Genomic DNA, 574712 nt, shown 5'->3' on the forward strand with positions numbered 1-574712 from the left:
TAAAGTCAGGCCTCCATTCCCAGTCGTTTAAAGTAATGAAAAAGATAGACAGACACGAAAAAATACATTCAAAAAGCAAAAAGCGAAGAACTCTGGAATGTGACATAGCTCATGTCAGTAATGGTTGATATACTGTGGGAGGAACATTAAAATTGAGATAGTTACATACAGAGTGATCAGGCTGCCGTGCCTGTGCTTCCTGGAATTTTAACACTCCATCTACTCTTCTTCCAGACCCTAACAGAGCTATAGGTTCTAACTGAGTACCTGAGATCAGAATCAGGCTGACAAATTATTTCAAAAGGGAGAAATGAAGAAAAAAGTTACCCAAGTTGAAAAATAAGAAGTTCATTATGGACAGAATAAAACTAAGGTAAACATGTATGGACACAAGTCAAAATGAAAAACTGAACCCAAGAAGGAGAGAGGGAGGGGAAAAAGGAGAAATTGGGAGAGACGTGCTGGCCCTTCCTGGAAAGATTCCTTGTTTCCTGATTTAAGTAAGTGCAAGATACTCTTCTGAGGGGACAATGCTGTTCATGCCATCATCACAAGTACACCTAAGTGGTCATGAGGACCAAGCAGTAGACAGATCCCAGTGAACACAGTAAGAAGTCGGTGGCTGCCTAGTCCCCTCTCATGAGGGAGGGCACAGAAACTGGAGATGTGGCCAATTCTGGTGGCGGAGTAGAAGGAATCTGTGGTAGAAAATACCCAAAACAGCCCCCTACCCATTCTAGGGGGAAATATACAAAACCCCCCTGAAACCTAAACAAAACAAAACAAAACAAAATAGAGCAAACTTCTCCCTCCTGAAGGAAACCTCATGGGAACAAATGCCCTGCGAGTCCTAATGTGTGTGCTCTCACAAGGCTGGCGGAGGTTATTTTGTTTTGGATTCCACAAAAATTTTGTCTCCATCCCTAATGCCAAAAGAATGCAAGGCTCGAGAGCTGTACTTCATTTCCTCTGGGCCAAAGGGCGCTTCGTGGTCAAAATAGTAGAGAAGCATGTTGCTAGTGGGTAATTGCACTAGAGTTTTTAATTGTTTCTTTAGTTCTGCAACTGTTTGGTCCAGACGAATGGTCATTTCTTCCACCTGGTTGTTAAAGTGGACTTCTACTTTTGCACTGCTCTGGGGTCTCAGGTCCACTTCTGCCAAAGGCTCCAACTTCCCATATTTTGTGACTAGTTCATGATACCTAGGAGGATAAAAAAACAAAACAAAACAAAACAGTGACAACTTAAGCCACTAGCGCATGAACTACTGACTTCTTCAGAACTACAGGTAAACTACACTGTTATTCTCAACATCTTTCTAATATCCTAGTCTAATATTATATCTACTTACCTGCCTACCTACCTATCGGGTGACTATTGTGGAATCTGTGACCTGAAATCGTTGCCCTTTTGAGGCCACAGTAAAACCCCATTCTTGTGGATCTGTGAAGAGTCTCTCCTAAAGATGGCCGACATGCCTGCTGCTAATCTTTGTATAAGAATCAGCTTAGAAAGGAGAGGAGAACCTAGAAAAAAAGTAGACACTACAAAGATTATAGAGAGAAGTCTAATCACTCTGTAGAGCCTGCTTGCTTGGGCATCATCATCAAGGCAGGCAGATATCTAAGCACGTGTTCCTTGGCAACAGATGGGAAGATGGATGCAGGCCAGCAGTTTCTGACCCCTGGGGAAGGCATAAGTTACAAACAAAAACATCTCTAGTTGTATGTTAGCTGTTAACTCAGCTTTTTCTGATGCTTTGCTGAATGTTCCAGCCTAGCCTAGTCGACTGTAACACAAGGAGTTTGTGGAAGAGTCAAGAATACGTTCTTGTAAAAAAGTGGTAAATGAAGGACACAAGTTCCTTGAACAAGGCAGGAATAAACAGCCAAAGACACCAAGAGGAAAGTGAATTATAGAGGTGAGACTAGGGCCCAGGAGGACAAGTTTCCCATGTGGAAAATCTTGTCTCCGCTGCCAGCCTTGGAGGATCTAGGTTTGATTTCATTGAGAAAGCTGAGCAGTTTCCTACAAACCAGAGAGGGGGAAAATGCTGAAAAGATCTAATATTAGCTTTACTATAACCAAGATATACTGAGGTTAGTTCGGAATCAGAATACAATGGTCATAAGATTACCCCCGCCACGTTCTCCACCCTACCTTTGGCTTTGACTCAGTTAAATCAGTGTTATAATGTGGTTGGTAGGAACACGGAAGCTGCAGTAAGACATCTGTGGTCAGGGATGGAAGTAATCATGTCCAGGAAGGGGAGAACCAGGTATGGCAAAATAGCACTGGCCTTGGAGTCAGAAGACCTGACTTCAGAGTCTTGACTCCATCTCATAATTAGCTGTGTGACTTACCAACTCACTCAACCCTTCTAGATCTCAGATTTCTCACCAGTAAAACTGGGATAATAAGTCTGCCCTTCCTACCTTATAAGACAGTCATAAGAATCATATAAAATAATAGATGAGTAAGCACTTTGTAAGTTCTAAGTTCATATGCAAATAAACAGTATTAACATTACATTCCTGCTGTCTGGGACTTACATTATTAAAACACACACACCACTAAGAAAATATATGATTGAAATCTACTTAGGTAGGACTTCTTGGAAAAGGTGATGGTACGATGAAACAGATTATAGAATCGTCTTCTCCCAGGACTTGAGCCCCAAATGGTATTCTTTTAAAAGGGTAAAACATTACCAGCAGCAACGAATACAGGAAAAGAGGAAACTGCCTTATTGCCATAACCTTTTAAAAGGAACCAAAAGCTCTGTACCATGTGGTTCTGTTAAGCAAGGGTCCTAACTCACCCCCCAGAAGCCATTATGGAGAAGGAAGGTAAGGAAACAAAATCCTGAGCGTACTGACCAGTACTTCCTAATTTAGAGCAAACTGGGCTGGGGGGTAAGGAGTCAGCTGGGAAGAAGACTGCGGAAACACCTTAGGGATCAGAAGTCTCTACATCCCACTGCCAAGATGTCAGGATCTTAGCAATGGCAAACGAAACAAAACAAAACAGTCCACACAAACAAAAAACAAAACTACCAGGCCTTGAAGTTTTCTAAGGCTCCAAACTGAAAAAGTGAAATGATTCGAAGTCCAAAGGTATCTTTCCTTCACCCAATCTCCTAGCATATGCCTTTAAGTAAGAGAAAGTAGGTTATGATAATTTAATAAAATCTTGGAAAAAGACAGCAGAACCTAGGGGTCAAATAAGCTGAACCCAATTCTACGGATATTTTCCCTTCAGACTACAGAAAAGTAGATAGAATTGTAATACCCCAGGCTCTCAAGCTCTGCCCAGGAGGGACAAAAGGAACAATGGCAAAGGGGTCAAGGAGTTTACTTATACTATGTTTCAGTAAAGAGATGGTGTAGATAGAGGTATCCACTTTTATACATAAGCAAGAACATAAGACACAAAATGGCAACTAAGCACATACCACTGCAAAAGGAATAAAAGAGAGAAACACATTAAGTAAAAGGCAGAGGCAGAACTCAATCTGAAAGAAAACATAATTGAATGAAAAGAAAATGCCCCACAAATACTCTAAGGTCTAGAAATTAATAAGTGCATAAATATAATAAAACAGGAGCTCAAAGATAAATGATAAACAGCAGAATGAGATGAAAAGGGAGATTTCAGCACCAGTGAAAGAAACAGGAGCAAAATAACACATTACCTACCAAATAAGTAAATTAGGAAGTATGACCCAGGAATATTATACCTCACCAAGTTTTTTTCAGAAATAAATTTAACAAGCAAATATTCTGAAACAAGAACTTAGGGAACAGGGCACCCATGAGTCCTTCTGAAAAAGAAAACCACTACTCAACAATGAGATTAAAGAACTAGTGTTAAGCCCTGAATCTAGTTAAATATAAAACTAAAACTTAAAATAATAACTGTATAATCCTAGACTTATTTATACTTGACACTATAGTCAACTGAATTTATCTCAAGCACAAACATATTTGTACACAAAATTATGGTCCCTGTGCAGAAACTAGTCTGCAATTGGTCGTCTATCTACAAATTAAATGACCTATAAATTAGGACACTCTAAAAGGTCTTATAGTTTTCTCAAAATCAACATGACCAGAAATAATTCATTGTTACTCCCCGACCATCTTCTCTTCTAGTCTTCCTTATTTCAGTAAATGGCACCAGACACTGTCTAATCAGCCTAGCCAGAAAATGAATAGTCATCCTGATTCCTTCCTACCTCTCCTCTCCACTTCTCCCACTCAATCAATTGCCGTGTCATACTAATTCTATTCCTAAATATTTCATGAATCTACCTTCATCTCTCTTGCCCACTTGTCTTGTAAATTCAAGCCACTATCATTAATAACCTGGATTGCTACAACTTTCTTTGGATGCATAAGCTGGGTAATTTTCCTCAGTATTTGTTTCAGCCTCCTCCTAGAATGCCTTTCTGTGCTGCAAAGCTGAAAACTACATTTACCACACTCCTTTGCAGGTAAGATTTAACTTCCATCAATCTCATTCAACAGCCCTGGGGAGAGACATAGTGGATTTAGCAGACATGGAGTGGGAACAGCTTGGGTAGAGGCTTCCTAATTACCAGATTGTGGTTCAAGTAGTGTGTTCCTGGAGTCAACACCCTCAGCAGCAGCTTGCTGATCTCCAGATCACAGCTAAGGTGGTGTGATCCAGCACCAGGGACAGCAGCTTCCTGAGTCTCCCCTTATCTGATGCTAGCAGAGGTAGCAGTGCCCTTGGTGGGCTAGTTCTGTGGTACTGCTCTAGGGATAATCCTAGGGAGGCAGCCCTTCCAAAGATTTTGTAAGCACCTTATTCCCTGTATGAAATCCCTTTCTTCTTAAAATAGCTAGTTTGTGGCTTCTGTTATCTGTAACTGAATTTCAAATCGTTTCCCAAGACTTCAGGGTGGTCCCCAATTGACCCTTGTCTATATCACAGCCAAAGTCATTGTCATAAAACACAAATTTGACTACAACACTCCTCTACTTAAAATCACACAATACCCATCAGAATAAAGCCCTAACTCTTTTTTTTTTTTTTTTTTTTTGCGGTATGCGGGCCTCTCACTGTTGTGGCCTCTCCCGTTGCGGAGCACAGGCTCCAGACGCGCAGGCTCAGCCGCTCCGCGGCATGTGGGATCTTCCCGGACCGGGGCACGAACCTGTGTCCCCTGCATCGGCAGGCGGACTCTCAACCACTGCGCCACCAGGGAAGCCCAGCCCTAACTCTTTAACATAATTGTGGTAGGCAAAATTTTGGCCCCCCCTAAGCAGAGAACCCAGTTAAGCCATCCTGTGCCCACACTTTTGACACATAAAAACTATAACATAATAAGTATATATTGTTTTAAGCCACTAAGTTTATGGCAATTAGTTACAGCAGCAATAGAAAACTAATACATTGCTTATGAAAGGCCCTTCATGATTTCGTTCCTACGTAACTTTCCAAATTTATTTTGTGCCATTGACATTACCACTCCCTGCACCTGCTTTCCACTTATTTAATCTTAAAAGCAATGTTCACTTATTAATTTTCAGGTAAATCCAGCAGGGTTTTATATATGGATGAAAGTTTGGATACGGACTAGGATAACAAATATTCACTCTTTATGCTGTAAAAATCAAGAAAAAGCATTAGAGTTGTGACTCACTATATACACTGAATATGTTCCCCTAAAAGTTACATAAGTAAAGATCATGATTTTAAGATAATATGTTTACTCCTAAGTATCTTATTTTGGATTATCTTTAAGCAGGGCAAATCAGTAGACACAAGAAATCATGATTTTTAAAAATGCCCAGTAAATTTTAGAAACCAATTTCTACCTAGTCTTCCAGCTTAGATATTTTATTCATTATTCAAAAGTTCATCTAAACTATGTCTGAACTATATCTGTATATTCTGTATTATCTGAGCTTTTCTTAGCATCAGCCCTAAAGCTATAGTCTTAAGAGGTAAAGGGCTTTTTTCTTCCCAAAGCTATAGTCTTAAGTGGTAAATGATTTCTGATGACTAAGTAGTCTTCAAAATTAATGATCTCAATTTATATTCTACCAGTCAGTACCTCTATCTGATTATTAAAAAATATTTAATATTTATAAGTCTCATTTCTGAAGTGGGCAAAATGCTATAAGTCTACCTTGGATGATATCATTGACAAGGATGTACTGCAATAAGCAAATGTTAAATTGTAATACATATTGGTCTGTGTTTGTGTTCAGAACTTCTGAATATCATTCCCCCATGATCTCCTAACAGAAAATGATCAGTCATAACAAAACCAAAATTTACTACACACAGCATAAAGGCCAGCATGACCACATGGGCAGCTGAGAATGATAAATGGGAACCAAATGCTAGCTGAAACCTTGTGAAGAACACTACCCACAGGCAAACTGGCATTGTGCTTTTCTTTTTCTTCCTATTAAATAAAAACACCCACGAGGAGAAAAGCTTCTTTCAACTTTAAGGGTTTTTTCACGGTGAGCAGTTAAAAATCAGGCTACTGGTAGGGTGGGGCTGAAGGTGGCACTAACAAAGGGGGGACCGGGGAATGAACCCATGCCTAGTGGAGCTGGGGTAGGGCAGCTCCACTCCCAGTGCACGTAAGTAAGCAAGCCTTCACACACTAGCCGTTCCTAGTCCACGGCACACCTGCCTGATGGGACAGACACACGAGCAGGTTTTAGTAGCGTGATGGTCAGGTTGGGAGAGGTATGCCCCTTTCTCTTATTGTCCATTTTCACTCTTGATTCCTAAGACAGCTGGGAGCATTTCCTCAGTCACAATCAGTCACAGGTCTATGAAGCTAGAATAAAGACTTGGCACACTACTTGAAAAAGACTGAATGCTCCTACCGTAAATCTTAGTCTGAGGGTGAACCTATGACAAAACCTAAAACCCAAAGATGGATAGAGACTAAAGGTTAACTCATTTTCAGCTCTAACTAGTTTAAAAACTATTCTAACTAAATAATATGAACATTAAATATTTTACATTATTTTTAGGAACCTGGAAGACTAAAGGAGGCCTAGAGCCAAAGGCTTTGAGCTGGCAGAAAGCTCGCACATTTGGACCTCATGGCTCCAAATCCATAAAAGAAGCAGCTCACCATCTCAAGGAGCATCCTAGAGAAAAATGATGGGATTTACATTTTATGCAGGCACATATACCACAATGGGATTACGGGTATCCCAGTAGTGTGCTCACAGGTGGCCTATAGTAGTCTTATGCTAACAATTCCATTACTCTATTGATTCTCAAATGCAGACCCATATTGAATCAACTGGAGTCTTTATTCTAAATAAAGCTATTTTACTCCAAAATAAATCCCTAATACATACATCTCTCTCTTTAAGGAAGGCAACAAATAAAACATGAAAAATCTCTTATGGTTCCCTTGGTTGAAACAAATCATTAAGTATAACTAGATGAAAAACATTCACGAAATTTACTTTGTTTCCCAAGGCATTACGAAGGATTCAAAATACATTTCAAATATCTGATTGCTGTTATTTAACCCCTCTTGTATGGTATGCTTTCTCTCTTTTTGGTATGGCATCATATCATGGCATATCAAAGAAATCTCCCTAGCATTCTACAGCTGGGATTTTATACTCTTACTGAAACAGTTTCCTCAAGGTCACCAATACCTTATTTATTAAAACACATAAACATCACATTTCAGAGGCAGAAAGGATTGTAGAGATCATCTATTACATATTTTACAGATATAGTAATAGAGGGCCAGTTTGCTAGCCCAAAGTCTATTAGCTAGTGAATGCAAGGGTGGAAATTAGAACTGAGGTCTTGTTCTCAGACCATCATTCTTTCTCAGGTCTCATCATATTAATGGTTTGCTGCAATAATGAATACCATTCTAGAAATTCTCTTCTCCTTTCTATATTTCAAATGTCCCCTTTCAATCTCTCTTTACAGGTTCTCTTTTTACCATCTACACTTGGGTAGCACTCAAAACTCACTCCCAGATTCTCTTCCCTTTTCTCTTTGTGATCTTCCATCACAGCACTCATTCTCTTATTTAGCTTAAGCCATAGATGTTTCCCACTTGTCTTCCTCAAGCTTCTGTATTTCACCTACCTCCAGAATTATTTATTCTCATCTTTCATGCATAGCAAAGTATCTGAAACAGAACTTAGTATTTTCCATATAGTTTTTCATCAAGGCTTGAGTCATAGAATTTTGTTTCAATTCACTATTTCTTAAATTCAAGTGCTGTCAAAATTGCCTAGTAAATGGATAAAGATACTTAGTCATATAATGGAATACCACACAGCAGTTAAAATAATTATTTTAATCTACATTTATCAATACAGTTAAAACCTTGATCAAAATGGCTCCATAAATTCACATTTTAATGCACTTCTGCTCCAAATACAGAGTAAAATGGATAAAATAAGAAAGGGTTGAATTTCAAGAAGACATACCCAGGCTCAAAAATAACAGACATCTCCATGGACCAGAAACTGAACAGAAATACAAAGCATACAACTGAAACCACAGGACCACTGGACCCCAGGTCCAAATCAGGCAGTAGCAGTCAGGAGTTAAGTTCCTGTTAGGCAAAAGAAATTAAAAGTATTCCATGGGAGAGAGAGGAACTCAAGACAGGTTCACTGCCTGAAGGAGGAGTAGGGTAGGGTGATGTGAGGCTGGGCATGAAATAAGGAGGCAAAAAGCTGCTGCAGATCCACTGCCTCGGACTACCTCTTTTGAGCAATGGGTCTAGGTAAAAGAAGTAATAAGATAGCTCTACCAACAGGAACTGAATCAAATCACCTGCTGCTTAGGTGACTAGATTTACCCTAACTCTATCTCTATAATCAGTGGGATAGGGTCTCCAAAATCCATTACAAGAGCTGGTTCTAGACCAGGGGTCTGGGGAGCTGGTTAGAGATAACTGCAAAAACCATTAGACAGGGAGAGGTAAGCTCAAACAGGAAGACATAACAATCTTCAATGTGTATGTATTTAACAACAGAGCTTCAAGATAATGAAGCAAAAACTGATAGAACTGGAAGTAGAAATAGACAAATCCACAATTACAGCTGGAGACTTCAGTACCCCTTTCTCAGTAATTGAAAGAACAAGCAGACAGAAAATTGTAAACAATGTAAAGACTTGACCAACACTAAAAACTTGACCTAACTGACATTTTTAATACACATTTCCCAGCAACATCAGAACACACATTTTCTTCTAGTGCATATGGAAGTCTAACCAAGACAGACCATGTCCTAGGCCCAAAACATACTTAATAGGTTTAAAATAATTGAAATAATACAAAGTATGTTATCTGACTATAATGATATTAAACTGGAAATCATTAACAGAACAACAACAATCCCCAAGAATTTGGAAAATACACAACACACCTGTAAATAACCCAAGGGTCAAAGAGGAAGTCACAAGAAAAATTAGGAAATATTCTAAATTCAATGAAAATAAAAATACAATATATCAAAAAATATAGAATGTAGCTAAAGCAGTGTTTAAAGGAAAATGTGTAGAATTAAATGTCTGTAAAAGAAAAATAGAAAGGTCTCAAATCAATGATCTAAGCTTCCACCTTAAGAAACTAGAAAAAGATGAGCAAACTAAACTCAAAGCAAGAAGAAGGAAGGAACTAATAAAGATATGAGCAGAAATCAGTGAAATAGGATGCATATAAACAACAGAAAAACCAGGAAACCCAAAGCTGGTCCATAAGGTTAGTGAATTTGATAAACCTCTAGCCAGACTGATCAAGAAAAGAAGACACCAATATCAGGACTAAAAGAGGAGGCATCACTACAGACTCTACAGACACTAAAGGTTTATAATAAATGAATATTATGAACAACTTCATGCCCATAAATTCAATAACTAAGATGAAGTGGATGAATTCCTTCAAAGACACAAATTACCAAAGCTCATTCAAGAAGGAACAAATAACTTGAATCAGGCTATATCTATTAAATAAATTTAATCATAGTTAAAACCTCCAGTAAAGAAAACGACAGACACAGATGGCCTCATTGATAAATTCTACAAAATATTTAAGAAAAAAATAATATTAATTCTACACAAACTCTTTTAGAAAAAAGAAGAGGAAAGAACACTCACAAACTCATTTTATGAGGCCAGCATTATCCTAGTATCAAAACAAGGCAAAGACATTAAAAAAAAATTACAGATCAATATCCCTCATGAAAACAGACACAAAAATCCTCAACAAAATATTAGCAAGTTTAACCCACCAATGTATAAGAAGGTAATATATAATAAGCAAATGAGATTTATCCTGGGAATTTAAGGCTGGTTAAACATTTTAAGAAATCAGTTAATGTAATTCACTGTAATGGACACTAAATAAGAAAAACTACATGAATTTTTCAAGAGATGCAGGAAAAGAAAAGGAAAGAGAAAAAAAAGAAAAAAAAGAAGTATATGTCATATAGATTGGAAAAGAAGACATACACTGTGCCTCATCATACACAACATGATTGCCGACAATGAATTCACAAAAGAAATACTAGAGCTAATAAGTCTAGCAAGGTTGCAGAATACAAGGTCAATATACAAAAAACAATTGTATTTCTATACCTAGCAATGAACAATTGAAAACTGAAATTAAAAAATAGTACTATTTATAATAGGACTTAGATACATGAAATCCTTAAGTAAAAATGTAATAAAATATGTGCAGAATTTTTGTGAAAAAATACAAAACACCAATTACTTAAAGAAATCAAAGAAAACTTAAATAAATGGAGAGATACACTGGTTCATGGACAAATAAATGGAGAGGTATACTGGTTCATGGACAGGAAGACTCAATATTATTAAGATATCAATTCAACCCAAATTGTTCTACAGATTCAACACAATCTCAATCAAAATGCCAGCAGAATTTTTTTTCTAGAATTCAACAAGCTTATCCTAATGTTGATATGTAAAGGCAAAGGAACTAGAATAGCCAAAATAACTTTGAAAAGAATCAAAGTTGGAGGACCCACACTACCTGGATCCCAAGACTTATTCTAAAGCTACAGTAATCAAGACAGCATAATACTGGCAAAAGGATAGACACATAGATCATGGAAAAGAACAGAGAACCCAGAAATAGAGAGTCTACCTATATGGTTAATTGATTTTCAACAAAGGTATAAACTCAATTAAATAGAAAAAAGATAGTCTTATCAATGAATACCACTAGAACAATGACAGTCATATACCCAAATTAAAACAAAACAAAAAGTTAATCCATATCCTAAACCATATACAAAAATTAACTCAAATGAATAAATGTGCTTAAATGTAAAACCTAAAACTATAAAATGTCTAGAAAACGTAAGAAATCCCTGTGATCTTAAGTTGGTCAAAGATTTCTTTGATATGACACCAAAAGCACAATCCATAAAAGAAAAAAATCAGTAAGTTGAATGTCATCAAAATTTAAAACATTTGTTATTTGAAAGAAACTGATAAAAAATAAAATAACAAGCCAGACTAAGAGAAAATATTTACAAAACACATATCTGGTAAGGGACATATATCTGGAATATACAAAGAACCCTCAAAGTTCAATAAGAAAACAAATAACCCAGTACAAAAGTGGGCAAAAGATTTTAACAGATACTTCATTGAAGAAGGTATTTGGATAGCAAATAAGCTCATGAGAAGATGCTCTACACCATTAGTCACTAGGGGAATACAAATTAAAACCACAATGAGAGGGCTTCCCTGGTGGCGCAGTGGTTGAGAGTTCGCCTGCCGATGCAGGGGACACGGGTTCGTGCCCTGGTCCGGGAAGATCCCACATGCCGTGGAGCGGCTAGGCCCGTGAGCCATGGCCGCTGAGCCTGCGCGTCCGGAGCCTGTGCTCCGCAACGGGAGAGGCCACAACAGTGAGAGGCCCGCGTACCGCAAAAAAAAAAAAAAAAAAACCACAATGAGATACCATGATGTATCTATTAGAATGGCTAAAATTAAAGACAGAAACAAGAAAACTGAAAATACCAAGTGGTGGTGAGGATGTGGAGCAAAGGAACTCTCATATGTTGCTGATGGGAAAGCAAAATGGTACAGTCACTCTGGAAAACAGCTTGACAAGTTAAACACACACTTCCCAAATGACTCAGCAGTTCCACCTCTAGGTATTTACCCAAGAGAAATAAGAACTTATGTTCACACACAAACTCATAGGTGAGTGTTTATAATAGCTTTCTTAATAAATTGCCAAAAAAGGGTAAACAACCAGAACGTACTTCAGCTGATAAATGTCTAAATAAACTGTGTACTACTGAGCAGTAAAAAGGATCTCACTAGTGATACACACAAGATAGATAAATCTCAAATGCATTATGCTAAATAAAAGAAACCAGACTCAAAAGGCTACCTACACCTCCTTTCAGGTAAGGATAGACTTACCAGACAGAAAATCAGCAAGAATAAGATCTGAACAAAACAATCAATCAACAGTATCTAACTGAAATATATAGAACACTTCAACCAACAAAAGCAGAATACATGATTTTTAGGCGCCCATGGAACAATCATCAGGGTGGGTATAAAATACACGTTAACAAATTTAGAAGAATTGATATTATGCAAAGTATTTTTCTGAGCATAATGGAACCAAAGTAGAAATCAGCATCAGAAAGATAAGAAGAAAATTCCTAACACTTGGAAATTAAACTTCTAAATAATCCATGGGACAAACAGGAAGACTCAAATAAAATAATAATTTTTAAAAACATAGAACTGAATGGAAATTAAAATGTAACACATCAAAACATGTGGGACACCAGCAGTCCTGAGAGTGAAATTTATAGCACTTACATGTTTATTAGGAAAGTGCTCAAATTAAGGATCTACACTCCTACCTCAAACACTAGAAAAAGAAGGGCAAATCAAGCAAAAGGAAGGAAATAAGCAGAAATCAATGGCTTTTTTAAGAAAAGGAAGACAACACTGAAAACTACAAAACATTGTTGAAAGAAATTAATGAAGACATAAATAAATGGAAAGACATTCCATGTTCGTGGATTGGAATACTTCATATTATTAAAATGTCTATACTACTCAAAGCAATCTACAGATTCAATGAAATCCCTATCAAAATCCCAACAGCATTTTTTTGAAGAAATAGGAAAAATCATCCTCAAATTCATATGGAATCTCAAAGGATCCTGATTAGCCAAAACAATTTTGAAAAGGAAGAATAAAATTGAAGGCCTCACATTTCCTTACTTCAAAACGTATTACAAAGCCACAGTAATCAAAATAGTGTGGTACTGGCATAAAGACAGACATATAGCCCAATGGAATTGAATAGAGAGGGCAGCAATAAAACCTCACATACATGGTCAAATGACCTTTGATAAAGGTGCCAAGACCACTCAATAGCGAAAAGACAGTTTCTTCAACAAATGGTGCTGGGAAAACTGGATATCTACGTGCAAAAAAGAAAAGAAAGTGGACCCTTATCTTATATCATATACAAAAATTAACTCAAAATGCATTAAAGACCTACATGTAAGATCCAAAACTATAAAACTCCTAGAAGAAAACATAGAGGAAAATCTTCATGACAATGGATTTGGCAATGATTTCTTAGATACTACACCAAAAACACAGACAAGAAAAGCAAAAATAGACATATGGGACTACATCAAACCTAAAAAACTTTGTACATCAAAGGATACAATGAACAGAGCTAAAAGGCAACTTATAGAATGGGAGAAAATATTTGCAAATCATATATCTGATAAGGGGTTAATATCCATAATACATAAAGAAATCCTAAAACTCAACATCAAGAAAAATAAAAAAAAAAAACAGATTTAAAAATGGGCAAAGCATTTGAACAGACATTTCTCCGAAGATGACATACAAATGACCAAAAAGCATATGAAAAGACATTCAACATCACTAATCATCAAATAGATACAAATCAAAACCACTATGAAGTAACACCTTACACCCATTAGGATGGATACTATTTAAAAACCACAAAATAACAAGTGTTGGTTGGTGGAGAAACTGGAACTCTTGTGCACTGTTGTTATAATTGTAAAATGATACAACCACCATGGAAAACAGTATGGTGGTTCTTCAAGACTTAAAAAGAGGATTACCATATGATTCAACAATTCCACTTCTGGGATTCAAAAGAACTGAAAGCTGGGTCTTGAAGAGATATCTGCACACCCATGTTCACAGAAGCACTATTCATACAGCCAAGAAGTGGAAGCAAACCAAATGTCTACTGATGGATGAATGGATAAACAAAATGTGGTATATACATACAATGGAATATTATTCAGCCTTAAAAAGGAAGGAAATCCTGTCACATGCTACAACATGGATGAACTTTGAAGATATTATGCTAAGTGACATAAGTCAGTCACAAAAAGACTATATGATTCTTTTTATATAAGGTATCTAGAGTAGTCAAATTCATAGAGACACAAAGTAGAATGATGGTTGTCAGGTGGTTGTAAGGAGCTGGAGGGAGAGGGTGATGGAGAGTTGATATTTTATAAATATAGAGTTTCAGTTCTGCAAGGGGAAAAACATTTCTGGAGATTCATTGCACAACAGTATAAATGTACTTAACACTACTGAAATGTACACTTAAAAATGGCTAAGATGGTAAATTTTATGTTATGTATATTTTACCACAATTTTAAAAAATAGTTAAGGTGGTAAATTTTGTTATGTGTTATGTGTATTTTAGCAGAATTAAAAAGTTTTTAATTGTTTTAAATGATAAAAAAGGGTAATTAACACCAATTTTGCACAATCTTGTCCAGAAAACAGAAGAAAAAACTTCCCAACTCATTTTATGAAGCCAGTGCTACTGATACCAAAAGCCCGTAAACAGAGTTTCAAAAAAAGAATATGACATACTAATATCTCTCATGATCTTAGACAAAAATCCTCAACAAAATATTAACAAACTAAATCCAACAATGTATAGAAAGAAATACACACTATAACGAAGTAGAATTTATTATAGGTATGCAAAGCTGCTTCAACACTTGAAAATCAATCAGTATAACTCCCATATCAACCAGCTAAGGAAGAAAAATCATAATATTTATTGACACAGAAAAAGCATTTGAAAAAATTCTATTTTTGATAAAAACTCTCAGCATGTTAGAAATAGAGGGGAACTACTTGATACAGAACATCTACAAAAGCCTATAGCTAACATTATTCTTAGTGGTGAAACATTATACTTAGTGGTAAAACACTGAATATTTTCCCCTAAGATTGGGAGCAAAGCACTCTCACAGGTACTGGAAGTTACAGCCATTGTAATAAGGCAAGAAAAAGAAACAGTCATATAGACTGGAAGGAAATACAATTTTTTATATTTGCAAATGACCTGAAATACTTAGGTGTAAATCTAACAAAAGACTTACAAGACTTGTATGTCAAAAATTATAAAATGCTTATGGAAGAAATCAAAGAATGCCTAAATAAATGGATAGACATACTGTGTGCATGCACTGGAAGATCTAATATAGTAAATACATTAATATTCCTCAAACTCATCTGTAAGTTTAATAAAATTCCTTTCAAAATCCCAGAAAGATTATTTGTAAACAAAGACAAGTTTAGCCTAAAATTTATACAGATAGGCAAAGGCCCTAGAATAGCTAAAACAATCTTGAAGAACAAAGTGAGAAGAATCATTCCACATGATATTACAGCTTATTATTACAGCTACAGTACTTGGTGTTGGTGGGACAACAGACAGAGATCAGTGGAACAGAACAGAAAACCTAGAAATATACCTACACAAAATAGACTCTTTCAATTTTTTTAAAAGTTGCAAAAGCAATGCAATGGGGAAAACAGTCTTTTCAACACATGGTGCTGGAGCAATTGGACAACCACAGGCCAAAAAAATGAACCTCAACCTAAACCTCTCACTTTGCACAAAAATGAACTCAAAAAGGATTATGGATTTAAATGTCCAATGTAACGCTATAACACTGTGGGGGGATAAAAAAAGAAAATCTTCAATATCTATGGCTAGGCCAAGGGTTCTTGACACTAAAAGCTCAGTACATAAAAGGAAAAATTGATCAACTGGACCTCATCAAAATTAAAAAATTTTGAGCTATAAAAGAGCATGTAAAAACAATGAAAAGACAAGCTACATGCTAACAGAAAATATTTACAAACCACATATGTAACAAAGGACTAGTATCTAGAATATATAAAGACCTCTCAAACTCAACAGTAAAGGAACAATCCAATCAAAAAATGGACAAAAACCATGAATAGATATCCTACTGAGGAGGCTTTACAGATGTCCAGTAAGCACATGAAAAGATATTCAACAACTTTAGCCATCAGGGAAATGAAAATTAAAATCATGAGATATTACACACCTATCAGAATGGCTAACATGTAAAAATAGTGAAAACACCAAGTGCTGGCAAGAATGTAAAGAAATTTTATCACCCGTTGATTGCTGGTGGGAATGTAAAACGATGCAGCCATTCTAAAAAACAGTATAGTAGTTTCTTATAAAACTAAACATGCAATTACCATACTACTCAGCAAGTGTAGTTTATTTATCCCAGGGGAATGAAAACTGGTATAAGAATATTCATAGATTATCTTATTTGAATAACCCCAAACTGGAATCAATCCAGATGTTCCTCAACAGGTGAATGTTTAAACAAACTGTGGTACATACATACCAGGAAATTTTTTAGTATTTGCTTTATTGTTTCATCACCATTCAGCAATAAAAGGCACAAACTGACATATGCAACAATTTGGATGAATCTACAGGGAATTATGCTAAGTGGAAAAAAAAATCCCAAAAGATTAAATACCATATGATTCTATTTATGTAAAATTTTTGAGATGGTAAAATTTTGGAAAAAAAGGTAAGATTAGTGGTTGCTAGGGCACAGGGATGGGAGTTGAGGAGTGAGCAGGGAGTTGAGTGTGGTTTTAAAAGGGCAACCTGAGAGGTCCTTCTGGTAATGGAACTGTTCAGTATCTTGACAATGGTGGTGGATACCTAAACCTACAATGAGATGTACAGAACTAAACAAACACACACACAAACAAATGCATACAAGTAAAACTGGAGAAATCTGAATAAGATCAGTGGAGTCTTATCAATGTTAAGATTCCTGGTTGTGATACTATACTATAGTTCTGCAAAATTTTACTATTGGGGGAAACTAGTTAAATGGTACATGGGATCTGGCTGTATTATTTCTTACAACTGCATGTGAATCTACAACTATCTCAATAAAAGCTTCAGCTGAAAAAAGGGCTATGTATTATATGATTCCATTTATATGACATTCCAGAAAAGTGAAAAAAACTACAGGGACAGAAAACAGATCAGTGGTTGCCAAAAGGTGAGTCAGGGGAAGGTTTGAGGAATTCAAATTTTTTGGTGGGGGGCGGTGGTTATGGAACTGTTGTATATTCTGATTGTGTTGACAGTTATGTAACTGTAGTGTTTGTCAAACACAGAAATGTACACTAAAAAGGGCAGAACTATATGTCAATTATATCTCAGTAAACCTGATTTTAAACAAAGGACACTACTAAAAAGTAATCATTTAGCAGGACCAATCAACAAAAAAGGGAAAAGCAGAAATAAACATTAACAGGAAAGAAAAAGGAGATAAATACTGATATAGTACATTTTTTAATCACAAATATCCCTCATGTAATGATATTGAAGATCTACTGATAACTGAAAAAGGCAAGATGTGTACTTCTTTGTACCATTTATGTACAAAAAAATATGCACTGAATAGCAATGAGAACTATAATAAGAAACTAGTGTCAGTAGTTGCCTAGGGACCAAACACTTGAGTGGCTGCTAAGGATAAAAGTGGGAAAACTTGGGCTTCCCTGGTGGCGCAGTGGTTGAGAGTCCGCCTGCCGATGCAGGGGACACGGGTTCGTGCCCCGATCCCGGAAGATCCCACATGCCGCGGAGCGGCTGGGCCCGCGAGCCATGGCCGCGGAGCCTGTGTGTGTCCGGAGCCTGTGCTCCGCAACGGGAGAGGCCACAGCAGTGAGAGGCCCACGTACAGAAAAAAAAAAAAAAAAAAAAAAAAAAAAAAAAAAAAAAAAAAAAAAGTGGGAAAACTTGGGTTTTGGTCTATACCTTTTTAAAATTTTTCAAGCTGGTATTATGTGGAAATATTACTTAGTCCAAATGAGAACTAAATAGAGGAAAATAATTTAAAAACTTAAATACCTACCCTCAAATAAGAATATTATGAATGACTATAAAATTTTTTTAAGTTTTTCTTTTTTTTTAGATTTTTTTTTTGATGTGGACCATTTTTAAAGTCTTTATTGAATTTGTTACAATATTGCTTGTGTTTTATGTTTTGGTTTTTTTGGCTGCGAGGCATGTGGGATCTTAGCTTCCCGACCAGGGATCGAACCCATACCTCACTGCATTGGAAGGTGAAGTCTTAACCACTGGACTGCCAGGGAAGTCCCCGACTATAGAATTTTAAACTTAAAATAATTTCATAGAAAAATATAAAATTACCAACCCAAAACCAGAAAAGAACAGTAGAAAAGAATATTATAGTATAATTTTAAATATGAAAATATAGGGAAACATTCCCAAATAACATTATAAAACTAAATTCTGCAGTGTTGAAAAATAACACTTAATATTTTACAACCAAGTTCAACTTGGGAATTCAGACTTACTATAATTTAGCAATATAATTGAGCAATTTTGTAATGGTACAGGAATGGACAAATGAGAGGGTGTGGGAAAAAAGGGAACCCTCTTGCACTGTTGGTGGCAATGTAAATTGATACAGCCACTGTGGAGAACAGTATGGAGGCTCATTAAAAAACTAAAAATAGAACTACCATATGACCCAGCAATCCCACTAATGTACATATACCCTGAGAAAACCATAATTCAAAAGGACACATGTATCCTAATGTTCATTGCAGCACTATTCACAATAGCCAGAACATGGAAATAACCTAATGTCCAAGGACAGAGGAATGGATAAAGAAGATGTGGTACATATATACAATGGAATATTACTCAGCCATAAAAAGGAATGAAATTGGGTCATTTGTAGAGATGTGGATGGACCTAGAGTCTGTCATACAGAGTGAAGTAAGCCAGAAAGAGAAAAACAAATATCGTACATTAACGCATGTATATGGAATCTAGAAAAATGGTACAGGTGAACCTATCTGCAGGGCAGGAATAGAGACACAGACGTAGAGAACAGACATGTAGACACAGAGGGGGAAAGGGAAGGTGGGACAAATTGGGAGATTAGGATTGACATATATACACTACCATGCATAAAATAGATAGCTAGTGGGAACATGCTATAAAGCACAAGAAGCTCAGCTTGGTGCTCTGTGATGACCTAGATGGGTGGGATGGGGGTGGGGGTAGGAGGGAGGTCCAAGAGGGAGGGGATATATGTGGGGGAGGGGATATACATATAGCTGACTCACTTCATTGTACAGCAGAAACTAACACAAGATTGCAAAGCAATTATACTCCAATAATAAAAAAAAAATCAATAGAATAGAACAGGACCCTGACAAAGAACCATGAATGCACATAAAATAAGTAGATCTATAACAGAGCTGGCATTACAGATCAATGGTGAATATCAATTATCAATATGGAAGAAAAAAAACAAAGACTTAGATCTCTATTTGAGACTAAACACAAAAATAGATTCCAGATAGATCAAAGACATAAATGTGAAAACACTTTTAGAAAAAAGCCCAGAAGATTACCTTCAGTGATCTTTCCAAAGGAAATGATTTCTTAAATACGATGGAATAAGAATAAACTGTAGAGCAAAGGATTGATATATGTCATATTAAGTTTTTAAAACTTCTTTTCAACAAAATACAAAGTGAAAAGATCAGATTGAAAAGCTACACAAGAAGAAATTGCAATGTATATTGACAAAGAATTATAAGATCCTACTTTATATTTTAACAGATATATAAAGTATAATAAATAGACATCAAGGATATAGATCAAATTCTTGCCAGTGGTTGGTTACTTCTTGGAGTAACGAATAGGACTAAGAATAGAGGCAAAAAAGTACTCCAATTTTATCTGTAATATTATTTATTTCAATGAAAACATAAATGAAGTAAAGGGTAAAATATTAAAAATCATCAGTTCTGAACAATGTGAACATGAGTGTTTATTATTCTCAGTATTTTTTTTTTAATTTAAAAAGCAAGCAAAACCAAAAAAAGATAAAACTGGCTCCCTGCCCTGGCCAAAACAAAAGTTCAGACACCAAAGATAATTTCCCCTAAGACCATGATTTGGGAAGGCTGGCTCTTATTCTTTCTTTCCTTTGCAGCTATATTCAAATTCTCATGTATAACTCTAATCAAGATGAGGAAGGTAGCCTATCTTCTGCTGGCTGGGAAAGTGGAAAGAAGTCACAATCAAGTCCAAGGTAATTGGAATGACAAAAGCTGTAAGCAACAGGGAGAGCTAACATTTCAGAGGCTGTCCATGGTGTGCCAAGGAGAAAGCCCCTTTTGTTTCTCATCAGACTCGCAGCTGAATGTGAGGAGTGCTGTGTCACGGCCCTTGTCAGAGGATGATGGAGCCTGGCAATATGGAGAACCCCAGGAGATTCATGTCCAATGTAGGAATGTTCCTTCACAACAGCAGGTCCTCTGTCTGGAAGGAATATGAGGTAACGGACACAGCACACTAGGATTTCTCCAGCATCCAAGACAAAATAAGCCTTCATTGAGGTGGTGTCCAAATACAGGCTGCTAGCCTGCTCTCACAATAACATGAAGATACAATCAGCTCTATTTAGAAAAGCCATTAGTCTTAATCAGGAAAAAACATACTCTCCATATTTTAAAAAGCTGGTTACCACTAATGACAATCCAATAAACATTTGAAAAATGCCTACTATAATCCTTGACATCATAAATAAGGATTTCCCAGGGCACAGTTTAGGGACTCCTTGGGACAAACACAAAGTGAGGTACTAAAGTAGAATAAAAGCAAAGAAATGCCTTTAAGAAAACCTGTTTCTGCGGGCTTCCCTGGTGGCGCAGTGGTTGAGAGCCCGCCTGCCGATGCAGGGGACACTGGTTCGTGCCCCGGTCCGGGAGGATCCCACATGCCGCGGAGCGGCTGGGCCCGTGGTCCATGGCCGCTAAGCCTGCGCGTCCGGAGCCTGTGCTCCGCAACGGGAGAGGCCACAACAGTGAGAGGCTCGCGTACCGCAAAAAAAAAAAAAAAAAAAACAAAAAAAAAAAAAAACAAAAAAAAAAAAAAAAAAAAAAGAAAACCTGTTTCTGGCTTTGCCACTCTGTCTCTGACAACAGCATTTCCTCCTGTCAAATAATTGTTCACTGTAGCTATGCCTCTAACTCCTCTTCATGAAAACCAAAATTCTAAAGCCTGGAAAAAGACACCCCAAATCAATGAATTTACTTTTCCTGACTGTCCTCAAAAACAAAAAGAAGGGCTTCCCTGGTGGCGCAGTGGTTGAGAGTCCGCCTGCCGATGCAGGGGACACGGGTTCGTGCCCCGGTCTGGGAAGATCCCACATGCCGCGGAGCGGCTAGGCCCGTGAGCCATGGCTACTGGGCCTGTGCGTCCAGAGCCTGTGCTCCGCAACGGGAGAGGCCACAGCAGTGAGAAGCCCACGTAATGCAAAAAAAAAAAAAAAAAAAAAAAACAAAAAGAAACCACTGGACCCCCAAAAGATACATGATATGTTGATTTCTAAAAGAAAAGTTACATGGTTTTTCTTTTTTGTTTCTCTTTAAAAATAAACAGAGGGGGACTGTGTATTAGTTAAGTACTAAATAAGTAATTTAAATTCAATCTCTCAGGAAATTCAGAGATAAAGCAAATACAAAATAAAAGAAGAACTGATAAATATAGGCAATGTGGACAGACATCTGATAAATGGCGAGGCAGAAATAATAAACAGGTACACTTTAAAATGTACCAGATTCATAAACGTAGGGGTTTCTTTCTCTCTAAATGGTACCTTTATAACCCTAGAGAAATCAGGGCTACAAATACCAGAAAACACGTAGAATTTCACAAGGTGTTTTCTAAGGACTACTTCAAATTCTGCAGTGAAATTCAGTCTTATGTAAAGAGACATAAAGGACCTCCAGATACACATATCCTCCTTTACTCAAGTCTCAGTTATTAACTAGGCCCCTGGGTCTCTCTCAGCTTCTCCTTCTAGATACAAACCAAAATCTGCCCACATAACTTTCCCATTGAAGCCTTTCAATGATTTCCCACGGCCCACAAGAAAAAGTCCTAGTCTGGCATGGCATACCAAGGTCTCGAATGACCTGCCCTGTTTTCTACCTTCCTCCCCAGTGTTATCTGCCACTACTTCCCACTTAATTGCTTTTCACTAAGTCATACTGAAACTGCTGTAGTTCACTACATATAAAGAGTTATTTCATACCTCTGTGCCTTGACTTCTCACATACTCCCTTCTGTCTGGAATACTCTCCCCTCACCTTCACCAGATTAACTCAGTCATTTTCTAGAAAGTCCCACTTCTTCCAGCAGAGCTAAGTACTCCTTTGTGCTCCCAGAGCATAATTTGAAGGTTCAATCACTTTACTGAACAGCTGCTATATTGTCAGGTACTGCTCTAGGCCTTGAGGATAGGGCGAAGTACAAAAGAGAAGTCCCTGCCTTTACAGAGCTTACGGTACAGTGCAGGGGAGACCGATAATATATGAGAAATGTAAGTTAGGTGTTGATAAATAAGAAAAATAATGGTAGGTTAAGAGAATGATAGGAGACAGAGGTGTGCTAGTTTAGCTAGGTTGGTCAGGGAGGGAGTCTCTGATGAGGCGTCAGAGAGGGAGGGAGCCAAGCAGTTAACTTGGTACATTCTGGACAGGGGAAAAAATGCAGAGGCCTGAAGCGGAAGTGTGCTTGGTGCGTTGAGGAACAGCAAGCCTTTTTTTTTTCTTATACTTGAATTCTTATAAACTGGCTGCCATGTGGAGAATAAGCTATAGGCGGCAAGGGTGGATATCGGCCAGCCAATTGCAATAAGGAAGAACAAATCTGACTCCATATTAGATCTGTTACTTTTACTTAACGTTTGTATTCCATTGCTTTTGCTACAAGTTAAGAATATTGCCTATAGCCTGAAATATATAGGATAGCCTATTCTCAGGGCTCTGACCTTTAAAAGTACAACACTTTTCATTCATATAGAGATTAAAAAGTTGCAGAACAGAGAATAACATTTGTCTTGTTGGAGGTTTACAGGAACATCGTGACCTGACCTGACCTGACCTACTTGGACAGCTGCAAGAACAAATGACTCCCACACCAAGAAGTTTGCAACAAGCAGCTGCACCCCTCCCCTTTTAAAATAAAAGACGCTTGAATCCTAAATCAAGTAAGATGGCTCTTTGGGGCTCCAGTCCACCATCTTCTCAGTCTGCTGGCCTTCCAAATAAAGCTGTTGTTGTCCCAACAACTTTTCTCTCGATTTATTGACCTATTGTACAGTGAGCGGTATGAGCTTGGTCTCAGTAACACAATTGGAAGGCTACTATAATAACACAGGTAAGAGATTAGGAAGGCTTGAACTAAAATGATGCTAAGAAGTAGTAAGATTCTATATATTTCTGAAAGCAGAATTGAAAACAAGAACAAATGGACTAGACGTGGGGTGTGGGAGAAAAAAATCAGGGATGATGCCCAACTCTTAATCCTGAGCAAATGGAAAAATGGAGAGATTGAGAAAAATGTGCAGAGCAGGAGATAAGGTGGGGAGGGGAAGGGGCCAGGGAAAGGTAAAGGAGGGGCCAAAAGTTCAGTTTTGGACACATTAGGTTTAAACATCCAGGTGGAGATGTCAAGTAGGTATCTGGAAATACTAGTCTGGAATTTAGGGGCAGATCAGAGCTGAAGGTATAAATTTGGCAATTATTTGAAATCAAAAGGCATGGGAAGCCACAGGACTGGATGAAAGTACCTAGGGGATGAGTATAGAAGAGAAGAGGTGTAAGTACCAAATCCTGGGATAACTGAATTTTTAGAGGTTGGGAACATGAGGAGGATCCAGCAGAGGAAATATATCTCTAGCTTAGTCCAGATGGCAAGCTTCTTGAAAGTAGACATTACTTTCTTTGTCTTATCTTCAGCTTCTGGCTCTAAGCCTCTTAGTCCATAGTAGGTATTCAGTAAATAAATTAAACTGTCCTTTGAAACCCAGCTATTAGAATCTACAGTTATTTCCTAGAAGGTCTCCTGGTAAAATATGAGAGTTCAATGATTGAAATATGACCAACCCAGTGAGGACATCTTTTCAACCACCTGCAGCACAAACTGAACTGATTTTGAAATAGCACACCACTGCTACACAAGCCATGAAGAGAAAAGGCACAGATGAAGGCTCTAAAAGAAAGAGTCTTTTGATTGGAAAAGCAAACACTATGATGTTTAAAGGCCAAGAATCATGAAACAGAGATTTTTCGTCTCCTATTGTTTCACAAAGTAAATAAACATGAAACATATGGGCGATTCCTCACTTTTTGCGTGTGTGTTAGTCCATTATCACCATAAACAGCTACAGTAGAGAGGCTAAACTTCCAGCTCCACCTGACAGTAGAAGGCAATAAAGATGATAACTGAGCACCTATAAGGAATTATAACACTCTTAATAAGTATGTCTCCTGTCAGTCCTCTAAACATTTTATTCTGTTCATCAAAAAACGTTGAAGTCATACAGGTAACTGGAGCTTGTATTTTATTCTGAGATAGAAAAACAGAATATGTAAATTTCTGGACCATCTTTAAAGTCTTCTGTTGCCAAAATGACTAATCACATGGAAACAGATGTGTCTGAATAATCCAACTGACTCACAAAATAACTTTGCTACCATAAAGGACACTAAACTGATTATAAAGGCTTTTTATTCATGCCCTCAAAAGACATTTTGGCTAATTTTTCTTACTTATGTCTAAGTCGAGCAGAGGTATTTGGTGTTTAATGACACAAGACAGGAAAATGAGAGGAGGAGGAGAAGCTCAGGGAACCTAACAGCTAGGGAAGGATGCTGTAGAAGTTAGAATTTATAGGAAAATCAAGTTAAACACTGACTTTAAAAACTCATGGTCAAATGAAAGGAAATTTTTTTCCTCAAAATGAATGGATACCTCAATCCCTCCAAGGAAACTAAAGCTCAAATGTGATTCTGTATGAAACAGCAAATTATCCAGGCAGTCAAGTCTTCACCTTTTACTAACCATGCACTGTGCTATTCACTATTCATTGGCATTTTGGAGAGAAATTATGCATATAACTTGGAAGACAATTTAAAGGTATGGTAAGTATGGTACTAATACTCTGTTTATACATCACTCTTAATTCATAATGAATGTATTTTAGTATAAATTCCTCTGTGCTCATTCACCATTTCATCTCACATCTCACATCTCACATGAATGCTATTATAGTTTTTAACGTGCCTAACACAGTCCCTGGCACATCATAATGGCTCAAAAAACATTCCACCAGGAGACTTACAAGAAAACTACTAGGGAACATGTACTATAGTGGGTATATGTCAGCTTCGGCTGTCCAGCATCTGAATGCCCTTCTGATTTGAGGGAAACCCAAGACACATGGGAGGCAGAAACCACTTCCCACTACAGAAACTAAAGAGGAGTAGATATTCTCTTTCTCCACTCCCTGGAAGTTAGAACATGGGAAGGTGACATAAACCTGTCTAAATATAGCTGGAATTTTCAATATTAAGATGTAATGCAAGGACATAAGGTCTGACAGAGATTATTCACAGAAGAGAGAGAAGAGTCAAGCATTCAGACACATGGCTGCAAATGTCTGAGGGCAATGAAGTTGAGCAGCTTGCTGATGACTGTGTAGTAACCAGTGTAAGAAGCATACAGTTTACAAAGTGAGGTCTACAGAAATCTTGGCTGTGCCTTGCTTCCCCTCAATCCTGCCCAAGCCTAATTCTCTAACCTTGTCAATTCTGTGCACTACATAGTATTCATTATTCTTTTACTAAATTCCTATCCTGCTTAAATTGGCCAGAGTTGATTTCTGTCGTGTGCGCTGGTACTAGGGAGTACATTACTGGCAACAGTACCTCAGGTAATTAAGGGCAATTTGGGATTGGTTTCTGGCCTAGTAGAGGCCAGTGAATATCATATTAGTTTTCGTAGAAGGGATTCTGCAAGTCCTTGACATGGAGTGGTGAAATACGTAATTATCACTTGAGTTCACATGAAATGCTCTAGGAGATTGAGAGAGTGCTGTCAAGAATAAAACAACATGAAGGGAATGAAGAATTCAAGACTATGGGCATCTGCTATTCTAAGTGCACAGGATGGCTTACATAAAGGGAATATTAAGGTCGAATTCCTATAAACTAGGCTTCAGGCACAGACTGAAACCGAGGTACTTTTAAGAAAAGGATCTTTTCTCTCTTACAACAACAGAGCTGAGGTAGCTATGAAAACAAATACACAAGGTTTGATGCTCTAGGTTGCTGAATTAGAGGTCAGTTAAACTTGCATCCATATTGGGACTATTCCATGAAAGCTGGAGCATTGATTGGAGAGAGAGAGAGACAGAGAACAAATTGGAAGGGCAGTATAAGGGAGGATTCTGAGGACTTGGGAATATCCTGAATCCCTAAACCTCACTGAGGCCCCCCTTGCTAGCGGGGTCCAGTGTGACTATTCCTCTTCTGCTTGAAAAAGCAGTAAAATCCCCTTGCCTGAAGGAATTACCTTGCAAGTGTAAACTAATTCCCCATTTGCCTCATCCTTCCACATATGTACTCTACTGCACTACCATCAGATCACAGAATGGTCTGTGGGGTGAATTACAAAAATATCAAAACATTTACAAGACTTTGGTCACTTATATGGACAAGCATATAGGAAATAAATACAGGGAATATAGGAAACGAGTGTGTTAACCAAGGAAAGAAAAGCAACTCTAGATCCAGCGGATTTTGTGTAGGTATTTTTCCAAAGGTTCTGAATTCAAAAATCTAGCCTCAGTGGCTAGCTTCAGTGGTTTAGAATCATTTAGAGTGGTTCTAAATATTTGTCTAGTTGACTGATTGGAAACTGGACTCAGTGGTGGTCTAGGCTAAAGGAAGTTGAGGTGTCACAAATTATTTGAGATAATGTGAAAGGAGGAATTCAAAAACTTCAGGACACAGAAATGATGGAAATTATTGTCACCCATGTTACCCCTTTACCCATTTCCATCTATGGAGCCTACAAGGACTCAGAGACATTTCCTTCTCTAAGGCCTTGAAAAATACATTAGGGCTTCCCTGGTGGCACAGTAGTTAAGAATCCGCCTGCCAGTGCAGGGGACACAGGTTCAAGCCCTGGTCTCGGAAGATCCCACATGTCATGGAGCAACTAAGCCCATGCGTCACAACTACTGAGCTGTGAGCCACAACTACTGAGCCCGCGTGCCACCATTACTGAAGCCCACGCGCCTAGAGCCCGTGCTCTGCTACAAGAGAAGCCACCGCAATGAGAAGCCTGCGCACCGCAACTAAGAGTAGCCCCCGCTTGCCACAACTAGAGAAAGCCTGCGCACAGCAACCAAGACCCAACACAGCCAAAAATAAAATAAATGAAAAAACAATAATAATAAATAAATAAATTATTTTTAAAAAAATAAAAATACAACAGTAAGTAGAACACTCACATCTTTGGAAAACATTCTATAGGCCAGGGATGCTGGTGGGAGACACTAAACTCAGGTTGCCCATTTCAATTTCAACAAGGAAGGAAGAGAAGACTGGTTCAAGATGGCAGAGTAGAAGGACGTGCTCTCACTCCCTCTTGCAAGAGCACCAGAATCACAACTAACTGCTGAACAATCATCGACAGGAAGACACTGGAACTCACCAAAAAAGACACCCCACATCCAAACACAATGGAGAAGCCACAATGAGATGGTAGGAGGGGTGCAATCACAATAAAATCAAATCCCATAACTGCTGGGTGGGTGACTCACAGACTGGAGAACACTTATACCACAGAACTCCACCCACTGGAGTGAAGGTTCTGAGCCCCATGTCAGGCTTCCAAACCTGGGGGTCCGGCGACGGGAGGAGGAATTCCTAGAGAATCAGACTTTGAAGGCTAGCGGGATTTGACTGCAGGACTTAGACAACAAAAACAAGACCCGTATATATGCTGTCTACAAGAGACCCACTTCAGACCTAGGGACACATACAGACTGAAAGTGAGGGGATGGAAAAAGATATTCCATGCAAATGGAAATCAAAAGAAAGCTGGAGTAGCAATACTCATATCAGATAAAATAGACTTCAAAATAAAGAATGTTACAAGAGAAAAGGAAGGACACTACATAATGATCAAGGGATCAATCCAAGAAAAAGATATAACAATTATAAATATATATGCACCCAACATAGGAGCACCTCAATACATAAGGCAAATGCTAACAGCTATAATAAGGAAATCGACAGTAACACAATAATAGTGGGGGACTTTAACACCTCACTTACACCACTGGACAGATCATCCAAACAGAAAATTAATAAGGAAACACAAGCTTTAAATGACACAACAGACCAGATAGACTTAATTGATATTTATAGGACATCCCATCCAAAAACAGCAGATTACACTTTCTTCTCAAGTGTGCACGGAACATTCTCCAGGATAGATCACATCTTGGGTCACATATCAAGCCTCAGTAAATTTAAGAAAATTGAAATCATATCAAGCATCTTTTCTGACCACAGTGCTATGAGATTAGAAATCAATTACAGGGAAAAAAACATAAAAAACCCAAAGACATGGAGGCTAAACAATACATTACTAAATAACCAAGAGATCACTGAAGAAATCAAAGAGGAAATCAAAAAATACCTAGAGACAAATGACAATGAAAACACAACAATCCAAAACCAGTGGGATGAAGCAAAAGCAGTTCTAAGAGGGAAGTTTATAGCTATACAAGCCTACCTCAAGAAACAAGAAAAATCTCAAATAAACAATCTAACCTTACACCTAAAGGAGCTAGAGAAAGAAGAACAAACAAAACCCAAAGTTAGGAGAAGGAAGGAAATCATCAAGATCAGAGCAGAAATAAATGAAATAGAAACAAAGAAAACATTAGCAAAGATCAATAAAACTAAAAGCTGGTTCTCTGAGAAGATAAACAAAATTGATAAACCATTAGCCAGACTCATCAAGAAAAAGAGGGAGAGGACACAAATCAATAAAATTAGAAATGAAAAAGGAGAAGTTACAGACACTGCAGAAATACAAAGCATCCTAAGAGACTACTACAAGCAACTCTATGCCAATAAAATGGACAACCTGGAAGAAATGGACAAATTCTTAGAAAGGTATAACTTTCCAAGACTGAACCAGGAAGAAACAGAAAACATGTACAGACCAATCACAAGTAATGAAATTGAAACAGTGATTAAAAATCTTCCAACAAATGAAAGTCCAGGCCCAGATGGCTTCACAGGTGAATTCTATCAAACATTTAGAGAAGAGTTCTCAAACTCTTCCAAAAAATTTCAGAGGAAGCAACACTCCCAAACTCATTCTATGGGGCCACCAGCACCCTGACACCAAAACCAGACAAAGATACTAGAAAAAAAGAAAATTACAGACCAATATCACTGATGGATATAGATGCAAAAATCCTCAACAAAATACTAGCAAATAGAATCCAACAACACATTAAAAGGATCATACACCATGATCAAGTGGGTTTATACCAGGAATGCAAGGATTCTTCAATATAAGCAAATCAATCAATGTGATACACCATATTAACAAATTGAAGAAGAAAAACCATATGATCATCTCAATAGATGCAGAAGAAGCTTCTGACAAAATTCAACACCCATTTATGAAAAAAAACTCTCCAGAAAGTGGGCACAGAGGGAACCTACCTCAACATAATAAAAGCCATATATGACAAACCCACAGCAAACATCATTCTCAATGGTGAAAAACTGAAAGCATTTCCTCGAAGATCAGGTACAAGACAAGGATGTCCACTCTCACCACTATTATTCAACATAGTTTTGGACGTCCTAGCCATGGCAATCACAAGAAATAAAAGGAATACAAATTGGAAAAGAAGAAGTAAAACTGTCAATGTTTGCAGATGACATGATACTATACATAGAGAATCCTAAAGATGCCACCAGAAAACTAGTAGAGCTAATCAATGAATTTGGTAAAGTTGCAGGATACAAAATTAATGCACAGAAATCTCTTGCATTCCTATATACTAATGATGAAAAATCTGAAAGAGAAATTAAGGAAACACTCCCATTTACCACTGCAACAAAAAGAATAAAATACCTAGGAATAAACCTACCTAAGGAGAGAAAAGACCTGTATGCAGAAAACTATAAGACATTGATGAAAGAAATTAAAGATGATACAAACAGATGGAGAGATATACCATGTTCTTGGATTGGAAGAATCAACATTGTGAAAATGACTCTACTACCCAAAGCAATCTACAGATTAAATGCAATACCTATTAAGTTACCAATGGCATTTTTTACAGAACTAGAACAAAAAAATCTTAAAATTTGTATGGAGACACAAAAGACCCCAAATAGGCAAAGCAGTCTTGAGGGAAAAAAGCAGAGCTGGAGGAATCAGACTCCCTGACTTCAGACTATACTACAAAGCTACAGTAATGAAGACAATATGGTACTGGCACAAAAACAGAACTATAGATCAATGGAACAAGATATAGAAAGCCCAGAGGTAAACCCACGCACCTATGTTCAACTAATCTATGACAAAGGAGGCAAGGATACACAATGGAGAAAGGAGAGTCTCTTCAATAAGCGGTGCTGGGAAAACTGGACAGCTACATGTAAAAGAATGAAATTAGAACACTCCCTAACACCATACACAAAAATAAACTCAAAATGGATTAGAGACCTAAATGTAAGATGGGACACTATAAAACTCTTATAGGAAACATAGGAAGAACACTCTTTGACATAAATCACAGCAAGATCTTTTTTGATCCACCTCTTAAGAGTAATGGAAATAAAAACAAAAATAAACAAATGGGACCTAATGAAACTTAAAAGCTTTTGCACAGCAAAGGAAACCATAAACAAGACGAAAAGAAACCCCTCAGAATGGGAGGAAATATTTGCAAACGAATCAACGGACAAAGAATTAATCTCCAAAATATATAAGCAGCTCATGCAGCTCAATATTAAAAAAACAAACAACCCAATCCAAAAATGGGGAGAAGACCTAAATAGACATTTCTCTAAAGAAGACATACAGAGGGCCAAGAAGCACGTGAAAAGCTGCTCAACATCACTAATTATTAGAGAGATGCAAATCAAAACTACAGTGAGGTATCACCCCACACCAGTTAGAATGGGCATCATCAAAAAAGCTACAAACAACAAATGCTGGAGAGGGTGTGGAGAAAAGGGAACCCTCTTGCACTGTTGGTGGGAATGTAAATTGATACAGCCATTATGGAGAACAGTATGGAGGTTCCTTAAAAAACTAAAAATGGAGGTACCATATGACGTAGCAATCCCACTACTAGGCATATACCCAGAGAAAACCATAATTCAAAAAGACACATGCAGCCCAATGTTCATTGCAGCACTATTTACAATAGCCAGGTCATGGAAGCAACCTAAATGCCCATCCACAGACGAATGGATAAAGAAGATGTGGTACATACATACAATGGAATATTACTCAGGCATAAAAAGGAACGAAATTGGGTCATTTGTAGAGATGTGGATGGATCTAGAGACTGTCATACAGAGTGAAACAAGTCAGAAAGAGAAAAACAAATATCGTATATTAACACATATATGTGGAACATAGAAAAATGGTACAGATGAACTGGTTTGCAGGGCAGAAATTGAGACGCAGATGTAGAGAACAAACGTATGGACACCAAGGAGGGAAAGTGGCGGGGGGTGTGGGTGGTGGTGGGATGAATTGGGAGATTGGGATTGACATGTATACACTGATGTGTATAAAATGGATGACTAATAAGAATTAAAAAAAAAAAAAAGAAGGAAGGAAGAGACCAAGCAGTGGCCTCTAACTACTAGTGAGTGAGAAAGGAGGCATAATTACATAAACAGGCAGCAAGGCCAGAGTGGTAAGTAAAACACCTTGACTGTATAAATCTTTGGCAGTAGCTAATTGCTCACAGTCTATGTAGGATTAGAATAGGTTATCCCATTTCAGGGAGAGAGAAATGTGTTTTCATTTATACAAGGAACTTATTAGGATAGGTACGAATAATTTTTAATATATAACTATGGGGAAAGTCAAAGTGTCAGACTATAGTAGACATTCTTTTTGCTGAGTTGTTCCTATTTGGGGGGAAGTCCCAAGATCAGGGGAAGCAAGATTCTACCTCTTATTGCAGAAGCCAAAGTGGAGAAGATAATCTGTCTTCCCTATCTCTTGGGAGACAGAGTGTGGGCACATGCCTTAAACATACCCAATCAATTGGTCAGATGCATAGTTTTGACCCTTAGGGAATGAAGCAAAGGTCAGCGAGAGATTATTTTCAGCACTTATGGGGAAATCAAAAATCCATGACATGGCTGCAAGTGTTCAGTGGTTAAGTCTAGTGTTGTAGTGCCAACAGAAATATATAAAAAAGACTGTAGGGCTTCCCTGGTGGCGCAGTGGTTGAGAGTCCGCCTGCCGATGCAGGGGACACAGGTTCGTGCACCGGTCTGGGAAGATCCCACATGCTGCGGAGCAGCTAGGCCCGTGAGCCATGGCCGCTGAGCCTGCATGTCCGGAGCCTGTGCTCCGCAACGGGAGAGGCCACAACAGTGAGAGGCCCGCGTACCACAAAAAAAAAAAAAAGACTGTAAGTCGAAACCTTGGCTATCCTTGCCTCCCTTGGTTCCTGTCTAAACCGGGTTCTCTAGCCCACCTAGCAATTCTTTTAGTTTCTCAATATCCCTCCAGTAAAGACCTCCCCTGATTAAAGATGATTTCTATGACATGCATTCAAGCACACTACTACAGAGGCATAAATGCACTTTAGGATAATTATGCCATCAGGGACAGAAACAATTTACTGCCTATGTATATACTACTTCCTGTAGCAGACTGGAAGATAAGTAAACTATAATGACAGACGTATGCTCAAAGCCAGAATATTTACTTCTTCTATTAATATGTTAGATTGAATCAAATGAAAACTATAGTTATCAGACCATTTTTATTAACCCCCAAAAATTTTCATGTGGTTTAACCTAACATTTCTGGGTTGTGTTAAAAAGGCAGTCATATCTCTCCCTACCTAGCTGTTCTTAGCTAATTTTAAAAGGTTAGCTTCAAAATCCTTCCTTAATTTGTCTAATATTTTTTAAACGCTTAAGCTTTAAAATTCTACTGATAATAGCACAGATATTTTTACACAGCACTGGTTGAGCCTTATAGAATGGCGACCCCCTTAAAGTCTGTAAATAATAGAGAACTTTGGGATAAAATAATGTTCAATAAGAAGGAATTCGAATCACAGAAATTTGTAACCAGAAGGACAAAAGAAATTTATAACCAGAGTGTGATTTGACTCACATTTAGTCCTAACTTGCATCTTGTTGGTTTGAAACTCCTCCTGCCGAATGGGATTTCGTATTATTCTTAAAGTCATTAAGAAAAGAATACAAATTTGGGGGTAACTGATTCTAGTTTCCAACACCCAGAAACCTGTTTGGGGGGGTCTTTTTTTCCCTTATATTTACGTATATCATATCTGCTACATTTCCTTTTACATTTACAGAATATTAAAGGTAGTTTCTCACCAAACAATACATATTTACTTTTCATATACTTAAAGGTACTAATTTAGGCCTCAGCATTTCTATTCCTACTCAACCATCCTAATTCCTTTAATATTTCCTCAGGAGTCTATTTTCGAGTCCCTTTCTCATATTCTCTAAACCTCGTGCACATTTGTCAAATCTTCCAAACTGCAGAACATAGTATATCTTAAAAGCAGGTGCAATGTGAAAGAAGAAACCAATTTGGGGGGTGGGTGAAAACGTGCTCCTGGAGAAGAGGATCAAAAAGGAACTGATGATAAGGAACCTGGAGTGGGAACTACGAGAAGTAGTCAAATACGTACTTACCCAACCATTCTTAATACAAGTGCAAGGCTAGAAGAAATACACTGTGGAAAATGAGATAAAGCACATTTGCTTTTTGCGTTTCTTCCTTTATTTTTTAACCTATCACCAAAGTTCTCTAAGAGAGTCCAACAACAAATTATTGGATTTTGCTCTAAAGCAATAGTTCTTAGGTTGCCTCAGTACTTGCTAAAGTGCTGCTAAGCTGATGAGGGATTTTTACCTGAATGGCACTTCTCCCTGTGGAACATCCACATAGTAACGAATAAAAAATCTCTCAGAATCTTCGCGCTCACCATCAGTGATGACACTGCCATTAAGTTTGGAAACCGATGGCAATCTATAAATAAAAAGCAAAAGAGACATTTTAAGATAATAAAAATATTTAGCCTTAGAAATAAAATTACTGGTTTGAGGCCCAGTCTTATTCTCTTGAAAGGACTCATTTGATGTAGCTCTGCTTGTGTACAACTACCAGCATGAACTAACGTAGTATAAAATAAAAGGACCAAAAATATCTAAAGATTCATTTTTGGATGTGACAACTGACCTTTTATAACCATACCTCACCTTTCAAAATAAGATCCTAGGCAGCACGGTCCAACTTAAGTATCGTGCAAGCCACACATATAATTTTAAATTCTCTAGTAGCCGTATTTTAAAAAGTAAAAATAAAACAGGTAAGATTAATTTTAATAGTATATTATATTTAACCCAATATATCCAGGATACAATCATTTCAATCTATAATCAATACTCAAAAAATAACTAAGATACTTAAATGTTCTTAATTTAATACTTAAATGTTCTTTTTTCATATAAAGTGTTTGAAATCCAGTGTGTCTTTTTCACTTACGGCACATTTCAATTCAGACTAGCCATGATTTCAAGTGCTCAAAAGTCACCCATGGCTGATGGTACCATACTGGACAGCACAGGTCTACAAAGCAGTCAGTACAAGTTGGTCATATAGTTCAGGAATTCATTTATTATATTTACAAAAGAACTGCGTAAAGAAAATAAACTACAAGGCCTGCAAGACTTACTCTTCGTAGAAGAAAAGTATGCTGAAATTTATTTCTTCAGTGGGATATACTGTGTATGTTAAGAACTGGAAAGCGGTAAAGATCTGGTAGGTATTAGTTGGTCAGAAAGATCAAAGTGGTTTATAGAACCACTCTTCTTTAGGGAACCTTAAAGCCTACTGTTCCCCTGTCAAAACTACTATGTATAGTACATGAGAGAACAAATCAAAACTTCGTGGCCCTTTACATCTTAGTCAAGCTTTACTGGTGCTAAAGACACAGACAAAAATAAACCCTCATGGGACATTTCAGTAGCCTGGGGGAGGCAGAGGCTGAGACACGAAAGGCAGGGGAGTCAGAGGAAGAAGGTAACAGCATGGTGGTCACGTTTAAGTCAATCTACATTGAAGAAGAAAACACAGGGCTTCCCTGGTGGCGCAGTGGTTGAGAGTCCGCCTGCCGGTGCAGGGGAAATGGGTTCGTGCCCCGGTCTGGGAGGATCCCACATGCCGCGGAGCGGCTGGGCCCGTGAGCCATGGCCGCTGGGCTTGTGCATCCGGAGCCTGTGCTCCGCAACAGGAGAGGCCACAACAGTGAGAGGCCCACATACCGCAAAAAAAAAACCCACAGATGCTACTGTCTTAAGTTTTACACTAATGAAACAGCCCAATTTTCAGGTATTTACACTTTAAATGACTTCTATGTTAACACAGAAAATAAGGGTAACTAAAATAGAGTTGATTCCCTATTATACCTACTTTTTTCTTCATGACCCAAAACAGGATTTCAAATATTGTAAATATTGAAAAGTATAAAAATAGAATAGATTTGTGAGGGAATTTTTCAGTGGTCTTGGCAGATCCATTATATTTCACATTTTTCTCATCATATTGCATTCCTTTTCCTCTAGGATTTGGAGCTACAGAAGCGGCTCCTTTAAGCAGTCTATTCTAGAGATGGATAAACATACAGTGTGCTCCTCTCACCCCCAAACAGTACATTAGTCCTTTGATGAAACAACAAAGCCCCGAGAAAAGAAAGCAGAATAATCAGTACAACAGACCTGGCTACTACCAATTTCCTTCGCTCCTCGGTGGTATATGGTTGAAGAAGAGGAATTCCTAACAACCTCACTTCTTCAAGTTTAGGGAATGAGTTTAGTTTGTCAATGTCTTCCCAGGACTGCAAACCTAATTTGAGAAATATATTGTTTAAGTAAATCCAGAAAAGCACACAAATGAGAAGATAAACATAGCAAAAAAATTTATTTCCATTAATAGGTTCTGAAATGTTAAAATGATCATAAACTAGTTAGAGATCCTGAAATTTTTCTTTATCCAAGGAAAGAATGGAATAAAACACCATAAAAACTTCCCTGTAACCTCTCTTATCCCTGTGATCCCAGTGCTCAAGGGACGCCCTTTATTCTCCAACATCCTCTCATCTACTGATTCTCCACCCAAATGGCTGGTAAAGGGGGTCACTGGTGGTTTAATAAGCAGGATGGATGCCATGATTACATAATTGAAAAAGTGATGTGATCAACTCTTTCAACAGACAGAGACTCAGAGAACATAACTGTTGATCAGAGTGGACACTGCCAGAGTAAATTTCTACCTAACGAACACTAAAATGGGCAAGGTCAATAGAACCTGAAACTAAATATCATCTTTCAACTGTCCTCATTTTGGGGACAGGGAAAATAGGTTCAAAATTTAGAACAAACAAACAAAATCAAAAACAAAAAAACTGAACCCTTGGGTAGGAAAACATGAAACAAATTAAGATTGTTCACACCTAAAAGGAAACTCTTCCTATAGCTGTGAACAAATGTATCATCCAAGTCAAGTCAATACTTGGCACTGGTAGGAAAAATATCCCTGTAATAATGAAGCTGGTCAGTTTTACAACACATTAAATCCACTGCAGAAAACAATGTAGTCCCTTCCTATTTCTATCAACCTTCAGCAAGGGTAAAGGCAGAGGAGCAGTTTGTGAGGACCCTGGTGCAAAACTATCCCAGGTCACTGTCCTCTTCCCTTCAGAATGGCATTGCCATTTAGGAGGAAGAATAGAGTTAGCTCAAGGGATGTCAAGTTCTGAAATAAACAGCTTCCTTATGCAAATCACTTGTTTTTAAGACTTAATTCCTGCCCTTATAATCTCCGTGGTGGAATAAACCGTTCATGTTTTTTCAGTTATAGGTCAGAATTATTTTTACTTAGGTAGTTGTTTTAAAAATAGGCCGAAAGACAATACCAAGAGAATGAGAAGAAAATCCATACACTGGGAGAATGCATTTGCTAAAGGCATACTGATAAAATATACAAAGAACACTTAAAACTCAACGACAAGAAAATGAACAATCCGATTAAAAAATGGGTGGAAAACCTGAGCAGGCACCTCGCCAAAGAAGATACACAGATGGCAAGTAAAGCATATGAGAAGTTCCACATCATATGCCATCAGGAAAATGCAAATTAAAACAACGAGATACCACTATACACATATTAGAATGGCCAAAGGCCAAAACACTCACAGCACCAAATGCTGTCAAGGATGTGGAGCAACATAAATGTAGAAAGGAACAATAGAAAAAAATCAGGTGCAGGTAAGAGGGTTGTTGTAGATTAAGAGAGTATGTTTTATCTGTTAAAGATACATACTGAAGATTTTAAGGCTGAAATTACATGACTGCTGAGATTTGCTTTTAAAATATTTCCCCCAAAGGAAAAACAGTATGGGGGATAAATACAGGAAGCAAGATGCTAATAAATGTTGAAACTGAAAAAAAAAAAAAAAAGGATGTGGAGCAACAGGAAGTCTCATCCATTGCTGGTGCAATGCAAAATGATACAGCCACTTTGGAAAAGAGTTCAGCAGCTTATTTCAAAACTACACGTACTCTTACCATATGATCTAGCAACTGCACTCTTTGTTATTCACCCAAATGAACTGAAAACTTATGTCCACACAAAAACCTGCACATGGAGGTTTACAGCAGCTTTATTAATTAAACCAAAACTTGGAAGCAATCATGATGTCCTTCAGTTTGTGAGTGGATAAATAAACTGTGGTACATCCAGACAGTGGAATATTATTTAGTGCTAAAAAAGGAACATTCTATTAAGCCATGAAAGGCATGGAGGAAATTTAAATATGTAATAGTAAGTGAAAGAAGCCAGTATGATTCCAACCATATGACATTCTGGAAGAGGCAAAACTATGGAGATAGCAGAAAGATAAGTCTTTGCCAGGGATTAGGGGGGAGGGAGGGATGAATGGGCACAGAAGATGGTTTGGGCAGTAAACTATATATTATGTACAATACTACAATGTGTGTCATTACAGATCTGTCAAAACCCGCAGAATGTACAACACCAGGAGTGAGCCCTAATGTAAACCATGGCCTTTGGATGATGACGTGTCAATGCAGGTAAACTGAAAGATGTCACTTAGGTGCTGGGATGTTGATAGCAGGGGAGGTTGTTCCCATGTAGGGCAGGGAGTATACGGGAGCTCTGTGTACTCTCTGCTCAGTTTTGCTGTGAATATAAAGACTGTAAAAAATAAGGCTTATTAATTTTTAAAAATAGGCTAAAATATTCATTCCTGTGATATACAGAATCAGATGGCAACAAACTGGTAGTCAATTATATGTAAACACTAGAAAAGGAATGTGAGAATTTGAAAGCCATAGCAGGTTGGGATTCCTCAACCTAAATCAAGACAAAACAGTCTAGTCTGTAATTCTCTGTACTCTTTTTACCCGCCTTTTACTATCCAATTCATCAATTTCATTTCACTCCTTTCATAGCATGACCTCTTTAATATACAAAACATTAATAGCTAATATAATGCTATGCCAAACAAATATTTGATAAATACTGATATTTATCAGAGCATTTATGGAAATGAATGCATTAAACTTAGCTAATCATTAGGCATCTGCAGGCTTCCCTGGTGGCGCAGTGGTTAAGAATCCGCCTGCCAGTGCAGAGGACACAGGTTCGAGCCCTGGTCCGGGAAGATCCCACATGTCACGGAGCAACTAAGCCCGTGTGCCACAACTACTGAGCCTGTGCTCTAGAGCCCGCAAGCCACAACTACTGAGCCTGCAAGCCACAGCTACGGAAGTCCATATGCCTAGAGCCCGAGCTCCGCAACAAGAGAAGCCACCACAATGAGAAGCCCGCGCACCGCAGTGAAGAGTAGCCCCCGCTCACCGCAAGCAGATAAAGCCCGTGCGCAGCAACGAAGACCCAAACGCAGCCAAAAATAAATAAATTAAATAAATAAATTTATTTTTTAAAAAGAGGCATCTGCATGTCACTCTTGAAATTCATCCGGTAAGAAGGCAGAGCTGTGACTGACAGAAATGCACTTTCACTGTATTTCATGCATAAGTTCAGATCAATCTGCATGTAGAATGAGAACAAGCCTGTTCCTCACCTGCCTTGTGGAGGCTGATGGATCGCAGATTAGGAAACAACCTAGCCAATGAATCATCAGGCTCCTCAATAGCATTCAAATGGTTGTTGGCCAGGACGAGGGTATCCAGTGAAGGAAACATAACTCCTAACTTGCGTATTTCAGTCCAGTGTTGGAGGTTATTGTCTGTTATATGTAGTAGCTTAAGAGAAGGACAGCAAATAGAAGGACAAGACACTGTTTCATAGTCATTAAGGCACAGGAAGAGCTCTTCCAAACTGCAGAGAAAAAAGGAAATATTTCATTGTTTAAAGCAGTTAAGTTTCTACTCTGCACCTATTTTCAGTCATTCAATAAATAAGCGCCTACTATGTATGAGACTCTGCTAGGTGTTGTAGAGAAAATTACAAATGTCTTTCTGAAGCTTAAAATACAGCTGGGAAGACAAAACCTAAAATACATAAAACAGCAGAGAATGATATAACCCAGTACTAAATTAATTTTGTGCTTAAGTAAATAAGTGCTAAATGAAGCAGCACTAACTGTAAGTACAACAGTACTTCGTATAGGAATAGGATTGAAATTGTGGTTGGAATAGTCAGGAAAGGGTGCATGGCCTTGAAGGAGGGGTAGACTTGGGCAAATTGAGAGGACACAGAAGGAAATTCCAGGAACAACATGAACAAGTATTTAGAAAAAGGAGTAATAACTATCATTTATTGAATTCCTACCCTGTGTCAGGTCCTGTGCAGGTGCTTTATAGACTGTACTTCTATTTCTACAATTTTATAGACAATTATGTTCATTTTATAGACAAGAGCTTATCAAAGGTCATAAGGATAGTAAGTGGAACTGGGATTTAAAAGCTCATTCCACGCCATGTTAGATGTTGCATGCAGTGAGAAAACCAATCTCATTAGAGGGAGAGGGAGAAACTAAGATGGAATGAGTAAGCTGAGACCAGATTCTGAAAGGCTTTCATAATTTCCATATTTAGACAGTCGAGGAGACTACAGCTTCATATATTTCTTTAAACTACTTCCTTTTAATATTTATGTGCATATACAAAGATAGATACAAGCAAAACATAACAGAGCATTTCTAAGCTGACAAACAAAAGTACAATTTCCTGCTTAAATTATTGAAAGGAATACTAGGTCCATTTTCCCATCATGCAAGCTAGGCACTTAATCATCTGAGTGTTAATATATTTTAGAGACACTATGATTTTTTTTTCGTCCCAAAGAAAAGTGCTAAGGCAAAATTCTGGAATCAGGTAATCAGAAGATTAAAATGGAAAAAGGCTGGGTTGATCTCGAAACGATAAGTGCTTCTCAGGGATATCTTCTCGCCAAAGGATGACATATCCCATGTCTTGGTGCTACCCAACACTGAACAAGTATTCCAATGAAAATGCTACTAGATTACCCTCACAGCCTCATTTAATTACTTCATTTTTCTAACCTCATTCTCCATTCAATCTGCAGTTCTAGTATTTCTGAGATGGGAGACCAGCAGTAACTCTATGTACTAACACAGACGGCAACATGGCTCCCTCTCCATCATGCTCTCTGGGCTTACTCTGGTAACTCCTGCAGTATCGTGTGGACTGTCTCCCAAGAAGCTTTGCTGTTGTTGAGAACAAGTTTTCGAACCCCGGAGAAGGACCCAGCACACGTTCTTTCTAAAACCGATAAATTCAGAGGGTTGGAACTCAGGTTTAGAAACTCCAACTGGGGAACATTTGACACAATTTTACTGACCTGTGGAGAAAAAAAGGAAAAGCATATCAGGCAGTAATCAGAGCTTTTAAACAACAATCATACTCAAGAAAACCGAAGTGAGTGGGTCTCCAGGCAAAGGGCCATTTGCATTATGGAGTATTATTTAGTGATGGTACCCGCAGAGAGGCATAAATAATTGTGACAAATCATGGCAAATAATTTAATCTCTTTCTATGAAATAGTAGCATAACTGAAAATTAATGGTAGAAAAGAAAAATTTTCCATGTTACCTTTGGCAAAGTTTTTGATTCTACTCTGTATAGTATTCTCTTCGATATCACTACATGATATTTTGGAGAAAAGATCATTTAGATGACATTTTAGGCTACAAGTTTTAAAGAGCTGGGATTGGGTCATGTACAGTAATTCTCTTTGAATATTTCCTTCCTTCCATCCTCAGTAGAATATTAAGGCTAATTGAAGGTTTATTAAAGACTACACGGTAACAATTCAGGTATTCAAAATTGATCACATAGTCACAATCTCTTAGAAAACAGTTTTGGCTTGGTTCAAAGATGTACCAAACTTTAAATTATATTTACTCAGAAATAAAAGCATCCGTAACTACATTACAAAAGAGAAAACATGATCATCAATTTAATGATTTAGCTAGCAACTTGGTAGACAGAACAAAAAAAAAAGGAAATGAGCTTTACTGTTTACTGACCTTAACTATTTGCTCTGCATTGTACTAGGTTTTAAAAATATAACTTATTTCACTAAATTCTCAAAACAACTTGCAAGATAACCAATATTCTTTTATTTTAATAAATGAGGAAACTGAGGCTCGGAGATGTTAAATAATTTGAGTAAGGTTTCAGAGTCACAAAAGGCAAATCTAGGATTTGAAAATCGGAGCCACTGTTCTTTCCAATACACCACAACAAGTAAATCATAAATATAACCAGAAAACATGAAGAACTAGCTTAAACAAGTACGATATAAACACTAGAAGCCCAGTAAATGTACTAAGCATCAATCAGCCAGGCAACATGGTAACTAAAAGTTATGAGAAAAGGAGTAGAACAGAATAGTTAGGATTGGTTTTAGAATCAGAAAACCTGGACTCAAACCAGGTTCTAACACTTCCTAGCTGTGTGGTTTGACAAGTTACTTAACCTTTCCAAATCTCAGTTTCCTTATTTGTAAACTAGAGAAAACAGTTCCCATCTATTTTACAGTATTGTTGGTAGGATTAGATGAGATACATGTGTAAAGTACTTAACAGTGATTGGTATGTATTTTAGAAACTTGTTTCCTTACCGACTGCCCAAGAGAATGTAAAAGCAGGGATAGTACTTACCTGGTTCACTACTGCAAAGTGGGCACTTAACGTTTGTTGATTAAATTAATGGCACAAAACCATTTAATAAATGTAACTATGACTAATAGGATATGTACAGTATGAACCAGTATCTCAACCCTGATTATATGTCATATCACATTTATTTAAATATGTCATATTTAAAATCATTAGTAGAATTTAAAAAATATACTGGTTCCCAGGAGCCACCATAAACTACTGAATCAGAAGCTTCACAGGTGGGACGAGCTTCATGGTTCGGACCTGAATACCTGTTTCTTTTCAGAGCTCCATAGGTAATGACAAAAATGTATCTAGTGTCGAGGACTATGGGGAGAAAGAAAAGGGAGTCTGCACTTTACATTAGGTTTGTGTACTATGTAACGTACAGTTTAGGAGCTCTAAAATCAGTGAGAAGTAAATTAATTCCAAGGAGGTTCGGAGAAGTATTTCAGAGGGAATGGTCTTCACATACACTAGTTCATCTATTCTAACACATCCTCTGAAGTAGTACCGTATTTATTTTCATTTTATAAATGAATAACTAAGCTATCTTTCAGAGGAAAATATACTAGGCTTCAGTTTAAAATGTAAGAGACTCATACCAGTCAGCATATATTCTCCTGTTTGGTCTCTTCTGTGACCAAATGGTAACAAGCATATGTGTGATATATGGCTAGGATTTGGAGTTTAGTGTGTGGCCACAACACAGCTAAACAGTCCACACAAGGACCAATCCTTCACTGCAGTCTACCACCTGGATACCAATATATGAAGGCCTTTCATACATAAGATGATGACTAGCTATGCTTCACCTCTTTTAAGGGCAAAAAAAAGATGAAAAGGAATTGTGCTCCAACTACAGCATGGAGAATAACTGCTAATTATAGGTACAACCCTAGTTAAGTAAACAACACATAAACCTTTACTAACCACAACCCTTTATATTTTATTTTTGTAATAAAGAAGAAAACACCCCCCAAAGTGGATACTATCAGAGTCTCTGAAGCAATTTCTGAAAGAATTCCCAAGGCTAGCAGATACATGATGTGATCTTCTGCATAGTCTGCATCTGCACTACTGTCCAATGAGAATAAAGATTTAAAATAATGACTCATCAGCCCTAGAATATCCTAAAAAAGATAAAATTGGACTATAGTTTAATAATCCAAGCAGGAAAAATAATGTATGTTAGAAGTAAATATTTTCTTTAAAAGGTTAAAATTAAAAAGGATTTTGTGTAACCTTAAATTAATGATAATATTCTGGAAAATACTGTATTCATTACACAGGTAAATTTATTCATGGTAGAAAATGTCTTAATAGTAAAGGCCATTATTATTCAGTGAGTGTCTAGGGCAGTATACTGACTTCTCTTTTTTAAATTCTAAAAATAAAGACGCTTCTAGCTGGAGTGAGTTCAGGACACTCATGTGCAGAAACATGGAGATGAACTTAGATCATCTTTTAGATCTTCAAAACTCTATGATTTAATAGAGGACCCTCTACTCTCACTTTTGAAAAGGAAGAAACTAAAGTTTTAAGAAAAATGGGGAAAGGGTAGTAAGATAACAATCTGTAATTTATACCCAAGCTATTCTCTATCTCACCCATGGTGAATTCCTCCCTCCTCTCAACTGCTTAGTGTAATGTCTTTTATAAAATGGTTTTGATAAGGAAACGAGGAAAAAAGAGGTACCTTGGGAAAAGTCAGACAAAAATCTACTTAGCCAAAAAATTCAAATCAAAAGCTAAAAAATGCGTCATTTTTTTTTTATACATAGATGCCCAGTTTTAGATGGACGGAGACAAATCTTTGCCTCTCCCCAAAGTATTACACTTCTCACTCATATTTATATTAGTCTCTGAATATAAAGCAGCCAGTAGTTTAAACTATAAAAGAAGATACTCATAACATTAGAGATCATTCAAAAACACTAAAAGAACCAACTAGATTATTCTGTTCCACGTTGGTATATCAAATACTGGCTGAAATAAACTTAGTTAATGGCCAGGGACAAATGATATTCTGGGTAATCAAATACATGGGTTGCAATGGGTTGAAATGTAATGTCTTAAAACTGTGCCTGTGAGGTATTTTGCAGCTTGGCAAAGAGTTTAATCAATCCTAAAAATCAATATTCTTTCGTTGTCAGTACTTCTCCCATCTCTGTGTGTTCTGATATATATTCTAGAAGATTGGGACCAACTACAGTTAAGGCTAAGGACAAAACATAAAGGAATGATGAAAACAAAAATAAATGGAAACCTGAAAGGTAGCAGCAACAAACATTCATTTGAAAACTGCCTGAAATCAGACTATAGGGTACTTACAGGAATACACAAACCTAGCACCAAGAGAGTACAAATAAACATGTGACCCTCTGGCTGTATCTGTCAATGTGAGCTGGAAAATATTCAGTGGAGACCTTTGTCTAAGCAGAGAAAAGACTGAATTACCTAGTGTAAACTCTTGTGTTCTGATCCATGTTGACACACATTGTTCTTCTGAGGTAGCAACTATATCACTATTAAACTGTTTCTACCAGTTAGCAAAAGCTTATGTATGTGGTCAAAGTATAGGTCAAAACACAAAGCACAACACCTTTATGAAGTTTTTACTCCCAAAGAAATAAATTTAGGGGAATCAGCCTGTGAACATAGGAGCTGAAATGATTCAGGGTAAGAGCTGGTCTGACTTGTCACCCATGCAGGTCAGAAATCTCACCAGAGGCTCAGGAGGACTCCTGAGGGAACTGTAGAGAAGGAGGATGAGCAAGGTCGTTCTCTTTGCATCTGTGCATGTGGACAGAGCATGCATGTCAATTCAGCATCTCAAAGGACCCAGAAGGCACAGATTGTAATTTGTTGAACAGTGAACTATAACAGTTGTTTGGATAAGTAACTCAATGAATAACTACATGGACAAATAGAGATTGTTTCTTGGAACAGCCAAGTAAATCTGTATATATTAACACATGACTTAGAAATCAAGTGACGTGCATCTCAAAGAATTTTGGTAAACATCTTAATAAAAATAGGAAATATAACTGGTAGCACAGATACCAGATTAAACAAGATTATGAAATAGATGAATATAAGAAAAGCTAAAGAAAAATGGGTTATAGATAGATTTTTCTTAAACAAGAAAGCTGTCTTAGAACCTGTATCATATTTAATATCTACCAAGTGTCTCAATGATTAATTTTATCAACAGTCCTGTCTTATGGATGATAAAGGATTACGTGAATGTCTTAAGATCACAGGAAAAGTTAGAACAAGTGGGCCTGATCAAACCTTAAGATACAATCATTTATTCATTAAGGCATTCAGCAAACATTTGAATGCCTAGAATGCCAGTGCTGATGATAAAAAACAAAACCCTGGATAAGCTCATGGTCTAGTAGGAAAACTGTCAAGTAAGCAAGTGATTGTGCTACATTGTAATGAATCCCTTTATAGCAACATGATACAGGTGTTAGGATAATCTAATTCTGTCTGAGTGAGAGTCAGGGAAAGTTTGAGAGGAACAGCAACTTGGGCCAAGTCTTGAAAGATACATAGGAAGCAATTGGGTAGACAGAGGAGAAAGAGAACAGGAGATTTAGAATGAATAAAAGCAAGGAAGCTTTTCATGTCCAGATTTATCATGAGCTGCAAGAAAAGCACATGGCTAAAGATGGAGATAAAACTCTAGAAATAGCAAAGGGCTGTATGATAGAGGGTCACACTTAGAGAGTTCAGACCATAGTTTGTAGGTGGTGAAAAGCAGCTAAGGGACTTGAAGCAGGAGAGTTTCATAACCACACTTCATGTATTAAAAGGAGTCTGACAGCACTGTAGAAGGTTAGCTTAGAGGAAGCAGAGTAAAACCAGAGTCAGGAAAACCCATTAGGACACTTTTCCAATACTCCAAACAGGAAATAAGAACCTAAATTAAGGCAGGAAATTAAGTAGGAAGAACTATTTTTCTCTTATTCTTAAGGGTAGCTTCTATCAGGTCATGTTATAATCAGGTAGGTAATGTTATATATAATAATAAGAGAGAATGTCATAATACTTTTATTTGTGCAACTTGGTTTACAGTTACTCTGAGGTCAAAGGCATCAGTTATGTCAAGTTACCAGTGTACTTAGAATAAGGAAAAGTTCTAAAAGATTTGGAATAAATTTCAGTAACAAGAATAAATATTTTTATAACCTTAGTTTTGAGCTCCAGTAATTTTTATGTCAATTTATAGTAATAAATGTTGAAGTAGTAGCAGAGAATGGGCACAGGATGTGTAAACTAGTGAAACAGTAGAGAATTTAATGCACTGTTAGCAATCTAAACCTCTGTGGTCTTATTAACCTCTTGATGCCTGGAATAAAGTTCCTCAGTGCTTTTCACATTAATGAAAAACAAATCAGCAATAGCAAAGTTCATTGAAAAATCACCATAGAAACAGTTGAAGGAGTCAGTTATTCCTCTTGAGACATACAGAGAAGAATCTCAAGTGAGAACCAGAATTCAGCAGCATACGTAACAACATAAACAATGATACAGTGAGTTATTGCTGCATTTCACCAAAATGCAGCAGTATAAAAACTTTACCTCGTGCCAGTCTTCGAGTTTGTTGTCAGAAAGATCTAGTTCTGACACATGAGCACAGAAGGCAGCAATTTCTTTTTCATCTCCTGCACAGGTTATTCCACAGCTGTTCAACACCAGTACACTTGGGAGGTTGAGGCGATCTGAATCATGGGAGAAACAAAATACTTTCTACGTCAGCCTAATTCTTGTCTACATACATTCAGCCACCAGGAATCAAAATCAAATTGTGTGAAATTACACAAGGACCTTGAAAATACAAGATATGTTGGAATCCAAGGGTACTGAATTCTAAGGGGAGACAGCCAAATATGGCCCAGGAGATCAGAAGTACTAGACCAGTACCCCAGAAAGTCCTGGAGGCTTCACCTCCTGGCAGCATTGTTTATCTCAACTACCAAAAACAGAACCATCATCCATGTTGTCACCTTATCATGTGACACTAGATCCATGTGATTCATGTCAGGGCTACCACCGTGTTCTTATTGGCCTCAATTCTTTCTTTTTTTAATTTAGTTCAAAAGTATCATTCTGGATAGCTCTTTTCTGTCTGATTTGTATTTTCACCTTTTGTTGCCTTTGGAAATTATCTCAAACCATTAGATAGTCTATCTGCTAAACCACTTCTGTTCTTCAAGTTCATATCACTCAAGGAATCTTCCTCGCTTACGTGGATCCATTTAAAAATCTATATCTTTCTCCCATACTTGTCCATCAATCATTCCCCTTTCATATCCATGTAGAATTTGTCCCTTAGGAAAACTAGACTTTTAAAAATATATAATTATAATGAGAGAAAATGTTTTAGAGTCTTAAACCATTCAATGAATTCAGTCAAACTATTGCTTGTTCAAAAATATGTCAATAAAATCACTCTTCCTATCTCTAATAAAAAGGATGAATATGAGAATTCAACCACTCTTTTCCCATTTGGTATAAAGCCAAGGCTCACAAAAGTATATTTCATTAATGGAAGCCTCAAATAATATGAACTTTCAACTTAGTACTTTTCACAGAATCAATTTTCTCAGAATGGGAGTGGATCCCGAAAAAAACAACCAAGTAAGAAGTCCACTTCTTTCTGCTGTTTCAGTTTATATGGATTGATAAGATAGTTGCATTGAGAAATAATGAACATTCAGTAATCTCTGGACACAGGAACTAAAACACTGTTCAATATTCATCTCCCATCACTACAAAGAACTACTTCCAATTAACAGTTAATTACAACATTAAGCTAAAATGCAAACCAAAAACACACCTTGCACGTTTCTAGTTGTAGATCTTTGCTCACATAATAATCCCCCTCCTAGAATGTCTATCTCCTCTCTAACCAAATTCTACATTCTTGAAGGGTTAGTTCAAATCTCACAGCTTTGAACCCTTTCTTGATCATATAAATTAACTCTCTAAATTTCTTTCCCCATCACTGTGCTGTTCATTTGACTCAATATAAACTACCTTGTGTTATTATATATTTTTGTAAATGTGAATATGTTGTAATCCAATAAGCTGTAAGGTCACTGAGGGTACAGGCCAGGCTTGTACTATCTGCATCCTCCAAGTTCCTTGAAATATTATCAGTCAAATATTGCTCTCACCCTATGAGTGCAACTAAAATGCCTTTTGGCCAATCTGCAGGAAAATAAATCCTTTCAGGTTTTCAAAACAACTGAAATCATAGCAAGGGAGAAAGACTATTCAACTCATAATTCAAAATAAAGGGAATCATTTACAAATAAGGCAATATTCTGGTTTAATGTCCTAAGTAAGCTCCAGTAAAAAAAATGTTTTAGGCCCCATCTTTCTTACCTTTCATAGGAGAGCCCTGAGGTGTGGCTGGGACATGGACTCCCATCCCAGGACCACGGCGGTAAGGAAAGTTTTCAGGACTATATTTTTCACATAATACTTGCATAAAACTCCTCCCACTAGGTTGATCCATCTTCCTTTCCTAAAATTCTACAAGAAACCAAGAAATCATCAAAATTTGTTTATTTACTCATACAAGAAATATTTATTGAGAATCAATTATTTATAAGGTACTAAGCTAGGCACTGCATACACATAAGACAGGCAGGGAGAAGAGTTAGATGCTGCAAAAATACAGGGGAAAGATGATGAGGGTCCAAAGTGGTTCAGTGGTAGTACAAATAGATTTAAGATCAACTTAGAAAGCAAGCTTTTCAGGAGTTATAGGGGCTGAGGGGAAGGTGGAGTCAAGGCTGACCCCCAGGTTTCTAGTAAAGGTGACTAGGTGACTAGTGACACAGCTAAGAAAAAAGAAAATACGGAGAGATCTAGTTTTAAGGAGGAAACTGATGAATTCTCTTTTATACATGTTCAATCTGAGGCCTCTCTTTCAGGGGAACAGTCTGAAGTTGGGTGAGAAATGTGAGCTAGAGGAGAAGATTTGGACCTCATCAGGAAATATCATGAATAAGAATAGTAGGGCACTAGAACTCTCTGGGACACTGATATTTAAGATACAGGCAGAGGAAGCAAAGCCATGACGGAAAAGTAAAAGGGATGATCAGAGAGTGAAGTGTATAGCCAACATTTTGAGAAGTTTTGGTGAGAAGGGGAGGAAAAAGGTGGGCTGATAAGGTAGGCAGGAACAGGAGAGAGTACAGGATTGGGGGCAATTGCCAAGATTTTTCCTCTTAAAATAGGAGAGAACTGAATACGGTTATAGATTATAGAGAAGCAGCAAGTACAGCTGGAGAGTCTGAGAATGACTACTGGTACCTGGTCCTAGGAAAAACCAGCAGGAATGAGCATTAAAAAAACTTCTAAAAGGCTGTTTGGTACTACCCATATAGTACTCCAAACTGTTTACCATTGGTGGTGATATATTTACTTCACTATGCTGCACTGGTTTACTTTTGCTTATACAGTTTAATTATACTGAATGTTAGGTATTTTTCTCATGCGATTGTCCTAACTCCACCATTACATTATGAAGGGGGGCAGTGCTATGCGATTCTACTTTTTCAGTATTGATTCACAGCATCTGGCAGAGTACACTACACACGGTAAGGGCTCAATAAATGTTGCTGAGAACTAAAATCACGAGCCTCCAGTATGCTGATCAGAAAGAGAAGATTCAGGATCAGGAGTGGGTTTAAGTCCCACCCGGTTCTACCACTTAATAGTTCTGTGCCATCAGGCAAGACAGCGTATTTCTCTGGGACTCAAACGTCTTATTCTGTAAAATAAGATATTAATATCTATACTGCTTGGAGTTCAGCATTACTGTAGAGCTCTAAAATGTACAAGTGCACTATTGAGACTACAGGGCTCTTGTAAAGCTCTAAAACACACAAATGTTATTAACTGTAAGAGGAAGTTGTAGTATGGTAGAAGGCACATAAACAGAAAACTTAGGCTCTGTCATTTACTAGCTGGGTAAAACATAAGCTAGTTATCTAACCTCTCTCTACTTTAATTTTCCCACTATGGATGACCTAAAATTTTCCTCTTGGGTTTGTAACAAGAATTTGAAAAGGGCATAAATATAAAAGTGGTCTTTAAACTTGGCCCATTTTCTAGATTACTACCAGGACCACGAGTATTGTACTTCGTAAAATCAATTCACAAATGCCTAGAACACAGAGCAGACACTCACTGAGCACTTGTCCAGAAGTTTTACCTATACTTAATTTATCAAAGTTTAGACTATGTAATACATTTCATAACAAGTATATCACAAGTTACCTTGAAAATATAGGGCTGCCCTCGGTCAGGGTCATCATTTGGGAGCTTAAGAACAGAGCCTGTTTTAGGACAAGAGAGTTTGTTCTTTCTATCCAGAGTGGTAAGTATATGCTGCTGTCCTCTATCCCAGCACTGGGTCAAAAGTGAACTGTGTGGGTTCATCTAGGACTCCAGGAACTTTCAGGTGGAAAGGTTCTTTTTCAATGTAAACTCATCACCAACAGCAGATAACACAGAGCAGGTGCTATGCCACTAGTAACAGGCATCATAGTTCTTATCAAAGACCTGTCTCAAGCAGAATGCCAACAGAATTTTCAGAAATGGTTAACAAAAAGTCAAACAAGTTACACTGCTATCTTCCATACAACTGGCAGTTCAAAAGAATAAAAAGTGTGTGGGAGGGTGCTGAACTGTCAGTGTCAAAATAATAGTCACCGAGTTTAAATAGCATCTTTTAACTGGAAGCTTCAGAATCACTTAAACTCCAACCTCTTCAATCCAAGGGCAATAATCTTATACACAATTTAAATATAGACAAGCTGAGTGTGGAATTAAAGAAACCTCAGCTAAAACTGGAGTCTGGACAGACCTATAGGCAGATCCCTCACCCTTGCCACGCAACATTAATTACTCCAAACGGGAAGAGATGCAGGCCTACATCTCTGACAGGAAAGTGTTGCCTGCTTTACTATCCAGCGGGAAGAAGAAAACTCTTTGCTCAGTGACAGCCCAGCCAATCAGAGGCCACAGCAGCCCAACCAACCTCCATACTTTGGACTCCCAGCTTCCTCCAATGGACTCTTTGGTTATAACACACTCCCCCTCCCCTCATTTCCCCTATAAAAGCAAGTTCCCCTTCCTTGTTCTCTGGATTTGCCTGTGGTCTGCCCCAGTTGGCATATCTCAAATTGCAAATCCTCTGGCTATTCCCAAATAAACTGGCTTTTGCAGGTTAAATAACTGGCAATTACATTATTAAAATTGATATGAGGGATGGTGAGGTTAGAAACATATGCAAGTTAAAATAAGTGTTAGTAAGCAAGCAATGATGGGAACTTAGAAGTTACTCCTTATGGCCCCATGCTTTCACAATTCTTCCAAATAGTCTGCTTTTTTTTTTTTCCCTAAAGACTTAAAAGCAATGCCAGTCACCTTCATTGGTCATTTTCCAGGATACTCTATTGGAACAGCATTACAGGCATGCAGATAGTGTACACAATAATACATGGGTTTTGAATTAGAACATTAAGATTGCAAAATGGATCAGTGACATAAATCTACTCAAAATCTGTTGGGGCAGTTGGAGGAGGAACAGTAGGTGGGAAAGGAAAACTGAAAACCAAATAGATTGAAAAATGAGGACATACAGGACGGAAGAAGATCTTTAACTGGAGACTTTTAAAAGGTTTTTTTTGGAGGTGGAGGGGTAATCTATGACTTTCTGGAAAGAACCAGTGTCAAATAACATCTGACTGCCTTCTACAGTTGGCAGAGGTCTAATACATTTGTAAAAGTGTGCTGAATTGGTGCTTAAAGCCAGGGAGCCAGGAATCTGGGGTGATGTTGCTTGGTTCCATTTCCAAGTCATGGAGTGTGCCTGTGAAAATCTCAACTCCTTTGTGCCTCAAATCCTGACTATAATATGCTTTCATAGAGCACTTGGTAAAAGTGCAAGTTGGAGGATAAGGTGCTCAGCCCAGTCACCTAAGGAACCTCAATAGCTATTAATTTGTACTTTCTGTTCCCAAGGTCAGGTCAAAATTAGTATGAAACTCAACACAATTGGAAACAGAAAATAGGCCATGTCTGACCACGAAGAGTAGAAGAGATGCAAGATATAGCCTTACACTGGTATGCAAGATCAATATTTACTTCACCAAAAAATTTTATGGTAAAGTACCACACTTCATAAAGTGTGAATACTACCACCCTCACTCACAACTTACAAAAAATATAAGTACTACCCCAGAGTCCCAAAACATGCATTTTAAATCTTATAAAAAAAATAGGTTTATCTGCCTATATATGCATAGACTACCCCCAGAAGGATAAAATAGAAATTAGTAAAATTAATACCTGTGGTTGACTCCAAAGAGAGGAAATGAGGAATAAGGTGAAAAGGAGATTTCCTTCTCACTGTTCAACCATTTGAACTGCCTGAACTCACCAGGTGCATATATCACCCTTTTTTTCCATACATTATCGTTTCAAAATACAAAACATTTTTAAGTGATTTATCTGGGAATGACCTAATAATATGTCAAAGTGTTTTTTAAGTCCTCATTATTATCAGCTGTCTTGTGAAAAAAATGCCAAACTTGACCATGTGAAATGTATAATATTAACTTTTAAAGGAATTGGGAATTGAGGAAGAAAAGAGAAATAAAATGGGTGGCCAAACGGAAATACTTTTGTAAAAGAGCATTGGTAAAGAAAAAGCAAGCAGAACAAAACACATCTGAGCCTCAGAACTAAACTACAATCAGAATGAGAGGTAGGGTTGAGAAGAAGGGGGGAAAATGATTCATGGTACTCTCATAGTCATTACCGTGGCTTTAACAAGGGCAAAGCAAAAGCTCCACTATGAAGTGTACAGAGGGGTGGGAAGAACACCCTCAGATCTGCCATGTTGCTTCCTTCGCTAGCCAAGTTAAATGTGTTAATAAAAGTTACCCAAATAGTTCATCCAAATTACCCAAATGGTATCCAAACTATTGTGACTCTGGAACCACAAGGGCCCCAGCAGGCAGAGGTTACAAAGCCATAGCCTAAAGATGCTGGGGAGCTTCAGGCCTCCCAGTTGCCTCCTGCTGTGGAGACTAACAAAAGAGTGGGGCTTCCTACAGCAAGATTCAAGTTACTGGAATAATAAACAGTTGGGAACTGACTTAGAGTTCTAAAAAATAAATTGCAATGATTCAAAATATGCATTAATGTAGGATGAGGCTAAACACCCAGGAAGAGTTTTCATAGCATAAAAATAATAGAGAGGAGGAAAACACTCCTAAGTAGCTTAAAATTATTTTCAGTCATTTGACATGGACCCATTTATATACAACTAACCAATCTCATCTATTCATCAGAGAAGGGCAGAAAAAACCACACTCTAAAAGCTACCTCCCAATATTTTGCTACCAAATATGTGAAAATAAAACTTAGGTTAAACATTTTGGCCAAAGGCTCCACAATTTCACCTTAGGGTTCCTTTGGTCAGATGACATTTCATTCCAGGCATTTTTCTCTTCTCAGGTGCCTATTTCCTTTACAACACAATCTGAGAATAAGAATTTCTTTACCACTTGTTTAATAAAAATGCAGACAACAAATATATCTAATTTTCTCTCTTTTTTGCACCTTATCAAGTGGTTCCAATTAGGCTTATTTGCCCATTTATTCATAAAATGTGTGCCCTCACAAAGCTTACAGTCTCATGTGATTCCATTCAACAAACAGGAACCAGACACTCAATCTGTGCCAAGCTAAATACTAAAGAAAGTAAGAATGAATAAAATCCAAATGCTGCCCTCAGGGCATCCAAAACCTAGAGGGAAACACAGGGAGATAATGCGTACATGAAATAAGCCACCCAGAAATAGTGAATTCAAACACAAGAAGCGATTAACTTTTGGGAAGTATGATCAAGGAAGTAGGAGGTGCATCCTGAGCCATTTTGAAAGATAACAAAGGTTAGGTTAACAGGGTGGAGAAGAGCATTCCAGGCACAGGAAACAACAGAAGATAAACCAGCACAAGAGACATGAAGCGGTATTGCTACAACATAAAACATCTGTGGGGAGCAGGGGAGACAGGAGATTCGACTGAAAGGTGGACAGTGGTCAGCTCATGCCGGATCTTGCTCAGGTTTGACTTTAACCTATAGAGATGAAAGTAAGAAAAGTTTTGATAGACTGCTGTGAATATTGTGCACGGATGGGGGTGACCGATCTTTATGTAGAATATCAAGGGGTCAAAAATGATGAGAATTTTAAAATCCCTAACGGACTGGGCACGTAGGAGTTTGTTTACCTTAGTGGAAGCACTTTCAGTACAGACAAGGGAGTAGAAACCATAGTTTAGGGGGTTAAGGAAGTAAATAAATGAAGACAGTAAGTATAGACCATGCCTTTGAGAAGCTTAGATGAAAACTGAAGAGATGGGACAGTTGATGAAGAAAAACCAAGTGTTCAGAGAGAGAGAGCTGTTATATCTTGTTCTTTTTTTAAAAGGACAAAAGAGGAATTTATAGGCTGAGTTTGGCAGGTAGGGGCACGGAGCAGGTCAAAAAACAAACAAAACAAAAAAGCTAAGAAAAACAAATATCATATATTAATGCATATATGTGGAATCTAGAAAAATGGCACAGATGAACCGGTTTGCAAGGCAGAAATTGGAGACACAGATGTAGAGAACAAATGTTTGGATACCAGGGCAGGGAAGGTGGGGGGAGAGGGGAGTGGTGGTGGGATGAATTGGGAGATTGGGATGGACATATATACACTAAATGTATAAAACAGATAACTAATAAGAACCTGCTGTATAAAAAAATAAAATAAAATCCAAAAATAAATAAATTTTAAAAGAACAAAAAAAACCAAAGCTAAGGAGGAAAATCTGGATAGCGTCAAAGAATCTCTTAGTATTACTAGCTTTCTCAATTTTTGGAAGTTTTTTTTTCTTTAAGCCCATTTAACTTTTACTTTATGGACTCCTAACCTCATCCCTGCAAAGCTTCCTTTTGTGAAAGACCTCGACTATATCTAAACCCTGCCAGATTCTTGGACATTTTAGGTAGCTGGGACTTTAGTTTGTTGTTTTGTTTCCTGAAAATCTTTCTGATCCTCAGCAAAAGTGTACCCAATAAAACATAATTACCCTGGGAAAGTATATGTGTATTTTACATATTTTTACCTCCAGGAAAGGTAAAAATGAATGAACAAATAAAGGAATGGATAAAGAAGATGTGGTGCATACAGACAATGGAATACTACTCAGCCATAAAAAAGAACAAAATAATGCCATTTGCAGTGACATGGATGCAGCTAGAGATTATCATACTAAACGAAGTCAGAAAGAGAAAGACACATACCATATGATATCACTTATATGTGGAATCTAAAATATGGCACAAATGAACTTATCTACAAAACAGAAACAGACTTGCAGACATAGAGAACTGACTTGTGGTTGCCAACGGGGGTGGGATTGACTGGGAGTTTGGGGTTAGTAGATGCAAACTATTAAATTTAGGATGGATAAACAACAAGGTCCTACTGTATAGCACAGGGAACTATATCCAATCTCCTGAGATAAACCATAATGGAAAAGAGTATTAAAAAAATATATATATGTGTATAACTGAGTCAGCAAAAATTAGCACTACACTGTAAATCAACTATAATTCAATTAAAAATTAAATTAAAAAATAAAGAAAAAGGGGTATATTGATAAGCTTTTTTCTAAATAACTGCTTTAAAAATAGTAGCGATACACATTCTGAATTTTTAAAAATTAACAACTGAAAATAAGCAAAAAACCTATAACCCCATGTAGATGTAGTTTCACTTTTCATTAGCTAAGCTAAGCATGTAAATAAGTGTTACTAAAAAGCTTTTCTTATCTGAAGCATATTTAGAGCCACAGCCATACCAGGAAGCTTTGGTTGACAGATTTAGAGAGCAGATTAAAAGCCTGAGGATGCACTTTATGGTGTATATTTTTTCAGACCATTTTTTCCATACTATGTAGATACATGATTTTTACACAAAGATTAAATTACTTTTAGATACAGAGCTCTGTAACCTCCCTTTTCACTAAACAGCTCATGAAAAGCTTTCTATATCCATAAACATATACATATACAATGATTTTTAAAGTCTGTAGAGTATTCCATTAACAAGCTTTTGCAGCTGAACTCATGAATGACAGCAATCTCTCCCATAAAAACACATTAAAGACATTGTCCAAGTCAACATACTTAGGCTAGACAGTCTCATTCTGTATGGCACTTCTACCTTCACTTATCATAAAGTACATATACCTGCAATTCTATCTCAGTTACCTCCTTGAGCATTATGTAATATACCTAAGTGGATGCCTTCTTGGGATGAAAAGTAAGGAAAATTAATTAATTCTAATAACCTTTCAGAACTCTTCTGTAGAATTATAGTTTACTAATTCACAAATTGATTCTGAGTATGCCAAGTGCAAAACTTGAGTGTAGCTGATAAGTCCATTATCATAACATACCACACCACCATGATTTCACACCCTACTATGAACCACCCTATTTCTCAGTCTCCTTCTCAACTGTATACTAAACTATATCCAAGTGAAATAATGTAGCACATCAACTTTTCTTGGTAGATTTTTTTTTAATTAAAAAAAATTTTTTTTTTAAATCCAACATTGCCAAATGAAATGTGAATTCAGACTCCTGGTTAGTCCTTGAATTGGGCTATTAGTAGGGCACTGTTACCCTCTTCACTTATCACAGCACTATGCTTCTCCTTAAAAGTACCACAGGTATTAAAATATCTAATCCAAATTCTTTATTTCATTATATTAGTGGCACCAAAATACCTAAAACTGTGACTCTACGTTATCAGTGAGTACAGACCCAGAGCTGTCTGTATTTTCTACTAAAGAACTATGCTGCACACAAGGCACATTTGATGTTGGACAAAAGACCAAGTTTTCTCATCTACAACTGCAAATTAGCAAACAGGACTGATTCTCATGCTAGTAGTCTATTCTACGTAGCACTCAAAATTTCTGATCCAAATGCACTAGCCCAAGAATTTTATTATTTTGATGAGAAAGTATCTGAGAGGAAAAAAATTTAAGAAAATACTGCTATTTAGATGTAAGTACCTCTTTGTGTGAAAATATTTCTAAGAACTTCTTTCTTAATTCCTGTAGCTTCTAACTGTCCAGAAATGTTGGCTTACACCAATTGTCTATATCCCTACGAAATTAGGCATTTTAGAATGCAGAAAAGCACTTTCCACCAACTTCCAGCAATCACAAGAACAACATAAAAACTTTAATATTCACCACACCCCTTACTTCAATAAATTCCAAGGAGAGTCCGCCCTTATCCCCCTTCCCAACCCCTTCACAAACAAGTCTGCATCCATCCCTACCTCTCTATGTGGCCCAGATTCAATTTGGGAAAATCTCAAGGCTTTTATGTTGCACTTACTCAAAATTCAGGAGTAGAAACATTTAACTCTTGAATCGATGCTCCCCAAAAGCCGAGTGTCCCCAAACTGAGATTAACAATCATTTGAAAGACTAGTAATTTTCCACAACCATCTTCTGAAACAGACAAACTGACACTTATCTCTATTTACAGGACATGAAACTGAGGTGACTTGCTCAGGTTTCCGTGGCCCAACCAGCATGCTACGTCATACTTTCTGTATCCCTAATCTGTTGAGCCATGTTGTCTTCACTAAAGAAAAAAAAAAAAAAATTCATGTCAACAGTATGTAACATCATGTACAAATCATAGAAATACAACTTATTAAAATTTATGAAAATCATTACAGCCAAAAAACCTCTTGTAACCATGTCAAAGTAACTGAACCACAAAACTAAGCAGCAGTACTGATTGGTCTAGTCACCAAAGGGGGAAAAATATTCTCAACTTCCCTTTCCTGCCAAAAAGCAATAAATATTAGTTTCTTGAATGGATTGGTTTTCATCAGGAGAAAATTGTATACACATGCTATCTTTCAGCTGTGAATACACAAGTTTAAGGTCAATCTCTTCTATAAACTCAGCTGTTTATAGAACAGATTACCCCATCATCTCTACTTGTGAGTAACTACAGAGGCTATCAAGTTAAAGCAAGGCCTCATTAGGAATGGACTACTAGTTCATCACCCTGCAGCCTTCTAGAGTTTACAGACCATTCCGGCTCACAGCAAAGAATTGCCAGAATGTAAACATCAACCACACAGAGAGGTTGCCAAAGTTTACAGGTTATTAAAAAAATTCACTATCCCTTTCCATATTTAGTGCTATAGTAGTATTATTGCCCTATAGTGATACTGCCTAGTGGTAATAAGTGCTGGTTCTAGAACCAAATTGCCGGGATGTAAATCATGACTGACTCCACCACTCCATTTGACTACAGGGAAGTTACTTTGGTTCCTAAGTCTCCACTGCCTCACTTATAAAAGGGGTAACAGATAGCCCCTAACTCCTAGCTCATAGGGTTGCTGAATGAATGGAGATAACATGGGTAAAACAGGTTTCATTCAGTGCTTGGCACATGGAGAGCACTCACTAAATACTGGCTTACTATTACTCCTACTGCTACTGCTACCACCGTTACTACTCCCATCACCACCCAGTGAGCATGGCAGCATTAATGTAGGGCTGGGGACTTATTTACAAATTTTGCTAAACAGATTTGATCTAATATTTTTTGGTCCTGGGCCTATGCTAATTAATGCCAATGAATGATTCAGGCAGTAAAATGTCTGACATTTATAATGTCACTCCTCCTTAACTAGAAGATCTTCCCTTCTCCACCTGTCTAAATGTTATGCATACTTCAAGGCCCTACTCAGAATATACTTCGGAGATGAAGCCTTTTCAGATACCTCCTGCCATAATGATCTGTTTCCTTTGAGCTGAGCTCATGGTTAATATTTATTGCCTAAAATATTCAGTGGGCAATTAATCAATCACATATTGGCATGGCTTCTTTTCATTTTTGTCCCATTATTAACTCATGTATAGTGTTGTGATTTTCTTTGTTTGTTTAATATCTTTAGACTGTATAGCTCTTGAGGGTAAGAACCATATCACAATGATTCTTTCTATCATGAACAGGAACTTTGCACATAATTGGCACTCAATAAATATGCTAATCAGTGAGTTTTCTAATCACTTCTGATTGTGCATATCAAATGCATTTTATAAAGTATGAAAAGCAGGTGTATTAATAAACTCAGCTCAGAGTAGTTACAAACAAAAATGCATCATAGCCACCACTGAATTACTAATTATGTCTACCTCTCCATGGGGATTCCAAAAGTAAGAGATCACATGATAGGGCAATGAATCAGTAACAGAGCCAGAAATACTTGCTTCTGAGCACAAGCTAAATTCTTCTGCAAAAACTACAGCCACAGTAGATTTAATACTGAATATATAACTTTGGTATCTATACTATACTATATGTCTTATATGCAAGAGTTAGTAATTTCTGCCATACTTCAGACCAATAGGCACAGTGTAGTAACTAAAGAGGAATATATGCACATTGCTGGTGAGACTGTAAAATGGTGCAGCTACTGTAGGAAACAGTGTGACAGTGCCTCAAAAGATTAAACATGGATTTACCATATGATCCAGAAATCCCACTTCTAGGTATATACCAAAAGAACTGAAAGCAGGGACTTGAATAGCTATTTGTACACCAATATTCATAGCAGCATTATTCACAATAGCCAAAGGATGGAAACAATCCAAATACCCATAGGCAGATGAATGGATAAGCAAAATGTAGTATGTACATACAATGGAATATTACTCAGCTTTGAAAAGTCAATTCTGACACATGCTACAACATGGATGAGCCTTGAAGACATAACACTAAGTGAAGTATGCCAAACACAAAAGGACAAATCCTATGCGATTCCACTTATATGCAGCATCCAGAGTAGTCACATTCACAGAGACAGAAAGTAGAATGATAGTTGCCAGGGGCTGGGGAGAGTGGGGAATAGGGAGTTATTGATTAATGGGTACAGAGTTTCAGTTTGGGGACAAAAAGGTCTAGAGATGGACAGTGGTGATGGTGGTACAACAATGTGAATGTACTTAATGCCACTGATCTGTACATTTAAAATTGGTTAAACTGGGGGCTTCCCTGGTGGCGCAGTGGTTGAGAGTCTGCCTGTCAATGCAGGGGACATGGGCTCGTGCCCCGGTCCGGGAAGATCCCACATGCCGTGGAGAGGCTGGGCCCGTGAGCCATGGCCGCTGAGCCTGCGCGTCCGGAGCCTGTGCTCCGCAGAGGGAGAGGCCACAACAGTGAGAGGCCCACGTACGGCAAAAAAAAAAAAAAAATTGGTTAAAATTGTACATGTTATATATATTTTACCACAATAAAAATACTTCAAAAAATAGGGAATAAATAAAATATGTTATACTAAAAAAAAAAAAGATAAATACAGGTCAAGTCCAAAATGTCTGATTCTTACTCCCTCAGCACAGTTACCAAATTAATGCCAACAATTCACTTAAGGATCTTAAACAGTAAGTGAGGGATAAATTAGCCAAGTCTCAATAAATGCATTTTGTAGGAGATATGATTTATAATGTATAAATCTTACATTTTTTTTGGATTCCTTTACTGGTGTTCACATGGAAAAATGTCACTAATGGATGAGGGATTAATAGAGTTAACATTTAAACTACGATCTCCAAAGGGACTTGCCTTTATAAAATGTATGCCTTAAGTTACTAATAGTACCTATGAGAAAATATGATCCTCATATAAGTCACAACAATAAGGGTTTAATAATCTAGACCCGTTTCCAACATTTTAAGAATCATGATTCTTTCCTAAAATTCTTTTTTCATTTACCTATAACTAAATAACAATACCATGTTATAAATATAATAAAAATATTCTCAAAAATGAACTACCTTCATTGAGATAATGGCACCCATCAACCAGAACTTAGTATTTGAGAGATTCATTGCATTAAATCATTATTTTAAAATAAAATGTTATAAATATATGTCTAAGCATAAGAGGGAAGGGAGAGTGCTAAAGTTCCTGAAAAACTGCCTCCCCAGACTTCATAATACAGTTGAGCCTCATTATTAGCAAATTCTTTATTTGCAAATTCACCTACTCGAATTAATTTGTAACCCCAAAATCAATACTTGCAACATTTTCACAGTCATTTGCAGATACTTGCAGAGTAAGAAAAAATGTGAGTCACCTGACAGACGTGTACATTTCCAGCTGAGACAGAACAAGGTGTCGCTCTGCCTTCTTGTTTCAGCTCTCATACTGTAAACAAGTGTCCTTTTCACAGTCTATTCAGTGCCAGGTTTTTCATATTTTTGTGCTTTTTTGTTGATTTTACTATTGAAAAAGGCCCCTCAGTGCAATGCTGTGTCCCTAAGCACAGGAAGGTTGTGATGTGCCTTATGGAGAAAATAGGTGTTAGATGAGATTTATTCTATCTAACTATAGTGCTGTTCACTATGAATCCAAAGTTAATGAGTCAACAATATATATTGAATAAGGTGTCTTTAAACAGAAACACATATAAAACAAAGTCAGTGTATATATGTCCATGCCACTCTCTCACTTCGTCCCAGCTTACACTTCCCCCTCCCCATGTCCTCAAGTCCATTCTCCAGGTCTGCATCTTTATTCCTGTCCTGCCCCTAGGTTCTTCAGAATCATTTTACATATATACACTACCAAATGTAAAATAGCTAGCTAGTGGGAAGCAGCCGCATAGCACAGGGAGGAGATCAGCTCAGTGCTTTGTGTCCACCTAGAGGGGTAGGATAGGGAGGGTGGGAGGGAGACGCAAGAGGGAGGAGATATGGGGATGTATGTATACGTATAGCTGATTCACTTTGTTATACAGCAGAAACTAACACACCACTGTAAAGCAATTATACTCCAATAAAGATTTTTTTTTTAAAAAAAAACAAAAAACAAAGTCAGGTATTGATCACTTGACGAAAATGTTGTGTGCAAAGGCTGGCAGGACCCTAACCCTACATTTCCCCTGGGAGCAATGGTTCCATATTCACTAATTTGGTGTTCACGGCAACTTTACATAAGTACCATGAATAACAAGAATCAACTGTACTTTGTAAAGAAAACTCTGGAGGAAAAAAAATAGATCAGTGGAATTGAAAAGAGAGCCCAGAAACAGGCCTATGTAAATGTAGCTGCAAGCATCATAGACATCAGTAAGAAAAGGTTAAACTACACAAGAACTGTCCCAGGACAAGTGAACATAAATCTGGGAAAAATGAAAGGGAATCCTCATCTCACAACACAGAAAAATTCAATCCAGCTAAAATGTGGAAAGCAAACTTTATTCCTATGAGAAGAAAATAGTTACTTTTTTAAAATAGGAAAAGAGCTCTAAGATCTTGATTTAGGGAACTATTTCATAAGCAAAATGCAAAAAGGAACCATAAAGGAGAAGTCAAATGAAAAACTTTTGATCATCAAAAGACTTTAAACACAGAAAAAGACAAGCCAAAAACTGGAAGATACTTGCAACACATGTAACTAACATGGGGAACTCCTAAAACCAATAAGAAAAAGGCAAACAACTCAATAGAAAAATGGAAAAGACATGAACAAGTATTTAACAGAAGATAAAATTCAAAAGACTGATAAATATATGTAAAAGATGTTCAAGTTCAATAATATTCAGAAACAGAAATTAAAATCTCAACAAACTACTATTTTATATAAATTAGCAAAACTTAAAAATTCTGACAATACCAAGTGCTAGAGAAAATGTGGAAGAATAGTAACTCTTCTATTGCTAGTGAGAGTACAAATACCTTGGAAAACCATTCATCACTGTCTAGTGAAGTTGAAGATGCACATTCCCTGTGACCCAGAAATTCTCCTTCTCAATGTAAACTCTACAGGAACTTGTAATGTGCACCACGAGAAAAGTACAAGAATGTCCACAGCAACGGTATTGTTTGAAATTACAAAAATCCTGACAAAAAAATGCCCTTACGTGCAAGAATAGGCAATTGGATACATTGCATTATATTCATAAAATGAAATGTTTCCACAGCAACAACACATAATACTTGATCATTTGCTATGACTGCTTCCTTATCAACGTGAATGACTTTTAAAAACATCGTTAAATGGATAAAATAATCACAAGAATATATACAGCACAATCCCACTTAAACAAAATCAAAAAAATAGAAAAATAATCATCGTACTGTTTAGCGTTACATATATAGGTGATAATTGTAAAGAAAAGTCAGAGGATAATAAACACGAAATTCAGAACGGTGGTACCCTTGGAGGGTGGGGGTGTATCATCGGGGAGAGGCACACAGGAGGCAAAAGCAGAATTCTTAATTCCCTCCTCAAACCTGCTTCCTCCTCCACCAAGTCCCCAGCTCCAGAGTTACATGTGATTTTTCTCTTCCTCTCACATCCCCGTAATTAACCAACCTCTAAAACACCCCAACTCTGCCCAATTCTTGCCATTTCCTCTACTTTTCTCTGGGTTAAGCCTCCACGAACCTCTCACTAGGGCTGTTGCAATAGCTTCCTCCCGGGTCACTCATGACCGTATAATTCATTCTCCAAGATCATCTAAGTGATCATTTCAAAATCTAAGTCAAATCATGTCCTTTAAACTGTCCAAAAGCTTCCCTTCACACTCAGAATAAAATCCAAATCTTTATCATAGTCTTCAGGGCTTCATTTTATCTGTTCTGTGCTTACTTCTCTGACCTTACCTCCTCCCACCCTTTTCTTAGCCCACTAGGTTTCAGCCAGCATGGCTTTCTACTTCTCAAACCTGCCAAGCTGATTCCCCCTCTTAAGGCTTTTACAGGAATGCCCTTTTCCTGGTTCTTGGCTTAGCTGGCTTCATCTCAGCATTTAAGCCTCAAATAAATGTAAGCACAAATGTTACCTTCTCAATGAAGCCGCCTCCAACCAGCCCATTAAAAATGGCACCACTGCCACCAGCAATCACTTATCACTTCATCCTCTTTCATTCTTGACAGCACTTATCCCGATCTATTAGTTTAGTGATAAACTCCACCCAGAACCAAAGTCCCACAAAGGCAGGGATCTGTCAGTCCAGTTCAGTGTGGTACGGAGCAGTGTCAGGCGCATGGCAACAAATATGTGTTGGATGAACAAAAAAGTGAATTTTTACTTTGAATAAATATGAAGTAGTATTTTCTGACAGTGACATGAAAATCACAAAAACCAGTGAGAGGTATTACAGATGGAAAGAAACTTTGAAAATCACTGGAAAAGCATTCATCTAAGAGGAATTTTAGTTGAAGCCTTTTCTCAACAGTACTAGTAATAGATCACACTCCTAAGGACCATTAACGAATGATTAGTGAAAGTTTCACATAGCCAGAGTCCTGAGTTATGGAGGCGTGGCATCTGTTTAACTCTCCTAATTCGACCTGAGTTCAGTTATGAATCTGCACTGAAATTTGAGCAAGTTATTTACCTCTCTAGGCCTGCTCTCTCATTTGTAAAATGAAACTATTAATAGCTATTTCATAGAGTCATTGTGAAGTTTAAATGAAAAAAAAAAAGTTTTTAAAGCATCTAGCTGCACCTGGCCTAGCAAGTGGTCAATAAATTGTAGTTATTATTATGAAAACTGAGTAGGAAAGTCCAGAAAAATGGGAGAGCTTATGAGTCAAATAACCCCCAGGCACCTTCTGCTTCTAGCAGAGGTAGACTAATTATATACAATGTACTGGGACCACAGGCCAGGACTAAATCCTTTTCCCTCCAAAAAGAAGACCAACGTACACAAGGGTAATACGTAAGTATGGACAAAGCAGTTTGAGAACACCAAGGGAGTGACTCTCTTCAAGAAGGTCAGCCACACATAAACCTGAGTCTTAAAAGAGGTCGCAGGAATTCCTAGATGAAAAATAAGGGGGAAAGGCACAAATAAGTGAAAGTGAGAAATGCAGTGGGGCTGGTGTGGAGTGTGAGGGAGAAGGGCTGGAAGCTGAAGATGGGCCTGCAGGACCAGAGGGCAAGAGGCTAAGGTCCTCTGTTTACAAGTCTGCATTTTATCCTTCAGGGAGATGAAGGGGGGTGGGGGAAAGTCTAACATGTTAATTTGGTACCAATCCTTCAAAAGAAGGCAAAACACATCTTTATGAATTTAAACCTAAACACCATATAGGTCCACCAACTGTTATGTCTAAAATGGAAAATAAATGTTAAGCCTAAATTCTTGAAAACACGAGCAAGTTGCTTAACAATGACTGACACAATCTATTCTCAAGTTTCATTACTTCGATGAGGCTCGTTATCATGAGCATCATGACAAAAGCAGATAATATCTATTGAGTTCACTATTTACCTTGTAGTATGTTGTTTTTTATGTGATATCATTCAATTCTCACAACACCTTTATAAAAGGTACTATTATTAACCCCATTTTACACATCGGAAAACTAAAGCAAAGAGAGGCTAGTCAGATGGCTAGTGAGTGAAAGAAGATTCAAATCTAGGCTGCCAGACTCCAAAGCCCTCAAATTAAACCAATATGCTGAACTGAAACTGCTCAGTTCATTTACATCATTTGCTAAAAAATTGTATGTGTACCTACTGTATTTTAAAGCATCATGCTAGGTCAGCAATTCTCAAGTTTTACTGTACATTAGAATCACCTGGGCAGATTCCTAGATTCTGATTCAGTAAGTCTAGAGCAGAATTTCCAGAGATCTGCAATTTTAACCATTAGTTCAATCAATTCTGATTCACTTGGTCCATGAATTATCCTGTGATAAAACATGTACTAGGTGTCCTAGAGATCTGAGTATATTTGAGCCTCTGTCTCCATGAGTCTACAATCTAAAAGAGACAGAAACAAGATACACAAACAGTAAATACAAAGCAGTACAGGAAAAGTAGTATAAACAAAACGGCAAGAGAGACTTCAAGGAAGAAGGATCATCTGTAATGAAATGAAGATGAGTAGGATTTCATGAAGAAAGGGAACATGTTTCCTACAGACTTTCAGGAATAATGTTACATACAAAGGAAGGTACGACGAGTAGACAGCTTGGCAGGAACAGAGGATCTGCGTTTAGGAATGGAAAAATAATGTCAGTAAAAAGTAGAGGCTGCGGGCTTCCCTGGTGGTGCAGTGGTTGAGAGTCCACCTGCCGATGCAGGAGACACGGATTCGTGCCCCGGTCCGGGAAGATCCCACATGCCGCGGAGCGGCTGGGCCCGTGAGCCATGGCCGCTGAGCCTGCGCGTCCGGAGCCTGTGCTCCGCAATGGGAGAGGCCACAACAGTGAGAGGCCCGCGTACCGCAAAAAAAAAAAAAAAAAAAAAAAAAAAGTAGAGGCTGTAGAATGCCCTCAATGTCAAACTAAACACTATGGGCTTTATTCAGTGCTGGCACTGGGAAACTGCTAATGGTTTTTGAGGAGGGAAATTATAAATTACAGCTATATTCTTTGGAAGAGTACTCTGATGAAGCTATGCAAGATCAAGCAGATCGAGAACGGGAATAGTTAGGCTGTTAGCATTCCAATCCCAAAGAAATAAAAGCTAGAACACAGTAGTGGCAAAGAAAAAGGGAAGAACGGAACCTCTTAACAAGGAACTGCATGCAGGGCAAAGGCAACAATCACAGCTAAATGATTTCTTCACCTCTTAAGTCCAAATTGTATTACTATCATTTCATATGACTCTTTACAACTTTTTCTATACAGCCAACTAGGCCCAAAATATACAGAGTTCACTTATTTAAAACACAGCCCATGACTAAGATGTCAGCTAAAAGGTCTCTGAGCAGCCAAAATACATGTCACATAGTTGATACACTAAAAAGAAAAGTATTTATATATATATTATATCTAACATATATTATATATAAATGAAAGAACATTATTCAGAGCTATATAATCTCATTCTACGCAAAGTTCTAACAAAGGTAAGCATCTAATTTCCAAACCCACAGCAGTTTGGAGGCAAATATTAGAAGGGGAAAAGAGCCTGCTATAAGTGGAAATACTTAAGAGTCTGAGGTTCAAGAGAAGAAATGAAAACTATAAAAAAGCACACACAATCACTCAGGGTAAATTCTCCACAACTGTTTATTGACAGGTACACATGATTCCCAGAAAAATGAAATTAATGAGAATCTTCCTTAATGTCCCAAACACCTACCACAAAAAGAAAACTTTTAAACATTCTTTAAAGCTAAATATTTTAAAACAAATATTTACCTGATTGGAGGGTAATTTTTAAAGGATGGCTGATACATGCCAGCATAGCCCCTCTCATCAGTAACCAAGACATAGTCAATAGTTAAAGGTAAGAAAGATATATTTTATAACACACAAAGTTTGAAGATAATAAGAGTGCTTTCATAAGGCATCTAATCAAGAATGTGGCCCCACTGGTAAACTTTAATTTGGGCAATACTTTCCTGATGGCTGTGCCTTTGAATTCCATGTTCCAAATAATACAAAGGCATCCTCAACAAAAATTAAAACTATTAAACTGGTCTTAAATACACCCTATAAATGTACCTACTGAAATCAGGCAACATCATTTGACACTCAACGCCCTGTAACAATAGGCTGTGTGACAACTTTTAAAAGGACTTTAAACATGGCAACACATGAAGGCCTCTCACTTTGTTCACCAACACTCATTAAAATTTATTATAATACTACTCATACAAGGACCTCACCTATTTTATAAACAGATGAAAACGCCATTTTTATGGGGGGAATTAAGATGTTAACTGACTCAAAGTTATACTTAAGCTTATGATTAAGTTACTAAAGCCATGAACCTGCACCTTTAATCACGCAGAAAAAGTATACCATACATTAATTATTGGAGTAAGGAGGTAGGGGTTTCAGCTTGAGATTTTTTAAACAGCAGAAAAGCAAAATTAGTGTATTAACACTGTAAGATTAAAATAAAATTACCTTAAAGATGCTGTAGGGATGAATCAACTATATGGAACTAGGCCTCTCATATTTCTCAGACCCAGCAAAGGATAGAGAAAATTAAAGCACACACTTATTTCAAAAATTTCACAAATGATCAGGCAACATTAAGCTATCAAAGATTAAGATTATGGTACAATTTGCTACACCTTATAAATACGTAAACAAATGAAGCAGTCAACCGCACCAGGTGGGCTCCACTCTACCTCCCCACCTCCCCATCCATCTCCTTATAATCATCCTTGTTCTCTAGAAACATACATGAAGACACTAATTGAAGCCAAAGAAATGTGCCTTGGCGAGAGTGTCTGTCAAACTGCAACTTGTGACCCATATATCAAGTTAGTGGATTTAGTCAGCATTTTTTAATGGAAAAGAATGAAATATAATAGAAATTATCAGTATGCATCATTAGTGACAAGGGTAAATACTGCTTTGTGAAACTTTTCATTCCTATGTCGATATGTACTAGATCATGATGTAAAATGTACTTCTAACTATGGAGCAAAAAGTTTGAAAGCTCCTACCCTAGAGCTTTAGGTCAAATGCCTCAGGACTCAAAGGCTGAATGTCTTCATTAGTCCTCCGAACCTACACATAATCTCTAAGCTCAAGATGGACTCGTGGAAACCAATTTAAGAGCTCCAGGGCAGCATAAGAAGAATGGGGACACGCCTCAACTAAACCTGTATCTGGACCTGAAAGAACTGCTGGCTTCCCCAAACAACGGACCTAGGCGGTGCCTACAAGCTTCTGGTAGCTTAGCAACCTTCAGAGTAGAGCTCCTCCTCCTTCCACTGACTATAAACAGTTCTAGTCTTCCAACCAACTTTCCTGAACTACAACTTCTAGAATCACTGGACCCCAAGAGAAGACAGTATTAAACCTCCTTCTCGCTTCACCAATTCTCAGTATGTCTTCCTAGAAGAGGACCTTGAACTCTGTACTCCCCATTCCCAGCGGAGAATGAAGCTCCTCACAGAATCTTACCCTCCCCCTTTCCCAGATCCCAGGACGGGGTACCCTCCTCCCAGGCCCCAGCCTTCTCCAATAGCCTCACTGTCAGTTAATTGTCTTAGGGGCAAAATGATTCTCCCAAAAGTCCTTATTAAACTACCGCATCCTTCTACCAGCCCCCGGAAGGAGCAGGCCTAGAGTCCCAAGAGCCTGGGAACACCAGTCCGCTCCTTGCCCCACCAAACCTCCCTCGGGAAACGTCCTTTATTTTATTTTTGATTTTTTTTTTATTCAGTGGTTCAGAGGCAAGTTTCCTATTTCCCCAGCAGCCCCAGAGTCGTCTCCATCTCCTACCAGCCAGGGGGCATCTCCTCGTCCCCCACGCCCCCGGGGCACAGTGATTAGTACGGATTCTCAGGAATTCGGACAGGGTCCCCCAGACGCCCTCCTCCAACCCGGGCCCCGACTCCCTCTCCCAGCCCAGGCCCTCCCCGCGCCGCCTCAGCCCAGGCCCGGCCCCATCTTCCCTCCGGACCGGGCAGATGTCCCATCCTCCCCTTCGCCCAGGCAGGCCTCGTCCCGCTCCGACTTCTTCCCGCTGTTTCCTCGCACGGCACCCCGGCTCCGGAGGGGAGCCCCTCGGGCCTCGAGCACCCGGCGGAGCCGGCAGGCCCGGGCTCCACTCACCCCTCAGCCCGGGAGGCGGGGGAGCTGCTGCGGCGGCTCCTCGGGCTGCGCCTCTCCTCCCCGCTCCCGGCCGCCGCCGTGGCCGCCGCTCAGCCTCCGGCCTGCTCCCGGCCGGCTGGAGACCAGATCCGCTTCACCTCGTCCCCCACTCCGGCCGCCGGAGCCCAGTGTCCTGCATTGACCCGGAAGCAGCTTTCCCGGCCCAACAACAACACGTAACCCCGTCGCACGTGTCACGTCCGCTGCGTGAATGGGAGGGGGCGCCGGAGGAGCGGGTCCTCCCCGACCGAGCTGGGGTTGCCATGGCGACGGGAATGTCTGTGCCGGCCTGGTCGACCCTAGAAACACACCTCATGTGCTCTTTCTCTTGCCCGTCATGAGGGGACACCCTGGGTGCAAAGGAGGAGTACAAATTGTCACATCAGAGTGGAATAGGGGCAGGTCAGAGCAGAGCCTGGGCCTCTGCGAGGGTGCCGTCTTACAGAAAAGGAGCATTAAGTTGAACCTTCCATACTTACTTAGGATTTTGTCCTGATTCTGTCACTAGTTTGCCGTGTGACCCTGGTCAATTCACTTCCTGTCTCTGTCTTCAGTGTCCTCAATAGCGAGCTCTAGGCTGTAATCTAATACAATCCCAAGATGCTTTTGTGTAAGGATGTGGTAGCGCTCTGGCCTTTATTCTGTGTCCTCTTCACAGGGCCTGTGGCATCCTGAGCCTTCGGTGCTCCAACACCTATGTAGTAATAGCATCTTCCCCTTATTGAGCCCCTTCCAGATAACAGGCACTGTACATATGCTACTTCTAATTTTTACCACCTTCCCAAAGTAGGTATTTTATAGAATTAAAAACTGAACTTCATAGAGGTTAAGTGATCTGCCCAAGACCATTAGTAAAAATGACCAGGCTGAGATTGGAATTCAGGTCAATCTGGCATGAAAGTCAAGTCCATGCATTTCACATTATGCCATACTATTGCTCCAGCTCCATACATGTTATGTCTTACTGTTTAGCTGTGATTGCTTAGGTACTTCTTTGACCATTTCTTTTGCAGGAATGTACATGAAATAGGGATGATGCTGGCTGATCCTGAAGAGAATTCAGCCTTATACGGATATTTTAGCTGAAGAGCTAGGAGTTGACAAGGTCTATGTGCATAAGTTGTGTGTGCTTTCGTGTGGTGTGTGTCAGGGAGCAGGTGAGGGGTTGTGATGTGCATGCACGTGTATTTATTGGTTCATAGAGTGGGGAAGACAAAATTCTTTACAAGGGACTCAGTGGCAGTTCCAGGGGACTTACTTCTCTTATTGTATTTTGTTTTGATTTGTCTCATTGGTAGGGCTTAGGGGAATTCGAAAAAAAAAAAAAAAAAAAGCCTGAAAGAGATGATTAAAGAAACTGTTCTGGGGCTTCCCTGATGGTGCAGTGGTTGAGAGTCCGCCTGCCAATGCAGGTGCCCTGGTCCGGGAAGATCCCACATGCCACGGAGCGGCTAGGCCCGTGAGCCATCGCTGAGCCTGCACGTCCAGAGCCTGTGCTCCGCAGTGGGAGAGGCCACAACAGTGAGAGGCCCGCGTACCGCAAAAAAAAAGAGAAACTGTTCTGAGGATCACGGGGAGGGTGAGCCAAGCAGTGGGGCTTAGGTTGCTGAAGTGGGTGCCTCCCTCCTCCTTCTTCAGAGGACAGAACATCTTTCTGGCACCTTAGGATGGATGGCTTTGGAAGCATCAGGATTGTTGGCATAACCAACATCTAAAGTCGCCTCAGTGGCAAGGATCATGAGAAGAGCTGAGTGGGCTATGCACAGAGGAAGAAGAGTGAGGTGGATGCTGCATGGATACTTTACTGATAGACTTACCTGTGAGCGCAGGTACCCTTGGGGACACCCAGAAATACATAGGAAGTTAGATGTCCTGTGAGCAACAGTGAGCAACTAGGAAAAAAGGCAAGAAATGTGGGTCATTACTGTTAACAAATTCTGTGTACAATGTATATAACTACATATATGAGTAATGTATATGATTGGGTGTGATTAGTTACAGTCAGCCCTCCGTACCCCTGGGGTTCCATATCCACGGGCTCAACCAATCGCAGGTAGAGAATATTCAGAAAAAAGAAAATTCCAGAAAGTTCCAAAAAGCAAAACTTGAATTTGTTGTGCACAGGCAACTATTTACATGGCACTATTTACATAGCGCTTATATTATATTAGGTAATATAAGTAATCTAGAGATGAGTTAAAGTATACTGGAGGATGTGTGTGGGTTATTTGCAAATACTACACCATTTTATATAAGGGACTCCAGCATCTGTGGATTTTGGTGTCTGCAAAGGTCCTGGAACAATCCCCCACAGATATCGAGAGATGACTGTGTATGCTTCCATGTTTCTTGGAGATATCCTTGACTTACTTTTCTTTCATTCCCTTCTCTCCCCTTATGGTGCAAACTCCTAAAGACAAGATCAATGTCTCTACCTATCCCTGGTCTATCTTCACAAGATAGGCAGAATTATCTTTCTAAAACTCATGTGTGATCGTGGTCTTCCCTGTCTGCTCTTATTCTGTACAGCCCTGTTCAATCTGGTAGGCACTAGCCGTATGTGGTTATTTAAATTTAAATGAATTTAAATTGCATTTCCTGAGTCACATAACACTAGCCACATTTCAGGTGCTCAGTAGCCATATGTGACTAGGACTATCATATTGGACACTGCCAATATAGACTATTTTCATCATCACAGAAAGTTCTCTTGGGCAGTGCTGCTCTATACTCTCAAGCCCTCATGTGTAGGTTCTTTGGGAATTTGCTTCGCTGAACCCTTTGCTTGAAACATTATTCTTCCACCTCCTTGAGACTGAAAATTATATATAATTGCTTATTTTCTTGTCTCCTTGACTAGCACATAAGCCTTAATGAAGGCAGGAGCTAGATCCATCTTGTTCACAGTTGATTCCCTATTATCCCTAAAGGACTGTTATAGACAAGGAGACAGTTGATAGGGAAGTAAAATGAGAGAAAGCAACAGAAAGGCAAATTTCTGGTCATTTTAATAGAAATTGTTGGTAATTTAATTGTTTTGACCTACAAACAGCAATTTCATATAGTTCAAGCTAATAATAAGGAAGAACTTCTGAAGAATTGGAGTGCTTTAGTCAGTTCTAATGAGTTCACCGTTACTGGGATAGGTTAAGCAAAGACTGGGATAGGTTAAGCCAAGGGGAAATCTGTTAGAATGGTGTATAAATAATTCCTGGATCAGTTGGACTCATTAACTAGTCAACTAGTCCAATTCTAAGATTCTAAGTCTATGGTCCTCCAACCAGCTCTTTAATTCAGGGCTGAGTATGCTATAACAATAATCATAGCTACTTTCTGAGTTTTTATTATGTGCCAAACATGCTCGAGATATTTCACATAGATATTTCCTTTAATCCTCACAAAGATTATTTTTTAAATTTTATTTATTTATTTATTTTTAGCTGCATTTAGTCTTCGTTGCTGCGCGCGGGCTTTTTCTCTAGCTGTGGCGAGCGGGGGCTACTCTTCGTTGCAGTGCACAGGCTTCTCATTGCATTGGCTTCTCTTGTTGTGGAGCATGAGCTCTAGGCACGCGGGCTTCAGTAGTTGTGGCTCACAGGCTCAGTAGTTGTGGCACGCAGGCTCAGTAGTTGTGGCTCACGGGCTCTAGAGCTCAAGCTCAGTAGTTGTGGCGCATGGGCTTAGTTGCTCCGTGGCATGAGGGATCTTCCCGGACCAGGGCTTGAACCCGTGTCCCCTGCGTTGGCAGGCAGATTCATAACCAGGGCGCCACCCGGGGAAGTCCCTTACAATGATTTTTGTGAAGTACATTTGGTGCCATCAGATTTGCCAAGTAAGACTCAGGTTAAGTGATATACCCAGCAACATACAGTTAGTAAATGGCAGAGGTTGCATTCATATTTAGGTCAGTCTGACGTCAGAATCTGAGTTCATAATAATGGGATATAGTAATGATGGGCTATAGTTCAACAGGAAGTTTCAGTCAGATTTTTGCATGTTCTTCTAATTCAACAAATGGTTATTTTATAATGGATGTATGTCTTTCACCTAGCTAGGTGGTTTGGGGAAAACAAAGATGGATAAGGCATTGTCCCTAAAATGTAGTTGGAAAGATAATGCATATGCCCAAATAACAGTGATATAGGACAGTTAAATGTCTATTATTTTAAAAGGGGATTTAGGGAGTCATCTTCTTAGCTGAAGACCTCTCCCAAGTAGGCAAAAGAATAAGGACAGAATTATATGAGAATTCAGTATGAACAGCATGAGTACACAAATGGGAACACAGGGGAAGAGAAAAACAACCGCTTCACTTGAAAGAATAATGGCTGGTTTCAAAATTGAGAGTCTGCAATACTAGTCCTGGTTTTCCCACTAACCAGCCATGTCACTTGATCTCTTTCTGCTTTAGAGCTTTATCTGTCTGATAACCTGAATTAGATAAACAACCATGGTGAATACATATAATATTTTACATGTATATATTTTCAAGAGGAAGTACCATAGTTTCCATGAGATTCCCAGAGAAATCACTACTCAGAAAACTTTTAGGCTACATTATAGCTTTAAATTCTGCAGTTCTCAGATTCTGTATTTTATTTTGGTCAACATTATTGACGTATCTGTCAGGAAATGGACTGTCATGCCAAGCTTAGTGACCAAGCAAAAGGCAGAAATATTTTTAGTTTAACCTGGAGACTCATACCTAGAACTATTTAGAAAGCATCAGGATTTTCATACTGGGCAGAATATGGTCTTAAAAAAACAACTCAATTTGTTCTGCTATATGCATAAATGGATCAGTCGTAAGAAGCTTAATTATCAAGGAGGCTTTACATTTATTAAGATCATTTGTAACAAATTGCTGGAAACGTCACTAAACCCTCTTAGTTTTTATATTTCTGTGTGTATAATATACACAGAGAAAACTGTACATACATGAACATTTCAATGAATTATCACAAAGCAAAAACCCATGTAACCACCAGCCTGTCAAGTCATAGAACAAGGCCAGTTTCCCAAAGTCTTCCCCCAGTAACTACACCACCATTCTCCCCAAAGTTAACTACTATTCTTCTAATATTGTAGATTATTTTTCCATTTTTAAACTATATAAATGAAATCAAATGAGATGACTTCCTTCACTTAACATGGTGAATCTTCCACGTTGTTGCCTATAGCTGAAGTTTATTCATTTTTGTTGTTCAATAGTATTTCATATTATAATCCACCACAATTTATTTATCTATTCCACTATTGAAGGATGTTTGGGTCGTTTCAGGCTTTTGACTATTATGCATAATGCTGCTATGAACATTCTTGTACTTAATTTTTAGTGCACATATATACACGTTTCTGTTGGGAATATACTCAGGAGTAAAATTGATGGGTCACAGCTTTAGATCAGCACTGTCTAGTAGAAATATATTGTAAGTCAAGTCACATATGTAATTTAAAATTTTCTTGTAGCCACATTAAAAACTTAAAACATGAATATTAATCATGTACTTTATTACTCCAATATATCCAAAATGTCATTTTAATGTCATCAATGTGGAAATTATTAATTAGGTGTTTTACATTCTTTCATATATTGAATCTTCAAAATTCAGTGTGTATTTTACCCTATTACAATTTGTACTATCCACAGCTTAAGTGTTCAGTAACCAAATGTGGTACTAACTATTACTACTACCTCTTAAGTGTTCAATAACCAAATGTGGTACTAACTATTACTACTACCTCTTAAGTGTTCAATAACCAAATGTGGTACTATTACTACTACCTCTTAAGTGTTCAGTAAGCAAAAGTGGTACTAACTATTACTACTACTTCTTAAGTGCTCAGTAACCAAATGTGGTACTAACTATTACTACTACCTCTTAAGTGTTCAGTAACTAAATGTGGTACTAACTATTACTACTACCTCTTAAGTGTTCAGTAACCAAATGTGGTACTATTACTACTACTATATTGGGCAGTGCAACTTTAGATTATACTGCCAAACAGTTTTCCAAAGTGGCTGTGCCAATTTACACTTCTGACAGCAGTGTACGAGTTACAATTGTTCCACGTCTTCATCAATACTTGGTATTGTGCGTCTTTTAAATTTTAGTCATTTTGATGGTTGTGTAGTAGTATCTTATTTCAGTTTAATTTGCATTTCCTTAATGATAAGGAGGTTGAGTATCTCTTCCTATGCTTATTGGCCAATTGATATTCTCTTTCATGAAGAGTTTGTGTCCTTTTATTCTACTGAGTTTGTCTTTTTCTTATTGGTCTGATAAAATTTGTTGAAAAGTATTCTCTCTTTTTCAGTGAAGTAAGTCAGAAAGAGAAAAACAAATATCGTATATTAACGCATATATGTGGAACCTAGAAAAATGGTACAGATGAACCAGTTTGCAGGGCAGAAATAGAGACACAGATGTAGAGAACAAACATATGGACACCAAGGGGGAAAAGTGGCGGGGGTGGTGGTGATGGTGGGATGAATTGGGAGATTGGGATTGACATATACACACTAATATGTATAAAATAGATAACTAATAAGAACCTGCTGTATAAAAAATAAAATTAAATTTAAAAATAAAAAAAAGTATTCTCTCTTTTTCTATTCCCTGCCAAAATTTGTGTAATATTGGCATCATTTGTTCCTTAGATGATTGTTTGAGTTCTCTGGTAAAGCCATTTTGACCTAGAGTTTTTGTATGAAAAGTTTTCAATTACAGATTCAATTTATTTCATAGTTAGGCATTATTCAAATTTTCCTACTCTTCCTTACATCCATTTTAGTAAGTTGTAGTTTTCCAGGAATTTGTTCACTCTGTTTAAGTTTTCAAATGTATTAGCATAAAGTTGTTCATAATATCCTATTATCTTTGTCAGAGCTACAGAACCTATAGTGACATCTCATTTTTATTCTAGGTAATGGTTACTTGTGCCATGTCTTCTTCCTTGATTAATCTCACCAGTTTTGTTGGTCTTCTGAGAAAATCAATTACTGGTTTTGTTGAATCTCTCTGTTATACTTTTCCCTGTTTTATTATTTTCTACTTATTTCTTTATTATTTTCTTCCTTCTGCTCTTATTGGGTATAATGTACTGTTCTTTTTCTAACTTTATTCTTTTCTCTAATACATTTAGAACTACATATTTGCCTCTACATACAGCTTTAGTTGATTGCCATAGTTTTGATATGCAGCATTATCATTCAGTTTTAAATATTTTCTAATTTCTTTAGTCCATTGATATGACAGATTATATTAATTGGTTTTTTAAACTGAGATATAATAACATACAACATTGTGTAAGTGTTAATTTGATACATTTATATATTGCAATATGTTTACCACCATGGTGTTAGCTAACACCGCCATCATCTCACATAATTATCACTTCTTTTTTTGTGGTGAGAACAGTTAAGACTTAGTCTCTTTGCAACTTTAAAGTTTAGAACACAGTATTGTTGACTATAATCACTTTTCTGAGCACTAGATCTCCAGAACATATTCATCTTCTAGTTGCAAGTTTAAGTACCCTTAAATAACATCTCCTTAATTCCCCCACTCCCCAGCCACTGGTAACCAACATTTTACTCTCTGTTTCTACTACAAGTTTGGCTTTTTCAAACTCCACATATAAGTGATATCATACATTATTTGTCTTTCTCTGTCTGGCTTATCTCATTTAGCATCACACCCTCAAGTTTCATCCATGCTGTTGCAAATGCAGGACTTCCTTCTTTTTCATGGCTGAATAATATTGCATTGTGTATATGTACACCACATCTTCTGTATCTATTTATCCATTGACAGACACTTAGGTTGTTTACATATCTTTGCTACTGTGAATAATGCTGCAATGAACATGGGAGTGCAGGTATCTTTTTGATATCCTGTTTTCATTTCCTTTAGCTAAATACCCAGAAATGAGATTGCTGGTTCATATGGTAGTTTGATTTTTAATTTTTTGAGGAATTCCCATACTGTTTTCCATAGTGGCTGAACCAATTTACATTCCCACCAACAGTACACAAGGGTTCCCTTTTCTTCACATCCTCACCAACACTTGTTATCTCTTATCTTCTTGATAATAGTCATTCTAACAAATGTTAGGTGATATCTCATTGTGATTTTGATTTGCATTTTCCTGATGATTAGTGGTGTTGAGTATCTTTCCAGGTACCTGTTGTTCATTTGGATGTCTTCTTTGGAAAAATAGATGTCCGTTGGGAAAAATGCCTATTCAAGTTTTCTGCCAATTTTTAAATCATATTGTTTGATTTTTGGTTATTGATTTGTATGAGTTATTTATAATTTTGAATATTAACCCCTTATTTGATATGTGGTTTGCAAATGTCTTGTCTTAGTCTGTAGGTTGCCTTTTCATTTTGTTCATTGTTTCTTTTGCTGTACAGAAGTTTTTAGTTAATTGTAGTCCCACTTGTTGATTTTTTTATTTTGTTGCTTGTGCTTGTGCTATAACATATAAAAAAATCATTGTCAAGATCAATGTCAAGGAGCCTCTTTCCTATGTTTTCTTCTAGGAGTTTTACAATATCAGGTCTTATGTTTAAGTCTTTAATCCAGTTTGAGTTGATTTTTATGTATGGTGTAAGATAGGGGTCCAATTTCATTTTTCTGTATATCCAGATTACCCAACACCATTTGTTGAAGAGACTATCCTTTCCCCATTGTATATTCTTGGTTATCTTGTCAAATATTAGTTGGCTATAAGTGCAGGGGTTTACTTCTGGGCTCTCTATTCTGTCCTATTGGTCTGTGTGTCTATTTTTATGCCACTACCATATTGTTGTAATTATTATAGCTTTGTAATATAGTTTGAAATCAGGACCTGTGGTGCCTCCAGCTTTGTTCTTCTTTTTCAGTATTGCTTTGGCTAGTTGGAGGCTACAGATGGCTTGGGGTAGTAGGACATTTTAACAATATTGACTCTTTTGATCCATGAACACAGGATATTTTTACATTTTTTTGTGTGTCTTCCTCAGTTTTTTTATCAAGTCTTGTAGATTTCATTGCCTCAAAACAAATCTTAGCAAATTTAAGATTGAAATCATACCAAGTATCTTTTCTAACCACAATTATGTGAAACTAGAAGTCAACAACAAGAGGAAAACTGAAAATTTACAAGCATGTGTAAACTAAACAACATACTCCTAAACATCTAACTAATGGGTCAAAGAAAAAATCAAAAGGAAATTTAAAAATGTCTCAAAATAAATGAAAATAAAAACACAATATACTAAAACCTATAGGATGCTGCAAAAGCAGTTCTTACAGGTAAGTTTGTAGTGATAAATTCATATATTAAGAAAATAGAAAGATTTCAAATAAACATCCTAACCTTATACCTCAAGGAGTTAGCAAAAGAATAACAACTAAGCCCAAGGTTAGCACAAGGAAGGAACTAACAAGGATCAGAGCAGAAATAAGTGAAATAGAGACCAGAAAAACAATAGAAAAGATCAAGAAAACTAAGAACTGATTTTTTTTTTAAAGATAAACAAAATTGACAAACCTTTAGCTGGTTTGACTAAGAAAAAATGAGTGAAGACACAAACTTCTAAAATCGGAAATGAAAGTGGAGTTATTACAACTGATACCACAGAAATATATAGGATCATAAAAGACTACTATGAACAATTATGTGCCAACAAATTGGATAAATTTATCTCCCCAAGTGGATAAATTTCTAGAGATATACAACTACCAAGACCAAATCGTGAATAAACAGGATATTTGAACAGACCAAAAGGAAATTGAATCAGAAATCAAAAACTTCTCAACACAAAAAGCCCAGGACCACATGGTTTCACTGTTGAATTTTATCAAACATTTAAAGAATAATTAAGGCCAATTCTTCTCAAATGCTTCCAAAAAATTGAAGAGGAGGGAACACTCCCAAACTCATTTTACAAGACCAGAATTATCCTGATATCAAAGCCAGTTAAGGATACTACAAGAAAAGAAAACTATAGACAAATATCCATGCTGAATATAGATGCAAAAATTCTTAACAAAATATTAACAAACTGAATTCAGCAACACATTAAAAGGATCATACACCATGATCAAGTGGAATTTATCACTGGGTTGCAAGGATGGTTCAACTTATGCAAATCAATAAATGTGATACATCACATTAATAGAATGAAAGATAAAAATCACATGATCATCTCAATAGAGGCAAAAAGAAGGCATTTAACAAAATATGACATCTTGCATTATAAAAACCCTCAATAAGTTGGGTATAGAAGGAACATACCTCAATATAATAAATAAATGTAATAAAATAAATAATATGACATACCCACAGCTAACATCATACTCAACAGTGAAAGGCTGAAAGTTTTTCCTCTGAGATCAGGAATAAGACAAGAGTGCACATTCTCTTATTCAGCATAATACTAGAAGTCCTAGCTAGAGCAATCACTCAAAATAAAGGCAACAAAATTGGAAAGGAAAAGTTAAATTGTCATTATTTGCAGGTGATGTGATCTTATATATAGAAAATCCTAAGACTCAACCAAAAAACTGTTAGAACTAATCAACAAATTCAGTAATGTTGCAAGATATAAAATTGTACAAAAATCAGTTGCATTTCTATACAGTAACAATAAAATATCTGAAAAAGAAATAAAGAAAACTATCCCATTCACAATAGGACCAAAACTAATAAAATGCTTAGAAATAAATTTAACCAAGGAAGTGAAACATCCATACAATGGAAACTACATTAATTGATTTTTAAACATTAAACCAGCCTTGCACTGTGCTTGATTGTGGTGTTTAATTCTTTTTATATATTGTCAGATATGATTTGCTGATATTTTGTTGAAGGTTTTTGCATCTATGTTCATGAGAGATATTGGGATTTTTACTAATCTTTGACTTATGCAAGAAATATAGTGTGAATAGATACGGGAACTTGAGAGAATTTTAGTGAGCATTTTAGGCTTAATAATAGTAGCTAAACATGCAGTGAGCTCTTGCTAGAGCCAGATATTATTCTTAGCTTTTCATGCACTTACTCATTTAGCTTCTAAAGATAAATTTTATGCAAACTCAAGTCATTTTTCTCCAGTAAGGATTAATCATTTAAAAGGGGAATCTCTAAAATTGACATACTTCTACGCCTATAGTTTGCTGATAACACTCAGTAACTAGCTCAAGAGTTGGCCATGGTAGTTCATCAACAAAATTGGTGGAATAAATGAATTAATGAATAATACTAGAACATAATTCAACTACTAATTGTATTATTAAGTTACTCTCTAAAGAACCACTTGTAGACTCAATTGAGGGTGCAGAAAACATTTAATCAAGTGTTCTGAGGCATGTTTTAAATGCGGGTTCACAATAAAGCAGCTGCTTGGCTACCCTGTCATTCTCTACTCTCTGTAAACATTTAACTCAGCAAAGTTGTATCACAGTAAGCATTGCCTCCAAGCCAGGAACTTGTCATAGGTAAACCTGGTTTTCCATTAAGATTAAATATTGCTCAAATGTATCCATCTGTTTTGGAGGGTTTAGTTGCTCACCTACCTCTGGAGGCTCCATTGAACTCTGTGAATACGTCATTTAAAAACATTATACCAATTTTGAAATAACACTGAATGCAATTAAATAGATTGTACATGATGTTTATCCAAAAGATTCAGCCAACTATTAAAGCACTAGGAAAGTAATCCTCTTCAATATAAAATTTTCTTGTTATGTTATTATTTATTTGTTAGAATTTTAGAGCAAGTTGTGTCTAAAAATCTTCAACGTTCTCCCATGTGACTCATCTAAACCTGGCTCGTCTCATGTAAAACTGTAAATGAGGGAAATAAGGTAGATTACAAAAAAGTCAATGAGAAAAAGAAAGGTTCAGGGAGAACTTTGGAAGAGCAGGTAGCATAATTCCGTACATTTTACATGTAAAAGTTGTATAGCAGTAGACATCACCTCAGTGCTAGTAGACTGGCTTTCCATGAAATGAAAGGTCTCTGCTATTTAATGATCTGATTCACTGACTCTGTGGTAGTTTTAAAATAGGCCATAAATTTTTGACCCTCCTTCCTTTGACTGGTGGGGTCTACATCCTCTCTCCTGGGACCTGGAGAGCCTTTGTGACTGCCTCCATCAGTGGAGTAAAACGCCATGTACTGCTCTCATGTTCTCCTGAGACACGTGTGCTGACAACTTAGCTACCAGGCTGTGAGGAAGCCAGTGGAGGCACATAGAGAGGTCATATGAGGGTATCCCAACAGCCCTGCTAAGGTCTCAGGCAACTACGTCAACTGCCAGACATGTGAGTGAACGAGGTTTCACATGTTTCCAGCCCTCAGCATTGAGTCACCCCCAGGATTTGAGTATTTCTGGCTGTGGCCCCAGGCATTATGGAGCAGAGACAAGTCATCCCACTGTGTCTTCTCTGAATTCCTGACCTGCCAAATCTGTGAGCATGATAAAATGGTTGCTTTATGTCACTAAGTTTGGGGTAGTTTGTTGTACAGAAATAGATAACTGGAACTCACCCCTAGTTGAGGACTAGAATCTGGGCACAGCCTGGTTTTCCTGGCTCTCCTTCTGTTCCTTCTACTCCCACCCCTGCCATACTCCTCTTTTCTTCCCCCACCCCTGCCCAGTCTGCTCTCTTTCATGGGCACCTGATGTACTTTCACATTTCCTGGGCCTTTGCTAGTGCTAATCCCTCTTCTCGGGCTTGAGCATCAGTGAGACCCGGATTTGAGTCCCACTTGGGCCTCTCAATAAGCAGAGTCATCAACTCCTAATCATCAACAGAAAAATAGGAATAAAAACAGACCCTATTAATAGATTAAATGGCTAAAGTGTGTAATGTGCTTAGAGCCTCGTAGATAGTAAACACTCAATAAATGTTAGTTCTTAGTATAAGTTCTTTCTATTCTCTTAAGTGAGTTTCTTTTGAACAAAGGTTAAATGGAGCCTTTTGTCTCTTAATTTTGAGCTCATATGTCAATTCCTCTGTGAAGACATCCCCACCCACCAGACAAATTTAAATTGCTCCTTCCATTATGCTCCCAAGTACTTTTCATATTCTTTTATTACAGCTTTTAACAGGTAACTTATTATATATGTGACCCCCATTAGACCCCAAATTCCTCAAGGAAAACATTTAAGGCAGAGGCCTCACAGAAGTAAACAATGTCTTTGTCTCTTATATGAATATATGCATATGTATGTATGTATGTGTGTGTATATATATATATATATATATATATATGCATATATACTTAGTATATATGTACATCAAATACCATAATGGGGAAAGGGAAGTGAACAGTTGGTTAGATGGGTAGAGCAGGATAAGACTCAAGAATTTACAGAACCTCAGTTCCTGCCAAAATATTCTCTCCACTCACAAACTTAAACTTTTCAACTATGTTGAGGATGTATAAATGAATTGTGGAAGTCATGTAAGGGGAGATATATGTTTTTTATTTGTTCATTATTGTGTACCCACCACTGTGTACCAGCCATTATGGTGAGTGCTATACAATTTAGACTCCATGGTCCATCGTTACACTTGCAAATATCCCTAACTGCAGTGCGCCTTCTTCTTCTCTGTCCCTCTTGCCTGGTAAACCCGAGGATAAACCTAACTGTACCAGTTCTAGAGAACGTGAGTACTGCTCAAGAAAATCACATAACTGAGCTGACGGTTGCACTTGAACTTTATTTCTAACTACTAACAGGCACTCAGTACTGCTCGCCCATCTTGCAGAGTTTTTCTGATTTCCCACTCCTTCAGATTCCTTTCTCTCTATTCAAACTGCCTCTACCCCTTGTCTTCCTTCCTGCGGAGCAGATGATGTCACTTCAGACTTCATTAAGAAAAATAAACACTATCAGTGTGAACTCACTTATCTTCCTATACCTTCCCTAAAAGTCAACCTGCACCTGCCCCGCTTCCTTCTGCCAAAATGTAGACCATGTCCCTCCATCTACCAAAGGCTGCTTCATCCCTTTGTGTTCTGGATTTCTTCTGCCCTCACCCACTCAAGGTTTTCCATCCTTTGGTTTTCCCCTTCTCTACATGCTTCACCAATCTCTTCTCTACTGAATCATCCCCACCACAACATGAACATGATCTCGTACTTCTCGTCTTCTTGACTTCACCTACTGCTCTATTTCCCTGCCCCCTTTTCAACAAAACTTCTTTAAAATACTTGCTATACATGCTGTCTCTGCTTCTTTCTTTCATTTTTTTTTGATAACATCTTTATTGGGGTATAATTGCTTTACAATGTTGTATTAGTTTCTGCTATATAACAAAGTGATTCAGCCATATGTATACATATATCCCCATATCCCCTCCCTCTTGTGTCTCCCTCCCACCCTCCCTATCCCACCCCTCTAGGTGGTCACAAAGCACCGAGCTGATCTCCTTGTGCTATGCAGCTGCTTCCCTCTAGCTATCTATTTTACATTTGGTAGTGTATATATGTCCATGCCACTCCCTCACTTTGTCCCAGCTTACCCTTCCCTCTCCCCGTGTCCTCAAGTCCATTCTCTTCATCTGAGTCTTTATTCCTGTCCTGACCCTAGGTTCTTCAGAACCTTTTTTTTTTTTTAGATTCCATATATATGTGTTAGCATACGGTATTTCTTTCTTTTTCTCTTTCTGACTTACTTCACTCTGTATAAGTCTCTAGGTCTACAAATAACTCAGTTTTGTTTCCTTTTATGGCTGAGTAATATTCCATTGTATATATGCATCATATCTTCTTTATTCATTCATCTGTCAATGGACACTTAGGTTGTTTCCATGTCCTGGCTCTTGTAAATAGTGCTGCAATGAACATTGTGGTACATGACTCTTTTTGAATTATGGTTTTCTCAGGGTATATGCCCAGTAGTGGGATTGCTGTGTTGTATAGTAGTTTATAGTTTTTAGTTTTTTAAGGAACTTCCATACTGTTCTCCAAACTGACTGTATCAATTTACATTCCCACCAGGAGTGTAAGAGGGTTCCCTTTCCTGCACACCTTCTCCAGCATTTATTGTTTCTAGATTTTTTGATGATGGCCATTCTGGCTGGTGTGAGGTGATACCTCATTGTAGTTTTGATTTGCATTTCTCTAGCGATTAGTGATGTTAAGCATCTTTTCATGTGTCCGTTGGCAATCTGGATATCTTCTTTGGAGAAATGTCTATTTAGGTCTTCTGCCCATTTTTGGATTGGGTTGTTTGTTTTTTTGATATTGAGCTGCATGAGCTACTTGTATATTTTGGAGATTAATCCTTTGTCAGTTGCTTCATTTGCAAATATTTTCTCCCATTCTGATGGCTGTCTTTTCATCATTTATGGTTTCCTTTGCTGTGGAAAAGCTTTTAAGTTTCATTAGGTCCCATTTGTTTATTTTTGTTTTTATTTCCATTTCTCTAGGAGGTGGATCAAACAGGATCTTTTTTTTTTTTAATTAATTTTATTTATTTATTTTTGCTGTGTTGGGTCTTCGTTTCTGTGCGAGGGCTATCTCTAGTTGTGGCAAGCGGGGGCCACTCTTCATCGCGGTGCGCGGGCCTCTCACTATCGTGGCCTCTCTTGTTGCGGAGTACAGGCTCCAGATGCGCAGGCTCAGTAGTTGTGGCTCACGGGCCCAGTTGCTCCGTGGCATGTGGGATCTTCCCAGAACAGGGCTCGAACCCGTGTCCCCTGCATTAGCAGGCAGATTCTCAACCACTGCACCACCAGGGAAGCCCCAAACAGGATCTTGCTGTGATTTATGTCATAGAGTGTCCTGCCTATGTTTTCCTCTAAGAGTTTTATAATGTCTGGCTTTACTTTTAGGTCTTTAATCCATTTTGAGTTTATTTTTGTTGTATGGTGTTAGAGAGTGTTCTAATTTCATTCTTTTACCTGTAGCTGTCCAATTTTCCCAGCACCACTTATTGAAGAGTCTGTCTTTTCTCCATTGTATATTCTTGCCTCCTTTATCAAAGATAAGATGATTATGTGTGTGTGGGTTTATCTCTGGGCTTTCTATCCTGTTCCATTGATCTATCTTTCTGTTTTTGTGCCAGTACCATACTATCTTGATTACTGTAGCTTTGTAGTATAGTCTCAAGTCATGGAGCCTGATTCCTCCAGCTCTGTTTTTCTTTCTCGAGATTGCTTTGGCTATTCGGGGTCTTTTGTGTTTCCATACAAATTGTGAATTTTTTTGTTCTAGTTCTGTGGAAAATGCCATTGGTATTTTGATAGGGATTGCATTGAATCTGTCAATTGTTTTGGGTAGTATAGTCATTTTCACAATGTTGATTCTTCCAATCTAAGAACATGGTATATCTCTCCATCTGTTTTTATCATCTTTAATTTCTTTCATCAGTGTCTTATACTTTTCTGCATACAGGTATTTGTCTCCTTAGGTAGGCTTATTCCTAGGTATTATATTCTTTTTGTTGCAAATGTAAATGGGAGTGCTTCCATAATTTCAGATTTTTCATCATTAGTGTATAGGAATGCAAGAGATTTCTATGCATTAATTTTGTATCCTGCTACTTTATCAAGTAGCTCTAGTATTTTTCTGGTAGCATCTTTAGGATTCTCTATGTATAGTATCATGTCATCTGCAAACAGTGACAGTTTTACTTCTTCTTTTCCGATTTGGATTCCCTTTAAACAACAATTCTCAAATACACATGTGCTACTTTAAAAAAATGCATCAATATTTGCAATTTAAAAAATACTAATTCTTAATTACTCAATACTAAATGTCTAACTGTGATCCTATTATGTGGGAGCATGAAGAATATTTTCTCATTAAAAAAGAATTTTTATAAGTAAAAGTTTGTGAATCTACCAAACTTAAAATTATTTTAATCCTATAAAAAATAATGGCTAATATCTTTTGGTGCTTAATATTCAGGTACTATACTCAGTGCTTCATAAAATTGTCTCACTAATCCTACAGCAGTCCTATGAGGTAGGTATTCTTATTATCACTTTCACTGTATAGTTGAGAAAAATGAGGCTTAGTGAAATTAAGTGCAGGAATTCGTTGAGCATCACAAAATAAAAAGTGGCCGAGTTGGAATTTCAACCCAGGAGCCTGACTCCAGAGCCTATATTTTAACCATTTGGCTGTCCCCCGTTATCAAGACAAGGTGTCCTGAAGGGAATAAGGCCCAAGCCACGTGTCTGAGCTTTGTCAGGGAAGAATGGAGATTTATGTGTTTTATGACAGCTGATTCTATTCCCGAGAAACTTGTCTGTGGACTTTTCTTCCACCAGACCACTCTTCTCTTCTCTTCATTAATTCTGCAATTTAAAAAGAAAGAAATGCAATTCAGCATTTCGAGGAAAATGAAGGCATGAGAGAAGGGACCTTTCCTCAACTTTCTTTCAGGTAAAAAATTAATGCTTTTTCCTTGTGAAATTACACCCATCTCCACAGCACCTCGCCAGGATTTGGCCTAGAAAGAATTGAAAAAAGTACATTTTGACAGAATTAACAAGAGAGTTATGAAGCAAAACAGTCCTGGGGGAGAGAAGCCTCAATGTGCTTTTCCTAAAAGAGGGGACTCTGCATGGTTCGATCGAGGCCTGTCGTCTCACTTTTGGTAATAATGCTCAATTATGTGCACTCTTCTCAGTCAGAGACAAGACAAGTGATTTGAGTGAGTTAAGATGTACATTTGAACCTATGGCAAGGCTTAATATATATAATTTTTTTAAAAAACTGACACACCAGAGAGCAAAAGGAAGGCAGAAAATGTAATGGTGGTCCTTCATGCATAAAGATGACAATGATTGCAAAGTAAGGGTCCTTGACTCTCTGCTGCATAAATTACCTGCTGAGTGCTACCCCTAATGTCTCAGATTGGCACTGATTTTGTCTTTCTTTCAGCATATGGAATAGATTTTTGCTTACACATAAACAGTATCACCCCATCCCAGATAGTATCCCACCAGGAAAATGGAACATCAAATTGCTTTCCTGAGCTGTTTTTCTTTTAGCAAGTTATTTTCCAGAGTTTTCCCAGCATGTCTCAAGCAGCACTTTAATGCCTCAACTCCTGAGGTGCAACAGTATATTATAAATGATGTACTGGGGAAAACACTTATTTAGGATCTAGATGGGAGTTAATAATTTAACTGCCTTTTTAAGAGCTGCATTTCAACATGTGTCGATGAAGGCTCCATGGGAGAAACAAAACATTAGAATAGTCTACATTAAGCCAATCAGTACTTAGACCACCCAGAGTAACAACACTTGGCATAATTTCTTTTATAGATTAGTAGGAGCACTGTATTGTATAGATGTAAGTATATATATATATATATATATATATATATATATATATATATATATAATTATATATAATTATATATGAATATATAATTCATATATACATGAATGTTTTTCCAACTAAAAGCAGGGTGAAAGAAGAAAAAACAAGGGCAAGAACAAAGAGGACTCCAAAGTGAGGCTTATAAAATGCACACAGTGATGACATACAGTTTATAGTTGGGCCTCAAATTGAGCTTTCCAGATATTCATTCAACAAAGGGAAGTAACCTTGTCAGTTCACAGCATTGAAAGGATAAAGCCAAGTACCCAAGGGATTTTTTAAGCTGTTTTTGGCACCGAGATCAGATATGGCTCTATCCCTAGAGGCCTGGTAAAATGGACATTGTATGATGCAGTGATCCTTAGACTCAAAAACATTCTTTACAATAGAGTTAGTGACATTCATCGGTTGTTTCTCATAAAGCCCTTCCATCTCAGCTAATAGCATCTCACCAAAGGGTGACTCTGTAAGAATAATTCTTCAGGGGCCCAGTATAGTCTGTATAATCAGCTCTCTGCTGATCAAAAATGTGCAACTAGAAATTGAAACCAGAAAACCTTAATTAATAAAATATACTGGCTGGTTATCACCTAACATGCAAGAAGTTAGATTTTGGGCTCCCCTGGTGGCGCAGTGGTTGAGAGTCCGCCTGCTGATGCAGCGGACACGGGTTCGTGCCCCGGTCCGGGAAGATCCCACATGTCGCGGAGCGGCTGGGCCCGTGAGCCATGGCCGCTGAGCCTGAGCGTCCGGAGCCTGTGCTCCGCAGCGGGAGAGGCCACAACAGTGAGAGGCCCGCATACCGCCAAAAAAAAAAAAAAAAAAAGAAGTTAGATTTTGCCAGTAAATGCTTTACTGAATTAAATTTTGATCAGCTTGAAGAGTCTGAAAAGCCTTTCCACCAGCATAATAAATACCAGAAAGAGGATGGAGCTAATGGCTGTGCATAGTAGCAGCCTGGGAAAGGGTCGTTGTTGTCATCATTATCATAATCATCATCATCATCATCATCATCACAATCTCTTCCATTTCTTGGGCCCTTCTTATTTACTAAGCTCTGTCTATATGCACTTTACATGTGTTATCTCTGTAATCCTCTGTAATCCAATACTGCAAGAGATTTTATTTTACCAAAAAAAGACATTGGCGATTTAACCATTAAATGAATTGCCCAAAGCACCACCAGCTCATAAGTGGTACAGCCAGAATCTGACTCCAGTTCTGACTTTCTGTTGTCCCATACCACCTTTATATTTCTACCGTTAATTAGGACACCCCCCCCCAACCAGCACCACCAATCTCTTGTAAACCCTTTCTTTTTCGTATGACTTCTTTCCAGATGGCACATAGGACTAAAAATCATTGGAAAACAGAAATCACTCTGTTGATCTGTTGAGTAGATTTAATATTCTAGTAGAGAGAGAGAGAAAAGCGCTTCTCAATCCTTTTACTTTGTTGGTAGCAATAGTGCAATCTGAGTCTTGGACAGTCTTGATTTCTACTGACTAACACAGTCTCATTAAAAACCACTTATCTGCATTCCTTTAACGAGGTTACTGACCCTTTAACGCATTTGTGGTAGGGTGTTGTTCTTTGGTTTTGTTTTCCTGCTTGCATCTGTTTTGTTTTGTCTGTACACGCCAAGACAATGCTAGTGCTACTACAAGCAGCCCTCCATATGTTACAGATGCACTCAAACCACGAGACCTTAGGAAAAAGCATCCCTGTTGGCCTTAGATCAATAGTTCAGTGTCCCCAAATATCTAATCAAGGCTATGTTCATATAATTAAGAATATTGCTTTGAAAGAATGACTGAGTGAGTGTTTTTGTGGTCAATGATTAAACTTGAAAGACAGCATAGTTCACCTGAGATATGGGGGTTTTCACTCAATATTATATGGTAAAGAGTTATCCATATGTAGAGGTGGTTTTTTTCACCTTTACAACTGTGAATTGTTCCATTTCCAATTAAATCATAACTTTAAAAAATCTGTCCATTTATTGGCAGACATTTAAATTTTTTCCAGGTTTTTTTTAAAACAATCTGTTTGTTTTGCTGTTACAAACTGCTGCAGTGTATATTCTTGTTCATGTCTACTTGTGAACATTTGCAAGAATTTTTCTAGAGTATATGCCAAGATCTGGAATTGATGATTCATAGAATATTCCTTATCTTTACCTTTACTAGATATTGTCAATTTTTCTTTCCAGATTACACTCTGACCAACAGTGCAGGTATGAGACTCCTTTTAAGCCAAAATCCTCACCAGCCCTTGGTATTATCAGACTTTTATTTATTTATTTAGTCTCTTTGATAGGTATGAAATAGTATTTTATTATTGTTTTGAAGATCTTCAGGTGTTTGAAAAATAGCTGACTTGGTAGCTCTGTGAACACATAGCCTTGTTCTAAATGTAGTGGACCATACATGAGAATCGATTCAGTGTATTCAATGACTGTGGTCAAGGAGACCAGTTGCGGCCAGTGCTTTGAGCAGCTGTATTTAAAATAAAAATGTCACTGGCATTCATATTTTGACAAATTGTTAAAATATGTCTTCTTTTCCTATGCTACTTACCTTTTTACCTTTTTCTGTTCAGATTGGGTTATGAATTTGGTGCTACCAATAAATAAGTCAAGATTGGTGCTCATCTGCATGGGGCAAGTAGTTGCTTAGAAATTTGAAGGCTTACTTTAGACTATGGCCTGAACTTCCTTAGACATACTTTAAGATGTTCCAGATGGCTGAGGTGGGGCAGAGTGGGGTGGGAGGGGGTGGGGTGGAGGATTCGGCCTCTGCCACCCAGACGCAGGCTGGAAGCTGAGTAGGGAGGTGACTGCAAAGGCACCTGTGAGGATGCTTATTTCATCCTTTTAGCCTTGTTGTAGCTCTGCTACAGGGAATTAAGAAAGAGTCCTGTGTCCACTTGAGTCCTTTTGTGAAAGAGTGAAAGTGGCCCCAGAGACAAAGGTAGCAGCAAGAGTGATTTGGGATAAGATTCCAAGGTGAAGGTGAATCTTGAGGGGACAGAGATCTGGTCCAGACTCTCCCGTTCTCACAAAGAGATTCTACCTGCATTTCAATCTTGGAAGGTTTTATTAAGGGAGACTGTGGGGTTTTTTACACTTAGAATTTCACACAGAGGCTGCTGGGGCAGGTGACTCCTGGCTGACCCAGTTGTGAAACAAACCTCCTGGTCCTTAATTTCCAGGAAGCCGGCATGATGTTGCAGAGAGAGCATGATCTTTGAAGCTGGCAAGCTCAAGCTCACATCCCTGCTAGGAGAGGTTTGTGAACTTGGCAAATTACTTCAACTCCCTGAGTCTCCAACTCTTCAGCCCTAAAATTGGAGTGAAAAAGACTACCTGAGAGGGTTGCTGCGAGGATTAAATGCAATTTATGTAAAAGCACCTAGTATCATACCTGGGACACAATCAAAACAAGAGAAACATTAGTTTCCTTCCTTCCCTTCCCCACCCCATCCTCACCCCTCTGTCTCTGGGACCAGCTTTCCCACAGACCCAGTGCCCCCCGGAAACCCCAGGATCCTTGGAGGCAGGAACCTCTATAACCTTCATAAAAGTTGACCTCTCCCAGACCTTGCCTCTGCTATTGTGTAACCGACTTACAATGATTAGCTCAGTGTTATACCTGCTGAACACAAAGAAACCACTCTATTGACAATGTCAGGCATCAGAGCAGGTTTATGGGGGACATGCAGTCTTTGGGGACAGTTGGAATCTCGCAGTAATTAACACTAATGTCTAGGTCATACCACTTACCTTCAGGGCAAGCCTTGGTGTCCAATTTTGAAGTGAATGGATTTTCCCCCCAAAGTCCCCAGGGAACAATCCTTGTCCTTACTGCCCTTAAAGTAACTGCTTCTCCTCACTGCTGAAAGAGGTTTAGGACCAATAGATAGCGTTACAATTATCCGTGACACTCTTTGGTATTAAACTAAAATGCTTTCAATAGTTGATGGCTGGCTTAGGTGGCTGCCTATGGAACCTTTCATCTCTCTCATCACCTTTCAAGGTTGCCCCTGCAATGGCAGTCTCCAGGAAGAAGGCAGCCTCTGATAAGGAATTTGAATGGGGTCTCAGCCCCGTGCTTACCCAAGGGACACTCAGCTGGCTGGAAACATCCTTCCCTTTGGTACAACAGCTCCTTACATCTCAGTGGAGAAACCGAAGATCAAACAAGTGTGATCTCTGACCCCCACGCTGGCCACCTAGCAGGGTTCTGTCTTCAGGTCAAGGGGGATCTGAAATAATTCATGTTGTTCTCATCACAGTGTTTTGCCTCCACAGGAGGCTGTCAGCTGCTTGGAGTCATCAATCTGACACACCTTTTTAGTTCTACAGGGAGACTAAAATGCCATTTAAATCTTATTCCAACATTTCTCAAATCAGGTGGGTATTACCAAGCATGAAGGCATCATCCAAAAACTCAATTGTAAAGGGTTAGTTCTTTGGGAAAAATAAGAAAGAACATTTCCTCCTGTTTACTCTAAGATTTGCTTTTTTTCAATAGTGTGGTTATTGTGCCTTTCTTAATCTCTGGAGATTAGGCTTCAATTTTTCACCTAGACTCCAATTTGCTCATAAATCTCTTCATTTTGTTTAACTTAAATGTTTTGGCCAACTTCATGGTTTAATAATGAGAAGTAAAATTGGAGCCTTAATGACTACTAAGGAGGGAATTTTCATTTCGTCTGGAATTAAAAGAGCTGTGGAAGGGGCAGGCATTCTGTCAGACCAGCTGTCACAACCTTAGCTGAAGCATGCCAAATTACACATTTGATATTACACAGTTCTTTATACCCAGGTACGATGACGTGAAAATCCTTCAAATCCAGCCCTACTTACATCCACCTGATTGCTGTGCCCCTATTGATTAGCTGTGAACTGTTCATTGAATTCAGGCCACCTGAGAAGCTGCCAGGTCCCCAGAGTGTCCCCCTCACATGCTGTGCATCGAAACCAGGCAAATTACCCAGCTCCAATACGCTTCAGCACAAGTTGTATAATGGGGGCCCTGAGACCACAATTATCAGATAACCAGGCAGGAGAGAGTAGTGTTTCAGCACTTCCACTTGAGCAGACTTTAACTTAAAAGAAAGAAAGAACTCTAAAAAGTTTTAAAACACTTTCCTCATAAGTTTACCACTCGAGAAAGGTATCCACCCCATGGCCATGTAGCCTAGAATTCCCTCCTTATTCCAGAGTGAGAGGAAACACTAGCTGGGTAATTTCCCTTGTGCAGAGAGAGGGGCTCTGGTTTCTTTTGCTTGTATAGAATATACTGGGTCCTCTGAGACCGTCGGTGGAGAGGCCACTTGGCACTGAGGAGAATAAAGGGAACCGGCTGGAGATAGACCAGCCCATTTCTACTGGGGGCCTCTTGGATGGTTAGAAAAGAATAAGCTCAGATTCTTCCACCACAGTTACTGCCCTTCAGGTATGTCCCAGGCCATCTTTCGTCACCACCTATCACTTCTTTCTAAGAAGTATCCTGCAATGACTCAATTTGCATTTAACCATATATTGGCTTAGGTTAGAATGCTTTGTGCAATTAGATTTTTAATACAGACTGTAAATTCCTCAAGGTTGAAGAACCTTGCTTTATATTTTTTGTTCATTCATTTATTGATTGATAAATGAGTCCGCAATTAATCTACTCATTATTCTAGCACCTACTACGCTGAGAGCACGGTGCAAGGCTTTCTTCTTAGGTACTCCAGGGACTCCAGAAAAGTGTGGTACCTAATTTCTGCCTTCCACTAGTTCAGAATCTTGTTGGATAAGCTCACTGTATATGGAGATGAAGTTAGGTAATAATGCAATGGCGTACAGTAAGATCACAATGATTCAAAAACACAGTAAAACGACTAGAAGACAAATTTAATAATGAGTGTCTTTAGGTATTGACATTTGGGGTGGTTTATTCTTCTGCTTTTTGGATTTTCCAAATTTTCTATACGTATGTGTATTACTTTATTAATCGTAAAACACTAAACCTTAAAGTATGAAGTAAGTAGCAAAACAATAACAGAAGTGTTGCCAAATCAAATTAAGATTCAGGGTCAAACGAGTGGCTCAGAAAGTGAGTTCCTTCTGTTTTAAATGACTTGTTTCTGTATCCTTCAGTATCTAGACAGAAATGTGCACTAGATAGATGTTGAAAGTACTTTTTTGACAATATAATAATAAATTCTTGCTGAATATAAAGTTTGTTGATTATATAATGCCTTACTATGTCTTTTGTAATCATACCTTTCATTATTAAATGAATCTCTCCTATTATTTTGTAACTATGTGTTTCCTATCTCTTCAACAAGACAATAATGTTTTGTGTTCTATATTATCCCCTGCCCCCGGATTACAGTTATGTACATTTGTCTCCTCTTTTAAATGGCACTTTGAAGTCAGACCCCCCTGCTGACAATCACAGGATCTCAAGGTTGAAATGAAACACTTTGCTAAAAATAGTAAGATTCTAGAGCAGGGCGCTGTGTTCAAATCCTAGTTCCACCACTGACTTCTAAAGTGCTGCAGGCGAAGTAATATAAATGGTTTCCTTTTCTGTAACAGGAGGAAAATAATATCTTCCTGTTGTGAATATAAAAATAGCATATACAAAACACAGAGCATATTATCTGGCCATTAGTAAGTACTCAATAGAAGATAGATATTACTATTATTATCATCTTACTCTTCTCTAAGGGATCATAGCACATCATCTAATCTGACTTACCACAAAATATAAGAATCCTCCCTGATATCCTTAATTTATTAAGGTATTTCTGATACCATCAACTTGCATGCTTACAGTGTTTTGTTTAAAAGTTCTTCTTTCATTGATCTATATCCTGTATCTCAGCAATATGCATGATTAGTTCTAGGGGCTACATAGGATAAAAAGTCCACTGCCGGGCTTCCCTGGTGGCGCAGTGGTTGAGAGTCCGCCTGCCGATGCAGGGGACACGGGTTCGTGCCCCAGTCCGGGAAGGTCCCACATGCCGCGGAGTGGCTGGGCCCGTGAGCCATGGCCGCTGAGCCTGCGCGTCCGGAGCCTGTGCTCTGCAGCGGGAGAGGCCACAACAGTGAGAGGCCTGCGTACCGCAAAAAAATAAATAAATAAAAATAAAAGTCCACTGCCTTTTCCACGTGACATTATCCATCCTCATATCCTTCAGTGGCACCCACAAATCTCCTTCCCTCTCCACCAGTACAAACATAGCACTTAATACAGTTTTATTGGTTTGAATGGTTAGAATTAACTCTTTGCTCACATGGCTTGGGTATCATCGTAATGGTAGGGAATGAACTAAAACGGAGTAAACAGCTACTGGAGGATCCTTCCAGATTTATAAGTCTAGATGGTAAGCTTCTAGATCTACGGGGCTTTATGTATAATTTTACTCATTTACATTGTTATCTCTGATCACTGAACAGGACTCTCTCTCTCTGGAATCAAAAACAGAGCAGCTGGACGTTTACATCAACTAAATGACCATTCTGGTTCATTGAGGTGTGCTGTATTAAAACCATCAACCGTCACTGCTGTTAATAATAAGAAACATCATCGGAGAACCTAATAAAAACTCTTCTTCTAGTAAAATTCCATCTCTAAAGTAATATATTTTAGCATCTCTGGTGATTTCTCAGCATTTGTGGAAGCAGGTTGTTTCATAAAGTAATGCAAAACATTAGGAGTGAACAAAGTTATAGAAATAAAGTGATTTGTTTGCTTCAACAATAAAAAAGCAAGAATCCTAGCTAATAAAAATCAAGCCTATGCAGAACCCTGCCTGTGTTCTATCCTTTCTGGAGGAAACCCCCCCGAGATGGATTGGGATGCAATGGAAGATACCCTGGTAAAGCAGACAGACAGGACTGGGTTTGAATATTTGCCTTTCATTATGAGGTTTTGTCTTTTACTAGCTGTGGAAATTTGGACATGTTATTTAACTTCCAGAAGCCTTCGATTTCTCTCCTGAAAATAGTAATATTTAATTCAGAGGGCTATCACGAGGATTAAATAAACAAATGTTTGTAGTGTGTTCGGTATGTAGCCGATATTGGAGAAAAGCTGGTTCTTTCCCTCTGCTCCTTTCCTTCTTCTTTGATCTAAACACTAACACTTAGGAAAATAGCAGCATTTTTCTCAATTCGTCAAAACTGGCCAGACTTCCCAGAATGGTAATCAGTCTACATGCTAGAGCTATAATTTGTTAACTTTTCAACCATTACTATGTTTTCACATTTTAAAAGCAAATCACCAAGGGGAATTTCTTTCGGTTTTCCTGGTGAGTAAGGAAGAAACTGATTTTGAATATTTTGGTAAAGATGATCACAATTTTTCCGAGCAAGTACCACCTTGAAGGACTTATACTGAAATGGATAGCCCATGAACCAAGTTTTGGTAATTTTATTTTGGACCAGAAATCACTTTTTGAGGATAATGAGGAGAGAAGGGAGAAGGCTGATGGATTTTTTCCAAAGCAGGCATGTGAGTCAGGAGGCTGAATTCTTATAACCTTTATAACCTGTATAGAAGGCATGTAGACAGCTGGAAGAAAACGTTCCCTTGTACCTACTAATTGGAAACAACTCTCCACCAGCTTATGAATATTATCAACCTGCTGTCCCCACCAGGTTCGTACCCAGCAAAATAAACGAAGTAATATTTTTGCCTGGCATAAATTATTAAGTTGTTCTATGCACGGTTGCTTTAAATAGGAGATGTATTAGCATATTTCTGCCACTCAGTTTCAAACATGCAACATTTTTATGTACATTTGCTCTCAGTTGAATTTGCCTCATTCATTCATGGGAACCAAATATGTGCAAAGAACCCTATACGCTGTGAACAAATAAAAGATGGAAAGGGCATTTTCTCTGCACTTACAGGGCCTTACACTGGTAGGTGAGAGTAAACCCATATGATTCAATGTAGGAAGTGATAAGAGACAGAGAGAAAGGTTGGGAATGTTTAGGACAGGGAGAGGTCATTACTGCCTTGGGATGGGGATCATGAAGCCATCATGGGGAGATGACATTTGAGCTGGACCTTAAATATGTGTAGGCTGCCATTTGCAGTGACATGGATGGATTAAGAGATTATCATACTAAGCAAACTAGTCAGAAAGAGAAAGACAAATACCATATGATATCACTTATATGTGAAATCTAAAATACGATACAAATCAATATATCTATGAAAAAAAAAGACTCACAGACATGGAGAGCATACTTGTGGTTGCCAAGGGGTAGGGGAGATGTGGGAGGGAAGGACTGGGAGTTTGGGATTAGCAGAGGCAAACTATTATACATAGGATGGATAAACAACTATATGGAACACGGAACTATATTCAATATCCTGTGACAAACCTTAATGGAAAAGAATATGAAAAAGAATATATAAATAAATATATAAATATAAATAAATAAATAAATATATATATATATATATATATATATATATAACTGAGTCACTTTGCTGTACAGAAGAAATTAACACAATATTGTAAGTCAACTATTCTTCAATAAAATTTAAAAAAATATATATAGAACGGTAGACTTTGTCAATGGAGAGTTGAATGGGAAGAGCATTCCAGGAGCTGGGAACTGCCAAAGCATAGGCAGAGGAGAAGAAAAGCATGGGGTACACAGGATAAATGCAGAATAGGAAGCGGTATGGTTTGACTGCAGGGTAGGATGGAAGGTAGGTGGGAGAAGTGTCAGGAGGAGGTTGAAAGATCAGCGAGGGCTGACTCAGGGAGGGCCTTACAGCCTCTGGAAATAATGGCAGGCTCAGCAAATTGGTTGTTTTATTTGCAACAAAAAATAGGCTAGCTTGGGCTTCCCTGGTGGCGCAGTGGTTGAGAGTCCACCTGCCGATGCAGGGAACACGGGTTCATGCCCCAGTCCGGGAAGATCCCACATGCTGCGGAGCGGCTGGGGCCGTGAGCCATGGCCGCTGAGCCTGCGCATCCGGAGCTTGTGCTCTGCAGCGGGAGAGGCCACAACAGTGAGAGGCCCGCGTACCGCAAAAAAAAAAAAAAAAAAAAAAAAATAGGCTAGCTGAATAAAAATGGAGCTTCTGAATTCTGTACCTCATTGGCCAACCTACTCACTTTCATTTTAACAATTTCATTGTCTGACCTTTCTGAACATTATTTTCTGCCTACAATGGGCAAGGCTATTGACAAGTGTTGAGTACAGAGGAATATCAACCTGCATTGCTCTTGTTCTCACTGACTGCTACCCTATCGTCAGAACGTTTTACCTGGTCACTTGTTCGTGCTAGAGGAACTCTGTTTTGCAGCTGATGGGGGTGAAGGGGAAGAGGTTTTAAGAAGTCAGCTCAGGCACCTCATCATTCAACTGGGAATGGTTGTAAGTAAAACACCTTTTACTTCATGCATCTACATATAGGTTGGCTTAGAAATAAATTACATCCAAGACCGCTCAGTGAGAACTAATCCACTAAAAGCCAGAAGACTAAACCCAGCAATGTTATCTAGAAGCACGGACACAGGCTGAAATGATCATGGAAAGTGTCTTCTCTCTTTTGAAATGGACATAAGGGGCCCTGATGGGAATCTGCAGGTCTATGCTAAACTCACACACACACACATGCCAGCTTAGCTTATATAAAGGGGAGCAAAAGCAGCACAGAGAAATAAATTTAAGTCTCTCTGTACAGAAGTATTTTTTCATTGGATCCTCTTTAAGCTAGTTTTTAAGTCCCGTTACCACATTGGAGTGTGTGGGTATATACTGTCTCCGGTAATGCTGTCCTGTACTGTTTACCTCTCCTCTGACCATCACATGTCACCAGGTTTTGGTGATTTAGTATGCTTTTCTATGTCCACTTGGTGCTCCAGGATTACAGATGATGTAGAAATGGAAGTTACATTCTGTTACTTTTAATGGAAAAGATACTAAGAATCGAATCAGAACAATCCAAGTAGAATAATTTTCCAGGCGGACTCCATGTGCTTCAGATAACTGGATGGTTTAATGGACCGAAAAGCAAAGTCACTCTGAATGTTCCTGTACATCAGAAATTTGGGGATTTGGTTCTGCATTAATTTTTCACGTTGGTTCCACACCTTCAGTTCTGTATTCACCATCCTTATAGCCAGTTTAAAAAGTATTTGATCTTTTTTTTTTTTTAAAGAGCCATAATCCAGTTCAGATCATTTCATTGATTATTTCTCAGTTAGTCTTTCTGTATTCTGTAGGAGTTGGCTGTTCGTCTCTACAGCTAATCCCACTAATACAACTTAAAGAAGCCCAGGAATGAGATAGTGGTGAAAATCTCTAAATAGTATTGGCAGCAAACAGGAAGAAGCATAAAAGGCGAACTGGAATCCTGCAAAAAGGAACGCTGTGGGTGAAACAAAACAACAGCAACAACAAGCTGTCTCTTATCAGAAGGGCACTGAATTCATCAGCATGAATTAACCATATTGCATTCCCAGGGAGATGAAGGGAAATCTTATTTTTCTAGACGACAAAAAAAATTTTTAACAAACCCAAGACACAAACAGTCCTGCTTCTTCCCCTAAGCCAATCTCAACTACTGGGAATCTTTAGCCTCTCTGAATGTCTATATGGTTTGTATTCCAAATCACACACTCTAGCACTTGGATATGTTGTGCTTTACTTTCATTGTTTCTTACAAGTAAGTTTTGTCTTCCCAGACAGAGGACAGATAGTTTCTTCCACTTCTTCATTATATCCCACAGAATCTAATGTGGGGCTGTGTACTAAAGAAGTACCTCTCAAGGTCACTCACCAATGTATGAAAAAGTCCCCACAGGGTGAGAGGTCCCTTGGTCCCTGCTCCCCTCTGACTTCTCTGCCATAGTCAAGAGAGAACACTGGATTGCACGCAAGGGTTACTGAGGAGTGGGCAGGATTCTTTAGCTAATTTTCCAGCAGGAGGATCATTGTACTTATGGGTCTGACCTCCATCCTCTATAATATAGACTCTGCATAGTCTAACCTTTGTAAACAGGGTCAATTCCCCAGACACAATACAGTCACAACACACTGGTTCTCTGACATGCTTTGTTCAGTCCGACCAGTGAAATATTTAGATGCATGCTCTTACTTAATGTATGGGGAGATTGTATACTCAATTTCTTTACGCCCCTTCTTTGGCCCTCAACTTTTCTGCCTTTTCTGATCAGGAGGTTGTTTTTCACTTTATTCCCTTTGTATATTTTTTTCTTTCTTGATCTCAGTGCTATTTCTACCATTTGTTTAATGGCAATATTCATATTTTTTTTCATTCATTCTTCAGATTTGGAAATTGGTATGAAATTAACAAAATTTGAATGATAACCTTCTGTTAATAGTGACAGAACTTCTCTTGCCCAGTTGCCCTTAAATTATAACAGGGTTGTTGACCTCTTCAGTTCTAAAACTTGGCGACTTTTTTCTTTGTAAGCCACACCAGTTGTGAGAGATGATAGATAGGTAGGTAGATAGATAGATGACAGAGTTTATATTTTTTCTGTGAGAAGAGTTTTCTGAAGTCACATCGTCACCAATCTTTGAGTCATACTGTAGGTTTCCCAGGTTGTCAGCCACTGAGGACACTCCATAGGGCTAATGGTGCGGGATTTGCCTGTGGGGGACAGGGAGCCACCTTTCACAGAAAGGCACTGGAATAACTCAAGGCAACTAAAAGCTTACTTTTCTCTTTGAGAGGCCCCATAGGAAGCACTAGCTTTAAGTGAAATCTTTATGAAAGGATTCCTTCTCTGAATTTTCCCAGCAGGTCTCTTTGTTATTACCCCAGAGAGCTGCCTACCAGTCAGGGAATCAAATCTCCCTTATCGTGTCCAGACTGCTTTACCGCTGCACACACCCCCTTGGCGGGAGGGCTACAAATGGTTCTCTCAAGCTCCACTCAAACCACCAACCTGCCGTGTCTGAAATGCCCCGGCCCTTTCTGGCCTCGTGTATTTGACTCCTACACCATAGGGAAGTCCCCCTTGGATTCCAAAAGAAAATTAAACTCCTTGGAATTCCAAACTAATAAACTTTCACAGAGTGGCCCCAGGTGGATTGGTTATCATGATATTTTGGTCTCACCTAACCAATAAGAGGGCCGGTTGGCAAGTTCCCAGGATGAATATTCTCATATAAGCTTTGGATTAGAGGAAGCCAAAAGATTTTTGGCCATCTACATGCTCAACTTACACCCCACCTGGGTTCTGAGGTAGAGATCTGGTGACGATTGGGGCCCTGCAAGGCAATTAAAAGAAATAAAGCGAAGTATTATATTTTAATTGATGTAATCTTCAAGCTCCCAGTGGAATCTGGGGTGATATCTGACTAGAGTTACCCTAGGTATCAATAGATGACTATTCTGTGAAAGTGCATTTAGGAAGACAAAACCCTATGAATCCTGAACTTCATTAACATGTGTATCCGTTTGGGGAGGGGCGGGGGATTGGCTCTGCCTCCAGGACTACAAATTGAAAGAAGCCACCTAGATTTTTCTGGGGTCTGAACAAAGAGCGGAAGAGGATAGGGAATGGAGAGGGAGCGAGAGAAGGGCAGGTGGAGGGGAAGACAAAATGTGGATTTCTACTTTTATTGGCTTTCAGAGTACCTGGATTTTAGACACACCAAAGCATTCTCTCCAAACCCAAACAGCTTTCATCCATCACTAACATTTCAGGGTTTGTTTCTGTTTTATTGTAAATATTGCAGTCGAAGAAAGATAAACAGACAAGAAAAAACGGCTTTATACAGTATACAGAATCAGATAGAAAATACAGAATGGAAAAGAAAGCCGACAACCAACAGATAAAAAGTGGAGACAAACCAAGGAAGAGAACTAGCTGGTTGCAGATTCACTCACCAGCCTGAGTGAGGTGCAGCCATGGTCCCAGCAGCTAATAGAAACTGCCTAGCGCTGTCAGTCTTATCTTTATTCCGTGAAAGAAACAGACTTTATAAAGGATTCATGGGGACGTTTATGTCACCAATCCATTTTACAAAAGTTTGCTATTGATCAAGATATCCTGTTCATAAAAACGAGGGTTTTTTTGTTTTTTGTTTTTTTGTTTTTTTTAAAAAAAAAAACCCTTCCTGCCCCACATGCGATCTGACAGTAGGGACCACATTGTCAGAAGCAAGGAATGGAGCTGTGGGTCGGGGCAGCATGGCACCATTGCAGCCTGCGGTCCATGTGCCTTCAGGTGCCCTTCCCCCCAAATCCACGTTTCTCCAGGAGGCTCTAAGCAAGGTTTAAAAAAAGACTCATGTCCTGCAGAGCTTGCCAACATTTGATGGTTTAAGAGGAAAAAGTAAAAAGATTCAAATTCATGAGAGAGAAGAGGTCAGCCTAGGACAAAACTGGCATCCTTTATAGGAACCATCGGGGTACCCCCCAGGATGGCAGTTCTAACCAATAGTCCTGGCACAAAGAAGATGTCGACCTAATGTCGACGGCAAAAACATGGAATTGAGCTCATTGTCTTGCAAAGGTGTCTTTATTTTAGTACGTTCAGAACAGAAACAATGTGAGGACAATTTGATTCAAGGTGGCGACAGCGGGGGAGATGGCTGTAGTGGCTGTTTAGTTCTCTCTCCTCTGAATTTTCTAAGTTGACAAACAGAAATTGCATAGAATTTGTTTTCAATCAGAAAATGAAAACTCTCTGTGTGAAACTCCCAACTGGCGAAGCCAAGCAAAGATCAAGCAGCTGCTGAGAAGCTTCACCCCTCCCGATGAGTGCTCCGGCCACTGCACACATCTCACAAGTAGAGAAGTACTTAGCAGGCATCTGACAGCCTGGAAAGCATCAGTAACTCCGATTGTGTAGATGAAAGAGAAGTGAGATGCTTCATGTAAAGTCCTGCAAGGGGGGCTACTGCCCATGCTTAGGTGAGGACTCGAGTCCCTAGTTCCCAGGCCTGTGTACTGACTACAAGACCCTACCTCTCTCCCAGGAACCTGGCGAATTCTTGATTACTTAGGATCTTCCCATATAATAAACACACACACACACACACACACACACACACACACACACACACTTGCACCGAGGTCTCACATCTAGTAGCAAGAAATCACCCAATCCATGATAGCCTTGGGGGTCTGGCTTCATAGGCAGCTACTGAGTTTGATTAAAAAGAGGTGCAGTTGACAAAGTATGCACCAGACCAGCAGGGCGGCCCCATCCTTCTTCCCCACCTGAAGACAGCACGTTCCTGCTGAAGCCAAGGCCACTGTTGGGGAAATTTGTATTTACCCTCTCTGCTCCTTAAACAAGGGCCTGGGATACTTTGTGCCTTCTACTCTCCTCCGCTATCTCTCTTCTTCAGAGATCACATTCACCAAAGACCAAATCAAACCCAATCATAGTGAAAGTCGAAAAGAGAGAGAAAGAAAGGACAAATTAACCTCTGAAATCCCAGGCATTTCAAGGTCTCTCAGTCAACTATGAGTTAATTGGGTTTTGGCATTTAAAAAATTACTGGACCTTTTTTTGATATTCTCCACCTAATTCACCTTCTCCTACATGCCCTGTGGCCCCAGTCACCACACAGAAAGGAGAGTTCAGCGCCTGGAGTCTGATGCACTGGCCGCTTCATATCCTAAAATTTAGGAAAATGGTAACAGGGATTATTGTGACTTCAATTCCCTAACCCAGCCTCCCCCTCCAAGAAAACGAAACAAAGGAATAGAACTGAGACAACAAAGAAGAAAAGGAGGGAAGGAGAGAAACAGAGAAAACAAAAGAAAAGAACATTAACAAAAATATACAAATCCAGAAAAGAAAAACTTCCCTGTTGAGTTTAATTTTTTTTTTTTTTTTCCTGTAAGAACTAGACCCAGGGTACAATGGCCCCTTCCTAGGGGGAAATTCCATTGATGATGCCACCAATTCATCGGACGGTCTGGGCAGGGACCCCTCCCACCCCGACTCTTTAGTTTTGTTGGGAGGGAAATGCCCACTGCAGGAAGAGGGGGCTTGTGGCCAGGTGGGAGAGCGTCCCCTGCCACTCGGGCTCAACGTCTCTGGGTGGCCCCCAGCTCCCCGGACCAGGGCGCCGTCTCCGGCTGGGGCGTCAGGCTCTTTGATCGTTTTGTAAAGTTACTGGATCCAAAACCTGGAGAGAAGGGTGGACGCTGTACAAGTCCGGGGGCCCCGCGGGTAGCAGGGCGGGCTCAGCGAATCCCGCCTCCGCAGCGGGCCGGGGAGCCGAGCATCCTCGGCGGCGGGGCTACTCGGGCTCGCTGCTGTTGGTGGTCTTCTCCCACTCCAGGCTCTCCTCGCTGCGCGCCGGCGACGGCCGCGCCCGCAGGCCCTGGAAGCGGCGGCACTCGGGGCACACGCGTATGTGCGTGCAGCCGCGGGCCACCAGGGCGGCCTCCTGGGCCAGTCTCTGCGCCAGCTGGTCAGGCTCCCCGGCCCCGCACAGCTTGCCGTTGCTGAGGGTCACGGTGGCCCGGGGCCGGCGCTGCTCCTCGGGGATAGGGGGCCGTGGCGGCGGTAGCCCGGCGCGCCGCCGGCGCGGGTGGACACTGTCCTGACACAGGATGATGCTGCGCAGCTCGCTCACCATCTCCTGGCAGACGGACACCTGGAGGACACGAGGAGGTCACAGCCCCACCTCTCAGGACCAGCCCCCGAGGGTCCCCTGCGGGCTCATTCGGGCGCGCGATTAGGGCGCAGAGTTTCACAATTATATCATCTTATATTTTCGAAGGCCTTTCAATCCACCTCCTCACTTCCACCCGCTATTTAATATTCAAACATCCTCCATACCATCCCGCCAGCTGGTCGTCTCGTCTTTGGACAGCTTCAGAGACACTGATCTCACCATGTTGGGAAGGTGCCCCTACCATTTTTGCACATTACCCTTAAACGCTGCTTCCTTCTACTGACTTAATTCCTCTCCCTGAACTTTCCATCCATCCATCCCAGTTAAATTTAGACCTTGAAGCCGACTAAATAAATAATCCCTTTACTGCATGTCAGTCTTTCAAGCCTGTGAAAAAACAACCATGTCTCCAGGAACATTCTGTTCTCAGGCCAAAGAGTCTCATTTCTTTTAATCAGCTGGTTATGGCTGGAAAGGCTGCGTTCTAACAATAACTATAATAACAAAAACAAGGCAATCTACTCCTGCAGCTCTGCCATCTCCTGATAAGAAACTCTTGGGTCCAGCTGTGTTTCAAAATATTTTGAATTTTGACAAGGTCATACAATGCACATAAAATATATTATGTATCACTTCCAGTGGGCTCTGGGGGAAGACCCTATATTCAAACACATTAATATTTCTGTAGCAAAATGAATATACATACACACCAAGTGAGTTAAAGACCATAAACATTAGCCTCATACAAGTCCAAGTCAAGGTTTGTCACCCAAAGCACTGGAATCAAACTTACAAAAAGCTTGGAACTTTCTGAGCTTTTGAGGTTTCAGAATTGTGGATGAAGAATCTTGAGCCTGTACCATGACTACTACTGTTATACCCATTTCACAGATGTGGAAATGGAGGCTCACAGAAGTTAGATACCTTGCCAGAAATGACTCGACTAACAAATAGCTGACCCAGAATTTGAACCTAAACCTACATACTGCAGAGCACATGCATGCTCTGCTTTCTTCTCTACTCTGTGCTGGAAAGGACACTTTCTCCCATTAGGATGGGAGAGGAAGCTTTCTGTTCTTTCATGTTCTTTCTTCTAGTCTTCCCGTTCTATCAACAGGACAGTTGTTCTACCATAGTCAAATAGTTAACTTAGCCTTGACTCTTCTTTCTAGATGTTGGGAGAGCTTGAACTCCTCACTGAATTTTTTAAGGTACATCCAGACCACTGGCAAGCTCTTGGGAGAATAACCCAGCGTGCACAGATCCTCTACCTGAAGCAGCTACAGAGAAGTAGAATCCCCTAATGGAACACAGCCTGAGTTAGGACTTGAGACCTGGATTCTAGACCCAAGGTTGTTAATGAATAGCAGAAACTGTAGTCAAGTCACTTAACTTCTCTGTGCTTCTAATAATAATTACAACAAAAACACCACCACCTGCCTAATCTATTATATGTGACAAGAACATAAAGACATATATTGATATTTATTGACTGTCAACTAAGTACCAAACACTGTGCTTTGCAGTGGAAATACAGACACAAAGGACTCAGTCCTTACTTTCAGGCAGTGCAATGTCTAGTAGCCAGGCTGATACGAAAATAATTGCCACACAGTTTGTAAGTGTTCTATGTGCTGGTTACAGGGGTGGTGGGATGGAGGAGGAATGAGCAACTTTCTGGTCCAGGGAAGAAGGCAGGAGAACTGTGGAAGGTTTCACAGGGACAGGAACACCTGAACGAGGTCTTAGGAAGAGGTAAGAGCACCGCCATTTAAGGGGTGGGCGGAAGGAGAAAGCCAGTAACGCTGGAGAGGGAAGGAGGAGGGAAACCAAGAAAGCCTGGAGCAGGCAAGGCAAGGGAGGAGAGAGTTCTGGAAGGAGCGATCCACTTCATCAAGGGCCACACTGAGGTCCAATAAGGCCCAGTGGGTTCTCTTTTGGTTTTGTTCATTGGGAGGGGTCAGACCTCTCAGCCATGACCTTTCAGGGAAGGGGTGGGGAGAAGCCAGCTGCTGTGGAGTGAGGCCCGAATGGGAGGTGAGGACATGGAGAGAGAGGCAGTCGGATCACCTGGGCTTGCAAGAGGAGAGGGGTAGGGCAAGAGCAACAGCAACATGGCTATTATTTGAAAATACGGAATAAACATGAGCACAGTTTTGGACTTGGGGGAGAGAGCAGGCAAAAAATATATATATAAAGGGGAGAAAAAGGATAATCCTAGAGGAGCTGAGGAAAGGTGGGAACAAGGCAGAGAGGGAGGGATGACCAGAACATCTGCAGAAGCCCTGGAGGTGGCTCCAGTTGTGGGTAAATTTTTAGGTGGGCGTTTTAATTTGGGGCTGGTCACTCCTGACTTCCGGGTGAGGCAGGAGGTAAAATTAGTCATGGAGGAGCAAAGGGATGTGAGGAGTGGGTGATGGCTTGGAAGTCCTACTGGGAAGTGGGAAAGAGGCTGAGCACAGAAAAGGAAAAGACTGGTCAGCAGTGTTGAATGGAGGCCCTACATGAGGCTGGACCGCATAGGTTTATAGGGGTGCTGTACTCTTCTGTACTGTTATCTGCTGTTAGGAGCTGTCAATTAGGGAAGGAGATTTTAGGACGATCAGGATTTGGGAGATTGAGATAGAGGCCAATATACTTCAAAAAACAAACAATGCAAGTAGCATGTAATGATTTGTGCCCTGGAATGGAGGTAGAATGGAATAAAGTCGTCTTCCTTCTCTCAGACTCTTCCATCTGTGTGAAGGTTATATTAACCCAGTTTCTAAGCCACAGGTTTGGGAACTAAACTTATTCAAAAATCTCTGAGAAGGAAGATGTCATTTTGAGATCTCGTGAATTGGGATATCTCTAAACAGCTTTACCTGCAAGGCAAAAACATACTTGAGATGGAAGAACCAAAGCCATCGTTTGCATTAGTAACCTGGTACTTCCGCCTGTTTTCCCTTATAACACTACATCTTAAATCATAGTTGTGTAAGTCTTCGTTGTTCATAAAAACATTTTCACAGATTTATTTACTGGGCTGTTTCAAAGAAGAATCTGAAGCCCAGAGAGGTTATGTGCCCTTTCTGTGGCTGCATAATTAGTAAGTGATGAAGCCTGAACCCTGAGCTCCTGCCCTCGGAACTGGGATTCTTTCCTCTGTGCTGTTCCATGGGTGCCCCACCCTCCTGTGGGATTTCACAAGTTCTGTCTGAAATGACCTTTGTCCCTGTGTGAGCCTGTGAACTTGGCCCTGCTTGACAATACTATAGGTCATACCCCTTAGAAGGTTTACCTCAGTCGCTTCTGAGTGTCGGAGAGTCCATAAAAACTCCAACATAGCCATAAAAATGGCCACGATTAAGCCACAAATAAGAACCACAAAGATTCCACCAATATTCTCCATTCCCAGTCCTGTAAGAAAGTGAGAACGAACAAAAAATAGTGTAAAAGAGCTGGGAGACATAATCATTCTACCAAAAATGCTGAATGACTAGAACTTGAGTCTTGTAGACATTTTACACACATGTTCCTTGAGATATAATTATTCTTTGGAAACAAAAATGCAGCATAGCTGGAGTAGAAGAGGGGAGAGGGCTCTAGATGCAAGTGGAGGAGATTGGTGAGAAGCTTTCTGGGGTGGGAGGGTCAGTCATTTTAAGAAAAGGGCTAAGAAAAATTTTGATTTAGCATACAGAGACATGATAGCAAAATACCAGTAAATTCTAGCAGTTTCATAAAAATTTCATCAATCTTCCTAGTATTGTGTTTGCTTGATATAAAGCAACTGTTGTAACCAAACTATGGATAGAAAAAATTACATTTACTTAATTGTGTCAACGTGTTACTAACAGACTTACTTGGAAAGTAAAACGTTTTATCCCAGGTGGTTCCCAAACCTGGCTGCCATCAGAACCCCCTGGGAAGCTCATTAAAGGTATATAGATTCCTAATCCTCACCCCAGACATATTGAATCCCTATCTCTGGAGATGGGGCCCAGGAATCTGTATTTTAAAATGCATTTCACAAGTGATTCTTTTCCAGCCAGGCCTAAAATTTGTTTGCAAATTGGTATTTTGGGAAGCATTGTGTATGGCTAAGTTCCTTGAAGTTAGGCAGTTTCTGGTTGTAAACTCATTGCCAAGCATGATACCTGGCATATCATATATATTCAATAGATATTTCTGGAATTATATGGTTGTGTCCAACACTGAGTTAGCTATGTAATTGGATGCTTTTTTTTGGTACTAGAGAAACCCAAACATTAGGGGAGTGTCAGAAACACATAAACCCTGATTTAAGAGAAGCCACAATCATAAATCAAAAAGCATCTTTTATCCTGATAAATGCCAAGAGGGTAGCTTATGTCCTGTGCTGTTGGAATGCCTGCATACCTGGGTGTTTGTTCAACCAGCAGTGCCTTCATGGGACACAGAGCTATGTCGGTGTCAGGGAAAGCTAGCTTCATACAACACTGAAATGAGCCATGGATCAGAAGCAGAAATCTGACACTACTTCCTACACTTTGGAAAGCTGGAAAAATGGCCCTACCTAGCCATTTTAAGATGCCTTGGGTTTTCTCTCACAAAGACTCAAATGGCTGTCTGTTGGTTTTTTGTTTTGTTTTTAAAATAACACAGCTCGGCGCAGTGCCTGCCTACACCAATAATCTGCTACAATGGCTCCGAGGGCTTACATCATGAATGTACCCAGTGGATTGTATACTCTGGTCTGCAGGTCCACACAGCCAACTCTTGGGTACCTGTGTAAGTAAACATCCTCTATTGTGAATAATCAAAAACAAGAGATGACTTAAAAACTCAGTTCTAAGGGAAGGCACACAGCGTTGGGAGTAGATTTCTACCGTCCAAGAGGAAGGTGCTTGGGCTTCATTTGATCACCTGCCCCCGTAACCTGGGACCATTTGGGCAGAAGGTTTTTAACCATAGGAACATCTGGGGACAAAAGGGACACTTAAGGGGGAATGCACCAAGGACATAGCTGGGGTGTCCAGTCACAGCTTTAGGGGGGGTGCGAACCAGGTATTGGGACGTGCATCTGACCATCATGGACAAACTAGTTTCTCCAGCCAGCCCCTGTAGAGAAAGGGCTCCACAGTGAAGGGGAAGTGATGACTATGATACAAAAGATGCCCACCTGTTCAGGTAAACAGAGCTCCAAGTGACTGGTGAGGTACCACAAGACTTTCCTGTCACCTTGGGATAGCTCTGCCTGATGTAGAAAAAGACTAGGATCCCCTGGAAGGGATTCAACCTCCCCTCGTGTTTCTGCAGAGGTGTTCTCCCCTCCTCGAGTCCAATTCTGCCATCTGGACTCTAGTGTTTCCCTGTCGCCCTCAGTCACCATCCCAGCCCTCCTCAACCTTTTCCTCCCTACTGACTCTTTCCCTCAGTGCACACACACACTCACGTCTTTCCCTTCTTAAAGAAAAATACAAAATCCTTCTCCCTCCAGCTCTGTCTAGTGAATACCCTTCTCTTTCCTTCCTTCCCTAGGCAAGATTTTTGAAACTGTCTATATCAGAACTATGTTAAGACAGTCCTTAAAACGCTTACATTTGGAGACCCATCCCACATGAAAGCAAGTAGGAGAAAATGCACCCACATCTTATGTTAAATGCATTTTAAAAATTTTGCTTCTGATGTGACGGAGTGGCAAGCAACAGTTAATGTATAATTGGCTGTGATTTCTCAGCAGTCGTTGTTCATACAAGAGAATGTTTGCAAAAGGAGAAAAATCAAACCAAAAAAATTGTTTCTAAATGTAATGACGTTTTTATGAATATTAAATTTAAAAATTAATGAAGTCAAAACTATGTTACATTTTGGAGATAGTTAATTACCCGTCTTGATTTAGCAGTTTTCTTTTTGCATTTTGAAGCTAATAATTTTTTTCAGATCTCAAACATAATTTTGAACACTTGAAAATCTTTTAGGCACTAGGTGGTCTGTCTATGGTATCTAAAGGAGAAAATGATTGCGTTCTGAATTCACTTTTATTCTCCAGAATATTAACTTGTCATCCCATGAAATTTTGTCTTGTACCATTAAAACCAAGCTCACTGAGGTTACCAATGAACATTTTGTTTCTAACCTATCAGAAAATTTCCAGTCCCAATCTTAAGTGACCTCTGGTAACACCTGACATTGTCAACCACACCCCCTTCTTGGCATTTTTTTTTTTTTGTCCACGCCATGAGGCTTGTGGGATCTCAGTTCCCCCACCAGGGATTCAATCCAGGCCACAGCAGTGAAAGCGCTGAATCCTAACCACTGAACCGCCAGGGAACTCCCCCTTCTTGGCTTTTTATGAAGCCATTGCTCTCTGCTCTCCACCAATCTTCTCAATCGCCTTTGCCTGCTCTGAGGCATATTCTCCCATTTCCCTGCATTTGGCCTCTTATCTCTCCTCCATGCACTGTCCTGCTGATTTTACCTCCTAAATACTTTTCAATTTCTTACCTTCTCTCTCTCTCTCTCTGCTACCACTTCCCTAGCTCAAGGCCCCACCATCTCTTGTTTGGACTTTGGCAGCATCTCCAAAATGATATCCCTGCTCGTAGCTGTGTCCTCCTCAACTTTACCGTCCACCTAGTTGCCTGAGTGATCTTTCTGAACAGAGATGCTTTCTGATACAACAATTGCCACTCTAATATTTCATAAAATAATAATTAGTTTAATGTTATATATCTGGAGTTCCCACTAGACTGTGATTCCCTTGAGAGGAAGAGCCATGTCTTGTTCAACTCTATAACCCCTGGCCCATCATAAGAGCCCAATAAATGTTTGCTGAAACAATGAGCTGACAGAAAGAGGATAAGGGCATCCCAGGTGTAGAAGCATGAATTCTCAAAAGCTTTGGATCCATACTGTGATATGTATTCATTCCTAATTAAATGTTATTTAAAATAATTATAAAGTGGGCCAGCCCTCGTTGAGTGCTCCCAGCCTGGTGACCTAGACTGCACTCTGTGGCTGGCCAGAGCGGGACTGACCATGATGTGCCAGAGCGGGACTGACCATGATGTGGATGATCCACGGCATGGACTTGACCACACGTGGTCACGGGCAGGCGTCGGGGGGATGGGATAGGGTTATAAATGGACAGGTGATCTGTGCTGGGATAATCTTGATCAGATCAGGGAAAGCTTCTTTGAGGAGCTCAGGTTTGAACAGGATGCTGGTAGAAACCATGAGTCACTGAAACACCCCACAGCCTCTCTTTCCCAGCTTCTCGCGTTTCAGGGCCAGCATGTTAATCACGGGTGTTGGCTCCAGTGTGCTGACTCCTGGCTGAGTGGCCCCCCTCCTCCTAGGAGCGGGGCTACCATTCGTGCCTTTAGGAACTTATTGGAAAGTGGAAGCAAGAATAGATTGCTGGCAGAGTCGGAGCTGAGAAACAGATGGAGCGGGGAGCGGGGAGCGGAGTTAGGAGGCAGCAGCAGTTCCGTTAACGCTGTCGTTAGTCATTCTCCTAGAAGTCAAATGCCTTCCCCAGCTCACAGCCCTCGCTCAGAGGAGCCTGTCATGTGGACTCCCTCCAGGCTGACCCCAAGGCCCTCCACACCTGCAGGGGAGTCATCTCATCACTCCCCCTTCCCTTCTTCAGACGGGACCTCACAGAAGCCATCCAGACAGATGGCGTTGAAACTGAGATTTTCTCCTGACACTTGAGTCTCTGAGCCTCAGCTAGGCCTCAGCCGTAAGACTGTATTAACCGAAATGGAATCAAACTCTCCCCACAAACTCCTGGTTGACTGAAGACCAACTGTGGTGTGTCACTCACAGATTGCCCACAAATACAAATGATAGTTGACAAATGCAAATGAAGAACATTGTCTCTAGAACTAGAATGGCCACCTGGAAGGGAGAATCTCTGAGTAGATTTGAATCTCCACCCACCCACCCACCTGCTCTGCCTTCGGTCTGACTGGCCAATAATCGCTTCTTGGATTCAGGTGCCCGTAGGTCCCAGCCCTTAAAACCCATTCATATCTCCAGATGGCACTGTGAAAATTTGCAACTGTGATGCAGGAAAGCTCATTCTGAATGGGAGCCTGGGAAGCAAAGAGGCAGAGGCCACAGGAGCCACGGAGCAGGTGCAGAGGGAGAAGAGACCATTATACCACAATCCCGTCAAGGGACAGTGTATTCAGTCTTTGACGTTGGTCACACATCTTTCTTGAGGGGCTCCCGTGAGCTGAGCACTACGCTAGGTGCTGGAGCTTGGTGCAATCTTCCACATTGAACATATTTGACAAAAACATGGATTCTTTGACCATTTTGACTTTCAAGCACTTCCTAATTCAGAGCTACATTCACCTACATCCATGCAAATACATTAAGTGGTCCCATCTCCATGGACTTATCTGTTGTAAACAGCAACTTCACATGCCCATATGTGAGCTGACCCGTATGACCTTCCCAGAAAATACAAAGCGAATCGTCATGTTTGCACTGCTGAGGACTGTGAAATACTAAGTTTGCCATTTCTTCTTGCATTGACCATGACATCTGTTGACTAGACCTAGCAGATTCTGGAGACGGTGATGGCAGAAGGGTAGAGGAAGGAACGCAGACTAGAAGAGGGATGGTAGAGGCATCTGATAAGTATTGCAATTTATCAGAACGCAAGTTATGGGAGAGGTACTTTACAATTTGTCAACATATGAGCTCAAGCACCTCAATTAAAAAAAAAACATTCTCTATCTCATTCAATTATCATTAAAAATACTATAAAGAAAGTCCACGGTTGGCATTTTACTATTAAAGAAATGGAAATTCAGAGAACTTCAAGAATTTGCCCAAGCCTTCAGAGCTCAGATGTGAAATCTAGATAAATCTGACTGCCCAGCTAATGTTTATAAAAATAAAGCTGACCTTTATGAATATTTACTATGAGCCAGCTTGCCAGGCTAAACATTTTAATTCAATCCTAACAGTTGCCCTGTGAAATTGGCACTACCTTTACCTCCATGCTCCTGACCAGGAAACCAAGGTACTGGAGTCAGGTAACTTGCCCAGGGCTCCACGGCTGGCAAGGGGAAGTGCCAGATCCAAATGGAAGCCAGAGCCTGAGCCCGTATCCCTACCCCCATATCACTTCTCCCCAGAACTCGGGGCCCCCATGGTAAGGGGTGTGATTACAGACCTCACCCTGGCTCCCTGTGACTGAGTTCATTCCTAGGACCACGCCACCCTCACCCCCAGTGACTGGGGAAGTGAGACCTATGTACGGACTGTTAGTTCCACTTATAAAATCCCCTTCTCTCCTTGGGAACATTACAGCAAGTGTTTGAATCGATGATCCATTGACTTAATCTTGGCTCGCTTTCCAGACACAGTGGGGCTGTGGTCTTTGTAACTGCTGACCTCCTTTGACGCAGACACACTGGGCCATGGTTCACCTCCGTTCCCGATCGTGCTTCCTGGCACCCCCTCCCTCGGAGTTTCCCTGTCTCTTAGCAGTCCATCTGATTTGATTAGGAAGAGGCTTCCTCCGGCAAGCATCACTTCGAGACACTATCTAAACTCCCATATTCAGGTTTCCAGTCTTGGCCCTCTCCAGAGAAACCAGAGAACCAGGATAATAGAGCTGAGCCCCCAGGGAAGAAAGAGAAAGGAAAACGTCCCCACGATTCCCCCGGCCCCCCTCATCACTCGCCCCCGCTCTTGCGAAGATGTCTTACACTTTCATTCCCGCCGTGCCAGACAGCAAACTTCCTGCTCTCTAAGGATTTTGTGAGTGAGTCAATGCCACCGGCCTCTTTTCCATCCTTGAAAGGGGACCCTGATTTTCACAGCCTGGTGGTGTATTTATGTTCCTTTGAAGCCTGATTGTGAGCTTGTGTTTTTCAAGATAAAAGTATTTAATTTCCTTGGAATTCACCGACTACCTTTTTGTCTGGCAATTGTTCTGCAAAGCCTTCGGTAATCCAATCCCCTTGAATTGGGATGCTGGCCTCTGTGAGTGGCTAGCGATATTTCTTTTTATAGGAGTTGAGTGAGAAAATAAATAAAATAAGTGTTTTTGAAAAGACAAGGCAGAAGAAAATGAAACAGCTTGGACTGAAGCCTGCTTCTTTTTGTAATGCTCCAGTCTTCCACATGATCTGCCATTGCGTTTTTCAGCCGTGTATGCAGGTAGCTGGTCACTGAGCTATAGGCAGGGAAAGAAACGGGGAGATGAAGCCAAGGGGTAATGTTGTGGTTCTCACCAGAGCCAAGTAAGACCTGGCAAAAAGACTCAGACGGTGGCATCATCCCAATGTTAGGATTCTTCTCTGGAATTTGGCAGTGTTGCCGGAGCTGTAATACTGGGTTAGAAGCGGAGTAGCAGCAGATCCTTTTCTTTGAAATTTCTCACATTTTAATAGGATAATAAAGTAGAAAAGGATTATGTGAGGCACTGCACATTGTCTGGTACATTGCAATTGATGTCACTCTCAGTTTCAGAGATCTCTGAGAACAGGACCGCCCTCATAGTTCCCTTCACCTCCATCCCTCTCTGTCTGCTCCATCTCCTCCTCCTTTCTCTAGGCACATGTGGAAGCCAACTGATCCTAACCACGAAAAGAAAGATCTGGAAGCTGCTTTGGAAAGCAAATGAAAAGGACTGCCCTTTGTTCAATTTGAGACACAAGAAAAAACATGGTCCTGCGGTTCCATTCCTGGCCACCATGAAAGACTTAAAGGAAGAGATCTTTCAGGCCATACTGGTCCCTGTTCTTCTGCCACATGAGGGGGGGTGTCTCTCGAGCAGTGAGTTTTATTCCGGAAGTTTGATGGCTAATTTGTCACAGGGAGACCAAGCAGTGGTTCTGCTCCTTCCAGGCTAGTGCTTCTGCCCTGGCTTGGGGGAGGTCACGTGGACTTTCATTCAGCCAGGAAGCCTTTTAGTCTCTCTGAGTAATGTCTGTTTGGGTTTCAGCCATGGCAGAAATGGGGCCACTGCATTAAGCTGGCACTAGCTGCTGTGGCTGTGCTGGGAGCCGAAGCCCTGGTTCTTACAGTGATTTGCACAGTACCTCCCAGACAGCCCCCTCTTGGACATCACCACTTGTTAATACAGCTCCCCCTCTCGTTCCCAAGGACGACCGCATGGAGGCAAGTTAACATCGGCTGGTTGGTAGAACCCTAGCATTTTCCGAAGCACGTGGGACCTGGGCAGGATGACTTCCACTGTTTATCTTCCCTCTTCATCTGCTCAGTTCTCTTATCCGTGCCAGGGAATATTCGGTCCCCCAGTGGAGAGTGGAAAGAAGCCTCCTGCTCAGTCCTTTCCATCCTCGCTGGGAGCCTGCTTTCCCTGTGTCTCCTCTCCATCCATCCTGAGCTCTGCTGTCAGACCAGTCTTCCTAAAATTCTGTGGAATGGGGAAGAATATCCCAAGCCAACCACTCTGTAAAAACAAAAACTTAGGGCTTCCCTGGTGGCGCAGTGGTTGAGAGTCCGCCTGCCGATGCAGGGGACACGGGTTCGTGCCCCGGTCCAGGAAGATCCCACATGCCGTGGAGCGGCTGGGCCCGTGAGCCATGGCTACTGAGCCTGCGCGTCTGGAGCCTGTGCTCCGCAACGGGAGAGGCCACAACAGTGAGAGGCCCGCGTACCGCAAAAAAACAAAAACAAAACAAAAACAAAAAAACTTAATTTTCCTATAAAGGTACCTAACATCTACCTCAAACTCCCGTTTGCACCTGATTGCCAAAAATGTAGCGATTTCTTTATGTTTAAATTTCAGATTTACATTCAGTTAAATACGGTGTTTTCTCTGTTCCCCCTTCACTCCTGGATGTATTTCAGGTCTGGGGTTGGGAAGGAGATTATGTGTCATGGGGGTGGGGCTAGATGTCCCATCTTAATGCCAGATTCCTCTTAGATTTCCAATATCCTTGTCTGGGGCCCCAAAAAATGCAGATCTGTCCCTGGGACCTCTCTGCCCTGGGTGCCCATGTGCTATCTCTCATGCATCCACTCCACCGTGGCATGACACATATTTCTGGGGCATGCCAAAATCCAGAAGTAAGCAAAAATCTCTTTACCTCTTGGTATCCGCAACGAATGTAGGAGTTCTCTCTGGCACTCTCCCCTTCCCAGCAGGGCACAAGGCTCCTTCTCAGGGACCTGCCACATTCTAACATATTCTTTCCTGGTTTGCATCTTTTTATCTGGTTTGCGGACTGGGTGGCCTGGCTCTTTGAACTTCTAGTGTTAGCTTTATGCAAAGCTTCCTTCAGGTACTGGCCTTCTGTATTCCAAAATAGTGATACTTTTTTAGCAAATCAAAAACCATGACTTCTAAGAACATTGTATCTGCTGAGCTGGAACTTCTTTTAGAACTTAAAGCCAATAACTGGACTCCGTTCTTCCCGAGGCAATGACTGTGCCCTGGGACCATGAATGCCACTGACAGCTGAGAATTCCACCCACAGCACCTGCTTTCCTGAGGCCACATCTCACTCCAGAACCTTTGAGGTCTTCCACCAATGTCTCCAACCCGGTCCACCGTGCTGTTAGTGTGCCAAGGCATATGCAAAGCTCTCGGTGTTTACAGGGCATCTTCCTGGGACACTGATTTTACTTAGAGTCTAGGAGTGAAAAGCATTTTTCTATTACATAAACATGCCCCTATTACGTTGTCAGATGCAAAATTCACATGTGTTTTTAGGACAAAACAGAAGAGGAAATTCCAAACATGCTGGGCTGCTTTAGACTCTGTCCCCAGATGCCCAAACATGCATACTCAGTGTCCTCTGCTATTAATTCTTTCCCTGGGAAAGTTTGGGACATACTGGTTTGCTGTCCACATGCCTTGACCTGGTTTTCAATGCCCTCTTAACTCCAACCTCATCCTACTTATCCAAACCAATTTCTGAGTGTGACAACTCTGCTCCACAACCTTCCTAAAGCTGTGACTCCTAATGAAGGCATCATGGTCCAGGCCCAATGTCTCTGTAAACCTTCCCTGACTGTTGTGCAGAATTCATCACTTTCTTCTCTGGGCTTCATAACACTTTCTGTCCAGCTCTATGAAAGCATTCCTACAGTGCAACCATTATAGTGATAATCTGTGCCTCTCTTTAACTCTAAACCTCTTGAGGGCAGGGCCATGTCTCATTGTTTTTCATACTCTCAGAGCCCAGCACAGTGCCTGATACACAGTGGTCTACACTGTTCATTGGATGCAGGGAGGGCTCTGTGAACACTTTCCATCTAACACTGGAGTGTCAGGGCTCCTGTTTGGGGGGAAAAAGACTTAAGAAGTAGGACCAGTCTGGACGTCCTTGAGATGATTGCCCATTCATTCATTACTTGTTCATCCTTTCATCAAATACGGATGAAATGTCGGATGATATGCTGGTCACTGGGATAGAAAAATAAGTAAGACACAGACCCTGCACTTGAGATTTTCATAGTCCATGGGGGACAACTATCAACAGACAAACTAATGCCCTAAGTGTTCATCTTAGAAAAGCTATGTAGCCTTGAGGAACATGGAGTGGATGGGAGTACTTGTGGCTGTGGATACTATTCAGACCTCAATTTCTTCTTTAGGCCTAGATTTTAGAATAAAATCAGTTCTCATTTCCTTTGCGCCAGTGCTTTGCTGAGTGTTTAACATGGTTTATCTCATTCAGTCTTCACAATAGCCCGGGGAGGTGGCATTATTATTTCTAGTTCTATTCTCCAGAGGAGGAAACAGAGGCTTAAAGATGCTTCACAGTGTATATAACAAGGCCATTTATGGAGTGGAGTCCATTTGACCCAGTGCCTGTGACCTTGAACCCTGTCTACACTGCCTCAGGGGAGAGAACCAACCTAGCGGCTGTCAGCAGAACAAATAGGTGTGCAGGAGGGAAATATTTGAGCCCCATTCTTAGAGTGGGGTGCGGGGGAGCCCATTGGACTTCGGGTGAAATCTCTAATGGGAGAGAGAGACAATCTAAATTGAGGTCCCTGAGTGAAAACTGTAAAGTCCCAGCTGCTGTGTCGTCATCCCTGTCCTTGTCAATCTGCTGCCCTCCAACTGTTTCTCTATAGATTAGCAGTGAAAATAAACACAAAGAAATAAGGGCACAAAGGGGAAGGGCCTGTGGCTGGGCTTAGGAGTCAAGGATGAAAGGGAAAACTGGAGAGTTGGGATCAACTCAGTAGTGAGTCTCGAGGGGAAACAGGCTCAAAGAGATCAAATAGGGTCAGGTTTACAAAAGAAAGGAAAGCCAGGAAACCCACAACTAATGGTAAGGAAAAGAGGCCGGAGGCCTGGAGCAGCCAGAGCTGGCAGCCGGGGGCCGGTGGGGAGCCTGTGGGTTCCCTGCACCCCTCTGAGCCCTTGCTCTTGCCCAGCCCCCATTTTGCTCCAGCCTCCTGCGTCTACAGCGTCCCTGCATCCCTGCATATGTTCAGTCAGCTGTTCAGAGGCAGGAAAAACTGGAAGGAGAGCTGTGAGCGTGAGGGCTACTCGGGAAAGCATCATAGCACAGTTTCATTTGCCACCTTAGAATGGCCCAAGAGGACAGTAATTGGTGGCTTTTGACAGCTACCAGTCAGTGGCTTTAATCACACATCCCACAGACTTTTACTGAGTCCCTGCTATGTGCCAGGCTCTGTAGGGGAGGCCAGGGACACAGAAGCAGGTGAGACGGGTCCACATCTAAGGTGCCATCACCTGGGCAGAGGAAACCAAGAGTTGTAACGTAGTGTGTTGAGGGCTCCATCCAAAATCACGGAAGGCACCCGACCCACTGTGGGGAGGGGCAGCTGGAGGGCGACCAGGGGCTTCTAGGGCAACAGAAACCTGAACATTTCTCCTGTTTCACTCTGGGTCCCAGGTCCACCTCTCCATTTCTATTGAGTTGGCCAAAATGTTCGTTCAGGTTTTTCCGTAAGATGTTATGGAACAACCCAAACGAACTTTTCAGCCAACCCTACATTTTAAATTACTCCAGATCAAAAGCCACTACTGTTTCCCTCCATCTTCTTGGTAAGATGGCGTTCCTTCCCGCCACTCTGAAGTTCGTTGCTCCCACAGAAAAACACGGACATATATTAACTTACCAATAATCTCACTTTACTTTGACTATTCTGGGCCCAGTCAGATTTAGACTGCTTTCTATCCATGAGTCTTTTTCTGGGGAGGGGGCGGTGGAGGCACATCCTGCTACCCACACCTTCCGGGTACCAACCGTCTAGGCAGCCCAGATCTCCCCGCGGGAATCTTTGTTCTCACACCCACACCACCCGCGGTCCCCATTCACAGCCCTGCCCGCTGCACCGATTTCTGCCTCCGCATCCTCCCTCAAGTGCTTCTTGCCTGCAATGTCCCGCTCCCCGCTTCCTTTCCTATACTGGTCCTGGGCATCTTCAACATCTAGTGCATTCTTTCAAATCCACGGAAGTTTCCTGATACTTTTCTCTGTACCTCCCCCATTTCTTTTTTTCTCTGAACAAACAGAGTCAGTATCCTCCACCTTTGACCTTTGGGGAGTGGAGAGCCAAGAATGGTGTGCCCTCCCACCGTTCCTGCAAAGGAACGGGCAGCATTTCCTCCAAATGACAAAGGGCTTGTCCCTGTAGGTCCACATTCCTGAGCCCTCTCCTCAGAGGATCAAGGGGCACATGGAGACCCTTAGAAACACAAAGTCATTCCCTTACTGTCTCATCCTGGATAATCACTCACGCTGAGCAGAGGGAAGCACATGGCAGCATTCATTTTACTCCCCAGCTGCCTCCCCAGGGGCGAGTGTGTATAGGTAAATTTGTTGCATATTTTAGCAAGGTTGCAGTAGATTACTGGGGTGACCATATGATTTATTGCCCAAGCCAGGACACTTTGAAAATGAAAGGGCGTTCTAAAAATAACTAACAGGCATTCATGGATCTACAACAGATGTAACCCGAGACTATCCTGGGCAAGCCAGGATATAAGTTCCCCCTACAGAAAATGCTGGGTGTTCAGGGACCCTCAACACTCTTCAACTACACGTCAGTCTGTGACTGCTTTCTATCCAGCCGTATTTATCATTCATTCAATAAAATATCCATGTGCCAGGCCCTGTGGACAGCCCTGTAAGGAAGACAAACCCTGCCCTCATGGAACTTATGTTCTAGTCGAAGAGGCAGAAAGTAACCAAATGAATAGACACTATACTATCAGGTAGGGATAAGCTCTGAAAAGCAGAGCCCAAGGGAAGGGGAGAGATGTGTGGCGTGGGGAGGGAAGGCCTTTCTGAGGGACCTTCTGAGGGAACAGTGTGCAGACCCCGAGGTGGGAGGAGGCTGGGAGGCTTGGGGAACAGGAAGAAAAGGGGCAAACAGATCAGGAAGGGTCGGGAGGCCACAGAAGGCTCGGATTTTATTCTGAGTGAGATGGGAAGCCATTGGAAGGTTTGTGCAGGCCAAGGCTGCAAACTTACGTGCATCTTAAAAAGAATCACCCTGGCTTCTGGTGGAGAGAACAGTGCAGAGGCGCAAGCATGGGAAAAGGAGGCCAGGCTGCTGTAATCGTATGACTGTGAGATGCTGGTGGCCTGGGCCATGGCGGAAGAGGTGGTGCTGGCGCAGAAGTGGCTGGACTCAGGAAGCATGGCAGGGGTGGCATCTCTAGGAATCGGGAGCGGGCGGGAGTGGATACCGTACAGTAAGCCCAAGACCCTGGGACAGGGATGAGCCCAGCCAGTCCCAGCCCGGCCTTTGGCTCCTTCGAAGGCTTGTTCTCAGCCTGGCATTACTTGGAATTTGGACGCCACAGACGAGCAGCTCTGGTCCTCCAGGCAGGAGGGGAGGCCCTGGCCACCCTTACCTTTGGCTCTGTGATCTTCCTCCTTGGGGCACTTGCCCCCTTCCCACCACTTGCGCTTCAGAATTTCCAGACGGTTGTTCTCCTGCAACTGGAGAATGGCCAGATCAAACTCGTCCCGGAAGACGGAGCCTGTGGGTCACAGGAGAGCCCAGAACACAGGACATGAGCACCCCCGTCTGCATCTCTCTGCTCCCTCCCCGGAAAACCTCCCTGCCACCCTGCCCACGTAACATAGGAGGGGAGGGACAGGGGTCCCCGCAGGAGCACGGCTCTCTACTTGCTCAGGCTGAGGACTCTCCGCGCCATGCAGGGCACCAGGCGTTTCTACTTTCCTTCTCTCCACGCTGACTGGCACGCCCAGCCCACGGCCAAGACCCCAGCATGGGTCAAGTGACAGCCTTCCGGGCAGCTGTGCCGCCCACCTCCCCACCCAGGTGCCAACACTTTCTACCTGGGTGAGCCCACCTCCCCATCAGCACGCGGGAAGCTGGTTGCAAAGCTCCCCGTCCGCCTGCCCCTGGGAGGCCAAGGAGGGAAATCTTCTGCGACACAATCCTCCCATTCAGTTGCCTATTTTCTACTTTATTGAAATTAGTTTCTCTGCCCTTTGTAACTCTCACTACATTACACCCGACAATTGTTTACCCGGAGCGGCCACCAATGAGAAAAGGGCCACCCAGAGCGAGGTGGAAGCTTCCTCTCCTCCATCTGTGTGGAGAATCAGTCTGGGGCACCCCCTTTCCTGCACAGCTGCCTGCTGGGTGCCCCAGAACCCCTGGCCCCGTCCACTACTCTATTTACATCTCTCTTCCCTCCCTCCTCAGACAGAAGGCTCTGTTGAGTGCAATTCTTTTTAAATTTTTCGTATGGAGTATGGTCAAAGAGCTTTGGTTCTGGAATGTAGGTTTAATCACAAAAACAGGCTTAAATGAAACCGTGGAGAGCTCGATGCCCCAGCACAGGCTGAGGCCTGAAATTATTAAGAAAAATCATTAAGAAAAAGCTGCCAGGAGGCTGGAAATGAACTAAGCTGCCCAGTTTTCTTGTCCAAGCTCTGTAAAGGCCTGATGTGGACAAACGCCCCAGGGAAAAGGGCTTTGATGCAGGATACAGGCAAAAGCTGGAACAAATAGATTCCTGCTCTCAAACTTTCATGCACGAAGGAATCCCCTGGGGATCTTGTTGACCTGCAGACTCTAATTCAATGGGTCTGGGGGTGGGGGCTGAGATTTTGCATTTCTCACAAGTTCCAAGGCGGTGCCCTGCCGCTGGGCCATGGGCTGCATTTGGACAGGTAAGGAACTAGATCAGCTCCCAGATCTCTTAGCCCTCTAACAGCCCATGACTCCATAGACAGAACCTTCCCTGCTACAGATACAACTACCCTTGGGCATTCAAACCCCAAGCCTGCAGCACTGAAAGTGATCTGGGTGAATGTCAACAGCACCTCATATATTATACAGCAGGTACTTAACACACATTTGAAGTGAATGGCTACTGGAACTAACAGATGGTGTTAGGTGGTGAGACTAATGAATATTCCAGGTTTAGAGACAAGTATCCAGCCAACAAGGCATTTCAAGCAGTTTTCAAGGCATCTTCAACCTAATCTCAATAGCACACCAAGGGCCCCACGAAAGGATTATTCTGCTTACTCCATGTTTGCCTACTTAGCTCCTAAACTACCCGAGTAATTTTCCATCTCATTCCTTGCTCTGTTTCTCTTCATCTTCCTGGGTCTAACCACACTGCTTATTCCATAGTTACACCCTTACTTTCCACTTTAGAAGGACACACATGCTGGTCTTTCCTAGACCTAAATTCTGTCCCATCAATGGACTATGCAATGCTCCTCCCAGCCTGATCTAAGAACCTGGGCTAACCCATAGCTCACCTTCCCCATCTATCCTGTCCTGTCGAGCTGGTGGACCCGTTTGGCAACACGGTCTGAGAGGTGAAATGCTGGATTTGGAGATAGGCCCCCTAGGCTCAAGCTCAGCTTTTCTCTCCACTTATTCTGTGACCTTGGACAAGTAACTTATCAGCTCTGAATCTCAGTTCTCTCCTCTAGAATGGGAAGAACCACATCTCCCCTGCAGGTGGGATAAGACTAAGATAACACATATGGAAACAGCATCACCTCAGACACAGAACCAATGCATTTCCCTCCCCTTTTCCTTGGTTACTGATGAGAATTCTAGAGTCAGTCTGCTTTATGTCAACTCTATAGGTTTGTGCCATGAAAACTTTTGAAGCACTTGACAGTTCAGTTAAATTTACTAAATTGCTAGAGTATTATCAAGGTGCACCTTAGTTCATTTTGTGGTTCCCTCCACCATCTTGAAACACAATGTCAACCAGTAAATTTCTCAAAGGGGCCCATAATCTGTATTATTAATGAAATCAATGAAATATGATGCTAAGTGGAGGGTATGCAGGTGCCCTGAGTGAGGCTTCCAGTTTACAGAACTACTAGGGTCAGAAATTACAGAGTTTAAGCGTGAACCATATTATTGCCTATATTCATTGGCTTGGTTTCTGATCAGTCTTGAAGAAGTCATCTGCTTTTATCAAATAACAGAGGGAACATTGGAAAATGTGGGGAGGGCACTAATGTTCCCCCTAATAGGCTAAGTGTGATGAAACACTGTGGTGAGACCAGATTATTCAGTTTAACCTTTGTAACAACCTTCTGAGGTACATATTAGAAACCTGATTTTACAAATGCGATAATTGAGACTCTGAGAGGTTAAATAACCTATCCAAGGTCCCACAGCCAGAAAGCAGGGTGCATTCCCAGATCTGCCTGACTCCATCCCATGCCCTTCACATGACACAGGTATAATTTATAGAGCTCCGAGTTAGGTACCGATCAAGAGAAGGGGTGTGACACTACTATATATACAATAGGTAACCAACAAGGACCTACTGTATAGCACAGGGGAGTATACTCAATATTTTGTAATAACCTGTAAGGGAAAAGAATCTGAAAAAGAATATATATATATCTGAAACACTTTCCTGAAACTAACTTACACCTGAAACTAACACAACATTGTAAATCAACTACACTTCAAAAAACAAAAAGAGAAGTGGTGTGTAACATACCAACAAAGATGCACATCTGTATATAAATTTCCCCACATGAGATGACTTCCTCCATTCCTGCTTCTTCCCCGGCTGCTTGGTTTCAGGACAACCTTGTATGAGGACAGACTTGGACAAGGATAACCCTATACAGTGTGGCTCTCCATGGTGTGTGTGGGAAGGGTACATGTCTGAAACACTGGGGGACATTTCCAGACCTCCTCCACAGTCACAAAGTCACAAACGTGCTCCCCCTCACCTTCTGATAGAGGAACCCTCAGCAGGGGAAGGCCTAAAGCAGGGATATTCTTTGCAAGGCACAGCTGGGATACCTTTCTGGAAGCCAAGCATCTCTACCTTCCTACAACAAACCGACGGCACAGTCAGCAAGGTGAATACCAGAGCTTTCCTGCCCACTCTCAGCTACCTGCTCTGACCCAGAGCAGATGGACCAGTGAGATGCACAGATGATGTGAAAGCCATCTCCTCCAATCACATCAGTCCCCTTTCGGAGTAAACCTGTCACCAGGGACACTAATAGCGAAATTAATTCACTAGATGACAGAGTCCTACCATCTCTTCCATCTCCTTTCCACTGCTAGTAGAGATGTCAGACATCAGAGAAATGGCCAAAGGGCAGGACTCGATGCTTTCACTGCCCAGGGCCTGGGTTCAATCCCCGGTTGGGGAACTCAGATCTCACAAGCTAGCTGTGCAGTGTGGCAAAAAAAAAAAAAAAAAAAAAAAAAGAATACACCAAGGGCATCCATGTGCCCTTTAATAATTAATCTATTAATAACTAATCAATTAACCCTTCCATAATTAAGGACTGGGTACTAATCCCTGATGACTTGGAAGGATGTGGATTTGATTTTTTTAAAAAACCTTAAGAATGCCCATCTCAAGCCACTGTGAACCTGGTTCTAGAAACAGGGGCTGTTGACTTCAAGGCTGCATTCGACAGTTTGAGCTACCCTGAGCCTGCCTGGGTGGAGCTACCCGAAGAGGCTGTTCCTCTCCTGCATACCGACTGGCATGCCAATCCCATAGCCCTTGGTGTCCAGCAGGCCCCCAATCTGAGTGAGGTTGCAGTTTCGCTGCCGATAGTACTCATTCATGGTGGATTCCAGAAGGAAGGCGTAGTTGGAATTCAACACCCTGGCGATCCCCTCCTCTGTGCTCTTCACAAACACACTCGGCTGCTTGGAGTACATGTAATTCCACATGCGCTGGTAGGTCTGGTAGCGGGAATTCTGGGAAAAGAACGCAAGGAAGCAGGTTGAGGAAAGAGAAAGGAGATGGTGGCCTGGAAAGGGAGGGCATCCAAGTGGTCCCTAAAATTCTGGCCCTTCTGCTACTCGGTCCCCTCCTTATATTCAAGAACCTGTTCCCTTTCATCTCACAACTGCCACTGCTTAATGGCAGGAGGAGAGGGTTATGCCTTTGATACCTTTTACAAAGACAAAGAAGGAATAGGGTCTGAAGGTGTGTAAACTCTGCCTACTGCTTCGATCCTTGGTTCTGCTTCATCCACCCATCTTCCATTGCCAACCTCCATGTTCTGACCAAAGTGAGAATGGAAATTCTGGCTGTCCTCTACTGTCCTTCAGCGCAGAGGCAGCAAACTCAGGTTCATTCTGGACTTTTAAGAGACATCATCCGAAGGAGCAGTGCTAGCTCTTCTCTATCAACCCTAAACGAATCTGTCAATCACATATATCCAATGTTGGCTTCTAGTTTACAAATAATAACAAGACTGAGAGAGTTCTGGGGGTCTAGCCAAACCCCGTGTTTACATGATGCCTTCACTGGTCCCTGTGCCACTACCCCTGAGACTTGTATGGGAAACAGAAAAATGAAGGCCTTGGACTTGTTTAGTGTGATAATGAACTTCTTGGGTCACAGGTTGGTTAGACACTCACTGATCCCAGGGGAATCTGCTTCCCTAGAGAGCCTGAAGCAAATGCAAACTACTCCTATGTCTGGCCCGGCTCTGCCAGCCTTGGTAGCCTGCCAGCTGACACACCACTGTGGCAGGGCCGGCTCCTGAGCCTTGCAAGTGAACCTCGGAGAAGCCAAAAGGGTCCTGATTTGAGATCTATCTAGTCTGGGATCAATGAAACCAGCTCAGCTTAATCTAAAGTTCCTTACACGTTAGTCATTTGTGTATTACTCCAATCTTGCTTGGTCTAAGCACTACTTATAAAATGTAGCCTACTTAAAAAATTTAAATGCATACGTTAGCCTCATCTTATGCAGAAATACAAATAAAAGTACAGGTTAGAATCACCGCATATTTTTTTCTCATACTCATTACAATAAATATGAAACCACTGCAATTAAAAAATAGTTCTACCACTAAAATCATCTCAAGTAGCACTAATCATTCATGTATAACACTTTGGGACAAGGTTGATATTAACCTAAGTGCTTTGGGGACCTGGTTCCATGGGTATTTTGGGGAGCAGGGGAAAAATGAGCCCCATGAGAACCTCCAAACTAGGTGTTCAAAAGGGATGATGGGGGCTTCCCTGGTGGCACAGTGGTTGAGAGTCTGCCTGCTGATGCAGGGGACACGGGTTCGTGCCCCGGTCCAGGAAGATCCCACATGCCGCGGAGCAGCTGGGCCTGTGAGCCATGGCTGCTGAGCCTGCGTGTCCGGAGCCTGTGCTCCGCGATGGGAGAGGCCACAACAGTGAGAGGTCTGCATACCACAAAAAAAAAGAAAAAAAAAAGAAAAAAAGGGATGATGGGATGAGGCAAGATGTTTTTATCTCCAGTGGACAAACATCTCAACTTTATTCTGCCCGACTCCTGATGTTGGTGAGCAACCATATGGGTTTACTTGGAAGAAGGTCATGCTGGAGCCTCCGTGAATCGTGCCATACTCAATGGCGGTCTGGTCAGCCAGGTCATCCACCGACTCAATGGGCACATCCATGCGCTGTACGGTCAGGAAGGCTGCCAGGTTGGCCGTGTAGGATGAGATGATGATCAGTGTGAATGCCCACCTATGTAGGAAAAGACCAAGACGTACGTCATCATTGCCGGGGCACCCCAGGAGTCTTAAACCCCATCCCCAGTCCTGCTGTTACACGGGGGAGACCAGGTGGCCCTCTTCTGAGGGGCTTAGTGGGGGAAGAGAAAGGAGGCAGGGCATTTGATGTCAACAGAAATGAACGGCTTGGGAGGGTGGCCTAGAAGAAAACAGTGGTTTTCTTTCCCTTATTTCCTAAAGGAGGTGATTATTGGGTTTCTACTCAAAAGAAGTGTGTCCATGAACATGAGACAGCTTGAGAGATGGTGAGCAATGAGCTAGTGAATGAGCTAAGGGTGCCAGCCCTGGAGGCTCTGTTCAGAGCTAGAGCTGGGATGCCTCCCACAGCCCCGTCATGATGCAACCGACATTCAGAGCAGCATCGTCATGTACCAAGCACCTACTGTGAGCCACACCCACCATCTCCTGTACTCCCTACAACTCAGGGAGGTGAAAATCTTATCCTGATTTTACAGAAGAGAAAACCGAGGCTAAGAGAAGCAAAGTCACGTGGTCAAGTAACTAGAAATTTGTATTCTATAACCAGTTCTACAAATTGTAACAGCAGAAACTCTTCAAGATGAACTGGTGAAAAGCACCTTCGGACTGCTGAGAAGTTGGAATTAGAAAATGCTTTTACAATGGTCATGCTATTTCAGAATGGAAGGTTGCTTTATTGGGCAGATCGGACTTATTTAAAATTAGAATAGTTTCGCAACTCAGGCAGCATACATGCTCAAGTCATTAAAACCAGTTTGCTCACTTAAGTAGGTTAAACAAGACTTCTACCATCTGGTCAGCAGTATGGATCTGCTTCCTAATCCATTTGTTTATAGGGGTTCAAAGATATATGTAAGCACAACTGAGGTTGGATAATCGCCAAATTCTGAATCGGTGGAGTCTGAATTAATGAGGCTTCACTCATTATGAAGACATTGCCAACCAAGGCACAGTGTTTGCTAGGGGCTGCAGCAGCCGGCAGCTTCCAGGTGGATTTCCAAGAGCAGGAAGTCCCATTGTCCCCTTCGCCACGTGTCCAAGAATTCCTTCAGGCTGCCTCCCAGGAGTGAAGGAACAGGGGCATCCATCAACTTGATGGGCGCATCCACACACGCCAGATCACCAGTAAGGGATCTGGTTTTAGTTCTGGCTTTGTCCAATTCCACCTATGAGACCTTGGGGAAAAGCCACACACTTCCTCTGAGCTCGTTTGCTTGTCTAATAAATGGGGGATAATAATGTCTGGTCCACCTGTCTTTGGAGTGTTGTGAGATCAGGTGAGACAATATGTCATTAGTGACTAATAATCTGTAAAGGATGAGATGAGTGTGAGATACAGAGACATGTAGAGATGCAATGAAAATCATTTGTCCACCTTCCCTACTTGTGACCTGTAAGGGCCAGGAGTCCCTCCATCTGCAAAACCTGCTCTCCTTGCTCCTGCCTGGTCTCTTACACTCTCTTGGAAGTTGTTTCTCACGAGCTTCCCCCAGAGGAGGCTGGGGTGGTGGTGGTGAGTGGTCCCCAGGTGGAGGCGTGAAGTCGGAAGCTGCTCTGCCGCATTGTCGTGGGCTAATGAGCCCTGGGTGTGGACATGACCTCAGAGCTGGCTGGGGAGCTTCCCCCAGCCCCATGGCTACACTCTGGCATCTGTTCCACCCTGGGCAGCCATGTGGCCGTTTCTGCCACTGGTCACAAAGGACGGGTCAGAGAGAGTAAGCAGCTCATTGCAAGCCCGTCACCTTTGCTGACAAAGCAAATCATGCCCACTCTCCCTCCAGAGGGGCCGGTGGAGACTTGCTCCTGGGTGAAAGGGGCATTATCATTGCAAAGCTGGCATTCTTGTTAGCAACGTGGCATTTTCCGTTGCTTGCTCTGGGTGAGGGTGCCACGGTAGGAGACGATGGTCCTGTTTTCTGACCTCCCACTCCCCAGGGAGCCAACCTAACTGAGGCCCTGATTTTATAACCAAGAATTCTGAGAAGCAGAGGGGCGCACCCACACCTCTGGGTCAGGCTGGGAAGGGCCGAGCCTCCCTTCCACAGACGCTCTGGAGCAGGGTAACCGAGCCACCTGGGGCCAGCTATTTAATGCACTGCTGAGCCAGTGGGCTGAGCCGACAGCCTGCAGGACAGGTGGTTCCCCTCGGCACCAGGGCAGACTTTCACTGGAGGAGGGAATTCCTGGGGGTGGAAGCTGACAGGTGAAGGAAGCAGGCAATGGAGCCCTACGTGCAGCACATGGGAACAAGCACCTCTGGAAGGAAAAGCCCAAGTAGAAAGGGATCAGAATCTGCAGCTGACTTCTCATCTATGGGTTTCTGCCCAGATTTCCTGGATTTTGAGGGAGCTCTGTGGCTGTGCCTGACAAGACTCTCCTTTCTGCCAGGGAACGTGAGACCCAGCTCTCCACAGGGATCCGCTCAGTGACTCCTGGGCACAACCTGATAAGGGGTGAGCACCTTGCCACAAGGGTGTAAAGCCTACTGTATCAGTCCCAGCTGTGTTTCCACCTGCCGATCAGCCCCAGTCCAGTGGCTCCTAGGTAACTGTCTAGATCCCGCACTGTCCCCAGCACCCATGCCCCTTTCCTTTTCCTCTGGCTTACACGGGCTGAGAAGGAGAGGAGCGAGTGAAGGTTGTAAGTCCTATAAGCTGTGACACCAAACCTGACAGTGGGTTTTTAAGTGAGGATGGGAAACTTGCCTTTCAACACTACATCGGTATTTCACTTCCCCCCATAATGGCCTAATAGCAATGATTAGTCCAGACATTTATGTAGCACTTCCAAATTTTCAGAGAACTTTCCCACACATCGAATCATTCCACCATGTTCCTTTTTGCCCTGCCAAGAGGAGAAGGGAGCTCCAGGAAGAGGCTGGCTGACTGCCCGTGACGGCAGACTGGACCGTGACGGCAACTTGCTCCCTGAGGTCCTGTCCAGCTCCGAGCTACTAACAGCTTGCGTTTTCCCACACCTGCTAAGGTGGACAGGTCCAGCAGGCCCCCAGAGCCAGGTGCAGAGGGGCAAACCTCCAGAAAGCTGCTGGAGGGGGCGTGGGCTTGGATTTCTCCTGCAGGGACTTCCTTCTACATGCTCACATTTGCATAAATCTGCATATGCGTTCACAGGCCCTGCCTCTCAACCTCTGGTCATTTTCAGGTCAGGAAGTTATAACTGCTTTGCTGTGGGCCTTCAAGGCATTTTCTCACTCCGTTTCCTTTCCTGCCCTGGCTCCCCTCTGCATCTAGACCTCCAAGGCAGAGAACAGAGAAGGAGAAAAGATGGCACAAAGCACACCCACCCACCACCCCCAAACCCTCTGAGCTGGCAGAGGCTGTCCTAGGGCAGAGCTGAGATTCCTGCCTACCGGAAGCTGGATCAGGGCTCATCGGAGGACCCAGGATCTTACCAGACGCCACTGACGCAGCGGGTGGATAAGGCGCGAGGCGCGATGGTGGAGCCCTGCTGCATGAAGCCCCCGACTGGAAACCAGAGGCTGTTGCCGAGGGAGTACTGATTCACCAGGAGGTTGCACCGGCCCTGGGCACACGGGTGGGGTGTGTACCACTCGTAGGGCGTCAACCTGTGAGAGAAAGGGACACATAGCAGTGCTGCGGAGGGTGGGCGTGAAGGAAGGGGTGCTGAGGGTGTGAGGGCGCTCCCCTGGCTGGCCTCGCCCCGAGACCTTGGTAGCTGGCCTGTGGCCTTGGCTAAGCCCCTCCCCTCTATGGGACTTGGGTTTTCCCCCTGAAAAATGAGAAAGTTGGACTCTGTTGGCAGTTTTGGAACTGTTTTTCTTTAATCAAAGAAACATTTTAATTTTTTCAAAATAAATCAAGTCACAGAATAGACGGCTGGGAATTGCTTTCTGCCTCCTTCAGTTCCCTGAAGTGACCAAAGAGAGACCCTACAGCCCCACAGAGCCATGGTTTGAAAGCCGTCGGCCTAGAGTAGTAATTCTCAAACTTTAACTGACATCAGAATCACCAAGAAGGCTTGGGAGAACACAGATCGTGGCAAAAGCGTCTGATTCGGTACGTCGGGTTGAGGCCTAAGAATCTGCAAGTTCCTAGCTGATGTGGAAGCCACTGGTCCAGGGACCACACTTTGTGAACCACTGACCCAGACGGTCCCTCAGGCTCAGGCCCTGGTTCTCAACCCTGTCTGTGTTTCGGACTCACCTGGGAGCTTTTGAAATAATGCCAATACCTGGATTCCACACCCAGAGGTTCTGATTTAATTTGTCCAGGTAAGGCCTGGATAGCAGCATTTTTAGGGCTCCCCAGCTGAGCATGATGGGCACACAGGGTTGAGAAGGGTGGCGCTCCCTCCCGCTGTCGCTCGCAGCCTCACGCTGGCCTCTCTCTCCCAGCGGTACCTCTGACGCCCTTTCTTCCTGCCCACCAGACACATGCTCTCCCTCTTCCGCCCCAGCCTGTCTCCCACACAAAGCCTTCCAGCTCTGATGTGAGAGACGCGTCTGGGCGTGTGCTGAGCAGGGCAGGTCTGCCTCTTCACAGGGTGTTACCATCATCCCCGGCCTTCCCTTCAGCCTAGGGTGCATGTGCCGTGCTGCAGGGCTGGCCCACATTTCCATCGCTGCCGCCTGTTCCCGAATACAAGGCCAATGCGCCATCGCTGGCCCCTGCCCCGAGATGTGCTCCTTCTCTTCGTGGCCTGTGGGGCTGGCTTGTACCCGTGGTGCCTCACCTCGGTGGTTCCCAAGCCTACGGGCCACTGGAAGTGAGCTTCAAAAATACAGATTTCCAGGCCTCATCCCTAGAGATTTGGAGACGATCAGACATGGAAATTCAAGTTTTTTAAAGCTCCCTGTGTGACTCTGGTATCAGCTGGCTTGGGAACGGCTGCCTTAGAGCAGTGGTTTTCAAATATCTTTTCACCTCTAAACTCTTACCCAGAAGTACAATATATAAGAGAAAAGTGGAGCTGGTCTGAATGAAGACGGGCTGAGGTCCCCGAGCTCTGGCTGCTCAGCCTCTTCACACCGCCCCTCCACGTCTCTGTAAGCTTCCAGGAGCCTCCACGCTCGGGGAACCCTGTTTGAAAGCCACTACCTTGGGCCAGATTATCCTACGCTCAGATAGTACATATATAGGATATTATATATATATATGTATATATAGGATATATGATCAGACCTTTTGTACAGTTTCTTCTTGGTTAAACTTTTTGTTAATTCTGGATCCTAGGGAGCAGCGTGTGCATGTGTGAGTGTGTGTGTGTGTGTGTGTGTGTGTCTGGCAACCAAGCCATAAGACCATTTGCAGGCCCCCCAGGTCACCTGAGAGCCATGGCTTACTACACACAGGGGCTCAATCAAAGGGGGCAAGAGCAAACTGCAGGGCAGTGGAGACAGGACTCAGGCAGACAGTTTCCTTTGAGCAGCCACAGGGAGTGCGGCCAAGTGCAGAGGGCAAGTGTCAGACGGCTCTTGTGCCTCGCCAGTCGACACTGATGACAGATACTTGACAGTGGCAATGCCTACAGGCCCAAGGGGGGGGTGGCACCCGAGTGGCACAAGCATCAGCAGCCTTTGAAGATGACCAGGTTGTAAGCAAGGCCTTTCCCTGTTTGGTTGGATCTCATGGGCCAGGGAGGACTTCCTGAAGTTGGCTTTGATCTCCACTGGAAGAGGCACAGACTGAGTGATTCAATGCCTCTTGGGCAGGCTGGGGTTGCCAGGGTTTGAAACCCCGCAGTTCCTTGGGGCTCCACCTTCTAACCAGAGAGAGCACAGTCTCCCCTCAAGCACTAAATAGACATGCTCTTGGGGAAGACCCCACACCACAGAGGTGGAATGTTCACTACAGAATCATCGGGCCCTGCTTCTGTGGCCCCGAGGCAAAGGAGACCGCTGGACCAGAGCCACTGTCAGCCCTTTAGAAGCCCCTCCAGGGTGGTGAGCTGAGCACTGGGTGGGAATCGGGGATCTGAGTGAATGACCCTGAGCCACAAGAGCTTGTTCTGCCTCTGGATAGTCAGTTGGCTCTCCTGAAGCCCAGGCTGGTCCAACTGAGCCTCAGAGAGAAACAGCCCTCTCTGTGCATCTTCCTGGGAGGCTCCTTGGCTTCTTCCGTAGGCCCAGGGACAGTCTCTGGTTTCTGGGGGCAGGGGCAGGGGCGCTGGTTCTCCCCAATCCCGGATCTGGACCATTTGTCTCAACTCAGCACCACTTGCCAATGCTTCTCTCTGTGCTGCTCCCCTACTGTCAGCCACCCTCCACAGTCCCCATTCAACAAGGCAGCTGTGTTTTCACAGACAGACTCGGGCTGGGGAAGGGCCAGGCCCTCTGCAGAGGAGGCCTTCTCCCTCGCCTGTGCCACCGAGGCCTCCAGTGCCCCATTCCAGATTTGCAGGCTCTGCTTCTTGTCATTCAGCACTTTGTAGCAGATCCTGGCAAGGACGGATGCCAGGGCTGCCAAAGGCTCGGTACTTAATCAGAGTGATCGTCCTGCCACCGTCCTCCCCTCCTTTCTCTCCTAAAGCTCCTACACAAGCAGGCGGGCTGGAGACTGGAGAACGAGAGGGGTAAGAGGCAGGGGCGCAGAAGCCAATTTGGACAAGCTCGCCTGTGTTCTTTCTGCAAGGTAGGGGATGTGGGCAAAGACGGATGGATGGGCAATGCCAGGTCAACAGCTGGGCAGAGTGGTTCAGGTCCTGAGTCCCTCTCCCATCCCTCTGGTTTGGCACCAAGGGCTTCTCAACCCACCCTTCTCCGGCTCCCCACCCCCTCCCATGCAGTTCCCGGAGGTGGACACGAGGTGGCGGTGTGAGGACAGGGAAGGGGCGAGGAGAGTACCGAGCCACTAGGAAGAGGACACAGCTGACGGCCAGATAGGCTAGAAGCATGAAGAGCCAGACGCCAGGAGAAAAAGGGTCCAGGAAGGAGAAATAGCCGGGTCTGCGGCCCTGCAAATGGAAATAAAAACAAGATTCACTGTCTACATTCAGTCAGCATGGCCCTTGGGCAGGGCAGGGCAGGGCAGGGCAGAGGGGATGGTGACCTGCGTCTGGCCCCAGATTGCATTGCCTTGGGTTATGGGTGATTGGTTTAAATGACACAGGGCTGTAGGTGTAGAGGGGGCTGCTCTGAAGCACTTACCCAGCCCTGATCTCAGCAGATGAAACAAAAGAACAGCCGGGGGGGCCTCGTTACTTCCTAGGATGAAGGAGGCTCTGTGCTGGGCAAGCAGAACAGCCCTCAGTACCTCTTATGTGCTGTCCCCACATCCTCCAGGGGCAGTGGGTTTGGGCTCTGAAGCACTTTTGAACTGTTGATGTCTGCGGTGGTGGATGGAACGCTAGCCCCCCACTCAGACACTCACCTCTTTCTCGTGAGGATGCTAATATGACAGGCATCCTTGGTTTTTTTGTTTGCAGGGTAATCCCACCCACAGTGAGACCTCAAACTGGTGCTGTGAGGCCCAGATTCTTATTTTCATTGTATTAGGGAAGAAATCAAAGCCCAGGGCACTCGAGAGATGTGTCCAAGGTATATAGTGGAAGAGCTGGGACTCAAATGCACGCTTCCTGACACAAAGCCCAGGGCTTGTACCATGATGCTGTGGGAAAACATGTTTGTCCCCAGCACAGGGACATGCTTGACTAGAGTCATGGGAGCCAAAGGATGGAGCCAGGAACAGAGAGCTGGGGACCAAGCTCCAGGGCCTTTTCTGTAGGAAAGTGAGATAGAATGAGAAGGAAGGAGTTCCACAACCTGGTCCTAGTCTTTAGCTGTGTGGTCTCAGGCAAGTGCACACCCCCCTTCAGCCTCCGTTGGAGCTGGACTAGATCAAAGGTGACACCCTGGTGACCTGCAGCCCACAGACAACTTGTTTGTTTACCTGCAGTGCTTACCCATTTTGATTAATTGCCAACATTAAATGATTGGGAGATTTCACATAAAAATCCAGATTTCTGGCTTAAAAAATGGGTGATCTGGCAACACTGGGCCTAATTCTCAACCAGCTGGAGCTGAGTGGTGGCTGCCCACTCAAGACAGGGCCCCTCTCTGCAGCTCCCCACGGCTGCCTTGGTCTTGCATCAGGCTTACTTCTTCCATTTACTATGAAACCACTGGACTAGATGCTCCCTAAAGACCATTCTAAATTGAAAATGATATGATTTTATGATTCCAGGCATCTAGGAAGTCCATGGATAGGGCAGAAAATCAGTATTAAGCTCAGGGGTTCTACAAACATGTAAACTTTCAAGCTCAAGAGTATATATGAGTCATGGCACAGCCTACTGTCAATAACAAGGTATGTCACTTTTACACTGGGGTCCCCAGAAACACAAAGGGCAGCTGCCTATGCCAGTACTGATCTCAACCAGCTTTCTGGGCTTTCGTTATCCAAGGACAGCCAGACCATGGAGCCCATGCTGAGAAACTCTAGGTAACAATAGCTCTCCCAATGCAGCATCTAAGGAGCGGGGGAGACAACGCTGCATGGTCCCCTTGTATTCGAACAGCTCCAGTCGTGGGTGATTTTTGACTTCTCTTCTGGTGGGTTTTCCATCCCTTCCCTGAAAGCCAGTAGGCAAATTCCCAAAGCACTTGGGAGTACAGTTTTTACACTCCCATTTGGGGACACAGTCCGGAGGGTACAGAGTGAAGAAGTCAAAGCTTATCCTCTGCCAATGGGGGACCTGTTCTTGGGCCCTTCATCAGTGTGACAGTGACCCCTTGGATGGTCTGTCTGAAACTGGTTTTCTCTCCCAATAAGGCTGAGACCAGGGAACTGCCCTTTGATACCAATTGCAAGTACTCTGCCTCATGTGCGTTCATGCTTGAGCTGCACAGAACACTCAGGTGATTGACTGGGAAAATAAAACAACTTGAGGGACAAAGCCCAGTAAGCAAGGGAACAGGAGAGAAATGGGGAGTAGGCCCTTTAAGTATGTCTGGTCCTATCACTATGTAAATTCTCTAACAGGAAGAAGGACTCAAGAGCAGCAGAATGAGAGTCCCCCGTTAGTCATTCTTGTGTCCATCATGGGCTAACCATGTCTTTGTCTTCATCCTAAGAGCCAGTGGCAGACAAAGGAAGACACAGAGTGAGTCCAGAAGGCACTCATGATGCGTATACACCTTCTGCAGCAGAAATCACTAGCATGGGCCACTCCTGGGGTCCTTCTATCCCCCAGAGCTTCTCTGGGCAAACGTACATGAATTCTACGCCTGTCGCTTATGACTATTTCACTCTGTGTCTCCCAGTTGAGAGATATCCAAGAGAAAAAAATCTTTCATTGTAGCTTTCTGAATCTGAAACCCCATTAGATGCTCAGTGTCAGAAATCTATACCTGATTATATCACAACGAGTGAAATTGAGGAAAATGACAGCACTATTTAAAGCTGCCATATTTGGTTATGGGTGATAAGAAATGATGCACAGCCATGGGAAAAATTCCTGGAGACTCAAGTTATAAAACATAGAACATCACACAAACAAGGATCAAGACATAAACAGAGCTCCATGGGAAACCTATCAGTCACGTTGGCAAGGCAACATCTGATTCCACTTGTGATTGACTGACGCCAACCAGAAGAGCAAGGAACGGGCAGTCATTTGAGATTTGGGTCTGGGCTCGCACAGCCTAGGCTTGGGCTGAGCCCAAGCTGTTGTTATGGTGCCAAAGAGAAGTATGTTACTTGTAAGGCTCTGAACACCTACCTTTTTTTTTTTTTTCTATGCAGATGCTTTTGATTGCTTCCTTCCCCAAAGACATCTGAGTACTGGTGCTTGGGGCAAATCAGGTGTCACATGCCACAGGCATTTCTTCCTAGTAATAGATTTTCCTTAACCCAAAGGATATATGATGGTGATGCTTTTCTTCTGAAGAACTCAAAATGCTTCACTATGTTCTCTTGATTTCAGTACCCAGTTCTCCATATTGACAGATGGAAGAACTGCGACCCACGGAGATTAAGTGCCTGGCTTCAATTTCTCTGGTGCTCATTCGTCAAACTGTGCCATAGGGATGCCATGCTCTCCTTCTTTCAAATGGCAGCTGTACCACGTCTCCCTCTCCTTTTTATCTTTGCAATTTGCTCCAATAAACTCCTTAATTAATCCCACGCCTTCCTCCCAATACCAACAGAATCCCAACCTACTCAATCTCACCCCCTTAAAGTACTCTAAACATCATTTATTTATACCCATCATCATTTATGGTGACTCTGTTGCATTTATAGGCATTTGTATTGATTTATACATGTGTCTGTTGACTACAAGTTGGGCTGGTTCCTTCTGGCGAATACAACCACTTTGAAGGTAGATAACTGGTTATATATAGTCTATGCCCCAAATGTCTATGACAGATCAAGTCCTGCAGATGGGGTGGAAAATTCGATGGCACCAAAATGAAAACTGGTTCCTTCACTTTTGTACTGTGCTTCAGACTGACCACATCAGAGGTAGCATCACTGATGCCATCTGATGGTGAAAGAGACTGGGCTGGTCACCAAATGATCACAATCCCTGCATGGTGAGGCCCTTTGAATGTTAGCAGTGGACCCGTCCATGGAGCTATGAAGTGGTACTGATCTCCCCTTGCCTGTTGAAAATTCCTCTTATCCATAAAGAAAATCTGTGAACTCACTGATACTTCATTCTCTATGTACTAGAAGAAATGACATTATAGTAAGGAAGTAATGGCTTTCCCAGAGTCTGGAGCCAAATGCATAAGGACACCAGAGCCAGGTAATGCAGGGCAGGTAGTGAATTAAAACACAGACTCTGGAGTCAGCCTGCTCAGGATTGAATCCTGGCTGTACCACGTACAATTATGTGTCCCTGTGCAAGTTACTTAACCTCTCTGGGTCTCCATTTCCTCTTTTGTAACATGGGGTTAGTAATAAAACCTACCTCATGGGTTGTTTTAACACACCGTAAGTGCTATATAAGTATTTGATCCCCTCTGTCTAATGGTAGCCATGAGTGAAGGGGGTGCAGGGAGATGGTATATGACAAAAGAGGGAACTTCCTTTTATACTGATTCTCCCTCAATGGACAAGAAATACTATTTTCTGTCCTATAGGAGCACATGCTAAAGATGCTTGGAGGGGGAATGCCGTCTGGCCACAGTCGCTTTCCATAACTCCTAGAGTTTCTATGGGTTATAATACATGAATCATGAGGGCTCCCTCAGGGCTCTCCAGGGAAGCGATTAGGGTAATACCAGCCTCTCTTCTGGAAGGCTGGCCCTTAGAAGCTGGTGATTCCAATCTTTGGAATTCAGTTCCACCTCAGCCTTCCCAAAAAAGTCAAGACAGAGTGGCTGAGATGTGCACAGGTTCTCCTGTGTCTATGTAAGGGCTGTGGACCCTCATCACCATTTCTTACACACAGACGTGTTATCAACTCTCTTCCTTCCCTGAATCCGCTCCCTCTCCAGCACAGCCAATGACAAAGGCTCATCCTGTCCCCCATGTAGTTTTGCCAGTCTTTAGAACTAAATGGCCATTCATAGAGAGGTTTCTTTCCACTCCCAATTGTCACCAATAGTCAGTAAAACACTCTTTGGGGCTAAAGAAAGTGCCAGGAACCCATGGATAACCTCCCTCAGTGTGTCTGCAGTGGATTGTCTTGATGATATTTTGGTTTAGCACGCACTTCTCACATCTGACTCCAAGAGTAAAAAAGAAGTAAGCAATTAATTCCTCTTCACTTAAAACACCCAGATGGGTTTGTTGCCTATATAACCCAGATGCTGGCATATCTATTTTCACTTTGCTGATTGGAAATCTGGCATGAGAAGACCTAAGTTCTAAACCTGGCCCTGACCTTGACTTGCTGAGTGATCCTAGGTGAGCCACTCAGCTTCTCTGGTGCTGTTTTCTTCTTCCAGAAAATGGGACACCACAATCAACATGAAGGGGGTGTGTGTGTGAGAACTACTAAAGTAATGTTGATAAAATCCTTGCACTTCTTGAGAGGAGCACTCAATAAATAACCAATATTAACAGGACTGTACATTCAGGGAACCATATTTCCATTATATGGGCTATCGTGTGACTTAGCTTTAAGGAATAGAACTTTATTCATTTTCTGTTTTCTTATAACAGAGTATTAAGCAGTATTAGAAATGATTCACTGGTTTACTTAGCTTTGTTCTCCATTTTCCTAGACAGTCTTTCTGAGATGAAACAGACCTTCTTGAAAAACAACTAATACATCCAGAAAAAATGCCAGGCATTAATTTAATGTTGACATTTATTTCTTGTTCACTTTTTAATCACTGTCTGTTTTGTGTTTTTCTTTTCTTTCCTTTTTTTTTTTTTTTAACTTTTGTTTATAGAGAAGACTCTAGCCAAGAGTTAAGAAGAGAAAAAGAACAGTGTGAAACTTTCACATTTGCTGTTCAAAGGTGGAGCAAGACATTGGAGGGGAAAATAGTAAACTCACATTTTCAAGGGAGCCTTAGATGTTCTGGCTGGCTTAGGACACTATATGGGATCATAGATAGTATCCTCTGATTAGAAGGGATCTTGAAAGATCACCTAACCCATGACCTTGACACAGAGAAATATACCTACTGCACCATAAAGATAGATAATTGGAAATATGTGGACTTGGAGATCGAAAACCTGGGTTCCATGCCACCCCACCATTGCACTCTCTTTCCTCTTTCCACTGCACCACTAGCCACGACTGGCCTCAGAATCCTTCTGTGCAAAATGGGAATCCTACTACCTGCCTCGGGGGGTTGCTGTACTAAACCAGAGACTGTATGTGAAAGTGCTTCATGAATAAAGAGGTGCCAGATGTTGTGAGTCAACATACAAATATACTGGACATACACCCAACCTCCTTGAATATATTGACACTGAATTTTTTAAACTTGATTATCCATTTGGGGGCTCTATGTGCCAATGTCAAATCCCAGGTTGGTTTCTGGCACGCTCTGATGAGGCTTTGCTTCAGCAGTCAGTGTGTGCTTGAGGCATACAAACTTACTTTAATATTAATCTGAGCAAAGCATCATTAGGGAAATTGCTGCTGCAGAAAAAAAGAGAGAGAGAAAACTACATGATATACTCTAACATCAAATGTGAATGGTCTTGTTTTTCTATGCTCTTTCCTCTTCCATTCACAGGTATTTGGGAGCTTACAGTATGCATCAATTCTATAGAACTCTGGACTGCAAAATGCATCAATTCTATAAAACTCTGGACTGCAAAATGCATCAATTCTATAAAACCCTGAACTGCAAAATGTCCTTGGGGTTACACTGCTATGCTAAATACTGAACTTCTCAATAAAAAGAAATGAGCTAATATGTCAAGCAAATCAAGAGACTCTTGAACTTCAGATGTCCAGTCGTTTGACTCCTATCTTTGCAGTACCAGGAGACACCCCAGATTCTAAAGGCTGAATCCTCCATGTATGGCCTGGAAGCTCATCTGGCCCCAGCCAGGGGTTCCCATGCCTTCTCAGGTCGGTGGTATGCTGTCTGTGGTATGTGCAGGCATCAGGGAGGGAGGGAGCTGTGGGTTTAGGTGGCCGCCACGACCAGGCCTGAGCACAAGACGGGTCTAAGCTGCCGCAACATCTGCCTCCCCTCGCTTTTTGTTCTCAAGGCCAATAGGGTAAAGGCCAGAAAGTAAAAAGGAATCTATTTGGGTCACTCATCCTGCTGCCTGGAATGCTGGGCCTCCTGGCAGAAGCCAGGCTCCTGGGGATCAGTGCTGCTCGACCGTGAGCCACCAAGGGAAGTGGTGGTCACTGCCTGCAGAATCACAGGTCCCTCCCTCCCTCCTACCTTCCTTTCTTCCCTCTGCACTTATCAAGTAAATATCGTATGTTTAGGATGAGACATTTTCCATACCAAAAATCATATCATAAAAATTTATGGTCTAATACCATACAATATCACTTATATGTGGAATCTAAAATGTGACACAAATGGACTTATCGACAAAACAGAGACAGACTCACAGACATAGAGAACAGACTTCTGGTTGCCAAGGGGGGTGGGGGGTGGGGGAGGGTTGGATTGGGAGTTTGGGATGAGCAGATGCAAACGATTATATATAGAATCGATCAACAACAAAGCCCTATTGTATAGCACAGGGAACTATATTCAGTATCCTGTAATAAACCATAATGGAAAAGAATATGAAAAAGAATATATATGTACATATGCATAACTGAATCACTTTGCTGTACACCAGAAACTAACACATTGTAAATCAACTATACTTCAATTTAAAAAAATGTATGGTCTGGCAAGAGGGTACCTTCTCCCCAGTGTATCTCCCACTAGGATCTACTTAGGGAGAGAGAAATAAACAAAGAGTAATATAACGCAGCATATAAATGTTGTTATAGAGGTACAGGCACAGGGCAGCAGCTCAGAGAAAGAAGCAATCAGCTCCATCTAGGGGAGTCACATTTGACAAGTGCCATTTGAGCTGCGTATTAAAGGTTAGGGAAGACCTTGTTAGACAGTTGAGAGACAAGAAGATGAGCATGAATCTAGATAAGAAGACAGTAAGAGGCTGACATGATGGGAAAAGGAGTGAGCAGTACAGGATGAAGGTGCCTGCGGCAAAGAGATGGAAGTAGAACAGGGGAGATCGGCTTTTATTCTCCATGCTGAGAAGGTTGGACTTTTTCTCGTAAGTGATGTGCAGCCAGTGAATGATTTTAAGTCGGAAGCTGATATGATTACATTTGTGAAAAAAATATAAATAAATAAATAAAATTAAACAACTCTCAGGCTGCAGGATGGACTGAGGATAGATGGTAGTGGAGAGAAGTTCACATACATTTATGAAATGTAATAACTGGGGGAAGGGATAAATTGGGAATTTGAGATTAATAGATACACACTACTATATAAAAATAGATAAATAAAAAAGACCTACTGTATAGCACAAGGAACTATATTCAACATCTCAACTATATTCAATTACATATATAATTGAATCACTTCGCTGTACACCTGAAACGTTATAAACCGACTATACTTCAATAAAAAATGTAATAACTAACGCTTTATTGTGCACATGTCAGGTGCTGTTATAAGTGCATTACATATGTATCCTCATTCAATGTGCATGGCAACCCATTTTTACAGATGAATAAGCTGAGACACATGTGCCCTGCAGCCAGTGAGTGTCAGATCTGGGAATAAACCCAGGCAGTCTGGCTCCAGAGTCCATGATTTTCACTCTACTGTTTCTTGGTGAATGCTTACAATAACAGTGGCCCTTTGATGGGGATACAGTAATGGATAAGAAACACCAGCCCTCAAGGAGGATACGGGCCACCGGAATGGCAGCAGTCGAGGTTAGAGATGAGGAGAGCCTGAACCAAGGCAGATTAAGTGGAGACAGAGAGTATATCAGAGGACTATTTAGGATGTGAGTGGACCAACTGACCATGTGAGGAAAGAGAAGTGATGGACAGCTCAGGTGGCTGGGTGGAGATGGCGTCACCTGAGATGGGGCAGAGGAGGGCAGGGAGGAATATACCGAATGAAGTTCGTGTCACTGTTTTTGAGGTGCCTCTGAGATATCCAGGTGGGGACATCTTAGTAATGTGTTTAAAATATGCTTCTGGCATTTAGGGGAGCAGTCAGTGTTAGATTTATAGATGTGGGAAAGGGTGAGATTATCTAGGCAGAGAATTGGGAGAGTGAGAATAGAAAAGGGCCACGGACGTTTAAGAGGCAAACAGAGACAGAGAGAGAGAGAGAGAGAGCGCAACAGAAATGGTGGAAGAGACAATAATCAGAGAGGCAGGAGGAACAGCGGGCGAAAGTGGTGACTTGGATGCTAGGAACAGAGAGAGTTTTAATAAGCGAGAGGGATCTACAGTAACAAATGCCAAAGCCAGGATCCTTAGTCAGCCTCTGAGTGGCAGGGAGTAGAGGTCAAAAGAGCAAAACATTCTTCTGATTTTGGCCCTGGACATGCCTGGGCAAAAACAGATTATGCCCCAAGGTTGGGAGGAAGAGAAATATCCCATAATCAACTTGTGATGATCCACATTCATGAAAGAACCTAGATAATCTGAGATTGCTGGAAATTCACAAATTATTTCTGGTTATCTTTAGGCTTCAGAGACATACCTGCCACCACTTGTTATCTTGGAAGGTTTTGAAGAATTTCTAACTAGTCATTTATACTTTGTGTTAATTATTTTTACTTTTGCACACAGGTTTGATTATCACCAGATGCTCACTTTTCAGTAACAATCACTCCTGATTCAGGTGACCTGAGACATAGAGCTAAGAGATTCTAGGTCATTATGATTATAAATGAAATTAAATGAACCATATTTTTGCCCACAGAGAACTATCAATCAGAGAAAATTCACAAAATAATAAACACCCAGCATTCAACCTCAATTTCATCAACTTAACACTATTGTATCAGAGAGAGCTTCTCTGTGTAGTTTTAGATTCTGGCGCTTATGGTGAACTCTGCTGGGCTACCCTTTGGTATTCGCTGTTCCTGCTGATGCCTCTTTTGTTTCAGATTCTGTGCAGTTCATCTCAGACTTGTTCTCACTGGATCTCCCCTGATTTAATCGATTCAGGATCGTTCTCTCCCCAGCTCACTCTTTGGTATTTTCTAAGCATTCTGCCTCATACACAGAATGCACTCAATAAATATTTGTTGAATAAATGCATAGTCAGTTCTGCTTAGTGTGAGCTGTTCACATCAGCACTCAATTTTTACTCAGCTTGGCCCCCTGTTACAAATCAGATCTGAGCAGCCGTGTGGCACACTAGTGTCTCAATAAGGAGGTGTGGAGAGGGGAGGAATGCTGACCAGAGAGGGGAGCTGTGTGGGTTAGGTTCTCCAGAGAGACAGAGAGAACCAGGAGGGGGTCTGTGTGCGTGCATGTGTGTGCGTGTGTGTGTGTATGTGTGTAAACAGAGTTATTTCAAGGAATTGGCTCATGTGACTGTAGGAGCTGGTAGGTCCCAAATCTGTAGGTCAGGAAACTCAGACAAGATTTCTATGTGATAGTCTTCATACAGAATCCCTTTTGCTTTGGGAAACCCATTTTTGTTCTCAAGGCCTTTTAACTGATTGGACGAGGACCACCCATATTATCAAGGGTCATCTCCTTTCCTTAACATCAGCTGATTGTAGATGCTAATTGCATCTACAAAATACCCTCACAGTATCATCTAGACTGGGGTTGACCAAACATCTGGGCATTAGAGCCTCGCTGAGCTGACACATAAAACTTCACATCCCAGAACTAATGCAGGGGAGCTCATACAGTTATAGGTTTGCACGTGGTAGGAAACATCTGGCCAATAATCCAATTAAGATTGTCCAGAGGATTGGAGAATTGGAGTTTGGTTCTGGCCAGAGTTGATATTCAGGACAATCGTGTCCTGGGTGGTGATGGTAGCCTAGCAACAGATGTTCCCAGGTGGTGGAAACACTTGGGATGACGTGCCTTCACCCATGTGGTTCCTCTTGGCCCATCGGGTCACGAGTGGAGCTCTAGTGCCCTTGGCCTTAATCAAGAAATCAAGGCCAGAGCCTTGTCATGTGGTCTGGCCACAGCAGAAAGGCTGTGTGTCTCCATTTCTTTTGGATCCTCCCTCAAGGGTCAGTTGGGTGGGGGGGCACAGTGGGAAAGGCTTAAGAAACAGCACTGGCTGGAAAGCTGCCTCGGGGGTGCCAATACATGTAATGATGACAAGAACGTTGTCCCAAGAGTCAGGAGACCTGGATTCCAGGCCCAGCTCCACAGGTGACCTTGGTCTCCTCATGTGTAAGATGGGAATTATAACATCTTCCTTCTTTGCTCAAAGAACAGCCCCAAGGACCAACTGAGAACAGGGGCACAGAGAGCCTCACTCACATGTTATGCACAGGTCACACAAGGCAGGTGGCAGCCTGGTGTCACAGAGAGAGCACAGGCTCTCACCACACCATCCTGGGTTTGAACTCTGCTCTTACATTAAGTGGTGCATGGGCTTGGCCACGTTTTTAGAACTGATTGCCACTGTCTCCTCATTTCTAAAATAAGAACAAGTCGGCGGTATTCATTCACTAGGGCTGCCATAACAAGGTACCACCGACTGGGGGGCTTAACACGAGGGAAATGTATCGTCTCACAGCTCTGGAGCCTAGAAGTTCAAAATCAAGGTGTCGAGGACCATGCTATCTCTGAAGGCTTTACGGGAGGGTCCTTCTTTGTCTTCCTCGAGCTTCTGGTGGCAGCTGGCAATCTGTGGCGTCTCTTGGCTTGTAGATGCATCACTCCAGTCTGCCTCCAAATTCACGTCTTCTCCCCTGTAGGCCTATGTCCAAATTTTCCACTTTTTATAATGACATCAGTCATTGGATTAGCCCTGCCCCATTCCAGTATGACCTCATCTTAACTTGATTCTATCCGCAAGGACACTGTTTCTAAATAAGGTCACATTCACAGGGCTGGGGGGTGGGCGGTTAACACTTCAACACAGCTTTGGAGGGGACACAATTCAATCCATAACAACAGCCCACATCACAGGGGCCTGAAGAGTATCTGGCACATGAGAGGTGCTCAGTGAATGGGAGTTATCCTCATGGAAAGGAGAGGAGGAGGGACCAACATCCCCCTTCACAAGACAGACACATCCGTCACAGCACTGACTGGGACCCAAACTCCCCATTTCTTTCTGTCTTAGCCTGGAGAGCTTGGGCTTTTGAGGCTGTCTCTTCTTCCAGATGATTTGGCCTCTTTTTCCAAGTCGGGCAGGGGTCATGATGGATGCTGAGGTCCAGCCCAGAACCGGGCTCTTCAGAGCTGCCTGAGTGGGCTCTACAAGAAGACCTTCCTCCTGCAGAAACGGGCCACAGCTCCTGATGCCCTGGCAGCTGCCAGGCTGAGGCTGCAAATACAGATAATCCCCTTTCTCCAAGGCTGAGATCAGAAGCTGGAGGGTCACTTCCTCAGCAGGTATGTGGGGTGAGCTCTTGGGTCCTTCCCTGTTGGGCAGCCTTGTGGTACCAGGTGTTGGAATACACCATGTTGGCATGACCTTGGATGCCTAAAGTGACTGGACCATTGGGGAAATCCATAGAGTATCTGTGCACTTAGAGCCAGTTTGGATGAGGGTATACTCTCCCCCCACCAGCCAGTAACTTTGACATCCCGTCCATCCTCTGGTGCCCATGGGGGAGCTTTCTCAAACTTATTTTTATACTGACTCTAGCCACCTAACCAGAGAAATCTTTTTTGGTAAGGAATGCAGAAGAGGGCACAGGCCAGGTATAAGTGACATTACATTATCCGCTCTTTATTCCCCAGTACAGATAATCAAGGGAGGGAGTCTGCATTGCCTCACCAGATGCAATGCGCAAAGTGAACAGAGGTGGACCTGAAAGTTGCTGAAGGCCTTGAGAAGTCCGGGGTGACTTATCTGGGCTGGGGACCCACCCCCTAGGAGCAGGCAGAGTGACTCATGGGGCCGATCACCAACACACTACGAACCAAGGGTTGAATGATCATTCTCGGCCTTCCCTATTCAGTGAGGCAGAAGCAGTTTTTACTGGAAAGCCCACAAGTGTGACTTTTCCATTCCTCCTGTTTGCAAGTCCTTGCAGCTGATAGGGGAAAAAATAGCCCAGCACATTTGCAGTTAAGTCTTGAAATCTAAATATTTCTGTGAGTCATTCATTATTACCATATAACTCAGTGTTTGCATGCAAATAACTTTAATGCCATAAATGCTTATAAAATAAATCTCTTACCATATGAACTCGGTAAAGAATGCTAATTCCCAGAGTCATGAATGGCTTTGAGAAATCAATCACCTTCTCCCGTTCAGCAGTAATGGTGAGGCCTGCCACGGCCAGATCTGCTTTCTGAAAGGAACAGACAGAGATCATCAGAGGGGTGGCCGCATGAGATGGGGGCACAGGGACTTGTGATCAGAGGCCGTCACTAATGGGGAGATGTTTCTCTGGTCTGGCTTCTCTGCTTGGGGACTGACCCTAAGTAGCCAGAGGTCTGAACGATCACTCATGAAAAGACATGGCTATTGAAGCTGTAACTCATGTTCATTTGAGGTTAGACCCCTTTAAATATATAAATTAGTATAAAAAGGGGGGATCACTGCTGACTGTTCAGACAGACTGAAAACGCCCTAGGCAAGGGAGAACTGGCAGATAGAACTTCTGGATACTCAATATTGGGTAGTTTTTTATTCAGCTGATTAACTTGTTGAACAACAAAACTTCACTGAGTCCCTCTGCTGTGTGCACTTTGGTGAGGGAGTTATAATGAAAGATAAAAATGATGGCACCCTGGAAATTAGAGGCAATCTAATGCAACCCCAGGAAATAAAGGCCAAGAAATTGAGCAAGGGGCCCCACATCACAAACTTTGTCCTTGTCAGAGGTAGGACCTCACCTCAGCCTTCCTGGACCACTGGCCTTATGTTTCAGTCAAGGTTAAAATCCAGGTGCCACAGGGCTTCCCTGGTGGCGCAGTGGTTGAGAGTCCGCCTGCCGATGCAGGGGACATGGGTTCGTGCCCTGGTCCGGGAAGATCCCATGTGCCGCGGAGCGGCTGGGCCCGTGAGCCATGGCCGCTGAGCCTGCGCGTCCGGAGCCTGTGCTCCACAATGGGAGAGGCCACAACAGTGAGAGACCCGTGTACCGCAAAAAAAAAAAAAAAAAAAAAAAATCCAGGTGCCACAGCAGAACTCAGCCAAGGGTCTCTGGTCCCTTTCATGCAAAATCACCAGGTGTTTCCTTCTTTTCTCTTTGCCCCTGCCGTGTATCTCAAGTGCCCACTCCTGATGGAAGTCTGGCCTGAATTAAGGTCTCCTGGGAAAGGAGATGTTGTCAGCTTCCTCAGCACACCTCTCTGTCAGGAAGTTATTCCTTTGTTTAATTTCAATCCACCCTGTTGCAAAGCAAGCTTACTACCTATTGGTCTGCTCCCCTATACATGGAGCGCCGGGAAAGGCTCAGAGCTGGTGTTCAGTTCTGGCCATACTCTGCCCTAACTAGCTAACGAGCATAGGCTAGTCATTTCACTTCTCTTGGCTTCCTTAATCTCATCTGTAAGCCAAGGATGTGGGGTTTAGACAGTGCCAGAATCCTTTCTAGCAATTCTCTGCAAGTGATTCTCAAAATGTGGTCTAGGACCACCAGCATCAGAATCACCTTATTCTTATTAAAGAATAAGAATATTAAAGAATAAAGGGCTTATTAAAATGTGAATTCCTGAGTCTCATCCCAGACCCCCTGGACCAGACTCTGGTCGTGGGGCCCGGGAATCTGCATTTGTGACAAGTTGCCCAGGTGATTCTGACTTACACTGACATTTAAGAACCATGTTTTATAACCTAGGCATGTAGCTCAGACTGGTCTCCATTGCGGTTTACATTTCAGCTTCCTTAACTCCTAATTCTGGTGGATCCGTTGATATAAAAGATGGAGAAAGAAATGAGGAAAAGTGAGGTATCCAACAACCTACAAACAGGTCAATCAGTTCTGAATAAGTACACACACACACACACACACACACAGGCACATACACACACGTGCACGGTTCTCCCTAAATCATTGCAAAGGAAGTAAGGAGAGAGACATGCCACCCTCATTTTACGCACAAGGGGATTTATAAGTTGTGTACAAGAAGAATACATCCATTGGCAAAGATCAGTTTCTTCTCATCTCAGCCCCAATCCTCCACCCCAATTCATGCTAAAGCAGTCACACGATCCGGCATCGGTTAACAGCTTAGGGCCTTATAAAGTGAGGCCAGGCTTAAAAGAGACTAGAGTGCAGATGTGAGAGGTTTTTAATAAAAAATGAAAAATGTGAATGACTCCTTGGGTTCATTCTGTATTTCTCTGAGAGACTGTTGATGACTGCTGTCAAGTGAATCAACCCTGGAGGAGAGAGTGAAGCTTGATTAGAAGATTGTTAGTGCCTTCATTTGGGGGACCCTTCAGAGAGTTGTTTGGGCCTTTCAGAACCTCAGCCCCTCCCTCAATGATGGTGGCCCCGACCTGAGTTCCTCTCGCAAGCACACGTGTAAAGCAACAGAAATCAACCACAAAGGCGCAGCAGGTGCAATGCTGGTCCCCTGTGTGCAGCCAATCAGCAGCCAAGCCCTGCAAGGACCTTGGGAGGAGGAGACAAGAGTTGAATGGGTTGGAGTGAATGAACTGAAGAAAAGGGTAGAAAAATGAAAACTGATAAGACGGGCAAGAAGTAACCACAGCATCCCGTCCTTTCTCTGGTTATTAAAAAAAAAAATAGATCTATCCAAACCAAGTAACCAAAATCAACAACTCTATCCTCACATTTCTTCCCCCCGAACCCCCCCGCCACAGCCTTCTTCCCAAAAGGGCAAACTTTGGATTGCAATTTGGAAATCATTTCACAAGTTTATAAAAGTTGGCCAGCGATGACATTCTGGTGAAACAATTCCATATGGAGAGAAAGCTGGAAATGGACAGCGTCCCAGGAGGGCGCTTTCCTGGATAGGAGCGGGACCACACACCCTGGGAGAGAGTCTGCCCCAGGCTCGGACAGGGCGCTTCTGTCTATTCACAAACAGACACCTCTCCAAACTGGGCCAAACAGGAAAACTGTCTCCTGTGGAAACTGCTGCCGCCTTGCCCCGCAGCCCATCTCTCTCTCCTTTGTCCCCCCGCTCGAGAGTAAGGTGGGGGCAGGGGAGGCAGGGAAGGAGGGATGAGAAGCTAGGAGAAACCGCGGAGGTTACGTACTGGTTGTTTTTTATTTTTCATCGACTCAGTAGAGAACAGTAATCAGGTACCTTGGCTTCAACGCACCCTGGGGTACGAGCAACAACCTGGTGGGAGCAGGTTATTCCAAAAGGCGTGCATGCCTTTTCTTTCACCTTAGTTAAAAAGACATTGTGCTATAAAGCAGACTTAGACGCGGAGATCATGTGCCACAAAATCAAACTCATGACCAAAGCGGCGTGGCTGCAGAAAATGCTAGCAATTGTGGGCGTGGCAGGCCAAGGGAAGAGCGGGCACCATGACAGTTCACCCCAGCCCTTCTGCATCTCTGGTCACTTGTTGGGGAGGGCTGTGCTCTCCAGTTGAAAGAGCCACAGACAGGGCGTCAGAAGACCTGGCTCTCGTCACAGCTGGGCCACAAACTCACTGTGACCCTGGGCAAGTTATTCCACTCTCCAGGCCTTAGTTTCCTCCACTCTGAAATGAGAGTTCAGTCAGATGCGCTCCAAGCTCTTTTCCGGCCCTAAAATCCCAGGCTTTAATTCTGCAGGGCTCGGAGGGCAGGAGCTTCGTTTAACTGGCCCCTATTTGCTCAAGAAGATGATAGCGGTCTCCAGAATTGAATGCCTCAGCGAGGTGGAGGAGGAAACTGCGGAGGAGGAAACTGCGTATCAGACTAGTCAGCAAAGAGCAGGGAAGGCCAGAAAGGTCAGGAAGATACCACACCATCTGGAGAGAGCAGATCTGGAAGTGTAACCCCGGGGGCTGGGAATCCAGAAAAGGGTAGGACCCCCGGAGCCAGAGAAGGAAGACGGGGAAAAGGGAACATGCAAAGAGTTCTATTAGCATCATGATGTTCCTGGTTGCTGGTGTGTGTGTGTGTGTGTGTGTGTGCATGTGCACGCACACACACAGGTTTATAAATACATTCTGAGAGAAAGACCTCTCTCCTCTTCCCATTTTTGATTGAAAGTGTTCTTTGAAGAGCTTTGTGTTCTGCCTCTGAGAGATCCCCTCTTTTATCCCCTGGATATTAGTGGAATTTCCGAGGGGAGGGCAGGCTGCAGGCGGCCTGGAGGTGACTTCCAAAACATACTACTCTTCGCCTCCTGGGTTTAAACAGGGGTCATGCAACGGCTACCCTCACTATCAGAACCTGAAGCCTTGGGGTGGCCGCTGCTCTTCTCCCGGATGTGGGGCCTGGCTGGGAGGAAGACAGTGACTTCACAGCAGGGCTCTGGTCTGTGCCTGTCTGAGCCTGCTGCTCCCACCCTGTGCTTCCCTGAGATGCCACCAGGGAGGCCTCTGCCCGCAGTGCCAGATCTTGAAAGACCTGAAGGAACAAAGCTTTCCTCTGTCTCCCTCTCCTTCTCTTTTAGACACCTGCTGCCCCCTGTTGGGCCCAAATCTCTCCCTTCCCCTCAGCAGTGCTCCAGCACCCTGGGCAGACTTCCACAGCTTCAGCCCTGCCCCATCCTCCCGGAGCCCCTCCCTTACATGGAGCCCAGTTAATGAGAGGATAGGGAGGGTCAGAAGACCTGGCTCTGCCTTTTGCTGACCAAATGCCCATAGCAACTCACTTATCCTCTCTGGGACTCAGTTTACCAGGCTATACAATGGGGCAATGCCTGCCTATCAGTATTATGTGAGAGTCAGGAAGAGGTGATGGGTAGGGAAGAGCCCTATAAACTCTGCACACTGTAGAGTCCGGCCACACCTATCTAGGACTATGAAGGCAGTAGAGAGGGTGGCTGAGACTTAGACTTCAGCATGCGACAGACCTGTCTGGACTCTGCTACTTACTTACATGTTGTGTGATCTTGGGCAAAAGTCATGTAACCTCTCTGAGCCTCAGTTTGCTCATCTGTAAAGTGGGGATAATAATAGTACCCATTTCCCAGAATTACTAAGAAAGTGAATGAGATGATGCTTGTAAATGCTGAGCATGGGGCCTGGTTCAAAGTAAGTACCTGATAAATGTTTGCTGTTAAGATGATAATGATAGTGATGATGATGATGATGATGAACTTGATGATGCTGAGAATCTCAACAGGGACCTCTGGAGATGATATCTTTTAAAAAAAATATTTATTTGGCTGCGCCAGGTCTGAGTTGCGGCATGCATACAGGACCTAGTTCCCCGACCAGGGCTCGATCCCAGTCCCCCTGCACTGGGAGCGCAGAGTATTACCCACTGGACCACCAGGGAAGTCCTTGGAGACAATATTTTAACGCATGATGAGTTATAGGCATGGCTGGGGAGCAGTCAGGCCTGTTCTACCTCCATGTAGGCAGAGGCCTCTGGACATTTGGCCCCTGGTAGCCTTTCCTAGGTGACCTGAGACATCCACACAGCTGTACTGACACACTGTGCTTCCCTGGTGTGACTGTCCATCTCTAAAGATCCACGTAAGGACCCTCTTAGGCCTGGTACTGTCCCATCGCTTAGAGAACTCAAGGAAAAACTGCCATACAGCTTGGAAACCAAATCGGGTCATTCTCCACAGCCTCTTCCTTGTTATATGATTCTCCTCTGGGGACGGCAGATTAAATGACGTCCCCAGCTCCCTTTGAATTCTTGGATCCACCATGCTATCTCTGATCAGTTTCCAGATCTTTTTTCTCTGGCTTTTTTACACGGCCCTCCTGCCTCCCAGTCGCCCAGGGTCCTGCCCCCTGGGGAGGCGGCCGTCCTCTACACCAACAGCTTTCTACTCTTTTGCCGGTCACATCTGCACAGATCTTGTTTCACCTGCTGCTCAGGCCCCATGGTGCCTCACATTCTTTGCTGGCATTTATTTAACTCTGTAATTGTGTTACTTAATGCTGGAAAGCTTGGGGAGGCTACAGTTGGAATGAGAAAACGCTACACAGAATAAGGCTGTACTGAGCATTGCTGGAAGCCTTCATTCCAAGGTAAAATTGTCTCTGGAGATCCCCTGTACCTTGAAAAGGCTTACAGAATTCCAAGCAAGGCCAGGCCTGAGGCAGTGAGAGCGACGAGGACATTATCCATAAATACCCAGAAAGGAAAGACCCCCAAGTCCACCAAACCTGGCTTCCCAGGGAGAGACAACTCACATTAGGCTCTGGCTGAGGATCTGCGGGCTGAGGGTGACATGGGGTCACGGAGCTCATCCGGCCCGCAGTAAGCGCTGTGTCCTGGGCTCTGCCCTTGAGTGTGGAGTCTCAGGGTTGGCAGAAGCCACTGCCCCCTCCCCAGCAATCCCTTCCTCTTTAACACTCAGCATCCCCTCAACACTCTTTATTGACCGCTTGCCCTGCCCCCGGCAGTGTGCAAGGTTCTGGGATACACGGGTGGGCAAACACAGGCATGGTCCCTGATGGCCAAGAGCTTGCAGCCCGGTGCGACAGGCAGTTGTCAGACCGTTGAAGAAAAGATCTGTAAAACTACAGCTGTAATAAATGTTATAAAGGAGTCATTTGTGGCCCCATGAGCAGGTAGAACAGGGGTTGGCAGAGTCTTCATGGGAGCTTTCTCAAGATGAGACTCAGTTGCCTGAACAAGAATTACCAGTAAGAAGGCCTGGGGTGAGCACTCCCAGTGGGGGGGGGGGGTCAGCATGTGCAAAGGCCCTGAGGCAGGAGGGAGCTTGATGCACTCCAGGGGCTAGAAGAAGGCCAGAGTGTCTGGAGTACACAGGGCTGGGGAGTGTGCTGTAAGATGAGGCTGGAGAGGCAGGCAGAAGATGCAATGCTTTGAAGAGCAATTGAAAGGCCCTGAAGTATTTTAAGCAGGATGAGACTTGTAATCTTAACACATCTAACGCCTATAGCCCTTCCTGTGTGTCAATTTACTAACCAAGCAATTTACATGTGTTACTTCACTCAGTGCTCACAATACCCTTATGAGGTAGGTTACTATTATTACCCTCATTTTACAGATCAGAAAACAGAGGCACAGAGAGGTTAAGGAACTTGCCCAAGCTTGCACAGCAAGTCAGTGGCAGAGCCAGGATTCAAACCTGGGCCATTTGGCTTCAGAGGCTGCATCCTGAACCTGCAACAGATACAATTGGCTCTAGTGAATTCAAAAGATGGAAGAGAGACAAGAAAGGACCATCCTCATTTTTATCCTCACTTCCTTGCCATTTACACCACTACACTAAGGGCAATCCGGTGTCTATGGCATCACTTGACCAATGTCACTCCAGCCGGTCAGCAGTGACCTCCATGCTACAATGCCTATGGGGTGCTATCCAGCTCTTATCTTGCTGAATCTCCTAGCTGGCCACTCTCTCCAGCCCCTGCCTGGCCCTCCTGAATGAGGCCAACGTCAAGGACATAGCTCTCCCTCCCTCCACCTGCTCTGTCTTGTGACTACATTGCCCTGCTTCTCTGCCACCAGACCAAACTGGGCTCAAATCCCAGCCCTCCAGTTACTGTGTGACCAGGAGTAGGTTTCACATCCTCTCCAAGCTCACTTTTCTCATCTGTAAAATGGGGATTATAATTACCAACTGAGGGTTGTTATGAGGATAAATGAGATAATACATATAAGGCACAAAGCACAGTGCTTGGCATATTGTAGGTGCACAATAAATGGTGGTTATTAATATTCTTTTTCTAACAAAATTCACTTTTATGCCATGACAACTATACCTGTTCTCCCTCTTGATGTGTCTGTGGGAGGAGGTGAGCTCCACGTCCATCATCTTGATATCCTCCCCTGCCTGTCCTCCTGCTTAAACAAGTATCCATGATCCACACTCCTTTAAAGCCCAGCCTGGGAGTCTGGCCCTCATGGTCCACCCATCCCTCTGAGTTCAGTCTCATTTCCCAGCACTCCTCTGGAAGCGCACCCCCACACCGGGAGTCTGGTTCAGCCAACTTTCAAACACACTTCGTACCTTCCTACAGTTTACCTCCTCTGTAAAAACTTCTCTATCATCTTCCCAGGAATAAGCCTTCCCTCCTCACAATCAATAAGGGAGCTAAGACACGGCTTATACCATTCAGGTGGCATTTGCCATAAATCGCCTTGTGTTAGAACAGGGGGCCCAGGCTCCTACTCCAACTCTGCACTTATTAGCTGTGTGACATTGGGAAAGGACTTACCTTCTCTGTGTCTCAGTTTCTTCATCCATAAAGTGGGCACAACAACAGTTCGCAGCCTCTATAGGAATTAAATGAGCAACCCATGCAAAGTCTCTGCCTGGTGCAGAATAATTCTCAATAAATGTTAGCTCTTACTATTATTATTATTGTCACTGTGGACATTCATGCACATAACTTAGCTCCCCATTAGATGATAAGAAGCAGGGACCATGTCCTCAAAAAACTTATATAGTATTTCAAAGTTGCCATTTAGCTCCATTTTACAGACCAAGAAACTGAGGCCCAGAGAGGTTATTAATTTGCTCAAGTACACACAGCTAGGATACAGAGAGAGCTATCTTCAGACATACAGATTCTCAGGTCTGCTTTCTTATGACTGCACTGTTCATAATGACGTTCCCAAAGTGGACACACAGTAAATCTCTAATTAACAACCAGTGCAGCTAACAGTGCAGGGTACAGGGGGACAACACCCCAAACATGGCTTACCCTCCAGCCCCTCCTTGCTGACAGCAGAATCAGGCTGATTTCGGACATGTGCCTGTACGTAGGAGGGATTTTGTCAGGAAGCTGGGTCATTATAACCGGATTCAAGTCATGGTCTGGACCCTGGGAGATACAATTCCTCATCCTCCAGCCTGAGGAAGACTTGAAGCCCTAAATGCCCACTAGAGGGCTCCCTTCTCCCCTTGCCCCCTCCCCGGGCCCAGTTCCCTGCAACTCCTCGGGCTTCACAGGGAGCGCCCAAGCAGAAGGGGAAGGGCCTCACACCCCGCAATTAAGGCAGCAGTCAGCGGTGCTGGAGATGGGGGGTGGTTAATTACCCGCCGGGAAGAACGGGGACGCTGAGGACAGGCCCTGGCTTTCGTGCTGCTCAGTGGAGCGGATTAACATCTGCAGCTCAGCGCATTTCAAATTAGATTATCTGCTCACTTCCTGCCTTTTGATCCATTCACCTGCTGGGCGCCTTCCTCCCGCCCTCCCCTGCCCTCACCTCGTGAGATGCCCAGGGAACCTGCTGTGATTCACCGGGGTCTCCATGCTGAGCTGCAAAGGGATCTGAAGGCGCCGGGGAGCTCGCTCTCCCTCCTGGCTCCCCTGGCACTGGCAGGAACCCTCCGACTCCCTAATAACAGGCCTCAGCAACGTGCACAGCTGCTCTCCTGACTGACGCAAGAGGAAGGCGGCCTTCCCACTCCCCCCCGCCGTGGGCTGGGGCCGAGGAGAAACGTGTAGGGTCCCATGGCACCTGCAAAATGTCTGGTGCCCTGTTCACTGGGGAGGCTGGGGGTCAACCCCACCCTTCCTCCCTTCTTTCAGGCCAGGATATGGGAACAAGGATAAGGGAACAGGGGTAGGACCAGTTAGCCACCTGTCTCACACACACACACACACACACACACACACACACACACACACACACACACAGTCAAACCAGCCTGCTTCCTATTCAGAGGGAGGCCTTGATCAGAGCCTTTTCGGATCCATCTGAGCCCAAGTCTGTGGGATTTACTCGTGTTCCTTGGGCTGAGCCTACAGTGCTCGGAGTCAAGCCCAGAGGAGGATCAGCATTCCTGGGGAAGCAGTAAAGTCATCTGCAGGCCCAAGGGCTCCCCAGTGCTATTTCTCGAGCTGACAGCATACTCTCAGGGCTGGATGAATTTCTTTAGAGTTAAATTAAATTCCCCATGAAATATTTAGTTAGTTCAGCTCAGGGCTGCGTAATTGGCCTATGTGGGCAGATTTGAGGAGAGAACCAGGCTTGAGGAAAGAAGGGTTGGCAATTCATTCACGAGTGAAGTGGTGCAGCACAGGGGTCCAAGCTGGGTCAGGAGGCCAACTAGATATTGCTGACCTTTGACCTCCTATCACAGGCTCCCATCTCTGGCCACAGACCCTCTTACCCTTTGGGGTCAGAGAGATGTATGTCTGAATCCCAGCTCTGCCATTCTCAGCTGAGCAAATTACCTGAAATCTGGGCTTCGGTTTCCTTACCTCTAAAATGGGCAAAAGCATGCCTATTTCTCATGATTGTTGTGAGGATTGAATCCGGTAACCTGTGTAGATGGAGCTCAGGGGTCGTCTCGCCCCTTACAATCCCCTCTTCCAACGGTAGTCAGTGGGGCGTTTGAAAGCTAAAGCAGATCATGCCATTCTCTGTACTGCCTTTTTACTCTTTTTTATGCCATGGACCCTGTTAGCGGTCTGGTGAGGTCTGTTAACCCCTTCTTTAAAAATATTTTAAAATGTTTATTATATTTGCTGTATCACGTGACTGTATTACATCATACAGAATTACATAATTGTGATACATTGACCACGAGAGCCAGAGGTAGCTCTCACAGCAACATTCTAATGGCACCTTTGGTGACAAAGTCACAGGTATGGTTAATACCACTATGATCTGTTGCCCGCATTTGTAATCGAAGGAAATTTTACATTTCAGCTTGAATTTAGAAAAAACATAGATGTAAATTTTTCCCTTCTAAGCTTATCGTCTCTCTCGATGCTCTCCTCAGACGCTTGGGTGTGCACGGACCCCAGGAAAAGAACCCAGAGAGACACCCCCCCCAGTTTACTGACCATGATTCCTTACTACAGCCCACCAGGCATGGTGTGATAGGGCCGCACCCTGCTTCTCAAATATGACCAGTTCATTTGCGCCTTGGAATCTTGGCATTTACTCCTTCCTCTCCCTGCTCCACTCTGCCCTGGCCTTGGCGAGGCTGGCTTCTGCACACTCTGTTCGGATCTCAGAGTGGCCTTCCCAGAGTGCCCATCCAAAGATGCCCTCTCCCTGACACTCTCTGGGTAATTTCCTGGGTTTCTTCCTTCACAGCAAAAATCACAATCAAAAATTTTCTTGTTGGGCTTCCCTGGTGTCGCAGTGGTTGAGAGTCCACCTGCCGATGCAGGGGACACGGGTTCGTGCCCCGGTCCAGGAAGATCCCACATGCCGTGGAGCAGCTGGGCCCGTGAGCCATGGCCGCTGAGCCTGCGCGTCCGGAGCCTGTGCTCTGCAACGGAAGAGGCCACAGCAGTGAGAGGCCCGTGTACCGCCAAAAAAAAAAAAAAAAAAAAAAAATTTCTTGTTCATTTATTCATCTACTTGTTTATTGTCTTTAAAGCAAGCTCCAGGAGGCAGGAACCTGTTGTTTGCTGGGTCCACATGTGTCTCCAGAGCCTGGAACAGTGCCTGGCACGTGATAAGCACCAAACATTTGGTAAGGGGAGGCACAGCCAAATGAATGAACAGGTAAATCAAAGCAAGTAGGAGCTCAGTTCATGTTATTTTCTCACCTTGAGTCTTGACTCATCGTGTCATAATGTCTTGGCTAAGAGCACCCACGCTATGGCCTCCCTTGCCACTCGCCAGCCACGTAATCTTAGGCAAGTGACCTACCCTTTCTGTACCTCAGTTTCCTCATCTGGAAAATGGGACTGTAATAATACATACCTCATAGGTGTGTTGTGAAGACTAAATGAATAAATATATGAAAAGCACTTAGATCAGTGCCCGGAACAGAAAATGTTACAGAAGTGTAAGCTATTATTTTTTGCTGCAAGTTAAAGGATCAACTTCAATGTTATTTAAAACAGTAATTGTTTCAAAAAATCAATGTAGGTTTTGAAGACAGAACAAAGAAATCCCATGATTGGAAAAGCAATATATACGATAGATGTTACACTGTGTTTAAGTAGTTGGGACGTGAAAAGGAAATAGCACTGAGAGTTTGGGTCTAGGCAGCTTCCACGGATGCAGTGATGCCCGGGGAAGCTTGAACTCTGCTTCCTCGCCTGGCAGCACCATTACCATCCCCGTCATCATCCCCCCGATTTTCTGAAGATAGACTACTGATTTACACATCAAAGAAAATGATAGAATCCTGTCTAATTTTTCAGGAGGATATGCTCATTCCTAATCCAAATGCTCCTTATTTCCCAATCAAACTGATAAAACCTCCAGCCCACATGAAAACGTGGCCATCAGTAGGCCCTGTGATAAGAGGCAGGGGATTTCCACTGACAAGTTCACACACTTCTGCCAGTTTCCCACCCTGCTGGCTGCCAGAAGAGCTGATTAATAATGGTCTGGGACACAGCGTGAGGCCCTGACATTGAGCAAGGCTAACTGGCCCACATGGGGATCAAACTTGTAGCCCTGACCTTTCAGATAGAGAGCCTGACTGCACTGACCAAGCCAGTTCTACACCTATTAGGGGCCTCTGGGTTTCAGGCCTGTGTGTGTAAAGCAAACTCAAGGAGGCTCTGCAGACAGCAGTGTCGGCTGCTGGAGAAATCTGACAGTATCTCTAGCTCACGGGGCTTTCTTTTATTTCCCTTCCCACTTGTCAGCCCTGTATTTAGGAATGGCGTGATTCACAGGCCTGTTATTAGAATTGTTTTTGTTGGATGAGATAAAGTACCACCAGTAGCTGGGAGCACTGCTGACAGCCACGGAGAACTTTCAGAGGCCTCCTCTTCACCCCCTCTCTACTCCAAGCCAATGAGCCTCCTCCACTGATTCCCCCACCCCTTACTGTCCTGCTACACAGAAGGGAGGTCCGAGCTCAGCCTCAGGCTGGCTCCTGAGGTGCGCCAGGGCGCCAGGGAGGGTGAGCAAAGATCTGACTCATCAGCTCCATGAACTGGCTGGTGCTGGTCTTCTTCTCACTTCTTATCAGCATATGCACAAGTCAAAACCATTGCCAAGGGCAGAGGGCATTTTCTCAGGGATCCCTGGGGCTTTCCGAAGAGGACAGCGAGAGATGCAGTCATAAACCTCTGGCCACTCCTCCTAGGTGATGAAATGTGTGTTTGGTCTACTTCAAAGAGGTGCTGACAGGGCTCAGGTGTCCACCCATAATAACATCCCCAAAGTTATTTTTCACAGACTGCATTTGAGCCCCATGACAATCTCAAGGCCAGTAGTAGCCAATTTAGAGACAGGAGAATAAGACTCAGCAAACATGGCGTTCAGTTCGGGATGATAGTTACCTTTTGGGAGGAAGGAGGGTTTAGAGTGAAAGGTGGCATTTGGGGGGGTAGGGACAAGGGTCTACAAGGGTCTGCAGTGTGCTGGGGCTGGTGTATTTCTTGACCTGGATTGTGACTACATGGGTATGTCCCCTTTGTGATAAGTCATCAAGTCCACACTTACGATTTGTGTACTTTTCTATATGTATATTTCAATTAAAAGGTTTTTAAAAAAGGTAAGTGATTTGCCCAAGTAAAAGAGAGAGTGGCTACCGTCAAGGCTGACACTCAGCATCCTGCTGACTCTTTGGAATAAAAAAGTCTGGAACATACATACTGGGCTGCAATGGCTGCATTATTTGTGCCAGGGGCTGGTAATTCCACACATATGAGAGAGGTAAGCTCAGGCATGGTGAATCTACTGTGTATCTCTGTTTAAACACCTGTGTGGCTTCTAATTCAAGAAGGGCTAAAAGGAACATCTGGATGTTTTAACTGGATTTGTGTTTTGCATCTGCATGAAGGAAAGTCCAGATCCCTTGTCTGGTCCAAACAACTGAACAGGTTGTGAAACTCCCAGAGGAGCCAACTCTCTCTCTGCTCTGAACACTGGGCAAAGCCCTGGGGGGGACCTGGCGGAGCTGCAAACACCCTCCAGCACTTGCCAGACCCCACTCTAGATGGGTCTTGAAACCCAGAGGAGGGGGACAGCACTCTGTCCCATGTTGGACAGTGTTCTCACAGTGCTTTGTGACAGCTGTCAGAGGGTCCTGGTTGAAGTTTGTGTCTTGATAGCTGTGGGACCTTGGGCAAGTTTCTTAGGCTCTCTGAACTTGTTTTCTCAGGAGTAAAGTATAAATGCTAATAGCTTCTGTTTTACAGAGTTGCTGTGAGGATTACATGAGTTAGCATACAAGCCCTGACACACAGAAAATGTTCACCACTGCTATTATTGTTTACTGCTATTATTACTATGCTGTTTCTGATTCTGGCATCCTGCCTCCATCCTCTGCCCATTTGTCTGAAGCTGCTGAGACCTGGCCTCTGCTTTGGGCTGCACCATCCTGCCTGGTGGGGTTTTTGAAGGCTGAGCTCTTCTACCTGATTTGCTCCTATGGATTCCCCTTCCCTTTTTTTTTTTTTTTTTTTTTTGCGGTACACGGGCCTCTCACTGCTGTGGCCTCTCCCATTGCGGAGCACAGGCTCCGGACGCGCAGGCTCAGCGGCCATGGCTCACGGGCCCAGCCGCTCCACGGCATGTGGGATCCTCGCGGACCGGGGCACGAACCCGTGTCCCCTGCATTGGCAGGCGGACTCTCAACCACTGCGCCACCAGGGAAGCCCTCCCCTTCACTTTTGACCAGACTGACACCAGCTGACACATTTGCTGTACTTACTGACCACACCTACTCTCTGTTTTGATCTCCTGCCTGAATTCCACTGCTCATCAGCCCCTGGCAGCCAGCCAGGCGCCCCGTCTGCCACCATCCAGGAACCCAGCAGGTCTGCTCAGGGAGTGTCCTGGATTTTGTCCTGGATTTGGATAAGGGATCCATTTAGCAAGAGTTGACAGTCTTTCTGAGCAGTTCAAAGTCACTGAATGGACCACCTGCTGCCATTTTTAGAGATCTAGGCCTTCATTCTGTTGCCTAAATTGCAAATGTAGACACGGCAAGAGCAGAAGTTTGTCATCAAGCAAAGGAGCACATCGGAGGGCTGCAGAAGATAAGGAATAATGCCATAGTTTCTGCAAAGGGTGGGGCAGAACGGGGCTCTCAGAGGGCTATCTCCAGAGCTGCCAACACCGCCATTGGCACGATTGAGCCAGGCCTGGTTCTCACGCTGACAAATGGTGGGATATTAGTTGCTGCTGACAAGCTACAGGATGGCAAGAAAAATAGTCTGTGAATAAGCCTCCCAAAGCATATAAGGATTCTGGCCAGGAACTGAGATGGTGAGGCCAAACCATGGCAACAAGCAAGTGGAAACCACTAGACCTTCTGGTGCAAATTCATCTCCGTGAGTGAGGGATGGCCAAAGAACAAAGGGAACTGTCACACTTGGATGCTTTGAAGCAGGCATGTTTATTCCTAAGAAGGCAAGGGATAAGCAGTGCCCGCCTGCTGGGGGAAGGGAGCTGGGGTGGGCAGGGAGCCACAGCAGCAGGATCTGAGGACCAAGAGATTGCTAGGTGAGCAAAGCATGGCATGTGTTCAGGGCAGCCCCCCACAGTACTTAAGGGGACATATTACGGACGCATTTGAGTTTGGAGTCTGATTCTGTCACTTCTCAGCCGCATGACCTTGGACAAGTGAACCTCAGAGCCTGTTTCCTGATCTATAAAACGGCGATAAGAATACTTTACTTTGTAAGGTTCTTTGACGATTAAATGAGGTAATAGTTGTAAAGCAATTAGTAGCACTGCATCTGGCACGTAGTAAGTGCTCAATAAACAGGGCTCATGACTATCTTTAGTGCAAAAGCAGTCAAGGGACAGGCAAAAGGTCAGCCTAGGGAGTCACAGGGGGTTGAGCACAGCACACAGGAGTCTCAGGGGAGGCGACTCAGACGTCCAGATAGGCGATCTGGGCTCCTGCTGCATGGCGTTCATGGTGTCACCCCTCTCCACCAACACACATTCTCGAGGAAATAAAGCTGGCGAGCATGAGGGGGAAGCTTTATTCCAAAGGCTGGTGGAGGATAAATGTGTGTGTGATGCAGGCTGAGCAGACACCCAGTTAGGCCGACTAAAGCTTAAAGAGTGAAGAAAGGGGGCTGTGACTTGGGGGGCAAAATAGAAGACAGGGTCAACTTTAGAGTCAGACAGCTCACCCTGGGCATCCCCACCCCATGGGGAGAGGAACGAGGGGTGAGGTGGCTTAAGCTCTTCTTTCTCAAGGCAATGTAGGTCTGGGAAGTGGGGCAGGATTGAGCACACAGCAGGGTGAGCTGAGGGCCCAGCTGTGGGGACCTGGGGAAGGCAGAGCCAGGAAGGGAAGCAGGGATGTCCAGGAAGCGTGTTCGGGCCCTGTAGCTGCCCTGGGAGGACAGGCCCAGGGGAAACGTCATCTCCTGCTGCCCCAGCCTGCTGAATGCACCAGCACTTCTGGGCCACTGGTGTGTTTTCCCTGTTACCAGTCAAAGGGATCATCTGAAAACCTACAACTGGTTCTGGCATTGAGATGTTCTGTCCAGGCTCTGAGGTCCTTGGGGTCAAGGGCTATAGTGGTTAATTCTTTTACACGTGTCTTCAAAGCATCCCATCCATCTACCCACCCATCCATCCATCCATCCATCCAACCAACCACCAATTCATCTATACATCCACCCATTCACCTACCCATCCATCTATCCCATAATTCCTGAGTGCTGTGTATGCTGGGGCCTGTTCCAGGTGCCACCGGCAGACAGGTGCCACCGGCAGACAGATGAACAAGACAAATGTAGCTCCTGATCTCAGAGAACTTACATTCTAGTCTCATAATATGAAAGGTGATTTCAGTTGGTGATAGTCTCTTTGAAGATCATACAACAAGGTAATGTGGTAGAGAGATATTCAGAGAGAGGATGGAGGTCCCTTAGGGTGGCAGAGAAAGAATGCTTCTTGGAGGAGGTGACACCTGGATTAGATCTAGATAACAAGGTAAAAACAGTAGACTGGAGACTTGGGGAAATAAGTTTTTGCTAGAAGGAAGAGCAAGTGTACACACCGTATGCTGGAACTGGGCATACTATGTACAAGGAACAAAGAAAAGGCTAGAGAGTGAGGGGCCAGCGATGGGAGATGCAGGCCCTTGTGAGCTCTTAATCATTTCTTTGGACTGTAGGGATGTTGGTGAAATTGTGGCTGATGAAGGCAGAGCATGGGGAAAATGGTTTTGCTCACTGAGCAGGTGAGCAAATGGTGGCCCAGGGAGATTCAGCCACCAGCGTAAAGTCAGGGATAGACCCAGACATCCAACTCAAGGTATTTTTTTTCTAAGATCAAGAGGACACTTGGGGCTTCCCTGGTGGCGCAGTGGTTGAGAGTCTGCCTGCCGATGCAGCGGACACGGGTTCGTGCCCCAGTCCGGGAGGATCCCACATGCTGCGGAGCGGCTGGGCCCATGAGCCATGGCCGCTGAGGCTGCGTGTCCGGAGCCTGTGCTCCGCAGTGGGAGAGGCCACAGCAGTGAGAGGCCCGCGTACCGCAAAAAAAAAAAAAAAGGACACTTGTGCTTGCCGTCAATGCCACCACCTTTTCACCTAACAGAGGTGACTTCTCCCCCAAGAGATGACCCAGAGACCATCCCTCTGGAGGGAATTCCTGCTCCTCGTGCCCTCTTTTCCTGCAGAGTATAAGGACAGGGGGTCAGAAAAGCCCAGCAAGCCGCCACCACTGCAGATAACCTTTAGAAGGCAGCTGGAGCTCGCTCCACAGGAACACAACCAGACACGTGGTGCTTCAGTTTTGTATTGATCAATTACACTTTTGTAGTGTCCAGACAGGTGTGGCAAGGGGGGATTAACCCAGGCCAGCCTGGGAGAGGAAGGACCTGGCCCTGGAAGAGCACATCTCATGGGAGCAGGTGCACAGGCAGGCCTGTGTATGTGTGTGTTTGGGGATGGATGGAGGGGAAGCTGAGGAGCTGGGCTTTAGGCCTGCAGAGGAAGTGCAAGCAAAACCTTAGGTGGAAAGTTGGGTAACAGATGGCAGGGAAGGAGAGGACAGGGAGGAGTCTCTCTGAGAGTCACTACATGCCAGGGACACCAAGGAGACTATAGTTCATTGATTTCTCATAATAACCCGGGGCTGGATGCTATTGTGTCCATTTTGAGGATGAAGACGTGGAGTGGGGTGGGTCAGAAACACTGGGTGGCTTGTCCAAGCCCACACAGAGGGCAGGGATCTGCATGTGGGGGGCCGGCAGGGGGGACGGGCTGGAGGATAGGTGAGAATGTTCAGCGCCCCCCCGATTTCACTACCACCTGCACCCTGACGACCCCCAAACGGAACTCAGGCCCAGCTCTGCCCTCTCGCTGGCCTTCCTCACCCACCTTTCCCCGCATACTATATTCCTCTACCTCCAAGTCCTGCTGGCACTTCAAACCCATGTCATCAACTGCATCTTTGCCGTCTAAAGCTACTCTTTTTTCCAGGGACTGTTTCTCAGTTCATGACTCTACCAGGCACCTGTCGCCCAAAACCGAGACCAGGAGTCAGCCAGAGTCTCCCCTCTGCCCCCGCCATACCACCTCCCTGCTCTCTCTCCATTCAATAAGCAAGCCCCATCCATTTTACCTCTGAAATTCCTGTGGAATCCATCACTGCCACTCGGATGTGACTGCTGCTGTCATCACTCAAGTCTTCACTGGAATTACTCAGTAGTTTCTGCACTGGCCTCATTGCTCCTAGCCCCTCCCCAGTTCATCAAGGGCACCTGTGGTCCTCGAGCTTGAACATGCATCACAGCCACCCGGAGGGCCTGTGAAAATGCACATTGCTGGGCCCCACTCCAGAGTGTCTGATTCAGTAGGTCTGGATGGGACCCCAGAATCTGGGTTTCTGACAAGTCCTAGGTGATCCTGATGCTGCTGGTTCAAGAACCCCACTTTGAGAGCCACTGTTCTAGAATCGATTTCCAAACCAAAGATCTAATCATACCACTGCCCCACTTAAAGAGATTCCAGCAACTCTCTACTAGCTTTAAAATATGGTCCAAACTCCCTGCAATGATCTTCACAGTCTGTCCCAGACTCTCTCTCCAGCATCACCTCAAGCAACTGACCTCTCTTCAACCTAGGATGCAGACACATCGCACTATTCGTGTTCCTTACGCCTGTCATATATTTCAAACTCCGTGTCTTTGCCCACACAGTTCCCTCTGCCTGCAACTCTTTCCAGCTTGAGGCTTGTCAAATTCCTACTTATCCATCAAGGTCCAACTTGACTGTTATTTCCCTTAGAGGCATCATAGTGTGTTAGAATGACAGTGGACTTTGATGTCAGGCTTGGCTTTGAATTCCAGTTCAGTCACGTGTTAGCTGTGTGACCCTGAGTTAGTCTCTCTGTTAAGATGGAGTTAACCTCAGCATCCTCATTATAAACTGTGAATGATGACATTTATTTGTAAGAGAGGAAATGATGCGTGAGAAATGCCTGGCAGGTAGTAGGTACTCAGTAAACAATAGCTATCATTATTGTTAACTCTGCTCTAAAGCCTTGCCTGGCTCTCTGGAGCTGAATTATTTCTTTTTTCCTGTGTTCCCATAAAATTTTGTGTATGATTCCATTTTGCTTATAGCACATGCTGTGGTCTCATCATGTTTATACACTGAGTCTCATTCCTAGTATAGTTGAAGCCATTGTACAAATTATAGAAATTGATCCTCCTAGCAGACTTAGTGGGCACACAACTTGGCAAGCTAAAGGTATCTTTGAAGGAAGAAAATTTACAGGTGGATAGAGCCCCAAACCAGAGCACATGCTTGGTAAGCAGTGTGAGGCAGGTTTCAGGGCCTCTCACCCTTGTGCTATACACAACCTGCACAACCATCCTTGGAGGCTCTATGCAGGTAGAATAGGAGCCCAGTGGAAGTAAAAACTGGGTCCTATTCAACCTGAAGTCACAACCAATGTTGAATCAATGCATGTAGGGCCAAATAATATTGCCCGAGGACGGGAAGCACATAAGTAGTATTAGTAGGGCCTGGCCCCAGGTTCAGGAATAGGCTCCTTACTCCTGGGGCAGGGGACAGTGCAAGAACCAGGGTTAGCAACATCAGAGACTCAGGCTTTGGAGAATAACCAGAAGCTGAATTACTGGGTGCTTTGGGGAACAAGACAGAGGTTAAGTGTCCACGTGCTGAACTGGACCTCTTGAAACGACCCCTGACCTCAGACCACAGCCTGGTGCATGGCTGAGCCTGCAGGTGACACCTCACCTCTCCATGTGAGGTGGGCAATCAGGACCAGAGGATTCTTAGGAGACATTAAGATACCACTTTCCATAGCTTCCTTCCCTACCCTTGCCCCCAATCAATCCCCTACTGCCTGTCTCCTCTGTGTCACAGCAAGCCAATCTCTCAGAAGGCTTTCAGATGCCTTAATTAATTCATTTTCATTTCCCTAGAAGACCCTCACTCCCCTTAACAGCTGGTACTCGGCAGGGAAGGCGGAAATAATTCCCAAGAAGTGAACCTTTTGACAAATTCCCCAGGCTGCTTCTAGACACCCACGGTGTTTGGAGGAGTCTCCAGTCTGGAGCTGCTGGGGTAGCTCTGAATGTAACTGGACTCCAAAGCCCCCTGGGATTCCCATCCATATCAACTTCTTCAGCAGAAAAGAACCCTCACAGGGGTCTAAGGACAGCCAGGCAAAGGCTCTGCTCTCTTGTCCGGAATCTGTGGCTGACCTTCTCTGGGCCTCGTGTGCTATGATCCTGGGGAGGGAACTGGCTTGACACTGCTTCTTGGGAGATGAGGATGTAAGCTGTGCAGCCTCACAGGCGACGTACAATGTCATTCCTTGGTCCTGCCCTGCTTAGGGCTCCCCTAGCGACCCGCTCCCCTCTCTCATGCCCACGCTAGAGCACACGTTTCTTTTACATGTCTGTTCTCTGCCTACCTCCATACCACCTCGTCTGTAAGCTTTCAGAGACAGAACCGAATCTCATCTGTCCTTTGACCCCAAACCTCTAGCACAGTAGCTGACTCACTGTGTTAAATTACTACCTGCTGATTGATTAATCAGTCGACGGTCCTGTTTTCTAAGCCTCAGGTTGACAGTTGGGTTGATAGAAACCTGTTAAGGAACGAACTCCCTAAGTGTATTCAAGGCATGCTTATCAGCTGGTGCCTTGCTCTGCATGATCGGAGGGAACTAGTTGTTAGCACCTTCCTGTGTCCCAAGCACTGTGTTAGGTGCACATGGATATCAGGATGAATAAGATACTGTGCTTGCCTGCAAGGAGCTGGTGGCCTCACTGCCACTAAGAACCCGTCCCAGAGGTCCCCGTTCGGAAGTAATTTCTGCCTCCTACTCTGCTCTTTAAATATGATGCAGTTTGTATTGGTAACCGAGCACTTACCCTGTACAACCCTGGGTTAAAATACTTTCCGCCGTCTGCCTGCCCTTCTTGCTGGACAGCTCCTAGAGGAAAGGGACCTGGTTGCAAATCCTAGCACTTCCAGGTGCTGGCCTCTCTGGGGCTGTGCATCTTAGTCTATAAAAAGGAAGTAGTTATAACACTCACTTCCTGGATAACAGGGTTGAGGATGTAAGTGTAATCCATGTGACCCTCTCACACTGGCCACCCAGAACCTCCTCTCTTTTTGCCATTCTCCTGGTCCAGCCTATCCCTTCCTCTCTATTCTCCTAGCAAGTAGACGCAGAGGACAGGAAGGCTGAACAAAAATCACTCTCCGTTCCAGCCACCAGTTCTCACGCGCCCCTGGTGATGCAGTAAGACGAGCACAAGACAGGGGTCTGAATAGGGTATGAGTCTGGGCTCTGGCCGCTTGCTGTGAGTCTGAGCTTGGGTTAATTGCTGACTCTCTGAGCCTCCATTTCATCTGGAAAATGGAGTCATAATCCCCGCCATGCACAGATAAATGAAATAGCATGTGCAGAGCTCCTGCCTAGTGCCTGGCCCTTGGTCAGCAGCCATCACCGGCCCCCTCCCCCTCCTGGGGGCTCAGCTTTGAACAAGGAAGAGGTGCCTTCAGCAGAGGACACCCCCATTCTAATTCTCTACAAAGCCATGGGAATGGAGAGGAAAAAGAAAATCTGAAGGCCCATGGTGGAGCCCTTCACTGAAAGCTGGTGATAGACAGGTAGGGAGGTTCCCATTCATTGCAGGCTGGGGCTCCAGAGGCCCAGCCGCAGTCTTCTGGGGGCTGTGCACCTCAGCCCTGAACGCAGAGAGAGGGAAGCAGCCACAGAGGCAGACAGCAGAGCCCAGTTGCATGGGCGGCGGCAGATACAGTCATCTCAGAAGAAAGGCAGTGCTGCTGCAGTCTCAAAACCGCCTTTATTGGCTTTTTATCAGGTGGGTGAAAGGACTCAAGTGACAGAAAAGAACCTCTGAGAACTCAAAATGAGGCAGAGTTGTAAAGGGAAAGTCTGATGAGAGATGGACAGCAAAGGCAGTTGTGGTCCAAGAGGCAGCCCAGGGCTCTGGCCCTTTTATTCTCAAGGACAACAGCCTGTGGATAATGAACCAGACAAGATGGATTTCCTCCCTTCCCAGGTCTTGGGGGGTGGTATGCAGGGACCGCTGCTTGACACGCATCCCTCAAGAAGCCATTCCAGGAAGGACCTTGCTCAGAGTCAAACAGCCCTCCCTCTTCTCCCAAGAGGCAGGATGAGCTGAACCCATGCTTAAAAGTCTCCAGGAAAGGGGGGGCTCCCTCACGGAGTAGGTCCTAGAATTAAATGCTGAGACCCCACACCGTCGCCATTTTCTCCTGGGCATCCTCACCGCCATTGCCTTCCTTCGGGCCCCATCCCGTCCCCCTGCATCACTGGACCACCATCTGATGAGTATACCTGCATCTGGTGTTCCCACCTCCAACCCATCCCCCTCTCCCTGTAGGACTAACCTTCTGGAATCAACGCCAATTACACCACTCCTCCCCTCCTGGAATAAAAACAACAGACCGCCTCACTCTTCAACAGCTCCCCATTAGCTCTCTGGACATAGTTTAAGTATCCAACCATTTAAATCCCGTCACGACTGGCCCCTGCCTACAGCACTCCTCTCCTCCACTCCCTGCGGCACCTGACGCCAGCTGCACAGAACCACTCACGCTGCCTGGCATGATCACAGCCTTTGCTGCACCTAGAATATTCTTTTCTACTGAGATGATGCTTCTCCACCCTCAGTACTCTGTTCAGTGGTCCTTTCCTGGGTGAGCCCTTCCCTGTTCATACCTGTACATACCTTGACGGTGCTTCCACCAGACCTACCCCTGCCACTCACTGCCCACGTGACCGTGAACAGGTTCCTTATCTGCTTTGTGACTCAGTTTCCTCACCTGCAACATTCGGTGACTGTGAGGACTAAATGAGTTAGTATAGTGAAGCCCTGAAAACAGTGCCTGGCCCACAGGAAACACTTAGTAAATGTCAGCCATCGTTATTCTGATCATTATTAATATTATGAATAGAGCATGTATCACACTGTACGGGAGTTCTTGGTTTACCTCTTTGAGTAGATCCTGAATTCCTTACCAGCAACCCCTCACATCCACATGGTGCTTGTCAGAAAGGGAGCACTTTGATGAATGAAGGAAGGAATGAATGAGTGAATGAATGAATTGTTGAATTAAAATTGGAGCTCACCTTCCTATTTTTATTTTTTTATTTTTTATGTGGTACGAGGGGCTCTCACCGCTGTGGCCTCTCCCGTTGCGGAGCACAGGCTCCGGACGCGCAGGCTCAGTGGCCATGGCTCACGGGCCCAGCCGCTCCACAGCATGTGGGATCTTCCCGGACCGGGGCACGGACCCGTGTCCCCTGCATCAGCAGGTGGACTCTCAACCACTGCGCCACCAGGGAAGCCCCGACCTCTTCCTATTTGAGTAAATGCAGAGACCAGGCTTTAAGGAGGAGAAGAAAGCCGTCCCTGAGTCTGGCTGTCACAGGCGGAATGAGCCGAGCTTTCAGTTTTAGTCCCTGGATCTGTACCTTGATTTTAAAGAATAGAATTCTATGACCTATTTGCAGTTAAAATAGTCTCTGGCTTCAAGGTGAAAAAGAATCCCAGGGGACTAGTTGTATTTTTTTTCTTTTTCGTTCAGCAAAATGTCTCTGGACAACGCTCCCAGTGGATTAAGGCCACAGACAGCCCACCCTACCAAGTCTCTGGCAAACTCTCTCCACAATGCTTTCTCCCAGGGAACCAGGAGGGGAAATGGAATGAGGTATTTCAGCTTCATTTACACTTAATTCATCAAAATGTCATGGGTCAGAGCTATTCAATGTCCAAAGCTTATGAGCCTTGAATCTAAGCCTTCTAAAGCCCTTTTCTCTTTGAACCTAAACGGGCCGTTCTGCCAGCATGGCGTTGGATGCCAACAGGGTACTTGGTTCTGAGCTTTGAAGCTTGAGGGGGGTCTCTCTCTTCCTGAATGTGCTTTGCTCTCTCCCAAGCTGGACCCCAAGGATGTGAAATGCAGTCTCTCGCCTTCCAGGATACCAGTGCTCAGGGCTGAACTGACAAGGATGCCTCACACACACTGGGGGAGAGGAGAAGGGGTCAGAGAGCTCATCCGTCCAGCTCTTCCGCTTTAAAGATAAAGTGCAATCCCTTTATGGGCCAGAATCAGACATGGGTACCAAATTCTGGGCATCCTCCAAATGTTCTGCCTAGAAGGACCTCTCAGGAGGGGATGCCATTTGTGACTGGAGGCAGACGAGGCTGTAATTCCAGCAGGAGAGGCCATATGCTGTGGATGAGGACTCAGGTGCCCATTCGCTGGCTGTGGGACCTTGGGTGAATCATTTGTATTTCTAAGCCTCAGGTTGCTCACCCATAGGACGGGGATAAGGATATTCACTTCGCAGAACCATTGTGGGGGATAAAGAGCCAATGCTGTGAAAGCAGTTTCAAACATGAAATCAGTGCACAGGGACTTCCCTGGGGGCGTAGTGGTTGAGAGTCCGCCTGCCGATGCAGGGGACACGGGTTCGTGCCCCGGTCCGGGAAGATCCCACATGCCGCGGAGCGGCTGAGCCCATGAGCCATGGCTGCTGAGCCTACGCGTCCGGAGCCTGTGCTCCGCAATGGGAGAGGCCACAACAGTGAGAGGCCCGTGTGCCACAAAAAAAAAAAAAGAAGAAATCAGTGCACAAATGTGGGGGGCGACTAGGACGACACCCAGGACAGACACACACCTGACTGCAGTGCTTCCCAGTTATCCACTGCGGGGAGAAGTGCTCATGTCTTGGCAAGGACTCCAGACCCCTTCATGAATGCGCCGTTCCCCCACCCTCTCTGTCCTGCCCACTTTGACTGTCATTCCCCGCCCCCCGCCCCCCAGCCACGATGCTCCAGCCACGTGACCGTCCCTGCCTCTCCTCAGTCCCTAAGAGATGCATTCTCAACTTCCATAAGCGATTTCATTTTAAACAACGGCCAACCTCCCAGGTCCACAGCTCCTTCTAGCTACAACCTTTTATCTTGCTTTCCCATAAGAGCGAAGCTTCTTTGAAGAGTCTTACACAATGATTCAACCATTGCAGTCTGATTTCAATCCAGCCACCCACTGAAACTGCTCTTGTCCGTGGCTTCTGCACTGCTAAATCTGATGAAGGCTCTTCTGTACTTCCTTTCAAGAGGTGGGGGACTTCTTTATCCACTCTCCCTCAGCAGCCTTCACAGGCTCTCCTCCCTCACCTCCCTCTTGAACGTATGATTTTCTCCCTGGGGATTCCTTCTCTCCTCACAGCTTCATCCACTCCAGCACCTAGAACTTCGATCTGCTGAGCCCACTCTAGCCAACTTTTGCTGAATATCCCTACCTGCGTGTCCAAAAGGCTTTTCGAAGTTACCATTTTCAAAGCTGCAATCATCCCCCTCTTTCCTCCCAGACCTATTGTTCTCCTGAACTTTCCACCTCCATGACTGGCACCACCTCCCACCCAGACGTCCACGTCAGAAACCTGGGTGTCATCCTACTCTTGTCCCTCTCCGCTTGGCCACATCCATTTGGTCCCCGAGTCCTGATGATTTATCTGCTAAATCGTTTCAACAGGTTACAAAACAGCATAGGCACTATGATCCCATTTAAGAAAAAACGTGTGTAAAGTATATACTCATTAAGAAATCAGAAGAGACCATATTGAAATGTTAACCATGGGTATTACTAGATGGTGGAATTACAAGTAATTTTTTGTCTTTTAAAACATATATATTTTGTAAAGACTGCATACCTCTATGTAAAAGAAAAACTGTTACCTTTAAAGATAGCCTCGGAATATGTACCTTCTTCTAACTCCTAAGTTACTTTTGGTTCTCATCAACTGTTGCAGCAACATGAGCCTTCTACCCGGTTCCCCTAGCTCCAGGCTTGTCCCACCCCTCCACGTTCCATGCTGTAGAAGGTCATATAGGACCGTCATCAGTGAGCACGGCCCACTTCCTAGCCTCGCTTCCCACCATGCTCTGTTCCAGGTATAGTGACCTGAAACGGAAACTACCATGCACCTTCCTGTCTCCATGCCTTGGACCCTGGTTCCTTCCCTCCTGGCATGTTCTTCTCTCTCCATGTCCCTCCTCTCCCTGGCCAACGTGTCCTGGTCCTTAAAGATTCAAGTCAAGCATCACCTCCTTCAGGCGTCTTCCCTACACATCACAAGCAGTCAGGAGGCCCTCCTCCAGTCCTCTCACCATCCCCTATACCTCCCCATCCTAGCCTTTCTCGCTCTCCTTTTACCCAACTGGTCCCCCATCACATAGTGACCTAGGGACTACCTCATTCAACTTTGTATCTGAATACCTTGAACAATTTCAATTAAAAGCTCACTTTAAATAAATTTATTGGGGTGATACAGGAGGATGCTGAGGCTGTCCTGAGGGCATTTTCTTCCTCAAGCTGCTCTAGCCCGTCTCCCCCTCTCTGCCAAGTATACCTCCACCAAGACACACCATCACTTCTGTGCAGGCCTGCTGTGGGCTCAGCTGTGAAGGATGTGACTGGAGCAAAATAAATCCAAACCCAAGAGGCTCCCAAACAGACACGGTTCTCATCTCCCCTGCCCAGACACAGCCCTGGGGGTGAGAGGCCAGCCACCTGGCCCATCTTATGTGAATCCACTTGTTTTCACTCCAACCACACTCCTACTTTTAATGGGATTTACACCAAAAGACATGCTCTGATGATTTCTAAACATAAGCAGAAAATATGCTTGAATGCTCTTCTGCAACCAACACGCCACATGTCCAAACCGCAACGGTCTTGGGTAAGCAGGTGACAAGGGAGGGGATAGGGGGATATATGTGTACATACAGCTGATTCACTTTGTTATACAGCAGAAACGAACACACCACTGTAAAGCCATTATACTCCAATAAAGATGTTAAAAAAAAAAAAAGCAGGTGACAATGGATGTGAAAGACTGAGGCTCTAGAACGCCCAGTGGAGACGACCCAGGCCTCTATTCTTTACTACACGTCACTCCCACATCCAGGAAGCTAGTGCATTCCTCAAACTCTCTAAAAAAAAGAGATTCCTGTATGTCAAACTTTCTATGCGTGTGTGCATACTCACGTGTATGTTATTTTAAATCCTTACAAAACTTCTTTCTAGATAAACACTGAAGCCTTGGGGGATGGAGTGGAAAGGATAAAGTAAGTTGCCTAAGAAACACCCGGCTAGTGAGGGGGTGAACTGATGTGAGGTCTAACTTCAAGATTCACGCTCTCGGACCACGAGCACTGAAGTCAGACAAGGGCTTAAATGCTGGCTCTAAACTCACCGGCTGTGCGATCTTTGGCAGGTTACTTAAGCTCTCTGAGCCTGTATTTCCTCATCTGTATAAGTGACAGATTTAGGTGCAGTGACCTCTGAGGTCTCTTCCACTTGGGACATCAAGTAGCCCCAAGGCTCTACTGTTACAACCTCTGACTTGTTCCTGTGCAGCTTGGGGAAGGGGTCATACAGGAAGGGTGCAGGCTTTAGGACTATTGTGATCCTAGGGGAACACTGGGGCAGACACATCAAAGCGTTGAACCCCGGGGCAGAGCAGGGCTGGGGTCATGCCCTCCTGCCCAGAATAAGCCCCCACTCCGTGGCATTCAGACGACCTTCTGGCAGAAATGCTCTTCTCATTCTTCTCACATCAGCTCAAACATCATTTCCCAAGGGAAGCCTTCCCTCCCCTGTCCCCTTGCCTCTCAAGGCTGGACCCCTCCCCGCCAGGTACCCTCTCATAGCTCCTTCTACTTCCCCTTTCTTTGTACTTAACACAGTGATAATAATATCCTACTGTGATCATTCATTAATATCTGTCTCTCACTAGTAAGATCATGAGGGTAGTGAGTACGTTTATTTTGTCCCCCATTGTATCTCCATTGTCTAGGAAAGAGGAAAGTGTTCGATGGATCTGTATTGAACGAACGGGTTAATTAGTTAATTAATTAATACTGCACAGTCAAGCCTTGATGAGACCAAAGCAGCAGTGTTTTGACTTGAAAGCTGACCTGGAGTGAATTTTAAGATCCTGTCTGATTGCCCAAGTCGTTCAGTACGAAGCTGCACGTCCTTGAGTCTTGGATTCCTCTCCTCTTCCTGCCAGTCCATGTCACAGCTCATTTCGGGGTTGATAAGGGGATGGCTGTGCACTGACTCTGACATCCCTGAAGTCACCCCACCAATCACCAGGAAGGCCAAGGGGGCTGAAGAAACAGGCTCAAGGTGACAGAGTACGTCGGTAAGAAGGGAAGGAAAAGGCCTAGCATTTCAGCTTTCTGGGGTTTAACCACTGGACTGCATCTCTACCAGGGGATCCAAACAAGAGGACTGCCTCAGGAGGGGCTCTGGGACTTTGAGAAAAGCAGCACATCCTTTTCTGCGGAAGGAAGCGTGGGCATCATCAGCCGGGGGCTTGAGTCTCAAAGACAGCAGACAGCTCCCTGAAGAAGTCTTCACCCTCCCACTCTGCCCCTGTGAGAGGCTCCCAGGGCTCCCTGGGCCTTCTGCAACCTTCTTTTGAGTGTTTGCAAGCCTCTCCCTGACAGCAAAGCCTCCCTCTGGACTCTAGGAACTGGACAGTTCACCGTCTCGCTGAACAAGTCTTGCCGCTGATCCCGCTGGGTCACTGCAAATGCTGTCAGGCAAACCCCTCACCACCGTCCCACCTCAGCTCTTAATTACCTTCTCCATGCTCTTGTCTGTACATAACTTTTCATCATGCATTGCCAAGGATTACTTATTTAGTATCCTGACTAACACTTTTATCCTTGAAGACTAGGATTTAAAAAATGTATATTTTACCCCAAGTTTGGTACATATAAAGGGTTAAGGTCATATTAATTCAATGGATAAAGAGGAGGGAGAAAAGAAGGAAGGAAAGAAAAAAGCAAGCAAGAGTGAAAGGGAGGGAAGATAAAAAGGAAGGAGAGCAGGAAGGGCCTAGACTTATGCAGACCTTTCCTGGTGACATCCCAGTCCAGCTGAGGTCGTGTTCTGAGGTGGGAAGAATGTGGGTGCTGGAGTTAGACCAATCTGGGTTCAAATCCCAGCCCTGTCTCACCCTAACTGTGTGGCTGCAGACAAGTCATTTTAGCTCTCTGAGTTCAGGGGGCGCATTTGTAAAATGAGGATAACAACTAACTAAAAGGTACATTCCCAGAGGATTAGAGATAATGTATGTAAAGCACCCTGCACTTTGGCACTGGCTGGGAGGCTGCAGGGGCTCCTTCTGCACTTGGAAGGCACGGAGAGGTATGGACTGGTTCAAGAACCAACCCATAAGAACCTAAGTCTGTGCTGTCCACATTGGATACCCATCACCTTTCCTGAGCAGAAAAAACTCAGTTATGGGAATATGGACAGTGAATTAGTAACAACCAACTTAATTTTTACAGATGTTAACAGTAAATACCAAGAAAACAAGAGCTCTGCCCCTGGAAGAACTTTCTACAGCCTTGCTCTAACCTAACGACGACTGACTCCCTAAGACGCTCACCTGAGTTTTAATTGAGTCTCCACATGCACCCTGAAAATCCACAGTCTGCCCAAGTGCACCTTGGCCCTGGGTCTGTAAAAGCACATTAAGGAGAGCAGGGCATAATACAAGAAGTAACGAAACAGCCATAACTGTGACCAACTCCTCTGACAGGTGATCCCTTTTCCCCTGTTATTTAACCATGTCTCCTTGACAGTGCTTCTCAAGTGTCAAAGTCAACGGATGTGGGTGTGTTCCACTCTCCCAGGGCCTGTCCAAGCTCTGCCCAAGGTGCTGATGACCAAAAAAATAATCAGAACAAACAAAAAGCACCTGGATTATCCGAGAATGGAACCCCAATTCTCTAAGCCGTGTTCAGCGATCAAGACCTCTGTTACCTGTTACAGGTGCTGGACTGGGACCGGGAGAGCCACAGGGCAGGGATCAAGGTGGTCTTATTCGTCCATGTATATTACCAGGGCCTGGCTCGTTGCCAGCTCAGGAAAGATTTGTGCAATGAATGGACAAATAAATGAAAACTGCATGACTGATGGACGAATAAATGGAGGATTCATGAGCATACAGCACAACCTCCTGTCCTTCCAGCTGCCCCCCCAGCCCACCCCCAAATCCAAATCACCTGTTCTTTCCTTACCCGAGCGATCAGCTCCCCGACCATTCCCGTCCAGGTGCCATTGGCCTCGGGCACGCCGTACACGCCGTCCCCGACCAGGCGGATCTTGTAGTTGAACCGGAGGATCTCCGCCAGCTCCTTGAGCATGTCCACGCAGAAGCCCTCGTAGCGGTCATTGCCTTCCATCTCCTGGTGGTTTCCCTTCAGCATTAAATATGGGTTTTCCTGCAGCAAAACTGGGCAGCTGTCATTCTCATCTTAGCCCTGGTGTCTCAGCCACACATGACGAGGGGGTCGGGGACAAGGGAGGTTGGGAAGAAGACGGGGTGGAAGGAGGGAAGTGGCTTGGGTAATGGGGTGCTTCGGAGGTGGCAGTGAGCTCTCCTCCCTGACTTCAAGGCACTTCTCTTACCTGGAACACATAAGGGTCCCACTGCACAGAGGGTCCAGTGGAAGCCCCTCCACCTTGTTTGAGGTCATCATCTGACCCCACCCTGCATTTCATTCCTTCTTTTTTTTTCCCCTTCCTTTGTTTATTCCACATAGATGGATCACGGCGGATTATGAGATACAAGGATGCTGACGACGGAGCAAGCGAGATTCTTACATGCACAGAACAACCGCAAACCCGAGGCAGGACGCGTCCAGCTGTGAACGTTGGGAGGAGGGTCTCTCTGGTGAAACGTCCAGGGAAGGTTCTATGGAGAAGGTGGGATGCAAGCTGGGCTCCGGAGGAAGAGAGAACACGGACAGATGGAAGTGGTGTGAATGGAGGGCTGTTCATGGACAGGGGAAAGGCAGGATCAAGGGCAAAATCCCGAATGAGAAGGAGCGTGGCCCATTCGGTGGATGATGGGGCTGCCCTTGAGTGGGAGCCTGGGCTGTGTGGAGGGGAGGGGTGGTGGATAAATTTAGAAGGATGAATTAGGGTCAGCGTGGGCCTTGGGTGCCAGGACGAGGTGACTGTGCATCATACATATATAGCAGGGAAGCGCTAAGGGTTTTAAAGACTTAAGGATGTGAGTAAAGAATATTATATAGCAAGAGAGAGGTCTGGGAGTGAGGACGGACCCTCTCCTGATACGGGATGCTGAGTCCTGAGCCGTGCTTGGGGTCAGATTGGATTGCAAAGCTGAAGAATCACAGAGAGGGTCAGGCTTGATGCCAGGTTGGGGGTAAGGCACAGAGGGTAGGGTCCTCAGACCCTTGGAGCCTGAGCAGATGACCAAGGATGATGTCATCATGGCCATGGATGGTTTGAAAAGGAAGAGGTTTTGGAACATGTTGAATCTGAGGTGCTGGTTGTTGAATCTGAGATCCAGGAGGGAACATCTGACTGAATGTTGGAATATGGGGTGAGGGCAGGATCGGAGGCAGAGATGTGGGACAGCCTCCAGATTGAGGTGGTGGCTGAAGCTGCAGCATATGAGAGACCATCGGGGGGAAGGACAGCAGAGGGATAAGACCTGATCTTAGGGAGGGGGAAAAGGAAGAGCAGCCGTAGAGGAGGACAAAGCAGAAGCGGCCAGAAAAGCCGACAATCAGGAAAATGTGGTCATGAAGGTCAAGGAGGAAAGGGTTTCAAGCAGGAGAAGGCAGACATTCCCACAGAGAGGAAGCAGGGCTGTGAAAGGGCATCTGGGTCATGTGTCCCTGGAGACCTTCGAAGGCAGGTTGGGGTGGGGAGGGGGGAGGGGATGGCAGAACCCCGCAAGGACGGGTGTGCACGAGAGGTGCACGGGTGAGGGCCGACCAGGATGTTGAGAAGTTCAGAGACAAAAGCTGGCAGATCTCCTCCACCCAACTGCTACTGGTCACGTCTCTCTCCAAACCTCAGTTCCCCCTCTGCCTGCAACAGGCTTGGAGGATGCCCAGTATCCACCAATCCCTTGATGGATGATCCCCTAAATAGAAGGGTAACCCAAGAGCAGCAGGGTGTAGGTAAGGTGGTAGCGATGGTGTCTTAGGATGGGAGGGACCAGAGTACAGGTGTAGGTACAAAGGGAGGAATCCTTAGAAAAGGAGAGATGAGAAAAGGAAGATAGAGAAGGCTAGTCAGTGCAGCAAAGTCCCAGGAGAGCCAGGGTCTAGGTGAACATGGGGAGTGGGCCTGGAGGTAAGGTGGAGAGCATGGATGTGGGTACAGAGATGGGGGGAGGTAGGAGGGAAGGCTTGGTGCCTGGAAAGGTTTCCTCGGGGAACACGATGTGGGGTGAGCAGAGAGGGGCGCAGGGTTGCCCAGGCCCAGCTGAGTCAGGAGGCTGAATGCAGATGGGCAGCTGGGCGCAGGGCTTGCAAGGACAGTTGGACTCGGGGACGGGCAGGAGGGGAGATGGCTGAGCATCATGGTGGGGTCAATTCTAGAAGCCAACAGAGGGAAGTGCTGAACTCAGGTTTGCTGAGCTCAAGCTGGAAGGGGCTTCTGGGCTGGGGAAGATGGGGAGCCAGACAGGCCAGAGGTCACAAAGGGAGGAAGGGGGAGAGCGGTCTTGTGGGTGTGATGAAGCGGAAGAGGGGAAGGTCGGAGGGCCCGTGCCAGGGAGAGGGAGCTCCAAGTTGAAGGTGATGTGCTTCTGGTTCATGGTCAAGTGCGCTGTCGTGTCCGTGAAATGGGGCCATGCTCCCAGACTTCCACACACACTGTCCTCAGCTCACGGGCCCCTCTTTGTCCTCCTTTGGCTTAACCTAACTCATCTCTGTCCCTGGGGTCCCATCCCACTTCTGACCCCAACCCACATCTCAGAACCCCTTCCGCACTCGCAGCCAGTCCTCCACACACTCATTATTCATCCTCCTACACGTGCCGGCTCGCAGGTAGAATGTATGTGGAGGCTGGGATGGACTCCTCCCTGTCTCTGGGGCCTCCACCTGGCCCCAGCATCCAGCACTTGTGGATTGTGTGGGTGAAAAGTGCTGAAATGGCCTCACCGACAGGGCTTGGCTGGGCATTTCCACGCCTGGGTTGGAAGGCAACCTCCCAGGGTATCTTTAACGATCTCAAGGAGTGCCACAAAACTCTTCTCCCCGAGAACTCTCTGCACTTAAGTTAATTTAAAATTCACTGACATATTTAGAGTAAATAAACAGGAGGCCAGTGTTGGAGGGAGGAACGTGTGGGAAGGGCCGGTGCTCACTGGCACTTTGGAGGGTCTGGGGGCCGCGTGCTGGCCTGGAGCCCTGTCCTGGCAGTGATGCGGGCAGAGTGCTTAACCCAGGGTCTGATGCAGGGGTGTGTTCTAGGGGTGGGAGCTGCGGCTAATTCTGTGTATTTGCTGGTGTTAACCAATAAATCACTCACCAGTCCCAACTGCACCCTGACAGGAGCAAGATGCAACAGGCCTGTGTGCTGAGTTTTAAGGGATAAATCATTCAGATGACCATTTGCCAAGGAGATCCCCCAAATGGCCACCAGGGATTAAATTAAGGTAATCCTTCCTGGTAAGAGTTACTGACTTCTACACACATGCACGAGAGAAGGTTCTCATTGGAATCGTACTGGCCATGTTTTTAAATGTCGCCTGACACAAAAGTGTCCTTCCCCACCCTCATGAGCACACGTGTGCATATGTGAACAACCGTGTGCGTGCATGCACTCACACACAGGCACACACACACAGGGTCAGACTGACTTTCCCAGTCTAGAAACATGACCCTGTGGTCTCAGTGTCCCCGTGGGTCTGTGCCAGAGCTCTGAGTCCCGTCCAATTCCAGTCCCGGAAAGGCAGGAAGTACAACCCGGCAATGTCCCCATTTCTCTCTCAAACTCTTAACTGGCTTTTAAGGGACATCTCTGACCCTGTAGGAAGGAATTCCTTCATTCAAATTCTAATTGTCAGGAACTTCCCTGGTGGCGCAGTGGTTAAGAATCCGCCTGCCAATTCAGGGCACACGGGTTTGAGCCCTGGTCCGGGAAGATCCCACATGCCGGGGAGCAACTAAGCCCGTGCACCACAACTACTGAGCCTATGCTCTAGAGCCCGCGAGCCACAACTGCTGAACCCACGTGCCACAACTACAGAGCCCGCGTGCTACAACTACTGAAGCCTGTGTGCCTAGAGCCCATGCTCCGCAACAAGAGAAGCCACTGCAATGAGAAGCCCGTGCACTGCAACGAAGAGTAGCCCCCACTCACCGCAACTAGAGAAAGCCCGCACACAACAACGAAGACCCAACACAGCCAAAAAAAAAAAAAAGAAAAAGAAAAGGAAATTGTAATTATCAGGCTCCTACTTTGTGTCAGGCCCCCCAGTCTTTCAGGAGCCCTCATTCTGGAAGGGGAGGTAGAGATGTAACGCCACCTCTAATAGGAGAAAGGTGTGTACCAAATGCGAGAGGCAGGGAGCAGGCAGGAGGCAGGTGAGGGAAGACCTCACGGAAGAGGGGACATCAGAGCCAAGCTGTGAAGGCTGTACAAGTGTTTCCAGGTGGAAACAGGAATTCACAGAGAGGGTATTCCAGGCAGAGGGAACAGCATGTACAGAGGCAGGGAACAGCATGACGCAGTGAGGAAGTGTCAGGCAGTCCAGTGCTGCCAGACCCCACGTGGCATGGAGAGGAAGCAGGTACAGCAGGCTGGGCTCGAGGACGAGGGGTTTATATTCCAAGCTCGTGGCCGGTCGCTCCTGGGCAGCACTGAACTGAGGGAATGACGGGACGGTTCTGATTTTAGAATGACGGCGCAGCCAGAAGGGCGGGGCTCGGGAGAGACAGACTGAACAAGTGAGAAGGGGGCCTTTGAGGAGGCCACACGCAGCTCCAGTGAAGAGGTGGCTACACCTATGTTAGGGCATGTGCTTGAGGATGGACAGCAGGTGACAGACTCAGGAAGTCCTTCAGAGGCGGAGCAGGTCACGGCAATTGTGCACGTGTTGCCCCCACTCGGCCAGGACTGCCGGTCAGCATCGCTGCAGCTCAGCCAGGCGCTCCCAGGTCTCAGGGACTTGGTGACACTCCCCCCACCCCCGAATCCTGCTGACATTTCCACGTTGGTTCAGATGAGCTCAGGTTGGGCTGAGATGGGGAGTGGCTAAAACCCTGCGAGCTGGAACTGCCTTCTCCATCCCTTGCTTTGTTCCCTCTGCCTGGAATGTTCCTTCCCAGACGGCCACGTGGTTGTCACCTCACCTCATCAGGTCTCTACTCGGATCTGCCCTTCTCAGTGGAGCCAGCAGCCCCTCTCCCCTTCCTCAGCTCTGTCTACACCTGAGCACCTAGAACAGCACCCAGCACACAGGAGTGCCCCCCAAATATTCACTGAATGAATGACTGAAAATATTCGGTGACCCCCTGTCTCGTACCAAATGAAGGGAAAACTCACAAGCTTGACATTCAAGTCCCTAAGCATTATGGACCCAGCCCACTTCTCCAGCCTCAGGCCTTGCCCCCTCTACCAATGCCCATTTCCTAGAAACCTGCACTTTTTGGCATTTCCTGAGTGCCTGACAACACTCTCCTTAGTCCACTTCTCCCTCCTCATCAGCTCTGTCTTTGGAGGCCAATCCTCAATGTCCCTCTCCTCGGTAGGCTTTGCTGACCTCCCCGATGGCATGGGACCTCTCTCTCGTTCACCCGCCATGGCGCTAGGCATGTGCCTCTTTCCTGGCTTTTATCCTGCTCTGCTCACGGGGGATCAGTTATTTCAGTGCAGGGCTCCTGAGCCCCAGGAGTTCATGAATGTAGTAATGGAGGTCCCTGAGCTCTTTTTATTATCTCGAAAGCCTGAAAGAAACGGACACGTTTCCAAACCTTGCACAGTTAGCAACAGCACAATAGGCTGAACAGGCTAATAGTCGAGTCTGTTTGGGGCTGGGATTCCATCAGTGCGGCCACACTGATTACCTCCTGTGGATGAGATGCTGGGCCCGGCAGGGAAATAGGTTTTTGATTGGTTAAAAGGAGGTGGGGGAAGGGGGCAAACTAATAATTACTTAATACATGCAGTTGGTTAATGGACAAATCTTTTAAAACCTGAAGTCTTCGGGGATGGGGGGAGGGGAGAAGAAGATGACTTGGGCCGTGAACGCACTTGATTCGTGCCATCTAATAAATTACAGCCTGTTTGAGGACAGAGACTGAGTCTTACTCAGCTTCGTGTCTCTAAGAATGAGCACAGTGCCTGGCCCACAGGGGAAGGGCTTGGTAATTGTCGAAGAGAACTGAATCAAATAAAAAAGGCAGATGGTCCCTTGCTCTATAGATTGAGAACTTTCTTTTGATCATCTGGAAATGAAGAAATAGGCCATGAAAACCCACTGAGATTCAGGTGTCCACTGCCAGGGATGCAACTTGTTCAAGCAGGCACCAAGCAAAGCAGGCTGTCTTGAGAGTCGGAGCCACCCTGGGGGACTTCTCCCGCGTGTCCTAGGCGCCCTGCCCTCGGCTGTGCACAGCTGCCCTGGCTGTCAGGGTGCCCCTGGAAGAGGCATCCACCAACTGTGCTGTCTTGCCACCCCATCCTGCTTCCCCAGCTGCTTTGGAACTCATCAGATATCATTTCCATATGAAACAGCAACTTGAGTTTAATTACACTGTCATAAATTGGCCTCCGTGCTGTGATTAGAGCTCCCATCTTCTGTTCACGGGGAGGCTGGGAACGCCTGGAGATGGAGGAGGCACCCCGGAGAGCGGCAGCTGGGAGGCCCAGGGGGCACCCGCTTACCAGGATGGTGGTGACGACCAGGGTGGTGTTGAAGAGACTGTCGGAGACGTTGGAGGCGTAGAGGCGGCTGTCCATGCTGAGGCCGTCTGCCACGTGCCACTGGCCAATCTGAGGAGACCAAGGAGACAGGCTGGGAAGGGGTGGGGGGAGGAGGAGGCTGGGGAGCTGGGATGTTGAGGTCCTGCGGGCCTCCAGGGCTGGGGGAGCTGAGAGGTCGGTCCCCTGCCTCTGGCGGGGGTACACGTACGTCACAGAAGGAGGGAGGGATGCAGAGTGCAGAGAAGAGGGGTGGGACCGGGGCGGAGCTACCAGGGTTTGGGGGGGGTCAGGGGTGGGTGGGGAGACTGTGAGGGGAGGGGAAGACTTAAGGGAGAGGTGGAAGAGGAAAATGGAAAAAGAAATCAGGAATGCAATGCAGTTCAGGGATGCTCTCTCACCCAGAAGGGAAGGGGGCCCGTGGAGTTGCGTCATCTGCAGGCAGGACAGAGCCTTCCCTTTCCCTACAGTCTGCCTTCGATAAGCCTCATTATCTAAATAAGAACCAGAACGGCTACTGGAGAGAACTGGCCTTTCCTAGGCTCTTCAATAAATGTTTGCTGAATGGTTCAATGGACGGATGAACCAGAAGAGGGAAGGAAGACCAGGCTCTAGTCCTGGTGGATTCACTTTGCTGGCTGCGAGAACCTAGGCAAGTTACTTCGATCTTTCTGAGTCTCAGTTTCCCCAGCTATAAATGGGGGCACTAACGTCTGCTCCGCCTTCTTCTCAGAGCCAGCTGAGATCATGCATGTGCCAGTTCGAGGTTACATTGTTCAGCCAGACCCAGGAGCGTGGATCTCCACTGAGTAAACCCAGAAATGACTGAACCTCTCTGAAGGTATTTCCTCATCTGTAAAATGGGAATAATAGAAATATTATGTGGTCATTGTGAGAATGTATTTAAGCTGAAACTCAATAAATGCTAGTTTCCTTCCTTTTCCCCATTGTCTTGACTCCTAGGGGGGAAAATAGCCACAACTTACTCAGTTCCCCCATTTTAGAAAGTCACCTAAATCGAAATTCAGCATCATTGGGTTTTTAGAGAGTTTGCTTGTTTTCCCAGTGGAACCCTTTCTATAACTACACATACGTGTGTGTGCTACCAATACATTTCTACTAGCTGGATCCCCTGGCAACTCATTTCTGTTGCTGGGTGCTGGAGGTGGGCCACCAGGAGAGATGGTTGATAGCTGGCTAGAAAACCAATGAAATGCACACATCCACCTCTGCCAGGCATCTCCAGGCACCAGCGGCAGCTTCCCTGGAAAACCCTCACAAGTTCCATGGATGCCACATGGCTCTACCCACCAGAGCTGGGCTCTGGGCTCCTCTTGTGGAAGCTCCAACCACAATAAAGACACATCTCACTCTTGGTCCCCACACCCCCTCCCCTGGGGCCGGAGCGTTGGGGGTCACAGGGGGCAGTAATCATCTCCCTGACGTCATGGTCTGGACCTTGAAGAGGGGAGGGCCAGGCTGGATGCCTCCAGGTCCAGGCAGGAGCCCGATGGTCTCCCCAGGCGAGTCTTTCACCTGCCAAAGGAGAGATGACCAAAAACCCCTCTCCAAGCCTCAGCAAGGACGCCACCGGAGGGGGCTGGGCAGCTTTCTCCACCTCTGCTTGGGCAGAAAAGCGAGGCACGTGCCCCTGTTCATTTTAGTTTACAGGTCGTGTCCTCTGCACATCCACACCGGAAGCCCTGTCTAGATAAAGAAACTGATGCCAAGATAAGAGCCCACCCAACTTGCCCGAGGTCACCTCCCCATCAGCTGAGACACCTGAGCTTTAACCCCTGGGCTCTTAACCCTGGATGAGTCTCCCCAAGGAAGCCTTCGTGGCTTTCCTGCCTGGCTCTTCCAGTGTCCTACTGCACGTTCTGTTTACTTGTTCACCTTCCCGGCTAGCCTGTGAGGGGCTGGCTTGCTCATGCTCACAGCCCGGCACCCTGCTCAGGGACCAGTACTTGGAGGCGGGGGAAACCATCACTTGGGTTGAGTGCTACTGTCGGTAGGGCACAAGCAAGAGGTAGGCAAGCATCCTCTGGTCTCTGGAGGGCCCACAGGAGGGACCAGCCAGGTCAGGGTATGGCCTGAGCTTCCCCTCCTCCTCTCTCTCTGCAGGGGAGAGAGATGGGGAGGATGAGAGATGAGCAGCTAGATTTTCAAGTGAAGGAGAACAGTAGTTACTGGACCCCTCTTGTGCTGGATGTGTTCTATCATCTCTTTGAATTCTCCCACCAGCCTGTGGAGTAGTGAGGATGTTTTTATGTACGAGGAAACTGGGGCTCAGAGGTTTAACGGCTTGCCTAAGGTCACCTGGCTAGCAGGTGATGCACGGGCTTGAACACAGAGCTGTCTGACTCCTAAATCCAAGACTTTTCCGTGTCCGCTGCTGTCTCTTGGGCAGGGATGCCAAGGGCTCCTCCACATAAGCAGGCCTGGCCAACCAGAGAAAGGCTCAAAGGAGTCTCGGCCACACAGCAAGAACCCTGGACACGGCTTTTTCCCTCCTGGGTTTTTACATCCACAAAGTCAGGTGACATGAGGCTGCTTCCCTCTCTTCAAAATGGCTAGAATTGGCTTCTGACAGTCTCCTAGGATAGGAAGGGCCAGATTTGGACAGAAGGACATAAAGAACAATTAGGCCGGATGTCAGCATCTGGATGTTTGGGACAGGACTGAACTTCTCAGAGTCCTGTCCTCTAAACACGCACTTCACACCGACGGGACCAGCAAGACCTCACCTCCCCCGCTCCCCCCCAATTTCCCACCCCCATTGTTCTCAGGGGACCCAATCTTCACTAATTGCCTGACCCAGCTCCAGACTCCCTGTCTGACCCAAGCCACGAGGTAGATAGGTTGCCACAGAAGCCAGAGAAAGAAATGATTTACCCAGACCCAGATCCGACAGCCTGAGCCATGTCGCCTCCCACACCCACCTCTGGGGACGTGGCAAAAAGACAAATCAGCCCCCAAGCTCCAGTCGGGAAATGAATGTCCCACCAACCCTCCCATTAGCCCCCAAGAAATTAATAAACTCATCAGATCCAACAAAGCGGCTTTGGCAGCCCGGAGCAATCTAACGGAGGAAACGCAGTGGGAAGGAGAGCAGGAGACAGAGCCAGGCGCCCTGGGATACAGGCTAATTGCCCCACCCACTGGGCATCTTCCATGCCACACACATGCCAGGGGTGGGCAGGAGATACAGCGCTCATCACCGACAATCTGTGGCTCTGTCTCCAGCCCAATTCCCTTGCTCCACCCCGCTGACACCTGCCCCCAAACCTCCTGCGGGAACAGCAGCTTTGTAAGCCTCTTCCACATGCCCACATGTGCCAGCTTGATAATGCTTCAAATAGTGTCTTTCCATGGCCCTCTCTCTGTGCTTTCTGCCTCTCCCACTTGCTTTGCCTTCCCACCAGTTTAGAGACTCCAGGGGTTGCAGTGAAGGGAGGAGAGGGTATGGATTTGGACACCACCACTGCAAGCCCATACAACACCTTAAGGCAGGTAAGAAAGAGGCACCCCCTGGGCTGATGTGGCCCTGCGGGTGCACAGCTGAGCATGCTAACTCCAGCCTCTACTCACCACTGAGCTTCCCACAGTCTGTACCACGAATGCAATGGCCCCAGAGTGGGAGGACCTGAGTTTAACTTGGCTTCTCTGCTTATGAGCTGTGTGACCCTGGGTGAGTTACTTAATCCCTCTGAGCCTCAGTTTCCCCATCTATAAAATGGGGGTTAAAATAGTAATGATTACTTCCTAGGGTTTTTTTTTTTTTTTTTTTTTTTTTGCGGTGTGCGGGCCTCTCACTGTCGTGGTCTCTCCCCTTGCGGAGCACAGGCTCCGGATGCACAGGTTCAGCGGCCGTGGCTCAGGGGCCCAGCCACTCCGTGGCATGTGGGATCTTCCCGGACCGGGGCATGAACCTGTGTCCCCTGCATCGGCAGGTGGACTCTCAACCACTGCGCCATCGCCACCAGGGAAGCCCCTTCCTAGGGTTCTTAAGGAGATTAAATCTGATGGTGTATGTGCCAAGAACTAGGTGAGTATTCATAGAATTTGTCATGCTATCGTCTGAGACAGAAGATGGGAATCTCTTCTGTGCCCTACACTTTGCACTGTAGACTCCAGTTTAGTAGATTAGACCAGTGTCTCATACTTTGGTTCCTGCACAGGCAACGTCAGCGTTAGAAATGCAAATTCTTGGGCCTCGTTCCAGACTGACTAAATCAGACAGTCTAGGAGCAGGACCCAGCAGTACGTGTTGTAGCCAGCTCTTCAGTGACTCTGATGCAAGCTGGATTCGAGCAAAGCACATAGAGCAACTCAGATGACAAACATGATGTCAGGGAGAGGCAAGGGTGCAGGAATGAAGAGCGGCTGAGGGCCCACCTGTGGCAAGCTGGAAACGTTTAAAAACTGCCTCTCCAGGAAAAAAGGCCTTGTCTTATCTGCCCACTTCTGTGGTGTAAACACGCCCACCATGGCTGACTTCAAGCTACCCACATGCAGTCATGGGACACCGAGTTGGGAAGAGAAGTGTATAACGGGCTCTGGCTGGCTGGGCAAGCTGGTGCCGCCATGCTCACAGGCCCTGTGCTGGGCGCTCGTTTATGCTTACGGATCTCACTGCCACCCTACTTACAAGTAAGGAAAGTGACGTCCACATAGGTAATAATTTACCTGAATCACAGAGCTGAGGCGTGGAAAAAACCAATGTGCTGCTTCATTGCGATCACAATATTTAAAACAAATGTGTATTCCTTCTCACTACCGATTCTATGCTCTTAGAAGAAACTAGAAGTGCTTTGTCAAATATGAAAATCGAGGTAAATATAACTGATATGACATGTGTTTGCACGTGCACAGAAAGTATCATTTATCCAACTTCCCCAAAGGACACAGAATCCATATAAATTAATAATAATCTTGCTCCCTGGCTGTATAAAAATTAAATAAATAAAATAAAATGCAAATAAAAAAATAATAATGTTGCTCCTTTAAGCACTAAAATTGGGGGGGAGGGCTTTAATTATTTATTTGCAAGTATTATTTCCCAAAATTCTTTCAAAGGGAATTATACTTTCTGCTGTCCTCTTTTTTTGTTGTTTTTAGCTGTACGCGGGCCTCTCACTGTTGTGGTCTCTCCCGTTTCGGAGCACAGGCTCCGGACACGCAGGCTCAGCGGCCATGGCTCATGGGCCCAGCCGCTCCGCAGCATGTGGGATCCTCCCGGACCAGGGCACGAACCCGTGTCCCCTGCATCGGCAGGCGGACTCTCAACCACTGCGCCACCAGGGAAGCCCCTCTGCTGTCCTCTTAAACAGAGTAGACATCTTTACCTTCATGCAGTGTCATCATTTTGAAGCCAATTATTATCCTGTCCTGTGACATAGTGCTGCTCATTGGTTACTGAAATGTGATGGCCTCTCACCCTCATTTCTGTGCTTTCATAAGTTAGTCTGTCTACTTTTCATAGTGTCTCTTTTCTGATTGTGAACTGTCATTTCCTTCTGCTATTTGGAGAGCTGTCTTGAATTGGTCCTTTCCTTCCAGCAGTTGTGTTTAAGATGCCTGGCTGAGCAACCAAGTGACCAAGCCTGAAAAAACTGCTGTAAGGAAAGTACTGATGGGGCCTAGGGCCTTTAGTGAACAGACCCTGCGACATTGATATGGGCAACCCACGGTCCCTTGGAGAGGTGACTGCTGTACAGTTGAATGAGTGTGGTCTGCCGTGTGACCTTGGGTCAGCGTAAGCAAGCTGGGCACTCCCTCAGCAATGCACCATGGGAAATGCTTGTCCAGGGGCCCTGACCGCAGGCATCGCCTGCTGAAAGACCCGGTTGTGTGTCACCCAGAGACCGCATTAGCATCCAGCACTGTGACCTCAGGGCTGGGTGACCCTGAGCAAGTCACTTAATTTCCCCGAGTCTCACCTTTCCCTGCCCTCCACCCTAACCCAAGCTCCCACTGAACTTGCCCTGGACTAGGATCCCCCGGGGCCTCTCTTTGTTCTGTTCTCCACTCAGAAGCAGCCAGCCGTCTCTATCAAGTCTCAACTATGATCACACCGGCCCCTGCTGAAACCCTTCAATTCTTCTCCCACTTTCGTTTAAGGATAGAAACCAAAATCCTTAACATGGCCCACCAAGCCCCATGAGGCCTGGCCTCTGCCCACCCTCCACGCTCATCTCACACCATCTTTCCCGGCTTTATCTGTGCTCCTGGCACACCTATGAGTTCACGTGCAACAAGCGCCTTCCTACCAGGGTCTCTGTGCGTGCTGTTCCCTGTCTGGATTCTCCTTGCTGCCCGACCCCTCGGCCGCCAGCCCCATTTCAGCTAGTTCAGGGGTTGGCAGACCACGGACTACAGGCCCAATCCGGCCCGCTGCCTGTTTCAGGAAATAAAGTTTTACTGGAACGTAGTCACGCCGATTCACTGATGTACTGTCTGTGACTGAACTCACCTACAACAGTAAAGCTGCAAAGTCTAAATTTTTACGATCTGGGCCTATTTTATAAAAAGAAGCTTTCCAAACCTTGATCTAGTTTATACCTGTTAAAGCCTCAGGCCTCAGTTGAGAAATCACTACCTTCAGGATGCCTTTCCTTTAACTCCCGAAGTCAAACCTCTCCCCGAACCACCTTCTTTTCCTTTAGAGCATCTGGCTGGGGCCGTCATTATACGTTCATTAATGAGACCACTGCTCACCACCTGTCTTTCTCCCTGTGCCCCGCAGAGGGAGAGCCTTCCGCTGTCGCCTGAGCTGGGTGGTCCTGCCCAGAGCAGCCACGCGCTTCTTGCTCGCGCCTAGAAATCACTTGAGGTTGTCATTTTGCTGCCTTGTTCTCTCCCAAATAGGTAAAAAGGGATTCATTTTTAAAACCCTGAGGGATTTCCGGACATCTGTACCTGCCTCTGTGAGTACGCACATGGCTCTGTAACATTTAATATTTTATGTACGTGTAGATGATTGTTCTTCGCATCAGCACTGCCAGGATGCAGCTTCTAGACAGGCTGACGTAACTCCACGGCCAGGCAAGTCCTTGTGCTCCAGAGTCAGAGTTCGCAAACACTTACTGATCACCTTTGCATGCTGGGCGCTCAGCCACGTGATTTGCTTATGTAAATTTCTCTGATTTTGCATAACAACCCTGTTATCATTCCCACCTGAGAAATGCAGGGGCTTCAGACAACAGTAATAACACTTAAAGGCTTAATGGAGGCATTTCATACAAGTTTTTGTTGAATGAATGAATGATTGAAATTGAGACTCAGAGATGTCAAACAACTTGCTGAGGATCACAGTTAATAGAGGGTGGAACCGGGATTTGAACTCGGGTTCTATTTACTGCTATACTATCTGGTCGGGGTAGGGCAAGTGCAGGCTACCCCGACCTTAAGATCTGGGCCTTCCCACACACCTCTCTGATCACCGTGAACTTGTTCTTTGGAGAACACAGACCTGAAGGTATTCAGCTACAAGAGTCCACGAGAGTGATCCTGACCAAGGCACAGGGTAGTTTCTTAGGGACTTAGCACAGGGAGATGCAGAGGGAGGGCACCAGGAGACCTACATTTTCTTAACTCTTCTGCCATGCATAAGCTCTGTGACCTTGAGCAAGTCACTTAACCTCTCTGAATCTTCCTCCTCTGCAAAGTGGAAATAAACGAATCTGCCTACCCATAGTACAGCAATGCTGTTGCTAATCAAGTGAGTTAGTGTGTACGATGGCTTTTGATGAGCCATAATAAGCCATGGGAACTTAAGATAATAGCACTACTGTCCATCCGGTGGAAATGCAGCTGACCAGAAGTCAAGTTCTATCCTGCCACGTGCTGTGTGGCCCTGGGAAGTCAATTTTGCTGCCTATAAGACAAGGGTAGTTAGTCTTTCTCCCCTTCTCCTCTTATTGGGATGATATGAGGTGATCACAGATGTGACAAAAGTTTAAAGCCCTATGCAAACGCAAGCTCTTTCTTCCAGATCCTTGTTCTCTAGGGCCATCCCAAAGGTGGACGAACCATAACCAATGACTCAGATTTTTTAACCTCAGTTTCAGGGTTCAAAGTTGAAGTTCTCACTAGGAAGGATACATAAAAGAATGTATTAGTGTCTCCTTGAGTTCACGGAACTGATTTCAACATACAGGCAGGAAGAAGGACGGTCAGATGTGAACCACTACGGCTAGAGGCCCCAGGAATTGAGACTGAGTTATAGTTTGGAGTGTCTATAGTATAGGTCTGTGCCTTGATATATGACCAGCCAAAAAGATTTGTAATGTAAGCCTCCGTGGTGAACCCCTGGCATGAAGGAACAAAATGTTTATTGACTTTAAATCTAATATCTCCAATCATAAAACTTTAGTTCACGTGGGAGACTGGATCATGAGTGAGGGCCCCTGCCTGAGGGGTTGACCTGGGGAACAAAGGGAATTATCGATGTTGGCGGAAGAGTTCATTCTCTCAGCCAAAATATTCTTTTAGCGGAAAATATGTGCTTACATGCACAATACTGTAAAAACCCAGGATCAAAGGACAACAGTGGCAAATGCCAAAGGTAAGAGATCAAAAACAATCCCGGAGAAAGCTGGGAAGACTTCCTATCAAATGAGCCCTTCCTGGGCTGATCAAGCCTTCAGCTGAGTTGGTCTAAGGCAGTGTTTTGTTCAACTGCGGCTGCTACCCATTAGTGGGTTAGGAAACCAATTTAGTGGGTCCAGACCTGCATTTTAAAAATGAAATATATATCCAGAATAGACCAGAGTGCAACCCACACACCAGGGGCAACTACTGTTTCATAAGCTTTGGTTTCAATTGTTTGTAGATTTTTTGATGATGGCCATTCTGACTGGTGTGAGGTGATATATGAGAGGATATTTAAATAAAGTTTGAGGAAGAGGACAGTGGGGGACAGTGGAAAAAGTAAAGCATCAGGGATTCTGGCTTCCTGATGTGGCCCTGTCTTCAACTGGCTCTGGTCTCTGAATTCCACACGTGACCACTAGCTCTGGCAGCCCTTGTTTGGGCTCATCACAGTCCCCTTCACCTGGGAATGCCCAGCTATCCATCAACCTTTGGCCTGAATGTCACCCTCTTGGGGAGGCCCTTCCCAACCTCTCACTCCCCATCACAGAGACTCAGGCATAATGCCCTGAACTTCTTCTTTGTAGCACTCATCATATAATTATTTAGACAATTATTTATTTCATATAATTATTTAGATAATTATTTGTTTCAAGTCCATTTCCTGCACTACAAAACACATTCCATGACTGGTGAGGCTCTGTCTTATTCCCCACATATGCCCAATGCCTAGTGTGGAAGCAGTGCTTAGTAAATATCTGACAATTGCATTAATAATTTCCCCTTTGGAGCTCCAGCTCCCAGGACAGTGCCTGGCCTAGAATGGGTGCTCAATAAATATCTGTTGAATTGAATTATGAAATTCCTTTGGGCAAGTCCCTTCTTTTTAGTCTTCAGTCATCTAACCTATAAAAGAAGGATCTAGTCTAGCCCCTTCCAACTCATACATGAATTCCTGAAAGTGCCAGGTAGATTTATAATGTGGTATAGCTTTTCAAAGGGCTTTGGGGCAAAGCCGGGGAGAGACAGGCCTGTGAGGGACAACACAAAGAGGCCTCGGAAGGTGACTGTAGGAGGGCACTGGAAGCTCAGCTGCCTGGACACGAACATGAAGCAGGTTGAACTTCCCTGGTGGCGCAGTGGTTAAGAATCCGCCTGCCAATGGAGGGGACATGGGTTCGATCCCTGGTCCGGAAAGATCACACGTGCCACGGAGCAACTAAGCCCGTGCACCACAACTACTGAGCCTGTGCTCTAGAGCCCGTGAGCTACAACTACTGAGCCTGTGTGCCTAGAGCCCATGCTCCACAACAAAAGAGGCCACCGCAGTGAGAAGCCCGTGCACCACAACGAAGAGTAGCTCCCGCTCACTGCAACTAGAGAAAGCCCGCACGCAGCAAAGACCCAGCACAGCCAAAAAAAAAAAAAAAAAAAAAAAAAGTTCTACTAAAAAAGAAAAAGATGAAGCGGGTGGCCACCTATGAGAAGGATGCCAGGAAGGGCACTCTCCCACCTGCCAGGAAACAGTTCTCTCTGAGCCCGGGGGTGGATTGATGCCTGGAATTCCTCCATTAGAGAGCCTGGTGTGAGAGCTGGCCAACATGGAAATAAATATCAAAGTGTTAACACAATATTATTCAATTCACCAGATATTTATTGAGCAGCCAGTCAGCGGCACACACTACTTACAAAGGGATGGCAGGTTTGATGCAAGGGAAGAGAATGGTCTTCTACTCAGACCACACCTGAATATTGCATATTGTTCCACACACCACTCTTTCAGTGAAGCACAGACTAACTGGAGTGTATTGAAAGCATATTGACCAGGAAAGAGATTGAAATCACATTCTAGAAGGAACAAGTACAGGCAGTTCTGGGAAGGATGGACTAGATGTGTGGACCCAAGAAATGGAACTAAGGACTAAAGGAAGAGGGCTTCAGAAAGAAAGAATTCCACCCAATAGATGGAGAAACTTTCTAACAATGAGAGCGTCCCAAGATGGAATGTGCTGTCCCTATAGGTACTGAGTTCCCCAACACTGGAGGCATTCAAGCACAGACTCTACTTCATGAGAACACATTTGCAAGAATTCAAGCATTTGATGTGAGTAGAGGGCCTTTATTAATCCTTTCAGCCCCAAGAATGTGGGATCTAGATTCTACTTCTACATCAGGGGAATCAGAAGCAAGGTCGGAGTATCAAGGGGCAGATGAGGTCCTTGGACATTGTGAGAAGACAAGAGAGCAGGAGTATGGGGTCATGAATGCAGAAGGAAAAGGCCACTGCAGGAAAACTTCAGCCCTTCTTGTTGGCTCCTTCCTGGTCTTCTCTCCTGGCTGAACTCATTACAGTTGGTTCTCGTTATTCATGGTAGTTGCATTCTATAAGGTTGCCCCAAGCACTGAATTAGGGAGACTGAACCATTTCTCCTAAGGGAAAAACAGGGTTAGGTTCCTGAGAACCTCTGGTCACAACATTTTCATCAACCAGTTAGCACATGACCTCGATTTATGTGTGTTTCTGCTGATAGACATCTTATTTAATACATACTGTTGATTCAATAATATTGGACAACAGCACTAAATGTCATGCCTGAACAACACTTTTCTAATGCCTGTATTTTCTCTGTAAGGCACATTGCAGATTTCTTGCCCTGAGGAACACTAGACAGCACTTCAACATTAAGTGTGGGGGTCGGGAGATGCATGAGGGAAGGGATGTGGGAACAGATGTATATGTATGACTGATTCACTTTGTTATAAAGCAGAAACTAATAAAAAAATTAATTAATTAATTTAAAAAAAGTGTGGGGGTCATTTTAAACAGCAAAATCTCCAAGAAAAAGCACAAAAATGGGAAAGACATGACACTGCAGAGACTGTGAAAAGCACACTTGTTTACAGTATGAGTCCAAAGAAGGCAGAGCATCACCTTGCTGGACCCCAGCTGGGAACATGCCTGGCGACCCACTCAAACTTTTCACTGCTCTGTGCGTGTCTGTGAAAGCACCATGAGTACTGCATCGGGGTTGCAAATATATTATAGTGAGCAGACCAATTTGCATATATGGAATCTGCAAATAATGAGGATCAACTGTACTCGTCTGCACCTGAATTTTCGACTCTTGCCAAGATGTGCCCAGACTTCTATCCTGAATCCCCAACCTCTGGGATGTGAAGTGGAATTTAGTCTCACCCTCACCACTCCTCCTGCCAAAGAGAACAAACCGACAGTGGCTCTGGTGACAGATAAATACTGTGTAGGGCAGGAATGGAGCTCAGCTCACCCCACGGGACTCTGGCTAAATATGCCAATCCCCAGTGAGGCTCGTAGGAATCTAATAGACTCTCCAACTAGCTTAGGGTTTCAGAAGTTAAATTTCCCTGAGCAGGGCAGTGAGGATGCACACATCACCTTTCTTTTTGGACAGATGTACTGATTTTGATGATTTCTTTTTTTTTTTTATTTTTTTGCGGTACGCGGGCCTCTCACTGTTGTGGCCTCTCCCATTGCGGAGCACAGGCTCTGGACGCACAGGCTCAGCGGCCATGGCTCACGGGCCCAGCCGCTCTGCGGCATGTGGGATCTTCCCGGACCGGGGCACGAACCCGTGTCCCCTGCATCGGCAGGCGGATTCTCAACCACTGCACCACTAGGGAAGCCCTTGATGATTTCTTTTGCCTACATCTCAACTCCCTCTTTTTTTCTCATATGGTCAAAAATCTCACAGACTCTCTTCTAAACATTTTGGAAGATAATCAAACTAGCCTGGGGGGAGTGCACGGCAGAGTCTGTAAATATGAAGACTCAGCTGCACAGCCCTCTCTCACCTCCCAGAAGATGGAAGACATTTCAAATTAGCTGCCGAGGAGAGAATTTATCAGAGAGCTCAGGCACGCTCGAGATTTTTCATCTTACAAGAAAATTACTGCCCACAAACACGACACAGTCAGGGCATGGAGAGTGCCCGGCTTCATTTGTTAAGCTCGCCGGGTACAGAAGTATCTTGGAGAAGCAGTTGTATTAATAATACACAACTTTGAGCTCTGAAAGGCAGATGCCAATTGAACTAATGGTTCTAACGAAGCATCTGGGCTGAAGGATGAAGCTGATCACCCCCATCTGCCGTCCTCCAGGAGTCAGGAGAATGCTGGAGGGTGGGGGAAGATGCATCGCTGAGCTTTCAGGATGGACTGAGGACGGCCCATTGCTGCCCCTAGACGGATGCAGGCTGCAGGTGGGAGATGGTGTGTGGCTGGGCCTCACCGTGCTCTGGGAAGATGGGGAGCTTTTAGTTGGGGGGGTGGGTGTCAGCAGCTCTTGTCCAGGCAGTGCCATGTCAGGAAGGCCCTAGATGTGCTGGGGATTCTCCCAGGAGTAGAGGCTTGACTTCCGGTTTTCGTCTGCACACCCACCCGGAGCCACTGCAAAGTGGAACTGGTGATACCACCATGTTAGGGAGTGGAAGACAGAGGTTAGGGACACCGGAAGGAGAGGGAGGGGTGGAGGAGGGCCATGGGGAACCCTTCCTGAAGCAGGGAGGGGCCAGTTGGCAGAATTTATTTCTACCAGCCTGGTTGGCACGGGCTGGCCCTTGCAGCCTTCTTGCAGGGCTCTGGAGTTGCAGCAGGAGTGACGTGAGCATATGGCTCAGCCCTGCTCTGTCTTTCTGTCTTCCCCAAACCAGGCAAGAAGTGAGATCCCGGGAATACTGCATGCAGAGAAAGAGAAATATATTGACAGACATCCCCCTGAGAGACAGCAGAACTAAAATTTGCATGATAGAGTGGAATCCTCAAAGCACACCTATAAAAAATATTTCATTTTGTTCTCTCAAAAATTTGATGATGCGCACAAAGCAGATCCTATGATGACCGTCGCTCCTGTTTTACTGAGGATGCAATCAAGGAACGGAACGTGGGGAGCTACGAGAGCTGGCACTGGCCTGAGCCCTTCCATGTCCCCACGGCGCCTGCCCTGCATACAGCTCCCTCTCACCTCCCTGGATTTTCCCTTCCCCCCACCCGCCTGTCTGCGCTCCCCACACCTCTGGCCTGGAGCCTGCCCCGTGTCTCATCAGAGCGAACTGATGCGGGCTGCTTCCTGAGACTAAATTAGCAGCTCTCCCAGGCATAAGCCGGCTGAAGAGACGCGGGAAGCAGTCACTCAGAACTGGCAAACTTCCCCAGGCTGAGCTCAGGCGGGCTGCGTGATCGGGCATATAACAAGAAATAGATTTCAAACGCAGGACTTTAAAACCCCGCTCCTGTGTCCAAAAGCAGCTCCCCGTTTGAAATTTTAAGTAGCTCTAATTTGTTTGCCGGCTGATGTGTGAATAAGCTTCTATAATCAGTGACTTTTCCATCTAAGCTGGTAAGCAGGAAGTCCCTGTGCTTTGGGAGAAAGAACCAGAAGTCTGTGGGCCAGGGAGGCAGGAGGAGAGAAGGCCGTCAGGCAACACCCTTCGGAAGCCAGCGCTTCGGCCCCTCGGCTGTCAGTCATCCTGGGGGTGGCCAGGAGAACCAGGTGCCCTCACAGGATGAGGCACTTGATAGACTTTTAATTAACGAGAGGACTATTGCTGTTAGAGAACGGAAAGCAAATGGAAAGGCAGAAACGCATCAGTGATCGCAGGGGCCTTCCACTCCAATTTTCAAATTCCAGTTGCCAATGGGGAGGCTTGTCGTGTGGAATCGCTCTTGGACAAATGGGGAGCAGTGGCTTTGGAACATTCTCGTGACAAAATCCTCGGTCACCACGCTCTCCGCACCCTCCCCAGGTCCTAGCACCCCAGTCCCTCGTTCACTGGTGCATCTTTTCTCCCAGCCCAAGCTGAGCCCCACTCCCAGCTGGGCGGTCTGTACTCACAGAGACCCCAAGCCTGGAGCAACAGCAGTGTGAGCATGCTACAGTAGAGGCAGGCCCAGGGAGCAGATAAGAGGGGCACTTGGAGGCTCCCTGAGGAGGGACTCTGTGACCTGAGCCCTGGAGACATGAGCAGGAGTGGCCGGGTGAGAAATGGGGGCTGAGGGCACAGGCATGGGGCAGTGGAGGGGGGATGGCACAGGAGGAGGCTCGAAGGTAGGCAGGGACCAGCACGTGACAGCCTTGCTCTGGAGCTGCCATTTACCCTGAAAGCAAATGGGGGCCACGGTGAGGTTTTCAGCCCAGGAATGACGTTCCCATCTGCGTTCTCTGGTGGAGAGAACTGGACTTGATAACCTTCAGGTCTCCTCCAATCCTAAGAATGTAGGATATTCTGCGAGATACTGTCAACTATTTTAAACCTCACGCCAACCCCCCTTCTCCCGGTGCCTTAATTAAAAGGAATAAGTGACTTCTCAGTAACCTTCAAAGCAGCCCCCAGACCACCAATCTCTTTCTCCCCTCCCTCTGGAGAACCTGCTGCCTCAGAATTTCCTCATCAAAGGCCAAGTCTCGGGCTTCCCTGGTGGCGCAGTAGTTGAGAGTCCGCCTGCCGATGCAGGGGACGTGGGTTCGTGCCCCGGTCCGGGAAGATCCCACATGCCGCGGAGCGGCTGGGCCCGTGAGCCATGGCCGCTGAGCCTGCGCGTCCAGAGCCTGTGCTCCGCAACGGGAGAGGCCACAACAGTGAGAAGCCTGCGTACCGCAAAAAAAAAAAAAAAAAAAGGCCAAGTCTCTGGGAATGGCCCACCAAGCAACACCCCTAGCCGGCCCTCTCTCGTCAGGTCCGTCCCCCAGCCGGGGAGCTGGCACGCGAGGCTCCTGATTTCCAGCAATCAAACCCCACTCCTGTGCTCTGAGCCAGGACCCACAAAGGCAGCTTCAAAGGATCTGAATATTTATGGTAAACTCCCTCCTCGGATTGAAAATGTATTCCACAGTAGCAATCACAGGCGCCCTCCTAGCAGCTTGCCCACTGGCAGCCTGTCTGAGCCTTAATGACTTCTCATTAGCGCAGGTGGGATCTGAGCTGTCCCAGAGGCTCACACTAACAGGGGTGGGGGACCCAGCACAGATGCCGGGGGTGGGTGATGTGTCCACGGAGAGGGTGTCTCCGTCCTCACTGTTCCCCCAGTGCCATGTACGGGCAACGGCAACACAGACCATCACCTGACAGTGTGTTTTTAGGATTTTCTATTGTTCTTTGCTTTTCAAGTAGGAGAAGCGGTCTGGAGCGGGGAGAGACCCCAGCAGGTCTGCCACACTTCCTGGTGTTCTGGCTGAGAGGGCCATGATGAGAAGTGTAGCTGTCTTTATATTACTCAGAGGTGCAGCCGAAGCACGTTCTATGGCCACAAACGCTGGAGCATCCCACCCAGACCTCCCCGGAAAGGGGGCAGACATGCCTGTGTGTGGGCTTCTGTCAGGGAAGAGGGCAGCACAGGAGATCAAAGAGAGGCATCCTGTCCTCCCAGCAATTGGTGGGACCTGCCGGAACTTCGGGAAGCTGGAGATGGATTCCCCAAACCTTCTAGAAGACACTGCATCCCTGAATTCTTGGTTTGCAAGGGTGACTCACAAAAGCCACTTGTCCACCCTCCTGCATCTGGTTAGAGCTACACTCAAGTCATTCCAGGAAATCAGGCCCTTGGAAAGCTGAATTTGTATCAGCTTTGGAAAACAAAATATGGCTCTCGGTTCACAGTGTGTTTTATTTGCCCACTCCTGGCCAGCTCTGCCAGTCTCCATGGGAACAGAGTTAAATAGATCCATGGTCCAGGAAAAGGTGGCTCAGGGCTGGTTTCTATGAAAAGTTCACGTGACAATAACCCTGTGTGTTTTGGAAGTGGGGGTTAGGGAGAGGAGTAATTAATTGACTCCAAGTCCCAGAGTTCAGAATGAATCAAACATTTGAAGACTAATTCCAGTAAGCAACTCAATGGGGTGAATAGAAACTGAGTATTTTGAGTGAGGAAGATGAAAGTCCCACAGTGCTCTCAGCTCTGTGCCAGTTTGCCCCATCTGGAAGCTGGTACCCACTTTGGGCCTTATGTTTTAATAGAGCCCCAGGCAAACCAAAAAGCATTCATGGTGAAAGATTCGTCACCTGTGTCGCATTGGGAACAGCTATGGGCCACTGTTTGGGGAGGAAAACAATCAGAGGGGCAGGACAACTCAAACACTGGACAGTGATTATTGTCTGAAGTTTTTGCCTTTCCCCAAAGACTAGGAGCTCTGGAAGGAACCATGACTTATTTATCTTGCATTTCTAGCCCTTGACACGAAGTAGGTGCTCAAAAAATTTTTATGCTAAGTTTCAGAAGAGGATGAATAAATGAAGGGAAGTCAAGCTATTTTTAAATATTTGAAGAGCTGGTAAAAAGAGAGAAAGCTGATTATCCTGGGTGGCTTAATGGGGCAGGACTAGGACGCAGGTTTTAACTCAGTGCCTGGAAGATTCTAGAATGTGTCCCTGGGGAGGCAGTGAATCTCCCAGCCCAGGACATGCTCAAGGAGAGGCTGTGTGGCTGTTTCCCTCAGGGATGCTGTGGAGAACATGCTTGCACTGGGTTGGAAGATTAGACCAGAGGCCTCAGAGTTTCCTCCAGCATGTTCTGGGCAATTCTGCAGAGTGGAAAGACCAGGGACTTTGAAAACAGCTAGACCCAGACTCAGTTCTCAAGCCTGGAACTAACTAGCTGAATGGATGAGGACCATGACTTTCTCAGTTTCTTTGCTTGCAAGATGGAGAGAATAGCTTTTATGCATGGTTGATAAAAAGAGGAGAAATTTTAAGTACACCCAGCACAGTGCATCTTATAGGAGACACCCAATAAATGATAGCCATTCTTATTATGTCAGCAGAGCCAGCTTTCTGTCTAACCATAGGCAAGCAGAAGAGAGTGCTATGCAAATCTAGTTTTCAATACTCCTTGAGCTTAGCCAGACCAAATGCTGAGGGGTTACCATCCTCATTGCACAGAGGAAGAAAGTTGAGGTACCCTGCTGCGATATACAGTGAGCCAATGGAAAAGTTTCAATTTTCATCTTTAGCTAGAGATTACCCCCTCAACAGACACTCCCCGGCCTCATCCCTCCCTCTCCCGAAGGCTTAATTAGAGCCTGTTAAGCCATTTCTGATCCTCAGATGAAAGGTGTGCTCATCTTATTACAGCCCTAACAAAGTCTCTGGGGGCCTGCTTGGAACCTCTGATCTTTAAACCAAGTTAAAATGAAGGAGATTAAGGGCCCTCTAAGGCTGTGCTTTTTTCCCCTTGCCTCTTTCAAATATGATTTCTCACAAATTAGGAAGGGAGATTATACTATTCCAATACCACCCAGGACATCTTTTGTGGGATGGGGAGGGAGAATATGGGATGGAGATGAGATAACTCACACTGGGGGCAAAAACTGGGGGCTGGAGCTAGTGAACCTGGTCCAGGTTTGGAAGTGTCACTTACAGGACATTGTAGGGAACATTTTTCCCCAAACAGGCTCCAGTGGAAGCTCCACAGAGTTCCAAGATGGAAAACCCTCTCCAAACAGAATCAAAACAGTAATTTTTTTGAATGGTAAAAAACCCCCAAAAAACTGAATTCTAAAAAACTATTTTTAAAATGGTAATAATCCCTTAATCAGCCACTGCAGGGAATATGGTATTTGGGTCAGACATTTTACCATTACAACACACTGGGTCCCTGCATGGTGCTTTCTAAATAGTCAAACCCAGTTCTTAATAGTCACTCGCCCAGATAGGAAGAGAAAGAACAAAACCAAATCCAAATGAGAAGATACCATTACTCAAGAAAGCCCAGCCCAGCAGGTCACCAGGAGCCAGGCTCTGTCCTGGTTTGCAGCAGGTGGCAGCAAGGGAAAGTGTTTTGATTTGGGGGCTTAGGGATTCCAGGAAAGTGGGAAAAGCCAGGAGGGGGAGACCCATGAGCATGGGCTTGGGAGTTGGACAAGCCTGAGTGTGAATTCCAGCTCTGCCCAGAGTCCTTGTTACTTGTGGACTTGGGCCAAGTTACCTACCATCCCTGAGCTTCCGTTTCCTCACTTGTGAAATGGGAGTTTATCTACTTTGAAGGGCTGTCCTCCAGATCAGAAGTGACCTGTGCAAAGTACCCATGTAGTTTCTGGTACACAACAGGTCCTCAAGAGATGCTCCTTGTCACTCTCCCCTCCCCTGCCAGCATCACCTTGGATGGAATTGGGAGAATATTAGAGAGTGATACTGACATTCCTCCTACACTGGAAGAGAAGCCCAATTAAGTATCGGTCCCCAAACCATTTCTTCATCCTGTGATAAGCAGGGGAAGGACAGCTGTCAAGAGGCAAAGATTGGGTCGGTGATTGGGATGGGACCTGGGGACCAGAGCTGCAAAGCTTTATCTGTGCCCATGATACATCTTGCAGGGTCCTCACGGCTACTCACGGCACGTGAGCCAGACAGGAAAGCAGTGGTGTGGTCACCAGATTTGTTGAAGAAAAATGGGTAATAAAGAGGATGATTGTGATTCACTTTATAAGTCCAATCAAGGATGTGTGCCCCTTAGGGTAGCGGAAGGTCAAAGACATCATCCTCCTTAATGGTCACTTCTGTAGCAGATTCCATTCAACATTAGCTCAGAAAGATGGGGGTGGGATGCAGGAAGGTCAAGAAAAAATTCTATGCGTAGAGGCTGCAGTACGTCTTTGTCAAAGGGCAGCCTGTGGATCACCAGCATGATAATCATCTATCTGAGTGCTAGTGAAGAAGATGCAGATTCCTGGAACGCACCCAGTTTTACTAACTCAATTTATAGCTGTAGGGCTTAGGAACGTACATTTTAAGACAAGCACCATTGGTCATTCTTGTGCACACCTGGGTCTGAGAAGCCCTACCCTCCATAGGTGCTGCGGAAGGGGCAGCAGCTGTTGTGTAGGATGCCTCCGAGCAGAACCCCTTGCTGGACTGGGGTGGGGCTGAGGGATGGGTGCTGGTGGCCGGCGATGCTGTTTCCTAATGACTCAGGCGGTCTTGCAGCCTGGCGGCTGGTGGAGAAGCACAGGTAAGGTGAAGAGGTACTCCGAGCTTAATGAGCTATTCTTCAAGTAGAGGGTGGGATTGGAGCCACCAGCCAACTCTGTCACCGCAGGTGTTGCCTGATGGAAGTGGGCTCTTTCCAGGGAGCATCACAAAGCAGGGCTGAAGGCCAAGGGGCATTTTTCAAAGCCTGAGCTTGGGCTTTCTATGGAGTTGGTCTGGGCTTGGCATTGTTCCCCTAACTACGGCTTCTCCCCATTACTCTCTCATCCCTTCCTTTTCCTGACCCTGTTTCAGTTTTCCTGTAGCACGTACCTCTACTGATGTATTATATAGTATTTGTTTGCCTGCTGTCTGTCCCCTATTAGAATACAGGCTCCACGGAAGCAGACACTAAGCCCATTTTTCACCTCTGTCTAGAAGACAGCCTGGCACATTACAGGCACGCAAAATATATATATTGAAAAAATGAATAAATGTTCTTTACTTCACATCCCCACTGGGACTCAGGAAGTCTGCCTGACAATTTTCCTACAGGCAGGCGGCTTCCTTTGTTCCGAGAATTATGAGCCCGAGGGCATGATTTGAGTTTAATAACCCAAATTGCACCTATTTTTTCCATCAGTCTCTCTCGCCAGAGTGTGGGCTGCCTCGGTGCAGGGACTGTGCCTTTTCAGGTTTGTTTCCTGCATGCCCAGCACAGTGCCTGACTCATAGGAAGGGGTCAGTACATGATTTGTTACATACATGAAATGACCATTTTGTGATCCTCAATCCCATAGTTTCTGGCCGCCTACCTAACTCCCACCCCATTTGGGAAGTTATGAAAAAATGTTGCTGATGTCATTGCTTAAAGATCACGTAGCTCCGGCCCTGAGCTACGAGCAGTCGTTAACATAGCTCCTCTCTTGGTCTGGGACTCCTGTCTTTTACTTTCTCATCTTCCAAGAAGGGTGACCTGGCCTCGTGGCCCAGCATAATCACTGTCCTACTAAAAGGAACTCCACTGGCCCCCGTGAGAAGGGCTGAATTGGAGCCTTTCAGGCACGAGGACCAAGGGGAAGGATGCAGATGAGACGGCCCTCCCAGCGCAGCCCAAGGTATCACCTGGATCACCTTGGGTGCCTGATGTTGCATCCTGGGACCTCTGCTAGGTCCACCCAATCAGATTCTTGTGGGGTGGAGTATAAAAAATCTGCATTTTAAACAATTACCAAGGTTATTCTGATGCATAATTTGTCATAATGGTTAAGAACTTGGGCTTTAGAATCAGAGGTACTTGAGTTCAAAACCAACTGCCATTACTACATTGTTCAAGGCCAAGTCAGTCTCCTGGAGCCTCAATTTCCTCACTTGTAAAATGGGGATTAATAAAAAGTAACTACTTTGTAGGATTAAATGAGAAAATACAAATGACACACTTCTTGTGGTAAATGGCCCATGGTAAGAGCTTAATAAATGAAAGCTCCTACGATAATGATGATGGTGGTGGTGAAGATGATGATGTGGTGGTGGTGAAGATGATGATGGTGGTGGTAATGAAGATGATGGTGGTGGTGGTGGTGGTGGTGGTGGTAGTGGTGGTGGTGAAGATGATGGTGGTGGTGGTGAAGATGATGGTGGTGGTGTTGGTGGTGGTAGCAGTGGTGGTGATGGCGATGGTGGTGGTGAAGATGAGGGTGATGGTGGTGGTGGTGGTGAAGAAGATGATGGTGATCCTTCATAATCTCCTGAAAAGGTGATTCTGTGACCCCTTCAGTGGTACGTTTCCTTGGTCAGCCACTCTGATAGGTAGGAGGCTCTTCAGTATGTCTGCTTCCTGCTCTAATTAGTGCATCCTTTCCTACTTCTCAGGCTCTTTAAGGTTGGAGAAAGGATACACTAAGAATAAAGAGGTGATTATTAGAGTGACGGGGAGGTTGGAGACCTTCAGGGAGGCACTTGGAGTGACTGCCAGAATCCCTGTTTCCTCTGATGTAAGAGAAGCAGAGGAAAGGAGAGTGAGAAGGTTAATGGAGGAGAATGAGAAAGGAGGAGGGAGTTGAAAGGAGCTCCAGGGGACAGAGCATCCTGAGCTGATGGAGTGGACAGGGAGCAGCCCGGAGGGGAGAGGTGTGATTGGCATGGCAGACGGGCGTGGTGGGTTGGTCAGAAAAGAGCTGACAGAAGAGAACTGAACGCCGAAGGGATTCCTCAGCCCTATGGGATCTGATCTGTACGTGACGGGCAAGCAAGCTGGAATCTAACCCTGGTTCCAGGATTAGGGCGAGATTCAGGGAGTAGAATAATCCAAAGAGTGGAATGCTTCACAAGGAATGCTCCCTTGTGTCGCCTCTCCCTCCATAAGGCATGGTTGCCTCTCTCTTGGTATTTTGCTGGGGCTGCGGCCCCTGACTCACACGGGCTGATCCTGGTGCAGGAAGGGGGAAGCCAGGACTGCCAGGAGCCTTGCACTGGACACAGCCTGCTGCTCCTGGGGACAACTGAGAGCAGGAGGCCATCCTGAGTGCCAAGGAGAAATGGGCTGGGGACAGAGAAAGGAACGAGGAGGAGGGATCTGCCACCACAGCGGCATGGCTAGGCTTACCTGCCGGAAACCATTCCTTGTGAACTGTAAGATTTTCAAGGCATAGTTGGATCTCTGGCCTTTGCTGTTGAATTCAATGTGGCCGGTGAGACCTTCCAATTCTACCTGTCCAAGAGAGAGTGAGTTACAGCACCAAATAGGCCCCACCTTCCATGTGGCCCCAAGCAAGCATTCCACCATGCTGGTTAAGGATGCCCAAGAGAAGGGAAGCCATCAAGATCCATTCTCCTGTCCACCTCTCAGCCACAGGATCTGCAGACTATGCACGTGATGCCTCTGGAACCAATTCAGACTTGGCCGGGGCTAGAGGAGGAAAGGATGCCCCACACCCAATGACCTCACAGCTGCTGCATAAACCAACTTGATGCTGAGATGCTAGCTTGAGCTCAGATCCCCCTGAGCTCCTCCTCCTTGGCTGTGAATAGCATTTATCCTCCTTGGGCAGCTACTCACCCACCTTCAAGCTGCAGGATAACCTGACTCTAACTGCAAAATCCTAGCTGCTCTCCGCCAGGCTTCTCTGACAGAAGATGGCTTCTTCGTGGGCTAGAATCACGTCCATCCCACCAGAGGTGGCTTGGCTGGGAGAACCCTGGGGGAACCCAGCATCAGGCCAGAAGTGTTGAGCCTGCAACTCCCTGAGGGGCCACGGTCTATGACAGCATCATCCATCTGTCCCCACTTGTGCAGAGCTTTGCAGGGACCACCTCTGAGCCAAGGGGTCAAGTTCCAAGCCTGGAATCCAGAGACCCCCGAACAGTCTAAGGCTCAAGGTCCATTGTCCTGTAAACAAACTTGCCATGGATTCTCGGTGGCTTTTAGGGATTAGGGAAAAACTGTGACTGATGATCCCCTCAATGGGGTCACCACAGATCGCTGTTTTACCCGGGGCTGTGATGTACTGGGGAGGTCTGGAGGTGAGGGGCCTTGAACAGTGGTCCCTCCCAACCCCCGCAGGCTGGGTGTGGCCCGCAGAGCCCCCACCACCCCTTACCATGCGCAGGTAATTCATGAGGCTGGTGCCGTGCTGCCAGATCTGGGCCGAGCCACAGGACAGGGGCTTCACACCGATCTCCTGGCTGCGGTTCAGCTCCTGCACCGCCGTCACCACAGTGTAGACGGCGTCAAACAGCAGGGCGGAGGACAGCTGGGAGGGGGCAGAGAGACGAAGTGACAGGTGCAAAGGAAGGAAAGGGAAAGGAGGAAGAAAGGAGAAGAGGAGGAAGAAAGAAAAGCAAAACAAAGAAGTAAAAGTGTGTCTCTGATGCCCTGGGCCCACCTCCTGCCTCTGGGGTCCACTTCCCCTAAGAGTCCAGTGCTGGCCCAAGGCGACAATGGTGGCCAAGCCTTCTCTGAAATTGGACCATCAAGCCACCTCTTTGGGTTCCAAATGATTTCAAGGGTATCCTATTCTCTCTTTTCTCCAGGGAAGTAACATCTTCCACTGATCTGAGAAGCCCCAAGGAAGGGGCCGGGTGCTTATGTCAGGAGGTGGAAGGAACCCTACTCTCAGATTTGCCCATTCTGCAAGGCTCAGTTGAAGGTCACTTCCTCCTGGAAGACCCCCTTGATATTGTTTCTTCTTAAATGTACCTACTATTACAGTCTACTTTGTACTATTCAATATGAAGAGCATATATGAAGTATATGGTGAGTTCAAAGCCCAGCAGTGAGCAAGACCCTATTCCTGTGATAGATTAGAGTGGAACTGGGGAGGGAAGATGGGGAGATAGGACACAAATAAAGGCAACATGAAACTGAGTGACATGGGCCAAAAGGTCTGTTGGGGGGTCCAAAGAGAAGATACCTTATCTGGTTGGGTGATCAAGAAAATGTTTCTTGGAGGATTCAGCATTGGAACTGAGCACTGAAGGATTTGGTAGGAAAGACATTGGATCTGGGGGTGGGGAGAAGCTGGGAAGAGGAGAAAGGCATTCCAGAGGGGGAACTGCGGGGCCAAAGACAAAGTGGGGGGAGGGTGGAGCACACATAGGGGGAGGAGGGCAGAAAGCAATAAACCAGAAGTGAGGTGGGGAGAGTGCTGTGAGGGCCTTAAAGGCAGGGGAAGGGCTAGTGCAGCTGTTTGTCCATATTTTCACCTCCCTGTGAAACTGCCAGCGCTTAGGGCGGGAACACGCAGGACCTCAATCTCTATCTCCTGCATCTCGTCTAGAGCCAGGACCCTGCGTACAGGAAGCCCGCAAGACGTATTTCTTGAATTGAATTAAATGTTGAGTGAAATCTGCCCACAAGGCTCAGTCTGAACATACATCCGGTTAACTGGATGTTTGCAAGCTTTGGGGAGGGGAAGGTTGGGGTGTCTGGGAGGAGGTGGTAGGAGCAGAAGAACAGAAGATGCCTGTCCTTGGGGAATGTGCCATCTGAGGAGCGGCCACACTCTGCTGTGTTAATGACAAGAGAACCTACCCAGTGGGAATGACTACGGGGTCTACGCTGTACGGGGCCCTGAGGGGAGGCCCAGGAAGGCAGGTAGAGGCCTCCTCGTGGGAGGTGTGACGTTGGGCTCTGGAATTCAACCCACGGTCCCAGTGCAAAGCAAATTCCTCACTGAACTCTGACATCGCACCGCGGGCGATCAGCACCATCCCTTCAGAGCCTAACCCGTCAAGAACACTCTCCATGTGGCATCTTACCACCTCCCTCCTAGCTGGCCGGGCCCTGGGACACCGGTCCCTCCAAGGCTGGAGGCAGAGAGACCAGCTTGTGACCTCTTGGATCTTTTTCAAGCTCTCCAGACAGAGTATAAGCAGCCTGAGTCAGGGAGGTGCACGAGAAAGAGCTCAAAGCTCAGAACCCCGAACCCCGAGTCTAGTGCCCAGGCCTCTCTTACGTGCTGAGTGATGGAACCCCTGGGGGAAGCAAGTTTCCTGCACACAAGAGGTAGCATCCCCGTCTCACGGGTCAGTAAAAGTGCCCTCTAAACTGCCAGTCTCAGGGGTCACCATACCCGAGGGCGGGGTGATGCACCCCAGGTGCCCACGGGCGTCAGCAGGGGCTCAGGAAGCCCGTGCTGGCTGAGCTAGGACCCTGGAGAGTATCAAGAACAGGGAGTGACGGGGAAGAAAACGGGCTGGGAAGAGGGATGTATTTCCCCACAGTTTTGCTCCATGTTGGGCAAAAAGGCCTGTCATGGGAACTGGGTGGGCTGACTTTGGATAATCTTTCTAGAAGGCAATTAGAGGGAAAAACAGCCAAATAAAGTTCTCTGCCCCAATTCCAGTTCACTTGCACGCAAAACTGCCTGGCCAGCGTGTTCTTCCTTCCTCCCTCTCCCCGTCTCCCCGTCTCCCCCCTCCCCCTCTCCCCCTCCCCCTCTCCCCCTCTCCCCCCCTCCCCCTCCCCCTCTCCCCCTCCCCCTCTCCCCCTCTCTTGCTCCTTCTTTCCTTCCTTCCACCCGCCTCTGTCCTTTCCTCACACATCTTTTCAGCCCCTACAATCCGGCGGGTACTGCAGACCTCAGCACCTCCTGTTCTCCGCTGAGACATCCCACCAGGCGTGAGCTATTGTGTCCCCTCTGCCTTCACTGGGTCTTCTGCCCTCCCAGCTCTATCAATCACCCCTCCTTTCTGGCCCGGTCCTGAAGCCACCTGTGGCCACCTGTGAACCGGAGACCAAGCAGGTAAGGGCACCTAAATCGCACGATCAGGGTCAGTGGAAACCTCTGTGGTCCCGCTGAGCCGTGAAAACCAGCCACGTTCCTCCAAGTTCATCCATCACCTTCCGCATCCTCTTCTCCATCCCACTGCCCTTCCCCTCGCGGCTGAGCTCCTCCTTCACTTGATTCGAGGCTCACCTGCGTGGCGCTGGATGCTTCTCAGCAAGCCTACAGCTGTCTTGTCCTTTGCACACAATTCATTTCCCCCTGAGCACAAGTGGCTCCTTTATTAATGGACCTCTCACATTTCCTCGCCAAAGGACATATGGAAATTATGAATGCCACAGACTCTCCCCTTCCAGCTTGGACACACATCTACCTGAGGGAGAGGTAGCTACCCCATTGACCCTGCTTCTCCATCCTTCCGTTGGGCTATTTAAATGATGTCGTGAACTAATTTCTGTCTCTCTTGCCTCCCAGTCAATCTCTCCATCCTGAGATTCTCAAAATCACTCGTGTCAGAGCTGGAAGGGATCTTAGAAATCAAGAAGTCCAAACCTCTCATTTTACAAATGAAGACAGGACTTCAGCCAGGACAGGACTAGACTGGAAGCCCAGCACCCCTTTCTCCAGGCTGCTTTCCGCCCCTCTCTGCAGCACTCTTTCCCCGCTCCCTTCCTGGCAAGGCTCCTCTGGAGAAGCCGGGGGGTGTCATTGCTCTATCAGAATTATCCGTGCCTCGCCTCCCAGGACAGCATGGGGCAATCTTCCTGGATGCAGTTACCTTCTCAACAGCAGATGCGAGCCTGAGACTCTTGGGCCAGAACTGGGCACGGGGAAGGGTGCTAGGCAGGCTTCTCTGCTGCCCTGGGCTTAGTCATCACCCAGTTTACCTCGTGGTCTGACTGGTTGTCCTCAAGTTAGCCCTTCAGTTAAGAGTCACTTGGGGCCTCTACTGGAACAGGACTATAAGGGCAGGACAGAGGGGGCAGTGGAAGGGTACCACCAGCTGCTCCCCCAGCACCCACTCTCCCCTTCCTCCTAACAGAACCCCCGTTTCCTGCAGGTGTCCTCCCCTCCCCCAAGCAGCCATGTGCTTCAGGGGTCCCAGCCCCCGCTCCCGGGTGAGCCTGAGCAGTCCAAGAGTCATCCCATCCCCCCTGCCAATATGGGATTCGGGACTGAGCAGGTGGTCCAATTCTGACCAATGAAACACTAACTGAGGCCCGGAGTGCAGGGCTCCAGCGATAGGCTTCTCAGACGGGTTTCCTGTCTCTAGGAGAGGCTGTCCTTCCTCCTCCTCTGGACATTACTGGGTCTGGACGTGACACCTGGACCTGCCCCAGCCATCCTGAGGATGAAGTTGACACCAAGGGCACAGAGCAGAGATGCAAGGAACCTGGGTTTCCAACGACATCGCTCCAGGATCTGCCCTACCTCTGGACTTCCTGTGGCACGTGATAACACACTTCCTTTTTGGTAAGAGACGGTTTCATTCCGGACTTCCGTTACTTGAATCTCAGAGCATCCTAACTGGTACCGAGGCCTTGGGGACCCCCTTTGTCTCAGGGCAGGCCCCCAGAGAGGCCTGGCCTTATCCCCTCTCTAACCCCCCTTCTTCTTCTCACGAGGCTGCGTGCTGGTCCCCGGAGACCTGCAGACACAGCTCACCATGCCACTGCTCACATCCTCCCACCAGCCCCAAGCTCTTCCTGCCACACGGTTGCCGCTATTCCCACTCTGTCTGGGACGTGGTTTTCTTGGCTGATGCTCCCTTGTTAGCAAACGATCCAGATGCTGGGAAATCGGCGTGTGTCTGTTTGCAGTGTTCTTTGGCATCTTGAACTCTGGGGCCTTCACGATTCTTCGAGTGTTTCTAGTAATTACAGCTCCAGCAAAGGATGCTGGGGGTGGGAAGGAGGAAGCGGATGGAAGGGACATCATCAAGGTCCCTGTCTCCCCTCCAGCTGTATCTTGCCTTCAGAGAGGTGACACAGCTGACGTGTCCCCAGTGTGCTCTGGGCTTCATGGGTCCTTTCTGCAGTTCAGCTTGGGCTGATTTGAGCTCCTGAAACCTCCTAAATCCCAAACATCTTCTTTTCTCAGCTCAGCCTCCTAAGGGTCCTCCGTAGATCACCAGCCGGCTCCTCTCTCACAGGCTCCTGGCAATCAGCCCAGGCCTCTCACTGGGATCCTCCAGCTGCTTCTCTGAAACCTTGTCTCCCATCCACACTCCTCCAGCTTATTCCCCGCACCCCGTCCACCGTTGCCAATTTCACCTCCGATGGTGTGAAGAGCCTGTAATCTAATCTCTGCCTCATCAACTTTTCCATCTCACTGAGGGTCTCCATCCCAAAGCACCTCCGAATTGCTTTCTTCCTCTACTATTATTCACTAATTTAGCTCTGGAAAGCGTGTGGGGAAAAGTTCTGGTACCCAAATAGCGCTCCATCCATGTCTCCAGGGCTGGGCCTGTAGTGCTCACCATCCCTGCCCCTTCCCGTCATCCATCCTGCTTCCCTTTCACGAGCCCTCACTGTCTTTCTGTGGTTTCTGTTCCCCATCCGCATGTGTGTGCCTCTGGGAGTTGTCTCTGCTTCTCCTGTCCTGTCTCTTCTAAATATTAAATCCCCCAAATGACTCAACCCTCATTTTAAATCCTCTCCTTTCTTGGCTCTGAAATGTTGCTTGGCAAACACCCTCGATTCTCTTGTTTTTATAGTTTCATTTGTTTCTTCATTGTTATCTTCTTTTGAGCTGTTTGTAAATTGTTCAGGGGAATGAAAGACTCTGTATAAATTAAGATGAATCAATCAGGGAATAGCGGCTGAGTTTCTCCCCCACCCATCCAAATAAAAATAAGAATGTCTTCTAAACTCACACCTGTAACCTCATCTTCCCCGACACCCCCCAGATCACTAGATTCCCAGAGTCCTCTCGGATGTCTGTTTGTCTCAGAACTTCTGTCGCTTAAACCCTGCCCCCCAACATAATACCAGGACAGGAACCCTTAAAATCTCATGGAGTAGTTCTTACAATCTGGGTTTTATTCGATGAAATAAACACTTAATTACAAACAGCTGTTTTAGCCTAAATTCTAATTACTTCATCTAGCCATCTGTAATTTTAATGATTTTCCACGATTTTTGTTCTTTGCCGCGTGATGAATGGGATGGGCACGTGAAATTAGAGGGGCTGTGTCTCCCTTCACGACGCTGTCTTCCGTCATTGTCATCACCTCCGGCAAGAAGCATGTCTGTGGCTCGCTGGCAGCCACCTGGTGGACACAGCCTGGTGGGCGCAGCACTGAGCTTTTTCCTTTGGTAGTCACCCTTCGGTTCAGCCACTCCCTCTCTGTGCCCTTGGAACGGGGCCCCCCGTTCCAGCGAGCTGCAACTGGAATATCATGGGCCGACTGGGAAGATGAGGAAGAGAGGGAGACACACTCCAGTTGGGAGGAAAATAAATGAGACAGAAGAAAATGCAAAGAAAACGTGGCATGCGGGAGAGAAAGAGGAACAGAAAGAGAAAGAAAGGAAGGAGGTTATGGTGACAGAGGAAAGTGGAAAGGGAAGAGTGAGGGAAGGAGATGAGAAGGAAAAGAGAATGGAACCGATGGAGGGTGGGGGGAGGGGAGAGGACCTTGGAGGAAAGGGAGGGGGAGGAGAGCAGCCCCTCTGAGACAGGAGCGGGTGCAGCCTCTTTAGAAAGCTGGATGGGGAGACAAAGGGGCTGCACTTTCCTGGAACTGATTCTTTCTCACCTTCCAGCTCCCCAGCAGATGAAAGAGCTGGACTGTTCGCGCTGGGAATTTCTGTCCCCAAAGGGACGGGAAGAGGCACCGCTTTGCCAAAGGTAGATGCTGAAGCGAGAAGCCTCGAGAAAGATTGGTTGCTTCCAGGTGAGGAGTTGCTGGATCACTTTCCCTTCAGAGACCACAGAGACCATGGCTGGAAGGTTCTGTAAGCTACAGTCCAGGCTTCGCTGTAGCACCATCCTCTGGAGGCCCTCGGCAGGCCCCAGCTCTCCTCATTTCACCTCAGTTTCTTCATTTGTCAAAAAGGGATGCACAACCGCTCTTGGCTGTTACTAGGATGCCATGAGGAGGAAGAAGAGGTCAGGGCGGGATAATTTCAAGCATCAGTGGTTCCGCATTCGGTCCGTTTCTTCACTCCCTGACTCTGAGTTTGTGAATGTGGCATTCTTTGGCCAAGGAAATGAGGTGGAAGTCACAGTGCGCCTGTCCTGGGAGCCTAGGGCTATGAGGTCTTGTGCATTTCCACTTGCTTTGTTGTTCTCCTGCCACCACCAGGAGCACATACCAGGCTAGCCTGCTGGGCCAGGAGAAGGATGAGAGCCATCCCAGCCTAGATCAGCCGACCCCCAGGCATTGAGTGAGCTCAGCCAGATCAGCAGAGCCGCCTGCTGAGCCAGCGTAGACAAGCGGATCCCTAGCTGACCCTCAGATGCACGAGCTACATAAACGTTCATTGCTGTAAGCTGGTGAGATTTGAGGGTAGGTTGTTACACAGCATTTCTGTTGCAAAAGCTACCTGATATATTTACTAATGCTTCTCCCAGTGTCTGGCAGATGGAATGTTAAATAAACTCATTCAGTGAATAACTGTGAACTGAGGATGGAAGCATATCCCATTTTACCTTCATAACAATCCTCTAACATGGTCAAGCATAACTGCCCAAAATTAGAGAAAAAAGAACCTGAGGCCCAGAAGGGTTACACAGCTACCTAAGATCACACAGCAAGAAAATAGCAAAGCCAGTATTTGAATCCAGGTCCTGTGCCTCTAAGGTTAGTGCTCTTTTCAGCACATGTGAGCACAGACAGAGCTGGCCCTACAGCCCTGTGAGTGGCACTGCCTGGCCTTGGTGTTGGTTCCTTATGAGGCAGGTACCAAGGGCTTCCCATCTGCCTGTTCGTGGTCAATGTGAGCACGAATGGAAGGGCTGAAACCCTCAGAGGGACATCAGCAGTGTGGCACCGGGACCCTTAATTTCACTTGGCCAAAGCCAAATGTGGAACGCTTCGGGTTGGAGAGGAGGTGGCAGGTTTTTTTTCTCTCCTGATCCTGTGCTGTGAGCCTTTGAAGTGTGTCAGCACCTCATTACAATACCGGAGTCATGACTGCAAGACCCACGGACAAGACCAGGAGCACAGGGCTGTACTCCTGCCAGAAGGGGTGAGCCTGGTCCTACCCCTACCATATGCTTGAGGAAATACTCACTGTCCCTTAAGCCCCTGGGGGTGAGGACTCCCGTCTTTCAGATGTTTCACCCCTGCCAAATCCTTCCTATGGAATCTTCCCTCTTTCAGCTCTAAAACACCCTGTTGGGACGTGCTCTGTAAACTTAAGAGCCTTGCAACTCAAGTTCTCATGCCTCCTTCTCCCATCCGCTTCCCTGATGAAAGCTCCCCGAGCTTTGCATGAGCTCTGACCCTTTGGAAAGTTATGTGAGCATCACATGAGCTGCTTTATGGGGCTTTGGGAGGCTCAAATGTAACCTGGCTAGGACAGATGTAGAAAGCCATGCCACCTCATCCCCTGAGAACCTGTCATTTAGCAAATGGACACGAGCAGACCTTCCTGAGCTGCCCCACAGAGTAAGGACATCAGACCCAGTGGAGAACAGCCAGGGAAACCTCTGTCTCCATCACAAAAGGAGGGGAAGGAAGTGCATGGGGGAAACACACGGGTGAAGGCACAAAGGAAGTCTCTCTGGACAAGCTCTACCAGGGGCAGTGGTCCAGGGAGATGAAAGGGCACTGGACCAGGAGTATCAGAATCTAGTTTCACCTGCAAAAGGCTTGGTGTGTGCTCTTGAACAAGAGCCCCGCATCCTCGTCCCTCACCCCCATTCCCAGCCTGGGCTTCAGTCTGTCTGAGAAATGAGGGAACAGATCAGCTAAAGCCCTTTCCAATGGTAAGAGTCTTGGATCCTGAGCTCAGGCGGGTCTCAGCAACAGCATCATCAGGAGGCTGGCCACAGACATCACTAAGTGACCAGTCGGGGCCTCTCTCCCTGCTGACTCCTCTACGCTTGCTGCTCACAGCTCCCCACTTCCCCAAACATGTCCCTTGTGACTGCTTTCCAGCATTTCTACAGCCTCTTTTTGAGCTGGGCCTGGAGAAGGCTGGAGTCCAGGGGCTGTTGTATCTGGGATGTCTGGCCCACGGAGGGGGTGTGCGTGGTGGCAAAGGGGCACCAGGGAGGGGCTTGGTGGGCACTTACTGCGGGCCCCGTGAAGGGCACATGGTCACAGTTCTCCTGCCAGGACTGGTTGAGGCTCTGGGCAAACTCTTGGAAGAAAGCATGGGACTGGTTGAAAATGGAAAATCCCAGGATGTTGACGCGATCGTCCACGAGGCTGTCCATCCTCTGGAGCGAGAACTCCTGAAAGACGCAGCAGGCAGAGCAGAGCAGGGTTAGGAAGGGAAGAGTGGGGGGGCGGGCTCTGCAGGAGCACAGCTGGGCAGTGCGTTCTAGCCACACGGGCATCCTGGCCAGGCACTCTGCTAGGTGTCAGGGTCCAGAGATAATGGAGCGTTCTTCTTCAAGTAGCTCACAGTGTTGAGGTGCCAGGAGGGAGAAGAGAGAAAGAAACAGAAAGATCTCTAAGAAAGGCATGTGTACGATGCTCTGGGTGGAGAGAGAAAGAAAAACACAAATGAGATTGTGGAGGCAGGACTGGGTCTGCAGAAGGTGTGACCCATGAGCTGAGCCTTGAAGGATGCCTAGGCATTTTCTGGGTAGAAAGTGTGGATGGACAAAGGCTATTCCAGACAAAAGTCACCATGGATACAAAGGCATGGAGGTGAGACAGTGCGTGGGCGCCTGCAGTGTACTTTGACAGAAGCATCGCTCCTCAAAGTGCGTCCGCACAAGACCTGCCATCAGACTCACCCAGGTATCTGTAAAAAAAAGTGATGATCCCTGCACCCCACCAAACACCAGCTGAATCTGGATCTCGGGAGCCGAGGCCCAGGAGTCTGCATTTACAGCAGGGCCCAAGGTCATACGCACACCAATGTTTGGGAGTCACTGGGTCAGCACCAGGAGGCATGTAGGTGGGGAGACGGTGAGAGATGAGGCTGGAGACATCAGCAGGGGCCAGAGCACAGCGGCCCGGCTGCCAGGCTGGGGAGCTTGCCCTTTATCCTGTAGTGATGGGACCTGAGGGCACTGTCAGCAGACGAGTGACAAGATCAAGTTTGCTAAGAATCTCAACCTGAAGGTCTGCAGGTAGGGCTGTGCCTTCATTTGTTATTACTATTGTTTACTCATTTAACACACATTTAAGTGCTTATTAGGTGCCAGACATGGGCACAGAGGATGTTCTAGACACAGGAGATGTGAACAAGAAACACATTTCCTGATGTCCGGGAACTTGCAGCTTCGGGGAAAAGATAGATTGTAAATAGACAAATAAATACATATACTGTCAGATATCTATGGGGGTTTAGGGTGGGGCTGCTACTTGAGATGAGGCAGTCAGAGAAACCCCATGTGGGGCAGTGACATTTAGAAGCTCAAAGGAATTCTCCCAGGAGGCGTGGCCCTCACCTGATCACCTGGCCGGGGCCACGTGTTCACTCAGCTAAAACCTGCAGGCGTGAGTCTCACTGAGGCCAGATAGTGTCACAGGGAGAAGAATCCCCCTCCTCAGGCAGGGCTGAGCTCAGAGCCCTGGACTCCCAAGACCCACCTTGGCCCTATACAGGGAAACCAGGCAAGAGGGTGTGGGCTCTTCGGCTCGCCAATTCCCCCTCCTGGAATAACGCCTTCAAATGCGGGTCAGGCCATCCTTGTGCTTTGAATTCACATTCATCACACGTTCATTCCACGTGCCTCGCACACAGCTCTGCGCCCGGTGGGCACGTGGTCGTTAGACCCCAGGACTAAGCCATCAGCCACTCAGCCTGACAGGACCGATGGCAGGGGCCTTGGGCTTACTTTGTGGCTGAGCAGAAACGTGACTTTCCTTCAGGCGGCCTCCTCGTCTTAAGACTCAGCTGCTCCAGGCCCCTGGCACGTCCCTGGCATCCTCCCTCACGTCCACGGCCACGGCCAAGCCCTTGGGCCACAGGCCTGAGCTCTGCCCGGAGTCCATCCTCATTAGCTGCAGCTTGCAGACCGAAGTGACAAAGATTCCTTTGGAGCCACCAACCTCTGACAGCGTGGAGTGGGATGAGGATTAAGTGTATTTTGGATCCTGCTACACTCTCGCCAGGGGAACACGGACGTGCCAGAGAATGTATTGATTCATAAGCTGGTATTATCTCCTGTCTCCCTAATAGGGCAGCTACCCACGCGCCGTGGGCTATCAGCAGACACGAGGGGACACGTGGCTAATGAGAAGAGACGCACCTGGCAAGGGGGAGGTGGCAGGGTGCAGAGCCAGGCTGCCATCAGGCAACCGAGGGGCCTCCCCAGCTGTGGTTGATGTGCAGGGAGACGTCCCCTCTCCCTCGGCTTCCTTGTCAATGTGGGCAGCTCATCAAGCCCCGCCCTATCCTCACACGCACAGCCTGGTGGAAGGAGGCCCACGTCAAGAATCCCCGGCACTGTGATGTCTACAGACGCACAGTGGCAGTAGAGGGGATACGCGGTAAGGGCTTCGGTGTTCAAATCCACGTCCCACACTATACTGAAATGTATGACCTTCAGGAAGTATGGCCTTCAGGATCTGGGCTTCAGATCCTCATTTAGTAAGGCGGGCGCAATGACAGCAACCTCAGAGGTTGTTCAAGGAACCAGTAAGATGCACGCACAAGGCGTATCACATCTGGCCCATAAGAAGTGTTCAACACGCGACAGTTACCGAAATGCTACCATGAGATCGCGGGCAGCTTCTGGCTTCCTGCTTCTTTCGTTCCACTTGTCTTGGAAACCTGAGTTCGGAAGGTGTTTCCTTGAAATGCACATGACCGGCAGAGTAAGAATGAATGAATGAATTACAGACACTTAGAGACAGCCCCTCCAGAAGTCAGTCAGCCTGTCTTCCTGCCTTTTAATGCCTACCTTCTCCTCCCCCAGTTATATCCAATTTTCAAAGGCCCCCTTAAGATAAAAAGATCCAGGAGCTTCCTTGATAATCCATTATATTTATAATGACCCATGGGAGAGCTTGTAAAAGGACAAGAAAGGGGTGGCGTGTTCTCTTACCGTAATTTCCCAGGATATTCCAGGCTCTATTCTTTAAGCAGCCGCACAGTTAGGAAATGCTTCCTTATGTCTAAACTTACACTCTCCTGCTGCTATTGAAGCCTGGTATCTAAGCAAATATGGGAAACAGCTGACCACCGCCAGTCTGTACGCAAAGAAAATCTTCTAAGCTCTAGTATTTCTCAGAGTGTGTTCCTCAGGACACTAGCTTTTCCAGGAGGCGTTAACAGACGTTTCGTGAAAACAAGGTCCCATATTCAAATGAGGTGAGCAAACACTGCGTGTTCTAGTCACCTTTTCAAGATTCACAATGCACACTAGCACATTAAAGGGTTAAAGAAGTCCTACAGTAAAGCAGCTTAATTTTGCTTAACCCGGAACTTTCCAAACATATTGACCATGGAACACTTTTCCGCCCCAAATCTATGAATGTCTCGCAGGAGCCTTCTACAGAATGTCCGGTGGGAAATGTTACTCTCAGTATATCCAGGGAAACATGTATCATAACTCCCAAACCAAGTGGTGGAGGCATTAAGCTGAGAGGGTAGTACATAAAATTAACCAGTTTCAGGACGGGAGGGGAGTAAAGGCCCTCTGGCTCCTGTCGTCCACCATGAGCTCTAGCCACGAATATACCCTGGCCTCACTCAGGTGCCCTGTGCTCCCCCAGCCACGCTGCCCGGCTGGCTGTGACCTTAACCGAAATGACAAAGTGTTAGGAGCCCTGGGTTGGATCAGGTTCTCATGGGGACCTTGATTCTCTTCTTATAAATGTCCCGGGAAGGAAAATCTCAAGGTCCCCACTCCCAATGGCAGTGGATTCCATCATCATCAAGAGACCAGGGGGACCAGGGTGAAGAACAGAGCCAATGGCCGCCTGGTAAGGCCGAGTGGTGGCACAGAGACCAAAATCAAGTCTTCAATTACCCCAAGAGTGCTTGCCTTTGTGACAGTGCTTGTGGTGCCAACATATTTTCATGCCTATGTTCTCTTGCGCCCAAGGCCTGTGTTTTCCTGGGAGCAGGGATGTGTCTGCCCCATTTTCGAACCCCACACTGCACCCAGCATAGGGTCTGATGCCTAGAAGTTGTTTGGTAAATATTGGTCAAGGCTGTTGATGGAAGACGTTTCAATGCCCTGGGGTCCTCACTACGCCTGACTCTGCTCATGGTCTTACCTCTATAGAAGGTGTAAGAACATGAGCAGAACTGGTACCACCCCTTGACTGCCCTCTGGAAGTTACATGATTATGTTTTGAAAAGCAAGTTCCTGACAGCTTGTTTTCTTATCACTGGGCCTCCTCATTTAAAAAGTTTTAAATGTGCACACATTTGTGTATGTGTGAGCCTATGTGAGCATGTTTGTGTGTCTGTGTGTCCTTCTGTATACAGTGATTTTCAAGGGACTGAGTAACTGCAGTTAAAGGTCATGTCATGGCCACAAGTGAATACAGGGGAGTGTTACCTGGAATGAAGGGTGTTCAGAACAGGCCTGCAAGGAATGTGGCACGCATAAAGGCTTGAGAGCCACGTGGGCGCCGCGGCTCAGCTGAGTGACCCGCACTTTCTCTAGCAGCTGTGACATTTCCAGTGTCCTGGTTTGCCCACCGGCGTCCACTCACCGGTCCGTTGCAGGGACCACCCCATGGCCCTACAGCCTGCTCATGCACCGGGCCAGGAGCAAGGGCAGGCTGTGAGGGGGTGGGGATTGGGAGGTGGCAAGGTCGGCCGACTAGAGCTAAAAGCGCAAGAGCTGTTCATGATCCAGACTCAGCTCCTGTGCTTGCCTTTAAGGAGAAAAGCAGGAAAGCAAAAGCACAGGTCCAGACCATGTCCTGGGGTCAAGTCCATCTCCTAACCCTTTGCTGCCTAGGCCTGGGTCCAGGTGAAATGGGGAAGTGGGGGAAAGGCATTGTATTCTCTCCTCTCAGAAGCCCCTTCTCCCTTATTTCTTTTCCCTATTTCTAACCCACCTAGGGCATGACTATCGCCTGGGCCACTTAAGCTAGACACTTAGTGGCAGCCTCCACCCCTGCTTCTTTTTTTTTTTTTTTTTTTTGCAGTACGCGGGCCTCTCACTGCTGTGGCCTCTCCAATTGCGGAGCACAGGTTCCGGACACGCAGGCTCAGCGGCCATGGCTCACGGGCCCAGCCACTCCACGGCATGTGGGATCTTCCCGGACTGGGGCACGAACCCGTGTCCCCTGCATCGGCAGGCAGACTCTCAACTGCTGCGCCACCAGGGAAGCCCCCCCGCCCCCGCTTCTCTTAACTGTACATCTAGTCAATCCTTTCCAATCTGTCTCCTAAATGTCTCCTGAATCTGTCCCTTCCTTCCCAATCCCACCAGGTCAGGCCTTCATCATTTCTCCTTTGCAGTCGCCCATTAAGCGAACCGCCCCTCTGATCTCGGGAGACGTGGCCACTACATGGCACAACTCCCAGCTGCCCTTCACATCGATGGTAATGTGAATGGCGCCCCCTGGAGTTAAGCCATGTGGCGGTCTCATCAGGAGACGGCAGGATATGGTAGAAAGAGATTTCGAAATAAGACAGTCCTGGGTTCAAATCCTGTCTCGTCACATATTGGTTGGGTGATCTTGGGCAGGCCGGTAACCTCTCTGAATTTCGATCTGCTCACCTGTACAATGCAGATCAGAACATCCACCTTGCAGGGCTAATTCACACAGAGTGCAGTCCATCCTCCATGCTGTCTCTTCTCCTTCCTTCTCCTGGTCTCCACACTCTAGGTGGGTCCTGACAAAGGGAACTATCTGACCTGGGGGCTTCTCTTGCCTTCTTCTCTCCCCCCTCGCTCTGCAAGAAGTTATCCTTAGCTACTTGTCAAATGAGAAAAGTTTTGCTAAGCAAGTCACCATAAGGTGCTAAATTGCTTGGTATGGCTATTTGTGTCGAGACAGAAGCCTTGAGTTGAAGCTCCAGATCTTCCAACTATACATAATTCTAACAAAGCAATCATTATAATAATAATAACTGAGACAATTTATTGACCACCAACGGTGTGCCTGGCAGAACTAAGCACTTCACATGCATGATCTCAATCCATCCTTACAGCAGCCTTATGGCACGGGAGTTATTAGCGCCAATTTACAGCGGAAGGAGCAGAGACCCAGACGAGTGAAGTCGCTTTCCCATGGCCACACAGCTGTAAACAGACCCAGACCCAGTGCTCTATGTGCTTGTATCACTTACTCACCCCCGTGAGTGGGGCACCAAGGGTCAGAGGACACTGTGAGTTCGTGCTGAGTGTGCTGTAGAAGAGCTGGCAAAATAGAGTTAAAATTCATTTCAGAATACACAACTCGACCTTAAGAGCAGTGACTTCTGGTCTAACATTTGCAGCTACAAAATGAACACGGGTAGTCTAAGAGAGTAAAGGGATTACCCAACATCAACTAACTCTCTGCCTGAGAAGGGTTTTAATTACAAAGGGGCCTGGAGATTGGTGTGGGCTCCAGACTGAGCAACTAAACACTGACCTTGAGAATATGGGAGAGCCGAGGTTCACCCCACACCATGTCTGTTCAGCATGAAGACCCCCAGGAAGGAATACAAGCCAACAGCAGGTAGCAGGGGGGGGAGTATTTAGACATAAATGTAGCATAATTGAAGACATGAATGGCTAAGATGCATAGAGAAGTAGGCAGGTAAAGGCAGCCTCATGAACTTGGCTGACTTCGGCTGAGAGTGCTTCGGGAGCCTCAGTCACCTCTGGTCACCATCATCTGAGCCACAAATGCTTTACTGTCTTGCTCATTACTGTATCCCTAGTGCAGAGAAACTTAGTGAAACCAACAGCTGGTTCTTTGGCTTCATTAAATGATTAGGAGAATAATTGTGTTGGAGAGAGTGGGTATGAATTTAGAGTCACAACATTTTAAACCATACACTGTCTATTGGTATTTTGTCCTAGATTTTGTTCACTGAAATCCCAAAAGCCAATCTTTGCTTTTTATTTATTTTTTATTTTTTTGCGGTATGTGGGCCTCTCACTGTTGCGGCCCCTCTCGTTGCGGAGCACAGGCTCCGGATGCGCAGGCTCAGCGGCCATGGCTCACGGGCCCAGCCGCTCCGCGGCATGTGGGATCCTCCCGGACCGGGGCAGAACCCACGTCCCCTGCACCGGCAGGTGGACTCCCAACCACTGCGCCACCAGGGAAGACCCTGCTTTTAAATTTTTTAATCTCTTTATTCTAGTCTCTTTTCATTAGACAGGACTCCTTGTTATAAAATGGGGGAAATAACACTTCACAGTGTTGGCTGTGAGACTTAAAAGAGATAATACATAGGAAAGTGCTATGTAGATTGGAAATATGACATGAACTCCTTGAATTATTAGTACTATTAGTATAACGATAAAATAGCTCCAGGAAAGCATTTTGCATTCACTTTCAGGCATCATTAACAGGCAATGAGGCAGACGGGGTGGGGAGGGAGCCTCTGTCTTCCCTACAGATTGTGCCACGAAGGGAAGTCTCTCTGCTCTTTCTTGCATAAAATTCTCCCTCAGTTGGCCTGAGAACCTCAACAGCTCCCCTCCTGCCAGGGCCACAGGCAACCTGTAAAAGGTGCCATCCCGATGATGACTCTACAACCTGTGCAATCTCTTCGGATTCCGCTACCCGGACCCAGTTGGGGTCCTTTGCTCCAGAACTGGTTCGTATCCTTACGGTGATGTTTCCAGCAGTCTCTCCTGCTTCTCAGCTGCTTTCACCCAAGACTCAGCCTTTGATCTCCTCTGCTCCATGCTCAGCCCTGGCCCCTAACTTCTTGGGAGAGGAGACCAGCAGCCTGCTTTCACCAGAATCACAAGTTATTTATTAAACATCCATTTATCATTGAGAGTAATAACATGAACTTCTTCCATTGGCATGGCTTTACAAGGCGTATAAGGCACTGTCCTGTATCCCTCCTGTCCTCCCCAGCACACTTGGTGTGGACAGAACAGGCTTTATTCATATTCCCATTGGATGGGAGAAGAAACTGAAGTGCCTAGGAGTTGCCCGAAAGACAGACACGGGATTAAGATCCGGGTACCTGGCATCCAAGATCTGCACTTATAATTCCATTCCTCCCTACGGCTCACTCAGCACTAGGCTAGGTCACCAGGACACAGCATAAACTCAAATGCGTGAGCCCTTCACTGAGGTTGTTAATGATTGATGATACCTTTGAACTTTCTCACCCCGGGAGCACTGAGAGCACCAAAAGATTCCAATTTCTTAAGCCATGCTTAAGAAGCTGGAATGATGGAAGACATCCTCAAGACGACATCACTCCTACACTTGAACTTCTGATTGTTCCACCCCAATCTAATCCCCTCCCTGGGTTGCCTACCTGTGAATGTGACCGCTATTCACCCATCGTTCAGGCTAGGATCTGGACCTCATCCTCCACTTGTCCCATTCTCACACTCCCCATCTCATCCATGTATGCATGCATTGTCCCTGGAAACATCTTATCTCCTTAACATCTCTTGAATTTGTCCCCTGCTCTCCATCCCTGTCGCCTCTACCTCAATTCCTAGCTTCACCATCTTATTCTTGGACTACAAACGAATTTTGGGTTCCCCTCTTCCAGTCTTGCCTTTCTCCAGGTTTCTCCTTCATGCTACTGCTGGAGGGCTCTTTCTCAATGATCCAGTTGATCATGAATCCCTCTCCACCTCCCAATGCTGCTGACTGCACACAGGACCAAAGCAAACTCCTGGACCTATCTGTCTTTTCACGCTATGATTCCTGTCTACCCCTCTGCTCATTCTTCACCTTGACCTCCTCCATCATCCAAGAACTGGCCGCTGTCCTCACAGGTATACCTATCATCACTTAAAGATTTTTATCACATGAGTTTGTTCAAAGCAACTTCCCAAGGACTGGGTGCTATTGAAGGCAACTGTACTTACATTACCAGCATCTACCCTGGTGCAGAGCTTATGGAAAGAAGTCAAGGCTGGTGACTGAATGAATTTAGGAAGGGAACACCTGTCAGGCTCTTCCTCATCTTACCGCATGGGCAGCCTGGTCCTCTCTACTTTCAAGGCTCTCTCGTATGGCTAGAGCCATTCATTTTCCCTTGGGACCCAAGGTATGGTGGAGGCCAGGACCCAGACCCTTGTCTTATAAGTAGCCTCTTAGCCTTTCTCAGGAAAGCCCCAAACCCACCAGGAGTCCAGAATCTCCTGGGTACGCTCACATCCTCTCCCTCCCTCCAGGGACCTATTTATCTGCATCAAAGCCTGTGCTCTCAGCAGACTAGGTGATTGCTTTTTGTTTAATAGGTCTTTGAAGAAAGGAGCAGCTGGGAGGCTAATTCATACCTGTCAGTGAATTCCAATTAATGGGAGATCTGGCCCTAAAACTTCCAGCTCCCAGCTCTCCTGGATTCTTCTCCCTGCGTGTCTCCTATTCATTTATCTCCATGATCTGAGCATGTACAGCCCTCCCTCCCAGGAACCCTGTCCCGCCTCTGCTTTTCTTTTCCAACATGAGTCCACAAACAGGACTTCAAAAGCAGACTGTATTCTCTTGTTCAACACTCTGTTGCCTGTGCCTTACTCTGCATCTGTGCTTAGCAAGTGCTCATACATTCATTAAATGAATTCATGTTCACCAGCAAATGCCCATCAGGGTGGGACCACATTTACCAAGCCTTCTGTCATTTGCTCCCAGGAAGAAGGAAGACAGAGGCCAGGGGGCAGAACCCTCCCACCTCTACCCCAGCAGCTCTGTCTTCATTTTGTCTTTAGAAGACCCTTGCGCTGCTGGGACTAAATAAGTAGTTACTCACTATAAAGCCGAAACCCCAGTAGATCAAACGGACATGAGCAATGGTGGAGGCTTTGTGCTCTCCCCTTGGGCTGGGGGCACCACTGCTTTTCCGAAGGCCTGCTTCCTCTGTCAGGCCTTGATTCCTCACCTCTGAGGCCCCCTGCACTCAGGATCCACTGATCAGGCCTTCTGTCTACACGTCAGGTACTAAACCTCTCTCTTTCCAGGTGCCAACTCATTAGCCTCAGGCATGTAGAGACCCAAGGCACCCCCTCCCCATCTCAGCAGGGGTGCTAGGAGTTGTTGAGGAAGATGAGTGACACTGCCAGTCAGCAGCCTCGGCCTTCTCCCCATTTCGCAGCAGGGCCAGTGAGGGGCTCCTACAGGGGCTGGGCATCTCGCTGTCTACGACACACTCGAGATGACTCAGGAAGTATGTGACTAAGGCAGGACCGGCACCTGAGCCACCGGGCACTCAGACGGGTTCCCACAGCAGGAGGGAAATGTATGTAACAGGAGATTTTTCAGATCTTGGCCATTTTTGCCTCATTCTACAAAAAAAGCAAAACCAAAACAAACAAAAAAACCCCTATCCCTGTCAAGGTACATCTCCTTAGTGGCAAGGGGAGGCAAGTCCCAAACAGTGTTGAGCACAAGCGCCAGGGGCACAGAGAGGGGTGGCCCTTCTCTCAGAATGCCTGTCTATTTTCCCAAGCTGCGAGCTGCCTGCAAGCTGAGGCCTGAAAGGTGGGCAGGAGTCAGCAGGTGAGGAGGTGGAGCAGTTTCTAAGACAGAGAAAGGACAGCATGCATGGAGCCCCGAGGAGCAAGCGAGGCAGTGGCTCCGTGCGGGGCCCTGCAAGCCACCCCGTCAGGCTGGGGTGCTGGGCTACAGGGAAGGGTGCAGGTAGAGCCCAGAGGTCCGTTCAAAAGAGGTTGCTTTGGACTTTATCCTGGGGGTGATGGGGAGCTATTGCAGGGTTTTAAGCAAAGAGAGGTATCATTAAAAGTGGTTTTAGGGCTTCCCTGGTGGCGCAGTGGTTGAGAGCCCGCCTGCCTATGCAGGGGACACGGGTTCGTGCCCCAGTCCGGGAAGATCCCACATGCTATGGAGCGGCTGGGCCCGTGAGCCATGGCCGCTGAGCCTGCACGTCCGGAGCCTGTGCTCCGCAACGGGAGAGGCCACATCAGTGAGAGGCCCGAGTACTGCAAAAAAAAAAAAAAAAAAAAAAAAAAAAAGTGGTTTTAGAAAGATCTTAACTCTGGGCCAAGATAAAAATCCAGCTTTGAAGCTCACAGGAGAGGCGTCCACCATGTGGGTGATGGCTGGAGGCTTCAGCTGGATGGGCAGGTGTCATGCTTACCACTGGGCTATGAACGGGAGCTGTCAGCACCACACACACAGGGCCGGGGGAGCCTCAGATGGTGATTAATTGAGCGGTTGGTGCCTTTGACGCTGAGGGAAGCCTGATGCTGGGGACAGAGGAGCTGGATTGCTTAATAATAACAACAGCACTTGCTACTCCTAAGGATGCTTGTAATACAATCACACTTATAATGTAATAACAATAATAATAATACGATTTGCCGTAATGTCTTTTCTGCTCAGTTTCTTTACGCTTTCCAAACATTCATTACATCCCAAACACTTCTCAGCAGGGCCCAAATTCCTCAGTGCCAGGATCCCCTGAGGTAGCTGCAGCATCCCAAGGGGGCTCAGTTTCCCCTTTGCAGAGCGCCAAAGGCGTCGAGGGGCGTGCCCCGCCAGAGCCCCGCAGTGGGCCAGCAGAGGGAACCTGGGTCTACCATCTATATACTGTCAGGGGATGTACCATTTCCCGCCCTAAGAGACTCCAGGGCCTTCCTCCTGCTTCCCTGGCGACATCTCTCCTTGCCTCTCGGTTCACCAGGTGACTGGGGGGAGGGAGAGGGAGCAAATGCAATAAACGAATTCACATGATTAGTGCATGGAGTAGGCAGGATTCTAAGATGACTCCTGCCGGGATTCCATGCCCCCTCCTACCTCCTACACACAGTCCCTAGGAATGTGACTGTGATGAATTTGACTGCTGTGATTAGGTTATGCTGTACGGCACAGTTGCCTTTAAAAGAGGGAGATTATCCAGGCACACTAGCCCTTTAAAAACAGTTTTCTCTGGCTGCTTGCGGAAGAGGAAGTCAAAGAGATTCAAAGTATGAGAAGGCCTGGACTAGAGGGAGATTCTCTGTTGATGAAATGGAGACATCACAGAGGGCGTCATGGCCAAGAAAGGGATGAGATGGAGGGGATGGAGGGGTCATGGGCAAGGACTGGAGAGTGACCTCTGGATGATGAGAATGGTCCCTAGGCAAGAGCTCGGAAGAAAACAGAGATTCCAGTCCTGCAACCGACCACAAGGATATGAATTCTGCCAACAACAGGAATGAGCCCGGATGAGGGCCCTGAGTTCCTGATGAGAACGTGGCCGGCTGACACCTACATTTCAGCCTGAGCAGAGAGCCCAGCCGTGTGGTGCAGACATCTGACCTACAGAGCTGTGAGCCAGTCGCTGGTGAGCTTTAAGCTGCTAGCTTTGTAGTAGTCAGTTTCGCAGTAATAGCTAACTCAAACAGCACAGAAAAGCAACAAAGATCAGTTTGCTAAGGAGAAGATGTGGGTAGGGAGGCAAAGGCAAATTCTCCGCTGGACCACCTGTTGATTGAATGACCTCGGACGAAGCTTTCAGACTTCTCCGGGCCTTACTTCCCTGTTTGGTGGAACTGGAGCCTTGTAGTGATATTTTGAGGATTTCATATCTTGAACACAAATTTCCTAGTATGGTGTCTGGCACATCGCTGGAACTCAGGGGACAATGACGATTACAATACCAGGTTGTGGAAATGGGCAGATTTTTATGATCAGACTCTTGATTGTGGATTATTGGGAATTACTGGATCACTGGACAGAGGCGAGGCTGGGGCGTCGCTCACTGAATGAATGGGACTATCCGTGACGGAGGTCAAGGCCGGTCTCCCCTCTCCCAAAGCTCTATGAGGCGAAGGCGCGAGCAGTCAGAGGGGGACGTGTCCATTATGTTTCTAGAAATACTGAGTCAGCGTAGTCCCCAGAGTCTAGTTCTTATTTCAATTTGATTTATCTCCCAGGTGCAGTCTGGTGCAGCCCGTCAGCAACACACACACAGGCATGGATGTGGGAGAGAGAGAGAGAGAGAGAGAGAAAGGGAGAGAGAGAGAGTGTGTGTGTGTGTGTGTATGTGTGTGTGTGTGTGTGTGTGTCGTGGCAGATGCAAGGAATGAGCTTCAATTCTATTAAATGGATGATACGCAAATATCTCCAAACTTGGTTCTGGGAGTCCCGTGGGACCTATGTTCACTGTCACGCTGTTTGTCAAACTTGAGCAAAGGGGCTGACAGATAATTGGTTCCTCCGACGTCAGGGTTTCTCCACCTCCACCAGGGTTTCCACACCCCCTATTGAACACTCCTTCAGTTTCTACTGATTTTCCTGGCAATATTCATTCTGCTCTCATACCTCTTGCCACAGGCCATTAGGAATCAAGTGTATTTGGAAACTCCTGCCTCACCTTTAATAGCCAGGTCTCACTGTGAGGCCCAGGTGCTGGGCTCCTGGTCCCCAATCCAAGCCCTGGCTGGGATTCTCTCTTTAGGCCAGTGGTGCCCATCACCTTGAAGGGGAGAATGGTTGAAAGCTATTCAAGTGAGCCTGGAGTGACTCTGGCATTTATGACCGGCTACCACCACAAGAAAGGTGTCAACTTAGGTTCACTTGTGACTCCCATCTTCTTTCTTCACCTGCCTTACGCAGGACAGGGAAATTGGCAATTGGCTGCCTGTGTGGAGTGATGTGAAGGCTCTGAAGGTTTCTCCCCGCCTCAAAATACCTTCTTCACTAAATCTACAGTCTCCCATAGGATCCACTTCCTTGGTAAAGGCTTTGGTTAAAAAGCAAAGGTCGGGCTTCCCTGGTGGTGCAGTGGTTGAGAGTCCGCCTGCTGATGCAGGGGACACGGGTTCATGCCCCGGTCCGGGAAGATCCCACATGCCGCGGAGCGGCTGGGCCCGTGAACCATGGCCGTTGAGCCTGTGCGTCCGGAGCCTGTGCTCCGCCACGGGAGAGGCCACAACAGTGAGAGGCCCATGTACCACCAAAAAAAAAAAAAAAAAAAAGCAAAGGTCTAAGGCATTAAGCTGTGTGTTTAGAATATCCCCCTTCCCCCCACCCAACCTAGCTAACTACTAGTTCTTTAAGGCCACTGGGTGTGGCCTCGTCCAGCAAAAGCTTTATATGAGCTTGCCAGGCTCACAGATAATACTCTGTGAATATCTTCATCATCTTAACCCACTGATTTACAATCATCTGTTTGGGTTTGTCTGCCCTCCTACTCTGACCTCCTCAGAGAACGGACTTTTTCATTGTTGCCCCTGACACGCAGCCCAGTAAGTGCTCAATTAATGTTGACCAGTGAATGCACGAAATTTGGAGAGGAGACCTCTCCCCGCCACTCCTGACACTGTGAGAGCTGAGCAAGTCACTTTCCCGCTTCAGTTATTTTCCCTCAACTGTAAAATGACGAGATTCAGTTAGATGCTCTCAAAGACCCCTCCAAATTCAATGCTGTCATCAGACATTCACATATTGGCACGAACTGGATTTTCAGTTTGAGGAGGCCCGTCGTCCATCAGGGCTCTGAGGAGGTGGCCTGGATGTGGGACACAGGACAGCTCCTTCTGGGAAAGAGGGTGTGAGAGGACCAGACACTCACGAGCCAGGGGTGCTGCCCATGGGGGTGGGGTGGGGGGGAATAGGACTAGGACAGCAGGGGGCACGGGAGGGACAAGCCAACCAGACAAGGACACTAGAACCATCTGCTTCATGTGTCAGGAGAATCCATCCAGTCATTTACTACAGATTCATCCAATCCATAAAGTTGACAGAATTTAAGAGTTGAAAGGTCTTTGGAGATCCTTTAGTTTATCCCCAGGGGAGAAAGGTCTTGTCCAAGGTCACACGTGGTCAGTTAGTGGGACAGCCAAGACGAGCCCTTGGACCTGCCAATGCCAGCTTCTGATGCTGAAAAGTCCAGCAACTTTGCAGAGCGGACAGAACGTCATCTGACGGGAACCTTCCTCTGCCGGCCCTGGCTTCCCTCTCTCCATTACACGCCCCTGCTCCAACCATGGCAGGCACTGTGCTCTTTCTTTCTCAGGCCTACAATGCTTACCTCTGTGCACACGTCACCCTCCCACGATCCTTTCTAACCTTCCCTCAATAAACCATTCAAAGGAAGCCATATCTGCAAACCTCTCTCCCAGTTCCCAAAAAAGCACTAAATGCTCCCTCCTCTGGGCTTCTACACCTTGCCTTTATAGAGCTCTTCAAGCCACATCCTACTGCTGCTTGCATTCCCAGCACACAGTAGACGTGTGATAAAATGTTTGCTGAATAAGTGGAGTTGACTTTAAGCATTTTCCATAGGTAAGTCGCTTGATCATGACTAGCTAATCTTTTTTTTTTTTTGCGGTACGCGGGCCTCTCACTGTTGTGGCCTCTCCCGTTGCGGAGCACAGGCTCCGGACGCGCAGGCTCAGCGGCCATGGCTCACGGGCCCAGCCGCTCCGCGGCATGTGGGATCCTCCCGGACCGGGGCACAAACCCGCGTCCCCTGCATCGGCAGGCGGACTCTCAACCACTGCGCCACCAGGGAAGCCCGCTAATCATTTTTAATCCCATAACTTGGGCCAAGGGACTCCCAACTGTCAGCCAGTTTCCCCAAATGCAAATTCAGAAAATAATTTTCAGTCAATGCTCCCTGAATCTTTTTCCAGTTCTCTCTGCCATTTCCCCTGAATACATCCCCCTCTACCAACAGCCTAGTTCAGACAACAGACACAGGAGGGTTGGCAGCCAGAGAGCACAATTCTGGAGTAATAACTTCTCCTTAAGATGCTGTTGTACCCATGTACGCCCAGGAGACATCTGTCACTGCCAGATATGCCACCTCTCCGGGTTTGCATTTGGTAGCAGGGGTACCTGGGAAGCTCAGACAGACACATGGGGAGCTTTCACTCCATTACTCTTTTCCTAGTTGCACTAAAAACACATTCATTCACCAAAGTGTACTGTATTATGCAGAGTGATTCTCTTAAAAGGCACAATAAAGGTGAAATATGTAGATAGTCTTAATAATTTTACAATAAACTACACTTTAGAACCAATTGCTCTGGCACTAGAAAGTTGTCCGACTGACGGATTGTAGCTGTTGGCTAGCTGTGTGTGTGTGTGTGTGTGTGTGTGTGTGTGTGTTTGTGGTATGCTTTCAGTAAAAGACCGCAAGATATGAAAGAGGCTCACGCACCGTGGGAACCGTAGTTCTAACTACAATTAGGCGAGAGACCAATTATGAAATGTTTCTGCTAACAACTTTGGCGTTTTGGAAAGCTAGAGGCAGTAAACCAGGACACCAAGGTCTAAGCATGAACATACTCAACAGGGAAGTGAGAAAGAGGGGAGAAAAGGGAGTACTGTTTCCTAGCAGCCCCCTGAGGATTAGAAACCTTCCACGTTCCTCACACAATGATGTTATAGGAATTGCCATCCCCATTTTACAAAAGGGAAAACTGAGACTCCAGTAGGTTAACGTGCCATGTGTGCATCTCATGTATGGCAGGGCCCAGATTCAAACTCAAGTCCTCTCTGATCTGAGTCCCCGGCCGCCTCCTTTAAGCCATATTTCCATCCTCTGTGTCAACACAGCCATGAGGCTCACCAAACCTCACCGGCCAAGTCATGGGGACAGCGGAGAGGACTAGATAATTTCATAATGACCTTGAAAACCTGAAGTAGAGGTTTTGTTTCAAAGACCCTTGGGTTCTGGCTCCAGAAGTCTGGTACCAGGTGCTGGCTTGAAGAGGCCACTTGACCCAGGCTGACCCAGGCCTGGTGTGGCCAGTAAAGAAAGCAGCCCCAGGGGACAGGCCGCTCAGCACAATCAGCCAGACCGTGCTTGTACTCTTCCACCTCTTCCTACCTCTATGGTCAGTCTTGGTGCCAACCCTGGGCCTCAGGTTTCGACACCTCCCTCACCCATCTGAACCCCCTGAAAGATACAGGGGTATCTTAGATCCTGAATGAAACCACCCTTCCCGGTCTTGCACATACTTAATTTCCAATCTGTCCAGCCCAGAATGGAGGAAGGGCATTCCAGACCGAGTAGGTACCATGTGGGCTATGAAAATGCCAAGGCATCCTCGGGAAAGGGGTGAGGGCTGGGCCCAGCTCCTCCTGGCTAAGCTGTGGAACTTTACGCTCATGGGCTTAGTTGGGATGAGCTAATTCCTACTGGATGAAGGAGATGAGCCATCTCACCTGGCCAGCCCTCCTAGTCCAAGAACTCTATCATGTCATGAACTTCTCCATTCATTGACTCAATAAATATCTATTGAGCGCCTACTGTGTGCCAGTAGGTGCCTGGGGTACAGTGATGGACAAGTGATGGTCTTGCCTTTATGAAGTCCAAAGTCTGGTGGAGAGGTCAGATATAGAAGGAGGAATTCCCACGAGATGGATGCTACAAAATACAGAAGACAAGGTGCTGTGAGAGTGTGTAACAGCAGACTCAACACAGCGGGTGTCAGGGGAAAGTTCGTTGAGGAAGTGACATTTAAGGAAGACCGAAAAGATGAATAGGGTTGGGCTTCCCTGGTGGCGCAGTGGTTGAGAGTCCGCCTGCCGATGAAAGCTTACACCAAGCCAGCACTTGGCCCCTTCTCTCTAGATTCCCCAAGGGAAAAACTCTGAGATGCTGGTGCCTCTATACAAACAGCACAAATGGCCCACTACCCTCCAGCATGCTGGTGGTGGCATCAAGAGCATGGCGCTCTAGCCTTACCTGTGGCAGGAAAATGAAACGGTGGTCACCACATCCAGCGAGCCATGCTGCCTGCAATGCCGGTGGCAGCCCAGGTGGCCCACCGACCATACAGCCCCCTGCTTCCGGTGCCCATTTCCTACCTTTCCTTGACATTTCATGATTCTGGCCCTGACCCTGAATCTCCACACTTCTCCCTGCCAAGGCAGCAGCTCCCTCCTTTGGCACAGGGCTCATCTGTGCTCGCTGACAATACATTAGGGTGATTTTCTTTTCTTTATTAGGCAGTGACTACAGATCTCCCTGGGTTCATTAGTAGCTGGATAATCCTCCCAGATTTATTAGCTCAAATTGCACTTCCTCCTTCACCTCTTCTCTTCAGATGGCACCTCTGCTGTCCCAGCAGCCGACGGGGCTTTGCCCAAAGGCCCTTAATTCTTCACGTCCTTTATCCAAACCACCATCAGTCTTGCGGAACAACGGTTCCTGCAGCCAAAGCCGGAGGCTGACTGGAGGACAGAGACACCTTCCAGACTAAAGAGCGGAATGAGCACAGAGAATCTATACCTGTCCAGTGCAGTCCCCACCTGGAAGCGCCAGACAGGACCGTCAGGCCAGCAGCCCACCTGGGCAAGAGCATTCGAGGTGCAGACCCTTTTAGTTATAAGGGACCTGACGCCTTTATAACGAAGTGCGGATCTCCATGGACACGGTCAGTTAGCCTCTAAACAGACATGCCAGGGCTTGGGGTGCTAATTGCTTTTCCAGCATATGCCAAAGAGACGTATGATGATCATGAATCATTTAATAATGTGGCAGATATGGGTAGCCGATCAGCACACTCATTTCCTCTTCTCCCTGGACACATGCTACATGATGTTTCCCCATCTCACTTTCGGTAGGTGGGAGTATGTGACTAAATTCTCGCCAGTGGGATTGTGAGGGGAAATACTATGTGCCACTTCCTGGCCCCAAAAGCCCTCCTGTGTCTGATCCTTTATGTTTTTCCCCATTCCTGGCCTCTCAGAGGACACATTAGAAGCTAGAAGAAGCCTGCGCCCCCAGATGACCTTCTGGAAGGCTGCCTGATGATCAGGAACACACCTGGGGGACTTCAGTTGAGTGAGAAATATACATCTAATGTGTGAAGCCATGGGATTGGGGTTTATCTGTTAAAGCAGTTGGCATTGCCTACTGGATACAAAGTGTTATCCATTGCTATGTTTTAATTTTACCAAAATTTCTTGAGATGGATATTATTATTCACATTTTACATATGAGGAAACTGAGGCCCCCAAGAGCATCAGGGCGCACAGCTAGGAAGCTCCCGAACTGGGGATTTTCACCAGGTCTGATGGACTCAGGGACTAGTTTTTACACACCAGCTTCTTTCTCCCATTATAAAGCTTCTTAATCAGGACTCTCAACTTCAGCCATGTGGTCTTGCTTCTTACAGTTGGAAAACTCCAAATAGAAATAAGAAACACATCTGAACACTTCACACCATTAAGATGGCTATTATCATAAAAACAAAAAATAACAGGTTTTGGTAGGATGTGAAGGAACTCAAACCCTCATACCTGACTAGTGGGAATAAAAATGGTACGGCTAGAAAGGAGTGTGGCTGTTCCTAAAAAATTAAACATAGAATTACCATATGATCCAGGAATTTCACTACTAGATATATACCCAAGAGGATTGAAAGCAGGACTCAATCAGGTATTTGTTCACCTATGTTCATTGCAGCACTATTCATAATAGACAAAAGGAAGAAGCAGGGGGCTTCCCTGGTGGCGCAGTGGTTGAGAGTCCCCTGCCTGCCGATGCAGGGGACATGGGTTCGTGCCCCGGTCCGGGAAGATCCCACATGCCGTGGAGCGGCTGGGCCCATGAGCCATGGCTGCTGAGCCTGCGCATCCGGAGCCTGTGCTCTGCAACGGGAGAGGCCACGACAGTGAGAGGCCCGCGTACCGCAAAAAAAAAAAAAAAGGAAGAAGCAACATAAGTGTCCACATGATGGATGAAGAGATAAATAAAGTGTGGTATATACATAAAATGGATTATTATTCAGCCTTAAATAGGAAGGAAATTCTGACACACAGAGACCCCTGAAGACATTATGCTAGGTGAAGTAAGGCAGGCACCAGAGGACGAATATTATAATTTCGCTTATATGAAGCACTTAGAAGAGGCAAATTCATAGAGACAGAAAGCAGAATGGTGGCTGCCGGGGACCGGGAGGAGGAGGGATGGGGAGTGAGTGTTTAACGGGTATAAAGTTTCAGTTTGGGAGGGTGAAAAATGTTCTAGAGACGGATGGTGGTGACGGTTGTACAACAATGTGAGTATACTTATTGCTACTGAATGGTACACTTTTTAAAATGGTAAATTTTATGTATATTTACAACTATAAAAAAAAGAGTTAAGAAAAGAATGAAGTTCTGATACATGCTATAACATGGATGAACCTAGAAAACACGCTGAGTGAAATAAGCCAGAATCAAAAGGACAAATATTACGTGATTCCACTATTATGAAATATCTAGGATAGGCAAATTCATAGAGTCAGAAAACAGATTAGGAGTTATCAGGGCTGGCGGGGAGGGGGAATGGGAAATGAGTGCTTAATAGTTAAAGAGCTGGGGCTTCCCTGGTGGCGCAGTGGTTGGGAATCTGCCTGCCAGTGCAGGGGACACGGGTTTGAGCCCCGGTCCGGAAAGATCCCACAAGCCGCGGAGCGGCTAGGCCCGTGAGCCACAACTACTGAGCCTGCGCATCTGGAGCCTGTGCTCCGCAATGGGAGAGGCCGCGACAGTGAGAGGCCCACGCACCGCAATGATGAGTGGCCCCCGCTCGCCGCAACTGGAGAAAGCCCTCGCACAGAAACGAAGACCCAACACAGCCAAAAACAAATAAATAAATTAATTAATTTTAAAAAAATACCCTTCTTGGGCTTCCCTGGTGGCGCAGTCGTTGGGAATCCGCCTGCCAGTGCAGGGGACACGGGTTCATGCCCCGGTCCGGGAAGATCCCACATGCCGCAGAGCGGCTGGGCCCGTGAGCCATGGCTGCTGAGCCTGCGCGTCCGGAGCCTGTGCTCCGCAACGGGAGAGGCCACAACAGTGAGAGGCCCGCGTACCACAAAACAAACAAACAAACAAACAAAAAAATACCCTTCCTTATTAAAAAAAAAAAAGTTAAAGAGCTTCTGTTTGGGGTAATGAAAAAGTTTTAGAAATAGGTAGTGATGATGGTTGCACAACATTGTAAATGTAATTAATGCCACTTAATTGTAAACTTAAAAATGGTTAAAATGGCAAATCTTATGTTACATATATTTTACCACAATAAAAACGTTCAAAAAACAAAGAAAGCAACAAATCCGGATAAAGGCAGGAGCCAATTTTCGAGGTCACTCATGCATCTGTGTCCTTTGTGTCTTTGCAGAATAATTTTCTTGTTCACCTTGCTTTGTCCACCCTACTTTGGTCCACCCTACTTTGGCCTGGACTCTGGACCCCTTACCTTGGCCAACCACCTCCTTCTCGTTCCTCTCCAGATCCCTGCCCAGGTGCATATCCTGGTTCTCAATTTACCATAAAAGTTCTCATGATTTGGACCCCAGGAGCTGACCCTCTGGCTGGGTTCCCACCTTAGCCAGGTGCCTTCAGGTGACCCATTCCTACCTGTTGATCAGAGGTTTGTTCCCCTGATGGGACTGACCCCTGACCTATCAGAACCAGAAGCAGGGGCAAGAAGTTGTTTCACGGATCAAACCTCTGACATTAGCACAAACTACCCCAGATTCTATTTCGAAATAGATATATAAATAAAAGACCTGGATATTTGTTTGCTGTTTGCTATGACTGTCTGCTCTCAACAGCTACCAACTTCCTGTCTGTGACTTCTTCCTTTGTTCTGCAGCGAGTCTGTCCCTGTTCCTGGGTCTCTGCCCTCTTGCTGAAGTGTCTCGCACATTGGTCACACACCTCACTGAGCCTGGGCTCCCACTGGACCCCCAGACCTGGCTCTTCCCTGGACCTGTGGAGTTCCTCCCCGGCTCTTCCCATCATAGCTGCAGGATCCTCCCAGCCAGCCTCAGCTCTCCTGGCCCAACGTCTCCTTGCATCAGTCACCTCTGTCACTCAAAGCTCAAGGCTGGCACACTCACTCTCCCTGCTGGCCAGACCCCGATAGAAAGAAACTGTGCTTTCTAGAAGGTCAAAATGAATTGATGGTTTAGAAGTCTGATTCATGATGGCTATTTCTGTCCCAACTCTTGTGATGGATAATCAACTGATGGAGCCCAGAGCAGTCAAACAAACCCATTGATTACAGATGCCCTAAATCCATCTTAACACCTGGTGGGACAGAGGTATGAAGACCTGACCAATTACTCAGTAATTACTGATACCAGCAAACCCTACAGTGGTGATGCACAGTAACTGAACTACCTAGTTCTAGTCATTCTCTGGAAATCAATAAAATGGCATTTTAGGAGTCACTTTTATAGGCCATTAGAGGCTGGGCAGCAAAGTAAATATCTCCGGCTCTTCAGTACATGGGAAGCACAAATAGGACTTTTTAAAATAATACCTTCCCTTTACTAAACTTGTACTGTGAGTCAGTTTCTGTGTGGGTACTATCTACTGAGGCAGGTGTTATTAGTGTCCAACAGCTGATGAGGTCACTGAGGCTCAGAGAGATTGAGTAACTTGCACAGGATCACACAGCTGATCGCTAGTCAAACTGGAATTCTTAGTCATGTCTACGAATGCCAAAGCCCACACCTTTGTGCTAACTCTCAAAAAGCTAATCTGAGTGCCCGCTGCATCACTGTGGCAGAATTCAGAGAGATGGGACATGATGGGGATCCTTGAGGAATTCAGAGAAGAAATAAATAAAAATTAAAGTCTAGGTGGCACCTGTATTTGGGGAAAGGGACTGGAGAAGCACAGAGGCTCACTTATGAACCTCTACATAAAGCCCCTAATGCTCTGGCCCAAGACTCCAACAGCAACTGGGCAGAAAGAATGGACTTAAAAATAGTTTTTTTACTCCTCATAGAGGTCTGTCCCTTTCAGAGAGCCAAGGCACTAATGAGAAGCATCCAGCATATTCTCTCACTGACTGATTTTTGCAACAGCTTTGCTTCTATTTTCTTGGCTATTACTCAGCCATCATCATTCATGCAGTTACTTTTCTGATTTCCTCTTGCAAACTTACAAACCGTGTGAATCCTGTTAATTCCAAGTTGAAAGAACTCTCTGACTGAGGCACGCTCCCAAAGCTCATCTCATTCTGTGCCCACCCAAGAAGGACAAAAGCTCTTTGAAAGCTGAAAGTATCGGAGTGTTACCAAAAAAATACAGTGCCTTAGCATACGGTATTTGGTCTTCTCTTTCTGGCTTACTTCACTCTGTATGACAGGCTCTAGGTCCATCCACCTCACTACAAATAACTCAATTTCGTTCCTTTTTATGGCTGAGTAATGTTCCATTGTATGTATGTGCCACACCTTTATCCATTCATCTGTTGATGGACATTTAGGTTGCTTCCATGTCCTGGCTATTGTAAATAGTGCTGCAATGAACATTGTGATACACGTATCTTTTTGAATTATGGTTTTCTCAGGGTATATGTCTCGTAGTGGGATTGCTGGGTCATATGGTAGTTCTATTTTTAGTTTTATAAGGAACCTCCATACTGTTCTCCACAGTGGTTGTATCAATTTACATTCCCACCAACAGTGCAGGAGGGTTCCCTTTTCACCACACTCTTTCCAGCATTTATTGTTTCTAGATTTTTTGATAATGGCCATTCTGACCAGTGTGAGGTGATACCTCATTGTAGTGTTGATTTGCATATCTCTAATAATTAGTGATGTTGAGCATCTTTTCATGTGCCTCTTGGCCATCTGTAATGGGATCTAAAAAAAAAATGGTACTGATGAACCTAGTGGCAGGGCAGGACATAGACATAGAGAATGGACTTGAGGACACGGGGTGGGAGGGGGAAGCTGGGGCAAAGTGAGAGTATCATCGACATATATACGCTACCAACTGTAAAATAGATAGCTGGTGGGAAGCAGCCTCATAGCACAGGGAGATCAGCTCGGTGCTTTGTGATGACCTAGAGGGGTGGGATAGGGAGGGTGGGAGGGAGACACAAGATGGAGGGGATATGGGGATATATGTATGCATATGGCTGATTCACTTTGTTGTACAACCAAAACTAACACAGTATTGTGAAGCAATTATACTCCAATAAAGATCTATTAAAAAAAATACAGTGCCTTCAAAACATATAGTACTTGGCAATTTATAATGCAGTTTTCTTTATCCTCACAACAACCCCGTGAGATTTTATTATCCCCACTTTACAAAGGAGAAAGCTGGGGCTCAGAGAGTCAGCGTGACTCCCCCAAAGTCACACAGTGAGTATAAGGCAGAGTGACCCAGGTCTCCCGACTTCACAGGCCAGTGCTTTCTCCACAAGATTCATCACCACAATCATTATTACCGTGTTTGAGAGGAGGGAGTGGTGGGTTGCAGCGCGGGTGACACTTTCTTAAACATCTCCAGGCCAAGCAACCGCGTATCAATCTCATTACCGTCCTGGGAACTTATCTTCCAAAAGACTAGCCTCCTTCACTCTGCAAAGACACCCCCGTGACTCCTTGATGTCCCGCTCCTTCCTCCTCTGCTGCCCTGGCTCACTGACATGGGGGGTGTCCCTGGCAGGTGGGCACAAGGCAGGTGGCCCCTGGCTTGCCTTTTCCCCCTCCTCCCCTCTACTTCCCAGGCTCCCCAGATGGAACACAATTGGAGTTTCATCTCTCTCTATTCTTCTGCTAACTTGCTGGGCTCCCCCAGATGCCTCCTTACTTAGGCAAATGCTTTTGCATTGCTCTGGGAATAGTCTAATCCTTTTCTACCCTTTTCCATGTTAATGCTGTGATTTACAGCAGCAGTGTTAGAGAGGAAAAAATAAATAAATAAGCAAACAAAGAAGTTCCTCGTGCTTTACATTTTGAGGGGTAGTGACTGGGAGGGGGCGTGAGGGGGACTTCTGGGACTCTAGCAATGGGCTATTTCTGGATCAGGGTGCTGCTGACACAGGTGTGCTCACCTGGAGAATGTTCATTCAGCTGTGCACATAGGATTTGTGTGGCCTTCTATATGTATGCTAGACCTCAGTGGAAAAATTCTAACAACGGAACAGGCAGGTTTGTGGTGGGGCAAGCCGGCCATGGAGGGAGTCCCTACACCAGAAAAGCAGCTACACTGGATTCTTCGAGGGGCCTTTCAACCCTGAAAGCAAAGGCCTGTAGGATGCTGCAGGGGGAACAATTCCACAGCAGCCCAAAGAAAGGGCTGTTCACGATACTACAGCTGGAAAAGGACAGGGACCACAGAATCCCAGCTCGTCTCTTTGGGCAGGGCATCTCCTCAACCTCGCAGGACATTTCAGGAGACCTGGCCCTTAAATCCCAGAAGGGACACTGCACAATCACCTAGGTTATCCTACCACAAAGAAAGGCTTAACTTCTAGGTAACCTTTTTTTTTTTTTTTGTGGTACGCGGGCCTCTCACTGTTGTGGCCTCTCCCGCTGCGGAGCACAGGCTCCGGACGCGCAGGATCAGCGGCCATGGCTCACGGGCCCAGCCGCTCCGCGGCATGTGGGATCTTCCCGGACCAGGGCACGAACCCACGTCTCCTGCATCAGCAGGCGGACTCCCAACCACTGCGCCACCAGGGAAGCCCCTAGGTAACCTTTTTCACTGTAAGATTCAAGAGTCATAACGGTGAGGTTGAATTCTGCCCCCTAAGCACAGCAAGGATCTTGCATTGATACCTGCCTTACATCTTTTAAGTAGGTTACTTTCATGAATGGCTACAAATAGACAAATGAATAATAATTAACTGGCACGCCCATTCCTGGAGCAGTCCATACGTTTGAAGTCCCTCAAATCTCCAGGTATGTGAATATGCTGTTCCTCATGCCCGAATGTTCTTCCCTTCTTTGTCTAGGAAAAAGTCTACCTGTCTTTCAGGGTGTAGCTTAAAGGCCCCGTCTTCTGTGAAGCACTTCCTGCCTGCTCCAGGTAGAGCAAGTGACCCCTGCTCTAGGGTCTAAAGCATTTTGTGTACACGTCTCATAGAATTTGCCACTATGCAATAGGACAGGTACCTTGCAATAGGTTTTTCCTGGGCCGGCTTGGTTTCTTATTCCCATTTTAATCCCGAATGCCTGGCCTGGCTCCTGTTTCATCAAAGCACGTCTGGATGAAGGAGCTACTGAAATGATCTGGATATCTCGTGCATTTATACAATAGATAAGGGCATAAAATAATTAAACCTCTTCTCTGAATGACTGTTTATAACAGCTTTATCTGTAATAGCCAAAAACTGGAAACTGTGTCTCTCCATAGGTGGATAGTTAAGGAAACTGGTACATCCACACCAAGAAATATAACTTGGCAATAATAAAGGGCAAACTATTGATTTATGCAACACCTTTGATGGATCTTGAGGGCAGTACTCTGAGTGAAAAAAGTTAACCTCCAAGGTCATTTACTCATGATTCCATTTATATAAAATTAGAAAATTTAGAAATAGAGAATAGGTTAGCAGTTGCTAGAGGTTAGAGATGGTGGGAAGAAGGGAAGTGGGTGTGACTATAAAATGGGAGCTTGAGGGAGATCTTTGTGGTAATGAAATAGTTTTGTATCCTGATTGCAGTAGGAGTTACACACATCTACACACGTCTTAATAGCTTTGATAGTTTGATATCCTGGTTTTGATATTTACTGTAATAACGTAAGATTTAACCATGAGAGAAAAATGGGTTAAAGGTACATGGTACCTCTCTGTATTATCTTTGCAGCTTCCTGTGAATCTATAATAATCTCAAAACAAGAAGTTATAATTTTTTTAAACCTGTTCTCTGAGGTTCTTTCTACTCTCTGAGTGTGTCTATACTTCACAACAACCTTTCACATCTCTTAATGTTTTACAATTTCAAAATACTTACACGCAGATTAAATTACATCATTTCAAAATGATGGCAACTCCATAACATAGCTGTCCTTATGCCCATTTTATAGATAAGGAAACCAAGGCTCAGTGCTTGTTGAAGGGTACACAGTTGGTACATGACAAAAATAGTGCTCCAACCTGACTCAATAAAATTTCTACAGAACTGTCTTCTCAGCTGCAAAACAAGGGGATTTGGCAAAAATGGCCTCTGGAGGTGTATCCAGTTATAACACCTTTGTACATAGGACATGCATACTTTTTGTGCTCTAGCTTTCCTACTTCTGAGGCAGCCAGCATAAGGGTCTGGCACTGTAGAGACTGGACTGCAGGCCAGTAACTGGACCTATAGAGGAGAGCATCCATCAGAGGGCTCAGTGCTATGTTGCTGGTGGCATCTGAATGGAGGCATTAGATTCCCCAAATTTCCATTCTCTCCAGGCTAAGAATTGTTGGGATGAGAATCCCAGTGGCTCCTGGGTTTCCATGTCTCTCAGATGCCCTGCCTCTCTGGCTGGCTTCTGCTCCTGTTCCATTTTCCCTACTTCCCATCTCCCGGGCTTCATTCCGTCACACCCCACTGACCCTAATTAATGATACTCTCTATGCCAAGGAGGTGAGCTGTGAAAACGTCTTACCAGATTAGTGAAGATGTATGTGTAATAGGCTGACACCATCCCTAGTTCCGCTGCCTGCAAAGGGAAGAGAAGGAGATTAGAGAGGAAAATAAAAACCCGCTGGAAGTGCATGAGCTGGGAGGGCTCCAAGTGTCCGCCCTTGGTCTGGCCCACTACCCTTCAGCACCAGCAGTGTAGAACATCTTGATTGTTTCTCACATTGCCCTCGACCTTGGAGGATGGAGCACAGAAACCCTGGCCTCTAGAGTAGGGTCCCTCCTCCTCCACCCCACACCCCACCCCTGCAATGACACTCCTAGTAGCTGATCTTCTCAGGTAAAACACATTCCCATGGATATAACTGGGTATTCTGGAAACCAAAGTGACTTTACAGGAAATGAAACAAATAATAAAACAGACTATCATAATTATCCCCACAACCATTAACAATACCAATGGCTAACACTCACTCACTGCTCAGTCTGCACCAAGCACTAGAAAGCATTTTACTTGGGTTAAGTTGATGAGGTAGGCACTGTTACTCCTTCACCACCCCCACTGACAGCTGAGGAAACTGAAGCACTAAAGGCTGTGCAACTTGTCCAGAAGATCACACGTCTCATAAATGGAAAAGGTGAAATTAAAGCCAGGCAGCCTAATACTCCCCTTGAAGGGCTATGATATTGATGGAACTACTGACACACTTCTCTTAGGGGCCGAGGCATAGATAGGAGAGAGTCTATGGGTTGTAGGCAGTTCCGGAATTAACTCCACCCCTAGCGGGATGAGAGTGAGTGAGACTCATAAGTGTATTGAATCTGCAGTAATGTTGGAAACAGGTGAATCATCTGCAAACTTTGGTCCTTTATTTGCAGTGAGGAACAAGTTGCCTGGGACATGCCCTTGGTCACAGCGCAACAGCAAGTCTCAGCCCACGGTTGAGAGCTGTGACTTCAGAAGGGCCTCTTTTTGTCTGATCTTTGTAGCCATCATAAATACCCCTAAGCAACCTTCCCTGTCGGCGTGCCTGGCTTGGAGTGTGACAGGTGCTATAGACGCTGACAAGGAGATCATGGAAATAATGAGACCAGCTGTCCCCAGGGCCCTCATCCCTCCTGACCGTCGGTTAGATCTGCATCATGTAGCCCACAGCCCTGGGCCCCTGGGAAACTGTTTTTGTCATGACTACTGAGGTGCATGGGGGAAAAAAACAAGGCCAGGGATGATTAAATTTTCCCCTTACATTGTGTCGATCCCCCAAGGAACTCCAATAACTTTGTGAGCATTCTCACAGGAACCTTCACAGGCTCCTTGAAGGAGAGGCCAGGGTAATTATATCCGTGCCATTCCAATGGGAAACAAATGCCTGGGGTGAGATTACATGGGGGGGGGTCATGATAGAGCCCAAGGACCCTGACGGGAGGCTCTTCCTTCTTCTAGCAAAGCTACATTGCCTCCTCCACTTCCAAGAAAATGGTGGGGCACGATGCTCACCTCCATCCCTTCCCTCCCCCACCGCTGTCCGTATAATAATGCCCTTGCCTCTCACCACTGCCTAGGCCAGCGAGAGCCCTCGGGGTTACAGGGATGGGCTGGGGGCAGGGGGCTGGGAGAGGGTACCGTCAGATGGTTAAAACCCACTTTGTGAAATCTGCTGTCCTAAAAATAAGAGACAAGAGATCCTTGGTTTTTAAGACCTGAATTCTGGGTAAACATGGAGTTCGTTGCCAGAACAGCCGCTCAATAAAGTAGGGGATTACTCTGGAAATCTTCCTGAAATTAAGAGGCAGCGCAGTGCTGCCTAGCTCTGGGGCCAGGCTCAGGAGCGCACACCGAGACTCCCAGAAGCTCTGTACGTTCTCTGATCACGCTGCTTCCCACACCGAGTTCATCCTCCCAGAGGCCCCTCAAGGCCGGGCGGTAGCCCCGTGAAAGAGGAGTCTGGAGCTCCAGGGAAACAGGCGGACTGAGTCCAGGACGGATGCAGGGCCGGCCTGCTGGGGCTGCTAGGAATTCAAATGGGAACAAGGTTTCCCGAAACCTCGCTGGTCACTGATGGATTTGGTTCCAAGGTCACAAGGGCTGAGTCTGACAGGTGGCCTCAGGAAAGCATGCACCCAGCAGAACCATTTGCTAATAATGATCATTACAAGGGAATTTCCTTCAAATGCACAGCCATAAAAAAAATTAAAGGCGTTTTTAATGAAAATACCCAGTATTGGCAAGGGTGCTATAAGACACCTATATGCTGCTGGTGGGAATGTAAATCCTTACAGCCTTTCTAAAAGGCAATCTGGCAAATCATATCAAAATCCTGAAAAGCATGCATACCTTTAACTCAGTAATTCCACTCCTAGAAATTTATGCTCAGAAAATATTCATGAATTTGCATAAAGACTTATGTACAAAGATGTGCATCCCAGCATTATTTATTATAGCAAAGATTGAAAACAACCTGTATCTCCAACAATAAAGGATGGTTAAATAAATTATGGTACATCCATGTGATAGGAAATGATGCAGCCATTAAAATATTTGTAGAAAAATATGCAATGACATGAGAAAAATACTTGGCATATTATTAAGTAAAAAAAAAAAAAACAGTTTTCCAAAAAGTGTGTGCCGTGTGATAATAATTTTGGAAAAGGACAAAAATGTGTCTGTAAAGGCAGAAAGGCTAGACATCAAAATTTAATAGTGGCTCTCTCTGGGGATGGAATTGTGAATGATGCTTATTTTTTTCTGTGTGCTTTTCTGTACTTTCCTAAATTTCAACAATGAAATACACATATTAAAGAGAGGGGGGAGGCAACTGCATATGCTGGGAGCGATGGAATATTCCTGGGCAAGGGCTGAGCCTAAAAGACTTCCACCGGGGGCCCGTCCAGGTAGGAACCAGCTACCGCAGGTTCCGACCCGTCCCTGGCAAGGGGACTGAGGGAAATCTATCTCACTCCCTACTCCCCACCTTCCTGAGGACTCCTCAGCCTTTATCTCTTGTGCCCTGAAACTTAGAGGAGCTTTTCTGTCTTTGATGACTTCCTCGATCATAGCTCCGGACATAAGAGAAGAAAGAGAAAGAGAAAAATTCTATGTCTGAGTGTGTGAGTTGGGTATACCCACACAGACAGACGTGGGTTTGGAGCTGTGGAAAATTACTATAGCAACAGGCAGAAGGGACAGCCCGCAGTACTCAGAGAACTCATTCTAATCTCTTATTAATTCTGAGACAAAACTAGCTGGGGTGGGGAGGTTAGGAGACAGCGAGGGAAGGAGAGGAAGAGAGAATCATCGCGTGTCTGCCGGCCTCCTCGTGGCTCGGCAGAGGTTAATGAGGAACCTCACTTCCCCACTGGAAGATGGCAGGTTGCGCTTAAATGTGCAATTAAAATGGCATTAGAAGAGGCCAGTGTGCCTGGAGAGGCTGGGGGAGCTGCCAGAGCCATGGCGGAGCCTGGAAGCAGGGTCCACTCTTTCTGGGGCTGCTTGCCTAGCCGAGCCACCAGCCCAGCAAGTGGAGCCAGTGATTCCAAGGATGCCCAGCAGTTTGCAGCTTTGCAGCTGTTTGTCCAGAGTGGACCCCCCAGGCATTGACTTCTCTCTCTCTCTCTCCATTTCCATGTGTATATGTTGATTCAGGGGCTAGCACCCTGCTCCTCTGTGTCCCGGGGGGTAGAAGAAATGGGCTGATTTGCTGTTAAGAGAACCAATGCCAGCTTTGTTCTGCTCCCCACAGGGCCGGGCCTTGGACAAAGCTGCTCATCTCGCAGAGTCTCAGTTTCTTCATCTGCCGCGGGAAGATATCACGCCCACCTCACATGGTCATGGAGAGGATCACACTGAGAAATTACATGACAGCACTTGGTGAACTATGGTACACGTGTAAGGATTACACACAGGCCCGGTATTCAAGGATGTGACTGCCCTGGTTGTCAAAATATGGAGCTGCTTCTACTCCTTTTGGCAAATAGCCTCTGTCTCAAGTCCCCAAGTGGCCCACGCCACCACCCTAGCCCCTCCTAGGAAGCCCTGGACCACAGAGCCCCTGGCAGGTCTAGGCTCGGCCAGTGTTTCAGCTGGTGGCTGCCCTGTTGCACCATGAGTTCCATGTTTCTATGACATTGCCATCACCCTGCTTTCTCCTTTTAGCTCTCAGGAGCCGTCCATTGAAACTGAAGCACACAGAGGTTTGTCAGGGTCAGAAGTCCAGCCCCGGGCTCCTTCAGCCTCAGCCCAGGAGGATGCCCCAGGCAAGAAGGGAGCAGAATGCCAGCTCAGGGGGAGGGGGAGGGGGAGGGGGAGGATGCTCGGCGCCCACCAGCACCCGCCCGGCCCAGCGCCCACCTTCAGGAGGATGGTGTGGGACATGGAGGCGTTGGCATGGATGATGATGGTGGCTGTCTTGTCGTCCCGGATCTCCTTGAGGAGTGGGGTGGGGTCCCTAGTGTCATCCAGCATCCGGACCGAGAGGGTGTCCTTGGAGATCAGGAATTGCCGGAGCAGCTTCTCGAGGTTTAAAAGGCCTGCAGGGGAAGAGAGGACAAAGCCCCTGAGGGTCCACGGCGCTGCCTCGGGAGACACGGGAGCCAAAGCAGGACAAGCGAAGACTCGGGCCGGAGTCAGGGTCGCGGGGCTGCCCCCTGTTGGTTAAGCAGCCACATCCTAACCTGAGCGAGTCTCTTAACCTATGGGGCATCCTGTCACCCCTGCTCAAATGAAAAGAACCCTCCTCAGTGCCCAGGGCCTCCCCCGACTCCCTGGGGAACGCTCTTTTAAAGCAGAGAATGAGGCTCCCTTGAGTCGGACAAGAGAATCCCCATTCTTTCTCACGGCCCTGGGGGCAGCGCTGCCCAGCAGCCAAGACCTGTGTTCAGAGACCCACCAGGCCTGGGTTTCTTTCCCTAACTTGGCCACTTGCTCACTGGGTGACCTCATGTGGCTGGGTCTCTTGACCTCAGTTGCTCATCTGAGAAATGAGAATACAGGCAGACCTTGGAGATATTGCACGTTTGGTTCCACGCCACTGCCATAAAGTGAGTCACAAGAATTTTTTGGTTTCCCGGTGCATATAAAAGTTATGCTTACACTATACTGTAGTCTGTTAAATGTGCAATAACATTATGTCTAAAAAAAGCAAGGTACATACCTTAACTTAAAAATATTTTATTGCTTAAGAAGGCTAACCATCATCTGAGCCCTCAGTGGGTCGTAATCTTTTTGCAAGAGTAACATCAAAGATCACCAATGACATCACAAATACAATGATAACGAAAAAGTTTGAAATAGGGTGAGAATTATCAAAATGTGACATAGAGACACGTAGTGAGCAAATGTTGTTGGAAAAATGGCACCGATAGACTTGCCTGAGGCAGGGTTGCCACAGACCTTCAATGTGTAAAAAAGCAGTATCTGCGAAGCGCAGCAAAACGAGGTGTGCCTGTAATATCAGCGGCCAGAGCTCAGGGCCGTGGAGAAGATTAAATGAAGTAACACGCCAGGTGCTTAGGCCAGAACCTCGCACGTGGTGAACCCTCATAAATGTTACATCCAGCCTTTATTTCCGTGGTGGAGGTCGGGGAGCAATTCCCTCAAGGTCACAAGGCCCAGAAAACAGGTCTAGCAAAACCCTCTGAACTCCTCAGAGCACCATGGCTGCACTGAGACAAGGTATTATTTTGATTATGAAAGACCAGGCCTTGAATTGCATTCCAGCGGGCAACCACGTGGGACCAGAACAAAACAGAAAACTGGGATTGTGCACTAAAGCCTCTCCCCCTCCCTCGCTATTTGCCGTCTAGCATACGGAAGGAGAGATTCCAGAAGGATGTCACCCAGACACAAAGGTCTTAATCCTGCTTTGTCTCTGAAAAGGCAGGCCAGGAGGAGGGTGTGTGGTTGGGTGGGAGGCCTCCTGAGAAGACAGCAGTCTCAGTTCCAATGGAAAGAGACCTATGGGCATTTGCTCTCAAAAGCCAATCAATGATAAGAGTCACATTTATTGAATTCTTATTGTGTTCCAGGTAATGGGCTAAACATTTTAATGGCTCATCTCATTTAAGTCCTCCCAAGGATCCTACAAAGTATTCGAATCCCACAGCACAGAGGCGAACAGGAGGCAGGAGAGGAATAACTCTCCCAGACACAGTCTGCACACACTGAGGATGGCCCGGGAAGGGTTGCTTTCTAACCAAAGATCCCAGTGCTCTGGTGTCTGTACTGGTTAAAGGAATATTAAATGCAGGGAGGTCATGAATATGACCCTCCCTGTTCAGGTCACGCCCCCTCCTGACCCTTGAGAACCAAAAGGTAAGATGGGGGGCATCTGAAGAGCATTCGTAGCACCTCCCTCATTTTGTAGAGAGACGACAGGATGTGCCCAGGAACACAGCTGGGACCACAATCCCCATTTTCTCGTCTCCATCCAACCCTCTTCCCCTGAGACAGACTGCCTCTTAGTATAAATGCAGCAGGAAGCATCAGGCACAGAACCCAGGGAGGCCTGGAGACACGCATCTCTGGGCTTTGGCGGGGAAGCCTTGGTGTGCTGTGTTAACAAGGAAAAGGGCGCAGGGTAGAGCCCACGGGCCTGGCATAATGGAAACTGGAGCTCCGGAAGGTGGGGTCAACCCCTAACTCCTGTCCCCTGGGTCCTGAGAAGGTGGTCCCTGGAGCTGGAGGCTGCGTCAGGGAGCAGGGAGCCCCCGGAGGGTCTGCTATTCACAAAGAGGCTTCAGAAACCCAGGCCGTGCAAGCCCAGCATCAGGTTGGCCTTTCCTTCCTTCCCAAACAGGCCTCGATAGAGGCTTGTACAGACCCCCTGCTGCTATCGGTGCCCCTCCCAGCCCCTCACCACCGGCTTCCATCCAGAGTGGCGCTGATGCTGCCAGGGCACTTCCTGCCAACCCAGATGCAGAAGATCTGGATTCAAGCTCAGGGTCAACCCTCGCTGGCTGTGTGACCTTGAGAACCATCTAACCTTTTCAAGGCTCCATTCTTCATCTGTAAAATGGGCATAACAGGTGAGAACTCACTGAGATCCTATGTGAAAGCACACTTGGAACTGGCATGCGTAGAATCAGTGTTACTTCTTTTGTGTCTATTCATCCCCACAAGAACCCAAAGGTCAGGAATGGTGACTCAGTGAGGCAGAAGGAAGAGGGAGGAAGGTACCCGTCTGTTCATCCAGCACTCACTGTCCTAAGGGCCCGGCACCCGGCCAATAGGACACCAGCAGAGAAGATGGCCCAGGTACAGACCCTACCCTCAGGAGCTTAGAGGCCAGGAACCTGTAGCTAAGTCTATAGCAAAGTTCAAATCATATCCCCACTACCATATATAAAATAGACAACTAATAAGGACCTGCTGTATAGCTCAGGGAACTCTACTCAATACTCTGTAATGGCCTATACAGGAAAAGAATCTAAAAAAGAGTGGATATATGTATAACTGATTCACTTTGCTATACACCTGAAACTAACACAACATTGTAAATCAACTATACTCCAATAAAAATTTTAAAAAACCCAACCCAAATGATATCCCTATTTTGTTTGGTGGCCTGAAAATCTGGTTGCCTTTGGGGCAGCTCCACGGTGTCCTATCTGTAAAATGGAGAGAATATTCACATCTTCTCAGAGATGATGGGAAAAGCAAAATCCCACTTGGACAAAGGTCTGAGCACCCGATCCAAAGGACAAGGAGGTCGGGGAGGCCACAGAGCTGGAGCTGCTGAGGTCTTGGCCATCTCTTTGGCTCAAGGAAAGGTCTGCCAGGGCATGCTCTAAGGAAGCAGCTGGAGGTATGAGTAACGGAGGAACGGTGGGTGTGAACCCCCATAGGGCCTGGAATGCAGCAGGGAGAATCTTTGGAGCCTGACGGGGAGAGAGGCCAAATCCCCTGGGATCCTTCAGGTGGGCAATGAAATTCAGTGGGAGAAGACAAAAGCCTGGGGAGTGACAGTACAATTACACACAGAACGGAGCAGCCTGGCAAAGGCAGCCCAGGGACCCTTTATCCCTTTAAAGCTGGCAGGTGCACTGAGCTCCCGGGTAAAAGAGCCCCAACGTGTCAGGGAAACTGAGGACCCTGTTCTAATCGATGCCCACGTGCCCCACCCCCCGCTCCCCCTTGGGGTGCTCTGCTGCCTTTTAAACAAGGAAGCAGCATCCCCTCCCCTTCTCATCCAACACTGTTTGCAGGGAGGGAGGGAAGGCCCAGGGGAGGGCAGGGGAGGAGGGCAGCGAGTCCCTGGGAGGTCCGCAACCACCCCCAGGATCTCCTACCCAGTCACTCCCCTTCCCAGGCTGCACTGCACCTGAAGTAACAGAAAGAGCGCCAGGTGGGCCGTGAAGCCCGGCTCCTGCACCGCCCGTAGGTTAGCTAGTGTGAGCCATTCTCTCTGCCCCTCCATGTCCTCATCTGTGAGATAAGGGTCATGACTACCTTACAGGGGGAGTCAGGGGATGGCAAGTCAGCAGAACGGTGTCTGTCACCCAGAAGGCGCCTCCCCAATCTGGCTTCCATCCATCCCCCCTCCTCCACTCACTCACACACCAACGGTCCTTCACCCCATCTCCTCCCCCAAACCCTCTCTCCGATCTCCAGCCCCCACCCACTTCTCTCTTCTCCCAACTCACACAGGATTTATTATCCAATTCACAGACTACAGCCCTTGGTTATAAACCATATGAAACATTTGATAGCATATGCTTATGCATATATGCATGTGTTAAGATAGATAACATGGACTGTAATTATTTCACAGTGTTGGGCAGGGCTCCTATTCCAAACTCCTCGGCTCATCCCCACTGTGAGGTAGGGTGCACGGTGCTTGCTGGTGGACTGAACACAGACCGCTGGGGGAAGAGAGAGACTCTGCATCCTAACAGATCAGGGGAGCAGCACTGCCAGGTGGCAACAGACACCACGTCACTTGAGGAGCCACTGAAGGAAGTGGGTGCCTGCTCTGAGGAAGAGGGGAAGGGCTGTCATAAGACAGATTGGCTCTTGAGTTGTAGTCAAGGGCTAACCCCAGAAATAATGAACGGATGGAAGTCGCAGGGGGACACACTTAGCTATCATAAGGAAGAAGCTCTGTTGGATCCATCTAAAGAGGCAGTGGGCTGCATCAGGAGGGAGTGAGTCCCCCATTGCTGGAGGTAGTCAAGGAAAGACTGAAGCCCCAGTTGAGCATGGTTGTAGAGGGAATGAAACCAGGGGTCGGAAAGTTGAACTACAAAAATGTTGATGTCTTTCCAACCCAGAGAGTCTTTATGAATCAGAAAAGGGTCCTTTTTTTTATTCTAGGTAGCGGAAAGCATCTGCAGAAGAGGAAAAGTGGTTTAGTTACGTAAAGAAGATCAGAGTTTCTCAGTGCAGTTTGGCATTTTCCAATTGCCGTTCTCCTCACCTCTATCTCTTTCATGGAACTAAGGGATTTGCCAAAGGCAGCTGCCACCAGAGGGGTTAAAAGCTGCTCTCTCCCTGCTTCCCCTCCACCTCCACCCTGACCCTCCTCTCCTGAGGGACCCTTGGCCCAGCAGCGAGTCTGCCTGCCGAGGCCAAGGCTGAGCGGGACCTAGGCAACCTATTAGTCTTGCTCAGTATGCAATGGGATGGATCGATGTGAAACCCAGTAGGCTGGCTGTTCTAGGAAGAAGGAGGGAGACTGGCTTCTGGGACTGGGACCCAGGGGCCAGGTGGGGCGGGGAGGAAAAGGACGGTGAGGCTGAGAAAGGCACAGCAGGGGTTACACGGGTCTGCAGGACAAGGACACAAACGCCTAAGGGATGGGTCTGCAGGGGACACAGAGGACCTGTGCATCAAAAATTAAGAATAAATAATCATGTCAACGGGCATCCCTCCTCTCCACTGGCTGATTCCCTGGGCTGCAAGCTTTGATTCTGGAAAATGTTAATATTCCCAACAGGGGCGACACTTTACAATCTTGTGGGAGGCAGCTGATGGAATACCAACCAGAGGATTATGGTGAGGATTTAGGGAGACGATATGAGTTCACCACCATGCACCGTGCCCTAAACCTGGTACATCTCCAGTCCCCTCCCCCTGCCAGGTGCAAGTGCCTCGGGTGTACGGTTTTCACGTCCTGTTTTTCCAAGGAGCAGATTCTGACGGAGAGAGAGGGATGAGGGTCCGAGGTGTTGTCAGTGGGGCAGGGGCACGGAACAAATTCAAATGCTTGAATGACGTACGTATTTCCACTGCTTCTTGGTTTTGTCCCATCCCACACCCGGGCTTGGCCCCGAGAAAGGGCAGAAAGGGCCAGACCACGGGGACCAGAGGAGGAGACAGAGAGGGGATGGAGGAGGAGGCAGAGACTTCTCAGTCCCAGGAGGACCACCTGCTGCCTTGCTCGGCCATGGAGGCTGCCCCCTTCTCTGACGGCAAGGATGGGTGTGGGGAGAACCTGCCCTCTGTGCTCCCCTCGGCTTCTCCACTTCAGGGTGTTTGTTGGTTTATTAATGACTGGGGCCCAGGAGGCATCCCTGCCCTGAGAACTGCCTTCAGTGTTTCCTGAGCTTCTTCACATACGGTTGATTTAACCCTACCGGTGCCCTGGAAGCAGGTATTATCATTATTCCTGGGTAGAGACCAAATCACTGCAGCAGGATAGACGCTGGGACCCATCACAGAACTAACTGGCCAAGGTCCAAGCCCAGGTTTCTGACTCCGAGTTCTGGCCTCTGATTCACCACTTGAGGTGCCTGGGAAGGCCTCAGTCCCCCCATAAAATAGGAAAAATGGTCCCTCACTCTGTCTCTTCCACTGTGTTTGGAGATGCAGGGAGAGGAGGTAACCAGAACCATGTGACCTTGAAAATGGACTTAATCTCTCTTTTCTTCACGCATATGATAAAAATGTCTATAGAGCCCATCTTATATGGTTAATGTGAGGTTTAAATGGGATACTTTCAAGCCCTTAGCAGAGTGTTTGTTATCTAGTAAGTGTTCCGTAAGTGGTTAATTTGTATCACCGTAAGCAAAAGGCCTCTCACAGTGCCTCTTGGGGGGGTGGCACTAGAAAGGCCAACTACTGCCCCCCTTGTCCCCCAGCTACTCACACGGGACTCTGGGTATCATGCCTGACACACCAGTCCTCCACCTGCTACTGCCACAACCAGGGTTGCAGGATAAAGTAACAGTAATTAAATGTGTATTACATTCTGGGCCCAGATACCTTCCACCCAACCACCCTGAGAGGCATTATTATGCCCACTTTACATGGGAGGGAACTAAAGCTCAGAGAGGTAGGGTGACCTGCTTCACATCACACAGCTCATGAGTGGTGGAGCAGCTTGGTTTGCCTGCAAAGACGGTTCCCATTTTACTGAACCAGCCTGTGTTTCTTTTCAGCCGCACTTCCTCCCCAGGAGACAAGAGTCTCTCCTCTCCAGCATCTGGACCGAGTTTAGCCAACACAGGGATGTTACAAGGATAGAGCGGAACTCCGGTCACACCACTGCAGGTCCTGACCTGGCCTTGTTTAAAAGGGATTCCAGGAAGGAAAGAGAGTTAAAACCATGTGTGCTGTGCGTTCCCTAGGTGTGGACGCTGTCATACACCGTGTGTCGTCCTATTTTGTCCCCTCAACCACCCTGAGAGGGAGGAAGCCTCATCCCCATTTTATAGATGAGACAACAGAGGCTAGCAAGTGCCTAAGTCACTTTGCCAAGATCACATAGGTAGCACATAAACGGCAGAGGGTGTAGGGGCTCAGGACTTGTAGCCACAAAAAAAGGACATTAAAATACTTAGAAACACCAAAGCAAGCCTGAAAAAAAAGTTGATTTGAACTATGTACACTGATACCAGGAAAATACATGGCATATTATACTTGTGACCACGAAGAGTGAAAGGCTCTGGGTCCAGCTGAGTGTCTCAAAAGGAAACTCTGTGGCAGGGCTCACCAAAGGGGCCTTGGGGACAGTAGTGGGGAACCCTAACTTTCCTAGGAAGTCCCCTAACAGCAAACTGCCCCCCTCCCCAGGCTCCGTGGGGTTGACCAGATGGCCGTGCCCGGGCTCCTCACTTCTCCTCCCCCAGCCTCACTAGAACTAGGTACTTGCAGAGACGTTCTAACTTTTTCCCCCCATTAAAGAAAAATAATGTAATCCACAGTACAACTCTACTTGGTCCAAAACCTGCTTATTGAAAATCTACTTTGGGGAAGAAGGAGAGTACATGGCATGATTCCCCAGAGAATGATCTCTGTTATGCTTCATTTTGACAGCAGGAAAACAGAATTAGATTTCCTGTTCCTAATTCGACTTGCAGTGTCTCTTGGCCCTGCATTAATAAGGAAGATGGAAGAGTGTCTCCTCCCAAGCTCTGAGCTGCATTTCCCTTCAGTCCCTCATTTCTTCAGCCTTTGATTAGATTTTGAATCCTCTTTGCCCTTGAACTTCTCCTGTTCTTGCCCCACCTTCCCTCCCCCAAGTAGGTGGGGCCAGAATCACTCAGCAGCCTCCATAGATGAGTCCTCCGAGCAGCACTGTGTGGTTGATGGGTCTCCCTGGGATGTGGGCTGGCCTCTCTAGCACTTGGGCAGGTTCATACTCTCCAGAACTTTGTGCTCAGCCATCCCGCACCCCACTCAACGGAGCAAGGGGACACACTGTTCCAGGGAGATCTCTGCCCTTCAAAGGACACTGTGCCTGCTGGGTAGAGCCCACCCTGAGCTGCTCCTCTGAGTCTGCTGGTGCAGCCCAGGAGGGTGGGAGGGGCCTCGGAGGAGGAAGCCCTGGCTCATAGTCGGAAGACCGGAGTTAAGAGTCTTGGTTTTGTCATGTACCAGCTTCGTGACCTTAAGTCAAGTCACTTAGCAGCTCCAAGACTCTTTGCTCAGCTCAGAATGACTGGGAAAGAGGGAGGCAGAGTGGCAAAACATAAGTGAAAGTGCTTTGCAATCTGCAAGGAACTGTTAGAATGTCGGAGAATGCCAATTCCAGTGGAAATAGCCCTGGGCTAGGAGGCAACAGTATCTAGCATGGTACTTGGCACACAGCAGGTGTTTAACAAACATCTGAACAACTTACTTCCCAAAGCCCTGTAAGAGCTGAAGCAGAGGAAACAGGGCTCAGCTTCAAAGCAAGAGGGATTGTGGCTAGACACAAGAACGAACTTCCTGTAAGGTTGGTGAGATGCTGTACCCAGCACAGATGAGGACTGCAGGACAATCTTTGCCCGGGCATATTTACAGCCTGTCCTCTGTCTCTCAACATTCTCACTGGGTGCCTGGGGTGTGCCAGTTCAGTCCTGCTTGAGTGGGCTTCTGGCAGAAATTTCCGGGGGACAATCCTTGATTCTGTTACACCTTTCAATGCTGCGAGGATGCTACACGAGGAGGGCCACCTGGTGGAATGCAACATATCCCAGCTGTGTTCCATCAAATACTAGCCTCCTGTGAGCTTTTAGATCAGCATCCTTTTGGGAGCATACGATCAAACCTATTTGGAAGATGCTGAGGTAAATAGTTGTTTTGACCACAGGACAACTCAGAGTGTCCATGCTAATGTGTGCTGAAAATCTCCACGAGGGAGAGATAGAACAAAGTGTTATCTAAACATTTCTCTCTTTCTTTAGCCACAAAATGCTTCGTCCACAAAACCCTTATCATCTAAAACAATGCTGTCCAATAGCACTTTCTGTGAAGACAGAAATGTTCTATACCTGTACTGTCCACACGTGGCTATTGAGCACTTGACGTGTGGCTAGAGAGACTGAGGAACTGGACTATAAATTGTATTAAACTTTAAGATGGGGAATTCCAACATTTCCAAACCCACTGGGTTGTTGTAACAATTAAATAAGGTATACAAAAAGCATACATAGTTGGGACTCAGCTACTTTGTTTCTTGGGTAGCACAGAGCAAATAATCACGTTGTGTTGAATGAATGAATGCAGGTACAAGTGGAGTCAGTAAGGTGCAAAGGTCCCGTAAAGAAGATGGTTCTGACCCTTGGCAGGGAGGGGGCTTTTGTTTTCAGATGCTGTAGGGATTCCAGGATGGAGGAGGGACTTACACTACAGAGCAGTTCTGAGGAGCCATAGAGAAGAGCCTTATGGAGATGGAGAACCTCTTCCAGTGCAGCCCACCCAGCCCCGCAGGGGAAGACCTGCATGGGTGAGCCACACTGGACACAGACGCCTGCATCTTGGGCTCCGGGCCCCAGTGGTAGCCAGTAGCCAGCACCTGTCTGACTGTGTGTGGTGCACAGCTGTCACCGGGAGCACACAGATGTACAGATTTGTTGGAATGTGCTGGCTTAAATTAGCTAAATCTCATACACACTAAATTTATGTAGCAAATTGAGAGTCAGAGAAAATGCATTTCTAAAACCTGCATTTGCAAAAAAAAAAAAAGGCTTTATCGGGAGTTGACCTTGGACCTTGTTCCATCAGAAAAATCTATTCTCCGAGGAAAGAAGCTCTTCAACCCATCAAGTACAAATGCATCCAATTTTATATTTCCCTCTCTCTCCTTAACAATGAGGCTGAAAACGTGGGAACTGCGTTTGCAGATCCCAAAAGGCTTGGTGGTCGGCCAGTCTCCCTGTAACTGAGCTCCTCTCTGATCCGCGCCTGCACAGGGAGTTCTGGCAAAGGGTGCTCCTGGACTGCTCTCTCTCTTTCACCTACACACACGGACAAACAGCCAAGGACATTTAGGAATCCTCGAACCCTCTGGTTGTCGATCCCACGATTGGAAGGAGCCCGCCCCTTCTTGGCGTATCATCTGCAGCCGGGGCGGGGGGTGGGAGGCAAATCAATCAGGTTGAAATCAACAAGATCTGACCATCTGGGGTGGAGCCAGCCTGGGGAAACTTACATTCTGCTTTGGCACAGATGAGGCAGGCGGTGGTGCAATTGAAGAAGTTCAGGATCCCAGCTACAGCCACGCTGATGTCAGTGCTGCTGGGGTGGAGGTTCAGGGTTGTGAATCTCTGGAACTGGAACTTGATAAACTCCTCCGGGGCCACTTTGAAATGAGGGACCTGGGCGGAAGAGCAAAAGTGGGCAGCAGGGAAGATCCGGAACCAGCGAGACAAAAAGAAAAGAGGGATGAGTGAGACAAAGCTGCAGAGGGTGGCTTCTTTTGTAAAAGACCTTTGCCTGGCAAGAGAAGGAACTTGCAAGACTCGGGGCACCCACTCCACAGGAGGAAGATGACGTGGCATCCATGACAACGCTTGAGACCCAGAATGGGAAACCCTTCAGCCGGGGACCTGGATAAATGTACTGTGGACCTTGGAGCTGGGGTCTGTGGCCCTGAGAAGACAAAACAATAGGTCTTTATTCTCAGAAGAATGGCCCGCTGCTGGGCAGAGAGACAAATGGCTCTTAAAGGCATAATCCTTATATTATTTTATGTGTGGTTAATGAATCAGAGCAGAGATGGCAAAAAGAGAAAAACACTGCCCTGGGGACTAAGGGAGGGGTCCCCTCAGCCCAGCCTAGCCAACAGATCAATAAACCAGCTCCCATCCTGGGTAAAAGCCTGGGATGGGTTCCTCCGTAGACTTATGTGAGGAGGGGGAATCGCTGCAGGCTGGGAAACCATCTAGAGGGCCTCCGGATGGAGCCCGGTAAATAAATACCTGCTTTGGCTTCATCAGGACAGTGTCAGCTTCCCTCTGCATCTATTCCTGACATTTCAGGGAGGCACTGCCCCTGCCTTCTGCCTCTCTTCTCCAGGAAAGAGATATTAACAGGCTGGGATGGCTGCTTTACTGGCAGCTTAGGCTATTGGGTAGGTAATAGGAAAGTTAAAACGTAATAAGCTTCCATCCACCTTGATTTTATTATGTCACCCTGGTACCCAGAGCCAGAAGAGCTAAAGGCTGCTTGTGCCTCTAATCAGAGATGGGGCTGAAACCTCAACCCTCATCCTCACTTAGGGTGCCCAGTGTGAGGGTCAGATTATTGTGAGCCTGGATTTGGACTGATGTGAAAGTGAGTAAGATTCAGGGTAGACAGCAAGAAGAACTTCCTGATGGTGAGTTGGTTGGTTCCTAGAATGGGTTATTCAGACATGACTGCAGAAGTTTTCTCTGCCTCGGCGGGCCCAGAGTCTGGGATGACATTGACACGGTCTCTGTAGGATTCTGCTACCTTATCCTTTTAAGCTTCTGGAAGAAGTCAGCCAGAGACCAGAGCTCCTCTGAGACTGGGATGAGAGGAGGGTAAAGATTTAGCAGAAACTAGGGAGAAAATTCCTGAATTCAACTAGGATTAGCCCTTGAACCACAGAAAGAGGGCAACCAATATTTTTTAGCAGAGACTGAAAAGCACAGAACTGGGGAGGGAGACTGGTGAGTAATGACATTAAAGGGCGACGTTGACCTGGGGTGTGTCCTAAGGGGTCTTTCTTCCCACTGATATTTTGCAACGCTTACAATCTGTCTAAAATGAATAACAAATGCACCTTGAAAGGAAAAAAGGTCACAGAAGGGTAAGATGGAGGCCAGGCTGGGCAGGGGCAGGGTGGCCAGGCTGGCTGGCTTACACATCTGAGCATCTCTGCCCAAGGCCCTCCCCGTGTGGCCATCCAGCCTACCGGGTTCCAGCAGCAGCTAACTTACCCGCCCCCCATAGAAAGTGCCCTTAGAGATTCCCTTGGATCCACCAGTCCCAGAGATGAAGCAGGCAAAAGGCTCAGGAAAGTGAAGACTCAGGAAAATGGGTTTTAGAGTCTACGGTCCTGGGTTTGCATCTGGGTTCTGCTGTGTGATTTGGGGCAAACTGCTTAACCTGGCTAAGCTTCATTAACATGGAGAAACAACAGGTGCAGCAAGGCAGAAAGCAGACAGCCACAGGGGCTGCGGACATCTTAGCAGCATTTAAAAGACTGAACCCCTCCGTGAGAACTCCATTTCTTCTCCCTGAAGCTGAAGGGAATCAGTGTGAGGCAGTTCAGCCTCATAAAATAGTAAAAGAAGTGCAAAATCTGAATGGAGAGGAAAGGTTGCTCTGGAAGGAATATGACCAGACAAAGGAGGGGTAACCGTCTGATCATTCCCTGGGCAGCACAGCCCGCCTGGCTGGTCAACGGCACAGGGTCCGGGGCGGCAGGATGGGAAGATGGGTGCAAATCACTCCACCTCCGGCCTGAAATGCCAAGCAGGGTTAAGGGATGTGTTCGCTGAGATAAAATAGCCGCTGAACACCAAGAGGAGGCCATTCTGGAGTGGGGACTGGGGGGATGACTGTAGGGGACAGTGAGGAAAGTATGCTGGGGAAGAGGGAGGGGGTGGGAAAAAAGGAGAGAGCAGAAAAGAGGAAATGGGCAGCCGAAGTCTTGGCAACCTCACTTGGTGAAGATCACAGCAAACGGAAATAACAACCTGCCACAGATCTGAGCTGTTACTTGGAGTCTGGCAAGAAAGATTTAAATTAAACATCAGGTCTAATTTGCGGGGGCCCGGGCCTGGGAGATGCTGGAAGGGACTGCAGTCGGACAGAAGCTCTTTTTTTGGCCTGGGCTGGCTCGGGAGTCATCTTTCAGGACATCTGGGAGGAAGGATGGGGGAGTTGTCAACACAGACCCTGCCCATGGCCTGAAGCTCAAGGATTCAGCCTACAGGGCAGTGGTAAGTAAGACCCATTGCAGGACTGGAGCTAGGACCGCAGGGCCCTCTACTGTGCTGGTAACAATTCTTAGAGTGGGTTCCTAAAACAGAGAAGACCAATATTCTTCCCAAAGCCTCAGGGACCAAGCCCTCTGATCATAAAAGAAGTGGGAGCATCAAGGGAGTGGCTTCCAGAGGGCCTGGGGGAAGCAGGGGCCTGTCTATTTCTCCACTGCCTCGGTGAGGGCAGCTCACTAAGGAGGTGCCCCATCCTATTGCAAGAACCGGATCCTCCCAAAGCTAACGCTTCTGGAAGGCTGAGCCTCTAGGCTCCCAGGACAGGTGCCAATTTTGCCCGTCCATCCCCTATCCCTCCGCCCTGCCCCTCCACAGCTCCTGACCATCAAGCTCCACCTGTTCCCAAAAGACCTGGCTAGAAGGCCCTTGGGAGGCTATGGGGTCACCTTGCCACTGTCTCCCAGGAATGTATCTGAAAGGGGAAGGACTGATTGATTCCAAGAAGGAATAGGAAAGATTCCGGCAATAGAACCTCTGAAGTTTCCAATTTGTTTTCTCTGGGGGAAAAGGAGGGAGAGAGTTGCTGGAATAGGGAGCAGGCTATTTATTACTCAGAAACTCATCCCCGACCATCTTTATCTCCCAGGGAACGAGAGCTAGAGGGAATGGACCCAACACTTTGGAGAAGTAAACACTGGAATTGGTGAATGAAGAAGAAAGCAAAATGAAATCTCTTTTCTAGAGAGCTTACAAAACAGAGGTTTTCAAACTTTAATTCAGCTCTAAAATGTAGCAAGGCCTGGCCCCAAAGGTATTCTTCCCCAGAGTCCCAATATCTAAACAGAGACTCCGCAGCTGTTCCTGTGGAGCTCAGACTTCTGCCCTCTTGGCCTCCCCTGGACCACCACCCTCCCCAGCCTCTCCCTCTACCTGCCGCCTTCAAGGGACCCCACCTTCCCCTGTCACAGGACCCCAAGACTCGGAGGGGCTCAGCTTGAAAATCTTATGAAACTCTTCCTCTGAGTCCCCTGCATCCAAGCAACCTGAAAAAAGTAAGTGCCCAACAAAGGCCCAGTTCTTTTATTTGTATTGATGTTGACCTTGACCTTGATTCACTCTTCCAGTCCTTAAGAATCCACGATATCTTTGGGCCTGGGGCACAGGCTGCTAAGAGACCCCCAACCCTGCCCAGCACTCACCTCCTTCTCTCCACAGATGTTGCTGATGATGGAGCTGGAGGCCGGGCTGGAGGATGGTCCCAGGACAGCGACCACCCCCTTGGGAAGGATCTGACACACTGCAGCCAGCGGCAGGGGCAAAACGTGGGGAGCAGGAAAGGAAACAAGGCGCTCATCAGGTGGGGCGTGGGCTTCGGCCTCGAGTCCTCCGATCTTCCCCCGCTGGCCCCTCACGTCCCGCCCACCCCCCGTCCCCGGCCTGGTCCCCTCTCCTATTCTTCCAAACCTAGTGCCTCTCCTCCCCTGGACTACTGGGCTCCAGGACAGTTTGATTGGAGTTTATGGATGGTATTAAATGAGGAAATGACCCAGGTTATGACAACAGAGGGCCTCAGCCAACAGGGTGTATAAATTGTCTGGGCTGTCACCAAAGGCCGGAGGCGCACCGCGGAAACCTGCACGTCCCACCCCCTTTCTGCCTAGCCTGCAGGATGGGTGCTGGGAGTCCGGGCGTGGCTGCTGAAGGGGCTATGGATCCAGCTCACAGGACGGCCAGCCAGCATGTAATCTGTTAGCCCCCCCAAAGAGAAAGAAAGAGAGTCTAGAGAGGAAAAAAGGTAGACAAGCAGAGAGAAAAAGGATAGTGAGGATGATGCAGGCAGAGAGAAGAAAGCAGCTCAGCTAAAGTCAAAGGGAACAGGAGAGAGAGAGGAGAAGGAAGAGACAGAGTGAGTGGCCGAGAGGGCCCTCAGCTTTCAATGCCACCCTCCTTTCACCTGGCCTGGAGCCTGGCGCTCCTGCTTCCCTGAGCCCATCACGTGACTTCCTGACCAACCAGCACGCTCTGTGACCTGGTACCTCCCCCTGGGGGAGGCGCCCTTCCCCCCTCTACCCCGGACGCTCACTCACCTGTCAAGGAGCACCTCAAATGCCACCTTCTCCTCACCCTTCCCACAACTCCTTTAAGTAGAATTCAGCTTCCCTGGGGCTCCGAGGCCCATGGATTTTCCCTCTGTTCTAAGACACTTGTAAATGTGTCTGTTTCAGTTTGTTGTTTAGATGTGTTTCTCCTCTCACTAGATTTCAAACCTCTTAAAGGCCAGAGCTGAGATGTATTTATCTCTAAATCCCCACTTCGCATTTCCCTCGTGTCCAGCACAATGTTTTCTAAGCGCCCAGTTCATGTTTGTCCAATGAATGAGTGGATGGGTAGGACACGCAGTCAGAAGAGGAGAGAATGTAAGATTTTAAAACGCTACATCCTTTCGAATGATGGTTTTCTCCAGATACAGGCCCAGGAGTGGGACTGCTGGGTCGTATGGTAGTTCTATTTTTAGATTTTTAAGGAACCTCCATACTGCTCTGCACAGTGGCTGTGCAAATTTACATTCCTACCAACAGTATAGGAGGGTTCCGTTTTCTCCACACCCTCTCCAGCATTTATTGTTTGTAGATTTTTTGATAATGGCCATTCTGACTGGTGTGAGGTGATACCTCATTGTAGTTTTGATTTTACAATAGCCAGGACATGGAAGCAACCTAAATGTCCGTCGACAGAGGAATGGATAAAGAAGATGTGGTACATAGATACAATGGAATATTACTCAGCCATAAAAGGGAATGAAATAATGCCATTTGCAGCAACATGGGTGGACCTAGAGATTGTCATACAGAGTGAAGTAAGCCAGAGAGAGAAAGACAAATATCGTATAATATTGCTTATACGTGGCGTCTAGGAAAATGCTACAGATGACCTTATTTGCAAAGCAGAAATAGAGTCACAGAGGTAGAAAACAAATTTATGGTTACCAAGGAGGGAAGAAGGGGATGGGATGAATTGGGAGATTGGGATTGACATATATACACTATTGATACTATGTATAAAATAGATAACTAATGTGGACCTACAGTATAGCACAGGGAACTCTGCTCAATGCTCTGTGGTGACCTAAATGGGAAGGAAATTTAAAGAAGAGTGGATCTGTGTATATATATAGCTGATTCACTTTGCTGCACAGCAGAAACTAACACATTGTAAAGCAACTATACTCCAATAAAAATTAATTTGAAAAAACGTTACAGACTGAGAAAGGAGAGGGGGAAGAAAAGGAGAAAACAGACAGAGAATGTAGGACAATTCTCAGCACACACATGGTGATATCAGAACCACAGAGCTGCCCCTCGGATTCTGCTCTGTGGTTCCCAGTCTCACTATGAGACGTCCTTCTCTGCAAACCTCAAAGCTCAACTCTGGACACATGTTCCTCCTACTCACATCAAGAGTCAGGTCAGTACAGTGAGGTTAAGGAATCAGTCCAAGGATCCTTACTGAGCCAGCTGCAAAGCCACATCTGCAACCTGGGTGCTCTTTCTCCTAAAGCAGAGTCCTAACCACTGGCCCATACAGCCAAGTTATGGCTCTAATGGGGCACAGGCGGTGGGTTAGAGCACCAGGGTTCAAATCCCAGTGCTGTAATTTATCACACAAATGACAGATCTGTAATTTATCACACCAACGATAGATCTGTGGGGTCTTCTTTCAGCCTGAGGCTCAGGCGGGGGTCCTTTAACATCTGGATCTCAGCTGACTGACAGGTTGCCAGCAGTGGGTGCCTGAGGGGGGACTCAGTAGTACCACGTGTCAGAACCCTCCCCAGCAACAGAGTAACTGTGGACAGGCTTTACCTTTGAAGAACCCTCTTCAAAGTACAAGCTACTTCCGTGGCTTGAACAGAAGTAGCTAGGGGCTGCTAGGGGCTGTAAATTCATTGGCCATCAAATTCCTATTCCTACAGCAGCCTCAGGGGTGGAGCTTAGTTCCTGATGTTACCTATAAGGCAACAGCATCCTAGGGATGGTAAGTGACTCCCCGTAAAGCCACACACCTAATAGAGGTCGAGTCAGCTTGGAACTCACGTCTGCGGACCCCACCCACCGCTCGTCCCACTACCTATTCATGTTACCTATAAGGCAACAGCATCCTAGGGATGGTAAGTGACTCCCCGTAAAGCCACACACCTAATAGAGGTCCGAGCCAGCGTTGGAACTCACGTCTGCGGACCCCACCCACCGCTCGTCCCACTACCTATTCATGTTACCTATAAGGCAACAGCATCCTAGGGATGGTAAGTGACTCCCCGTAAAGCCACACACCTAATAAAGGTCCGAGTCAGCTTGGAACTCACGTCTGCGGACCCCACCCACCGCTCGTCCCACTACCTATTCATGTTACCTATAAGGCAACAGCATCCTAGGGATGGTAAGTGACTCCCCGTAAAGTCACCCACCTAATAAAGGTCCGAGTCAGCTTGGAACTCAAGTCTGTGGACCCCACCCACCACTCGTCCCACTACCTATTCTGTCTGCCCTACCCCTTGCAGCTACTTCGCCCATCTCTTTTCAACCCCCTATAGCTGAAGACCACACCCCATCTTGTTCTGCTGCACCTGCTTCCCCAAGGTCACCAATGTCTCCTAGCAGTTCTTATCTCTCTTTTTGTAGCATTTGATGCCGCTGATTGCATTGTTCTTTTGAATTTCATGACACTATCCGATCCTGATTCTCAGCCGCTTCTCTGATTAGTCTTTCTCTCTTCCTCAGCCAACTCCTCTTCCTTCTCCTCTCCACTAAATTCAGCTTTTGTCCATGCCTCACCCTCCCTGGGCAATCTCGACCTTGCCTGTGGACTCCACATCTCATCTCTGCCCAGGTGATCCTACACCCTGACCCATGTCCTGGGTTACAAAACAAGCTCCACCTACCTGCTGGGCGTTGCCACAGGGACTTCCTTCTGGTGTCTCTTCTGGCAGAGAGGCAGAAAGCACCGTCCTTAAGAGCACAAACTCTGATGCAAGCCTATCTGAGTGTGAGTCTTGACTGGGTCACTTACTAGCTGTGAGATCTTGAGCAAGTTACCCAAACTCTCTGAGACTGCTGTCTCATCTATAGAACTGGGATGCTAACAGTACCTCTCCTGCAGGGATGTCGTGAATAACAAAAAAACAAACAACCCAATCCAAAAATGGGCAGAAGACCTAAATAGACACTTCTCCAAAGAAGATATACAGACTGCCAACAAACACATGAAAGAATGCTCAACATCATTAATCATTAGAGAAATGCAAATCAAAACTACAATGAGATATCATCTCACACCAGTCAGAATGGCCATCACCAAAAACTCTAGAAACAATAAATGCTGGAGAGGGTGTGGAGAAGAGGGAACACTCTTGCACTGCTGGTGGGAATGTGAATTGGTACAGCCACTATGGAGAACAGTATGGAGGTTCCTTAGAAAACTACAAATAGAACTACCATATGACCCAGCAATGCCACTACTGGGCATATACCTTGAGAAAACCGTAATTCAAAAAGAGTCATGTACCAAAATGTTCATTGCAGCTCTATTTACAATAGCCAGGAGATGGAAACAACCTAAGTGTCCATCATCAGATGAATGGATAAAGAAGATGTGGCACATATATACAATGGAATATTACTCAGCCATAAAACGAAACGAAATTGAGCTATTTGTAATGAGGTGGATAGACCTAGAGTCTGTCATACAGAGTGAAGTAAGTCAGAAAGAGAAAGACAAATACCGTATGCTAACACATATATATGGAATATAAGAAAAAAAAATGTCATGAAGAACCTAGGGGTAAGACAGGAATAAAGACACAGACCTACTAGAGAATGGACTTGAGGATATGGGGAGGGGGAAGGGTAAGATGTGACAAAGTGAGAGAGTGGCATGGACATATATACACTACCAAACGTAAAATAGATAGCTAGTGGGAAGCAGCCACATAGCACAGGGAGATCAGCTCGGTGCTTTGTGACCACCTAGAGGGGTGGGATAAGGAGCGTGGGAGGGAGGGAGACGCAAGAGGGAAGGCATATGGGAACATATGTATATGTATAACTGATTCACTTTGTTATAAAGCAGAAACTAACACACCATTGTAAAGCAATTATACTCCAATAAAGATGTAAAAAAAATAAAAATAAAAATAAAGTGAGTTAATACATACAAGGCACTTAGAGTGGTACTGATGTGTTACAGGACTCATTATTATTATTCCCAATACATCATGTCTGTTATATACTTTTCATACATAATCTGATTTGATCTCCACACTGTCAGGAAGATTCATTATTATCCCCACTTTACAGATGGCGAAACTGAGGCTTAGAAAATTTAAGTGACTTGTTCAAGGTCACACAGGTCATATATGGTAGAGCTGGGCTTGAATTTGGAGATCCATCTGGCATCAAAGCCCAAGCTCTTAACCACTTCACTTTACCGCCCTTAGCTCCTGAAGTTCAAACCGTGGTCGCCCTTGACTCTTCCTTACCTTTCCTTACTGCATCTACTCACTCGCTATACCAATCAGAGGCCAGGTTCTGACCATTTGACCTGCTCACCCCCCACCATCCTTTCCTTCCCACTCCCACTGTCACAGATCCATCAGCCCCTTTTGCTACCTGCCTCCTAAGGGCTTTCTCCATCTCCAGGATTCTTCATTTTCCAATCTGTTCTCCAAAGCGAGGCCAATTATAATCCTAAACGCAGGTCTGTGTGCTCCTGCAGGGCAGAAAGCTTGTCTTATTTATCTCTGTGTCCTCCATGCCTAGCACAGGGCTGGCCCCAGAGTTAACGTGCTCAATAAATAGCTGTTGAACCACACTGAAGCCCACTCAACTCTTTTCATAGAAAATTGGAAATAAGCTAAATGTCCAATCATAAGGCAATAGTTATCTAAAGTGTGGGTCTTATACCCAAGTGGAATATTACTTAGGCATTTTAAATGCTTATGAACAGTTTATAATAATCTTTTTTTTTTTTTTTTTTTTGCGGTATGCGGGCCTCTCACTGTTGTGGCCTCTCCCGTTGCGGAGCACAGGCTCCGGACGTGCAGGCTTAGCGGCCATGGCTCGCGGGCCCAGCCGCTCTGCAGCATGTGGGGTCTTCCCAGACCGGGGCATGAACCCGTGTCCCCTGCATCGGCAGGTGGACTCTCAACCACTGCGCCACCAGGGAAGCCCAGTTTGTAATAATCTTAAAAATATTTATGTAATAATATTAAGAGAAAGAAGCAGGATATAAAATTATATATGTATATCTACATGAAGGCTACAACTAAGCAAATACAGAAAATTGTTATGCACTGCGGAGTGACTGGAAGAAGAGGTTATAAAAGCCCACATTTATTAAGTGCTACTGATGGCCCATTCTAAGCACTTTATGTGAATTGACTTATTTAATTCTGGAAACAACCTGATGTGATAGATACTGTTGCTGTCACCCTCATTTTACAGATGAGAAAACAGAAAAGTTAAAGGGCAGAGTCAGGGTTCAAACTCCCGACCCCTCACCCCAGGGTCAGCTCCCTGCCACTGCACATCTCCTCCCACTTCCCGCCAGCTCACCTGGAACACACTCCAGATTCTCCTACCTGAACCTATTCCCAAGTTGTTCTCTCTCACTAGACCAGGGGTCTTAACCTTCTGCCTGAGATCTGTAGGCAGAAGTCAGTGGTCTGTGAACATTTTCGGGGGGAAAAAATGGCATTATTTTCTCTTAACCCCTAATAGAAGTTCAGCATTTCCTTCAATTTGGAATATAGGCAATAAACCACAGTATATTAACAGTTGCCGTGACTTTGTCATTGATAGACATCATGAGTGTTTTCATATCACATTACAGTGCTGCAGATGTCTTGAAATATCATTCATATTCATAATTACTTTGAAATTACACTAGTAGTTAGGTTTGGCTATTGAATACCTTAATAAAGAAATACATACATTAATATATCACTATTAAAATATTTTACCTGCATTTCCATATAATTGGTTTCCCTGGTCATCCTATCTATGTAATTTTATTCATTTAAAAACTTTTTTCTGAGAAAGGAGTCCATTAGCACCCACAGACTACCATGGTCTAGGCCCTCTCTTGCCCTTCTGCCTGGAAAACTCCTACTGATCCTCCAGTACCCCACTCAGTTCTTGCCCATAGGTGAGAAGGTGCCGTTCCCTCCCAATATTCATATCACACCGTGGCTCTGAGTCAGCGTCATGCTGGGTAGGTCAGCATCCCTGTTCTCTGAATTCCTGGCCAGCTTCTGCCCCAAGCTAGCTCATTATGCAGGGTCTCAGTAAGGAGAAGCTTCTAAAAAGAAATTCTTACAGAAGGTCACAATCCCTTATTCCCAATTCCAAAATCCAAAAGGCTCTGAAACTGAATGGTTTCATCAAACTCATTTGGTGGCAAAATCTGATCTAAATAGATAGATGTGAAGCTATTTATAATATATGAATATCTGAATGTAAGCATGCATTTAATTTTGAGTGTGGGGTTCAGCCCCAAGTCCCATCTGAGATGCTACTTAATGTATGGTATAAGCACCACATGACCTTTCCAGTATCCGGCAAGTTCTGAAATCTAAACACATCTGGCCTCAAGGGTTCGTGGACCTGTGCTTGCTGTTGTGAGTGTCCATCTCCCACTTCCCACTGGATTGGAAACTCCTTGAAGGCAGGGGTCACATTTATTCAGTCCTGGCAAAAAGGAATTCATCAATAGATGTTTGTTCAACTGAACTGAAATGATTCAAAATGGGTGCAATGAAAGTGAATTATCATCTTCCCAGCAGTCATGGCCTGGGGATTTCCTGGGATCTGGGAATTGTTCTTTCATTCCCTATGAAGGGTGCAGGCATCGTTTCAGTAGAAATAAAAATCGGTTATAAAGGACCTCAGTTCTGAAACTTCCTGGACCCTGCTTCTGCAGGCCCCGGCTGTCTCGTGAGGACCTCTGAGCAGTTTGAGGGGTGGAGGAGAGGGAGGTGCAGTCTACTTCTGCCTCCCAGGGAGCAGGGAGAGGTGAGTGATGTTGCCATGGCAACCAAGTTTCCCAGCCAGCAGAGGAGTTGGAAGGCAACTGGCAGAGCAGCTGCAGGAATAAAACACCATGATGGGATGTTGCAAGAAGGGGAAACTTCTTCCCCTGGAGATACCAGCTCCGGCCTGGATTTGAAGTCTCCTTAGACACCTGGGCTGGACAGGAGGTGCTTATGGGAACTTCACCTTCTCTGAGTCTTCACAGGGAGGGGAAGGGTCTGGCTGCGCTGAAGATGGCACAGAGCAGTTACTCACAGGCTCACCGGTGGCAGGCCCTCCAGGGAAGGGGCAGCTTCCAGGGTGGGGACGAGGAAACTGGGGCTTCTTTATTTACAGCGTGGCGCTCCCCGAGCCCCTGTGGTAAACAATCGGGGCCACCGGTAGCTGATATCGAGCAGAGGCCGGGAGAGCTCAGAGTCCTTCACATAAAGACACTTCGGGGCACCGAAGCCCGAGTGGAGCCGAAGCGCAGGTCTCTCTGTGTGCTTGGTCGTGCTGTGCTATCCGGAGTGAGGCAAACAACCGTCTCCATCAGCACCAAGGACTACCTGCTCCTTGTGCCCGAGCCTCGGGAGCGTTGTCCACTCTCAGTTCTGTGAATGGACTGGCCTTGCTGGCCTCAGAGCCGAGAGGGGTGCTGTGAGGGTGCAGTGCCAGGTCTCTGCACTGTCACGCCCCACAATGGGGACCTCCCTGGTCAGCGTGCCCCAGGGTATCGGAGAACTCAAAACTGCCACCGGCTGTCACAGGGATGAAATGAACAGTGTGGGGAATATAGTCAATGATAATGTAATATCTTTGTATGGTGACAGATGGTAACTAGACTTATCACGGTGATCACTTTGTAATACATAGAAATATCAAATCACTGTGTTACACACCAGTAACCAACGGCGCTGTAGGTCAATTATTCTTCAAACACAAACAAACCAACTCACAGGAAAGATCAGATTCATGGTTACCAGAGGCAGAGGGTGCGGGGAGGGGGAATCGGATGAAGCAGTCCAAAGGTACAAACTTCCAGTTATAAAAGAGCTGGGGATGTAACGTACAACGTGATAAGTATAATGAACACTGCTGTATGTTCTATATGAAAGTTGTCAAGAAAGTAAATCCTAAGAGTGCTCATCACAAGGAAAATCTTTTTTCTATTTCTTTAATTTTGTATCTATATGAGGTGATGGATGGTCACTAAGCTTACTGTGATAATCATTTCACAGTATATGTAAGTCAAATATTACGCTGTACACCTTGAACTTACACAGTGCTGTATGCCAACTGCGTCTCAATAAAACTGGAAGGAAAACAAACCCACCATTGGCTCCTCTCACCAACGGCGTATCATTCAAAGCCCTCAGCCTGGTCCCAGACCACCATGGAAGCAGCAGCACCATGTACGGGGAGTTTACACACGCAGGCACCGGGCTGGCAGACATAATACCACCCTGAATCCTTAGCAAGGAGTTACAATACTAGTTCTACTACTAAATAATACTAATAGGTGAAATTGATCAAGAGTTCACCTGACTCCTGGCACTGCTCTAAGTTTTCTAAGCGCATCACCTCACTTAATCTTTCAGCAACTTCATGAAGTGAGAACTCTTATTGTTCCCATTTGACAGATGAGGAGCTTGAGGCATAGGAGATAAGCCCCCGGTGCTGGGGATTAGGATCCTGACCGCTATTCTACACAGCTCTCCAGTCCTGGCCTTCACCCCCGCCCCCCGGCAGATGCTCCCTGTTTTAGCCACACCCAGCTGTCATTGTGCCGCAAGGTATTCCGTTTTTTTTTTCCTTCCTCAAGCATGCTATTAAGGCTTCTGCTTGGATGCCCTCACCTGTCAAATATTCCAAGCTCTGGCCCAGCAGCCTTACCTGACGGCCTAGCTACACCTATGACCTACTTCTGACCTCCGTCTGCCCTTGTCTGAGCCACTCCCTGGCAAGCCCACAGCAGAGCCACTGAGATTTATGTCACTTTTCAGATGTGTGGTCTTAGCTGCCTCCTGGGAAAGGCCGTGAGCCTCAGTTTCCCCATCTGTAAAATGAGGAGGTTGGGCCAGGCCATTTCTAACCACTGTAATTCAATGCATTTCTGAGTCCCTGTTACGCATACGTGAGGGGGGAAAGGGAAGCAGGGAATGCGTGTTGAATGACTCATCACTATCCGGATGCCTTCTCTTCTGGCTTCTCACCTTTTTCCCTGATGCTGACTTGGAGTCATTCTATTGAGCTGATGGAGGGATGTTAGAAGCAGCTCTTTACTTACTAGAAGCAGCTCTGAATCAGCGGAGGTCGTGCCCACAGAGCCTTCGAGAAGCTCGGGATCCTGCGCAGGAGGGGCAGCTGGAAGCCCACTCTCTGTGCCCACCTCCAGGCACTGGGGCCTCACGGGGCCCGAGAACCAGTGAGCCTCGGGGTTTCCAGGGGAAACAGTGTGGACAGCTGATAGCACGCTTGTCCTCATAGAGACAAGCCGGGGCAGAGGTGAGGGGCTGACAGGGAGGCTCCTGCTTTTAGCTCTGCAGTAAATTAAACTTCAGACTGGCTCTGGCAGCAGCAGGGATGGTGCCTCAGGGTGTCTGGGTGATAAGGGAGGGGGTGGCACTTAGTTTAGCTCTAATAGGTTCGATGTAGGAGACACAGGGATCTATAGGAACAGAGGAGGGCGATGCTGTGGGAGCTTGCTGCACGAGAAAGGCAGAGATGGAGATAAGATACTTGAGCAAGGAATGGAAGGGATGGCCGTGCGGGGAGGTGACCTGAGAGGTCTTGTCCAGCCCTCTTATTTCAGATCTGTGGGCTGCGCAGAGGGAGCTGGGAAGTCAAACATCAAGAAGCCTGAGGCAATGATGGTGACCAGGCAGAGAAATAGAGGGGATTAGATGTGCGGCTGAGGAAGCTTTTTGGGTGACCCTCACTTTAAATAAACCCACTATATGAAAATCTATGTGAACCAGATAAAAGCAGGGTGGTTTGCTACTTGTATCTTCCCAGTGTCCAGGTTGTTATTAACACCCCGTGTGATACTTTCCATCTCCCAGCCTTGCTTTCAACTAGCAAATGAGATGGTTGAACTCCAGCATCTTTAGTTTTACACTTCATCCTCTTCGATTCTGAAATTGCCATTGCTGCCCTTGAATGACACGCCCGTCCCCAATGTGACTCATTATTTGTGCAGAGTTTTTGAAACTCACCTATTGCCGAGAGTGGGCACAAGAGTACCCTGTAGGATTGCTACCACCTCCATTTAGATCAGAGCCTCTGCTTTCTGCAACCAAGAATGTCATCACTAGGATCTCTTTTATCCCCTTGAAGCGGAGTCTCGGGGCACCGGGTGACAGGTGTGAGGTTGGGGGCATTCGTCAGGGCCCCAGAGCCACTCAAGTAGTTTTACATTAACAGTGCAAATCAACCCCAGGCCACTAACCCAGGGAAGACACAGCCACCATGAGACTGAGCAGTAGCTGGCTCTGGGAGGCACACAAAGGCTCAGAGCTGTCGGATGCATCAACCCAGAAAACGGGAAAGAGAGGGGAATATCCAATTATGATCGAGGCCCCACGAGGCACCTGACATTAAGACAGGTGGTGTGAGAGAAGCCCGGGAGGGAGACGGTGCTGCCAGGTAGGGATGGCTGAACTCTGAGACAGGGAGAGAGACAGGATGGTCAGAGGGGGAGGAAGCCAGCTCCAAGGCGGGGAGGTGGTGCTGGTGAGAGAATAAAGCCAACAACGAAATCCATAGCTGCCACTTACTAACTACCTGGTATGCGCACGGTGCTAATGAACTCACCTGCACTGTCTTGTGTCCTGCTCCGGATGACCCTAGGAGGTGTTATTACCATCACCTCATTTTACAAATGAGGAAACGGAGGCACGAAATGGTTAAGCAGCCTGTCCACTGTCACACAGATAGTAAACAGCAGAGCCAGGATGGAAACTTGGTCGGTCTGATCCTAAAATCCATGTTCCTACTTTTTATACCACAGTCTCCCCAACGTAGGGATCGCAGAGCTGTTGTTCCTCCTTCATCTGGGGATGCTGCCTCCTTTTAATCTCATTCCCCCATCCCGCCACTGACCCCCCAGTCCCGCCCCAGCCCACTTGAGCTAAACGCGGTAACCCACCACCCACTCTCCCCCTTACTGTGGGAGGGAAAGAGCGAGCGGGCTGGAAGCTTTCTATGAACTATCTGGGTGGTGTTTAAAATCCACTGCGGGAGAGAGCAGCTCAGGCTTTAGATGAAAAGCCTTTGGGGTAGAAAGATCCAAAAGCCCTCTTTTCTAACAAATGCTAATCATGCCTCAAACACAGTGAGATGTAAAAGCTGAACCATGGGCCACGTGATAGTAAAATACTTGGTGGCTAAAAGAGGGGCCTTAGAAAGATGTTCCAAAGCTCTGTAATGTGGAATAAAGATATCAGTTTCCTTTCTTCCCCTGATTCATCCAGCTTAATATTTTAGATGCATTGACTCCTCTAAGCCTGGGTCATTGGGAGAAGAAATGTACATCTGCTAATGACCCCCACCCTCAGTGGGCAATCCATGCTTTCTGTCCTGCGAGGGAAACCCTGAAGAACCAAAGAAAAAGAAGGGGGAGTTGGTTTTTCAAAGAATAGACTACAGAACCATTTAGCAATCGGGACCCCCGTCTGCGACCCGCCCTCATGGACAAAAAAGAAACACTACAATACAGACAGGACCAGGAGATTCATGAGAAGTCACTGCTGGTATTTCTGCTTTCATTTTGAAGATCCTGAGAAATCTGAATCTTCCTTTTGTTGGACTAGAATTTAACCTCTATGACAACTAGAATTTCTACCTGTGCCCTGCTGAATCCCCATTGCCTAGGATAGAGTACAGCAGGCACCCATTTAATAAATATTTATTTATTGACTGACCAAGTGAATAAATGAATGACGATTCCAGGTACCTGTTCCACCATGCCTTCTTCTGAAGGAATCTGTGTCCATAGATCCTGTTGGCCTCAACAACCCTGTTTTGTGTGATAGAAATCCACCCTGAGTCTTTAGGAGTGGACTTTCTCCCCAAGGGTAGCTCTTAGGTCATCTGGTCAATGCCTGTGGCTTGTGAGACAGGACCAATCAGATCCTCTACCTTGAAAATCCAAACCAAGAGGCACTGAGGGAAGCTGCACACTGAAGAGAGACTGTAAGCCACCTGAGGGCAGGGACTGTGTCTATCTTGTTTTCTGCATTGTTCCCAATGCATGATATCCCGAGTCAGGCCTGAAATAGAGCAAATGCTCTATAAAAGTTTCCTGAATGGATAAACAAATTGCCAGCTGGGCCTGGATGGCCATTACGGGCATGATGAATAAACCAGGGAAGTCAAAGTAGCAGAGAGGGAAGAGCATGGATCCAATACAACAAGAGCACTAAAGATGCTGTGAGACAGACAGAGAGCCACTGCCTTCCTCCCGTCCTTCTCTCTTTGGATCCATACAATATCCTACCAATTGTACTTAAGCCAGTGTAAATGGGTTTCTTCTCTTGCAATATTAATAACCCAGATGAGAGCAACCATGGACCCACAGGCAGAAGACCAGATGTCTGATATGTATATTTAAGCGAGTTGCTCTTTAGTTTGGTTTGGTTTTTCCATTGAGCATCATTAAATGTTGAATTGGGCTAGAAAGGGAGGAGATGGGGCTCCAGAGCCTTAGGGAATGGAGGCCATCATCTCTCTGGGCTGAGGGTCTCCCCCTCCTTCCCTCTGAACTGGAGTTGTTCATTTCCAGCTTAGCTACAAGCCACCACCCCACTAACCTGGAAGCTCATCCTGTAAAGTCATCAAAGTAATACCAGCCACACACCAGAGAAGTGCAGGGGAGGTGGAGTGGATGGGACACTAGACTTGCAGGGTCGTGATGCAAGTTCAGGGTCCAGGACTTGCTCAGCCATTGACTAGCTCTGGGGTTGGGCAAGTTATGCAATGTCTTTGAGCCTCAGTTTCTTTAGTAAAGTGGGAATAATAACACTTAACTCTCTGGTCGTTGGGAAAATTAAAAGCAGTGCCCAGCACATGGCAGGGGCTCCATACGTGTGACTGGAGTGACCAACTGAGTATGAATGTAAAGCACTGCAACTCACAGAGGATTTTCCTATATTGCAAGTCATTTAAATCTCACAATGACTTGCAAGATTTGCAAAGTAGACCTTAGTGTTCCCATTTTACAGATGAAGAAACTGAGGTTAAACAGAATCACTGACTTGTCCAAGGTTACCCACAGAGTGAGTGGCTGATGTCCGGCCCAAGTCTCAGCTTCTTCCCATAACACTGCCCTCAGCAAAAGAAAGCAAGACAGGAAGCAGATGTGCCATGACTATGCTTCCCTGGGGCTGGCTGAATCTCTCCTTTCTTAATCCCATATAAGGTTTCATTCAGGGATCTGTGTACAAAATGTCCAGGAGATGAATGAATCAATATATGAAGGAATGAATGAATGGGTAAATGAAGGAATGAATGAATTCCCTGTCTTGATTCTACTCCACACATGATTTGCAACAAAACCTGGGATCTTGTCCAGACTAAGCCCTATAGGGCTTCCTGGTGCATGTTTCTCTTCCTCTCTTGGGAATATCTACATCACAGGCCCGGCGTTGGGTGCAGCTCACACCACCAGCCCCTCCTCCGCCAGCAAGGGAAGCAGAGGGCAGCCCTGCCCATGCTACGTACTGGTTTCTGCAGTCTCGTACTCGCTGTCTCTGAGAAGCTCAAAGATGTCCACTTCGACCTTGGCCTTGCCCAGCCTCTCGGGAGCACGGTTGATGCGGTTCTTGGCCAGGGTGATGGACAGCCGCTCCCCTCTGCTGCACTCCATGGGGTCATCCAGGATAGCAGCTGTGGGCAGGCAACCACATGGACACAGTTGGTACCCTCTACCGTTGCGCCTCCTTCTGCTCCAGTCTCCCCTCCGTGCCACCTTCCACCTCCACCCTGCCATCCTCAGAACTGTCCCCAAAGCAAGTCCCCTGCAGGCTAAGGGTCTAGGTTTGTAGCCAGGTGTAGCGGCGAACTCTAGTGTGGCTAGTCACCTCAGGGACACTGTAATGCCATCGCAGGCCACCAGGGGCCCTCCCTGGAAGAGGTCCCCGGGCTCAGGCATAGCGATACCCTTGGATCTAGGTTTACCTGCACACATGGGCACACGTGTGCAAAGGGAGGGAGATGGCAGCAGTCCTTTGAAAATGGTATTCTGGGCATATGAGAAACTCTCCTTGAGGTGATTTAGGGTTGAAGAAAGCCAGGTTTGAGAGGGAGACCTGTGGTATCAAGGAGCCGCTGCAGGACCCTGCTGAATGCTGGTTGTCCACCGATGACACGTGTCACCTAATGAGCTACGTAGTTTCTATGAATGTCTGTCCCCACTGAGCATGGGGAATAGTAAGACAACCTCATGGGGGCTGGTGTGAGAATCCAGTAAGACAATGCATATAAGTGGCACACCATCAAAATTCAATCAGTGTGACAACCCGTGTGAATGGTTGGAGTGGTGTGGTACCAAGAGCTGCCCACCTTCTGGAAGCAGTATTAAGGATACGTGTTAACCTGAGTTCAAATCCCAGCCCTGCCCCATCTTAGCTATGGGGCCTCTCTTGCCTCACTTGTAAAATGGGGAGAGAGCCTCTTCTTTGGGCTCCAGTGAAGATGACATGGATAATGCATGTGAAGCGCTCAGCGCAGTATCTGCTGCACAGCAAACACTCAGTAAATCTAGCCATTGATATCATTCATTCTCTTGGTAGAGGAAGTTACACAATTGAAAATCTCTGCACAAAAACTTGTACACAGGAGTGTGGGTGAAGGGATAAATGAGGAGGTTGGGATTAACATATACACACTGCTATATATAAAATAGATAACCAACAGGGACCTCCTGTATAGCACAGAGAACTATACTCATTAGTTTGTAATAACCTAAAAGGGAAAGAGCCTGAAAAAGAATGTATATATATATAACAGAATCGCTATGCTGTAGGCTTGAAACTAACACTATATTGTAAATCAGCTATACTTCAAATTAAAAACATAAAAATATGTCCTAAAAATAAAGTTACTCTGTCTAAATAATTAAAAAAAAACTTGTATACAAATGTTCCAAGCAGCATTATTCATAATAGCCAAAAAGTGGGAAAACCCAAATGTCCATCTACTGATGAGTGGATGAACAAAAATGTAGTATATCTATACAATGGAATATTACTCAAAAATAAAATGGAATAAAGTACTGATGTATGCCACAGCATGGATGAACCCTGAAAACATTATGCTCAGTTGAAGAAGCCAGACGCAAAAGATCCTGTGTTGAAAGATACCATTTATATGAAATGTCCAGAATAGGCAAACAGAGACAGAAAGCAGATTAGCTGTGGCCCAGTGGCAGTGGTGGTGGTGAGTGAGGAAGTTGGAGAGAAATGGAGAGTGACCACTAATGCACATAGTGTTTTCTGGGGGATGACAGAAATGTCCTAAAATTGATCATGGAGATGGTTGCACAACTCTGTGAATATACGAAAAAACGCTGAATTGTATACTTTAAATGGGTGAATTGTGCGGTATATGAATTATATATCAATAAAGCTGCTACAAAAATAAAGATCAAGCTTATCTTGCAGAGGTTGAAGCCGCAGAAGAGCAACACAGAGAATCAAACCGAATAGATTCCACTGACATGTGGCCCTTGAATCTCTGTGGCTGATATGGACAGAGACCCAGTTTCTACGCCATCTTTTCTGTATAAGGTTCCCATATCTGCTGTGACCCATTTTCCAAACCAAAACCAGGACACAGAATATGACAAAGCACTTTTTTTCTGATTTGTGGATTTATTTATAGGCATAGCCTTCCTGAACAATAGAAATTAGATTTCATTTACACGGGTTGGCCATACATGGGGCCACAGAGGTGCATCCCAAGAACTAGGCAATAAAGTAGGCTTCTGTGAGTTAAGTAGCAAAGTCCATGCACACCTAATCGGATTAGCCCCCTGAGGGAATGGACAAAGGACCGGTAAATGTATGACTGAAGAGCCCAGAGACACCTAAAATTCCTACCCAGGTCACCAGAATGAGATTATTACTTAGGAAGCAGAAATGTGAACAATTATACTGTGCTGTCCCAGGAAAGGAAGACTTTGGGAATAGAAGGAAAGTGGGGCAGCCCAGAGAAGCGATTCTCAACTGGTGTTCCTTGGAGGGCCCCTGGGTTCCTGGGTTCCAAGAAGCAGAGGGGAAGGCTGAAGGGAGATCTCTAGCCCCACACCAATTTCAACCAGCACAACTCCACATCCATCCGTTTTAGATATCGGAGTTCTCCAAAAGACATGTTGTGGGAAAAAAAAGTTTCACTGTTAAAAATATAATAGAAACCATTAGCCCAGCCCTGGAGCATGGAAAAGAGACATCTAAAGTGTCGGGAATTGGCAGTGCCATCCTGCACGAGTCACAGGAGAGAGGCCCCGGGTCCATGGGATACTAGCCTCATGTTAATAGGTACACATTTATCCAGTGACAACGTCAGGGTAAGTCCTAGTGGACTTACCTAGTCTCACTTACTGTCTGTGACAACTCTGTGAGATAAGGGTGTTATCTGTGTCATCCTCACTTGGAGATGAGAAAACAGAGTTCACAGAGGTCAAGTGACCCGCCCTCGTTCACAGGGCTGGTGAGTGTAGAGGAGGGAGGGGATCCCAGGTCAGTTTCATGTGGACCCTGCATCCTTAACCACAGGTCATATTCCTTCTAATGAAATTCATCTTCCCAGGGGTTTGCTGCCGAGAAGGGAGTAGGCTAGGTAGGTGTGTCTTAGGCAGCTCACCCTGCTATAAGAAAACACCATAGAGTGGGTGGTATTTATTTCTCACGGTTATGGAGGCTGGGGAGTAAGAGATCAGGGTGCCAGCATAATTGGGTTCCAGGGAGGTCCTGCCTCCTGGTTTGCAGATGGCTGTCTTCTCCCGATGTCCTCACACGGCAGAGAGAGGGAGATCAAGCTCTCTGGTCACTCGGAAAAGGGCACTGGGGTCCCACCTTCAGGACCTCCCCTAAACTCAATCACCTCCCAAAGTGGGGAGGGATAAATGGGAAGTTTGGTATTAGCAGATACAAATGACTTTCTATAAAATAGATAAACTACAAGGTCCTACTGTATGTATAGCACGATGAACTATATTCACTATCTTGTAATAAACCATAATGGAAATAAATATATATAAAACGGAATCACTTTGCTGTACACCAGAAATTAACACAACATTGTAAACCAACTATACTTCAATTAAAAAAAAATGGTGTGTGCTATGGACTGAATTATGTCCCCCCCAAATTCCTTTGTTAAATCTCTAATGTGTGCATTTAGAGAGACAGGATCTTTAAGAGGTAATAAAGGTTAAATGAGGTTATAAGTGCTGGGTTCTGATAACTTGGAATTGGCGTCCTTAGAAGAAGAGACAACAGAGAAGGTTCCCTCCCACTTTCTTCCACCCCCAAGGCAGGAAGCAGGCTGTCACTAGGAACTGACCCTGCAGCACAATGACAGCAGACTTTTAGCCTCCAGAACTTGAGAAATAAAGGCCCCTTGTTGAAGCCACCCAGCCTGTGGTATTTTATTATGACAGCTCAAGCTGACAAAGACAGTGTGCTAATTAATATAAACCCTCACATGCAGGACACCAGCCAGCCATGTGACACCACACAATAAACTCACAGAGCGTCACCAGACACACTTTGAGACAGAGGGATCATGGCCGGGGGTGAGGAGAGGGGACGGCAGGGAAGAGAGAATGTGGGAATGATACACTAAGGGGCACACAAGGTCCCCTCGGTGCTCAGCACTCAGGACTCTGCCTTTAGAGGTACCTGGCAGGTGCTCACCAACCCACCAAGATTCACAGTCCCGCCCTCCCTCCCTTCCCAGCCCCCATGCCATTCTGGGCACCACTTTCTCATTAGGTTTTAGACAATAATTAATTTCTGGCTGGGAACAGCCTCAACTGGGTGGTTGGCTGGCATCAAGCATACTGGGATCAGAATAATTAGGATGACAACAGGAGCCAGATTCCAGGGCTGGGCAGCAAGGATGAGGTACAGGCTCAGGCCTTCTAGGGACATCAGAGGGACATGTCCTCAGCAGGCATTACCGAGCAGCATCCCTGCTGTCCCGCTCTCACCTGCGGGGCCCCGGGGGTGAAGGAGAGCAGCTGGCACAGGACTGAACGTGTAGCCGCTGCTCCTAACCTTCATCCCCAGGCCTGGCTGTCGGGCTGGGCCAGGATGCTGAGTCCCCAGCCGCTGCCTAAGGAGGAGCCACGTCATCTGGCACATCCTCCACCCCTGCAGACAAGTCAACCTGCAGCCACAGCGAGGCTGATCGGGGCTGGGGGTGACCTGGCTCTGCAGCAAAGGCCAGGCTGAGACGGGGAGATGAGTTTAGGGACCAGGGTCTACCCCCTTTCCAGCCATGGGGACTCTGCAATGACTCTTCAAACCCACATGGACTCATGACTCCTTCCCGCCCAGGGAGCCACGAGCCCTCACATTTCCCTTGGCTTTTCTCCCCATGAGCCAAGTGCTTTACCCTCTGCTGGGACGTCTCTGAGTTCTAAGGCTCGTGCCAAAGAAAGGGCGGCCTGTTGACTCTGCCCACCTCCACCCAAGTGTCCCTCCATGTTCTGGGCCCATGCCTATGTCTACTCTGGAGAGGACGCCTCCCCCAGGGCTGGCAGGCTGGGGCTGCCCACTGGGGTGCTTTCTTAATCACCCCTAGTGGTCGTGGCCATGACCACCCAGGGGAGGATGTGTGATCACTGACCCGCTCAGACCCCTGAAGCCTCCCCATGGTCTGAAGGGTTGGTCCCAATCGGGCCTCCAGGATGGCATCAGGCCCTCCACACCTTTCTACCCGTGGCACACCTTCCATCCCTCTAGGGACAGCGCCTCTGAACTAGGACCTGGGTTGACGGGTTATGTTCCCTCTTCCATGCCTCTACGGACACTGGCCCTGCCTCTTATTCTCCCTCTCCCTACAAGGCCCACCTCAGACCACCTCTTCCAAGAAGTCTCCCCTGACTCCCCAGGCCAGTGCTCTCCTTGGATTTCCACGCACTGCCTTGGAGGGGTATTTACCTTTCCATTTCTATGTGAGTTTCCTCATCTAGCTTGTACCTTAAAAGCCCAGAGCGATCCCTCCTTCCTTTGAAACTCCCCAGATTCCCCGTCCCACATCAATTCCCCCTTCTTAGAACACTCACAGAAACTTCTCTGTACTTGTCCTCAGACACTAACCACTTCTGACTTTCTATTATTTATTATGCCTATTTGTCCATCTTCTCTCCCCTAGACAGCTGGCTCCCTGAGGGTGAGGGCCGTGCCTTATTCATCTCTGCAACTGTGCAATCCCAGATACATACACACTGAGCCCTTAATGAATGGTATTGAGTGAATAAATAATGTAAGGCCCCTGTATTCTCATGCCCTACAGCCAGGAGCAGACACTGTGCCTGGTGCAGTAGGCATTAGACTAGGCGTGGACTGGGGGCAGCTCCTATGCCCAGGCCTGCAGGGCAGAGGACCCGTGCAGACCCCTCCTTCCCAGGTTTGGGGGCTTTCCTGCTCTCTGCTCACCTGTGTCCATCAGAATGGGGCTTGCCTTCCCTCCACAAATTTCTCAGCAGCCCACAAGTGACCCCTCAGATGGAAAATCAGCCTCCTTAATCTCTTGGTCCTTCCAGAGTCTCGCTGCTGAAGATTTCGAAGCACTTCGATAACTCTTACCTCTTTAAGGGCAGGAATAAAGAGGTTTTACTGGAGAGTCTTTATAGGCAGTATCTATAACGCGCCTACAGCTGTTAGAGCCCTGTGCTCACAAGAAGAGGCGATGTGAGCCTCCAGGGAATCAGCTGGCTTTGCTCCCAAGCCAAGCCCCGGGCTGCTTGCTCCCTGGGGCCCCAGCCCCTCACCATCACTCATCGGGCATCTCACTCACCTGTGTCCTCCCAGTGTCCCTCGTTTCACCCCTGTTGGTCCCAGTCACCTTGCTGGAGGCAACCGCACCACGGTGCAGGCTGCTCCCACGGCAAACTCACACCCTCCCCCTCACCTGGGGGGCAACATGCATCATATCCTTGTCCTCTGACATTACAGAGTATCTGTTTGCTGGGGCTGCCATAACAAAGCACCATGGATGGGGTGGCTTAAACAACAGAAATGGATTTCCTCCCAGTTCTGGAGGCTAAAGGTTCAAGATCAAGGTGTCGGCAGGTTTGGTTTTATTCTGAGGCCTCTCTCCTTGGCTTGCAGATGGCCGTCTTCTCCTGGTGTCTTCACAAGGTCTTTCCACTGTGCGTGTCTGTGTCCTAATCTCCTCTGCTTAGAAAGACATCGGTCATGCTCGCTTATGGCCCACTCATATGACCTCACTTTAACTTAATTACCTCTTTAGAGACCCTACTTCTAAATACAGTCACATCCTGAGGTCCTGGGTGTTGGGATGCTAACAGATGAATCTGGGTGGGGAGGGACGGTGTACAGTTCAGGCCACGCCATGGACCTTCACCTCTAGCCACTGCCCACTCTCACCTCCCCATCCTCAGCCCACGGGCTGGCTACACCGAGGCCACTCTGGGTGAACTGCCTCAGCTTTGTGCCCCGACCCCTTTCCACTGTGCTCAGATGAGGGGGGTCCTGTGAGAGGAGGTCCCCAGGCCTGGCTCTCTGCCTCACCACGCCTCCCTGCCCTCCTTTATGTTCAGTGTCTGTCCCAGACCCACTCATTCCCCTCCACTAAAACATGGCCAGAGCCCTCCCCTCCCATCGGGAGCCTCCACTGACCACACGGACCAAGCATGTCCCTCCGGCCCTCCCTTTACCCCACCTGCAACTCGGGTCAGGCTTCTCCAGTGAGGGATCAACGTTTTCTAACTCTACCTCATCCCACCCTGGACTCTCCCTCTGTCCCCACCACCCACTCAAACTGTACACACAAGGCAAATAACCTTCAATAGCCCATTTTTGCAAAACTGGTGGACACGTTTGATTCCTTGTCTTATTACATCCCGAGCTGGCATGACTGTTTTTATCTGCCACGTGCTGTTCAAAGGACATCGTGTGTATCACCTCATTTAATCCTCACACAACCCTACAGCTTACTGTCCCATTTTATAGGTGAGAACACTGAGAAAGAGTTAAGCAACTTGCCCAAGATCACCCAGCTCTTAACGGCAGCCTTGGTCCAGCCCATGAGCCACTAGACCACGTCATCAGGTCACCTCCCGGGTTCTCTTTGCAGCTGAGGGTCCCCGGTGCTCTTTTGTGCCCGGGACCCTCAGCTTCTGTGGCTTCCATGGCACGACACCCCTGGGACTTTCCTCCTACTTCTCTGCCCATTCTCTCAAGGTACACTTCTCCTGCCTGACCTTTAAATACCGGGGAACCCCAAGGGGCTATGCAGAGCCCTCTTCTCACCTCACTCCCAGGGGCTTCCTAAATGATCTCGCTCACAGCCACCTCCATGGGGGTACTTGACTTATGTCCGTCCACCTGCCTGATGATCCCCCATGCAAATGTCTGACGAGGATCCCAAATTTAGTAAAACCCTGACTAAACCCACCCTCTTCTCTCCTGTATTCGCCCTGTTATATCCCTGAGTTTAGTTAACAGCAGCACCAGCTACCCAGGCAGCATGGCCTCACCCCAATTCCTCACCTCCTGGTTGCTTCTGATTTTCCCTCCTCAAGATTTCTCAAATCACTCCTTTCTCTCTGGTCTCAACACTGCTGTTCTAGTTCAGTCCTTTCATTTCAGCGATTTCACTGCGACCTCATAACTCTCACTTTTTACTTTTTGTTTTTAATGTTTTGATTTTTATTTATTTGTTTTAATTGAAGTACAGTTGTTTTGCAGTGTTGTGTCACCAGAGTTTTAACCACCACCCAGCACTCCACAATCACTCCCACACAGAGCTGCCAGAGTGATCCCTTTAAGGTACAAACCCTTGCTTTTAGCTTCCAATCTCCAAACAAATGAATTACTTGATATGGCAGACAAGAGCTGGCTCTAGCTTTTGAACCTTATATTCTGCTTCTCTGCTCATCTGTCTCCAGCTTCTAGAAACACTGAACCACCTAACTCCTATAGTACCATCTAAGGTGCGCACGCGCAAGCGCACACACACGCGCGCGCACACACACACACACAGTGCTGCTGTGTGCCGAATACTTTAGCTCAATCTCCTCCCCCTGCTTCCTCACCTTTGCTCACTCACCACTCCTACTCAGAATGAATCCTCAGCTCAGACCTCCCCTCCTTCTGGAAGCCTCCTCTGAACACAAAGGTTGATCAAGTGCCCCAACTATGTATATTCATAGAATCCCATGCATCTTATACTCTAATTATCGGTTTAGTCTTTAACTTTCACTCTTTCATTTTTTCTGTCCCCAGTGCCTGGCGCTTCGCCTGATAACACTTTATCAGTGTTAGAGCCAAATTTGTTTTGGCTTTTGAGGAATTTTATGCTGACTTCTATTCTTCCATCAAAATTACTATTCTGACCCACATATATATGGACAACTTACTTTGACAACAAAGGTGCAGTGAAAAAAATGGGCTTTTCAACAAATGATGTTGCAACAACTAGATAACCATGTGTTTTAAAAAAACTTCAAATCCCGTCTTATGCGATATATGGAATAAACTCTGTCTCACACTATATATAAAAATTAATGTAAAATGGATCGTAGACTTAGAATTATAAAACTTCTAGAAGAAAATCTTTGTGACCTTGAGTTAGAAAAAGATTTCTTAGATGTGATGACACCAGAAGCAAAACGCATGAAATTAAAAATTGACAAACTGGACTTCATCAAAATTTTAAATGTCTGCTCTTCAAAGACACTGTTAGTAGAATGAAAAGATAAGCCACAGACTGGGAGAAAATATTATATGCAAAGCATATATGTGAAAAAGACTTGTATCCAGAATATACAAAGAGCTCTCAAGACTCAACAATAAGAAATCAAACAACCTAATTTTTAAAGATGGGCAAAAGATCTGAACAGATGCTTCAACAAAGAGGTTATATAGGCGGCAAGTAATCTGTGAAATATGCTCAACAGCATTAATCATTGGGGAAATACAAAGTAAAACCCTAATGGGATATTGTCAGAAACCCATTAGCATAGCTAACACTTAAAAGCTCAACCACACCAAGCTGCTGAGGAGGAACTGGACCTCTCATATGCTACTGATGGGGCTGTGAATGGGGTATGACCACTCAGAAAACCATCTGTCAGTTTCTTGAGAAGTTAAACATACATCTACTGTATAATTCAGCCATTCCACTCCCAGGTATGTATCCAAAAGAAAAGAAAGCATGTGTCTACACAAAAATATGTAGACAAATGTTCATAATTACTTGATCCAGAGCAGTCAAAGACTGGAAACAACCATCAACAGGTGAATGAATAAACAAACTGTGGTCTCTCCATACAATGAAATACTACTCAGCAATAAAATAGAATAAAAGAAGCCAGACAACAAAGATAACATACTGTATGTTTCCATTTTTATATATTTCTAGAAAATACAAACTAATCTGTAGTGCAGAAAGCAGATCAGTAGTTGCCTGGGGCTGGGACAGGAAGGAGCAGAGTGAGGAATGAAAAGGTGACACCAGGAAACTTTTTGGGTGATGAAAAAATTCTCTATCTGGGTTGTGGTAATGGTATTTACAGGTGTATGCACGGCAAAACTTATCAAATTTTACACTTCAAACTGTATGCAGTTTATTGTCTATAAGTTATACCTCAGGTTTTTTTTAACATCTTTATTGGAGTATAATTGCTTTACAACGGTGTGTTAGTTTCTGCTTTATAACAAAGTGAATCAGCTATACATATACATACATCCCCATATCTCCTCCCTCTTGTGTCTCCCTCCCACCCTCCCTAGCCCACCCCTCTATGTGGTCACAAAGCACAGAGCTGATCTCCCTGTGCTATGCGGCTGCTTCCCACTAGCTATCTATTTTACGTTTGGTAGTGTATATATGTCCACGCCACTCTCTCACTTTGTCCCAGCTTCCCCTTCCCCCTCCCCATGTCCTCAACTCCATTCTCTAGTAGGTCTGTGTCTTTATTCCTGTCCTGTCCCTAGGTTCTTCAGAACCATTTTTCTTTTTAATTCCATATATACGTGTTAGCATATGGTATTTGTTTTTCTCTTTCTGACTTACTTCACTCTGTATGACAGACTCTAGGTCCATCCACCTCACTACAAACAACTCAATGTTGTTCCTTTTTATGGCTGAGTAATATTCCATTGTATATATGTGCCACATCTTCTTTGTTACCTCAATTTTTAAAACATGCTTTTATGAGAAAAACATTACTATTCCTCTGGCTCCTTCCTACCTTCTCCCTCCCCTCCCCCTCCCCCTCAGCAAATGAAGCATCTTAAACTCTGTGGTCTACACCTACTGCCTCCAATTCCTCTGCATCTTCTCTATCCCGAGCCTCCACCACCTCTGGATTCACCCTCAGAAATCACCACGGTTCTCCTTCCTTGGTTTTCAGAGTTTTGAAGCTCTCTGAGGCACCTGTGACTTGGCGTCATCTTTTGACACCCGTGATATGACACTATTTTGATTTTCATTCTGAGCACCTTCACCCCAACCCCCTTCCCTAGCTCCCTTCCCTTCTATATAACCCTAGTTGTCCGTGTTCCCCAGATCTCACACTCTGGATTTAGTCCTCAGTTCATTTTCTCTTCATGTGCACTTTCTCCCCTTGAAGAACTGATTAATTTTCAACTATCAGCTTTATGCAGATAACCCCAGAATCTCTGTCTCCAAGCTCAGTTTCTCATCTCCACATTAGACTCCTGTTTCTGGCTGCTAAAGGAAAACATCCCCTTGGAGATCCTTCCAAACTCCATGTCCCAAATGTAACCCTTTATTTTTCATAGACTGCTGGGGGGTCTCTCTGACTTCCCCATTGCAATTAATAGCAGCAGTTTCCCACATGCCATCCATGTCAGAGCTGTCTTGCACGGCCCCCATCCTTCAGCCACTCTACCTGCTCAGTCACTAAGGACCCCTAAGGGATTTGCTTCCCATCCACTGCTTTCTCTGTCCCCACTGCCGCCAGCCCGCCCCTCTCCTGCAATTCCCCTAACCTGTTACCTGCCTCCAGTCTCTCCTGCACTCATCCAGCTACTCCACACTGCAGATTCACCTGCCTGGCCCCTACCTCCTGCACAACCTGGTCCCCACTTGCCTTTCCAGGCTCACATTCTACTAAATTCTTTGACCGCCTAGTTAACACCTAGGCAGTCCTTGCCGTCACTCTGCCCTGTGTCTTTTCTCCGGGTGGTCTCTTCTTCCTGGAAAGCTCTTAGGTTTTCTTTTCTTTTCTTTTTTTTTTTTTTGCGGTACGCGGGCCTCTCACTGATGTGGCCTCTCCCGTTGCGGAGCACAGGCTCCGGATGTGCAGGCTCAGCGGCCATGGCTCACGGGCCCAGCCGCTCCGTGGCATGTGGGATCTTCCCGGACCGGGGCACGAACCCGTGTCCCCTGCATCGGCAGGCGGACTCTCAACCACTGTGCCACCAGGAAGCCCTCTTAGCTTTTCTTTATCCACATCTAAATCCTACCTAAATGATGCCCCAGTCTCCTGCCCACTCCCACTCTGCCCCTGGCAAGCGCTAGACTGCTCTAGCCGGGCTGATTTTGCCCTCTTCAAATCCCCCAAAGCGCTTATTATCTGCATCATTCATCAAGCACGTAATCTGTGCTTTCTAACTGATATAAGTAATGCATCCATTCAATCAATCATCCCTTGATTAATTCATCAAACACCTATTAAATGCCTATCTTAAGCAATGTACTAGGTATATAGAAAAGGATAAGATAGGACCATAAATGCAAGGGGCCACAACCCAATATGGTATGTGATTGACAAAATCATACTACACTCCAGCCATAAGTCACTCAGGTGCTCACTGTGCTGGGGACTCACAGACAACTGAGACCAGGTCCTTGGCTCTCAAACCTTTGGCCCCTCCTGGGAGTTGTCAGGGGTGCTGGGAGAGACAGACCTTTATTGTATAATGAAGTCAGTGGTTCCATAGAGAGAATCACAGATTTCTAAGGAAGTACAGATAAAGGAAAACCAACCTCTTCCAGGTGATGGAGGGAAGTTTTAGGGAAGACCTCATACATTTATCCAACACACACATGGTGAGACCTACTAACTACCAGGCACTGTGCCAGGTTCACAGAAGACGCAACCTTGAAGGAGGCAGGTGAGTTTCCCTGGAGAGGCAGGGCAACGAAGTGTGTTCCCGTGTGGGGAGCCCCCAAAGGCATGAGGAAGCCTGGGTTGACTGGTTCAGCTGGCATGAGGGGCCCGAGCCCCTGGCAGGGGAGGCTGGACAGGAGGACAGGAGCCTGAGCATGAAGGACCTTGTGTATCACGCCAGGGAATTGAGACAAAACAACAGGAGGATTTTCCACAGACAATGATGTCATATTTGCATTTTAGGGTTATCACTCTCACATCGTAGTAGATATATTGGCAACAGTTGAAATGGGAGCTGGGAAGATCAGTTTGGGGGTGACGTTAGTAGCCCAGGAAAGCGAAATGAGGCAGGTACTGAGGGGCAGGACGATGAGGGTCAAAGACGTGGGGCAGATTCAAGCGAGATTCAGGAGGTGGAATCAAGAGGGGCAGCTGGGAGGAGGGCTGGGAGGAGAGAAGAAGGGCTGTGGCTTCACTTCTCATTTAGATGGTGACATCACTGACTCAGATGAAGAGTAAGGGGAGAGGAAGGCTGTTCTCTTTTGTTTCTGGAGAAGGGTAGGAATGATGAGTTCGGGGTAGTATTCATTAAGGTCGGGGTACTCTGTTGAGCAGCAAAGTTGCTGGCCTGGCTTTCCTGAGACCCGTCCAGGCTGCAGACACAGTCCTGGGAGACCTCGGGGTTAGGGTGGTGGTGTCAATTTGGATCCGGCATAAGGTGAAGAGTAAGGAGAGGGGAGGGACAGGGCTAGGACCAAGGGACTCAACATCTGGGGAGGGTGTGGAGGAAGAGAAGCTGATGCAAGAGACACAGTCGTCAGAGTGGTTGGGATAGAGGAGGGAAGGAGGATGGACGTCAAGTAGAATAAGCACAGAATGAGATCCTGGCAATCAGGAGGTCACTGGCGATACCAGCAAGAGTTGTTCCCGGGGAGAGGTGAGGGCAGTGTTTAGGTGGCCGCCGGTGAGAAGTAGCTGAGAAGTGACTGGAGTCAAGCAGCTTGTCTTCAAGAAAAGGAGAGCGATCAGGGCAAGAGGTGGAGTGAAGCACATTGCCCAAGGGAGGGTCTTTAATTCACATGAGAGGGGCTCAGAAGAAGGCGCCGAAGGGGAGGGAGAAGCTGATGATGTCAGAAGACAGGGGCCACTTTCTGAAGCAAGTCCTGCAAAAAGGCTGGTCAACAAAGAGCCTGAGGCACAGGTTACAGGTTCACCTGGGCTGGGAGGGGGGACAGCGGGGAAGGGGGAAGGAGGCGGGGCCGAGAGTGCTCACTGTCCCCCTGGTGCCCTCTCCTTTTCTCCCTTTTAACAACAGACCACCCCGGTGTTACCTGGACCCCTGGAGACCCAACTACAGATTCATTTCCCAGTGTCCTCTGCAGCTGGGGGAGGCCAGAGCTGAATTCCAGCCATCAGTATGAGTGGATGCAACCGTGGCACATCCAGGCCATCTTGCCCTGGACTCTCCTTCCCTTTCTTGCTGGCTCAAATGGTGGCAACAGGAACATGAGGAAACTACATGTTGATGATGGCAATGCTGCTTCTGCCTCTAACACCCCCCACCAGCCTTGGACCACTACCTACCTCTAAGACCCTTCCATCTTTGAGCTACTTCATTTTCAGGCCTCCTTGTTATTATAGCTCAGCCTAAATTCTAACTCAGTGCCATCCAATAGAAATATAATGCAAGCCACACATGCAGCTTTAAATTTTCCAGTAACCATGTTGAAAAAGTAAAAACAAACAGGTGAAATCATGAAATTAATTTTAATAATATATTTCATTTAACCAAAAATTCCAAATATTACTATTTTAATTTCTAATAAATATAAAAATCACTGAGATATTTTGTATTCTCGATTTCATACTAAAGCTTCAAAATCCAGGGTGTATTTTATACTTACAGCACATCTCAATCCAGACTAGCCACGCCGCAAGGGCTCCGTGGCCAGCGGCTACCATATTGGACAGCACAAGTCTACCTAATTCTAATAGATGGAGCTTTAGATAGATTTGGGGGGTGGGGGCATTGAGAGAGACTGAGCTTGAGCTTCTACTTCCTCTGAAAAGAGGTAAGATAATCACTTTCTGAGCAAGAGTGACAAAGAAGGGATGGGTAGTTTCAGGTGAAAGCTTAGAATAGGTGCTCTGAGATGTAAATGTATTTCTGTTTGGGCCCAGTTGAAATGAAGAATGTTGGTGTGTTTCTGCAAGCGGCCTCGGGGCATGGACAAGAGCAGGGCAGGCAGAAATCAGAAGTGTCAAGAGTAGGAGTTGTTAGGTGGGTGGGCAGGACGAGGGGACAAAGCAATTGAAGGCTCTTACAGGAGCATTAGTGGGGTGACGGGCCGTGGTCTTCCACTTGATGGGGAAGCCAGTGAAACCCATGAAAAGTTGTCCAAATGATTTGGCCCAGAGGGGCTGAGGAACACGTGGGGCACTTGGATTGTGAACATACGGAAAAGCATTGAGAGCAAGATGGTAAGAGCTAGGGGCAGAGGATGCTGTTTTCAGACTGCGGGATTTTGAAATTAAGGTTTTAGAGGCAGAAGAGGACTAAGAGTTGCCACAATCCAGAGGGCGGTTTAGACAGTGACGTGGAGAGGGAGAAGGTCACTGGAAGGGAGGACCTCGAGGATCCCCAAGGCAGTGGCACGGGAGGGAAGGATCCAGGGGCACTGAGGATGACCAGGGCGAGAGCCAAGGTAGGATGAGAGGAAGGCTGTGAGCCAGGAACCAAAGCCACAGAGGAGAAAGGCAGGCACTAGGTGAGCGGAGGCTTGTCCTGGGGAACAATGGTAAGGGGGAAGCAGGTAATTACACCTGCCTCTCTTCTGAGTGAACAGTTGCCTCTGGAGATGGCCGGAAGGGAAGCACTGCGCCTGACAGGCTTGGGTTCTAGCAAGTGGAGGGGGGCTGTGTGATGGGCTTGACATCTCAGCAGAACTGGGGCTCCGTGTCAAGCTGACACAGACGTGGAGGGAGGTCAGGAGGGGGTGTCCGAGTAGAGGAGGCAGCACAGAGCAGCAAGGGGGAAGCATCCGAGGGATGATGGGCACTGGGGTCTGCACACAGTGGTGCGGAGGGCTGCGTTCTGGTACCGCGTGACTGCCCTCTGGGCTGGGAACCCCGTCTCCTCTTTGCCGGTGTCCTCCATCTCACTGAGCACAGATCCAGTCAAACATGAGGCGTATGTGCCTTCCAAACTCGTTAAAAGACTCGATCCTAATGCGTGTTAGTTGTCACACGTTCCAAACACGATTCGCCTCTGGTCCATTCCTTAATCCTTCATACTCCCACGGTTAATAAAAGGAGATGACCTCCCGGGAAAAAATGTATGAATAAAAGCCTCTGTAAGGTCTCTGCACACCCTACTGATATTCCCAGTTAACCCCAAGCTCTTCCTTTCTCTCCCTGCATCTTGCCACTTCCCTCTGGGTTGTCTTTGGGGAAGGAGAGTCCCCTTGTGTTCACATGGTCACAGGTCTGTGGCAGTTCCCCTGGCCAGTTCCGGCTGGACCAGTTGCACGACTGTGGCAGGGCAGTGCCCCGCACTGCCACACTCAAGGTTCTCTCTCTGCACACAGCCAGGCAGGGGGACAGAAAGAGTGGGCTGGAGTTGCCCGTTTGTCTTCTGTAACAGCTGCTGGTGACAGCCTTCCGGCCAAGTTATGGGATAGAGCGGACTGAAGGCAGAGGGCTGGGGAGTGATGGGGGATGCTGAGAAACTTAGTGGGTCTAGCTTGTACAAGGATGCCAGGCAAGGTCTGCTTTTACTCCAGAGGAGACTGAGCCCAGGTCAACTTCACAGTGGCGGGGCGGGAGGGGATTCAATTCGATGAGCCCTTACTGAACACCTATCTGACGCCAGGCACTAGTGGGGTAGATGCATTTGAGAACCCAAGACATAGAGGCATGAAGCAGCCCTGGCCCCCGTTCTAAAGACTCATTGATCAGCTGGGGAGTTGGTGATGGGGGCAGGGAAGGAGGGCAGAGAGCACAAGCGATGTGCTGGGCAGACTCTGAAAGGTGAGCTCAGCTGGGCAGCTGGCGGGTGCCACCCACAGGATCCATGCTCCTCTGTCACCACTGCTCCATGCTGTCTGTGACTCACCTGTCCATTTCCATCACATGATGTCACCATTGTTCCATGCTCCTTCCCTGACTCTAGGGAGGGAGATCCTAAGCCATAATCCCACTGAGGGGTTCTTATCTCTACATTTTACCCAAAGCTGTGATAAATGAGAGTCTGCCCACCTGAATCCACAATGCAGGAGCTTGTCACCTCCAATCAGAAATGGCAATTACGATGGGAGCTAGAAGTCTGACACATTCGGTTGATGCTAATCTCTCTTCCACCCAAGCAAGTGAGAGATAAGGACAGATAAGAACTGCTTTGAGTTCTTTGCAAGAATATGGCTAGAAAAATCCGAAGGGCCATTACTTTGATTGTTTCCACCTTGGAGTTATCTGTCTCTCTTCCCAGGAGATCAAAGCACAAGTAATAGATCTTCTCAGTTCACTGTCATCATCCCCCTGGGAAAAAGTCAGAACAGGATAGAGAAATTTATCCAGGAGGACATGGGGTTAGAGCATCTAAGCTAGGGCCCCACATGGGAGAAGTGCTCTGTTGAATACTCATTCACCAATTTATTTGAAAAATATTCAGATAATGTCATCTTCTCTTTGGTGTTGTTTTCCTAAGGTGGAAGGGAGGAGATTCATACCAAGAACATGTGTCAAAATTTTAGGTCACATTGTAATGAGTGTTTATGATTGGGGAAGACAGTCACTGTTCTATGTGCTGGGGAGACAAAGTCCTCATGGAGTCTACATCTAGAATGTAGGTAGGAACTCTGCTTCACTGTCTCTTCAGCCTCCCTGAGGCTGGCACCTCCCTGTCACCCTGCCTCGCTCAGAATCTGCAAAAGTCTAAACATCCTTTGTGACACTTCACCAAAACCAACACCTCTTGGGTCTCTCTTCCCTCAAAAACCCATATCATGCACCATATTTCTCTTGGAGACTAACTCACTTGTTAGCTGGTATCCATGGGCACCTCAGGGTGTCCCTGGGGAATCATGTGTGCTGGGCTTTGTGGAGGGACAGTGAGGGCTTGGGGTGGCCCCTTCAGGGAAGAACAATGGTCCTGGCCACGCGGAGCCCAGAGGAGCAGTCCAGGATGGGGAGGGGAGCTCTCCAAGGTGCGGGGAATCTGCTCAAGTTCTATACCAGAACCCAGCAGACCACGTCTTGTTTTTCTGGGCAACTTGACACTGACTGGCTTAGTTCCCTAATGAGCTGTTTTGGGCTGAAAGAGATGCTCAGCGGCTGTTGTCGGCATATTTAAAATGCGTAGAAAGACAAAGGAAAAGAAGTAGCACTAACCTGCAAGAGATAAAAAGCAGTCCCATTCTGATGCCATATGCCACAGAAGTAAAAAGCTAGTAAATTTAATTTAGTGTAGACCAAGCAATTACCCACTTTAAAAATTAAGGACTGAGACCATAACCCAGTAAACTTCAAATCTTTATAATGAGCAGTTTAATGAGAGAGAAAGGAGAGAAAGCAGGAGAAAGGAAGAAGAAAAAGGCAAGAGCAAGGGAAAGAGGAACAAGAGAAGAAAGAGGAGGAGGGGAAGAAAAGGGGAGGAAAAAGAGACACAGGATTAGCAAGACAGAGCGGGAGACAGTGAAAAACAGGAGGGAGGAGAAACGGAGCATGTGCTTGTCCCCAGAGGGATTTCCCATTCTTGGGGTCTTCTGAGTCTGTTGCTAAAAAGATTTAAAGTCACAACGGTAGGCACAGATGGCGACAAAATCTTACCCTGCGGAATAGAAAATATTCACTCCTGTTTTTTTCTCTCCATCCCCACAACTGCCACCTTAGTTTAGAGCAGGGTTTCTCAACCTCGGCACTACTGACATTTGAGCCTGGTAATTCTTCGTTAGAGGGGGCTAGCCTGGGCATTGTACAAAGTTTACCAGCATCCATGGCCTCTACCCACTAAATGCCAGGAGCGCCCTCCCCAGCTGTGACAACCCGAAATGCCTCCAGATATTGCCAGGTGTCCCGGGGTGGGGGAGAGGAAAACTGCCCCCAGGTGAGAACCACTGGTTTAGACCATCATCATTTCACAAGTCCACTCTGGCCCTTGAGAGCTGTCCCTCCTTTCAGAGTCCTGCTGTTCCGCCAACCCTCTACATAAATCCAGAAGAGGAATTCCCCCAGGGCCCCACTTTGAGGGGGTCACTTCACTATTCAAAACCACTTAAGAGTATCCCAGTATCTAGTGAATACAAAAATAATACTGGATACTCACTATGTGTCAGGTTTTGTTCTAAGCACTGGAAATAGACTGGTGAACGGGGCCCAGACCCAAACTCGAGGATCTTATGCTCTAGTCGGGGAAGGCAGACAGTGAACATGTTAAGGAAGAAACGTAGCATAATTTCCGATAGCGAGAAGGGCTGTAAAAAAAAAAAAAAAAGGGTCTCAGGAGAGGATGATGGGGGTGGTCAGGGAAGGTGTATCTGCAAAGAGGCATCATCTGAGCCGAGACCGAAATAATGAGGAGGAAGAAGCCATCGGGGAGAGGAAAGAAGATTCCAAGTTGAAGGAACAAGAAAGAGCTTGGCAGGCATTGGAGGGCAGTGGCTGGAGTGTAGTGAATGCTGGGAAGGAGGAAGGAGGAAGAGGGGGACAGAGGCGTCCTATGCCTCCTGGGTCAGGATGAGAAGTTTAATTTTATTCCAGTTGCAATGGGCAGTCACCAGATGGTTGTAAACAGAGCCCAACTCCCTAACCTAACTCTAGGCTTCATAATCTAACCCCTAACCCACCCCACCAGCCTCAATCTGCTTCTACTCCTGTACACAGCTGAGTGTGCATCCGTCTCCCCCAAAGGATATTACAACACAGACTGGGTGGTCCCATTCCCAGAGTTTCTGACTCAGTACAGGTCTGGGGAGGTGCCCAAGAATTTTCAGTTCTAACAAATTACCAGGATCTGCTGATGCTGCTAATCCAGGGACCACACTTTGAGTAGCATTCTCTGAACAAACTTGACTGCTTCTGAGACCTGACTTCAACCATGTTATTTTCATGAGGAGACGACCCACAAGTCTATCCCTCTTCTGCAATCTCTGTGTATCAAAATCTCAGCCATTCTTCAAGGTCTGGTTCAAAAACTAAGTCTCACACCTCCCTTCGGTTATCACCCCAGGCAAATGGACCACTCCCCCTGTCCAATCATCACTCGGATGCCATCTGTAAGTGACCTGCAGTACATATATTGGTGTGAGAGCCTCAGTTTCCTTCTAAACCATGACTTCTTCCAGGGCAGCGTCCTCATCTTAATAAATTGGTTTAGAATCCCTCTCTCTTTTCTGTTTTGAATGAGGTGAGCTATAAATTAATCAATTACTTATATAAATCACTAACACTGTGTCTTCTTTTTTACCTCACATTCATTTGGATGGCCATTATCAAAAACAAAAACAAAACACCCAAAAAAACAAAAACAAAAAATAACAGGTGTTAGCAAGGATGCAGAGAAACTGGAACCCTTGTGTGCTGCTGGAGGGAATGTAAAATGGTGCAGCTGCTATGGAAAATAGTACGGTGGGTCCTGAAAAAGTTAAAAATAGAGTTACCATACCATACCCAGCAATTCCACGCCTGGGTATATATTCAAGAGAATTGAAAGCAGGGTCTCAAAGAGATATTTGTATAGCCACGTTCATAGCAGTGTTATTCACAATAGCTAAGACATGGCAGCAACTCAAGTGTCCATCAACAGATGAATGGATAAACAGAATGTGGTGTAGACATATGATGGAATATTGGTCAGCCTTAAAAAGGAATGAAATTCTAAGACATGCCACAACATGGATGAACCATGAGGACATTACGCTAAGTGAAAGAAGCCAGACACAAAAAGGCAAGTACTATATAATTCCACTTACATGAGGTATCTAGAGTGTCCAAATTCATAAAGACAGAAAGTAGAAAGGTGGTCACCAGAGGCTAGGGGAGGAGGGAAATGGGGAGTTATTATTTAATGGGTACAGAGTTTCAGTTCTGCAATATGAAAAGAGCTCTGGAGATGGATGGTGGTAATGGTTGCAAAACACTGTAAATGTACTTAATACCGCCAAGCTCTACACTTAAAGATGATTGATATGTTAAATTTCATGTTATGTGTATCTTACCACAATTAAAAATAATTTTTAATGGAAAAATGGGTCTTCTTTTATAGTTTACAAAGCACTTTCACACATCTTATCTCATTTGCACCTTTTAATAATCTAGAGGATAATAGTAAAATATTAGCATTCCCATTTTATAGATGGGTAGTAAGAAGCCCAGAAAGATCAAGTCAACTCAAGGACACGCCGCTGATGCGTTGAGGGATTAAAACTAAAAAACAGATCCTTTACTACCAATACGCTGTTCAGTATATTCCAATGCTTTTCCTAGAATGTTCTGTGTAATCAGTACATCACTTCTTATGTGCTAAGTGATGTATGAATACTAGCTGGCGAGTTGGGAGGAAGGAAAGAAGGCAAGGAGGGAGGAAGGGAGAGAAGGAATTATTTGATGTGAGGAAGATGCCTCTCTCGTGATTTAGGGAAAGAGGGAAAACCAGTATTTGCTGGATGTTGCTACGTCCCTGACAGTTTGTATATGTTTTTTTCTTAACTTTTACACACCACAACCCTATAATGGTGGGTGATATTTTTATTATTTAAAAAATTTATTATTATTATTATTTTAATTTGTAGATGATGAAAACGAAAACCAAGTGCTTAAACCACCTGACCACTTTCACCTCTACTTTGAATCCAGGCCTGTGTGACTCTGGGCCCAGGCTCCCACTACTGGGAAACACAGCCACCTCCATGTTCTAGAATGATCTGGTTAACACACATTCCTGTGCTCGATTAGCAGTCAACTGATTATGTACCCAAGTCACTGTCTTCCTCCACCAGCACCCCAACCAGGGCACTTATAATTCAAAGAGACGCTTTCCTGAAATGTTCTTCCCTCTCGGCAGGCCCTCTGACCAGCCCATTCTGCTTGGGCTCTCAGGGTGAGCAGAGGTCAGGCCTGTGGGAGTTTCTCCTTCACTCTCCTTTCCTCCTGGCTCACACAGGCCTGTGCACCATCTCCTGCAAGACTGGTTGGTCCTGCCTCTTTGTCACAGGGCTCACACCCCCCGGGGTCTTCACAGCAGGCAGGGAAGCATCACACCCGGGCAACCACTCCTTTGTCCCAGCCCTTACCCTCCCTCATGAAGGAACACACCATGGAGGCCAGCACTCCTGGCTCCTGGGCCTGATGGACAAGCAGCAGAGGTACGTCCCGCCAGGGGCCGGACTGCTGGGCAAGGTTCCCGGGAAGTCCACTCTCTCAACTCACCAAGGCATCTCACACCACCCCTTCCACGCCAGCTCATTCTCCCAGCCCTGCCTCCAGATAGACTGGTACTTTGGAGCTGCCCAAGCCAAAGGCATCCCCAGGCTGCCCTGTTGTAAGAACGTGGAAGGATCTGAGTCCCCAGTGATTTGAAGCAAGGGCTCATCGACCCCTGCGTGACGAGCTTGGCTGCAAATGTGGCTCCAGCCCCTGATTCTCCATCACACTCTGTCATCTAGTAGCTTTCATTCCTCAGCATCCGGAACTGGTTAGTCTAGCAAATGTTAACCTACTCCACAAATCTGATGGTAATGAGGTGGACTTTCACTTTATTTATCATTAGAGCTGGCAGACCCAAAGGGTAATTTAGTGTTTGAAAAGGCCACTTTTAAAACTTTATGTCAGGGGACGCATTGCCAAATGCAGCCTAATAACTGCATCATTATATACAGACTCAAGTCTTTATTTAAATTCACGTTCCTCTCATCCCTGTCTATAGAACACAGGGATATGTATGGAGTCAGTCTTTAATCTTCAAAATAAATTTATCCTTCTTGTTTTTCTCCCCCAGTCAGTCTTCCTGGCGTCTGCAGAAGCTTGCTGGGGGTCTGATCCTGTCTCTCTCAGGCACTTTTCAGCTCCTGTCCATCAAAAGGACATTAATTATTCAGCAAGCCTCTACCACATGCCCACAGTGCAAGCAGTGGAGATGCAAGATCGACATATTCCTGGTCCCTGCCCTCAAGGAGCTTACGGCCTTGTATGGAAATGGACGCAAACCACTGCAAGATGAATGGCCGTGAACACTCTGTCCCACTTTGTTTTTGTCCGTAGCACTTGTCAACTTCCAACACACTCCACACTTCCCTGCCTATTTGCGGTCCCTTGGTCTCTGCGGCAATGTAAATCTCCATGGGGCAGGAATTGTGTCTGTTTTGCTTTCTGCTATACGCCAGCCCCAGCACAGCACAGAGAAGGCACTCAAGCAATACTTGCCAAAAGTGGGCTGTGTCGGTGCCGTGTAGAGGTGCACGCAGAGTGATTCTGGGGTGCTGGGAGGGGCTTCCTCTTTCTGGGGAGTTGCCTAGGAAGATTTCACAAAGGATGGCACATTGAAACTGGGTTGTGAGATACAAATGTGCTTGTTGGAGAAAAATTCCTAGTCCATGGGCACAGAGAAATGAAAACAAATCGTTCCTAGAGCTGGGATTTGGGGTCACTGGAGAGAAGGGCCGACAATGAGACTGGAGGTATTGGTGATGGGGACGGGGTAGACGGTCAAGGGCCTTGTAAGCCATTTAGAGAGACTTGAACCTTATATCAAAGGTACTAGTTGAGAAACCTGTAACAGCATCTTTAGAGCTGGAGAGCAGAACCCCCCAGGTGAAGTTTCTAGTTCCCTGACGACTCTACCAGCACAGGTGTCTGCTAGTCCTATGTAGTAGTCAGACCCCAGACGGCCCCAATGATCTCTGCATCTTGGTGTTCACACCCATCTTCTAATTCCCTCCCACACTGTACTGGGGTTGATCTGACCGATAAATAGCATACCGCAGAAGTGATGGGATGTCACTTCTGAAGCTACCTTCTTAGGTGGGTCTCTCTCTGTCTGTGTCTCTCTGTCTGTCGGTCTCTCTCTCTCTCACACGCCCTTCCTGCTCTGGGAAAGTGTGCTGTGTTGTGAGCAGCCCTATGGAGAGAACCACATGGTCAGGTGCTGAAGCCTCCAGCCAATAGCCGGCAGGGAACCGAAGTCTGCCCAGGTCCACATGAGTGAGCTTACAGATGACTGCAGCCATGGTCAATATCTTGACTGCAGCCTGGTGAGAGACCCTGAGTCAGATCCACCCAGATAAGCAGCTCCTGGATTCCTGACTCTCAGAAACCATGTAAGACGATAAACATTGCTTTAAGCCACTGAGTTGGGGGTGATCTGTTATGTAGCGGTCCATTAATACAGCCTAATTCCCCTCCAAGAGCATCCAGCAACCTCCCACCTTTGGGACAAGACTGGAGTAGAGATGGAGGCTGTCACTTCTATAAAGAGATTCCTAATGAGGTCAGGCAACAAGGAAGGGGAGCTCCAGCTTCCCAGGAAGTCAGCTTCCTGCTGAGCTGGGACAGACACGCGACAGCACTCTCTCCAGCTCTGGGGCTTGCAGCTCCCGCAACCTGGTGCTCTGACCCACATGAGTCCCAAAGATGCAGCAGAGAGGTAAGCATGCAGCCTGTTTCCCGCTTTACTGCTTCCCCCGCCACTTAATTCATGAGCTCAGAGGGGATTGTGGCAGCATCTGCATAGCAACAACAGAACACATGGCTCAGGACAGGCTCACTTCCTGTTGAAACAATACTCAGAGGCTAGCCTTTCTCTGTCATGTTTATTAAGTGTCATTAGCTCTCTTAAGAAGGTCTCAGCACGCAGGTTCACAGTCAAACCAAGGTGCCTTCTCAGGGAAGTCTCCCCGGCCTGACATCACACCACACAGCCTGCCCAGGGGGCCCAAGCGACAGCCTGTGGTGAAAGAAGCTGAACCTGATGCCAACAACATTATTTAATTAATTATTGGGATAGAACTGACATATAACACTGTGTACGTTTAAGGTGCACAAGGTGTTGGTTTCATACATTTATATACTGCAGCGTGATCACCGCTGTAGCGTTAGCTAACACCCCGAGCGTGTCACAAAATCATTTCTTTTCTGAGGTGAGAAAGTTAAGATCTAGTCTCTCAGCAACTTTGAAGTTTATAGGGTATATTGTTGACTACAATCACTATGCTGTGCATTAGATCCCCAGGCCCCAAGGACAATCATAAAATCATCTCACAAACACACCAAGAGGGTATATCGTAGGGTGGGGAGCCCCCCAGGCCTGAGAGTCAAGCACTCCCGAATTCCAATTTCAGCTCTACGATTGAGCTTTTGCCCTCAGGCAAGTTACTTGATTTGTGTGACCCAAGTGTCCTCATCGGGTCGTCATGGGTTTAAAAAAGCAGCCACATAGCAAGTGCCCACCGCAGGGTCTGTTCCAGCAGGTACTTGGTAAAGGTCTTCCCCAGCCCAGGATGATGTGTACAAACCTTCTCCTACCCCATCCCACTCCAACCAGTACACCGGAACTTCCCTTTTCTGTGCTTCATGCATATATTGAGTGTCCTGAAATAGTATCTGTTGTGGTTGTTATGTCTTCTAATGTTCAAAGCATTTCTGCATTCATGAACTTGTTAGACCCTTAGATAACCTGGTGAGGCCTGTGGGGCAGGTACTGTTAGCCCCAGTTTTTGCCCAAGTCACACAGGTGGTAAAGGGCAGAGCTGGGACCAGAACCCCGGCTGTAATTCCCGTCCTCCTGCCGCCTAACCCCAGCTGCCTCTCTAGGCACTTTTTCCTCCTTCCCCTCATCACATGATTCTCCCCTTAGGGGCCCTTTTGTAGAGCTAGTGTGCAGTTTCACACGTGAGACTCCAGATCATTCAGTCGACAGCAGATTCTAGGAAGCTGGGGCCCTGAGCATGATCAGGTGCAGAAGAAATAGAGGCCCAGGGACGTTCCAAGACCTCAGATAAGGAGGGACCGTGTGACGAGGTCCTCATCCAATACCAGTGAAATGAAGTTAGAAGTACTGAAACCATGAACTGCCCCTGGGGTGCTCAGGGCAGAGAAGCGGAAGAGAGGGGAGGGCTGCTGGGTTCCCTCATCCTCCTGCCTCATCCACACACCTATCTGCACCTACTCCCGTGTTTATCTCCTCTCTCAGTTCTGTGACAGAGGTGTCACACATCCTAGCATCAGCTAGTCCCTCTGCTGTCACTGAGATATTCACTCATTCATACATTCACGCACTCACCCAGGCTCAGCGCGCCCCACGTGGCTCAGGAACTCCCTGCCAGGGTCCTACCACTACCTCTCTGACTCCCACTCTCCTCAGCCTCCCGAACATGCTAATCACCTCACTGTCAGCAGATTACCTTGCCTCCCAGCTCACAGAGAGGACACAGACTCTCAGGTCCCACTGTGTGATGGTCAGTTCTATGCGTCAACTTGGTCATGGTGCCCAGATGTTTGGTAGAATACCAGTCTAGAGGTTGCTATGAAAGTTTTTTTAGGTGTGATTAACATTTAAATCAGTAGACTTTGGGTAAAGCAGATTACTCTCCACAACGTGGGTGCGCCTCATCCAAACACTTGGAGGCGTTAAGAGAGAAAGAGTGAGGTCCCCAAAAAGAAGAAATCCTGCCCTCAGACCTCCCTTCAGACTCAAGCTGCAACATCAGTCTTCCCTGGTTACCAGTCTGCTGGTCCGTCCTGCAGCCCCGCAATCACGTGAGTCAGTTCCTTAAAAAAATCTGTCTCCATACAAAGGCACCTGTACGCACACACGCACATACACCCTATAGGTTCTGTTTGTCTGAAGAACCCTAATGGCAGACCCCAGCAACCTATGCTCAAATGTGACCAGGGTGAGGCCTGCCCTGACTCCCCCGGGCTCTGTATCTTAGACCCTGAGCACCTTCCAGTATGAACATGACTGTGTGGTGCTGGAACTGAGTCCATCTGTGGGTTCTTTAGCACCACTTCCTTTTTCCCCCCAACATTTTAATTAATTATTAATTAATTATTTTTTTCTGTGTAGGTGCTACTAGGGATTTTTTTTTCAGCTTTATTGATGTATGATTGAAAAATAAAATTGTAAGATATTTAATATGTACATCATGATTATTTGATGTATGTATTTATTGTGAAAGGATTCCTCCCATCTAGTTAACATATCCACCACCTCATATATAACATATATATATGTATATATACAATATATCAATATAATATGTGATATATAAATATAATATAAATTTATATATATACTATATATAATTTTACATATATAGAACTATAACTAGGTAGATAGAGAGATAGGCAGATAGTGTGAAAACATTTAAGTTCTACTCTCTTAGAAGATTTTAATTATACAATACAGTGTTACCAACTATAGTCACTATGTTACACATTAGATCCTCAGACCTTATTCATCTTATAGCTGAAAGTTCTCCCTATTTCTCCCACCTCCGGCTCCTGGTAAACACTTATATACTCTCTGTTTCTATGAGTTTCACTCTTTTTTTCTTTTAATTCCACCTGTAAGTATTTGTCTTATGTGCAGTATTTGTCTTTTTCTGATTGGCTTATTTCACTTAGCATAACACCCTCAAGGTTCGTCCACATTGTTGGAAATGGAAGGATATCCTTTGTTCCAATGGCTGAATAATGTTCCATTGTGTATATGTGTGTGTGTGTGTATATATATATATATTTTTTTAACAGCTGTTTATCCATTCATTCACTGACAAACACTTAGATTGTTCCCATATTTTGGCTATTGCGAACAATGCTTCAATAAACACAGGAGTGCAGATATCTCTTAAAGATCCTGTTTTCATTTCCTTTGAAATGAACTGCTGGATCATATGGTAGTTCTATTTTTAATTTTTTGAGAAAACCTCCATACTGCTTTCCGAAGTGCCTGCCCCAATTTCCATTCCCATCAACACTGCATAAAGTTCCCTTTTCTCCACATCCTTACCAACACTTATTATCTCTTGTCTTTTTGATGATAGCCATTCTAACAGGTGGGAGGTGATGTTTTTGGTTTTGATGACGTTGTAGTTTTGATTTGCATTTCCCTGATGATTAGTGATTAGAACCATTTAATGTACCTGTTGGTCATTTATGTGTCTTCGTTGGAAAGGTATGTAATCAGCTCCTCTGCTTATTTCTTAATCAGGCTGTTCAGGGTTATTTTGCTATTGAATTGTGTGAGTTCTATGTATATTTTGGATATTAACCTCTTATCAGATATATGATTTGCAACTATTTTTTCCCACTCCACAGGTTGCCTTTTCATTTTGTTGATGATTTCCTTTGTTGTACAGAAGCTCTTTAGTTTGATGTAGTCCCACTTGTTTATTTTTGCTTTTGTTGCTTTTGTTTTTGGTGGTAAAGCCAAAAATTACTGCCAAGACTGACATCAAGGTGCTTACTCCCTATGTTTTCTTCTAGGAGTTTTATAGTTTCACATTTTAAATTTAAGTCTTTAATCTGTTTTGAGTTGATTTTTGTGGAGGTGTTAAGATAGGAGTCCAGTTTCATTACTTGACATGTGGCTGTAGTTTTCTCAACACAATTTACTGAAGAGACTGTCTTTTCCCCATCATATATTCTTGGCTCCTTTGTCATAAATTAATTGACCATATAAGTGTGGGATTAGTTATGGGCTCTCTGTTATGTTCCATTGATCCATGTGCCTATTTTTATGCCAGTATTATACTGTTTTGATTACTATCGCCTTGTAATAGTTTGAAATCAGGAACCATGATACCTCCAGATTTGTTCTTCTTTCTCGAGATTGATTTGGTTATTAGGGGTCTTTCATGGTTTCATATGAATTTTAGGGTTGTTTATTCTACTTATGTAAAAAAAAAGTCATAAAATTTTGATTAGGTTTACACTGAATTTGTAGATTGCTTTGAGTAGTATGGATGTTTTAACAAGATTAATTCTTCTAATCCATGAGCACTGAATATCTTTTCATTTATTTATATTATTCAATTTGTTTCAAAGTTTTATAGTTTTCAGTATATAGATCTTTCACCTCCTTTGTTAAATTTATTCCTAAGTATTTTGTTCTTTTTGATGCTATTCTTTTGTAAATGAGATCATTGTCTTAATTACTTTTCTGATATCTCATTGTTAGCATATAGAAATGCAACAGATTTCTGTATATTAATTTTATATCCTGAAACCTTACTGAATTCATTTATTAGCTCTAATAGTTTTTTGGTGGCATCTTTAGGACTTTCTATATGTAATACCATGTCATTGGCAAACAGTGTCAGTTTTACTTATTACTTTCCAATTTGGATGCCTTTTTTTTTTTTCTTGTCTGATTGCTGTGGCAAGGACTTCCAATATTATATTGAATAAAAGTAGCATGAGTTGGTATGGACACCTTTGGGTTCAGTTGTTTGGGATTCTCTTTGCTTCCCGGAACTGGATGTCAGCTTTCTCTCCCAGGTTAGGTAAGTTTTCAGCTATTATTTCTTTAGATAAGTTATCTGCCCCTTTCTCTCTCTCTCTTCTCCTTCTTGGACCCCCTATGATGCCAATGTTAGTACACCTGATGTTGTTCTAAGGGTCTCTTAAACTAGCCTCATTTTAAAAAATTCTTTTTTCTTTTTTCTGTTCAGCTTGACTGATTTCCACTAGTCTGTCTTCCAGTTCATTGATCCATTCCTCTGTATCATCTAATCTACTATTGATTCTTCTAGTGTATGTTTTATTTCAGTCACTGTATTCTTCAACTTGGTTTGGTTCCTTATATTTTCTTACTCTTTGTTAAAATTATCACTGTGTTCATCAATTCTCCCAAGTTCAGTGAGCATCTTTTTAAAAAAAATTCACTGTACTCCCCATGTTGTACAATATATCCTTGAGCCTATCTTACACCCAAAGGTTTACACCACTCACTCCCTCACCCCTATATTGCTCCTCCCCCCACTGGTAACCACTAGTTTGTTCTCTATATCTGTGATTCTGCTTCTTTTTTTGTTATATTCACTAGTTTGTTGTATTTTTTAGAGTCCACATACAAGTGGTATCATACAGTATTTGTCTTTCTCTGTCTGACTTATTTCACTTAGCATAATGCCCTCCAAGTCCATCCATCTTGCTGCAAATGGCAAAATTTTGTCTTTTTTATGGCTGAGTAGTATTCCATTGTGTGTGTATGTGCTTGTGTGTGTGTGTATCTTTATCCATTCATCTGTTGATGGACACTTAGGTTGCTTCCATGTCTTGGCAACTGTAAATAATTCACTATGAACATTGGGGTGCATGTACCTTTTTGAATTAATGTTTTGGGGTCATTTTTGGATATATACCCAGGAGTGGAATTGCTAGGTCATATGGTAATTCTATTTTTAGTTTTTCATTGAGCATCTTTATTATCATTTCCTTGAGCTATTTTTCAGGTAGATCATTTACCTCCATTTCATTTAGTTCTTTTTCTGAGGTTTTGCCCTATTCCTTTGTTTGCAACATATTACTCTGTCTCCTCATTTTGCCCAATTTTCTCTGTTTATTTCTATGTATTAGGTAGGCTGGTTACATTTCCCAATCTTGGAGAAGTGGCCTTAAGTAGGAGACATCCTATGGGGTGCAGTAACACACTACCTTCTTGTCACCAGAGCTATATGCTCTAGGGGGTGCCCCCTTATGTGGGCTGTGTGGGCCCCTCTGTTGTGGCAGGGCCAAATACTGTAGGCATGCTGGCAGGTGGGGCTGGCCCCCAGCCTGGTTGGATGCCAGGTCCTACCTTGTGTGGAGGCTGCTGGCCCATTGGTGGGCAGGGCCGGGTTCTGGCATAGCTGGCTGCATGCCCTGAGGGGGCCTGGGGCTGATGCCTGCCCACTGGTGGGAGGGACCAGGTCCCAGAGCAGCTGGCTGCATGGCCCAAGGGGGTCTGGGGCTTAGTTTGGCCCACCAATGGGTGGTAAGCCCCCAGCACTAATAGGCTAGAGTGAGGATTCCAAAATGGTGCCTGTCAGCACCAGTGCAGTAGAACAAGTTCCTAAAAATGGCTGCTGCCTGCACCTGTGTCCCCAGGGGGAGTCTCAGTTGCCTCCTGCCTCTCCAGGAGGATTTCCAATATCAGCAAGTGGTTCTGACCCAGGCTCCTTTCAAATTATTGCCTCTGTGATGGTACTTAGAGCACGTGAGATTTTGCACGTAACCTTTAAAAGCAGAGTCTCTTTCCTACAGCCCTTCAGACCTCCCATCACAAGTCCTGCTGGTCTTCAAAGCCAGACATTCTGAGAGCTTGTCTTCCCGATGTAGAACCCCCAGGCTTGGGAGCCTGGTACAAGGCTTTGGTCCCTAGCTCCGTGGGGAGAACCTCTGCAATTGTGATTATCTCTCCATTTGTGGGTAACCTACCCGGAGGTGTGGATCTTGACTATACTGTGTCTACACCCCACCCCTCAACTCATCTCGTGTGGTTCCTTCTTTATAACTTTATTTGTGGAAAATCTGTTCAGCTAGTCTTCAGGTCATTCTCATACACAGTTGCTCTGTAAATAGTTGCAATTTTGGTGTGCCTGTGGGAAGAGGTGAGTTTAGGGTCTTCCTACTGCATCATCTTGGCCTCACCTCATTGATCTGTTCGATTGTCTTTTTAGTCTCTATTTCACTTATTTCTGCTCTAATCTTTATTATTTCCTTCCCTTAACTTTGGGTTTAGTTTGTTCTTCTTTCTCCATTTCCATGAGGTGTAAAGTTAGGTGTTTATTTGAGATCTTTCTTTTTTCCTGACGGAGGTGTTTAATACTATAGACTTTCCTCTTAGAACTGCTTTTGCTGCATCCCATAGGTTTTGGTATGTTGTATTTCCATTTTCATTGGTCTCAAGATATTTTTTATTTCTCTTTTGATTTCTTCTTTGACCCATTGGCTGTTCAGTAGTATGTTGTTTAATCTCCACATATTTGTGAATTTTCCAGTTGTTTCTTATAGCTGATTTCTAGTTCATACCATCATGGTGAAAAAGATGCTTGATATGATTTTAATCTTCAAAAATTTATTGACTTGTTTTGTGTCCTAACACATGATCTATCCTGGAGAATGTTCCATGTGCAATTGTGAAGACTATGTATTCTGCTGCTGTTAAATGGAAAGTTCTCTAATACGTCTTTTAAGCCCATCTAGTCTAATGTGTAGTTTAAGTCCAATGTTTCTCAGCTGCACTTCTTGAGGGTCTAATCCTGATGTCAGCTGCATCTGCTTACTCTCATTCATGAGACTTTATGTATAGGAATCCTTTGTAGCCATGGTTGAGGATTCATCCATTTGAGAGGTTTTATTTTGCTTCTGTCAGAAGTTCCGGGAGCATAACCAGCCTGCTACTACTTTTTATACAGATGCTTCCACTTGGTAATTCTTGGACCAGCAGGGAGTATAAACTCAAACCTCAGACCCATTAAAGGTACCCCATGGTTATAAAGTCTCAGAGAGACTACTTTTTCTTACTTAGAGCCCAAGTTATCACCCTGTGCCTATGAGCGGGCTATTTTATAGGTCCCCATTTCACTGAGGGCATCATCTTTATGTGGGGTTCTCAATTCTAACACTCCACCTTACAGGTCTTGCCTCCTATCTCTTCACAGTCAATGAAATCCAAACTCTCTGAATCCCAACACTAGCACTTCTCCACTTCCCCACTCCAGGCTGCCACAGCATCATTTCACATGCTCCCCACTTTTGGTTTTTAGCTTTCTCTTCATTTTTGGTTCCTGGTTGTTTTCCTTCCTTTCATTCCTACTCAGCTAGTGTTGGAAAGGTTTGCTATTATATTTTATCCATCATTTCTTGGTATTTTCGTGGAGAGGAGTTTTCAATTGATTAGTCAACCGTATTGTCAAAAAATAGAAACCTGCTGCATTTTAATTGTCTGCACATCTGTCTACCCCAATGGGCCTACAAGCTTCTTGAGACAGTAGTCTCAGTGGTTATAAGCATGGGCTTCAGAGCACAGCCTGACTGAGTTCAAAGCTTGTCTCTGCCACTTATCAGCTATGGACCATAGGTTACCTAATCTCTGTGTCTCAGTTTACCCATCTAGAAATAATGATAACATTGGCATCTGCTGTTATGATGATTAATTGATATAATACATGCAAAAATCTTCAAACAGAACAAGCACATGATAAACACTCAATACATATTGCTATTTGTGTTAGGAAAGCACACAGCAGATAGGTGCTCAGCAAATATGTATTGAATTCATTATTTTCAACTTTATATCCTCATCACCTTACATAGTAATGCTGGTACATCACAGCACTCAATACATATTTAATGAGTTAATATGACTAAATGAGTGAATGAATGCATCAGTATTTATATCCATTTTCCCTCCTGTCCCAGGGGAAGAGACCCCTCACCTGAGCAAGGCCAATCCTTCTAGCAATATTTTAGATCCCACCCTTTCCTGCTCTTCCTGTGTCTTCTCTCCACCTTCCTCTCCCTCCTCCCCAGAATATGACATGTTCTCATTTTTCCCATGTAAAGCACACTCTCTCTCTCTCTCTCTCTCACACACACACACACACACACACACACACACACACACAATCACGCATTCCTTCTTTGACTATATATCTTCTAATTGCATATCCTGGTCTATGGACCAAGTCCAGCATCTGGACCAACTCCTTTCTTGACCTCCTGAGCTTGGGTTGGATGCCCTTTCCCACGAGCCACTGTTTTCTGCCCTAATGTCCATCCTGACCCTTAAGCATTGCATGGTAATTGTCCACTTACTAGAGGATAGGGACTATAGCTCTCCTCTTGGGATCCCCCAGTACTTAGCATAGAGCCTAGCATGTGGCAGATACTCAACAACTGCTGTTAAAATAAATGAATGAACAGAAGCCAGTGATAGCACAATATTAACGATATTCATCATCCCTACCCCCAGGAGCTAAAAAAAAAGGAAGAAAGAAGCTTCAATCAGCCTTGGCATCGTCAAGGTGAGCCAGTTAGTTGTCAAGTTTCCTAATTAGATTTGTCTTCTTGCTGCCCTGATGAACAGGCCTAGAGAGAAGTGAGGATGGCCAGGGGGGAAGCATAGCTCGATGAAAAGAACATACATTTTGACACAGTCTGAACTTCTAGGTTCAACTCTCTGCCCCACCAATACTAGCTATGGAGTAACTCTGGGTCAGCTAGTCTCTCTGAGCCTCAGTTTCTTTACCTATAAAATGGGTATAATGGTAATGGCATAATCTTTTTTTTTTCACACACACACACACTGTATTTTATTTTTACAAGAGATAAATAAACTGACACCAAGCATTGTAAATGGATGACCACAACAAAAGCAACAATGATTGCAATTACCAAACACGAAACACTCATACCATGTCATAATATTGACATTCAGTCCAGTAAATGGCACGATCTTTGCCTTACTATCTCACAGGGTTTGTGAGAAACAGTGTGTGCGTGTGTGTGTGTGTGTGCTCTATGAACAGTAAAGTGAAACCCAAACATTGTTTAATATTGCTGTGATTTCTGCTCTCTTTCACTTCCAGCTCCAAACCAATCCCCCACGACATGCTTGCTTTGGCCTGAAATTACCTGCTCCAGAGACAAACTCTCATTGCATACCAAAATGCATACACAGGATGAGGAAAAAAACCCTGAAATTCATTCGAAAGAAAGTACACCCTGTAAGCCAGTCTCCAGTGGGACTGGCCAAAGGCAGATCCTTGTTAATGATAAAGGATGGAGCAAGGTCAGAGAGGAGACACACCCTGGTACAGTGACAGGGCTGGAAAAGAGTTTGCCCCTCAAAGAGGGAACACATCTTCAGAAAGGATGGCTGGAGCCAGAAGCAGAACGTTGGTTGACTTCCCAGTTTAGTTGAGGGTTAGCCCTTATTAACTTTCACAGTGTGGAATAAACAGATGCTGGGAGTTGAGGTCATTTCATCATGCCACTTGTCACCTGGGCGGCTCTGTACCACAGAACATGGAAAGATTTGTATCTGTTTGTTTTGGATGCCATGCCTTTGTCATAAAGGAGAATCATTCAACTCCTCTAGCTTCCCCTATTGTACCCATGGGGGCTGCAAACCTGGTGAGCATTTCAATGACTACTTCCTGACTGATTACAGGTATGCCACAGGGTCTAACAACAAAGGTGGGGGCCCTGTCTTCAGGAAGACCCCACTAACATGCACGGGTTTTGGTGTTACCTGGAAGTGAGAGGGAGATTCTTCAGCCCACTGCCACAATTTTCCAGAATTATTTAACTGGTGTATTGGTGAAGCTGGTAGGGCATCAGGGCAGTACCCAGTCAGGAAGAAGGGAAGAGCATCCCAGGAGTGGTTGATGGAGGCTTTGTGTGCCATGAAGCATTGCAAAGACATTGTGATGCTCACTGTCCATAATCCAGCCACTGGACTTCCTGCAGACCCTCAAAAGGACCAAGTTCTCAGTGGAGGACACTGAGGTTGACTCACATCCACTCCACCCCTCCCTCACTGTGTGACAGTGACATGGCTTAGGGCTGAACCCTGCTCCAGGAATGAGTTCTGATCAATCTAAAGGGGGGGTCACCATACTATGGCCCCTGGGCCAGATCTAACCTGCCACCTATTTCTTTTGTAGGGGTGAGGGTGTGGCGTGGGCTTGGTATGTTCCACAAGCTAAGAATGGTTTTGACATTTTTAAATGGTTGGGGAAAAAATCGAAAGAAGAATATTTTGTGACATGAAAATTACATGAAATTAAAATATTAACATCCATAAATACAGTTTTCTTGGAACACAGCCACGCTCGTTTACTTACGTCTTGTCTGTGGTTGCTTTTGTGCTACAAAAGAAGTCGTAACAGGGACCGTAGGGCCCACATCTTACCAGTGTTTTTTACTTTTCTTGCAAGAACCCAGACTAAGCTGGTCAGAGCCAGGCATTCCCCTGTGACGCTAATTAGTTCAGGGTGGTTATGTGCTCCAAACTGGCCCAGTAAGACTTGCAGAGTCTGCCTGGTTCTGCAGACAGACAGTGAGAACTCTGTCTGGTTCTCACTCTCCTGCAACACTTGAAAAAAATTGCTACTAATAGCCCACAATGTAAGGGGGAACTGATCTCAGGATAAAGCTGATGCTATGGACACTGGAGTGGACAATGGGAAAAACCCACGTTCCCGCTGCCACCACTGAGACACTACAAACAACCAGCAATGATGCCCACTCTACCTCCAGAGAAGGCAACTGTGGAAGCCAATTCATTTTCTTATCCATTAATTGCTTCGGTTTGGTTTTCTGTTACATGCAGCCAAAAGCATCTCTCAACTCTGGCCGTTAGAACATACTGTTCTCTCTGCCCAGAAAGCTCTCCTCTTCCCATCCCTTGCCCAGCTAACTTCTACTCATCTTTCAAGATTCACAATAATTAGCAATGTCCTAGGAAGGCCATCTGTGACCTCGTAGACTAGGTGATGACCCTGTGCTGCACACCATCCCCATGCACAGTGCTCTGAACTTGCCCTTTTGTAACACACATCACATATCTATTATGAAATGTTTACCTCACTCTCCTGGCTAGTCTTCCTGCTCCATTATGGCCAAGACCAACCATGTTAATTTTGCTCTCCACTATATCCCAAGTGCCTAAAACAGTGCCTGGCAACTAGGTGCTAACTAAACTGCATAAAGGGCAGTGGCTGGGGAGCTCGAGATGCCTGTGGCTGCGGCGCTGACGTCGGAGCGACTGCGTGTGTGCTGGCTGCTTTTGTGGCGGCTGCGGCTAGAACTGGAACATTTCCCGAACAAAAGACTAAAGTTACAGAAGAATGCAATCAAGTGATGGCTTTTTCTTTAGAATCTGAATATGGAGGTCACGGGAACAGATGAAGCTGCCAAGCTAAAAATTAAATTTATATCTGCCTGGAACAACATGAAATATATCATGGGGCTGACAGGGTCTTGTTGTTCCAGCGTGTTGTCAGGCCTGAGGCTCTGAGGTGGGAGAGGTGAGTTCAGGATATTGGACCACCAGAGACCTCCCAGCCCCACGTAATATCAATCGGCAAGAGCTACCCCAGAGACCTCTGTTTCAACACTAAGACCCAGCTCCACCCAATGGCCAGCAGATTCCAGCAATGGATGCCCCATGCCAAACAACTAGCTAGACATGAACACAACCCCACCCATTAGCAGAGAGGCTGCCTAAAATCATAGTCAGTTCACAGACACCCCAAAACACACCGTCAGACGTGGCCCTGCCCACCAGAAAGACAAGAACCAGCCCCACCCAACAGAACACAGTCACCAGTCCCCTCTACCAGGAAGCCTACACAAGCCATTGAACCAACCTCACCTACTGGGGGCAGACACCAAAAACAATGGGAACTACAAACCTGCAGCCTGCGAAAAGGAGACCCCAAACACAGTAAGCTAAACAAAATGACAAGACAGAGAAATATGCAGCAGATGAAGGAGCAAGGTAAAAACCCACCAGACCAAACAAATGAAGAGGAAATAGGCAGTCTACCTGAAAAAGAATTCAGAGTAATGATAGTAAAGATATCCAAAATCTTGGAAATAGAATGGAGAAAATACAAGAAACATTTAACAAGGACCTAGAAGAACTAAAGAGCAAACAAACAATGATGAACAACACAATATATGAAATTAAAAATTCTCTAGAAGGAATCAGTGGCAGAATAACTGAAGCAGAAGAATGGATAAGTGACCTGGAAGATAAAATAGTGGAAATAACTACTGCAGAGGAGAATAAAGAAAAAGGAATGAAAAGAATTGAAGACAGTCTCAGAGACCTCTGGGACAACATTAAACACAACAACATTCGAATTATAGGGGTCCCAGAAGAAGAAGAGAAAAAGAAGGGGTCTGAGAAAATACTTGAAGAGATTATAGTTGAAAACTTCCCTAACATGGGAGAGTAAATAGTCAATCAAATCCAGGAAGCTCAGAGAGTCCCATACAGGATAAATCCAAGGAGAAACACACCAAGACACATATTACTCAAACTATCAAAAACTAAATACAAAGAAAAAATATTAAAAGCAGCAAGGGAAAAGCAACAAATAACATACAAGGGAATCCCCCAAAAGGTTAACAGCTGATCTTTCAGCAGAAACTCTGCAAGCCAGAAGGGAGTGGCAGGACATACTTAAAGTGATGAAAGGGAAAAACCTACAACCAAGATTACTCTAGAAAGCAAGATCTCATTCAGATTCAAGGGAGAAATTAAAACCTTTACGGACAAGCAAAAGGTAAGAGAATTCAGCACTACCAAAGCAGCTTTACAACAAATGCTAAAGGAACTTCTCTAGGCAGGAAACAAAAGAGAAGGAAAAGACCTACAATAACAAACACAAAACAATTAAGAAAATGGTAATAGGAACATACATATCGATAATTACCTTAAATGTAAATGGATTAAATGCTCCAACCAAAAGACATAGATTGGCTGAATGGATACAAAAACAAGACCCATATATATGCTGCCTACAAGAGACCCACTTCAGACCTAGGGACACATACAGACTGAAAGTAAGGGGGTGGAAAAAGATATTCCATGCAAATGGAAATCAAAAGAAAGCTGGAGTAGCAATTCTCATATCAGACAAAAATAGACTTCAAAATAAAGACTATTACAAGAGGTAAAGAAGGACATTAAATAATGAACAAGTGATCAATCCAAGAAGAAGATAGAACAATTGTAAATACTTATGCACCCAACATAGGAGCACCTCAATACATAAGGCAAATGCTAACAGCCATAAAAGGGAAAATCGACAGTAACACAATAATAGTAGGGGACTCTAACACCCCACATTCACCAATGGACAGATCATCCAAAATGAAAATTAATAAGGAAACATAAGCTTTAAATGACACATTAGACCAAATGAACTTAAATGATATTTATAGGACATTCCATCCAAAACCAACAGAATACACTTTCTTCTCAAGTGCTCATGGAACATTCTCCAGGATAGGTCATATCTTGGGTCACACATCAAGCCTTGGTAAATTTAAGAAAATTGAAATTGTATCAAGTATCTTTTCTGACCACAACGCTATGAGACTAGATATCAATTACAGGAAAAAAACTGTAAAAAATACAAACACATGGAGGATAAACAATACACTACTAAATAACCAAGAGATCACTGAAGAAATCAAAGAGGAAATCAAAAAATACCTAGAAACAAATGAGAATGAAGACACGACCACCCAAAACCTATGTGATGCAGCAAAAGCAGTTCTAAGAGGGAAGTTTTTAGCAATATAATCCAACCACAAGAAACAAGAAAAATCTCAAATAAACAACCTAACCTTACACCTAAAGCAATTAAAGAAAGAAGAACAAAAAAACCCCCAAGGTTAGCAGAAGAAAAAATCATAAAGATCAGATCAGAAATAAATGAAAAAGAAATGAAGGAAACAATCACCAAGATCAACAAAACTAAAAGCTGGTTCTTTGAGAAGATAAACAAAATTGATAAACCATTAGTCAGACTCATCAAGGAAAAAAGGGAGAAGACTCAAATCAATAGAATTAAAAATGAAAAAGAAGTAACAACTGACACTGCAGAAATACAAATGATCACAAGAGATTACTACAAGCAACTATATGCCAATAAAATGGACAACCTGGAAGAAATGGACAAATTTTTAGAAAAGCACAACCTTCTGAGACTGAACCAGGAAGAAATAGAAAACATAAACAGACCAGTCACAAGCACTGAACTTGCAACTGTGATTAAAAATCTCCCAAAAAACAAAAGCCCAGGACCAGATGGCTTCACAGGCGAATTCTATCAAACATTTAGAGAAGAGCTAATACCTATCCTTCTCAAACTCTTCCAAAATATAGCAGACGGAGGAACACTCCCAAACTCATTCTACGAGGCCACCATCACCCTGATACCAAAACCAGACAAAGATGTCACAAAGAAAGAAAACTACAGGCCAATATCACTAATGCAAAAATCCTCAACAAAATACTAGCAAAAGAACCCACAGCACATTAAAAGGATCATACACCATGATCAAGTGGGGTTTACCTCAAGAATGCAAGGATTCTTCAATATATGCAAATCACTCAATGTGATAAATCATATTAACAAACTGAAGGAGAAAAACCATATGATCATCTCAGTAGATGCAGAAAAAGCTTTCAACAAAATTCAACAACGATTTATGATAAAAATCCTCCAGAAAGTAGGCATAGAGGGAACTTTCCTCAACATAATAAAGGCCATATATGACAAACCCACAGCCAACATCATTCTCAATGGTGAAAAACTGAAACCATTTCCACTAAGATCAGGAACAAGACCAGGTTGCCCACTCTCACCACTATTATTCAACATAGTTTTGAAAGTTTTAGCCACAGCAATCAGAGAAGAAAAGGAAATAAAAGGAATGCAAATCAGGAAAGAAGAAGTAAAACTGTCATTGTTTGCAGATGACATGATACTATTCATAGAGAATCTTAAAGATGCTACCAGAAAACTATTAGAGCTAATCAATGAATATGATAAAGTAGCAGGATACAAAATTAATGCACAGAAATCTCTTACATTCCTATACACTAATGATGAAGAATCTGGAAGAGAAATTAAGGAAACATTCCCATTTACCATTGCAGCAAAAAGAATAAAATACGTAGGAATAAACCTAACAAAGGAGAAAAAAGACCTGTATGCAGAAAATTATAAGACCCTGATGAAAGAAATTAAAGACGATACAAACAGATGGAGAGACATACCATGTTCTTGGATTGGAAGAATCAACACTGTGAAAATGACTATACTTCCCAAGGCAATCTACAGATTCAATGCAATCCCTGTCAAACTACCAATGGCATTTTCCACAGAAATAGAACAAAATATTTCACAATTTGTATGGATACACAAAAGACCCTGAATAGCCAAAGCAATCTTGAGAAAGAAAAACGGAGCTGGAGTAATCAGGCTCCCTGACTTCAGACTACACTACAAAGCTACAGTAATCAAGACAGTATGGTACAGGCACAAAAATAGAAATATAGATCAATGGAACAGGATAGAAAGCCCAGAGAGAAACCTAGGCACATATGGTCACCTTATCTTTGAAAAAGGAGGCAAGAATATACAATGGAGGAAAGACAGCCTCTTCAATAAGTGGTGCTGGGAAAACTGGGCAGCTACATGTAAAAGAATGAAATTAGAACACTCCCTAACACCATATAAAAAAATAAACTCAAAATGGAATAAAGACCTAAATGTAAGGGCAGACACTATAAAACTCTTAGAGGAAAACATAGGCAGAACACTCTGACATAAATCACAGAAAGATCCTTTTTGACCCACCTCCTAGAGAAATGGAAATTAAAAAAAACAAACAAATGGGATCTAATGAAACTTAAAAGCTTTGCACAGCAAAGGAAACCATAAACAAGACGAAAAGACAACCCTCAGAATGGGAGAAAATATCTTCAAATGAAGCAACTGACAAATGATTAATCTCCAAAATATACAAGCAGCTCACGCAGCACAATATCAAAAAAACAAACAACCCAATCCAAAAATGGGCAGAAGACCTAAATAGACATTCCTCCAAAGAAGATATAGAGATTACAGCAAACACATGAAAGGATGCTCAACATCACTAATCATTAGAGAAATGAAAATCAAACTACAATGAGGTATCACCTCACACTGGTCAAAATGCCCATCATCAAAAAATATACAAACACTAAATGCTGGAGAGGATTTGGAGAAACGGGAATCCTCTTGCACTGTTGGTGGGAATGTAAATTGATACAGCCACTATGGAGAACAGTATGGAGGTTCCTTAAAAAACTAAAAATAGAACTACCATATGACCCACCAATGCCACTACTGGGCATATACTCTGAGAAAACCATAATTCAAAAAGTCATGTACCACAATGTTCATTGCAGTTCTATTTATAATAGCCAGGACATGGAAGCAACCTAAGTGTCCTTCGACAGATGAATGGATAAAGAAGATGTGGCACATATATACAATGGAATATTACTTGGCCATAAAAAGAAACGAAATTGAGTTATTTGTAGTGAGGTGGATGGAGCTAGAGTTTGTCATAGAGTGAAGTAAGTCAGAAAGAGAAAAACAAATACCGTATGCTAACACATATATATGGAATCTGAAAAGAAAAAAAATGGTTCTGATGAACCTAGGGGCAGGACAGGAATAAAGACACAGACATAGAGAATGGACTTGAGGACATGGGGAAGGAGAAGGGTAAGCTGGGATGAAGTGAGAGAGTAGCATGGACATATATACACTATCTAATGTAAAGTAGATACCTAGTGGGAAGCAGCTTCATCTCACAGGGAGATCAGCTCGGTGCTTTGTGTCCACCTAGAGGGGTGGGATAGGGAGGCTGGGAGGGAGATGCAAGAGGGAGGGGATATGGGGATATATGTATACATACAGCTGATTCACTTTGTTATACAGGAGAAACTAACAAAACATTGTAAAGCAATTATACTCCAATAAAGATGTTAAAAAAATAAATAAATTGCATATAGACCAGCATTTCCCAGCTTCTGTTTAATGGAATACCAGCGTCCCACTGGTTATTAGGGAAGACACCAGGCATTCCAATTTATTTACATCCATTGTAGACCAAGTAATATCTGATGGTTATTTTTAGCTGTCCCCCTTTTCTCTGCAATGGTTCACTCCAGGGTCCTGTATGGGTTATATTTTTAGATATAAACCCGACTATTAAGTTTCCAGATCTGATATTTAAATAATTCTGAGAAACAAAGCTAGGCCGTTGTGTTTCCTACACGATTTCTCAGAGACCTGACTGCAGTGCTGGGCAATGCTGAGGCCCTGACTGTGTGCTGCTCAGAGGGTAATGTAATATGTAGCATTTCCCAAACTTATTTGATGATGGTCCCCTTTTCTCTAAACCAGTAATGCCTTATTGACCGCTCGACTTTTTGTGGGTTTTTTTGTTTGTTTTGTTTTTTTTTAATTTGAAATGCTGGCTGAGAGCCTTTGGGAAAAGACAAATGCAGAGGCAAAGCATTAAGAGATCCTCAGAAGTCTCTAGCCCAAAGCAACTAGTTTGCTAAAGTGCTCCAGAAACACAGATATTAGGCCCAGGGGCCCCGTAGGTCCTCAGGATGGGGATGCAAGGCAGTAGCCAGAGGTGGGTGTGGGGTGAAGGGGAGGTCCACTGTCTGTTCTATGGCACGATGTGCCGCCCCCGCTCCCTGTGTGGTGTGAGGGGCACAGACCACGTTGCTTGAGCCTTAAAGGATGCAAGGGTGAATGGATCCAGATGGGTCCCCTGGAAGCCAAGTACAGTCCCCGCCTGGCATCTCGGCCCAACCTTTACTCCTGGGCTGGGAGCTAAAACTATTCCCGAAGCTTGAATTGCAGGCTATGGAGATAATTCTTCTGGGGAGGTGGGGCCGCAATGCTGCATGATTCCCCTTTGCTGGCTGTGATATCAGTCTCCATACTGTCAATTTCATAAACTGTAAGGAATTTACAAAGTCACTCATTAAGGTCCTGCCGAGGAGAGCTCCTGAGGTGCCTGAGGCTGAGGTTCCCTTCATGTTTTCTGAATGCATCAAGTAGGGGGTGGGAGTGGAGGAACCCTGCCCCCAGAAGTCCAGAGGGAAGGAATCCCATGGATTCCACATTTCCCCCATCCAAACTCTCCTCCACAGACAAGTGGGACTTGGTAACAGCCCTCTGATGACTGAAGAGGAAGGAGGATGGGCAGCTTCCTGCCCGAGAGGGAAAACCAGTGTTTAAATGTAGCTTTCTTCCTTTCTGGAGCCCAAGCCTTATTTTGGAACCCCAAAATAAAACAGAGAGGTCTGGGAGACTGAGGTTTCACTGCTTCCCCCTGACCCCAGGAGCTCTTTTCCCTTTTATAGCTCTGGAGGTGGACAGATTCTCCAGAAAGAGAGATTAATAGTTACCGAGGCCTCCCTGGGCCTCACACCATCCTTGGTATTTTCCGTATGTTAAGTAGTTTTTCCTCCCAAATAGTGACACAGGTTCCCACATTTTACAGGTAAGGTACCTGAGGCTCAGAGAAGCCAGAGGACTTGTCCAAAGACAGAGCCAGAGAGAAATAAAGCTGAGATTTGGCTAAAAGCCCATGCTCCTTCCAATAGGCCACACCACCTTCTGGAAAAGCCCCAAAGCAGAGATCAGGCCCAGCAGACAAAACCCGCCCTGACCTGCCTGGTGGCCCTCTCCATTCCGCCCACCAGAGAGGCTGCTTTCAGGGGTCTGTTGGTATCTCTGCAGGACTGGTGGCTCCTGAGGGCCAAGGACGTGCCTCCTATGGCCTCAGGGGTCCCCCTGGGAGCCTCTCCCCTGCTGGGAGAGGAGGCAGCCCCCTCTGAGGCTACTGCTGTGCCACTGATGAGACCAGACTCTCACGGGCCATTGAGCTGACGGGCATATATTCGGTTCACTCAAGGGTGAATCCTGTACCTCCTTCAAAGAGCAGAAAAAACAGCTCCACTGAACTGTGCTCTCAGGCAAGAAATGAGCTGAGTTCTGGCTGGGATGTCTGGCTGCAGGTGTTTGATGCAGTGGGAGACAAAGGTGGGAAAGGAGCTGAGTTATCCGGGCTGCATAAAGCCTGTGGGAAAGCTGCCAGTGGCCTGGGTCCCAGCCTTAGGGGATGGGAGGGCTGGACACTCCACGGAACTTGCTTCCTGCCTGTGGGGGAGGAGTCTTGGGGTCAGAATCTGAGCTGTGTGCCCTCTGCAGACCAGTGGTAGATCCATGGGGTGGAACCACAGGGGTCCATCTGCATGAGGGACTGAGGATCCACAAGAGAGGATATTTGTCCTGAGAGAAAAGGGAGTAATGGTAAATCTGGTTTAAGAATTTAAGAAAAACTGGCAGGAAGAGAAATAACTTCGGGTCCAGCGTGGCTCATGGACCTAGCCCTGCCCTTTGGGCCAAATACTTGAGAGCGTGAAACAAAGAACAAGCCAAAACAGGAGAGAGGTTTTCTTTAGGATACTGAGCGTATAAAGCAGCCCTGTTTCCTTCCCCGGGCAGCAGAGGGTCCACAGAGAGGATGGGGAACATTATATCCACATCAGGACACCAAAAAGGACTTGAGGGTCAGGAGTTAGAGATGGGCCTGGAGCCACTGGGACTCACGGAGGGTCTGAGGTCAGGCTGGGGGGTCCCAGCCATTATGCTGGAGATGGGGGCATAATATATAGAGTAGGCATACACAACAAATATTTGATGAATGAAAATATACCTTCAAATATACCGTTCCTCAGGCTGGTGTGGTCTGGAGAGCCCAGAGTTGCAAAAGCAATGCCACATACCGGTCTTGGGTAGAGCAGGTGACAAGCGGTTTATCATCTGGGGCCATGAGCATCAACCCTGTCTTAGGGAGGGTGCCAAGTTTACACAGCTGGGGTCAGTCGGGTCTGGAATCCAGTACATAGAACAGAGCTCTGTGATGCTGAAGGGAGCTCACCCCTGTCCTAATCCCAAACCCAACAATTAATGATTGTCACCTTGGGCAAGTCACTTAACCTCCCCAAGTGACAGTGATGATAACAGTTCACCCATCAATTTATCATGAGGATTAAAGATGATGAAATGTCTCGGGCCCCACAGGGAGCAGCAGAAGAATCCAAGCCAAGAGCCCTCCCAGGGTGAGGGGCTAAGCCTCCCACATCTCTGTTAGCATAGAAATGAAAGCCACTGGGGGCTTGAGGGGCCTTCAAAGCACTTTATTTTCCTAAATAGTTTTCACTGCTCATTTGCATAGTAAATCCTTTTTTAATAGCAGAGTTAGCTCCTCCTTCCCCAGGGCTCTGCCATCAGGCCTCAGCCCATTGGCCAGATGATACGTTTGTTTTCTCCTCACTGCAGACTGTGGGCTGCAAAGGCAGGCTTTGCCCTACTCACCCGTCTATTTCCAGGGCCTGGCACAGTTCCTGTCACAGACAGTCTCAATAACTGTGTGTTGAATGGATGGACTTTGAACCTCTACCCTGACCAATTCCAATTCCAATTCCAAACGATCAGAGTCCAAATTAATGAGGTTTCAGTGTAATTAACACTGACATTTTTTTCGCAATTCAGATTCAGATATCTTGCTTCAAAGGACATCATCAAGAAAGTGAAAAGACAGCCCACAAAATAAGAGAAAATATTTGCAAATCATAAGGGACTTGTATGTAGAATATATAGAGAATTCTTACAACTTAATAATAAAGACAAATAACCCAATCAAAAATGAGCCAAAGAACGGAATAGATATTTCCCGAAAGATCTACAAATGGCCAATCAGCACATGAAAAGATGCCCAACATCATTAGCCACTAATGATGAAATACAAATTTGAAATACAAATCAAAACCACATGAGATAGGATGTGCAGAAATACATGGCCAGTGGGAATGTAAAATGGTATATAGTCCATTTGGAAAACAGTTTAGCAATTCCTCAGAAAGTTAAACATAGAATTATTACCATATAACCTAGAAATTCTACTCCTAGTTATATGCCCAAGAGAAAGGAAAACATATGTCCACACAAAAACTTGTACACTGATGTTCAGAGCAGCATTATTCATAATAGTCAGAAAGTGGAGAAAACTCAAATGTCCATTAACTGATGAATGGATGAATAAAATGTGGCCTATCCATCCAATGGAATATTATTCAGTCATAAAAGGGAATGAAGTACTGATACGTGCTACAACATGGATGGACCTTGAAAACATTATGCCACGTGAAAAAAGCCAGGCACAAAAGGCCACAGATTATATAATACTATTTGTATGAAATATCCAGAGTAGATAAATCCACAGAAACAGAAAGTAGATCAGTGGTTGCCAGGGGCCGGGAGGGATGAGGAAATAAAGGAGTGACACAGGGTTTCCATTTTGAGGTGATGAAAAATATTCTAAAAGTGATGGTGGTAATAGTTTACGACTACAGATATACTAAAAACCACTGAATTGCATACTTTAAATGGGTGAATTGTCTGGTATGTGAATTATATCTCAACAAAGCTGTTTAAGATAACAAGAAAAAACAACAGACCAAAAAAAAAAAAACAGATGACTTCCTTTTCCTGACATCTAACTCTAACATCTAACTCTCAAGCCTCTGACTTTGGAAAACAAGGATATGAGTGGGTTCTTACCTATCGAATCCTCCACAGCACCTAAAACAGGGCTGGAGGTAGAATACCTACTCAAAACATATTTCTGGAATTGAAATGATGACCAATTAGTCAAAAATGAAAATAAGGTATGTAGCCTCTCATTCAAATGCAAAATCATCTGGGTAATCATCTCCTGACGTCTGGAGGGGACTCGCTGACCTATTTCAGTTTTGTCTAACCACAACTGGTTAGGATGGGTATGGTCCCCATTTTACAGAAGAGGAAATCGAGTGCCAATGAAATGAAAGGATTGGTCTGAGGTTGCAGCTAGTGGGTAACAATGGTGCAAATGGCTGGACTCCAGTATTCACGACCTGTGTTACTTCTCCCTTCCCTAAGCAAAGCTACCCTAGCTTACCTCCCCTCCCCGCCCTACACCCCACGTTGTGTCTGATCACTCACCTGCTCACCAGGGCTTGGCATCTGCCTGTGCTGCCCAGCCTCAAGCCAGAAGCCCCTCAGATTCACCTCAACTGGCTGAACGCAGAGCAGGGCTCAGGTGAAGCACTTCGGCTCTGGGGAAAGCTGGGCAAAGCTCCAGAGCTCTCCTGTCTTCTCCAAATCACCAACCCTGCGCTCAGCCTCTTCCCTGCCAAGGACGTGGTGGGATGAGCAGGGCCACCTTGAGTACAAGTGCCCCCCCCCCCCGCCAGCTGAGTACCCCTGGTACTCTCAGGCCAACTTCCCTGGAGGCTGCAAGATGCAGAGAGTGTGGAGGGGCAGGACCGAGGAGGCTGCGGCCCCTTGAGGGCATCTTCCAGCCCAGGCCCACAGTTCTTCCGCCTCCGCCCCAGGATTGGGTGGGACGTCCTCTGCCCTCACCCTGGAGAAGAGGCTCAGAAGCCTGCCGTGTGTCACCAGTCTCTGCCAGGTTTTGTGCCTTGGCTGTGCAAACAGTGACAACAGGTGGCCCTTTCTCCCCTCTTTAAAGGACCAGAGAGCAGAACAAAGGAGAAGCAAGACAGGTAGAGTGAGCTCTGGACAGGGCACAGGTGTGGAGGGGGTGGGGGGTAGTGCAGGAGGTTGCATCCCAGTCCTGGCCCCTCAGCAAGGCTGTGTGCTCCCTGCTCCCCCATTGCACAGAGAAGGTTAGAAGGCATCACCAATTAATGAAAGTGGGAGAGCTTTAAAAGCAAATTTAAACTGATGACCTTTTTAAGGGTCACTCAAAGGCTAACTTTGTTGAGCTATCCATGATTATGAGAAGACCCTCCGGGCCCAGGAAAGAAGCAGATCTCCCCACTTCCTGCCCAAACTCAGATTACTTCCGCCTTTGCAACAACTCTCAGACTGTGGACTGGCTCCACCCTGGCAGGTTGTGTGACTCTGGACCGAGTATCAGATAATGTGGCAAGGGGCCTCTGCTGAGGATGACTCCCCGTGCAAAGTTACACCCCAGTGATTACCACAAAACTCCACCAGGAGAGCTGTTGCTTCACTTTCAAGGACCTCACTCACTAAAACGCAGCGGATTTTAAATCAAATTCTCCTGCTTCCTGACTGAGTGACCTTGGGCATATCTTGGCCCATCTGAGGGAGGATCTTTTCCTCCTTTGTCATAGGAAATGGGTCATCTCCTCTTCACAGGTTGTGGGGAGACTTCAGGGTAAGGGCCAGGGCTTTGTGGGGCATGCAGCATCCCTGGGGAGAGGACCCTGTCACCCTGTAGGGAACACTTGGCATCTCATCAGCGCCCACCCCATTACTCTCAAGTAGGGGTGCTCGAAGTGTGACTTCCCACCCCCCAGCTGCGTGCTAGAAGTCAGATTCCTGGGCCCCAATCCTGACAAACCACATCAGTCTCTGAGATGGACCTGGGGACCTCCATTGTGACAAAGCTTCCCAAGGATTTTCCTGCTTACTCAACATGGAGAATTGCTGTTCAGAAAGCACAGAGCCTAGCCCCGAAGTGTGGCAGGGCTAGGGAAGGCGGGGGAGAGACCCTTCCAGAAAACATGGGAGAAACCTGCAGAACTGCGTTCTGGTGGAACACAAGGGCTGCTTTTACTGAGTCCAGGCAGCTGCCCTGCTGTGTCTCTGACCTGCCTGCTTCCTCTGGAGCTGTAGCCTGAAACATGCCCCTCCCCCACTCCACCCTGTCCCACCCAGAGCCTTGCAGGGAGGGCTCCTGGGGACTCTAAGAAGAACTCAACAAAGCAATAATAACTTTCTCTTCAGAACACAGGCTTTGGGAGTCCACTTGGCAGCTTCACCAGCCCATTCATTTTATTTATTGTATTTCATAAAGCTATGGATAGGACTTCCTATGCAAATGACTCCCAGATGAGATGCAAATTGGGATTCAGAGCCAAGAACCACCGTAGGTTTTGTTTTTCCTTTCTTTCTTTCTTCTTTTTTTTTTTCTTTTTAAATTGCAATAGCACTGAGGCATCTCCTACCTGGTCCTCTGCCCTCTGCTCAGCAGCCTCCTGGCATGTGCTTCCCACAGGCAGCCACTGGGCAGGGCGCTGCTCCCTCCTGCCAGGCACCAGCTCTGAGCTTGCCACAGGAGAGCTGGTTAACTGCTGCACACAAGGTAAATCCAATGCAGGTAGGTTGCAAGGACACCTCTCTGCTAAACTTGTACACTGCAAAAGCCTTGACTGCCCATGTATTTATTTGAGCCCTAAAGATCTAGGTTCAAATCCTGACACAACCACTAACCAGCTGTGTGACTCTGAGCAAACCACTTAATTTGTCTGAACTTCCATTTCATCATCTGTGATGAGGGTAACAATGCCTGCTTCCTGCCTTGATAAAGATTACATGGAATCATTTATCTAAAGTACTCAGTACAGAATAGCTGATCAATAAGTTATGAGAGTATTTTAATAAAATGGAACATGGAGTACCCCCACTTTGAGGAGCTTGTGCTCTAGAAGACAGAATAACAATTGCACCAAAAAGAATAAAATACCTAGGAATAAACTGAACCAAGGAGGTGAAAGACCTGTACACTGAAAACTATAATATGTCGAACGAAATTGAAGACATGAAGAAATGGAAAGATATTCCATGCTAACGTCCATAGTACCTAAAGCAATCCACAGATTCAGTGAAATCCTTATCAAAATCCCAATGACATTTTTCACAGAAATAGAACAAAAAACTCCTAAAATCTGTATGGAAACACAAAAGAACCCAAATAGCCAAATCAATTCCAAGAAAAAAGAACAAAACTGGAGGTATCACACTCCCTGGTTTCAAATTATACTACAAAGCTATAATAGTCAAGGCTGCATGGTACTGGCAGAAACACAAGCACATAGATCAACAGAACAGAACAGAGAATTCAAAAATATACCCATGCCTATATGATCAATCAACTTACAACAAAGGAGCCAAGAACATACAATAGAGAAAGGAAAGTCTCTTCAATAAATGGTATTGGGAAAACTGGACAGCCACATGCAAAAGAATGAAACTAGACCACTATCTCACACCATACACATAAATTAACTCAAAATGGATTAAAGAATTGAATGTAAGACCTGAAACCATAGAACTCCTAGAAGAAAACATGGACAATATGCTTTTTGACACTGGTGTTAGCAGTATCTTTTTGGATCTGTTTCCTCAGGAAGGGAAACACAAAAGCAAAAATAAACAAATGGCATTACGTCAAACTAAAAAGCTCCTACACAACAAAGGAAACCAGCAACAACAACAAAAATAACCTACCAAACAAGAGAAGATCTTTGCAAATCATATATCTATAGGTGGTTAATAACCAAAATATATAAAGAACTCATACAACTCAACAACAAACAACCCGATTAAAAAATGGGCAGAGAATCTGAATAGACAGTTTTCCAAAGAAGACATACAGATGGCCAACAGGCACATGAAAAGATGTTAACATCACTACTTATTAGGGAAATGCAAATCAAAACCACAGTGGGATATCACCTCAAACCCATTGGAATGGCTATTATCCAAAAGGCAAGAAGTGGGAATTCCCTGGCGGTCCAGTGGTTAGGACCCCATGCTTTCACTGCCTACCTGCCGAGGGCCTGGGGGGTTCAATCCCTGATCCCCCAGGCCACACACGTGGCCAAAAAAAAAAAAAAACAAAAAAAAAACCGGCAAGAAGAAACAAATGTTGAGAGGATGTAGAGAAAAGGGCATGTACACTGTACACTGTTGGTGGGCAGCCACTATGGAAAAGCATATGAGGATTCCTCAAAAAATTAAGAGTAGAACTACCATATGACCCAGCTATTCCATTTCTAGGTATTTGTCCAAAAAATACTCCTTTGTCCATAGCAGCATTATTCATAATAGCCAAGATATGAAAACAACCTAAATGTCCATTGACAGATGAATGGATAAAGAAGATGTGGTGTATATCTATATGGACTAAGCCGTTCAAAGAAGATGAAATCCTGCCATTTGTGACAACAGAGATGGACCTTGAGGGTACTATGCTAAGTGAAATAAGTCAGAGGGAGGAAGATAAACATCTTATGATTTCACTCATATGTGGAATACAAAAAAATAAATACATAAATGAACAAACAAAACAAAACAAAAACACATAGATACAGAGAACAGACTGGTGGTTAACAGAGGGGAAGGGGGTAGGGGAAGGGCAAATGGGTAAAGGAGGTCAAGTGTATGATAGTGGATGGAAACTTGACTTCTGGGGGTGTGCATGCGGTAGTGTATACAGAAGTCAAATTAGAATATTGTACACGTGAAATTTATATAATGTTATAAACCGATGTTACCTCAATAAAAAAATTTCTTTTAGAAGTGAAAGGGAGAGGTTTCTAATCTGAAGATCCCTTTTCACCACTACAGAAGGGTCAGCGTGTACTAAGCCCGCGTCTCAATAATTTTTTTTCAAATCAATGAACATCTTTTTAATGCCTACTGTGCCTAAACCACCAGGAGAAACAAAGAGCCTCCACCCTCGTGTTCAGGAGCTTACCCCGCCCCTTTGTACAGAGCGGTACCAGCCTGGGGGTCAAGAGCATCGCATCCTGGTCTCAATTCTGCCTCAAAGTAGCTGCATGAACTCCAGCAAATTCACTGCCCCTCTCAGTTTCCCTGCTCGTAGAATGAGGCGGCCACACCAGGACTCGGAGGCTCTGTCCAGTACTAACACCAGATGCTCTACCCAACCTTCGGCCTCCCTTCTCTCCCCCAGCACAACCGAGAAAGCATGTTAACAAATGGGTCTCGCACACGCAGTACACCAACTGTAACCTTGGGACCCGCTGCCAGACTGATTTCTCTTTTCCATCTGTCAGTAAAAAATTAATACAAATAAATTTTAAAATGGTTCTGAACCTTTTCGCCACCCCATCAGCCCTCCCGTGGAATCATGGCAAGGATGCCTTAGTGAGGACACCCTCACTAAGATCTGCAGAAGACTGTGATGGTGGTGGAGAGGGTGGGGAAGTGTGGGAGGGGTCAACAAAAGTACCAGGGGCCAAGCACAGATATGATTCTGCCTACAGAAATCTCAAACCCGTGCAGCTCTCTCATTCCTGCTTAAATAACCCACCTCAGGCGAAAATCAATTTCCATTCCTTAGAGGTCCATAGACAAAGGAGGAGCTGGAGGCCTAAAAACTTGAAAATAGCCAGAGAGCCAAAGCAAGTGAACTAAAAATAGGAATCCACTAAATTTTCAATCCGGGTGATGGGTGGTCAACTCCACATACGAGGTTGTTTGATTAAGAAGTTCTCAAGCTCTTTTGGTCTCCATTCCCCACTCAAATCCCAGGACACACACCAATGGTATGGACTGCTCAGAATTTGGTTAAAGGGCATTCACATTTTCCTGGGAAAAATAGGGATGCTTTGTCAGAGGTACTGGGGAAGAAAGGCAGACTTCTATAACAACCCCAGCAGGTGGAAGGCTGCAGCTTGCCCAGCCTCTCCAGCTCCCAAAGGACCCTGGAAGACTCTCTGTCTGGTGGTTTCAACAGGAACCTTACCTTTTTCATGTGAAGAGCTAGAAGATATCTATGAGATACTGAAATTCCCAGATGTGAGATATTACTGCCATCATCATAAGCGCTGACAAATATTAACAGAGGGGTCTACAGTGGGTAGCAGACACTGTGCCATCCATTGTGGGGCATCTCAAAGAACAATAACCCATGATACCAATCCCCCAGCAGTTCATGACATAGGAGGGGGGACATAACAATTAATACAAAATAGAAAATAAGTGACAAAGTGCCCAGGAGAGAGAAGCAAGGAGCTCCGAGAGAGTCCCAAGACTTGAGTTCTTGCCCTGGTCTGCTGCCGGGCAAACTTGGAAAGGTGATTCTCGGGGGTCAGTTTCCCTTTGACGAATGAGAGTGTGGGACCAGATGATTTCTCATGGTAACCAGGGAGGGCTTGACAGAGGAAACAGGCTTGGGGTCCTACTGAGAATGATGAGTGGGAGTGAGGGGGAAGGGAGGGCATTCTCCAGCGGGAGAGAGCCAGACGCAAACACAGAGCCAGAAAAAACAAGGCACATTTCATTCATTCATCTGTCATCCTCTTCACCAACTATTCATCACTCTCCCGTGTGCAGGTGCCTTCTAGACACAGGGGTCCCAGCCATATGGTCCCAGTGCCTGGGGGAAAAGAGGGGACATGGAATCTGTGGATTCCAGTGCCACCACGCATCTTCTTACCCAAGACACGTACCGAATTCTCTCTTCTCTCTGCAGACGCTTGGGCCTGCTTCTATCAAGGACAGATTTAAAGGTGATAAATAAAAGCAAGGAGAAAATGAGGTGCAAGAAGGAGACAGAATCAATTATTCCAAGTAAATTAAAAGTGCTCGGCAGGGGGTGGCAGGAGATGGAAGGAGGAAGGCGGACGCTTGAGGAGGCTGAGGAGGGAGGTGGGATGACCTGTCAGCGTTCCCTGAGACCACCTTGGAGACACACAAACACCCCAACCGGGCTTTGGAGGTGAATGGAAAGGCTGAAGCCTGGCCCTCGGAGCAGAATCACATTCCCCGATGGTGCTTCTTACAGAGGATATTGAATTAGCTACAATAATCCATACAGGTGCCTGGCGCGGGGTAGCAGTGATAAGCTTAATTAAACCATTTAGTGACTGGATCATGAGCTTGGGTTATAGTTAAGTTCATGCATCTTGTTAAGGATTCAAACCCACATGGCCCTCACCCTGGGTCTTATGTGAAAAGCATAGTTGGAGAGGGTGAGGCGTGAGAACTAGGTTGTGTGTGTGTGTGTGTGTGTGTGTGTGTATGTTTGTGCACACAAAGATGTTGTACCAGGCCCTGTGCCCACTTCTGGAAACTGTGCTAACATTCTGATTAAATTATCTACAATAATGTTCTCAATATTAACCACAATACTAAAAATATTACCAGCAATACTTGGCTGTGCTCAAAATAAATCACTAAACCAAAGTATCACAGACAGGAATGGTGTACAGCACCGGGAATCCTGGCAGCCTCACTTCTCGCCCCCTCACACAGCCCAACCCCATATTGTTCTGAATACTGCTAAAGCAATTTCTAAAGCTCAGCTATTTGTCTGAGTTTCTCAAGAACCTCAAACCACCTTATCACTCCTGACTCTACATCTAGGTAATCCATTTATGGGGTTTGGGACTTTTTCCATCACTTCGTGGCCTCCTTCCAGACATCTTCACTTCCTCTAACACTGACTTGGTTTGTCACAAACCCTCGGAGGGGAGGAACCCGTGGCGAGTCAAGGCAGGCTGGGGATGCGTGGGGCTCGCTCGGAAGGGAGGCTGCCCAGGGCCTGTCAGGACACGCAGTTAATCAGCTTCCAACTTATGTCAACTAACGACCAGCAGATGAATAGGACGTGCTGAGGAAGAGCCTTCTGCTTGCCCACTAATTGCTTGTTTACATAACTGACGAGCATGGCACTCATTAGGGGATGTTAGCACATCAAGGCATCAGTACTAACTGGGAAAGCCCTGAGTTTGTGGACCTTAGTTTGTTGTCAGAGTCGGGCAACAGCATACACAGCAGCTACTTCAGGGGTTCTCTACCCCACAGAGCTGCCATGTATTGAGAGCTTACTCTTTTCCAGACATGTTACCCCAATTAATTCCATAGCAAGCCTGTGAGGAAGCGATTATTATCCCTTTTTCAGAATTGAGGAAATCCTGGCTCAGAGAGGGTTTACGTGATTTACATAAGGTCACACAGCTTACCCGTGGTGGAGCAGGGATTTCAACTCCACAGCATGAACCACTCAGTGGAACTGTCCCCCTCCGTCAATACCTGCCTTCATACATAGTGACGTCATCAGTGCGAGAGTTGTCCAGATTGGAAATTCCAGAGTGATGTGCTAAGAGAAGATGAGAAAATCCATGCTCTGCCCACCTCTCTTCTGAGGAATCTGGGATACCTGATGATGGCAGAGACCTTTTCGTCTGATGCTTGCAACTCCTGAATATTTCCTGATTTCTCCAGAGTGAGACTGAATAAAAATGGGAACTTTATTTCACCTGTCAGGTAAGTGCAAGCTCCTCCCAGTCTGGTATCTAGGACTGTCCCTTGGCTCCCAAGGTAGTTTTTATGCCAGCACCCCGTGTTGTGTGTCCTTGGTTTCTGAGAGCACAGAGCCTTCCCCTCCTGGCCAGGACACAGGTTGGGAAGAAGGATCAGTTTGCTCTTCTCATATTGCTCCCACAACTTATGTATCTACTTACCTACCTGTCCTACCTACCTATCTACCTACCAGTCCTTACTTACCTATCTACCTGTCCTACCTACTTCCCTGTCTTACCTATCAGTTCCACCTACCTATCTACCTACCTGTCCTGCCTAACTACCTGTCCTACTTACTTACCTATCTGTCTCCTACTCTATCTAAAAAGCACCAGAGCACCTCTGCTTAGGTGTACCACATCAGATGGATGTTCTCTGGTGAAAGATGCTACTGATCACAGGCTTGAGCCTCTTACACAATTGTGTCACCTTCAAATCTTCAGAAGGGGAAATTCTGGCTTAGAGAGGTTTCATAACTTTCCCAAGGTCAAAAAGCAAAGCGAAAAAAATACATATACACACCTGGGGCTTCCCTGGTGGCGCAGTGGTTAAGAATCCGCCTGCCAATGCAGGGGACACGGGTTCGAGTCCTGATCCAGGAAGATCCCACATGCCGCGGAGCAACTAAGCCCGTGCGCCACAACTACTGAAGCCAGCGCGCCTAGAGCCCGTGCTCCGCAACAAGAGAAGCCACCGTGATGAGAAGCCCGTACACCACAACAAAGAGTAGCCCCCGCTCACCACAACTAGAGAAAGCCCACATGCAGCAAAGAAGACCCAACGCAGCCAAAAATAAATAACTTAATTAATTTAAAAAAAAAATACATGTCTCTCCTTTAGGTCCTAGGATGCAGCACTGTGGTGGAGGCTTGGGGAGGCGGGGGAATATTTCGGTCAGTTTTAAATAAACCTCAGATTCATTATTAATAAAGACACTGACATTTAAGTAGCGACTTCTACTTTACAAAGCAATATTACAAGAATTATAATATTTAATCCTTATGAAAACTCTGTGAGGTGTGTGTGATGGTCCCCATTTCATCCAGGAAGAGGTTAAAAACTGCACCTGAGTCCTGAGTTCATCAGTGGCAGAGCTGGAATCCCAGTGCTGGTCTTGGACAGCAAGTCCCAAGTGCCTCATGCCTCCTCAGTGCTCAGTGGTAGCTGTTATCATCAGCAGCTGAGGTAGCAAAGGGGGTTATCACTAACCTGGAAACCCTTCCAGGTCATACCTCTGACATGTCAGTGGGGATGGGGCTTAACGTCCCATATTCCAAAACTAGCTCCATCTCCTTCTCAACCTTTGTCCTGGCCCCTATAACAAAAGCACCGATTTCCAGAAAGATCTTTCACAATTTTGCCTACCTGTCTGACATCATGAGAATCCATTTGATCTATGGGGCAGAGGTTGTCAGATCTCATGTTTCAAGGTCAATAATGTTCGGTTGATTCTAATTCAAAATGTTCATACCCTCTGACCCAAATCTTTCACTTCGAGGTATTAATCTGCAGAGACACTCCTGCAAGTGTGCAAAGACTCTGGCACAAGGATGGAAACAACCCACATGTCCTTCAAAAGAGGAACATTTACTTAAATGATGGATATTCATATAAAGGAGAAGCATTCCACTTTTAAAAAGAAGTAGGCAGACTTATATAAAGTGACATGGAGAGCTGTTCATAATATAGTGAAAGAGGCCGATTCCAATACACTGTGTATAGAATGATCCCCTGTTTTTTTTATTTTTTTTAGTTTTTTTGCGATACGCGGGCCTCTCACTGTTGTGGCCTCTCCTGCTGTGAAGCACAGGCTCCGGACATGCAGGATCAGAGGCCATGGCTCACGGGCCCAGCCACTCTGCAGATGTGGGATCTTCCCAGACCGGGGCAGGAACCCGTGTCCCCTGCATCGGCAGGCCGACTCTCAACCGCTGCGCCACCAGGGAAGCCCCCCCTGTTTTTTTAAAGAAAAAAGGTATAGATTTTTATAGAAAAAAATCCAGAGGAATGTTCGTCCATGGTGGTTAACTTGGCAAGTGGGAGAGAGGGAAATTACAGGGCTGGGGAGTCAACTTTCCGCAAGATGCCAGTGGATTCTGGCAGGAATTGCTCCTCTGTCTCCACTGTTTTCCCTCCAGCTGTGACAAGGACAGAAGCTTGAGGCTTCTCCCCCACGGTCATATCTGGACATCAGTAAGGATGCTGTGGGGCAAGTCACTCCCATTTACATCCCTCCTCAATTCCCTTTAGTCACCAAGTCCCATCAGATTCAGAATGAAATCAAATAATAAAACTGAAACACAAAGTTATTTACCACTGTGGTAGGACTGGGCCATTCTTTTCTATCAACTTCCTAGCCCAGAAATTGCCTTCTAAATGGATAATGATGATTCTGAGGGTCCAATGATTACCTCGAAACCTCATATTTTGATATATCCAAGGCTGTTCTCTTATATAAATAACAGTTATTATTGCAAAGTGATATTTTCCCCTGCACTTCCAAAGTGTGCCTGCAGGAGACGGCAAGAAAATGGATTCCATTAATATTCCACTTAGAATGGTTGCCTTTTCCAGCACTAACATCCACATAAATCTCCTCTGAGTCTTTTCTACAAACGCCATCCCTTCTACCCTGCAGCCCCACTCCCTCTACCCGTTTCTCTTCCTCCTGTCTCATCTCCTCTTCCCCAGAAAAAGACTCTCCATCCTCTGGTTGGTTAGTCAGTGGCTCCGATGCTGCTGCCCCCTGCGTTGCCCAGGTCCTGGCACAGAGTTCAAGTGGCTGATATTATTCTCGTCACCGTTTACAGCCCCGCTCTCCCTCCACCAGCCAGGGAACGAGCCTTCCAGCATTACTTTCCTCACTATTTAGTACGAATTAAAACCCCCAAGTAAAATGCATCAGCAACAAAAAGCCCAACTGACTGACGTGAGCCGGGGACGGCGGTGTCGTGGGTACAGCTGAGCCCAGCATCCAGGCTGGGGTGGGGGGGGGAGGGGAAGGAGGAGGCTTGAGCCCCACCGTTTCCTGCACATTCCCAGCCTCCGCGGAGTCGGATGGAGCTGGGCTGCAGCAGACACCTAACAGCCTCATTAACGCTCCCGCCAGCCCCGCTCCCGCTGGAAATTGTGTAGGTTGTTGTTATTAGGAAGTATTTATAAAAGGCTCTATCACGGCAAAGTGCTTTACACTCATTTCACGGGAGAGACCAGGGTGCCGGGAGAATCAGATTCCACGCTATCGCCGACACCGTCTCTCCAGTCTTGCTGAGCACCTTCAAGGACCAGTCCTGTCATTCTGTGCTGTAACCCGAGATCCCGGCTGCCCTCCGCACACCCCCTATGCCGGCCTCGCTGGACCAAATCATTACAGCGAAGAGACAAGTTCACATCTAAAGAACTTTCACCCACAGTAAACTGTTGCACCCCTGCCACAAGCTTGAAAGGTAGGGCAGATCTGACTGCTCTCGTTTCATAAATGGGACAATTGAGGCTCAAGGAGGTTAGCTAACTCGTTCAAGGTCATAGAGCTAGTTAATCAGATAAATATTTATTGGTGCTGCGCCTCATGCTGGGTCCTTTAACGCATCATCTTTGCAACAGGAAGTGGCAGAGCTTGGATGAGAGCTCAGGCCTTCCTCATGAGAATTCCAAGATTCTATTAGACCCAACATTTCCTCAGTTCCTGAGATGAGATCCCGTCCACAGGTTCCCATATCAGGCTTGCTCCTCTGTGTGTCCAGGTAGTTCACACACGCTTCTACTGCTGCACCTGCGCTTCTACCACTGCACGTTTACAGATCTAATCTCGGAGCCCGAGAGCTCCCCTAGGGCAGGGGCTGCTTCTTACTGCGCTTTCAAGCCCCAGCACCCACTACGATGCTCAATGGGTTCTGGTTGTTTGAATGAACGAATGAATGAAGAGCAAGGCAAGGACTACCTGTTAACGTGAATGTGTGTGTGTGTGCGCGCGCGCGTGTGGAGCGCACACGTCAGCACACCTGCATATATAATGATACCCGTGGGAACAGAAGGAGGATTCTGTCTGACCTGAAGGGTTAAGCTCCCCTCTGTGGCATTCACATGAACAGAAATTCCCCCTAGGAGGGAAATCTGCATGTTTGTTCTTTGCAGAAAGGCAGGATGGCACCATGGTTAAGGGTACACAGCTGGTTCTACCACCTTTTAGCCATGAAACCTGGGGCCAGTTTCCCAACTTCTCTATATCTCCCAATTCCTCAACTGTAAACGGGGGCGCTGTGATTGGTAGGTAAGTTAATGCACGCACACATTCTGAATGACCTCCAGCATCTGGTAAAGGCTCAATGCTGGCAATTGTACCAGGGAGGGGAGCGCAGCAGTGGGGCTCTGGAGCACTTCCCAGAGCCCTGCCCCAGGGGACGTGCCCCGCACACCACCTGTGGCCTCTGAGGCCACACCTCCCTCAGATGGATAGGTCCCTGGCCCAGCTGGCAGACCCAGAAATATGGGGTGGGACAGGGTTGGGCATCTCAGGGCAGTCCCAGCCCTTGAGTTCACATAAAACCAAAGGAAGATGCCATCTCCATGGAAAGGTGAGGGTGACATGAGACAGTCCATAATCAAAGCATTTTGCAGAGCACACGACCAGGAGAAGGGTGAGGGGTCCACTGCACTTTACAGATGCACCGAAGTTCTCACAGGGAAGGGGACTGACTGAAGGGCAGGAGGGAAACTCACAGCGCTCCCACCCCTCACCAGTCGCTCAGCTCCTGACACAGTGGCTGAGATGATCTCCTCTGGACCCACCCAGGGAGGCCTTTGGGGCCAGGCAGATCCCAAAGATAACTACAGTGATCCCAGGTCACCAGGCAATGCTGGATCCCTTCCCTGGAAGGGCACATGCCCTCTCCCTGTGGGGGCTCTGTGGAGGTGCAGTGCATGGTAGGCTGAGTCCCAGCTGAGACAGGGCCACGGGGCAGCTGTAGACAATGGGGGGTCGGCACGTTCCTGTGGGGATGGCCCAGTTCCTGCCCTTACTCTAGCTGGAGGCGCAGCCACTCCTGTGTGTTGAGGCAAGGCAGGGGCTCAGAGCTACTGGCATGGTGAGAGGCCAGCTGTGATTGGCCCGGGTGCCCTTGGTCTTCAAATCAAAAGCAGCTGCATGGATGGCATATGACTTTCCCAGTGGCCTAACTACAACCCACTCCTATGCTCAGGTAGAAGAGGTTTAGATTCTAGAGTCGAGCCAGGCTCAGGTATTTTATTAAAATTCCCTGAGGCTAAGAGTGGGCTCAGAAAGGGGAGGAAAGGGCAAACTACACCTAACAACCTGTGATGCCAGATATCAGGTTGAATCTGCACAAATTCAGCCAATCATCCATGTAGTCCAGATCCCAAGCTGTTCAGTGTCATGCAAACCAGCCATCTGCATTTACCAACTGCAGACTTTGACCACCAGATGGGCTGTCCAGGTGGACAAGGCTGGAGCACACGTGAGGTAAGCTGGCTGGAGCACAGTCCTATAACACGAGTCCTGGGTCCAGTCCATGTGCCATCCTGTGTGTGTGATTCTGTTTATAGCCACAAAAGTCACCTTTAGTTTAGGCCTGCCCCCTAGATATGAGACAGGCATGTGATTGGGCCAGTTCAGTGTAAATGCATCACAGATGCTAGAAAAATGACCGCATATGTGTAACTGATGCTGAGCAGTGTTACCTGAGGACAGAGGGATAGTAACAGAAAGAGAGAGAGAGAGGGATGGATCCATTAGCTTCTTCATCCCCCAAAATGCCCCACAAAGCAATGTAGAATTTTGGTTCCAACATATACTGAACACTTTGTCTCAGATCAAAACAGAATGGAAGAGGGCTTCCCTGGTGGCGCAGTGGTTGAGAGTCCGCCTGCCGATGCAGGGGACACAGGTTCGTGCCTCGGTCTGGGAAGATCCCGCATGCCGCGGAGCGGCTGGGCCTGTGAGCCATGGCCGCTGAGCCTGCGCGTCCGGAGCCTGTGCTCCGCAACGGGAGAGGCCACAACAGTGAGAGGCCCGCGTACCACAAAAAACAAAACAAAACAAAACAAAAACAGAATGGAAGAGAAAAGTCTAGAAGCAGTAGAATTTCTCCCTGTGGGTTTCAGTTTTCTCATCTACAAGATCATCTCTGGGGTCCCTGGCATCTCACAACTCCCTGGGCAGCAACGGTCCTAATGTGCAGATTTGCAGGATATGGAGCAAGGCTGGGAGGAGGCCCAGGCTCTCATAGAAATGTCTCGCAAAAATGTCTTAAACTCCCGACAGAGAAGGCAGTAAAACAGCAGACCTACAGGAAGCTTAAGGGACCAGAGCGGCTAAAACTGGCCTCCACTGTGTGGCGGCAAGCCCAGCTATAAGCACTTTGAGGACACTAATCCATTGCATTCTTTTTTTTAAAAATTTTTATTGCTGTATAGTTGCTTTACAATGTTGTGTTAGTTTCTCCTGTACAGCAAAGTAAATCAGCCATACGTGTATATATATATATATCCCCTCTTTCTTGGATTTCCTTCCCATTTACGTCACCACAGAGCACTGAGTAGAGTTCCCTGTGCTATACAGTAGATTCTCATTAGTTATCTATGTTATACATAGAACTGTATATATGTCAATCCCAATCTCCCAATTCATCCCACCCACCTTTTTCCCCCTTGGTGTCCATAGGTTTGTTCTCTATGTTTGTGTCTCTATTTCTGCTTTGCAAATAGGTTCATCTGTATCATTTTTCTAGATTCCAGAGCCAGGACCTGGAAGCAACCTAAACGTCCATCAACAGAGGAATGGATAAAGAAGATGTGGTACGTATATACAATGGAATATTACTCAGCCATAAAAAGGAAAGAAATTGTGCCATTTGCAGACGTGGATGGACCTAGAGACTGTCATACAGAGTGAAGTAAGTCAGAAAGAAAAACAAATATCGTATATTAACGCATATATGTGGAATCCAACCCACTGCATTCCTGCAGAAACTCTAGGAGGTGGGCACTCTTACTATGTCCACATAGCTGAGGAAACCCAAGTCTGGCTCTGCATCCCTCTGCCGTCCTGCTAGGATGCCTCTGCTCCTGGGCAAGGTGGGTGGCTACACAGTGGGGTCTCTAGCCTCAGTAAACAAACAAGGGGGAGGTTGGGGGACCGGCAGGTGTAGATCCAAGGCTCCAAAGCTCCTTTCAAATTGCCAGGCTGCTCTGAAGAGGGCATCCAGCCTCTGCTAAAGCTTCTCTGCTCCAACTTTTTGGCTCTAACCTTTGAATGAACAAAAGGGTCTCCTGTTCCTCTATGTCAGCAAGTCTGAGCCGGCTCCCCACTGGCTGTGTCTCCAACGCCCTGGCCTGTGCAGCGTCCGGGCCCTCCTGTCTCACCCAGATGAGAAAGGGCCAGTCGTGGCCGAGCTTTGGAGGGAAGAATGGGGAGAATTAATTCTCTTAGCTTTGCCAAAGCAGACGGTGATGGAGATCAGCAGTCTTGGCTGATGGTGCTTTGATCTGACTGGCGTCCACTCAACAGTTGGCTGTTGTTGCCCACAAGCCTGGTGCCCTCCCTGCCCTTCAGGCCCTGCTCACCCTGCATGCGAAACACCAAGCTGGCCACCGGCAGCCTGGTCTCCTCAGCATCCTGCGCTGGCTGGAGCAGGATGGGGGTTGAGGCTGGGGGTAGGGTGATGGATTTCAGCAGAAGAACGGGCCATGCAGCTCATCTTCAGAACAGGGTGCCTGTGCCACGGGGCTGGGGAGGGCTGCCTTCCTGCCTGGCACTAAGATGGCTCAAGGGCTTTCCTGACCCATCCCTCAGCCCTGCCCCCTTTACACCACTCCAGATCCCCCTGAAACAGTTGTTTTTACTCCATCTCCATCCCACCTTCCATTCTCACCTTCACCCACCCCACCGGGCTGGGTTTCGTCCTCACCACTCCAAGACAGCTTCCACTAAAGTCCCCAGTCACCTACATCTCATTGAAGCCCATGGATAATCTTCTATCTTCACTGTATTTAGTCTCTCAGAAGCATTGACCAATGAACTCGTTTACTCCACCTTCAAATACTTTCTTCTCTAAGCTCCCGTCATATCTCACACACCTGTTAATTCATAGCTGTCGTTTTGTCTTCCTGCCTCAATGGCTCCTTCTCAAATGTCAGGTACCCCCAAGATTCAGTCCTGAGCCATCTTCCCATCTATACTCTCTCTCAAGTGACTTCCATCCTTCTCATGGCTTTAAATTCCACTTATATATTCATGACTTAAAAAAAACTTTACCTATTTATTGTAAAATAAACCATAGATGCAGAAAACCACACAAAACAGATATAAAGCTTAGTGGGTGAACAACCTCATAATAACTACACAGGTTAAAATATACAACTTTGCCAGCCACCCAGAAGGCCTGCTGGTCCCCATCCTAACCACAGTCCCATCCTCCCCTCCAAAACTAATTACTTTCCTGACTTTTATAGGAATCACTTCTTGTGTGTTTTTTTCCCCCTTTTGTGGTTTTATCACCCAAGTGCATTCCTAGACACTGCAGTTTAAGTCCTGCCCATTTTTGGAAACTTTATCTTTTAATTCTCTTTTAATTTACAAATTTCTCTTTCATCTCTTTCTCTTCCTTAAAATGCATCTGTTCCTTCGCCCTGTGGGGATCCCCACTGTCTGGATTCTGTTGCCTGCACACTCCTGGTGCAGTTCAACACACTTCTCTATCTCTTCATCCTTAAAACTCAGCCACTGGATCCAGAGGCTTGGTCAAGCTCAGGTTCAGACCTTCAGCTGAGACTATAAGTGATGCTATGTTCTTTCATCAGAAGGCATATAATGTCTGCCTTTTACTCTTTTTTCAGTATTAGCAACTATTGGTGCTCAGTGTCTAACATCTAAACTTTAGATCCATTCATTCATTTAAGTTTTCATATATCAACCTGAATAATTTTATACAGAGATGCTGCCCCTCATGTATTATTTGGTTACCCAGGGGCACAGTTCATATAGGAATGACAGGATAAATGCTAATTTCCTTTCATTTACGTGGTTTTCAAGATAATTAGTTAGCCCCCTGTCATCCTCAGATGATGACCAATCAGTTAATTTTTTACATGTCATTTTGAACTCATGGATACAAAATTATTAAACCCATGTTTAAACATGGGTTTCAATCCATTGCAATTATTATCCTTATTAAAGCTCAAATTGTCATCTTTGACCAGTGGGAGTCTCTGCAAGTTGGCTCCTAAGTCCTTCTGACATGACTGGTCCAGGCGGTCATTTTGTACATTTCCTGCCTACACCTGGCATCAGCCATGTCTCCAAGAAGCCCTGGTTTCTTTCAGTGGGAAATGGTATAGCACGACCATAATCTGGTTGCACCTCTTGGTCATAGTTTCTAGGCCTTTTTCAGTGGACAGAGCTAAGGGGCAAAAAAAAAAAAAAAATCTATCTATAGATAGATAGAGATAGAGATAACAAATATTACATATATATAAAACAAAATATATAACATATAGATAGATGGATATAAAATATTTATACAAAATTTATAAAATAAAAGTTCAAGTTCAAGTCTACAGGGTTTTTACTCTGCCTCTTCTATAACTACCTCTATATTTCCATTCTTTTGCACTGAGAATCCCGGTTCTCAAGGACACAAAAAAGACAGAAATAGGGTGACCCATAATTATTTATTTGCTTTATCCCACATCATACATATAACAGTCTCAGAATAACCATACTTATTAGTAACAATACTAACACCACTCCCAGCCATCATGATTATGTATTCAAAAGGTTTAAAATATCTTTGCAAAAAAAAATATCTTTGCATATGCCATCTCTGTTCCCCAATTCTTAACACTATACCTACTTTGTCAGATGATATTGCCATTGCATCATGAATGTAGCCCTGGGAACCCTCACTTAGTTTTGCTGCTGTAAGTAACCATATGTTTAATGCTCAACACTGGTCTTACACCCATGTCTCTCTGACCATTGGGTTTTCTGAACTCATTTTCTAGTAGATTCCTGAGGAAGGACTCATAGGGACAATATTCTCTGAGTTCTTCCATGCTATTGTAATGATAGTGTGTTCTTTATACTTGAAGGTCAATTTGGCTGAATGTGCAATCTTTGGCTCATGTTCACATTTCCTGTTTTGAGTACCTTTAATATGTTACTCCATTTTCTTCTGTCATAACATGTGGCTGTAGAAAAGTGTAATGACAGTATCATTTTCTTTCTCATATAAATCACTTACTCTTTTGCTTAGATGCCCAAAGGATATTTTTCTTTTTCTTTAAAGCCTGGTAATTTTACTAGAACAAGCCTCCATCCTTCTGGATCAATATTCTCAGGTACAAAGAGTGTTCTTTCAATATTCAGCTTTAAATTTTCTTTTAATTTCAGGAGGTTTTTTTGAATTATATTTTTTATGATTTGTTACCTTGCTTTAGTTTTCTTTTTGCCTTTCAAGGATGCCTATTATCCATATGTTGAACCTTCTTTGCCTTTCTTAAATATTTGTCACTTTCTCTCAAACCATGTTTATCTCTTTCTTAATTTCTTTTTGGTTTAAAATGTTTCCTTCCTTTATACCTTTTATTTCTCATAAGGTATTATTTATAGTGTTTATTTGCTCTTGTGTTCCTTCTAGTTCATGTCTCACTTATAAAATTTTTTTTCTTTTATTTCTAATTCTTTCTTGAATTCTATCACTACATTTCTGTTTTTCTAAATCTGATTTATATTATGTTTCATGTCTTGTACCATTTTTAAAATTTTTAGCTCATTGTGAAATAGTGTGTTATAGGGTTTTTTTTCCCTGGTTGTTGTTTTTTGGGGGGTGGTTATTTATTTATTTACTTTTTGGTGTGATTTCACTGTCTGCAGGGATGTTATTCTCATTTTGTCTTCCTTACAGTAACTTTTATGGGGTTTGGAGGCAATCATTTCATTTTTAAGTGAAATGAGTTTTCCTGAACTTTTAGAAAAAGACTTTGTTCAGGTGTCTTTTCTAACTCCACAGAGCTCCCTCTTCCATTGTTTTATAGAGTGTTAAAAAATACAGAGCTTGCTTTCTGAGATTTCTTGGTTCTGTTCTCCTCCCCAAATCTTTTCTGGACTTTCTCTTTTTTCCTTTTCCTTTTCTTTTTATTATCCCAACCTTCTGCAGTTTTGATTCCACTCACCACTATTCAGTGGGGATCCTGGCAGAAAGAAGCCCTGGCAGATCAGTTTTGAGAAAATGCAGGAACTATACTGGTCTAGCCCCTTCAGTCCATCTGGTAGGCTCCCTGCACTCACCTGCTATTGCAGTGAGCAGAACCACAGCATCCCCCCAATTTCAGCTGCTACTCTCAAAGTGAAACCATATATCTCAGACTGGGACTTGAACCCATGTGGCCGGGACTCAAACCCAGCCAAAACCCTGATTGGGACTTGAACCCACTCAGCCGGGACTTGAACCCGGCCAAAACTCACAGTCTTCCAACTGAGATCACACACCTGGTTTCAGGACTTAATGAAGCTCAGGTTCTTGATGTCTCATTGCAGAAAGAATTCAGTGAGGGACAAAGTGATAGGTAAGAAGTGGATTTATTTAGAGAGAAACACACTCCACAGAGTGTGGGCCATCTCAGAAGGCAAGAGAGGCCTTGGGAGAAACACGTTCCACCAACAGAGTGCGGGCCATCTCAGAAGGCGAGAAAGGCACCAGGGTATGGGGTTGTCAGTTTTTACAGGGGTGGTTAATTTCATAGGCTAATGAGTGGGAGGAGTATTCCAGCTATTTCGGGAAGGGGCGAGGATATCCAGGAATTGGGCCACTGCCCACTTTTTGTTCATTATGGTCAGCCTTGGAACTGTCATGGCACCTGTGGGTGTGTCATTTAGCTTGCTGATGTGTTACAGTGAATGTATACTGAGGCTCAAGGTCTAGTGGAAGTCAATTTGTCTGCCATCATGGACCCATTTGGTTCTAATCAGTTTATGTCATGTCCTTGGGCTATGTTATTCTTTCAAAGGCTGTGCCCTGCCCCCTTCCCTCTTGTTTCAAAAGTGTCCCACCATATCTTCTATTGAATATCTGTGTGTTGCTACTTTGAATTCTTCTATTCTCAGGTCCACCTCCCCTCTGTTTTCTCTCTGCTTTTCATGTATGGACACTAACACAAGTCTTGTATTTTTTAATGATTTCTCCCCATCTTACTGTAATTTAGAGGATAACTTGTCATCTTACTGTAATTTAGAGGATAACTTGTCACCTAGTTTTATTGTAAATGTTGCCTATGGGGTTTTGCTATCTCATTGCTCCTTTCTGTTGTTTCATGTGGGGATTTGGGATGATCCAAAACTATCTAAAAACTATGCTGCCACTATCTTTCCAAAATCTCTCCTGCTGATAACATTCAATGTTATCTCCAGATTGCATCTCTCACCTGACCTTATACACCCAAGTATTAATTGATATCCCATGTGGATGTCTTTTTTTTTTTTTTTTTTTGGGCTGCACCACACAGCTTATGGGATCTTAGTTCCCCAACCAGAGATCGAACTTCGACCCACAGCAGTGAAAGCATGGAGTCCTAACCATTGGACCACTGGGGAAATTCCCTCCACGTGGATGTCTAATAGGTGTCTCACACTTAAGTTGGCTGAAAGAAGTCAACTTTCCCCCTCAATTCTACCATCTCTCTTAATCTTCCCCATCTCAATAAATGGCACCTCTTCCCTCCCAACTGCTCAGGCCAAAAACCTAGGAGTCAGTCTCTTTCTCTCACACTCCAAAATTAACCATATCCATAGGCTCTGGCTGTTCTTCCTCCAAAACACATTTCTAATTCAATTACTACCTACCATCTCCATGCTTTTCCCCGATCTAGGCCTCTACCACCTGTCTTCTGGACTTCTGCACTAGTCTCCTGGTCTCTCTGCCTCCACTTTCCCTTCAGGGCAGCCAGAGTGGTCTTTCTAAAGCATAAGTCAGATCACATCATTCCCATGTTTAACACAACCCCAAGGCTTCCCACTGCAAACAATGAAATTCCACACATAACCATGACCTATAAGACCTGCATCATTTGTAGACCCCTGGCTTCTTTGACGCCCTCTCCCTCCACTTTCCCTATATTCTCTATGTTCCAGACACCTGGTCGTCTTTTTGCTCCCAAAGCATCCCGTATGCTTCCCATCTCAGGGCCTATACCCCGCTATTCCCTGTGGTTGGAATGCTTTCCTCCTAGATCTTTGCAATGCTGCCTCTTCTCATTTTCAGGTCCAAACTCAGAAAGGCCTTACTTAATTTCCCTAGTAAAGCGCTTATCTATTTTACCTTCTTCTTAGCACTTCCCAGTGCCAGCAATTATCTTTTTCATTCATTTGTGTATATAAATATACTCTGTAAATATACCCTCCCACCCCTACCACTATTAGAATTCTCCTTGCGGATAGTGATACCACCTGGCACATAATAGGTGCTCAATAAATATTTATCAGCTAATTATTTTTCCAAATGCCTCTGAATATAGCCAAGGGAAACAAGCCCTGCTACAGCAAGCTCTGGAACATGAATATTTTCTTAAAATTGCCAGCTGCCAATGTAAACTGTTCTCTCAGGACATAGCCTTGTCAATACTGATGGATAAAGTGTCCTGACCACACAACTCTTGTGAAGAGGAGTAGTCCTCAACTCTATTACAATCAACATTCCCTTTCCTGAACCAGTATTTTATAATATGCCTTTTCTATTCCAAAATAAAAATTCATATATAACTACATACCTAACGTTTTTTTTTAAATCCACCTTATTCCCCTAATTATAATACAAAGGAGTAATAAAAAGAAAGTAACTTATAATAAAATAATAAGTATTTCATTATGCAAATGCTTGAGTATGATTAAACTAGAAGACAGAAGGAAGGAGTCAGATGTTTGCAGCTTTATGTAGCATCGCCATGAATACAGCAACTATAAATTCAAACTAATACAAAAAGTGTTGTGCTGGCAACTCAAATACCACAGCTAAGTTGGCAAGAGTGATGAAGGGTGATGTGATTTTCCAAAATGTTGACCAACTTTTGGTAAAATTCAGAACAAAACAAGGTATGGTCTTCCCAATTTTCTTAGTGAATTTTCATGGAAAATTCAACACATACTAAATCTTTACAAAAATATCCTGTGTTTACAAATACATAAGATGTATTTACAAAATGCCCCCTTGGTTTAAATTATTGCAAAATAGCAGCCTTGTTCATGGTCTTCCAAAACTGGAAACAACCCAAGAGTCCTTCAACTGGTGAAGGAATAGACACACTGTAGCCCATCCAAACAGTGGAATACTGCTTAATAATACAAAGGAATAAACTTGTGATATTGGCAACAACCTGGATGACTCTCAGATGCACCATGCCAAGTGGAAAAAGCCAGACTGAAATGGCTACATACTGCTATGTCTTAGAATACTACAGAAATTTATTTCTTATAGTTCTGAAAGCTGAGAAATCCAAGATCAAGGAACTGGTAGATTCAGTGCCTGGTGAGGGCCTGCTTCCCAGTTCATAGACAGCCGTCTTCTCACTGTGTTCTCACATGGTGGAAGGGGCAAGAGAGCTCTCTGGGGCCTCTTTTTATAAGGGCACTAATCCCATTCATGAGGGCTCCACTCTCATGACCTAATTACCTCCCAAAGGTTCCACCTCCAGATACCATCACATTGAAGATTAGATTTCAACACAGAATTTTGGAGGGAACACATTCAGTCTATAGCACTGTATCATTCCACTTATATGATCTTCCGAAAAAGGCAAAAGTGGGGCCAGAAAACAGATCAGTGTTTGCCAGGAGCTGGGGAGGGGAGAGGGGCTGACAACAAAATGACACAAGAGAATTTTCAGGGGGTGATGCAACTGTTCTTATATCTTGGTTGAGGTGGTGGTTACATGCTTGTACGTGTTTGTCAAAACTCATAGAACCGTACACTATAAAAAATGAATTTTAGGGCTTCCCTGGTGGCGCAGTGGTTGAGAGTTCGCCTGCCAATGCAGGGGACTTGGGTTCGTGCCCCGGTATGGGAGGATCCCACATGCCGCGGAGTGGCTGGGCCCGTGGGCCATGGCTGCTGAGCCTGCGCGTCCGGAGCCTGTGCTCCGCAACGGGAGAGGCCACAGCAGTGAGAGGCCCGTGTACCGCAAAAAATTTTAAAAAAAATAAATAAATAAAAATGAATTTTACTGTATATTATTATACCTCAAATTTTTTAAGTCTTTAAAAAAATAGGTACCTCCCCACTGAGAACCACTGGTATACAGCTTCACTGAGTATAAAGCACTTTCAGATGTCCTGTGCACCGTGAAGAAGGCTGGGCAAGGCTTACTGACCCAGTTCTGGGAACAAGTAGCGTGGTATGTGGGAAGCTTTATATGGGACTTTCTGTGGGAAAACCAACACTTAGATTGAAGGTCTAGTTCCAGAGCCTGAAATTTACCAGTTGGGTACGTTATGGTACCCAAGTAACTGCTCTGTTCTGAACCTCAGTTTCCTAGCGGTTGGTCCTAACCCTCTTTGAGTCAGCGATTTGCCTGGGGCCAGGGAGCAGGGGAATAGCTCGTTTATGGCAGGCTTCTGGGTCCTGGCCATTACTCCTTATCCTTGCTGTGCTGATAACTGGAATACTTCTCAGGGGGAGACCCACCCATCAGCTGTCCCCTCCTGCTCAGGGTCAGTGCAAAGGACAGGGGCTGGGAACGAGGCCCAGCAGAGCGGGAGGCGGGAATCACTGAGAACAGGCACTGGAGGGAAGTGCCCACGGCAGGTGGGTCAGGAATTCAGAAGGGGGAGAGCCTGGGCAAGACAACTCTGTGACAAATAGGAAATCAAGGCCATCTGGCTGCAAACTGTTGTGACCTTGACAAGATCCTCTTTCTAATGACCAGCAGCACAGGGGTTCCCAAGGCCTAAGTCTTCCCTTCTTATTCTGCTGCCCCATTTACAGTACGCCTAAGACTCAGTCATTCCTGAAGGCTCCCTGTCTAATCACCTATAAGGGGTAAAGGAAGATGCTTTGCCCCACAGACTTCCGGAGGGTCTTCTCAGGCTGGGAGCTGAGCCCCAGCCTCCCGAGGAAACCCTTGTGGTACCTTTAAGAAGAGTTGATACTAACTGAAGCCTGTTACACACTGGAGCCTAAGCCACCCAAACAGAGCAGGGAAGGGCCAGTTAATCAGAAGTCGAGACACAAACCCCAAACTCAATATTTCACATCTCCCTCTCCAGCTCATGCAGCCTTTGGAAGTTGAACCCTTCAAAATCTTTTGTTTATGATTCTGCTGTTGAAGCACCATTTACTGATGAGAAATGGCTGCTGTCTGAATAAAGCCCTGTTAGTTACCGCTTCCTTTAAACTTCGTTAAGGAAAACATAATTACTGAGCAAATCTCATTTGGATTCACTCAGTGCTCCAAAGGCTTCGGCACAGACTGTTCTTTGCCCCTTCTTTATAGAAAGAACAGTACACGGGCTTGCAAGAGATTCTTTGAAACCTAGAGACAATTAGTGCGCATGCAAATGAAGGAAGCAATGTTTTGGGGAAGCCTGTTCAGCTGCCCAGAGAGGGAAATGTTGGTTCCTTTCAGAACAGCCGCAGCTGGGGCCTGACTCCCCGCTGGAATCAAGATGTCTCTTTGGAAAAGCCTCAAAATCTTTCTGATCCTCAGTTAATCCTCCTGCAAAATGCCGTTACCTCCGTCATGGTGGAAGCAGTAGGATCTAATGGAGCATTTTGAAAAGAAAAATGCCACATAGAGCTACATGAGCTTCTCAACTTTAATTAAAATGATCACTGCTGAATGAGCATTCTATAGCCTTTGCTGTGACTTGCTCAGCATCCACTAAAGAGGCAGCACAGCACAGTGATGAGGACCACCAGCCCAGGAGCCAGCCTCCAAGCCCAGTACTAGCTGTGTGATCTAGCTCAAGTTCCTTAACTTCTCTGAACTTTACTTCCCTCATCTGTAAACTAGTAGTACTTAACTCCTAAAGATGCTGTGAGAGTTGAGCTAAAACATGTACATTACTAAGAAGAGTACCAAACATATAGGTACTGTCCAATAAATGTTATGTATGATCCCTTAACTGCCTGTATTAACCATGTCTTTGATTTTTCAGTCTGCGGATGCTTTCACATCTGGAGCCTTGCTGACCCGGGATGGACCGCCCCTCTCAGGGTTACCCAATTCCTAGAAATATTAAACTAGCCCATAAGGGCACTTTTCAAATACAAGCCACCCATTCCACACCCCAGCCTCCTCCTTTATTGGGTACTCACAGGGCACTTACACTCCAGGCTACTAGCTATCTGCCCTAATCACTCCCAGGACTAGGTTCCAGGCAACTCGGGAGAGGTCCTCTGCCACAGAACACACTGAGATTATTCAAACTAGCCAATCCTAAGCCTATGCACGCTGCCTCACCTGGTCCTCCATGAAGAAACCACAACAAAGACTCTTGCCCACATTGCCCCAAGCTCCCACTGCCTCCTGACAAACCCTGAAGCTTCCCATGTGGCCCCCCCTTGACAAAGTGTGCCCCTTCCTCTTGGAAGTGATGGCCTTTTCAATGGCAGTCATCTCCTGATCTGTTGGCCTTAGCAGACCTCAAATTTTCCATTAATACACTATATTTGAACACGCTGCCTTTGCCACAGCTTTAATCCTCCCCCAATCACCCTCTCCCAGGTCATCAACGATGTCTCATTGCCAACCAGGGGACCTCATCCATGTCTGTTTCTTTTCTTGGACTCACTATAGCATTTGCTTTATTTACTAGCTCATAGCTTAGAGGTTGCTTGTTTCCTGTTTTTTTCCAAAAAGGCTTCCTGAACTACTTCCCCGATCCCCCAACCAGTGCCGCTCCTTTGTGCTCCCACAGCTATGGTAATTGCCCATTTTTGTAGCCATAAACCCTCCATTAGAAAATCAACTCAGGAATGCTTGAGCCATGGTTTCCCTCCAGCAAGCAACACAAAGCCTGGTACTACTCAATAACTATTGGTGAAAAGAATGAGTGAGTAATGACAAGGAAAACATGATGACCCAAAACCTATCGTATGCAGCAAAAGCAGTTCTAAGAGGGAAGTTTATAGTAATACAGTCCTACCTCAAGAAACAAGAAACATCTCAAATAAACAACCTAACCTTACACCTAAAGCAATTAGAGAAAGAAGAACAAAAAAACCTCCAAAGTTAGCAGAAGGAAAGAAATCATAAAGATCAGATCAGAAATAAATGAGAAAGAAATGAAGGAAACAATAGCAAAGATCAATAAAACTAAAAGCTGGTTCTTTGAGAAGATAAACAAAATTGATAAACCATTAGCCAGACTCATCAAGAAAAAAAGAGAAAGGACTCAAATGAACAGAATTAGAAATAAAAAAGGAGAAGCAACAATGGACACTGCAAAAATACAAAGGATCATGAGAGATTACTACAAGCAACTATATGCCAATAAAATGGACAACCTGGAACAAATGGACAAATTCTTAGAAAAGCACAACCTTCTGAGAGTGAATGAGAAAGAAATAGAAAACATAAACAGACCAATCACAAGCACTGAAATTGAGACTGTGATTAAAAATCTTCCAACAAACAAAAGCCCAGGACCAGATGGCTTTACAGGAGAATTCTATCAAACATTTAGAGAAGAGCTAACACCTATCCTTCTCAAACTCTTCCAAAATATAGCAGAAGGAGGAACACTCCCAAATCCATTCTATGAGGCCACCATCACCCTGATACCAAAACCAGACAAAGATGTCACAAAGAAAGAAAACTACAGGTCAATATCACTGATGAACATAGACGCAAAAATCCTCAACAAAATACTAGCAAACATGGGGCTTCCCTGGTGGTGCAGTGGTTGAGAATCTGCCTGCTAATATAGGTGACATGGGTTCGAGCCCTGGTCTGGGAAGATCCCACGTGCTGTGGAGCAACTTGGCCCGTGAGCCACAACTACTGAGCCTGCGCGTCTGGAGCCTGTGCTCCACAACAAGAGAGGCCGTGATAGCGAGAGGCCCGCGCACCGCGATGAAGAGTGGCCCCTGCTTGCCACAACTAGAGAAAGCACTTGCACAGAAACGAAGGCCCAACACAGCCAAAAAAAAAAAAAACAAAAACAAAAACAAAAACAAATGTGGGTTAAAAAAAAAATACTAGCAAACAGAATCCAACAGCACATGCAAAGGATCATACACCATGATCAAGTGGGGTTTATCCCAGGAATGCAAGGACTCTTCAATATACGCAAGTCAATCAATGTGATATACCATATTAACAGATTGAAGGAGAAAAACCACATGATCATCTCAATAGATGCAGAAAAAGCTTCCAACAAAATTCAACACCCATTAATGATAAAAACCCTCCAGAAAGTAGGCATAGAGGGAACTTACCTCAACATAATAAAGGCCATATATGACAAACCCACAGCCAACATTGTTCTCAATGGTGAAAAACTGAAATCATTTCCTCTAAGATCAGGAAGAAGACAAGGTTGCCCACTCTCACCACTATTATTCAAAATAGTTTTGGAAGTTTTAGCCACAGCAATCAGAGAAGAAAAAGAAATAAAAGGAATCCAAATCGGAAAAGAAGAAGTAAAACTGTCACTGTTTGCAGATGACATGATACTATACATAGAGAATCCTAAAGATGCTACCAGAACACTACTAGAGCTAATCAATGAATTTGGTAAAGTAGCAGGGTACAAAATTAATGCACAGAAATCTCTGGCATTCCTATACACTAATGATGAAAAATCTGAAAGAGAAATCAAGGAAACATTCCCATTTACCATTGCAACAAAAAGGATAAAATACCTAGGAATAAACCTACCTAAGGAGAAAAAAGACCTGTATGCAGAAAACTATAAGACACTGATGAAAGAAATTAAAGAGGATAAAAACAGATGGAGAGACATACCATGTTCTTGGATTGGAAGAATCAACATTGTGAAAATGATTATACTACCCAAAGCAATCTATAGATTCAATGCAATCCCTATCAAACTACCAAGGGCATTTTCCACAGAAATAGAACAAAAAATTTCACAATTTGTATGGAAACACAAAAGACCCCAAATAGCCAAAGCAATCTTGAGAAAGAAAAACGGAGCTGGAGTAATCAGGCTCCCTGACTTCAGACTATACTACAAAGCTACAGTAATCAAGACAGTATGGTACAGGCACAAAAACAGAAATATAGATCAATGGAACAGGATAGAAAGCCCAGAGATAAACCCAGGCACATATGGTCAACTTATCTTTGATAAAGGATGCAAGAATATAGAATGGAGACAAGACAGCCTCTTCAATAAGTGGTGCTGGGAAAACTGGGCAGCTACATGTAAAAGAATGAAATTAGAACACTCCCTAACACCATACACAAAAATAAACTCAAAATGGAATAAAGACCTAAATGTAAGGGCAGACACTATGAAACTCTTAGAGGACAACATAGGCAGAACACTCTGACATAAATCACAGGAAGATCCTTTTTGACCCACCTCCTAGAGAAATGGAAATAAAAACTAAAATAAACAAATGGGACCTAATGAAACTTCAAAGCTTTTGTACAGCAAAGGAAACCATAAACAAGACGAAAAGACAACCCTTAGAATGGGAGAAAATATTTGCAAATGAAGCAACTGACAAAGAATTAATCTCCAAAATTTACAATCAGCTCATGCAGCTGAATATCAATAGAACAAACAACCCAGTCCAAAAATGGGCAGAAGACCGAAATAGACATTTCTCCAAAGAAGATATACAGATCGCCAACAAACACATGAAAGGATGCTCAACATCACTAATCATTAGAGAAATGCAAATCAAAACTACAATGAGGTATTACCTCACACCAGTCAGAATGGCCATCATCAAAAAATCTACAAACAATAAATGCTGGAGAGGGTGTGGAGAAAAGGAAACCCTCTTGCACTGTTGGTGGGAATGTAAAATTGATACAGCCACTATGGAGAACAGTATGGAGGTTCCTTAAAAAACTAAAAATAGAACTACCATATGACCCAGCAATCCCACTACAGGGCATATACCCTGAGAAAACCATAATTCAAAAAGAGTCATGTACCACAATGTTCACTGCAGCTCTATTTACAATAGTCAGAACATGGAAGCAACCTAAGTGTCCATCAGCAGATGAATGGATAAGGAAGATGTGGCACATATATACAATGGAATGTTACTCAGCCATAAAAAGAAACGAAATTGAGTTATTTGTAGTGAGGTGGATGGACCTAGAGTCTGTCATACAGAGTGAAGTAATTCAGAAAGAGGAAAACAAATACCATATGCTAACACATATATATGCAATCTAAAGAAAAAGAAAAAAAATGGTTCTGAAGAACCTGGGGGCAGGACAGGAATCAAGACGCAGACGCAGAGAATGGAATTGAGGACATGGGGAGGGGGAAGGGTAAGCTGGGACAAAGTGAGAGAGTGGCATGGACATATATACACTACCAAATGTAAAATAGATAGCTAGTGGGAAGCAGCCGCATAGCACAGGGAGATCAGCTTGGTGCTTTGTGATCACCTAGAGGGGTGGGACAGGGAGGGTGGGAGGGAGACACAAGAGGGAGGAGATATGGGGATATATGTATATGCATAGCTGATTCACTTTGTTATAAAGCAGAAATTGCATGCCATTATAAAGCAATTATACTCCAACAAAAATGTTAAAGAAAAAAGAAATAACATCCTTTAAAAATTAGTGTTCATGTATACTGTGGGCTCATGCTTATGACAAAGCACAAATCTATTTAAACCACAAGAATAAAAGAGGCATCTTTCTCAGAAATAAAAAAGAAAGAATGAGAGAATAACTGCATGAACAAGTAAACTCATCCAGCGTTTACAACTGGGAGATGTCCTTAACTATGCGCACCTCTCTCTCTGTTCCCCCCAAACTTCCCTCTTCCTTTCCATCATCACCCAACTCCCGCATCCTTTGTATCACACGCTGAAACAGAGCAACAGCCTCTTAATTCATCTTCCCAATTCCAATATCTGCCCCTCCACCCCAGACTGCATGCCACCACATCAAACTTCTTAAAAGGTGAAACATAAATCTTCCGTTGACCTCCCTCCCTGCCCCTCCCCAGCCTGCACCCTTATAGACTTAACATAACGCCCCAATTGCTTCTCCTCGTGTCAGCAGCTCCTCCCTCTCTGAAATCTCCTCGGCCTCTTCTCCATCTGCCCATGGCTGTGCATCACCATCGCCCACCTGAAAGCTTATTTCCTTCCCAGTCTCGAGCTGTCCTGACCAAAACAGGACACACGTCAACACCCTCAGCTCCCAACTCCCACACTGTCCAGGCCTGGGATCTGGGGGCCCAGCACCATCCCAAACAGCTTCTTACCCCCCATAGGTGTAGGACTGCTGGGGATGAAGCCTTGAGACATGGAATGTGGTGGGAAAATCTATATTCATTTGCTCTCAGACACAGACACATCAGAGGATGTCTGGAGAAAACAGTCTACAATAAACCAGAGTCAAACACAAAATGCAATGTTGATCGATTTCATGACCAGTCCTGCCTCGGCAGACCTTAATGTGCTGTGACTGTGACCAGCAGAAATAGTTGTAACGGCCATGCCGATAGGAGCCCTCGCCTCTCAATCTCATCCTCTGCTTTCCTCCCCTTCTCTCTTCCTTTTACACACACACACTCTCGACGAGCTCTGCATTCTAGGTACAAGGTAGTGCAGTGCTCCACAATTCAGGTGTACTTTTGCTTTATGCAAAAGTTGTTTCCTGAAACAATGTGAATTTTTAGAATTCAAATCCCAGTTTCCCCAAATCTTACTTTTCTGATGTCCCTTCCCCTTTTCTCTAATTCATCTTTAGGAAACAAAGGTTCCCAATCACTCCTAATATTTATTCCTGTAGCTTTCAGCCTCTCTTGACAGCTTCTCTGTCAAATGATAGCATCTAACACGGACAAAAATGCTCTGTTAGCAGAAGAACCCTAGAAAATCTCATTATGCAAAAGAAGGATCCTTCCGTAACAATTCTAGCCACTGTCCCTTAATTTTCTGTTTTGTAAATTCCAATTTTGAATATTAGGTGGGAGAGAAGCTTATCTAACTCATTTCAGATAAATCTGAATCTGAAATGAAATATATTTTTAGTATGAAATGGAGTGTCTTCAATAACTTGGGACTCCTGAAGCCTAAAGGAAAAGAAGAGCTTCCCCAGGCCTCTAGAAGACTGACTGCACGTACTGTATCTCAAGCTCATCTTCACAACTAAAAGGTAGGTATTATAGTCACTCTGACTTTACCAAGAGAGACAGCACTCAAGATGCAAGGCGTCAGGTAGCTGGCCCAAGATCACACAGGCAATGAAGGGCAGAGCTAGGGTTTGAATCTAGATCTGACTCTAAAACCTTCACCTTCTTCTGGGTTGTCTTTGGAGGAGGCCATCTGGTTGACCTCCACCCCACCTCTAGTTAAGCTGGACAGATTATCGGAAATACTGCTTTATGTGTATGCACAGAACTTGCTCTAGTCTTCCTATATTGAAAAAACCTATTGTTTTACTTCTGTAAGCACCACATTCTTCTATAAAGGATTGCAGGAGGCCACCTGCTTTCTTAGCAAATCATCCCCATGACTAACAACTCATATCAAAACTGGGGCTCAGCTAGTCGTGAAACTGTTCAGATCAGAGTCAGTGTGGAACCCAAACCAGGCAGGATGATGGGGAAGGAGTTGGGGAAAAGGTCCAAGCAGCTTGGGAAGCAGGCAGAAAACAGGGCGAGGAGGGTCCTGCAGCTGCCTGAGGTAGGGAATCAGGAACAGAGGCAGAGTCACAGCAGGACCAAGGTGGACGCTGCCAGCACCTGGGCTGGGAGAGACACAACAGCAGCTGGGCGGATCCTCCCCAGGCAGCAGCCCGGGATACCCATGTGTCCGGCAAGGTGAGGATGAAAGCTCCCCGCTTAGCTGCAGCTTCAGCATAAAGACAGTGCTCAGTATGTGAGCCTCTCCCTCCTTCCTTCCATCTCGGGGACAAGACTAATCCCCTGCTGGGGCAAGGCTGTACTTGCAGCTGGAGCTTAAGTGTCCCCTGGCTTAGAACACTGGAGAGGAACGGGAGCAAGGGGCCCAGGAAATCACTCGATCCAACGGCATCACACACTTTCTTAGCCCAAGCCTAAATCCGGCTTGCTGTTGCCTATGTCTGTTTCTCCTCTGTCTGTCCTCAGGGAAAACGGAAACTGGCAAGCATCCTCTCCTGAATATGGATGCTTTAGCATCTTAGAGACTTGGTCACATCACTCCTCAGTCTGCTGGAGTCGGAGGTTTTTCTGCTGTTTCTGGAATGGCTGGGTAAAGACTGGGACAGGAGAAGGTGGCTGGGAGGTCCCCGACTGACTTACAGATGCGGCAGTGCAGAGCACATGCGCATCTGGTGTGTGCTGGCTTCCTTGGGAACTCCAGGGACAGTCACAGGACTGTCCAGTCTTTATTCTTGGTGAGGAGATGGAGGAAGGAAGGAGTCAGAAAAGAGGGGAGATGGCAGGAGAGAGATGCCAGGCTTCTCAGCACCCAAAGCAGCAAGCAGGTGACATCTGACCTTCCTTTCCAGGAATCAGGTGTGTGTCTAGACAGACACTTAAGTGGGGGAAAAGAAGCCGAACTGACTCAATTCTATTTGGAATTTCCTCAAACCCTCTTGCAAAGGCAACCGCCTTGGTTCAGAGGGCAGAGCTGGGGCTGGGGAGGCCACCTTGGTGATTTTCGGCCCCAAATCTATGTGGAACACAAGGCTGCTGGGCCCCCAGGAAGGATGGAGCCTGAGCGCTCCTGCCCACAAACCCATCTGGAATGTTGCACCTGGGCTGGGCTTCCCTGCTTAGATCCCCACACACCCAGAGGGTGCTCCCCACTGATGCACTCTCTCTTTTACCACCTCACTCAGCCTCCCTGCATCATCTTGGTGAGACAGGATGCAGGAGGATTCTTAGTTCTCTTCTTATAAGCAAGAACACGGGGACCAAAGAGGTCTGCCGATACAGCCATGGTCACAAATCAAACTCTGGAACCCAGTTTTGTGGCTTTTGGGGTTCAGATTTCCTGGTCCTGTGTGGTCCTTCTAAACAGGCTAGGAGGTGAGGAGGATGGTGGCAAAGAGAGGAGTGGGCCCTGCCTCTCTCCACCATCTCAGCATTGCCAGATCCTTGGTGCGTTCGCTGTCCCTGTGAGCAGGCTCAGCCGACGGAAGGAAGGAAGAAACCCAATGGGCAGCCTGGTCTCTGTCCCGGTAACAACGCAAACATTTCCAGCCGGGACCTTTCTGGAAGCATCTGTTCCTGCAGCGTTGCCCACCACCCGTGTGTTTGCAGTCGCTTCCTATTTCTCATCCTTCAGTTACATTTGAATTAGTCCAGCCGGGCGACCCTAGCCCCTGGCTCGCATTAAGGCGACCAGGTATGCAACAGACGCATGGCATTCGGCCTCCATTTAAAGGTCATGCGGTCATCAGGGGGCAATCTCCTGGCTGGACCCGAAACTGCCCCTCCGAGCACTGGAGAGATGCTTCCTCGGCCTTTTCTCTCCTCCTGGGGATGAAGAGTTCCCCACAGCAAATATTTGGAGGGTTTGGATCCTAAGCCCCGCCCATGCCCCCTCTAACCCTCCAAGCTAAAAGCTCAGCCCAGGGCTGCGCAAATAGGGTTTTGACCAGGACCCTGAGCCGCTAAATGGAACTCAGGGGACTACCACACCCTAGAGCCACCCCCCGCCTTGTGAGTCCGTCATTAACTCTGGTCAGAGTGGCGGCTGCTTGGGAAGGCTTTCTCTCCCGGCAGCCTCTGGGAGAGAAGCATTCCTTTTCCTCCTCCCAGCGCTGGAAGGGTCCCTGCACAGGGCAGGAGAGTGGCTGGGGTGGAGGTTCCGAGGTATTTGCTTCCTCGCATCTACTCATCCCACTACGTTTCTGTTTCCCCAGCCAGGCTGCCGACCCTTTGAAGGCAGGGACTGCATCTTGTCTTTGCATCTCTTGGTTCAAGTTCTGAGCCTGCGAATAGCAGGCACTTGATTCACGTTGGGTAAATTAATGAGTTCTATAACTGTACAAATCCACATTTGGGCTTCTGCAAATCAGGCTCTGGTTCCTTTACTTCAGATCTCCATTGCCATCTCAGAAACCACTGCCAGCTCCCCACTGCCTACAGAATAGTCCAGACTCCTCACCGCCCCCCTTGCATTTAGGACCACCACCACGGGGCTCCAATCTACCCTGGAGTCTCATTCCCCGCCATGGTGACATCCCATGTGCCCAGTCCTTGAGCAACCCTGAAGCCCTTTCCCTGCTCAGGATGATCCTGCCTCTGTGCCTTTGCTTGGGTGATTTCCCTCACCTAGAATCCACACGAAGAACGGACTCAGAAAGAATATGTTTAATTCCTTTGAATTAAATGAAAGTGGGAACCCAGAGGAGGCTGCGTCCTATTTTCTGCTTCAGTCTCCCCAGCTCTGTCTCAAGGTGGGACTATCTGCCCGAATCCATCGGCCCCACCAAAGGGAGCCAGTGAGGTGCCCACCGAGCCTGGTGTGAGATGATGCTGTAAAAGCGTGATGCTTCCTTTTGGTGGTTTGGGGACACTGGGACTTGAGAACCCCTGAGCCCTTGGCAAATGTCATTCTCCATACCTGACTGGGAAGTCACTGGTGGGGAAAACGAATGTCTAGAAAAGGAAACGGGCAGGGAGAGAAGGGGAGAGAGGGAGAGCAGGGTCGGGCGATCACGGAAAGGAAGGGGTGGAGACCTGTTCTCCCTCCAGGGAGGTGCATGAGAGCAGGGGTTCTTCATCTGAGTTCACTGATCAGCCTCCAGGGGTGCGTAAGCGTCCAGTCTCTTTGTTTCTTTATCTGAAAGACGACTCACAGCTTTCACTGGATTCCACTGTGACTCCTAAAAGGGCTTCTGTTTTCGGAGTATTTTTTTGCCTTCAGAGGTTGGTGCTCAGGCTTCTGTCCTAGGTGCCCCCTCCCTCTCAGTGCTAGCATCCATAACCATGGCTTCGATTATGGTTTGATAACTTGACTCCCGTCACCCGGCCAGGATTAGCATTAGTGCCCAAGTGCTAGCAGAGACATAGTGAATTCCTATTCCCAGAGTACACCTCTCTTCTGAGCTCCAGAGCCACACATCGAGTTACCTACAGGATACACAGCTCCACTGGGAAGCCCAGAGGCAGTATCAGCAGGACCCAAATCGAACACCTTCAATTCCTTCTCGTCACTGCAGCTGGAGGAATCTCTTGAAAACAGAAACCTGCTCAAGTTCCTCCCTGCTTAGAACTCTTCAGTAGCTTCCCCCTGTACAAGGCTGAAGTCCAACCCTCCTCCACAGGGCTGCTAAGACCCTGTATGATCTGGCCCCTGCCTACCTCTCCAGGCTCATCTCTTCCCACTTCCCTCTTTCTCTCTGCATTTCATAAAAGCATCATGTTCTCTCTCGCCCCCAGCCTTTGCACATACCTCTTCTTCTCAGTACACCACCCTTCCACATGCTCTTTACCAGGGCTAACTCCCACCTTTTATTGAAACTTCAGATCTCAGTTTAAGTCATGATTTCCACTAGGAAAGTTTCCCTAACACCCAGATCAGGTCACAGGTCCTTGCTAAGTGACCCACACAACCTCACACTTCCACTGTGAGGACATATTTGACCCTCTTAAATAAGTGCTTCGTCCTCTGTATCTGCCACTAGATTCCAAGTTCTAAGAGGCCAGAAACTGCACCTGCCTATTCACCACTGTATCAGAGCACCCGGAGCAGTGCCTGGCACACAAAAGATCCTCAATAAATAATTGCTGATAGACAAAAATAAATGGGAGGATGAATGAATAGAAGGAGGGAGGAGGAGGGGAGAGATGGAAGGCAGGGAAGGATTGGTCTTTTCTAAGAGCCCCCTGCTTTTACTCTAGGGTGACTTCCTGACATCATTAAACATCGAAAAGCCAGGACAGCGGATCCCACACTTTGCATCCCGCGTGGTGCCCAGCACGGTGTCTTGCATACACTGAGTCCTGTCATAACAACAGAAACTACTGGTAGTCCTGCTAGGCTCCCCTTCACGACACGCTGCCATGCATATCATCTCACAAATAGTGCTGGAGGAGGCATGAGTGCTGAGCAGACACGAAGTCCCGTGAATGACGCCGGAGGAGCAGTGTGTGAGTGGCAGGAACATCAGAGCCCAAGACCCGGATTCCAGCCCAGTTCTCATCCTGACTATGGCAGGACCTTGAGCCAGCCTCGAATCCACTCCCGCCTCAATTTCCCCCTCCATAAAATGGAGAATTGAGCCCTCCTTTCCCTATCTGCCAAGGCTGCTGTGAAGAAGTAAGGCCAGAAAGGCACTGCTACTGCAGGGAACTGTGAATGTTCGTGCCCTACATCTCTTAGGGCGACCTTCGCAGCTGTCACTCATCCAGTCACTGGTCACCACCCCTCCACCTTGCAGAGTTTCCCAGTTCCAGTCCCACTTGTCTTTCTTCCTCCCTTAGACATCCTCAGTAGCCAGAGAGGATGAAAGAGACACATCTATCACCTCCTACAGCGACGGTTATAAATCCCATTGCAATTAAACCCAGCCTGGGAAAGGGCTCGAGACACAGAACACGCTGCTATTTCACTTTTGCCAATTACAACATGACAATGATTGAATAGCCCAGTGGCAGTGACGCAAGGGGACCCACTTGGCCTTCCTCCTGCTCCCATATGGAGTTACCAGCCAGGGTCTGGGGGTTGCAGGTGTCAGGGATGACAACACACGGAGCGTGCTGATCAAATCTGCAGGGGCCATAAGACGGGGAGGGAGAGCTCTTAGCATGTCGGGTGATAGAATCCAAACTCAAAACGACTGGCAGAATAGAAGACTGAGGGAAACAAATAAAATGAAATCTTGGATGGAAAATACAAAGCCTTACATTTGGATTCCAGAAATCAATAGCAGACCTATAAACAGGGGGACACCTGGCTTGGCACATTGATTAAAAGAAAAAGATATGGCTTTGCTTGTTCATTTGTTTTTGCACCCCAAGCTTGACATGAGCCAACTGTGATAAACTGCCACTTGTAAACGTAAAAAAAGTGCAATCATGGGTTGTGTTAATGAGAGCAGAGTGTCTGGGACAAAGGAGGAGAATTTCTCCCTCTGATCCCTGCTCTAAGCCAGACTAATGCCAAGCAACGGGACCACTTTGGTCACCACTTTCACAAGCACAGTGACAAACCAGGAAAGGAGAGGGTCCGGGCTAGGGACACAAAGAGAAATCAGATCATATGAGAAGTGGCTGAAGGCGCAGGAGGTATTCGTCCCAGGGGAGACATCTAAAAGGGACAGGATTGCTGATTTCAAGTGTGTGAAGGGCCATGAAGAAGAATTAGGGATGCACTTCCCTAGGCCCATGAGAGTCCAACCAGGGCCAGCAGAAAGAAGTGACGAGGCTTAGATTTGGACTCGGTCTCAGGAAAAGCTAGCCACCAACCAGGGCTGCCGCCCCAGAGGCACAGCACAACCTGTCCCTGGCAGGATCTAGGAAGAGGCTGAATTTAGGAGAAAACAAAAACAGCAGAGTCTGTGGCCTTGGCTGACACTGCCTCCGCAAAACACAGAAATGACTGAATCGGAGGAAATTTTCCTGACTGAGCAGAAAATGGTCACAGACTGATTTGGCTGAGCTGCTTCAGGAGACCAGCAGGCCTGCTTCCGTGTCCCCTCTTACATCCTGCCTCTCTGGGCTCATTTTCTGCCACTTTTGCCCCTCTGTGCCCAACCCCCAGCCCAGCCCAGTGCATGGCTGGACACCAGGACTCAGCTTCTCCATCATGTCTGCTGAGAAGCCTTCCATCAGCCCCAGGAGCAGGCTGGGTGCCCCTACACCCTGGCTCCCTTAGCACCCCATGCTCGTGGCATCAGAGTACTTTCCCCCTTTGCAGTTATTGCTTATTTACCTGTCAAATTTCCCTGCTGCGTGTAGGCTGGGTGAAGGCAGACAGCGTGTCCAGTTTGCTCGTTACTGTACCCAGAGCACCTGGCACAGAGCATGGCACACTGCGGGCATGAAATTAACACCTCTGAGTACATGAATGTATGAATGAACTGGATTCTAAATGGAGAATCCCAGACTAAAGGATGGGGAGATTCCGCTGCTAGGTCCTCCAGGCTTCCCATCCTCACAGAACCCACCTTCTATCTCCTCTGGGCTGCATGGCAGCTTTAAGGCTTTTCTGCCCTGGCCTCAGGTGCGGGGGAGGAAGCCCCTTCCCCCTTTAACCCCAATAGGCCTCCCACAGCTTCTGGGTGCTTGTGCTACATCTTCTCATTCTGGCAATGGATGTTTTGGGAAGTTCTTTCCTGAAAAACAGTAAGGATCGATCTGTTTGATATGGTTTTGCCAGATGGTTAGAGATTGCAGACGATGGTCTCTGAGACCCCTTTCTGCCCTGGGAATCTCTGCTCTAGGATTCTGGAAGGGTCTGTCCTCATGCACTTGGGTTATCCTGTCAGAGGCCCCTTGAATAGAAATATGCCCCCTTCCAGGGTGTGCCTCCCAGCATTTTGAGATGGATCCACGGCATCCCCAGGCCCAGAGGTAGGAGTCACCCCAGGAGGAGCTTGCTCTTTCTCCCTGACATGGGGGGCTGTGTGAGAGGCGGGGAGGGGCCCCAGGACGTCTCTGACTTGGGACAGCAGATGAAGTGTGGACTATTCACACCAACTCGGTCAGCCCGTTGAGAAAGTTAAGACCCAGGGAATTCAATGCCTTGGCCCTGCTCTGGAAATGCTCATTCTACTCTCAGGAGTTAACACAGTTGCCCTTAAAATGAATATTTTCTAACTCACTTCTGTTTACCCTCTGCCTCCATGGCCTCTCTTGCTGCCGTTAATATTTAATGTCTCTTGAGGAAGGCACGCTTCCCTGTATTCATCAGAGAGACTGACTGGGCTCTCACGGCCCCCTGCAGCTCAGCGGGGCCCACCCTGGGCCAGAATCGGACAGCAGGGCCCTGCCGTGGCTCGCTCGGTTCTCCCCACCTCCTTCAGGCATCCTGGCTATGGCTGGGAGGCTGGAGGCTCAGGTTCTGTGCTGTCTTCCCGGTAATGGCAGTCCTGGCATCTGCTGAAGGCTCCCCGTTTATTTACCGGCTTCCTTACTCACTGGCCTCTGGCAAAGAGGTTTCCAGGCGCGCAGATTTTAAAATAATACAAATCATTAACATTTAAAATGGGAAAGTGGCAACGGTTCATTCTGCTCTGTGAGGGGGCAAAGCAGCTCAGAGAGAGGACCCAGGAGCGGGCTGTGCAGGGCTCCGTCTTTACACATCAGACCCACTGGGGACAGTCTGGAAGTGGGCTCACTTCCTTGGAGAAAGGCCAGCTGCTCCTGGCTCCCCTTTGACCTCTGTACAGGGAAACCGCCCATATATTCCAATGTGGGTAGAAAGACTAGTGTGAGTCACAGCGCTCAGGAGAAAGGGGCCCAAACAGCTGGAATTGGGGACCAGTTTGCCCATACAGCGGGCCAGACTCAAAACCAGTATTTGCTGGGTCAGCGAGAAGCCGGAGTGAGCCAATGCCATCTATCAGAAGGAGGTAGGGTGGGCGGGCAGAAGGCCCCGTTACAGCTTGACTTTTGTCATTAAGAAGCCCATGGTCTTAGCCAGGCCTCTTAAACTCCCCTCGGCTCAGTTCAACTCAGTTTTCGCATCCGACAAATAACAGGATTATTTCATTTTAGATCTGGAAGAGGCCCCAGAAAGTATCGAGTCCAACCTCCTCTCTGTACAGATAACATCTGTCCTCCCGACCTCTCAGCGTTGCTATAAGGGTTAATTAGAATAGAAGGCGCCTTCTGTATCGTGAATTTGGGATTCAAGACTTGACATGGGGTCAGCCCTTTCATTTTGTTCCTGCCTTGCATCCTGCTGACCACTATTCAGCTGGGACCTGTAGGCAACTTAGAAAGCAAGGCACAGAGTTTTCATTACTCATCATAATGCTTCGCATGTGTCTGGTTCCTGCTCAGTTTTCAAAGCACCACACGTGCTTTATCTGTTTGATCCCGATGAGGTGGGCCGGGAGGTATCAACATGGCACATGGGAAAATGCAGACAGAAAGGCACACTCCACGTCTCATGGGTCGTAAGTGGTCAAGGGGGACTTGAATCCTGGTCATCTCACTCTCTGCCCAGGACTCTCTCTTCTACACCCCTCTGCTTTTTTTGTGACAGAAAACAGACTCTCTTTGGTATCATCAGAAAACCTTAAAGAGCCTCGGAAAAGAAGAGGCTTTGGGAAATGGGTGAACAGCTGCCCAAAGCATTCTGTGTATGGAACAAATACTTCTAGATTTGTCTCTTTGCAGGGATAGTCAAAGGTGCCATATACAAGTAAAGTATGGTTATTATTAAAATCCACATTGCCAAACCAGATGGCATCAATTCCCCAGAACTATCAAACTGACCTTTTATTTCCTATAAGCTAGTCAGCATTTGTAGATAATCCCTTAGGAAGTAATTCTGAAACCCTGCCAGAAGGTGAGGAGAGGGGTCAGGGAAGTGAGTCCTTATTTTCAGATGATAACACTTAGTCCAGGAGTTTTTGGAAATAATTATCCCCTCCCCATCAGATACCATGTCTTATTTATCCTAATATCTCCAGCCCCTAGCAACCCATGGCAAGGACAGAGGTGAGTGAACTGCTGTATTTGGCTGTCTAGACTGGGGGAAAGAGATTACAACGGGGTCTCAAACTTTAGAATTCCTGTGAATCACTGCATGCTTGTTAAAATGCAGATGCCAGATTCAGAAACTCTAGATTTCCATAGGTCTGAAATCTACAGGCTGTTTTTTGGGTTTCTTTTTTTTTTTTCCTTTTTTGAAATTTACATTCTTAATAAGCTTTCCCCCGTAAGATTCTAAATAGGTGATCCTTGGCCCTCCCTTTGAAAATTATGGCTCAGAAAGGATTTTGAATTCTCAAGCTGGCAGGTCCTCCTGAGGACTATTTATATATATCACATCCACACAGTCTGCCCCCAAGCTCTTGGGTTTTATAAATAACCCCAGGCCAGGCAGGTAAAGGTTACTGCCCTGACTTTGCTGGGCTCTGGGCCATTAGCAAGGAGCCAGCTGGCTCATTGGAATCCTACAAACACACAAACCAGCCTCCCAGGGTGTGGGAGTGGGTGGGAGGTAAGAGACTGGCAGAAGACTCCTTACACAGCAGTCCTGGGCCTCACGGCAGCAGAGCTTTGGACTGGCTCAACGGAGAGACTTGAGCCTGTGCAGCAGAAGGACAGGTCTCAGCCACTGCTTTCTGGCCTAACACAGCTGAGGGCAAATACCCTTTAGAGGGGCAGCTTCATTTCGGAATCAAGCAGCTGCCTCCATCTTCTGGAGCCTATCTGTGTTCCCACAAGGAGCACCGGGCCGGGGCATCTCCCTGGATGTGGCTCTGTTCCAGAACCCAGAGATTCAAAAGGAAAAAAAAAACCCACACCGGCTAGTCTGCCAGCTGCTGGGGCTGCAATTCTGAGCCCCGCGATCGTCCCCGCCTCTGCCTGTCTATTAAGTAGGAAGATATTTCTGGTCTCTCCCTGATGAGGATGATTCATCAGGGATTTCTGTTGAGCTGAGCTAGAGGTGGGAGGGCATGGGGAGACGCAACACTCGCAAATCCCATTCGCGTTTTTCCCACAAAGGGTCTCTCACGTATATCAGAGAAGCAGATCAAAAGCTTCGTGCTTCCCCACCTCCCCACTCCCCAATCTCCCAGAGCAGAAACAAGGTTCCTTGCGCCAGTGGCAGGACTCATGCCCTCAGCACCTTGCCTTTTACCTGTTCCCACTTCATCAAGTCCCTTAGGGTTCTAAGGATGTGGTAATGTCCAAATATGGCTATTCCTTCCCTCTCCATGGCTCATCTGGAGATGGTACTTTCCAGAAATGGTCAACAGTATTTCCCATCCCACATGCTCTTCTAGTGATGTGACTCTGGAACACCACCCCTTGAAGGCGGGGCCTATGGCCCCTCTTCTGGACTCTGGGTGGGCTTGTGACTACAGTGGACGTGACGCTGTGTGACTTCTGCTGGGTCAGAAAAGGCAATATACCTTCTGCACAGGTCTTTGGGGTTGCTCAGTCTTAGCACCTGGCCACCATGCTGTGAGGAACTCAAGCAGCCTGCACAGGAGCCCACGTGGAGAGGTCCACAGAGAGAGCAAGAGAGGCCCCCTCCAGTCACTGCCAACTTGCCAGCCGTGTAAGTGAGGCATCTTGAAGTAGATCCTCCAGTTTTACGCATGCCCTCCCAGCTGCCCCAGTGGATGCTACCTGAGCAGAGATGAGCCTTCTGAACCTTCCCCACTGAGCCTTGCCCCAGGTGACGATTTATGAGCTAAATAAACGACAGTTGTTGTGTTAAAGCACTATGGTTGCCAAGCCACTCAATCACTCCCCTTCGCCTTTGTCAATCTGTCATCAGAACGGGGCTCTGAGATTACAGAGAGCCACACGCGTTTACACGGTAAGACAAATGTGTGGGATCTGCAGGGGGCAGGGCTCAGAGTGGATTCAGCCCACGCTGACAGGTCCCTCCTTGGGCTTCGTCTGGATGGTTCGTCCCGAGCAGAGTGGCTGTGCCTGGCAGGCTGGCAGCCAAGGCGTGGGTCTCAGCCAATGAAATGATACACGGCAGTATCAGGCTGTGGCAGTGTGGTGTAGCTTTTGGCGCCTGGTATGATAATATGGTGACTGTAACAAAGTGGAACGGTGCTTGTAGGAGACAAGGCTGCCGAGCAGGGGGTACCTGCAGACCAGGGGCCTGACATGAGGAGGCAGCCACAGAGGGGGTGGGTCTAGTTGCCATCAATCCAGTCACAGGTTCCTAGGGTCTTGGTCATAAGCCCCCCTTTCTTAACCTCCCATGTTGCTTTGACACTGCACGGAACAGACGCCCTGTATGTCTTATGCGATAAAGATCCTTGCAGGTTGAGTACTTCCTGGGCCAGAAACCGACCCCAGACCTTTAAGGGGTCCCCTGTACTCCTAAAACCTTAGAGCCACACACACAGCCTATGGGCCTTGCAGTCCAGCCGTCCAGCGCATTCCCTGTTGTGGCTTATCGGTGGCCTCCATGCTCTGGTGTCCTGCGGAAGCCAGGTGGAGGGCAAGGGTGGACTTGAGCAGAGGTTCACACACAGACACATGAGCACACCCACTCCTTCGGAGCCCCAGCAAGCTGTCACAGTCACGATGAGAGGTGCGGGAGCTGAGAACAAAACACTGGGGCTGGATCGATAAGGAGACCAGGCAAAATTGGATCTGAACAATGACAAGAAATCTACTCTACACAGAGCAGCTAAAGGAGTGGGGCTGGCAGCAAAAACACGTTAAAAGAGTTACAGGCAGGGATCAGGGCCAGCTCTAGGGGCCTCAGTCCCTTCCCGGGACTTCCAGGCTGGACCATCAACCTCTTGCAAATAAGCAGGAAGAGGTTCCTGTGTCTCCCCTAAGTGGATATCAAATGGACTTGGTCATGATGTTTGCCCAGTTCCACAGATCTCTGGAAAGCTCGGACCTGGCTGGACGCTGGGAAGCAGTTCTCTGGTGTTTAGGGTCCAGTGCCGGGAGTGTGATGCCCTGGAGGCCTCACTGTGGCTAAAAGAGGATGTCGGACAGTAGCCCGAGACATTGGGACCCTGGCGAAAATGAGCAGAAAATGTGGATTGGCTTTGGACTTTGGCACCAGACTTGACCGAAGAAAGAGGCCACAGAACTATGTAAAAAGTGGCTTTGAAGGTTTATTACCTGTGGTATTGTGATTTATATATTTGGTCTTCATCCCTGCTTCTGGCACAGAGCTCTTAAAACCCTAGGAATTTCCTAAGTGATAAGAGCACAGGAGCATCTTTTGTTCTGTTACTTAGTCTTTGAGATCACAGGGTTCCTGAAACCCTTGTGGTTGCCTGGGCGATAGGAGTGTCTTTTGTTCTAATGAGGCATCTCTGGGTGGGATCCTGAATGGGGGCTGGTCCCCGGAAAGACCAAGCCAGGATTAGAAGCTTGGGATTTTCAGCTCTGTCCCCCACTCACTTGAGAAGGAAGAAGGGCTGGAAATGGACTTAATAATTGATCATGCTGATGTGGGGAAGCCCCCATAAAAATCCCCAAAATACAGGATTCAGAGAGCTTCCAGGTTGGCAAAAACATTCACACCTGGAGGATGATGCACCCCAACTCCGCAGGGACAGAAGCTTCTGTGCTCAGGACCCGCCCACACCTCACCCTGTGTAACTCTTCATCTGGCTGTTCATCTGTATCCTTTATCATATCCTTTGACAAACTGGTAAATGTAAGTATTTCCCTGAGTTCTGTGAGCCGCTCTAACAAATTAATTGAACCTGAGGAGGGGGTCGTGGGACCCTCCGATTTGCAATTAAATCAGACAGAAGCTGTGGGTAACCTGGGGACCTACTACCTGCGATTGGCATCTGAAGTTGGGGGCAGTCTTGTGGGACTGAGCCCTTAAGCTGTGGGAGCTGACACTATCTCCAGGTAGTATTCAGAACTGAGTTGTAAAATTAAATTGTAAGACACCCGGTTGGTCGCAGAAAACTCCTTGGTGTGGGAAACACCTCCACACATTTGGTGACCAGGAGTGAAGTGCTGTGTGTGAGCAGTAAAGGAGACACACAGGAGGAAAGACTGCTGGGTTTTTCTCATACATTAACCATGGCCAATAAAAAGAAATATATATCACATCATTAACCAGGACCTACATGTATATATATATATACATGTATACATATATATATATGTATATATAAAACTGAAACAAACATCTCATGAAACAATAACTTTTTACTGTCTGTGACAACCTGATATGCTCTTTACCATTCTTTTTCATTTTTCTAAAATTGCTGGTTGTGACCCATTAAATTGAGTTTCCAACTTACTAATGGGTTTTGACCTGCAGTTTGAGAAACAGTGCTCTAGAACAGAGGCTGGCAAACTATGGCCCACAGGCCAAATCCTGCCACCTGTTTGTTTTTTAATTAAGGTGAAGTTCATACAGTTCATATAATTTCATACATACATTTTATAGTATACGATTCGATGGCATTTAGTGCATGCCTTCACAATACTGTACAACAATCACCTCTCTCTAGTTTCAAAAATGTTTCCTCACCCCAGAAGAACACCCGATACCCTTTAAGTAATAACCGCCCCCATTCTCTCCTTCCCCCATCCCCTGGCAACCACTGATCTTCTTCCTGTCTCTATGGATTTGCCTATTCTGGACATTTCACTTAAAGGAATCATAAATCATTTTTCCTTTTGTGTCTGGCTTCTTTCATTTAGCATAATGTTTCAAGGTTCAAGTTGTAGCTTGTATCAGTACTTCATTCCTTCTTATGGCTGAATAATATTCCATTGTATGTATATAACAATTTGGTTATGCATGCATCTGTTGATGGACATTTGGGTTGTCTCCATCTTTTAATGATGCTATAAACATTCATATGCAAGTTTTTATGTGGATATACATTTTATTTCTTTGGGGTACACAACTATGAGAGGAATTGGTGGGCCATATCGTAATTCTATGTTCAACATTTTGAAGAACTCCCAAACTGTTTTCCACAGTGGCTGCACCATTTTACATTCCCACCAGCAATATACAAAGGTTCCTATTTCTCCATATCCTTGCCAATACTAGTTATTTTCTGGGCATTTTTTGTTTTTATTTTTTATATAAAAAGCCATCCTAGCAGATGTAAAGTAGTATTTCATTGCAGTTTTGATTTGCATTTCCTTAAAAACCAAAGAAGTTTTACATCTTTTTCACATATTTGTTGAACATTTGGACTTTGGAGAAATGACTATTCAAGCCGATTGCCAATTTTTTAATTGGGTTGTTTGTCTTTTTGCTATTGAGTTATAAGCGTTCTTATTATTTACTAACCCTTATCAAATTTATGGTTTGCAAATCTTTTCTCCCATTCTGTAGGTTGTCTTTTCATTTTTTGATAATGTCCTTTGATTCACAAAAGTGAAGATTTACTGCTGTTTTCCTCTAATAGTTTTATAGTTTTAGTTATTATATTTAGGCTCTTGATCCATTTTGGATTAATTTTTACACAGGGATTGAGGTAGGGGCCCAACTTCATTCTTCTGCAGATGACATTTATCTACATATAGAAAATCTCAAACAATCCACCAAAAAACTAATAGAGCTAATACACAAATTCAGCAAAATTACCAGGTACAAGATCAACATACAAAAACTAGTTGTGTTTCAAGATACTAGCAATGAACAATTCAAAGTGAAAATTAAGAAAACATTTCCATTTATAACAGCATTAAAAGCATAAAGTACTTAGGAATAAATTAAACTCACGGGATGAAAGACTTAAGCACTGAGAACTACAAAACATTGCTGGAAGAAATGAAAGAAGACATAATTAAGTGGAAAGACAGCCCAAGTTCATGGGTTAGAAGACTTAATATTGTTAAGATGGCGATACTCCCCAAAGTGGTTGACAGATTTGGTGCAATCCCTATCAAAATTCCAATGGTGTTTTTTTTTTTTTTGCAGTACGCGGGCCTCTCACTGTTGTGGCCTCTCCCGTCGCGGAGCACAGGCTCCAGACGCGCAGGCTCAGCAGCCATGGCTCACAGGCCTAGCCACTCCGCGGCATGTGGGATCCTCCCGGACCGGGGCACGAACCCACGTCCCCTGCATCGGCAGGCGGACTCTCAACCACTGCGCCACCAGGGAAGCCCCCAATGGTGTTTTTACAGAAATGGAGAAGCTGACCTTCAAATTCATATAGAATTCCAAGGGACTCTGAATAGCCAAGACAATACTAAAAAAGAAAAACAAAGTTGGAAGACTCACACTTCCTGATTTCAAAGCTACTGTAAGCAAAACAGTGTGGTAGTGGCATAAACACAGACATACAGACCAGTGGAATAGAATGGAGAGTTCAGAATAAACCCAAACATCTATGGCCAGTTGAGTTTTGACAAGGGTGCAAAGACTATTCCATGAGGAAACAATAGAGTGTTGGGACAGCCCGAAAACCACATGCTACCTGCTTATATAAATAAGTTTTATCGGAACATACCCTGCTCATTTGTCTGTGGCTGCTTTTGTGTGGAGGTGAGTAATCACAACAGAGACAGTATAGTCCCAAAGTCTAAAACATCTATTAGGTCCTTTACCAAAAAAAAAAAAAAATGTGAAGACCCTGTGTAACATATTACTTCTCAGGCCCACCTGTGGACTTTCCTTCATTTAACAAACATTTATTGAGCACCTACCATGTACCAGGCATTGCTCTAGACAGTGAACAAAACAGATAAAAATATCTGTCCTCATGGAGCTTACACTCTAGCAGGGGAACTATCCAGGACAGCTCTGCAATCTAAAGAAATCCAATGATCCCTTGGGGAGGAGAAGCAGTGCGACTGCCTGTAAATTACAAGCAGACTTCTAAGCTGAGATAGAGGCTATGAGCCCTCTAGACTTGGGCTCATCCAGGTGCTGTCTGTTGGCCCCGGTCATGTCTCATTCAGCTGCATGTCCTGAGTTGGGGCCAGAGGTATCCAGCAAGCACTAAACACTGTGGCTCTTCCAGAGGACCAAATATGTTTAGAGGATTATGTAAGTGCTACAGAGGACAATGGTTCCTACATTGTAGAAGATCACAGTCTAGTGAAGAATAAACTAAATACACATCATCATAAGAAAAATCAAGAAACAATATCACTTAGGGGAGAGGGTTAAATTAGGAGTATGGGATTAATAGATATATACCACTATACATAAAATAGATAAAAAACAAGGATTTACTGTATAGCATAGGGAACTGTATTCAATATCTTGTAATAACCTATAATGGAAAAGAATCTGAAAAAAGAATATATACACACATATAAAACACTGAATCACTTTGCTGTACACCTGAAACTAACACAATATTGTAACTCAACTATAGTTCAATTTAAAAAAAGAAACACTATCACTTAATGAGCACTGTGCAAAAACTTCTGTAGTTAGCATCTCATTTGATCCTCAAGAGAATGCTTGGAAGACTTGTATCACATTTCATAGACAAGGAAACAGTTTCAAAGAGCTTAGTATTTCCCTTTTGACCACAAAGCTAGTGGGTGGACACACAGGAATCTGAACCAACACTATAATGAATCTAAGTTTAGCCATTAAATTATTAAACAGACATTTATGGAACTCCCACAAATTTCTAAGCATTCCTCCAGGCTCTAGTGATACAAAGATGATCAAGACTAGTGTTCTTTACACCATACCACCCTATACCCACCATGAACAGGAGACAGGACATGGATAATTCACCTGTCTGCAGGGATTTATAGGTAATTCAGGAGGCAGGACATAAACATAAGTGAGATAGTGACAATAACAGCAGGTACATCCTAAGGTTCCAAAAAGCTGTTTAAATAACAATATTTCAAAGCAATCTTAGGGATGGGATGGACAAGGAAAGCTTCACAGAGGAGAGGGAATGGACAGGTGGTAGGATTTATATGAATGGTCACATGTACTAGGTACACCCTGCCCTCAGGTACACCCAGCCCACAGAGCTGGGGCTGGGCTGAGCAGCAGAAGATAAGGGCTTCAGGACACCTTGGAGAACCTGTCAACTGGCTAATAAACCTGAGAACTTTGGAGGAGCCCCTAGGTCATATACACTGTCTTCTTCTCCAACTCTGCTCTCCCCAGAATGCACCAGCTCAGGCCAGCCTAGTCCTCTTTGGAACATTCTACCACCTTCTTGGGGGGCAGAGGATAGTTTGGGAAGATCCAAGGCTTTGGGTCAGAAGACCAGGGTTTACATCCAGGTTTGTCCACTTAGAACTGCACTGTCCATGAAGGTAGCCACTAGCCACAGGTGACTCTTTAAATTTAAATTAATTTAAGTTAAATACAATTAAAAAGTCAGCTCAGTTGTACTAGCCACATTTCAAATGCTTCAACAGCCAGATGTAGCCCAGAGATCCAATACTGGGCAAAGCAGGTAGAGAACATTCCCATCACTGCAGAAAGTTCTATAAGCCAACACTGATTTCAAAGCCCATGACCTAAAGGTAGCTATGTTTTCTCTTTGCGCCTCACTTTCTCCATCTAAAACTGGAAATAACCCTACAAATACACCCTTACCAGGACTTCTCGTGGGTAAAATGAGATAATGAACTTGAAAGTGTGCTGATATCTTCCTCTTTCCCTTTTGATACAATAAATCTTCCCTCCTGCTTTCTGCAGGACTGGGGCCTCCAGTTCCACTCAGACAGAAATGCCCCCACCATGGGCTCAGCTACTCTTCCGAAGACCATGACCCATGGAACAACAACAAAAAATGTGGAGCCTTAAAAAGAAAAGTGAAACAAAAGTCCCCCCAGAAGTGGGCCCACCTCTCAGTCCTCAGGCTACTGGGTCTCTCAGGAGCATTTGTCAAAGCAGATCACTCTTTCCTTGGCTTCCAGAAGACCATGCTCACCTGGCTTTCCTCCAATGCCTGGTGGCATCTCCTCATCTCTTTGATCTGTTAATTTGAAAGTGCCCCAGAGCTTTGTCCTTGGTCCTCTTCTCTATCTACACAAATCCAATCTTATGGCTTTAAGTATCATCTATATGCTGATAACGTTCAAGTCTGTATCTCCAGCAGAATCCAGTCACTTGAACTCCAGACTCACATTCCAAATGTCACTGGATAGTCCTAACAGGCATCTCAGAATTATACCAAGACTGGACTCGGGTAGCTTCTACTCCCAGGTCAGCCCACTCTCCTTTTCTATCACTGCAAATGCCAACTCCATCCTTCCAGAGGCAAGCCAGAAACCTTGGAGCCATGATTCCTTGATTCCTCTCTTGCTCTCACATCTCATATCTAAACCAACAGGGAATTCTGTTGGCTTTACCTTCAAAATCTATCCAGACTCCACCACTTCTTACTACCTCTGCTGCTACACCTGGTGCAAGTCAGCATCATCTCTTGCCTGGATTCCTGCAAGAGTCTCCTAAATTGGTCTCCCTGCATCTTCCCCTACAACCAGAGTGATCTCTTGAAAACTGAAGTCAGATTATGACCTTGTTTTATGCAAAACCTTCTGTTTCCCACAGCTCAATTAAAAAAAAAATCAATCAAAAAATGGGCAGAAGATCTAAGTAGACATTTCTCCAAGGAGGACATCCAGATGGCCAACAGGCACATGAAAAGATGCTCAACGCCACTAATTATTAGCGAAATGCAAATCAAGATGAGGTATCACCTCACACCAGTCTGAATGGCCATCATCAAAAAGTCTACAAAAAATAGGGCTTCCCTGGTGGCGCAGTGGTTGAGAGTCCGCCTGCCGATGCAGGGGACACGGGTTCGTGCCCCGGTCCAGGAAGATCCCACATGCCGCGGAGCGGCTGGGCCCGTGAGCCATGGCTACTGAGCCTGCGTATCCGGAGCCTGTGCTCCGCAACAGCAGAGGCCACAACAGTGGGAGGTCCGCGTACTGCTAAAAAAAAAAAAAAAAAAAAAAGTCTACAAAAAATAAATGCTGGAGATGATGTGGAGAAAGGGGAACCCTGCTACACTGTTGGTGGGAATATAAACTGGTGCAGCCACTACAGGAAAGCAGTATGGAGATTCCTTAAAAACCTAAAAATAGAGTTGCCATATGATCCCGCAATTCCACTCCTGGGCATTTTTTTGGAAAAGATGAAAACTCTAATTCAAAAAGATACATGCATCCCAATGTTCACAGCAGCACTATTTACCATAGCCAAGACATGGAAGAACCTAAGTGTCCATTGACAGATGAATGGATAAAGAAGATGTGGCACATATATACAATGGAATATTACTTAGCCACAAAGAAGAATGAAATAACACCATTTGCAGCAACATGGATAGACCTAGAAATTATCATACTAAGTGAAGTAAGTGAGTCAGACAGAGACATATATCACTTATATATGGAATCTAAAAAATAATACAAATGAATTTCTTTACAAAACAGACTCACAGACAAAGAAAACAAACTCATGGTTACCAAAGGGGAGGGATAAAGTAGGAGCTTAGGATTAACAGATACACAGTACTATATACAAAATAGATAACCAACAAGGACCTACTGTATAGCATAGGAATTCATATTCAGTATTTTGTAATAACCTATAATAGAAAAGAATCTGAAAAAGAACATATATATGTATAACTGAATCACTTTGCTGTACACCTGAACCTAACATAACATTGTAAATCAACTATACTTCAATTAAAAAAACAAAACAAAACGCCTTCTGTTTTCCATTTTACTCTAAAGAACCCACGTGGTCTGACCCTCACACCCACCTCTCTGAACTTGTCTCCTATTGCTCTGCCAGGTCAGCCCATGGTTGTGTCCTGGACATGCCAGGCCCACTCCTGCCTCTGGTCTCTGCACATTTTGCACGTGGTGTTCCCTCTGTGACATGCTCTTCCCCTGACACCTGCCTGGCTCCTCTCTCACTTCCTTTACGTCTTTACTCAAGCATCACTTTCTCAGTGAGGCTTTCCCCAGTCACCCCATCTAAGATTCTAACACCCCTTCCCTCGGACCTTCCCTGTCCCTTTCCCTGCTTCACTTTTCTCCTTAATACTTATCCCTGACAGACACCCCCCCACCCCCCCACCCCCCCACACACGATTTCTTGTTTATATTCTTCATGAGACAGGGATTCTTGTTTGTTTCAATTCACCACTTTATGTTCAGTGCCTAGAAGAGTGCCTGGTCCACAGCAGGCATTAAATAAGTATTTGCTCAATGAATGAATGAACCAAGGGCTGGGGCTGTGGAGGCTGCATGGAGACCAGTGGTCACCAGCCCCTGACATCCATGGGCAGGACCCCAGAGGAGCCAGCCTGATCTCTCCTCCAAGCACTTTGGCCCAGGCTTTGGAGGAGTGGGCTGGGAGTTCGAGCCACTGAGATAGGGTCAGGGCAGCCGGGCGGTGCCTTGCCACCCGGGGTCCGAGGGTCACAGGCAGCTGTGTGGACTGAAGCAGCGGGTTCCAGTGGCAATGGGAACTGTGAAGTGTGAGAGGCAGGATGTGCTCGGGGCTGCCAGTGAAGCAGACAGACACAGGTGGGAAGTTTTCCCAGAGCCGGATAGGATTTCTCCCCATCATGTACGGCAGGGAGGGTGACGAAGTATTTATTAAGTGCTCCTACTTGGAGCGAGTCCCCGCTGAGACAGACAAAAGCCAAGAGACCATGTCTCATGATGACTACAATGCAGTGATAATACAGAAAAATGTGTGCACTCAGGGTGGGAGTAAATGGAGTCCTGAGAGCACCACGCTTCTCCCCCACCCCAACCAGGGTGGTGCAAAGGAGCCTAAGGACCTTCAGAGGCTCAGGGAGGTCAGAGAGGATGGGGGGATTGGAGGGCAGGGGGCGGGGAGGAGCAGGGGCCGGGCTGTTGAGCTGGAGGCACAGGGAGCCACAGAGGTGGGGACAGGGGACAGCAGCAGGCGGCCACAGCACGGTGGAGGCAAAACTGCTTTCAAAGGTGAAGTACAGAACAAAGGTGAGCTGGAAGGATATTATGAATATTAGCAGGGGATGAGTATCCAGAGCAAAAGGTGAGGGAGGGGAAAAGTCAGCTCTGGGGAAAAAGCTTTAAAATACTGCATCTCATTAATATCTCTCGTCCACACAGTGGGCAGCCATGGTTCTGTGGAATTTACAGATGGGGAGCCAGGAGCTCAAAGAGGCTAACTCACTTGCCCAAGGTCACACAGCTATTGGTGGCTGGATACAGAATTTGATCCAAGTTTCTCTAACTCCAAAGCCAGTGCTTCTTAACAGGAGCCCTATGAGGCTTTCTGGAAATTTGGGGGATATTTTTGCCCTCTAAGTGTAGCAATTTATATACAGGTGCACCTTGGAGATATTACAGGTTCCGTTCCAGACCACCACAATAAAGCAAATACCACAATAAATCGAGTCACACGAATTTTTTGGCTTCCCAGTGCGTGTGAAAGTTATGTTTACACTATACTGTAGTCTATTAACTGTGCGATAGCAGTATGTCTAAAAAACACAGTGTACATACCTTAATTAAAAAATACTTTATTGCTACAAAATGCAGACCATCATCTGAGCCTTCAGCAAGTCATAATGTTTTAGCTGGTGGAGGGCCTCGCCTCGATGTTGATGGCTATTGGTCGGTCACAGTGGTCATTGCTGAAGGTTGGGCCAGCTGTGGCCATTTCTTAAAATTAAACACGAATGAAGTTTGTAACATCAACTGATTCTTCTTTACGAATTTCTCTGTAGCAGGCAATGCTGTTTGATAGCATTTAACCCACAGCAGAACTTCTTTCAAAGTTGGAGTTAATCCTCTCAAACCCTGCTGCTGCTTTATCAACTAAGTTTATGGGATATTCTTAAGTCCTTTGTTGTCATTTCGACAATCTTTAGAGCATCTTCATCAGGAGCAGATTCCATCTCAGAAAACCACTCTCCTTGCTCATCCATAAGAAGCAACTCCCCATTTGTGCAAGTTTTATCATGAGATTGCAGCATTCAGTCACATCTTCAGGCACCATTTCTAATTCTAGTTCTCTTGCTATTTCTACCACATCTGCTGGCACTTCCTCCACTGGAGTCTTGAACCTCTCAAAGTCATCCACGAGGGTTGGAATCCACTTCTTCCAAACTCCCGTTAATGTGGATATTTTGACCTCTTCCCGTGAATCACAAATGTTCTTCATGGTATCTAGAATGGCGGATTTTTTTCCTTTTCAGGTTTCCAATTGACTTTTCCCAGATCCATCAGAGAAATCACTATCTATGGCAGCTACAGTCTTATGAAATGTATTTCTTAAATAATAAGACTTGAAAGTTGAAATTGCTCCTTGATTCATGGGCTGCAGAATGGATGCTGTGTTACCAGCATGAAAACAACATTAATCTCATTGTCCATCTCCATCAGAGCTTTGGGTAACCAGGTGCATTGTCAATGAGCAATAATATTTTGAAAGGAATCTTTTTTTCTGAGCAGTAGGTCTCAAGAGGGGACTTAAAATATTCAGTCAACCATGTTGTAAACAGATGTGGTGTCATCCAGGCTTTGTTGTTCCATTTAGAGAGCACAGGCAGAGTAGATTTAGCATAGTTCCTAAAGGCCCTAGGATTTTCAGAATGATAAAGGAGCACTGGCTTCAACTTAAAGTCACCAGCTGCATTAGCCCCTAACAAGAGAGTCAGCCTGTCCTTTGAAGCTTTGAAGCCAGGCACTGACTTCTCCTCTTTAGCTATGAAAGTGCTAGATGGCATCTTCTTCCAAGAAAGAGTAGGCTGTTTTGTCTACATTGAAAATCTTTTGCGTAGTGTAGCCACCTTCCTTAATGATCTTAGCTAGATCTTCTGGATAACTTGCTGCAGCTTCTATATTAGCACTTGCTGCTTCACCTTGCACTTTGATGTTATGAAGACAGCTTCTTTCCTTAAACGTCATAAACTAACCTCTGCTAGCTTCAGATTCTTCTTCTGCAGCTTCTTCACCTCTCTCAGCCTTCACAGAATTGAAAAGAGTTAGGACCTTGCCCTGGATTAGGCTTTGGCTTAAGGGAATGTGGCTGGTTTGATCGTCTATCCAGAACACTGAAACTTTCTCCATTTAGGAAATAAGGCTGTTTCACTTTCTTATCATCCATGTGTTCCCTGGAGCAGCACTTTTAATTTCCTTTAAGAACGTTTCCTTTGTAGTCACAGCTTAGCTTACTGTTTGGTGCAAAGGCCTAGCTTTTGGCCCACCTCAGCTTTTTTTTTGGGGGGGGTGGTACACGGGCCTCTCACTGTTGTGGCCTCTCCCGTTGCAGAGCATAGGCTCCGGACGCGCAGGCTCAGTGGCCATGGCTCATGGGCCCAGCCGCTCCGCGGCATGTGGGATCTTCCCGGTCCAGGGCACGAACCCGTGTCCCCTGCCTCAGCAGGCGGACTCTCAACCACCACGCCACCAGGGAAGCCCCCACCTCAACTTTTGACACGCTTCTCTCACTAAACTTAATCATTTCTAGATTTTTTGATTTAAAGTGAGAGATGTGTGACTCTTCCTTTCACTTCAGGCATTGCAGGGTTATTAACTGGCTTAATTTCAATATTGTTGTGTCTCAGGGAACAGGGAGGCCCGAGGAGAGGGAGAGAGACGGGTGAACAGCCAGCTGGTGGAGCAGACAGAACACATACATTTATTAAGTTCGCCGTCTTATTGCACGTGTTTCATGGCGCCTCAAGACAACTGTAACAGTAACATCAACGATCACTGATGACAAATCACCATAACAATTATAATAATAATGAAAAAGTCTGAAATATTGTGAGAATTACCAAATGTGACACACAGACACGAAGTGAGCAAATCTTGTTGGAAAAATGGCTCCAACAGACTTGCTCCATGCAGGGCTGCCACAACCTTCAATTTGTAAAAAAAAAACAACCCGCTATCTGTGAAGTGCAATAAAGCAAAGCACAATAAAATGAGGTGTGCCTGTATTGAAATAACTTTTATTATGTTATTTTCTTTTAACTTATCCCTTATGTTATATTTAGGATATTATATGTTTTTAAGTCATGTGTGCAGAAAGGTTATAGTATCTGTGAATTTCATTTTAGGATAGTAAAGCGGGCTTTTTCAAATACTTGTAAAATACATTGGATCAAGTTGAGAAACATCACACTACACAAGGCCAGAAAGGGCGAGTGATGTCACCTTAGCTCTGCCCAAACCGTCCCACCCTTAACCCCACGATCTAGAAGGGGAGAGGGCGGCCCAAGCAGGAGAAGGCCAGCGGAGGGGTGTAGACTGATGCAGGAAGGTGGAAAGGCAGGTGCATGAGTGAGACCCTCTGTTGAGAGCACTGGGCTTGCAGGCACTACTGCACTGCCAGCCCTTCCCAGAGGAACTGGGCCCAACCTGACAGCCCAACCCTGCACGCCTCCCCAGTATCTTACACTAGGAGGGTTGGTGGTGGCCAGCACACCTGATGGTGCCACTGACACCTCCACAAAAGCCTTTCTGCTGAAGTAAATGTGCCCTTGTGTGCTTTGCGGCTCAATCCTAGCTCATCTGGAACCCTTCCCTTTGGCAGTCAGTGTCACACTCTTAAAGGTCAGACTCAGCGAGGCCAATTTGAGAACAGCATGCTGTCAGGCATTTAGGTTTTGGGTTAGCTGATGCTTTGGACTGTTCGTCACTGTCTCCCTAGACCAGCACAACCAACAAGGGCTCTAAGTGTCACACCTTCAAGAACAGAACTGGCTGCTTAATTCAGGTTGAACCACCCTGGCCCTGGGTGGGTCTGGAGGGCTATGGTCAGGGAAGGAAACAAGAAGTGTTGGGAAGATGATGGCACTCAGGATGGGTGGGAGAGGCAGAAGGCAGATCCTTCCATAAGGGGAGACACGGACACCAGTGAAGGGCAAAGGTAGGAACTCTGCACCGGGCGCTGGACACCAAGGTTCCCAAGGTGGGGCTGCCCCACCATGATCACATCTTCCCCCTGGGTCTCGGTCTTCTCTTTTATAAATGACAGAGCTGGACCAGGAGATTTCCAAAGGCCTCTTCCAGCTCTGACAGCCTATGAGCTGGGGAGTTCGTTGGAAGGAGGGTGCAGAGAGCAGAGCTTTGGCCCTGCAGCCGGCTCTGTCCAGCAGGCTCTCTGTGGCCGCTCAAGGCACCCAGGTGTGGGAGTCGCCCGGGGCTCCTCCCTCCCTCCTGTCCATCCTGCTGCTGCTGCCTTGGCCAAACCCTCATCATCTCTCCCACCACCCCCTTCTCCCCACCCCAAGCCCATCTGGCTGCCTCCAGTTCTCTTCCAAAAGAGAAATACGAGGAAGCCACCACCTACACCAACACGTTACTGCTCCCGGGACGACGCCTCGACTCCATGCTGGATGCAGGGCTCCAACCCCCCTTTCCGACCTCGGCTCTCTCACCTCAAGACTCAGCCTTTGGAGCTTCCTGGGCTCTTCTGCCCCATTTCCTCTCCTCACGTCTATCTAGAAACATCTTGCTCAAAACTTTTCGGATTTCGCCTCCCCGGGAAGCCTTCCCTGAGTCCCCGGGCAGAGCTGAACAGCTACTACTCAGCTCAGCCTGTTCCTCTAGGCCTCTGCGCACTGGGTTATAACTACCTGTAGAGATCATCTCCCTCTCGGGACCCTGACCCTTCAGGACAGAGGGGGACCCTCACACCATACCAGACACAAGCCGGAAAGACTGGCCTTCCCGAACACCAAGTTCGCTCTTATCTCCACACCAACCAGCTCTGTGGTCTTAGGGAAGTGCCACATCCACCCTGGGCCTCAGTTTCCTCATCGGTAAATAAGTACGTAGGATCTTAGTCTGAGGCTCCTTTCGAGCTCTGGGCTGAGGTGGGCCCTGCCCTTCCCGGCCCACCAAGAAGGATTCCGGGACTCCGTGTGGGTGGTATGAGGCTGGCGGCGCAAGTGCATCTCCTTTCCCGGTCACCACTGGGGCAGACACACTTCAGCACAGATGCGCTCACACGCAGCCCCTGCAGAGATCCATCCTCCCGCTCTGCACTCCCAGGGTTAATTAGCCTGCAGCATCTATAGGGCTGCTTTCTGCTTTAATAGCCAATTAGATCTTGTTAGCTCTATCGTCATTTATAGGACAAGTTACAGAGGCGCTCCCGAGGCTGCTGTCCCATCTTGCAGAAGCGGGCAGCCCAGACCCCTCTGCTGGCGAGGGAGAGCTGGAGGCCTGCCGCTGGAGGCAAGGCTCAGGGAAGAGCACCGAGGCAAGTCAGCTCAGGGGGCCGGAGTCTCCAAGCCCCTGGGGGGAGGTACGTGAGAGCCTGGTGCTTCGCTCCTCCGAGGCCACGTAGCCGGGCTCTGTGTGCATGGTGGGAGGTCCCTCAGGCCTCTTCTGGTGTTGTCACCTCAAAATGCTCCCTCTGGGGACTGCACACGGCTGGGCAGGGTGGTCTGCATGGTGACTCCAGCTGCCAACCCCCAGGCCTCTGCAGGGTGGATCAATATCCAGCCAAGCTGCCCTGTTAATGACACTGCATCCCAGCCTGGTCACAGGGCTCAAGACGAGGCCCGGGTTGTGCTAAGGAGGCAAGGACGGCTCTGCCCGGCCCTGCCTTCTGCCCGTGGCTGCTTTCCAGGCCAGGGAGGCGGTGGGCTGGCCAGACCCCGTAGGCTGACCTCTCTTCCTCTTCTGCATAGATGACATTTCTCACAAGCGTGGCCTCAGGCGCCCTTGGCGCTGAACAGCTGACGTCTTGATGTGGCCAAAGCAACCTCTCTCGCGCTTTGCAGTAAGCACAGAGTGAGTCTTTCTCACAGGGGCCTGGGTGAAATATGTTTCTTGGAAACAATCCCTTGGCGAGTCACAGAAGGGCCTTCATGGCAGGACAGAGCAGCCATGCTGGCCAGAGGGAGAGCCAGGGCCTGGTTGGGGGAGCAGCCCGACACCCTGGAGGCTGGAAGGGAGGGGACAGGATGGCCCCAGGCATAAGCCCAGGGCCAGGGGAGCGGAAGATCCCTGGCCTATTTACAGCCCCTCTGGGGCTGTACCGCAGCTGGCAAACTCACAGCTTGGAACACAGCTCAGCACGGCCTCCGTCTGCAGGCGCAGGCCAGCTTGCATGAGGGTTAGCCACCCATACTCCTGGGCCTGGAGGAGAAGGGCTGAGCGAGCGCTCTTAGCCAGGGGTCTCTGAGTCTCCTCTTTGGGGACTGTGGATCATAAATAGCACAGGCCTTTGAGAGGGGTGAGAAGCAGAGCTGGCTTCAGCTGAGGCTCAAGATCTTCTTTTTTTAACTTTCCTACACGCGCTGGAGGGGAAGAGGAAATAAAAAAGTTCCTGTGATCAAGCCTGAGGATGATAAACTAGGAAGAATGGAAATGCAGGAGGGGATGGGGAAACATTACAGGAGGCTGCAGTGTTTTATGGCCTGTGCTGCTTTTCTCTCTCTCTCTCTCTCTTTTTTTTTTTTTTGCGGTACGCGGGCCTCTCACTGTCGTGGCCTCTCCCGTCGCGGAGCACAGGCTCCGGACGCGCAGGCTCAGCGGCCATGGCTCACGGGCCCAGCCGCTCCGCGGCATGTGGGATCCTCCCGGACCGGGGCACGAACCCGTGTCGCCTGCATCGGCAGGCGGACTCTCAATCACTGCGCCACCAGGGAAGCCCTCTCTCTCTTCTTCTTAAAGGAAAACAAATTAAAGGGCTTGGAGTTTAATTAGGCTACTGAAAGACAAACAGTACGCTGGGCCTGTGCAGGTGGGGATGGGCTCCAGGCTGCCTTTTCCTCCCCCATCTCCCACTGGCCCTACTGCAACCTCCCGAAGGCCTAAGGCACAGTCTCTCCCTCTTGCACCCAAGCAGACTATGAATCAGGTTCCAGGAAGCTGGCGTTGGAGGGAAGGGACCTCAGAGATCACACAGATTTCTGATTCTCAAACTATGCTCCCCAGAACACCCTCAGAGGCCACGGCTGGGTGTTGGGAGGTGGGGTGAGAAGGGAAGCCAATCTCCAAGCCCCCAACCTCCTGCTTTGACCCCAGCAGCTCAGTTTTTTTTAACCTATTGTGATTCTGTGTGTGAACAAAAGATGTACTGTAACCACTAAAAATAAGTTTGAAGACCACTGATCTGGTCTGATCATCTCATTTTACAGATCAGGGCCTCCGAGGCAGTCCAAGGGGGAAGAGCTGGCTGTAGGTTATACTGCAAATGAATGGCAAATCTGAGCCCCAAGCCAAAGCACCTTGATGGTTAGTCCACTGTTCTCTTCACAGCACCATTCTTCCGGCAATTATTTTGTCTGTTCTCACAGTTTCCTTTGCTGACAACATCAAAGCTACGCTTCCAGTCCAGACCCCACCTCTCATGGTTCAGACCTTTGTATCCAGCTGTTTACCGAAGGTCCTGGGCACCTGCAGCCCCCCGACATCTCCCTCTCACCCTCTGCCCCTGGGGGATGTCAGTCTCCCAGTCTCCCAGTGGCAGTTCCAGGATTTTTACAGGAGAGAATGAAAGGCAGTCAGGCTGAAAGGGGAAACGGTGCTAGTGAACTTGTCTTAGAGCTGAGTCTGCATGGCAAGAGCACTGCTTTTCTTAGGTTATACGCATAACTGGGGTGCTAAGGATGCTAACGGAAGACCTCCTCCTGACTCAGCCACTGCAGTCATCCCGAGTGGAAATCGGGGTACATCCTTGCCTCCGTCTTCATGTTCCCTGCCCACCCCATTTGATCAATAACCAAATCCTACTAAATTGACCTCTGAAATAATTTTTTACTTCATCTTCTGTCTTCTATCTGCTCTACAAGAGAGGTCTGGGCCTCCTCGCCTCTCCTATGTCAGCTTTAGAGGCCAGGGCTCTGTCTTTCTTATCCATCTCTATATACACACACTCACCAAGTACCAGATACATACTAGGTATTCAGTAAATATTTATGAAAAGGATGGACGGACAGATTGATGGACGGATGGATGAACAGATGGACAGACTACTGCAACAGTCTCTTAATTGGTCGCTCCTTTTAAAGTTTTACCCCGCTCTCCAATATGCCCTCCATCTTACTGCTGGGATGATTCATCTAAGAGGTAAGTTGCCAAGGCACTCTCCTTACTTAAAACCCTTCTTAATAGTTCTCCCAAAGTTGAAGTTTCCTTCTCTGGCACACAGGGTCTCCACGATTTGGCCCAGGATTCCTCTCCAGGCTCATCTCCCCCGCTCCCTATCTGCCCTCCTTACAATTCCCCTTTGGCATATCCTTCTTCCTCTGGCCCACTTTCACTCTTCTTTTAAACCCAGTTCAGGGGACGTCGCCCTTAAAAGCCATTCCTGCCGCTGCCACCCCTGTGCTAGGCTGGTGGGTGCCTTGCTTCCAGTGCCATAGTACAAATCTCCATCCCTGCAATCGCCACCCTCAGCTGAATGATCTGTTATGTGTCGTCTTCCCCATTAGATTGCTCACTCCTTGAAAACAAGTCCCCTGTCTTATTCATCTGTCTTCCCAGTACCCAACACAAAGACCAGCACAGCAACCACAGTTGGGTTCTGAAATGAGTAAATGTGCCTCCATGGGGCTGATTCAGAGAAGCAAAGCCACAGAAGCCTTCCCAAGAACTCAGTGAGCGCCAAAGGAAGGGGCTGAACCAGTTTTTTCTGGCCTCCCCCCAGGTCGTCACAGGCATTGGTTACCTCTAGTATGGGAGAGCCAAGCCTTTCCCTTTATATTTTCTGATGGGACATTGCTCTTGTTTGCTCTTACACAGGGGGCAGGAGAGGGGGTTGGAAAGGGTGTCAACAGCACAGCGGTAGACCCTTTCCTGGCTCCCCACTGAGTGGCAGGGAAAGCAACCATCATCCCCCAGTACCACTGAAGTTTGGTTAGTTTGCCATGTGGGGCTATCATGTCCTCCCCCTGCTGCTTGGCTGGGTTTGGAGAGGAATGGGTTGAGAGCCACCCACAGCGGGGCCATGCTCAGCCCAATCCAATGCACAGGCATCACAGGAGGGTACCCTCACAGCAGCCCAATGGGAGCAGAAAAGGGCTGCGTACAGCATCAACCAGTGGGGGAAATTCCCAAGCTCTAGGCTACAGAATGCTCTCCATCCAGCTCAGGACTGAGGAGTAATGGTAACCCCAATATGCCCCTCCAGGCCAGTGGCAGGGTATCTGGGTACAAATGGGTCCCACTGCACAAGAGGCAGGAAATAACCTGCATTCAGGATAAAGGGAGAGGCATTTGGACCAAAGCAGGTGAGGTGTTTTTTTTTTCTTTTTTTCTTTCAGGACATGCCAGAAGAAAGCCACTGGTCCCCAGGATCGGGGCTCAGTAAGGACAAAGGAAACAGAGTCCTCACCTTAATGCTGCTCTGGGTTCCAGAGCCCAGAGCCCCCTCTGCAAGACCCTCTCTTCCTACTTTCTTTAGAGGAGGCTGCAGAGAGTGGAAAAGAGACTTCTGGGGGTCATCTCACAGCCTGTGTTCAAATCCTAGATGTGCCATTTATCAGCCACACGCTCATGGGAAAGTTATTGCACAATTTTGAGCCTCAGTCCTTAACTGGGAAAAGGGGGCAATCATATATATCTCAGATGATCATGTGAGACTTCATGGAGATAATTTATGGGTGAAGAGTCTTGCAAGGTGCCTGTACGTCATAGGCTCTGGGTACCCGCTGGTTCCCTCCTTCTACCCTAAACCTTCCTAGATGCCTCACCCCCACCTCAAGTCTGAGGACTGGACCACGGTAAGAATAAGCCCATTCCAGGGGAAGGTGAAGTTTAGGGGGGATGATTTGGGAGCAGTGAGGCCAAAGGTAAAATAAGACACACACACAAGAGCTTCACGGCAGGCAGGAGCCAAGAGTCCCCCAAACGGGGTCCCTGACTGCCCCGACCCCTGTTCAGGCCATTCTCAGAACACATTCTGAAGTTCAGGCCTTCTTGCTCTTAAAAGAAGCCAAGTAGGGAGGCTGAATACAAAGAAAGGTAATAAAAATGATTAAAGGAATTAGAAGGCTTGACCTATAAAGGGACGTTAAAGGAACATAATATGTGGGACCCAGAGACCCAGGGCCTAGGAGGACATGATAACTTCCCATAAATATGTAAGATAGAGCCACATAAAAGAAGGGCAAGAATTATTTCAGGCAGCTTGGGACACCATTAAAAGAAAAAATGGCCTGAAACTAAAATAAGAGGAAGTTAAATCTGGGCCTTGGGAACATTGGCTGGTGGGGAGGGTGGGGGCCAAGACACCTGGCTTGTTGGTGCAAAGTCATCAGGAAATGAAAGCCAGAGGTCCCAGGGCTGTTGTCCCCGTTTGGGAGAAATGGTCCCTTTGGGACCCATCTGGGCCGCTCGGGAGGTGTTCTGACACTCCATACTGAACTGCTGTTCCTAGGCATCCAATTCCTGACAGGTAGGGCCTTGGCGCTGGCTGTCTGGCTGCCCCCTGCTCATGCTCAACTTCATTTCCGAAATAAAGAGACAGGTGCGTGGGCTTCCCTGGTGGTGCGGTGGATAAGAATCTGCCTGCCAATGCAGGGGACATGGGTTCGAGCCCTGGTCCGGGAAGATCCCACATGCCGCGGAGCAACTAAGCCCGTGCACCACAACTACTGAGCCCGCGAGCCACAACTACTGAAGCCCGCACACCTAGAGCCCGTGCTCCACAACAAGAGAAGCCACTGCAATGAGAAGCCCACGCACCGCAACAAAAGAGTAGCCCCCGCTCGCCGCAACTAGAGAAAGCCTGTGCACAGCAATGAAGACCCAACGCAGCCAAAAATAAATAAATAAATAAATAAATAATTTTAAAAATTAAAAAAAAAAGAGAGAGAGAGACAGGTGCAGCCAGCTCCTGCTTGGCCGGCTGGAGTGTGAGACCAGGAGGCTAAGGTCACAAGTTTGAGCCCCCTGTGGGCTCTGCCAAGGCTTGCTGTGACAGAATGTGCTGGACAAGTAAACAACTAACTCCACTGATGTCAATGTGCTTAAGAGCACACGCGCCACACAAAAAGGCCATTCCCGAACATACGACTGCAGGGCGCTGGTTGTATGTGAATGCTGCCCGTAAATGTCCTAACACCCTCTCAAGAGTGAGCTTTTTTACCCAGTACTTCAACACCACACACTAAAGCCACTCTCACCTGTCAGGAGGGCAAGGGGTGGGGACATTTAGCCTGAGGGCGTCAGGCCTCGGCCTTGACTGCTGAAGGCAGCTGTACTTCTGCGTTGAGGGTCTGGAGTGATGGAAGCAGCAGGCAGAGCTGACTGTGAGCATTTCCCCCACCTGTGTGCACAGATCTCCTACCGAACCATAAATCACCTTTACAGTCCTCCTCAAAACTCATGTGGGGACTTCCCTGGTGGCGCAGTAGTTAAGAATCCACCTGCCAAAGCAGGGGACACGGGTTCGATCCCTGGTCCGGGAAGATCCCACATGCCACAGAGCAACTAAGCCTGTGCGCCACGACTACTGAGCCTGCGCTCTACAGCCCACGAGCCACAACTACTGAGCCTGTGTGCCACCACTACTGAAACCTGTGTGCCTAGAGCCCGTGTTCCACAACAAAGAGAAGCCACCGCAGTGAGAAGCCCACACACCACAACGAAGACTAGTCCCCGCTCACCACAACTAGAGAAAACCTGTGCGCAGCAATGAAGACCCAACAAAACCTCACGTAAAATTTATCTTGCTTTTTGCCTGAAATTGACTATAAAAAAACCCTTTAATTACAATAAGAGACAACTAGAACAAAACACATGGAAAGCCCATTCAATACTCATGTATTCATTCAATCAATAAATATTTATAGAGCAGTGGGAACGCACCGTGAGGTGTGATGGAGACCACAAGATGAATAAGGCCTTCTCCCTGCCTTCAAGGAGATTGCCCCGGGTGGGGGGCAGCCACCAACAGATAGGGACACAAAAGCTCTAAGATAGGCAGAACGTGATTTATTTTAACAGAGGGGTAAACTATTAGGTAACTCAGAGGAGAACTGAATCATTCTGACAGAGAGGATCAGGAAAGCTTTCAGAGAGGAGGTGACATGTGACAAGGGTCTTGAGTAAAGGGTGGAATTCCATCAGGCAAAGACGGCAGGGAAGGGCATTTCAGGCATAAGGAACACCATGGACAAAGCCATGGGGGCAGGAAAACACTGGTTGTCTACAGGAATAGTAGTCCAGGAAAACTAGAGAACAGGGCCCCAGGATAGGGTTGGGGAAGGAGCCGAAGATGGTGAAAGGGCAGTAGGTTACAGTCAGATCACAGAAGGGCTGAATGCATCCCAAGGATTTTGTACTTTATTTTATAAATAAGAGAAACCCTAAGAAGTTTTTGAGGGGTAACAACAATGGCCAGGTCCGAATATCAGGGGAAAAACATGGGTTCAACGTGTAGGATAGACTCAAGAAGTGAGAGTCAGGGGGCAGGCAGAAGGCTCTCGCCAGGCAAGAGGTCATTGAAGACCTGGCCAGGGCCGTGGCAGAGGCAATGGAAATTCCCAGTTTCTGTAGGATCACGTGCGTGTTACCGCAATATTGTAGCAGCACATTTCCTCAACCTATTGCTTCTGCCTAGAATGTCCTCCACCCCACCCAACGGGCTCACTTGAGAGATCAGCTAAAGCATTTCCTGGCCCCCCATCCCCAAGCCCTGTCCCTATTCTGTGCTCCAATGCAGCAGGGACATTCCTACATTGAGCGCCTAGTACTACAGCTATTAATCATCTGGCCACTGGTCAGCCTTCACCACCAGACTGTGAGGTCCTGAAGGGTAGGACTTTGGGCTTCTTTATCTCTGTATTCGCAGGACCTGGTCCAGACTGGGTATTCAGAAAGGGTTCTGTGATGGAAGGGATTATCCCTGAAGCACTGTGCATACAATGTCTCTCTTCCTTTCATACCCACACACATAAGCACACTCCATTTTGGAACACATGCAGATCAGTCCCGTGTCCAGTGCTTCTCCATCCCACTCTCACTCTGAGCCCCGTCTCCCTATTTTCAGTGCTCGTTATCCTGACTAGCCTCTGTCAACCCCATTAGAATATGATGAATTTTTTTCAGCTTTCATGCAGGACTCCATATTAGGTGATTTGGGCTGAAACACAAGCTGTTTGCTGATATCAAAATGCTGCTGCTCACCCAGGGGATTAACACTGACAAAATCATTAGAAACCTGATGGAGTATCGAGGCCTCCTGAGCTTGCGAACGCTCATTCCTCAGCCTAATGAATGCCTTCCTCCTGGGCCACAGAGTTACAACCCATCCATTTCCCTGTCCTCTTCCTGGCTGGGCAGCCCAGAGACTCTAGTAAATGCCTTGGGGAAGGTTCACCCCCAGTTAGCTTGGCCACCTCCCAAGACCCCCAGCTAAAAACTGCCCACATGAGCTGTGGCTTTTTTGTGTTGATAATAAACAACGGATTTCCACTTCCAGTTAGGAGGGGATAGTTTGAGGCAAATCAATAAACACTTCCACTGAGAACAACTAGAAATGCCAGATAAAATACAACGTTCATCTGTTTTAAGGCCTCATAGACCTGCTGGAGCAAGAGGGTTAGAGAGGATAAAACTACAGAGAGGGGAAAGTGAGGAGACGCGAACTCATGCTCCACAGTTGCTTCTAACCTGGAAGAATTTGCCGTTTCTGGGCGCAGGACAAGAGGCTGAGGATGTAGGCTTTACACAGGCACAGGGCTGCTGCTAGGGTACAAAGAAGTCAGCAGAGCTTCTGGCAGTATTAGGACTGGAAAGAGAAAATTAGGGGCATGAGGGGCCTCAAGTGCATGACCAGTTTTCCCCTGAGGTCATTTACAAAATTCAGAAGCTGAATGTAACAGAAGGCCAAACAAACAAACATAAACAAACTAAGCAGAAAGCCTCCATGAAGCAGAGAGTTTTTCTGCAGTACTGAAAAGACAAGACTAGAATCCAGGACCTAGCAAGGAAGGGACCCAGTGAACACACCAGGCTCTCAGTTAATGCTGGTTATGCCCTGGAAGAGGGGCAAATCAGACTGAACGTTAAAAACACAACCTCACATGGACTCGATTCAGTCTTTAGTTGGATTAAGATCACTGGTTGCACTCTGTCTAGCAAAGAGTAAACCCTCTCTTGAAGATCAGAGCATCTTACAGCCTATACAATGTCTAGCATTCAATAAAAAATAATTATTAGGTATACCCAGAGTTAGAACCATATGACCAAAATCCAAGAGGGGGGAAAAAAACAGACAACAGAAACAGACCCACAGGTGATCTAGATATCAGAGTTCAAAGAAAAGGACTCTAAATGTGATATGTTTGTTCAAAAAACAGAAAGAAAATTTACAGAATAGATTAAAATAAAGAACCAGAAAATTGGAAACTATAAAAAGAATCACCTGGAAAACTTCCAAGTGAATCATAATAAACATCTTAAAGAACTGGAGGTTCCTTAAAGGAGCATGATAAAGTGGGAAAAGCACTGGGACCCAAGAGTTAAAAAGACAAAGGCTGTGGTTCCTGGCTCTGCCTATATCTAACTAAGAGAGCCTGGGGAAGTCATTTAATTTTTCTGAACCTTGGTTTCCACATCAGGCAAATAGGAAAATGAGACCTACTCTATGTACTTCAGGGCATCAAGAAGATAAAATTAAATAACATATATGAAAGCTCTTTGTAAATCATTATACAAATGTAAGGCATCATTATTCTAATAGGCTGGCATCAGTTCAAAACACAGAGCTTCTGCTCCGTCACCAGAAGTATTTTATGTCAATAAGCGATTAGCGTGCCCTTGACTAATGCCCATATTGTTATAAAGGGGTTTGACGAGAGAAAGCTGAGAGAAATAATAATAGAATAGCCATCTCTCAGTTACGTTGGGATTGATTATTCGCTTTGTGGATTATCCCTGGATAACTGAAATCCGAAATGAGCTTCTCCCACCGCTCAGTGCACTTTTGGATAATCCCCTTCAGTTTCCCAGATGGTGTATGCACATGGAATGCAGAGTCATTTTGATGTGTGCCTGATGAAACATAATCAACAAGGTAAATCTGAAGCAGAAACATCACAATGCCTTCCAAAGCCAACAGCAATAATGTTGGGACAGTTGGTTATTTTGATTCTCCACATCGCTGCTCTCTTCTATTAGCATATGTAATGGAGAGTAATGTGTTGGCTTTCACAGGTAAAGGTGATGCAGCCTATCCACTACCAGTAGGACATTTGAGCTTCCCTGGCATGAAAAGGACAGGCACTGTGCAGGTCTTTTGGGAAATAAAACTACTATAAGGTCAGAAGCCCAGCCTGAACAGAGCGTTTAGTCTTGCAAGGAAGATGTCATATGCCTAAATAATTATAGTACCAGGTATAAGTAATTTAAGTACCATAAGAGTAATAGAAATACAGAAATTTGTGCAAAAGCTCATTTGGTATTGAGTTGATCATAGACTTCAGGACCAAGGTGGCAACAGAGTTTAACCTTGAAAGACAGCAAAATTGGAAATGATCCAAGGGGAGGGAAGATTATGAGCAAAGACACAGAGCTGAAAAAAATGCAGCATGGATACAAGGAATTCAGTTCGATGGAGGTGCCTATCAAGAAGAATTTTTTAAAAAGAAACTTAACATTTATGAAGCATTTCTTATGTGTCATGTATTTTATATACATTATCTCAACTGGTCTCGAAAATGCTCCTCTGAAGTAGATATTATTCATCTCACTTTAGAGGTAAACAGAATCAAAAGCAAATTAATTTACTCAAGACCCATCAGCTGACAAGTGCACAGCAGGATTCAAGTCCAAGACAGTTGGGCTCTAAAGCCCACACGCTTGCTGCCTCTGAGGGTAGCATTACTGACCCTCAGCCTGAATGGTTCTGTCACACATGGGGGACCTCCCACATACAGCTGACGTGGAAGTTGTTCACATCGAGATGGTAGTCACAGCCACAGAGTGGACAAGACAGCCCAGAAAGGGTGAGAGAAGAGGAAAGGGCTCAGGGAAGAAGAATCAGAAAAAGAGATGAAGAAGTAGTTAGGAGTAGAAGAATGGGAAACGAAGGTCAAGAGAAAGCTTCCAAAAGGAAGAGGTCATCAAAACTATAACTGCTGCACAGAGGTAAAGGAGGTTGAGAGGATGAAGACCAAGAAAACGCCATTTGGTTGGTGGTCTTGAAAAGAATGATTTCAACGGCAAGAAGAGTGCCTACAGCCAGGTGTATGCATGGTGAATAGCTGGCCTGATCCACGGACATGGGCCACAGCTGGAGTCGAGCTTTCAAAACTGCCCTGATGGCAGGAAAGTCATCATCTGGGGGTACCTGTTAAAAATATGAATTTCCAGGTCTCAACCCAGCCCCACCACTTGGAATCTCCAGGGAGGAGGGCCCGGGAAGTGGCCCAGAAGGTTTTTCATTTTTTAAAAAAATTTTAATTTATTATTTATTTATAAATTTATTTATTTATTTATTTTTGGCTGCGTTGGGTCTTCATTCCTGGGCTCGGGCTTTCGCTAGTTGCGGCGAGAGCGGGGGCTACTCTCCATTGTGGTGCGTGGGCTTCTCATTGCGGTGGCTTCTCTTGTTGCAGAGCACGGGCTCTAGGCGCGCGGGCTTCAGTAGTTGTGGCACGTGGGCTCTAGAGCGCAGGCTCAGTAGTTGTGGCGCACGGGCTTACTTGCTCCGCGGCATGTGGTATCTTCCCGGGCCAGGGCTCGAACCCATGTCCCCTGCATCGGCAGGCGGACTCTCAACCACTGTGCCACCAGGGGAGCCCAAGGACCATATTTTTAATGACAAAGGACTAAACCAAAACTTACTTGTCTCAGAGAGGTGGGTGCCAACACCTGTTCTTCTTGGCACCTTTTGTTTTTACCACCTGCGGACCGTGCTCCTGGCTCCTTTCCACACTCACCAATAGATGGCAGCAGATCTAAATATCATCGTCCACAGAAGTACAGGCTCAGAGATTCCATTTCACTCCATCTGACTTCCTGTATACCCTAAAAAGCACCCTTCATTCACTTCCCCAAGATAGGCAACTGGATCAGATGAGCACAGAAAAGCTTCCCTTGATGCCTTTGGTACAGAGAGAGTGAGTTCTCCCTTTACTAGGCTCCTATACAATATATTATCTGCACCTTTCATTGGGCACTTAAATATGTTTCACCTTACTACAGTTATTAAATTGTCTTACACTGTCATTCAATTTTTCATATGTGTTAGTATTGTCTCCACAAGCCCTCGGAGGTCAGGAATCAAATGCTATCCTTCTTTTTCTTCTTAAGATTGATATGAATGAGAGAATGAATCCATCAGTCATCAATTAAATCAAATGCATATTCTATTTGTTGCATTCTGCTTTCTCCCAGAAAAAAAAAAAAAAAAGAAAAAGAAAGAAAGAAAGAAAAAAAAAAAACCGGCTTACCAGAAAGTGTTAATGGTCTGGAAAAGTTCTGCACTTATTTGCAAGTCTGTGTTCATGATTTATCCCTTGAGAATCTTCCAAGACATCACTAGGAAAAACTTTTCCTAGCCTGGCAACTGGACACTCTGGGGCTAGTGTTTGCTTTATCTAGGATGGAGTGTGAGGTCACATTGGACTGACACAGTGTCAGCCGGTCTACCAAGAGACATGCTGATCTTTCAAAACCATTCCCTATTTTTCTATAGCTAGTCTACCATCATTGGCCAATATGCTCCCCCAGACATAAAATTCTGTTTTCCATTCTTACTTGCCAATTAAAATATTTTGGCTGGTTAAGTCTTGTAGATACTTCAATCTTGTCATTTATTGTGGATTCACTAGACTAGGTCTACTTTGTCAAATGGTGTCTTTCTTGAGTAATGTTTTTGAGTAAACATTTTAGGTTGTTCAGTCCTAGACTCTCCACACCGTTCTCTCCCTAGAAGGGTGCCTGATCCCGTGGCTCAGGATCCCACTTACAGGCCAGTGACTCCCCTCTTTATTTATCCGTCCAAGACCTCTCTTCTGAGGTCTACTGTCTTATAACCATTTGACCGCCTGACATCTCGACTTGGATATCTCACAGTTCCTAACCTCCCCTTCCCCCAACCCCAAACCCAAGGCTGCTCCTCTTCCATTCTTCCCCTTTTTAATAAATGACACCTCTGGCTACCTAGCTGGTCAAGCCAGAAACCTGGTCATTCTAACCTTCCTTCATCCTCCACATCCAATTTACTACCAAGACTGATCAATTCAACTTCAAAAAGATCTGTTTACTTCTCACCATCCCATTTTTTGAGTTTTCAAAAGATTTTTGAGCATTCATTTGCACCCTCAACAATTTAGAGTGCCCACTCTATAGTGATCAAAGCTCTCAGAAGAGCACAGCAAGTTCAGGAAAGACCCATAAGCAAACCTGCTACGATAACGGTGTTGCTAAGACAACGACCCAAGAGAGTGTGAACAGTAAGAGGGAGGGGAAAACAGTGCCTGGGAACACTTCAGGGGGAACAGGACATTTAAACTGGGTTTTAGAGAATGAGTAGGGGTTCATCAGGCAGATGCATGGACCAAGTCCTTCTGGGTATGGTGACCGGTAAAGTATGACATGTTCAGGGAATCCAGCAGAGCAGAGTCGGGAGGGTAGGTGGAGATGTGACTGGTGAGACGGGCAGGGGCTAGATCACCTGGGGTGCTGTTATGGGCCGAACTAGGTTTCCCTAAAATTCATATGTTGAAACCTAACCCCCCTGTACCTCAGATTGTGACTAGATTTGGAGATAATATCCTTTAAAGAGGTGACTGAGGGGCTTCCCTGGTGGCGCAGTGGTTGAGAATCTGCCTGCTAATGCAGGGGACACGGGTTCGAGCCCTGGGCTGGGAGGATCCCACATGCCGCGGAGCAACTAGGCCCGTGAGCCACAACTACTGAGCCTGCGCGTCTGGAGCCTGTGCTCCGCAACAGGAGAGGCCGTGATAGTGAGAGGCCCACGCACTGCGATGAAGAGTGGCCCCCGCTTGCCACAACTAGAGAAAGCCCTCGCACAGAAACGAAGACCCAACACAGCAAAAATAAATAAATAAATAAATAAATAAACTCCTACCCCCCAACATCTTCTTTAAAAAAAAAAAAAAAAAAAAGAGGTGACTGAGTTACAATGAAGTCATTAGGGCGGGTCATAATCCAATCTGACCAGTGTCCTTACAACAAAAGGAAATGTGGACACACAGAGAGAACACCAGGAGGGTGTGTGCACAGAGAAAAGACCACGTGAGGCAATGGTGAGAAGGCGGCCATCTGCAAGCCAAGGAGAGAGAGCTCAGGAGAAACCAAACCCACCAGCAGCTTGATGTTGGACTTCCGGCTTCCGGAACTTTGAGAAAATTAAGTTTTGTTGTTTAAGCCACACAGTAGTTTGGTATGGAAGCCCTAGCAAATGAATACAGGCACTATATGCAGCTGAGTTTGAACCTGGAGGTTATAGGTGGCTGGGGAAGGGTTTAAGCAGAGAAGACTCTTTATCCATCCATCCCTCACTCCACATATGCAATGTGGAAGCTGCGTCAGGCACTAGAAGTACAGGTCAAAGAAGCCTTATCTGCAGAAATGATACTTTAGCCCAGCATGAAAAAAAGGGGGCGGGGATGTCAAATTATGGTCTAGACAAAGGATGTGTGAGGCCCTAAGACAGGAAGGCTCTGGGCACATTCAGGAAACTGACATTAGGCCAGTGTGGGCAGAGCTGGGTGACAGAGATGAGCTCTAAGAGAGGCAGACGGAGGGGTCAAGGCCAGATCATGCTGGGCTTCAAAGGCCTCATAAGCAAGCGTGTCCCTTCTCTGGAGAATTCTCCCGTGGGCCCAGGCCAACTCCCCGATGGGGGCAGAAGCTGAGGCCACGGCTGTCTTCCCCTCCACTGAGCAGCTGGGGAGGCCCTCCCGGCTTGCCCGTCTGGCTGCCCATCAGCCGCCAAGGTGACACCACCAAATGCATTTCTTCCCAGCCAGGGCTCTGAGAGACACAGGATTTGCATTTCAATTTGACTTCATTCAGATGATTCCAGCCAAAGCTTGGAAATCACTCCCCTTGTCATTCTCTCACCAGTTCTGTTTTCCTTTTTTTCCTCCCTCCACGCCACGGAGGGCTCCTTTTTCCTTGACATCCTGCTCCTGGATGCAGAGAAAAGTCATCCTTAACAGCAGTTTTATTGCCGGGTCACATTAACACAATGAAGGAAGTCACTGTTAATTTTTATGAATTATCTCATCATCCACAACTAATTAACAGCTGCAGAAAGAGCAGGCATTCTGTCTCCCCTCGGACAGCCTTTACCTTGAGCACGCTTCCCAGCCGCCCTACCCTTGCTGTCAAGGAGGGTCCTCTGCTGGAGAAGGGCACCTCCTCTCCAGCAGGCTGCCACCTCCACATCCCCCAGCCCCAATTCTGTGCTTTCTGGCCCGCCCCAGCCTGGGCAGGCAGCGTGGGGGCTGACCCTTTCCACTCAGCAGTCGGTCGCTGGGCCACCTGTGATGCAGATGATTTAGGTTAGCTGGGAACTTTATTAAAATCCAATCTAAGTGGGCCGCTGCTGCCCTGTTCTCATTACCCTCCCTGTGCAAAATCAGGCCTTGGCCCCTGTGCCTCTCCGAATGTGTCTATAAAACTGAGTGAACAGGCAGCCAACAGCTACATGGCACTTAATCAGGGTATAATCTAAACCCAGGTGGACAGTAAATACTTAGGGGGGCAGAGGGAGGAGAAAACAACGGAGGAGAAGGACAGGAGGACGCAGAAATGCATCTGTCGCAGCCTCCGGAGAGAGGAACTGCGGGGAAACACAGAATCCCGGGCTAGACAGGGTCCGGAGGACCGCAGCTGGAGAAACGGGGGCCCAGAGGGGTGACGTGACCTCTGAACATTCAACAGCTCGTGCAGCCTGGGGCTCATTCTCCTCCTGGGCTTCCCTCCCGAGCCCTGAGCTTCTCCGGTCCCGGTTCCTGCCCGCGCCGGCTTCTGCCTCCAATCCCTCTCTATCTTCCTCCACCTAACCGCGTCCCTTCTTGCGGCTGTCTCAGGAGCCTCCCTCAGACACCCTGGCGTGTGGCCAAACCCCAGGCGGCCGCTGGTTGCGTCTGCAGAGATGAAGGGAAGGGCACGGAGGGATGGGGGTGAAAGGGCGCGAGGCCGACCCACCCCACCGTGGGGCAGTGCCTCCCCGGGTGGGAGTCGGGCATCAGGTCCACGCCGGGCAGGGGGTCCCTGTGATGCTGGCCCAAGCACGCAATCCTCCTTCTAAAGGTCAGATGCTCCAGCAGTGTGTCTGCTAGAACTGAAAAGGCCAGAGGCTGTACGTCATGTTACAGGGAGGAGAGGGGCGCTGGGGGGACGTGCTGGAAGTTTACTTTTTGCCCCCGGCCTGTGTCTCTTTCTCCTCCTTTCTAAACTCTGAGACACACAGCCAGCTAACAACTTCCCTCCTTCCCCCGCCAGAAGGTTCCAGGCCCCTTGCCATTCTATTTCAGTATGTGTAACCTAGCTCATGTAGTCCCTGTTTCCTGCCCCAGGGGCCCCATTTTCAAAGCCATTGGGTATACAGTCCTGAGGGGAACAAACACCTTCTCCATGGTAGCCCAAGGTAAGAACTGAGTCATTCATTCATTCATTCATTCATCCCACCAATGTTTACTGAACACCTGCTATGAGCAAGGCCAGGGGAGTGACAGGGAGTAAGACGTGGTCTTGGCCCCCAGAGAAACCAGCGCCTGAACAAACGCTCAGCACTAGGTCACGAGGGCTGAGGGCTGAGGTGGAGCCGGCCGCCCACACCGTGCTGTGGGAGCAGGAAAGGGCAGAGAGCCCTGTGAGTGGGGATGGAAAGGACAGTCAGGGAGGTTTTCTTAGAGGAACAGCGAGGCCTTGAATGATGAAGAAAATTCTGCAGGGCAGGCAAGGTGAGGAGTATTCCAGGCGGATGGAACAAAGGTCCAGAGATTGGAGAGGCAGGGGCGTTCCGGGGACTCCAGTGTGTCTGGAGGGCAGGATGCCCACTGGTGAGTGTTTACAGGGCAGGGATGGGAATGGGGACGTGAGGATGATGGGGCTGTCTAGATGGTCTGCAGCCTGCCTGCAAAGGCTTCAGATGCCCTGGAAAGGAGCTTGAGCTTCCTTCTAGAAAGACGAGCTGGGCAAGAGGGAGGAAGTGAGAGGTGAAAGCGAGGGCGCCCAGGGGCTCCGAGGGGCTGTGGTGGGACAGGTTCTCCCCGTGGTGGGACACAGCTTCCGGTCCTCGGGCACCAGCGCCCAGAAGTGCCCAGGCCTCTACCGCCTCCACCTTCAGACGCCCTGGCTGCCCCACTCTGGGGCTTGGGCAGGGAGGTCCCATCATCCGAGAAACCTTTACTCAACATCCTGAAACCCTCATTCCCGCCCCACCCAGTGGCCTGCTCCAGGTGTGTCCCAGGTGGCCCTGGGTGGAGCATGCCCCGGGGACTGCTGGCAGCTCATCCTGAGCAGGTTGTAAAGCACTCAGAAAGCACAAAGGAAGCCAAGAACTCCAGTCTCCACATGCTTTTCAGGCCTCAGGGACAAGTCTTCCATTCTTTTCCTGGGCTGTTTACTCAAAAAGTTAAGCAAAAGAGGAGAGGACACTGGTTTTGAAGTAGACAGGACAGTGTCCTGGGCATATGGCTGCCAGAGGTTTGGATGCTGCCTCCGGACTCACACCAGCTGTGTGACCCTGGGTAACGTATTTAACTCTCTGAGCCTCAGCTTTCTCATCTGTAAAACACACACGATGGCAGCATTCAACGACTTTGAACAGCGTGGTCCCTGGCACATAACAAATATTACTTAATAAATGTTGCTGTTATTATAAGTCTAGATATTTCTGACCCCCAAAGCCCCAACTCTTACTTTATACTCTTCTTTCCCTTATTTTTAGGGTGTGCTCTCCAACTCCCATCCCCACTCCCTCTATACCAAAGGACTGCCCCTTTTTAAAAAAAATACTCCCGGGGCTTCCCTGGTGGTCCAGTGGTTAAGACTCCGTGCTTCCACTGCATGGGGCGTGGGTTCGATCCCTGGTTGGGGAACTAAGATCCCGCATGCTGCGGGGCACGGCCGAAAAATAATAATAATAAAAATTAAAAATACTCCCAGCAGAGCCTGTCACCTGGTGTTTAGGACCACCTGCCAAGCCCCCATCTCTCTCTCAGTCCCCTGGGGTTTTGTGCTGATCTTACAATGCAGGGACTCTCCGGGTCCCTCTCCTGGGCACCTTCCTGGGAGAGAAGCACCCAGTACATTTAACAGGGCAGAATAAATAGCAATAATAATATATGTTCAGGCATTAGCCGCATAAGTAATCAGAGATCACTGCCATATGATTTCTGGTTAAACATCATTTGGAATCTAATAAATAAGCGGCTGTAAATACAGGCAGTGAGCAGATTCGTCCCCCCTGAGCGGCACAGCCTCTGCTCTTATTTTTAGCCTAAAGGTGCCTTCAGCGCTACTCTTGTGGTTCAATTTTAAGTTAATTTCTCTGTCAAATGTCTGCAAAGGAAACCGGCAAGGGCAGGGGGCAATGAGCAGGACTCAGGTGCGGCGTCTGCCTTCTGCTCTCTAAAGAAATCAAGGCGCCCAGGGGGTCTTGGGTGGAACTCGTTCATACCCACCTTCTCCCCACTCCTCCGAGGGGCTCCGTGGAGGGGAGCACAGCAGGGGCAAGGATGGGAAGTGCCTAGTGTGGCGGACAGAGCATGGGCTTGGGGCCAAAGAAATCTGGGTTCAAATCCAGGGTCTTGGGGCTTCCCTGGTGGTGCAGTGGTTAAGAATCCGCCTGCCAATGCAGGGGACATGGGTTCGAGCCCTGGTCCGGGAAGATCCCACATGCCGCGGAGCACCTAAGGCCATGTGCCACGACAACTGAGACTGCGCTCTAGAGCCATGAGCCACAACTACTGAGCCCACATGCCACAACTACTGAAGCCCGCACGCCTAGAGCCCGTGCTCCACAACAAGAGAAGCCACCACAATGAGAAGCCGGCACACTGCAACAAAGACCCAATGCAGCCAAAAATAAATAAATAAAGTAAATTTATTTAAAAAAAATCCAGGGTCTTCCATGTTCTGCATGGGTGACCTCAAGTCTCTCCAGGCCTCGGTTTCTGTACCTACAGACCAGACATTATCAAACCTACCTCTGAAGATCGTTGTAAAAATTAAATGATGCAATTTATAGACAGTGATGGGCACATATTAGGTGCTCAATACACATGAATGTCATTCCATCCCCTGTGATTCGGTCCTTGAAAGTGATGGTCCCCCACCCTCTCATTAGATGGAAACGGGCAACATATCAAGAAGGTAAAAAGAAGCCCAAAGTGCCAACGTGCCCATGGTGCCCGGACCATAGTCATCATTGCTTAACTCTGGAGCTGGCCGGTTGGCATTCAGTGCTTCCCTGCTTTGTGCTCTCCTGGAGTTCCTTCATGTCTGAGTTTTGCCTTTTCACATTAGAACATTAACAACACAATACCCTGTTTCCAGCATTTCCCACAGACCCCAGCCCGCTGCAGGGCGCTGTCAGCGTTAAATCAGGACCAAGGGACAGAGGGACAAAGCTGGACCAGCCCTAAAGCCCAGGTCTCCTAATTCCCTGCTCTTAGCAATACCTTCCTATACCACATACCTTCCTAAAACACAAGAGGATCTGCTCCTTTCTGGAAGGATGACAAGCAGAGTAACAGACAGTTTGCTGGGACTCTGGGGGGACATTATTCTTTCTAGGCCCCATGGCAGGAAATAAACACATCGCTCCAAGCCAAGCCCAGCAGAGCCCACGTGACATGGCTTCAGATAACATTCTGCTTGTAGGTTACTCCTTTAGAGCCCTGACATGTTAAATCAACGTGATGAAGTGCTTCCCGTCACACAGTCCCTTCCCAGCTCTCTCGCTCCTGTGGCACAGTCTCAGTCACAGTCATGTGGCCGTCCTGTCAGGGTCCCTCTACCCATCGAGGGAACGCATTGGCTTCAGGGCTCTGGGCTTGTCTGCTTCTCATGCAAAAGATTGGCCTTAACAGGAGTCAGGCAATCAGATCAAGGGTTGGACTGGGGCCAGTTTCCAAGTGCAAGCACAGTCCCCTGCACACAGCACTGCTCATGAGAATGATTTCAAGAGGCTCAGGCTCCTATCTTGGGAGCCATCCAAACAGAGGAACAGAATAATGGTCCCCAAAGATGTCCACATCCTAATCCCCGGAATCTGTCAACGTGTTACCTTCCATGGCAAGATGGACTTTGCAGAGGTCATTAAGGTTACAGACCTTGAGATGGGGGGATTATCCTGGATTATCCCAGCAGGCTCAATACAATCTCATGAGTTCTTAAAATCAGAGAACCTTTTGTGGCTGAGGTCAGGGAGCTGTGATCTGAGAATGGCATGATCCTGAGCTTTGAGGATGGAAGAGGGGGGCCATGAGCCAAGGGTTGCTGCAGACTCTAGAAGCTGGGAACAGCCTCAGCTGACAGCCAGTAATAAAGTGAGAACCTTGATTTTATAACTGCAAGGAACTGAATCCTGCCAGCAACCAAAATGAGCAGGAAATGGATTCTCCCCTAGAGCCTCCAGAAAGGATCACAGCCCTGCTGACATCTTAGTTTTAGCTCATCAAGACCCATGCTGGACTTCTGACCGTAAATTAATAAATTTATCTGGATTAAACCACGAAGTCTGTGGTAATTTGTTATGGTAGCAGTAGAAAATTGTAGTAATAGTAATTATAATAGAACTACTGATAATAACTATTATTTATTGGCCTCCTACTAATTATCAGGCACTGTGCTAGCTGTTTTGCATACATTACCGTACGTAAACCTCAGTAGACAGGGTGAGTATTATTACCCCCATTTTATAGTAGAAAACAGAGGCCAAATAATTTGCCCAAGGTGACATGCTGAAACTATAATTCCTTTCCAAGTTTGTGTGTCAATAAAGCCTAACCCCACTCTACTACCCTACGATGCCACCCAGAATTATGCATGCCATAATGTTGGGCAAACTACTATTTTTGCAAGAAACAAAAGAAAGGGAACTGTTATTTATTAAATATTACTAGATGCTACACACCATGTATGGGACTTTACATATCTCCTTTCAATTAACACGATAACCTCCTGCATGCTAAAGTGTTATCTCCAGCTTACAGGTGGGAAACTGAGCATGAGAAAGGTTGAATAATTTGCCGGAAGGAACGTGGCTAAGAAGGGAGAGTCATACCCGTGGATTTTGAATCCGAGGCTGCCTTGTCCATAATGCTTAGGATATGAAGACTTGAATGTGAAGCCCAAGCTCCCCCAGGTGACCATCCTCATGGCTTCATGGTAAGAAAGGCACTGGATCGAGACCCAAAAGGGAGCCCCGCCCAGGCTGTAACCACAAGCCAAAGGCAACAGCTCCCACCCATCCCACAAGAGGGTGGCCCTGTCCAGTGGCCAGTATTGCTCTCTGAGAGATAATTCCTGGGCAGATGAGGAAGAAGTTGATTAAATAAAGGGAGAGCCCCAATGGGGGTGATCCATGGATACTTACACGCTATTTCATCTCCACCAAGTCCACTCATTTGCACTTCACAACTAAATTCCTTTAGCTCTCGAGGTTTTCCCAATTGGCTCTAAAGGGGAAATTGGCATTCAACCACCATTCGAGGTAAAGGTCCCTTTAGGTTCAGGAACTCCAAAGGCTCCGGGAAGAGCAGGGAACATTCCCTACAGATGGCCATCGGAAAGCGTTCCCCTTCCCTGTCCGCTGGCCCGAGGCTGCCTGGTGGCTGCCCAGAGGTGTGAGGCCAGCTACTGCCACTCTGTTCCCACCCAGGCTGTGGCCGGTGCCTCTTTGGAACGAGTCCTTAGCAGAGCTTCCTGCTGAGGCCCCCAGGCTATCCACTTGCCTTTTCTGTCATCTTGGAGAAAATCCCTGTTCTTTCATCTGTGAGCTGAAAGCTCAGTCTCACGTGGTTAGATCCCTGCCACTGGGGGAAATTTATGAGTGTTGCCAGCAAAATGGCATTCCCTCCCCTGCCAGTGTCACTCCCTGCTTGAAAGACCATGTACTATAAAGGGTGGGAAAGCACATCTCGGAAGAAGCCACAGGGGTGACACAACGTAGGGAACCTCCCAGCACCCGACTGCTTAACACAGGTATCTTCAGACATGGGGGCCACCTGCTGCCTGCTTTCAAAGAGTGGCATCAGGTCTGGGGTTGAGAGCAAAGTCAGCCTGAGAAGAGCCGGAGCTGGGGGTGTGAGGGCACATTTCACAGGACATAGATGGAGACCTAGATGGGCTTTCTTTAGCCAAAAGACGGGTCAGCCAGGGCTTGGTGGGCATGGGTCCGACCGGGGGCTCTGAACCTGGAGACCAGATCCCATCAGGCCGGAGCAGGTGCCCGTGGTGGACTGGAAGCAGATGAGGGGAGTGCCTACCTCTGATTTTGGGACACATCCTACCTGGGAAGGAGAAAAGAGAAAACCCATTCAGAGGAGGGTGACCAGGATGACAAGTGGAATCCAAATGCTGAGAAGGAAGGAACAGTCGGATGAATCTCTGAAAGAAAGAAGATGCTGGGGGCTGTGAAATGACAGTGCTTCAGATCTCGGACATGCCGTCAGAGGGAAGAGCGCAAGGCCTGTTCTGTAGGCTCCTGAGGGTGGAAGGCACAGAGAGACAGATTTGGCTCAACAGAGAGGAAAACCGATGGTCGGAGCTATTCAAAAGTGGACTGGGTTATACGGGGGACCCTTGCCACCATCAAGATTTTGTGAATCTAAGTACAAGCAGTCAGGCCAGGTGAAGCACTGGGAGAGTCTGTGGCAGACAAGAAGCAGGTACCCTGGCTAACACTGGCAGCTTCAGGAAAGAGCTGGAAGCACATGGCAGGGTCCCAGCTGGGAGGCTGGGTCCAGATTCAGGTCCCCAAGCTCTAGGAAGACTAAGATAAGCAAGGCCTGACCAGAGTCCCACGGGAGCTCAGAAACAGTCGGAATATGAAAGTGAGGTTTCAGACTTGATGACGAGACAGAAACTTGAGCACTGCAACAGCCGTACAGCTCGGGGAGGTGACTCTAAATCAACAGCTCGGTGTTTGGATCTGAGGGACAAAGTAAGACCAGCGGCCAAGACTCATTTTGATGCTGAGTCATTAACCTGCTGGCTTGGACTTCCTCAGAATGGGATGGAGATTAGCCTTTAGACCCAGGGTTTGCCGCAGGGACCAGAGAACCTGGGGACAGGAAGCCAGCAGGGCCAGTGCACTGTCCTCGGCAAGGAACACTTGTTTAGAACTTCCTTTGTGTTGAGTGAGGCCATCATCATCTCTGCCTTCCAACAGCTTTCAAGTTTGAAGCTCCTTTGGGATCTCCCTTGGGTCTGCATCATTCACTCATTCAGTAGACATTTAGTGAGCACCTTCTGTATACCAGGCACTGTCTTACATGCTGGGGAGACAGCAGAGAACAAAACAAAGGGCTTTGCCTGATGGGAGGACTCAGATAATAAGCGAATAGGACCCAGTTTGTCAGATGGTGACAAGTGTTATAGAAAAATCAAAGCAAGGAAGAGAGAGAGAGAGATGGCGAGCAGGGCATGACTTACAGTAAGTGAGACAGTGAGGCATGCAGACATCTAGGTGAAGACTGTTCTAGGCAGAGAGAACACCAAAGAAGCCAGGGGGAGGGGCTGGTGTGGAGTGAACAAGAGGCAGAGGAGTAAGAGATGAGAACAAATAGTAATAGAACAGTGGGTCAGATCGTGGAGGGCCCCGTGGGAGGGACCCCATCAGGACTCTTTCTTTTCCTCTGACTTGAGATGAGATGAGATGGAAGGCTCTGGAAGAGCTGAGCAGAGGACTGACATGATTCAACTTCCATTTTAAAAGAACCATCCTTGCTACCATTTTGAGAAACAAAAGTGACAGGAAGAGAGAAGCACAGAAACTAGTAGGAAAGCTTTGCAGTGATCCAAGGGAGAGAGAATATTGTCTCGGAATGGGAAAGCCACAGCGGAGGTGGCCAGAAGTGGTTGGGTTCTGGATATACCTGGAAGGTACAGCAAACAGGACTTGCTGATGGGGAGGATATGGGATATCAGAGAAAATGGGGTCAAGCATGACTCCAAGGATTGGGACCTAAGTCCAAAGAGATAGAATGGCATGACCATGTATGAAACAGGGGAGATGGTAGGAGAAGCAGGCTTAGAGGGGAACGTCAACAGCTTGGACAAGTCAAATTTGAGTTTCTCTTAGACATCCAAAAGGGGATGAGGAGTAGGTGTATAAGTCTGGAGTTATGGGGAGAAGTCAGAGCTGGAGAGGAGACTGGAGAGTCATCGCATCGAAAGCCATGAAACTGAATGAGATCACTAGGCAGTGGGTGGAGGGAGAAGAGGTCTAAGGACAGAACCCTGGGGCACATCCGTATTCAGAGGCCGGACATACGAGAAGGAATCACCAAAGGAGACTGAGAGTCCAAGGAGGGAGGGCAAGAACCAAGATGGAGTGCGACCCAGAAGCCAAGAGAGAGAAGCGTTTCAAGGAAGAGCGAGAGAAAGACTATGCCAAATGCTGCCTGTGAAATGAGGCCTGGGGACAGATGATTGGATGAGGCCATGGGGGCACCATGAATGGGGGCGAAAATCTGATGGGAGGGAGTCCTATTGATTGGGTAAGAGAGGAGAGGAAATGGAGATAGCTTTGCATAAGAATTCTTTTGCAGAGTGTCTCTGCAATGGGAAGGAGAGAAATAGGGGGTTAGCTGAAGAAGGATGTGGGGTTAAGGGAGGTGTTTAAGGTGAGAGATCACTCAGATCCACTAGCCAGTAGCGGGGACCATTACCTCGGTGTGAAAAGCCCACGACACCGGAAAGGTAGAGAAGATAGAGCCCAGTCTCTCAGGATGCTGTTAGGCTGGTGGGACGGATGAAATTCAAATAAGGTTTTTTAAATGTTTGCAAAAATAGGTGGGTATGGACCAATGAAGACAGTGCAACCCATGTGTGACTGAGTCAGCATGCATACCTCTTGCGCTCTGAGAATGCTGGAAGTAAGAGCTTTCCAAACCGGGTGTGGATTCTTGGCTCTTAGAAAGAGGTGAATTTAAAGCAGGATTTAGAAAAAGGGGAGAGACGGCATTTGGTGGAGGAGTGGAGAAGTGTGCTCCAGGCAGGGGAAGGCTGAGAGATGCCAACAGTGCCATTCCCAATAACAGGTGTCACTTTCCCAGCACTTACTACACGCCTGACACTATTCTAAGTGCTTTCTATGTAATAACTCATTGAATTCTCATAAAAACAAGAGGTAGCAACTACTGTCATCCATGTTACAGATGAAAAAATTGAAGCACTAAGAAATGAAGTTCTCACTCAAGGTCATATAACTAGTAAAGGGTGGTGCTCGGATTCAAACCCAGGCAGTCCGGTTAGAGCACAGGCTCTGGCGTCCACCTCTCCACCATGATGGAGCCTTCCAGAGCCAACCCCAGTGCTACCCAGAACACATCAGGCTCTGTGGTGTCCCCCTTGCTCTCCAGACCCCTATCAGCTTGGAATAGCCATGGAAGGCAACTGGGTGAGTCAGGACAGAAGGGGCTAAGGGAAGAGGGAAACACATGGGAGACCCTCTCACGGGCTGCCCCAGGTGGTCACCCACCCCCAGTTACATTGGTTTTCCTCCTGAGTCCAGCACGGTGGCACTACCTCCCGGTCAGGGGCTGGGCACGGCCCCGGCATGGCCCCACCAGGCACCTGCTGAGCCCAGACTGAATGAGTTGGCCCCGCCCTCTGCATCACGCCCCTCATCCGTGTGGGCTTAAGCGGCAGCGGAGCCCCCACAAGCTGATCGGCCCCGGACTCAGCTCGACAGGAAGAAACACACACCAAGAAGACACAGAGGGGCTGCTGGCCAGCCCGACAGCTATTGGCAACCCCCGCCCAGCTATCTGCCCCCGCATCCAGACTAATGAGATCTAAGTGTGACCGCTGTCTTGCCTGCAGCTGAGCTGCGAGGCTGTGGGTGGGATGCGCGGGCCCCGCCGAGGCACACACGTGTCTTCCGCCCACTTGGGCTCACACACACTCAGGCGCTCGGCTGAGAGCAGGCGGCAGCCTCTGTGCTTCTCCGACACCTCAGCGGTGGCCGCAGGGAGAAAAGAAACACCCCAGACAGGTCTACACCAACAGAGTAAGGAGATTCAGTAGGGCTTCATGTCTTATCTGGCTTAAGCCACTGTGACCGAATGGGGTCATGGCTTAAATCAGGCAGATGGCTGCCTCCACTCTAAGCTCCCATGAATGGCTGTTAATGAGAACACAAGGATAATAGGATGCCTCCCAAAGAGTATGAGAACAGACCAAAGGCTAAAGTATTCTAGCACAGGAGCCCAGCTTGGAAGAGGTCCTGGAGGTACCAGGTCCAACCTCGCACTTACACTGAACTCTCTGTCCAGCACAGCTACGGCCACCTCCAGCTGTGGGGACCGCAGTATCAGAACAGCCCATTTCATCTGTCGGGTAAACATTTTTTTTACATCAAACCCAAATCTCCCTCCATAAGTATCATCTCTCCCTACAACAAACCACCCTCCCAAAGCTAGAGCTTGCTAACGACTCACTCCCCATCCCAAGACTCTTGTAAACCACTTCACAGAGCCAGAGACGGGCTTTTGAAATTCTGACAAAATATTACCATGCCAGTTCTCTCAAATCATGTGTGTCTCTGCCAGGCAGGGCTTCATCCAGCAGGACGGAAGATACTGTGGACCAGCACATGTGTGGAGGGGGCAAAATGAGAGTCTGGGAAAACCAGGCCATTCTAGCACCAATGGACACAGGCAGCCACGTACCAAACTTATTTGGAAATCAGCTCTATGATCTAGGGCTAAAAAGTTCCCTAAAAAGCTAGGGAACAACAGCCGCCTCCCTTCTCTCCAATACCCCTGCTTCTGGGACCTTTCCCAGTTTCCTCCTGCAGACTCACCATGATATGTTTAAGAAAACATAATGTTTCCTACTGTCACCTGCCTGTTCTCTTTAGCTCAGCCTGATTTCATGAGGTCCTGGGCGTCGGCACTCTGGCCCATGGTGGCTTTCCCATCAAGAATGTACTGCTGGGGAACCTCCCTGGTGGCGCAGTGGTTAAGAATCGCCTGCCAGTGCAGGGGACACGGGTTCGATCCCTGGTCCGGGAAGATCCCACATGCCACGGAGCAACTATACCCGTGTGCCACAACTACTGAGCCTGTGTTCTACAGCCCGTGAGCCACAACTACTGAAGCCTGCGCACCTAGAGTCCGTGCTCCACAACAAAGAGAAGCCACCACAGTGAGAAGCCCGCGCACCGCAACAAAGAGTAGCCCCCACTCGCCGCAACTGGAGAAAGCCCATGCGCAGCGACGAAGACCCAACACAGCCAGGAAGGGAGGAAGAAAGAAAAAGAAAGAATGAATGTACTGCTGGGACTTCCCTGGCGGTCCAGTGGTTAGGACTCCATGCTCCCACTGCAGGGGACATGGGTTCGATCCCTGGTCAAGGAACTAAGATCCCACAAGCTGCGCAGCCAAAAAAAAAAAAAGGAATGTACTACCAACAGCCTAGGCTATTCAGGACTCCGCCACCTCAGCTGTCCTCTGGTCCTCTGACTGGACTCAGTAGGCCAGGCCCCCTTTGTCCCTGCCTGGGAGATGTCCTATCCTCTTACTCCCCTCCATGTGAGCTTGAGCAAGCCGCAAACTCTGTGAAGCTCAGCCTCCTCTTCCATAAGATATGTTTACTTCTACCGACCTTGCAGCGTGTTGGGGAAACTGAATTAACACATGTGTAAGATACACTGTAAACCGTGGCACCAATGTCACCAGGCAGTTGGGAGTCAGGAATCCTGGCACTGCCACAGTGGCCTTTGCCAGCTCACTTTGCCTACTGGGACCTCAGTTTTTCATATCTGTGAAATGGAGCACCTAGGCCTAATTCATCCCTCACTTCTCAGCAGAAGAGACTATGGCCGGAGTCCGTAGTTCACAAGTGGGTTCCGGAAAGGTTGGGAGAAGATAAACATCCTCCAAGTATCTGGTGTGGTGCTCCTGGCAGAAGACCAAGCAGCAGGCGAAGACAGATGACTCCACACGGTACACTGGCCTGGATGCCTTTCTAACGGCAGCCAAGTCCCCCTCATCCCTCTGAAGATGTGGTGGCAGCAGGGTTGGGGCAGGAAGGAGAGGAGAGACAGCCTCGTGCAAGCACACATGCAGGCAGACGCCCTCATGGACTGTCTTTGGTAAACTATCTACTCTTGCAAATACGTATTTTGTACACTTATTGTTAAATAAAACCAGTTGGCGTTTTTGAGCACTGACCGATATCTGGCAGAAGAGAAATTTGAAAAGTGACAGGTCAGTTCAAGCTTCAAAACTTGCCATTAGATAGTTCATCCTGCAAACATTTCCGAAGTACCCCTATGGGCCAGGCACTGTGCTAGACCCAGGAATACAGACAGAATAAGAAAGACACAGATCTCCTACAGGGGAGGGATCTGTGTCCCGGAAAGCTTTGTACATGGATTCCCTCTCTAGATGACAGATGAAGGAGAAAGTCATCAATTTCTATTTGTCACTAATGTGAAAGACCAACTGATTGCTTATATGGGTGACTCGATTTGGAAAAGAGATCAAGAGTTACACACGGATCAAACTCTCATAAATCACATCACGTGGTCACAGTATGAAGGGGAGCCCACTACTCAAAAAACCCCACGGTGAGTCCTCGGCAAGGCACCGAATTCTGTTGGTATATTTGGATCTTGGTGTGTCCGATATATTTAATACACAGCAGAACAGGATAAGAAAACCAGTGCTTTTTATTCCTCCCCCTTGCCTCCCCCAATTCTTTTATTATCTTCATCTTCATAACATTTGAATGTTCTATGTTTAACATTCTCTCTGCAGGACTTGGAGCTCATTGAGGGAAAACCACCTCAGTAAAAAATGGGAGTTATAAAGTGCTTGGGGTCCTAGTAAGAGTGTCAAATTAATCCAAGCTCTTGCTGCTTCACCTCACAGGGAAAACTTAAACAAGAAAGAGGTTCAATTGCTACAATAACCTGCTGATGTCTAGTGCCACCCACGCTGAGCAGGACTCTGTACCACCCTGAGCGAGCCTTTCAAATCCCCAGGCCTCAGTTTCCTCATCTGTCTGATGGACTTTGTCTGGGTCCTTAGGCAATTATTTGGGAGTAAAAGAATCAAAAAAGAGCAATAGACTATAAAAGCAATAATGATTCCATCTTTCAATTCCTTTTCCAGATAGAACACAATATATTTAATGTGAGTGCTGGGATAATGGGCTATCCCAAATGTCTCCAGGGGTGTAAAGCTGCAGTACGGCAAAGCAGAAAGAGAAGCTTTGGGGACAGGTTCGAATTGCAGTCTCTGTGTGACCTTAGATGAGTTATTTAAACTCCCCAAGCCTCTGTTTCTTCATCTATAACATCTGATCATTAATTCTGATGTGAAGATTGCCTGAAATATGTGAAACACCTAGCACAGTGCCTGGCAGAGAGTGAGGTCTTTCCAAGTGGTAATTATTAGGGGGATTATTATTAATTAGCACTGTGTCCTCAGTGTTGGCACATAGCACTCAATAAATACTTGCTGAGTGGATTAATAAATGAATAGTTGAATCCTTGTTTTTACCATTATAGCCAAAACTTGCCTTAGAACCCAATCAGGATCTCCAGCCCGTTCCTCTTTTCCCTTCTAAGTAAGACAGATAGATGGACATTTTCTCTTTCTCCTCCTTCTCCTTTTTCTTCTACTTCTTCCAATAAGTCTACGTCTTGAAGCACAGGGAAGACCAGAAGAAACTTTAGAACAATGCTGCCGAACGTGTTCTTGGGAAACCACATCTTGCAAGGGCCGTGGACACATCCACCCACCCATGCACTGAGTTTGTGTGATACGCTTGCATACGTCAAGTGTCGGGACCTGCGTTACGTGGTCAATCTCCCTTGGAATGCAGAATGTGGTGGGAAAATGCCGTAACAATCAGAGCACAACCCAGTAAGTGTGCTGGAACAGGGGAATGGGAGAATGGCTGGAAAAAGATGATCTGACTGCCACCAGCCCCCCCCTCTACTTGCTGTGTGACCTTGGCCAAATCACCACCCCCTCTGGGCCTCCCTCCTCATCTGTGAAATGAGCAGGTTGGAAAATGGAATCCATAGAATCCTTTACAGTTCTAAGATATAATGATGATCCCTTTAAGTCATGGGGGGCTGAAGAGATGGTGAGGGTGGTCTCCTCGGGGCATTTATTAACTTGCAGCTCTCACAGTCATCACTCAGAGGACCCAGAGGGACAGAAGCGAAATCAAAAGACATTTTCAGAAGAAAGATGACTGCAACAGGTTGACATATGTGAGAGAGTTTGGGGAATTTATGCGGGCAGCCTCGCCATCATAAATAAAATCCCTTTCCCTTACCCAAAGCCTCATTCGTTGAGTAAACGCCGGACACTGTAATAGACAATTTGGCTGTATCTCCCACCCTGTGCCTCACTTGAATGAAAACCAGCAGTCCCATGGCAGGGTAGTGGGCTCGTCACCTCTTTACAAACATCCACGTTGTCACCAGCTGACAAGCGGGGCAGGGGTTGGAGCAGGCGGTGCAATTTATCTCCGAGATTCCTGGTCCCTCCGTGCAGCCTCCCTCTCACAGCCATCTACTCTGAGGCTGGAGGTTTGGGAGGAACCCCAGGAGAATCAAATGTGGGGAGAAGTGCCCCGTGGGAAGTGGGGGAAGGAGCAGCAGCCCCTCCCTTTCCAGCGAGCCTCTGGAGGACTTGGGGGACCCGTCGCCATCAACGCTGGTCCAGCCCATCTGTGTGGAAGGCTGCCTGCCACTAAGCACAGCTACTTGAGTTTTGTTGACCTACTTCTCCTCCCATCCCTGCCCTATTCCACATCCCCTCTGGAGTCCGTGTAATTAGCACCTTTCCATCCATAAAGCTCCTGGCTCCCAGGATAACCAAGGAGACAGAAAAACAAGCCCTGGCATTGCTGCTTTGGCTTTTCTTTACTTTCCTCTCTCTTTGTTGGCTTCACTCTGCTTCCTGGCCTCTGTAGATTAGGCCCAGTCTGACCTTGCCAGCCAGCAGGGCCCCTGGCTGGAAATCAGCTGGACGTGGCCTGGCATGAACCAGAACGAGTGCCAGCAGAGAGGACAGAACTGGACAAGCATTGTTCCAAGTGTGGGGATGAGAGCTTGAGAGCCCCTTTGAAGCCCCCCACTGTCACACAGCAGGCCAGACAGCGATCTGTCAGCTCCACTTTCTGCTTCTCTCCCGGGGAACAAGTGTCAGGAGAGCCGAGGCCGCGAGGAGCTGCCAATTCCGGCTCAATCCCTTTCCGCTTCCCATTAGCCACAAATGGAAATTGATGGGTTACCGCTTTAGCCACTCATTTAGAGGAGGAGAAAACCTCACAGCAAATGCTGAATAACTGGAGGCATCTTATAAATTAAGCATCTTAAGGATATGAACTGTTTTACATTGCCGCTAAGCAGAATTAAATTAGGTTTTGAAGTTTCAGTAGAAGTGAATGGGGAAGAGGGAGGGAAGATTTTGTTTTTAATTCCTTTTTTCAAGTATGCAGAGTGGTGAGCCGAAGGCAGGATGAGGGGAAGAACTGAGTCACTGGTCTTTGTTTCCGATTCCAATCAGCTGCCAGTGCATATGCACAGAGAGACATGCCCATGTACCCACGACGGAACACGGAGTAACTCGGGGACCTGCAGCTCAGCCTCTGGCCCATGATGCCTGGCCTTGCCAGGGCCTCCTGACCACCCACACCATCATCATGCCCATCTCTGGGACCTTAGAACCAGACCTAATTGCAAGTAGAGGAGTTCAGGAGCTTTAGGCCAAGTCCTTGGGATTCTGCATCACGATCTTCATTCTAAATCATCCTCTAATGCTTTCAGGTTCAAGTTTAGGATTCTGCCTCACTCACAGGATCCACTTTCCCCCCTTCCCACCCGACTCTGGGCAGAGGGGCTTCAGGTGGGCCCCCGTCTGGATAACTTGCCTGGTGTTTGGGTCCCTCTAGGGCTGTTGCCTGGCCTTGCCTGGGGTTCCTGCCATTGGACTGATCTTCTTGTGACCAACACACCTGCCTGGATTTCTCACTGCTGTGCCCCACCTGTCTGTCCACAATGACTCCCTTCCCTATACACATGTACACACCCCAATTCCTGACACCCCATGCCTATCCCAGGCCATCAGATGACCACACAGTGTCTGCTGGACTGGACTGTGTCTCCTTGTCTCTGCAGCTGGGGCCATGTCCCCAGGACCCGGATCAGCAGGCAGTGGCCCAGCCTGCAGTTAAGGAGATTTGCTCAGTCTTGGAGGTGTTGGGGGCAGGGGAGGCAGTTGATTTCTCAGGCACTCCTGGACCCCGGAAAGAGCCAAGTCTTCCGCCAGGCACGGGGACGCTGATGGGGCCAGTGGTGGCAGTGCCTGCCCACACCCAGAATGGGCACCCCCATGGCAGCAATGACAAGGGAGGGAGCTGGTGGACACACGCCATTGAAGTGCTCTGTCCTTCCTCTCCAGAACCAGGGTAGGGCGAGCAGACACCAAGGCAAAGGCCCTGTCAAGCAGCTGGGTCAGGGGCACCAAGAACACTTCATCTGAACACACCCTCCAGGAAGCCTTCTTGGATTGATCAGAGGAGAGAAGAGATGATCTCTGCTCTGCTCTCTAGCCCCTGGATTTGGAAGCCCCATGGCCATTCCCACCCTCCTTCACCTACAGCTGTGACCAGCTGAGTCCATCACAGACTGCAAAAGGCACTCAACATCTTTATTCTCATCACAAGAGGAGCTGGGCAGCTTGAGCAGATTGTAGCTGTCAGCCTGTTGGCTGCCCCACGACCACCACCCTTGCCCCAGCCAAACTCAGGGAGGGCGGAGTGCAGGGTCAGATGTCCCCTGCGGACACCTGGGGTGTGGAAGGGGCATCACCCAGGGCTGGGCTGCCCCCAGGGTGCCACAGGGGTAGCACTTACCAATCCTCAGGGAGTGCGGACTGCAGGCAACCATCACGAGCCACGTGGGAAGCAGCACCAAAGGCGCCGAGACGCGGGGCATCTTCTATAAATCCTCATGGAGCCCTCTGCTGGTCTGGGCATGACATAACTCTGCGGGAGAGCGAGGGAGTATGTGAGTAAGAGTCCTATAGGCTCAGGGGCCCGAGCTACCACCCAGACAGCCTCTGTGGAAAGGACCAACACTCCCTCCATGAATCGCTGTGCCCGTAGGGGAGCTCCAGGCCGGCTCCAGGCCTCTGTTCTTCCTGCCTCTGCCCAGACTCACAGAAGCCTCAGGTTCTAAAGCCATCCCCCACCCTGACCGCCATCAAATCAGGGGCAGGAGGGTGTGACTGTGGTTGAATGATTCATAGGGCTCCACTTTTTAAAAAATGTCTAATTGGGGATGAAAACTTTCATCTGCTCTTAAGAACAGGAGCCATGGGTGAGCAGAAAAGGAGTGGGTGGGAAGGTTAGGCCATCGTCCCGGACACATCACATGCCCTGCTCTCTGGGGAGTGATGTTGGGGAAGGGATGGGTTCCAGTCCAGCTCCTCCATTTGCCAGCTGAGTGGCTTTCCTTGGTCACTCAACTCCATTTCCCCTCAGGTAGACCTGGCATAACAACACGTGCCTGGATGGGTTGAACTGAGGCCGAGGAGAACACAGGAGAGGCCTGGCCTAGAGCAGGGGCTACACAAATGTCAGCTCCTCCCTGGCCCAGATGGGAGAGGTCGCTTCTCAGCAAATACTGAGGGCAGAAGCGCACATCCCAGGTCATCAGCTGGTTTCCACATCTGCAGAAAACTAACCCCTCTTCATCCTTCCTCCACCAGCCCCTCTCCCTCCTGAGGCTGGGGTCAAAGCCAGAACCTTGAAGGAGCTGCCTCCCTGCAAGGCAGCATGGGTATTGTCCCTCCCTGAGACCTCCCGGCACCCTGAGGTCAGAGTCTGCAGGCCACCAGCCCGGCCCCATCACTGGTGTGAGGGAGGGGCTGGTGAATATGCAAATATGCTAAACCAAGGTCACCTTTGGTTAGGAGACTAGTATTAAAGTGATTCATCCCCCCAACTCCATGCACCTGTGTGGATGAATCTCACAAACATAATGTTGAGTGGAAGAAACCAGGCACAAAAGAGTATTTACAGTATGATTCTATCTATAAAAAGTACAAATGCAGACAAAACCATTGTGTGCTGTAAGAAGTCCAGCTAGTGATGACCCTTGAAGGCGGGTGGTGACTAGAAGGGGACACAGGGAGTCTCCTAGAGGTGCTGATGACATCCTGTTTCTTATTCCAGGTGCTGAGCAAGGTGTGCTCAGTTTGTGAAATCTCGTCGAGCTGTACATATCTGATGATAATGTTGACTTTTCCGTATGTGTGTTACACTTAGTCAAGGTTTTGTTTTATGACAATCCCCCCTCCCCACAGAAGCTTGGTGTTGCAGCCTGACCCAGTACCTCACAGCTTCCTGCACACAACTAGTCCCCTCTGCCTGCAGCGTGCTCCTCTCCCCCCCGACCCTTGCCATGTGCCAGGATCGGGTGCCTCTCTATGTCATCCCAGCAGCCTCTAGTGCTGGGCTCAGTGCCAGCTTCTCAAGGGCCAGGACTGTTTCCAGTTTACTGCTGTATCCCCAGAGGTTACTTATACAGAATAGGTGCACAGGAGATATATGTTCAATGGATGGAGGGCCTCAAGCCACTGCCTGCTATAAGGAGACAGAGGAGAATAAAGGATAAAGGACTGGACTGCTGCACACCTGAAACTAACAGAACATTGTAAATCAACTACACTCCAATAAAAATTTTTTTTTTAAAAAAGGATAAAGGATTGGAGCAAAGGCAACTCTGCTGTTGGCAAATCAGGCCCAGAATCTTTGTCCCTTAATCCATGGGTGCCAATGCAGGAAGAGATGAAAGCAAACACCGTCTCAAGGGAAGCTTGGCATTCTTACTCGTTATGGGTAAAGTCGACTGTTCAGTGACTGTCTCCCCACTAGAATTCAGGCTCGATGGATGTGGGACAGGAATAGAAATCCTGTTTGTCTGTCTTCTCAGGGCCCAGAACAGTGTCTGGCATATATTACAGCCTCAATAACTATTTGTTGAGTGGCAAAATGAATGGACTGTCAAAGAAGAAAGAACTGTAAAAATCTGGCTAGGCTATATAAAATATTAAATATAATCATTTCTGTCAAATGCCTTCCATTTACGCCCAGTCAGCCCGCCACACAATAATTATTATGCAGACTGCTAAACAGGTTTCAGATTAGCCTGTGTAAATTTTATTTGATGACAGAACTACACTTAATCCACGCAGGCCTGACAGTCACTGTTCATGGCCCTGAAGGCTGGCTGATCCTGGAGACCACGTGTAAGGACAATGTCTGAGGTTTCGGGCTGCTCTTGGATACAAAGATGAGAAATAATCTCCCCCCAAACCTTACAGGAATAAAAAGAACCATCATGTCACATGTGTGTAAGGCTCAAGGGTTTGCAAAACTCTTTCCATAGTCTTTATCTTATTTAATTCACAGAACAAGCTCTATTACTGACAAGGAAGCTGAGCTCAAGAAAGGTGCCTAGCTCAAGGTCAACACAGCCCTTACGAGGCAAGGCCAGGGCTAGCCAGGTCTCTGACTTCGCTGGGTATTCTTCTGTCACTTACCTATCTGCATATGAGAGCAGATCATGAAGCTTCCAGATTCTTTAACAAAAAACACAAAGAAATTTGAGGTCTTATTTTCAGTTTAATGTTTAGACGAATCTGGTCTTAGAACCTAACTGTGCAGCCTTTATTAACTGAAAATAATTTAATAATTTAGGAATAAAAAAAGAAATTTTCTAGAGGTGGAGCACCTAGACCCTCTTCCCACTCACATCACCCCTGGGGAAGTTCACCTCCACCCACGAGTTATTTCCACCTGCAGGTGTGGCTTCTAAATCAGCATCTCAAGCCCAGAATCGAGCCCAGAGCACCTGCGCTGAGACGGCTTCCTCCTGAAATCTCCAGCTGGATTCCCCACAGCACTTCAGACGCGCCTCGTCCTAAGGAGGAGGTCTCCTCTCCCCTGCTCCCGCCATCTGCTTCTCCTCCTACATCCTCCTTCTTAGGGGGTGGCACCACGATCCACTAGTCACCCAAGCCAGAAAGCTGAGAGGCACCCTAGAGCCCTCCTCCCCACATCTACTCAGTCAGCAAGTCCCAACAGCCCTGCCTCCATCACCACCGACCCGCCGCAGTCCAGACGTCCGCCAGTGGCAACCGGGACTCTGCAACAGCAGCCGTCTTGGTCTCCCTCCCTCTGGTCTTTCCCTCTCTGTTGGTTCTCTGCTGAGTGGCCAAGGGTTCTTACCCAAATGTGAACTTGATAATGACATACCCCCACCCCAAAGTCTTCCATAGCTCTCCACTGCACTGGGGATCAAGAGCAAATTCTTAACTCCAACAGATAAACCCTTCACGATCTGGTTCCTGCCTTCCTGTTTCTACCACCCACCCCACTGCACCGGACCTTCCGCAGAGCTCCCTCAGCACCCACCCTTTGCCTGTGCCCGGACTGCAGTCTCACCCCCTAATGGCCAGGAACTGTGTCTTCCAGGCTCACCGCATTACCTCCCCTCTGAGGCTTTTTGTGATCCCTTTCCCATCTGCTGCCACCACATCTGGAACATTCGTCATTAGGGCACACACGTTGCTTATGACGATGCTGCCTGTCTCCCCACAGAACTGTCAGCTGTGATGCAGGGGCCGTGGCAAGCACCAACACACTATCCGGCACACAGTAGGTGCTCTACGAATACTGGCTGAATGAAATCAATGAACAGATGGTGTCAAAAAGGCATTTTCTTTTTTTTTTTTGCGGTATGCGGGCCTCTCACCGTTGCGGCCTCTCCCGTTTCAGAGCACAGGCTCCGGACGCGCAGGCCCAGCAGCCATGGCTCACGGGCCCAGCCGCTCCGTGGCACGTGGGATCCTCCCGGACTGGGGCACGAACCCGCGCCCCATGCATCGGCAGGCGGACCCCCAACCACTGCACCACCAGGGAAGCCCAAAAGGCATTTTCTGAGTTTACACCAGTATGAAGTAAATTCCCAGTCTGGGTTGTACATTTTGTATATTCACTGTGGTTAATACAAACAATCTAAGCAGACAGAATGTTCTAGATCCAGGCAAAGGGTCATCACATCAATATATGTTGAAAAGGGGAGGGAAGCATTTACTGCCCTTTTCTTCTGTGCCTGGGGCTTGGACTGACCGTCACAGTTAAGGACATGGGTTTGAGTCCTGCACTGCCATGTAGTAGCTATACACCATGGGCAAGTGAGTTAACTTCTCTAAACCTTGATTTCCTCATTTGTAACACGGGAGTGATAAAAGTACCCTCGCAGAATCATTATGAGGAATGAGGGTAAAATGTGTATCCCACGCTGCTCCAAGTAATTAACTGTTCATGACTATTATTCTAACCCTATAAGATAATATTGCACGTCCACTTCACAGATGAGGAGGGTGAGGCTCAGGGAGGCTCGGTCATTTATCCAAGGTCATGCGACTAAAGCAGTAGTGCTGAAGTTCAAACTCAAGAGTCTAACCATGTGCAATCACAAATCCCAGGCTCCTTGTTCAGCTAGAGTTGAATATGGAGGCACTGGCAGAATTGAAGTCCAAAGTGGGCATAAAAATATGGCTTCTGATTTCTGAGGGTCTCTGACAGTCCCCACCTAAACAGAGCTGGTCTTCGATCCTGTGCTTTAGGTAACGCAAAAGGCAGAGTCTAAAAACAGAACTTTGCCATGCAACTGAGGACGCTGTTCTTGACATCCTAGGGCAGCCATGACAGTCCTAACAAGTGCAGATGAAGGCCCAATGTGGAGGGAGGCCAGGTCGGATCTGCTATGGTCCTTATGGAGGGAACCTCCGGAGCAGCTCCACCCCTCAGAGCCCATTTCCTCATTGGTAACATGGGAATATCGATGCCTGTCTCACAAAGTGATGAGCACCAGGGGAGCAGGGAACACATTAGAATTTTCCACCTGCATCACCAGCGCCTAGCACAGGCTGGCCCATAGTACGCACTCAAAAAATATCTGTTGAAATAATGAAAGAATCCAATCAGGTAATGTATGTGGAAAAGGCTCTGTGGGCATGAACTATTTCCTTGTGGGTTACTTTCAGAGTCCTTGTCCATAAGGAATGTACAGTCCAGGTGCAATTCCCCCACCGAACAAGCTCAGCTCTACTGCTCTGAACCTCTAGTTTTCACCTGCACAGGCAGCATCTCACCGCACGCTGATCGCACGCTGCCCCGTGAGCGCTTGAAAGACGTGCTGCGGAATCAGACTGGGGGTCGAGGCTTCTCAGGTGTCATCTCTGCTTTAGCATTTACCTGCCTGGGATGTTTCTGGACCCGAACACCAGAAATCAGAGGTCCCCACTTTCTCCAGAGGGGGAACCTAACTTCCATTTTTTCAGGATCTCAAGACTCCTCAGCTTCCTCAAGCTAGAAGATCTGCTCACGTCTCTTTCAGACCTCAATGTCTCTGACTCTCTCTCTGGTGCTTGTATTTTGAATGAAGCCCCATGAGGACAGGGCCTTCTCCCTCTTATTCACTGCTACACCCCCAGCACCTAGAACAGTGCCCGGTGCAATGCAGCTACGAACAAACGTCGACAAATGCGTGAACGAATGAATGAATGGCTATTTAACTTTGTACGTATTTATGCCCTCTCTCTATTCCAGACCATACGCTCCTGGAAGGCAGGGGAGCATCTCACTCAGGCATGTATCTTCCTGACACATTTGCTATGATGCTTATCCTGAGGAGAAGCTCCACGAATGTGGGCTGACTCCCGCCCAGCACTGGTTAACAGGCACAGACAGGCACCTTCAGCAACAGGCCCTGTGTTCCGCGGTGAACGGTGCCTGGACTCCCCGGCTCAGTTGTGCTAGATGGGCTCTCCTCTCCTGACTTGTCAACAGTCCCTCCGCTGGTCTCCCTCGCCCCCATACGGCTATTACACCATTAATCGTGATTTTCCAGGGTGGGTCCGAGAGGAGGCAGACAGCCACCAGACAGTGCTTGGTGGCGAGAGGCAAGAGGAAATCAGAGGGGCAGCCAGATCAATTACAGGTTTCCTCTCAGCTCTAGGCAACAAGATCTTGATTACTCCTCAGGACGCTCCAGGCTCCTCGAGACAAATGGACGTGGGCTTCTCTGCCCTTCTGACTACTCTGACAGAGAGAAACTCCCAACAGCAGCCAGTGCTTGAATGGCATATGCAGGCAGTGGGGTGGCCAGGGCAGAGGAGCAGCACCCCAGGCCCTGTGGCTTCCTTGGGGAGAGTCATCCTCCGTGACCTGATACAGCTGGGCAGTATGCGTAAGCATCCTGTCTCCCTGGCAACAAGCATGCGATGCCCAGACTCAGATCCTGTCCTGGGAGTTGGGGGCCTAGGTGTTCACTAGCTCTGAGCTGCTCTGAGCCTCTCTGAGCCTCAGTTTCTCATTCTGTAAAATGAGGGAATCAGACCAATGATCTCCAAGGTTCTTTTAAGCTCTGAGATTCTGCATTTCTAGGAATTTACTTTATGATAACAGATAACATTTACTAAATATTTACTTTCTATGTGCAAAGTACTATTTTAGACACACTGCTCCCCAGAACGCTGCGAGGCAGACCCTCATTCACCCCCTCAACCCCGGCAGACAAGGAGCCCAAAGGTGGAGAGGTCGAGTGGGACTTGCCAAGGTCACATCGACAAAGGTGACCTTGAAGCACAGGGGCTGGTCCTGCCCGGGCCTGACTTTAGGGGTGGACATTCAGGGAGCAGGGTCCCTGCACGTACCTGCTAGCACTCAGGACGTGCGACTAGGGAAGCTGCTCCCAATTCTCCGGCACTAATGAGTGAGCCATGGGGGATCCCCAGTCTGGCTTCCTCTCCAAACCACCTCCCATGTATATTTCAGACCAAAGCCCTCAATCCACCTCTAAACAATGTTCCCCTTCCAGGGGCCAGAGCAGACGTCTCTGGTTTCCAATCCCAGCTGTCACCATGCATCCTTAAGCTGGTTACTTAACCTCTGAGAGCTTCACTTCCACAACTATAAACCATGGGTGATGAGGCTTCCTGTGAAAAGCTGTTGCAAGAGATCTCAGGTGTAATGCAATCAGTGAATGCAACTTCCTGTCACTCTCTCAGCCCATCCTAGGCACCCTAGACCGCATCCACATCTTCTCCGAATGAGACCACCTGCCACGCCTCTTGCTAATATTAATCCACAGCCCTCTCACCTCCAAAATGCTGCTCCAAGTCAGCCCCATCCAGAAGCTTTCCCCGAAGAGTCAGCCCTCCTTCCTCACTTAGACTCAGCCTGGCACAGGAGCAAAGGCAGGGGCCGGACATGGAGAGCCGTGTGACCTTGGGCCCATCTCTTAACCTCTTGGGGCTTCCATTTCTTCTTCTGTGAAATGGGGAAATTACACTCCCACCATCTACCTTACAGGGTTGCTAAGAGGCTCAAAGGAGACAATGGCTGGAGAATTACTTTGCAGGAGTGCTTTCTAAGAAAAATGGTGTTTATTGTTCCTTTACGCCAGACTGGCCAAAACATATAAATAGACTTAATACTGCTACATGATTTACACTTCATTCATTCAACAAATATTTCTGTTGTGGCAGGCAGTGTCCAGGCCCTAGGATACAGTCCCTGCCCTGGTGGATCTTAGGGTCTAGGGAGGAGATATTAATCCGTATCCAGGGAGCTAGATGCCATAATGACAAATGATAGAGGAAAAGTACAGGCTGCTATAGTGTGTGTGGCGGGGTCCTCATGTGGCCGGAGGGGAGGGCTCTGTTGAGGAAGAAATGTTTGACTTGAGTCAGCCAGGTCCTTTGAAGGGGGCAGGGGGGAGCAGGGGAGAGCAGAGCCAGACAGAGGAAATAACACAGCACAGGAGACGAGAGGCTCTGGGGGGATGCAGCGCCATTAGCGTCGGAAATGGGAGGAAGCCCGCGAGGATGGAAAACCGAGTGCATCTTCTCTACGTGTCTGTTGCGCTTATGTAAGTCTCTCTCATTAGGCGTCCCCAATCTCTCTCTGTCCCCAAGTCCAGGATAAGGCTCTGCATCTAAAGCCGATGACCATCCTGAACCTCGTGCTGGACCCAGCATCCTTCACGGAAAAGGTGAGGAGGCCAGAGCATCCAAATCTCCTCTCTGCCACGAAGGAGGTGGTTAGAGGTGAGAAGATAGAGAATTAATCACCAGTCGAGGCGAGCCAGGAGAGGTGGGAAGAGGACCACTGGGTCGGACGTGGAGGGCAAGACTGGCTCTGGACAATGAAAAATGTCCCTGGCATTTACCTGAGGCCACCGGGCTGGGCCCTGGGGAGCCAAACTCCTAGCAAAGACCATGTGAGCCAAGGCTTCAAAAGAAAATAGCTCAGTGCTGGAGCCATTTGTAACACATTTAGAGCAGAGAGACCTTGCAGGAGCATCCACAGAGGAAGAGAGAGTGAGTGGGGAGAAAGATGCAGAGAGAAACTGCTTTTAAGGACAGCATTCTTATTACCTCCATATAAATACAGCCCTCCCTCCCCTGATCGGGATCTGTCTGCGTGTTTCGGAGGAAAGGGGCTGCCCTGCAGAAGCCTTGGAGTGAGGCTATGTACACTGCAACCTTCCATAAAGAGATGTGGGAAGAGCTGGGTTATGCAGCCTGGAGAAGACAAGGATGGGGGTGGGAGATGTATCTGAATTTAGCCACCTATAGCCAGAGATGGGTTATTGTAGACTCACAGATGATGGGATGCAGATAATCTCCAGCCTCACTGAGGTCAGAGCCAGAGGAAAGTGCTCTGTTATTGATAAGGAAGCAAGTCCTGGCCTGAGAGCATCTGGGTCACAGCCATGAGCTCCCTTCCCTTGGCCTGGATCCATCTCACCCACACGGTCACCTCATGTACACACTGACCTTTTCGGTGTCTCAGACATCATTGGCAGAAAGTAAGGCCCTGTCTTTTTTTTTTTTTTTTTACTTGATTTTGGTTGCACCGGGTCTTACGCATGCTGCAACTAAGAGTCTGCATGCCGCAACTAAGAGGCCCTGTCTTTTTAAAGTCCCAGCCAGAGCAGGTGAGAAGGCAGCTATCCCAAGGTTCACGCATTCCTCAAGGAGGCCCAGGACTGGCCCCTCTTCCCCAGCACTCCCAGGGGTGGGAGAAGGGTGGGGGTCAAGAAGACAGGAAAGCTAGATATCGCACAATAAAGATCCATAGCAAAATAAGTGGTGTCCCCTGTAGATTGCAAAGTGATAGACTTATTCCACTGGTGTCACCCAAGCGCAACACAACCTCTGGGAACCGCCTAAGAGCCCACACAGAGTCCCCTTCAGGCCTTGCCCGCACCCAGCTCCATCAGCACTGATAGGCATCCGCCTGCCAAAGGCCTGGCACCAGGCTCTGCGTGGAGCGGAGGACAGAAACTGCGGCTGGCCAGCTGCCCCCTGCAGAGAAGGTTCTAGAACTGCAGTTGGGGTAGGAGGCAGACTTGCTTTTTATTCTAAAGTGTTTTCCACCATTTGCATTTTAAGCTAAGAGGTTGGATGGCTTTTTCAATTAAGAAATCTAGTTAATAATTTTAAAAACAATATAGAATCCCAGCTTTCTCAATGACTGGCTCCAGGACCTGGACCTGTTACTTAACCCCTGAGCCTGGGCCCCCTCCTCTATAGAGGGAGGCTAATCACACCTCAGGTTCAAGTGCTCAGTGACTGCTGGGCCTGCTCAGGTCCCTCACAGCCTCTCTGGACCACCCGTCACTGGTCCAGGTGCCCTGGCTGCCAGGAGTGCAAGAGCTGAGCCATTGCTCAGAGGTGATTGTGGAGAGTGTTCCCGAGGCACAGTCCCCTCCCAGCTACAGTCTAACCCCAGCACCTCCTCTCCCGCTGCCTCCACGGCTACTGCCCCCAAGTCTACCTGCAGTTTCCATGCTTACCCACCCCGCCCCCCGACACATTCAAACACATTCACAGCTCTGGTTCTTAGCAGGATCCCAGGTCCTGGGTGAGAGAAGGGTCCTCCCTTGGAAGGAGAGATGGGGAGGAGGATGGGGGGGCCCTCTATGTTGAGCCAATCTCTGAGGGGGGCAGGGATACAGAGAGCACCCTCTCCAGGAGCCACCCTGGGCTTGTGCATTAGTCACAGGCCACAGAAGCTCTCACCCAGCCTGTCAAAGCCCCACCACCTTTCCTCTGTCCTGGACTGGGGATGTCACAGAAACCAGAGGCAGAGCCAGCAGAGTCTTTGGGTTGAAGTCCGGAGGCTGAAGGCTTTTCACCTCCCTTTGCACATTCTCAGGGTGACTTTCAGGAAATCCTTGACTTCCTTAGCTTAGCAAAGGGGCTGTCCCTGCACTCAACACTTCCCCCACCACAGGGCCCTTGGTGAAGGGGCACGTAAGCACGAAAGCCCAGCTCCAGCTGCCAGAAGGAGACAGACAAGCTGTGAGTACCACTTGGGTGAGGCACACTTCCCAGATCCTGGCAACCCTGCTGCACTGCACCAGCATCTCTGCACACCCTGGGCCCACCCGGCTCTGTGCTGGGTACTAATGGGCTGTGCAAATTCTCAGATATGCTGACTGCCCTCGAGGAACTTACTGGAAAAGTCAGATGTCCTTATGGGAAAAGTAAGTTAAGCAGCACACCTGTAAACTCATGATGCAAGAAAGCAATGGAGCAGCTGTTCCGTGGCCAGACAGCCTTTGTCACCAAATGGGAAGAAGTGCTGGGAAGACAGAAATAGAAAGGCCTCCCGCGGCCCAGAAGGTTGTAGTAAGATTCTCGGAAGATGCTGGACACACGCTGAGCCCTGAGGCACGTGCTGCGCAGGAAGGGAGACCTTCCAGGCAGTCACTGCGGAAGACAAGAGGTGTCCAACGGACAGTGACCAGACCAACTTGGCAGGAGCACATGTTGTCCGAGGGGCCCAGGGAGAGATAAGTGTTGGGGTCAGATTCTAGAAGGCTTTGAATGCCAAGGTTAAGGAGCTTGGACTTTATCCTCCAGGCAATAAAGTGCCACTGAAAGTTTCTGGGCAAAGGAGGGCCAGGGCCAGGACCAGAGCTGTGCCTAAGGAAATTGATGTGACCAGGGTGTGGCCAGGTGGCCTGAAGAGCAGAGAGGCAAGTTAATGGGTACTTAGCTGCGTGTGAGGGGATGTGAATGCAGGGAAGCCAACCCTGAAGGGAGTGGACCCCATACGGCCTGAACATTAGGGCCCTAGATTTTCCCACAAACGGGAAAAGAAAGTCTCTGAGCAGCCAAGCGTTGGATCTGCAAGGAAAGCAGAGTCCCAGGCAGCTCCAGAAGCAGCCTCAGTAGGACATGGGGCACCACACATAGCACCAAGCTTGGATGGGGCCCAGCCCATATGCTGGGCTCTAACGGGAGTGATTCTAGAAAAGTCTGGACTTGGAGTCAGAAGGCCGGTGTCCCAATCTGGGCTTACCACCTATTCTTTGCACGACCACGGTCAGGTCCTAAAATCTCTCTGGGCTTCGGTTTCCCAGAAAATTGAAAACATGCTACTTGCTCTGTCTTTTCCACGGGGTTGTTCAAAGATCAAAGGGGATGTTATATGTGACCCTTGTTTCACAAGATTTTGCCAACTGTCCATCATGTTTCAATAAGCAGAAAGTAAGGAAAGTGTTTTTCCTAAATCAGACATCTGCGGTTGTTTAACTCTTCCCTCCTCCACCCTCACCCCCAACATTTCATTCCCTGTCTTTTGTTCTAGAATATATGTCTGACTCCCCATCTCTCAGATTTACTGAATGGATAAATGATTTACCTTTGTTTTCTGTAAAACAGCTAGGACGATGTTTTCCACCTAGTTGGAGCTCAATAAATGTATGATTGATTAATTAATAAAAGTGAACCTAAGGAGGGTGTTTTAATCCTACTCATCATCCCCCCACTCAGTGACTCACCTTAATATCTTAAAAAAAAAATAATTAGGATGTCAAGTTGGGGATCTCTCCCCTGCCCCCACCTCCACTCACAAAACTTAAGTCATTCATACCAGAGGAGGGCAGGGTAAGGCAGTGGTTAGCAGCACAGGCTTTGTGCCTGCGTTAGACCGAGATCCCTGAGTCTGGGCTCTGCTACTTACTTAGCTATGACCTTGGGCAAGTGATTAACCTCTCCAAACCTCAGTTTCCCCAACCACAAAATGGAGAAAATGTTAGATATTCCTAAGGTTGCTTTCAAAGATTAGCTGCAATCTTAGCAGTACGCCTGCAAATAGCAAGTGCTCAGTGACGGTTCTGTTACTGAGATTATTGAGAACTCTTATAATGATGATTGCTATTATTGTCCACAACCAAATCCCCATGATGCAGGGGGACTGGTATTTGGGTACAGATTTCCCATTAGTGTGGATGATTGTGAGTACTCTGTGACTGCCAACAGATTAAGCCTCTTATCGCTTTCAACTGGAGAAAGCAGATCAGGACAGCTTTGAAATGCCTCACCCCCCAAGCCAACCTAACATCCTGCTATCAACTGGCATCTGGGGCTGGGGGCACTGAGCTGATCAGTCGCCCTTATGGTGCTAACCCAGTGTTAATGGTGCAAGTGAATTACAAACAAGGCCCACCTGCCATGCTCAGCAACGAAACACGGCGGGAGGGTAATTGCCCGGAACTTGAGCACAGGGGGACACAGCAGGCGTGGAACACGTTAAAATGTGGAAGAGCAACATCCTAACACTCCTTCTCCGCTCAGACCCAAGGAGAAGCCAGCAGGCCAGGGGCAAGGAACGCAGGCGCCAGATGGGGATGGCTCCAGAAGAAGAGCTCTTCCAGACGACCACAGCTGGCCGCCCAGCCCAGCTGAGGGGAAGGGGAGAGTATCCGGGGCAGCTCCACGCAGCCTGGTGTGCCCACAGGAGCTTGGAGGCCAAGGAGGTCCAGCATCGCTCCGGGCCGTGGCTGGGCGTCCCGCCCCACAGGAAGGCAGCCTCTTTGTTGTAAACCTCCCCACCCAGGAGTGATTGGGGTAGATAATGGCCTCACCCAGGCTGGTGGCATGAAGACCAGTCACTTGTTCATTCATTTGTTCATCTCCATGCTGAGTATGCATTCACTAGTCATCAGCTGCAAGCGGAAAGAAAGCTACTATGACACAAGACGTTCTTTCAAGGGGAAACAGGAACAGACATCAGTCGCCAGGCACAGGCTGGGAAGTGCAGTCACAGAGTCAAGGTATAAGGCAGGGCTGGCATGAGGCAGAGGGCGCTCAGTGCTGCCCAGGCATGGTCGGAAAGAGACCCTTACACTGGTCTTGAAGGATGGAGATATACACCCTACGTGCATATACTATATACCATACCATATACCATATACTATATACCATACGTGCATATACATACACATACACACATATCCTCAGGTTTTAGGCATCTAAATGGGAAACATGCGGCCCAGGGCTCACACAGCTCCACTAAGTTCTCAACACGCTCTGAGACCAAAAGGAAAAGGACAAACTCAGGTACACAGCAGACAGCAGTCCTTGTCTTTGACCATCTGCACTGGCTACTCCAGGCAAGAAAAAGGCTAACCCCTTCACCTTCTCCCTCACAACTGGGGACGTCTGCCAATGACCTGGGAAGTGACTTTATAGTCGGACTCTCCACCTGGCCTGCTTGAAAGAACAGCTTTCTTCCTCCTCCTCCTCCTCCCCGTCTCACGAAAGATCAGACTGTGGAAAGGTGCAGTGACACTTCGGGAAGCCATCAGAGTAGCAGGCAAGTGCATTACCTCCGGAAGGCTGGGTTCCAATCCCATCTCCTTCATTTACTAGCCATGATCGAGACACTGACCTCTGAGCCTCAGGTGCCTCATCTATAAAATCCTGATAATAACTGTACCTACCTCACAGGGCTGTTGGCAGTTTTAAGTGAGAAACGCATGTAAAGTGCTTAGCACAGTGCCCGGTACATAGTTAAGCCCTCAATAAATATATTCTAAATATTCTTCATGATGGCACCCCATCCCTGCTACCTGGAAGCAAACAGCTCTGCTGAGTTCGACCCACACATTTCCTCCAGCAGAGAGCATTTCATCAGCACTATTTCATTCATTCAACAAGGATCGACTGAGCACCTCGTGTGTGGGAGGCATGAGGTCTTGTGTAAAAATACAGGGCCCTTGTCCTTGAAGCATCTATGAAGGATAAGAAACCCACCTGTGGGGGCTTCCCTGGTGGTGCAGTGGTTGAGAGTCCGCCTGCCGATGCAGGGGACATGGGTTCGTGCCCCGGTCCGGGAGGATCCCACATGCCGTGGAGCGGCTGGGCCCGTGAGCCACAGCCGCTGAGCCTGCGCGTCCGGAGCCTGTGCTCCGCAACGGGAGAGGCCACAACAGTGAGAGGCCCGTGTACCGCAAAAAAAAAAAAAAGAAAGAGAAACCCACCTGTGTCCTGCCGAACTGTATACACATGCAGTCGTACCCATGTATATTCACACACGTCTGTGCACACACACAAAACCCCTGCCCCTGGAAACCCGTCATCTATTGATACGTTTAAAGCACTATTATCTCCATTGTAGGACGTGATGGTTAGTAAAGTCTAGGCAGCAGACAGCACAGGAATAACTATCCTCTGTGTTCTGGAAGTGGAAACTGAGGCTCAGAGAAGATAAATGCCTTGTCCAAAGACCAGGGGAAGGGCATGCTGGGAGCCAGCGTTACTGGGCTTGCACACGCCATGCGTGTGTGGTGAGCCGGCCCCTCCATGTGGTTACTTCATCAAGTCCCACAACAACCCCATGAGGCCTGGGTCTGGGCCCACCTGCAAAGATGAAGAAGCAGAAACACAGCAAAGTAATTTGCCAAGGATCACAAAGCCAACATGCGATGGGCCAGGAGGCAAACAGTGTTGTCTGCCACAGGCCCAGCAGCCTGTGCTCCGATCGCCAGCAAACATGTGGCGGGCCTGCGTGCACCAGGCATGGCGCCCTGCCAGGCAACGCCGTGTCCTCTCGGTGCCCTGCGCACCCCCTGCATGGTCCCACTTGGGGACCTAGAACATTCTTCCCCCAGAAAAGTTGACACATGCCCTCTCCTTCTTCACGTCTTGACTGAAATCTCAGAGTCCCAGGAGGCTTTATCCTCCCTGCTCTACTTTCCCTTTCTTTACGCAGCACTCACTGCCTCCTAACGTATATAATTTACTTATCCAGGACGTTTCTTATTTGTATGGGTTACTCCTACACATGCTTGCAAAAGTGTAAGCTCCCGAGAGCAGGGATTTTGTCTACTTTGTATTTATGTATGTATATATGTATGTATGCATTGGCTGCATTGGGTCTTCATTGCTGCCCACGGGCTTTCTCTAGTTGCGGAGAGCAGAGGCTACTCTTTGTTGCGGTGCGCAAGCTTCTCAGAGCACAGGCTGAGTAGTTGTGGCACACGGACTTAGTTGCTCCGTGGCATGTGGGATCTTTCCGGACCAGGGATCGAACCCGTGTCCCCTGCATTGGCAGGCGGATTCTTAACCACTGCGCCACCAGGGAAGCCGCGTCTACTTTGTTCTTTAATGTGTCCAAGCACCTAGAACAATGCCTGCCATGTAGTATGTGCTCGACAGATGTGCTGAATGACCATGAGAAACACGTGAACAGTAAGTGGGTACTGAGATTAAACACTCACAGTGCTGACTAAGGCTGTGGCCACCAGGAGTCTCCCAGGGCTGCTGGGGGAAGGGTGGCCTCAGGAACATGTAGATTCGACACCTTCCTATTGATCAGAGACAGAGGCAGCATCAGAAGCATCCTACTTACAGGGTTCTCACAGCAAACAAGATGAGGTGAGAAGGACATCAGAGAATTTCAAGGCATTCTTGTCCTGGACTCAAGGAGAACCCAAGGCTGCCACTGGCTGCGCCTGAGCCCAGCTGAAGGCAGGGAGCCAAGCTCCGCTTATCAGCACATCTTGAAGGAGGGGTGGGAAGGGTGGGCGCTCACAGCCTGGAAAGTTGAGGGAGACTAAGAAAGCAAAGCCATGATGCAGAAGACGCATCCAGAATCTCGGAGCCACAAGGGACCTGGGAGATCACCTAGCGCAGGCTCCTCAACTCACAGACACGAAAATGAGGCTCAAAGACGGAAAGTGACTTCCTCGAGGTCAAGAATTTGTGCCAGAGCAGGTTCTAAAACCCGAGTCTCCTGGCTGCTGGAGCAACGCCCTTTTCATGGTAGGTAGCACTTACTCATTAAAATGTTTTTGTTTGTTTTGTTTTGTTTAACTGTCTTCCACAAATCAGCTCTCTCCTTGGTAGTAGGGACACAAGACACTGTGCAAAGCAGATAAACACACAGGTGGCCATCAAATTCAAACACCAAGTGCATGGTGTTATCATGGAGGAAGTGTTGCCTGGTTGCCACGGGAACGTTGGGAAGGGGTCCCCAAGCCAGGCTTGGGGAGGGGGTCAGAGAGGACTCCTCAGAAGAAAGGACATCTAAGTGAGGACCTGAACAATCAGTTGGGATCAGCCAGAGGGAAGGGGAGGGGTGGGAGAGGAAACAGCACACACATGGCCTAAAGGGAGAGGAAATAGGGACCTTTAGGGATCGGAAAGCAGTGAGAGCTGACGCCCAGACGGACGCAGGACCTGGTCATCCAAGGCTCTGGCAGCCATGCTAAGAAGTGTGAATTTTATTCTAAGAGCCATTGAACGGTTTTAGGTAAAGGGGTGACGAAATCAGAATTATAAAAAGAAAATAGAAAGATCACTCTGACTACAATTCAAAAATAGTTTTAGAGGGGGCTTTCCTGGTGGCGCAGTGGTTGAGAGTCTGCCTGCCGATGCGGGGGACACGGGTTCGTGCCCCGATCCGGGAGGATCCCACATGCCGCGGGGCAGCTGGGCCCGTGAGCCATGGCCACTGAGCTTGCACGTCCGGAGCCTGTGCTCCACAACAGGAGAGGCCACAACAGTGAGAGGCCTGCGTACCACAAAAAAAAAAAAAAAAAAAAGTAGTTTTAGAGGGGTTGCCTCTGGAGTCTGGGAGATCAGTTGGATGGCTGATGTAGAAGTCCTGACAAGAGATAAGGTGACTTGAAGGAAGACAGAGCCGGTGGGGGGACAGGGGTGTTTGCATGTGAGACCTTTTCAGGAGGTAGAGTTCACAGGACCTGGTGATCTGATGTGGATCATGAAAAAATGGGAAAACGGGATGACTTCCAAGGCCTCTAGACTGGGCAACTGTGCGGCTGTTGGTGCCACCAGAGCAGAGCCTGGGGTGGAGGACAGAGGAAGGAAAAACTAGAAGAAAAAGGGACCGTAAAGCCCAGAGATGCCAGGAGCGTCTGTGGTGTGGATGTCTAGCAAGATGAAGAGAATGAACACCAAGCCCTTGGAATCCTTCCATCCAGAGCTGACCTTGCTGACCTGAACTCCAAGTTCCCCTTTGCGCCTCTGTCCATGGTGCTGCTTATTCAGCCAGGCCGTACTTCACAGACTGTGACTTCTTCCCCAGGGGCTGACCCTCTGCTCTTCAAGGTCAAGGGGTCACTTCTGAGAGGGAGGATGTTAAGAGAGGCACCGAGAGTTGTTTCTAATTCCTGAAAACGGCTGGCCTCTGCTTTTCATGCCACTTCAGAAGACAAACTGGGAGGCAGCACAGCATGTTACTTAACTTCTCTGTGCCTTGGTTCCCTTATCTGGCAAACGGGGTTAAAAATAAGAGCCTCTTGGGGCTTCCCTGGTGGCGCAGTGGTTGAGAGTCCACCTGCTGATGCAGGGGACACGGGTTCGTGCCCCGGTCCGGGAGGATCCCACATGCCGCACAGCGGCTGGGCCTGTGAGCCATGGCCGCTGAGCCTGCGCGCCATGGCCGCTGAGCCTGCGCGTCCGGAGCCTGTGCTCCGCAACGGGAGAGGCCACAACAGTGAGAGGTCTGCGTACCGCAAAAAAAGAAAAAAAAAAAAAAGTGCCTCTTCATAGAGCTGTGAAGGCTAAATGAGTTAATATCTCTTAAAGAGCTTAGAAAAGTCCCTGGCACATAGTAAGTGCTACCTAATTGGTAAATTAGTAAAAATGAATGCATAAGATGAAGATTTAGATGCCATCACGGGAAGCAAGATAGACTGAGTTGGGGGAGGTGCACTTCTGCAGGCAAAGGGGACCCAGGAGAAAGAAGGAGCATTCTGCAGTTTAGGATTTAAGCACCCTGGCACACTTCACTAGGGGAAAACCTGGGCTGAGTCAAATGAATAGATTCAACCAGCTTTAGCCTCAGATCACGCCAAAACATAATTATTCTGGGTGTGGATCTTCTTTAAGAAGTAATGTCTACTTCAAAACACAGCAATTGCACCCCAAATGGCTTTGATGTATGTGGAATTTGATCAGCCTCCATTATATTAGGGGAGGTAGTCCTGTTTTATGCATCAGGCTCTCTCTAAAGCACTGAAATTTACAGCACATTTGTTATGTGGCTCAGCAAAAGGTGTATGAATAAAGAATAACCTGCTCAATCAACACTGCTCAGCCAGGGAGCCCAGGAAGCTACTCACCCTGCCTGTGCCAAGTGTCAATGGGAAAAAGAAAGCCCATCCCATCAGGGCACCCTGATGTTGCATTTAGACAGGCTCATGTTCCTGCTTCCACTTTTGTTACTTGCTGGTGAAAACAGTACAGCCCAAACACGAGGTCACTCATTTCCCCAAAGAGCATGGGCTCCATGCCTATCTGGTTCTCCTCTGTGCCTTGTTTCTGGAAAGGAGAGGAAAAAGATTTGTTCGTGTGTCTGGTCCCCCTCTTGCCTCCTCTCTTTCACTTCCCTCCCTTCCTGTGTCTTCTCTTTCACTTCTGTTTTTCATGACTCTTCCCTCCCAGCTGACCACCAAACACCTATGTCCAGGGAGGCCCGTGGCACCAGGGTCCTCAGATACAAAGGGGGCAGAAGCTCCTTTTGCCTCAGCTTGGCGTCTGGTCTCTGTGAAATGCCAGGAAAAGTCTGATCCTGCCCAGCCAGACACCTCTGACCATGGTCCTAGACTCCAGTCCCATTCTCAGGGAGCCCATTCTCTGGGCTCAGGTGGAGCCCAGAGTCCAGAGAGCAATACTCTCTCTAGGGAGGAAGCCTAGTTGGTCCCCAAGGTCCCCCAACACAGCTTTCCTAAGCTGCTTCTCTTAGATGTCAAGACCAGCCCCAGGCAAAACTGTGAGGTAGGCAAGATTTGTTCATTCACTCGTTCAACCAATGCTTTTGAGAATCTACTCAGTGTCAGACACAGGCCTAGGGCTGAATATAGCATGGTTCAACCTTCCTGCCCTCACAAAACACTACAGAGTGCCATGGGGGGCAAACAGAGGGGCACCTAAGCTCCCCTGGGTATTGGAGGTCAGAGGAGGGTTCCCAGGAGAATACCATCTAACATAAAAGACAAAAAAGAGAAATAAAGGCATGTCCAAGAATATTTAAGGCATCACTGTTCATGAGGGTCAAAAACTAAACATCCCAACATCCATCAACCATAGAATCAGCAAGTGGTGGCATGTTCAGACAATGGAACACGGCAATGAAAATGAACATTCAGTGGATGAATCCCACAAAGAGAAGGTTGAACAAAAGAAAGCCAGACACAAAGACTCATGCTGTACGTTCATCCAGTTCATCCAGTTCCAAAACAGGCACTGGGAGTCAGGACCGTGGTCAAAGCGACTAGTTGGGGGCCTGAGAAGGACAAGGGGGTGCTGCTTCTCAATCCAGGTGCTGGATAGAAGGGTATGTCTACTTTGTAAAAAGTCAAAGCTGTATACTTATGATTTCTTCATTTTGGGGGTATATTTGATAGACTTCCGTGAAAAAGTTTACATTAAAAAATTTTTAAGACAAACAAGAGATAACCGGGCATAGCAGGGGTCCTGCTTGTCCTCCAGTGCCTTTGGCTCCCCTCCTTTGCTCTCTCCCCATTATCACCCGACCTTATGCCCCTCCCACCCTGCAGTCACACGGGACACCATCAGATTAGTTAATTCACACTAGATTGTCCATGGCTAACAGCAGTCCAACCGTATTACCCCTCCCTGGGGATTTCTTTTTTAATAAAGCAGAACTGCCTTAACTCAGAATAGTAACTACAACCAGGCAGCAGAAGCTGGCGAGGTTAAGTGATGGGGTGTGGGCACGGCCCTAACACACTTCAACACACCCTATGCCACTACTTAACCTGGAGCCCTATGACATGCTGAGCCTCTTGCCTCTTCCTGGAGAGTAAACAAAGGGGGCAAGGCAGCTGGCCTCCTGGGTCACAGCGGGGAGGCAGCATTTGGGCATCCAGAGCATGAACTAGGACTCTCAGGGTAGGTCAGTCCCAAGGTAAGCCTAGGTGGAGCAACAGAAATGTAAAAATGCTCGGGGCAGAGGGCAGCTGGCAGAAGACATGGGTGTGACCGTGCAAGGCTTGCCAGGGCATCTACAGTTTTACAAACTGCCAAAGAACCAACAGGACTTTGACCTATGCCTCCCAATTTACAAAGCTGATTTACTGTGCTTCGGGCAGTTCTGTCACGTTTCCAAGAATTATGCAAATAGTTCTCCCATTCTGAGCAGGTGGGAAATTGCCAGGTTTGTAACTTCACAGGCAGATTACCTCTGAGAAAAATTCACAGCAGGCAGAGCAGGAGCCGGACACACTGTAGGGACCATGACCTGAGGCTTTCGCAGGGATTCTTGGCCACATTGGCGGCCCCCTGCTGCCCTCCCATCCTCTTGGTCCCAGAGGGGAGAAGGGGGTAGGAAACTAATTCCTTGGCTACTCAAGGTCCCTTGGTCTCACTGGTCCATTCTCCCCTGGGCTTTGCTCCCGGCTGAGCTCAACGGAGGCACGAGGGGCGGGGGGGTGGGGTCCCCATTTCCCTTCCCCAGGCAGCCAGAGATGAGAGGTGATGCAGTCTGGCCACCTGCTCCACCCGTCTGGTGGCTTCATGAGCTGGGCAGGGAGCCTGGCAGGGAGGAGGGAGAGATAAACCCCTGGCAGTGGGTCTCATGAGAGCTCCGGAGATAAACCTCTTTCATTGTCCTGACTCTGCCCCCCCGCCGCCGCCTTCAGTTCCCAGCCCGCTGTCTCCAGATCAGTGGGTTTTCCAGATGTAGCAACAGGTCTTCCGCCTGACAGACTCAACCCTGAATGGTCCCCGGGGGGACGAGGTGCCTCTGGGGAAAGGCAGGCTGGCAGGCTGGGAGAGTCTTGTGTCTGGAAAGGCTCTTTCCAGAAAAGCCAGGGCACGGTCCTGCAGACAGGCTGTGCAGAAGGCTAACCAGGGAGAGACCCTTTGGGAGGAGGAGGCTCTGTGTTGGAGGCAAGGCCTTTCCAGGCTGCCTCTGCTGCAAATGGCCACAAGGAGGGGGCTCTGGTTTGAATCCCAGCTCCACCCTCTATGAGCTGGGGGACCTCAGTATGGCCCCGGAACGTAGTAGGGGCTCAGGAAACGTTAATGGTCAAGTTCGATGACTAATATTCTAACCACCTCAGAGTGACAAAGAGAGAGAGTGCCACCAAACACGGGGCACCAGGGTCCACTTCCTGCCATTTATCAGGTGGCTCACAATGTCTCGGGCACCACGCCGGGCACTTTACATACATCATCACTCTTAATCCTCACACCAACTGAAAGGTGGGTCTCAAGAGCCCCCTTTTGGAGACGGGGTTCAGAAAGTTGCCGCTGCTGCTCTGACATCACACAGCCCGCGAGTGGAGGCAGCAGGATTTGAACCTACATTTGGCCGCCTCCGAGGTCTGCACTGCAAACCACTGCACCATCCCACCCCGACCTGCACTTGCTCAGAGACTCTCGGCTGCAAAGCAAAGAGGTGTGCAGTGATCTTTTTGCATCTCCCATGAGTAGATGTTCTGGAACTGAGGCTCTTCGCTCCAAAAAATCTCCAAGCCCAGCCGTGCTTTCTCTCTGCCTCTGCCGGGCTCCCCCAGCAAACACCGCGGCGCCGGCAGAGAGAAGAAGAGAAGAGAGAGAGAGAAGAGAGAAGACAGAGGCTCACGCAGCGGGTCTCAAGCCCCACTCCCAGGGGCCGTCTATTACTGACACAGCCCACCCTCTCTCACCTAGGGAATGTATCATTTTCATTTCCCTCTTGAAAAAGAGCTAAATCAGTACAGTTTTAATGCTGAGAATTTAACTTTATTAATAAACAATAAAAGGTAAAAGCTTCTCAGGTCCCTGATTGAAAACCATCAGTGACAGGTGCACCAGCCTAACTCCAGACCAAGTGTGATGTGCTGAGACCTTCTAAGCCAAAGGATTTTAACACAGATACATGCAAGCACACACATATGCTCACGTGTACACAGGTCACTCTGGAGAGAGGGGCCCCTGTCTGCAGGGAGCCCCCTTTGTCCCAGGAAACAGTTCTCTCTGCTCCTAATACAGAAGGGCTGAGAGTCCTATGAGGCCTGGCCCCAGAGTAACTGCCTCCCTGATTTAGAGAGCTGTAGAAGCTTGACTTGGACTCAAATATTTAAGCACTTTAAATATACTGATAATGATAATTACCCTGCTGATGGCATTTCATCTTAAATGAAGCTCCATGCCAAGAAGACTCTGAAATCACTGTCACCCAACAGACACTGCTCTGGGTCGACTCTAATCCTCACCATTGTGCTGGTGGCCCTGTGGGCAGCTGTCACCCAAGGAAAAAGGCCCTGAACTTAGAGCCGGATGACAGGGGTGCCATCATCTGATTGTGTCCCTGGGTGAACCAGATGACTTCTAAGTCTCCTCATCTGTAAAATGAGGATGGTATAGCCGGCCTGCCTCACAGGTTTTGTGTGAGGGTGAAGCAAACCATGTGTGACCTCCAAGGGGGTGACAGACAGGAACAATTAACAAGGCATCAGCATCAACTCCCCAGTAAACCCAGCAGATAAGCGCACTCCAGCGCCCCCATTCTCAGCACAGAGAATGAAGGTGCCCAGGTCCCTCTGAGAAAAGCTTGTTCACCAAGAACACGGAGGCCTCTGGGGGCAGCTGGTGGTAGTGCAGGGGGCTTCAGGGGACGCTCGGGATTCATCAGTTCAGTCGGTGCTTTCCCCCCAACCCCCAGGGTGACTTAAGTGCTATCCCCCAAAGAGCAAAGTTTTCAACAAGAAAAACAGGCGGCAGGCAGCAGGGGGAGGGGAGGACTAGGAAAAGAGGGATGAGTTTTGGACCTTTATTTTGACAGCCCGGCGCTAACTTGGAGGTAGAACTGGCCAGCTAGGGAAGCCCTTGGGGATGAGCCCATAGTTCTAAGTGGACCCAGGATTCGAGGGGTGTGCTGTCGCTTGAGAATATGGGTGAAGAAAGGAGATGAGGAGGAGAGAAAGGGAGCAATTGGGTATTGAAGGCCCACTCTGAGCTGGGCCCTTGACATAGTTTATCTCAGTTAGTCCTAAAAAATCTCTGAGGTGGGTCCTGCCGCTCCTATTTTTCCGGATGAGGCCTGGGGAGTTCAGGAGCTGTCCCGCCTGCTGCACAGCAATGTACGATTGTGCTGGACTGGAGCAGGGCCACCTGATTCCCAAGCCCCCGTCCTCATCCCACTCCCCACCAAGCCCCACGCTCAGGGCTGCGGGCAGATGTGTCCTGAGTGCCTCCTACAAGCCCAGCTCTATCCTAGGAGCTCGGGGGTAAAGAGGACTATGAGACCAGACCCTTGTCTTCCAAGAGCTTTCAGCATAATTGGAGACACAGGCCCGAGACTCGGGCAGCAATTAGAACAATCAGCCCTAAATGAGGAGAAAATGAGGAGTCTGAGGAAAGAATCATCTTCAAACCCTCTATCGTGACATCAGCCAGGAAGACCTCTCCTGACTTCACGGTCCTCAGAGACCTCTGCTCTCTCTCTCTGTCTCTCTCCTCTGCTGATGGGGTGGCTGAACCTACCAGGCTTCTCACACCCTCCTGGATCCCTAAGAGGCACCCACCCGACCTGGAGGCCTGGCCCCGGATGTCACATCCACCCACGCTATGCACTGACGTCCCGGGGGTGGCGGCCATCTGCAGCCTGGCCACCCAGAGCGCGGCCCACACACAGCGGCAGCGGCATCACCAGGGAGCTTGTGAGAGATGAGGAAGCTCAGGCCCCACCTCCGACACCTCCTGAGTCAGACTCCGCCTTATGACAAGGTCTCCAAGTGACTCGTGTGTAGTGTAAAGTCTGAGAGGCACTCCGGAACCCCCATGCAGCCACATGGCCGACGCGATCAGAACTGGCAGGAATGATGATAATAATGACAATGACCATGACAATGGAAGTAACGTGACCGTTGATGGGGTCTGAGCTGGACACTGTGCTAGGGGCTCTATGTGCGTCTCTATCAATTCCCACAAAAGCCCTCAGAAACCAGTGCTGTGACCATTCCTGTCCTACACACAAGAGAGCTGAGGCTGAGAGGGGTCACCCAGCCTGTAAAGGGGACAAAGCTGGGACCCAGACCAGGACCATCCAACGCTCTAGCCCACGCACTTCTTACTTAGTTGGCCAGAGTTCTTCTCCAGGAGCCCACAGGTCACCTGGGCACACCTTCTCATTTTACAGAGGAAGCAACAACAGGTGCAGAGAGAAAAGGGATGCTGCCAAGACCCCACAGCCAGGACTGCAGCCCCGCCCCCCTCAGCCCCCAGTGCTGCTGCACAGAAGTAGCTGGAGTCATTTTAAAGTCGGCAAAGCTAGTCAAATCATTAGCTCATTTTTTGCTCAAAACGAACTGGACTCATGGTCCCGAACAAAACCTCTCTCCCCAGAGGGTTTCTTCCTTACCTGACGTTCCTGAGACAGGGTCCCAGCCACCCAGAGCCCAGCCCAATGCCCTTGGAAGAGGAGTCCGGAGCCAGCTTCTCTCCGGGGGCCACTTTTTCCGGGCGGCGCAGGGAAGGCTGGCGATGGCTACTGGCTCAGAACCACGGGCAGGAGCGTGGCTTCCAAGCCAGGACCGTATCCTCTTCCCAGTGGGCTCCCAGGGGCACAGGCAACCTTAAGAGATTCTGGTCCACTGGTCTTCCTCAAGCATGTTTGGATTGGTTTCAGGAACACTCAGAATGACACCACAGAGTGGTCAGGCAGTCTTCTGTCTGAGCAAAGAGCAGGCCACCGGAGGCCTGGCTGGTCCGCTCCGGAGAGGCTGAGCTCCGGCACCCGGGCCACCTCTGCTGACCCCAGAGGCCAAAAGGTGCGAGATGCCCAGGGCCCGAGGGCCCGTAAAGGGCAGTGATGAGGAATGGCTGCAGCCTGCAGCGGGGCGGGGAGAGAGGCAACCCTTCCCAGCCGCGTCACTCGCAGGCTGAGCTCAGTGGGGCTCCTAGGCCACGGTTGGGAAGGGATGCTCCCTGCTCTGGGCCCACGGTGGCCCTGCCACCAGTACAACTGCCAGGTGCCTTTCATCTCTGCGCTGGGCACTCAGCACCAAAGCTTTGCCAGTCCAACTGCAAGTTCAATGATATTGGATTAACACTAGGACAGCCGGGACAGGCCCAATTAGCACAGAGGCCTCCAGCCTGGTGCAGACAAAATGTCAGGCCCCAGAGGGGGGTGGGCAGATATTGCCTCTGAGGGCACGGCATCCCGCCTCTCCTAGCAAAAGGCCAGCTCCCCAGCCACGCAGCATGGGGGACGCCGGGAGGAAAAGGTGGCTGGAGCTGTCAATACAAACAGCAGTGGCCTGGCAGGGAAATTTTCTGCCTCGGAGGACAATTGCAGGGAGGAGGAAGGATGCTGGGCTTAATTCTCACCTGCCTGAGGCGCTCTGGCCTTCTCTGTTTGGGGAGAGTCGGTGGGCCAGAGGCCTGAGTACATAACCAGGTGCACACATGGCCCAGAAGGGAGATGCAGGGAAGCTGAGAGGGCGTGCGGAGGGCAGCTGAGGAGCAGCTGCAAAGCGAAGAACGTAACACCGGCAATAGTAGGAATAGCAAGGGCTACCCTGTTTGGAAGGTGCGTGTATTCTGGAGCAACCGGGCCCTGTATAGTTTTTCTTTTATTTCATTTAATCCTCAAACAACCCTACAGAGGTAGATACTGCTACTGTCCCCACTTTTCATATGAAGAAACAGAAGCTCAGATAGGAAGGTGACTTGTCCAAGGCCACAGAGATATTCAGTGGTATAGACAGGATTCAAACTCAGATCATCAACCACTGCCCTGCACCAGTTTTGTGCTCACCACGTGTCTCCCTTCACCTTCTCCACCTCTCCAAAGCTTCCCGATCCTCCAAGGCCCAGTTCTGGGCCACCTCCTCCATGTTGTCCTCCTTGACTGCACCAGGCTTTCCCAAGCTCACTCAAGTGTAAATGGCTATGCCATTCCCATCAGTGCCTGCATGCCTGCTTTTACTGCCCGATTCAATAGCTATTTCATCCTCCTGACTAGTTGGTGAGTTCTAAGAGGGCAGGAGACGTGTTCTTCATCTTCAGCGTTCTAGCACATCGTAAGGCTTACACAGCTTGCTTAATAAATATTTAAGAAAGGAGGAAGGGATGGAGGGAAGAATAGATCTTTCCCTGAAACCCTCTTTACTTCACATTTATTTTTCATGGTCTAGAAAAAACAGAGAGAACTGAGCATGGGGTTCTCACCCTCTCTGGAGAAGTCTCTCACCCCAAGAGCTGATGAGATGGCCAAGGCCTCAGGACCCACCCAGGTGCCATGTGGTGGCCTTCCTCAGGCCTCCTTGAAGCTGATCACCTCTCTCCTCCCCTTCCATCCATTGGTGAAACGGACCAGAACCCCTGAGAAGCAGCTGATGACCTTTATGTCATCCTGGGCTTCCGCCTTCACAAGCCCCTCTCTACATGGCCACGTGCTGTCAGGAGGACCCCTGGGAACACAGTTCCTGGCTTCAGAGAATCCACAATCCCCAAAGGGTACTCTTACTCAAAGGGGCATGTGGCTCAGAGAGGCCCCAGTGAACACCAAAGAAACAGATTTTCAAGAGTCACATTCCTTATTTCTACCAGGAAAAGGCAGCTAAGAAGCAGTGGGTGGTTTTGGGAGTGGCCTGGTGCCATGGGTTGAAGATACATTTCTGGGGCAAAAATCAGAGCCTCCTCCAAGCAGGGAAGAGGTCAGCACCCAGAGATGTCGGATGAAGGGCTGGGTGATGAGGACAGAGCCCGCTCAGCCTCCCTCCACCCGGCCAAGCCTCTGAGTCTCTCCCCACACTTGAGCCACCTTTGCAGCACCCCTCCATGGAGCGTGCCCTCACTCCTAGCGCTCCTTTAGCACCCCTACCACAGGCCCCCAAGGCTACATGCTGATAATAGCCCTTTGCACTTTTCAAAGGACCCTCAGGCACTTTGCCTCTGACCATCTCCATTGGGAGCACTCTCAGGCCCATTTTACGGATAAGGAGACTGAGGCCCAGGGGAATTAAGGGGCACCGCAAATTGTTGGCAGCACACAAGCTCAGGAGTTGTCTTTGGAGTGTGCCTCGGCATGCATTCTTCAAGGAATGTGTTATGACCTGAAGAATGATTCCACGCTGGAACCAGGCAGTGTGCGGCCAGATGGCGACAGCCCTCCAGGGACCCTCTCTGCTCGGCCAGGCCCTCGTGTGCAGCTCCAGCAGATGCCTCCAAGCTACAAGCTCATGCTGCCCGTGGCCCGGCAACCAAGGCCACAGCAGCCGTGCTGACAGCTTTGCTTCAGCAGCGCCCACCCCTGGGGACAGGTGGCCTTTCTCCCCAGGAGATGACTCGGCCTTCGGGAGCTGCCAGGCAGCCCCAGGCTGCATGTGGTGAATCATTAAAGGATGAACAAGGCCTCGGTTACACAAGGGAAGCAGGAGGTAGAGACGGAGGGTGGAGGCTCGTGCTGCTGGCCCTGCAGGCCCCATTCTGTCTCCCAGGCTGGCTCAGGAGGCTCTGGGAGGCACAGGATGGAATAGGGAAGGGGAGGGGAGAAGAGGGAAGTCCAGGACCGGAAGGGACTAGCGGAGCCGCACCCACCCCATTGCAGAGAGGCCCACGGAGATGCAGGGACAGCGACCAAGTTCATGGAGCCAGCATCAGGCAGAGGCAGGATGAGAACCCAGGGTTAGGACTCCCCGCCTGGGCTCTCCCTGTACCATGCTGTGCAGGCTTCTCCTTTGGGGAACACCAGGAGAGTGAAGGCTCCCCTCAAAATCCAGTTTGGGGACTCATGGTGAGTGTCATAATTTCTTACGAATAAAAGACTGGATCAACTTGGGTTCCATGATATTCGTTCATCAACCAACTTCAGTGAATATTAGTGAAATACCTACTATGCGCTATCCCTGGGGATTCCACAGTAAAGTGAACACTGAACCACATAAGCCCAGATGCACCCCCAGTACCGACCCAGGGATTCCCAAGGCAATTTCAGCACAGACAGGGCCAGCCTTCACCTCCACCTGGCCCATTTCTCCCAGGTGCCACTGACCAGTGTGCCCTGGGCCTTGGGCAGTGGAGGAGACCCTTGAGCCTCCAGGTGTCAACTGGCACGTCGGGAACCGTCATGGTCTCCCCTGCTGGGGCTGGCTCTCTGTCAATCATGTCAGGCAGATGCCTCTTCAGAGCAGACCACAAGGCAAACGTTCTAGTTTCTTCGGCCCTACGAAGTTCTGGCTATGTGACTCTACCATCCTTCTGATGAGCCCTGGACAAGTAGGAACGGGCGGGAAGTGCAGCAAGAGGGTTTCCAGACCATGTGGGTCCAAAGCAATGAATGGGCAGCAGCTTTGGAGTCCTTGAGATTTGATCCAAATGGGGGTTCAGACAGAGGGATGGACTTAGTGAGCTCTGGGGGTCTCTAGGGGCCCAGTGTTCCCTGGGGAAAGCCTGGATCAAGGTGAGCTTGAGAAGTGAGCGCACCTAGAAGTAGTGTCAGTCTGGCCATGGGAAGATGGTAAGGCCACAGGATACAGGGTCCTAGAAGCACCACCCTGTGTGGCCTTGAAACAGCACAGCTGCCCCACTCCCACCCCAACTCACAAAAGAGATGTCACACTCTCTTCCAAGGGCAAGGGAAACTCATTAGCTTCCTTCCAAGAAAGTGTCTACGTCAAGTCAATGAAAGCAAGTAAAATGGCTTCAAGTTCTTCCCGGGGTCTAATCGGAGTACCTTAAACCCATCCTTCATTTCCTGGCCTCTGTTCCCCTGGTGGCAGCCTTGCTTCATCTGTCACCAGCACACAGGGAAGGGAACTAAAGTCCTCCTTTCGTGGGCTGCCAGTAGCCCTCTAGGTCAGTAACGGCTGTAACGACTCAAAGAGAAACACATCATGTTTTTATGTGATTCCCCAAATGAATTCTCTTTTTTTAAATTAATTAATTTGTTTGTTTATTTTTGGCTGCTTTGGGTCTTTGTTGCTGCGCACAAGCTTTCTCTAGTTGTGGCGAGTGGGGGCTACTTTTCCTTGCGGTGTGCAGGCTTCTCATTGCAGTGGCTTCCCTTGTTGCGGAGCATAGGCTTTAGGCACGCGGGCTTCAGTAGTTGTGGCTCGCGGGCTTCAGTAGTTGTGGCTCACGGGCTGTAGAGCACAGGCTCAGTAGTTGTGGCGCACGGGCTTAGTTGCACCACGGCATGTGGGATCTTCCCGGACCAGGGCTCGAACCGGTGTCCCCTGCATTGGCAGGAGGATTCTTAACCACTGCACCACCAGGGAAGCCCAATGAGTTCTTTTTGAAAGCATCTTTTTTGGGGAGCACTTTGAAATAATTAAAGTCTTCCATCAAATGATCCTGGAGATCTCTTGCTATGAAAAGCCTTTAATTTCATCCTCCTTAATGTAATTCTATCCCAGCAGATGAACTTGGCTTTTTATATTTCTTCAAATACCGTGTCAGGGCCTTTAATCAGAGGTAGGATCTGAACGGAAGAGGGCTCGGGCAGTCCCTGTGCACTGGAGCCTGGGGCAGGGCAGCGGCGGCCACCATCCATACCTCCCCACACCCCCACAGGCCGCTGTCTCCACCGCCAACAAATGGTTCCACATGGAGGTGCTGATTCACCCATCCATCCACCCACCCTCCCACCAAACACACCGTTTCTTCCATATCCCTGGCTCTCTGTTTGGAACAAAGGGATGAGAAGATAAGGAAACGCAAGCCAGATAGCACTTCTGTCCACTGAAACTCAGGCCAAAATGTGGCCTCTACCAGACAGATGGAGCTGTGTCTGTTAAAGGGGGAGACAGAAGGACCTAGAGAGAAAGAGCAGCTGAAGAGCTGACCAGTCAGCATCGCCAATGCTAGTGATAAGAGGCAATGATACTGGAACTTCCCTCATGGTCCAGTGGTTAAGAATCCGCCTTCCAATGCAGGGGATGCAGGTTCGATCCGTGGTTGGGGAACTCAGATCCCACATGCCTCGGGGCAACTCAGCACGCACGCCCCACCTGCCGCAACTAAGACCCGATGCGGCCAAAATAAATAAATAAATAATACATACATACAAATTAAAAAAAAAGAATACACCATTCACGTGTAATCTATTAAAAAAAAAAGTAGGCAATGATACTGAATCCCTCACCTAAAATGAGGCACAGAGTCTGTTCATAATTTCCGCGCTGCTTCTGCAGGTCAGGACCCTTGCTCGGTCAGCCTCCCTTGGCCCCTCTTCCCTCCCTGCCTTGGCTGACCACACTATGAAATTAAAATCTATTTTTAAATATTTGTTTAAAGTGCAGCTTCATGACTGCTAGTCTTTAGTTTTAATACGAGCGCATCTCATCTCTTCCAGGTCTCTCTTCAATCCCCACCACTGCCCTTCCCCCTGGATAACCAGATACACGAAGTGGTCTTCATTTAGGTGTGGCTTCCTGAGCTTTCTCTCTGGGGCAGCAGGTGGGGAGAGGGGCTGGACGGGGTCAGGGCGCTGGGAGCTGGTTCACAGTCCTGGAAGGAAGAAACAAGGGTCTGCACTGATGGATAAGGAGGAAGGACTGAGCTGGGAACAATTCCCAAGGCACCCCCAAAATGCAAACACTCTGGGGAGGGTAAGAGATCAAGGGTCCATCAGTCTTAAATGATGTCCTGTGAAGGACTTCACCCAGGTTGCTTTCTCCCTCTGTGCCACCTGGCTCCAGAGAGGGTTCAAAGAAGCTGGGGCGGCCAGCACTGTGAGATGGGCAGGACAAACCCTCCAGAAGCACCTGTGGGCTATTTAACAGAGTCTTATAGGGTCCGTATCCTGGGTGCGAGGATGGGGATGGGGCAGCCACCAAAGGCAAAGTCAGCTAGAGCCTGGCCTGGAGCCCAGCTTGGCACGTGGTTACAGGTGAGGGGCTGCAGCGGAGGCAACCACGCTGCCCAAAGATTTCTGTCCCGTAGGGTCCCAGGTTGATGTCCACAGAAAGGTCTGAGCAGCCAGTTCTTGGGCTCTCTGTTGGTGATGCCCCCTGAGAACCACCAAGGGGGCCTCAGGAGCCACTGATGAAAGGCTGAAGCAGCACATTGAGATGTTTGGATTTCAGCATAATTACTGCGATAACAACTTAATCATTTAAAAACACTATCTTGTGCTGCTGTAATGAAGAGAGAGGCTCTTTTCCATATTGTCTGTGCCATCTGTGAACAATTTTCACATTAGCCTCTTAGAATGGCAAAGCAGAAGACTGACAGTGATGTAGAGGGGCGGAGCAGGGGCGGGGAGGGGAGAGAACGTGGGATGGGGGAAGAGAGCGATCGAGCCCAGCGGGGAATCAGGGCCCCAGGGCAGGGTGGGGGCTGAAGTGCGAAGTGCGACCCTCTGTAAGCAGACCCAGTCCTGGGGCCACGGGAGAGACAGTGGATGGAGATGTGGCCCTGCTTTGAGGGTACTTCACATTCAGATGGGAAGAAAGTTCCTAAATTTGTGGGGACGGTAAGGAACGGCAGAAGAGCCCAGCACAGTGGTTTTCAAACTGTCGGTGGCAATCCGTAAGTAGGTCCCTGGTATCAAGTAGATTGCAATCAGTAAATTTTTTAATGAAATAGAATAGAATGAACAATATCAAAGAAATATCATCCCCTACTGAAAGAAGGCAGGGGTGACCTGAAGAAATTCCAGGTAAGGAGCAAGGACTACACAAGGTAAGCCTGCAACATCTTGTGCTAAAGAGCAAGGAACTGCCCCTAGACTAGTGGGGTCTAATGAGCAAGGGGCTGCCTTAAAGGGGCTCCCACTTGGCCAACGATGGGACAGTTTGAGCTTCAAAAGGAATAATGATGGTAACTGATGGAAATTCACTGAGAGTGTAAAAATTCACCAGTCTGTAACTGTAGTAGATTATGGTGGCTCCCCTCAAACATAGGTTCCTGTCCTAATCCTTAGAACCTACGAATATTACCTAATATGGCAACCTTATATGGCAAATGGTGTGATTCAGTTAAAGGTCTTGAGAGGAGGGCTTGTCCTGGACTATCAGGTAGGTCCTGAATGTAACCACATGTATCTCTATAAGATAGACACAGAGAGCAGAAGGGACACAGAGGGGCAATGTGATGATGGAGGCAGAGACTGGACTGATGCAGCCAAAAGCCAAGGATGGCCTGAAGCCACTGGAAGAGACATGGAACAGATTCTCCCCTAGAGCCTTCAAGGTAACTCTGCTCTGTCAGCAGAGTTACTTTGATTTCAAACTTCTAGCCTCCATTCAGACAATACTACAAAGCTACAGTAATCAAAACAGCGTGGTAGGGCTTCCCTGGTGGCGCAGTGGTTGAGAGTCCGCCTGCCGATGCAGGGGACACAGGTTCCTGCCCCGGTCCAGGAAGATCCCACATGTCACGGAGCGGCTGGGCCCGTGAGCCATGGCCGCTGAGCCTGCACATCCGGAGCCTGTGCTCCGGAACGGGAGAGGCCACAACAGTGAGAGGCCTGCGTACCGCAAAAAAAACAAACAAAAAACAGCGTGGTAATGGCACAAAAACAGATATATGGGTCAATGGAACAGAATAGACAGCCCAGAAATAAACCCATACACCTACAGTCAATTAATCTTCGACAAAGGAGGCAAGAATATACAATGGAGAAAAGACAGTCCCTTCAGCAAGTGGTGCTGGGAAAGCTGGACAGCTGCAGGTAAATCAGTCAAGTTAGAACACACCTTCACACTATACACAAAAATAAACTCAAAATGGCTTAAAGACTTAAATATAAGACATGACTCCATAAAACTCCTGGAAGAGAACATAGGCAAAACATTCTCTGATGTAAATCCTACCAATGTTTTCTTAGGTCAGTCTCCCAAGGCAATAGAAGTAAAAGCAAAAATAAACAAATGGGACCTAATCAAACTTACAAGCTTTTGTACAGCAAAGGAAACCATAAACAAAACAAAAAGACAACCTACGAACTGGGATAAAATATTTGTAAATGATCCAACCGACAAGGGATTAATTTCCAAAATATAAAAACAGCTCATATACCTCAACAACAAAAAAACAAACAACCCAATCGAAAAATGGGCAGAAGACCTAAACAGACATTTCTCCAAAGAAGACATCCAGATGGCCAACAGGCACACAAAAAGGTGCTTAACATCACTAATTATTAGAGAAATACAAATCAAAACTACAATGAGGTATCACCTCACACCAGTCAGAATGGCCCTCATTAAAAAATCTACACATAACAAATGCTGGAGAGGGTGTGGAGAAAAGGGAACCCTCCTACACTGTTGGTGGGAATGTAAATTGGTGCAGCCACTGTGGAAAACAGTATGGAGGTTCCTCAAAAAACTAAAAATGGAATTGCCATATGATCCAGCAATCCCATTCCTGGGCATATAGCCAGAGAAAATAGTAATTCAAAAAGATACATGCACCCCTATGTTCATGGCAGCACTATTCACAATGCCAAGACATGGAAACAACCTAAATGTCCATCAAACGGATGAATGGATAAAGAAGATACAGTACATATATACAATGGAATACTACTCAGCCATAAAAAAGATGAAATAATGCCATTTGCAGCAACATGGATGGACCTAGAGATGATCATACTAAGTGAAGTAAGTCAGACAGAGAAAGACAAATAGCATATCATATCACTTATATGTGGAATCTAAAATATGACACAAATGAACTTATCTATAAAACAGAAACAGACTCACAGACGTAGAGAACAGACCTGTGGTTGCCAAGGGGGAGGGGGTTGGGGGAGGGATAGACTGGGAGTTTGGGATTAGCAGATGCAAAATATTATATATAGAACAGATAAACAACAAGGTCCTATCCTACTGTATAGCACAGGGAACTATATTCAATATCCTGTCATAAACCATAATGGAAAAGAATATGAAAAAGAAAGCATATATATGTATAACTGAATCACTTTGCTGTACACCAGAAATTAACACAATAGTGTAAATCAACTATACTTCAATAAAACAAATTAAAAGAGAAAGAAACAAACAAAAAAACTGGCCTCCAGAACCGTGACAGAACAAGCTTCTGCTGCCTTAAGCCCCCCAGTTTGTGGTCCTTTTTTACGTCAGCCAGAGGAAACTGATACAATAATGATACCCAAGAAAGAGAAAGCCAAAAGCAATGAAAATAGGAACTGTCAGAGCACAGAGCACACAGCATTTCAGTTTGTATACATATATCTCTGGGTAATCTGGGTTGGGCTCTGAAGTGTATTTCTTGCTGTGCATCGTGGTCAAAAGATTGAAAAACTCTGGCCCAGTGCTTGAGCGCATGGGCTCTGGAATCAAGCAGCCCAGATAAGCAACTCACTTCTGCCCTCTTCAGACCATGTGGCCTGGGGCAAGTCACTCACCCTCTTGGAGCCTCTGGTCCTCATCTGGACAATGGGATTGCTGTGGGGAATACATGAAATAATGCACCTGCCATAGAACCTAATGTGCCCTGCATCCTCAAGAAATGTTAGCTGCTGCAGATTTGTTGTTATGGTTACTACTACTACTAAAAATAATAATAAAAGATATACATGAAGACAAGCACAAGCTCTACCCCATGCCCATGTAGACGATTACAAAGGCTCTTCGTCCTGACGCTCCAGCTGAGAAGCCTCGAGGAACGGCAGAATCAGAGTGTGTCAGAACTGACCAAAATCATGCAATCAAGTCCCTCCACTTCAGAGAGGAGGAAACTGAGGCCCAAGAAGAACACTGACTTTGCCCAGGTTACGTAGTTAGTAAATGACCAAGATGGGACTAGAACTCAGTCTCTGAATTCCCGATCAGAAGCAGAGGCATACTATCCCCGACTTCCCTTAACCATTCATTTGCTCCTCAGCCACTCCTGCTGGCCTCCTTCCAGCCCAAGCCTTCATGCCACCACCAGGGTCCCAGGGAGGCTCCTCATGTCCACCCCACAGGAAATCCCTTAGATGCAACGTCCATTGATTATCCAGGAGAGGGTTTCTGTGCCATTTGAGCTTTCTTTGCACTGAACAAGCTCACAATATCCTATGATTACCTGTTGAAATGATTCCCATATTTCTCCCTGACAGCACCAAGTGCATGATGCCCTGATCCTGTTCTAGCAGGAGGGCCTACAGGCCTCCAAGTGGCCAGCTGATCAGAGACAAGAAAACGGGACAGTGAGAAAGGCTTCACCAGGGAGAGGGTTCCCAGGATCTCCTGCCAGCCCTCCAGACTCCCCGTACCCTGAAGCTTTCCTGCCCTCACCCAGGACTCAGAGCAATCGAGTTCCTTTCCCAGTGGACAGGGGCTTTGGGCTGGGCAGCGTGTAGACTACTCCATGGCATCTCTCAGCCAAAGAGAATTCAGCTGATCTGGAGAAACAGGGAAAAGGTTAGAGGACTCCTTGTTCTCAGCACTGAGCCACCCAGCCCCGAAATAAGGGCTGAGGATATACAGGTTTTAGGGTCAGGCAGACTTGGATTGGAATGAGAGCTTTTCCACTGACTGGCTGTGTGATCTTGGGCAAGTGACTTAGCTGTTCTCTGAGCCTCATCTGTAAAAAAGGGGTAATGATGTCGACCTCTTTGGACTGTTTTAAGGATTAAAAGAGATCATGTTTGTAAAGGGCTTAGCACAATGCCTGGCACATCATGTATGTCCCATAAATGGGGGCTGGGAGGAGCAGAAGGCACAGTAGTGGTGGTGGCGGCAGTAAGCAGTAATAGTACTATAATATCTGGCACATGACTGGAGCTAAACAGATGTTTATTTATTTATTTTTTTTTTTATTTTTTATTTTTTTTGCGGTACGCGGGCCTCTCACTGTTGTGGCCTCTCCCATTGCGGAGCACAGGCTCTGGACGCGCAGGCTCAGCGGCCATGGCTCACGGGCCCAGCCGCTCCGCGGCATGTGGGATCTTCCCAGACCGGGGCACGAACCCGTGTCCCCTGCATCGGCAGGCGGACTCTCAAGCACTGCGCCACCAGGGAAGCCCTAAACAGATGTTTATTAAAAACACTAAACAAGAAATTTTCCACTGGGCTGTGAACATCTGCATTAAAAGCTTTCCCCATCTATGAACGTTGATTCCTTTTAATCACCTAGTCATCTAGCAATTATTTATCAAGCACTGCTATAAACTGAATGCTGGGATATGTTGGAATCCTAACCCCCAATGTGATGGTATTCGGAGGTGGGGGCCTTTGGGAGATGACTGGATCATGAGGGTGGAGCCCTCATGATGGGATGAGTTCCATAATAAAAGAGGCCCCAGAGAGCTCCCTTGACCTTTCCACCCTGTGAGGTTATACCGAAAAGATATACCAAATCTGCTGGTCCCTTGATCTTTGACGTCCTAGCCTCCAGAACTGAGAGAAATAAATTTCTGTTGTTTATAAGCCAGCCAATCTATGGTATTTTGTTAGAGCAGCCCAAACGGGCTAAGATAAGCCCTAGCACTGGGGATGCAATGGAGGGCAAGGCAGACAGAGCCCCACTCTCACAGAGCTTATCGTGGTTCTAAACCTTAACCGTCTGGGGGGTAAAAGACTATTTTGAGAACCTGATTGAAAGTTTCAAACTCTTTCCCAGAAAAACACACATGACTACATATACATAACATTTTGCCGACATTCAGGGGGCTCAGAGAAGGTGCTCACTGAGAATCTTGGTCCTAAATGCACTTACTGCTCTAGCCACACTTACTCGCTACCGTTCCTGGACCCTCTTGGACCAATCCAGCAGAGGACAAGGAACCCAGAGCAAAAGCCCAGTATAAACTGTCTGCTACAGAGAGGGTCCTGGAATCACTTGCACAGGTAATCATAGTGTGTCATAGCCTCGTTCAATGCAAGGAAAACGCAGTGGTTCATGGCCTGATGCAGAGGGGCATCTGATAAAATCTGAGCAGACCGATCCCATGTCTGAAAACTGCTTCCTTGAGGTCCTGACTTGGTTTCACATGCTGGCCTTAGGTTTTCTGACCACCTTGGGAGGGGGCCTCTTGCGTGCCCGTCTCTAATCCTTCTACTGCCCACTCGAGGTTCTGCCTCTCCTCCTGCACAGGGGCCAGAGCTGTCCACTGTTCCTGGGTGCTTGTTACAGATCCAGCCTGACTCCCCCCAGCTCTTCCATGCAGGGTAGGGACATGATCCTGCCGTCACACCTTTCCTTGTACAGTTTCCCTAGAGAGGAACCCACTTTCACCCTCAACCTCACTCTTACCCAGTAAATCCTCTGGGGAATTTTCAACCATATCCCAGTCCATGGTACTCCCTCCTCTTCTGCATTCATCTTCCACAGATGCTGGGAACACCTGACCATGGCCGGTCTCTGCCCATAGGATCTAAGCCCCTTGAAGGAAGGGTCTCTGTCTGATTCATCTGTGAATCCCCTGGAACTTAGCACAGAGCCTGACACATAGTAGGTGCTTGGGCGATGCCGTTTTCTTCTTTGGGAAAACAGAGACTACGGCCGGCCAGAGAGGGCTGGGACAAGGGCAGCCTGGGAGGCTGGTGAGGAGGGGGGCACACACTAGCTGAGCCCAGCGCCCTCAGGCTGAGGCAATGTAGGCCTGTTCTCCTAATCCATCCACCCTGGCGGAACAGCTTAGGGCCAAATCCTCTGGACCAAAGTAGCCAGCTTCCATCTGGTGAGAGAGAGACCTAAGCATGGCTCCTTGGGGGACATCTCCGTCACAGCCAATTTGAAAGAACCATCCAACAGGCTCTTCCTCAAAAGCCCCTTATGAAGGCTCTGTTCTCCATTGCCATCTTTATGACTGAGCTCCAGCTAAGCTGCTGCGAGGGATCCCTTAGTGACGGGCTTATGGGCCCAGAAGCCCAGCAGGTACAATCCATCACGGCATGGTCCATTCCACCGGCCCTTCTGCTCCTGGGGCTGGGCCAGACGCCAGCGGCTCAACTCTGGCTGCGTTCCCAGGCCTCTCTCCCACCCGCCACACACAGATCTCCCCATTCTTCCCTCTGAGCCTTATTCCCACAGAGATCCAAGGCCAGCCATGTTTTCAAGTTCCTAGGACAGGCAGGGTCCAAGGTCTCTGGGACTGTTCTAAGGATCCTGGGTGCTTGAACTGTCAGCTGGCAGACAGCTGGGACCCAAGGGAGACCAGCATCTGAAATCAGCCGTTAACCCTCTGCCGTCTCTGTAACCCAATTCCATCCTGCCTCTCCCTGACTCCTGGGATTTGGGGATTGGAAGGGATGCTAGGTTCCATCCTCAGTACATGAGAAAACTAAGGCCCAGAAAAAAGAAGTACAAGGACACACAGCAATGAGTGGAACTTAAATCAAGATCTCCTATTCCTACTCTGGGCTCTTCGGCCATGCGATTAAAATGAAAGTGAGCACCCAGCTAAACAGGACCCCTGGGGTCCCCTGCCCACAAGCTGTGATCATGAAGCCGGACGGCAAAGTCACTGTTCCAGGCCCTGTGGGCAGGGAGGGTGCCAGTCAGTCCCGACAAGTGGAACGTGCTCCTGAAGGTCTCCAGGAGCTCCGTGGGACAAAGAGAGTGACAAGCAGGTGCTGGCACGACTGGGCTTCCTGGAATAGAGCGGGGAGTTGGGCCCGGGCAGTTGTCAGGCCCTGCCAGGCAGAGACAAATTCATCAAAGGGCCAGAGGCTGGGATGTTCTTCAGAACTTGATTTAAAGGCAATTCCCATCCACCCGGGCCCAGGTCCCCCTCAATCCGTAATCCAGTTATGGAGTTATTTACGGACATTTAGATAGAGTCGATCTCATTCAGGTATCTTTACACAGAGGAGGCCCACAGGACTAGCCCACCCAACCTGTCAGCAGTTTGGGAAATGCCTGTTTCCCTATAAGCAAGCGCCCAAATTCTGAGACGAGGCAGAAGAGCTGGTCCAGGGCAGACTGAAGGCCCCGGCCAGAGCTCCAGACTTGCCTCCTACCAGCTGTGTGAACTGCGGTGAAGCACTTAGCCACTCTTTGCCTCCGCTGCCTCAACTGAAAAATAATTTCCATTTTTTTACCCTATTTTTAAAAAAAAATTATCCTATTTCATGAGATCCAGAGAGAAGGAAGATGAGGCGTGCAGGAAAAGCACTGAGTACGGCGCCTGGCATTCCGGAAACCCTCCATAAATGACGATTTGTTTGTAGTTTTCATAAATCAGATCACTGCCGGGCTCTTCAGGAAATAAAAATTGTAGAAATGCTCCTAACCCTGGAGGGCAGCTGGCATCTCCGTGTGAGTGGGTTATGGCCCCAGGAGCTGCCCGTACCCAGTGGGCCAAGCACGGGTCTGGTCTGCAGGGAGGTTCAAGGCGGTCAGGAGAAGCCGTGGGGCCCTGCCCACCTCCCCTCACACTCTCCGACTTGAGGGCTTCCAGCCTCGGGCACATGCAGCTCACCTGAGAACTTTCTGGTCCCTGGAGCCCACGCAGCCCACGCACACAGGCAGGCCCCAAGTGTCACATACTTCGGTCAGCGGCCAACGGGATACCTTGCCCTCGGATGCTCTGCACTCGCTCCATGGTCCCCAGTGGGGCTGGGTGCCGGTTGCCCATAGTGACAACCTACTTTATTGTCTTCTTTCCCTTTGCTGTCTCGCTTCTCAGGCAAATGAGTATTTCCTGAGATCCCCTTCCAAGTAACTTGCACTTACATCTTCATCCCAGGTTGGCTTCTGGGGGAGCGAGGCTGGCCAAACACAGGGTGCAGGCCAGCCACTGCACCGGGCGCCTGCCCTCACCACCAGCAGAGGGAAGGAAGAAGGAAGCTAGCAAGGATGTGGGCGGAGCCTACTTATGAGGAGGAGGAGGGAACAGAGGGGAGGGCGCACTGACTGATAACTTAAGACCAAAACCCAACTCCTAGGAGAAAACAGATTGTCAGCCACTGAGTCAAAGCAGAACAGAGTGTCTCTAAGTTCACAGATTCCCCAATTCCAGGCTAGAGCAGGGCTGGCGACTTTGCCAGAAGGATTCATCAGGCCAATTTTTAAATGTTACAAGCATCCTGAGACATTGAGGAGGGCAGCATGCAGAAAGCTCACCCTGCACCAGGCTCTTATTCAAAGCTTCCCTTGGACCACACAGACGTACATTCAGAACATAGGTACTTCTCGGCCCCAGAGCCCGGGGTCACCTTCTAACCAAGGAGAGAACCACAGAATCTCTGGGATAGACAGACATGGAGGGCATCTCCTCCAAGTCCCGTCTGATACATTAATCCCTACCCATCACTTCTACGGCACCCTCAAGGGGAGCATAAACAATGCGTGTACGTGCACAGACACACATACAAACCTGTGTGCACACACATGTACATACACACATTCATTCATTCTCTCTCTCAGTTGCCCTGCCCTCCTGGTCAATTCGCCCAATTCGAATCAGCCCTACACAGATTAAGAGGATTATTAATTATTATTATTAATTAATTATTATTATTGATTATTGATTATTATTATTATTATTGATTATTAATTAATTAAGAGGATTATTGCTTATCGAGAGCTTTGTATCTCCAAAGCTCTTACCAACACCAGCTAATTAAACAGACACAGACCCCTTTCCCTCTGCTGTAGTGTATACAAAGTGTAAGCCATGAATTGACAAGACCTAGGACCTAGTCCCAGGTGGGGAACATGTCACCTTGCACAAAAGACAGAGGAGTCATTATTATGATATCCCACGCAAGAGATGGAGAAGCGGAGGGTATAAGTAACTTGCCGGAGGTCAGTCAGCTAAGAAGTGGCTGAGCTCATCTATAAACTTAGGTCTCTGCAACTCCAGAACCCGAGTTCCCTTAGTCACCCCTATGTACACACAGGTGTTAGTCATCACCCTCATCATACTCTCCAAGATGACATGCAGAGACCAACCCTTCCAGCCTCGAATGACTGTTTATCCCGCACCCCCAGCGCTCACAAATAGAGCTCTACTGACTAGGCGGGTAGCTGGTTTGAAATGGTCTTCTTCTCACGCAAACACTCAAGTTAACATCATGTGCTCAGAACCCCTCTCCCCTTCCTGGACTCCAAGTTGTGGGCAGTCACTTCTCTTTCCCCTGGGTTCCCTGTCCCTGCCCTCCAGAGCCTCGAGTTCAGGACTCCACATGTGGGGAAAGCTCAGAACTGCCAGGGCCTCTGCCTGGCCCAGAACCCGAGCAGAGACCCTCTCCCTTGTGATATCTCCTGGATATCACAGGGAAAGCCCCAAAGCCAGTGACCATCCACCACAAGGCAACCCAATTAACCAAGCTGTTCATGAGGGCTACATTTACAACTTCGGTTGTTCAAATCGAATAATTCTCTTTAACTGAGATCTTTGCCTTCATTAAGGTAATCAGTGTCTGTGAGGAAATGATATGTTTCATCACTGGGATGCAGGTTTAGTCAATTCTTTCAAACACTGTCACGCTTTAACAAGGCTAATACGACTTTTTTTTTCTTTTCTTGGCTTTGAAAGTCTTAATAGGATAGAAAATTTGAGGAAATCAATCAGTAATTAATTACCCATTAAATGTGATTTACCCAGTACTGTGAGGACGCAGAAGTATTTAATAAGATCCTTGCTTTCTGGGAGCTTAGAACTCTGGATAAGCAGAAAAACTAGCACACCAAGTAATGAGGTAACAGCTGACTAGGCTCCTGGGCTAGAAATAGAGTTAGAAATCATTCAGGCCTTCATTCACGAATATACCATGTAGACGCCACTAGTAGTAGAATGAATACAGGTGGACACTGTGGTAGTTCCTAGGGGCAAGAGGTGTCCAGTAGGGAAAGCCATGGGGTACACCCCAAAGAACTCAGAGAAAACAGGTTATGGAAGCAAGCAACTACAGGACAAGGTAAAATGACAAATATGTCCTAAGGAGAATGAACTAAGTATTCAGAAAAGATGGAATCAGCAGGACGCGAGTTGCGGTTGACCCTGTAAGGAGGGAAGCTGGGTCACAGGCTCCCCATCGCTAGGAGGGGATGCTCTAAATACCAAAGCACAGTGCTCCCTGCACAGCATGAAAGAACTTATGATTAATCTTGGAAAATGAGAAGCAATGTTCATACCCACTGGCTTCATTCTACGCTGTGCTTACCAGGCCTGGGGTTAGGTCATTTATTCATTCAGTGACCATTTACCAAACAAGGCTGATGCTGAGGATACCAGGGAGACTGAGGCACAGTCTCTGCTCACTGAGCTTTGAGATAGTGGAGAAAGACAAATTCTAGAGACAATACAGATGGATAAGTGCTTGTACTGCACACGGGGGCGTGTGGAATCCAGACTGGGGTGGCGGGTGACAAGGCAATATGCCCAGAGGAGGTGATGACTCAGCAGAATACCGAAGGACAGGTAGGAGGTAGGAGCGCAGGCTGCAGCCCATGACGATGGTAACAGTAACAAGAATTCTCACACACCATCATTACCATCATTTTCTGAGTGCTTACCTTGTTTTGTGACAGAAACTGTACTTGGTATTTCTCTCTCATACACACACGCACACGCACACATCAACTCAAATCGTTTTTGAGTATGTGTGTTTAGGATGTGAGTGATCCTTAACAGCTGCACTACATGTTCAATGTTATTATTCCTGTTTGATAAATGGGTTGACTGAGATGCAGAAAGGTGAAATGACTTTCTCATGGCCACAGAGCAAGTGCCAGAGCTGGGGTTTGAATCTGTCTGCATTCTACCCACTGTTCCAGACTTCAGAACTATGGGGTGGAGTGTGTAACTGAATTCCTCCTTGGCCTCTTGGACCACTGAACCATCCACAGGTCCATGCAGTCAGAGGAGTGACCCCATCCCCGAGCCTTGGGCCCCCAGTCTCACACTCCAGTCCCTAGTCCCTAAGGAGGGAGCAACCCCAGAGGGCTGGCCCCTCTGATTCTGCCTCAAGCTGTGAGCCCAAAACAAAGTCTCTCCCCCTCACTTCCAATTGGAAACTATAAGACGTGGCCTAAAGGTTCCTTCAAGACTGCCTGCTCTGACAGTCTCAGACTCTGGTTCTAAACGGACTTAGAGTCTGTCATACAGAGTGAAGTAAGTCAGAAAGAGAAAGACAAATACCGTATGCTAACACATATATATGGAATTTAACAAAAAAAATGTCATGAAGAACCTAGGGGTAAGACAGGAATAAAGACACAGACCTACTAGAGAATGGACTTGAGGACACGGGGAGGGGGAAGGGTAAGCTGTGACAAAGTGAGACAGAGGCATGGACATATATACACTACCGAACGTAAGGTAGGTAGCTAATGGGAAGCAGCTGCATAGCACAGGGAGATCAGCTCGGTGCTTTGTGACCGCCTGGAGGGGTGGGATAGGGAGGGTGGGAGGGAGGGAGACGCAAGAGGGAGGGGATATGGGAACATATGTATATGTATAACTGATTCACTTTGTTATAAAGCAGAAACTAACACACGATTGTAAAGCAATTATACTCCAATAAAGATGTAAAAAAAATAAATAAAATAAAAAAATAATAAAAATAAAATAAAAGGACTGATGGAGCAAACAAGGTGGAACAAGAGACAGGTCGGAGTTTCCCACCCACACGCTTCACTTGGGCCTGGCCAAGTGACTTAGCAAGGATGCCCAGTCCAGCAGAGCAGACCTCCCAAGAGCAGGGGTGCTAATCCCTGAGCTTCTGAAGCCCAGGATGCTGCAGGGGGCTCCTCTCTTCCATGTTCTTCCCGCATTTCACGCCCTCTGAAGTGGGTGATGGCCACCTTATCCTGAAGCTCCCTCGAAAACTTAAGAGGCAGCTCCTTGGGCCATGACGAACATGCCACCTTGTCTTCTGGGCGCGCTGCTCCTGAGGGATGGTGGCCTCCATCCCGTGCCCCCGCTGACCCCAAGTGCCCTGACTGCCGTGCTCCTGCCCTCCACTCGGGTGAGAAAGCTCACTGGCAGGGACCATGATGCCAGAAAGTTGTCCCTCCACCCAACCCACTGGCCACACACACAGCAACCTCACGTTTTCTGAGGCTTCAGGGGCCGGGAACCAGGAGTCTGCACACAAGAATAAACAATCTCATCTCCGAGTGTATATTTTGTCTTCATTATGCCACCGCGAAGGTGTTAATATACAACGTACAACATATTAATCACCCCCCTAACTTCCAAATGCTAAATGCATCATTAACATTCATGTTTTCTTCAATTACTTGGCTGCTCTGAGGGAGGAGAGTGAGTCAGCTCTTCAATAAATCCATCTCCTGTGGACGGCTCTGGGATTATAAAAGGCAGCCCGGGCCTCCACCCTTACTGTGGAGAGGGGAAATTCCTGCTCCCAGCCTTCATCACTGCTGCCTGGCCCAAATGCAGGCTGGCCATAAAAAAGCAATTGAAGCTGAGAAGTGAAGGGGAGAAAACAAAAGAGGGAGGAGAAGGCAGGTGGGAGGGAGGAGGGCAGGACACGGGGAGGAATCATATCAGCACCCAAGGATCACAGAGACCAATTAGTCTAACCACCTCATTTTATAAATGAGAGGACTGTGGCTCAGAGAGGGTGAGTGACTTGCCCAAGATCACACAGTGCATTAGTGGAGAGAACAGAGGAAAAAGGGGAGAGGAAAACAGTGCAGAAGAGGAAAGAGTGACAGAAGGAAAAGCTGGCAGAAAACTGGTGAGTAAAGATAGAAAGAGGGCGAGAAAGAAGCAGAGAGGAGGGGACAAAAGACGTGTTACAAAGAGGAAAATCTGAAACAGACGCAAGCGCAGAGTCGCCTTCAACTTCAACTCCAGCTGCTCAGCTCCCAGATCCCTGAGGCAGGAGAGGGTTGAACTATGGGTGTAACATTTTGGATAGGGGACGAACAGACCGGAGGTAAGGGGGAGGGAGGAACCGGGAAGCACTGGGGTTGGGTCTCTGCCCCAGGCCTCCAAAATTTAGCCAAACTAAATACACACCTAATTAAAATGCCTTTATCCCATAGTGGTGCTATCCAAACTTCACTTGGAATTTGTTACAGACACTGGTGGCTATAAAATCAATTTGCTATTGTATTTCAGCAAAGCAGATTCAGTCACCTCCCTGCAGCCAGTGGACTGCAGACCAGTCCTGAATTGAAGAGGAAAGAGGAAAAAAAGGCTCCTGCTGGCCGGTCACTTTTTTGTCCACAGGCTGCCACCCAGCCAGGCCTGTCCACCTTGAGGTGGAAGCATCCAAGGTCAGCACACACTGGCGCTTCCAGAACGGTGAGCTGGGGGGCTCAAAGTCCAGCGAGCGGAGAAGCGGGGCCAGCTCTGGGGCCACTGTCCTGGGCCCTCCAAAGACACAGGCCCTGATGGCTGTTCTGACCATAGTTGAAAACCCACACAGGTCAGCACAACCTATGCAGTGCTCTGAAACGACCAGCTGTTTGAGTCTCATGACTCAGGAGGTGGGCATGGTGGGCTGCCTCCACACTGAGGGAGAAGCTTCAGAAGGATTAGGAGCACAGCCAAGGTCACCCTCTCAGTAGTGGGGTCAGCAGAGACCATGTATGTTAATGACGACAGCATTCAGCCCTGGAACACATAGACACACTGGCGATACGGCCGAGTCTACAGACTCCCAGCAGAATGTGACTGGCGGGGCTGGCCCTGAGAGCCGCTGCAGATGTGCCCCCGAGCCGAGCAATTTTGAGCTTTACCAAGTCTCCCCTGCGGGCTGTCGCCCATCTGTCTGTTCCTTTCTATGCCCACTGCTATATTCCAGGCCGGGACCTGGGATGCCTGCAGCAGCCCCCTTGCTGCCTCTCTTCTCTCTGATCTTGCACACCAGTTCCAGAATAATCTCCTAAAATGCCACGTTGACCTTGACACTTCCTTGCTCATAAACCTCACACAGCTGCCTCTGCTCTCTAGCTTCTGCTCCCACCACTCAACTGAAAATGCTCCCCAAATACCCATGACCTCCTCAGTGCCCAATGGACACTGTTTCGTCCTCACCTTCCTGGACCACTCTCTCGGTGCACCTGTCATCTCCAACCCCTTCCTTCCTGGAAACCGTCCCCGCCCCCGCCGGGTTTCTGTGGTCTCAATTGCTTTTGTCTGTTCTTCTACCTCTGGTTACTCCTGAGTTGACTTTGAGCTTTCTTCCTTAGCTTGCTCCATAAATTCTCGTGTTTCCCAGCTCTTTCTTCTGTCATCTGTTCTTCTAACCCCTTATGTGACGACAAGTAACTTAATCTGAGCCCATGGCTTAGGCTCCATCTCTACCCAAGTGAAGCTAGATTCTGTGTCTGGAGCCCACACCCCTCTCCTGAATTCCAGATCCCATCAATCAGCTACTTGCTGGATGTTTCCATGTGGCACCCCAAACTCAACATGTCCAAACTCAACACATCGTCCCCCTTTCTGCCCCAGATGACTACTCCTCCCACATTCTCTCTTTCTGAATGGCATCACCACCTAACCAGTTGTCATCCTTGACTTCCCCCTCTCTCTTACCAACCATAGAGATGCCAACAGTGCCCCTGCCTGTAGTATCCCCTTGGCAAGCGCCATTCCTGTACGGCAAGCACCTGTGATTCCCCGGCTGAAGACTTTCTCCTGAAGACCACAGTGCTGGGTAATTAAGCATGGATGCAACCTTAGCCAATGACATACGGGACCCAGATGATGATATCCCAGCTCCCTGGCCCTGCAGGTGGGACACGCTGAAGTCGTGTTCCCCACTGTCTCTGCAAGCCCCCAGCACAACTGAGCCCCGTGTGCCCACAGCACTAACCTGTCCTTTGAGATCCTTGCATTGAATTCCTTTCCTTCCCTGTCTTATTTTGCCACTGGCGTTTCCTGCGGTCACCCCTCAAATAAACCTCTTACAACCTAAATCCTGTTCTCAGGGTCTACTTTTGGGGGAATCCAGCCTAAGTGCCCACCAATCCTGGATCAGTTACACCGTTGAGTTCACATCCTAAATGTCTCCTGAAGCGGTGTCCTCCTCCTCCTCCACCGGGATCCAGCCCTCATCATTCTCCGCTGGGTTACAGAACCAGCCAGTTGATTGGCTTCCTTGACCCTCCTCTTGTCCTGCTCCAAACCATCCCCAATTGCACATTTGATCATGGCATTCCCTGCATTAAAACCCTCCAGTGGACCCCCGCTGTCTATAAGACACAGTCAAATCCTTTTATCCTCATGGCTTCAAAGGCCCTCCGTGATCTGCCCTCACCTCCCATCCACACTCAAGCCCATCAGGCTCCTCCCTGAACCTTACAATCCCAGCCATACTGAGTAGCTCCCAGATCCTCCAAGGCACACTCCACAATGTCCTTGTCCTGCCTCTGCCTTCTGCACACTTATTCTTAGCCAAAAACTAAATGCAAGGATCCCTCATTCTGTTAAGTCTTTCTCTCTGCCCCATCCCCTCCCCATTCCCCCATGGGAGAACCCCATGCTTTCCTTTCCAGACTCACAGTTCCTCTGACGTGCTTCTCCTTGGACACCTATGGCACTCTGGTGCCCTGAATGCCACATACACCTTCCTCTTTGAAGGTGAGGCAATAGTTTATCATCTTAAAATCTCCGGGGTTTAGCTCAGTGCCTGCCACTTAGTAGGGGCTCATGAAATGTCAGTTGAAAGCATGAGAGCTAGAGCGGATGGAAAGAAGGAACATACTCACAGCCTCTTCCCCTCAGGCGCTGCCACTGGCTTGGCCACTGTCTGCCATGGGATCTGGAGACGTCTGGCCGAGACCTTCCACAAATGTTTATGATGCTATGCAAATAACTCTTCCCGGGGATGATACATGCGGCCTTTCTACCCCGGGTATACAATGTTCTGTTCCAAGTGGGCTGTCAGTGGGGACACTCAAGCGAGACACTGAGGAATGTAGGTCTGCAGTGGAGGGGCGGGGTGAGGGAATATAATAAAACACTGTACGCGAACAAATCTGGGCCCCATGCCATGAAAAATGTGAGTCTGTCCTTGACTTCGGTGGTAAATGAGGCGTGAAAACATATCAAAATGTGACATTCAATATATGGATGTATTTAATATTTTGAGAGACTGGAAATCGGTTACCAGAGGTTTGAATGATAAATCAAGCATCAAGCATATGAACTTTTTCAAGTGTCTGCACCTGGTATGTACCATTCCCAGGAAGAAAGGAAGGGAGAAAGAGAGAAACAGAGGACAAGAACGAAGGGCCTAGAGACTCTGAAAGGCAAGATCCAGAGACACCCCCCCCACCGCCGGCCCCCTGCCACCAACACACCTCTTTCAAACCTCCCCCAAGTTTGCACACTGAGTCCCGGCTGCCTGCAAGCACCTTGCCCACCTAGAGAACTTCATTCATCCTGCAAAATCCAGTGCTTCCTTCGGAATTCTGTCTAAGCAGCTTCCCTGGCCCCAGACCCACAGAAAGCAGGACACGCGTTGCCTGCGCTCAGCCTGGCCTGGCGTTCTAGATGCTGAAGTGTTGGTGGTTTAACACAGCTGCCTCCCAGCCACACTGTAAGTTCTCTGAGGACCAAGACGAGGTCCCCCTCACTTCAATATCCTCCAGAGCCTGGACCATCCCTGACACAGAGTAGACACTCAATTCACATGGCACTTGAACCGAAAGAGAGGAAGGTCCAGCATCAAGAACTGCGGCCAGCAGACAGCTCTGGGGAACCTGCTGTGGCCCAGATGCTAAGCTAAGGAACTTGGTTTTCATGTTGCTCTTTCACATAAACTTCACCAAGACCCTGTGCTCGAAGTAGTATTTGTCCCATTTAACTGAGGAGGAAAGTCAGGCTCAGAGAGGTTTTGTCACCTGTGCTGAACACTATTCTGTGTGCTCCTAGAGGACAGGAGACCCATCCACCTCCTGATGCAAGCCCACAGCAATGCCCGGCAGGCAGTAAGTCTTAGAACCTTGGTTGCATGAGTGTTGATTCCTAGCCTCCCTTGAATACTCATTTTGATGTTGAATAACATGCTCATGTATCCCAGGTCCCCCCACTTGGTTGGTCATCAGTATCATCTGGGAGTTTAAAAAATTTCAGAGTTCTGGGCCCCTCTCCTGGCCATTCCAATTAAGTCCAGGGTAGGGACTGACCATAAATATTATTTTTTCTTATTGAAGCTCCCTGGCTGATTCTGACAATGAGGCAGATTTGGGGACCACCAATGTGGTCCTCATCTCAGAACCTCTCATCTGCATCTTGCCCATGTTCTCTCCAGCTTGGACGTTAGGGCTCACGGGGTCCAGCTCCCCCTTCCTGGGACAGGAGCTCTTTTTGTTTATTACCACCCCTCCCCACCCCCCAGTTCTTTTCCTTCTGAAAACCTCCCGTGTCCTCATTTGTCTTCAGGTCACAGCTCCCTCTGCTTGGGGATGACCGTGAGCCTCTCCTGCCCCAGGTCTGCGCATAAACGTGTCCGGGCTTAACCCAGCCCCACTCTGAAACCCACCTCAGCAGGACAGTCGTCTCTCCCCAGATGGTAACTCTCTTTCCTGACCAAGATCAAAGTTACCCTTATCTAGTTCAGCTCTTCCTGAGACATGAAAAGAAGGGAAATATTCAAGGGGCACCACTGGCTCAGCCAGGGGTCCTCGACCTCAGCACTACTGGCATTGGGGCTGGAAAATTCCCTGTTGCTGCCCTGTGCACTGCAGGATGTGCAGCATCACCCCTGACCTCCGCCCACTCCATGCCAGCAGCACCTCCTCCACTTGTGACAACCAAAAGCGTCTCCAGACATGACCAAATGTCCCCTGGGAAGCAAACTGCCCCCAGTTGAGAACCAAGGAGTTAAGTCATGAAGGAACATTGAACTTGAAGGCAAAGGACTTTGAATCCCAGCTTCTGGCCCTTCCCTCCCTGCGTGCATGTCTTTATCTCTGAGATGGGTCAACGACATCTCCATGCTGGGTTGTTGCAGGAAGTAAGTGAGATTGAATTAAATAAACTGAGCTGGGAGACTATGCCTAAAACAAACTGGAGAGACTTTTCGAGAAAGGGTTGAAAGCAAATACCACGATCAGCAGTGCACAGGTAAACTGGCTCTCAAGAAACATCTATCTAGATAAAAAGCTCTGATGTGTAGTGTTTGCTGATTTCTACGGTGTGACTATGCCCAATATAGCCAATTTCAAGCCACCAACCTGATGTTACTGAACGTGGAGCTGGGGACAAATGTGCAGACTCCCTCTCTCTATTGGCCAGCCAAGCCTATGAAATAAGTGTGACCCAGGCAGGCAGGAGGCTGTTGGGAAAGGTGGGCCTGTAGCCTCACCAGTAAATGCCCACCCTGCCCAAAGACGTCCAAAGTCATTTCAGAGCGACAACTTCTTTGGACAAACAAAGCCTGTCTGCCCGCAGGACGCAGCCCACCCACCTGTGACCTCAGCTCTGGCGATTCCCCATCGGAAAGCACTCCTCAGCCTCTTCCTCCTTCTCTCTGCCTTCCAGCCTCTGCTGTCAGAGCTGGCACTGAACACAATGAACACTGAACAGGATACTAATACTGTTAGTATTAACAAGATACTAGTGAAAATGTAGTCAGGAAAGTCAGGTAAGACAGAGCCCCTCACACCCAGTCAGGGTTTCAACAGGGACAATGGCATTGGCTTCAGACAGTTCTGTGTTCAAGCCTCCTTCATGTCTCTGGGCCTTTATTTTCTCATCTGCAAAATGGGCTACCAATGCCTGCCCCCCCCCCCCCAAAAGGGCTGTGATGATGCCAGCCTGAGAGAAAGTCTACAAGATGCCAAGCTAGCTCCTCGCTCCCTCTTCAGGCAGGTGCCAGTAGGACCGTCCACCCACTCCTCGAAAGGACCTAGCAGTCCCTAAATGGGGCTGCCGGGCCTGCAAGGAACCTGTAGGGTGGTAATCAATTCCTATCAGGTTCTATTTTACCTACTAAATGGAGACTGGCCCCAGGAAGCAAAAATTCCCATCAGCTGAGCATAGCAAAAGGATGTTGTCAGCATCCTCATCATGTCAGAGAAAACAGACATGGGGGATCCAGGGCTTGTCAAAGGCAACAAAGAAAGAGGAGGCGCCCATCTGAGTGGAGCTGGTCCCCAGGGGCTCCCGATCAATACTGAAAGTGAAGCAATCTGGAAATTTAAGGAGCCGTGGGTTGAAAGGGAAGGATGAGAGCAGACAGAGGACAGCCCCAGGGTACCTGGCTGGTGCCTGATCTGGTGTCAGGAACCCTGGCAAAATCAAGGGCCAGGATCAAGGGCCTAGAAGATGAGAGTTCCCTTTCAGTCCTCCAGGCCTGCCAAAGTCAGGGGACACACCAAGCCCAGCCCGGGGTCCTCACTTAGAGACTGGCAAGTCCTGGGCTCCATTGTTCCAGAAAAATCAAAATACAGAAGCTCGCTCCGGCTGTTTATCATGTTTGCTGCTCTTTTTCCATCTCATTAACTCTGGCTTCAGATTTGCTCCCATTCAGCTCTGAGTCAGTTTCACCCCAAACTCACAGTTGCTTTTTACTTTCACTTCTCCCACACATCGAGCCTGTTTATTCCTTATTTATTTTGCTCATCTCAGCCCCTTTACTTCTGGGAGTGATTCCAGCTACAAAACAAACAAACAAACAAACAAAAAACAGAAAACAAAAAAACAAAAACCAAACCAAACCAAAAAAAAACACCAAAAAACAAAAAAAAAACCAAAACAAAAAGGACCCACCACATACAATCAATTAAGAGACAAGCTGCTTGCAAATCGCCAGGAAGTGAGAAAAGGCCTCCCCTCCTCGCTATCGGCCCCCTCCCCTTAAACGTGGGGATTTGATCTTTAAACCAAAAGCCACTAATGTGCTGTGTGATTTGAATCAAGTCACTTGCCCAGTCTGGGCCCAAGGTTCCTCTTGTCCACGGTGAAGGAGCTACACTAGTTCTCCGGAGTCCTAAATCCTCTTCAGGATCACCGACCTCTTTAAGAGTGTGAAGAAAGCTGCAGGTCTAGCCCTCCAGTTCACTTTCTATACATACACGAATGTGGCCTATAATGGGGAGGCTCCTGGAACCCCTGACCACCCTCGTGAGAGGGGTTCCTGAGCCCCCGAACGGGATGTCCTGCAGCCCAGACAGGAGGAGCAAAATGGAGACCGACATCTCTCCCCAGCCCTCTGTTCAAGGAACAGACGAGGGCCAGGCGGGCCTTCCTGGGAGCCCCTGAGAGTGGAAAACCAGTTTCCCTGGCTTAGCCTGAGGCGCTACTTCTGGAAGGCTGCCATTCAGTCAACCAAAGCTGATGTGACATTTGTTTAATTTTCAGGAAAACTCTTTACTTTTTTTTTTAAAGACAGAGAGGGGGAAAAAGCCACCCTCATAAAACCTTTCACTCTCTTGCTCTACTAGGACACGTAAAGGCTGACAATGCACAAGAAGTCAGTCACGCTGAGAAGCCCGCAGGCCGTGTGGAGAGAGTGCCCGGGCACTCCCAGGGTGAGAAGGCAGCCTCCGGAGCCTCTTCTTCCAGGGGCAGAGGATGCAGCCTTCGGTGTGGAGCTTTCAGGCTCCCCCACTGGGGTCTCACCTCCCCCTTCTCCCCCTCCCACCTTGGCAACTGGAGCAAGCAGTTCACTACCACCTGAACCAGAGCTGCCAGAACCACCCCCTGGAACCTTCCGCCAGGGGCTTCAGCCGCCTGCACAATGGTGGAGGGGCGAGCTCCCTTCCGGAGCGTTTCTCCTGTGCCAGGCCCTATGCTAGGTATTCAAGCCAATGCAGGAAGGAATAAGGCCAAAACCAGCCGATAATTTGAACCAGTCTTAGCTGCAAGAGATACCAAAGGCCTTTCACGTTTGGGTCCTAGGACTTGGGGCCTGGCTGTGTTCGACTCACTCCCAGAGTGATTCATCTGACAAGGCCAAGCTGGGGAAAGGCCCACGGTGTTTACACCTCCTATGCCCCTGTTCTCTCCCTGTTGGAAGGTTTCAGGGAAACCTTGAACTGAGACCTGAGGGCCTAATAGTACCCAAGGCAGGCTGCTTTGAAACTGGTTTCCCTAAACATCTGATTATAGCAGTTTCTACTCAGAAAAACAGGTCACCATGGCCTTGGAAGCACAGGAGAGAGGCTGGGGGTGCTGGGAAAATAGAGTCTGAGATAAAGCTGTCAAGGTATACAGAGACTCTTTCACTGCTTGGGTTCTTCTGAACCTGTTCCTCCTTCAAAGAGCCTAAAATTCTCTGGTCTGCACTTCCCAGATCATGGGGGGAAAACCATGTAAAGTTCAGATGGAGAAACTATGGAGCATGCTGTGAGCCCTAAAGAAGGGTGAGGAAGGGGACACAGAGCTGCCCCCTCCTCCAGCCTGTAGCTACAAGCCATGGAGCCAGGACGGTCCCTACCACCACTCCAAGGCAATCTGAAGCAGCTGGTCCAAAGAAATAAAAATAATGAAAGACAATGGCCAGTTATGAGAATGTGGATAAATTACCAAAGGGAGGTTTTGTTTTCTCATTCTCTGCATGTTATAAACAAAACAACAACAAAATGAAACATCTGTCTGGAAACAGCCTTGGTGATATCCTGTCCAGATGTAGAGGATCAATAAGTCCCCTCTCCAACCCTCAGCTGACAGGACCAGGATTGTGAAATGGCCTTCTGAAGAACACTACCCTTTGTGGTAGAACAAAATGACCACAAAAGCTTCTCATCTCTGATTGCGACCCGTTGTATTGCAGCTTCCCAGCTGCTCCCATCAAGAGCTGGAGTCTATTCTCCACCTCTTGCATCTGGGCTTGAACACGTGATTTCCTTGGCCAATTGGACGTTAGCAGGCATAAAGTAACAGAGGCTCTAAAAGTGCTGGTACACTGGGGCTTCCCTCCTCTGCTGCAAAGAAGCTTCCACCACCACGTGAATGAGTAAAGACAGACGGGATTCAAACCAGCAGAGTTATTTTCAAAGACGAAGGATGGATATCCATGGCTACATCTATGTCTACAGCTACATCTAGATATGAAACACATGGAAGACGGGCCAGGCCGGGGCTAGCCTCCTGGAGGACGAGACCGTCTGGCCCTGGCCCCAGCTGATATTGACGCAGGCCATCCCAGACCTTCCAGTCCTAGTCAAGTCAGCCGAGACCATAGGAGCCATTTAGCTAACACAGAGTGGCAAAAAAACAATAAAGTTTGTTGTTTTAAGCCACTAAGTTTGGGGGAGGTTTGTTACACAGCAGAAGCTACACATTACACTCTCCCTGCCATTCACTCTCAAGGAAAAGAACTGGCCGGCTCCTCAGGTGTTGGGCTGACTGGACACAGCAGGCCAGGAAAGCGTCCCGGGCCAATGGGGCAAAGACCACCCAGCACCAGAAGCCTGAATTCAAACCACTGTTCTGCTACCTGCTAGCTGTGCATGACCTTGACAAGATGCTGCAGGAGTCTGTGAGCCTCAGCTTCCCCATCTGCACAATGGGGACAGCAAGCCACTGCGTGAGGTTGTTGTGGGAAGGAAATGAGAGAATGTCTGGGAGAACCGCTACTCAGAAAGTGTTTGTCTCGCTTTGACTCAGCCAGACTAGATGGTCATGGTGTCTTCCGCCTGAAGTGCAGAAGAGCGGACAGTACAGGAAGGGTGCCCAGAGGGACCCACTCTCCCTGACTTCCGACCTGCTCAAATGGGAGTACCTCGCAAGCGCATGAGGGAAAGTCTGACGCTAAAACAGCCACTCGGATCTGTCGCTGAGGCACTTGGTTTTTAGTCTCTGAGAAAGAGACTCTTCATCCCACATTCACCGCATCAGCAACTCCATAAGCAAAATGTGGAAAACACAATGTCTTTATTCATTCCATCAAGCGGTAATTAGGGCCCAGAACAGGAATCTTCCATCAGCAGGCACTCTGGCTCCTAAAAGCCAGGTAGGTTTCTAATTGGGCTGGAGTTTGACTTTGGGGGAATCTCAGAGTCTGCTGAAGAAGGCCCCATCCAGAGCCGCAATTTCTCTTTTCCATCCACAGCCTTAGAGAAAAAATTAGAATGCTGAGCTGTATTAGGAAATTAGACAAAGTGGGAGCCGCTAGGCAAAACACACACAGCCCACAACCTGGAGGACCCCTGCAGGTCTCTTAATGTAAACGTGCTGTCAAAGCGCTCGGCTCAGGCAGCCAAGTAAGATGGAGAGGCAATTTTATTTTTATTGTTTAAAAAGAAGCAGCTAAAGAAACTGCCTTTATGTTACACTGAGACTCTGCTGCCTGCCGCTGGGCTCAGCTGAAGAGCCAGGGCTCGGGCAGGGAGAAGGCGCAGGTCAACACCTGTTGGGTAGAGCAGCCAAGAAGGGGAAGAGGAAGGAAAGGGAATGGGCAGTTTCTGGGCTCCCGTGGTGGCAGGTCCTGGGAGAGGTGCTGTGCCCACATGATCCCACTGAGTCCTCCTGAGAGCCCAGCAAGAGAAGCATCATCATCCCAGTGGGAAGGGATGTGACGCCAGTCACCCAGCAGGGAGGGAGCAGAACCAGACTGGAGCCCAGGAGAAGAGGGGTCAACCATCACGGTGAGTGGAGACACTTCTGACAACCAGGGCTCCCCGGGAACGAGGCTTTCTGAGGCCGGCCTGGCGAGAGGCTGGGGTGTTCCCAGTTCAGTGAGCAGCCACAGACTAAGCCAGGGGTCCTGAGGGCCCCTGGTATTTACACACAAAGAAGCACCAGGTAAGGCGAGAACTGGGTGGGATACAAGTTTAGCAGCTGAAGCCCCTTCTCAGACCACAGCTCACCTTCCCTGCATATATACACCCTCCCTTACCCCGCCAGTCTGGCCCCGTCTTCCATATGTGTTATAGATACAGATATATAGTTACAGACACAACATCGATCTCCATCCTTCCTCTTTGGAAATAAATTTGCTGGTGTGAACCCCACTCTGCTTTCCTCCCTGAAGCTCTCCCCAATACCCTATATCCTACTTCCCAGGCAGAATTTTTGTTCCTTCAGGTGTGTTCACATAGCCTCTTTTCCCACACTCATCACATTGTATTATATTTACTGGTTAATAGGCCTCTCTCCCTTCCTAGAGTATGAGAATAGAGGCAATTTCTTATTCATCTTCGTATCCCCAACAGTTAGCACAATGGTTGACACACAGTGGGCATTCAAAAATATCAGTCAAAGGAATCAATTAAACAACGAATTTTTGATCACCTGCTATGAGCTGGGTGTTCAGGATACAATGATTTTAAAAAGTGATAAAGAAGGCATTCCCTCAAGGAACTCAGAGCCCAGGGGAGTCAGACAAGTGGGGACCCACAGTACAGGCTGGTAAGTGCTTTGGTGGGTGACTGGGGTCCTAAGGGTACATGGTCTGGGGAGGGAAGCTTCAGGAAGAGGAAGCATCTCAGCCAAGACCTATGGAAGCATGGGAGGTGCCTGGGTGAAGAAGAAAGAGCTGTTCCAGGCAGATTAAGCTGCATATGCAAAGGTCCAGAGGTGAGAGAGACTAAGGGACATTCTAGAAACTATAATAGCATAGGTCAGAACAGCTGAAGTACAAAGTGTAGATGTCACCGAGTAGCAGAGGAGATGGGAAGGAAGAAGAGCATGGATCAGACTGTTCCTCCATTCATGCAATCAGTCGGCAAACAGGAGGTGAGCACCTTCTCCCTGTGATGCCCTGTATTCATTCGGTGATCGGGCCAAGGTGATGAACAAGATATACAGTCTCTGCCCTTATGGAGCTCACAGGAGGGGAGGAAAAAGTGAACATAAGAAATAATTTCAAATGGTGCTAAGGGCTATGAATGAAACTATTAGGAAGTAGAGACAAAGAAATGATAGGGGCAGGAAAACCTCTATGTGAGAGCAACCTGAGCCTGAAGGATGGACAAGCACTGGCCACGTGAAAAGCAGGTGGAGATGCTCCAACCAGAGGGAACAGAATGTGCAAACCTTCTGTGGCAGGAAAGAGCTTGGCATGTCCACAGGCTGAAAGGCCAATGAGGATGGGACACAGCGAGTGAGAGAAAGGTTATCAGTTAGGATGGGTTCGGCTGCAAGCAACAGAAAACCTTCTTAACGATGACTGGAACCATAAAGACATGTATTATCCCACTGAGGACGAGGCTGTCAATTACAGGGTGGATTCTGCTGGTCAACCACATCTACAAGGACCTGCCCCTCCTATCTGCCATCCTCAGTGTGTGGCAGCATCCTCTCCCATCATGGTGCCCAAGCACCAACCACATCCTCACCAACCAGCATCGGAAAAGTAGGAAGGGTGCCTTATCCTGCCTAATTCTCTCATGAGGGCAGTGCATCTTTCCTAGAAGTCGCCAGGATACATTCTTATCTTTTTGTCTTTTAATAAATTTATTTATTTATTTTTGGCTGCATTGGGTGTTCGTTGCTGCATGCGGGCTTTCTCTAGTTGCGGCGAGCAGGGGCTACTCTTCGTTGCAGTGCACGGGCTTCTCATTGCGGTGGCTTCTCTTATTGCGGAGCACGGGCTCTGGGCCTGTGGTCTTCAGTAGTTGTGGCACGCGGGCTCAGTAGTTCTGGAGCATGGGCTTAGTTGCTCTGCAGCATGTGGGATCTTTCCGAACCAGGGCTCGAACCCATGTCCCCTGCATCGGCAGGCGGATTCTTAACCACTGAGCCACCAGGGAAGTCCACAGTCTTATCTTGAGTCCCATGGCACAGAACCAATCACATACCCACCCTTAAACCAACTGCTATCAATGGAGTCATGGCATTACCATGATTAGCTTAGATTAACCATGGTCACATCCTGTGCAAGGGAGAAGGGCTCACCTTCCCTGAAAAAGTCACCACCTGTTTTGTGGAAAATCCCCCTTTCTGAACAAAACTGGGGTTCTGTTACAATGGAAGATGGGAGGAAATGGCTGTTAGGAGGGCAACCGGTCAAGAAGAGGGTACACGATGAGGATGGGGAATCAGATAGGTGGGCCAGATCACAGAGAGCCTTATAAGGCGCAGCAAGGAGTCAGGATTCTATTCTAAGGATAACGAATAACCACTGCAGGGTTTAAGCAGAGGAATAACATGCAACAGTTTGTGTTTTTGAAATGCTGTGCTGGGTGAAGAACTGGGAGCAAGAGCGGCAGTAAAGAGACCAATTAGGAGGCTATGGTCCTAGGTCAGGAGAGAGAGGACGGTGGCCTGGACTGAAGGGTGGCAGGGCAGATGGAGAGAAGGGTGTACCTCTGAGACACATGTTGGATGTAAACCGGCAAAACTTGGTGGGATATGGGCTGTAGAAGGTGAGAGAAAGGAGAAATCAGGGAGGACTCCCACATTTCTGGCCTTGCAAATTGGAGGACATGGGTGTCCTTTACTGAGATGGGGGAAGATGTAGGGAGAAACAGATTTAAGAAAAGAAATCAAGAGTTTGGTTTCTTTTTACATGTTTGGGATATCGGTAGAACATTCAAATGAAAAATTCAAGTAGATAGATAGAATGGCAGGACCTGAGCTCAAGAGAGGAATTTGGAAGTTATCACTATATAGACGGTATTTAAGCTTGGTAACAGGTGAGTTCACCTAGCGAGGGTGTACAGATGGAGAAACAGGCCAAGGGTCAAGACGTGGACATCCAATATTTAGACAAGAGAAAAGGAGGAATAAACGTAAAGGCGGGTGTGGGGATCCAGAGAAGCACAGCCTTCGGAGCCTAGAGAAAGTGTTTCCGAGAAGGAGAGGGTGTGGAATGCTGCTGAGAAGCCAAGATGAGGACAGCAAAGTGTACGTGGGAGTGGGCGACACGGAAGCTACCGGCGACCTCCAGGATCTGTGAAGTAGGGTGGTGGGGACGGATGCCAGATTGAAGTGGGCGGGAGGGCGACTGGGGGCTGGAGAGTGGAGGCGGTGTGTGCCGACAGGACTTCTGAGTTGTGTGGCTGTGAAAGGGAGCAGAGATGGCGCAGGAGCTGAAAGACAAGGTACAGTCACAGGCAGCTTGTAGCTTTTTCAAAGATGACGGATAAGAGAGCAGGTCCGGACACTGCTGGAAAGATCCCAGGTGAGGTCTCTGAGAAGGTGAGAGGCTGGGAGCCAGAGCACAGGTGGAAGGGCCGGGCCTCGGAGTTTCAGGAGGGATGAACCCGAGCACAGCTGCAGTGGGCTCGCAGACTTAGGGGCTGGAAGGACGAGGGGGCTCCAGTCTGATGCCTCCGTCTCCTCCGACACCTCGGTGAAGTCTGAAGTGAGATGCTGAGCTCAGACTGAGGTGTGGGAGGGGAGGTGGGAGATCTAAAGGAAGAGAAGGGAAGAAATAGAAGCCCTGCAGAGTGAAAAGTGAGTCTACTAGAGAAACATCAGACAAAAAATCTTAAAAGACCATTGTCTTGAACTCCGATTTTCAGTTAGGCAATCTCCACCCAGCCTAAGGGAACACAGGGCTGAGCAGAACAGGGATCAACTGGGAAAACGGTGCAGAAAGCTTAGTTCCTGTTGTCAGGGCTCATCATTAAAGAGAAACAGGTACATTTCTATGGGGGGTCTCTGGCGAGCATCTCTGAAAGGGTGAGCGTGGTCCTGTTTTGGTGAGTCAGCCCGTATTTTCCTACCAACTTATATACAATTTCCGGGATGCTTCATATTCATTTCTGAAGGATCTGTAATTGGCACTGGTTCTTAAGCTTGAACATAAAGTTTTCCTGTCCCTAAAGTCCCTCTGTCTAGTACTTAATGGCCTGTAAACTGCTTAAATAAACCAAAGGAGCTCCAATTTTAAGGGACCTAGCAGCAAATCCTTCTGTCAAGTGACTTTTTGTAACGCAAATAGCCTGGGCCTAGAGGTTTTCCTAAAGAGAGGGCCACTTGCATTCTGAGCTTTGTGGCCAAGAGCAAGCACAGGTGGTTTGTACTGACATCTTTTATTTCCTAGGACATTGACACACATCTGCTCAAATTAATTACTCTTCCAAGATCTCTCCCCTGACTCATTTGGTGAGAACAAGAGCTCCTGGGCTGATGCAAATACAGAAGGGAGGGGGGATGCTAGCAGAGCAGGCCTAAAACAGGCAGTCTGCAATGTCTCGCGATGGAAACAACAGCACGTCACTTACAACTGAAATGTTTGTCTGTGAGCATCAACCCAGAGGCAGACAAATACCAGAGCCACCTGGGACAAAGACAGAGAGAGAAGAAAGCTGTTGTGACAGTCCTGATCAGGGGAACTCCAATAAAAAGGAGCGGGGAGAGGCAGGGAGAGGGAAGGAGGCAGAAGGAAGCTGGGGTGCACACTGAGTGCATCCACGGGGAACCCCGCCAACACGCTTTTCAGTTAAACTCCTGCCGTGATTAGCACTATGGCTACAATGAGCAGATATCAAGAGGTAGGGCATGAAAAGGTAATCAAGTTACTCAGAGAGAAGGTGGCCATGGATGGATGATGCCTCCCAAGGCACCAGCTCCCCTGCTGACCAATGGCACAGCCAGGCCCAGGCCCACCTGCCAGAGTCAAAGCCCAGCTTTGGGAGGACGGGAGGAGGGGAGACAGATGTGGCCGATCTCCCAGTATGGTGACTGGCCTCAGTTTACCCCTCCAGTCGAGAAGGAAGCAGGTTAAGAAGCCAGATCTCCTGCGACTTAACCACCGAACAATAACCATCACAATTGTGTCTCTTGGCCTTAGGTTAGGGTCAGCCTAGAGGAACCCAGGGAAGGGAGGGAGCTGAGGATTAGTTAAGTCACATCATCCCTAACCTCTCGACATCTTCATTTAACCCACCTTTAAAAGAGAGATAGTGATACCCGACCCAGGGGTTGCTGGGAGAATCTACCACGTGGGTAAATCACTTAGCGCGGTGCCTGGTATCAGTAAGTACTCCACAAATGAAAGGCTACGTGGGGCCTGGGGGAAGGGACCCCATGGCACAGCCTGCCTCCAAAGTGCCATCAGATCCCACTGACATGGGTCACTGAGTCATGCCTGTATCACCATATGGTCAGCCTTGGGGTTCCCAAGAAGTGGCCTGAGTCCAGATCAGGAGGTGAGTAAAGTATATTCAGGCATCCCCTGATTCACTGTACAACTGAATCGAGTGCCAATTACAGGTGAGGCACTGTGCGCAGCCTAGAAATACAGCATGAGGGAGGCGGCAGGCCAGCAGAAGGGGGCACCTGGACATCAGCGAGCGGGGACTCATCACTAAAGTTTCACCAGGAGCCGCCGACCCCAGGCCACCAGGCTGATCCGCAGGGTCAAGGGTTCCTTCTGGGTAGGAAAGCAGAGCCTGCCCGATTTCATTCTGTTTATCCGGGGAAGACAAAGCCGGAGGCTATGAGGAAATGTGCCGCCCAAGCAGGATGAACTGAGAAACCAGGGTGTGGGTAGGGGCTTCCTAGTGCCAGCTGAAAGGAAGCAGAGGCAGGGGTAAGTGACAGGTGTTGGGGAGGGGCTGAAACACTCAGGAGAAAGAAGAAAAAGCCAATGGGAATGAATCCTTCATGGATAAAAGAGGCATTGAGACCTCCCAGGCCCAGACCTTGACCTTCGAGATAGGTTATTTCCTTGAATCAGCAGGATACATCAATTAGAAAGAGCAGAGTCCACAGCTGACCCTGCCCCTCCTTTGCCATGTGACCCTGCAACCCTTACCTCCCTCTCTGGCCTCAGGGGTTTGGGTAGAATAAACTTTGAGGCTCCTTCCTGCTTTGGTCTCCAGAAGTGATGGAGAGAGAAGCCTTTACATGTGAAAATGCCAGCAGACCAAGCAGGGTTGTGTGTGCCTCCCTCCGGCCTTTTTGGCCATCAATACATTTTAAACATATATTAAAAGAAACAAAAGCACTCTGCCCTGCTAAGGATGGTTGTTATTGCAGATGAGGGGCAGGGCGGGCAGGGGGGTGGGAGGCTAGTGAGACGCCCTGGGGGACCCTCTGTGGTGAAGGTCATGTTTTGTTTTCCGAGGTTCCCCTGTGAGCCAGGGAGTGCAAACAGGGAGTGCTCCCAAAGCAAACTGTATTAGGCTCAACGTCTTTGTGCATTTTTCAAACCTTCTGAGCCCTGTCCTCCTGCAGCAGCTGCATCTAATTCTAAAGCTTGACTGGCAGCATGAGACACAGATAGCCAGCAGCGAGGAAGTGCCTAGGGCTGAGCCAAGAGGAGTTCCTGAGACTTTACCTTGGACCAAAAGCTGGCTCTCCAATCTGCCGACCCTCCTAGAAAGGTCTTTACTATTTAGATGGTGCCCAAGGTAGGGACTTTGACCTCTGCTAGGAAGAGGCCAGGCACTGCACACCTACAGCCTGTAGACTGCTTCGATAAGCCTGGGCAATGAGCTAAATTTAGGACAGTGTTTCTCAGAGTGTGGTCCCCAGACCAGCAGTATTGGCATCACCCAGGAACTTGCTAGAAATGCAAATTCTTGGGCCCCTACTGAATCGGAAATGCTGGGGAGTGGGACCCAGCAATCTGTGTTTTCACAAGCCCTCCAAGTGACATGGGTACCTGGTAAAGTTTGAGAACCACTGAGATAGTATAATAGGTAGGGGTCATTCTTGGGCCCAACACAAGCTGTTTTAACAACTAGGGTCTTCAGGGACTTCCCTGGTGGTCCAGTGGCTAAGACTCCACGCTCTCAATGCAGGGGGCTTGGATTCAATCCCTGGTCAGGGAATTAGATCCCACATGCCACAACTAAGTGTTCGCATGCCGCAACTAAAGACCTCGCATGCTGCAACGAAGATCCCACACACAGTGGCGAAGATCCTGTGTGCTGCAACTAAGACCCGGCGCAGACAAATAAATAAATAAATAAATAAAAATTAAAACAAAAAAACAAACAAAAAAAACAACTACTGCCTTCAGCTTGGCCTACTTGGTGTCTTTATGTTACCAGCCAGCTGGGCCCCACACTGCATCTAACTTTTTTGACCCTTGGCAGAGAAGGTAGTTCCATTCCAAGCAAAAGTTCCTGATGACCAAGTGTCATCGATAGGTGAATGGATAAACAAAATGTGGTATATACATATATACATACATCCACATACAATGGAATATTATTCAGCCTTAAGAAGGAAGGAGCAACAAATAATCCTAAAATTGATATGGAACCACAAAATACCCAGAATTGCTAAAGCAATCCTGAGGGGAAAAAAAAAGCTGGAGGCACAACCCTCCAAGACTTCAGACAATACTACAAAGCTATAGTAATCAAAACAGCATGATACTGGCACAAAAACAGACAAATCAATCAATGGACCAGAATAGACAGCCCAGAAATAAACCCACACACCTATGGTCAATTAATCATCAACAAAAGAGGCAAGAATAGGCAATGGAGCAAAGACAGTCTCTTCAGCAAGTGGTACTGGGAAAGCTAGACAGCTGCATGTAAATCAATGAATTCAGAACACACCCCCACACCATACACAAAAATAAACTCAAAATGGCTTAAAGACTTAAATATAAGACATGACTCCATAAAACTCCTGGAAGAGAACATTGGCAAAACATTCTCTGACGTAAATCCTACCCATGTTTTCTTAGGTCAGTCTCCCAAGGCAATAGAAGTAAAAGCAAAAATAAATAAATGGGACCTAATTAACCTTATAAGTTTTTGCACAGCAAAAGAAACCATAAACAAAACAAAAAGACAACCAGGGGACTGGGAGAAAATATTTGTAAATGATGCAACCAACAGGGGATTAATTTCCAAAATATACAAACAGCTGATACAGCTCAATAACAATAACAACCACAAAAACACAAACAACCCAATCAAAAAAATGGGCAGAAGACCTAAATAGACATTTCTCCAAAGAAGACATCCAGATGGCCAATAGGCACATGAAAAGATGTTCAACATCGCTAATTATTAGAGAAATGCAAATCAAAACTACAATGAGGTATCACCTCACACCAGTCAGAATGGCCATCATCAAAAAGTCTACAAATAATAAATGCTGGAGAGGGTGTGGAGAAAAGGGAACCCTCCTACACTGTTGGTGGGAATGTAAATTGGTGCAGCCACTATGGAGAACAGTATGGAAGTTCCTCAAAAAACTAAAAATGGAGTTGCCATATGATCCAGCAATCCCACTCCTGGGCATACATCCAGAGAAAACCATAATTCGAAAAAATACATGCACCCCAATGTTCACAGCAGCACTATTTCCAATAGCCTAGACATGAAAGGAAACTAAATGTCCACTGACAGATGAATGGATAAAGCATATGTGCCCGCCCCCCCAACACACACACAATGGAATACTACTCAGCCATAAAACAGAATGAAATAATGCCATTTGCAGCAACATGGATGGACCTAGAGAACATCATACTAAGTGAAGTAAGTCAGACAAAGACAAATATCTTATGATATCACTTATATGTGGAATCTAAAAAATGATACAAATGAACTTATTTATGAAACAGAAACAGACTCTCAGACATAGAAAACAAACTTATGGTTACCAAAGGGGAAAGTGCGGGAGGATAAATTAGGAGTTTGGGATTAGCAGATACAAACTACTACACATAAAATAGGTAAACAACAAGGTCCTACTCTATAGCACAGTGAACTATATTCAATATCTTATAATAAACTATAATGGAAAAGAATCTGAAAAAGAATATATTTATATACATAGATACAAATACGTATATATTTTATTTATATATAAATGAATCACTTTGCTGTACACCAGAAACTATCACACTTTGTAAATTAACTATACTTCAATAAAAAATAAAAATAAAAAGTAAACTATATGGGGAGGCTAAAAAATAAATCAATAAAATTTTAAAATAAAGTTAAAAAAGAAGACGGAAGGAGCTTAAGACATTATGCTAAGTGAAATAAGCCAGACACAAAAGGACAAATATAGTATGATTACACTTACATGAGGCAGTTAGAGTAATCACATTCATAGAGACAGAAAGCAGAAATAGTCCCCAAGGCGCTGGGGGTGGAGGGTATGGGGAGTTAGTACTTAATGGATACAGAGTTTCCATTTGGGAAGTTGAAAACGTTCCAGAGATGGATGGTGGTGATGGTTGCACAGCATGTGAATACACTTAACGCTATTGAACAGCACGCTTAAAAATGGTTAAAATGGAAACTGCTAAATTTTATGATGTGCATAGTTTACTGCAATTTGAAAAACAAAAAACAAAGCTCCTTGTGAGAGTTTGCCGATGCCACAGCTCCTCTGAATCATCTGCTCATAAAAGGCTCCCCCTTATTTCCAGAATGAAGTCCTAACGTTCTTTTTCATCTTGCAAGACTGAAACTCTACACTCATTAAACAATTCCCTTTTGCCCCCTGTCCCCAGGCCCTGGCAACCAACACTCTACTTTCTGTATCTATGAACTTGACTGTAAACCTCATATAAGTGGAATCATACAATATTTATCCTTTGGTGACTGGCTTATTTCACTTAGCATAATGTCCTCAAGGTTCATTCATGCTGTAGCATATGACAGGATTTCCTTCTTTTCTAAGGTTGAAGAGTATTCCATTGTATGTATATATATACATAAACCACATTTTGTTCATCCATTCATCCGTCAATAGACATTTGGGTTGCTTCCATCTCTTGGCTATTATGAACGGTGCTGCTGTGAACATGGGTGTGCAAATATCTCTTCAGACCCTGCTTTCAATTCTTTTTTGGATATATACATAGAAGTGGGATTTCTGGATCATATGGTAGTTCTATTTTTAATTTTTTGAAGAACTGCCATACAGTTTTCCACAGTGGCTGTACCATTTTACATTCCCACCACCAGTGAACAAGGGTTCCAAATTCACACCCCTGCCAACACTTGTTGTTTCTATTTTTTGACAGTAGCCATCCTAATGGGTGTGAGGTGGTATCTCACTGTGGCTTTGATTTGCATTTCTCTGACGATTAATGATATCAAGCATCTTTTCAAACACTTACTGGCCCTTTGTACATCTTTGGAGGAATGTCTATTGCCCATTTCTTAATCAGGTTATTTGATTTTTTTGTTATTGAGTTGTATAGTCCCAATTTTCTTAACGTGAAACCCACCGCCCTTCCAGACTCGGCCCAGCCAACCTTTCCACTCTAATCTCTGACCACCCCCCCATGCCAGCCAGCGATTCTCAGTGGAAGTGACTTTGCACCGAGATGTTTGGCAAGTCTAGAGACATGTTTGGCTGTCACAACCTGGGGACTGGAAGGGATGCTACTGGCATCTAGTGGGTAGAGACCAGGGAAGCTGCTAAATATCCTACAATGCCAGGACAGTCCCCACAGGAAAGAATTACCTGGCCCGAGATGTTAAGAACCCTACACTGTTCCCCGACACCACGCTCTTCCACTCGTTATTCCAAAAACCTTACCCTTGGCTTACACCCTTGATCTCCTGGAATGCCTCCCGGGCCCTGACGCCTGACTGAATCCTCCTGCAAACCCCACTGCTGCTGTAAGGCTTTCCCAACCAGTCTCGTTCGTAGTAACTCCCTGACTCCGAGAACCTAAAGATTAGCCAGTAAATACCTTGTATTATGCCTACTGCCTCCACCTCCCAGAATCCCTAACCCCCTCTGCTTGCACACAGTAGGTACCAGATACACGCTCGTTCATTAGTTGCCAGGCAGTAAGAAAGGGAGTTGACTGGCAGGGTACTCACCTCACTGTAATACTCCAACACCAAGAACACTCTACTCCAAGAAGCTTCTGCCGCAGCTGACCCCAAATCCAGGCACAGAGAAACCCGAGGACGGGAAGCATGCCAAGAGCGCCCACCTAAGCTATTTCCTCCTTCTGGATTCGGTGTCCTTGAGAGCAGGCCAAGTCTGGCCACACATCAGCAGAGACAGGCGCTCTGGACATCTGTGTCTTGCTCACCTCTGGCCGCCCGCCCTGCTGAGTCTGCCAGAGCTCACAATCCAGACCCATATACAGAATCCAGGAATACGGTTTGGCAAATCCTGGCAGCCAAGCGACTAACAGCGGTTTTCACCCTGAGCCCTGCAGGGCTGGAACAATTAACGTATATCAGTTTGGAATGAGAAAGGTCTCTTAATAATGCAGCCAGTGGCTCCGCAGCTCCTCTCACTCAATTCGAAAGGCAGCTCAGTAGCCTCCCTCCCTATGAAGACTTTCCCAGTACCTGGACAGGTAATCCAGCAGGCCCAAGACACCACAACGTGAGGCATATCTGCCCATCCGAGTCTTGGCCCCGCCAGCCTCAGGAAAAGACATTTTCCTCTACCCTTCTCGTTTCCTCTGGCTGGCCTAAGAATCAAATTGACATGAGACATTAATAGGAGAAAAATCAAATCAAAGTTTAATAACATGTATACATGGGAGAGACCCAGAAAAACTGAGTGACTCACCAAAATGGCTGAAACCCTCACCTTAAATACCGTCTTCAGCTAAAGACAAAAGAGGATGTTGGGGGTAGTGGTTTGGGACATCAAAGGGGAGGAAGAGAATTCACATCGATAGGGAAAAGCAAATGTTTGGTAAATGTTTGGCAGAGACAGTAGGACACAGAGAGGAATTTTAAGAAACAGACTTTGCTGGTCGTCCCCCCCACCCACCACCGTCTACACTATAGTTCATACTATAGTGATATGTTGATAGCTCCTGTCCCGGAACAGGTCCTCTATCTACATTCTGTTAGGCAGTTGGGGGAAGGTGCGAGATTTTTCCTGAGTCTCTTGGGTCTTAAAAATATTCAAGCCTAAATGAATCCTTGTGCCAAAGAGACACTTTAGGGTGGCAAATTTGCTCCCTGACACTTGCAAACAGGGTCTAGGATGAATGGGCTGGGCCTGAAGAGCTCTTGACTTGTTTGCTACACGAGTTCCCAGCCCAAGCACCTTAGCACACCCATTCCTACCTAGAACCCCCTTCTGGAGCGATCAAGATAATAATAACTACATATGTCTGATACTGCACTAGGCAATTCACATCTGCCATCTCATCACGTATCATTATCCCTATTTTGGGTGTCAGAGACTTGACGTAATTTCTCCCAGGTGACACAGGCAATAAATGGCAGAGAGCTAGGATTCAAACGTTGAGCCATCTGATCCAAAGCCCAGGTCCTTCTCCCCTTTTAGTCTCATAATACAAATTACAAGCGACATTCTAAGAACCTTTTTTCCATGTCAAAACGGCTGCGTGGTTGTTTCCCTCCAACCACCCCTGCCTGGCCCACGCTGCCTTCCTCGGGGGCCTCTCACCCCTGATTGCCAGTGTCGTTACATTAGGTTTCTTTTCAGTCCAATTCCCAGTATATCATCTCAGCCTGGCATTATAAAGCAGCCCCACCATAAACATCAGCTTGATTACAAGCAGAGACTGTTGCCTCCAATAAATAAGCATGCATAATGTATACAGAGGCAGAAAGAGACACCTCTGTATTTTCAGCTCTGTAAGGACAAATCACCTCAACTGTTTAATCAATAATAATGCCTCTCTAACTCCTACTGTTATTACGAAGCAATTTCTGACAGAGTGAGAAAGGAGCATCACATCTGTATTCCTGTCAGGACAGACGGGGTCTGCTTAGGCCGACGGAGGAAAGCTCAGACCTGATGCCAGTCCACTGAAGGCCTGTGTCTGGACCCCCACCACCCCCACGCCTGGGCAGGAGAGGAGCTGCAGGTATCTCAAGAGCAACTGCACATCAGGTTTGCGGGAGGCCGAAGCACAGAGATATTCACCTAAATTGTGGGGTGTGATCTCATCAGGGGATCCCTGGGGATAAGCACACTCTACAGGTCACAGGACGGGCAGCCTTGCTGGTGGCGCCGAGGGAGGGGAGACTAGGAGTAGAGGGTATTCATCCTGAATGTGTCACCATCGCCTCTAACTCTCCATCCCTCCAGCCACTGCCAAGTTCAGACACTCTGCATCTCACAGTGAAATGTGCCTCCTCACTGACCTTCCTGATTCCTGTTTCACGGCCTCCAATTCATACTGTGGACCTGGTCATTTACCTCAAATAAACATCTGAAGGAACAAGGGATGGCCCCTCCTTCACAGAAAGTTTGCCATTGATTCCCCCTGACATATACACGAGAAAGTCCAAGCTGCTCTCTCTATGTAAAGGCCCTTCCTGAACTGGCCTTGTCTTCTTCCAGACTCCCATCCATCCTCCTACCCATGCACCTTTTCCCCAGCTGCTCCAAACTCTGAAGTTTCCTGAACACCCTACACTTCATGCCCTAAAGCCTGTGCACATTCTGATCCTTCCCCTGAAATTTCACTCCCCAGATCCTCTCTTGGCAAACTCCTGCTCACCTTTAAGACCCACTGACTTGATGTCCTCCAAGGCCTTTCCCTGCTCCACCCTATACTCCTGCCCCAGGTCTCTGCTGCACCTTACACACACCTCTACCTCTGAATTCAGCACACAGCACTCTTAAGTGTCAGCTTACCTGTCTGTTTCTACGTGCCAATGACTTGTAAAATGTTTGTCTCCAGCCCTTACCTCTGCCCTGAACTTCAGACTCACATGTCCAGCCGTCTCCTTGCCTAATGCTCTCAGGCCTATGGGCACCTCCAAAATATAACTCTAAACTTCCAATTCCCTTAGAAAGTGGCACCCTGATCCAACCAGTTAATTGAGCCAAAGCTTACAGTCACACTTAATTCCTCCTTCTCCCTCATGTTCCACATCCAAAGACAAGTCCTGTCAATCCTATCTCAAAAACATTTCTAATGCAATGAACTATCAGAAAGAGAAATTAAGGAAACAATCCCATTCACAATTGCACCAAAAAGAATAAAATACCTAGAAATAAACCTACCTAAGGAGGTAAAAGACCTGTACTCAGAAAACTATGAGACACTGATGTAAGAAACTGAAGATGACACAAACTAATGGAAAGATATAATGTGTTCATGGATTGGAAGAATTAATATTGTTAAAATGATCATACTACCCAAGGCAATCTACAGATTCAATGCCATCCCTATCAAAATACCAATGACATTTTTCAAAGAACTAGAAGAAATAATTTAAAAATTTGTATGGAAACACACACAAAAAAACTGAATAGCCAAAACAATCTTGAGAAAGAAAAACAGAGCTAAAGGTATCATGCTCCCTAACTTCAGACTATAATACAAAGCTACAGTAATCAAAACAGTATATGGTACTGGCACAAAAACAGACACATAGATAAATGGAAGAGAATAGAGAGCTCAGAAATAAACCCATGCACTTATGGTCAATTAATCTATGGCAAAGGAGGTAAGAATATACAATGGAGAAAAGACACTCTCTCCAATAAGTGGTGCTGGGAAAACTGGACAGCTACATATAAAAGAATAAAATTAGAACATTTTCTCACACCATATACAAAAGTAAACTCAAAATGGATTAAAGGCCTAAATGTAAGACTACAAACTGTAAAACTCCTAGAAGAAAACATAGGCAGAACATTCTGATATAAATCGTAGCAATATTTTTTTGGATCTGTCTCCTAAGGCAAAGGAAACAAAACCAAAAGTAAACAAATGGACCTAATTAAACTTAAAAGCTTTTGCACAGCAAAGGAAACCATCAACAAAATGAAAAGACAACCTACTGAATGGGAGAAAATTTTTGCAAATGATATGACTGATAAGGAGTTAATATCCAAAATATACAAACAGCTTTTACCACTCAACATCAAAAAATTAAACAACCTGATTAAAAAATGGGTAGAAGACCTGAATAGCCATTTTTCCAAAGAAGACACACAGATGGAAAAGATGTTCAACATTGTTAATCATCAGAGAAATGCAAATCAAAATCACAATGAGATATCACCTCACACCTGCCAAAATGGCTATCATCAAAAAGACCAGAAATAACAAGTGATGGTGAGGATGTGGTGAAAAAAGAACCCTGGTACACTGTTGGTGGGAATGTAAATTCGTGCAGTCACTGTGGAAAACAGTATGGAGGTTCCTCAAAAGACTAAAAATAGAACTACCATATGATCCAGCAATTCCACCCCTGGGTATATACCCAAAGAAAATGAAAACATTTATTTAAAAAGATATACACACCCCAATGTTCACAGCAGCATTATTTACAATAGCCAAGATATGGAAGCAACCTAAGTGTCCATCAACAGATGAATGGATAAAGAAGATGTGATGTACATATGCAATGGAATATTACTCAGCCACAAAAAAGTAAATTTTGCCATCTGCAACAACATGGATGGATCTGGAGGGTATTATGCTTAGTAAAATAAGTCAGAGAAAGACAAATACTGTATGATATCACTTATATGTGGACTTTAAAAAAATAAAACAAACTAGTGAATATAACAAAAAAGAAACAGACTCACAGATATAGAGAACAAACTATGGTTACCAGTGGGGAGAGGAAAGTGGGAGGGACAAGATAGGGGTAGGGGATTAAGAGGTACAAACTACTACATATAAAATAAGCTACAAGCATACTTTGTATAGCACAGGGAATACAGCCAATATATCATAATAACTATAAATGGAGTATAACATTTAAAAACTGTGCATCACTATGTTGTACACCTGAAGCGTACATTGTAAATCAACTATACCTCATCAACAACAACAACAAAAGAATGATAAATAGCAAAAAAGAAAGAAAACGGTCTCTGCCACATAATAAAAATGCAGCAAATCTAGGACCAAAAATTTTTTTAATTAAAAAAAACCACATCTAATGCAAAAGTAATTCAACGGAAGAAGGATATCTTTTCAATAAGTGGTGCTGAAACAACTGTATATGCATTTGCAAAAAACAAAAAAAACAGAACCTTAACTCAAACCTCTCACTATATTAAAAAATACCTCAAAATGGATCATAAACTGAACTTTGAGAGGAAAATATAGGAGAAACTATTTGTGACCTTGGATTAGGTGATGAGTACATAGATACAATACCAAGAGCACAAACCATAAAAGAAAAAATTGAGAAATTTTTAAATCAAAATTAAGAACTTTTGCTCTTCAAAAAGCACGGTCAACAGAATAAAAAGAATCCAAAAGAATTAAAAGCAGGGTCCCAAAGAGATATTTGGGATATCAGTTTTACAGCAGCATTATTCACAATAGCCAAAGGTGGAAGCAATCCACGTATCCATGAACAGATGAATGGATAAACAAAATGTGGTCTACACACACAATGGAATATTATTCAGCCTTGAAAAGGAAGAAAATTCTGATACATACCACAAGATGGATGAACCTTGAGGGCACTATGCTAAGTGAAATAAGCCAGTTACAAAAGGATAAATACTGTACGATTCTACTTAATGAGTAGTCAAATTCATAAAGACAGAAAGTAGAATGGTGGTTGCAATAAAGTGAATGTACTTAATGCTACCGTACTGTACACTTTAAAAAGTTTAAGATGGTAAAAATTATGTTACATGTATTTCACTACGATTTTAAAAAATAGAAACTACAAAATTTATACCGTCAAGATAGGAGTCTCAAAGAATCTCAAGAAGAAGAAGCGGTCTTCTGGAACTATTCCCTGAATGACAACAGAGACGTGGTCTCTGATTTTTAAAATTATATATTTAGTTTTTAGTCTTGGTTCTGTTTTCATAAATATACTTGGTTTTGTGATTTAATTAATTAATTAATTAATTAATTTTTTTGGCTGCATTGGGTCTTTGTTGCTGCGCGTGGGCTTTCTCTAGTTGCAGTGAGCTGGGGCTACTCTCGGTTGCGGTACACGGGCTTCTCATTGCAGTGGCTTCTCTTGTTGCAGCGCACGGGCTCTAGGTGCACGGGCTTCAGTAGTTGTGGCATGCGGGCTTCAGTAGTTGTGGCTCACGGGCTCTAGAGTGCAGGCTCAGTAGTTGTGGCACACGGGCTTAGTTGCTCCGCGGCATGTGGGATCTTCCCGGACCAGGGCTTGAACCCTTGTCCCCTGCATTGGCAGGTGGATTCTTAACCAGTGTGCCACCAGGGGAGCCCCTGGTTTTGTGATTTAAAAGAGAGAGAAAGTGAGAAAGACACAGAGACAGAGAGAGAGAGAGGGAAAGAGAAATCACACTGGGAGAAAATTCTTGCAAATCACATATCTGAAAAAGGACTTGTATCCAGAATATATAAGGAACTCTCAAAATTCAAAAAACAAAACAAAACAAGAATACGGGAATGTATGAAAGACTTAAACAGATATTTGACCCAAGAAGATATACTGATTGAAAATAAACCGATGAAAAGATACTTATAGCTTTAATCATTAGGGAAATGCAAATTAAAACCACAATGAGATACCGCTATATATCTATCAGAGTGGAAAAAATTTTAAGGACAATATCAAATGCTGGTGAGAATTCAGAGAAACTGGAACTCACATACATTGCCAGTGAGAATGCAAAATGGTACAGCCACTCTGAAAAACAGGTTGGCAGTTCCTTATAAAGTCAAACATACACTAAGCAGATGACCCAGCAAGCCCACTCCTTGTATTTACCCAAGTGAAATGAAAACAGGTTCACATAAACACGTGTATGCCAATGTTCACATTCAGCTGAGCTTTACTTGAAATTGCCCCAAACTGAAAACAACCCAAATGTCCTTCAAGTGGTGAATGAATACAGAAACTGATAGTTCCGTAGAATGGAATACTATCCAGCTGTAAAAAGGAGAGTGAACTCTTTATATATATAGCAACATGGATGATTCTCGAATGCACGATGCTAAGTGAAAGAATGCATTATGCTAAGACTCCATCCGCTATATACCATATGATTTCATTTATGTGACTCTGTAGAAAAGGCAAACCTATGGGACGAAAAGAAGATGAGTGATTGCCAGGGATGGAAGACAGGGGAACGGATGACCCAAGGGGCACCGGGGAGTCTGGCAGGGGATGCAATGTTCCATATCTTGACTGTGGCGGTGGTCACACAAGGACACTCGGTTGTCCAAACTCCCAGAACTTTACACTAAACAGGGCAAATTTTATTGTATGTAAAGTGTACCTTCATAAAAAAACGACAGCACACGTATCTGGGATGTGCCCAACAGGCATCTGCTGTTGCCAGGGCCACTCTGTTCAAGCCTCCATCAGCTCTCACCCAGCCTACTGCTACCCATCGCTTCTTAACTTTTCCTCCCCTCTAATTTATTCTTAAAGAACAGTCAGAATTACTTTTTGCAAATATAAATCAGATTATGTCTCTTCCCTGCTTAAAACTCCCCCAGTGCCTTCCCATCTCTGTTCAGAAGGCAATCCAAATCCTTCCCAGGCCCAAAGAGCCTGCTGGCACTGTGGCCTCCCCACACACCCTCCCCTCTGTCGGCCGCGAGCCACCCACTCTGCCATCCTCTGTCTCTCGAGGACACCAAGCATGACCCACCTAGGGGACTCTGCTCCCGCCTGGTTCCCCTGCCCTGGAGGCTCTCCCCTGACCTCTGTCTAACCTTTCAGGTCTGAGTAAATGTCAGTAAATGTCACTCCCTTAGTTCCTCGCACCTCATCATCCTGCACCCTAACCCCTCATCCATCCCAGGGCTGTCTTTTTTTTTTTTGAACTATAGTTGATTTACAATGTTGCGTTAGATTCAGGTGTGCAGCAAAGTGATTCCGTTTCATATATATATGTATTTTCTTTCAGATTCTTTTCCCTTATAGAGTATTACAAGATGTTGAGTAGAGTTCTCTGTGCTCTATGGTACATCCTTGTTGATTATCTATTTTATACATAGTAGTCTGTATCTGTTAATCCCAAACTCCTAATTTATCCCTTCCCCCCCCATTCCCCTTTGGTAACCATAAGTTTGTTCTCTATGTGTCTGTGAGTCTATTTCTGTTTTGTAAATAAGTTCATTTGTACCATTTGTTTAGATTCCACATATAAGCGATACCATATGATATTTATCTTTCTCTGTCTGGCTTACTTCACTTAGTATGATAATCTCTAGGTCCATCCATGTTGCTGCAAATGGCATTATCTCATGCTTTTTCACGACTGAGTAGTATTCCATTGTGTATATGTACCACATCTTCTTTCTCCATTCATCCGTGGATGGACCTTTAGGCTGCTCCCATGTCCTGACTATTGTAAACAATGCTACATCGCGTTCTGATAATATTTATTTACCACTGGTCACCCCCGCTCCACAGAGCATCATCAGGCCGACTTTATTCACTTCTAAATCCTCAGGGCCAGGACAGGTCGTGGCACACAGTGGGTGCTCAATTAATGCTGCTTGGGCTGTTATCTTCAGGGAGGAGTCTGTCTCTGAGCCCTCCTGGGCACTCACAGTGGGGCTGGGGTAGAGAGGGTCACTCAGACGTGAGGGAAGAACAGCAGTTGCCCGCAGGATCCCCTACCCCACTCTGGGTGGAGTACATAACCTGGAACTTCCACCAGCCGGTTAGTGACGCGGCTCAAACCCAGCCACCCGCAGAACTGGTGGCATTAACAACCCTCTCCACCTCCCGCTCTGAGGCTCTACAGAGATGGGTCAAGCTGGAGCCACGCAAGAAAGGAAGGAATACACAGCAGGGCAGTACCAGGATCCTCTGGCCTCCTTGGCCCAGCCCACCCCTTAGCCCTGCCCACTCCCAGTAAGACAGGCTGGGACCTGGGACCCTTTGCTGCAATGCTTGCACCTGGACAAATGTCTCCTCAAGCAACAAAATACAAAGAAACTCTAAGGGACTAAAAATAACTGCACGCATGCACAGTTGGGGCAAATTATGGACAAGATACAAAAAGACCACAAAGCCAATTGCCACTTTTGAAGAGCCAGGAGCAAAAGCAGGGTAGTGCACATGCCCCTGCACACAGCATCACCTAAGGGGTGGGCAGACCACCTAAGCCACCCCTGGACACACCCCTACCCTCACCCCATATAAGGAACCAGCTCATCCCACGTACCCAACGTGGAAGCAAGCGAGTGAGCAAGGGAACCTGTTACTTGTTCTCGCTCCCTCCTGCTGCAGCAGGAGCCCCAGAAAAGCCTTGCCTGAATTTCTTGTCTAGCCGCCTACCAGTTTCTATTGATTAAGGAGGCCAAGAGCCCTGATGGTAACATTAGGTTCCAGGGCTGAGGGACAGCTGCTGAGCGGTTCTCGGATTAAGAATCTGATGAAAATAGCTGTACTGAGAGCCAGGCATGTGTCTGACACTGCATTAGGCATCTTCCAGAGAAGGGAAGCTGGGTGGCATGGCTTACTAGGTGTCTGTATGTCCTAGAAGCTCTAGCCACGTTGTCTCATTAACACCAACGACAACCCTGTGAGGTTGGCAATAGCATCCTCATTTTTATGTGACCTCAGAGAGGTCATGCATGTTATAAATGGCAGAGCCTTTTGGACCCGTGAAAATTAATAAATGGAAACCTCATTTAAAATGGAGTCAGGAGGCCAGAAGGGGGCGCTCTCAAACCCTGCTACTCGGGTCAGCTGCATGCTCCACAGGTACAGTGCACTCCCAAACAGGAGACGCAACTACTTTACTCTCCAAAGGAAGAGTTTCTCCTCGCTCAGCAACAGCCCAGCCAATGAGAAGCCATCACTGCCCTGAACTCCTACTTCCATCCAATGAACTTTCACTTAGCACAGCTCCTCCCACCTCTCCCCTTTCCCTATAAAAGTAGGTTCCCTTCCTTTATTCTCTGGACATGCCTGTGGTTCCCCATAGGCTGCACGTTCTGAGTTGCAATTCTTTGCTGTTGCCAAATAAACCCATTTTGCTGGTAAAGTAACTTGCTGTTTCAATCATTTAATTTTGGTTTTTTTTTTTTTTAATTTTTACCACCCAGCATGTGGGATCTTAGTTCCCCAGTCAGGGATCAAACCCATGCCCCCTGCAGTGGAAGTGGGGAGTCTTAACTACTGGACCGCCAGGGAAGTCCCTGTGTTAATCATTTTAGATGAATAGAGTCCTCGTCTAGAGCCGGTTCCATCACATGCCTAGGGGCAACTCTACACCCATCCTCTCTCCAGCTTCTTGGGGAGTATTAATTCAGCACGTTCTCAGTCTAAGAGTGGGGGAGCAGACCAGAGAGCCCAGAGAATCCTGCTGCTGTTGGAACATCAGGCCTCCCCTGTGTTGCCCCTGGGCTGTGCCCACCTCTGTCCCTTCATGTTCTCACTTCCTGTCTCCTGTGAGAGCAGACTCACAGCTAATGGACCAGAGGTCCCTGCCCTCGGGAGGACAACTGGTGCCCTTCCATCTCCCCGCCCCCATCTCCCTATCTGCCCCGTGTCTCTCCCTTTGTCTCTGTTTCTTTGCCCCGTGCATGCGTGCGCGCGCGCGCACACACACACGCACACACACACACACACACACACTCGCATACTGCCACCACCCCTTTTCCAACTCACTTCCTTCAACTGTTGAATTCACTCTGCCCAGAGGACAGGACCATGACAGATTAGGCCTCTGGATAACCTGCTGCAGGGACTCCAAGAGATCAAAAGAATGTCTGGGCCGCGGCTGTGGTCCCCCGGGCTGCAGCCGAGAAGTCTGTGCACCGCGCAGGGGCTCGGGGCCACCTGGACCCTGCTCCGGCATCACCCCTCCTCAGGAAGCTCTCAGCCTTGCTAAGCACATACCAGTCCACTAGTTGGCCACGGCTGCACACCTGGTCACCTGCGGGGAAGGGCTCTGTCCAGCAGGTGCTCTGGGTCAGATCAGCTGCAGCCCAGCAGTGTGGTTGGGAAGGGCTAGAGAGGGGAAGGCAGGGATTGGCGTAATTTCACGTCTGGCCTTTCCTAGCCGACAGGCAAAATGGCTCTGTGATTCCCCTAGCTCGCTAAATTAGTTGTATTTTACAGTCCCCCTGTCTGGCGGGAAACGTCCCATTAAATCTTAATGATCTGCCTTCCGACAAACTCCCCAGGCCTCTGTCCCCTGGAGGACACCGAGCCCTGGAAAAACAGGGTGGGGTGCTGGTTGGGGAAAGGGGGAGATGAACACCCAAGAGATGGTGTCCGGAAGGGGCTCCCAACACCTTCCACTGGGCAGCTGTCTTCAGAGCCGGAAGTAAGAAGGCCCTTCTGAACCAAGAGCTCTCCATCATTCCATTTTGTGCTTCACAGGACCCAACCCTCCCTCTCTCCTCTCAGGCCACAGGCTACCCACCTATCTGAAGCCCGCCTGGCCCCCTCCATCCCACGCGCCTGCTTCTGTCTCTAGACTACAGAAACCAACTGACTCCAACTCCACAAGGTAGAGAATTCGGGTCAGAGCTGCACCCTGCCCCACTTCCCATGCACACAGCCCCGGCCAGGGGAGAAATCTCTCTTTGAAAGAAAGACGCCGCACGACCTTCAGGATTATTCAAATAGTAACTAACTGGATAAACGGTTTCTCCTATATTCTCATTACCACCTCTCTGGCTGAAGCTAAAGTGCAATATTTCTCTTTTATATCCAGAGTGAAGATGCTTCTGGTGGCTCCTGGGGAGAGGGTAAGGATGATGAGAAAGAGAAGGAGAGGTCAAGCTCACGGGAGAGCGAGCAGGATCCTTCCAGGTCCCTCCTCCCCCAATACAGGCAATCTGGACGCCCAGCAGGAGTTAAGGGGAGACCTTTAGCAGGAGGCTAAAGGTCACCCAGGCCAAACAACAGCCAGCATTGTCACTGGCCCAGCACAGACTGGTGGTCACAGAGGCATCTTGGGAACACAGGCTCATGAGGCTCCATCCATCCACCTCCATGAGCTCCTTGCATGACCTTGACCCTTGTCATCCCTTGGGCCTGCTTCTCAGGAGGCACCGCCACTTGCCCCTGGCCAGAGGGGCTGTCCATGACCATCGGAGCTGTAAGCAGGGTTCCTCCTCAACGACCTTGAAATTAAACACTGCACGTTCTTGGCTGGACCCTTTCTTTTCCTTATTTATTCTCTTGTCTCATGTAACCTTTGGTCTCCACCAGGCCAGATACGACTAAGCACAGGTGTGTGTGATCCCTCCCTGCTTCCTCCACCACCCTTGGCCACTCAAAACTCTCCCCAGGTCAGGAGCACCTGCCTCTCCACACTCCCACCGCTCCCTCGAAAGGGAAGAGAAAAGGGAGGCCTCCGTCCTCCTGAAGTCCAGCCTCGCCCAGGAGAGAAGACAAATCCATTACCAACTCCCATTATCACAACCCATTTTAAAGTTATTATTGTGGATTCTTAAGATGTCGACAATGAGGAATCCTATCATCCCACTAATTAATTCAGCAATCTCCCTGAAAGAATAGGAGTTGTAATTGTAATTCCAAACTCACCCCTTGACCACTGGCAACAACTAATTAAACAACAACCAGCCAGTACCAGGCTTTCATGAGGAAGAGGGACTACACCTTTTTATAGCTGCAATTAGGAGACACGTTCAATAATCAGAATGAAATACAAATTTACCCAGGAGCCCAGTAAATTATGGCCATCCATACTCTGTTTTCCTACGGTCGCCTCCCAGAAAATGAAAAGGGGGCTGCATCTTCCAGCTGCAGCAGGACACCACCTGGACCACCTCTGAGCGGCCCCTCAGCAGCTTTCTGCTGCTCGGTTCAGAAGCGCCAGGAAAGTGTGGAATGTGCTGGATGCCCATGCCTAGTTCTGCCAGCATCCCAGGGGTACGCAGCAGGAGGTCAGAGTGGCTGGAGGTGAGAATCGGAGTGGTGCACACTGTCCTGCCTGGGTGGGTGTGTGACGCACACGCCCCAAACACACAGCTCATGCTCTCAAGAGCACAAGCCCTTCAGAAAACCTATTGCATTGTCTGCAAAAATGCCCCAGGGTGGGAGAAAGGCTTGGAAGATGGGGGGAAGACCCACAGGCCAGAGGGAAGAGATGCAGATGAGTTTCAGGAGGAGCCACTGAATAAGGTGTGAAAATTAAATCAGGTAAAAGGCAGTGGCTGGGCAGGGACAGGGGAGGAGAGTTGTGAGAAGATACATGGAGAGATACCAGCACCACCAAGGCGTCCTCAGCCCACCACAGGCTGAGCGGAAAACTTGCAGTCTTCAGAATTTGCAAAAACGCTCACGTCCTCAAATGGAGCGGGCAAAAGATCCCAGCATTAAAGCACATAATCGAATCATCTCAGTTGGTCGACCTGAGCGATCCTGGGCATGGCAGGGCTCTCTGAAGTCGAGAAGGTTCCAGAGCACGGCGCCTGTTTGCCCCTTCCCAGAACTCCCAGAGGGCAAAGCACAGGAGAGCTTTAGGAGAAATTCAAACGAAGGGATTTCTTGGCAGAAGAAACTGGAAACTCCTTGTGGTCATAGGCTCCTTCCCTGTCACTTAGTAGAGACCTGGGCACATAGCAGGTGCTCAATAAATACACGTTAAATAGAGGGGCTGGTTTCCGGGACACCTCTCTGCTCAGGGGGCACTGCGGGGAGACGCAGAGGAAACAGCCCCCCTCCCTGAATACTGATGTACAGAGTGCTTCGTGGACCACAAGTGACGCTCTCAGAATGTGTTCGTTCATTCATCCAAAAACATTCATTGAGCGTCTACTCCATACCACCTGCGTGCCAGGCACCAGGGGCTCCATATGAGCAAGACGGGCAGAGCCCTGCCCTGATAGAGCCCACAGTCCCAGGGCACCAACGGCCAGGAAGAGCGAGAAATGCAGCGATAAGGAGGTAGAGGGTTACAGCCTCCCCAGAGGAAGAGAATTCAAACTGAGACCTGAGGAATACATAGCAGGAAGCCAGGTGTCTCCATGTCCTCATCTGTAAAATGGAAGTCATAAGAACACCTGCCTCATCAGGTTGTTCTGAGAATCACGTAGATGATGTACGAAGGTGTTCTACTAGGTCTGGTGCCCGGCACACATGGCTTAAGTGTTTGCTATTACTACTACTTCTACTTGTACTACTACTCTTATTATTATTACTATCAGCCCCTCTTTGGGAGAAGACCTCTAACTACAGAGGTCCATCCTTCCCAGCGGCTTAGTCTCGGATGCTGTTCCCAGCACCGTCCCCTGCCCATTTAGGCATAATCACACAGTGTGGCCCACTGTTCAGTTCAAGCAGCATTTACAGAGCTCCTACTGCACACCTGGCACAGGCTGGGGTGTGTTTTGGACTTGCTCATGAGAAGCTTATGATAAGGGTGGAGAGAAGACACACAAATTACTAAATCTCATATTTCCCAGACTATCCTGGAGGCACTGGTATTGGCCCTGGAGGTGAGAGGATTTGTCAGGCGATGTTCTCAGGACTGGAAGGCCCTCCCAGGGCAGCAGCTCCCAGCCTGTGAGCCAGCGGGGATGAGTCAGCAGGAGCCCCAAGCCCTGGGCCTCGGTGGCTCCCTAGCTGCCAATTCAGGCCTATCCACAAACGGTGCATGGCAGCCAGGACCAGGGCCCGCTGAGTCCCAGTGCAGCGTCCCCCCACTCCTCCTTCCTTTCCTGGTCTGCCCTCTTATGTACTCGCTCATATGACCATTCTGAGTCCCACTTGCTCCAATTCAGACTTCCCATCCCCATGTGCACCTTCTCCTCCACCCAGGGAGACAAGATTTGAGCTGGACACCAAAGGCCCACCAGCGAGAGCTGAGGGACGCTGAGCTGGGGTCCAGGGTTCCCAGCAGCTGTGGGGTGGCATGGGTGGGGCAGTGAGCCCTGGACTAATTCAGTGACTTCTTATTTTCTGCTCAACTTCTCAGCAATAAACTGCCAAGGCCTTTGTCATCATGCCCCAGCTCTCGGAAACCATAAAGAACCGGATTGAGCACACTTAGCAGCACATTCAAAGGGAAATGCTCACACACACGAGTACAGATTTATTCCCTGATGACAATGGCAGTATTAGCTTTACTGAGCAAGCACCAGCGTCGTCAACAACAAACATTTATGGGGCTCTCACTCTGAGCAACTGCCTGTCCTTCAGCCCAAACCGTGGACCCTGAGGACCCCATACTGAATGGGCAAAACCAACCAGAGATTCACATCCTTGGGGTGATTACAAGCCACAAGGGGTCCGTTTGCTTTCAATACAGTTTAAATACCTCAAATTGAAAGACACTGGGCTTTTATAATGCCTAGAACTTTACTAGATCAATAATAGACTACTAAGTAAATGAATGAATGAATGAGTAAATAGTCACCTTCAATGGCTTGGAGCCTGATGATCAGGTTTATGGATGACTGAAGCCTCTTGCTTTTCCACCTTCTTGTAGTAGAATATTTCATGGCCTTACTTGGGTCACTTCATTGCTCATTTGTGCCTCAGTCAGAAGCAGAAGGAGGGAGCAGAGGGGATGAAATGGGGAAAGACACAAATCATTCAGTCGTGCTCCGTTTAGCAGCTCTGGAAAGGTTTGGTGGGTAAGAAAGATTGAAACTAATGGCTAACGCCGGGCTTGGGAGTTATCTGTGGATTTTTATTTATGCAAGACTCCTGGCATGAATTGCCATCTTGCTTCCACTCGGCCTGGGAAACATCCCAAGAAAAGCAATGCTCTAGGCGGGGATTGAAAGAGGGACAGGAGGAAGCTGGTAAGGAGGAGGCAGCGTCCTTAAAGCAGGCTGGGCAAGTCCTCCCAGACACAGCCCGCAGGAAGACAGGCCCTCCCGCTCTGTTCACCATCTCAACACGCTCTTACCCACTGAGTTACAAGGGACTTCAGGGGAGCCTCACTCTCTCTCCCACGCTCTTTTCTCCTTTACCTGCGGGATTCAGGCCTGAATTCTTCCAGGAAAAGGCTAGGAGGCCTGTCGTAGAGGGGATCTCTCCACTGACTTCCTGCCAATTCAAAGGGGCATGAGCCAGGGGGAGGGATAAATTAGGAGTATGGGATTAACAGACACATCACTATATATGTAAAACAGGTAAACAACAAGGATTTACTGTATAGCTCAGGGAACTATATATTCAATATCTTGTCATAACCTATAGTGAAAAAGAATCTGAAGCTGTACCTGAAAATAACACAGTTTCGTAAATCGACTATAGTTAACTTAAAAGGGGAGAGGAGCATGCACAGAGCTGTAGGACAGTGATGGCCTTGATCCTTACAAGGATCCTGGATCCTTGAGCCAGTGGATCTGGGTCCAAGTCACAGTTCTGCCACCTACTAGTGTGACATGTGCAAGGGCCCCACCACCAACCGGCCTCCCTAAAACTCAAAATCCTCCAGCAAGATGAAGGAATAAGAAAAAGGACAATGTGAGTTACAGAAAACAGGAGGGAGGGGGGACTGCTGAGCACCAGGTGCAGAGGACACTGGTCCAGAGTGTACAGTGCCATTCCACAGACTGTTGTCACCACGCCCTCGGCCACTGCACATCTTTCGAACCCGAGAAAACTCCTGGAGAATGTGCTCCAACAAAACAATGGAGCAAACCAAAAAAGAAGAAGATGCAAGATCCTAGAAATAGGGAATGTAAATCACAGAAGGGCAAAGGGAATTCCCAGGATCAGAGCAGAGGGAGGTCCCAGGATAACACACCCACAGGCCTGGGAACAAGCTACCCCAGACAAGACAGAACAGAGGTGTCTGGGAGCAAAGTTTCCGAGAAATCTACTGGAACTGATTGACTGCCTGATGAGAGTGACCTTGAGGAAAATTATTCTGAGAGGCTCTCGGTAGACACAAAGAAAATTAAAGCAAAAAAAATTAAGCAAAACAAGGCAGTTATTAACAAAAACAGGAAAAAAACAAAAGAAACATAACCATAGTATAACAGTCAGTTGTGAATAATATTCAAATAGGTGTAACAATGTAAATCCTGAATATTGATTTAACTAAAATTTGAATACACTATATAAGGGGGAAGAATCAGAGGGGAAGGCAGTGTGAGAGAACGAAATCCTCATTACCATAAATAGTCAATAGATAATATAACCAATGCCTTAAACTATAACAATACATGCATATAATTTAGAACTATGGAGATACCTAAATGTCAGAAGAAACAGCTGAAAAGTTGAAAGCCATTGTTTCTAGGAAGGGAGGCTGTGGGACGAGGGCGCTTAGAGCAGAGAAATACTGTCTAATGTCATAAGCCTTTTAATATTGTTTGACTTTTTTTTTGTATAACAGAGTGAATCAGCTATACATATACATACATCCCCATATCCCCTCCCTCTTGCGTCTCCCTCCCACCCTCCCTATCCCACCCCTCTAGGTGGTCACAAAGCACTGAGCTGATATCCCTGTGCTATGCAGCTGCTTCCCACTAGCTATCTATTTTACGTTTGGTAGTGTATATATGTCCATGCCTCTCTCTCACTTTGTCCCAGATTACCCTTCCCCCTCCCCGTGTCCTCAAGTCCATTCTCTACATCTGCGTCTTTATTCCTGTCCTGCCCCTAGGTTCTTCAGAACCAATTTTTTTTTTTTTAGATTCCATATCTATGTGTAAGCATACGGTATTTGTTTTTCTCTTTCTGACTTACTTCACTCTGTATGTTGTTTGACTTCTGAACTACGAGCAATTATTACAATTAGTCATTTTTCATTTTTTATTGTGGTAAAATACACAAAACATAAAATTTACCATCTTAACCACTTTTAAGTGTACAGTTCAGTAGTGTTACGTACACTCACACTGTTGTGCACAATTTAGCTTTAAAAATCCTCAAACCCTGACCTTCTGTTGAGGGCCGGGGAGGGAGGCTCTCCAGTGAGGCAAGGCAGCAGCCTCCTTCTCCCCTGACCGTTGTCACCTAAGCTTCATGTTGTCCTGGGGGGGGGGGGTCTCACTCTCTCACTCATTATGCTGACACCAGCGGGGTGGTCTCAGAGGCAGTCACCACCCCTTTCAAATAATGCTTTGCTGTGGACATGGGTCCTCTGCCTTTATGCCAAGAAACACAACTAATGAGACTGGAATGATTAAATAAGACTTTTCTAAGAGCCTGGAAATACAAAGGGGAAAGGAACAAGGAACCTGGCTTTTTGTGGGTAGTCAGACCCTCTTCGGGGTTCCCAGTTCACGCTTACGACCTAGAACCTGCCTGCCCATGCAGAGACAGCACCTTTCCCTATGCCCAGCCTCCTCCAAGTCTGTATTCACAGGAGTGGGGCCCAGACCTTCTCCCCTGCCACCCTGGGGTCCTCCTGGCCACTCCTGTTTTCTGGCTAACAACCCTCCTCTTCTCTCAGTGGCTGACCGTGGGCAACACTGCCCTTTAGGGACACCCACACACCTCCTCCCCCAAATCAGAAAGCAACACAAAATCCCTGACACTCACAAGGGGACACCCACATACAGAAATGGGAGGATGGGAGACGGGGAGCCTCTTAATCTTGGACAAAGTAGTAAACATCTGAAAGCCTCAGTTTTTTCATCTGTAAAATGGGGACTATAGTACCTGTTCCAATCCTAGAGTGCTAATCAGGATCAAGATAGAGATGGCTAGAAGGCAGCATTGTAAACCCTTACAAATATGAATTATTATTGTTAATACTATTTTTTTTTAATTAGCAGACTATGAAGAGATCTTTGAGTGGCAGGAGACCAGTGCACTGAAGTTAAAAGTCTCCACAGCGGGCAGCCCTGTCCCGCGGTAACCACGGGGTGTTTCTTGGTTGGTCTATTCTCCTACCTGCAGTGGTGCCGGCTGCCCCGCCTGGAGCTGCAGACGCCCTGGGCACAGACCTTGATGCCTCTGGTCTCTAAACACCTGTGCCATTCCCCCTTAATAAAATAAAATCCCTCACGAATGCGTCTCTGCTCCTTTCATACAAATGGCAACAGCCGTTGTTCCTATTGGATTGTAGATGAATCACTTGGAAAATATTTTGGGGCACATTATAGAGGGAATAACATGAAAGAACCTGGAAAATGTCTCTGTGTTGTTTTCCACTTTGCAAACCCAAACTGGAGCCTGGGGTTGAATTACATATTTTTGTCTCTTGTTTTTGAACAGAAGTGCTTTGCTCATTTCCTCTCCACAATGGGGAAAGGGATGCGTTAATCACTCCTGAGTGGGGTGTGAAACCCTCCGAAGGCTGAGCTCCGTCTTTGGCAGCAAGAACTTGAGTGAGAGGAGAGATGAGACTTATATACCAGCCTTCAAATCTAGGACGAGTGACTGGGAAGATGGCAGCGTACACCTGTCTCCCCTGAGGACAGAAGAGAAGGGGCAGCAGCAGCGAGACGTCCGGCTGGACCCCAGGAGGACGAGCCTCACTGCAGGGAAGTGAGCAACTTTTGATCGCATCCCCTGAAGAGGCTGCAAAGTCTTCGCTGGAGATTTTAGGGGGCTAGACAACCACCTGTATGGGATGTTCTGGGTTTATACCTGCCTGTGGCAGGTGAAGGGACACATGACTTGTGAAAAGCCCAACAGTGTGACATGCTAGTTACACAGGAAACTCCTCCTGTTGACATCAGGTGACACTCGGTACCTAGGGCCAGGCGTGAGGGTCTCGGAAGGGAATACGGGCTTCTCTCTCTGTCCTGGAGACCATCACTTCATCAGCCTCTTCCTCTGTTCAGGAAGGGCCAGCTGGCCGCTCTGTGGCCCCTCTTGCAGCCCTGGCACCCAAGGCTTTCAATCATGTGTCCACGAGTCCATTCTACACCCATAGTTCTGCTAACCTACCGCCACAGAAATCCGCTCTCCAGCCCCCCTCCCATCCTGCTGAGAGCTTTTTAAGTACTAATTCCAACATCAACACATCAAAAACACAGAAGTGGGTAAGAACAAGGACAAAGTCCTGATAACATCCTCCTAGAAACTCCCTCCTAGTGGACAGACATCAACCCAGTGACTGCTCAACCAATGATGAATCCACTTAACTCTACCATCTCCCGTTCAGAAAACTGAACCTAAAAAAGCAAAACTATGGAGATGATAAAAAGATCGGTGGTTTCCAGGTGTGGAGAGGGGGAAGAGATGAATAGGCAGTGCACAGAGGATTTTTAGGGCAAAGTACTCTGTATGATACAACAGTGATGGATGTACGTCATTATACATTTGTCCAAACCCATTAATGTACAGCACCAAGAGTGAACCCTTAGGTAAACCATGGATCTATGGGTAATTATGACGTGTCAGTGTAGGTGCATCCTTGGTAACAAGTACCATTCTGTGATGCTGATGGTAGTGGTGCTGATAATGGAGGAGACTATACATGTGTGGGAGCAGGGGGTATGTGGGAAATCTCTGTACCTTCTCCTCAATTTTATTGTAAACCTAAAACTGCTCTTAAAAAATAAAATCTTTGGGCTTCCCTGGTGGCGCAGTGGTTGAGAGTCCGCCTGCCGATGCAGGGGACACGGGTTCGTGCCCCGGTCTGGGAAGATCCCACATGCCGCGGAGGAGCTGGGCCCGTGAGCCATGGCCGCTGAGGCTGCACGTCCGGAGCCTGTGCTCCGCAGCGGGAGAGGCCACAACAGTGAGAGGCCCGCGTACCACAGAATAAATAAATAAATACATAAAGACTTTAAAAAAAACTGAACCTAAAGTCAAAAACAAGTTTGCATGTTGTTAGAATAGTTTGTGATGTACATGCCAAGCACCTTCCTTATTCCAACTCTGGTAGGTCTAAAACCACATCATATGTTGGCCCAACTAGCCCACAGATTAGTTTGCAATTACCCCAAGTAGACCCTATTTTAATACAGCATGGATTTATCTGACATCCGAGGCCTTAGTCAGAAGGGATGTGAGGTCTGGTCTCCTTTCTCAGTCACTTCCTGGCTGAATCACCCTGGACAAGTTGCTTAACATTGCTGGGCCCCCATCACTTCCCTCTGAAAGCAGAGGAAAGAATATCTCATCTCGATCAGAAGATCTCTCGAAATCCCCTAGACTGTTGCTCAAGGGCCACAATTCCTCACTAAATGGCCTCTACAAATGAAAAATTTTTTCCCGTCTCATTTGTCAACTAAAATCTGAGGCCTAATAAAAAGGAACGAAATTGAGTTATTTGTAGTGAGGTGGATGGACCTAGAGTCTGTCATACAGAGTGAAGTAAGTCAGAAAGAGAAAAACAAATACCGTATGCTAACACATATATATGGAATCCAAAAAAAAAAAAATGGTCATGCAGAACCTAGGGGAAAGATGGGAATAAAGACACAGAACTACTAGAAAATGGACTTGAGGACACGAGGAGGGGGAAGTGTAAGCTGGGGCGAAGTGAGAGAGTGGCATGGACATATATACACTACCAAATGTAAAACAGATAGTTAGTGGGAAGCAGCCGCATAGCACAGGGAGATCAGCTCGGTGCTTTGTGACCACCTAGAGGGGTGGGATAGGGAGGGTGGGAGGCAGGGAGACGCAAGAGGGAAGAGATATGGGGACATATGTGTATGTATAACTGATTCACTTTGTTATAAAGCAGAAACTAACACACCACTGTAAAGCAACTATACTCCAATAAAAACCTTAAAAAAAAAAAAAAAACCCTGAGGCCTAGGGTAACAGGCTAAGTATAGGCTTTGGAGTCTGAAGGACCAAAGTACAGATCCAGGCTGCCACTTACTAGACCTTGAGGTATATGACTTAACCTCTCCAGGCCTCGCTCAGATCTCTATCATCAAAATAATGACAGCTACTGGCACCACAGTTAATGTATAGTAAACATTCGATCACCCCCCTTCCGGCTTGAGAACGAAAGATCTCCCCAAGCCCAGAAGAGCTACGCAGCTCAGCTCTTTCTCCTGGATTTCCTGTCTCACCTTTTCCTCCCTTTAGGAAAAGGTGGCTTTGTCCATTCCCTACCAACTAATGTGCTATTAGTTAAGTTTTCTCTTGTGGCCAAATATTACCTCTGAATTATAAGTGGAAAGACTGAGACATAGGGAAAAGAGGGGGAGGTAGTAATTAAGGAGACAAAGCCTTAGGCCAGACCCTGTATTTCTGCTCATTAACCAGTGAGCACTGCTGTGGGTTAGAGACCCTCTTCCCCTACCAGTCCCTCCGCATTCGGCTGTTCTGTTGTACCTCTTACAATACTGGATCTGTTAAATGCTGTATATTCCATTTGTCAACGCAGGGATGATTCACAGCAAGATTGGGTTATTACAAATTCAGGAGGCAGTACATACACGGCTGTCATGTTTCAGTTACCCTTTCTCTCGATTTAATAAAATTTGCCACACTAATACAAAGCCATCTTTTATCGTTTTCCCTTCAGTTGTAACAACTTGTCCAGCTCCCTCCTGCTAATTAGAGGAGGAGGGGATGCAGCAGCTCACTGGAAAGCGAGTTTCCAGGGAGGCTGTCGTCTTTGCAGCCACTTAGCTCAGGTTCTTGTGGACCTTTAACGGCCCGCTCCTCCATGATAGGAGCCCTAATGAGGTCAGCAGCTGATGGCGACACGGCAGGCAAAGCCCTGCTTGGCGGCAGCCCAGGCACCTCCACCCGCTGGCAGGAGAGCAGCACAGCACTCCCCCTGGGCCGGATGACGTGGGCTCCGCAGTCCGTCCTCCCACGCCTGCCCCAGCATCACTGCCTCGGCCCTGATGTGTGTGACAGCCTCCTTGGCAAAGGGTCCCCAACAGAATAACGGGGATTGGGAGGTGGGCAGTTAGAGAGGACCTCCTCGCCCCAGCCCCGCCCCCCCCGGGGGAAGCAGATAACCGGAAAGGGGGAGGAGGTGGGAGAAAAGGAAATGGAAAGGGAAGAGGAACTGTAAACAAAGGGCTGCCCTTGTGCGAAGTCCTGAGATGGGTCCAAAGCAGCCCGCTTCCGGAAGGCCCACGCTTTGTTCGTCATCCCACTCGGGAGCCTTTAGGGAGCGAGGCAAGGAGAAGGGCGCCTGTCTTCACTGCGAACATCTACCTCCGCGCCGGTCCCCATCTGTCCAGCTAATTACCTGCTACGGCAGCCGCGGCCACTGCCCTTTAACAAAATAAGGAGGCGCGGGCGAGCGGGCGCATTATTATTCCGGGCGCGGGCAGCCTCCCCTGGCGGGGTGGGCAGGCGGCGGCAGACTGTGGCTGCAGGAAGCCCAGGGACGGGGGCTACAGCGCCCTCGGGGCAGGGTGGGGAGCCGGCCCCGTCCTTCCCCAGGAGACACCTCCTCTCTGGGTCCTAAGACCCTTTCCACCCGTGCGCTTGGACCCCACTCCTAGCGCAAAGTCTGGGAAGCAAAGCAGGTCAGGCCGAGGTCAACGCTAGGGCGGGGGCGCTTGGGGCCGGGCGGACCCTTCCCGCCCCTCGGCTCTGCTTGCCCCCCTGATTAGCATTCGGCGGCCGTCGCCTCTGCCTTCCCCCGGCGGCGTCCCGGATTCCCCGGCCCTCTCGCCGCGAGCGCACACTAATAAGTTTCCAAATGGAAGCCGGTGGGGCCGGTTGCAATAAAAGGCAGAAGCTCCGCTCGGGCGCTTCAATGAGAGCATTTTCCCCCGTAACAAGGGGCTGGATTCAGCTGCCTGCTGCCGTCTGAGCGGGGCCAGTTGCCAGAGTAACGAAAGCCTAGCGCACACTTGGGGAGAGGGAGCAGGCGGGGGCTCCAGCGCGCGCTGCCGCCATCCGTGCCCAGGCCCCGGAGCCCTTCCTCAAGCCCACAGTCCGTTCTTCCTGAGCATGGGCTGCCCCGCCCCAACTTTCCACTCTGCACGGGCTCTTACGATCCTGCGCACAGCGCAACCCGCCCCGCCCCCCCGCCCCCAGCCTCTGAAAGGTTCTCTGGGAGCTTGTATTACATTCCTGAGACACACCTGGAGCACCTAGTCCGCGATGGATAATGTGCCAGGCCCCCCGGGAGTCAGCCGGGAGTCAAAATGGACCGTAGCTGTGCTCATGGCAGGCCTGGGCAGCAACACTGACCCCAGGTATGGTAGGTGCCAGAACTGGCACAAACAGCCAGAGAGTTAGCCGATGGGGATTCATGTCTGTCTGAACACCAGGTGGGCTTTTCTGAAGGGTGGGGAGGAATTCAGAGCCAAATAATCCGGAGTGCCCCATCTAATTTCCTTGGATGGAGGAGGACAGAGTTCCAGAGATGCTGGGGTCCTGCTACACTGAGGGAGGAGGCCAGCTGGATGGTGAACAAAGCCCACCCATGCCCCTCATAACCACAAGAGGGCTGCTGTTGCTCTCTCCCAGCCCTTAGCCTAGGCGTGGCCAAGACTGAACCCAGCTTTTGGTCCTCAGTTTTCAGAAGTTCACATTTTACTCCAGAAAGTCACGGTTGTCATCCACCCTGCTTTCCTCCCAGGGTCCTAAAACTATAAGGAGTCTCTTATCTCCTTTTTTTTTTTTTTTTTTTTTTGCGGTACGCGGGCCTCTCACTGTTGTGGTCTCTCCCGTTGCAGAGCACAGGCTCCGGACACGCAGGCTCAGCGGCCATGGCTCACGGGCCCAGCCGCTCCACGGCATGTGGGATCCTCCCGGACCGGGGCACGAACCCATGTTCCCTGCATCAGCAGGCGGACTCTCAACCACTGCGCCACCAGGGAAGCCCTCTTATCTCCTTTTACAAGCTTCTCCTTGGGCACCAGGTTCACCCAGGCCCCAGAAGTTGTCCCCTAGAGCCCAGAGACGCTGGTGTATGGGGGAACCTGGAAGCGACCCCCAGGATCTCACAGCTCCTGTCCCAAAGCTAGGCTGACGGCTTCAGGGCAGCTGCCTTCCAAACGGCCATGTGCTGGTATCCTAGGAGAAACTAGGTCCAAAAGCAGTGCTTACTGGCCAAGCAATCCTTAAGCCACACGGGAAAAGAGGACAATAATAGACACTGTCCATATGTCCAATACACGGAAAGTCAACTTCCTTTGTAGCCGACAGAGAAGAGGTTGTGCCTTTGGGGAGGGCGAGGCGGGGAGGCCCACTTCCCTAGCTCAGCTCCCGGGAGCTGGGCCAGCTGGGTCCCTGCCTGCATGACTGACATCTCAATAGTCACATGCATCCCACAGCCCAGTGGTCATAATGCATCTACTGCATCCCCATGAAGTCAGAACAGGGCCTGTGTCCACGGTGAGGATCGCCACTGCCAAAAAGCAGGCAGGCCACACATATTTGGGGACTGGCTGTCCATCCTGGTCCCCCAGACCTGGCTCCTCCCTTCTCTACAAATGACACTCCCCATGTCCAATCAGCACAGAGTCCTATCAATTCTCCCTTCTAGAAAATCTTTCAGATTTGTCCACCTCCAGACCTTAGTGTAAGCCACACACGTTTCACACTGATGTCTGCAGTGGCCTTCACGGTTTTTCTGCCTTCTGTTCAGCTACCCAGAGCAGCGGTCCCCAATGTTTTTGGCACCGGGACTGGTTTCATGGAAGACAATTTTTCCACGGACCGACCAGGGGTGGAGGGGTGGGGAGGGGGCGTTTTCAGGCAGTAATGCGAGTGATGGGGAGCAATGGGGGGCAGCAGATGAAGCTTTGCTCGCTCGCCCACCCCCCGCCACTCACCTCCTGCTGTGCAGCCCGGTTCCTAACAGGCCATGGACCAGTGGGTTGGGGACCCCTGGCCCAGAGGCTCTCAACCTGTTCCCTTTTGTATAAATCCCCACAGTGGTTTTCTGGTGCCTTTAGCCTGACGTACAAGGCCCTTCACGATTTGATTCCTGCCAACTTCCTAGCTTCTCCCCTTGCACCTTGGTTCTAGCTGCTTGCTGTGACCCAAACACAAGTCCTCACTCACTTCTGTGTGTTTGTTGACGCTCTTCCCCCAGCCTCATGATACCCTACCTCCCATTCTTCCCCCAGCTGGCTCCTATACATCCTGCTAGATTCAACTTGGGCATCACCTCCTCCAGGAAACCCTCCCTGGTTCCCTGCCATCCATCCTAGGCTGAGCTCCCCACTCAAATATATTCATCTGCTCTCTAACTAGACTGCGAGCTTCTCTGGGGCAAGGCCTGGCTCCCTCAACTTTTCAGCAAGGCCTTATTGGCAAGTGATTCAAAGTGAGTGAGAGCCAGATGTGAGTTTCTTAGCTCTTCCATCTGGGAAGGTCACTTAATTTCTCTGAATCACAGTTCCCTTATTTAAGAGGATAACAGTAATATCTTAAGGATCTTAGGGTTAAATGAATTAATGTGTGGAAAGGATTTAGCACAAGGTTTGACACAAGGTGAGATAGACTCTTCTCTTTACTGTTTGTATCTCCTTGGCATCCAGCGCATCTGGCACATTCTAGCCACCTACTCACAATGGCTGAGTGAATGAATGCCTGAAAGGAAGAACAAGACATGGTTCTGAGTTCCCTCACCACCTGGCCAATCTCCCCTAGATAGGCTTTTGTTTGTTTGTAGCCCTTTTTGAGTGGGTCACAAAGAACTGGTGACCAGCTGACATGCCCAACATCAGCTGTCAAGAGTCAAACCCGGATACCTGCATGGGTGAGAAGGCGGGAGAAAGAAGCACAGACGGGGCTGCAGGTGGGTGCCTGTCTCTGGGTCATCTCAGGGCTTGAGGGAGGAGAAAGGGAGCCATGGGGATGGTCAAGGTCTATAGAAAGAGACTTCATCCAGATCTCCTCACCTGCTGTTTCCTGACCCTTGGAGATAACATGTGCTGCCCGCTCTGTGTGGTCTGAGAGACCATTTCTATGCGTAAGACCCTCTCACAGCGTTTGCCATTGCTGGGGCAGGGGATGCCCAGAACAGGCTCCCCAGCTTCCCAAGTGGCTCTCCAGCAGTGCCAGGAACTATCAGAACTGACGTTTCCTCTGAGGTGGGGAGGGGGGGTTGCCTAGCCAGTGGGTGGGTGAGTAGGCAAGAAAGCCAGGTAGGAAGCCTAAAACAGGAGGCAAAGAAGAGACAGAGGGGCTTGAAGCCCGGTCGGGGCAGCCTGGATGCAGATCTAGAACACAGAGTGGGAAGCCTCCATCAAAACTTCTCAACTTCAGAGTGGGCCGAGCTGAGGACCTGCAGTAACCAGCCCTCTCCTGACTGCCCTCAGCCCAGGGTCTGCTCCTGTTCCTGCTCCAAAGCTACTGCTAAACTAACACACCATTGTAAAGCAATTATACTCCAATAACGATGTTTAAAACAAAAGTTGCTGCTGCCTGGAGCCCCTGCTCCGCCCACCCTCACCCTGAGACCACACACCAGGGAGCTGGACAGGCTGACTCCCCGCCTCGCTGGTTTGCAATTTTAATTCCTCACCTTCCTAAACAGCCAAGATTTATGGCACACTTGACAGAAATATTTAATTTTCCAAATGTCTATTATTCAAAGGCTATGGAAATCTCCAGACCTAACATTTCTGCATTAATATCCATGTAGCACTGAGGCCAAATAAAGATCTTCCCAGAGGCATGGAAGGGGGAAAGGAGGAGTGTAATCCTGGGTAGAAAGGAAGGGCCCCTAGGCAAACCCCCACGAAGCTCACACCATCCCTACCAGATGAACCAAATCAAACATCGAAGCTTTTTTTTTATCATCATTATTAACATGAGCAAATGCTTATTATGTGCCAGGTATTGCGCCAAGCAATCTTTTTTTTTTTTTTTTTTTTTTTTTTTTTTGCGGTACGTGGGCCTCTCACTGTTGTGGCCTCTCCCGTTGCGGAGCACAGCCTCCGGACACGCAGGCTCAGCAGCCACGGCTCACGGGCCCAGCCGCTCTGCGGCATGTGGGATCTTCCCGGACCGGGGCATGAACCCGTGTCCCCTGCATCGGCAGGCGGACTCTCAACCACTGCGCCACCAGGGAAGCCCAACGCCAAGCAATTTTAACAGCCAGGACCTCATTTAATCCTTACAACCCTACAAGGTAGCCACTATAATTATAATTATCCCATTTTTCAGATGAGGAAACCGAGGCATGGAGGAATCAAGATCACCCAACCAGAACCCCAATTTCACTAACTCTTACCCACAATCAGACTGTCTCTTTTGTATACATGATGGAAATGCTCTCTTTCCTTCTAGTGGTATAACTATTTCTATTTCCAGTGGAACTAACTATTCAATTTAATTCTCTATCTCAGTAAGTAGATTCATTGATAAAGTCAATGTGTACACGTGTGTAAGGACCCTGCTATACATGGAGCACTGCTGTGGGCAAAACAAATGTAAAGTCAGGTTCGCTTGTGGACCATGATCTGAAAATCTATCTGGAAAACTGGGCACACGGGCAAACAATGCAGCATCAACACAGGTAGTACCGTAATATCACCCAGCTAGGGGCCTCAACTCTACGGAGATAAAGAAGGAAGTGAAAGGGACTCAGAACAAACAAGAGAGACCCTCCTGGCCACCACTCTAAGCCTAAACCCAGGAGAGTTTATTCCCACCAAGTGCAGAACAGGGAAGAGGAAAAGGGAGGCCAACAAGCTGGCAAAAGTAAGAAGAGACAACCGACGAAGGAGGAGAAAAGAGAAAAATCGCAGAAAGTGGATAAGGAACCCAAGAAGTTCAGCTGTGGGGGGAAAACAGACTATCCCACCAGGCTCTGGAGTACTGGCTCATTAGCACACAGGGTAGTAGCTAACATTTACGATAACAGCCCTGAGTAATGAAAAAATGAACCAATTGTGTTCTGAGTACACTGGTTAAGAAAGCATGCATACTTTTTTTTTTTTTTTTTTTTTTTGCGGTACTCAGGCCTCTCACTGTTGTGGCCTCTCCCGTTGCGGAGCACAGGCTCCGGACGCGCAGGCTCAGCGGCCATGGCTCACGGGCCCAGCTGCTCCGCGGCACGTGGGATCTTCCCAGACCGGGGCACGAACCCGCGTCTCCTGCATCAGCAGGCGGACTCTCAACCACTGCGCCATTACGGAAGCCCAGCATGCATACTTTTAGTCACACTTTGTTTATGTCCATTTGGATGGAAAGAGTTCGTTAAAGTGGCCAAAATGTTTTTTTTTTTTTTAAGTTTTGGTCCTTAAAGAAGTGAGTTACATTCTGTAACTGGTTCCGTAATTAAGTACCACAGCCAGTCAGGACCAGGAGCTCCTGGCAGACGAGAAGATTGTCTGGCCCTCTCTGCTCAGGGCCCAGCACAGGTAAGGACCCAACCAGGGATGACAGTCCTATGGCTGCTGGTGCCCACATGCCTCATTCACACGGAGAAGGTAGGGGAAGCCAGGGAGTCCATGCCCCTCTCCCCCAAAGCCAGTCCTGGGAAGCCGGAGACCTCATTTCCCAGTTCCCAGGAGGCCAAGCTTAGAGCAGAATTGCCACCACCTAGCCCACGGGGGCCTTTGCTCACCCCTCTGCGTCACCACTCCCAGACTTCTCTAGAAGGAGTCCTAATCAAAATTGTCAGCAGATAACAGGGGAGGTTTCTCTATTTCCCTTTGCCTAGTCCTAAATGGGTCTAGTCACTTGCTGCCTGGAAAGGTGACAGAAAAATTAAACGAAGCAAAAAGATGAGGCCCCATCACCATCACCATGGTGAGGCTTTACTGAGAATGTCAGAAATCTCTGTAAAACCAAACGCTCACAGTTAGTGAGTCAGAGCAAGACAGAAAGTACAACACACAAGAGAGACCAATCTATGAAACCCATACCACGTCTGGAAGGTGAAAACTTCTGCCCATTTTCTTTCTATGGTGAACCTAAAATATCCCCTGAATCTGTCTACCTCAATCAACTGAATTCATCCAACTGTTCCTTCTATATAATCTAATTGCCTGTTAATTTTCTATCATTTATGTTCTGTGTAAATGCCACTACATCAGTACGGCTGAACCAGAAGCATCCATGGGGTTTTTAACTTACTTCGTATGGGGGAAAAGGCACTAACATTTACTATAATACAGACACTTCACACAGGTCTCTCTCATTTCACCTCGTAACAGCCCTCCAAGAGGGATATCACTCCCATTTTACACATAAGAAAACTGAGGCTCAGAGGGGTTAAGTAAGTTGCTCAGAGTTGCACAGCTAGTAAAAGCAGAGACTGTTTCAGGAGCATCTGACCCGATACCACCAACGATGCCTTCTTGATGTTATCACCAGCAAAAGAGCAGAGAGAGGCCTCTCAGGTGGCAAATCCAGGAACACAGAAGACTGCTTCTGACTTCAGACAAAAATGCTCTTCCTTTGTGCCCTAAGCGTGGCTGGCATTTCAGGGACTGACTCACAAGATGAATGGGCTCAGGGCACACACGAGATGTAATATGTCTTGATTTAGTGAAGCGCTTGATAGGTCGTCTGATTAAATTTTACTTGCAAAATTAATTCAGATTGTCTTGGCTGGGTGCTCCCGTCACCCAGACAGCTGAGAGGCTGGGAAACTGTAAACAAGTGGTCAAGAGAAGAGGCTGGTGACGGCAGGAGCATGGCGCCAGAGGCAGGCAACTTCGTCAGCAGGAGGTACTGTTTTCTCCACCCCAAGGCAGCAGCACTAGAGCCTGCGGCGAGAAGGGGGCAGGTAGATGGAAGGGCACCTGCAGAACAGAGAGTTCCAACGGGAAGAGGGCACTTTCTCTGGTGGTGATGGTCGGAAGGTGCTAGCTGATGGCAGAGGCCAGGGAGGGGAAGTGGCCTCGTAGGCCTCCTTCTAGTCCCTGAATTCTCTGTGGTCATAACGCACGGCCCTGAAACACACTGCTAGAGCCACAAGAGAAAAAGAGTCAGCCCTGGTCCCTGAATGCTGTGAGCAGGCAGTTCTGGACGGAGTGGGGGCGCTCCAGTGAGGATGTCAGCTCACACTGGGAAGGGGCGGTCCCCCAGGAGGCTAGGGACCCAGGATAGGGTCCTTTGTGCCACTGGCGGGGAGGGAGAGTGATGACTGAGGAGGAATCATAGGCCCGGTGCAGACTGGAGGGAGACTAGCACGGGGGTGGGAATGTGTGACTGCAGGTCACCATGAATGGAGCAGCGGAGAGGAGATGAATTACCGTAATTATGAACCTATGGAGCACAGCTTTTTAAAAGTGTCCTCTTATGTGTGTACACAGTAGGTGATGGGGGGCGGGGTTTGTCCTCCTAAATCAAAGGGTAGGGGTTAAGCCCCAGATATTGAGGACTTACGCAGAAACCTAGGGACTTTTAGAGAGAGTGGGTGGGCAGAAAGAAAACCAGGCAGATCCCCAAAGAAAGCAGGCGCCCAAGGAATCTTGATCCCCACCTCTTCGAAGTGGACTTGGCAGGAGCGAAGTGCAGTTGACTGGGGTCGGGGGTGGCGGGGAGGAAGGTGCTGCCTCCTGGATGTACTCTGCCTTAACCTTGTGAAATGACTTGATCTGACTCGCATTTTAAAGGTTTACTCTGGTGGTGATGTGAAGAACAGACCCTGGGGGTGGGGAGAGGGGTGAACAGGAACAGAGAGTTGAAGAGAGGGTGGTAGTTCCATCACCCGGTCTAGGGTGATGGTAACTAGCAGAAGGTGAAAAGGGATTCCATTTGGGGTCTATTTTTCAGGTAGAACAAACAGGATTGTTGAAGAATTGAATCTGGGGTGGGAGATAAAGAAGGGAATCATGAATGAATGAATATATGCATGCCCCAGCCTGGCTGCCTTGTTATGCGGACCCAGTGGAATGACCTTTCCTTCTCCCAGGCTGACCCCCGCTCCCCATCAATCTCCCCTTCAATTTAAACCTTGACCTAGTCTCACCCCTTCCAACTATAATTTACTTTAATCCAAGTTAAACAGCCCTTTGTGTGCTGGCAGAGAAACCTAACCATCACCTGAAAATGTATTTCTATGAGAAAAACTGTTTTCAAGTATCCAACAGACAATTTATAAACAAACTGCTAGGAATACGACCTGTACATAAGTGAGAAGTGCCTATAAAAACACTGTCATTGCCTAAACTGTCAAATCCAAGGCAAAGCAATTTGTGGCCTCCGAGACTACTGGGCACAGCCGGGCCGTGATTCTCGGTGGGCGGCGCCAGCGACAGTGACGACTGGTGGGAAGAAGCCCCAAGGCCTCTCACAATAACAGAACAGCTGGGGATGGAGGTAAAAGGGACTTGCGGACTTGATGCCACTCATAGCTGTCCCAGAGGTGCAACGGGCCAGGGGTAAAGGGCAGATCTTCTCTCTGCCCACACCCCTGCCAACACCCACCTCACCACCTAGATGCTGGGTGCTTCTCAACTCTATTTGTCAAATAAGAAACTGCCCGGAAGGGAAAGGCAGGTGGACCATGAGAGGGAAGGATGCCTGCTGTGTGCATCTGGCAGCAGCCTCAGCCCCAGCGTGAATTCTACTGAGGGCAGAGGAGAAGATCTGGGAGCCTTGGCTGGGCGAATGAATGGAGTACGTAAACAGAACCAGGTGGAAAGCTTTCTTAGCAACCGCGATGCAAATCAGAATTGGAGAAACACAAGCCAGCCCTGTCACTGCTGTGTCAGCTCCAGAGAAGCCTTTCTACCCTCATCTGGCCCCATGCCTCGCTGTGGCTTCTGGTTCACCACCCGGTAATGAGGGTGCCCAGACCTAATGAATCAGCAGGAAGCTGCTGACTGGGCTCTGCATTCAGAATCCCCACCAGCGAAAACCACCAGAAACATGGGCTTTCTGGGGCTGGAAATGTCTCCATTTGCAGGAGGTAAGCGTGGAGTCACGGTAAAGACTGGTAGATAGCACAGCGACACCTACGCTTTGACCCAAGTGTGCGTGACCTGCCCCGTCCAGCAGGCCCCTGTGGACCACCCTTCCGGGACACCCGGTTGCAATGTGGCTGCAGTCTGCTTGCCACACCCTCAAGCCGAGCAGACATCCCTCACTTGAAAGGAAGGGGAAAGGGGCATGGAGGCATCTGAGCCCACTCACAGGAGACTGGAAAGGAAGAGGAAGCCAGGCCTGCCCTGTGAATTTATGCTACACACCAGTTTGGGGAGTAGGGAAGAGAAACTGGGAGAAAAACAAAACCAAAGTGAAGGCAGGAGTCCATGCAGGGGCTGCAAGGTTGGGAGATACTGTCGTCCAGCGCTGACACCTGACAGCAACGCTGACACTAAAAGAGAAGTCAGGACATGCTGTGAGCCCGCTGCAAAGGCTTTCACCGTGTAGGATAATGAGTTGCCCCTCCGACGATCCAGGGCTGTTTTAGAGCATAAACTGTCTCTGTCAAGACATCCTGGGCTCAAAACCTCACACAATCAACAGACCTTTTTGCCAGTCCCCTGGGGGCCCGATCCTAGGTTTTTTAATGTCAGATATTCATTCACTTTTCTTTTGTTCGCGGAGCCTTACGGGTGCCTGTAGCTCAGGACTATTCCAGGAACTGTGGCGGGTGTGAAACCCTTAACATTCTCCCCAATGTAAGTGTCCCTCATGCATCCAGCCCAATCCCGTCTGCACCCGCTCCAAAGTGGTTTCTCTGTGTGGAAGCTTGGCCTTGTCACCGAGGCCTGGACCTTCCTCAGCCCCCTCCCCCCGAGCCCCACTCTGCCAGTGTCGGGAGAGCAGGATCTGCTTTACTACGGAGTGAGGAATCTCCAGGCACAAGTGACTTATGGGCAGGCAATTTACACTCACTCGCTTGTTCAGATTCCACAGGACACAGCCCTCACCCCGGCTTGGTCCCTGACCCCTTTTCACGCCTCCTTCCCTCTCCAGGCCCAGAGAGTCCTCTCACCCACAGCCCCAGGCCCAGAGGAAGCCAAGTGCTGTTTTCTGGTTCCAAATATAACCCCCAAGTTCAGGTCCTAACTTCCTTTCCCTGTAGCCTCTTGGAAAATTAATTAAACCCACTTCTCATTTCTCCAGACCCAGGTCAAGTTCCCTCGTTTCTAACACTGGTAATCCCTCTGAACTCACTCACGGTCTCCCCTCCCTCCCCCTGCCCTCTTCACCACTAGGTCACCAGTGCCATCTAAAGGAATAATTCCAGCCTCCCAGGATGGCTGGCCAGTCCTGCTCTTCCTTGCTTTGGTTTCCGTGACCCCACCTCTCCTGCGTTCCTCCCTCTCACTCACCCCCAAGGCTCCTCCACTCACCCCTTAAATGTTGAGTCCCAGGGTCTGACCACTGGCCCTCTTCCTTCTCACGCCACACCCTCCCTGGGCAATCTTGTCTAAACCCTTCACCAATTCCCCGTTAGCTGATGATCCCAAATCTTTACTTCCAACGTCTTTTCTATCTCAGAAGTTCTTGGATACACATAACTATTGCTCCTAATAATCTCTCCCTTGCAAATGACCTCAATCCTTTTGCCCCTTCCTCCCTCCTTCCGCTCCCCAGGCTGAGCCCCAAGTCCACCTGAATCCAACTCTCCATCTTCTCCACGCCTGCACCTCAGCCACCGAATGTTTCTGGAGGAGACCACGGGGCCAGGCTGACTTCTTGCACTTTAATTTTATAGCCACAAGCTTCTAACAGGCACTCAGCATCGCCCCGTAATCCTCCTACAGATCTCTGGTAAAGTTATCCTCCAGTGCTCTCAGACTGCTGTTTTATGCCTTTCCTCCTTCCTCAACTGCCCCCAGCACTCTCAGCTCTTTGCCTTACCTTGTAGTCCACCGAGAAAACAAGGTAACAGAAACCCCCTTAATTTCCTACCACCAAATCGACAGCCTTACCCCCTTCTGATCTCATCTTCTCTGTCATCTCTCCACTTATGCCCCCAGCAGAGGCCAAAGCAGTTGTTTTCCAATGTCTCACTTTCATTCAGGAAGGGATCCCCCTCTTTCCTGCATTATCAATGTATTCCCCCTCCACTAGATCGTTCCCATCACCATTCACATGCTCTGCCGTCTCCTGTCTTTAAAAATAAAATGCCCTCCTCAGAACCCACATTCTCCTCCAGCCACAGCTCCACATCTGCTTCTGGTCATGGCACACCTCACAGAACCTTCTGCAATCACTCCCCCACTTCTCCCGTTCACTCTTCAGTCACTCCAGTCTGGCTTCTTAGCGCAGTCACCAATGACCGCCATGTTGGACACGTCTCTGTTCTTCTTCGTGTGACCCCCTCAGCACCCCTGGACACAGCTGACCTCTCTCTGCTGGGTGCTGTGGGCCCACAATGCCCTGGCTGGCCTCCTCCCTCTCTAGCCACTCTCTCTCCATTTCCATCGCTGGCCTCTCCACTTCTACCTGATTCTAAGATTGGCAAACTTCAGGGCTCTGCCCTCAGCCCTATATTCTCCGCAGCCTCCCTATTTTCTCCCTATGTTACTTTGACTTTCTTCCTAATCCCTGATGACGCCCAAATTAATCCTGACCTTTCGTCTGGGCAAGAGACTGATATCCAACTGCTGACTTGTTATCTCTGCTTAGTTGTCTCATCAGCATCTCCAATGGAACCTGCTCAAAAGAGAAATTCCAACCCATCCCACCCACCAACCCAACACTCCTCAAGCCCTGTTCCTAGTCAGTGTCACTAAGGGCCCCATCCTCCTCCCCACCATTCCGATCCTTCCAGTCCACCCACAGCAGTCTTGCTGACTCTACACCAGCTACCCCAGGACTTGGCGGACGTCTGCCCCCTCGACTATGACCACCCGAGTTTAAGCCACTCCTTCTCCCATCTAAAGGGCTGCAACGGCCTCTCGAGGGGCCCCCCGCTTCCACTCGTGCCCCTCCACTGCCCATTCTCCCCCGGCAGCCAGAGTGATTTTTTTCCACGTGTAAATTAGATCATGCGTTCCTCAGCTCAAAACCCTTTAATAGTTTTTCATTGCACTTGGAACCAAATCCATTGCGAGTGACAGAAAACCCAACTCAAACTGGCTTAAATGACAAAAACTAATTTATTGATAGCAAAATGTCTGAAGCTGTTGCAGACTGCATATCTTCGCACCTCAATATCCAGGGGAGCCTTTTCTAAATGCCACGAAGGGCCCCGGAGGCCAGGAGCGGCCCTGGCGTCAGGCTGGAGTCCTCAGCGCCCAGGCGCTCTGGACACTCACGGATTTCCCTGGTCTCCCCTCATGCACAGTGGCTGCCTCTCCCAGCTCCTCCTCGACACCCGGGCTCCAGCTGCTGCCCAAGCCACCCTCCTCAGCCTCTGCCCGTTCTGGTCCCAGGCTTCTGCTCTGCGCCCAGGAGCATTTTGTGGCACGTAACCTTTCCAGGCTTGGGATGGGGGCGTTTTTGCTGTGCCTCTCCCATTTCCTCCCCCTCCCCATGTCCTTTTAAAGGATGAAGACCTTTAACCATGGGCTGCTGCAGTCCCCATGAAGGGTTCCTTCTTTCGTGCTTACACTCTGTGTTGGTCCTCAACTACTGTCTAACAATATCCCACGGGGTCTGTGTTGCGGGGGTGCGGCATATTTTTTTGATAAGAAACAGCCAAGAAACAGTATCCTTCAGAGCCCCCAGGGTCCCATGGCTGCCTGGGATGACAGACGGTGGCCAGGCCTGCCGGGGCTGTGTGCCCGCCCCAGCATGTCCGACGGGCATCGTATGGTCCCAGGTTCCCATGGGGCACACGTGCCCCGATACAGAGGTGCTCTCCTATGCACAGGGCCCATTCTCCCCTGCAAATCTGCCGCCCCCGGGCCGCTGAGGGACTTCCCATGAATCACTGAGCCTCTCAGGGTTCGGTGTACTGTCCATGAAACGTAGGGGCTGGGAGAGTGATCTCTGGGCCTACTGTGGCTCTAATATGCGATGCTTCTCCGGCCTAGAATGTCGGTTTAGAGCTGTTTCCACACAAAAGGCCTGGCCCCAAAGAAAAAAGTTTGCTGATGCAACACAAAGGGTCTTGGGGCTGGGGCAGGTGCCCAGGGCCACGCCGCTGCTCCACAGCGTCTGTGCCCGGAGCCACACACAGGTGGTAAGACTCCTCCCACCCACACCTGTCCATTCTCCACGCTGCCATCAGAGAGGTCATCCCCAAATGTCAGCGGGATCACGTCGTTCTCTCTGGTCTGAATCCTGCAGCAAGGCAGTCAGCAGCCAGCTCACGCCCAGCCTCCTCTCCTGCAAGCCTGCCATCCAGTCAAGCGAGGCCGCCTCCTCTGACCACCCCCTCCCTTCTCCACGCGGCCCCACCTTCGCTCAGCGCTCCCTCTGCCTGCAGTGCCCTCGACTTGGCGCCCCATGTCTCCACCTCGTGCAATTCTCGGCTCCAGTGTCCTCCAGGTATCCTTGCCCACTCCCACGCCCATCAGAATTAGGGTCACCTGGACATCCACGTACCGAGGCCTCTTCTACACGCCTGCCACAGCCAGCGCTCACAACATGGCGCGATGCGTATTTCACGCATCAGGGAGCTCCTGGGTGCCAGGCAGGGTAAGGGAGAGCGCGTGGGCCTGGAAGTCTGGCAGCCTGAGCTAGCATCATGCTTCCAGCACCAGGTAACAGGTGATGACTCACACAGAGGCTTTCATCAGGACGCCCGTGCGTGCATTTCCCCAGTGTCTGTCCGTCACGTGTGCCCTTCCCTGGAGACCCTCGGGACTCACCCTGACAAAAGGCCAAGCAGCTCCTCTCGCCCTGGCAGGCGCCCAGTAGCCGTAGGTTACAGATTCCCTGCACACCCAGAGCATTTATCCCCCTAATGAGAAGTTTCTTAAAGCTCTAACCAGGCTCTCTCCATCAAGCAGGTTCAGGAACAGATTCTTATAAAAAATAAATTCAGCACATTAAACCTCGATTTCAGCACATTAGTGGACCCATGGGGAGGGGCCTGAATTTACCAAATATCAGGCCGTTGCTGTCTTTTGATTAAAAAATAATAATGATGAGCTCTTGTAATTTCTGGTCTCTTCCTAAGAAAGATTTTCTGGTTTTCCCACACAAGACATTTTGGTAGAAAAACTGCATGTTTATGTTGGGACAAAAACCACGTCTGAGTGGCTGGAATCAGGGCTAAGTCTTCCCCGCTTGGTCTCACCAGCTCCAACCTTCTTTCTCCACTTCTCTGATCACTGCCTTGAAAGTGTGTGTGAGACTGCATGCCTGTGTGGGCATCTGGCCACCTCGGATGATGATGCTGCCTGAGCCCCGCCCCACATCATTGTAGTATTCATCCCTCTGTGTCCCTCTAGCCATCCAGCCACCTGCTGCGGTCACTGCTGCTGGGAACTAGACATGCCCAAGGCAAAGTCTCTGACCTCGGGAGCTCACAGTCTAGCTTCAAAGAGAGAAGTCAAAACAAACGAGCACAGATGCTAAAGGAGCCCGCAGTGGACGCAAGCCCAGGGTGTTCCGGGGGCAAGAGGAGGGGACTGTTTCTAGGAAAGGCTTCCAGGCGAGGCTTCACAGAGGAGAGGGCCACTGAGCTGGCTCCTGAGGCTGAGTGGGGAGGCGAAGGGGGCAGGCACTTCGAGTAGATGGGATGGCCGTGCAAAGGGACGGGGGCACGCCAGGCAAGAGCGCACAGAGGGAGTGGTGCCAGAGCTCAAGGGGCAGGCTGCCAGGGGAGGCACCCCGGGCTCTGTAGGCAAGAGGCTTAAGCTGGACGGTCAGGCAATGCCAAGGCCCCCTCGCTGTTCTGAAGCTGGGCTCGGTCCCAGAATTCGGCGGGATTAGAGATCAAGGTCATATTTGGTTCCTCTAGCAAGATTTCGAATTGTCTTCTTTATATTTCTGTTTCATACCCAGTTCATGGAGGCCTGAAACGCCCCACAAATTCCATCCTTACACCTAATAGCCACACAGTGGGGAAGGGACTCTGGGAGGGGGTGGTATCTGTGACTCAGAAAAGGGAGTGACACAGTAGGTACTCAAGGTTAATGGTTGAGCTGAGGCAGGGGACAGATCCCAGGCCCCGCCCCATGCACTGCCACAGACTCCACCCTTCACCTTCTACACGCTCTGAGTGACAGGACACCCCGGGGGACATGCTGCCCAGCCCCCCTCAAGCTGCAGGACTCCTGTCCAGATGCAGTCCCCTTCCTCTGAGTGATCTCTAGAGAGAAGGAACCAGGCTACTGGAACGGCAGGTGCAGAAGCCACACACCCTCAGCCTAGCGGGAAACAGGCAGGCACAGCCCCCCACGAAGTCCTCTGCCATTCCTGAAAGAACAACTGCAAACCGCTTGGTCTGTTCTCACACGGCGCCCCCTCTCCCCACCCCCCTTGTCTTCCTTGGAAAATACCCCTGACCACTTCTCTGGACCAGCTCTAGTCCTGAGACGTGCACGAGCAAACCCACGTCTGCTGGGGATGCACCAACTGAACAGGAATGGCCATGCCGATAACGCACGCGGTGGTTTTCAGTGAGGGATGCTATCTGCAAACACCTCCCTTCTCCTCCGCACACTGGCTCCTTAGAAGCTCAGGACTGCCGAGCCCCGGGGTCAACACCTGGACCAACCCATGAGGACCAAGGAAGGACTCTGGGCCTTTGGCCACAGAGGCACCAAGGGGAGAAACCGAGGGCGCCCGGGCCACACTGTGGGTACCAGACCACAAAGCAGAGCCCAGGGAAGCTCAGCCCAGAGCCACGCCCCTTGCTGAGGACGGAGGGAGACTCTGCCCCTGGCTGATCCCTGTGTGCACGCAGCCTCACCCAAGTGAAGGGCTCAGGATGGAGTTCACCTCACTGGCTCTCGGTACCTCCTCTGTCTTCATAAAGCCTAAGTTAAAGAACCGCTAGGTGTTGTTATCTAAAGATTCCTGAAACTCATGGTCCCCACCTGACCACTATAGTCATGATTTCTCAGGTCTCGAGTAGGCAAAACCCAGTCAACAGCTTCAACTCCTCCCTTTCCAAATCCGTGGCTATTGCTATTTCACACAAGAAAGAGGGAATTAAGAGCCTGGGCCCTGGAGTCACATGTGTATAGTAAGATCTCATCATTTCCGGGCTGTGTGACCTTTGCCAAGTTACTTAACCTCCCTGAATCTGTTTTCCTCACACATAAAAAAGGGTCAATAATAATAGTGCCTTAAAGCCCTTAGCATAGTGCTTACTACACAGCATCCAACACGTGTCAGTTATGATTATTAATGTTATTATACACGGTAGGATTATGGGCCATTCCCACTCTCTTACTGTATTTTTAAACTCTCTTCAATGAGCATATATCATTTTATAATAAGAAAAAATTATCTTAGGGAAAAAAACCTTCAATTAAATTAATTCAATATCGTTTCAGCCAAAAGAACATTCTAAAGACTAGAGATTAGGTGGTTTGGAGTGAGCAGAGCTCCATTTCTGGTGTGACTACATAATGCACAGGAGTGCTCTCGGCCCCGTTTTCAAAATGACTCCCATGTCTCCTCACAACCGTGGCTGAAGAATTACACCCCAAGGTGAAGCAGGGGTCACTGGTCCAGCCACCGCCAGGCCAGGCCCAGACCCTCTCTGGTTCGCTCAAGCCTCTCTGACTCTGAGATGCGTCCCCCAGCGCAGCCATGGGAGATAGCAATGCCCTGCCTTGCAGCTGGACCTCTGCAGCCGAGTTCTGACCCCACCACAGACAAGCTGTGTGGCCTCAGGCCAACAGTGCAACATCTCTGCCCCAGTTTTCCCATCTACAAACTAGAGAAAACAGGAATCTCCAGCACAGGGCTGTTGTGAAGATCCAGTGAGGTACCTCGGGCACCCCACCTGGCACCAGAAGGGAGCCTGGGTTGTGCTCAACACCTCAGGTCCCCTTCTGCCTAGTGCTGCATGGTGTCCTCTCCTCAGTCCACTTGTGAAACAGGCCACATGTGGTTCCCTGATGACACCTCTGGTGACTCTCTCCAACCCTCCATGTCCGGCCCTGACCCCTCTCCTACTTTAGGATCGGAGCTCTGATGACCCACAGGACATCCCCCCCTTCCTTACTTGCCCTGGTAACCAAACTCAGCCTGTTCCAAACCCAAGGAAATATCACTGAGGAGGAACACAGCTTTCCCGTAACAGCAGGGCTGCAACTGTTCCAATTGCCAAGCTTAAAACACAGGATATTTTTCCTGATACCTACCTGGTGTGGCCATTTTGGTTGAAGGGGCTTATTCAAGTCAATGTAACACATTTTACTGAAGGTTTACTCAAGGGGCCCATCCAGAAATGAAGAGGACCACCCCTGCCCTCGAGAAATACTTAGTCTTCTGGTGAAATAAACACAGGAACAAATGATTTGAACACACTGAGTGGTAGGTGCTCTAGTAAACCTGTTTAAGCTTTGATGCTGGCTCAAAGAGGGGCCAGTCGGCGCTGCCCAAAGTGGGGGGGGTTAGCAAGGCTTGAAATGGGTCTTGAAGGATGAGTAGGAGTTTGGTAGGTGGGCAAGGAGGCAAAGACAGAGAGAGAAGCACTGGCAAAGCCCCTGAACTGTGACCTAGCACAGCACGTTCAGGGAAGCTGCACCTAAATCCCGTGCCTGGTCCCCAGGCTGGGGGGAGGTGATGTAACATGCTGGCGAGGGCCTTATGTAGCCCACGAACAGGTGGTGCTTTGTGTTTCCGAGGCCATAGCCCTCTGTGAGAACCTGATGGGCACTATTGACCTCATACCTCAAAGGCACAGATTCACAACTTTGCATCCAACTCTGGAGGCTTCCCAGCCCTGAACACTATCAATGACCCCTGCATGTTTATGACGCCCAGGTTATGAACCCTGGGCGAGCATCCTCAGGAAGAAATCCGGTAACACGAGCTCAGACCCTGCAGCCTGTGGTGTGGGTTATCCTTCCCTAAAAGCATCCTGACACACTTGCTCACGTTAAAGCCACCCTGCTCTTTGCCGGCCGCCTGCCTAGGCTGGCAAGACCTTTAGTGATCTCTGCCCAGAGGCCAGGAATCACCTCCGAGAAACCCAAGGTTACCATCATTTCCCACAGGTGCCACCTGGCCAGGAAACACCCCATTCTCTGCTCGTCCATCTCACCCTTCTCTTTCTGCTGCCAGCTTCTCCACTGGTGATCGAGTCATAGCCACAGCCCCACGGTAACGCAATTCTTTAAAAATTGCCTTTGGGACTTCCCTGGTGGTCCAATGGTTAAGACTCTGCGTTTCCACTGCCGGGGGGGGTGCAGTGTTTGATCCCTAGTTGGGGAACTGAGATCCCACAGGCCACGTGGCCAGAAAAAAATAAATAAATAAAAATTGCCTTTGGCAGGCAACCTTGAGCAGGCCTTTGGAAGCCAAGCAGGTTGGAGCTCTTGGTTCCCCTTTACCTGGCTGCCTCTTCCCCCGTCAGGGACCCCACTCACACTCCCTGTGCAGAGACCCACCATTGGGCTGCCAGTGGAGGCGTCTGGGTGATGTGTTTGGTGACCCTGTTCAGCTGGGAAAAGCTGACATGGCTTTAAATATTTAACCACTTTAAACACATAGGTAATGATAATAACTTTGCTGATGGCATCTCGAATTAAGCTCCAGATCAAGTAAGATTTGTTGAAGCCAAAATAGTTCCAATTAAGTCCCTGGCCAGCTTCCCTCACAGCAGATGGCCAAAAGGGACAGCTGTGTATCCCAGACAGACCACTGGACTTGGAGTCCACTTGCAAAGAGGGGCAGATGGTACTCTTCCTCACTGAGTTGTTGTGAAAAGCATGAGATCATGAGATCGTGTTTGCAAAACTGCTTCCTTTGGTGACCTGTTATTAAGTGTATACAAATGTAAGGGATTATTATCACAGAGAGTTTAAGATGCTTCCTACTCATTTGAAGGTTCCACGCTATGATGTGCCACACCTCTTACACAGGCTCAGGACTGTCCCACAGGCCCCCAGAAGCCACCCCAACTCTGGCAAAGGGGCTATACTCTCCTCCCACAGAGTGATTCTTCCTCTGAGGTTGCGGTCCCCTAGATGCTACTTCCGACCTTACGGAGCCCTCCCCCAGCTAGAACCTGGGCTGAACGCCTTTCACCTGCTCTGGACGTGGCTCTGGTCTTGATGTCACCAGCGCTGCTTTCCTGCCCTTGCACAGAGTTCCCCAGCCTGGGGAGTAAGGAGAGAAGAAACCTCTCATCTGACCTCTGGACCAGTGAGGACACTGGCCTTCTCTCTGATACCTCCGTTGGGAGGACCCCAGCCCATCCTGGGATGCAGTCCGAGCCCTGAGCCCCGGCTGGCATCAGAAGAATCATCCTGCAGACTTAGTTGGATTGCCTTGACTCGCCAGTGGAGAAACTCAGCCCTTTTTTCTTTCTGACTTTCACCTTCTCTGGGGTGAGCCAGGTGCTTGAGCAGAAGAGCTGCCGGTTCACGGGTCTCAGACAAACAGCACCTCTAGCACCTGGCCCAACTCTGCACTTGAGCAGGAGGGCAGACCCGAGGCAGTCTGCCCACCCAGCCCTAAGCAGCAAGGAAGCCGACGATGATGGCTAATGCAATACACGCAATTTCATTGCTAATGTGAAAACTGATTCTAACTCATGGAGAAAGAAAAAGGAAATCTGCTTGGAACGTTAAGTCCCCAGGATTTGGAATGGTTGGATGGGCCTGTCCTGAGAGAGTGGGCCTTTTACAACGTAGACCTCATGTGGAGGTAATCAGATAGACACTTGTGTGGTAGACTGGGGTGGGGACAGCGTCAGAGGTGGAGGTGTCACCTGGACACTTTCTATTTCCCAGAATAAGTGCCCATCTGTAACTCCTAGGCTCCACTGTTTCTTCCCAGGAGGAACAGCATCTCCAGAAACATGCCCCCTCCCCACTAGCCTGGTATCAAACCTGGCTGGGAAAACCGAGCCACCAGGAGACAGGCACATGTCTGGAGGGCTGTGAGGGGCTTCTGAGACTGAGTGGTGTCGGATACCCACGCTTCTTCCTATCGTGAGAGGATAGGAAGACTTCTGCCCACGTTAGATCTATGTGATACACGGCTATGACCTCAAAACACACTTCTGTTTATTAGGGCTAAATAATTAAGACCAGGTTTTTATTTAAACATTGGCTTTGGCAATAAATCATGAACTTGCTCTGTGGTTTTTCCTTGCTGTATGACATACAGATATAGATCCCCGCCCTCCACCCTGGGTCCATCCCCTTATCAAGGAAACCTCATTCAAAGGTTTGTTTTCGTAAAGAACAAGCAGTATGTGTTCCAACCTGTACAGAGAAGAACACGTATTTATTCTACAGCAGATTCTCTCATTCATTATTGAGCAGCTACTTTGTGCATGGCACGGGGCCAGGGCTGAGGCTGTGAAGGGGAGCAGGCAGCTCCACAGTGTCGGGGCGGGGGAAGAGCTGCAAACGCCCATCCACAAGGCAGCCCATCCACAAGGCAGCCCATCCACAATGCACTCCGAGCTGCCTGCTGATAGAGGCGGGTACAGCGGGCTTGGAGACCAGAGAAGCAATGATTAATTCTGCCCCGGGGTTTGGCGAGAACTTCCAGGAGGCATTTGCATTAGCTGCCTTTACTGTGGGTTTCCAGGTGGGACTCCCCCGGGCAGTACACAAGCTGCTCTGCTGAGATCTCAGACATCTCATTTGTACACACTCATCTGCCTTCTTTTCATGACCAATAAAAAGCAATGCAGCAGCCTTACTCAGGCCAGTGACAGTTTATCTGGAAGCTGGCTGTACGGCTGGGACCCGTGGAGCATTTGGCCATCCCCACCTAGACGCTCCCCACCTGACAACAACCCACACTTCCTCCTGCTTTCCATTCTCTCATTTCTAAAGAAACTGCTAGCCAGGTAGGGAGGGAATGCTGGAACTGTGGAAAAGAAAAGGAGGGGTCCCCTGTGTCTGCAGATGGGGCAAAGAATAAGGGACAGTGACACAGATAAGTAAGGTTCTCTCTCCTTGAACCACACGGCGGACCTTCCAATGTTTGAACCAGTCACCGGGAGTCTTCGTTCCCACCTTCCTGCAGCCCCCTGGCCATCTTGCTGGCTGGCTCCCGGATGCACTGAGGTTTTGTTTTGTTTTGTTTTTATTGGGGTACAGTTGCTTTACAATGTGGTGTTAGTTTCTGCTGTACAGCGAAGTGAATCAGCTATATGTATACATATAATCCCCTCTGTTTTGGATTTCCTTCCCATTTAGGTCACCACAGAGCACTGAGTAGAGTTCCCTGTCATTGGGAGAGCCGTGGATCAACCTACAGACTGTCACACAGAGTGAAGTAAGTCAGAAAAACAAATAATATTGTATATTAACACATATATGTGGAATCCAGAAAAATGGTACAGATGAACGAACCTATTTGCAAAGCAGAAATAGAGACACAGACGTAGAGAACAAATGTATGGACACCAAGGGGGGAAAAGGGGGTGGGGTGAATTGGGAGATTGGGATTGACATATATACACCTGCTGCACTGCGGTTTTTTTGTTTTTTTTTTTTTGCGTTACGGGAGCCTCTCACTGTTGTGGCCTCTCCCGTTGCGGAGCACAGGCTCCAGACGCGCAGGCTCAGCGGCCATGGCTCACGGGCCCAGCCGCTCCGCGGCATGTGGGATCTTCCCAGACCAGGGCATGAACCCGTGTCCCCTGCATCGGCAGGCGGACTCTCAACCACTGCGCCACCAGGGAAGCCCCTGCACTGCGGTTTTAATCAACCTGTCTCAGAGTGAGGCACTGGGTCCTGGGCCCAGGGCGCCCCCCACCATGATCTAATCAGGGTGTGGAGTGGGGAACACGCCGTCCTTTCCTCAGATTGCACTGGGGCCACATGGAGCTTGTGTCAGCCCCACCTCCAAGTCCTCTGCCCTGAACGAGGCCAAGTCAGGCCTTCCCGTTCTGTGTTCATGTAATCGATTCTTTCAAAAATCTGGATGCGAGACTTCTCATCTGCACGTGGTTAATTCCATTGGGCTGGTTTTGGCCTGTTGCTCTGCCCATCGATCATCCTACGTACCGATTATGTCACCCAGTGGAGTAGCTCCTCTCCTTCCCAGCCTGGTAGCGTGTGTGCACTTAATAATCTGCCTTCTTTCTCTTCATCTAGGACATCCAAAGATATGTCACCCAGGACGAGCCCAAGGATGACACCCTTGGCACTAGAGACCTCCAGGAGGGGCTCAGTTAATATTTGTCACACAAATAAGTGAGCAACTGAATGAAAGCTCAGACAAAGGTGAGTTCTCTTTGGGTCCACCTTGATTCTTCTTTTTTTTTTTTTTTGCTGTACGCAGACCTCTCGCTGTTGTGACCTCTCCCGTTGCGGAGCACAGGCTCCGGACGCGCAGGCCCAGCGGCCATGGCTCACGGGCCCAGCCGCTCCACGGCATGTGGGATCTTCCCGGACCGGGGCACAAACCCGTGTCCCCTGCATCGGCAGGCGGACCCCCAACCACTGCACCACCAGGGAAGCCCCACCTTGATTCTTAATGAAGGTTCTGGATCCAATTATTCAACCAGCTTTGAATCCACCTGTCTGTACATCAGGGCCATTTACAGATTTTCATCTTATTCCTAAAACACAGTCAAGACTTGGCTTAAAGCTCCCTGAAATTAAGACCCCCGTGTCTAAGATATTTAGACTCAGTAAGTTTTTGAAAAAAAACAGAAGGTGAGGCTGACCTGGCATGTTCTTTGTGAGCACTGCCGGCCCTGGTGAGCACCTCTGTTTTCCCAGAGCTCCAAAACTATCTGTTCCACTCACTCTTCCAAAATGTTGGAGGAAAATGGCCTAACACTTATTGCTTCATAATATTTTTTAATCTACCTTTTGCTTCTTTGTGAAAACATCTGCCTGTCTTCAGACTTCTGACACCTCTCATCCTCCCGGCAATTTCTCGGCACAGGGTCTCTAGAATCACGTTGATCATCTTCCACAGCTCCCCTAAGGATGACTTTATGGTTCCCTTTGTTTGTCCTCATCTCAGATTGATCCCTAGCTTTGGCCCATGGAGGTATAAATGCAGCCCTGCGGTCAGGAGCAGCCAGTCAAGCTCACTGATACTGTACTCATGTGCATTCATGCCTACCACCGAGAAATAAAAATTATGCCTGCTGATTGGAGGCAGGTTGTAGCATCACTTTCATATCTTGAGGACTGCTCATTATGTGTGGTGATGCAAATGTGCCTGGATATGCGTACCAAAAACATTCAACATTCATTGGGTTCCTGCTTTAATAAGAATAGTTAATGTTCACGTCACTTACTATGCTCAGGTACTAAGTGTTTCGTATGTTTGACTCGTTTAATCTCCACTTCAGCCCTATGTGGTGAGTGCTCTCATTATCCCCACTTTACAGCAAACAGAAGCACACAGCTGGAAGCAGTACAGCTGGAATTGGAACCCGAGCAGCCTGGCCCCCGAGTTTGGGGTCTCAACGACTGTTGTCTTAGGCATGTTTGTTTACATCAGCAAGACCCCATCCCAAGATTTCCACTTCGTTTCCTTCAGTCCACCAGCACATCTCACATTCTTTACATCTGGGCACTCCTCATTATTCCCTGAACATTCCATGTACTTTCACACCACTGTGCTTCTGTTCATGCTATTGGCTCTGTCTGGAATCCCCTTTCTCCTCTTCCCCACTCAGAAAACTCCTATTCATCCTTCAAAACCCAGTTCAATGTCATCTTTTCAGTGAAGCATGTCCCACTCCCATCCTGGATAGAATGATTTATTCCCTCCCTTCTGGTCCTGTAGTAAGCTGTTTGCACTACACAATAACATAACTGGCTAGATCAGGCTTCATAAATAGTGCAAGATTCTGGAACAGGGGTGTAGGAGACAGGCAGCTGACAAAAAAATAGCAAGAAAAAACTCTGCAGATTATTTGGGGCTTTCACTTATTCATTCATTCCATACATACTTATTTAATGCTAACTGTATACCAGGCACTATTCCAGATACTGGGGATTGAGCAGTGAACAGAACACAGAAACCCCTGCCCTCATGGAGCTGACATTCTAGTGAAGGGAGACAGACAATCAACAAAACAAATAAGTAAACATACTAGAAGGTAGTAAGGAGAAAAGAGGGGAAGGGGCGGAGAGCACAGGGGAAGGACAGGGATGTTTTGCCACAGGATCCTGATCTCTGAGACTTACGCTCAGTTGCCCCTAGAAGGTGCCCACCAGAATGGCAAAGAGGGTGTTTCTTTAACTTCTCACGGAACTTGGCCAGGGTTTCAGAGAAAATGCGGGCCCCTCGGCTGCCTCACTCCTACCTCTAGCAGCGGTGATGGTGCGCCAAGACTATTCCATCCATTTGCGGAGGCAGGTGCAGATTAGAAGGACCGGCCGACGGCACAGCTGGAACCGACCCACAACCGCAGGGATGATAGCTAACGTTAACTACCCACACAGGTACGCTGCCCAACACTTTACGTGGATTATTCCTTTGAATCCTCCCAGGTTTATAAGGTGAGTGCTATTATTATCCCCCTTGTAGAGATGAGAAAACTGAGGCTTGGAGAGGTTAAGCATCCTGGCCAAGGGCCCATGGCGTCTAAATGATGAGACTGGGACTCAAACACGGGTCTGTCTGACTCCGGGGCCACGAAACCCCACAAGTCATTAGTCTGGAGCTGCCAAGAGTCTTTTTCTCTGGGTCCCCAAAACATGCCCAAGAGCAGAGACAAAGTACACCAGGAGGGAGCAGAGGGGGACTCTCAAAGCCCAGCCCTGCTCCAAGGAGGGAGCCTGGATGGTCCTGGGGTGGCAGCGGGGCTCCTGGACTAGGCATTCAGTTCTGCAGCCAGGATGAGGGGCTTGGCTGAGGGGAGGGGCTGCCAAGCCAGGCCTGACCGGGTGCTTCCCTCCTGGGCTCCTACACGCCTCTCCTGCCTCCCCAGACTCGGCCCAGCGCTCCCGAAACCACGCCCCATCCTCCCCTGCTCTGGAAGAGGGTTTCTCCACGTCCCTCGCAGTACAGCCAAGTTACAGCACAGACATATCTACCCAAATGTAGGGCACACGACTCCTGACCATTGTCTCATCTTTCCCCAAACCAGCAGCGACTGCACAACTTTTACCCTCTCTCTCCTCAGCTGCCTACTGAGCCCCGGCACTCGCTAAATTTCTGTGCCTCGGAACGCAGTGGGTCACTCACCCCTTCATTCTCCAGGCCCAGGCCCACTCCACACCCTCCAGCAGAGTCTTCCCTGCCCTGATCGGCCTGAAATTCATGGCCGATTGCCTCACTAACCGTAACCCTGAGCCCTTCTGCCCCCCCTTGAGCTTCGATCACCCCTGTCCTGCCAAACCCCAACTGGCCAGCTTCTTCCTCCCGTCTCCTCACCAGCTTCTCAAGGATGTCAGAACAGTGTGGCTCTGCCACCACCCACCGCGACCTTCAGTGCTGCTCCGGGACCCTTGGGACCCCGGTCTGCTCCCTCCCCCTTCTTCCACAGGCCTTCCCAAACTCCTCCAGCCTCTCCCCTACCACCTACCCCCTTCACACTCCAAAAGCGAGTTTGCCTTTCCTTCCTTGAGACCATCAAGGCCGTGGCAAGGCCCCCATGCCCCCTCCCTGCATTTGGTCCACCCCTGCCTTCTGATTCTGGTTCCCACTGAGGGGAAGCCCCTCTTGCCTCTGGGGGCCCTTCCTGGGCTCTCTCTCTCCCTACCCCCTACCCGCTGTGTGCTGGAGCTGGCCCAGACCACCCACAGACTAGGCTGTGACACCTCTTCCCAACTCTGGATTCAGTGACATCATGTTGGTAGCTTCCATGGACCACAGCAAGAGTATTCACACCATGAGAATCAGCAAACGCTGCACATCAGGCTTCCCCCACAAGACCCCTTGTCCAGTACTGACCAGCTCACCACGGGACTTAAGCTCTCCCATGGTGACCAATCGTCCCAGTTTGCCTGGGACCATCCTGGGTTTTAGTCTCGAGTCCCAGGCATCTGGGCCATTTGGTCACCCGCCCCTCTTCACAGTAAACTCTGCTCAGGTCTCCCTCAGGTTGGAAAGGCTTCCCGGGAAGCTCCGCCCCTGCCCAGGGCTCCTCCTGGTCTCTCCTCCCCTCTCCTGCCAGGATACTGAGACCACCTGTTACAAGTCCTCCCCTGTCCTGTCCGACACTCCTCCACTACTGCAATCACCTCCTTCCCGTGCCCCTCCCAGTCTTCTCCCTGCAAGGTCCCCAAGGACCCCTGAGTTGCCAAATCTCTAAGCATGATTTGCCCTTGCCTTACTTACTGTACCTTTCTGTAGCGTTCCACACTGTGGACCATTCCCCCACTTCTACCTGGGCTTCTGTGATACCTTTCTCTCCGGGCTGTCCTACCTCTGGCTCCTTCTTCTGGTCCCTTTCGTGGACTCAGGTCCTCAGTGTAGGCAGGCTCCACCACCCCATCATCAGCCTTCCTCTCTTCTCACACTAAACATTCTTTCAAGGGGAGCTCATCCAAACCCGTGTGCCCCCTATTTGCCCCAGTTCCAAAATCTGCATCCCCAGCCCTTGCCTCTCTCCTGGGCTCTGGGTGTGTATATTCAGCTGCTTGCTGGACATCTCCATGTGGATGTCTCTCAGTCACTTCAAATCAGCTAGTCTAAAAGGGAACTGAATCCATCACCTTCTACTGCAATCTAGTCCTCCCCTGTACACCCTGTCTAGTGAATGACTCCCAGCCGCCCCAAATGAAGACGCTGAGATGACAAATGCTGGTGAGGATGTGGAGAAAAGGGAACCTTGTGCACTGCTGGTGGAATTGTAAATTGGTGCAGCCACTATGGAAAACAGTATGGAGGTTCCTCAAAAAATTAAATATAGAACTACCATATGATCCAGCAATTTCACTTCTGGGAATACATCCAAGGGAAATGAAAACACTATGTCAAAGAGATATCTGCACCCCCATGTCCATAACAGCGTTATTTACAATCACCAAGACATGGAAACAACCTAAGTGTCCATCGATGGATAAATGGATAAAGAAGATGCGGCATATATAATGTATAACTGAATCACTTTGCTGTACACCTGAAACTAACACAACATTGTAAATCAACTACAGTTCAAAAAAAAAAAAAGATGTGGCATATATAAATAATAGAACATTATTCAACCATTAAAAGAAAAATAAAAAACAGGGGAATCCGGCCATTTGTGACAACATCGATGGACCCTGAGGGCATTTTACTAAGTGACATAAGTCAAACAGAGAAAAGCAAAAACTATATGATTTCACTTATATGTGGAATCTAAAAAACAAGCAAACAAATCAAAATTATAGAAAAGGAGATCAGACTTGTGGTTACCAGAGGTGGGGAAGAGGGAGGGGGTATTGGAAGAAAATGGTCAAAAGGTACAAACTTCCAGTTATAAGATAAATAAGTACTGGGAATGTAACGTACAGCATGCTGACTATAGCTAACACTACTGTATGATATATAGGTAAGTTGTCAAGAGACTAAATCCTACGAGTTCTGGATTTAAGGAAAGAAAAAAAAATCTTTTTCTTTGTTTACTTTCTCTTTTTATTGTACCTTTATGAGATTATGGCTGCTAACTAAACTTACTGCCGTAATCATCTCATAATATATGTAAGCTAAACCATTATGCTGCACCCCCTAAACTAATACAGTGATGTATGTCAATTATATCTCAATAAAACTGGAAAAAACAGAAAAACAAAAAAACTCTGTCCTATTAGAGTAACTCCTATTAAGAATTCTGTTAGCCAATAAGCCTTACAGTTACATTTAGAGGGCATGAAGCACCAGAATGCTTTTCTTAAATTAAATCACGTTTAGTTAGTTTCAACTTGTATCTCGTCTGTGTTTTGGAAAACATGCTATCAACGAATTAATGCTAGTGAGTCAAGGGTGTATCAACTTACGGTCTTCAAGATTCGTGCCACAGCTGAGTCTTCTGGTCAGCAGAACCAGCATGCTGCAGCTAGAAGGGATTCCTTTCTCATTTTAGGGAACGTCAGTGTGAGGTCTTTATATGATAAAGATATTTTTATTGATTGGGGAACTGTGATATCGTGATTTATAATAAGAAATATATATGTCTCTATTTCTGGCACAGAGTTCCTAAAACCCCTGGAATTTCCTAAGTGGTGAGAGTGAAAAAGTATCTTTTGTTATGTTAATGAGGTGATGTTTGGACCCCACCTGAGGATGGGGGCTGGTTGCCAGGAGATCTGACCAGTAATGAGGAGAGGGACTGGAGGTTGAATCAACTGCCAATGGCCAAGGATTTAATCAATCATGACTATGTAATGTAACCTCCATAAAAAGCCAAAAGGACAGGATTCGGAGAGCTGCCAGGTTGGTGGACACGCGGAGACTTGGGGAGAGTGGCACCTCTGGAGAGGGCATGGAAGCCCCTAGCCCTTTCCCGGTACCTAGTCCTCTGCATCTCTTCCATCTGGCTGTTCCTGAGTTACATCCTTTAATGGGTAATCTGGTAAGAAAAATGTTTCCTCAGTTCTGTGAGCTGCTCGAGCAAATTAATCAACCCCGAGGAGGAGGTGGTGGGGAAACTCTGATTTATAGCCCGTCAGTCATCCTCGTTAGAGGGGGTCGTGGGAACCTCCACCCTTAGCCAGTGGGTCGGAAGCACAGGTGGCAGCCTGGGTTTGCCGTTGGCATCTGAAGTGGAAGACGGTCTTGTGGGACTGAGCCCTTCACCTGGGGAATCTGATTCTGTCTCCCGGTAGATGGTGTCAGGATTGAGCTGAATTCTTGAACACCCTTTTGGTGTCTGAGAATTGCTTGGTGCTGTGAGGGAAAACCCCTCCTGCACACATTGGAAATTACTCTCAGAACACCAAAAGAGGAACTGTAAAACAGGTAATAATTTGACTTTTGATGAGACTTTATCCATGCACTTTAACAAAATAAAGTTTTGTAAACTTTTGGTTAAAAAAAAAATCGAAGAGTCATCTAAACACCTGCCTTCACCCACCGTCCCTCCGCCTCATTCAATCAACCCCTAGGTGTCCTGCAGATTCTGCCTGCTCCGTGTCTCTCGAGCCCGTGCCCGCCTCTGCGCCCCAATGCCCCCGCCTTAGCCAGCCCCCAGCCCTTCTCGCAGGATCCCTGCCCCGCTCAGGAGCTGCTCTCTGTCCCTCCAGTCTGGATCAAGTCCCACCCATCCTCCACACTGAGGCTAGAGTGATTATTTCTAAAAACAAACCTGATCAAGCTATTCCTCTGTTTAAAATTTCTCAGTGGCTCTCTGTTGCTTTCAGGATAAAGTTAAAACTTTTCAGTGTACACACCTAAGACCCTCCATAATCTGGTTCAGCAAGCACACCCCAAGGTCACTGCCCCGTCCCTTGGTATAACATCCCTGGGACGAGGCAGCAAGATGCTGAAGGAGGTGGCACTCCTGAATCAGACACCTGAGGTTCACATCTCTGGTCCCTCCACCAGGACAGGTGGGATACAGGCTCCGCCACCTCAGCCATTAAAGGAGATGCCAATGGCACCTGCATGTGGGGTTTGTTAGAAGGACTAAACTAGATAATCCAGGGAAAGCCCTTAGACGCTGCCCGACTCTCAGTGAGCCTCAATACAGTATCATCGTTCTAACTATCATCAGCACCCGGCCTGCCTCTCGGCCACCTCTCCCTCCAGGAGCCCAGCCATCACTCGCTGCTCGCTCTGCCTGGGATGCCCTCTGCCAGGCTAACTCCTCCTTGTCCTTTGAAATGCAGCTCAAGCTGTTTTGCAGGCACTGCTCCTCCTCCAGGAAGCCTTTCCTGCTGCCCACATCTGATTTCAGTGTCCTCTCAATGTCCCCACGGTCCCCTGCCTTGACCATCATGCTGCACTGTACCAGCTGTTCACGTCTCCATCTCTACTACAGAATGCCAAACTCAGGAATTTGTCCCCTGTGTGCTGATCACAGGGCCTGGCATAGAGCTGGTGCCTCGTTGAATGAATGAATGAATGAATGAAGCAGCAAAGCCAGGGCTCATCCCCTAGGTCTCCAGGCCACTTCCCTTTCCACTCCTTTCCAGAGAACATCTCAAAGCATTTAAATCCCCAAAAGAAATGCACCAAGCAGACTCTGTCCTGGGTCTCCGGTCGAGGAATGAGTCTTGGGAATCCACTTGGGAGGGACTAAGGGCCACAGGGAGGCCAAGGTTGGTGCCAGAAGACAGAAGATGCTTATTACGAAGCCAGTGAAATGAAACTCAGGTTGGGGTGCAGGGAAGCAGACCACATTAGAGAAAGAAAAACGAGCGCAAAGCAAGCAAACTATTTCAGCACTCAGCGGAGACTCAGAGGGGAAGGACAGACTAAATCAAACCTCTGACGGGCAATCAATGGATATTCAATTAACAGTTATGATATTACTAATTTACACAAAATGTCTAAGCAATACCCATTCCCCCCACTGCCGAGACCTTGGATTCAGGGCCTCCCAGCTGTTTGGACTTTCCCTGCTAACACTGCAGGGCCACCAGGCCCCGGTGCCCACACCTGTGGCAGACCCCATGGCAGTGGGTCAGCCAGATCAAAAGACGCTGGGGTGAAGGGTGGGCCTCCGAGAACACTCAGAGTTTGGCCTCAGGGCTGGGGAAAGGATGCTGGGGAAAGCGGCAGGGCCAGGCCACTTCTGGAACTGGGAGCAACCGAGGATTCAAAGAGGCCCAAATCAGAATCAGGCAAAACCATCTCGGCATCGACAGCCCAGGAGTCCGAGCAGCCACAGGCCCCAGCTTGGCCTTTGGATGTCTGGCTCCCCGCAGTCCATGGTGCTTGGAAGGTAAAATACTGGCTGGGTGCACTGAAGTCTTTCCTCCTGCTCAGAGCATCCGGAGACGGGGCAGGAGGAGGGTCTCCATTTGGGGGTCAAAGAGAGGAAGGGGGATGGTAGCCACTCCACAGGGACACCCCGAGGTCACTGACCCAACCCTCGGCATGGCAGCCGTGGGCCAGAACCTTGAGGCAGCAGGATGCTAGAGGAGCCAGGCAGAGCTCAGGTCTAACCATGACCTTGGGCAGGCCCCTCAACGGCTCTGAGCCTCAGTTTCCTGCTCCAGTAAAATGGGATAACACTGGTGCCCACCTCAAGGCTGGCTGAGAACTGGAGAACACGTGTGCGGAGTGCTGAGTCCACGGTGCTGGCAACTCTTGGTCTCTAAGCACTCATTTGGGCGGCGCTGCAGAGCTGGTGTCCATGGTGGCGGCAGGGAGGGCAAAGGGTGGGGGAAGGGGAGGCAATGCCGCTCCTCGTCCATCACTGCTGATGGACGAAATCTGGAAGATGTTGCAGGTACTACCTAGACACGCAAATCCCAAACCCCCTCACATTTTCTGAGCCCTGCGAAAGCCCAGCTTTAAGCAAAGCCATTTCTTGAGGAAAGCATGAGCGCTGTCTCCAAATATCTGAAAGGCTGTCACATCCCTTCGGCTTACACAGCCCTGCTTTCCCTCTTGATCCTATGAAGTGAGCCCAGTGGGTCTCATCATCCCCATTTTATAGATGAGGAAACTAAGTCACAAAAAGGCTAAATGACTTGCTCAAAGTCACACAGTAGCAGGTCTTATCTTTCTTAAATTATATTTTGTCCAGCCTGTGATGCTCCTGAGACACAGCAGGCCCGATGAATTACAGGGACAGCGGTGCTGTCTATCGTAGGGGAGAGGGGTGGTCTGAGTCCCCTCCACTCCCCAGGGCCTGCTGTCTCTCTTTCTAAGTCCCAGGCATCACGGAGCCTATGATATGTCCCTCCGTTTTTCTTAGAACCTTCTTAGGTCTCTGCCCTGCCTGGCAGAGCCCATCCTGCTCTATAACTCAGGTGTCAGAAACGGAGGCACGCATTGGATGGCAGGCATGGGACCTTGCAGGAAGCGGCTTTCCAAATTACAGATTTTAAGCAGAGAAAACTGAAATAGACATTTGAGAGTTATTCCCCCAGCCGACAGCTACCTCCCCAGCCTGGAGATGCTGCGATCGTTGGCAAATGTGCCTTCAACAAATCTTAACATGCAGATTAATGACTTCTCGAACTGGACCAGGAAAACGACCAGGTGTGGAGAGCTGCCCCCCAAAATAAGCCCTCCCATCCCCCAGCCCAGTAAGGAACCTGCAATGGCTTAGCCCCCCTGTCACTCGTCTCCATGAAATATCCTTCCCGGCATCCTCTCCCCACAGGCCATTGACCAATTCATTTGCTCACCATTATTTTTAAAACTCAAATTTTATTAGCAGTGGAGCATGAGTAATAAATAATAATATGCTGTTTGCACTTGAGTTAGCCCAGAGACCACAGGGCTATTTGTCAAAGCCAGACTTCCTCCCCACCCGCACTTTGTGTTCGGGACACAGGCCTTCCAAGGTCACGGACTCTCAGGGGCCAAGCAAGGATAGGGGTGTGCTCTGAGGACTCACACTTTGGGGTTCCCTGACTCCTAAGCAGGGCATTGAGCTGCCTGGCAGGAACAGCAGATACAGTGGGGCTGTAATGCTAGAAAAAAAACTGGGTCCTAGCCCTGCAGCTTACCAGCTGTGTGACCTGGGGCATGTCGACTTAACCACTCTGAACTTCCGTTTCCTCATCTGTAAAATGGGCCAATATCACCCACCTCTCAGGGCTGCTGGGGGGATTAAGTGAGAAACTGGATGTGAAAGCACCTAAAAGCAATTTGCACACAGTGGGGACAGTAGCTGGGCGGGGGGAGACTTCTCTCCACCAGGAGTCTAGGCCACTGAAACCACCTGCATCCAGTTCCATGGAAGGATAAAGGATGGGCAGCACCTTTCCCGGTTGCCCCCAACTCCCCACAGGGGGCTGACACATTTGAATTTCCAGGCACATTTGTGGGACACTCTGATGCAGCATCTGTGTGCAGATGTCAGGAACTCAGCACTGAGCAAAACAGATGTGGCCACTGGTGCCCACACTGGGCTCTAGACTCCTGCCTCTACAGCTGTTTGGGGGTTCAGACTCAGCTGGGGGGCGTCATGGCTAAGGGCATTCCTTCCAGGGCAGGTGGACACAGCAGCTGGGCTCCCAAACTGAAGCGCTGGAACCTCTCACCCCTCACTTTGGTGCCCAACGGCCTCACTTCTTTCAATAAACATTCAGCAAGATCCTCTGTGTTAGAGGCTGTGGCACAAAAGTGGATGTGACGGCCCAATCCAATCCCTGGCTTCTCAGAGCTTGGTGCCCAGCGGCGGAGACTGGACAATGAACAGCCCGTTACAGTGCAGTCTGGGGAGTGCTCCGAAGGGAAGGAGCGCAGGAGCCGGCGGAGCTGCAAGAGGGGCCCCCTTAGGCTGCAGGAAGCAGCAGGAAAGGGCTTCCTGGAAGAGGAATAGAGAAGCAAAAGTAGGAGAGGAGGTGGAGGAAGGGGTTCCAAGCAGGTGAACAGCATGTGCAAAGGTCCTGAGGCAGAGAGTCAACTCTACACTGGGGAACTAGAGCCAGCACTGCAGACTGGTACTTGCTACATGGATGGAATCCCTAAGGGAGGTCCAGAGGAATGGTCCTCATAGTCCCTGCCTTCAGCCAGCCTCCAGGCAAATAGGGGTGACAGGACCAACGTACTAGCGATAGACTTAAGATAAAAACAATCATAAACAACCAGAACTTGCTACTGTGTTTACTCTATTCACAGTGTTTATGTACCTCCTTGCTGAGGGCTGGGATGTAAGCATCAAGAGCTGAAGGGGTGGGCTTCCCTGGTGGCGCAGTGGTTAAGAATCCACCTGCCAATGCAGGGGACATGGGTTCGAGCCCTGGTCCGGGAAGATCCTATATACCATGGAGCAACTAAGCCCATGCACCACAACTACTGAGCCTGTGCTCTAGAGCCCACGAGCCACAACTACTGAGCCCGCGTGTCACAACTACTGAAGCCTGCATGCCTAGAGCCCGTGCTCCACAACAAGAGAAGCCACTGCAATGAGAAGCCCGCGCACCACAACGAAGAGTAGCCCCGGCTCACCGCAACTAGAGAAAGACCGCACGCAGCCATGAAGACCAAAAAAAAAAACAGTATGTGAATTATATCCCAATGAAGGTGTTAAAAAAAAAGAGCTGAAGGGGTTTATCAGGGCAGCCCTCCCAGAGGAGGTGAGTGGCTCTGCTGGCACAGAAGCTGTCTGCCCTCCAGCACCCTGAATGATGCTACAGGGCCCTCATTCTCCCATGTGATTGGAAACCTTGCACAACAATAAGGCTTTATCTGCTTTGCCAGTTGCATTTAAACGGCATCTCTCTCCCACTAGACAAGGCCACAGGGCAGGGCTGCTTAGTCTGAGTTCCGCTGACTTGCTTAGCCAAAGAATAAAGGCAACGAAAGTGCCCGACTTCCCATCTTCCTCCCAGCCCCCAGCCCACCCCGGGAAGAGGCAAGTGTGCCCCCGGCCCCTCCTGGCAGCAAGGCCTCTGTGAAGGTGCAAATCCCCTGGCACAGCCTCTGGGGGTCGGTGAAGGAATTCGCATTATGCAGAACAGCTCCCTCTTGCCCTGGCTGCTGGGAGGAGAAATACTGCCATTGTCCCACTTACCTGGCAGGGATGTGCCCTGGAAGGTTTAAATTGAGCAAGGCATCATCTGCTCTGGACCCCCCACATAGTCCCCTCCCCTCCCCACCCCGCCTGCACCATCTAGAGGCTCTCCAGACAAATGCGTTCCTCTGGTTCCTGCTTCCCACTTACTCCCATTCTGGAGGCATCTCCAGATTGGGACCAGCTCGGGAACAGCGCTGTTCTGCATCTTCCACCACAAGCTGCGGGCCAGCGGGGCCCTGGTACCTTCAAGTTAAAAGACAACACAGACCCAGGAACCACCCCCACCCCCCACCCAACGCCCAGTTAGCCGAGGAAGGGGTCAGGGCAACATCTATGTCCTTCATGCTCTACCGAGAGGGTCGCTCTGGAGTCAGACCTGGCCTGTGCCCACCTCTGCCCCAGGCTGGCTGACTTTGGACGACTTATATAACCTCTCTGGGTCTCAGTTTCCCACTTGTAAAATGGGGGCTGTGGAAGGATTAAATGAGAAAATGCATGTGAAGTGATTAGCACACTGCCTGAAATATTCCACAGAAACCTGCTACGATTTCTACTAATGTAATTCCAGGTCTCCTCGTGGACATTCCGTCAAGTGTCTGGCCGTTAAAACCTGGCCATTCTAAGCATTACAAGCACTTTTTTAAGAAAAAGTTTTTAAATTGAAGTAAAATGTACATACAGAAAAGTGCACATAAGTGTAGAGCTCAGTGAATTTCCCACAGAAACAGCTCTCAGATAAAGAAAGAGCATTATGAACATTCTAGAACCCTCTCCATCCCCCTTGTCCTCTTCCAAAGGTAACTGCTATCCTGACTTCTATTACCATAGATTGCTCTGCCTGTTCTTGAATCTTATGTAAAGTCGTACAATACGTACTGAAAGCACCTGACTTAAGAAGCCCTTCCACAGATGTTATCCTGTTTGCTCTTCCCCAAGCCGTAGATTATGTGTTTTATTATCCCCATTTTATTGCTGAGCAAACAGAGGCTTCAGACATAGTAACAGACTTGTCTAAGGCTGCAGAGTAAGTAAAGAGGTGGGGACTCTAACCCCAGGCTGGCCAAGGCCCTCTGCTGTCATCTTTCTACCACACCAGGCTACTTCCCATACATCACACCAGCCCACCCTCCACCCCAAGCTCCAGGGAAGTCCCCTCCTCCAGGAAGCTTCCTGGGATTGCTCAGAGGAGAGCCATCAGCCTGTCCCACTCTGCCCATTTCAGCCCGGACACTGGGTCTTAACACACGGCTAACTGGGCATGTCCCTGTCCCTGACGGGTGTGTGTTTACCGCCTCCTGTGGGTTTGCAAGACATCTCTGCCCGTCTCTTCTCCACATGGCTCTTGGGATCACAACTCCCAGAGGGCAGGGCCTGCTCCCAGGCTCATTCCCCGCCCTGCCCAGGACCGATGGGGCTGGCTAGCAGCTGGGGCGCATGGGGGCACCAGTGAATAGGGAGCCGTGAAGCAGGGTACTTGCTCCCCTGGTTGATAACAGACTCCTGGAGAGCCAATTAGTGAGAGGCGTGAGACAAGGAAGAACCAGGGGCCCGGGCACCCCATTTCAAATCCTGATGCTGCAAGTGATGTGACCTCGGGCAAGTTACTGCCTCTCTCTGAGTCTTGTTTTCCTCACTTGTAAAATGAGCCGATTGGACTAAATCCGACTTGACAAATTTCTTGTACCCTGTGCCCCTGGCAGACATCCCAAGTCAAACCCAGGCCCCATCCCAGGGAGCCAACGCTCGGACCCAGACCCTTTTCAACCCAGCACTGCAGGCACTGCCACCCATCAGCAGAAGTGGGCCAAGGAGGAAACCCAGCAGACACCGCTGACCTCAGCCAGCACCAGGCAGCAGGCGTCACTGGGACCCTGCATCCACGTGCAGCACCTGACTGTGCCCCAAGATCCAGGGGCTGAAAGGTCGGACAGGGCCTTGGCTCGCGCCCCAAATCCTGGGGCCCTGCATCCCCACAAAAGGCAGTTACCTTTTCCTAGGCCCTCTGCCCCGCAGTCCTCATGCCTACCCTGCCTGCGGCCCTTCCACGTTAACTCTGCCGGGAAGAAATGAGTTCTGGAGGCGTGCCGTTCCTGGCTCACACTGCGCGTGTAGGGGAGCACCCTGGCGCTCAGGCTTCTGCTCCCAGAGCCTCCTCCTGACTCACAGGAGCGGCAGTGTCCCCACCCTGATCTAAAAGTCAGAGCTCTCCCCGCACGTGCCACCCCCGCTCCCACTAGACACCCCCGTCCAGTCCCCCTTGGCCCCTGATGCCAAGCTCGGCTGGGTTTGAGGACGGGTTGAGTGCTTGGGGCCACGGTCCAGGAGGACCAGGGCTGCCCTTTGTACTGGCTCGGCTCCATCACGGGTTGTGTTAATCCCACTAGCCACCGGGCAGATGTGCTTTGAGATCTACACAACTGACTCTTTGGTCCCACACGTTTTTGAGCTGAAGCAGCCCATCCAAGCCTTCCAGAGCTGAGGCTCACTGCTAGCCCTGGGCTCTACCATCCAGGGCCTCTGCACACACGGGGCTCCCCAAAGAGGCCATTCATTCAACAAATACGTATTGAGCACCTACTCTATGCTGGTACCATCCTAGCTGTTGGGGGTGCAATGCTGAGAAACAGACACAGGCCCTGTGCCAGTGGAGCTCATGTCCTGGGGAGACAGCCAATGACCTCTGCTGACCTCCTTGAAGCATATGACTGTGGCCTGGCTGGCTTCATGGTCACCTGCCCTTGACCCTCCCCCAGGTGAGCCATTTAAGTTCCTCCCCTACGGGGACTGGAGGCTCAGGCAGAGACACCTACTGGTTCCTTGGAGAGGCACTGACCACCAGGAGAAGCCACAGTTATAGAAAAAAGGGGCAATGCTATGGTCCAGCTGTGTGACCTCTGATTACCCGGCTCTTAGAGCATCCGTTATCTCCTGGGTCAAATGGAACCAATAATCCCTACAGTGTAAATTGCTGTGAGGATTTGCCAGGACATATGAGGATGGACACTTGAGACGTGACAAGAGGGGTAGCATTCCTGGCCCAGGAACATGGGACAAAGGTCCACCCCAGTTCCTGAGGCCCAAGGTCAAGCCCTGAGCATCCCCCTCTGCTCACCCCTCCCCGAAGAGGAGCTGAGGGGAAGAGCTAGCCCACGAGCCGCCAGCCTGGCTGGCCTCATGCTCATGGAAGCGCACTTCCTCAGCTGACTTCCCACTTCTCGCCTCATGCAATGGCCTTGTTTGCTTCCAATCTGCACCCTACCTGGCAGATCTCATGTTCCAGCCTATTTACTCTGGACTCTGGCAAGACTCTTGCTTTTCAAAGGAGAATGGTACAGTGCTACTTTCCATACTCACCCAAACGGGGTGAGCTTTCTCCACCTAGTTGCCTACCCTTAGATTTGGGTCATCTGAACTTTTCGGCCCTCTGGTGGGGGGTCTGCAGCATCACCTGGCCTCACAGGAGCTCAAAGGAGCAGGTGGTCACCTTGGTCCTCAGTCCCCTGCTCCCAGGATCTGATCTGAGGCCCAATCCATCATCTGACAGATTCAGAAGATACTTCTGCACATGTTTAGTAAAGGCCCAGCCCTGGGGGGAGCCCACCCTGTGCCACTTTGTGTCCGTGCCTGCCACCTAAGAGGCACTCGGGCAATGTGTGCTATAAATGGACATGACCAAGGATCGGGCACCTACCCGCCCCTGAGGCCAGTCCCAGCCTTGCACATTTCACAGAGCCCGCATGCCCCCCAGCTCCAGGCCATCATCTTCCTGCTAGGGGACGCCATCTGGGAAAGAGTCTTGAACAGAAACCCAGGAAGAAGAAGGCTTTGCTTCTTGCTCACGAGGTATCTTCTCATCCCCAGGACTGGAAGGAGAAGAAGGGTAGAAGTGGCTCATGGGGCTCCAAGGAAGGGTGTAGAACAAGGACCCGTGGGAAGTAGATTTGGCTCCTATGAGGCAAAACCTTCTGATATTTTTGGAAGAGAATCACTAGCATTTCCTGAATACCTTCTACACACCAGGCAATGTGCTGGGTGCTCCCACGGGCTCCCTCATTAACAGCTTCCATGGGGAGGGATGGCCTGCCTCACGAGTGGTCAAAAGCATGGCGCAGACTGCTGAGTTTATACCCAGGCTCCACCGCTTACTGGTGTGTCAGCTTGGGCAAGCTGTGCAACTCTCTGAGCCTCAGCTTACTCATCTGTAAAATGAGATGATAGTCCCTACTTCACAGGGTTGTTGGAAGATCAACTTAATACATCTCAAGCAACTAGAACACAGTAAGTGCTCAATAACGTTAGCTTTCAGAGGATGAGGAGGGGCTTCCCTGGTGGCACAGTGGTTAAGAATCCACCTGCCAATGCAGGGGACACGGGTTTGAGCCCTGGTCCGGGAAGATCCCACATGCTGCGGAGCCACTAAGCCCATGCGCCACAACTACTGAGCCTGCGCTCTAGAGCCACGAGCCACAACTACTGAGCCCACGTGTCACAACTACTGAAGCCTGCGTACTTAGAGCCCATGCTCTGCAACAAGAGAAACCACTACAATGAGAAGCCCGCGCACCGCAACAAAGAGTAGCCCCCACTCGCCGCAACTAGAGAAAGCCCACGTGTAGTAACGAAGACCCAACGCAGCCAAAAATTAATGAATTAATTAATTATTTTTAAAGCAATGTTATTAACAATGTTTTTTAAAAAAAGAAGATGGGGAGGAGCGGGAGGAAGAGGCAGCTGAGGCTAGATAAGTAGCCAGGGGAGATTCTGTCTGTGGACACGAGGAAGGCACAGGTAGGATGCTGGCTGAATGATCTCAAGTTCCTTCCAGGAATAAGATTCTGTGATTCATTTAATCTCCCTGGGTTTCAGTTTTCCCAGCAATAAAATAGGCATTATCATTCTTGGACAAATGTTGCTTTATTCTGTGCAACGTTCTCAACCTGGGGAAGAGCAGGTGTGCCCTAGGACCACTGCTTCCGCCATCCGCACAGGCAGTGGTGGCCTTCAGAAGGCCTCAGGAGTCCTGGATCCCGATCCAACCTCTCAATCCCTAACTCTTGTTTTTGGCTAGTTACTGAAATTCTGAGAGTCTGGAATGATAATTCCTACCTTCCCCGTCTAACTCTCAGGTTTGTGGCCCTGTGAGATCCTTGGGGGAGAAGAAATCACCAAGACATCACAAGTTTCTGCATATGTGATACCCACCAGGAAGTGGCACTGGCAGCCTCAGCTCAAGGGCCCGTTGTGCTGATGGAGGTTTGAGGTGGGGTGTGGGCCCGGTGACAGGCTCCACCCATGACCTCCCCCCAGGAAATGACTCCATGGGGGCCTTCTGACCCCCCAAACCTACTCTAGCTCTCTCTACTCCCAAAAAAGTTTTTGCTGCCTCTAGAAAGAGAGATGCCTAAACTCCCCCTGTCACCACCCTTGCTGGGGACGGTCTTCTGCTGTGATCTCATGAACCACACTAGGCCATGGAGATGCTGTAAAGATCAGTAATAACCACACCGTAACAGCAGGGTGCCTTTGGATTTTTTCCAGGCTCCACGATGCTTCTGAGAGTCCAAGACCCCAGGGAGATCCCCCCGATACTCTGGGCAGCCATGCAGAGCAGCTTGGACCGGGGCCCTGGGGGGATAGTGAGCACACCGACCCTGGCTGGTCTGGGCAGGGTGAGGCCGAGGACCTCGCGGGGCCCCGTGTCACCTGAGCTCCATCATGCTCAAACTTTTCGGCTCACGAGAGTCTTGTGAAGGCTTCACGTGGCTGCCTCCTCTGGCCTCCACCCCAGGCCCTCGCCTGGATGGCCTCCATGTTGGAAAAGACTGGCACACGATCAGGTACCACTGCAGAAGCTCTGTTGGGGGTGATCTTTAATCGTTCCCCCAGTGTTGCCAGTGCCCTCTTACTCAGGGGTCAGAGGAATCAGGCCAAGGGAAGACAAGCACCGGAGCATCAACAGTCCACTGCTCCCTTCCATGCCTGGCCTCCTTGCCGACAGGATGGGGAAAAGGAGAAGTAGCGAGGGAGCCAGAGGGGAGTCTAGGAAATTAGGGGAGAATCAGTACATATTTCACATACATGTGCATGTGTGCACACACGTGTATGCATCCACACACGCACACAGAAACTTTACCACCAGAGTGTGAAATCAGACCGCCTGGGTATAAATTCCAACTCTGCTTCTTACTAACTATGAGACTTTGGGCCAATTAATCACCTGCTCTGAATCTCAGCCTCCTCATCTGTAAAATGGGTGTAATAATAGTACCTTAAAGTTACTGAGAGGATGAACTAAGATCATATATGGAAAGCACTGTGCATCACACTTGGTACATAATAAGCAGTCGATAATTATTAGCTGCTATTATTGTCATTGGTGGTGGTGTTGTGAACGAATTTGTCCATTTAACAAGTATATACTGAGTACCTACTATGTGTCAGCCAAGTGCTAGAGACAAAAACCCAAGGCTGTATCCCTGCCCCCAAGGAGTGCACAGTCTGGCGCCTTAAAGAATCAAGATCATTCTCCTTCTTAGTTCTAATCGGATTTTGTTTGGATGCCAGGATGGGACCAAATGCTTTGCAGAAGTCTCTCTTTTCCAGCCTCTCACTCCTGTGTGGAGGCCACGAAGCCCAGTGAAAAGGATGGCCCAGCTCTGCCACTCCCCGCCTTATAACCTGGACAAGTGACTTACGTTCCCTGAACCTCAGGGCCCTCCTCTGTCTGGGGCTTGGACTGAACTCACTCTAGACTTCTCTGATGATTTCAAAAAATGTCCCTGCTGCCTCCCAGTAAGGCCTTCTCACCCTCTCACCGACCTCGCTAGGGATGGTATTCTGTAACATCTTAGGAACTGAACAGGGCTGGGAGAGACTCTGTAAAGATGAAAATGTAATCGTACTTCAAACTTCTAACAATAGCAACTGCAACCATTTAACAAGCACTTAGAGCACCTGCTGAGACTTACAGAGGTGGGTATGTCGCTCCTCAGCCCCTGGCCAACACCACACGATGGGAACTGGAAGACCTGGGATTGGATTCCCGTGCAGTCTGATCCAGGAGTGGCCACCACCGCCCCACACAGCCTCTGGAGGAAGAACAGGCCCTGCTCAGGCCACCCGACAGGCAGAGAGAAGCAGAGAGCTGTCCCCAAAAGATGACAGCGGCACTTCATCCCTAAACCCAGCCTCCCCACTCAGGGGCCCTGCCAGGCTGGACAGCAGAAACTGCCTGAGCTGCCCCGGCGCCTGGGATGTGTCCATCCTCCTTGGCTTCTTAAACTTTTCCTTCTTATTAAGTGTGCTTTGTAGCCAGCCTCTCACTTAAACACCTTAACCTCCTCTGGGCTATTGACTTCTATCTTATTAAATCCTCAGCTTTAACTCTGGCCCTTAAACTCCAATTATAGGTATGTGTTTTCTCCACAGCCACTCTCCCTGTCCTGAGGGGTCACACCCCTCCCTGCTCCCTCCTCCGGGGAGCCTCTATGCCACGTGATTATCTCACCGAATTGGGAACCCATGATGTCAAGTTTATTGTAGGCCCCAGATTGTAGAGAGAGGAACCCGAGGCAGCAAAAAGTAGCCTGGATTTCCCGTTTCCAAGCCAGTTCTCCCCCACGGGTCCACAGCATACCCCCTCCCCACCCAAAATGCCCCCCGAGACTGTGCACACCCAGCTTCCCTTTCAGCCTCTCTATGGCCAAAATACCCCCCCAGCACCCCAAAAAGAGATAACCATCGCCACCTGGTTTTCTCTGCTTCCTCTGAGCAAACTGCTCCCTGAGAAAAGCAGAAGAAGGAATGAGGAGGCAAGAGGGGGACTTCAGGTGAGGGGCGGGGCTGACCCCCAGGTGAAGGGCAGGGCTAACCCCCCAGGTGGGGGCGGGGCTGACCCCCAGGTGAGGGGCAGGGCTAACCCCCCAGGTGGGGGCAGGGCTAACCCCCCAGGTGGGGGCGGGGCTAACCCCCAGGTGAGGGGCGGGGCTAACCCCCAGGTGAGGGGCGGGGCTAACCCTCAGGTGAGGGGCGGGGCTAACCCCCAGGTGAGGGGCAGGGCTAACCCCCCAGGTGGGGGCGGGGCTAACCCCCAGGTGAGGGGCAGGGCTAACCCCCAGGTGGGGGCAGGGCTAACCCCCAGGTGGGGGCGGGGCTAACTCCCAGGTGAGGGGCAGGGCTAACCCCCAGGTCGGGGGCAGGCCAGTCTCAAACCCAGGACTCAGTAACAAAGGGAGGCCTACCAGCCTCTGGACCCTCACTCCTTCCCCCACCACATGGGCCCCAGCATCCTGGGGAACAGGCAGGTCCAGCACTGAGTGGGGGGCCATGGAGGGGAGAAGAGAGTCACAGAGATCAACACCCAGTGTGACGGAGGCGCCCGAGAACCCTCACTCCCAGCGGCTGAAGGCCCACCCAGCCTTCCTCTCCCCTCCTCACCCACCGTGTTCTACAAACTTATCTCTGTAACAAACACTTACTAAACACGAGTTGAGGCCACTTAAATAAGACAAATATTTATTTAGCAGCCGCTCTGTGCAAGGCAGGTCCCCTGGAGGCGACAGGCACAGTAAGTGCTGGGCACAAGGGTCCCAGCGCCAGGAGGAGAGGACAGAGGGGGCTCCCAGGAGGCTGGGGAGTGAGATTCAGGCATCAGAACCGCCTGGGACCAGCCCCCTGGGCAGCCCATGCCCCTAGGCACGCGCCCTCGCACAGACTGGTGGGCTGCTGTCCAGGACCCCATGGCCACCCAGGACGACGCCCCATCACCCCGCTCACAGCACGTCTGGGAACACACTTCCCAGCCTCCCTCAGACCCACATCCCCACCCTGGCCCCCGTGTTCCCGAAAGCGGCGTTACCATCCTCCAGACCGAGACTGGAAATCTCTGGAAATCTCGAAGTTCCCTCCGACACTTCCTGCTCCCTCATCTGCGAGCCCAATCTGTCGCCACATTCTGCTGCTCCGTGCAAGTGTCGCTCAAGTGCACCACCGTGCCGTCACCACCCTCCAGGGCCGCACCCCCCTTCGGGCATCGCTCTCCTCTGCCCAAGGATCCCAAACCCCTTTTCCTTGGCTCTCAAGATCCTGCAGCCTCGAGTTAGTTCTGCCCCGCTTCCTCCCCGAAGACAGGACCCTGCCTCACGTGCCCCGTCCCTTCTGCCCATCACCCAATCCCTGGGACACCCCCTGTCCCCACTTGACCTGTGCAGCCTCTCCTCGCCGGGAAGTCCTTCCTCCCATCCCTGAGCTCCAGCCCTGTCTGAACACCTGCTCAGCCGGAGGCCACTGCGCGTCCACACCCACGCCGCACGTGCCAACCGTGCCCTCCTGGGCTCTCCGCTGCTCATAACCCTGCTGAAGGAGGCCTTGCCTCCCCAGGTGCTGGTAACCACGCCCCCATCCCTGCTGGGCTGCATGGAGATGACAGGGGTGCTCAGCTGTTTAAAGAAAGCCTGGGACGTATCTTTTTATAAAGAGCCTCTCCTTCCCTTTTTCAGGCCCAAGTCTAGGGGAAGCAAGTGGGGTTCTGGAGCCCTCCCTGGTCTGTGACATGGCACGGAGTGGGCTACACCTACACCACAGGGCCCCTGTGAACCCCCTTCCTCACCTGTAAAAATGGAGGTGATCACGTCTAACTCACAGGGTCTCGGGGGTGACCGAGTGAAATGAGCAGACTTTGCAGGCAGTATAACATTAAACTGATTCTCCCCTTCCTTCCCATCATTTACCTCGGCTGGTACTGTGGTTTAAAATGTTTTTTCATATTGGAGTTGCTACCTGTAAGGCATACCCTATTTTACGTAACCAAATATTTTTATCAAGTACCAACTATTTCTTAGTTCCTACTATGAGCAGGGGCCGATTTATGGGATGCTGAAGGACAGGGCTTGCTCCATTGGAGCCAAGGATGTGAAAAGGCACCAAGCAAAGGCCTTGCTCCTCAGGGGACCTGCCATCTAGGAGGGGAGACAAACAGGGACAGGTAATTCTCCAGAGCAGGTAGGAGCTGGGAGCTAAACCTCAGAGACAGTGTGGGAGGAGCCACCCGGGGATGCTCCCCAGACACCTCCTGGGCTGACAAACCACATTCCCATTCTGCTCCCATTCATGCCCACAACAACCCTTTCAGGCAGGTGAGATTATCCCCATTTTACAGGTGAGGCAAGTGAGAGGTTAAGCCATTTGTTCAAAGTCACTCAGGGAGTGACACCAGGACAGGAACCCCAGGTCTACCCAGCACTTAGCAGCTGAAGCTGCCTCCACTTCCTGCTGGGATGGAAGGCCAACATGGGGGCGTGTGGGGTCCTTCCCAGCCTGCACCTTGTGTGGCTCCAGCTGTACCTTGAAGGCTGGGAAAGGTGTAGTTGGGCAGAAAAGAGGAGGAAAGGAAAAGGCGAGGCATAGAGTGTCTGGGGTGAGCGGGGCAGAGGGTCACGTCCAGAGGCATAAAGTCAGGGCCAGCATGTGGACGCCATAAACTCCAGGCCACAGTCTGGGAAATCTCTTCAGAAACCCAGGGCCACCGACGCTCTGGAGACCTGGTCACATGTTACAAATACCATCCTTTGCAGGAAGGCAGGTGTGGCGGCCGGGTGCCTGCAGGCTGCCCAGGGAGAAGGTGTGTTACCATAACCCAGGGGTGAGCCACTGGAGCCCCAAGTGGGACAGTGGCTGGGGGAAAAGGTCAGGCTGGGCACCTGTGGGATGGGGGGAGCCAAGAGTTCCAAGGTGACCAGGCCACGTGCCTGGGAGAACCTGGAACTCTCTGCAGGAGGGGGTCAAGAGGAAGCGATGGGCTGGGGTGAGGGTGGCAGGACAACCAGGGCACCGGAGCAGCCAGTCTACGGGCAGGGAGAATGCAGAACCAAGGACCAGCCAGCCCCCAGAGCGGCGAGAGGTGCTGAGCTGACACTGGAGAACGTGAGGGCTCAAGCACGGGATGTGGAGAGGAAGGGCTGAACAGCTGAGACTTTAAAAAGCAACAAGTAGTAGCACAAGAGGCCTGGGCTGGGAGCCCAGAGGCCTCAGGTGTGGCTGCAGAGCCTTGGACAAGTCACTTAACCTCTGTGAGCGTCAGTTTCCGGGGGATCAATAACAGCTCCCCGCAGGGCAGTGGTACAGACAAAATGCTTGTCTGGTTCAGATCAAGTGAAGTAATTTTTCTAAAAAGCATTTGGAAGACTGCAGAACTCAATCCCCACATAAGGGATCCGTACTATACAGAAGCAACAGAGATGTTTTCTTCCCACACATATTCCCTGCCACTACCCACTTGCACCAGCCACATGGCCAACGGCTTCCTACTCGCTGTTCCTCCTGTTTTCCGCACAGTTTTTCCCCGTCACCCAGGACAGGTCATCCTGCCCTTCTTTCTTCCTTCCTTCCTTCCTTCCTTCCTTCCTTCCATCTCGGTCGGGCTGAGACCCACACCGGGAGCAGCTGAGGCCCACTGTCCAGGAGGCCTTGCACCCCAGCAGCTGGGACCTTCTCCCTGGAGCCTCCATTTCTCTCTCACCATGCAAAGTTCCCTTTCCATCCTCAGGGAAAACCACACTGGACAGCCAGACCAAGCAGCAGACCCAGTCTCTAGGAAGAATTTTGAGTGCTGGGGAAAATGCTAGCCAACGATCAAGATGCCTAGGGAGGTGGGGTGACAGGGAAAACACAGAAAACCAGAACCTCCTTTCAACCCCCCTCCACTAACAAACCCAGACACTGTAATGTGTGCATATGAGATTAACTCTCCAAAGGGTCGTGACCTTGAGGAACACATCTAGCCACTGAGGAACATAATAAACCTGATTAATGATGAGGCATGAGCTGCAGCTTCAGCAAATACGAGCCTGATGATGGTCAGCGGAGCTCCCGGGGCTTCCTTTCCGGGTGGGACCGGAGCACAGCCGACCTCTCCCCGGCCCTCGCCCCATCCTGTGAGCACAGACACTCAGGGAGCAAACAGGACCAGATTTCCCTCTCAGGTGCCCACTGCTAACCCAGGCATCCTCTATCCCAGGGGATACCACGCCTGCCATTGGCAGGTGCTCCTGGAAGCATCCCTGTCACTCAGGGAGCTTAGGTGAAGGTAGTTCTCTTCGTTCCTGGCAGGGCTCCGGGCTCTCGGCCAGTCCTGGGACCTCTCGGTCTGGTCTTGACTGGCACCCACTGCCTGGCACAGGGGCCCAGCCAAGCCCAGAGGGCCCCTCCTCTTTCCAGATAACCCAGGCCCTTGGGAGACATGCCCAGGAGAGCCACTGGAGGGAGGCAGGGAGGTGGCACCTTGTGGCATCACCAGACAACAGCACCGGGAGGAAGATGGCAGCATAAAGTAGAGATGCCAAGAGCTGTGCAGCCAGAGGTCCGGCGGGAGGGAAGCTCGGCCGCATTGCCCCACCACTGCCAGGCCGGCGGCCCAGAGGGCCCAGGTCCTACCCTGCCGCGACCTCCCCAGCCCAAAGGCCGACTCTCCCCGGGCTCCAACTCCTCCCCTCTCACTTTCCTCAGCTCAAGGGAGGCAGAGACAGAGACACAGGTGCTCTCGCAGCCCCGAAACCCCTGTCCCAGCTGTCGCAAGCTGGGCACCAACCCTGGCCAGGTCTGAGCCTCTCACCGCTCTGCCAGTGCTCACTGGGGAGAATCTCAGGCAGCTCCCCTCCCCCTCTCCTCGCCAGCCCCCTCCTGCATCATACGCCCAAATGCAGGTCTCTAGAGTTTCTCCCTCACTTCCCACTCGGGTGAACTAGGGTGGGATGGGTAGGCGCCTCATTAGTCCAGGGAAAGAGGGTCATTTCTCATAGGACGCTATTCCCCCGAAGCGAGACGGCGTGTAGGGTGGGGAGGTGGCGACAGGAGTCCACGGAAGGGGCCGGGGGCAGTCGAGGCAGATGGCAGTGAGGAAAGGGGGAGGGGGCTTCGTGGGCTCCGGGCTGGGATGGGGCACTGGAGTCAGGGACCGAGGCGACCGAAGAAGCGGAGGGTGACGAGGTGTGGGGCGAAGCGCCAGGGTGGGGAAGGGGTCGTCATCCCTGCAGGGGGCAGAGGCAGAGCTGGGAGTTGTACAGGGGCAGGGGGAGGACCAGAGCGGGAGGACGGCGAGCCCGGAGAAGGGATGCGGAGGGAGGGAGATGGGGATGGAGACTGGAGGAACTACGGGCGCAGAGTGATGGGGGTTCGGAGCCTGATCGGGAGACGCAGGAACCAGAGTGCAGGGGACAGGCTGGCTGAAGGCGGGAGAGGGAGGGAAGGGCGCAGGGAAGGGGGGTGGGTGCGGGGGCAGGGGAAGGGTGCGGGGCCCCGGAGGGCAGGAGAAGCAGAGACGTCAGAAGTAGGGGATCCGGGCGCGCACGGAGCTCCGCGCGGATGGGACGCGGGGGGCGCAGGGGCAGCGCAGGTGCGGGCCTGGGGCGCCGCGGCGGGCCCTGCCCTTACCTGGGCGGCTCCGCACTCCGGGGGCTGAGCTGGGGCTGGGCGCTGCTCCGCTGACCGCCGGGCTGTTGTTTCCCTTTTATTTCTTCTTCCGCAGCAGCCGCGGCGGCTCCAGCGCGATCCGCTGGCAGCTGAAGGCAGAGTCTGTGTCCGGCTGCGAGCGAGCGTGGAGCCGGCAGCGCGGGAGGAGCGCGGTCGAGGCGCGGGGCGCCGCCCGGCGGGCAGCGCGGGAACTGCGACGGCCCGCGCACGCCAGCCGCGGGGGCGCCCCTTCGGGGCCCGCGCGCCGGGCCGCCTGCCTGCCCGCCGCCTCTCCCGGCGCGCCCGGGGCCCGGGTGCTGGAGGAGCGCAGCGGTGGCGGGGCCGAGCGGCCGGGGGCAAACTTGCCGCCGCCCCGGGGTGGGGACCGAGGCCGAGCGGGAGGCGCGGGGCCGGGGACGCGGCTCCGGGCAGGGGCGCGAGGGGCGCGCGCGACAGAACGGCCGCGGGACGAGGTGCGGGCGCTGCGTTTGATCGACCTCTGGGGGACCCGGGCGCAGCCCGCATCCTGCACCGCCCTGCGCAAAGGGGCGCCCACCCCGGCACCGAGGAGTTCGAGCCCGGCCTGCTTCGGCGGGCAAAGATCGCCTCCTGGTGGGGCTTTCGGGAACAGCTCGAGGGACGAGCGAGCTGGTTACTGGAGACCGTGGCCTCAGTGGTGGCGAGGATGGAGAGCGCGAGGTCTCAGGGAGAGAAAAGACTAAATTGTTCGAGGAGGCTGGAGAGAGAAGGCTTGTATTTAGTAGTTCCAGGGCACTGTTTTATGAATACAAACATCTTTGGAGGAGCCGTCATCCTCATGTCACGGATGAGAACCCCGAGGCTCGGAGAGACCAAGGGACCAGCCCAGGAGCCCAGGGCTCCACGTGAACAACGCACCGAGGGGCAGCACCAGGAGGGCAACCAAGCTTTCTGACACGCAGTCGTGTCTCATTTTACTATATCACAGCTGTGCTCAGGAGGAGCTGGGGAATCGGGGATCTCGAGGAGGGCGATCCAAGGATACGTGACCTCCCTCCTCAGACGTGAGTTCCTCCTTTCCCACCCGCACGGTCTCGGTCTGGGGCAAACAACGAACTGATCACAGAGCCCTCCCATCGTCAACGTCTTGGGCCGCCTCACGCAACTCTCTGCCTACCCACGACCTAGTCAAATTCTCAGTGAAGTGTTTGTTCCCAGACGTCCTTGGTTTGGTCTTGGACATGAAAGGCTGACATCTGTAGAGAATATTCGATGACGCTGCGTTCCCCAGGGAGAGCTAACCACCCTGCTCTTCCCACTTCTCTGCCACCCAGGCTGCAGGGAGGAACGTGGGTCACAAGAGTGCTGGCTTTCCATGCCCACCTCCACGCAATGGGCTTGGTGAAAGCTCACTAGGGAAAACACCACGTACCCCTACTGGGTGCTAGGACGACAGCACTCACACAAGCGTCGTTTCCAGTAACCTTCACATCAACTTTGCAAGGGAGGTGTGAAGGTGACACTAACCTCACTTCACAGATAAGGGAGCCCACTAAAGTGTAAGATCCCCTTAAGGCAGCCACACCCTGGGGTGAATAGGCTCCACAGAACTATCTAATTCCAGCTCTGTTTCCTCACACGGGGCCTCATTTGCAAAGAGGACAAACAGCAGCATGGGCCAAGCAGACTGGAGGAGTGAGGGGCATCCCTGGGACCCCGGGCAAGCTACTTCACATCTCTCCCCTTCAGTGTTCGCATCCCTAGATGTGAGGGAAGCAGACTGAATAACCTCTGAAGTTACCTCAAACTCTGAAAGGCCAAGCCTGCGTCCTGGGCCCTTTGTCCCGGAAAGATGCAAGATCAGCGAGACCACAGAGGCTTAAGTGTTTGGAAAGAAAATACCATCTATGTGAAACGCTTCATCTTATTCCTTTGCCTCCTGATAACCTGGTGGGTGGGGGGGGAAGGAGCTGTCGGCGAGATCAGAGGGATTGCCGACGGGTCTGGAGGGAGCCTCAGCTGTGGCCTAACGAGGACCCCAGTTTCTCCCCTTCCTGCCAGGATGATTCTGACTTTCTTTCCCTTCCTTAAGGCCTCTGACCCTAGAAGCAAGGGGCCCACTAGCAGTCAGATGGTGGGCAGCAGTGCCAGAGAAGCCTGCCCTCCAGCCCCACCCTGGTTGTCCCCCATCCACCGTGCTATCTCTTCCTTCTGCTACTAACCCCGGAGTTCTTCTGAGTGATCACTGCTCGCTGTCCACTTTCTTTACTCCTGAAAGGCAGTGCCACTTGTCAATCAAAACTTAGTTCCAGGGGCTTCCCTGGTGGCGCAGTGGTTGGGAGTCCGCCTGCCGATGCAGGGGACACGGGTTCGTGCCCCGGTCCGGGAAGATCCCACATGCCGCGGAGCGGCTGGGCCCGTGAGCCATGGCAGCTGAGCCTGCGCGTCCGGAGCCTGTGCTCCACAACGGGAGAGGCCACAGCAGTGAGAGGCTCGCGTACCGCAAAAAAAAAAAAAAAAAAAAAAAGCCATTGTGAGAAGGGGTTAAACTCATTTAAGTCAAATTGGGTCAAATGTTAAGCAAGGACTAAAGAAGCCGCATTTTTGCTCAGCCTCTCATTGTTTTCCTTCTCAGGCCCCAGTACCAAGAGCAGCTGAAGAAACGATACAACTGAACAGGAGGAAGAGGCAGGAAGATGAGGCATAGGATGGCGATATTCTACCTGGGAGCAAAGCAGAGTCACGTGAGCAATGGAGAGTTCATAGAAAAGGGTCTGCTTTCTTCAGGCAACCACCTCGGGATGTAAAAGTAAGATGACACTTTTCATATTACCCCACGTGTTTGGAATTTACAGTTTATCCAGAGAACAATTTTGTCTGAATAGTGGTATTAAGTCTTCCTATGAATTATTATAAAATGACTTCGGGATATTATAAAGGTAAGAAAAAATATGTGTGTGCATATGTATGTGTATATATGTCTCTCTCTCTATATATATATATGAATACATATGTATTTCACATACATTACATATATATACCTCCCCAATACATATATATTTCAACATAATGTTGACCTCTTTTTCAGCTCAGTAGAACAACAATTCATCCAGCAGCTTCTATCTGCCAGGTAGGGTATGAGGCACACCATAGGAGACAGAAAGAAAAATTGAACAGGGTTCCTACTTTCAAAAAGTTTGCATTCTGGTGCATTTAATTTTCCCGTCTAAAGGAAAACCTTTAAATTTTATCTCAAAGCATTTTTTAGGAGCTTGTGCCGTCTCAAGGAATTCCGAAGAGCAACAGGAAGAAGATAGCAGGATTTCTATTCACCCGGGACAGATTTCTCATGGCTCCTAGCTAAACGAGGCATGGGTTACATTCAGGAACTGTACTACAGAGTGGGCTCTGCCCAAGTTTGAAATACTAGGAGAGATGTCTACCTGCTAGCTGCAATTGCAACAAAAGTATTGTATTGGGTATTGCATGGTATAACAATAATTTCCATTCTTGTTCTTCCAAATTAAAAGCAGCATTTTGCTTTTCAAATTAAAAGCTAATTAATTAGCTTTTCAAATGCTAATTAATTAGGCACACTGTAGAGGTGATTATGATTGACTTAAAAATTTGGTGGGGAAAGAAGAATAAAGAAAGTAAATTGAAAAAAGAAACCCACCACAACAAGAAGAAACAAGAAGAAACAAGTAGATCCAAGCAAAAGTCTTAATTTAAAAGGCTCTAGTTATCTTAATTTGGAAAAGACTACAGGAAGATGTTGCAGCTGTCTTCAAATACTTAAGAGCTTTCCTACGTTGCTCCATAACCAGGACCAATGGACAGAAGTTACAGGCTGATTTTAGCTCAAATAAGAAAGAATTTATGAGTTGCCTCAGGCAATAATGAGCTCCCCAGCATTGGAAGTATACAAGCAGATGGATGGCCATCTGCTAGGATTGCCGCAGAAGGTATTCCAACATTGGATTAGGAGGTTGAATGAGCTACCTTCCATCTCTAAATTCTTGGGTTCTTAGCCTGTCTCCTTGGCCCAAGGCTAAAAGGAAATTTCAATCTTTGAAGACATGTAATACTTATTGTTGAAAGTAAAAACATGCCGTATGTATTTGGGCCTTTCTCTTTAGATGCATGGGCACTTTCCTTTAAATGCAGTGAAGACGCTTAATACTAGAAAATGCAGTAATTACTTAAGTGCTCTCTTGACAAAAGTGATATTATTGACACACTCAAGCGTTACTAGGTAAACAGCATTAACAGCCTTGTTCAAAAAAGGGAATCTATTTACATGAAAGGAAGATAGTTCCAAAATAAGGCCAATCTGAATAGATGAACGTCGTGCTTGTTTTTTAAATGACTTCTTATAACACACACACATGCATACAGATGCAGGAATGGAAACAGTGAGTGGAGTAAAAGGAAAAAGTATCTCAATATATCTACTGCTTTTGAGGCTCCGAATCAGACTGTAGCTCCTGCTAGCGGAAGGATGGTTTTCTTCACTCATTTTCAAGCACTTGGCTGAAGCTTGGCACACACAATAATACCTTGTTCTTCAGCATACAAATTGACCCCAAGTCACCCTTCCCCCAGTCTGATGGATGCACTGCTTTTCAAATGCTAATTAATTAGGCGCACTGTAGAGGTGATTATGATTGACTTAAAAATTTGGTGGGGGGCTTCCCTGGTGGCGCAGTGGTTGAGAGTCCGCCTGCCGATGCAGGGGACGCGGGTTCGTGCCCCGGTCCGGGAAGATCCCACATGCCGTGGAGCGGCTGGGCCCGTGAGCCATGGCCGCTGAGCCTGCGCGTCTGGAGCCTGTGCTCCGCGACGGGAAAAGCCACAACAGTGAGAGGCCCGTGGACCGCAAAAAAAAAAAAAAAAAAAAAAAAAAAAAAAGCCTACATTGGGGCTTCCCTGGTGGCGCAGTGGTTGAGAGTCCGCCTGCAGATGCAGGGGACGCGGGTTCGTGCCCCGGTCCGGGAGGATCCCACGTGCCGCGGAGCGGCTGGGCCCGTAAGCCATGGCCACTGAGCCTGTGCGTCCGGAGCCTGCGCTCCGCAAGGGGAGAGGCCACAACAGTGAGAGGCCCACGTAACGCAAAAAAAAAAAAAAAAAAAAAAAATTTGGTGGGGAAAGAGGAATAAAGAAAGTAAATTGAAAAAAAGAAAACCACCACAACAAGAAGAAACAAGTAGATCCAAGCAAAATTGCCTACACAGAAAGACATTTAATAACCAAAACAGGAAGCAAGGCTTCCCCGTCCCAACTCCCAAGGACAAGATTTTTACTTTTCCATAGGGCTCTAGGGATCTGGTTTATGGAGTAGTTGGATAAAGCGGTAGTTGGGGGCAGGCGTGAGAGAGGTTATTAAATAAAAGAAGTTACTGCTGAGGATGTGTTTTCAGTCTTCAGCTGGGTTTGGTGAACAGCTGCTTAGTGGCTACTACTAGGCACCAGGCCCTGTCCCAGAGGTGGGGGGCACACATGGTCCCTCACCCCTGTGAGGTCCAGAGAGTCAACCCCATTGATTCCAGTCCTCTTCGCAACACTGCTGCCCCGGCACCTTCCTCATTAAAAGCAAAATAAATCTGAATGCAGGAGTAAATACGTTTGGATACATTTCTTACAGGTAAACATATGCAAATGGATAGTAAGAGTTCTCGGGATAAATACTCTTCAATTCTGTCATCAGGTAGGTGCCTAGTCCATCTCATAACAATTAACGTTTGTACAGCACTTCACAGTTTACAAAGTGTTTTCATGGCCACCATCACATGGGTTCCTCATCTCAGCCCTTGTGACAATGTTGTGTTATCTTCATTTCAAAGTTAGGAAAGTAACCTGTTTAGTAGTAAATCATGAGCCCCCAAGTTGTATTTTCTGATTTTAAACCAGAAAATTCCCCTTCTATTATGGTTATATTTTAACTCTGCCTTCCTCATGTAATACATATAGAACCTGTGGTATAGAGAGTGTAACTGACAAAGCTATGCCACTTCTTGGTTAGGTGAGCTACAGTCCAGACTTCTGCCCCTTAAACTTCCAGGCTTTCTCCTTGTTAACCGAGCCAAGCCACCAATTTTGCCCTGGGCCAAATGAAAAGATCAAAACGGTCTTTGTGGAATGAAAAACGAGGTGAAACCAAAATAGCTGGAAAATTCAACCTATCACTTGAAATAAGAGCAAAAGTTAAATCTTACTTTTAAAGTAAGTTCCCAGTGTATTTTATTTCTGTCCCTTATTTTGTGCCTTGTTTTATATATATCTCCCCCAGGGGCAGGGTCTAATGTTTATTAATTTAATAGAACATATTTGGAAAACATCCCCTAGGATGATATGCATTGTCCACTATACCTTTTTTTTTTTTTTTTTTTTGGTCATTAGGGCTAAAACTAAACTCCCATGTACTCTAGGTTCTTAATCCAGACAGAACTATGCTATTCTTTGTGTTTAACTGACCATATGGTTGACATTTAATAAATGTTAGATAATAAAAATGGAAGCAGTGCTTCAAAGTAACAATATCTGAACATCTCGTTAAGCACCAAGTAAGGTAAACAAGCTGCCATCACACATCTGGATCTGCGTACATCCCTAGGCTGTTACAAAAGACACATACCAGTTGGTATCCCACCGGACGTGCTGGACAGCATTTTTCACTCACCACCAAGGAGAAAGAAAGAAAAACCAGCCTCTTTTGTTCAGCTCTCTTCCCTAATTATACCTGGGATCCAAATAAAGAAAATACAGCACACATGATCAGAAATAATTGAGAAGTAAATGAAAAGCAACAGAGTGGAGGGTTTAATCACATTATCAGTAGCAGGGTCAGAGGGACAGATGGGAGCGTCAAATTATCTACAGTGGCATGAAACGGAGAAAGAGATTCAAAACCAGAGGAGATGATTCAAGAAATTAAGCTTGGTTTCCATGTTAATTCAAAACTGTTTGGGGGCTGAAGGAAGGAAGAAGCAACGATAACTCCAGCAGGGAAACTGCTCATTAACATCCTAGCAAAACAATAACCTCCGATAATAGGAAGTATTATGATGTCTCCAGAGAACAGAGAGAAATTCAGATTTACTCTCCCATCCATGGAGTTCAGTTTAATAGAGTATATTCAACACAGTTGAAGTAAATATCAACAAGAAGGTTAAAACATTGATTAGGGGCAATACTTCACACTCCTGACATCTGGAAACAAACAAACCACTTAAAGAAGCAGGCGAGGACACTACTACATATAAAATAGACAACTAATAAGGTCCTACTGTATAGCACAGGGAACTCTACTCAATACTCTGTAATGACCTGTATGAGGAAAGAATCTAAAAAAAGAGTGGATATATGTATATGTATAACTGATTCCCTTTGCCGTACACCTGAAACTAACACAACCTTGTAAATCAACATACTCCAGTAAAATTTAAAAAAAAAGAAAGAAACCTTAAAAAAAAAACAGCAGGCAGGGAGATTTAAGTTCTTTTATTCCTCTGAAAGTAACACCGGCTGCTGTTCCAGCTACCCAGCAGGGGGGAATGAGGTAGAGGGTGGGGAGTAGGAAGCAGAGGGAATGAGAGGTGGGAGTGGATGCTCCCTTGGTGCAAAGCTATTGAAGGCAGCTACTACTGGGTTTATTACAGTATTTTATAAAGCAATACAGGAGATTACCCAGACATCTTCAGTTAACACCAGGATTACACTAGACACGTAATATGACAAATGGCTTGTAAAAGGTTCGCAAATATTCTAGATGACGGAACCTGCATAAATGGCCTCCTGTCTAGGATTTGGTGCCCCATCATTTCAGAGCACTTGTCTAACCTTCGCCAAAACAAGGATAATTAGGACAAGAATCTAGGAAACAACTCCTTGTTGCTTTCACACACTTTACCAACTATCTGTGTGTATGTCTTTTAATTACCAAAGAGCGTTTGGGATATTAGGAAGGTTTGGGTCAGCTGCCTTATGCTAAGTAACTACTGTCAACCCTCTTAGTGTTATTGGATCTTTGGGGGAGAATTAAATGCAAGCTCCCCGGCATCTTGCCTGGTCACCATACCGCTGTTGAGATCCCAAAGCACCTCGGATCCCTTGCCGCACTGTGCAGATGCCTCTTGAAGGGGAAAACAAAACTGTTGGCAAGTTGACCTCATTGACGGTAAACGCATCAGTAGAGCCTATCAAGATTCTTAAAAAACAAAACCAACAAAAAACCATCTTCACAGCTTGTTCCCATAATGTCATTGTCCTGTGTTCCTCAACTTGGTGCTCTAGACTGTTGGGGCTATTGGACCACCAAATCATTAAGTGTAGTAATTGGGCCCTTACTACGTATTCGGTGCTGTTGAAAGAGCAGGTGATAAATAACAAAAAACTAAGTGTTACCATTTAGGGAGTGCTGACTCCGCACTTTACATGCATTGTTTCATTTCCTCCGTGCAACCCTGTGAGGCAGGTACTATTATTTTCCCCATTTTGCAGATGATGAAATTGAGCCTTAGTGAAGTTAACTAACTTGCCCAATGTCATGCAAGTTAGTAAGTGGCAAAGCCAAGACTGTCTGACGTCCAAAGTCCGTGTTCTGTATCCACTTTGCCACATACACCAGTTGGAGGTCCAAAAACATGGAATGAGTTGCTGTGTGAGAGAGTAAGTTCCCCATGACAGGAGATGCTTAAGCATCTCCAGTGTAAGTAGAGGATGGGTGAAAGCATTGAATCCCTCGGTGTGGGGCCAGAGTAGGTGATCTCCGAGGACCTTTTCTCTTCCATTTTTTAAAAGGTATAATTCACATGCCATAAAATTCACCCTTTTAAAGGGTACAGTTCAATGGTTTTTAGTATATTTGCATTGTTGTATAACTATCACCACTACCTAATCCCACAACATTTTCATCACCACAAAAAATTCCAGAATATTTTAACCACTCCATACCCTTAGCAATGTCCCCTCTCCCCAGCCTCTGACAACCGGTAATCTACTTTCAGTCTCTGTGGACTTACTTACTCTAGACATTTCAGATAAACGAACCATACAATATATGGTCCTTTGTAACTGGTTTCTTCACTTAGTGTAATGTTTTCAAGTCCATCATGTTGTAGCGTGAGTCAGTACTTCATTTCTTTTTGTGGCTAAAGAACATTCCATTGTACGGATATGCACATTTTGTTTATCCATCCATCAGCTGGCGGACTCGGTACTTTCAACTCTTAGAATTTATGAACACAAGGCTCCTGTCCTTAATCCAGCTGGGACAACTCACATGTATGACTCAACTCAATTCAGTTCCGGGGCTGTATTTGCAGCTTCTTGGTGGACATCCCCAAGCTGATATACTGCTGCCAAAAACTCAACATGGCCAAGTTAAACTAATTCTCCCCTCAAAGTCTATCTCTCCTCCACGATTCCCGACTTCTGTTAAGGGCAATACCAATCTCTTAGGTCCACGGAACAGTCTTTTTTTATGTGTGCTTTTTTTTTTCTTTTTTACTTTTTACATTTTTAATTTATTTTATTTTTTGGCCGCACCGCATGGCATGCGGGATCTTAGTTCCCTGACTAGCGATTCCCCTGCAGTGGAAGTCTTAACCGCTAGACTGCCAGGGAAGTCCCTTTTTTCTTTTCCTTAAAATTGAGGCATAGTTGATTTACAATATCGGGTTAGTTTCAGGTGTGTAGCACAGTGATTCAGCCAGACTCTTTTCCCTTACAGGCTGTTACAGAGTATTGAGCAGAGCTCCCTGTGCTGTACAGTAGGTCCTCGTCGGTCATCTATTTCATGTATAGTCGTGTGTGTATCTTAGTCCCAACCTCCTAATTTACTCCTCCCCCTTTCCCTTTAGGTGACCATAAGTTTGCAAAACTGTCATTTTTTTTAAGCTCCTCCCTCTCCTATATGTTGCATATTAACTTACATGCCAACATCTGTAAATTCTATCTTAACTATACCATTTTCCCCCCATTCTGTCACTTAACCAAATTGGAGCTTCCTGTTGGATATTACAGCAGCTTCCACTAGTCTCTCTGCCTCCTAACTCTCCCATTTCTACTCTACACAACTCAGTGTAACTCAGTTGCTGAATTCATCTTTTTTACGTTCAGCTGCGTCCAAACCACTCCCAGGGTCAACCACCTTAAATGACACGCAAAGTTCTGCCCCTTAGTCCAGTGTAAGTAACTGCAGTTTAGTAAGGGGGAAAGGTAGAAAAGTGATATTCATGTATTTGTCTTCGCTGTTTGATTGTAAACACTTTTAAAAACAGTGGGGTGAGGGGCTTCCCTGGTGGTGCAGTGGTTGACAGTCCGCCAGCCGATGCAGGGGACACGGGTTCGTGCCCCGGTCCGGGAAGATCCCGCGTGCCGCGGAGCGGCTGGGCCCGTGAGCCATGGCCGCTGAGCCTGCGCGTCCGGAGCCTGTGCTCCGCAACAGGAGAGGCCACAACAGTGAGAGGCCCGTGTACGGTAAAAACAAAAACAAAAACAAAAACAGTGGGGGTGTCCTTTCCACAGTGGAGTGATAAAGACAGGCTTTGGTGGAAGACAGACCTTGCCTTGAATTCTGGCTATTCCACTGGGAACATCATCATCACCACTAGCTTCAGTTGCCTCATCTATTAAAAAAGGGGAGAACCACTTAGCTCTTGGGGTGCTTGTGAAGATTAGAGGTAGTGTGAAAGGGAGCAGCACCTAACCCTATAGTTCGTACTAATAAACTGTAGCTACTCCTTTCACACTCATGGTGGAGCCCTCCCAAAATGTGGCACCCTGCACTGTACAGAGCGGGCCCTGGAGCATACTCGTCCTCTAAGTGGAAATGCAGTGGTCAGGTGGGGTACAAGGGAAAACCATGACTGCAGGAAGAGTTAGGCCAAGGGAACAGTAACTAGTCGTTGCAGGAAATGAAAAGGGTGAGCTGGAGAAGAGGGGCAGGATCCAGTTAGACAGAGAGGAGGACCAGGTGCTTTTCAGATGACGGACGTAGAAGCAAAGGTTGAGGCAGGACCTGGATGCCAGGTGAGGAAGACGGGGAGGAGGCTAAACCGTCCTGGAGAAGCAGGTTCATGGCAGGCAGTAGAGGGAAATAAGGTTGGCTGGATAAATCATGAACATCTCAGACACTAAGCAGAATTTAATCTCTGTACAGCAGTAACCGTAAAGTCATCGCAGGCTCTTAGGCAGACAAATGCTGCGAGGAGCTTAGTGTTTTTGGAAAACCGGATGGGTAGCCACGTGCGTGGCAGATGGGGGAGCACAAGGAGGCAATTCTCGCGGGGTTTTAGACATCCACACGTGTGGCAAAATGACCTGGCTACAGCGGGAACAGAGCAAGGGCTAAATCAAAAAGACATTTTAAATGAAAAAAAAAAAAAAAATCACAGGCCCTAGGAACAAGTACTGTAAATGAGCTTGATCCCTAGCCTCCCTTCCCTAAGGCCTATGTTTTATTTTTTTCCTCAAACCATTTCAGACACTCGACTCCTCCAAGTCTTTGTTTTCTGAAACAAAGGTGGGAATCAGTTGACCAATAAATCAATCAATTTTTTTTTTTTTTTTTGCGGTACGCGGGCCTCTCACTGCTGCGGCCTCTCCTGTTGCGGAGCACAGGCTCCGGATGCGCAGGCTCAGCAGCCATGGCTCACAGGCCCAGCCACTCTGCAGCATGTGGGATCTTCCCGGACCGGGGCACGAACCCGTGTCCCCTACATCGGCAGGCAGACTCTCAACCATTGTGCCACCAGGGAAGCCCCTCAATCAACTCTTTAGTCGCTGCTGCTAAGCTATTCTGGCCCAAGGCAGAAAGATTCCTGCTCAGAACTTCTCTGAAGAGAGAGGAAGGAAGTTGGAAATGAAAGTTAATCCATCATAACTCATGTCTGAAGACCCAGAACCTTCCCTACACACTCCTCCTAGAATGCAGATACCCATCCCCCTCCCCTCCCCGAAGCAAACATTAGGCTTTATATGTATTGCAGCTAGATGTCACTGACTGCTGTAGGAGGTTAGAATGTATCCCAAAGAGCACAATTTCTAAAAGAAAAAAAAGTGACAGTCAAGAATATCTGAGTCTTCTACTTTCAGTAGGTGGCATAGCATAGGAACAGTTTTGTCCTTGAGCTGTTAGTTTATAAATATTGGATTGCATGAAAGCTTCCAAGTTCTCTGGGACTTCTTCTTGTGGCTGGACCAGTTTTTTTGATAGTGCATTTGCTTGCTAAATAATCGATCCAGCTAGCTCATGCTGTGGGCACTCAATCACTGTAAATTCTCTAAATTTCATAAACCTTTCAGAATCGGCCATCACTCGGGACATGAGCTGGGATGGAGATAAGATCTGTCAGCCTCCCCTCAGCCGATGCTCAGCAAGTCTCCTCTGAACCAGGAATGTCAGATCTTCTTCCAGAAAACCCCCCAAGTTTCTCGTAAAGTGGCAGCGAGATCAGGACAAAATAAAAATGCAAATAACACTTCATCAGACTATAGGTGACACTTAACTAGAGGAAGCTATCAAAATAAGAAAATAAATATTCCGAAGAATAGGAGAAAAAGAAACGTCCTTCAGTGAGTGATACTAAAATTATACTCTTATTTGGAGCAACATACGAGGTGGGGAAAGGATAGAGCCTCCCTGAGACTGGCCAGCAAGCAAGAGGTAAGCTGCCTCTAGGCTCCTGTGTAATCCATTTCACAGACTTGCTCAGTGTAAGATGAGAAAACAGAGGCTCAGATAAAGTAAGGACTTATTCTAGGTTAGACAACCTGCTAATAGAACAGAGTGGAAAGAACTCAAATATGGTGTGGTCCTGCTTCCCTGGCCCTATGTATGGTCCTCTTCCTATGGATAGGAGGGAAGGCAGAGAGAAATCCAGAAACCCTGCCACACACTGGACTTCAGGCCATGATGTCTGGGTTTGGGTTCTCCAGAAAAGGTTGTCTTAAAGTACTATCATGATTTGAATATGAAAATCACTCATGCTCTTTAGGGCTGTAGACGTGGTGATCAGTGCATTTTTAGGAAAACACAAACTCTCATTAAAATTACCACAATATAACTCTTTCTCCCATTAATTAAAAAGAATGAAAGCAGTCATATATTTTAAGAGAATAAAGATGTTTCAAAACTGCCAAGATCTAGCTTTAAATGGAAGATAAACTCAAGTAGTAGTAGCACATTGCATTATAGAAGGGGGCAAGATGAAAACCACTAATTCCACAAGATTACTGAAACTTCTGGAACATCTACTACCACCACACTCCACCCCCTTATAACAGTGGCATCAACACAGCACAGTATACAGGTTTCTCTAAAACTGCACCAGTTTTTTGTCTCCCTTCCTCCCTCTCTCCCTCCCTCCCTCCCTTCCTTCTTTCTTTCCATTTAGAAGAACAATTAGGTTAAACAAGTATATTATTATAGAGGTCAGCAACCAATTCTTTAAAAATGAACATACACACAATATCACACACCCTAAGAACCTAGGGTTTAGATACACAAAACCATTATAAAACATGAACTATGGCTGTATTGGTAAGAGATATTTTACATATTCTAAATTTATTAATCATTTTTCACCTTTCCTGCTTTAAGTACTCAAATCCTACAATGAAAAAAAAAAAACTTTGGAGAGACACCAGTTACATATTTGATGATTTCTCACTTACCAATTCTTCCAACAGCTGTTAGGATAAGTATTATTTATCCCGATTTACAGATTCGAAAATGGAAACTGAGAGAGTAATCTGCTCAAGGTTGCACAGCAAGTAAGGAGAAGAGGTGGAATTGAGCCCAGATCATCTAAGTCCAGGTCCTTTTCACTACGTCAACAATTCTGCAAGTGTGGTCTGCAAGCCTCTGGGGGTCTCGAAGCCCCTTTCATAGTGTCCAGGGAGTCAAAACTATTTTCACTACTAAGCATCCAGGGAGTAAAACTTAAACTACTAGAACATCATTTGCCTTTTCACTATGTTAACATTTGCACTAATGGTGCAAAAAAGCAATGGAGGGTAAAGCTGCTGGCATCTTAGCCCAAATCAAGGTAATGACACTAAAGTTCACTGAGTCACTGCTTTCTTCACTGCCACTCACTTGCAATACAAACACTGCCAGTTTCACTTCAGAATGCCCTTGATGAAGCAGTAAGAATTAAAAATTTTATTAAATCTCAACCCTTGAGTATACATCTTTTAACAACTCTGTGACAAAATGGGAAATATGCATAAAGCACCTCTGCCACATACAAAAGCACCCCAGTTGTGTCTGAAGGAAAAGTACTTGTACAATTGCTGGCGTTGGGTGCTAAACTAGCCACTTTTTTTTCCCCCCAGGTGGAGGATTATTTGAACTTGGAAAGAATGACTGGTAAGGCGATGCTATTCAGATTTCTGTATTTGGCAGATGTTTTCTCAAAAATGAAAAAAGTGAGCCTGTATTTGAAAGAAAACAACTGTATTTGTTGCCAATGATAAAGTGTGAGCCTTTAAGCAAAAATTAAATGCTTTGGAAATTTGTATATACCACCATGAGACTTTTCTGATGAGATTGGCTGTTGACATTAACCAATGTGATTTTTTTGATATTATATAAGGAAATGTATTAACATTTGAAGACCTGAATAATTCAGTAAACCAATATTTTCCGAATGATCAATACAGGGTATTACAAAATCATGCAAGGGATGGGAAAAATATTCCATTCTTTACACATTTAAAGTATTAAATGGATTGGTGCATTTGCCTGTGACAAAGTATAAAAATTTCATTGATATGGCTTCAGATTCCACACTGCAGCTATGTTTTTTAAAAGTTACCACTTGTCAAATTTCAGTGTATTATCAAAAAGAATATCTAAAATTATCTGAAAAAGCTATTATTTTCCCTTTTATAAATATGTCTGTGTGAGGCTAGATTTTCCTCATCTATTTCAACCAAAACAATGTATCATACCAGACTGCACACAGAAGTAGATATTAGGATTCAGTTATCTTCTATTATGCCAGGTCTTAGAGATTTGAAAACTATAAAACACTCTTCTAAATAAATACTTTTATTGTGGAAAATATAGGAATTTTTCATAAAAACCTGTAATGCGTTTACCATTATTTTAAAATGAATTAATGTTATTACTTTTCTCATTTCTCATAAATTTTCTCATTTTAATTTCTAATAAAGTAAATATTGATAGCTATAACAATCCACATGAACTTAAGTTCCTCCATAAGGTCAATAATTTTTAAGAGTATAAAGTGGTCCTGAGATCAAAAAGATTGAGAACTGCCACATTATATCATGCTAACTGCCTTTAATATTTAAAATAATAAGATAGTAGAAAAAATTTCTCTGTATAGACATTTCTCCAAAATTTTTTAAAAGATCACCAAGATGTACCGTAATTATTGTTACTGATCAGAATGTGTTCAGGCAGCCCCAACCCTGTGGTCACACCTACAAAGAAAGGGATCCTCTGAAATCAAATGCTGTAAAGGAAGCCTTAACTTACGGGTTCAACAGCACCCTAATCAAATGAAGGGAAAAGACTAGAATAGAGAGCTCTGCCTACCTTTAAGGATTTCAAACCAAGGCCTCAGCTGATGCTCAGGGAATGATGATGTCTTGCTAGTAATAATAGGGGGCAAAACAAAATATTCCCTTGAAGTGTTTTCAATCAGTCACAAGAATTATACTTGACATTACAGGAAAAAAAAGGAAAACGTCTACATCTAGCTATTTACCTGTAATGTTTTATGACATTCGTCATAATAGGAAGATATTAAGTTCAATTGAAAAGCAAATTTTTCATCAGTATAGATCCTCTTACCTTTCAAGTCGGTATTAAAACTTTGGTGAACCAGTCATTTGGCTTCAAGAGGATGGCAAAAAGTGGAAGTAACTGCTCACATGCAAAGACAGGGTTTGACCTTCTCCATTCCTGTAAGAAGATGGCTGTCTAGGAGCAAGTGGGAATAGTATGGGTATTTATTTCTTCTATCAGTTATGTTTATAAACAGAGCTAAGAGCACAGACAGGTTAATTTCTGCAAAGTACATTTGACTTAACTTTTTTTAAGGTTTAAAAGATCTACAAAATCCTAAGCGTTTTTATTAATTTATTTTTTATTTTCTGGCCGCACCGTGGGGCTTGCGGGACCTCAGATCCCTGACCAGGGACTGAATCCAGGCCACCCCAGTCAAAGCCCAGAATCCTAACCACTAGGCCACCTGGGAACTCCCCCTAAGCGTTTTTTATTATGCTTATTAGCTCTATCAGCCAAACGCACTGCTGAATGACTGAAAGCTAAACTATTATCCCAAGAATAAATCAAATTACACCTCTATGTCAAAACCAACTACAAAAAAGCCCAAAACTCAAGGTTTTGAAATGGGAGAGTTGAAATGGGATCCATAAAAGCACAGAAATGTTGGTAGTCTAGGAAGTCCAACATCGAGGATAAGAATGGTAATAAAGATGTCTTATTTCATTTAGGGTAGCATTAAACCAAAGTTATCTTTAAGTGAGCCATAAAAGCTGCCCCATTTATCCCACTAAAGTACACTTAAAAATTTTGTTATATATATTTTACCACCATTAAAAAAATAATGTAATATATTAAAAAACTCATTGTACATTTTAAATGAGTAAATTGTATGTTATGTGAATTATATCCCAATAAAGCTGTTAGAAAAACAACAACAAAGCTGCCCAGATGCTGGGGCAATTCCAGCTGTGAGTGTCCTCATGGAAGTTTATGTATTACGGAGATCAACTCGCTGGTCTCACTAGTAAAGATGCTCTAACAAGCAGGAAGATATTTGACAGTCACTGCCAGTAAGATCACTTAAGGCCTCCTTGGTGTTAAAACTTTTCTAATATAAGTTGTATAAGACAAATCAAGAGGAATATAAATAAAAAGTCACATACTTGGTTCCTTTAAGCATATTTAATATTTGAATTCTCATTTTCTATTTTCCCAGACCCCAGAAAACAGAGTTTTTAGATGACCAATATTTTGTTCCAGAAACATACAGCCTTATCAGCTAATTCATAAAAGAGCTATTTTACAAAGGTACATCTGGATAATTAGAACAATAAAGTCTTTTAGGCATTTCAAAATGTGATCAGTAAAAATACATGATTATTAATAAAGTTTTTTTAAAGATAGTTCCAGATTTCTTTAAAAGTAATTTCTGTTAAAGAGTACATGATTGTATGGTGAACAAGGAAAATAAAATGTTCTAGCAGGAAGAGGCTGACTAAGAATAACCCACAGTGTGCATTACAGTTATGTTTGCAGTACGTCTGCTTAGCCATTGGCACCTGGAAATGGTGGACAGAGCTTCCTTCTAGGAGGTACAATTTTTTCCTACCAATTTATTTTCAAAACCATCAGTACCAGTGGGGAAGAATGAGGCAAAGGAACTCTTTTCTTAAGGAAAAAACAATTTTTCAGATCACTTTGAAAAGGGGTGGAAAAGTCAGCAAAAACATGATTTACAAAACAAAAATTGTAATACTGGGGGCAAAAAAGCTAGCCAACAGAAAGCTGACTGGAAGGTCCTGCTAATCTTCTGTTTGAGGTCTTCTGTATACAGTTCTGAACGGTGCCCCCCGTGACACACAGGGAAGGAAATATTGACCAAAGCTCTAGTAGCTCAAAATAACATCATATACCACCTTCAAAGAAGACGGCTTCCAGTTTGAAATATAGAAGCGCCACGTAATACACCAAATTTAACAATATCAAAACGAAAAAAAAAGTATGCGAGTAAAAGACAACTCACAGGAAGCATAATTATTTTCTTTAGCTTTGAAAATAAGGAAAAAATGGGCTCTTCTCTACTATCACACTAGCTCCCCACCCGCTTCCATAAACACATTAACAAAAAAACTTTAGAGGGACTCATCCTTTCTAACAGCTGTTAGAGTTGTTTTAGGGAAAAGAAAGCCAAAAAGCTTATAAAATATACCTTCTGTGCAGCATAATATAATAGTAACCGTTTAGGTCCTAATAGCCAAGACAACTCAAGCAGTCCAAGTTAGCTGATTTTAAAGTATGCCAAATATATCATTTCTAGGGCAGTGATCATGATTTTAAATCACAGCACTCTGGGGGTTTGTTGATTTGCCTTGATTAATTCTGTTCTCTAAGAGGAAGGAGACACTCCAAATGTAATTTGCCACTTAATAGCAAAGGAGCCATTAGGGCCACATGAGAGAGCACAGGGTCACGGCAGGTCACTACAATAGCTAAAACCCAGCTCTCCTGCTCTCGGGAAGGTTGCTTTGTCTACCACCCTTGGATCTTTCCATATGGAAGTAGATTCCAACTTCTAGTCACGTAACTTTGAGAAAATGGCTTTGATGGTAACCAGCCTCACTCAAAGACAGGGTGAATATCTAATTCCATCATTCTGAAAGGCAGGTAGAGTATCAAAGTCGAATGGATGTGATTATAATGGCCAAAAGAAAATAGAGGGTGTGCGAGGCCAGCATGAGAAGAAGGGAAGAAGTTAGGTTGGTAAGATAAAAAGAACACTCAAACTTGTGGAATCTTTTCAGAATTAGACTTCATTTGGGGGCTTTGTTTGACAATCTGGATATGAATTTATTTGGAAGTACTAGAGCTATGGTCAAAATATTTTTCCAGTTAGCCCTGTTTTCGCTCCAAGGAGAGGTTAAACTTCAGGAAAAAGAAAAGCAAATAGTTGCTAAGGACAAGGGACTGGCTGAGCTAGAAGAGAAACCAAAACTCTGCTAACCTACAAAGCTTCTTAAAGGAATGAGTGCTAGAGAATTATGCAATTACCCTGTAGCGTCTGAAGTTAAGATGAAAGTTCTATCTGTATTTACCGTTCTCCTGATTAACTGTCCACAGATGGTATTAGTGTCAAGTAACTACAGGTGTAATTCTTTCAGTTGGGAGTGACTACATTATTTCCAGCAGCACAGTGTAACCATTTGGTTTTTACTTGCTTCTCTTAAGAGATACAGAAAGTTCAAGTCCCAAGCTTTACTTATATATTAGCCTCTGCTTCTAAAAATTTTAATCCCATTTTGATTTAATTTATACTTGGGCTACAACTCAAGATAAAATTCTAATTTATAGATGAGGTCCAACAATCCAAGTTGGTCTACTTAAAAACATAGATCAGTTTTGGAAAAACAGAAACAGGAATCTGGACATGGGTGAGCTTGTTAAGTTGTAGTGGTGTTTATAAAAGTAGTTGGGAATCCTTACCACTTGTGATGAGGGGAAAATTTTATATATATATATATATATATATATATATATAATATATATATAATATATATAACATATATAACATATATATATATATATATATATATATATATATATATATATATATATATATATTTGGGCAGAGGGTGGGGGGATGGCAGGGAAGAGTGAAATTACACCCTAACTACCCACAGAGTTCAGAGGGCACTACTGAAAGATATGAGCAGTGGATGAACTCCTTGCATACTAACAGAATTTTCATATTTGACAAATGATTTAGTTTTAGTTGGCAAAAATACTCCAAAACATACATACCTGATGCACAAAGAAAACCACAGAAAGCCAATAGAACTGAAGGAGTTCTCAAGTTACAGTTCTGAAACATTTATCCTCTGGAGGGTGCTGCCAGGACTACTATTCATTCTAGAGCAGGCAGTTACCAATGCCTTGCCTGCAGTATCCAGTGTATGTTCTGGTCTGCAATTTTTAAGGTCAGTCATGCACCAGTGTGGAAAAAGCTCCAGCAGTGAAGTCAGAGGAAGTGCTTCTGGAGCTGGTTGGAGCAGCTCTGTCTTCTCCACCACAGCTTTCTCCGCTCCACTCTCGGCTCTCTTTTTAACTCAAAGAGCCCTTTGGCACCATCAGTGCAAAAATTAGAGTCAAACCTCCAGGTACTAAAATGTTACTGGCCTTATAATCAGCAGTACCCGTGGCTCATGAAAGCCATTGTTCAACTCAGTAGTGATTCAGTTACACAACCTTCCCAGACACTCACCCGCTCCCACCCCACCTTCCTTCAGCGACCCCCACCCCTGCCACCACCTGAAGCATCGCCGTTTGCTTGTTTTTACTTCCTGCTCAATCT

The 574712-nt window shown here is 46.9% G+C and overlaps 2 protein-coding genes across 2 annotated transcripts; both read right to left on the reverse strand.

Annotated features, from left to right (window-relative positions):
* Nucleotides 1-883: 883 nt before the first annotated feature.
* Nucleotides 884-49320, reverse strand: TBCEL (tubulin folding cofactor E like; the record flags this gene model as incomplete). The annotated part of the gene is made up of 7 exons (XM_079708526.1): nt 884-1202; nt 34466-34582; nt 36331-36457; nt 39720-39976; nt 41280-41461; nt 47379-47518; nt 49188-49320. The coding sequence occupies 7 exons, from the start codon at nt 49318-49320 to the stop codon at nt 884-886; spliced, it is 1275 nt and encodes a 424-aa protein (XP_079564652.1).
* Nucleotides 49321-105122: 55802 nt separating this feature from the next.
* GRIK4 (glutamate ionotropic receptor kainate type subunit 4) lies at nt 105123-416029 on the reverse strand (the record flags this gene model as incomplete). Its single annotated transcript, XM_079709251.1, has 19 exons — nt 105123-105482; nt 108784-108902; nt 122311-122439; nt 126425-126650; nt 128243-128408; nt 131847-132020; nt 135258-135367; nt 148177-148290; nt 178517-178720; nt 185154-185261; nt 207324-207428; nt 208318-208470; nt 217189-217350; nt 244475-244528; nt 248798-248976; nt 259302-259467; nt 263259-263356; nt 277848-278012; nt 415948-416029. The coding sequence occupies 19 exons, from the start codon at nt 416027-416029 to the stop codon at nt 105123-105125; spliced, it is 2874 nt and encodes a 957-aa protein (XP_079565377.1).
* Between the last annotated feature and the right edge of the window lie 158683 nt (nt 416030-574712).

The sequence above is a fragment of the Hyperoodon ampullatus genome (genome assembly GCF_949752795.1).
Source record: "Hyperoodon ampullatus genome assembly, chromosome: 7".
NCBI classification, from domain to species: Eukaryota; Metazoa; Chordata; class Mammalia; order Artiodactyla; family Ziphiidae; genus Hyperoodon; species Hyperoodon ampullatus.